General features: G+C 40.4%; 23 protein-coding genes and 4 long non-coding RNA genes across 81 annotated transcripts; 12 read left to right on the plus strand and 15 right to left on the minus strand.

The window, feature by feature from the left end:
- Nucleotides 1–738: 738 nt before the first annotated feature.
- LOC135491705 (protein kinase C delta type-like) lies at nt 739–65,997 on the minus strand. 14 transcript variants are annotated; one of them, XM_064777729.1, is made up of 18 exons: nt 64,774–65,997; nt 43,038–43,202; nt 36,234–36,448; nt 29,379–29,439; nt 23,908–24,000; nt 22,979–23,138; nt 14,343–14,374; nt 12,089–12,174; nt 11,434–11,563; nt 10,395–10,540; nt 9,957–10,097; nt 9,096–9,269; nt 8,680–8,840; nt 8,049–8,187; nt 7,486–7,674; nt 7,056–7,196; nt 6,185–6,377; nt 5,220–5,353 (listed from the first exon to the last, which is right to left on the minus strand). In XM_064777729.1, exons 1-17 carry the CDS (start codon nt 64,853–64,855, stop codon nt 6,210–6,212), a joined length of 2,283 nt encoding a protein of 760 aa, XP_064633799.1. In that variant the 5' UTR covers nt 64,856–65,997; the 3' UTR covers nt 5,220–5,353; nt 6,185–6,209. The 14 variants fall into 14 exon arrangements, with proteins under 14 accessions (XP_064633801.1, XP_064633800.1, XP_064633799.1 ...); XM_064777728.1 differs by lacking the exon at nt 9,957–10,097 and adding an exon at nt 9,756–9,902 and having other exon boundaries at nt 64,774–65,992; XM_064777733.1 differs by lacking the exons at nt 9,957–10,097; nt 23,908–24,000 and adding exons at nt 9,756–9,902; nt 25,281–25,334 and having other exon boundaries at nt 64,774–65,991.
- Nucleotides 65,998–70,113: 4,116 nt separating this feature from the next.
- Nucleotides 70,114–72,863, minus strand: LOC135491262 (uncharacterized). The gene is made up of 4 exons (XM_064777006.1): nt 72,723–72,863; nt 71,341–71,631; nt 71,109–71,227; nt 70,114–71,017 (listed from the first exon to the last, which is right to left on the minus strand). The coding sequence occupies exons 1-4, from the start codon at nt 72,841–72,843 to the stop codon at nt 70,568–70,570; spliced, it is 981 nt and encodes a 326-aa protein (XP_064633076.1). The 5' UTR covers nt 72,844–72,863; the 3' UTR covers nt 70,114–70,567.
- Nucleotides 72,864–74,354: 1,491 nt separating this feature from the next.
- Nucleotides 74,355–89,222, minus strand: LOC135491511 (protein Wnt-7b-like). Of its 3 annotated transcripts, XM_064777435.1 has the most exons (6): nt 84,813–86,076; nt 82,347–82,393; nt 81,999–82,040; nt 79,693–79,919; nt 76,149–76,423; nt 74,355–75,792 (listed from the first exon to the last, which is right to left on the minus strand). In XM_064777435.1, exons 1-6 carry the CDS (start codon nt 84,840–84,842, stop codon nt 75,307–75,309), a joined length of 1,107 nt encoding a protein of 368 aa, XP_064633505.1. In that variant the 5' UTR covers nt 84,843–86,076; the 3' UTR covers nt 74,355–75,306. The 3 variants fall into 3 exon arrangements, with proteins under 3 accessions (XP_064633505.1, XP_064633508.1, XP_064633507.1); XM_064777438.1 differs by lacking the exon at nt 81,999–82,040; XM_064777437.1 differs by lacking the exons at nt 81,999–82,040; nt 82,347–82,393; nt 84,813–86,076 and adding an exon at nt 88,886–89,222.
- Nucleotides 89,223–94,429: 5,207 nt separating this feature from the next.
- Nucleotides 94,430–95,319, minus strand: LOC135490650 (uncharacterized). Its single transcript, XR_010447748.1, has 3 exons — nt 95,199–95,319; nt 94,781–94,829; nt 94,430–94,587 (listed from the first exon to the last, which is right to left on the minus strand). It is a non-coding gene; the product is annotated as an uncharacterized LOC135490650 (long non-coding RNA).
- Nucleotide 95,320: 1 nt separating this feature from the next.
- Nucleotides 95,321–96,457, minus strand: LOC135490651 (uncharacterized). Its single transcript, XR_010447749.1, has 3 exons — nt 96,390–96,457; nt 95,599–95,709; nt 95,321–95,394 (listed from the first exon to the last, which is right to left on the minus strand). It is a non-coding gene; the product is annotated as an uncharacterized LOC135490651 (long non-coding RNA).
- A 1,755-nt stretch (nt 96,458–98,212) lies between these two features.
- On the minus strand, nt 98,213–165,061 carry LOC135491495 (metabotropic glutamate receptor 8-like). Of its 2 annotated transcripts, XM_064777398.1 has the most exons (10): nt 164,396–165,061; nt 113,478–113,694; nt 109,123–109,410; nt 108,663–108,800; nt 106,896–107,090; nt 105,673–105,826; nt 103,778–104,702; nt 103,121–103,361; nt 101,810–102,178; nt 101,107–101,188 (listed from the first exon to the last, which is right to left on the minus strand). In XM_064777398.1, the coding sequence occupies exons 1-9, from the start codon at nt 164,861–164,863 to the stop codon at nt 101,847–101,849; spliced, it is 2,958 nt and encodes a 985-aa protein (XP_064633468.1). In that variant the 5' UTR covers nt 164,864–165,061; the 3' UTR covers nt 101,107–101,188; nt 101,810–101,846. The 2 variants fall into 2 exon arrangements, with proteins under 2 accessions (XP_064633469.1, XP_064633468.1); XM_064777399.1 differs by lacking the exon at nt 101,810–102,178 and having other exon boundaries at nt 98,213–101,188.
- A 3,491-nt stretch (nt 165,062–168,552) lies between these two features.
- Nucleotides 168,553–173,682, minus strand: LOC135491038 (heat shock 70 kDa protein 14-like). Its single transcript, XM_064776673.1, has 13 exons — nt 173,622–173,682; nt 173,187–173,267; nt 172,850–172,981; nt 172,492–172,597; nt 172,200–172,290; nt 171,882–171,986; nt 171,531–171,692; nt 171,207–171,362; nt 170,739–170,841; nt 170,237–170,455; nt 169,801–169,953; nt 169,560–169,618; nt 168,553–169,403 (listed from the first exon to the last, which is right to left on the minus strand). The coding sequence occupies exons 1-13, from the start codon at nt 173,679–173,681 to the stop codon at nt 169,328–169,330; spliced, it is 1,503 nt and encodes a 500-aa protein (XP_064632743.1). The 5' UTR covers nt 173,682; the 3' UTR covers nt 168,553–169,327.
- A 156-nt stretch (nt 173,683–173,838) lies between these two features.
- Nucleotides 173,839–179,684, plus strand: LOC135491226 (uncharacterized). Of its 2 annotated transcripts, XM_064776955.1 has the most exons (5): nt 173,839–173,977; nt 174,203–174,316; nt 175,892–175,906; nt 177,589–177,666; nt 177,919–179,684. In XM_064776955.1, exons 1-5 carry the CDS (start codon nt 173,936–173,938, stop codon nt 178,504–178,506), a joined length of 837 nt encoding a protein of 278 aa, XP_064633025.1. In that variant the 5' UTR covers nt 173,839–173,935; the 3' UTR covers nt 178,507–179,684. The 2 variants fall into 2 exon arrangements, with proteins under 2 accessions (XP_064633025.1, XP_064633026.1); XM_064776956.1 differs by lacking the exon at nt 175,892–175,906.
- A 3,719-nt stretch (nt 179,685–183,403) lies between these two features.
- LOC135491367 (G2 and S phase-expressed protein 1-like) lies at nt 183,404–190,083 on the plus strand. 3 transcript variants are annotated; one of them, XM_064777179.1, is made up of 12 exons: nt 183,404–183,452; nt 184,098–184,126; nt 184,322–184,378; nt 184,539–184,682; nt 185,085–185,145; nt 185,538–186,087; nt 186,474–186,647; nt 186,797–187,049; nt 187,250–187,505; nt 187,791–187,968; nt 188,340–188,393; nt 189,693–190,083. In XM_064777179.1, the coding sequence occupies exons 2-12, from the start codon at nt 184,114–184,116 to the stop codon at nt 189,825–189,827; spliced, it is 1,875 nt and encodes a 624-aa protein (XP_064633249.1). In that variant the 5' UTR covers nt 183,404–183,452; nt 184,098–184,113; the 3' UTR covers nt 189,828–190,083. The 3 variants fall into 3 exon arrangements, with proteins under 3 accessions (XP_064633249.1, XP_064633248.1, XP_064633250.1); XM_064777178.1 differs by having other exon boundaries at nt 183,409–183,452; nt 184,319–184,378; XM_064777180.1 differs by lacking the exon at nt 188,340–188,393 and having other exon boundaries at nt 183,409–183,452; nt 184,319–184,378.
- Nucleotides 190,084–191,082: 999 nt separating this feature from the next.
- On the minus strand, nt 191,083–192,963 carry LOC135491464 (general transcription factor 3C polypeptide 6-like). Its single transcript, XM_064777360.1, has 5 exons — nt 192,921–192,963; nt 192,396–192,476; nt 192,028–192,151; nt 191,703–191,843; nt 191,083–191,516 (listed from the first exon to the last, which is right to left on the minus strand). Exons 1-5 carry the CDS (start codon nt 192,954–192,956, stop codon nt 191,368–191,370), a joined length of 531 nt encoding a protein of 176 aa, XP_064633430.1. The 5' UTR covers nt 192,957–192,963; the 3' UTR covers nt 191,083–191,367.
- Nucleotides 192,964–193,156: 193 nt separating this feature from the next.
- LOC135491036 (protein SEC13 homolog) lies at nt 193,157–197,184 on the plus strand. Its single transcript, XM_064776672.1, has 9 exons — nt 193,157–193,266; nt 193,736–193,780; nt 194,052–194,167; nt 194,428–194,579; nt 195,025–195,158; nt 195,337–195,467; nt 195,718–195,838; nt 196,063–196,206; nt 196,546–197,184. The coding sequence occupies exons 1-9, from the start codon at nt 193,264–193,266 to the stop codon at nt 196,651–196,653; spliced, it is 954 nt and encodes a 317-aa protein (XP_064632742.1). The 5' UTR covers nt 193,157–193,263; the 3' UTR covers nt 196,654–197,184.
- Nucleotides 197,185–201,233: 4,049 nt separating this feature from the next.
- LOC135490687 (neuroglian-like) lies at nt 201,234–282,340 on the minus strand. Of its 6 annotated transcripts, none has more exons than XM_064776031.1 (24): nt 253,108–253,322; nt 234,102–234,186; nt 226,704–226,730; nt 223,928–224,033; nt 221,327–221,508; nt 220,214–220,531; nt 219,948–220,053; nt 219,328–219,521; nt 218,981–219,112; nt 218,313–218,456; nt 217,932–218,113; nt 217,584–217,674; nt 216,374–216,658; nt 215,436–215,815; nt 214,939–215,194; nt 214,580–214,707; nt 214,178–214,406; nt 213,762–213,884; nt 213,363–213,542; nt 209,731–209,850; nt 209,077–209,238; nt 208,631–208,756; nt 208,360–208,435; nt 201,234–206,549 (listed from the first exon to the last, which is right to left on the minus strand). In XM_064776031.1, exons 2-24 carry the CDS (start codon nt 234,163–234,165, stop codon nt 206,333–206,335), a joined length of 3,828 nt encoding a protein of 1,275 aa, XP_064632101.1. In that variant the 5' UTR covers nt 234,166–234,186; nt 253,108–253,322; the 3' UTR covers nt 201,234–206,332. The 6 variants fall into 6 exon arrangements, with proteins under 6 accessions (XP_064632101.1, XP_064632099.1, XP_064632098.1 ...); XM_064776029.1 differs by lacking the exon at nt 253,108–253,322 and adding an exon at nt 282,129–282,340 and having other exon boundaries at nt 206,528–206,850; XM_064776028.1 differs by having other exon boundaries at nt 206,528–206,850.
- Nucleotides 282,341–283,956: 1,616 nt separating this feature from the next.
- LOC135490588 (calcium-independent phospholipase A2-gamma-like) lies at nt 283,957–294,904 on the minus strand. Its single transcript, XM_064775789.1, has 8 exons — nt 293,743–294,904; nt 293,218–293,369; nt 292,732–292,860; nt 292,263–292,400; nt 292,010–292,067; nt 291,580–291,771; nt 291,146–291,344; nt 283,957–286,014 (listed from the first exon to the last, which is right to left on the minus strand). Exons 1-8 carry the CDS (start codon nt 294,427–294,429, stop codon nt 285,764–285,766), a joined length of 1,806 nt encoding a protein of 601 aa, XP_064631859.1. The 5' UTR covers nt 294,430–294,904; the 3' UTR covers nt 283,957–285,763.
- A 177-nt stretch (nt 294,905–295,081) lies between these two features.
- On the plus strand, nt 295,082–306,885 carry LOC135491148 (uncharacterized). Its single transcript, XM_064776833.1, has 15 exons — nt 295,082–295,120; nt 295,761–296,569; nt 296,870–297,028; nt 297,420–297,611; nt 297,722–297,937; nt 298,077–298,194; nt 298,444–298,542; nt 298,660–298,957; nt 299,231–299,586; nt 299,935–300,399; nt 300,660–300,833; nt 301,108–301,365; nt 301,594–301,734; nt 301,908–302,094; nt 302,307–306,885. Exons 2-15 carry the CDS (start codon nt 295,782–295,784, stop codon nt 306,224–306,226), a joined length of 7,371 nt encoding a protein of 2,456 aa, XP_064632903.1. The 5' UTR covers nt 295,082–295,120; nt 295,761–295,781; the 3' UTR covers nt 306,227–306,885.
- Nucleotides 306,886–310,466: 3,581 nt separating this feature from the next.
- On the minus strand, nt 310,467–330,552 carry LOC135490767 (constitutive coactivator of PPAR-gamma-like protein 1). Its single transcript, XM_064776233.1, has 15 exons — nt 329,700–330,552; nt 327,822–327,904; nt 327,471–327,675; nt 327,161–327,246; nt 326,720–326,918; nt 326,327–326,460; nt 325,938–326,087; nt 325,238–325,388; nt 324,614–324,872; nt 324,270–324,384; nt 323,793–323,999; nt 323,278–323,479; nt 322,792–323,012; nt 322,516–322,673; nt 310,467–322,368 (listed from the first exon to the last, which is right to left on the minus strand). The coding sequence occupies exons 1-15, from the start codon at nt 330,421–330,423 to the stop codon at nt 322,182–322,184; spliced, it is 3,081 nt and encodes a 1,026-aa protein (XP_064632303.1). The 5' UTR covers nt 330,424–330,552; the 3' UTR covers nt 310,467–322,181.
- Nucleotides 330,553–336,214: 5,662 nt separating this feature from the next.
- On the plus strand, nt 336,215–339,430 carry LOC135491474 (Krueppel-like factor luna). Its single transcript, XM_064777372.1, has one exon. It carries the CDS (start codon nt 336,278–336,280, stop codon nt 337,382–337,384), a length of 1,107 nt encoding a protein of 368 aa, XP_064633442.1. The 5' UTR covers nt 336,215–336,277; the 3' UTR covers nt 337,385–339,430.
- A 6,183-nt stretch (nt 339,431–345,613) lies between these two features.
- Nucleotides 345,614–379,750, plus strand: LOC135490589 (uncharacterized). Of its 3 annotated transcripts, none has more exons than XM_064775791.1 (4): nt 345,614–345,697; nt 358,322–359,590; nt 365,066–365,189; nt 378,248–379,750. In XM_064775791.1, exons 2-4 carry the CDS (start codon nt 358,382–358,384, stop codon nt 378,514–378,516), a joined length of 1,602 nt encoding a protein of 533 aa, XP_064631861.1. In that variant the 5' UTR covers nt 345,614–345,697; nt 358,322–358,381; the 3' UTR covers nt 378,517–379,750. The 3 variants fall into 3 exon arrangements, with proteins under 3 accessions (XP_064631861.1, XP_064631863.1, XP_064631860.1); XM_064775793.1 differs by lacking the exon at nt 345,614–345,697 and adding an exon at nt 354,259–354,311; XM_064775790.1 differs by lacking the exon at nt 345,614–345,697 and adding an exon at nt 354,650–354,941.
- On the minus strand, nt 347,877–352,941 carry LOC135490775 (mitochondrial-processing peptidase subunit beta-like). The gene is made up of 13 exons (XM_064776252.1): nt 352,873–352,941; nt 352,173–352,313; nt 351,729–351,815; nt 351,375–351,504; nt 351,066–351,157; nt 350,767–350,873; nt 350,302–350,494; nt 349,948–350,186; nt 349,727–349,792; nt 349,322–349,438; nt 349,103–349,160; nt 348,867–348,942; nt 347,877–348,397 (listed from the first exon to the last, which is right to left on the minus strand). Exons 1-13 carry the CDS (start codon nt 352,933–352,935, stop codon nt 348,333–348,335), a joined length of 1,434 nt encoding a protein of 477 aa, XP_064632322.1. The 5' UTR covers nt 352,936–352,941; the 3' UTR covers nt 347,877–348,332.
- Nucleotides 379,746–392,216, minus strand: LOC135490590 (uncharacterized). Of its 6 annotated transcripts, none has more exons than XM_064775795.1 (7): nt 391,979–392,216; nt 390,314–390,406; nt 388,932–389,018; nt 388,047–388,067; nt 384,917–385,087; nt 383,159–383,367; nt 379,746–382,762 (listed from the first exon to the last, which is right to left on the minus strand). In XM_064775795.1, the coding sequence occupies exons 2-7, from the start codon at nt 390,378–390,380 to the stop codon at nt 382,742–382,744; spliced, it is 576 nt and encodes a 191-aa protein (XP_064631865.1). In that variant the 5' UTR covers nt 390,381–390,406; nt 391,979–392,216; the 3' UTR covers nt 379,746–382,741. The 6 variants fall into 6 exon arrangements, with proteins under 6 accessions (XP_064631865.1, XP_064631864.1, XP_064631868.1 ...); XM_064775794.1 differs by lacking the exon at nt 383,159–383,367 and having other exon boundaries at nt 379,746–382,068; nt 382,554–382,762; nt 391,979–392,211; XM_064775798.1 differs by lacking the exons at nt 383,159–383,367; nt 388,932–389,018 and having other exon boundaries at nt 379,746–382,068; nt 382,554–382,762; nt 391,979–392,212.
- Nucleotides 392,217–393,224: 1,008 nt separating this feature from the next.
- Nucleotides 393,225–400,802, plus strand: LOC135490828 (uncharacterized). 2 transcript variants are annotated; one of them, XM_064776368.1, is made up of 13 exons: nt 393,225–393,297; nt 393,577–394,170; nt 394,612–395,199; nt 395,494–395,668; nt 395,921–396,087; nt 396,397–396,588; nt 396,921–397,098; nt 397,455–397,621; nt 397,869–398,048; nt 398,489–398,767; nt 399,054–399,144; nt 399,440–399,618; nt 400,043–400,802. In XM_064776368.1, the coding sequence occupies exons 1-13, from the start codon at nt 393,237–393,239 to the stop codon at nt 400,330–400,332; spliced, it is 3,141 nt and encodes a 1,046-aa protein (XP_064632438.1). In that variant the 5' UTR covers nt 393,225–393,236; the 3' UTR covers nt 400,333–400,802. The 2 variants fall into 2 exon arrangements, with proteins under 2 accessions (XP_064632438.1, XP_064632439.1); XM_064776369.1 differs by having other exon boundaries at nt 395,500–395,668.
- A 1,865-nt stretch (nt 400,803–402,667) lies between these two features.
- LOC135490771 (uncharacterized) lies at nt 402,668–432,265 on the plus strand. Of its 3 annotated transcripts, XM_064776244.1 has the most exons (34): nt 402,668–402,842; nt 403,546–403,962; nt 404,189–404,275; nt 404,501–404,610; nt 404,863–405,059; nt 405,263–405,400; nt 405,728–405,807; nt 406,115–406,280; nt 406,690–406,896; nt 407,098–407,370; nt 407,572–407,833; nt 408,082–408,234; nt 408,420–408,510; nt 408,794–408,905; nt 409,045–409,199; nt 409,368–409,498; nt 409,676–409,756; nt 409,908–410,067; nt 410,339–410,371; nt 410,894–411,090; nt 411,221–411,344; nt 413,285–413,493; nt 413,718–413,912; nt 414,171–414,491; nt 414,820–414,916; nt 415,666–415,746; nt 418,690–418,974; nt 419,208–419,260; nt 419,452–419,501; nt 429,822–429,896; nt 430,041–430,168; nt 430,434–430,650; nt 430,848–430,997; nt 431,208–432,265. In XM_064776244.1, the coding sequence occupies exons 2-34, from the start codon at nt 403,572–403,574 to the stop codon at nt 431,368–431,370; spliced, it is 5,172 nt and encodes a 1,723-aa protein (XP_064632314.1). In that variant the 5' UTR covers nt 402,668–402,842; nt 403,546–403,571; the 3' UTR covers nt 431,371–432,265. The 3 variants fall into 3 exon arrangements, with proteins under 3 accessions (XP_064632314.1, XP_064632316.1, XP_064632315.1); XM_064776246.1 differs by lacking the exon at nt 415,666–415,746; XM_064776245.1 differs by lacking the exon at nt 410,339–410,371.
- A 912-nt stretch (nt 432,266–433,177) lies between these two features.
- Nucleotides 433,178–440,327, minus strand: LOC135490723 (uncharacterized). Its single transcript, XM_064776120.1, has 14 exons — nt 440,212–440,327; nt 439,669–439,877; nt 438,858–439,280; nt 437,959–438,592; nt 437,514–437,642; nt 437,147–437,264; nt 436,612–436,833; nt 436,113–436,281; nt 435,725–435,856; nt 435,303–435,526; nt 434,728–434,880; nt 434,298–434,447; nt 433,819–433,941; nt 433,178–433,667 (listed from the first exon to the last, which is right to left on the minus strand). The coding sequence occupies exons 2-14, from the start codon at nt 439,847–439,849 to the stop codon at nt 433,539–433,541; spliced, it is 2,787 nt and encodes a 928-aa protein (XP_064632190.1). The 5' UTR covers nt 439,850–439,877; nt 440,212–440,327; the 3' UTR covers nt 433,178–433,538.
- A 623-nt stretch (nt 440,328–440,950) lies between these two features.
- Nucleotides 440,951–448,105, minus strand: LOC135490722 (IQ motif and ubiquitin-like domain-containing protein). Of its 3 annotated transcripts, XM_064776119.1 has the most exons (12): nt 448,004–448,105; nt 446,829–447,445; nt 445,968–446,702; nt 445,657–445,791; nt 445,343–445,510; nt 444,540–445,082; nt 444,033–444,208; nt 443,752–443,922; nt 443,265–443,441; nt 442,734–442,982; nt 442,353–442,538; nt 440,951–442,213 (listed from the first exon to the last, which is right to left on the minus strand). In XM_064776119.1, the coding sequence occupies exons 2-12, from the start codon at nt 447,430–447,432 to the stop codon at nt 442,040–442,042; spliced, it is 3,318 nt and encodes a 1,105-aa protein (XP_064632189.1). In that variant the 5' UTR covers nt 447,433–447,445; nt 448,004–448,105; the 3' UTR covers nt 440,951–442,039. The 3 variants fall into 3 exon arrangements, with proteins under 3 accessions (XP_064632189.1, XP_064632187.1, XP_064632188.1); XM_064776117.1 differs by having other exon boundaries at nt 445,968–447,445; XM_064776118.1 differs by having other exon boundaries at nt 445,968–447,445; nt 448,000–448,093.
- A 139-nt stretch (nt 448,106–448,244) lies between these two features.
- LOC135491469 (dynein axonemal heavy chain 12-like) lies at nt 448,245–482,118 on the plus strand. 4 transcript variants are annotated; one of them, XM_064777364.1, is made up of 58 exons: nt 448,245–448,421; nt 448,879–449,060; nt 449,276–449,375; nt 450,111–450,137; nt 450,461–450,650; nt 450,902–450,977; nt 452,238–452,285; nt 452,854–453,012; nt 453,172–453,367; nt 453,640–453,985; nt 454,272–454,363; nt 454,513–454,691; nt 455,003–455,264; nt 455,465–455,671; nt 455,908–456,306; nt 456,477–456,662; nt 456,994–457,194; nt 457,339–457,655; nt 457,801–458,083; nt 458,235–458,644; nt 458,925–459,120; nt 459,361–459,846; nt 459,970–460,199; nt 460,549–460,735; nt 461,762–461,986; nt 462,270–462,455; nt 462,951–463,076; nt 463,271–463,459; nt 463,613–463,764; nt 463,994–464,132; nt 464,374–464,540; nt 464,776–464,968; nt 465,175–465,455; nt 466,034–466,118; nt 466,932–467,110; nt 467,247–467,439; nt 467,762–467,923; nt 468,287–468,481; nt 468,690–468,823; nt 469,042–469,684; nt 469,988–470,518; nt 470,748–470,893; nt 471,135–471,349; nt 472,910–473,102; nt 473,295–473,487; nt 473,678–473,850; nt 474,137–474,277; nt 476,406–476,564; nt 476,918–477,287; nt 477,499–477,819; nt 478,063–478,200; nt 478,381–478,614; nt 478,748–478,933; nt 479,097–479,200; nt 479,321–479,525; nt 479,728–479,865; nt 480,554–480,645; nt 480,816–482,118. In XM_064777364.1, exons 2-58 carry the CDS (start codon nt 448,879–448,881, stop codon nt 481,075–481,077), a joined length of 12,009 nt encoding a protein of 4,002 aa, XP_064633434.1. In that variant the 5' UTR covers nt 448,245–448,421; the 3' UTR covers nt 481,078–482,118. The 4 variants fall into 4 exon arrangements, with proteins under 4 accessions (XP_064633434.1, XP_064633435.1, XP_064633436.1 ...); XM_064777365.1 differs by lacking the exon at nt 474,137–474,277 and adding an exon at nt 474,800–474,940; XM_064777366.1 differs by lacking the exon at nt 452,238–452,285.
- Nucleotides 482,119–482,793: 675 nt separating this feature from the next.
- On the plus strand, nt 482,794–529,280 carry LOC135491514 (ankyrin repeat domain-containing protein 26-like). Of its 16 annotated transcripts, XM_064777441.1 has the most exons (50): nt 482,794–483,042; nt 483,577–483,691; nt 486,788–486,961; nt 487,346–487,452; nt 487,619–487,713; nt 488,482–488,667; nt 489,450–489,550; nt 491,250–491,328; nt 491,463–491,722; nt 492,214–492,288; nt 492,687–492,765; nt 493,004–493,161; nt 493,366–493,443; nt 494,876–494,950; nt 495,204–495,242; nt 495,576–495,641; nt 497,411–497,581; nt 498,758–498,877; nt 499,068–499,202; nt 499,449–499,676; nt 499,848–500,021; nt 503,876–503,949; nt 507,403–507,618; nt 508,781–508,980; nt 509,141–509,273; nt 509,523–509,603; nt 513,120–513,218; nt 513,744–513,828; nt 514,129–514,470; nt 514,631–514,765; nt 514,980–515,201; nt 515,948–516,114; nt 516,390–516,537; nt 516,778–516,819; nt 517,301–517,489; nt 517,657–517,872; nt 518,799–518,918; nt 519,470–519,541; nt 520,051–520,149; nt 520,845–520,913; nt 522,008–522,132; nt 522,755–522,824; nt 522,973–523,071; nt 523,611–523,631; nt 523,810–523,980; nt 524,337–524,381; nt 524,875–525,090; nt 525,780–525,958; nt 526,306–526,496; nt 526,749–529,280. In XM_064777441.1, the coding sequence occupies exons 1-50, from the start codon at nt 482,828–482,830 to the stop codon at nt 526,865–526,867; spliced, it is 6,675 nt and encodes a 2,224-aa protein (XP_064633511.1). In that variant the 5' UTR covers nt 482,794–482,827; the 3' UTR covers nt 526,868–529,280. The 16 variants fall into 16 exon arrangements, with proteins under 16 accessions (XP_064633511.1, XP_064633525.1, XP_064633515.1 ...); XM_064777455.1 differs by lacking the exon at nt 524,875–525,090; XM_064777445.1 differs by lacking the exon at nt 524,337–524,381.
- Nucleotides 529,281–534,191: 4,911 nt separating this feature from the next.
- Nucleotides 534,192–537,908, plus strand: LOC135491485 (uncharacterized). Its single transcript, XR_010447840.1, has 4 exons — nt 534,192–534,283; nt 536,028–536,225; nt 536,655–537,252; nt 537,779–537,908. It is a non-coding gene; the product is annotated as an uncharacterized LOC135491485 (long non-coding RNA).
- An 838-nt stretch (nt 537,909–538,746) lies between these two features.
- Nucleotides 538,747–540,987, plus strand: LOC135491484 (uncharacterized). Its single transcript, XR_010447839.1, has 3 exons — nt 538,747–538,983; nt 539,944–540,104; nt 540,557–540,987. It is a non-coding gene; the product is annotated as an uncharacterized LOC135491484 (long non-coding RNA).
- The last annotated feature ends 4,238 nt before the right edge of the window (nt 540,988–545,225 follow it).

Raw genomic sequence — 545,225 nt, forward strand, 5'->3', positions numbered from 1 at the left:
TGTCTCTCTACTGGTAGACAGTGTTCACTGACTTCTGGTTGTCTGCAGTCACCATTGACCCCCATATCATTTCTCTGCTAGGACAGTCCCCTGGTTGTCTGCTGTGACTGCTGTCCCTGTCTCTCTACTGGTAGACAGTGTTCACTGTGTTGACTGCATTGGAGTCTACGATAAGGAAGATAAATACTAGAATTGGCAAATTCACTGAAGTGAATCACCTGGCCACTCCTGGGTGCGACCAACACAGTCTTAGGCGGAATGAAAGGGAAGATGGGCATGGCCATTGGGGTGTTACAAAGTTGGAATGGCATGTTAATTTATAGGGTAAAAGATGACCGACAAGTCCTGTTCCAAGACTATGCACAAAATCACCTTCTCATCAGAATTGGGCAAGACATTTTGGAAAACGAAACCAAAATGAAATTCAGTGCCCCCTCATGAATTGTTTAATCAGGGCTGTATTTAGAGGGAGGGGGCAGATTCCTTTTCCGCCTGGAGATAAGTTAGATACATATTGTCTCTCAATGATCTCTGCAGTGATGTTGCTGCAACATTCGTGAACTGAAGTGGTAGAGAAAAATCTGGAGTAAAAACAATACTGACCACACCACTATATGGTGGTGAGGTCATAATAAGCCATTATGCAATATGCAAGTCAGAATGTCACACTCAGGTGGGATATAGTGCGTGCGTGTGTGTGTGTGTTTTGGGGGAGGGATTAAATGAAAATACACTAGATGCATTATAAAAGTTTATTACGTGAAGTCATAACAATATAACATAGCTGATTCCCATACATACATAATGAAGAGTCTCAATTCACGACAATTTAGAGGTTGGAAATCCGGTACTTCTAGAAGTTTCACAATGTATTTGGCACTTTTACATCTTCTATTCATATCATCACTTCCGCATGGTACTTTTCTTTTGATATTTCACTGGAGGTATTAAAATGAAAAGTGTCAAATATATTCTGGAACACCAAGCACATCCTTACATGCTAACAAAGGTTTTTGAACAGAATTGTACATCTAAACCCAACCAAACTGACATGAAGTACACTCCTTAGGAAAGACTCTTCACAAAGGCCAATTCACAATTTACAATTTACAAACACGGCAAGATGGTGGAATTGTTCCTAGGGATGCTGGCGGACCTTAACAGCACAAATTAGATTTGTTTCTGTATTTTCTCATCAAGGGAAATCTGATGAACGGATGGTACATCAGTCAACAATGTTTGGCTTAACTTTAACCTAATTAGCTCTAGTGAGGTAATCGGAACAAATTGTGAACAAAATTTTGATAAAATCTCATCACAAAGTAAAATATAATGGCGAGTCAAGTATTGGCATCTATTGAGGTTCAAAACATGGTAGAATAACATAGGCATAATGTGTTCTGGATGCTGCTATAAAATATGAGGTGGCAAGAAAACAGAGACCTATCATTAGAGAAGTTTAGATTATGATCTGAGAAGAAGGTGGCATTTGATAGCAGCTGGATATCGCTTCCAAGTTGTCAAACAAGGACATGCTTAAGTGCTGAGGTCTGTCAAGGGACTGTATGGCATTGTTAAGGGAAATAACCTAATGTAATTATTCAGTGGGTGCTGTGATTTCAAGAGTGAGAATGTATTTTAATTCAATGTATGGTATCTTTATTACCTAGGTTGGCTGTTCAGACAACGGTTGACTATTGATTTTGGACTGTTATTGAAAGATTTGAGAGGTTTCAGAGGGAGCACCGTCTGAAAAAACACGATATCAAACTTACTGTTGTACGGTTCTATTTTCCCAAATAGGTACCTCCGTGAAAAGGTTCATGGTTATAGTCCCATCACTTCATTCACTCAAAGTTTAATTCCAAAACGAGCAAGACTACTGTCATTAACAAGCAAAACACTGATATAACTGAAGTTGGCTGATTCCAAAGTGAGTGGAAGTTTGGTTCTAAAATGAACTAACACCATTTCCAAAACTTTGCCTCATGCCTACTGATTGAAAAATACTCCATATTCACTTCTGTAAGGTTAGCTGACGTTTAGGCCGAGGCACACCCTGCATAAGCATGTAGTTCTGTAGTTCAACAGCTTCATCTGCAATCAACCATGAGCCTGCTGGTTTTCTCGGGAGTTATATATCCAAAACCACAATGATATCAGCAAGAAGACATAAATACTAGCCAGTGATCTTACAAATGTGAACACAGAGTATGTAGATCTACATGCTAGTTCTCTACCAATAAGAGGCTAAAAGTTACTTTCTTAAAAACTTTAAGAGCATCATATTACAGTGTCTATAATCTGAGAAAAAGTTCAACTTGAGAATTGCTCCTGTCAAAATTGCAAAGATTTTTACAACATATAGCGCCTTAATAATAACCTACTCTGACCACTATCTCTTACAATACTGCAATATAACATGTAATGTACATTTTAATTTATACATATATTTATAACAATTATATGCAAAAATACACTACAATATGAATCAAATTCGAAAATATACAGTCAATAATTCTTTTGATTACAACAGCATACCAAGAACATATCAAGACTACTCTTTATTTATTCTTGATTATCATTCTTATTTATACTCAATAATTAACCCCTTGTGCTCTGAGGGATAAATAATATCAGCAAAAAACTTTATCCACCATGCAACAACTGTAATGATAATAACAATAACTAATCATTTTATACCAATACCCCATGGTCCAGTACCGCAGTGAAAGGGCTTTAAGATTATTATCATCCCCACATCCTCAGATGAAACAAATCACAAGAATCTGCATGAATATAAATTTGCAGACATTGACTTCATTGCTCCTTACCAAGAGTGTTTTAACAAGTGAAACCACAAACTCGGTACATTTTAAATATCCATACACACATTTTTCACAATTCAAAAAACCTTCGATACCATGCTTGCTGAGCTATATTACCATGTAGTTAAACTCATCCATCACACATTTGATGCAAACAACCTCAGTTATGAATTTCTTATACAGATGCCACTATCATGATTATACAGCTGCAGAAAAATACTGCATTACCAAGTGCTGAATAATACCCATTAAAATTTTATCGATACGATAGTATTACTTATTACTGATGCAAATAGAATTACAGTGCACTACCTGATTTTACAATTAAGGTTGGTTGTAAGCTTTATTAAAATTCCAGGATAAAATAGTTACAAATTACAATAGCAATTTAAAAACATCAACTCAAGTTCGAACGAATTGTGAGATTGAAGCATCATAATATAAAATGGCCAGGAACACTGAGTTACAGCATGCCAATTTGAAGGTATGGAAAACCTACAAATGAAGCAATTTGGACAAGGCATAACACAAATTTTAAGTTAATCAGGCTGAATTTGAATACCTAAGGGAAAAGGACATCAGTTTTGACAAAACTGTATGCATAATATTTTGTTGTTTTTTTGTTTGACTTAAAAGTACAATGCTAATGCCAAGTCCTGTCATGTTACATACATTTGTTGCTGGGACAAATACTGCAATATCATCAGAAACTATTTAGCGTTCCCAAAATCTGCTGCGGAACAAATCACTTTACCACGCTTGCAATAGATAAAACATAAACGAATTGCGTAATCAAAGTGCATTTTATAATTTCTCTCACTACATGTATAAGTGATATTGAATTGTGTGTTCTCTATGCATTTTGTTCATCAACATCATTAGAAGCAACATCCTTTTCTAAAAGTGTCCCAATAGCGAAATACAATTTTTACATGACTGTGTTTTGGAACATGTGAACATAAGTTACATTTCATTCATTTCAAATGCGTACCACAAAAAAAGAACCATTACATCACAGCATACATGGCAAATCATATTAAGCAGAAAGTTAGTCAGTCGCCCTCTTTGATAGTCAACAGTAAGTCTCTTGGGCAATCTCAGCTTTTTGGATTTCTATGACATACATCAAAGACACCGTACGTATATACATGTTAACATAAATGAGGGCATAACTCGTTCGCTAACTCTCTGGGTTTGGGGTCTCCACTGAGATGTCATGGAATTGCCCCCCCCCCCACCACCATCACCACCTCTTTGTGATATGATTTATTTTCCAATGTTGTTCCACATTACGTCCTGAAAGTCTAAGTGAATCCCAGTCGTAAGTTGGAAGTTAGAGCCAGTCATGGACCTCAGCAAAGTTGGACATATGCCTGAGTATATATATTCAGTTGTTACCAAGATGAATTAACAAAGAAGTTTTCATTAATTCATTACATTTCTTAAAATACGAACCAATCATGTGTAAGTTGTGCTGCCTTCACCTACATGTACATAAATACCTTGAACATTATCATTACGCCCTTTTGACAGTACTGGTCACAATTGAAATACCTTTCCCTTTGCGCATGTTGTTGTCTGACTTAGCATGCACACAGATTACAAGTGCATATATCGCATGCATGTAATGTGCTTTTACAAATCTAAAACTACCAGTCATCCTGTTAAGCTATTGAACAGTAGTGAAGTAAACAGAATTAGCATATCCTAGGCTGGCACATTAGCTGCCTGCAGTCAAGGTATGTTAATTGTAACCAGTACTGTCCACAATGAAAGAAGAATCAGTCAGTAAACAATGAGTTAAGTCTACTAGGTATGAGTTAACAATTTTAACAAAATATAGTACCGGGAGAGAACATATACATGTACACATCTAATATTATTTCACAGATTTATCGAAGCAAGTGACTGAAAGCATGAGCTTTTTTCACAATCTTATCAGACTTGTGTCACATAGAGCAATCCTTTTTTACAATAAACTTTATAATGAGAACTTTTTACATGACTTATTATCACTTGTATATACTGCAAACCAGGTCATTTTCATGACTTTAAAAGTTACGCAAATGCTTCTTCACATCATCCTGAATTTCACAAAATCATCATACATGTATTTTTCTTCCTGTTTTTATTTTCATTTTGTTTCTGATGACGAAAATTGTTTAAAAAAAAGTCAGTGAAAATTGCAAGGTTTACAGTAGTTGTTGCACCACATCAATTTGATTTACAGAAGCAGTAGTGTTTCTCAGATTCCCACCAAGTTGCCAAAATCACATGTATGATATACACAATAACACAAATAATATACAAGTAAGTCAGGCCAACTTAAATTGAAACATGAGCTCTAAGTTTGTCCTATTATTGATTTATTGCGGTCACGACGCCTTTGATTCCGCGATAGTAAAACTGAAGCCACGGAATACCGCCTGGTCGATGGTGTGCAAAAGTGACTTGTCCGGTGGCGTCAGGTGAGGTTTCTCCATGGTGAAATCTGAGTCGAAGTGTTGAGTATCTGTCGGCGATTTCTGAAATTGAGGAAATTAAATTGAGAACGGAGAACCAATCAAAGCAGTAGCAATGTTAATTGACACTTTTTTTCGGACATGAAAATACATGTATATTAAACGAAACGTACTTTCTTAGAGCCGAAGAAGGCAACTTATACTTGGTTTTTGAAATGCAGCAAAATCTAGAGGATTAAAAGCCCATCTCCTCAACAGAGATTACTAAAAAGTTTCAATATGACAAAGACCATCACCAAGAAACAGAGATAGACATTCATAGACAGGTTAGACTATGATGTAGACATCAGACTCTACAGGTTAGACAATTTATCAAAATACAGGGATTCAAACTGTGCAGCTACACTGACAAATGCGGTCGACAACAGCTATTTATAACATTTAATTTTGCAGTACTGGTCATAAGTAACATCCCTAGTACCTTCACCATAATGTAGAAACTTGCTCGTGCAGATCATTACATACTCATTGGTTGCACATCATTCTAAGCAAATCCATGTCCAGAGCGAAAGCTGTGCAATGTCTGTCAAACAGATTCTGAAAATGCTTATGCCTTGGTTGAGCTTTGCAAATAGCATGCGTGACTTAGGATATTACTTTTGACCAGAACTGGCGGCTGAAAGAAGGAATTGCTTTTGATCATAAATGTTTCAATGTTGAAGCAGCCTAACCACCAAAAGGAGAATGGGTTTGGCTTAGTTAGTTATAGGTGGTCAGTTGGCTGGTAAGTTAGATGTCTTGTTGGTAAATGAACAATCATTTTTGTTAGGGTTAAGCATGTTATAGTTGAGATATGAGCCACAATTTAGCGCTATACGATTCATAAGGACCTACATGCGGTTCGCTCTCGTGCGATTGTCTATTTTTGCCCAGAGGCCTGTGCCTGCCCTGCTGTATACATCGTGAAACTGAAATTCTTGAATGCACGCCTGTCTATGGTGTCCATGAGCTTTTTATCGAGCTTGGTCAAGTTTGGTCTTTCCATGGTGAAATCTGTGTCAAACCACGCTGTATCTGAGGCGGAGCGCTGGAAAGGAGGCAAAAGCTAAACTATACATGGAAATAACCAGGCACCTTGACCTTTGACCTCTGTCTACATGGTACTGTAAATCGTGATATTTTCCAAGTGCTAAGATTTCCAAAAATTATCATTTTCAGATTTCACATAGATTATTTTTCTGCAAACGGGCAAAATTCTAAATGATCATACCATAGGTCAACAATTTCATTATTTGAATGCAGATCACATTGATGGCAAAACTTTTACGATTTACAGTACATTGTAGACGTCGTCATGGGATAGGAGCTGGGGGCTTTACAACACAACAAAAAGATAGGTAACTGGCAACAACAATCAAGACCAGAAACTTCATGCATAATGTCAGAACAACATCAAAAACCAACAAAACTCATGCGATTTTAAATAACTTAAATGAAACTAAAAATGTTTGCCAAACACTCCCCCACCCCTATACACCAATACAATTTTCATTCACATCTATAATCACTGTGCTATGTACATGTGCATGTACTACAACTAACATGCAATTATTTGTCCTGAAAAAGGTATGCTTTCTCTCCAAATCTGAAGAAATAGTGCAATGGGGACTCCAATAACATCAACAAAACATGCCATTATGAATTGAATAGATAAACAACATGCACCCAAAAGGGTCATAATAGAATCCCTGGTTTTGCTACCTACCACAGTTGGTTTGAAAGGCGGCTTGACTCCTCGCGATTCTAATTGTTCCCAGACTATACTTTTGAAGAAGGCGTGAGCTCTGACGGGTCCCTTAGGACATGTTGGCATACCAAGACGAGTCTCTGGATTTCTGTCAAAAAACTGAAAGATATAAAAAGAAATGTATTAGAACATATCGAAGACAACAGATGCAGGAAATTCACATCTTGAAGAAATGGTGCTTTCATCAAATTCCGAATATCAAACTTCCAGCAGCCTTATTCGGACCAGTACAGTATACAGTAAACTTTGGAATGTTTTCAAATGCTTGTGAAGTTAAGTCTAAGGCTTAACTGAAGGAGATAACACTATGTTAAGATAATGCCAAGGTAAGGGACAAAAGTTGTTTTGAACAACCTGCAACATTTATGAAAATAAAGATGTCAATTACCAAACGCAAGCATTCCGTAGCAACAGCCCCCAACCACCGAGGGTAATGTGGCGTCTCGTGACCAATCGCGTAGAAGAGATCGTCCTCATCTTCACCGTGGAATGGAGACTGACCAATCAGCATCTCGTACAGGAGGACCCCGAAGGACCACCAATCGACCGACATGTTGTAGCGCTTTCCTTGAAGAATCTGCAACCGGAGGAAAGAAGACTTAATAAGAAGATCAGATCATCAGGAGCTGTTTGATAGAATATTCCAACAGTACAGCCCAAAAACTAATAAGGCAGTACAGTATATCAATATCTACCTTAGGCCTACTGAAAAGTGGAATGCACTTTCCCAAATAATCTATAGCCATTTCAAGAGCAGTTGTCACTGTTATCATCCTATGGCTGGTATAATTGGTCCGTATTCGCTTCTACAGGCCATGCTTTGTCCGATTCTGGCGAAGAAAGTATTCTTAGATACTTTGGACCTGGTTCCTGTCAGTAAAGTCTCCCTTTAAATTCACAAAAAATCAACCACAGCCACAGAAACTGACAAAAAGGGTTGGATGTATTTACCTCAGGCGCTATATAATCTGGAGTTCCGCAGAATGTTGAGGCCTTGGCATCACCAGTCACATTCTCCTTACACATTCCAAAGTCTGCTATCTTGATATGTCCTTCACTATCTAGTAGAACGTTGTCCAACTTGAGATCTCTGTTTCGGAAAGAAGTTTGGGCATTATTGATTGGATCAGAATAAAGCAAGACTTTCAGATCAATCAATCAATCAATCAATCAATTTGGCTATCAATGTGACTTCTTTTTTCTCATTTTCACCCATTGTTTAATTAGAATTTCATGCATTTTATTGCAGACACAACCATGTTTTGTAAGCAAGTTGTCTAATGGTATGAGAATGTCACCAATTGGGTGAATGGACAGGCATTTTCCAATCAGAAATGTTCACACATCATTCAGACCGTCGGTGAGCGGTGGAAACCACATTGTCCACAAAATCACATTCTGTGAACTAAATCTTGCAGCAATACACAATTGAAATCAAGGGCTTTTAATTGGGCATGTTACAATTCGGATGCAGAGCAATTCTCATGAAGAAGACTCACAATGAATGGCGACTCTGCCAGGTTTATACAGAGACCCGTCAGTGTGTTGTTAATTCCTTAAGCAAACATATGGCTGTACTAACCTGTATATGATACCTTTTCTGTGTAGGAACTGAAGACCACAGAGGATTTCAGCTGCATAGAACTTTGCTTTGTCCATTTCAAATCTTCCAGTTGATGAGCGCTGTATGTGGAACATGAGGTCCCCTCCATTCAGGTACTCCATCACAAAGAAGAGATGACTCTGAAAGATGAAACAGAGTGTGAATAATGACAGAGTGATAAGGAGAAACAGAGTCATAAAGAGTGGTAAATGTATGAGAAAAGAGAAAGAGAGTGGGAGGAACAGAGTCATAAAGAAAACTACTGAGAGTTAACGAGAAACAGAGTGATAAAGAGAAATATTCAAGCCATTTTCATGAAGAGATGGTAACAAATGTGTGGGATACACTAAAGGACCTTGACTCAAATTCAAGCTCCATATCTTTGAGATTCTTACCTTAGTTTGAAAAGCACTATGCAGGTGGGTAAGGAATGGGTGACTACAGCCAAGTTGTAGGATTCTTCTCTCTATTAATGTACACTCAACATCATCATCTTCTAGTACCACATCCTTCTTGAGGGCTTTTATTGCATAGTATTCCTCAGTCTTGTTAAGTTGGGCCAGTAAAACCTAAAAGAGATGAAGTTATGTAATGCATCAGTGGAAATTGGTTTGTCATCCGCATTCAAACTTCCGAAAATCTCACCTATGGAAGTAATAACACTAGTTAAATGATACTGATCAAAGGGCATCAGTTGCAAATCCAAGGAAGGCACGGGTAGCTAGAGTCCCTTATTTTGACAAGCCCTTGAAATTCAGCAGGAATTTGGGTAACCTGACCATAGACATGATGAAGACATTGTTTTCTGATGAGCACCCAATGAAAAAATCTACCAGGGCTAGTTGATACAATTATCAACATAAGCGCAACTATAGTTCAAAGAAAGCATTTATTGGAGACTCGCCTTCCTAAGAGTGATTTGAGGCCCCAAAAAAACCCATCTTTTTCATGAAATAGGGCTCTATCAAACCACCTCTCCAAAGTGAGCTGCTTGTGCTGTGAACATTTTGAAAACTGTGACTTAGAGAACATAGAATCTCATAGTGACTATATACCTTTCCAAAACTTCCTTTTCCTAGCACTTTGAGTAGATTAAAATCCTGTATGGTGTACTTGCGCAGCCCCTCCACCTCCCACATCTTCTGGTACTCTTCATCGTCTCCGCTGTCACTTTCCGAATCTTGCTTCATAGCAGCGGCCATCTATAACAACAACAACACGAGACGACATTTACAAACACTATACACCAAACTAACCTTGCCGAAGCTACCCTTGCCGAGGACTTTAACCAGGGCAAAGTCAGATATCATGTATTTGCGCACGCCAGCTTCCCATACGCATTCTGACTTATCTTCGTCATCGCTGTCTCCGTCCTGTAATTTACCGGCCACCAATGTCTAGACGATGAAAGATGCATTTATATTACACATATAAATATTCTCTAATATTTCATGTCTGAGAAGAACCTTGAGGTTTCGAACCACATCCTGTTTTCTTAGTGGTGAACCTTGAAAAATACTTTAGCTTACATTGCTAGCATGACCCTGACCAGCAAGTTCTATTTCAGAAAAACATGCTTTTTGACAGAAATCTCTTTTACATTGAATACTCGGACTGGGGGTCCAGTTCATAACCTCCCAAATATGGTCCCGAGGCTCGCCACGAGCTCTTACAACATCAGAAATGTTCCTCACCCCATCTGCAGGCAGTAGCTTGCTCTTCTGTGATGTCTCTTGGAGTCTCTTAACCTGCTTCAAGGCTTCGGCCATCAGCTTCTGATTCACACCGCAAAGGTTTGGCATCAGCTTGTAACATTTCTTGTGGCAATTCACCCCACATACTGCAAAAAGGAGTACATTGTACACTTACATTCAATGTGGATGCAATTTTATGGGCTAAGCTATACCGAAACAATCAGTTCAATCAGAAAGTGCTTTCCTAAGAATGGTCTTGTCACTGGGTATTGACAGTCGTGTCAATGGGTTTTGGCAGTCATGTATATTGATCGTACCTGGCACTATAGCTAAAAGGACCACTAATTATAAAGTTGCAATTGCTAACAATCCAGGGTGCACATTATGTTCTCAGAAATTTACCCGCTTGTGACCTTTCAGATGCAATAATTTCCTCCAGGTAGAGCTGCATCATTGTGTGTTTAGTGTTCTCACCGATTACCAATAACATTAACTAAACTATATATCTTTTATCATCAACACTCAACAAAATGCTGCGATGATTTACAATACACACGTTTTTATCACATTACATTAAAATGTCCCAAGGGGTAAATGCTATTCTTGTAAGTATTCAGTATATTCTATAGATGATGATGAATCAAATACGCACACCTCATGATCAAAAAGTAAAACAATGTTATTGATTATCTTCTTCTTCATTGATTAAATTATTCATCAAATTTTGTTTTAGTGTTGGAGCATCATAATCTACAAAATTATGGTTTTTTTAGGTCAACGTTCGAAAGAAGTCATTTTTTAATAGAGTGCAAATATCAAGAATTTGGGATAGGCTTTGCTATGCCCTCTGGATCTTTGAATAAGTTTTATTTTTATTAGTTTTGCAGAATTATTGTAAACTTCCCATGTATTGTTGGCTAATATACCCTGTGGCTAATCTTTGCTTGCGTGAGATGATGCTTGCCAGTTAAAAGTTTGCAATTGGCTGCGTAGGCCCCATGGATTCAAGTGTCTATTCAACTGAATCAAGGAGTCTTACCTGTGCATTTTAGACCTTGTTTTATGAGTCCAACCAACAATGAACCGCAGTGTTTACAAAACGTGGGCGATTTGTAATTGTGGATTTTGAAACGATGAGGTACGTTGATGTTAAAACGCTCTTTGAGTGCCTGGAAAGAGAACAAATCGATCAAATTCCGTTTGATGATTTTTGATTTAATGGAGAGGAGGAACGGCAAATACAATAATGTGTTCTCTTTGCCTTATTGTAAGAAGTAAGAGATAGGTACATTGTATTTGGCCTAAGGTGCAAGCAGCATCCCCTTAATGAAGAACCGAGCCACCAATGGACACAACCGTCGCCAAAAAACTCTGGGGCTCTAGCGAGGACACTCTATGACAACAAACTTTGTAACCGAAAACAACAAACTATCAAGTGTGCATCTCAAACTTCTTAACACTGATGAAGAAGGAGAACAAAGCACACTACAGTGTTTCTCCTAACACTACACCAATTTGGAGCATACTCTGATGATGTCAGTGCTTGTCCTTCACTTCAAATCACATTGCAGGAGACATCTGTCTGTAACAGAGTTTGTGTCTTAGTGTTGATGCATGTTTCCAGCCAGTGTATACTGCACAGTCTGTTTTTTTCTGAAAAGTGTTTTTTTGGCATCACCCCGTAGTCTACTCACTTTAGTTTCCCTACTGTCTGCAGCACTGCCAGGGCACCTTCCTAATACTTGGTCATGACATCGCTTATGTACCGTACATTCACATTCTGCAAGAGAAAGACAGCGGATGGTCAAGTAGGAAATAAATTGCTAGTTTCTTCACTCTTTATTTTGACTCATCTTTCAGTAAACCCTTCAAACATACCAGTCTCACTTCTTGAACGGTGCCCGGCCCAAGTGTAACCACACCCCCTCCCCCTCTTCAGGGCAACAATACCAGTCAAGCTGTTGAAAATTCCTTGTTAGCGTTCTGCCCTATCATCAAAGTTGAGCAATGCTGAGAACGGCTACTGAGCAGATGGATGGGCGACTATAAGAAGCATAAAACAACTCATTCACGGTCTGGGAGATATGGACATAAACGCAGTATGGCACTACTCCCCTTGCGTGAAGGGAGGGATGATGTATCATGTTCCCTGGTACAAGACATGCCAAAATAAACTAGCCAGTATAGGAATTTCCTTCATAGACTTGAGATTCGAGCCTATCACCACTGAGAGTGGCTCATCGGTAGATGGGCAACTGAGAAAACATATTACATAAGGGGAGGGGATCATTTTCAAATATTCAAATTTTCTTCACAACATATTAAGTCTAAGTTCTGCTCAATAAACCAATTATAAACAGAGTTTCCCCTCCAATGTCCAATTACTCTTCTGAGCATGCCAATTTCCTACAAATCTTTACTCATCCATTATTAAGCCAATTTAATCCTTCATTAAATTCTTATTTTTTCACCTCATATGAATAATGCTATAAATAATGATAGCAGCTCTTCTCATTTATTGTTTGTGATCGTGTAATTTGTGTTTTTTGTGACCTGAGGTGAATTGGGAAAGATGATTCATTTTTGCTCTGAAATCTCAAGAAATAAGTTGAAGTATTTAACCCTTTCACTGTGGATGACGTGCATAGCATGTAATGACACATGTCTCCATCGTGTGCAGGTGACATTATGATGAGGACTCTGATTGTTTCAGGAGTCACGAGATGTGGGTTAGGCGTCAGCTGATGAACATTCGATGAGAACGTCACTGTAATCGATAAGTGATAACAGTGCAATAGAAATATATAGCATGACACTTGGAATAGGGAACAGCAACATGGTTTTATGCCTGGATGCTGACTGCAGGCTGTAGATTACTTAAAGATTTGCATCTCATAAAATAAATTTTTGCAATCTGAGATGTTTTTCTAAAATTCTGCATTATTGGTCAAGATAAATAATATTACAATCAAAATAATCAAATATCTCAGATGAGTGGTTATCTACGGCTTATTTTGGAAAGATTGATAACACTCAACACAAAATGCTCTGCCGTTAATGTTGTCATAATTGGTACTGTGAAGACCATCTCGGTTTAAAGTCCCCACAGAAACCGATCCACAAAAACTGGCATACTTCCATAGTGCTTTATCTCCAGGGCAACTCCTTTCTGAGGATAATCAGCAAATTGGCATTCTCGACTGCTAGAAGCGATGCCTTATGTCCCTGCTGTCTTCAAACACCATCGCTAGCAATTATCGTTCCGTAGTGCAATCAAACATGTTTCGCGCTGGGAGGTAATTTTGCTAATTAATTCTGTCATTAACGAGGTAGGATACTCTGTTGTGGTACACATCTCTTGTTAATTGGTAAAGTCATCACAAGTTTTTGGATGACAAAATCATATTGGTGATAATGATGTACTTTAAAACAGAATTTTACGATTGCCTGAGACGTGAATTAAATTTAATATGTATATTATGTATTGCATAAGTTTATGAGACAAACTTTCCAAAAATGTTGTCAATTTGAACCTGGTGATGGTACTGGTATGCACTCCCCTGCAAGACACTCACTCTGAGAAGGGATAACACTGGGGCCAGGACCTCAATAACCCATACACCAACTGCTCTGAGATCGATCTGACATTGGAATGGTTTCTAGTTTTGACGCGTTACCATAGATACAACAAAGATATAATACATCTGCCAGACTGACAAATTAGTTTAATTCACACTAGGATCTATCAATTAAAAAATTATGTTTACACCAAGGGAGGTGCACTTTTAAACATAGAAAATATGTGTTCGAGAAGATAGGCTGGCCAAAAAACTGTATCGCATTTTGAGCTACCTTCTCCAAGAATATAAAGTATATTACATTAGCCAAGCCAACAGCTCATATGCACTGAAATGGTGATGGATAAGATAGAAATATCTGTTGATTTACCTTTGCATTGATATCCTTGCTTATTCAGTCCCCTGGAAAGACAGAAAGGGAAAAATATTAGACAAAGGTAAAATGTATAATCTATCTGATGTAGAATCTTTATCCAAACGACAATAGGGCAGCTTCAAAGCAAATCCAAGTTAAGTGGATCCTTGGAACAGATCAAGCCCCGAGGAAGTAAACAGATTTATAGATTTATCCCCCACCACCATTTTTACCAGCAAGAGTGTACCTTACGTGGAGGTACCTAGTTCATTTGAATCTTCTTTTGTTGTCAGTCCCGGCTTCAAGCTCAAAGGCTTCACAAAAGCAACCTGATTGTGAAATCAATATGTGATTGGAATACAGAAATAACTCCAAGTATTTATACAAATATAGTATTTGAAATTGCTATCAAGATTTTAATATTTGATTGAATCAACTAGAGGAATTCGATATGATTCAGATTTAACCACTTAGAGGCAAACACTCAGTGTTTTGAAAGCATTCCAATAATGTTAGTGCATCACCTACGATGGAGGAAGGGGAAGGGCAGGTGCATGAAACACGAAATTACTTGAGTTAATTGTAACAACGCTTGCACAAGTTGTCACTTTATATGTTTGCAGAAAGATAAAGCATTGCTGATGAATTTCTGATATGGGCAACCTTAAAGAATCCAACATTCAACATTGATGACAAAAACCTGGGCTCTAAAGCATGTCATGTTAAATTATGGTGGATATTTTTTAGTTTGACTGACTGTAAGAGAACACCGCCTTGTCATAAAATGCCAGCACCCCAGGCCAGTAAGGGTTGAATGATGCCGCGCTGTGTCACCTGCTTTGTCAGTGGATGAAGAAGATGCCAAGAGAAAAATGTTCCGCGTTAATATAAGACAGTGACATACCATCATGTCAAATACGATTATAAGAAACGTATAAAAAAATAAGCAATCTTCCCAGAGTTTGACATCATACCGGTGCAGAGAGTGAACCACCTGATGCTGTATGGTTGTGTAAAAATCTACACCTGATGACAGTCTTGTGATCAATTCTTGCACATCTTTTTTTTGTCTGATCATCGTTAAGGAAAACCACCACTAACGACAATTTTGTTATAAAGTACACAAGCCTCAGGGTAGTAAGGGGTGAATAATGGACCGCGACATCATCTCCTTTCAACTTCAGCTCTGCAGCAAACAGGACATGACATCTTATGCGAGTCATGTCCTATTATTGACTGCTAATCTGCTCGGTAAATATCGAGCTCTTACGAGTTACAAAGACATTGTTGCAAAATAACATGTAATCTGCACCTCATTGCCAAGCATAAGCAACTCGTTAATTGAGAATCAATGAAAAACTGATGATGAGACTGACCAATAGCTCTTAATTACGCCTTCAATAATGCGAAGGTCAAAGTCAATCAATGGTCACATCTCATTGGATGAGGAGCTCACAAAACACATAGCTGTGTTGCTCTTCCTACATGTCCTACTTTTTTTATCCCTTAAGATAATGACGGGAATCAAGTACAGAGTCCATATAGATGAATGAGTAAATGCTTTTACTGAAAGCTATGTGGGCCCAGGTCATTCTGCAAGAAAGTGAAGTTAATCATTTACTAATCTTTCTTCAAATCATCCAATGCCAAGCAACATATCCCAGTTAAAAACACCATATCCCTGTCAAAACAAACACACTGGAAATTAAATATGCGCATGGATCACGCACTCTTCAAGCATATGATAGCATAATGTCATTCCTGTGTCATATTCAAATGTCAGAAGGGAAGTCTGAGACCTAGCTATCATCATAAACAGCAATAAAAATACTGACATCTTCATCCATCTTACCATGTGGCTGGTGTTTATATCGCTTGGCAATCACAAGAAATGGCTGCTGAATTTTTCATTGTTCCGGCACAATACAGGACGGATGGGTGAAAATTTGTAACAATGGTTTGATAATGGCTGCCAGAATCCCATAATGGCATTCTGGCTTACCAAGTCCTGTTAGTGTCATCCGTTACATGGGAGTCTGGGAATGGCATGAGATGCTGACATAGGAGTGATATGGAGAATATCCCAAGCAATCAATGAAGGCCATACTGCATTGTACAATAATCTTGTACAGTATGATGAAATATGAACAGCAATGCCTTCATGTGACTAGTCTCTACTTAAACAGTTCTGCTCCAGGCAAAGCAATTAATACATTTTTCCTCTAACAACATCCAAGTTGCTATTTTTGATTGCAACATCTTTCTTTTGGATAATTACATTCGTGCATCACTTACGACGCTTTGTTTAGCAACATAACTGTTCTCACAAGAATAGTTCAGTGTTGTTCCACCACAAGCTTAGCAATTCAGAGTACTAGATCCACTTTCTGCATTTTAAGACAGGTAAAATGACTCAACTAAAGATATAAAGTTCACTACTGTAAGGAACAGCTTTACCACCTTAAACAGCCAAAAACTGGCAACCTTGCCAACCATTAGTCCACGAGTGACAAAAAAGACAAATTGCATCAGGTTTACCTATAGAAACTGGTCTGAAAAAAGCAGGTACTTAACCTTCACAGAGCTTTTAGAAAGATTTATTAAAGCGGTGTGAGAGAAGCACAGCATTGTGTAACATTACGCTAATGTGAGATTGACAACTGACATCAAAAGAGTTTATTTCTTATTCTATTTACAGGGTTTTAGTCGGTTGTTCACCCCTGCATCACTTGGTTGCTGGAGATGCCATCTCAGTGATATGAAGTGGGTGTCAAAAGTTGAGCTACCCAAGTAAACATGTTAAAAGAGCAATAAGCTTCCATTTCTCATAGCCAAACTGATTCAAAAACTACAAATGCTGATATTTTTAAAGTCATCTGTGGCAAGTTGGCGGTTGAGATTGTCAAGACTTTTTGCTAAATGCAACATTCACCATTAGCGATGGTAAAGTCAGGTGAGGTGATATGGCGTCAGTTAGAAACGAGGTCTTTTACGAAGACATGGACAAGGAACATCTTAGTAGCCTTTTAATTGGTGATGGCTCATGTTTCGTACTTAAAATTAAGATGCTTTGAAAGTGACAACCTTTTGAACACCAAGTGCTTAGGCTTGCCATTAATGAAATAGAAACAGAATGATGGCAAGATGTTAAGGACTTATTCCTAAGAGAGACTTTGACAACTTACAGAGGGCTCATGTTAGCAAAACACTGGCAATATTTTGTTAGATATCCTTAGTTTGGAATTAGTTTGACAATTTGCCGACAAGAAAGTCTCAACACGAAGACAGAAGAAGGCTGTAGCCTTCAAAGACAGAGTGGGGTCAAAAGTCTGATATCAACTACAGTAGAGATCTTAATCTGACTTTACACTTTCAGCCCGGTCTACCCTGAAATCTTTCAGAAGAACTCAGATGAGCTGCTCAGTCAGCGCTTCTGACCAGTGCCGATTTATACACCAGAGAACTGTGTGGAGTATGGAAAGTCAGACAAAGAGACCTGCCTAGAGTCTCACATCAACTGTTAGGTTGAACCAGGGACCTCTTGATCGCTGGCCGAGATTTCAAGTCACTAGTCCACAGCTGCTCCTTACAAGTGCAGGCAACGTTTCCATTACGTTTTTACTCAAGGGATTTTCAACAATTCCAAATGGTTTGAGAAGTAGTCAACGTGTGGGAGGCAAGACCTTGTCTTTACAAACAAATGTTTGCATTTTTGCTTTAAGTTGCAGATGTTTTGCGATGTTAGTAGCTTTTACAAAGAATCCTTCAGAGGAGTAACGTTACTTGCATTTTTCTACTAAGTGACATTTTCTGACATTTCCCACTAAGGTTCCATAGAGACAGATGTTGCGGTTTGTTTTATTACCAATGATGGTGTGGGCGTCTTTATACTTCATATCGATAAATTCTCTCCAGAAAATGTCAACAGTGGAAGGGAGAACACCATGATAGACCTCCGTTACTGACAGACTTGCTTAATTTTCATATACAATGTAATTACTAACAAGTTGCCTGCCTGATGGACGGGATAGTTAGCAATGTGCTTCTAACTTCTGATAATGCTAGCTCTCTCCTCATTAAAACACAAAATCTGTTTTACATTGCTCTCAATTTTATGCAGTGTTTGGCGCAAAAGCGAAACGTTACACTTGAATTTGATTGTCTCAAGAATTACTAAACAACTATGATGAAGTTCCATTAGACTAGATTTTAACAAATACTTCCAAAATGTCATGCTTTTGAGATGATTTTAAGAATTTATCAATCATTTGTTACCACTACAGTCTGAGAACGATAGGAATAATAAAAAGGTCAAACGTAAATTGAAATGAAAATAATGTGATTCTGGTATCAGTCGGTTTTATCTTCCTTGTGAGGAATTTTCTAACGTTTCAATTATCTCAAAATGTTTCAAAGGATATGACGCTGATTTCGAGAAGCAGATCGATTTTGATGGATTATGTTTCAATTATAATACTTTCTGCAAATGATACTGAGATTTTGCGCTGTAAATTGAATAATAACTTGAAATGTACTGAAAACTAAAAAATTCTGAAAAATTTCTAGAGCAAAAAATTTTCTTGATTTTTGTTTTGATGGATTATAAAATTCCTTTCAGTTTTTCCAATCAACAAATATTGTGATTTTGATTTTCACGAATTGAGATTATCTGAAAAAACCAGCTTGATGGGCGATAAACTCTGCCTATTGGGTCAATATGAAATCAACACATCAACCGTGCACAATTTTTTCCGATGAGGGTAGGTAGAGCTGCCCAATTAATTAGCATCATAACCTAATCCATGTCCCCAGCAATCAGGCGACACTTCATCACACTCGGGCGTTGTTCACCAGTAATGAGCACGACACCGACAGCAGGGCACACCGACTTGACAAATAATGGCCGTAGGAATAAAAGAGTATGCTGATATTTTATTGTTTGCCATCGAGGGCAAAAGAAAGACTTGCATTTCTAAAAAGAAAGCGTTGTATTTCTGATTAACAGCCCTTAATGATGGTCATTCCTGATTCAAGTCATGTGGGGTCAAAGGATTTATAAATCTCCATCAAACTTAATCACATTAGTATTCAACTTGACATTCTTGAAGCAACCACTGACAAGAGGAGGAGGCCACTGACAAGAGGAGGAGGCCAGGATTGGCTCTGTCAAGAATTATAGGGACAGACACCCTTTCGTCTACTGGACAAGCAGTGCATTGTGTCAGAATCGAGCAGAACTTATCTGTAATTGAGCGAGGGCGTTATCTACGATGGGGCTTTGGGGAAAGGTTCCGTTCTTCACCCATCCACCTTTTTTTAGCTGTTGTCATTTTGTCACACAACTCCTATTACCCGAAGCTTTCACACATAGTCAGTTGTTTCGGCTGGGGATGCAAATCCCATAATTTGGCCAATAAAACTGGAGTCCCCTCGAGGCATACATGAATAAATAAATCACTGTCTCCGCATGTCAGTTGAGCCATTCGGTAATTTTCCTGTCCACATGAGACGGTGTCTGTTTTTCATCATTATCTTTGTCTTGTCTAGACGTGGCATTTGATAAAGATATCATGAGTCAATCATATGAGGAAGTGATCAGCAGGACTTTGGTAATCCACGAAGGGACCAAGAAAGACACATATGTAATGTCAAAAGCAACTGATGGATGAGTATGGTAAAGCATTTGCAGCACATGAGTTTATCTCAGCTGAAGCTCAGTCTGTCATTCTTCACTTCTGGCTGATGAAATATCATGAGACAAATTCCATTTGGTACATCTGTTATCCCTTGTTAGCATGTCTAGACATGCCGTGACATTCCCAATCACTAAAGCTCATTAGTAAATCCTTTGGATTGTGGTGAGGATTAGAGGTACTTATATCATCGAAGTTACGAACTGAAGGCCAGCCCAGCACAGACAGCCGAAAGTGCAACGGAATGAACGATTTTTGGTTGTGATGAGCGAGAAAAAGATCACTCGTAGATCCACGTGGTTTTGGCCGATAAAATGTTAAGATAATTTAAAGTAATTTGTGGCAAAGCAACGATAACCTCCCTGAATACCCTTGGCGGACACGAAATAGCTCAGACAAGCAGACACTAATTAGATTTACTGTTGACGCTTGAACAGAACTGGATTTAGAAAATTTCATTAGGGATGATGGTAAAGTAAAGACAGCTTGGTTGGGATCGTTGGATTTCCATAAGCTGATCTGCAAGTCGAAATTTGGCTTAACGATTTTAAGCTCAACATTACTTTGGCTGAATGCAAATCATCAAGTCAACATTTGGTTTACCAACAATTTCACCGCAGACAGTCAACCTTTCATGATTATGTTGGAGTATTGTTACCATGGCAGGTCTTCTCTGGGGATAGTAGGTGAATCAGTATATAATGTTGCACACAGGAAGCCCAACTCTTGATCTGGTGGTAATTTAAGCAATATGACCTTTTCTTCACCACAACTGATGTTACAAGCATTTGCTTTAAGCGAGGAAATTTTACCACGGTAATAATTGCCATCAAAGGGAAAGGTCAGGAACAGCTGGAGGGGGGCCTCGAGAGAAACATGAAGACCACGGGCCACTCTTGGCAAGCACTGGAGAGGATCGCCAGGGACAGAAGACAATGGAGGAAAGTTATTGCCGGCCTACGCTCTCAGAGGAAGTAATGATTGCCTTTATTTCTGTGGTTAATTAGCAGATAAATTTGGTATCATGCCCCAAAATAATGAAACATGACCACATACCACATCACCACATTACCACATCCCAAAACGTCTACTTGATACAAGTGCATTAACCTAATTGAATGCCTCTCAGTGAGAAACAGTTGTGGCAACAGTTCAAGCAGACCTGCAAATCTGTACTACATTTTTTTCATTCGACAAAGGATTTGCATTGCAGCCTCTCCAGAAAAGCGAGCAGATTTAAAACAATCTGCTTCACATCACCATAATAGAAGCTAATGTGAAAAACATGTTCAGAGGATTATTGAGGATTCTTTTACAAAATTATGGATGCCTGAAATGTCAGGTTACTTTTACAGAGTGGTACTAAATGGTGCATTACACGACTGTACAATGATTTTCAATTCAAATTCATCTTTTCCAAGTTGCCCATTTGAAGCACCAAACAGATGAGAGATTTGGATTGAGACTGCAACAATCATTGTTGCGTCCATCAATAAAAATGTCTCTCATTTGTCAGTGATGAGCTCAATAACTCCTCTGGCAAGACAATACCATGATAGGACATATATATCAGCAGTTTAAAAAGCGTACGTCCCTGTACATGACAAGGATCAGCCTCTTCAAGGGTTCTTACTATGTCTACCGACCTCTTCTTGACGAAAAAGGAGAGGTCACAGACACGTGTTTTTTCGCAGAAGTGACTGAATTCACTTAGTCATCATTGGTGATACTCCCACCAATTTGTATTCTGGAGGACAAATTCATCAATTAACAAGACAAGTTTGCTCACCTATGGGATGATAGCCAACTGTGTGAATGTACTTCGAAGACACAGGTTAACACAGTTAACCATGGAAACTATAGTGCATTGTACTCCTGTCAAATAATGATAGGTCTATACTTGCTACACTGTTTCTATTCTGTACCAATTATTACTTAATAGTCCAGTGGTTTTTACTGATCAAACTATCCGTAGCCTCTGCCAAAGCCATCATCGGTCCAGCTTCTCCGAATTACTATTCTGTAGGAAGCCCTTTGTATTTCATTAATAAAGAATGAGATGTTCTATCACCCATGGGATGATAGCCAACGACCTGAATTTACTTCTAATGACAGAATAGCGGAGGGTCACTGAGCTTACCATGGCAACGCTAGGGGTGCCTTGGCCCCTCTCACACATGGATAGCGCGGTAGCTACTGACTACATTTCCTTCCTTAATTGGCCCTTCTGCATAACGTTCATCTAGTTATTGACAACCGACTAATGGTCACCCTGTGCAAACACAACAGAGTGGGTAATTAGCCTTAATCAGTTTGACAGTGGCTTCATCTGCATAGGCTAACAGAGAAGCTCCTATTTTCCTACGGCAAACACGCAAAAAGAAACACAATCCACTGTTATCCTTGATGGAGCCTTCAGCAGATGTGTTCTGATCAGACATGTCAGAAGTGTAACAGAACCAAGTCGCTAAACAACCCATAAGCTAGTTCAAATAAAGACACTCCGCGTCCTGCGTCTACCGCTAATAGATTCCTTGCCATTTTCATCAAAATGGACTTACGGTACGCCATCATGGACAATCCACGATACTCTTAACGCCGCGCTGCTCATTCTATGAACTGTACAGCTTACTCAACCAACGATTCTCATAATGGTTGGTCTCATGAGGGAAGATTGGTGTATTAGTCGAAGTCCATCTGTGTAAGCAAGCCACGATCGATCAAGACTGGCATATGTTTCTAAAGGGGTTCCTCTGATTGACCAGGATAAGTGTCGGAAAGCCATGTTAAATGAATTGAGACTGACTCAGCGGTCTATGGTTGTGTCATCAAAATGGTTAGGATAGGCCGAAAAGGCTGACCATACTGGAGGTAATTTGAGGTCTGCAGTATGTAGTTCGAGGTCGCAAACTTTTGTTCAACCACAAGCCCTACAGCTACATGTAAATATGAACTTACCACATAAAGTCACCACAGAATGAACAGAATACTGGTTCCATAAAGAACTTGGCGATGAATTTGTGCCCTTGGACCTCATGGATTTTAGGTTGTTTGATGGCGAACCGACGAGTTATTCCACCAGTGTTGACCTTGTCCGGTTCGAAGGAACCTTGGTGTTCTGTAAAAACAAAAATGGTATTAATACAAGAAAGTTGGAAAAATGTGACCTTTGCGCAAATCTCAAGGTCGTGGGATGAACTGGTGATTTCGGTTTATTAACTTGACCTTCAAGACAACATAGATAAAGGTCACAACAAAATAGCAACTGTAAATGAATAAGAAATGCAGCATTGGTGACCTTGACCGAAGGTAATGACGAAATGAAGCCAACTATTGACCTTCAAGACAATGGTCATCAAGGTCAAACATGTCAGGAATGAAATTACTATCAGGTATTTGACAAAAGGAGGTCATGACAAAGGACGATGCATGAGAAAGCCAAATTTAAAACTGTCAACAACATTTGAAATAGCGTTTACTACAAAACACTTTCCATTAACCTGAAACCACAGAAGACACTGAATATGTTTAAGTTACAAAAACCACCACCAATGATCTAATTGGATAACTATTTTCCTACAATGAAGAGAATACTTGGCTTACTGAGGTTATTATTTGAATTAAGCTTTTAGGAGTCGGCTCATGTTTTGAAATTCCAACTAACATCTGACAAAACAGAAAGATTTTTCAATGTTTCCATCAATGACGGAAGTTGTTGCTTCGCTATTTAACCGAATTGTTTTGAGTAAGATATAATAAGGTTAGATTTTTAACATGAGCTGACCGAGAGAAAAATTATGTTGTTAGTGGTGTAAAGGATTTAGGGATTCAAGGATTAGGGTTATTGATGATGCAAAGGCAGGAATGACTCCCTGGGGTTCACTCACCCAAACCTGCCCCAGGGCGTGGAGAGCGGGCTCTTTCCTGACTAAAGGGGTCAGGCCCACCAACTGACAAGTGGTGCATGGACTTATCAAGCTCTGCAATAAAGAAGGTATCAAACTACAAAGCATGGGAAAAGCGATGAAGTGTGTTATGATGGAAACACTCTAGTTTCACCAATCTAAGACTTTATCAACTACGCAGTCGAAAAGGCCTAGCCGAAACATGAGGTCATGCTCATCAGAAAAATTGGTGTCACCATCCCATTGTCTATACAAATTGAATGGCATCCAACTATATGTGCTCGTTTTGGGCCCTAACTTGAATATTCTGGAATGGTCTTAGATCAGCGAATGTAGAGTATGTCGCTAAATGTTGCTGAAAATCTGAAAATATTTATTAATTTATCTAATTAGACTGGTTAGAGTATAGACAGGAGGTGGAATGGAAATTTTAGGACACTGGGATGTGCTTAAAAGGACTGAAGGGTCAGGGTCCAGGAGCAGGGACACTCGATCTGGCTTGGTAGAAAGAGGGTTAACACTGATAGGGTGAATCAAAATAGATGCCTCCCTAACAGCACATATACTTGCAGGTTGAATCAATAAATTCTTCCTAATGATCCTTTCAGTTCCCGCCAAAGACCAATTTAGATGAAAGCTTTACTAGGGAACGTTCATCACCCTCAGCGGGAAGAAATTACAATCATACATCAACCCACATCAAGACTTGATAAATGATGTCTCTCGAAAGTACTTTACTAATGATGTACCCTGAATGTCAGTGAGATCTTAAATGATGAGGTGGTGAATCAAAACTGATCACTTGAATAGATTAATTAACCCAACAGAATCCAAGATATTTTCCATGGCAACTGCTTTCACTTTGCTAATTGGCGGGTAGCCTTTCTCGAAATCTAATACTGGCATGGAGTTGAGAACAAGTGTCAACTGGGACATTAAAATCTCTTTTTGAACAATATCGATCATGTGATTGTCGGATGGTAAAACTCAACGCCTCATATGCCATCAAGTTGCCAGCAGAGAGAGACGTCGAAAACTACTTGATTGATGTATTGAAATGAAGGAGGAAACCAGAGGCCCCGGAGGGAACCTAAGCTGTCAGAGAGAGTCACCGCTCTCAATCACACAGAGAGTGGGAGATTTGTAAGGGAAGGTAGGAGAAAACCAGAGACCCTGAAGGCAAACTTCATGTACATGTACACTCTCAGAGAGACTCACATCCTACATCACATATAAAGGATGGTTTGGGGAGGAACTGAACCATGGACCTCAGGGGTGACCTATCACACTGGGTTGCTTTTTAGCACGGGTGATCGGCAAATTGCAAGGGTGGTGTAGTAGTCTACTATCTTTACCTAATTTATCATGCTGCTGTTGACCTTTGGCTTGTTTGCCATTATTTGAAGACTCTGCAATTTAAGTCAGAGGGGGATGACAGATGGTATATGTTATAACTGATATAACCCTCAAAGACTCCAGTAGCCGCCTATGAGGGGAGGCTCAAGTACAGTTAGCATGTCAGTCCTTGATCGCCACCATGACAACTTGTAGCTGGTTCATTGTGCATCGTGATGTCTGCATTAGTAGGTACCAGTAGGCTACGACCTGAACGAGTCTCATATATCACTGGTTGTCCTACTAGAAGTGGAACTGGAATCCCAGATCACCCTATCTTGCCCTGTTTGCTTCAATGCCAGGTTAGCTGGAGGGGTGACCTAGGGTGGTCTGACATCAATGGGGTATATATCCTACCACCTTTTGTATCTGGCTCTCTTGACAAACGTTTGGTATCCAGATGACATTTTGACAAAATTCAACAAAATAATTCAAATTGGGTAAAATACAGATGATCATTTTGATATTTCTAGGGTCTAAAGGGTTTAGGTAAATCACTGGAGTTTTATAAAAGACATCTTGGATTGGGGTTTTGAAATCTATGACAGCGTTAAGAATATTGCACAATCTACAATTATTGAACAGTTAGTTAATGTGACTCAGAAGTCAGACCTGTGAGATAGATAGGTCCATTCATCCTCTAGACACCACTTGATGCGGACACCACTTTCCAGAACTCGACCTGTTCGGAATTCCCATCGGCAAAGTCAAGGAAAATTTGGTCATAGCCGCATTACAATTGGCATCTGGAGTACAATTATTGCTTCACACTACCTTCAACAAAGACAGTTCTTCTGTGCTGACCTGATGCACTTGTTTTCTCTAGAAGAATAGTTGAAACAAGTTAAGCTTGTCAAAATTTGAATTTTCCAAGTATTTCCATATGAGAATTGTTAGCCTGTCCACTTATATAAGTAATGTAAAGCTGCTGCATCAGTTATGTTCAAAATTAGCATCTGTTATCATATTCTATAGGTATTACCAGATCATGGACTTGTCTTGCATTGTTCTGGGGGAGGGTTGGGTAAGGATTCGGGAGTGGACATCAGCAAACAGACCAACATCTTGGTAATACCCATGCCCCATGCAGTGACGCTGTGTATCCTACTAGTGTCAAATTTACTAGCCAGCTTCAACCGACCTTTAGGAAGTGTACAGACAGCTGCACTTGGTTTTCTTATACGGTCAACTAATTCTGTGGAAAAAGATAACATTAGGATGAGGTTGAAGTGTACAGGTCTGGGACGAGGGCTAACATTTCAAGACAGAGAATTTCAAACAGTCTCAAAAGTTCAAAATTTCATTTGTTTTCAAATTCGAGCATTAACACATTTTATAGTCAACTATAAATCCTGTAGAATGGGGTTAGCTGTATTGGTCATGACGTCTTCATCAATGTTTTGGCAACGGCAGTACCTTGGGATAAAGGGAGAGGTTGGAATGAACCTGCTGGCAAAATGGAGTAAGCTAAAGAAAATAGAGTCTGCTGCCAAGGAACGATAAAAATATGACATTTTCTATATTTCAGATCTTGAGTGGAAGGAATATTTACTTTTTTCATTAGGTCAAAATAGACCTTGTTCATTTTCACAAAATCCCCTATCTTCTGTCCTTAGTCCCCCCTTTAACCTTTTTTCCTTGGCAGCAGAAATGTCAAGGTGATAAAATACAGGGATGTTTCCATGGGTAAAAGAGACGTTACCCCTCGGTTGGGTATAAAACCCAACCCTTACCTGCCACACGGCGTCTATTTCTGTTGGCTGCAACTATAGATGATTAAGCCACATGGTTTATATTTGTTGGTTTACAGGACAAACCTCCTGAATTTGATGATATAGGGGAGTCCGAAAAACGTAATTTTTATTTGAGAAATAAGTGAAATGTGGTGTCATTTTCAACCAACCAACCAATTTCATTTTTACTACAACCCATAAAATCCAGGGCTTAGTTGTTCAGAGCAAGTCCTGTCACTAACGCTGGCATCAACTTGACTTTATCTCCTTCAGTAAGTCCATAAGACTTAACGTAAAGTTAAGTTAATACCAGTGTTAGTGCACACCTGTGACAAAACGAAACTTGGTGAACCGGGCACCGATCAGGTCTCCCGTAAACCAGGAAACAAAATGACAGTTGCCTTTGGGGACTGATTAGCGGCAACATGCATTATCCCTGAGGGATGTGGCTTCCGGAAGCAAGCCGGTGACGACAATAGGCGTATTGATGGCTGATCTTAAACAGACATCAGAGTAGGTGTTTGGTTGGAAATGTCACATTGATTAGAGACAGTGTTAGCGTTTGGTGATGGCAAATTATCAAGGTTGCCAGATAGACATAAGGGATGGTACAACGTGTCCTTAGCATAGAAAGAGTTAAGGGCAACAGAAATCAACGACATTCTGAGAAAAGCATAATTTGATCGGTTGTTATCATATATGATAATTTCAGTCCCTTATCTCTTTTAAAAATTGTATTTAAACAGCTTTTTAAGCATATGAAGTTGTCATCAGATAAGAAATTTTATCATAAAAACTGACAATATCTTTACTTCTGATAAAACTTTTATTAAATCTGGCAGTCAATCAAAATTGCACTAAGAAAATTTTCTCACTCAAATTAATCACTTCCTTGACAAGCGTTTGAAAAACCAGTCAGAATTCTTTTTTTTCTGAAAGTATATTTTTTTGGGACCTGGGTAATCTAAAAATTGTTCAAAATCTTAATTCAATTTATGAATCAATGGTAACTTCCCAAGGAATCTAAAATCAAGATATCTTGATGGGATATTGGCAGCCAATGTTTTATTTTTTATTGATCTTTGCCTCACTTCACAAATTTAAACTTTTTGACAAAATGAGACAGATTTCTAATCCAATTTCTGTGATTACACTTCGTCATATTCCCGGAGCTCATGACATGAACATTTTTGTTGGCATTCATTTAAACGAAATTCTAGTAAAGGCATTGTGTCTGAATTTTAGCTGAAATATCATTCTTAATTAATCATTTTCAGAACACTGCCACTTAGATTGGAGGGATTATACTTGATGGAGTTCGTGTGGAGCTGACAAAGCCCTCCTACGGAATGAACTCCACTGGATCAACGGGGAGAGCGCCCTGCAGAGCTGTCTGACACACCTGGTGAAGAACTCAGTGTAAAATCCCTCACGAGGCTAGGCCGCAAGGATCATCTTTTGACCTTTACTGGATTTTAAACCCATCAGTTGCATACGATGCCGGAAAGAAGGCTACTTTCTTGTTGGCAAAGTTAACGGGCTGGCGTTGAAGACTGAGCCCACATGACATGTTTTCACGACAGAGGTCATGCTAATATTCTTTTCATGACAGTAAGATGATTACCACTTCAGGATTTTAGCCATTGTTTACCTAATATTATAAAGCATGTTGACCTGCTGAAGTTAAGCATGCTCAGCACATGCCTTATTTATAAGGTTTGATTCCTCTTCGAAAAAACAAAAATTTCGATGTGAAATTTCCATCACCTCTACCAGCAAGGTCTACTGGTTCAGACAAACAGTGAATTCACTTCACCTCCAAATGAATTCAACGAATCCTCCCCAAGGTCGTAATGCACTAGACAGCTCTTATCAACTTCAGCCCAGAGCCAATATTGAAGAATAATTTAGACGTCCCCTGTAACAATATTGAATGCTTTTCCTCGACGTATGGCATCTGAGCTTCATGATAAGCCGGAACACGGTTTGAAATTATTCCATTAAACTCTCAAGTGTCATCTTCTGACAGAAATTATCTTGACCCAATTTATCTGAAAGAAATCTGTTCCTTGATTTTTTTTCCATAATTATTTTTAGGCATCGGAGAGTGTCTTTAGTAGAGAGGTTCTATTGTACAGTATACAGCTGGGACAAAAAACATGCTTACAACAAAACTGTTATATCAACAAACAGAAATGTGCACATTTAAATCAAACCGGAAACATGCACACAGCAAAAACTACTGATCTTCTTTCCTTATTGAGGGGTCAAGTTTGTTTGAAACATAACCACTGCTCATAAGGGGTTAACATGATGTAATCTTACCTTCTTGTTCAGAGAAGTACCTGACATGGATCTGCAATCTCCCTGAGGGCTTCATGTCCAACTGAAAGATAAAAAGACAAAATTGCAATTTTTCTCTGAGCAAAGTTTAAGTCGCCAGACCAATAATGTTCAAATTATGAAGCAACACACACACCACCAGAGAGCGCCCCCCCCCCCCCCCGTCATTGAAGCACACCAAATTCTTGTCTCATACCTAGCTGAAACATAAACTAATTTGCTATTTATCACCATTGCCTCCACAAGGCTCCTTCTTATCTTCACACATGATCACCATCTCACGAAGATCTCAATGATTAATTTGACAAGAGGACTTCACTAGGGCTAAAATATTCATGTACCCATGGCAAACGAAAGGATCCTGTTTTCAACCAGAATATTTGGACAGGTACCACAGCCTCAGAACATGTAGAATGGAGATTATGATGCTAATCTAGTGACAGTGATTTCCTGAGAGAAGCAAGCAAAGATGGAGTGGAGATTGTAACACTATAATCTCCATCAAAAGATTTCCAGCAGATTTCTATTGCTTGATAGCTTCATGTCCAACCCCTCCAGGAAAAGCACATAGAAATGGATGACGAAATGGGGGGTTGGATGGTGGTGGAAGTTTAGAAGCAACACTATCTATGCGGAGCTCTCGTGTCAACTTTACGATGAGTCAAAACTGATGAAGAACATGTACCGATATGTGATAAATAAGTTGCCATGAAGATGAAGTGGTTGTAGGAAATGTAGTAGTTAGCACTAAATCTACATCATAATCAGCAATTCTACTGGATGAAACTGATCTCTTGGGGATAATAACATCCTTCGTATCGTGGGTTCGAGGCAGGAAAAGACTATAAACAGCCTCAGTTGCAATTTTGATACCCAACTTGGGAATATTCATGGGATTGCTCCATGCAAATATAGTTTCCTGACGCCCCATATCTCCTGCATTCAGTGCAAACAGGGGGTTGACAACAATATTCTGCTATGTTCAAAGTTAAGCAGTTCTTCTTCAGCAGTTCTGTTGATAGTGTTTGCTGTGTGCCACTCTGGCCCAGTTTGTTTTGTTACCGAAGGAGAAGATAGTGGCAAAATCTAGTCAAGGCGACTTGTGTCTGATGACGTGGAACACCGATATGTCAGGTAATCAGAAGTCTATCGGTCTCAAAAACCTGATCTTTTTAACTGAAAGTAGCTGGCCAACAGAAACGGGTAGTCCCATCTTATCCTGCCATGAAAAAAAATTGATACTAACAAACAAAGGGCTACTCCAAACTGAGAAAATAACACAGATTCCAACTCGAATCAGAACTGCATATTCTTGCCAATTGAAAAGTACGTTTTCCTTAGCTATATGCCAGCCATCATACAAGAGTTGAACTATGATAATTACATGTTTGGGCAATTAATTCATGTTTGCAAACTGCTTGTGTTTATCCGCATCAGAAAATTTTATTTCTGATTGAATTCTAAATGGGAGTTTTGATGGTAAACAGCAAAATTTGCTCTGTATTCAGAATCCCGTGAATAGGAATAAAATTTACGATGATTTGTTTGCATATCACGTAATGTTAGTTAATCAGGTGGCTTTAAATCATCCCATCCAATTGAGGAAAAGAAATCAACAAGACGAAGATGGGGTATAGGGTTTACCAATGCCAGAAAGGAATTCTAAACCAATCTTGATATCACGAAAAAAAGACCATTCCCCTCTAATCTACAAAGAAAGCCAGGTTGCTTAGTCAACACCTCATGGGACAAGCCTCATTCGGGTGATAATCAGTTTGAACAAACTAATGCAAAGGAAGTTTTCTTATGTCATTCGGGATCAGATTCAAATTGAACCAAATTTTTAGGAAGGATCCCCAGAGTAAGATGAAATGTCATCTAAAAACGACACCTAACACGCGAGTGCAGCGCTCCGAGAAATTACATCTCTTTTTTTAGGGGAATGTGAAAAAGAAATGAAAGTTTTCAGACAGTTGCCACTGGAGATGGCCTTTTCTGGTTTTTCCTTGTACATCCTCACATCTATTGACACAGTAAACATGGTAAAAGGGTTTTAGAAGCAACAATTGCTTCTGTATTCTTCTTCAAATAGCGTGCCTGGACATGATATGTGCGAGGCTATTCTTTTCGATGTCTGTTCAAAGATCTTTAGGTTTATACACCAGTGGTTCGTTTATATCGAGTGTCATCATCTATTGCCAGGCGACATCCGCAGTCAATGTGAGTGTGTCTTAATCAGACGTATCCAGGAGCTATACATCCCGAAAAATATCTGGACATGTCCATGACATTAGTGTGGTGATCAGCCTTATGAAAAAAAACCATTCGGCGGGTAACGTGACTGGCTGATGGTCATTATCACAAAAAGGTTTTTTATTGATTCAGGTTGTATTAATTACATTGGCTCTGTCATCATGCAGGCAAGGGAAACGCTATGTAACAAATATTACCCAATATTCCAGCCAGGGATGAAAAATAACCAATTCCATAATCAAATAACACCAATCATTACCGAAAAAACACATCAGAATTGAAAAGGGATTACCGACACATAAAATCTTTTGAAAAGATGACACGAGACATGATAAAGAATTAAAGAAAGACAACTTTAAGGACTTTTTAATCCATTTTTAAAAAGAGTTTAAAATTGAAGAACTGACATGCAAGATGAGCTCTGTGGGGCTTTCTTAAATAACACCACGAGCACCAGAGGTTTATTAAGCGAAATTTTGTTGTGGAGGGGAGTATTTCACCGAAAGAACTTCATTCTATACCCCCAACAATATAGCTGCCCAAGGTCTTAAACTATACATGCCAATTTTCATCATGATTGCATGTCTAGTAAGTGCACTACAACCATGTTTATCTCTGATTATCAGTCTGCGACATGTGAACAATTGTACACAAAAAACTTTGCCTCCTCAAGGACGATTCCCTTATGGCAGTATACATTAGTAAGTAATTACTTTTATTGATGAGCTTTCCCACGCGACAAAAAGCTTTGACATCAACTTGCCAGCGGCAGGGAACAAAACCAAGAGACACTATTAACAACTCAAAATGATTGCCATCAACTAATGTAAATAAAATCTGTCGGTTTCTGATGAGGAAAGGAGGATAGGGTGAAACTTATCAAGAAGGATAATAGAGTATACCTGTTTTTTTATATATTCAACTGAGGAGAGAGAAAACACTGCCAGTAAGCTTAAGGGTGCTGTATTTACTTTTGTTCAAAGCCCAAAGAAAGGACCTCTCAAATGTCAATCCCCAAACTCGCCACACCAACAAACGTCTAACATGTCTAATTCCCAGAGAAACTTGTATGGTAAGCGTCCAGCAAGAGGTAGCGGAAGAAATTTCCAATAGGTCAATTGCTAAACTGACCTTTGGCAATTTCTTCAAATATCTGATTTCACCAACAGTTCGGACAACATCGATTCTCGATGTACTTTTGCCGAGTAAGAAAGGACAATTTATAGGTGACAGGTTGCCTCTGGGGTCTCAGGCAGCATCTTGATTAGGAAGCAACATCGACAATCAACAATGATCAAGTATCTCCTGATGAGTTTTGTCGTGTACAGGCAAACAACATTGGTTTTTGAGCTTTGCTTCAGAAGCTGATTCAGAAACCAAGCTGACTCAGAAACCAAACTGATGAGCCTATCTCAAAGTGCATCAAGCAGATCTGTATATTCTTTGACTCAAATGTTACCAAGCATTCTTGCTCTTTGTTTGACTTTATCCTCCTCTTTTTACAAATACCAACACAGAGACAACAAAGGTTCCAAATGTTTCTGCTGACGATTTTTCGTTTTGATATTTGTCAAACATTCCTTGTTGATGTGTAGATTGCAAAAGGATCAGTAGCGCAGAAGATGAAGTTCAGGCTCAGGTTCCGAGACCTGCAGAAAGTCACGGGCTGAAAGCCCTACAGATTTCAAACCAAAACCGCTCTTTCCAGAATCATGAAAAAGCCATCTCTATCGTGTCCATACCACAGCCATCAGAAACAAAATTAATCAAGTACAAAGGTAGCGGGAAGTAACTCAGTGCCGGAGTGATCAGTAAGACTATTAGGTACCCAATTACAGTTGCTCGTGGCGGATATCTGTCCCCTGGGGACCTATCCGTCAAGACTTTGGACACCAGACTACTGGAGATGAGGTATAGGCATCGATAGGAAATCGCGATTGGTCTCAAAGGTGGTATTTAAAATGTCATTTTTATTCAGGGTTCTTTCTCTAACTTGGAAGAAGAAGTTTCTGATCACTGTAACTTAGTATCTCCTTGGTCAATTCACAAACTTTGTAGACGATGATTTGTATGGAACCAGGAGCCAAAGTAAGAATGCACTGTCTGGAACTGGAAGCCAGACAAAGAATCCATTGTCGGCAACTGGAGCCCCACAAGCAACTTAATCAAATGTCACAGGCAATTTGACACGTGAAATAATCTTGATGACTTGCTCATGGCTACAGACAACTACAAAATGTTCTTCGTCATCAGAAATTTCTAAAGAAACTGCGACTGGGATATACTGAATGTACTCTGCCGATAAACCTCAAACAAAAGCACTGATAGGGAGACCATCTGAATGGCTTTATCACATGTCGCAGGCAATTAGACACGTGATGCGACTGTTGTTAGAGATGAATATGATGGTTTAGCAAGGCAGAGGATTACATATCTCATGTGTTGATATATCACATGGTGAGGTTTGCGAGACACAAGATATGACAAAATCGAAGTGACAGTGATTACTTTATCATTGAAAATTCATCAGGAAACTTCATTGAGACACATTACACACCTTGATATGAAAGAAGAGACCAACTCAACAATGTTCACCATGTCATTCTGTATCAATTACTAAATAACTGATGAATAGCTTCAGCAGTAAATGCCAAAGCTCAAGCCTACTTTGCACCCAAACGCCATTTCGATTTCTGCACACGGTTCCAAAATAACAAATTATTTCAAGGACAAAGTATATACTTATAGCATCAATGCTGGTGAAAAGAGTAATCATGACACCTTTAAGCATCATCTCTTGTTACAATGTATCACAAGGGATTGGCATGATTCCAAGATTAGTGCTCTATAGTAGATACAGCCTTATCAAATGGTACCATTGCTTACAATCACTTTGCCAATATGTCTCCATCACTTCAAAATACGAAGCAGAATAGACCAAGGCCACATATCAATATGTGACATTGTATAAAATAAGTAATCATATCACCTTTGCTAACATAAATACTCCTTTAAGTCATATCTCTGAGCGGCAATGAACAAGAAAAGATTGGCATTATTCCGAGATTACGAAACATCAGAGGCAGCCATATCAAATGATAAAGGGACATGACGAATAGAATACTGGTGAAGTAGAAAGATTGGGTGCGGAGAAAGCTGCATGGTTCGCCAGGCTAGAAAGGAAACATTTTCACGTTACCACAATTTCGGCCTTATACTTCTTCACATTACCATTGCGACAAGTGAATTCTTCACAGTCCCACAATTTCTCCACAACCCTTGAAGCAGTTGGTTTATTCAACATACTGAGCTTGTTCCTAATAATCAAATTTGATCAAGGACACCAAGCAGGAAATAGCTTTCCTCAAAGGAATAGATATTGATTATTTTCTAGGAAATCTTCCAATTTAGCTGCATGCAAGATTATCGCGATATGAAAGGAATAGCTATTTAGTCACGAATGCAATCTATGGTAACCTCTGGACTATTGGCCAAAGCTATGGTCTGTATAATGGCCACAGATTGTACAAAAATGTTCACCAATCAAATCAAAAAGAACATTTAGTCAAAAGGATTAAGGATATCTTAATATCATAATGGTTTTCGCCATCAACGCTAGACCATACTTCAGCATCAGAGTGAAGTTAGCATCAAACACAGAAAAAACTTACTTATAAGAGCTTCACTTCTAAATGCCTAAAGCTTTCACCACCAACTCAATAACAGACCTTCCATTCAAGGAGTTAGTCTAAAACTTGTTCTTTTGTTTGAGAATTTCATGATATTCCCAAAGCCAGAACCTAGTTGTCTTCATCATTGATTTGCCGTATTTCAAAGTGAACTGTACATCAAACGCTGAAAAAAGCTCCCAGATTGAAGCAGCTCGAAAATAGCTTAAAGGCTCTTTATCCCCCCATGAATCATACCACAAAAGTGGGCCGTAAAATGTATCAAGCTACTGCCAGTTCAATCGACAATAGGGCTCGCAGAGCACAACAACCTCTTTTTTGTGACGGAACGACATAAGAAATCATCCTTAACATTGCTATGTCGCAAGAAAATAGACAATGTGGCGATTAATTTTGATTTCAATCTGTCCCAAATCTGTCTTTTGGGGACAAAGTCACAACCAGAATGCTGGGATTAGTCAACTTTAATAGAAACAGCGGGTTTTCTATTGTGTACTGAAATAGCCTACCATGACGTTCAAAGACTCCAGAGAAGTGAAATGGAAAAGAATCATTTGTAAAGCTATAAAGAAAGCGACTCCACAGGCTCACAGATTTCACTTGACAGGAAATGAAAATGGAGGAGACACTAATGGAAAATGCTCATGAGAAGTCACGGATCCAGTATGATGATTCAAACAGCAGAGAATGGGTCATTTTTTAACCAAAGCACAAGACTCAATGCATGTCTGTATGATGCTGAGTTTGCTGTGTCTGGAAAGGGGGTATCAATCTACATAAATATGACAAAGGATCAGAGGACAACCCTTTATGAACATTTGCCAAATTACTGCACCATCTTCCCAGGCGGGTTCAACATGCCAATCACACAACCAAAATAAATTCAGAAACTTACCCAAAGATTCGCTGTACCACCATTCTTGCATTTTTCGGCCATCGTCTTGACCTCAATCGTAATCTGAGCCTCAACCTCATAATCCGTGGTGTATTTTTCCGTCCGTTGGAAAACCTCCAAAGTGAGGACACGGCCCTCATAGCAATGGGCATCAAAACTTTTGTTCCAATCAGGGAATAAAGTCTGTTTGCGTTGAACTAAAACTGTCTTGGAATCTGCAAAGAGAAAGGTGCAAAGTTGGTGAGAAAGTGATTCATATAAAACTTGTTGGTAATCGTTCAAATTTGGGAGTCACTGGGCCTATTTGGCACCACTCTGGAAAGAGCAGCGAGATGCATTTAACCGCTGAAAAAGGCATGAAGAGGAAGTTGGTCATGCTGTAACAAAGGATTAGGGAATGCCCAGCATCTCCTCCACAATTGGACCAACTAGAGCCTAGGCTCTCCATTGGTCTTACTCTACCCCTTCAGATCATTTTCACTATAGTGCCACCTTGATTTGCCGGCTTTGAAAAACTTGGTTGCACACCTCAGCTGAGTGGAAGATTTTGACTGTTTATGAAGCAAGTGAGGTACTGCGAATTCTTGTATGGTGTACTGAACAGGGAGGTACTGCACATGGAGATACTCTCAGCAGTTAAAAAGTTAAATGAGACAGACCTGGCTGGACCTGGCAATAAGATTCGGGTCTTCCTTGATATTTTTTCTCTCCCCATTCAACAGAATGTACACAAGAACCCAGCTCATGTGATATCATAAATCACAAAAAGATCAGCTTGATCTAATGCCAACTAATTTTGAGGCAACATTTTTACAGCAACCCAATAAGCAGATTTTTCTTATCTCGACATAATAGATGCATCTTGGGAAAGAGGAAAGATGAAATCTTTGATCTGTCGCAGCTATGTCATCCAACGATCTTCAAATTGCCGGGTCATCAATCATTTCCTTATGTTCGATGCAAATCTTTTTAATCTGAAGTTAATTCTATGATTTAGCGTCTGCAGCCTACGATTTAACGCAATTTTTTAAAGGTAGAAATGGAAACGAGCATTACTATTCTGAAAGGCGGATTTATGTTGAGTTTGATATTCAGAATTTGGAAAATACCACATTATAATCATCAATGGTTACAGGAGTATGTTAAAATAAAAGCCAGTGTTAACTTAGTGTACTTGGTTACAGTCATATCCGAACTGATTAACTTGTGTAACAATGTGTGCGCAAGAAGAAATATCAGAATGATTGAAGATCCATATTCCATACAACTAGTAATAACATGAATGAGTAGCTCGATACATCATAAGGTTATAGCCAAGCTAATATTTGAGTTAGATAGAGCGCTCTGCCAAGTTGGACATATTCTTAGGTGGGAATTGATGTTTTTCCCAAAGACTCGTTCACACCGGGAACCTTGCCTTCTTACGGTAGTACTGTGCACAAAAAATGTCGCTGAACTGCCTGCCCAGTTGTTCGAAAGCATGTTAGATCATAACGTTATGACATGTCATTTCATGTACATCAGTCAACATAATATGATATGTCAAAAGTATGTTATATGCAAACAAGATTTCTAACAACCAGGTCCTGGCTGTCGAGTCTACTATCAAGAATCAGCGCCACCAACAAAATCATATTTCTCAAGAAGAAGTCCGCCTCTGGTGATTTGATGTTGCTGAACTTGCTGAACGAATCTCCAGGGTGCCATGAATCTGATAAAGAATGATGATAAACGAGGAAGCTTAGAATGAAGCTCAATATCCAAGTTGAATAGGTGGCTCTGTATGAAAAATTTCACGTCCAGCTATCTTACAGAATCTATATATCATATTTGATCAAAAAGATTAGACCCAGGACATGGCACCAACAATGGCTGGCCAGTGGCTCGAACATTTCAAAAAAATTGCAATTTAACAGGAGATAGATGATTGCCATAAGAAGAAATAGCAAGTTGGACAAACTTCATTGTAAATGTTGAACACATTCGACTATATTTGTGTCGACTTAGGCACAAAAAACTCTACACTTCAAGTGGCAAGCAGCACTAAAGATTTGAATTATGAGAGTTACTGGAAATACACAAGCCATAGAAAAAGTTTCACTTGAGTTTGATAGTTGGTTGCTCTCAGAAAATTAGCAGCTCTGACAAACTGTTCTCACCACCAACGGCATTGTCCACAATGATTTGCAGACTTGGCCGTACAAAAAAGCTTCCTTCCAAGTGGTCAACAGCTCGAAGCTTTGTGTTCTTAGAGTGACAGGAAACAAATTGCATGTCCACATTGGGCTAGATGGCTATCTATTATGCATTGTTTAGACGAATCCATCTAATTCTATATTTATTATACGGTTTACGCATGTCTGAGAGATTCCACACACACTATATCAAAACTTCAACAGACTGGGCCGGGAGGGGATGCATTGGAGCTTGCAACACTACCAACAAGCAATTTATATCGCAGATACCTGCGATTATATTGTGCACCATACTGCGTGATAGTTGAGCCACCTATCATCGACGGTGTGAAACTTCATCTAGACCACTTGGCCTGCCTATAGTCTTGTTTGATTCCAATACCAGTTTATATCATCCTCACTATGCCAGGTGAATTCAACCCTGGCAACAAGTACTGGTGACATTTCAAGGTTTCTTAATGATTTTCTCTTGCTTGGAAATTGTGTCTGACAAGTGAACAAAGTCCCCAAAGACAGCATCACAAGGCGGCAATCCAACACCAGCAAACCAATTTATGGACATGAATTGCACCCAGAGCATTATTTTGATACATGTAGACAACCCTCAATTAATGACATTAGCCATCATCATTTGACTGGCACTCAAAAGACCATTAGGGAAAGCAAGTTAGCCACATTACTACTTGGTTGTGCTTAAGGACATTTAAGATATTGCAAATGGAATGATGATGTTTAGTTACTGCTGGTGTACGAACGCACAGGGCAATACTGATGAGTCCATTGATCATATACTTTTGTTATGCAGGGACGCAAAATCAGCGAAAAATGAAATGCCCACAGAAATTAGGCAGTTTACAATGTGTTCATAACCTGGAAAGCCCTCATCTGAAATTCATCAATACCAGCCTCACCTCATTCCCTTATTTCCAGCATCAAACTTGGATACTTTTTACCGAGAGAAGAATGATGTCTTTTGAAGTGCTCGCCACAGCAGTAAGATAGTGGTAGATGATGTCATTGAGATGCCATTTAGTCTCAACTTCCCTTCTTTGTTGCTTGTACCTTGGAGATCATCGTCATTTGGAAGCAAATCCTTCTACATTCGTCTTATTTGTGCCACTACAGTTATCCCACAATAAGTGCTACTTAACTTTTGCCGTCACTTGATAATCAACAACAACTCTAGAACACTTACTCTCAAATTGTTATCTCACATATTCATACACAGATCAGTAGTCTAACCAACACCGGCAGCACTATTTCAAAGGAATGAAGTTATATCGAGAATGAAAATGACAAAGCTACGATTTAGAATATTGTTGACAGACTCCGATTTCAGTCCACGCCTTGTAACATGGACGTCATGACTACTCTTTGAAGAACGTCATGTTCAGTTCGCAGCCTGTGATTATGAAGTTACATTGAATTTTTTTCTTCGGTATTGTATTGCCGCCCACTTTTCTGAACATCATGCTTTCATTGATTAGCTGCAGCCAACGAAAGTCAAGCCAACTTCAAGACACTGGCCATACTGAAAGAGTCCTCAAACTGGCTCGAGGCCATATTGAAAGAGTCCTCAAACTGGCTCTAGGCCATATTGAAAGAGTTCTCAAACTGGCTCTAGGCCATATTGAAAGAGTCCTCAAACTGCCTATACCACAGAAAATAATCAAATGGGCTCTTGCAAATAACTGAGGAATGACCGATATGAAGGACTATATCCATTACTCTATATTTTTGGATACACCCTGTATATTTGGGAATTTGAGATTGCATGGTACACCTTTGTTGCTCATAACAAGCAGTTCCTCATCATTATGAGGAAAAGGATTCGGTGCGCAAAGCAAGTGACCACTTTTGGGTCGTCATAGCAACACGCTATAACATGTATAACTGTCAAATCCGACATATCTAAATGGGCGATTCTGGGAACTTACTGCCATCTGAACCACAAAGAAAGGAGATAGAGTTATCATGACGCCTTTGGCTTCATACGGCAGTCTATCGAGTCAGCAAAGATGTCTTTCTTTCCTGCCAATGCCTTCTTGGCAGTGGTTTTGCCATCCGGAAACCCTCTTCTTTAAATCAGGTTGAAAGCATATGTTGCTTTGCTTTTTCATTTATGATGTGTCAAAAGCAGATTCTCTGTGGATTATGCCTATAATCAAGTATAGATTAAAGATATCTAATCTATATTTGCTATACTATATCAAGATTGAACTGTTTTAGAATAGAAATTGATACTTCCCTGCCAATATGGATCGTCTCACATGACACCTGCTCTGGTGCAGCTGTTATTTCCCCCAAACCTTGGCTGCTGCCTCAGTTTGACCGACATTTCAGCTCCACCCTCGTGGTGTTTGGTGAGACACCCAATACCCCCAGTTCCGTATCAATTCCTTAAACCAAGATGTCACATCATATTGAGTAAGATTATATAAAACACAGGATCACTATGCATGAACGATTCCTCTATAAATAAGAGATGTCCAATTTCACGGGCGCGAAATCAAATCTAAAGAACGAAAACTTTCCATCATACTTCCCATCCGACCAGAAAAAAGCTATCATCATTACTAATCACATTAGGCTGACCATTTTTGACTTGTCATGTAATAAAATAACTTTATCACCTTGCGGTTGTCATGGAAACCAAACACAATCTCCTAACAGTTTTGTCGAATTATCAAGTGCCAACTCGAGCGATGGATGATAACGGACATGACAGAGTTTTTAGCATAGTATAAAACAAAAGGTCAGAGTATACATGTATAACATGTTTGCAGGTAGATAGAGTAGTTCTGTATATCATCATCATCGTCATATATTCAAGGTTATGGAGCAAAAGTATGGAGCAACAATTTGACATATATAAAGAGATTGTATAGAGCCTATATCATCACAACCTTCAATAGTGAGAAAAGAAATGCGACACCACGAGCTCACAACCTTGTTCATCCACCTACGATAATGACTTTGATCGATGATGAGAGATTGAACGGTCCCAATCACATAATGGAGTTGATCAGTGGCCAGGCATGAACTCACTGATCTAGGTATGATGCTGGGTAGCCATTTGCCAATTAGTTCTGGACACAAAAGACGGATTGTCAGCTCCGCTGCATGTTTACCATCAAGACATGTTTTCTTAGCAAAAGATGAGAATAATGTTGTAAAGAAAGCGACTTTTCAAAGGGGCGTTTTTACTCCAGGGGATCTATGCCAATTCTAAGCTCACAAATAAAACATAACTAACAAGTGAATGTATTTCTGCCAGTGAATAAACTAATAAATCATCAACAGACCAATACTGCATTCGGATCAGAAATTCAATGATCTACAACTCTACAGTTTGACAAATCTCCTTGTGCACTGCCTCAATATATCGAATGAAAATTTCACCACTGTCATCAGTATTACATATTTGACGCCACCATTAGCACTGAATGGGTGTGGCCATGGAATAGTAAGCTATTTTTGACGCACAAACATACGTAATTGCAATACTGATGAGATCCGAAGACATCATCGACTTTTACAATGGAATCCAATCCACATTGTCATGATTATTGCACGGTGTTGGGTCAGGATATCTGATAATACAGTTATTTTGAAGTAAAGAAAGATTTACTCAATACCAGTGATAATGAAATGGTCCAGGGACCATGTGCTCACCTCGGGTAATGTTAGTGCATGTCATTTGCATTGGACATGGGGAGAACAGTTTTGGTCATTGATGTCAATTTTGCGATCTTAGAAGTAGTTGTGAGGTAGTGCAGCTTTCTTTCCTGTGGCAGTTTATATCAATATTCCGTCACAAAACTGAGCTAAAAATGGTTTCCAAGATGGCCGCTTGCCAAATTAAAAGAAAGAGAGGAGCTCTACTCGGTCCAGAAAAAAAACAAGTGAAAAAAATATTTTGAACTTAGAAATTTGTCCTGACTCTCATGGTTCACTCCCTTTAAATGTACATAATCTCTCACGTAACTGAACTGATGAAAGGTTTGCAATGATATATATAAAAATCGATTTTACATTCTAAATAAGCAAACACTACATGTAACAAGACAAAAACTCTGTATTTCAATTCATGCATCATTCATTGCAAACACCGATACAATTTTGTAACGAAGAATAAAGTGCACCACTGTGAGATAAATAATGCAAATTTACCGGCGGCGTGTCTAAACTGTTTGTTACAGTTTTTGGATGGCTGGTATTTTGAAGAAGAAATTTGACATATCGCATATACAATGGTATTGTAGTCGGTTTATATTACAGGAGCGTCTGTGGAAGCCGCAACAACCACTTCCATTCCACCCTATTCACCCATACATTTCTGTGTAATCACATATATGAAATACAGTTGTGTTCGGGCTAATCTGGGATGAAAATATCACAAAATACTTTGATCAAACAAGGAAAGATTGTTTCAAACTTACTGTCTAGACAGCATTATTTCCTGATACAGGAAATTTATAATTAACGCATTATATCAGCACAGAATTTTTATTGACACACAAACCCGTTTTTCTGCAATTTTGAAAATCGAGCTATCTCAAACTAGCTGCCCCTTTTAATACACAAAATCGCAATTTAACGCACTTACCGCTTCCACTATCCACAGCTTCTTTAACCTTGACCGCCACCTGTGGGTCAAATATTGAACCATCAGCGGCATCAGGTGATGGTGTGCCACCTCGTTCAAACTGGTTGAACTTCACCCGAATAAATCCTACTCCTGGCATGCTGGCGTCAGGCTGCGAAGACAAGCCTAAAAAGAAAAGATGGAGAAATTATTAGCAAAACTATAAACTATTTGATGATTGATTACTAGTTAAGATTGAACCATTTTGCAGTTGAGCTGTAAAGCTAAGAATGATCATGATATAAATCAAGACAAAACATGGAGAAAGATGAACTCCCATCAGCAGAATTCTTATTATAAATTGGCTTCTTTCTACTACCCAGCCACCACTCATGCAGCAATATCTGTCAATCAATGCCCACAGGCAGATTAGCATATGAGCAAATCCATTCCAAAGTTATGCCAACTGTTTCATTGCAAATATCAGAACATAATGTGAGACTAATTGGCTCAATTTCCTTTAACAAAATCATATTTCCTACAGTTCGTGTCGAAAAATCGAAATGAGAAATTTCAATGAAATACAGCAGAACCTCTCTATAGAACCAGCTTGGAACTTTCGAGAGAGCGAGAAAATTTCGTATTGAAGGATGTGCCAAAATTGCCTGTCTGGAATCTGGAACGGGCCTTTTTTATAAGGGGATGTCGGGTAAGGTAACCTCATTCCCCCTCAATGAGGCAACAAATGGACTAATTCATATACACCCAGATTTGCACTGCCAAATCCTAAGACTCTGTAAAGACTTCACGGCAATAGTCGAAATGACTCGGCCATAATCCAGTTAGGGATGCCACCCAGACTCCAAACAGCTAAACAGTGTATATTTACATAAATCCATACCCGCAAACACTGCGATAATACATCAATACAAACAACGGTTCAGTTGACATCGCTACACCGACAGAATTCCAATGCAATTTCAGAAGTCGCTAGTCAACTTCAAAAGATTTTGAGTTGATTTTCCTCGAAGACGATTCTGCTCGAGCTATTTTTGTTGATGCAATATTCTATTTCCACACTGGAAATGGATGAGGTATTGGCCAAGTTAGGATATCAATCAGAAACTCACATAACTTCCCAATTTTGCTAAGTGCATGGTGTGGACTCGAGGGGGGTTAGACTGGTTGAATTCATATCATGCTGATATGTGACCATCACCAAGGTCTACATTGTATCTGTGTCAATGATGTGACCAATGTTTGATTTTCATTATTTTGGCCACGCGATGGTTAGGTACTGAGGGTGCGTGACTAGAGGATGGATTTGCCATTATACAAAATCAATAGATGCGGTGGCATGTTTAAACTCGAATCTGGTAACTGCTTCTCTCCATAAATTTGATAAAAGCGTGGCTCTGCAGAGATATATAGTGAACATTACTTGAAGACTACTTCTTGTTAAAGGGAGACTATAAGCACGACCCATGCAGGTCAGGTTAAGTAAACAAACTTGCCAATAGTCGTATCTCGCAGTACATCATCTTCAATAACAAATAAATGTAACTTGAGACGAGCAAAGCTTCAACCTGATCATGTCAAAGTCTCACTTTACACTCATACAAGTCGAGAGGGGATTATATTGATAACGTGTAAAATCAAGCCATCTTTTAACTCTTACAGATCGAGGGAACATAATTCAGCGTACCGCTCAGTTGATGAGGAATATGTTGTTGGCCATCAACTTTCTACACCTTCCTAATTTTTTGTTGACTGGGTAAGGATGAAGAAGGGCTTGTGTCACTACTACAAATGCTTTCATTTTGATGATGCCTGTCATCTAGCTGTCACTTCAACCAGGGTATAGTGTCAGATAAATGCCAGCAAATGAATGTTTTCTGGATGCTGCTGCAACCTGCGATAGTAGTTGCTGTGATGTGCAACAAAACTACCTCCAGGAAGCAGGTAAAACTGGTTATCTCCTCCTTTAAGACAACATAATAAACACTAATCAAATTATGCATACATCATCTAACAAATTGCCAATACACCTCAATTTCCCTAATGTCTGAAAGAAGAAATCAATGCCATCATAAGTCACTGCAGAGTCAAAAGGATGTAACAAATTAAGTTAAGAATATGAAATATAGCCTAGAATCATATTTGTATATCAGAAAATCCAGTTCATTCTAAGATGATTCAAGCTATTTTTATCAGCAATCTTCTCTCATCTTCGAGTTTTCCCCATCTTGGAGAGGATTGCTCTCTGGAGGGTCACTTCCACCCAACGCAGAGCGAATGCGAGGAAGATGAAGCAAAAGATAATCATGTCACAGAAATGACTAGATTCATCAGCCGATACTTTACTGACAGAAATATAGGCAAATATTCCCCCAGAGTATTTCAAAGGAATCAACTCCTTGTATCTCACATGAACACTTGGCACACTGAGAAAATTAAGCAGCGGGAAATAACGTATCATTTATGATATGGATTTTTGGATCAGAAACCTGTGTGATTAAAATCATTTTGACGTAAAGGAATCCATATCAAAACACTGGAGTGCAAGAATGAGATGAAAACGACTTACTTCTGCATGTCCCTTTTATAGAAGGGAAAGAGGTTCAAGGGATCCCAAGATGTACATGTGATACTCTTTTGTCTTGATTTTTCAAACTAATTTCCAACATCTGACTTAAGAACGGCAGTCACCTAGGCTGCCACTCGTTGACAGGCAGCTTCTAGGAATATTCCGGGACTCACTGCAGAGTGTTTCCTTTGCAGGAAACACCTGAAGGGCTTGCAGAAATGTAGAGTTAATGCGGCACATTATTAGCCCCATGGAGGGTAACCTGCCCAATGTCGGCCTGACGGGATGCAACGTCTTCCACGGCTTTGTGGATCAGTGTTTTGTTGCACCACTCTTCATATATGTCAGACACAACGCGGCCAACCACTGAGCCTTAAAAAAAGCGCAAAGTGCAATTGCCAGAGAAACCCACACCAGACGCCTTCTAAGTGCTGGCTGGAAGGATGGATACCTTGCACCGGAAAGAGTGGTTAACCACTAAGCCCTCGTCCTTCCTGCCTGAGAGAGCATTTTGGCGCTTCCAATGTTTTGCTTCCTGCTATGTGCAGGAGACAGGGTGAGTCAAGTTGTGATTAGTATGCCAATTCAGGGAGATCAGGTCAATGTTTTAGATGATAAAGTACCATTTACTGGTCGTCACATTTTGAGAGCACATTGTAGAATTTCTGCAGGTCAGTTCCTTCAGATCGAAACTCATGCACATTACACAAACATGCATTTCAATTTATCATTGGACAAGCCCTCGACACTGATGTTGAATCCATCAATTATTAAGTTCATATTAGGAAACTCTTGACATAGTTTTATATGATGAATGAGCGTGCGTCTACCAAGTCCATATTCTGATAGTCTATCAAGTTTTGTTCGGCATGTCAGCAGGATACCGGCCAAAGTGGAATTCACATGCTCAGTGTGCACTTTCAAAGCCATAGCATAACACCTTCTTAAATGCAATGAAGTTAGTGAAAACCATGCCTTCACTAAATAGAATCGTACACATTGATGAATATCAACAGCGATTCTGAATTGAACTTTCTTCGAAGTTTAAACTTTGTTCAAAACCGATAATGAAAACCAACCAAAGAGTCAGTTAACTATTGACAAAAATAAGCTGCGCAAAATCAAACTGATTACAAAAGTAGAGGACTTTAATCTGAAATCAAATCACAAACCCACCCCAAGAAAATCAATCGCAACGTGAGAAAAGATGCAAATTGACTCTACCTACGCACACGGACTGTTGGATGGCTATGACATTTCCAATTTGACCTGGAAATAAACTTAGCCCAAGACCAAGAGAGAGCATATTGAGTAATGGTGTCTTTGAGAGAGGGATATTGGGGAGCAAATATGATTACAGCCAGCAAATCTGCGAAAAGGCTGGCAAATACCAAGTTTAATGGATATTTGCATAGAATTGCATAGGATTGCATTATATAGTGCTTGGGGATAGGGTGATGCATGAATGACGAAAGAGCTAACAGGTTCAGACTTATGCATATATGATATCGATATTGGCACAACACAACTGGTTGTCTCTAAATAACAAACCATAACACTGAAAACCAACTATCATGTTAACACCCTTTTCCAATAAACATTAGAACACCTCAATGATTCAACTAAGGGCAAACTGAGGTCAGCTATTTCATTGCTAACATCTGAGGAATGCAACCAGGTTCAATATTACACATTTTACATGTCCAGCGCAATTTCTTGTTTTGTCAACAAGCTGGGTTCAACTTGAGTTAAACTGAACTACAACCTAATGACTTGGATAAAGGGCAATGGTTCATGGGAAAACAATTCCTATCACTCTTCATACTATATGAAAAATGGTCCATGGGAAAATAATTCCTATCTTTCCTGCTGCTGTATCTGCAATAAAAATCAAACCTTGAAATAACCATGGAGTGAGATTCATGCAAACCAACTGGTTTGACCAACAGACAAGCAATCTTTTTGTTACTCATCGCAGCAAAATCATCACATGTCGCAGTGATAAAAATCATTGTCAATCTTCTTCCCAGTCATCCCTCCTAGCCTGCACTGCACCAACAGAGGCGGCCATCTTGGACTCGGAGAAAGAGGGTCACTCGCTGGGCCCTTTTTTTTCAGAATTTCGAGGTCAATTTCAATTATACTTTGTCTAAATGTTGAACTTTTTTCAATGTTTTTGATAGATCTATCTGTGGGGGAGGGGGTTTTGGGGTAGGCAGGATTCCTCTTGGATAGGCGGCAGACCAAGAAGTCAAAAACGTGTAACAATTAACATACCTACCCTAGAACTCAATAAGTTCGTATTAATGTTTCAATCCCCTTGAAATACTCCTTAATCCAAAGGAATCAATAAAATAGGAAAATAATCACGGAAATACAATATTAATATCGGATTACAGTACAACTTATAGCACATCTAGACAGAGACAAAATCGTGACTGATATCCAAACATTTACTTCCTGGATAAGTATAAGTTTACTACAACCAACTACAAAGATCTGGTCACAATGTAAACGCATGAACATGCACGTTTTATATATGCACACATTAAGTCCATTGATTCTCGACACATATACATGTACTCTAAGCCAGTATATACATGTATGTAGGCTACGACATGCCCATATCAATGGGTCCTGGTCGTTACAGTTCACCAGACCAAAACATGATCACATGCATAAGTCACAGTGAGTGTCGCAGTGATACTCAGGTGGGGTTGATCTTATCACAGTGCTGCACACCCTTTAACCCTATAACACCAAGAGCCACTGCCAGCGCAAGTGCTTATTCCCCTAGGCCCCGACGTGATTTTACCTGGAAATCACATTTTTTGCGATGTGTCCAGTTTTTTACAAAATGACATAGGTGAACTTCCAAATAATGTATTATAAGTCCCGTTTATTTGAAAGAAGATGAAATTTCCTATAAGATAGGGTACATCCAAATCGGAAATAAAAAAAAACGATCCATTTTAGCAATTCAAATGTCCAACCTGCATTTACTGGCTTGAAGAGAAACAAAAACTTAATCGTCAAATATATCAAAAACTTCTACGGCAACCACCATTGATCATCCGAGCATTCAAAAGCTTAAGTTTCATAGATTAATAATAGGTGCCGCTCTAAAGGAGATCGGTAGCTAAGCACGCGAAATTTGAATATGGGTGTGCGGGTGTCATCGGGCGCCTCCAGGTGTGATAGGGTTAAGGGATTTTCCTGGCAGTCACAAAAGACATTCCTGGTATAATGAAGACTGAATGGGTCACCAAAGACCATAAAGATTTGTGTTGTGTTGGAGATTGAATATCATGTCAGGGCGGGTACCAATAGATTAATATTGCTCGCACAGATAGTTCTGAAGACAAGAGGAAGTAGACCAAGTAGACCAAATCTTTGAATGAACCGAGTGTTTCTCCTGTCAAAAGCCCACCATCATTAATTGGTACTTGCAGTGCGTGTAACCTTAACATCACCAATGACAACAGCGTTTACGTTTTTTTGGCATTTGCTAATGACGGAAGTAGCTTCAACTAATCAGTCTGTTGAGTTATTATTTCCCTCACAGTGCATGTTAAGGTCACATGCTTTTTACAGCTATCATAAACTGATCCAACATTTGATGTGCGTGTCTCGATGATCTGTTATGTGGATGTGACAAGATTCTGAATGTAGATGTCTCCCAACTCCATGTACACCGAAGTGGTGTAACTTATAGAAATAATTTAGCCCGGGGGGGGGGGGGGGGGGGGCAAGGGCAGCTTCTGTCCAGTTAGATATCTCAGGCAGAATTTTGACAAAGATTGGTGAACTTGTGTACTGCCCCCCCCCCCCCTGCCCAAGAGACCCTGAACAAAGTCTTGGAATGACACGTAATATCATAAGTTTATTTCAGAGGTGAGATTGTAATATATGCTGACCTTACTTATCATGGAAGGTTTGAAAGTCATTTTCAGATGAGAGATGCAGCGCCTTAACCAAAACCTCCCCTTACTGAGGCTGATAGGAAGTGTGGCAAGTTTAGTCATTTGAAGACCGACATTGATAGAGTCTGGTGAACTGCGAATCATAGCTACATGTAGCATGCACAGGGATCGATTCTCCTATCTAGGCCTACACTGAAAACAATGCCATTTATATGCAACACGAAAACGAAAAGGCTCGTCATCTCACTACCATTGATTAGCTCATCAATTAATTACCAATTCAATTGATTAAAAGGATAAGTTAACCTTCTTACCGAAAATACTCCAAAATCTCTCTAAAGTATCCATGTTGTAATACTTCCTCTGTCCACAGAGAGATAACAATACTAGGTCAAAGCACTTAACCAGCAGTATTTCCGAAAACAAAGGCTTTCAATTACAAAACATCATTTTTGTATCAATTAATATATATGCCATGGTACAATGTAGTAAGTTAACCATTTGGTGAAGTGCCTCTGGACTTGCATTTCTGGGTCAAACCACTATTTGCACTAGCAATTCACATGCACATTCCGAAAATATACCCCATTTCTTCACTTTTTTCATGAGTTATGAACTCAACTTGACCCCCCTTCACCAAGGAAGGGTAACCTGAGATATCTGACTAAGGGGGTGGGCAGATGTTAATCAAGCATCCATATATACAGACAGTGCCACAGCCAGTATCCCCCCCCCCACCACCACCACCAACATGATAAGAAATTCATTCCAATTTGAAGGACAAAAGAGTACATATCTTGCTTTATTTAGACCCAGTAAAGAGCACATTAGCTTTAATTTGCCTAATTATTAGCTCAATAGACAGCAATCTATGGGCAAAATCTTGTAGGAGGAAACTGGTGGACCTGCAGGAAACCTACACCACTGTAGAGTCACCCTCTTTATCACATGAGAAGGAATCGAAATCTGGAACAAGGAGTACTGACATGGATAGGTTGGAGTTGCTGTCATATCCAAATGAATATAGACAGTAGGAAAGTTCTGCCATCAATTTCCTTTCCTACACACTCGGACACAAATTCGGCCAAATTGTCAGATTGCATGAGGGCACCTGTTAGACTCCCATGTAATCACATCTCAAATAAGTACATATCGGAACATCGATATTGATAATGATAGCAGCAATGATCAATTGGGCTACAAACAATATTGATAAATAGATTGTAAAATTGATATATATAGTATCACTTATTACTGCGTTGGATGGGAAGGTAGAATTACAGCCGCCGTCTTCAGGCTGTGACTCAACTGTTAGATGATTTGGGCTAGAACTGTGCTAACGCATAACTCATCTTGATCCCCCAAACCCCCGAAGGCACTGACATCCTTACACCCTCAGTATGCTCCCCTTTACCTTTTGCTGCCGATAATTTTGATGTCTACCATCAGTGAAGTTATCCAAAATGTTCTGGTTGTCCTCAAATTGAGGTAAGCTAGAACATTGAAGAGTAAGAGCTGTAGAAGCCTGTCAACATTCAGCGCCTTTTCAACATAAGTTAAACATTGATACAACATTATACAGACCTCACTATTAAGCATCTCAAGGACTCAATAAAACCCTGATCCAACTCACCCAGGACGTATCAGTTTAACTCTATAAAACTTCCTTGAACTCACCAAGTATCCTAAGAACCCTTCGAAATCTAGCACTCCTAGTGGACATAATACGAAAGCCGTCTAAATTTCGCTTAATTCCGCAGGTATGAGCAACCCATTGTTATCATTTCAGTGCAGTTTGCTCCGAATGACATCCCCAGTCGAAAGCGTGAATCTCCATCGCGATTGCTTAAATTAAGTGCGAAAACAGATACACACTTTGGCCACCAGGACTTATGGCAAACCAACTCATAAGTAGTGCCACAACCCTTTTCCTACATGTATGTTTAGATGCAGGGCGCATTTAGTTGGGCTGAAGTGGGTAAATGCCCCCTGATATGTTTTCTTCAATCCGCACATCTCTGTTTTTCATGTATATTGGGCGCTCTTTGGAACAAAAAGTGGCGTTCTGCCCCTCAGAGAGTCAACTACCCCCACCCCCAACCAAAAGGCCAAATACAGCCCTGAGATGACAGTTTTGACACCTTTACCAATGTAGAATGGCAGATTGCCAGCAGGGGGGAACAGCTTAGTTTGCCCGTGTTTGTTTCTAGGGGGTGGGGGGATAAGAGGCCGTGATGGCAAATAGAATCAAAACACGTTTTGGACAGTTGCCGAGAAAGATCCAAGATGATTCCATCAAATTTGAAATTTTACTTGAATAAAGCACAACCATAGGGTCCTGCATAGATTGACAGTAGCCCATAGTTGCATTAACCAATACCAACAGACAATTAAGTTTAAAAACAGATTCAGCTTACCTTCCTATTCGAAATGTTGGAAGCTCCGAAAAAATTTACGATCACTACTATAATCCTTCTTTACTCTAACTTTGACTGTTGATAATCAAAGTCATTCAAGACTTTATACAATCAGAATTGGTCTTGATCGCAGTCAAAAGATCTGTATAGCCTTTATGGACTGACCTATATATTTACAATCCAATCAAATGATGGAGTGATCTTTATAATCATATGATATACCTGGAACATTCCTAGTCATAGAATAAGCCAAAATATCTAAAAATAGCTCATTTCCTAAAATTAGCACTGATATTCTAGGTAATTCCCCAGTATTTCCGACGTCATGTCCATAGAACACATTCCACAAGTATTGACAACGAGGTCACCTGACCCATATTATGATGAATAGACCAAGTGGGGAACATGATTCAGGGATCATTGGGTATTGTTGAAGGCGTGGTTTGTTCTGTACCTTGTTAAAGGACGGTGTGGTCCAGGCCTTAATAAGGCCTAAAATGCAAGAACCAGTCATATATTTAGCACAACTCCCACTCCACCCAACAACTCAAAATTGAATGTTATCTTTTCCTTAATATTTTATGATCACACTACAGTGTCTACCCAGAGAACTTCAACCCTTTTCAGCTGCAACGTCTCCGATTATCTAACATAGAGCCGAACCAAGGCCGACCAACTCTCCAAGCAAAACCAGCCTCAGACTTAATTCCACCTTGCAACCAAGACCTTGTATGGCCATATATTCAACTTACAGCTGCCACATTGTGACAAGACTGTGCCACAACATGCACAGAGCCATTGGTTTTCAACCGCTGTTGCTTCTGAAGTTTCTGAGGAAGTATCTAACATGATCAAACCATTTAGTGCACACAGCAGCCTCAAGGCCACAACAGGTTACATCCAATCTCCACATCTGATATTCCCTGCAATCGCTTTGTGCTCTTAATCTTAATAAGATCATCTAAATGGTCAGGGAGAATGGCGCATTACTTACAGCGCACTACCAGTTTCCATTTCGCTGGCAGTAACATGTCTGTGTAAATCACGGCAACGCTGATTTAGAATCACGTTTTATACCCGGATTTCAGACTCCCCTTGGGATTTCTAGGAACATGATTAAAGACGCTGTTAATCAGGATGCACTGGCTAAGTTAATCATTGTTCAGGATGTTGTGGTAATCCAGGATGACAGTTAAGAATAGACATAAAATGTAGCTGGGGATATTGGTTTAGTTCAGGATGCTGGCTAAGGTGCACCCCATAGTTCAGGACACTGGCCAAGGTGCATCCTAGTTCAGGATGCTGGCTAAGGTGTATCATAGTTCAGGATGGCTCATGCTGGCGAAGGTGCAGCCTAGTTCAGGATACTGGCTAAGGTGCACCCCATAGTTCAGAACACTGGCCAAGGTGCATCCTAGTTCAGGATGCTGGCTAAGGTGTATCATAGTTCAGGATGCTGGCTAAGGTGCATCCTAGTTCAGGATGCTGGCTAAGGTGTATCATAGTTCAGGATGCTGGCCAAGGTGCAGCCTAGTTCAGGATGCTGGCTAAGGTGCACCCCATAGTTCAGGACACTGGCCAAGGTACATCCTAGTTCAGGATGCTGGCTAAGGTGTATCATAGTTCAGGATGCTGGCAAAGGTGCAGCCTAGTTCAGGATGCTGGCTTAGGTGCACCCCATAGTTCAGGTCGCTGGCAAAGGTGCATCCTAGTTCAGGATGCTGACTAAGGTGTATCATAAGTTCAGATGGCGAAGATGCAGCCTAGTTCAGGATGCTGGCTAAGGTGCACCCCATCGTTCAGGATACTGGCAAAGTGCATCCTAGTTCAGGATGCTGGCTAAGGTGTATCATAGTTCAGATGGCGAAGATGCAGCCTAGATCAAGATGCTGGCTAAGGTGCATCATAGTTCACGATGAGGGCTAAGTTGCATCCCAGGTCAGGATGCTGGCTAAGGTACGTCATAGTTCAGGATGCTGGCCAAGGTGCAGCCTAGATCAAGATGCTGGCTAAGGTGCATCATAGTTCACGATGAGGGCTAAGTTGCATCCCAGGTCAGGATGCTGGCTAAGGTACGTCATAGTTCAGGGTGCTGGCCAAGGTGCAGCCTAGTTCAGGATGCTTACTTAGATACTTGTCGTTTTGTAATTTTCTCAAAAGGGAAAACAAATGGCGATGTCAGTCATTTTAAAATCAGTTCTACACATGACTATGATATTGAATGGACCAGAATGCACCATTGTGTCGCCTGATTAAAAATAAACAAATTCACCAGTTTGCTGGGAGGCATATCACAAACATTACAGGAAAAATAACGACATAAAAAGACAAAAAGCAACAATATATAAAGGTTCACCAGGAAATTATTGGAAAAATTGTACTGCTCCAATTACAACATTGAAAAATTGTCTCGTTTGCTCTGGGGCAAAAACAAATGTAGGAACTGCAACAAGATTGCAAGAGCATGTAAAGTAAGGTTTGCATACTGTTCTCAGGTGATACTACTTTTCTGCTGTCATCTAATTACTTGTTTCTCACCATAACTTGGAAGACAGATGGCCGACAATTGGGCATCATCTACTTTACGAAGTTAACATATTCTTGTAACAGGAAAGCTTTGCACCTGAAATCTGCAGTGTTAACATGACAATTGCCAACTCCGGAGATGGTAAAAATCGTTACCAATCACATTAAGTGAGATACCAGCTGGCAGGTTTGCTGCAAGCATTAATGAAAATTACCTCAGGGGAAAGTGGGTCGCTTTTTAGCTCACCTCTGGGGAGCTTATACGATACCGTGGCGTCTGCGCCATTTCCATCTTTCATATCCCAGTTTTCAAATAAACAAAATCTGTAAACTGGATTCTAAATGCCAATATTTGTCAATTAAATTAATGGATACTTTCAATATCCACCATTGGGAAGGAAGATATAGCTAAATCAATCAAAATCGTGATAACATCCCATCACCTCGGGGAGCAGGCGAGCTTAACGCAATAACAACAGATTAATGGGCGAAGTCTACTTGATATTTCATCAGCCTGTATCCATTTTCATACTTTACAATACATTTATCCACCCTACCCTCTCAGAAATAGAGGTCTTTGTCATTTCACTGGAAAACCTCTATAGAGTACATACTGTGTGTTGGTGGAAGAACCTTAGAAGCTTCAAAAGCTAAAAAAGCACCTTTCAAATATCTGACGATGCCTGTCAGCGATGAAAGATGTATGGATCATGTTGATGGTATATAATGGATCACGCCAATGGGACTAGGGGCAGATTGATGATGCGAGCTTTCCAACTTGACTGATGGTGTTAAATGAAAGGTTTCAGGCTTATTATTTATTAACAAAGCGAAAGAATTTTGATGAATGTGCCAACGTTTTATCAATACGGAATTAGAATGGAAATCCCGCAGTGTAAACGATTAAAGTGTAATATATTACCCAATAAAGTAGTTCCAAGAGAGTAAATACATTCCCAATTTTCATGCGGAAAGAAATCGACATCTTGCAATGCCCAGTGTTAATGATGTGACAAAGACTCAAATATTGACGAAATTTAAATCTTAAAAGAAAAAATTGCCAAAATTCAAATGAAATATGAATACAGTCTGATAGTACAGTGAAACCAAGCAAAGACAACAGTAATCTAAAGAATGACAAATGCTGATTTGCCACTTTGAAAAAAACACAGACATAATTTCTTGCCGGATGTCATGTAGTGCAGCTTCGCTGAGGTCAGCAGGACATTCCCTAAGGTCAGCAGGAAATTACCGTAGATAATCATCTCGTGTGCCTCACAACCTTCGAAACGACTAATGCAATCAACTTGGGATGCGACACAAAAAAGTTGCCACAGTGATTGGCATGATGCGATTATCTTCTTCTTCAGCAGCGACACACTTTATCACCTGTAGCTGGCAGCAGTCAATACACAGCAAATTTTCAGCCCAAGTCAATTTCATCCACGAAAAAAGCCTGATATTTTTAAATGTATCACTATTTCTGTCAATATTGATCTGCTGAGATCAAACCCGAGCAGAGTGATACCTGTCAAAATCATACTTTGGGTTATCAATAACATTGCCAAAGGCTGTGATAGAATCCTTGCTGCCTGAATAGTTATCAATTAAGGATCTAAAGGTATCAACAGCACTCGGGCACCAATAGTCCTGGTGAGAAATTTTGCATGTTGCTTTGGTGAGAATACATTACATGACCCAAAGGACGCATGTATACTTTTTCTCTACCATGTCTTAAAAATACCCTGTCGGTGGACAATATGACAGATCTCGCAATTACAATCACTTCTTTGCCTGACGTCCGCCATTACAGATGACCAATCTGGACTAGCCGTCCATTTCCGGGAGGCAGTGTCACTCACATCACCACGGCAAATTGGAGGCAAAAATCGATTATTTCTCACTCGAAGACGTCTGGTGTAATTGGTAGCTTGTACCAATCAAGAAATGCTTCAAGTGTGTGTCGCAATTAGTAAAAGACATATGTCTCGTAGCTATGGATAAAAATCTTATTGGGATGAACGTATTCGATCACAGGACTGGATTACAACTGGTACTGTCAATCAGCCCATTCTTTCTTTCTCTTGCTCTCTAAAGCTAAACGCACTCAACAGACAAAATGACAATGAAAACTAAAACGTTGTTTTCAGAATGATTAGAAATGTTTTCAGCGTCATCTGCAGATGACAAAACATGATGGGGTTGCATGAAAAACAAGGGGGTTCCATTGTTAATATGCGGGTTCCATGATAACCCAGGCCTTTCCACAATCCACAGCACTGAGGAAATGTTTTTTAAATGTTTTGTGTCACACGCAGATTCGCATCTTTTCTATCATGAGAGAACAGCAACATCTATCATTCATATCTCTACTTCTATCGCAAAGTCAATGATGACCATTCTCGACAAGTGTCTATATCAAACTGGGGGTCAATCATCTGACTTCCCAACAAGATAGAGATTGGAGGGGAAAATCAATAAAAACATTCTACTTGAGGGTATAAATCTTGCACAGCACATTGGTCAGATTCATAGTCAAGGTGACAACCGTTTACGTGTGATATATCTGGTAACTATGCTGTGATAATACGTCTCGTAATAATGCTGTGATATTTCAAAGAGAGACAGCTGTTGACTACGTAGTCTGTCTGGTCAGGTCATTGGCAAACGGTTTTCACCACCAAAACGATAGAAGTCGATTGTCCTTTCCAAAACGACTTTCACTCTGCTGAGAAATACTTTAACTCATAAAGCTGGATGTAAACGAGATCCAAGTCACAAGAAGGTAGACTAACGTTCAACAGGACTCAGCCAATGACCGCTTAAGGGAATCAACAGGGTTCTCATCTAAAATATGTGCAAAGATAAGTTGACTAAATTGTTTCTAGATACTCTGGAGAGTATATTAAACATAAAATAGTTTTTGGAGCTAGTCCCCCAGGTGGCTAATAACCCCCATGTGGGGACTAGCTGATAGTCAAACTCATGTCATGATTGCAGATATGTACCAAACATGTTTTTATGCTTGGAACATGTTGTTGTGTGTCCCAATGGACCGCTCAAATGAAAAGTTGATGGCGGTTTAGAATATTTAAATCATGACCCTGTCTCGAAGTGAAGGATCGAGACCTGACTAAAATTATGCAATAAGAGGTTATTCTTTGACAGTGGTTCCTCCGATAAACTTCAATCTGACAATCGGGGAAGAACTAACACTAATCTCAATGTGATAACAATCAGTGATGACTATAACTGATGCTTTAAATTAACCTGAACACAATTGACTGGAAAAGCACAAAATGATGAAATTGTGCCAATCAAACTAATTGATAAGCATCTGATTTTCACGAATCATAGGTTTGCCAATAACGTTACAGGCATAATAGGAGAGTAAACTATAGATGCTGCCCACACCTTTGTCGTGAGTGATTTTTAAACATTTTTGTTTTTGAGTGGGCTAGTAGTAATAATTGTTCCGAGTATCTATCATTTTCAGATAAAAGATTTCATTGAGTAGTCTCATTCAGTCATTGATTGAGATTGTCTGTTGACAGAAACAATGATAACAGCTAGAACCATTCATGAAAGGAAACAAATGAAAGTACATTACTCAATACATAAAAACAACAGTAATGTTTACAATTGAATTTGACATGGTTATTAACTTTTGTTTAAAAAAAATTTTAGCCTTGTTTTTTTGCACATGAAGGGACTGGAGTTTTGTCTATCAAGCATGATCGAACAAAAAGAGTGGAAATGTGACAGTGTTCTGTGATGGAGGGTCACAAATGGTATTGTATAACTGTATAACAAGGGATTCAATCTGTGAAGAAAATTTACCTTGAAACATGGTGCCCTTGTGTTCCTCACAGACGAAGATAACAACAACAGATAACAGCAAATCGCTACACAAACCTGCAGACTCCAATTATCGCTAAAAAAATCACCAACCGATTTAGTTGCCGCAGTAACTAACAACAATGTAATCCGTTCGCAAATCCTATATCAACACAATATTCTGATGAGATTATCCGCTGTAAGCCTCAGCAACACTTCCCTGCCCGCGACAGAACAACTAATGAATTTCGCCAGCGTACGTCCGCAATCTCACAAGCGGCTTCAAACGATGCTCCCTCCGATCCGAATAACGCGGAATGGATTAAATCAATGGAGTTGTGATTACCCTGGATCGACGCGAGACACTCCACTGTATCGCGATGTTGAGTAGTTAAAGATGTAATGCCGCAAAAAATGCTTGCGGAGGACATCACAATAGTTACAATACGCTATTTGATATGGTGATAGGTTGATGAACAATAGTTGGAAAACTTAAGGTCTTCTAGGAGGGTGTTTTCTTAACTCAAGACACAACTGGTGGTGATTTTCTTTGTCCCTCTGAGAATCATCCTCAGTTTTGTTACTCATGGGCACTATACTTCAAGGCGCACTGCAAGAAGTTGCCCTCATTCAAAGGGTTGAAATTGATTTGTGACAGACCAACTGTGTTCAACTGTATCGTGAGACTGAGTTCGATAGAAGTGCTTTATCACCGAATAGTCACTGATACCATGCAGTTTTTTCAATAATGTGAAGCCACTTGATCAGGCTAGCTACCAGCAGTATTGTCATGGAATCAAAGGAAAAGAATGGGTTAAACTGATTTGTTACAAAGCCATCCTAGCAAGAGGCACAAGTGGCCTTGTCACGTGGGTAATTTAAAACTAGCGATTTCTGTTTTTTTCTTCCATCTGAAGAAGAATCTGGTGTTAAAGCCACATCTCTGTGGTGCTCAATAAGACATGGCAATATGCCACAGAAACCTTTCTCAGGATGACTGAGAACTGCTGTACACATAGCAATCTTCAGATGGAATCACAAAAAACATGGGATTTTGTCAGATGCGGGAAGCAGGACTTGTGTGTCAACCCTGTATAAGAACCTTGAGAAACCTAGGTTAGCACTAAATCGGTTTGATTAGCAGGTGCTAGGTATTTCATCAAAAGTTAAGCCATTTAAACCGATCCATAACTCACGTTATGACAGCCACATGAATAATTTGGATATCATCATTAAATTCATAACACAAACACTAATTCGAGGTGACTTTTTTCATAAAAACTAAAAACTAAAATAACTGGAGATTTCCCTTGATGCTCGTGATGTGTTCATCAAAGTCAATGTTATTACATGAGCTTCTGATATAATACATATCAACCTTCCCCATTGGAATAAATAGGATATTTGAAATATCAAAATTTTCAGTTGTGTTGATATGCCATGTATACAAATTTCAAGACTGATGCATGTGTACATGACACAGACTATAAATACAAAGATTCAGTGAATTTGAATGCATGATAACTTCACAATGTTATTTTAGCTTATCGCACTGAGAAATATTACAGGTTGCTGCGATAAAAAACTCAGGTCTATGGGGTGCTTTTCTGGCATGCTCGATAAATCACAAGGAACACGCCAGGAAAAATCACTTCAGAGGACAAGTCTGACCACAACCTGATAACGTTTTACAAACTCAGGTTGCAACAGATGACTGGGCAAGACTTTTTTCCAATAACCGTTAAGTGCTTCGCAAAGAAGCTTTTCTTGCTGCCGACCTGTGATAGTTATCGCTGCATTGACTGACAAATAATTGCTTGCCAACACCTAAAACCAATTATTGCTGTGTATGATATTGATTGTAAGTCACAGCGATTCTTGTCGCTGGTACCTGCGATGACCGCGATAAGAGATTTTTGTCGTTGGTGATCATGATTGCAAGTATCAGCAATAAAAATCGCTCATTTGCGCAGCACTTTCCCAGCAACAATCATTTGAATCCTGAGCACGTCTCAGGATCATGTTCTCAATATCTGGCCAAGCCTCTCCGGTACTGGAACATAAGGAATAACTCTCAGACTACGTGCCTTGCCCCCATCTGATGCTTATTTTGCAACACAATCTGGCCACTCAACGGAAAAACGATGACCGTATATACTTGGGTATCACAGGATATGGTCTACCCTTGTTGGCAATCACACTGTTAATGCTTTGCAGAAGTAGTGATTCTGCCAAGATAAAAATCAGCCCATTTTGATCAACTTAAAAAAAATTGATTTTCGGGCAGAAACGACCAATAGAGATCTATACATGTATCAAGGTCATTATCACCAAGCTGTTGGCTGCCCATGACATGAATATCAACTTAAAAGAACTATGAAATTGAAATCAGAAACCATGAAAACTACGGGAAGAGTGCACACTGCCAAACATGATGCTGGATTTCTCCTGGTAGTTCCAAAATGCATACTTACAGTACCAGTAGTTATCAACGACTGTGAATATGAGGTTCTCATTATATCTTGAACAGAAACTAATATCATATAGGAGTGTAGTTACTGCCATCTGCCAACTATCAAACAAACTAGGCTATGTAACCGCTCGCATCGCATACCCATTGGGATGAACCAGGCTGTGCTGGTTCAAAAATGTTTCTTTGCTTACTCTTATTCCTTATATTGATAAAGTGCAATTTTGGTCGCTGCAATGTAGCCATGACAACAGAGCGATTGTGGATGAAATGCCAACTGAAATCACTAGTTTCCAGGGCGCATCATCAAAAACACTTGTTCAGATATAGTGTCTATTTTGCCAGTTAAGTGATTTTCCCTAGATCACAAGCACTGTGGCAGTCTTGAATATCATACCCACGACGCTCAGATTATAAGTCAAGGGTAGCAATCAATCGTAATAGTAGAATTCATAAGTAGCGATTAACATGTCATCAAATCGCTGTATACAATTTCTAAATCACCATGGAAACCACAGTAATTGTAACATTTCATTGTGAGAATCCCACCCCAGAATAGTATCTCTGCATCCAGTGTCGATTTCAATTCCAATGTAAATGGATATCTGAATAATGGCTGAATGCCAACTTCTCAAGAAATTTCACATAAAATGACCATGCCCATGCCATTATCATAGGTTATAGTTTTAAAAACAAATTCCCTCGGTATTACTGACCTTTCCAATACGATGAGATATCCGATATTTTTTTCATGCCCTATCATCTAAGGCTCTCAACAACAACATGTATGTACAGCCTTAGTCAAAGCTATTTATTGTTTCTCAGCCCACCACGTTTCCATTAAGTGCTTCTCATTTTTCTTTCTTGTCGATTTCAACACACTCAGATGATGAAATCCATAGGTGGTCGACAAAATTCTGCATCTGTAACCAAATTGTAATAATGTAATGGTCAATGCAAAAGAGTTGGAATTTTCACAAAATGTGTGCACTCTGCTTGACAATGGCTAAACAGAAGATCCCAGAACCTTGCCTATGGACAGATTTTCCCTGCATCACTTAACCCTTCAATTTGCAGCAAATTCGGTCAGGTCAAACTTGACATACTTTTTGTAGATGCTGTGGTCTCAGAATGGTGAAGGGCTGAGATGAGAAACAAGTAATTGATTTCACTTGGCCTAATATTATTGACAATATTTTCAGATAGGAGCTTATCCCTTCTTTCTTTATCTCATGGCTATTCCCATATGCCTCGAGACTGCCTATTGACAAAAGAAGCCACTCACCATCAAAGAACAGCTCCTGGCTTTGCTGTGACAATGGTGGCAGAACTACCATCAGATTGTACCAGTTGTGACAGCCACAAAGGAATAAAAGAGGAATCTCCAGCAGCCAGAAATGCTGCTTGTAGTATTAAAATAGAACGTTTTGATATATTCTAAAGATTGAGCAAAAGACTGGAAGGATTCAGCGACATCAACCAATAGATGTCGACACCACAGACAGTCAGCCAGCAAGAGCAATTTCAAAATCGATCGAAAGACTTATCAAGTAGATTACCTTAAATTTTTGAAACAACAACTACCAACTTTTCATTGACTTACAACCTTTGGCGAACCAAAGCAACTTCTTAAGGTGAATGGAGGTACATTTCTGACTCAAGGCCGCACGATCTGAGGATCTTTACACAAAGGCAAAGATAATGATGGGCTTAGTTCTCTGGCATGACAAAGGAAAAGCTTGATAGCCTTGAGCTGGTAATGCTCCCACCCCAAGGGACTATCACAAAAGAGTTGGTGTCCCTTGCAGGAGAATCATAACTAAAAGCAAGGATTGATATAAGGGTAAGGGTGACGGTGAAGGGTTCAGTTTACCAGGGATGATTCTCATGGTTTTCACCACTTCAAACTTTACTTGTACTACCAATTAAGGAGTCACAATTCTGATGTCTCAGGGGTGCAACTGGGATATCCTATTCCCACATAACCCATCAACCTATATATTGGTAACATCATGGCAAAGCAAGAAACAAATTTCATTTGGCATTTGAAAAAAACTTGTTTTGGTATTGGCTAACATGACGAATGTAAAGTTACCAGTATGCCTTCTCACCCCAATCATACATATACCATTAATTGTAATTATTGCCACAAATATGTCACTGGGGAGGAAACTGGTCATCAATGCTCACTAGTGTGATGATACTGACTGACAATAATATGATTAGAGATATAGCCAGAGCCATTACTGAGAGGAGCTTAGACGCCCTGGGAAAGCCATTAGGTTGGCTTAGGTCAGACCATGTTAGTCAGATGGACTCCAGTATCAGTCGGGTGATGGACACATATTGGTGGAGATGCATGACTTCAGAGCCAAACATATTTGTAAAGTGAACTGCAGACAAGTGATCTTTACATGTGACATAATGCACGAGTTTGCAAGATTTATCGCAGGTGTCTGTTACAAGAATTGGTCAATGCTAAGACGTGCGATAGATATCAAACAGGTTTCAGGCAACAAAAAACAGGCTAATTATAACCACAGCGACAAAAATCGTTTGTGTGATGCTTTAGCGTTTTACGTTCTCCGAGTTTCACTTTACAAATCAGCTCATCACCGAGATATCACAGAACACATGAAACATTCAAACAGGTTTCACTTTTCAGGTAACAAGTATTAATAGTTCAGTAAAGGTACATGAACTCCTCGCTTTTGATGTTCTTAAGCAATGCTTCCTTGTAGCTAGTGCACTTTCGGAGGCTAATCATGCACACATCAAACACAAAATTGGTAAACAATTGGTACTTTTGAAAGGAAAGCTATTGTCAATGTAGAAGAACATTCCCAGATGACATTTTCTGCCAACTCCTATGATATAAGTCAGGTATGACTTCGGGCATCAAAGATGTTAAATGAAAAGTCAATTTGGATCTTGTTTGAATCTTGATCTTAAAAGTAAAAGCAAAATACAATGCTTTGTAATGTTATTCTATAAGTTTCCATTCCTACACCACGTGACACAATTTGGTGAGTGTCGCTGCTGCTTCGCAAGGAGGTCAGGGGTATATATCATCCAGCGATGGAATCATATAAACTGGCCCTTTCAAATGAGAGTAAAAAACCAAAGAGTTCATCAATAAAGAAATGGCTTGGAATTTTTCCACTTGCAGTCCAAAAAGCAGTCCCTCCCAGGGTCAGATACTTGGCCAATACTGCCTCTCAAGCAGAGCAAGGTGAGCTCAACTGGCTTGCCTCACACTCTCTAGCATTCCTGCTCGATATCGATATCAGGGAAATTATATCCCCAAACACCACCTGGGAGATAGAAATAGACACATTACAAATGGGAATTAAAGAACCTTTAAACGCAACAGGTTGCCATGATATGGTTAACATATGTTGTTAAAAAAGTTTAAGGAATGGCAGGGCAACTATAAGTAAAGCTCAATCAGTCTATTAACACTTCCTGCTCAAATAGTTACAGCACCTTAGCACTCTCATCCAAAGGTCCTACTCTCATACATCTAACCCGAAAGAAAATGTTTTAGAAAGTTGCAGGTAGGAATCTGAGGCCTACTAACTCATGACATTTAGACGGATACTCATAACATGAGGTAAATCATGCACAACCTGCCTTAAAACATACATGTAAGAGAAGATAGGAATGTGTATACATGTATACCCTTTACCTTTCTATGTTTTGCAACTTTTCATTGCCCAGAGGCGCGGCAAATCATGGCTGAAGAGTATGTTTATGTAGGGTGTTCATTAGCTTTTTTGGTCCAAGGTGTTGTCAACATTGATATACATGTATGAGGTTGGGTGGCCGGCAATAGGACAAGAAGTTCTGGTTGCTTTTGCTCACACCCAACTACTGTGTCAAGGTCAGACTAGATGGGCAGTGAAGAGACGAACATTTCACTATCCCATAAACAAGGTCGCAATGACCTAGATGTACATTGTATGACCTAGATATGAGCTTAAATGAACTGACCTACCTGTCATGAAGCAATTATCCTTGAGATAATCCGGCATCTCCTCATAGCCCTGCATGGACGCGACATGCTGATTCCTTCTCATCTTGTTGGATAGAGATCACTCAAACCAATTCAATGAAGCACAAAAATTCTAAAGAAGACTAGAGTGACCTTGAGCAATATTACCAATCTGACAGATATACAAGTTTATCACCACAATCTAGATAGTTCCTTCCCTGACTTAAACTTAATTCCAAATTTCAAAACTTCTTGAAGTTAAACATTAGTTCAAAACAACCTCTTCATGAAGACAACTTAAGTATCTGTGTCTCAAATTCCCGTACGAGTGAAAAAGACCAATAGTGATGCTCCGAGCACAATAATCCTCAAACCAAATCTCCTTAATTCCTGTGTCAGTTGAGTAATGGATGCTGATTCAAGTCAATAGCCTTGTTATATTGGAGCACTATTATAATAAATCTGGTTTAGATCGAAGAATATTCCTGACAATTTCCTGAACAGTTTTGCATTGGCAATTCCTCGATGGCTTATCAAGTTATCTGTGCAGTTGTATGGCTGTCTGTTTCTCCAATGAAAGTAGAACGGTACCAACGTCTAGTTTCCAATGAACAATAGAAGAGTCCATTATTTAGTAATCCTTGCAACTGCTACAAGACGATTTTGATGCATCAATTTGACAAGCATTTTCTCCAACCTAAAAAAATATCATGGTGTTCTGCATCCGCAAGATCTGTTGATGCTTCCACTGTAGTTATCTCCAACTTCTTTATTTCAGGACATCGCCAGGCACCTTCATCTAATATACTCAGGTCTGCTGGACGCCAACAACTTTGCAGCAATTTCTCCACAATAAGTGTCAGACACGACTCCACTGAGAATTGACCTTTGAGCAAGAACAGAATACAGTGACATTTACAAAAACTGTGCACCAGGAGCTGAAAAATGATGGTTCAACTCGGTGAATAACATGGCATAATCCACTTTATATGACACTAAAGCTTGTTTAAGAGCCTTAGGGGGGAATTGATTACACAAACCACTGTCCAGAGAATACAAAAACACAAGGACAAAAGAATTGAATTTCGCTGAACTGGCAGATGTTTATGAGCCAAGTAGCCTAGTAGATGTAGTTGTCGACCTAGTTCCTTTCCAACCTGATAACCAAACGAAACTGCATACTCAACAAGAAAATGATGTACTGTACTGTAGGTCTATCTGCAAATAGACTGAAGACAGCGAACTTTGCTGAGCTTCCAACTTGATTAAACTTGTTGCACCTGTATAGGCCTAGCATACCATCAGCGAAGAACCAGGCCAATAGCAAGTTAAAACCTGAATGAACTAGCAAACTATCCTGACTATCTCTCTATTGGCATTTGCGTTGGATAGCAGAAGCAGAGTTCAGAGGAAGGTGATAAAAGAAACATGAGGAGGTTAACCATCAGCAGCACCAACAAAGCTAGAGAGGCCTTTCACCTACTACAGGGCCTGAGAAACATGAGATAAATTGATATTTAGATGGATGGTGTGACCTGGGAGCAATCAGTACATAAAGCAGCCCACCACAGTTATCTAAGTTTTCTATACCGCAATGGATAACCTATGTTAAGTGGTTGCCTTCTGTTATTGAAGGTGGAAATGGAGGGGGTACCGGTCCAGAGTTCCTGTTATAAAAGAGGCCATATTCCAGCCTGATAGCAATTTCAGCCAATTTTTGCTGTCTCTGCCAACGAAGTGCCTTGCTCAAGGACATAAAGACGACACAGGTGTGCTCCTTTTGTGAGTGGAACCTACAACTTCCAACCACTATGTATAGATGATAAAAACATTTCAATGGGGTTTAGTGGTATGCCTAAGCTTAACTCGAGGTAAACTTAGAATTCTGAATGTCAAACCCTGTTGACGACAGAACAGATACATTATGAGAAACCAAGGATATTGAAGGAAATTTGAGGAGGATTACATCCTACGCATCCAGGAACCTTCAGTTGATAAATATCATTTGAATACTTCCGAATGCTCATTTCTGTTTGGAATACAAGCTATTGGGACAAATTAATCCATGTGGGCAATGTATACCCCTGAGAGAACTTTGAATCAACAAAATATGAATCCAGATAGAACTGAACATAGAGAAGACACAACAGAAGCAATGATCCTTTAATCCAGAGAGAATCAAACATCTCGAATAGTATCCATGAACCCAGAGAGAACCGAACATAGAAAATGCATTAGGAGTACTGATCCTAGAATCCAGAGGGAACACAACATAAGGCGTAGTCTGTACATCAAGGATTCACGAAATGGGATAGCACTGGTCATCCAATAGTATTATTGATTAGATATAAGACCAGTTAATTGGTGCAAAAACCATGAAAACTGATCCAACAATTAGGTTTCAAATTAATTATCCATAATCAAATTACCAGAGATTTTAAGGCAGGAATTTCTAAGACCCCTCTTAAACTAAATGCAACAAGCAGCCTATTGACCACTATACCATTTAGGGCAACATCCTGTAAGGGCTTAGCATAGCTTAATCCCAGGTCCATAGAGTCCCCAGGTCAGGAGTTACACGTGGATGAAGCAGTGGTGGACAGATATGATGGAGGCTAATTGATTTACGATTTGCGCGTTTTGATCAGCCCATCAGCAATCGTTGCCTCTCAGTGACCTCGGTTAGTTATCCACATAGGTAATTGCTAAAAGGTTACTGGAAGTTACTCAACTATCCTGGGAACATGACAATGACTGAACTCTTGCCTGCACACGCAGGGGAGCAGCACTTTAATTCATGATATTACGCAGCATTGAAGACAAAGATATAGCAATTGCACCAATTCTCAAAGGTGATGAACCCTACAAATCTACTGTTTCCTTCATAATCTTGATGTAGAGGGAACCATCAAGTAAAAAACTTGGAACGGTTTCGAACTGTTGTGTCATTGTAACAAACGCCAACAAGCACAGGAGACATAGACTGTCCATGGGTAATTTCAAAAATCGCATTCCACTTGGCAGTACTGCAGCTGAATTCCTTTGCGTTATCCAATGAAAAAAGAGACGAACCTCAGAATCACCGATCCCAAAGGATAATGGACCAAGCGGGGAAAGTCTGATGTACACGTTTGCCATTGGATGACCTATAATGTAATGATCACCATTTGATCTGTTACAAAAATGATATGACATCCATAACAAACAGACAGACAGTCGCTCACAAATGCTAGCCATTATAACTCATTATCCTGTTGTAATAAGTGTACCTAGCGTTATGCCAGTGGTTGGTCAACACATGAAAACACACATCAATAACACTGGCGTAAGCATGTGGTGCACTTCTGTATGACACTGGACCATAACATGCAATAAATAAAACAGATATGCATATTTTTTCTCCGAAACTGTCTCAATTAAAGATACATCAGGTGCCATGACAGAATATCCTCCTCCTATACCAACACCTTTGCTTTCGGGACACCCATTTGTCATGTGTTTAGCAATCGATTTAAAGGCCTACGCTCTTCATAAAATATTCAAAATTTGTAATTGAATTTGAAAATTTCAAAGTGTGTCAATACTATGCAATTGTGTCAATGCTATTGTGTAGAGAGATATTAAAAAACGAACAGTGTACCGCTTTAATGATTTTATTACGGACAATACCCATCACTTTCAAGTTACCATGGCAGCCCTACCAACACCAATCTGACAGCAAGCTAAAGTTACATAAATAGATATATGACTTCCAATGAGACTTACTAAAATGAGCTGATTGGGCAAAAAAAGATCAATTGCAGGGGTCGCATCACACACGGGTTCCTAACCCCAGGAGGTGTATGATATGTTTATCTGGACCGCCTCATCTGATAAGCATTGATAATGGCATGTATTTCGTTCTACCCCGTATACAATGGCTACTAAGAGGCGAGTACGTAGTTGGCGAGGACTACAATGATGGCAGCATCGTAGACAGCTCACTAACGGACACCTAAAACAAGAGCCATCTACGAGCGATATAAGGCATGATTTTCCTCATTTCTGCAACCTACCCAATCTCTGATACTCAATACGTTTCCAGAAATAAACTTTCCTACCTTTCAAACTCGGAATCAGCTGCAATCCGTCCAAATAATCACCAAAAAACCCCGCGTTGTGTGGCGATATTGTTGTATTACATAAGACCCCGATATAAAGATCAGTAACATGTGCGTTGGGGGCGTGGCACTTCTGATGAATCATCAAGTAGCTTAGGGGTGACACGCGTCAGGTGGACGGTAGCGAGTAGATCGACTAGTAAGCCCATCCATAGGCCACTGAATCAAAGTGTCAGTAAGGGGTCAAAATGGTAAAAGGGTTCAGGCAGAGGGAGCAAGAAATCCAAGAGGGAGCAAGAAATCCAAAGTGGTCTCTGATACGGGACCTCTGTGGATTCTTTCTCCTTCTTCATGGACATTTTACAATTTGTCCTAACGGACCCACGATCCAGTGGCCTGTGATGTGGCCCACCCCTCTCGGCCGGATGAGGTGGACAGTTCTAGGTCGGCCCCCAATCTTGGGAACAAGACTCCAAGCGTCTTGGGAATAGACTCCCTGGGCAGCTCATCGCGTCATCCTAATTTGGTCTCATTAAGAACGAGGCCGGTCCACTGCGTCCGGAGTGTAACTGAAGGGCGTCAGGCGTAAAGCCCAACGTCAGGTGGATGATGTATGGATAGATCCAGGCATCATGTCGAAGACGGTTTGAGATTGGGACTCGGGAGTCGAAGTCATATATACTATATACTATAGTATTATCATGTTCGCTACAGGCTTGACAGTAGTCAGAAGACCCGGCCGGAGTAGATCGTAAATGGCTTGCGTCTCTGTGACCAAGATTGACGGTGCTACAACATATCTCGGAGACGCGGCGATTAAAGTCAGTCGCATCCTGGTTCCCAAAGTTGCCACGGTTCAGTTGCCTCATCAGGACGAAAGCCATCAAGGGCAGGACCAGCTTCTTTATATTTGTAAAGTGTAATTATGGTGCGAGCTAATTGAACAGCAGAATATGCGTATTTGAGATCGACGGGTCAAATTGACGCCTATATAGGAAGAATATTTCGCGAGCATGCCCTTATCCTAAAAATATCCAGCACGCGAAATGTTTCTGTTACATTACTCGAGTGATGATGGTTGAATAGCGCAGCATTATGTGTCTTAACTCCAGAGGCTGTCCATTCGTCATCCTGTCACTCCTTGTTAGGGGTACGAGGACGAGGCCGATCCACTGCGTCCACAGTGTACGGTACATGCGTCTGGAGGACATACAGAGGGCATGGTGAGGACGGCAGACATTCATACAAGAAGCTTACGTGGATTTTATTCAAAATCATTTACAACTGTATGTATCATTATTAATAAAAGCAACATGAACACAGTTAATCCATACAGAGCAGAGGTTAAGACTTTCCCAGGTTCAATTTTTACAGTATATTCTCGACTAGATAAGCCCATCCCTCTACACGACGACTGCGGAATGGAGCTACAGCGAGAGATTTTTATTTTCTTCAAACATAAAGGCAATAGAAACAAGAGTCGGTTGCTGGAGCCTGGCAACTTTTGACTATGGTGGTTCTATCTCGGTCTATCGACGTCGTCTTACAATTAAACTAATTGATTAACAAGTTCCTGTATAGTATGTTAATACTGCTGGTATATGTGGAATCCTCTTCCATCTGGTTTTACCCTGTCATGGGAAGGCAGATAATTTCATACTACAAATGCATATCAATCTACCGCTGGTGTCACAATCTCAGGAATCCGTAGTCATGGTAGTAGCTTTCACCCACCACTCAATAACTGGGTCCTCCTCTTGCAATGGTCGGACAATATCCTCGGTCATAGGGTAGAAAATCGTCGGCCTAATCTTATAGGGCCGCCCAGCATCTCTGAACGCCACCCGTATTCTATCCCTGACAGTCAGCGGGTTGTCCCAATTTGTCTTTGGGGTATCCGAAGGGAGGTCCTTGAAGGCGAAGGACAACTCTGGCTGAAGGAGGATGAACCCTTGATCACACCCAAAGGCATATCTCGGGTGTGATTCAGAATAGAAAGGACCAAATGTCGTGACGAAGAAAGTCATCCTATTGAATTGAAACGCCCATTCCTTCCGTGATATGAACGTCTTGTCCATACATCTGTAGCCAGTGGGATCGGCGTCGGACAAGACAGTCAGGACTCGGCGAACAGATTGACCAAACGTCTGAAATCGGAAAGAAGTTTGATATATGTAAGTCACAGAGGACACCCACCTCTTTTTTTATTCGTTTACCTACAGATTAAAGAATACCAACCTGAATGTCGGAAGCATACGGTACTTGTGGCACCTCGAAGAGGAAGGCATCTAGTCCGAGCTCTGGAACCAGTAGCACGAACTTGTAGAAGGTTGCGAGGGATCTGCAGACATTCTCTTCTGCAAAAAAAGGCAAATTCAGATTCACATATCACCTTTTAAATCGGAGAGCCATGAGAGTAAGTTTCAGTGTCAAAATCGTGGCAAAGAGTAATCCCGTGCCGGTTACTTACCAAGACTCAAACTCTCCTGCCAATCACGTGCTCCCCACACCCTAGCCTTCTTCGCAAAGGTACACTGCGACTGCTGCTTCAAGGGTTCAAAGCGCTCCAACACCAGGCAGTTCTCGGCGTCGTAGGTGACGAAGTCGCTGATCTGACGTTCAAACTTATGAATTTGTTCTTCCGTTAAGTCGTCCAGCGTTTTCTCCATTTCCTTTTTCTGCTTCTTAAGAGGGTTGAAGACAAATGGTGAGGTGACTCGAAGTCCAACATTCTGGTCGGTTTTCAGTACATAAAAAGACACTGCAATGGGAAAGGACCACGATTGAAAATCCGAGAGGAGTCGGAAAGAGATGGGCATAACTGGAATTTGTACAGGAAGGTTCGTTGACAGTTTTTGGGCGCGGTTCTTACCACTTTTCTAATTCCTGATGCTTTAGAGAGGGCTCTGAGGAAGGAGGAAAGACCGGGGTTAACTCAAAGTCTAGAGGAGAGGGGAAATTAGGACAAGGCCGGGCATAACAGTAAAAAATTGTAAAGGGAAGATACGTTGTAAGCTTTCGAGAAGGCTGAGAAAGAAGGGAAGGCCGGGGTTGACTCGAAGTCTAGAGGAGAGGGAAAGTTAGAGGAGTCCATTAAGTTATGTGTACTTTTTCAATCTCCTTTTTGTTCTCGAGGAATAGAGGTTGAAGACGAAGGGCGAGCTGACTCCAAGTCAAACATCCGATTTTCAGCACATAGAGGGAGAGAGTGCGATGAGGGCGAAAAATGAAAGTCCGGCATGGTCAGGAAACGAGACGGCGACAACGAAAAATGAAAAACCTCCAAGGCTGGGGACGAGACGGCGATGATGAAATGTGAAAAACCTGCAAGGCCATAGGAAAGGAGACACTAAGTGACTTGACACAGCCTGGGTAAAACGGAGTATAAGCCTATAGGCCTACTCGTTAATTTAAGGATTGCGGGGGTGCGGGGGTGGGGGGTAGCCAATAAGAATAGAAGCGAGACAGAAAAACCACTAAACGACGTACTGCCCTCAAAATTGCCGCCATATGTAATTCTAAGCGCCAATCAGCAGTTCTTCTTCCTGACGCAAGATGGCTCTGCCGGGAAAACTCGTCTGGACAAAACGGCGACCTTTTGTCTCGCCGATTGTGTGTGTTGTGCCAGGTTGCTTCTCGGCGTGCAATTTCATACCATGAAAGGTTGTTTTCCCAACCATATATCGATCAATATACTCTGTTGAAATGACTAATCAGAACAAGGAAGTACATTGTAACTGACGGCGTGGCTGATACGAATATAGATATGACCGCATGCCCAGCCGAAACTACCCGAGTCCTCTAAGCAAAAATCTATATAAAACACGACCTACCTCGTGTGTTTTAACTCACCTAGGAAGAGAATGAAAGCAGCCCCTGCTTGCCATGTTAGATGTATACTTAGGGAGACCGACAGTGTAGAATAAAGCAAAAGACCCACACAAGTGAGCCGCAAATATGTCAGGTATTTCATCGCGCCACGAAAGCAGACGACGATTCACGTGACGTCATCGCGTGAGAAATGGTTCGGGTGAATTCGGAAACGCTCGTAAGAGGTTTCGTTCATCGTTCTTCGCATAGATGGCTCTCGGCAATTGACCCGCGCAATTTGAATTTGACATTGTTCAGGGGTTTGTTCATCGGGAGAGTTTTTTATTGACGGTGAAAATCAAGAGATGTTCACTGCTCAGAGATCGTTGCGCTCTCGAAGCATTTTGGCCGTCAGCGCCGTCTTCTGACGATACTGCCAAATTGGCCCCTTCTATGCCAGATAACGATATATGACTACTAGAGCCGTACAGCAGTCGCCCAACTCTTTGCTTCGTTATTTGGTAGAACTCAAATTGCATGGATATCAACAAGGACCGGTGCTGTGACATCTATGGTAGGCGGGAGGGGACATAAATCAGAATATATCGGCCGATTAATTACTTGCCCCGCAAAGGCCTCCCGCGAATGATGCACCGCAACAATGCCCCGCTAAAAACACGCCGCAAAAGAATGCGCCGTAAAAATCTCGCCGCGTGACCCAATTTAAACCAATCAGGAGCCAAGGACGGTTTGAATTTTGCGGCAGAGGTATTTTCGCGGGAGTCTTCTGCACGATTTGCGGGGACTTATGCAAATTTCGACACTTATAGCGGCGCACTTCTTTAACCAATCAGAGACATCGTTACTTTCCAACTTATTGGCGATAGTTTACGAAGTTACGATGTCTCTGATTGGTTAAAGAAGTGCGCCGCGAAGGTCTCCCGCGAAATTTGCATAAGTCCCCCGCAAATCGTGCAGAAGACTCTCGCGAAAATACCTCTGCCGCAAAATTCAAACCGTCCTTGGCTCCTGATTGGTTTAAATTGGGTCACGCGGCGAGATTTTTACGGCGCAATCTTTTGCGCCGTGTTTTTAGTGTCTGATTTGATTGTCAGAGGGACATGTCAGTCCACTTCGGCACGGAGGCGACCCGCGCGTCAGGAACTTGACCCCACTATGTGACAGCATTTCGACATTGTCACCAAACTGCCATTTCCGGTGTCGAGAAATGATGGCATATTTTTGAAATTGTTTAATGAACTTAATTGTTCGTCAGGTGGAAGTGCAGGGGTCAGAATCAACACCGCCGCATGCTGTTTTCGTATTTACAACTGTATGCATATTCAAATGAAGGTGTTTTATCTCTGAATGGATTTATGACGGGAGCGGTTTTCACAGTTAAACGTTAAACGACATTTCCTGACTGGTTTCATGATTTCGTCACGTTTTCTTGCGTTGTAATTGTGAATCATACTGCTATCACGTTATATGATGTCGCCCACGCGGATATACGACTTTGCAACCAATAAAACTTAGACCTTGATCGACTTTAGTTCGACTACAGCGGTTAACCCTCTCCCTCTGCTTACTAGAATCGGCGAAGATGTTTTTATTGCTGTCTGTACGAATGGTGAACTGTATTGTCGTACCAAAAATTCAATGTCCGTTACGATATATCAATATCAATGGAGAATTATATTTTACATTAAATTATAAACAAACAAAGAACTGAAACTTACAAATAGAAATGAAGCTATTTAAATCAGTCATTTGCATAGAGAACACACGAACACATTATTTTCCCTATGCAGAATGAATTTTGGTTTCTAAGACAGTCGACAGCGTGAGAAAACTAATCGGACATAACCCCACATGAAATGAAAACGGCCAACTGCTGGTCCTGGTGTCATGCGGAGGTTTGTCTCAAGATTTGCCAGCGATAAACGTTAACCTAGCTGCACCCACCTGGTCAGGGGTCACCCCTATTTTAGTTTCAACTTCTAGACGAACATATTTTTCTGCCCGTCGACCAGAAAAAAATTATGCAGTGTCGAATACCTGTGGCCTCCAAACCTTGAAACTGGGGCTGTTCCTGTCGAGATTGTGATGACTATTCATACTTCAAATATCACGCCAATTCATACGTCTTCTTTCATCAAGAGGCAATTTGGGACGTCTCGTCAACATTTGGCCAATGACAAGCCCTGTCTAATCACGGGCATGCTGTATGCGCTGAACACGCATGCTATGTGTATTCTGGTTGGCCACTGAATGCCTGGCCGGAAGTCCCATGTTACTTCTTGAGTAAAGTGGCGAATGGAAATGCAAATTTGGGCGATCTACGTTTGTCCTATTCATTCTGTGTCCAATATACATGTATCTATCTGTCACTGAACAATAAATGTCATATTAATACAGCACAGTTTTAAATACGTTTTTCTAAATGTCATAGCCATAATCGCCTTGAATCCGAATGTAAATACAGCAAATATATCAACCAACAATGCAACTTCTAATCAGCATATCGATTTGAATTTTTACAATGCACAAGGACGTCATTGCTTTTAGCCTCAATACGTCACCACTTCTGCGAAGATGTCATCAGTTACCGTCCACTTCGTCATGATCATTTGCAGGTATATTCCTCAGTTCGTTTGCTACACTTTTTACACACCACCTCACAACACCACTTGAATTTACAGTTACACTGCCAGGTCCGCGTGTATTGATGTGTATTGTACCCTCGTCCACAGCACATCAAGTCGCACCCGTCCATATCGCGGGACGTACGGTTACAGATTCGCCCCACCGTCCCAATGGACGCAACCGTTGGGTTCAAGTCGCAATAATTCGGCGATTTCTCCAAGTACACTAAATCACTTCGTCGTGGTTTCCTCCTCTTTTTCTTCTTTGGTCGTACTAATTTCAAATATATACCCCGGTCAGGCCTTTTGCTTTGGAATGGATACACGTGCTTTGCTCTATCATACTTAGCCATTAGGTAGGTCCCTATTTTTTTGAAAGGCGGCAGAGTCTGCCAACAAGTCTTCATAACACATGATCCAGATACACCAAAGCATTTGCAACTGGTTAGCATATTCGCTTTCACTGCCTGAAATATAGAGAGCATCTGTTTCAGTGTGCATTATGACACTATATGGCTATAAAAAGAGCCGAACGACAGCCCAGGACACCTACACTCACCGACTCCTCGGGTTCTCCTTCTTTCAACAGTAAAAGACCACACCCAGACCAGAAAAGACTTTGACCAAATTGATATTTTCGCCTAAGTCAGCTCTTTACCACAAGAGTCACCTGTGGTAAAACTGCCTAAGCCAAGCTTGTAAATGTTACTTCGGCAGTTTTACATCAAGCAACATGGCCGCCAGAAACAGCAGTGGTTGCTACGTTCAACCCAGAAGTCGTAGTTACTCTTCCCAGAAGTAACCTTTTAGTAGTTAAACCTACCTTTCTCCCTGTTCCATGGTTGTGTAGGTTCATCAACGACCTCTCATCTCCAGGAATCCCCATGGCATCGAGGAATTTCTTCGAGAATTGTATCCCATGCCTGATATCAGCGCTGCACCCACCCCACTTGAACCCGCCACTCTTTGACTTTTTTCCCGGAATCTTGGACCTATCACACCCGCAGTGGGACAGGTTGCCCTGCATGCATGCCTGGGTGATAGAGTAGGTGATTCCTGCAGAACTCACTGCTGAAGTGTACGCTGCTTCTCGACTCGCTGCAAAGGAAAACAATCGTAAAGAAATGATAAGACGCTCGTCCCTTGATGATGAACCTATCACACCCGCAACCAGGCTAGGTTCCTCGGCCGGCTGCACGCCTGGGTGCTACGTGAGTGCGGTGGAACTCCGTCACTGCCAAGATGTACGCAGCCTCGCGACTATTCGGATCGCTGCAAGATCTAAAATATTTGACAATCGTCCCTTTTCATCAAGGCCTGGGTTTGGGCAGTTGAATCCTGCAGCTGACCGCACTGGTGCGTACGCTGACTCCATTCGCAGTGCGGCTGTAGTCACTGCTCAATAAACAGAGGAATTCAAGATGTCAGCCATAGTGGCCATACTTGTTTTCAGCTACTGTCCAATACGGTTTATTTAATCAGAAAAGTACACTGTACATGTACTTTGATATCGCTTATTCTAGAAACAAGGCATGTGCTTCTCTTTTTAATCGACAACTTTACATTATTGTTTTAATTTCTTGTGGTTGACTGTCTTCAATGAGGCAAGCTCTCTCACCCTGGAGCACCTGTAATAAATGCCCCACATTTAGAACATGACTCACAATAGATAACATTCCATAACAAACGCATTACAAACGCATCCAAGTTGTCAACTACAACTGAAGAGACTCTTTTTGATATAACCTATTTGAAAGTGATGTGGGTTCTCAAACCTCACAAAGAGAGGGCATTGGAGTCAAGCGAGTCTATTAAACCCTTTACCTATCGTAGCATAAACATATCCATTCCAAAGGATACAATTTACACCAACACAAAGTGGAAATATTGTCGGTATTGTATCCAAAATGATTAAGAACGAGTTCTTGATCTGTGAAAGGAGCTACTTCTCAAGACGGTCAAAGAGAGACAGAGAGTTCTCAATAACTGACTGTTCGGGCGTTGTTCTGATCTCATCTTGGGGAAGTGGCGTTCACTGAGATGTTTCGGCTTGGGTGAGCAGCCCGTTGGGTGTTGGGCTACGCAATCAATCATTCTGTAAAAGCAGTCAGCCAACCATGTAACGCCAAGACAAGTTGCTTTAACTTCACCAATTGCCAGTTTGCCAAGTTTGTCTAGACGAATTCATCTTGAAAAGAACCAGAATACAGAACTTTTTCCATATACGTTGTGTAGATAAATTGGGTCTTCGAGGATGGATAATTTTACATGGTATGGCAGATCGACTATCTGTCTATCAAACTCTAGAAATTATTTCTGGACATTTGTGACATTGGCCATTTTAGTTCTTGTGAAATTGAGCGCGAGGGGTGCCACCTCCCCTGAGGGGACATGCGGACCTCAAGTGCTTGTTGACATTAAATTGATTATGAGTACCTCGAACTCCAAACTGCAGGCGACACTGACCGTGTCGTGGAAGTATAGTGTTCTGTTGCACATTGCTAACTCTTCAAAATCTAACCATGCAGACAGTGAATGGAACAATTAGCTATATACTTGGTAGTAAAAAAAACGCAGGCGTTGGTCAATTGGTGATGATAATCTGACGCGTTTCACACTGATGCTGACTAAAAATGACTGCCATAGTAACTCTAAAACTGAAAGTTCTTTACCTTCCGAGATATCACAAGTTTGAGTCTCGCGATATCGGATCAATGATACGTCTGACCACCAAGGTCTCTATATCGACATATATGATGCAAAATATACATCTTCACCACACTGGTTAGTCAGGATGGCCAAAGTGCCTCTCTGGTCACTTGGGCGGTCCTAACAACACCAGCTTGAAACAAAAGACACTTATTTGTTTCAAATTGAGAGAGATTCACCTATCCATACCGGAGTGCCCATGCTTATCATATTTAAGGTATCACCCTCCCAGCTTTAGCCAAAGGAAAATGTCTCTGAATTACATCGTCTGAATTCGACTTGTCATAACACTTCCTATTCTTTTATGATGGGATGGTTTACTATCTTTGTGAATCTGGTCCATCAAAGAAATCCATTTATATAAATTTCTTTGATATGATTAATGACCTGTGGGGCTGTCGAACGAATTGAAAGGCGGCTATAACTTTAGAGCCTAGATTTGCCTCCATTATCAATAACGAAAGCATGGGAATGTTGAGAGGGGAGTGAATTTCCAGAATATCGCCGCTTGCTCCAGTCGTGATGTCGAAAAAGAGGTTTTTTGAAACCATTGGGAGTTGCACCCAAACTTCTGAAATACAAATCATAGAAAGCGCTTTTCTTTTGCCAACGGTATCATTGCTTAACGTGATGAAACAGATTCATGCAAGAATTGCAAATTCAGGTCAACACTTATAACGTGAAGCTTTTGAATGAATATGTAAGCTTTTGCGCGTGTTCATCACCTCTCGCGAATGAAGAAACTTTCCGTCACAAATTTTACCATCAGACGTTCACCATTTTACCATCATAACCTGTCTAGCATTTTTGTCGCCTTATTAGAAACATATGGCATATCGACATGAAATGTTGTTGCAGCAATTATGTTTTTGCACTTTTTATTTATCTTCGATGCGATAAATGTTGTGAAAGTGTTGGCCTGCCTTTCATTTCAATATTGGTAGCCCTTTATTAGCCTTTTATTTATTCCTGTGTTTACATCTAGCAAAAGTTTATAAATTGTCCAATTAGACCCTTGCCGACAAAAAGGATTCTTGTGCCTATTATCGACAATTTGTTAGTTCGCACCGCCTTTTTCGCGACAGGGTTTTCGAAAGGCGCCGTGAAGGAGTCGATTTGAAAAGGGTCATTGTAGATTCATAATACGAGAAAGAAAATTAATTGGCGCAATAATAATGTAATACACGCCATGAAAACATTTACTGTAGGTGTCAATAGCGATATAATACAGGCTAAGTGTGCAATAAAATGTCATTTTGAAACCATTTAGGGAAGTTTAGTTGAAGACAAACAGACTAATACATGTTTTGTGCAATTGATTAAGGTTTTTAACTGGCTTTTTTACTTTCATTAAAAGGTAATATATCAATGTAATATTGAGAGTTATCGGTAATAAAATCGCAAAGGGCATTATTTTTCTACCCCACTAACGACTGACTGGCAATGTAAATTTTGAAAGCAAAAGCGAAACAAATTTGATAGGAAGTGCAATGTAGGGTTAAGGTCCGCAAATCAATGGTTTATCAATTTTGGTAACAAAAGTTATGATATACCCGGAAGAAAGGGTCATTTGCCTTGCTGTTTGCATTTTTTTCGATCTTGGCGACATGTAATCAAACATCTGGTCAAAATATCTGCCAAACCTGTCACTAACTTACCATTGGGCAGCAATTCGCCCAAGAAAGTATCCTCTCCGAGGCTTGTGCAATTCCATCTGTGATATTTAAACTGGTCCTCACATTCTCGTAATCCAAGTTTCGCTCCCTGCCCGATGTAGACCAGGGCCTCGGGGCTCCTCTGGCAAATCACTCTCTGCTTGGGGGCCAGGCCCGGAATCTTGTTACAGATTATGTTCGCGCCCAGTGCAACTGCTGAGGAAATGAGCCTGGAAATAAATTTAAAAGCATGCACTACATAGGGATGACATGGCATGACCTCACTTTTGGCTGATACCAAATTGTTATCAATATAATGTCAAAGTGACACTGATTTGATGTCAGTCTGTCATTATGGTATTATTAAATGTCAGACTCTCATCTTCCGTTGCAAGATATCACTCTGAGATCAGCGTATATTTCTGTGAGGTGATCATAATACATGCATACGTTTGTCGTGACAAGAAAAGGTCTATACCCACGAAAATAATCCTGAAGATAGAAAAAGTAGTTCTCTGTAGTCCATCAACATGTCAATTTGTCTGAAGTAAAGACACGCTTTATCCGATATGGTCACCTAAATGAACCTAAGAAATGTTTTGATAACGTTTTATTGCCTTTATTGAGAATTTTATTATCCTGGAGATTATGTGTGATAAATAAAGACTATTCTGGCGTCATCTTTTCCCTGAACATGCGATAATGATTACATAACGTTCCGATGACGTTTAAAGCTGAACTGTCTCCTTTACGCTAAACTACGATTTCAGTGACATCAATTATTATCTTGCCAGCATCCCAGGCGGGTGTAAAAAGAAGAATAAAAGAATGTATCGAAAGATTGTATCTAAGTCCTTTATCTCTATAGCCATAAGTCCCTGAATAATAATTGGTAGGATTATTCTTCTTTGGAGTTACTAGATGATTTACTTTCAGGGGGCGGTGATAATTCATGTCCGGCAATTATTGATACACCTAAATCTGGGCAAGTTTATCACGTTGACTGTGGCTGAATTCGATCTCTTGACCGCTAGCTTAAAGATCCGCGCCACAAGACCACTACACAGTTTCCCCGGTCTTTTCCCTGTTCCCGTCGTAATAATGGAGATGATCAACAAATGAATACGTTTATTATTCGGTTATCTGACTGTTCAGCTTTAAAGATTGTTTTTAGTTTATCCTCTGAGTGACCTGAACGCCTTGGCCTGCTGTCACTGGAACTCGCCCTGACTCAGCAGGTTGCGAATTGAGAATCAATGACACGAATGTTTACCTGAATGTCAAAAGGTTCCATCCATTGTGTCATGGATTGAATGTCTAAAAGATAGGTAATGTAGAGGCCAAATAACATTACGTTATTTCTCGCCTTCGGTTCGTATCTGTAACAGGTTCGTACGAGGACAACTCTAGACCACTACTTCGTCCCCAAAAGGTGTACAGCGTAGCGGATCGAAGCTAGGACAACTCAAACATGCTTGGGGTCCTTTGGACGTGTGCTGTTATGATTTACTACCCAATACAGTATTACATGTACATGTACATGTATCCAACATGGTGGCCGAAGAAAATTATCTACCGGTAATGAAGAAATTCGAGTCACAAAATGGTGATCTTTGTCCATAACTTTGCCCAAGTTATTCGTTTGTGATATTCAGCCAGAGGGGTTATTATGAATGAAAACACCCCCTATGAAACATTACAACGTATCCGTGTCAGATTAAAAGATTAGGCGGATAAATTTAACCACTAAACAATCGCTGAAGGCGGATAATTTGTCTTCCAATTGTTGTTCTTGGTCATATTACCCTCCCTGATCACTTCTTTCACCAGCCCACCGGCATGGAAATGATATCTCATCGACCCGTTCCCGCCAAGGGGTCGGTCACTGTGCCCATCATCACCCTGTGGTATTAATATCTGTTATGCTGAGGTAAGGGTTTGCTGTTATTCTGAGTTAAAATGATGTAGAATCTCATTCTCACCCACACAATTAGAGAATCCACCATAGAGTTGAATTGCACACTCCATAATCGTGTAAAGGAGGAAAAGATGCTAAACAACAGAAATAATGCTATGCCTGCATTATGTCCACTCTACTACTTGTATATGGAACGATAACTGCGTTTATGTCCCCCTGTTTCGTTTACATGCAACATCAAATGAAAACTATGCGATCGTAGCCAAAGTAATCTTTTTTAGCTAAAGAATACACGTACTATACACGTACAGCAACATACAAGTGTTACGTTTAACTCCATCTATTTACGAAGCAACTATTCTAATATTCGACAAGAAAATTCCATAGTTACCCCTGGCCTAAGTCCGACTCTTCGGGCCGGGATGACGTTATACTGGAGAAAAACAATTGAAAATAAAATGTCCACACAATTTTTTGATTTAAAAAAGAGGCTGGGATTCTACTCCAGTACCCTCGAACAACTTTCTCCTACTTTCTTGTCGAGATTTTGTAGTAACGTTATGCGGGAGCTAGCGATATTTTTTAGTTTTTTGACGAAATACGTAACAGTTACAACGGTCACGTAACGGCCACGCACCATTACCACATTAACGGCCGCATAACACGAACAACCGCCACGTAACGTTAAGACATTAACGGCCACGCAACATTAACGCCGGTACCAACGACAGATATTTACCTTTCATCTTCGTTCTCCTGGGCGAGCGTTAGCGAAGAAAGGTAGATCTAAAAGAGATTACCAAGAATACTGAGTAAAGATAGATGACAAACTATTTTAGATAAAGTGGAATCAATTTGGAAATGTTATGAAGTTTTGAGAAGTGGAAATGTGTTATTGTTATGAATCAGTAAAACTTACAGTTAATGACCGAATTGGTACATGTACATGTAATTGATTGAAAGTCGTCATACAATGTACAGTTGCATGCATGTACATTGAAGAGAACAAAATAGAAGCAATTACTGAATTTATGTGTTATATCTATTTGTGTTTCTTTTAAATCAGCTGATGGTGGTTCGATATCAAGTTATTACAAAAGGTCTTCAAAATGATTTTTTTAAATTGATGAATAATAAATAGAAGCGTCGTTGAAATTACATGTATAAGAAAATACCGATGAAAAGAAAAAAGATATCAAAATCCATCAACCGTGTGCATGTATGTATACAAATATATGGCATGATAAAAAGGACTTTTGAATTCTCCAGCACGATATTTTGTTGTGGGTGCGTTATAAAATTTAAAACAAATGAATAACTGAAATCGATTCGGTCATGGTGTTTAGACGAATAGTATATTGGGGACTTATTTAGGAGATCTTAAATGAACTGACTCTGCAAAAATTTAAAGAAATGTGGTATTTGAACGTCCATCGTGACAGCCGTTGTTCAGTTGTTAGGAAAATAAATTTAAACTTTCGAACCCAAAAGCTGAAAATTACGAATTGTAGCTTTTAATCACGAACAACATATACTCCAGCCAAGTAAATTGTACAAATTAACTACATTGGAAAAAAACATTTATCATAATTTGTTTACCTTTGAAATTCCTTATACGTGTAATATTCGTTTTCGGACAAAATTACGAGAGAATGGAAAAAAGACATGTAGTAATATTCTTCAAGTTTTTCCAGTTAAATTAAGGATTTTAAGTTTCCTTATCTATAAACGTAGGCCCTACAAATTACTGTTTGTGTTGTCAGCCCGACCAAAGATCCGCCGTGAATCGTTTTTTTTCCAAGTTGTCATAGTAAATCTTTCTAGTCACTGAACGTTTTACCGGGAAGCCGATTCACAACAACCTTTTAAAGAAAACTAAGTCCATGTTGGCCTAATTCTATTTCTTCGGTCAATTTGTGACAAGACATGTCCACAAGCAAGTGCTGACCGTTTGTTGCATCTCAGGAGACATAAGGAATTCCAATGATTGAATTATACGGTTTATTTATCATTTATTCATCTGGTAAAATGTAATAACCATGTTGCTGATAGAAAGAGTTTAAATTCAACGATAATGAAATTATGTATGTAACAATGTACAGAGGAATTTGCGGCCGTGACGGAGTCCCGTAACGACAAAAACCGGTGTGACGTAACCTACGGCATCTGGTGAATGTACTACTATAATGTACGTGACTACGTTGTAATCTTTTTAGAAAGGTATCGGGAAAATCATGATAATATTTTGATATCAGGAACAAATAGCACGTGTCGTTATTATTATTATTATTTCAATATTTCATATTTTTAGTTTTTTATACGTGTCAGACTAAACAAAGTGCGGTGTAAGCAGTTTCTTTCTTTCATAAGAATGCGATGGTCGTGACACATTCATTATGTCTTTTTCTATTGGCGACCTCATTTTATGATTTAGATGACCACATATGTTGTTAATCGGTGTTAATTGTATTCAAGTAATGACAAAGATTTGAAATTAATGGTAACAAAGTTGGAGGTTAGATCATATTCTGTGTCAAACGAGTTATTTTCTTTTTCCTTGTTGATATATCTAATGAGGCGGCGAGCGTCTTTCCCTTAGACAAGTACTGTTTGATCTTCGTTCGAGTAAGTCATTGTTTCGATTTTTGAAATGGAAAATTACAAATACGAAAATTTGTGACAAACGAATTACTGCACTACATTTACTTCACCGATATCTTACTTATCATAGCTTCCTTCGAATTGCAATTAATTTTGTTTTACATAACATTTTATTTAATTATAAGTTATTAAATTTTTGTGTCAGATTTCTTAATGATTACATATAACGCACTGTTGTTACTTAATGTTTCGATAAACTCATCAGCAAGAGACAAAAGCATGATAATAAATTTCTTTGTCATAGCATGTTGAAATGAGAAAGAATATGACCCTGACACAACCTGCCGACGTCAGGAAATGTTCTAAACCATTCCCGTTGTTGGAATTTCAGCATAACGCAAGATATCAAAACTGGCATAAGCCAAAAATAAGTCGAATTATTCTGAATCAATAATATAAAACTTTGATAATTGAGCAAGTTACTATGGTTACCGGAAATTATAACACAGTCATAATCATATGCAGAAATATAGAGCCAAGAATCAGAATATTATAACACATTTAAAAAAAACTCGCAAAATTCCGCCTACATGTACGTGCTTACCATATAGATAAGTATGTCCACATATCTCATGTCTAATCCTGCCTCACTTCCCAAGGAAAGGCCAAGATGGCCCGAATATCCCTTCAAAGTAAATAAATCCCAACTGCTAACTTGGCCGAATGACAATTCAAATCGTGATAACTCTTCTTAACTTGTTAAAATTCCGCTCACAGAATGTCACAATCGGCACACACGTCTTCGAGACTGATGCGTCAACAAAGGACAAGAAACCGCCTCCTTTGTCCGCACTAATCAAACTTTTCTGCAAATTCGAGTCAGACATATGCAAACTTTTGTCCCGTTAGTGTCTCTTACTATTCTATTATCCCCATAGCATGTTCGTGAAACTGATCTGATGTCGCCGGCAACGTTTTTTCTGTATTAGAATATTGCGCATTCTCATTCTTCTTCAGCGCCTTTTCGCTTATCTTGTCCTGGGCACCCTCTTACCAACTGGTCGCTGGGCAAACCGATTTCGTTTGGTTAACCATTTCGGTATTGTTCAACCTCATGAGAAACCACCGAATAGCAGATTGGTAAATCTTCAAAGCTTGGGGCGGTTAAAATCGAACATAAACAATGCGAGAATGGCTTAAGCTTTTAATGTTTTTGTATTAGCTTAGCAAGGCGAAAAGAAATAATTGTACTTCCTACGCGAAGCTTAACTCTTTATGGACGCAGTTATCGCCAAATCGAGAATATTGAGAAAAATATCGAGGACTACATAATTATTTCTACTTCAAGAAGATTGATAGATTGCTCCGAAAACGCCTTCGAAATTCTTTCAACACTTCAGGTGTGATTCAGCTTCTTAAATACAGCTAAAAGGCATAATCGGATAAGATTTTTTCGGCAAAAATGTTGATCGTTGCGGTGCCCCCACCCGATAAAGTGTATCAAGTGAATTCGAACTATCTCGTTGGCCCTGGGGATATTTTGGTAGCCAGACGTTTCTGACGAAATCGATTCCTCAAGTTGATAACATGTTAGATCTTCGCGGAAGTAAACCTTCCCCGAGCATATGTGGATGACGGCCGAACAAGCACTTTTACTGACGTTGAAATGCCAAGGAAAAGAGATGAAATTGCAGACAACAACTCACAGCAACTTTACTTCATGAGAAAACGTCAAATATCGTCTAAATATCGTGTAGAGCTGCATAGATGAATTTCAAACTAAAGGTAATGACACCGTCCTAGTAGTACATTGTATACCTATACACTGTTCCAAGATGGATTTTGATCAAATGGTATGGCTTTTCGAGTAATACTTTATCAATATTGGTGGCTACGAATGGAACTATAGGCCTATCTTACATCCAATATCCCAAACAAACATGCATTACTCCTGATAGATGTCGACTAGATCACTAGTTGCATGACTGACATCGACTTCATTGAGGTCAGGTGCTGCCAAAGTTCTGTCCTTTCGAATGGCAACTTTTTCAGGTCTATTTGTTGGGCATTACACCCCGACATCGTCACTGGTGTTCACTTTGACAGTATTGTCCAGGGGATGCCCTGACTATGATTGATGACACCAAGGTGACAGTGATTAATTATCTCGTTCAGTAGTGGCTTGGGACATGGAAATTTTGAGGAAGATACGATCTAAAAATTCATGAGAATTCGTCAAGTTAAAGAAGCAATGGCCTTCGGACTGGAAAAACGAAAAGAAAGCAAAACGCACAGAATTTGGCTCAAAACGGCACGATCACTAAGATATAAGTTAATGTCGAATCATTCTAACAAGCAATCATGTCGAATCCTACCTCAGCTAATCCCTTTGGTCCTGGCTAGTCTAGCTGAAAAATCCAAATTGGCCCCTTTGAGTCGAAGTAGCATGGTCTCTTTAAGTGGACTTCAGATCTTGGGACATTGAAAATTGACAGGAAGCGGGATCGATCAAAGTGACAGAGATGGATCAGGATAGACGCCTTTATCGGGTAGCATACCACACATTTCGCTGCCCCCTTTTTGGTATTTTACGAATCAGATGATTAAGACACTGCATCGGCCATTTTTCTCCTGGTTGTACGATCTCCTTTATATCTGTGTTCCCCTGGCCACCGTGGCTGCAACTAGCTCACAGCAGTAGGCAACCCCCGCACCGCCACAACCCATCCGAACTCTAAAAAACGCGATGATGAAACCCGGTCGTGGGGCTGCATGCAATGCCAAATAGCTAAGGGTGGCACTGGGCACGGCCGGAGGGTCTTCGTGGAATATCCTCGTGGTGTGTGTGTGTGAGGGAGGGGGTCACCGCAGGCACGCCGCTACGGGGTTCTCCCACAGTAAATTTTGAAACCCAGACGCTCTGAGATGCGTAGCATTCTTGACGACATACTGTCATAACTATAATTCTTGCCATTCTGAAAACAGGTCTATAATGTCCGGTCAAATATTTTCATACGAATATGACTAAAAACTTACATAAAGAAAAGGTGCTGTCTCTAACCCAGATCATGCACGTATTGTTTGCAGAAAGGCGGTTTAGCAAACGTTGTTCTTCAATGATATGTTTGCCAATCCTTTATATCTCTCTTTTAACGTGCTCAGCTGTGCTAACGGAAGTCTCCGCAAAACACCTCAGTCGCCATGTGGTCCATACAGAAGCGATAGTACAGACATTTTCAAGTTCGCCAGCATTCAAGGCTGCCGACAAATGACATGAGAAAGGTCATATCTCCCATGTCTGATATATCATATATTGTGTGATATTTGCAGAAAAGACGACGCGAACATATATATTCGGACACCGGCCATCCCCGGATATACGTCAATACAGGCGGAAACTCTACCATATCGATGGTGCCCAATAAGATGGCCATGCTATTGCATTGTACACCGACATCAGTCAGAACAATCCAACTTAAGTGTTAAAAAAAATGGCAGTTTTGTGAATATAAATAATTGCCTTTAATTTTCCTCTTGAACATCACTGAAATTTTGTATACGAACATGTTGAGGCATGTTACAAAATGCCATGCCAATTTATAGTCGGTCTGCGTCAACCTGGCCGACTGGCATGCAAAAAAAGCAAAAAGCTTCATCTTGTGAAACCGTGTGTTTATTTTGCAATGAATTAAACTGAACAAGCGCCCGTCCGTAAATTGTATTGGTTGAGTGATAATGTGACGCAATGAGGACACCAAGGACGTGACGAAAATGATACATCTCTCGAAATAGCCTGAATTGAGATGGAGCAAATTGTCTCCGAGACGTGATTCTGCATGCTCTGCTCCTGCCGCACAATGACATCCAATTATAGTGGCGTTTGATGATATTTACTCATCCTTTCCCCCCGAACAAGCTGTGTCAATTCTTAGTGAAAAAGGCGACAGCATCTTTAGTTTTTTCATTGTACCAGACGCTAGTGTAACAGGAATTAGTATCCCCTCGGAGTTTATGTCATACCATAATTCGTTACGTACAGGAGCAGAGCTATATAGTACCTAATAGTCGGTCTTCGATTAGGAAATATTCATAGTATAACGTTTCATGCCACTGCTCAAACCAAATTACAATGTTAAAAAAGCAATTGATATCTATCCAACAATTACTGGGACCTCGCAATATCGCTCAGCTTTTCCTGAATCTACCCCGTCGCATCAATGGGAACGGTTGAAATCAGTAGTGAACTCTCGTGGACATCATAAAAACCAAAGCAAACTGCCGAGAGAGGAAAGCATTGACCAGGCGAAGTTGCCTACCTATTCCCTGTTCCTTTTTCCCAATTCTCATAACCTAATTACTTATTCCCGACTCCTAGTCTAACATCTTGTATATGAATCTTCAAGTGTTGAAATTCATGCGATGTTGTTGTGATCACTATGAACAGATCTAGTGCTTGAAACCTCAAACCTCAGACATTTCAATACTCGTATTAGGAAGAAACGAGTCTATCTTGATAAATGGGCCACACTTATAAACTGCTATAACGTGAGAGTCAAGACAATACCTTCAGTACCTCAAAGATCAAGGTTCTTTGTGAAGGTATAAATGAAATGATACGGTCAAGATATATTCCCTCTTCGCTTCATGCATCAAATTATTTCCTTTTTATATACTTACAAAAGATTACCCAAGAACGAATACAGATCCTTCAGTCCAAAGTCCATGGTCCAGTACCGGCAAAGTGATATCAATCCCATCTGAAATGCACATTATTCCGTTTCGAATTCATGTCCAAAAAGAACTGATCCGTGGATTAGAAGAATCGTCAACTTCAAACCTGGAATTGAATTGAACCACGCTTAATGCTTTGTTTAGTTGTGATCCCTTCTTGTTTCGACGTCCAAATTGATATTCATCTAGTTGAGCGGCGATTATGACAGTGATTACAAACCTAGATTGGTTTGGGTAAAAGATGTGGGCTGAACTGTCGTATGAACATGACGTGACAAACGGACCGGTGAGACTATAGTGATTCAAAACCACATCACACGTCCCTGATATATTTGCCGACACATACGTGTAAAATTTTAAAAATCTAACTCTAATTCTCAAGTGCACACGATCAAATCTGATAGCCAACAAAAGGCAATGATTTTAGTTTCAACATAAACCACCCAGACAATCAGTGCGAAAAAACACACGTGGTTACCATGACCGAGCCATGAATATGCCGGAGATGTCTTAACTGAACTAAAGAAATCGTAATTTATACTAAATACAGCCGGATGGTACTGAAAAAGAATCCCAAGTTAAGGAGGATCAGGTCGAAAGCGAAACTCGTAAACATCTTATTTGACGTTTTCTTTGTAAAGTTACCAATGATTATCGTGAATTAAGTTGACGATGATAACTGCTTTATGCCAGGTCATGCGCACCTACGTCTACCTCAGATTCGTCCGTTTGGCGTTTCAGAAGTTATGATGAGACTGTCGAGGGATGAGGTGAAACACTTTTTTTTTTTAATGTTCGGGGATTGAATCCAAAGGTCTTAAAATAAGCCTGTCGCTTGAAAGTAGTATTCGAGTAAAAGAAGACTATGATGTAAAACTCATATCCAGGTTCTTTTCCGCTGATTACACTGTACGCAGCATACCCTCGGGAAGCAGGATGAAACTCATCAATATTCAAACTGTTCTACCTGTGTTAGGATGCTGTCGCCATTACTTCCAGCGGAAGTCGAAAACACATACATGATTTCAGCATTTTGTCCAGATTTAATGAATCTAACGTCCGGTAATCGGTATCTGAAGCTGATTCGCACGTCTCTTACCCCAAAGTCCTGATTTACCATTTTCTCAGCACCCTCTTTCGGAAGACACACTAATTTGTATCCCAACAATACGGGGAGGGATTTTGTCGTGAACAGAATGATGAAAAGGTCTCTGTTAATCATCAAATTATTCCATAAATCATTTGCTTCGCTGAATGGACAAGCCTGATTCAGACAGGGATCCATGTCTATTCCATGCGAATATCTTGTATGTTGCAGCAAGACTAAAATGTGGAGTTTTACCGTACCCGGCCTTATTGCCATAACAAGTAGGTCAACACTCCTCGTGAAATGAACCCTCATTCCAGAATAATTAGGGTTAAATCTGGCTTTAAATCCACCGTATAACAGGACGAGAAATTTGGGCAAAATCTTGAATTTATAAATTGTAAACTGAAAAGACCTATCAAAACGCAGCACACATTTATCTTTAAAAAATACAATCTCGATATCAGCATGCCTCAAATCCCTCCTAGGAACTGCCACTTCACCTTTACATCTTCCGTCTCTAATGTCGTAAAATCTATTTTTTATTTGTTTCAGAAAGTCGCAATACAGGAATATTTTTGAAGTGAAATGGAGGCCATCTTGTCCGATCGAGCACTCCGTTTCATACGATGAATTATACTCCACTTGGTATACGTCCCTCTTACGTTTTCTATAAGCGAGTGTTGTAAAGCCAGGGGGCCTGTCCTTGTCTGATTGTTCAGCAATGACAATAAACCACCCTGACGCTGGATCATAGTTCCATGTATCTTGTTTTGCTAGTTTTATTGGAGGTATAAAGAGTGCATTGCCACTTCTTTTATAGGTAATGGCATCACCCTAAGAAAGGAGGTGAAGTCAATTTGCATTGCCCACAACTTGATATAATAATTGATACTGCTAATGTCATCTTTTACCAGCAAGCAAATGTCTCACTGCAATATCGCAATCAGCAGAACAGATTTTCGAAGTCGGCGAGTGATACAAATGCTACACCTTAAACTTTATATATTTCTGCATGTGACCATGTAAAAATCCATAAAAATCATTGATTTCCACAACGATACACGAGTCTTGTTGTTTGGAAGAGTGAATTCGATGGTATAATATGCAACACGAGCGCCCTTCTGGCATGGCTGTAAGCTTATGTTGATTGAAACTAACTCCAATGAAATCAGATGCAGGCAATTTTCATTCAGTCAGGAGTTGATTTTTGAGAGAGTTCAATACATGTACCTCTAAGTTTTAGAGGATTGGCTGACTATAGACACCTCTTCGTCACTGATTGTCGTCTATCCTGCTAAACCAAAAGAATTCCCCTATCCTGTCAAAGCTAGGTCGTTGAGTCCCAAAGTTTCTAGATTTTGTGATATAAATAATTCTAGCCCTCCGCAGCAAAGTCAAGTGGGTTGTCGATACATTTACTAAACGTACAGGTGGAAAGCCATACGTTGCTCTTCGAGCTTCACAAAACACCCGAAGCCCATAAGCGAATGTGAAAGGTTGGGTATCAATTATATCTATTACAATATTCCAACCACTTTGAACGCCCAATCCTTTTAAGATTTTGCTTTTTCTCACTGCACCAGTGGCCGTACATATCCTTGTAGTCGTGTTCGAAAGTAAGTCGTGTAGAAAAATGTGCAGCGTGCCTTCATGCAAGAAGACCACCAACCCTATAACGGATTCCATGAAGACGAAAGGCCGGGACAGAAGATCATTGCTGACAATACATTCGAAAGGTGAGGATGCGTTGCTCAAACGCAACTCAACCTCGCCCCCTTGGTATGTTGCCATTATATCATAAAGTACCACTTTTACTAGCTCAGTCCGTGGACCTAATTTCTCACTTACTTGTATTAAACATTTTGTGGATGATTTGAATATAAAAATACATGAAATCAGACCAGCCATATCCTTTTTAATGACAACCCGCCGGAAGACTTTACCTTGTTTGACATCATACATGAAATAAGGAGTTGGCCTGGTTTGCGAGAGAACGATTATTTTGTGCTCGAACCACGTTGGAAGCACTTTTCTAAAGTTAAATCGTGGACAGAAGAAAGTCGATTTGTATTCGACATTGTAGGAGCTTGTGGAGTTTTTATAGCAGTACACAAAACAGTTCATATATAACACCCCTTCGTTATTTTGGCTAAGGTGCATCAATAAGATGTACCCATGTTGGGAATTAAATGTAACAAGTCCTGTTTCGAATTTGATGAATGGAATTAACCGAGATTTTCGTTTCAATCGATATTTCCACACCTCTGCGGGCTTAATCGGGGATGCATTACTTTTTATAATATTCGTAATCAAAATCATTGTGCCCTCAGCTTTTCTTGTAAATAAACAACAACATTTACGTGACGTAAAGAGGACCACTATAAGAGTCATTTGAATATCACCCGCTCCCTTGGTGGTTCAGACAGTTTCGCCAATCTCAACTACTAAAACCTCCAGAAAGAAAAAATGTAGGCTTACCACCCAATTTTAAAATATACGGATTTAGCAAGCTATATTTTTCGTTATACATGTATTAAATACTACGAGTTTCCATCACTCGACCGAGAACCTTGGAAGTCGACGAGATGCTCACTCCTGCAACCATTCAACAATCTCAACCGATGGTGCCAGAATCATTTGAGAACCATTGCCTACAAATACCAACTTACCTTAGTTTCATACATTCGACAACCCGTTTTCAAAACAACCTCTCGATTTTCAAGACATTGTGCCTCCTTCTGATTCAGTTGACAAAACTGACCTTTGACCCCGGGGCACACGTTAATCGTTGTACACCCATTGGCGAAGGCGCAAATGACACCACAGCTAAGTAATGAAGTAATATTATAATTGCCTATATCTGACTGTATGAGCTGGCGGTTATCAATAAGCTGTTTAAAGGAGATGGCTTGCATTGTCTTTGCCATCTTCAATATGTAACTGCCAAATTTAAACCACAGGGTTAAGTTGTCCCCATACTAAAATCACATGGCCTCGTTGTCTTCATTTAATTCAGATGCATCCCTTTATATTCCCTAGTCTCCAGATGTGCAGCTTCTTCCCAGATGAGACGCTTTGAATGTTCATTATCCAGAATCACCGTCAAAAGCATCACAATATAAAGAATGAGAGACGTTCGACGATCAAACTTGGGTCGTTGCAGGGCATTATTTTCCTATGCCATTTACCAATCAGTGCACACCCAAATTGTAGCAACAAACCGTAGCTTACAAAAAGATGTGCAATGTAGAAGGGCGAGGGATTTTGAGAGAACCTAAGAACGAAGATGATAAAAGTATAATTTTTGCAGGATCCCATTACCCTCCATTCATTTGCATCGCATATTCCCCAGTCCAGCACTGGTCAGTATCAACGTGGACTTTCTTATGTTGGTCCAACGTTAATTAACATCACCATGCTAGCCAAGGATAAAGCTTACGCCAGCTGCTGCTCTCATCACCCCTACGCTGGAACGGAACCATCCTCTTGCAATCAGGGCCTGCAGAACGACTTCTCCTTACGCATGTCTCCGAGGGAGTAAGTATGTATGGAGTGAAATGGAACGGAATATGCACATACGATGAACAATGTATACATGACTTGTGTATATGTTCATTTACATGCTAAGATTCGACGGCTGTGATGAGTAATTTAGGTGTTCAAAACCTGCGTCATGATCAACCGAACTAACGGGTTGACCATAGGTACTACCATTTTAGCAACTGGGCATTCACCTCCCTGGTACGGAGAGACACCGGTTTGTTTCACCGTGATTTGAACAACAAGGTTCCTGCTCATCGAAACAAGTATGATAAATGTCTTCCGTGTAAAAATTATTGATCTCTTGTATTCGTCAGAGACTAATGATCTGTTGTTATAAAACTGGATTTCCTGATCAATATCTTTTAAGAATATAATGTACATCGACATTTTGACTACATTATAATTGTATCGAATCGATTGAATTTTAACTGTTCGTATTGACTGATTATTTAGCCGATCAACATCTTTGTACCTTTGTATATAATTAAATTTGATGGAGTTCAATATTCTGGTTTTTAAATTAAAAAAACAACAACCAGGTTTTGCTGTGCTGCGGATAACCTCCTAATCTTTCGGAAGAAAACAACACGTACAACATGTATCGCGTGTAACGTTTTGAAGAGAAAATTGTTCCTATCCCCTTCAATCATTAGAGTGAACAAAGAAGTCAAATTTATCAATTTTTGCTGAACATGTAATAGCCTGATCAGGCCTAATAAAGAAAACGCGAACACAAATGCTTTCTTTTTTATTGAACATAGGATATGCCATTGTAAAATCAATTTATTACCAAAAAAAAGAGAACCAGTTTGAAGAAAAGCTTGATAGGTACCCCTCAAAATGGGTAAGACATATACTTTAGCAACAAACGTTACACCAGGAGTCCAGTCTTCAAAAAATATATGTGCAGATCTTGTGCGTCTAAATATCGTGGTCCGGTGCCGCGGCTAGAATCAAGCCAACAGTCGCAGTGGAAGACCAACGGCCGCTGGGTAATGTTTCCCATCATTGTTAGCTATAAAAAAAGAACAAGGTCGTAAATGTTATAAAAACGAAAATGGTGGATAAGATTGCGGCGCCCATATAGACAATGCCCCCCCCCCCCCCCCAAAAAAAAAGTCACCCAAAACGTGTTTTTGACCGAGATTTTGGCCTGTCATCTCCCGCCATGACCAAAGAGCTAGCTGTGCCCCTGATATTATACATACCTTCACGAGAAACCAGCTTCCATTCTCGCCAGCGTTGTCATGGCCAACTCTAGAAAAAAATTAATTTTTTGTTATTCAACTTTCTGTCGTGACCAGACTGATGGACCTGTCCTACTGTATCTTCAAAAACGACTCGAGCTTAGTGCAAATCCGCCATTGATGACTGACACTGGCGACTTATTGTGACCTCGGTAATAAAAAGTGATACTTGTGAAGAATTTTCAAAGCCAAAAAAGTTTTGGGACTGATGATGTTGCTCATTTTGAGCAGTAAAAAAAAACAACTCAAAAAAATATTTCGGACTCAGAAACTTTTTGATCTTTCAGAGTCACTTCATATTCAGAAAAATTTTCAAAGTCAAAAAATATTCGGGACTGATGATGTTGCTTCATTTTGAGCATGAAAAATAGGTACCTACCTTATTCGATATATTTCACCAACATTTTTGTAAACTTTAACTTTATAAGTGTCGATATATCCGCTCTCAAAATGCGTGCCATCGTCGTCTCTAAGGTTGTAACTGACCGAGTCATATTCGCCCTCCGCTGTGACGTAGATTGTTGCATCAGTCCCAGCTTCGAATAAGTGGCCCGTTTCTACCGTTACTTCATATTCTGATGATACCACGAAGTTCGTTGAAGGAAGAACATGAAATGAAATGTAAGTTCTTATATAACTCTTTATGCTGATTGATGTCATGTCATGTTATAGTCTAAGCATAGAATGATTAGGTATAAAAATACTGCCATATCAATTCATTTGTTAAAGGCTTATATATTCAATACAAAATGCTAGTTATGTTTAACTTTAACACATACCATTATCGTATAAAATCGATGCATTTTCTGGAGGATCTGCCATCGGTTCGATTCTTTCAGTTCCTAATATATCTGCATACCCGTGTCCATAATATACAAGCAACTCTTCCCCTGGAAGCGAAAAAATAATTCTCGTCTTGAAAAACTAAGTCCTGGATATAACAAGAGTCTGCTATAGGAAATGGTGCTGCCGTGCCCAGTGTTCTGAAATTGGGCTTAAGTACATGTACATTGTACACATTTAATGCAAGAAATAAGTAGGAATGAGATCCGTAAAAAGTAATCTTGGGGATCTGTCCATTTCAATTTGGTATCTGCGCATGCTCTATACGTGGGTACATTTACACACCCTTGATATTCTCGTAAACCTTTCTCTTCAGTGAGAAATACCCACATGTTTTTTTAACTTGTGGGTATATACAAGTCATTGATAGCATGTCAATAGATTTCCCCTTCAATTCAATAACCATGCATGTTCTTATGCATGTGTGTATGGTAGCTTTGATAGTGTTGTTGATACATTTCAACTTCAATTTGGCGTTCTGCATCTTCTTACATGTACATGTCTGTGTTGAGCTTGATAGTGTTGTTCAGTACATTTCCCCTTCCATTCGATAACCATGCATGTTCTTATGCATGTTCCTGTGTATAATAGCTTTGATAGTGTTGTTGATACATTTCCACTTCAATTTGGCGTCCTGCATTTTCTTACATGTACATGTATCTGTGTTGAGCTTGATAGTGTTGTTCAATACATTTCTCCTTCAATTTGCTATCCTGCATGTCCTTACCTGGGTATACAGCTTTGATGGTGTCGTAATAAACTACCTCTCCAACTTGATTTCCCTTCATGTTCTTTTCCTCCTCTTCTCTGGCGCAGTTAATCCATCGTACCCAGTTGGATGTGGCAGGATTGTAGGCATCAACATAATGGATAGTACCATTGTCATTATGAATCTGAATAAAACAATCGATCGGATAAAAGACCGTAACATTAACGTTATTCCTTTATAGTTGACCTGCCAGGAATTTTAACATCCACACATATGATGAAGTTGGCTAGAAAGAAAGTACTATTGAGTATACAAATGTAAGGGTCGAGAAGAATCTATACCACAGAGCTGCGTGTACATTCAGAGATTCAGTTTTTCCACTCCTTCCTCAGTCTTTACAAATGAAATATCGAGAGGCGGAGTATATTGAAAACCTCTGGCTATATACCAGAATGCGTGTAAGGCAAGCGAAAAGGAGTTATGCACAATAGTTTTTGACATGCATGGTATATTGATAAATACAACTTACCACCCATGCATATGGAAGATGTTCATCCTCTTTATCGCTCCTGTCCCAGTTTATCTCGCCACCGTATGGCCCGATTCTCACTCCATCAGGGATGAATTTCTCTGAGAAGACACCTAAGCCAGCTCCTGGTATGTTTGACTTCCGTACGACAAACCCTTCGGGTATTGTCAGCCATGCATGCTTTTTTGTACCAATATCTTCGAATGGAACCTAAAAGTACATAAAGTACCTACATTTGTCGTGGTTTTTCCAATGTTTGACAGCTAGCAGGCCAGGATTTGCCGGCGTCTATTTCCGGAAAAGATATATATGTTAAAACATAAGCCATTACCTCCCTGTCTTTGATTACAATCATGGACCCATGATCTGTGATGGAGTCTTCAATATGGTCGCTCCCGCAGTCTTCACCAACTAAAACAGAAAAAATGCAAAATGAGAAAAGAGAAATAGATCAAACTGCGGTACCAAACTAAACCAAAGATCAGGCGCTGCCAGGAAATCCTTCGCCTGTGGGAAAATGGTGTGAAGCACTGGGGCGCGGCACTGGCATTGTTGTTGTTGAGGTAACGCTCCTTGCCGTAAAGTAAATCAAAATTATAAAACTGACCTGAAGAGGTTTTCCGACACAGTGGAGTTGTTTGCGATCATATTCACTGTACCTTTTTGCTTGTCCGGAGCCTGGTTAAGGTGTCCAGAAGCTCCTTCTTGAAAGTTCGAGGCTTGAATAATCTGTCCAACAACCCCAAGCAGAAGGGAAGACAAGATCACTCGAAATACCATCCTGGAGACTTCTCCTCAAAAATGTATGCAGTTCTGTTATCTTAAACTAACAACAACACAGCAAGCTCTGCTGAACCTCCTAGCTCGGACGAAACTCGGACCAGCATACCATTTCCATGCAGTCCATACACATACACATTTCGGATTTTAGTGCTAGTGCTACATTTAAGCCCTTATTTTTTAGAAAGTAGGCCGACAGATATAGCGGTTGCTTTAGAGCGATAAGTTCAGGATTAGACTAAGCTGTACTGTAAATGTATTAACTTCCTGTTGGTATAGTAATCTGCAACAAAATCACGCCAACATTTTGTCGCTAATTCTGATGGAACGTGCCAAATCAGGTCTCACGTGCCGGCCTTGATCTATTGCAGGCCCTGATCGGATTTTCAGAAAAGCGGATGAAACTGGCGACTTTAGAATAAAATGAAAATTATAATTTGTTGACGAAATCAAGCCGGTTAAGGCGCGTCTGTTACATGTAAATGGGCACTTTTGTACAAGTGCCGCTTATCAGTGAGACTGGAAGTAAATGTAACTGTTAAAACTTTATTTTACACCATACGCAACAATCTTGTATTTACATCCATGGATCATCCTTCTGCACATGCGCAGAAGCCGCCTAGAACAATAACACTATGTACAAACAGATTTACATCAGTTAAAATGTATGACACCAACAAAATGAGAATCCATTCAGACACTTGGATGCTTATAGATGGCATCATCACCATTGTCATCATCTTCTTTGTAGTCATAATCGCCAATGATGAGGAGTACTCTGGCCAAGTACATTGCCTTCCCTGTGTTGCGGTATTCACGTCCTAGAATCCAGAGGTATGTGCTACAGCCCAGCTGATAACACATGTATATCCCACGATTACCATGCCTGTGCAAAAATCTTGTCATTAGATGCCACATTTACCAAGCCAGAATATCTGGCTTCCGTTTCGATATGTTGGAGTAAATTGTTTCAAGGACTGTGCGATGGCACTATTCCCCGGTGTTATCGTGCATACGACAATATGGCAAACACAATGTATACTTCTATGATGGTTAACGACTTGTATGTACTTATACTTAGATACGAATAACAGTGAGACGAATTTTGGACAACCCAATAGTTTGATGGCGAAACATGTATTTATGATACGGTGCTATCCTACCAAACTTTACCCAGGCCATTGAGCATTCTTATTTACATCTTTAATGATCGTTCACTGTTTGTGACCGCTATCTATGATACAAAATGTGACGAGCATGTATATTAACAAACTGAAAAAATATCTCCACGGTTTTGGGCTCCGTCTTCATATTGTGACCAAGTCAACATGGTATGCGGGGTCGATGGCGAACACTACTGAAATTTCGCACACTATTAGTGGTGACCCCTAACACTAAGTTGATAAATATGGATCCCTGCCGCCGTAAAGGAAGGCAACTGTTTTATACTTATGCGCATATTATCCTTAACAAGTGCAGGATTGTGATCCAAACCAACAGGATTATGATCAGAAACAACATGAAAAGTCCATTTACTGATGCCATCCTCTTCTAGGAGTATTCGCTCATATATACAAAAAATAGAGATATTATGACTGTGCATTTTCAAGTGATTTGTCTTGAAAAATACTGGCAGTAACTATAACATCAACGGTACTAAAGCTGAACTTACTGGCATGTTGACGAATATTAAGCTTTCGACACAATTTACAATAATATTCAAAATAGTATGTTCAATATAAATAGCCGTATTTCGCGAAAACATAAATTGTGAAAGACAAATTCGTGAAGCTAGCATACGCTCATTACATGATATTGTTCATACATCTGCCTCGGCGTACGGTTTTGATCACGGTGATAATCACACAGTTCCATAACATACATAAATATTCCAATGTACACAACATGACACATCCTTTTAGTTTCATTTAGGTACTGGTAAGCATATATCAAATCCTTTACACACATTTTATTCATAAAAATTAAACCTGGGTTTATTTACAACCTCGTCAGGGTGAAGAAATATATAAACTGACTAGAATGACTAGACAGAATGATTAGGCCTATAAATGTTCATCTGTACACGGAGTCGTCCTGTTTTGAACTTCGTAGCGGACGCTTTAACTCACACTAATGTCCTGGCTGAACATATCATCCAATGGGTCAAGTCAGTTTTGCTCACGGGAGGCACGCATGCGCGATTTCAAGACGCAATCCCATAATAAGACCACGAAAACGGAGTTCCACCAACCACCCCACATGGACATATTGAAAACGCGCATGGGTGACACTGACAAAGCTCATCAGATTATATGCAAAAGCTTTGAATTTTTTCTGAGCTAAAGTGTACATCACAAAGTCCAGAAGTGATACACTAACTGTTGTTAGAAAGCATGTTTTCTAACAATCGGACCCTGGACGACGACATTCTTTCAAAGTATCACCCTCATAAAAAACGAAATCAAAAATTTTTTTGATTTCAATATCGCTCGAAGATCGCCTGAAAGCACACGATCAATGAAGGATGCCAGTGCAAAAAAGTAGCCAAGTCCATTATTTCCAATGAGAGTAGGCAAAAACCCAGACGAGACAAATGGAAAAGCAGTCAATTTCATTCTTCATCTTAGCGTAACGGTCATACGCCAGACCTTCATGCATTCATATCAACTATAACCCAAAATCGCCATTCAGTGGTACGGGAATCCATACACACTTGATAAAGCCATCTACTCTTAGTTAGATGATGACTTTAGAAACCAGGGCAACTTTACGATACGATCTTCTTTTCGGTATACATGTACACTTATTCTTGGAGATACATTGTAAAATGTGCGTTCACATGTACTTCGAAACAATGAAGATTTCCAACTCGTCGTCTGGTCCAGAGTTGTCCTTTTTGCTTCAGAGTAGGCCAATAATAAAACGTTTCAACAAGTCCATGTACATGTATACGGAAAACTAGCACGATATTTTTAACAATACATATAGTTTTTCTGTTTTAATCGAATTATTGCCTTTTGTAATGCGCGGAGTGATCTACGGCCACATCAGTGTTTGACTTTTGACGCCGTACACTTTTAGTAATGTGCGTTCATCCCGAAAGTTTGGTAACGGTATTGTCGACATATTCCAAATAGAAAAACTTCCAAAACTTTCCCAGCATCCCCGCTAAAAAGTATAACATTAGTATAAATAAGCGAGCTATATACACGATAATAGCAAACAAATTATTTATTCAGTCAATTTGTTTAGCATCATAGTCTCAATCTTCTGGCGCGTGTCATCACTTAATCCATTGTGTTTTTCCCCTGGCTTCATAACGTCGATTCCCTAATTTCAGCATCTGGATCTGAAAACTCAGCGCCCGAACTCGTGTCCGTGAATTTATCAGTATTTTTCAGGAAGGCACTCTCCTCGGGGTTCCTTGTGTTTGACCCCGAATCGACATCACTCGTCGCTGTATCTGCACCTTGTGGTTGGGATGTGGACATTACGAGGACCGTACCACCTGGAATGGAACCGGGATTAAAAATAAAATATGTTAATGGGAAACTTGAGTGATCCTGGGCTGGGTTGTTCAAAACAAGTTATGAAGTCACTAACTTAACGTGAGCCAATCTTAACGCTCCTTCGTGAGGGTCCGTTAGCCTAGACTTAAAGTCAAGTTAGTCACTCACCTTTTTGAACAACCGGGCCATTGTTTTCAATGGAAACAATTCAGGATAAGGTAGAAAGTGTTTTAGGGGCATTTACCACCTCTGATCAGTTGGAGGCTCAGCACAAAAGTGGCAACATGTCTGCATGATTTCGTACACAAGAACTGGTACCAGCGCATGAAAGATGGCGGACGCAATTTGAAACCTCCTTCCATGAAACAACATGATTGAATTACGTTTTGTATAACCAAGACTTCGTCTCAATACACGAACCGAACAAATTAGGGTCATGTTTTAAAGTCATAAAGCAAAAAGACAGTGTCATGCATGAATTTAACTGAAGAAAGCGTTTTTAAAAAAAACTGAGATAATTTTTAAGGAATGTTTGAAAAAAACAAAAAGAAGTTAGTGAAACATGTCAACGTCCTTTCGTTCAATCACTATGCCTTGTCCCATCCTCTGCAATAAATTACCTAAGGCAACGATCCAGTCCGCTTATACGACTAACCGTCACACTTCAGTTTCTCGCCGTTTCTGTTTCCGCTTTTTGCGGTAAGGTTGAGCATTGTTTTCACTGTCATCGCTGTCAGTGTTGTAGTTGACGTCCGAAAGATTGTATTCCACTGTAACTGGATGGAGACCTGCCGACAATGGCCGCGGCGATGTGGGCTCGTCTAAGGCGACCGGGCTGTACTCCATTACCGGGGGTATGTCCTCGGCAGGGAATTTATAATCCACAGGAACTGCGGGGATAGAGCCTCCTCGGTCCGAGAACCTGTATTCAACCGGGATATTTTCCGTGCCATCGGTTATGTCGTATTCTATTGGGATTCCTTTAACACCTACAAGAGAGGGACAGTCTACACTTTCAGTAGTTGATGTGCATGCTGCTTGTGTCTCACATGCTCTCCACATCAGTGCCGCGGCGTGGCTGTGGATGCACCCACAATCTATGCAGTGTCGTTCATGCAATGTGCATCATCGTTGCTCATACCATCTCATTTGAAATGCAGAAGCAACTTGCAGTGACATTGTATACGGTGCATTTTTGGACGAGAAATGTACACGAATGCGAAAGTACGCGGGGTTGTGATGCGGTGCCATTGTTTCCTGGCGACTTGGGGTGTGTCTTTTCTCGTAGTTATTCATCAGATGAGTCTGTGAAGCGTGCAAGTGACAGCATCAGTAACCACCTGAATGTGTCACCACCAATTCTGTGCGGCAGAATCCGCAGCAGTTACAGGCGTGCAAATTGTGGTGCGGTGGCTCCCCTGCGACCCCGTCATGCTGGCTGCTGACGGGTATGATGCCGGTCTTGAGATATCCGTGAAGCCTTGGTACCTTGTTCATGTACGTGTCATCTATGTGTCAAAGCAGTGAGTAATTTTGTGCAATACCTATAAGACCATCTCAATGAACAAAATCTCATTGGCAAGTTCTTAATACAAAGGGAAGTTGCTGACGATGTTGTAAATCAATTGAAGAAACGTAAGGTTTAAGTAAAAGTTGTCAAAACAGAATTAAATCAATGAGGGGATTGAACAAAGCAGGACACGAGCGGAAAACCTATCCTTATGGCAATCATATGCATCCCAAATCTAGAAAAAAAGTAAACAGCTAGTTTTCGTCACGCGCATTTTGTAGTTGCATCAATAATCCGCATTCTGCCAGATAGTACATTGTTCAGTCACTGTGGTTGAAGGCTTTGAAAATATACACGAAGGAGGAGACCAATCTGGTCAAGAGAAACATAGTAAAACAACATCTTTTAAAAAAAAACTTACTCGGTGATTGCACATCTCCATTCATCACAGAACTCGTGTCGTAGTCACATGACCTAGATTTGGAGAAAAATGGCCGCCGTGACCCGTTTTTGGCAATGGACGTCTTTATTGATGTTGAGTTGGCCTGTCTAACATTTTTATGGGGCTGGAAGACTACTATGTATATTTTGGGAGCAAACATGCACCAGAGCGCCACAGTGGCACTGATGCTGATGCACATGCATAGCGCCGTAGTCTGAATCTGAAACGATTAATGATTATTATGATGAGCAAAAACAATATTATTACAGGACTGTTCATGAAATGTATCGACATAGCCCTTTGCTTTCGCCCTCGTCTAACGCGTTGATCCCGGACCGCATGATTATAATGTCATGGCAAAATATCGACTGATGAAATGTATTTTTGTTTCCCTTCACATCTAAACCATTTTTTCTTCTTAATCTAACTTTCCATGAAAGTATGCCTATTGACGTTGGTTTGTCAACTTGTTCAACGCTGAAATGTATGTGAATGAATGTACGCATTCGGGGAATTAAAAAGCGCATGAGAAGCTTTAACCACGGTAATCAACGACCTTTCTCTTACACGATATTCCGCAACTTTCTTTGTACGCAACTTTCAAACTGTCACATTCGACACCTGAGGTAAGCTTACCTGGAAAGTATTGTTCGTTCCAAAATAGATTGGCACAAAGGCAAGCCACACAATGCATGTCGAGTACATAGTAAATGCAATGTACTTCGCCTCATTGAAATTTTCCGGTATATTCCTCGTTTTAAAGGCAAAAGCTGTGCACAGAATGATCAGGATCATGTTGTAGAACAGTGATATCACTATCGCCACGTTGTCCACTTTGCACTTTAAAACCACTGACTCCCTGTCAGGGTAAACCAGGACTGTCCCTGGTAGGTCCATCCCCAACCACGTGATGTCGCCTATCATTTGAACTGATATCAGGCATGCGCAAATGATCAGTTGTGATTTCGGACTTGTGTAACTCGGCCTTTTCACCATAGCTTTGATGCCACGGTTGAAAATCCGACTTAGCCGGTTTGTCTTTGTGAACAGGGCAGCATAACTGATCGATAGAGAAAGCCCCGTCCCGATTCTGAGCAAAGTACAAGTGAAGGTCGTAGGTTTTGCGATCATGATAAAAGTCATACAGAAACACATGAATAATCCGAGAAGAAGGACGTAGCAAAGTTCTCGTCCGGACGCCATTATGATCGGAGTCCGGTTGTACTTTGCGAATACGATGATCACGAGTAAAATGCACAATATTCCAAAACATGACACGGCTACGGGAACGACTGCCCAGGCGGAGTCCCAGGACATGTACATGATGGGTAACGTTACGCATTCTGTCCGATTCCAGTTCGGTCGTGAGCCGTTCTCGCACGACTTGCAAATATGCTCGTCAAACACCACTTCGAATGGTTGACATTTTACACAGATCCAACAGCAGACATTTTTGGCGCTTTTCCTGAAACCCGCTGGACAGGGGTCGCTGCAGCGCGATATTGGGCGCCCCATATATTTTTCCGTCCGCCATTTTAGACGCTCCGCGTGTAGAGTCAGGCTGAAACAGAAATCGTTTTTATCAAGTAGTGTGAGTGAAATTTAAGGGGCCACTTTCATTCGCGTACGCTGTGAACATGAGATATATGCATTAATTGCTGGAAATGAGATATATGCATTAATATGTCAGTAGTGCTGTCATACGCACGCCAAAGCGATTAAACTCGACATGCATGAGAGTTTGATATCAGTCCACACAATGAAACTGCTGCAACTGATATTCTTCATGGTTTTTTGCTCGCTTTCCTGTCTAAATTTTTTTTCATTCACTTGACGCGAAACTGCCGAGTCGTTTTCGAAATCCGACCAGTAGCTTGTTGGAGTAGCGTGGTTTGGAAAGGTTTTCTGCTTTATTGTAAATCCAAGCCACATCACTTTCCTAATCACACCCGTAGAAATAATATTTTTTCATCCAACCTCACAGAGAGACTCCACACCGCTATGAAGTGGATCCAGTCATAATCAACTTGTAATGTGAGGCCCGGGGAGGTTTTGTTCGAGGCGCCATTGAAGATGTTTCTCTCAGTCACAAAAATGCTTTTGGTACTATACGCGCCTTGACACCAACTAAAAAGGGTGAGGTTCCGATTTCACACATTATTAGCGAGTGTCCACGATAAAAGGCGGCATCAGACTACATCACTTAACATAGAACGAACATAGAAGCAAGCTAGCGAGGAAGCGAGGGAGCAATTCGAACCAACGGCCTCTCAATTCCTTTAGCCTTACGCCGCCGTGCTCGCAGACACACCGGACATACCTGTCGCCATAGGTGTTCGACCAATCCCCTATTGGAATGTAGTCATATTTCTTTTGACCAGAATTATCAAAGCCAACCATCTGAAACTGGTAGATGTCGTAAAGGCCATTAACATCGCCATCTTTGTTAAATTTTACTATATTTCCCGAGTGCCCTGAAAATAGAAAAGAGAAAAAAAATCTAACTACAAATTCCTTTAATCAGGACATACCTGTCGCCATAGGCGTTTGACCAAGTGCCTACAGGGACGTAACCATAGTTCTTCTGTCCATTTCTATCATAGCCTATCATCTGATACTGGTATATATCGTACAGGCCTATGACATCGCCGTCACTGTTAAACTTAACAACATTTCCGGAATGGCCTGAAAGTATACAGAATCAAAATATTTTGTTGAGCGAACAACATCTCTGTTGAGCGAACCGACTTGTGAAGATGTTCATTATGATAAAATCAGACGGCAGCACAAGAACTGCATTCCCACAACAATTACTCGCAAAATGGACACCCAGTGTCAAAGGAATGGTCATGCTAGGATAAGGCCAGCGTCTGTGATCTGCTGCAGCCTTAACAATGCATCTACTGCAGACTATAGAATCGGTTTTGTAAAGAATTGGGGTGGACGACGAGGTAACCAAGCGGGCAGAAATATCAAAATGTAGACTAGCTCATCTATAGGGGGTTTGTGTTCCTCGCAGATCGAGTTGTAAATCCTAACTGTCCGAAATCCCCATTGAGATCATAGTATCCAAAATCCACATATTTGCTCTTCTCAAATAGAAATCGGGCATGCTGTTCGACTCGGCATAATCTTCGGGATCAAAACGAAGACATCAAATGTCTTGAACAAAGATGTCAAACTTGCTATCTTGTATTCTTTTGCTCGACTGAAAATATCTCCAAGATAATAAAAAGCTGACCGCTGTCGATGCTGACGTACTGGCGCATAGTTCAGGCATTTGTTTCGATTACGGGAGACTTACTGATAATCTTGAATCGGCCAGGCTGTCATAGAAGGCGTAAATATTTCATCCTAATTGTGGTAAGTGAGAAACGTACTGAGCTCCTGAGGACGGTATCTCCATCAGTTGCGTGAGAGAACACTTGTATTACGGGCCAAATAAATAATCTGTTGAAGACGAATATTATCTACGGTCTAACCTGAAGACCGATCTGGCCATAAATATTAGCAATCAGTGAACAAAGGGTAGGGCTATTAAAACGGGCGACTACATTTACTTTCACACCGGTCATGATACCGATATTGGCAAATTTGGCTGACGAGATTTTCCCAGGGTCAGTGTACAATGTAGAAGCGAGAAAAGGAACCTTCGCGAAAGTGATACTATAATATAAGATAAGTTGTAATTCATGGACGTTTTGCTTGAGGGACGGTCATTCCTAACGTGTTTCCCGGACATCACCGCACCCACCTTTAAAGGTAACGTTTCGTATATATTCCAGCAGCGTTGGCCCCATTGGCGGGCTGGCAATCAAGCAGCTCTTATCCTCGTAGCAGACATTCTCGAAGTAGTTGTGTATGGCGTGGGCCATGGCGTAAACGGCGTCAACCACGAACTGCACAGCCCCTTCCTGATGATGTTTACCGTTGTCTAGGGTTAATTCCTCTGGAAAAGACAAAAGACTGGATGAGCCGAAAAATAAGTTCAAACTTTGGACATGTTTTAAAACTATTCAGGGAAACTTCCTTAAGGAGATTAAAGAATAAGAATATCAATCTCAAGCATATTTCAAACTTTATACCTCACTAATATGACGTATGTCATGATAGGCTTAGAGGAAATAGAAAATGGACCTTAATGGACGCAAGAAAAAGAAATCGTCTCAAGATTACGAAAGACATGGAATGAACTTTAGGGATGATGACGTGCTAAATCAGAGAGCAGATTGCCTGCGCGATTCAATCGAATGCATTAACTCGACGTATAGATAGTCAATCGGATATTGATAACATACCGATATTAGATATTGAGGCGATGAGATCTGAGGGGCCTGGAGCGGTAACTCTCGGCCAACTGCCTTACCTCATAAGTAGCAATCAGACAGTGCCTACGGCTTAAAAGAATTGACAGGGGCGGATACAAGAATGCGGGTTTTTTTCGGCCGGAAATTATTACACAACAAGAAAGTGGCTCTTCATATCGTGTTCGACCCATTGGCTTGGCACTTTCAAGACGCATCTATGTTCTTAAAATGGTGTTATTATGCTGTCATTGACAATAGAACCCTTAAGTATGATTGTTTACCTAGCACGCCGTATATCAGAAGTAAACAAGGAAAAGAACACATTATACACTTACTATCATCAAAGCAGACGATGATGAAAACAAACTGAAGATGAGCTATATAATGTTTCATCTTATCTTACGTCTCCAGCGTCCCATAATAGGGACTGATCCGCCATTATTTTGAGACGACGTCACATCAGCGAGATCAAAGCAATGCAAATCTGACCCGCCGTTACTAACTGCTACATGATTGCTACTCGGAAGTAGACAACCTGTCTTGGAAATGGTACAGAGTACTAGCTAAAGATAATAAATGGACATATATTTTGATGTATCTTGGACAGGGTCGAGGGGTTTTGGGATGGATTTATTGGTAAACCTAAAAGTCACCTGGTCAACTGTTGCATAATTGAGCAGGTGCTACGCATTCTAACTCACTGAGAACGCAGAAGGGTTTACAACGGCATCCAACTCTATTCCACTTACGACAATCTTCGGAAGATACAACATCTTCTGATAGATTGCCGCCAGAGGAACGAAAAACTATCCAATTGCCATTATTGACTGCCTACGGGGTTTACCAATTGGAGACCAGGGCTTACATGGCCTACCAATAACCGGACAACCACAAATCCCCCAGCGATATACACATGACCTGTTGTACATATCCAAAGGTCAACGTTGAAGCCAAAATATCGGATTTTTGGATATTGATAAGAAGGAGCTAAGACTGTAACATGCCATTTCCATTGTAGGTTTAGTTATATATTTGATTGATGTGATTCTTACCAGAGGAAAGATCAATCCTGACCAGTTCTGCAAATTAACAAATCTGGCTGAATGTCAACCACAGTTCCGGTCAGCGACCATGTTTCAGGTTTTATTCGATTCCCACTTCTCCCTGGTTAAGATTTGTGTATCACGATATCCTTATATCATAAAATCGCTTACCTTTACAATCGTGCTTGAAAAGACTTTTGGGTTTTTTGTCCGGAAGGTTGCACTTGAAGTGGTTTTCCCAAAACTCCTCAAACCATGGGTTGACCTTTGCATGGGATGGACTGAGACCCTTGAAATACTCGTCAAACCCTGGACATGAAATGATGTAAAGATGAAATATCGAAATTCTGACACGTTTATATAGACCTGCTATCAATGGTGATTTCTTTTTGTTAACTGAATATAACAATGTATGTGTGATCATTCAATCTTAAAGAACAACCGGATTCAAAAAACGCCATCAAATATTGCGAAATAAAATTTGTTTGTGCACCTCCGTGGGAATTGTTGAACCGTCGAAACTGGAAGAAACTTAGATATCCTTCAATTCAGGAATCATTAACGGGTCGTTTAAATCTCCAAATTGTACAGATTTTCTTTATACCTGTTATCCCTTTTAGCCAGCACTTACCTGCCAGAACCTCCCTTTTTGGTAACAGTGTTATGGTACTCTCAGCAGCCACTTCCTGCTTGACGATGGGGTACGACTTGGCTCCCCAGGCATCACTGGCCACGAAGTATAACTGGTCCGTCTTATTGTTCCGCTGTACCGCCCGCAGCATCCATTTGCAATTCTCTTCCCCGACGAACATTACCACCACCTTGGCCCGTTCTTTCTCCAGTAATGTGGCTAGAACATCATCGAAGGTCTTGTTGGTGGCCTCGCGGGGGATTGTGACGGATTCGGCAATGCAAAGGCCTGGGGAAGAGAAACAAGACGATCATTTATAGACACGTAGATGTCATCGAATGAAACCCAAGGCAACTTCGAGGCAATTGTCCCCAAGCCAAAAGTAAGTAACAATGGCTGCTCTACATAGAATGTAGTCAATAGCTAAGATGACCATGTGTTAAAAAGTGAACATCATCTTTGATGGCGAATGTTGTTAAGTCTTGATTTCCTCGTAATATTGCTGTGACCAAGTTTTGCTGACCAGTGGTGGAGAAGGCGTTAAACCTATTACCAGCCATCCATCTCCTCCTACACCAGAATCAGACAAGCCCTAAACGCAGAATAAGAAGTTCATCTTCCTCTGATCTTTTGTAATCCTGACTACGGAAATGGCAAATGACATTGCGCCTAATATTTTTTAAGCAGTGACCTTTTCCCCTACAAAGTGTTTCAGTAAGAGATATTACATGAATGCAGTGTGGTTATGTACATTAAAAGGCAGTGAATCGCTGCCGGGTGGCAGCATATCACTCATACAAGTAGACTACTAATGCCATAATGCATAAGGCTGATGCACTATGAGAACCAGCTACCTGTGGCCATGGTGTTGATCCAGGACTGTCAGGCTAACTGTATAGCTCAACCTCTTTGATGGGTGACTGGAGTCTTAGGAAATCTGAAGTTCGTGACGAACATTCCGAATGCTCGGCTTCGGTCTGATCGATCAGCCTTAAAACGTATCATGCAATTTCATAATGAAACATCTGGGCACGTCAGGTTGCAGGTTGATGGGGGAAGTATAACCAGTCTGCGACGAAGAGGCTGCAGGCTGATGTGGTAGTATGCCAATCTGTCTCACAGAGGCTGCAGGCTGATGTGGTAGTATGCCAATCTGTCTCACAGAGGCTGCAGGTTGATGTCGTAGTATGCCAAGCTGTCTCACAGAGGCTGCAGGTGGATGTGGTAGTTTGACAGTCTGTCTCGCAGAGGCTGCAGGTTGATGTCGTAGTTCGGAAATCTATAGAATTTGATGACCAAAAGGCGCATGCTACGCACGTTTCAGAAACGGCAGTATTAAATCTCCCCATCGAGGGAAGAGATTGTTTGTTCCCGACATTTATGAGAAGGCATACCTTGATGGGATGTGCCGGGTAATTACTGTGTGGAGCACTCTCATCGGCGATAGCAGATGGAAGGAAATGGCCAGTAGTAAATGAACATATAGTTGATCCGCTTGCAAATGAGGTAATCAGAGAAGGTCCTAAGCAGGTATTCAGGAAGCATCGTTACATGATGAGTGTGAGACGCGCTCATGGGCTGGGGGAGAGCTTCAAGCGAAGATGACCTGCTCGTGTCGCCCAGAGAGGCTTCATGTGATTAACTCGAAACATTAAGTTAATCCCATACCGAAGATAGAAAGGGAAGTTCCCTTCAACTGACCACACTTCTTGGGAATGCGTGTCATTCATAAGGCAAGGTGTTTGATCTGACAAGTGCTAACGAGGTCGAGGATGAGAAGAATGGTGTCCTAACGCTTCCCGTGGGGAGGTGCCTATTTGTTGTGACGGAATCTACAAGATACCAGTAGCAATTGATACAAAAAAGGCGACTAATGATGGGGTGAATGACCGGGCACTGAAGCTAATATATGACCTTCAGGAGTAGCTGTTTAAGTAAAACAACATTGAGCGTACATACATGATCGGAGCAGAAGGAGTGACAGAATCTACAAGATATATCATGTGCTTGTGGATCTTGGCACTAAAGACTTGACAAAAGTAAACCATGTAGGAAATGACAATCAAAGTAATCACGGATTTAGGTGCGGGACCCAACATATGCCAAACGAAGACCTAAGGCCCTTTCATTGGTCCGAATTTTGGAAAAACGCATTGCCAATAGGAAGGCCCTATAGCCAACATGCAGGCAAAGAAGATCTTGGTCAATAAACGGACAATAAAAAATAAGTCGACTCTTCTCCAGGTTGGCTGTATCATATAGGTAACGTATCTAAAGGTAATACTTTATCATCTTGAATGCCTCCCGTAGAGTCCTCTTGTGTCGGAGAAATAGTCCTTTTGTGTCCAAGAGATGAGCGAAAGGACACTGATGTCATCTTCAAAACACTAATAAGCTGGTCATTATAGAGCTGCTCGTGCGACAGCTTTGACATGCACCTTAAGAGAAAATCAATGCTGTGATTAAGGATTTGTAAAAGGAGCTACATACATCTCTGATGCATTTTTTCGGTTTTCCTATATTTACCTCTTAGAGTCGTGTCAGTGTACGTACGATATCTGGTTGCACAAAGGAAGTGCACACAAGAGTCACAAGATCCTTCTTCTTTGGCATTCCCTTTCGCGTTCGATAAAGCGAGAGGGGTCTGTTGCACAACGATGTTTTTTATCTAATTTGATAGTTCAACCCAGTGACCACCCGATTCAAAGTCCAACGCTCTAACCGCTGAACCACTTACATCGGCGTTAAGTTGACGCCAGGCTTTCTCCTACTGCCTCTCTCATTATGCCTCTTGCCAAATCTCTAGTTGGATGAATAATGACAGACTGAGATATTAGGCCACGTTGTAACATCTCAAACTGTGAAAGTCAATTACCTCACTTTGGCCGATCAAAGCCGCCCAGTGCTGCATGCGCGTCTGTAACAAAGCCCCTACTCTCCCGCTCAATTGATAACATCCATCGACGACTATAGATTGTCAATTTCCTTACAAAGTTATTAATAAACATTCCCTTTGCTCGGATGCCCTGCCAGAGGAAGAAATCGAGGTCACTGTAGGTGTAAGCCTTTGCTAATAGCATCGTTCCCCATGGAATACGAGCTTAGCAGCTGCCTTAGTAGCTATTAGCTTAGGCTTGGCGAAGTTAATCGCGTCTGTTGCTTGGGTCGAACTTGAATTCGGAGTTTGACCTAACGCATGGACTAGAGATTGTTTTCAAAATTGTTATCATTTTCGGCTAAGTTCTACGCGTAATTGATATTGCTGACTCGACGACATCATTGTGTTATTGTCAAATGAATATGCTCCCCATGGGTCCAGGTTGGTACACGGTAAAAAATGTCGAACTTTCGCCGGACTTTATGAGATGTTTCTTTCACCCGATGTTGTTATGCTTGAGCCTGGGATTTAAAGGCAGATGAACTCAAGCTGTTCATTTCAACTCTCGATCCAGCAATTACTAGGCCGACTCTCGTGCGATTAAGGCTACCTGAGGTGGGTTGACTGTTTCGTTATAAAAAATGAGATAGGAATAGCTAAAAGCTCTCTCGGCGATACGACGAGTAGGAGATCCATTCCCAGGGAACGTTTTGAGCTACTTCCACTGAATGACGAACAAAAGAAAAATTGCCACGAAAACGCAAGATCTTAGTTTCGAATTTTTTGCAGTCGACAACTGCAACAGGACTGTTCCTGAAGCCATCGGTCACGTCAGCATTTGAGACTGGAGAAAAATTGACAGAAAACGTTCCTCAAAAAGGCAAGGACTAAGGAAGACATGGTGGTTGCAAACTGGAACTGCATCCTCCCACAACAAGCGTTTGTATCAGGCCTTAATCTAGAAAGGATTCAAGGGCCTGCTTTGGATGGATGCATAACTATGTATTGATGTTCGTGGCGCCAACGGCAACATCAACGGTGGGGACAACCTTTCTCTTTAAGAAGACACTATGATTATCACTCTACACCATGGTTAAACTACAGCTGGACGGCCACTCGTTCGATCAGACCACATCAGGTGTGTTGTCTCTCAGCTTATTAACAAGATGACAGGAATAACTAATGATATTTCTCAATTAGTTGATTAGTCCTCGAGTTGTGCCATTCTCAGGAAATTCATTACGAAATGGCAACCCTGATTGTGACCTGACAATATAATCAGTCCCATCTCAGGAAGCCGAAAGGTCAATGTCCGTTATATCATCATTCGGTTTGAGACCATACATGTAGTCTATCTCACGAGAAAATGGTCCAAATCATCGGTTATTCCTCACAGAAAATGCAGCAGCTTAACAAGGGTACGGCGTCTTTGAAAGGGGAAATTGCATTTTATAAAACTATTTTTAAACGTTCTTACCTTCTGCTTTCGCACGTTCTTCAAACTTGCCTATGCCCCTCTCGCCGTAGTTTCCCTCGTCGGCCAGCGTGGACACGTATGACCACTTCATGGCCTTGACCACGTCCACCATGGCTTGGGCCTGGTAGGTGTCCGGCGGCACCACACGGGAGAAATACTCGTAACGGGTCTTGTCGCTTAGCTCGGCGCTTGTTGATGCATAACTGATCTGTGGAATCTGAAAAAGCAGAAATCACCCAAAATTAGTACATTTATCAAATTTGGCTTTGCAGGGTAACTTGAAGATGAAACAGGAATCAGTTCTTCTCCGGAAAAAATGTCCAATCTTTTTTTCAGTGACGGAAAGCCATGCTCAAAACGTCTTGCTAGCTACCGTGATCAGTCACGAGTCGGAAAGCACCTTCTGTATAGAGGCACGCGGTTACTTAGTTTAGTATACCTGTACATATACGTGCACAATCTTTAAATTAGCTTACAAGGATCTTGCAAAGATAGTACAAAAACTTGTGTCAGAAACTTAATAAGCTCTTAGTGAAACACCTTCGTCAATTTCAGCTCATCGACGAGACTTTTTTCCGAGGAGCTGCGACGCGATAAAAACCTAGTAGAAATTAAGTTAGAGATACAAAATAATCTTGACTCATGATATACACGAGACATCCCCATTAGCACAGTGCCGCCAGAGTATCATCGGAGACGTATATTCTATAATCGACGACATAGTCTAAACATTGAAATCGTCTGCTCCCGTCGAAGATGTCAACAAATCAGTCAATAAATCATAAACACGACATCATTGAACAAGCATTGAAGGAGAAAATCATGATCAAATTGATTGGAAAACCTTGTAGCGACACAGTTGTAAATTCGTGCACGATTTCTTCATTGATTGACAAATGTTTTCATTCCGGATATCGCGCCGAGTCACACTTTTTACAAAACCGTTCTTTTTGAGCCTGCTGCGCTGCTGTTTCGTAAGGTTCGTGTCAGGAAAAAATTATATATACTTGAGCCCCCTCCCCCCCTCCCAACTCAAACCCTTCTGAACAAGAGATTGGCAACCGGGAGTCTCGCAGCTGTAGCGGGGAAACAAACCATGAAAACGCGTGCTTGGATAACGATGCTACAGCGTTGAAGGAATTCCGAGAATCGGTCTAACATTCCCTTAACAAGGTAATGCTACAATCACAGAAGGAAAAGGATAAGCTCTCGTTAATGTCAGGTTGCTAAAACTGTTCTGTTTTATGTATAAGTAACAGAAAATCGATGTCATCAATTCATACTTCTCTTGAGAGCGCATACTTTGTCTATAATGGCATTTGGTTCCCGATATTCCAATACAAGCTTCGGGAATTGAAAATGCACTCAATTGGGCGGATTGATCCCCAGGGCGGCTGTCTGATAAGGTACTTAGCTCTAGTAGCTCACCAATGCTGTTTTTTCTCCGCTGTAGCGTACACGTACTTTCAATTAACCTTATCAATTATGCCTAGTTTCTGTTAAGAACTATCCTAAAGTATTTTGAAGATTTTTGCCGATATCCGAACAGTCCAATAGTCTGGGATCGCAGAACAATGTAGTGTTCGGTGTTTTTCGTTTTAAAGTGCATGATATTTTACTTCATCGATACCAATTCTAAGTTTGAAGTGGGAAGTTTTGTGTTCAATGTATTACGCACCCGATGACTGTTCCTTGAACTTAATTTTCTCTACTGGTAAATAACTGAAGAAGTGAAGTAGATAACGAGGATGCATCGATTGTCTACCGTGCAAATTCACGCAGTATAGAGACATCGAAGTAAAAGAAAACTTTAACTTAACCAATATAGCTTTTATTGCACCAGTTGAAACACACATTTTTCGCGCAAATCCACAAATAATTCCACCACAGAGCAATGCATATATTATTTACCATTTTTCCAAGAGCTCGTAACCAAATAAACCAGTGAGACAGATCTACGATAAAACTCGACTAAATATTTTATTGTTCCAATAATAGAGCAGCTTCATAAACTACCCGTCATTGTCATGAATACATTTGTTACGTATACGTTGCATGTGAGTATTAATTGTTCGTATATTTCAAGGACCTCAACCTCTTAATTTAGGCCTACCACCGAGCAGAGACACACAACCTTGCATATAGTTAACCTAAAGCAGGGTTCTGGGTGAAAATATCTGGAGAATGTTAGAAAATCGTGGTAAATTATAAGTTTATAAAGGCAGAATACAAGTTCTTCCATCGTCACAAGGAAGCTACACATGATTATCTCCATAAAATACATATTGTTTCCCGCTATCGAAATGTTGGCAAATATATACATGTATTTGTAAAATAATCTCTTAAAAAACACCAAATGCTTTTAACCTGTGTTGATCATACAGGCAGGTATATGGTTTTATTTCATATGTTCAGCCCACTCGCGTGTTTTCTCTGAAAAAAGATGTAATTGTGCTCTTTTGGCTGGGGAATGGTCTCCCTCGAATTTGAAACGTTCTCTAAATATTACATTCTTGAGATTGGTCTAAAAACTTCAGTGGGTTGTTCCAAAATTGCTTTGGTGGGTTGCGCCTGGGTCGAACGGCGATATGCAAGTGTATACCTCGGTCGCTTATCTGGCCCACTTCGTGTCCTTCGCCATAATCCCTCGAGACATAGAGCAATCCCTCTGTCACTTATCCGGCCCACTTTCTGTCCTTTGCCATAATCCCACGAGAGAAAGATTGTCGAGAACTAGATTACATGTTATTAGATTAGGCCCGAAATGAAAAATTTGTAATCCCATGTGTTGCAGTCATTAAAAATCTATTGTATAAGATACAATTTTAACCAGTTTAACTAAATGTACATTGTATGATCTAATAAAGCAAAACGTAATACACTGTAACCCATACATCATTGCGAGTATGATTGCGAGTATGTATTGTGAAATTTCGCCTGAAAAAGGACCACTTCAAGAAAAGTTGTTCTCATTTTGCGATTAGAATTTGTAAGCGACATTAAAGCTACCAATGGTAATGAATTCGTGTGCTTGATGAGGCAAGAAAAGGTCACTATATTTTTAGTCTCTACAACCACTATCTCAATACTATCGCACGCAACTGGCCAACCCTCAATCATGGCGATGGTTATGCATGTATTGACCAGTGAAGAAAGCCATCTCAACAATATTGATAAAATACACAGGGCGCACCACATATGTATAGCCCTAATTAGCTGACTGGAGATATCCTTAATTACAACCAGTCTATAATGAAGTCACGCGAACCTCCATGTTCGATCCTGGAAGTGCAGCCAATGCTTTTATCGAAGTACGGTATACGGCTTAAATATCAACGGAAAAGCCCATTTTATACGGATAATTACTTTTAACGGTTTTTATATGTTTTTCTCTATGGCTAATGATTTTTCGGTATGTTTTAAAAAAATATGCTTGATAACGACTTTTTTCTGCCCGAGTGCACTATACTGATATACACAGGCGGGTCTTGTCATCCAGTTATCTCGAGCCCGTCAGAAGACTTCTTTCCTTGTTGATGTACGGGGTATGTCGGTCAGTACATCACTTCATGTGTTTCTTAGATGAAAATATTTGGGATGGTTTTTGTTCCAGCCAGCTTTTGGATCCATTGCTAATAACGCACCATCGCGTGTTTTTGAGCTGTCAGGGGTGCCAAGGTTCGCATTTTCTTTCGCCTTGTTCAGTTAAACCTTTCAGCCTGTCACATACACCGGGGGTCGTGAAGATCGAGGTTAAGGACCACCTGCGCTGGCATCGTATCAGGAAGGCATAATCACACCCAGGGGAGTTTACTCCGGCTTATGGAGTGAATACGGACGGGATCAAGACAGTGATCACGGACGTGATGGAAATAGGGCTCGATTAATACAAGTGATTACGGCGATCAGGGCGAAATGTTAGAACGATTTGTGTCCGTCGTTTGCCAGTTACGTTTCTTAAAATGCTGCCGCAGTGTATGTCTTGTGCATGGCCAAGATGTGGCGAGAGCTTTTACCTTTCTTGAATGGATGGAGGGGTAATAAGAAATACTCTGTCGGTTTTGGGCCACCCGATACATCATCACATGCTATATTGGAGCGGAGCAAGGAAAACTCCGGCCGATGATAACTTGTATTCAGAGTGCGATAGTGCGACAAACAACAAAAGCATTCGCTTTCAATAATCATTAGGAAAATATTATTTTGTCCACAGGGGGACTTCGGTGGTGATTGCATCGTCGGGAACCAATGAGTGTGGAATCATGGCGATGCAATGGAAACAAGAAAGCCACATTTCTCGACTGATCCGTTGCCTCAGGTGGAGCCGAGATCATATAATGCTCACGCGTTGCAATAATTCGGCGCCTGGACGTCTAGACGTCACCTGCAATATCGCTAATACATCGCAAGACTGGATGACTTGCTCCCGGATACTAGGCTAGTATTTGCTCAGCTAAAGCGTTATTTCCATCGTTAAATCTTTTGGATTAGAAGCATTTTGACTTAACGCTATCGTTACTATCACGGGGTGCTCCACATCCGTGTTACTGTTAACGCCGATTTGGTATCCAGGCCCTGGGCTTTAAGCTATAAACAATAAATCAATAAATTGATGATAGGTTCGTTTTTCAAAGCGTTTAAAGAAATAGGCATTAAATTGCAAAAACGGTGTAAGAATCCTAACAACGTGAAAAATACCTGAAACCTATCATCGGTCTATAATTGTTCAACGACTGATCAATCAACCTATACGCAATGAAAAAAACACAGTCAGTGCGAATGCTGTTCAGATAATTCAATGAACATGATTGTATAGTTTGTACAAAAGAATACATGTAGATACATTTGGCTTTTATTTTTATTGGTTTAAACCGCTGAACAATATAGCATCCTTAATTTGAGGGGTTTCTCGAAATCTTGGGTATGTAATATTTTATAACTTGAATATACACCCTTCTGAGTCCAGAAATTACCTTTAACTTGATAAGTATAAAACTGCATTCCGATATCATAGTTATTTTGCACACTTTTACGCAAATTTTTGTTCCATTTACTTTTGAACATAACCGTCCTCGTGTCTGATAATCAATGCCAAGGTAGTCACGACAGACTAGGGCCGATAGCTTTTACACGTATTGAATTAGGATAGCAGTGCACTGAAATAGCATATTCGCTTTTTTGGAAACTCATACGAAATATTGGGTTTATTTACTTTAGAACATGAGTGTCCTTTGTATCCGTTAATCAATGTCCAGGTAATCATGACCAGGAATAGCTCCTAACTGGATTATCAATATGCAAAACAACCGGCAGTGAATCAATAAACCGAATGCAAAAGTGTTCAATCGATAATCAATTTGCACACAATACTGGATGTTGGAAAACAAGATATTGTTGCAGAGCTGCAGAAATTGTTTAAAGGAAGGATATAGACATTCTTTAATTAGTAACGCCTCAATCAGGTTCCTCACTTGGAAAGCACGATGCCTATACACTGAGCGCTGAACTAGGAGACGTTTGCTGACCCGTGCACCTAAAGAGCTTTATGCTGACGAAATGGCCAGTATTATGCCAGCCCAGTATACCCAATCCAGAGTTGTGAAAGTACTAACAACACGCAAACTTGACACCTTCAAAACATTCTTGTCCGATATCGAGTTGCAGTTTTCATTAAATTTGATGTGTGCATCAGCAGATTTTAATTTCCGTAGACAGGTATTAGCAGAAATGTCGACTCCTAATTAAACCGAATTTGAGGTAGCTTTCGCAGACAATTTTATTAAAATTCGAGATGGAACAGGTTTGATGGGGCCTGACTATAGATACCATGTCGGTCGGAGAGCTATCATGACCTTGCCATTTCCGAATGAAACTCTACAATAATCACGAAATCATGAAATCATCGAATCATTATTTCTTCGAACAGCGATGTATAAGTTGAACAAACTCATATGAATTTGATATTATAGCCATCAGAACTGATCTAACTCAAATAGACGCATTATGTTTCGCTAAAAGCACTCAGACAGAACGAACCAGCTTTCCAAAACTTTCCTTTCCCGACAAAACTTGAACGTTTCTTTAGTTAGTGGTTCGAAAAATAACAATAATTGGATCATTTTCTATTAGAAGCACCCCGGAGAAGGCACATCTGGCAATCGCAGCTTGATGATTTGTTTCCGGTTGAATCGCGTGTTGGTGTGATTCTCGGCAATATTGCTGTTGTTTGGAATTGATGGAAATCTTTAAGTGCAAATGTTGAAAATTGCGTGAACACCGCTTTTGCTGAAAATAATCATGAAGCAGGTACACAGATAATGGTTACTGGTCTTCCAAGTATTACACTCAATAGAGAAGGAGTATTCTGTATCATTTATAATCTCAGACAAGATATCACTTCTCCTGCAGCATTGGAAAGCCGTTTTCAGTGACATCCGGGGCAAGGCATCCGGGGTATACATTGCAGTGGGGAGCAGTTTTCAGCAACTTTTAAAAGATATGCTATATCACTCGTGACCTTGAGCGGAGTCAGGGGAAACCAGACCAAGAACCTGCCCTTATGATTGCGTTCCAGACAGGATCTCGAGAACAGCGTGTGACGCAAGTAATCATATCCCAGTAGCAGGTGCTGATGACAAAACCTCTCGGATCCATGAGATTTTTTGAGCTGTGCTCTATTCTAGTCGTGCGACAGTAATAAACCTTTCAGAGGAGATTTGTACAGAGTCGGTTACAAACAGCTGGTTAGAGACGTGTGTTAGAGCCGGTAATGAACATTTCGTCGATTGAGAAACAAAAGGTGGTCAGTAACATTCAGAATTTTTTAAGGGCCCTTCTAATATTTCTCGAAAGAATTATGAAATATGTACGCTTTTCTCTTAATTGCTGACCCGATCCGTTAAAGATGACACTCAGTTTCATAAATTCCCACCAAGTTAGGTCATTTTGAATCAGAATATCGCCAACTGCTTGAAATGCTAACAGTTCTCATTGATACTGACATTTAAACCAATATTGTGTCAAATGCATCACTACAGGCATTTAAAAAAACGTGTCAAGGGAAAAATCTAATTACATTTTTCTTCAAATTTGGGTTTCTAAAACTAAAAATATTTTTTTAAAGTTGAACCATCAAAGTCTTTCACTTTTTAAAAATAGAATCAAATTGAATAACAAAAATTGGAATGAGATGGTTCGAGAGAATTTTAATGATTATTTAGTCGGGTTTAAAAAAAGAACACAATGACACCAGACTAACCCTATTGTCTTTTGCTTTTTTACTCCAAAATCGTTTTCAGTCAAGACCTGATGATGCTAATTCCACAATGTCTTTATATCTAGGCACGTGCATAATTAGAACACTCAATCGGTAAAATAATGATACTTCTTTTTTCGCATAATATTTTTTTGCACATTGACGTATATAGACGTGCTTATACATGTAATTGCGTTTTAGTTTTAGAAACCCAAATTTTATCTAACATTTACATCTTAGATGAACTACAACTACATGATAGATTTCCATACATACAGTGACTCTTTACAACGTGTCTATGATCACTGATGCCGTGAACTATGCAAACTTTGCCATCCAAAGAAGATATAATTATAGCGATATCTAAGACAAGTATGATGCAATATCGTAACATACAAACAAATTATAAAAGAAATAGAAAAAAATAGAAGCTAACAAACGCCTCTCAGGGTGTTTACGAAAAGACAAGGAAGAGCATACTAAAAGAACACTCAAGAAATTCAGCTTATTGGTACAGGAAGCCTAAAGAAAAAGGTTTCATTATGGATGAAGTACATTCATTGTTGGGTGGAACAGTTACGAGAACATGGAAACGCCGAGGGATAAGAATGAATATTCCTTTTGTTGGTTTACTTCTACCATATCAGCATCTCATTTTTTTTAGAATACTGTAATTCGAAAAGAAACAACCGATTTTCCGCTATTATACGGAGTGGCTGGCCGCCTGAACCTCAGTGGTCACGAACAAACCAAAACTCTAACCGCAACCACTGCAACAGCCTAGAAGAGAAGATTTTTTTTATTCGAATCTAAAAGCAACAAATGCAGTGAAATGTTTTTCTTGATTGGCCCCGGTTTCAAATTCATCATCACCCATCAAATTCAATAAACATCGATGGAGTCTGACGTGACGATTTTTCCAACTAGTTCCACGATATAGAAATACACTTAGTGAATTTTGATGGTTTCTCGACTAACTATTTCCTTTAATAATCTGGTTCAACTCCCCGAGATATGGCGGCATACGATTTAGAATCCTTGTTTTGGTTTCTTACCCGCGGCGAGACGGGTTGGATAAGTCTGACGTTGATTCACAGGATTCTGGAGAAATAGTTCATTAACTCGTGAACGTCTGTTACTATTTTTGAAAATGTCAAAAGGGTAAGATTGTCCCCAAACTTGATCACGAGGCAGATGGTACTAGACAGTGGTGATAGATGGTTTCCAGTAAATGACCAAGTTTATGATTTCTGGCGATTGTTAGCTGTTTTAGGTCCGTGGTCGTCATATCATATAACCTCCAAATTTCAATTTGCGGTGAGTGTTATCCCGCTCGTTGATGGTGAAATCGACCCGCAGCACTTGGTCTTACTACTCAAGTCAACCCGGCTCTATCATCCTTGCTTCTTCCGACTGCTCGGGATATTAATTACCACATTTCCCGGCCTCAATGCTCCATTAGCCCAACGACAGTGTTTCCATCGATCCGGGTCACGGGGATTTGGTCAGCGGAGGAGGCAGGTGATGAGCTACAAGCTACAGCTGCAGCAGGCAAGAGTGTCACGTAAAGAGCTTCTAACATCAGATGTCTCGATTTGAAGAAGGAGAACCATTTTATAGCCTGTATAGTATGACAAAAACAACTTCCAAGGTCAGGCCTGCACGTTTAGATTTGAGATTTCAAAGTTGACCTTACCGAATCGGAAAAGCATCGATGGACCAGTGTTTACATGGCGCAATAGTCACGTGTACTTGCTCAAACTGCTAAGGTAAACCCTACCATCGTAGCCACTTCCGGGTCATCAGGGTTATTAATGACCTCACTTCCTGGTATCAGACCCGATTAGCCCTGAGACATTGCTCCTTCGATCCCGATCGTGGAGGCTTGACATGGTCAGCGAATGAGGCAAGTGACGGCTGCAGCTGCCTTGAGTGAAACATGGCTGGTCGTATCATCCTCTGTAAAAAATCGCCCATTGGCCAGTATTTTCGCTGGCACAGCTGTTGCTTTTACAATATTTTTGTCCACTCTGACGCACTTTCGTGAATTATCAGCAAATGTGTCACTGATTCTTGCCAACAGAATTCATCTCATATTGAAAACAAAGTGGTTTTTCGTTATTTTCCATATTTAATCATTTCTTCAATTTCGCCTGGCACCTGCTCCAGAAATAATTTAGATCGTCTGTTGAGTATCATATCGTGACTTTATGAGACAATACGCAATAGCTTTTATTGAAATAATCCCCTAACCTTGTTTTAAGACTTGTAAAGTTCTTACAACTGCGTGTTGAGCCAAGAGATAAGCGGTGAAAAGATAGTTCGGAGATGAAAATATGCTGTTCGTCGTAACTAACGTGCTTTCGAATTTTCTTTTTGAAGATGTATATATTTTTTTGGCAAAAATTCACGTTCACGGATGAGTGAGTCCTCCTGAGGTACGGTATAGTGCTTAACTAAATTCACCTAACCCAATCTCCCAAACGAAATATAAAGATTTCCTCCCAAATCACACAGTATTGTCTTCCATTGGTCACTCCAAAACATATCAATATTGTCAGCCCCGGAGCGACCGGCGGCGTCTGTGATTTCTTGTAATCTTGTTTCTTCAGGAAAGATTGCATCTCCTGATTGTACATTGTACACGTAATACGAATGTCATTTCCTCTGGGTAATCCCACCAAGGTCATTGGTTTCGGTCTGGGCCATGATTTTACCCAAACAATACGCCATCACTGAGGCGATACGGCAGCCTTGTGTGGTTGCAGCGTGGCGTGAAATAACATAGCCTTTGCCGACCGGCCCGGGCTATAGCTCTTTGGTGGGGGAGAGGGGGAATCAATTCAGTTGTCCTCCCTCCCTAGTCTGAAAATCGACCAGCATAAATAAAGCAATTTTACCAACCGACCTCCATCTAACGTATACTTATATGAAAGCAATTTCAGGATAAATCCCATGAATGTGATAACTGTGTCAGTTTGGGGACACAAGTCGATCCATGTTCAATTACTCATATGAAGTCTTGTCTTGTCGAAAAGAATGTGATTCGGCAGATGATGAATTGGTATCTAAAGCTAACTTGATCCAAGGCCGGGATGGCCGGGATACAAATGGAAATATAAAAGAGCTTATACACGACATGTGTGTTTTAAAAGAAATTGATACATCTCTGTCGGTATTGGTTGTCCCACCAAACACCGCTCGCTGTCCTTTCGCAAAGAAAACCCGTAGCAATACACCCCTGAGTGAAATGGGGAGGCCATCTTGGGGGCGTCGACTGTCGGAATCAAGCCTGAGGACCAGGCGTATCAGTAGTGAAGGGAACCCCACGGAACCCCCACAACTACTGATGATAACCCAAATGAGGCGGCGAAACCTCGATTGATAGCTTTAATGGCTATCATAGAAAAGTCCGTTCACACCTTGTAAACTGAACAGATATCTTCAGGTGTCAATATCCTGTTTCGCTTGCGGCTTTCTTGAAGCCATATCGCAATATCGCTCGCGTCATTTAGAGGAGATGAGCTGTTCAGTGGGGAATATAACTTGGCGTGAGTCTTGCTCATAATTAATTTCCACTTTTGAGATTGAAGAGGAAATTAAACCAACTTTAACACCAGCACACGTCCTGGTGAGTTTTCTGATGGTTATTAAATCTTTGAAATTTGAAATATCCCGTTATCCTAGAGTCTCGGTTGAAAGGGGACGTTTGATGTTAAAATAATGACTTTAAGATACATATATTTACTTACAACACACTCAGTAGGAAGGAGCAGCCCGCAGGTATGACGCTATGTGCAATTCAAGACTTTAATTGTATCTTCGAATATCAAAGACTATGTTTAAAGTGATGAACAATAGTCATAGCCTTTTTGAAATGAGGTACTGATATTTCAGAGTTATTCAATATTGAGCGACAGGGCAACTACGGAAGCTATCTGTACAGCAGACAAAGATTCGTCTCTTATGGCCTGATTACACGACAGCGGTTTTTCAAGAAAACTGCGGCATACAAATGTAGTCCCCGCCTTGTTTGCTTTTTTATTGCAGTGTATACATGTACCATCCTGGCATAACCAGTGGTTTAAAATGTACTACCCCTGTCGATATGTGACGTAGGAGTAAAAAAAAGCCTGATGGAGTCTTTTTCTGACTACGTGTACATGTAGTTACCTCGTTGAAATCCACAGCAGTTTGTGATAAAATCACCGCTTCCAGCAGCGAGATCTGTCCGTGTATACAGGTATGTAAAGTACATGTAATGTACATCGACCCCAGTTAGCATCGCCACACCGCAGAATTACATTAATTCTCTTTTTCTGTCCCCTGAGCCAATTATCCAAATGGAGAGTATCGCGAAAGCTTCATCGGAGAAGACTATCAGCTGATTTGGTAGAGGATCCATATCCTGATTATACTAATGTGTCGATAATGGACCCAATTAAAAATATCACATTGATGAGCTATTGAAAGTAGATATGCGGCTTACTGGACTGACCTCCTTTCAGAGTGGTATTCTGGTACAATATTCTTTTGTCAAATGATTAACACCATTAGGAAATATACTCTTGTTTATGTAAGGTCAGTTTACCAAACATACATAAATAGCCGCGACCATTTTCTTTCTAAATTACATAACAAAGTTTAACACAGGTCTGCCTAATTGTTCATGTCGATTTGTCCTCTGCTTCGGGTGGGACTTGACTCCAATTACACTATTTTTTATCAACGACGATGATAGATGGTATGAGAGGTTAGCAAGACGGATGGACAAAAGCCGCTGCGACATGTCGGAGATAAATTGTTCTTAGCTTTTGCTTCTTGTCAGCTCTAGGATGGTCATCATCCCCGAATTGATGAGGGAATGTGATTCCGGCGATGACATTCGGCACTATACCGCAATGTTGATGCTAACAATCATATGCCATCACATTGGTACCTCGAGATTCGTTGGAAATCTTCTAGCGGATGATTGTTTTCCCCACACTGAGGCAATTTGCGGTGTCCCGCATGGCGTAGCCAACAGTATCACAAGGAGTGGTATGGCGAACTCCGACTCGACTGACCTTTCGCTGAGCATGCAAGAGCATACGAGTATAAGATAAAAGTTAATCAAGCCTGTACGTGCATATCAGCTTGTTTGAATGACCCTTCCCGGCCCTAGAGCGCCCAACTCTTCCGGTTACGCCAAGCAACACCGCTCTTACTCTGCTCTGCTTTAAATTTACCTTACGCTCCTAATGCACCGCAGTACCTATCGCAGTGTAGAGTCACCACCTTTTGCTGACAAAAATCATTCTCATGAAATACAATGCGGTTGACTCCCTCCTAACACCTCCATGACCACCGTACATCTGATTCAATAAAAAGTTCACAGCGATACAAAGCGTCGTCAGATTTTCCAGGTGATTATGTAGACGTTGATGGTCACCATTGCTTGGCGTTTGACGCCATGTCGGTTATTGATATACGAATGCATGAGATATTGTGGCAATACAGACGATATTGATACTTCGTATAGTGTTTTATCAAAGGATACACTTTATATACACTGAGTTTTCCATAGAACGACCAGTTAACTTCAGGAAGTCACTTTCCATGTTAGCCAGATATCTTGCTAATATAATTTCATGTCGTCCTGTCTGACTCTAATATAAATAATAAAATGGCAAATGTTGAACAGAATTAGAGGCATAAGTTATATTCACGAACCAAAGAAGGAAGCTATCATGTTTACCGGTATAGTCATATCATTATTAATGGCGTTCGTGTCACATTTTCTCAAAATATAAAAAACACCATTTATGGACCTACTTGGTATTCCAGACTGTGGTAAACACCTACAAATACATATATCAAAGCCATATATCTGCTCATTCAGAACTCCTTAACTAAGCTATTTCACTTGTAAATGTATCACGCAAAAAGCAATCACATTCAAAATGAAAGCAATCTTTTTCTCCAGATGCGGCAAGCGAAATCTCAATCCAATCTAGTATTCAATCATCTTTGAGCCAAAATTATATCAAATACCATCAAATATATCAATACAGAGATATGAGATACGAGTCAGTTGGAGATACTGTCAATATGGAGTCTTTCGAGGATGCTCTATTCGCATAGTTAGCGTCACCAGACGCATGCCACGTAAAACCCGACCATCTGCGCAAGATACAGCACTATTAAAGTCCACAGTATCGTGCAATTAAAATTTCGTATCTTTAACAGTTAAGATGTTTACTTTGTACTCAACATTTCCACTTTGATCATTTCCCTCGCACCACTTGAAAAAAACTCAAAACGATATCATGATAAAACGACACCAAGGGCGTACCCTAATGCAGACACAGAGAGTCACTTAAATCATTTACTCTGTAGCAAAGAGCTCTTAGATTTCAATCCAACTTGAATTGGCGAGTCACTTTATCATTCAAGCACAACATCACGTGCACAACTTACTGTGATCTTGACTTGAAAATGCATCAAATTGAGCCTGTACGACTTTTGACATTTCTCTGGTAAACAAGGTATTAATTGTTAGCTATCTGAAGATAATGTTTTGACTTAAAACGTGTATTTGCACGGCATCTATTCAGTCTCACTACTTTTGCTAAGCAAAGTCATTAGCTAAGTCTATTTGTTTGACAGCTTGCGCATAAATGCACACATTTCACTGACTTTAAGTTCGTCTAGCTGCTTTGGATGTCTGATAGATGCCCGAGGGAGTGGCAGACGCGACAGACAGTTAGGAGTTTGCATGACAATGCATGTAAAAATGGTAAACCACATCAATGTCACCACTCTAGACAATACATGTATCACGTCGCCCATGTTCTTGCCTACAACAACTGTCCATTTGAATAAATCCACATCACACGTCATACCGTATATCAATCGAAATCTCGATGGCATTTTAACGCCTAATTTCACATATGTGTCCTGTTCGATTGGATGATGACAGTCTCCACGTGGCACTCATTCAGTGAATATCAGTTACCATTCATCATTCAATGATTCTCCGTCACTTTTACCATGCTATTCAATCCAAAATCGACGTTTTAGTAATAATTGGTTTATTTTGATGACGCCAGATTTAATTCTAGCGATAACGAGCTTGCTGGGTTATCATTTTGCTGTTTCTTCCAATAAGCAGGATTGATGAGCTAACGAACGAAAGCTGATGCAGCAAACATTAATAACTGCGACACAAATTATCACTGTTTTTTTAGATGGTGCATCTTAGATTGTGTTGAATGGTAAGCGGCCTTTTGAGTGAGTGCACAGGGTCGGAAACATGTCGATTTTGATGTGAACTGTACCTCACGTGCATGATTGATGGATATCATTAATGAAATTCGAGTTCATTTCCACACTCCAGGTAGCCTGTACTGAATAGCCATGTCGAATAGGTTATAAAAAAAAACAAGTTGCTGAACACAATTTTTTTGGTGCATGGTTGCAGTCATGTCAAGGCAATTGTAAGTTTTAAACTAACAACAAGAAATATTAATTGATCTTGCTATCAGTAAATATTTGGCGCGTACAGAGGTGAGTGAACTGCAGGTTTGCCTGTTGCTCCAATTCGATAAGAATTCTCTTTGAAGCTTGCAATGCGATTACCTGCACGAATAGGGTCTCAAATCGTATAGACATGTCTTCCCGCGTGATGGGTCAGATATAATAGACATTCCTTTAACAGCATGAGGGGCTAGAGTAACATTACTACCTTGCAACTGCAGACACGGAGACATTTGTGGAGTGGAACTTCAGAACGCGATGTAGAGATTGTAATGAAGTAGCGTGGTCTATTGATTGACCTTTCTTACTGACAATGTCACCACCCTCACTGGGAGATGTTGTCATTGCTAAGACTAAGAAGGACGACCATTTCAAACAGCATGGTACATGGTATGATACGGTATATGGTGTGATAGTTTTACTACACACAAACTTGGGTATTTGCGTGTGGTGAGACAATTCTCGTAAACTATCCAACCAGGGTTTACAAATCAGCGATGTGTCATGTTTTTAAGCCACTCCAGACAGTCCCCGTGTGCAGGCATCATCAACGCTATTTCAAATTAGTTGTGGAAAAAACCTGAACCTCAGGTTGATAAAAGAAAGGGCTCTGTTGTCTTGCTCTCCACATGATCTAAAAATGTTTCATTTACACTTGATGTCGACTGAAGAATCGAAGCATTGACTGAAACAAAAGGTCACATCGCCGTTCACTATTGATTAGCTGCCGTGGCTCAGGATGCTAATTGCTTTTGGTGTTTGGTATTGATTTTCCGAGGTAAAAGTATAACCATTGTAAACGTCTAGCGAATGGTTTGATCGCAAAAAGAGCTTTGTGAAACAAAATTTCAAATAAGTTATCAATTTTGACACAAAAATATCGTTAACATGAAAGGATTAGGGTTAGGAAAATTTTCTAAGTCCAAATATTTTTTTCACTTTTTTTCTGCTCAAAATGAACCAACATCATCAGTCCCGTAACATTTTTGACTGGAATTTTGAATTTTGAACTGACTGAGTGATGAAAAAGGAGTGTTTTTCAGGATTTTGAACTATTACATATTTGATAGGTCATTTCGTCCTAGCTGGCAATGATGGAAATGTTACGACCATGCAGTTGTGTGAGTTTAAAGCATATGTCCATTGCCTCCGTTTGTACTTAAATCATATTTGAAATGCAATTTACTTCAGGTTAGTCTGCCTTCAAGGTTAATACAATTTCCATGTCAAATCATATTATTGGGAAAACGAGATTACATACATGGCTAAGACGTGGGATGTGACAAAAGTAACCAATAGAATGTACAATATATTCCATGCGCAGATACTTTGGCAAATCGGTGTTGCGAGAGAGATTGAATATCATTTTGGAGGCAAATGTTTACCCAATGTGAACAAAAATCGAGTGTAGAAGACAAAGTGACAAGCTGGCTTTATTCATTTTCCGATTTTCAGGATCCCTCCCCTGTATGCAAGAAGCCCAATAAAAATGTAATGACGCATACGCAAATTCTCACCAAATTCTTGACCACTGAAAAAGTAGAGCCAAAACCAAATCTGCTTGATAAAAAGTTATTCCTCGGCGCAAAAGGAAGAGGTGAACTGCCTCTGATTTCCTGCAACTTTACATCTCAGCAAATGGGCGCCCAAATCAGGATAAACCTTTAAAAATGTGGATCTTAATTACGGTAGAAGATGCGGCAAATGTCAGTTGTGGCCTTTATAAGCTATGAAAAGGTAAGCTTTGGCCGAATCGGGTTGATGTAATTTTCCACGGCGCAAAAAGACAATGAAGTGACATTTTTGTGGCCAACTGCGAATATAAGTGCAGGGACGGCAGCAATCAATATCAAATACCGCGCTTGGAACTTTCTCGATGTGGTCAGATTACGAAATCAAGATTGCAATCAGTCACGAGTCAAACTCAAAGGACAGGTATCTTTGATGCTGAAAACAATCGAATGCGCCAAAGAAATGGCTCGAAGCCGCCGGGTAATAACTCAGGGCTTTTTGTGTTGATCTACGTGTTTTACTGCACATGGACTTATCATTACATGTACCCATTCCAGGCATAGAAAATACTGAATTTCCCCTCCGAACACCCACTATTATAGCTCGGTTTACTAAAACCTGCTCTATTCACTCAGTACCTTGATATTCACTTTGAGTTACAAGGAGTGGACCCCGGGATCGGGTGTCCCTTCAACGTAATGGACCTTCAGAAATGCTTCGGTGGCCAAATGGGAATTATGCACTTGTATACATACATGTACAGTTAACAAACTTAACTTCCGGATTTTAAAGTTTTGATATAGCGAGGTACGCAGTCCTACCCCTTTGTCCATCGACGAAACCTCTTCTTGACAGAGAAAAAAATCCTCTCACCGATAATCCGCCACTCTGACCATCCATGATTGTCATACTCGGGCAAGAAACCTGGCATATTTTCTGCACGCCCCCGTACTCGTCAAGGCGATATTCAACCGTACCAATTTCGAACACTTTGACAATGCGATAGCGTAGTCGGGTGTGGCCCTCTAGGTATGATGAAAAGCGGCGTACACTTACACTATCATTATAAATTTGCTAAATCCATAAGCAGTACACATCATCATACTGCTCAGTTGTACCATGTAATGCTATATTCCAGCGTGCATGTACACAGTATATTTATTTCCGTACACATAGCCGAGGGACTTGGAGAGAACTTCTCCTGTTCTAATGATATGTTCAAAGGCCAACAATGACTATTAAATCAGGTGAAACTTTATATATTGATGGTTTATTCTAGATTCTCTTGAGCGTTTTATGTTTTCAAACCACAGAAAAGCAGTCAATGCCGACGACATTCAAGGCAAAATGGCATAGACTTAAATATAGCGGCGACCTTGAAGGGGTAGACCGCTCGTGCATATTTTATTCACAAGTGGCTCAGAAAAAAATAAATAAATAATGCGGTAGTCAGTGGAGTTATCATGAATGCAAATGCTCTGAAACCTGAACATTCTTTCTCCAAACCTGCGGTATAGCAGTGTCCAACTCGGATTCTTGATCCAATACATCACCATGTACATGTACATTGAATATAGACCGGGAAACGTGATGCTTCTCTTCACTTCTCTGAGTAATATTGCCTAGATATTCGCCGTCAAATTTCGTCTTTCATTATATCCCCGTTGTCATGTTTTATAGGAAATTCGCGTGTGGTACCTTATCCTTTCACATTTTTAATCATTTCAAGAAAACATCGACGTACGCACACACATGTTACACGTACTGCATACACGTGGGGAAGAGGTAAAGTCAGGTTGAAGCCGTGAAATTCGAGTCAGGTACAAAGAAAATCTGGTAATAAGCGACCCGCCGGAAATGGCTTTGCTTGTCGCATAGAGCAATGAAGAAGGAGGGAAATTAGACTGCAGAAGCATGAAAGGAACGGGCATCTGCGTCAATGATGAGTATTTCTTTGAAGAAACATTCCAATAGGTCAAGTTGTTTTGAAAACGCCAGAGTCAAATCTAGTTGCAAGTTTTGCATTGGTATTATTGTTTTCGAATACTTTATGAATATGCGATGAATCACTCTGTTTCTAATCGATTGAATTATTAGTTTGACGTCACATTGCTCCGCAGCGACCACTGACGCACCCCAGCCACTTTATGAGAATGTTCATAAAACTATTAGGCTTGGGGGCACTTGCATATTCCATCTTCAGTCAACAAATGAGTTGCTTCCTATCTATAGTACATGCATTAATGAAGGACGTTATAAGATGAAGTAGCGTGCGTACTTATTAGAGGCAAGGCGATTCTGTAGTATGTTATATAGAAAATGAAGTAATTCGTTGTGATTTTGGTATGTTATGCATAGAAGATGAACGCGCAACAGTTGGCTAAGTCAAAGTTTTGCGGAAGATCCACTGACCTCCCGCATCCCGTTCCCGCATCATTCTCGTGTCGTTCCCTTGTCTTTCCCGAAAACAAAATCGGCGCCGGTGGATCAGCCGGCTAATTTTTTTTCGTTCCCATATCTTCCCGATTATAATGAAAAAAGAGCTCAATGCCAGATTCTTGACAAGAAACTTGTTTTTTGTCACTCCCGCATGGCCAGATCTAAAAGACAAATCCTCTCACTTATCCCATCCACGTTCTCATGAAGAGAATTCGCCACATAAAATCACCGTCTCGCATTCCAAAAGAATCAATTCTTCATTTGCTGCACGGTGCATTGAGAAATCTGATATCGCAAGGCATGCAAGAAGGACGCTGCAAATATATTGCTTCTATAAACGGAACATGAAAGTATTGTCGAGAAGTGAACGAAATATTTTTATATCATGAAAGTCATACTACTTTGATCTCTTCTCATGAGATCCATTTTGTTTTGTAATATTGTATACATGTAGTTTTTCTTCTGCATTCTGCTGTGTAATCGCGTTCATTGTTCTCTAGGCTTTCATGAGTTCAGATGTGATAAGTTCTTAATTGTACTCCCAACCTGTAGTTCATCTATTCTAGTCTAGTGAAAGAAAGCCCATGTCGAAGATCATCAATCCAAAATCAACTGGTATATTGCATTAGAGTTCATTACTTGGCTCCGGTAATAAGATTGGATAAATGTAGGTGACGTCCAGTCTTAATGAGAATTCTGGTGAAGGGGTGGGGGGGGGGGGGGTATAGCAACACTCGACTAGTTACATGTATATGTATTTTGAGATTTTGTCCCTAAGTTGCTGTGCACTCGTTTCTGCTCCCAAGTGATTCGCCTAGTTTTTTTCTTGCAAAAAATACCATATCTGATCAATCCACAGATCAACCAATCTATTGCAAGAGTTCATTACTCGCTTCTGGTTGATTGGATATACGAGCTGATTCTCCTAACCGGAGCGATCCCCTTACACAAGTCGTATTGACCCACTGAAGTTGAGCCACGAGCTCCGCAGCCATTTATGACAATACAGCACAATGAAAATTTGAGGCCTCGGTGCGAGAGATCGTGTCTTGGACTAGGCCTTAATTATTTTGACTGTGAGGTACGTATTTTGTACCATTCAGATTGCAACCCATCTTGACCCTCAAAGTATTGACATCGCTTCCGCGCGACGCCTTCAGACTGATTCTGACTCCATCGCCCGCCTTATTAACTCTCGTTCCGTTCAGTGGTCGATCCTGTGTTGAACACCTAGTGAGAATGATTAATCCAAGCATGCAGAGTCACTTTCATTTCGTAATTATTGCATCGATTTTCCTCTAGATTTCCTACAAATTCAATGGGTTCTATTGACCGCTTGTCTCTGACGTCTTTTGAGGTCTATATACATCATTATATCTTCATGTTATACTTTGTTTGTTAATGATTTCGGGTTTCTCCGCATCGATTAGATGCACACAACAGTAAGGCATCTTTTTGTCCTTTGTAGAGATGCCAGTTAAGTCACAGGAAACTCAAAACTAATCAGATTCCGGTACCGTATAACGCCGAATTTGCTCGAGAGTTTTCTTTTCGCGGATGTCGCGAATAACGGTGATTCGCGAAGATGAAAATACGAACAGGTTTGTTTTTGGACAGGATTCATTTTGCTATTTACAGCAATACATTTTGTTAGTTTCGATTGATTTGCAGTAGAAATTTGCTAGGGAGGGTGAAGGTGTGACCACTAAATGGAACCTAACTGAATACGACAAGTGTTTGCGACACACAAACGAAGCCATCATGACTCTGTTCGGTGCCGTGAACCAAGTACATCTCAATGGCTTCTAACTCCTCATTATTCAAAATCTCTTGAAAATTTATGTTGCTTTTTTATTCTCCAACCTTCTAATTCTCCTTTCATCGTTAGATGCCGTAATCAAATTGAAACTTGAATTCAAAGCCTTTGTAATAGTGAGAACTCAATACCAACGAACCGATATTGTTTCCCCGACACCTTGAAATTTCCAAGCCAATACAAGCCCATCTCACCACAGTGTTTCCCCATCGAGGCAATAAATCTCAAGTTTAATAAACTACTCATTATCTGATAACATCGCTGGGGCACATCAAACATGGAATCACTCAGACGTCTAATGCCTTGACTCGCCGTCCATAATCTTGGTAGAGCGTTATTTATTTGTGGCCCGAGGAGGCAATCTTTGGCATTTCAATGACTTCCCTTGAGGAGACGAAACCGGTCTCCCTACCTTGAGATTAGATGGAAAGGCTAGAATGCTAGAAGTGAAGACAAGCAGTCTGGGGGATAGATTTGAACGTACGCTGACGTAATAGCTTAGTCGTAGAGGGATGCCAGGTTTAAGCTATTTTTATGCTATCCATCCGCCCCAGTCTGGATGGTATAGCCCTTGTATTTTGAACCAAAATCTGGCTTTTGAACTCGATCATTAGGATCTATTTGAACTTCTCTAAGATTTGAAGTATCACTACGCATATGCAGGGAGATGTGTAGAATATTGAACAAGGATTAATGGCGGTCAATGCACTTCAGCTCTGTCCAAATGTCAGTCACGTGACGGACGGACCTGAAATCTAAGTGGTCGATATCTTTACTTTTATCTTTCATCGCATATCCGGATACGTCTTGGCTCTAAGTGCAGCGTCGGCGTAGTTAACGCCTACGTTCAACATACTACTAGTTTCGAGTCATATGAACCTGAACCGGACCAATCCCTAACCTCTACTCCAGATCAGACCCTGCTCACATGGTATGACAACGGGAACGAACGAGTTGCCTGGGAAGCTTACAGCTATCAAGTTGGACAATCTTCTCGTATGAAATAACAGTCCCTCCGAGTACTTCATGATACTTCTACATGTGTACATACTAGTAGTTAGCTCCTGAAGAGACCAAATGCCTGTCGATGACCTCTCGGCTAAAGCTTCTGGACAAAAGCAGCTGTAACATCTGGCTGGAGCCCCACAAAAAAAATCGCCGCATAATTGACTTCCGCCCATGGTGTGGATCCATTAGCGAAAGAGATCTCAGCTACAAGGGGGAGAACCAACGTGCATCATTTCCTGGAATATTCGAGTACATAACATAATGCATGTATGATACAAGTCGTTGAAAGTCTCCCTAAAATAGTGTAGGAGACCTGTATTTGAACTGCTGACTGAGGAAATCTGACGACAACGTGTAGAGTACATGCGAGTACAAAACTATAACAAGAAAAACAAGCGGAGTCGCTGCTTGGAAAAAAAGGAACATAATATGTTGACTCCGTCGTCATGGTCATTGTATAATAACTGCAATGAAAAATCAATGGGGTTTATAGATGATTGACGTCAGTATCATCTTATGTATAGTTCGATGCGACCCGGAAAAAAGAGTTAGGTTTTACATCCTTTTCGACGCCTTCAATAATTGTGTAATGTCCTCATAAATTGGCCGAGGGAATTGCGACAGTATCTAGCACTTGTATCGCTAGTTTATACACATCCTAATGTTATTTGTCCCTTATCTCCATCCTGCTCATTTCCGAGGCTTAATGTCTCAATGATGCGGCAGAATTGATCAGGCCGGACCCAAACCGCGGAAGATATTGGGTATTATGGCCATTGGGTATCGGCGAGAGTCTACAAGCTGAGATGGGAAATGCACCGTCACTGATAAGGGTTTTATATAGTAATAATGGTTTTGGTGTCCTGTTGCACCTGTGTCCAGAATCTGGACTTTTTTAGGTGCATGTCAACGACAAGTACAAGATTTTCTCTTCGGATGAAGGAGTCGCCGAAAGTTTACAAGTCCTGTATGTATACCCCAACAAACAAAACTCAGAAATCTCTCAGCGGGGAAATGGAGCTCTTGGGCAGAAACGTTTTAATTTCAGATTTGGAGATTCGAGGGGTTTGTAGCCCTTGCCTTATGAGAAGTGTTTAAAGTTATGTGAGTGCACGATGGAGGTTTAAATCTGAGACAACATCGCCACTTGAATATTCAAATGGTATCAATTGCGAAATGTCGTTGTTAAAAAGCGAATGGTGGTGTCGCCTCATCTGCTTAGCTGCCTCATCTGCAGGTGCTCTAGCTGGAGAGGCTGCAGGCCTCTTATGGGATGAGATGGGTGTTGGCTGAATCCTAGGTCCCTTAAACTTACTAAAGTGACTGGCAGATGTTGTTGAGAATCTTCCTATCGTACCGGTTAGTGATAAAACCGACATACCGATACGAACGCTTAGAAACGACATTAGATAAGAACGACCAGATTTTTTCTCTCTCTATTGGAATGAGATATTTTCTGTCACGCAGGTGTTTTTCTCGATCTGTGAGTGGCATCGGCATTTTACTTTACGTAGTACATTTAATTGACAAATAAAGTGCATCTGGAGAGGTATTCACGAAACCATTACTTAATCAATATGACCCACTTAATTTGCAAGAGGCTGAGTTACAGATATCACTGAGGGATTATGAGTGATTGTCGAATTGAATTCGCTGTCGTATCAAAGACAGCCACAAATGTACTGATTTCGTGAATCCACAGCGGCAAGAGTTGTTTTCCTTACGGGCTTAATTTTGGAATGAACTCAAATTCGGTTTGTTGACAATCTCCTCTTCTCCTCCGGTTACACATTCTTCAATCCGCCCACGGTTGTTTAGCGGGAATAAAGGGATTTTCTCCAAATGAGACGAAGCTATCCAATATTGGGTTATGTTTTTTTTAATCATAAACTCGTGCATATTTCATTGGAACACAATTCAAAGGATTGTGATTAATCGTTTTGGATTCGTAGCAAAATGCACACCGCCGCGGGAGAGGAGACGAAAGATGCCAGTTATCCAATAAGATGTTAAGCGTGCTACCACCAGGGATGAGATTGGAATCGAAAATAGAATACTGCAAGTGGGCTAAAACTGGAACATACCACTTATCAAATACCTATTCTCAAAACAAACTTAAAACCTAATGGATGCATTTTTTCATTACTGGAATCCTCTACCCGGCAAGATAATTAAAATTATCATGGCCTTGGTCAGGACCTTTGGCGTTATTGGCAATTGTAACAAAATCTGAGGGAAGGTGGACCATCCGCCATCCACCTTCATTGACAGAAAAAATAGACAAGATACTTGACTTAGCGCTGTAGCTCCTCTCACTTCTCACGACTAAGCTCTTCTTTCCAAGGGGTGTTTACAGATCGGGTTTGTAGTGCCTTGGTATCGATCATCGATTCGATTTTCCATGACCACAGTGACGTCGATGGGCCGTGACATGCTTGACGCGCACAGCCAAACTCGTTCATGACAACTGCACAACTCAAGAGAATTACCTCAAGTGTTATGACGTGTCATATCAACCAACGCGTAATGCGTTTAGCCGTGCCATATCTCAACAAACGCTGGGTCAATTTCAGCAATGGTGTTGGGTCAATACAGACAGAGTAGAGCTGACCGGAAAATTGGTATGAGATATCCATTGGTAAGGGATCAATCGGTACGACGATTTTCATGTTTGGATTGGCAATCACTTCGATAAAGTCTTGACTAGATTAACCCAGCCATTAATTTCCTGTGAATGCCCTGTGCTGGCAAAAATCACTAAAAAGAGGGATGTTGTAAGAAAAAGAGAGTAATGAGTCGTAGTGGTGCGAGTTCGGTGAGATTGGGGTGCAGTGAGATTGGGGTGCAGTGAGATTGGGGTGCATTGAGATTGGCGTGCATTGAGATTGGGGTACATTGAAATTGGGGTGCATTGAGATTGGGGTGCATTGAGATTGGGGTGCATTGAGATTGAGGTGCATTGAGATTGGGGTGCATTGAGATTGAGGTGCATTGAGATTGAGGTGCATTGAGATTGAGGTGCATTGAGATTGGGGTGCATTGAGATTGGGGTGCATTGAGATTGAGGTGCATTGAGATTGGGGTGCATTGAGATTGGGGTGCATTGAGATTGGGGTGCAGTGAGATTGGGGTGCAGTGAGATAGGGGTGCAGTGAGATTGGGGTGCAGTGAGATTGGGGTGCAGTGAGATAGAGGTGCAGAGTGGCTCTTGTTAATGACTAATAGACAGTTGTTATATCCAGGGCATCCATTCAAAATAGCGCCCAAAGCAGTGCTTGGCTGACCGAGCGATACAGTATACACATGTTATTGTGTAATTCATTGATCCTCTACTGAGATAGATCAGATCAGCTATCGAACCTTCTCATCAATGATTAAAAATAGCAGCTAGAAAACACGAACAAAGAACCATGGCATTTCTCGAAGGTCGCGCAATGACGTGCTCACAATAATATTGCGGGCTATTTCTGGCAATCTCATGTAAAACAGCGGCCTGCAGACAGATATAAATACAAAGATGATCAAATTAGATCTGGTTTCCTTGCTATTTATTGCAATTACTGTGGGATCAAAGTAAAAATTGCTGTAAATTGGGTTTTTTTCAAAGAACAAAAATGCTGCTCATTTCGCATTTTGTAGAGAAATAGTTTTTGAATACCGTGACGATAGAACCAGAATGGTACTATTTTGCATTTTATATGTCGTTATACTGTGATTGCATGAATCAGTAAAATCGTTGTATAACCACATGGTAGATAACCCAGGGCACGCGATACCTTCATTTTCCTATCTTAGTAATCACCAAGACCTCTATCACAGAAGCGTTGAGGGCGACGCAACGACCACCAGCGTTGATTGAGACACAGCCTAATTTGCATGCTGATCCAAAGTTCAGCCGTATTTCATGCTGATAACTTCGATAATGCCGTGTCGCATATTTTATCATGCTCCACATCTAACATTCGACAAAGGAGCTATAAAGGTTTTGCATAGCTTCGCAATGTGGGTTTCCGTTAATAAAAAAAAAATTACGTTCATTGTAACCTTAAAATCCAGCTTTTCGTTGTACTATTAGGCCCACGCTAATCAATACGCAAGACAACTGTCAGATTGACAGCTTTAACAAATGTAGCCCCTGGGGAAGTGGGGTGCAAGGTGTATGGGCGTCCCTCTGTACGTGGAGTGTGTTCCTCTGACCTTTATAGTATGTTCCTTTTCTCGATTGTATTCGATTTTCTCGCATGTACATGTATTATAAATCAATGGAATATGATACAGACAACACCCATTTGGTTGAAAGTTTACAGGGAAGTTGGAAATTGATCCGAGTGTTATTTTAGACCTGATAATCAATTTATCTGCCAGAGATAAAAAAATATATAAAAAGACAAATATCAGCAGACCATTCACCCAGCTTGGCTAGTTAGCCTGTTTAGCCTTGTTGGAAATTAATCAAAAGTGTTTTTTTTTAGATTATGATGCATATCAATTTATCAACCAGGCTCACTTAAAAAAAGATTATTTTGACGATACCAACGATAGATTACTTAGTACTTTCACCGTCAAATATCAACAAATGCGTATCAAGTGGCACGTTTTAACATGTTTTACATAGCATCGCTGTTTTTTCACAATGCTATCAAATGATGAAACAGAGGCTGGCATAATCTTGGCATAGTTTACCAAAATTAATGAATGCAATTGTCAGTCCTGTTTTCGGTAGAATGTAGGGAATGTCGTAAATCAGAAAAGATACATGGTTCTGTCTCTCACAACATTAACAACATCGACAGAATGATGATGTGTAAGAACTCAGGTTTTGTGAGACGTTTCATGGTGATTGATGAGTGTATAATAGCTGCATTCTGACACCTGCTCGCTTAATACGATTACAGGCAATTTGTCATGTATGTCTCACAAAGCGACTTTTGATGCTCCAGGGCTCAAACATTTGTCGTTGAGTTGTTTTCCTAGATCCGCAACGATTTCAACATATGCCAGCATTCTAAAGCTAGATTCCTTCAGATACACGAGACAACAGAACACGCAGAAAAAGATGTCGTCATTTTTTCGGTTCTGCAGGAACTGAACATTTCTGAATTGTTCCGAACAACTTTTTTTTCCGCAGGAAGGGTTCAAATGGAATAGCATCATCATATCGTAATGACCACCTCAGATGTCACAGACTATGATGATGATTTGGAACATCAGTCTTAACCACTGTGCCATTCTCACAGTCATTGCTGTGATAAAGCTTGCAGATTAAATTGACAGTCCCCATTTGGCTATCATGTTACCATTAGATATACAGCGGATTTGAAGCATTCAATTATGATTTACTAGCCCCAAATCTCCAATCATCTTGGGGATCTAAGTATCAGTCTGATTTCAATTTACTATCAACCCTGACAGTGCATTAATTTTGTATTCATATTAGTATGAACATGGATGTGATTTAGCCTCGAGTAAGAACATTATGGATGTGATTTCGTATGTATGTGATGAGCTCCGTGGAAGCGAAGTCGTAAACTATAGACAAGACTTGTCACTGATCTCAAAGTGCATCCATGGAATCAATAAGAAAGTGATTAGATGAAGCGGCACTTAAAGAGATATAGTAAATTATGCCACCAGACAGGACTTCTCTTGACTCTAACTACAGCACACATTTTCTGAATTGCGGCTGTTATACATTAAGCTCCGTAATGTATTTTTGAGAAAAATTTAAATATCTGTCATCATTTTATCACCAATTTCTCTCACAATATGGCACTGTGGCTTTATTTCATTTTCTACATTTTCTCTGAAGACCAGAACAATTTTTTTTCTCAATAAAGTGGCCTTTACACAAGTGAATAAGCAGAAGAGGGTTTTATTGTGTTTCTCTGGTTCATTTCCCCGAGACAGAATCTTTGAAAACTGTCATTACCTTATCGGTTTTCTACAGGTCTTTTCTTTGATATATTAAATCCAAGGACTCGTGCTTAAGGACAACACCAATATGCACCCTGTAATATTTTTCAGCGTGGCAAAAACACCCTACCATGCCGATCTATACTGCCGTTATGCGTATATCCATCCTTGAAAGGAGGAGACTTTCGTATAACCATTTAAGAGTTTCAAAATCCTTTATTCCTTAGGGCAGGAGACAGGGCATGTAGTTTTCAGCGCAAAGTTATGTCTGCCAGCCTTAATATACGTGATGGCATGTTTATTGGTCAGGATTGATTAGTTCAAACCAATTTTACAACCGAATGGCTGCATTCATCTAGTAGAATATGTTCACGTGAGTAGCTTCAACCTTTGTTCTAATCATCTCCTGAAGAAAGAATTAAATTAGAAAGTGGCAGTAATTGCCTCTTTCCATTTGGAAGAATGCTCATTTTCCACCAAAGCTACTTTGCCTGATCTCTTAACTTACGACCGTAATTAAATCCACCATTACAAGTTGAAGTAGGAATGTGAACAAGACGTGACTATCTGTCGGGGAACAGAAACGAGCTGGTCTTTTCAGGAAGAAATGTATGAACTTGATATTGTATTCAAACCATCACCTCTATTGAACTTTGAGTGCTCATCGAGAGCTTTCAAACGAAAGGTCACATTTTGATAGTTGTAATGCCGGCCAATGTTTACATGTCATTATGTTACGTCTGCTGCCAATGTTTACACTCTCACCCATGCAGGCTTCTTCAACGATTTCTTTTCCCGCCGCATTAATATAAGGACAAAAGAGCAAATCAGCTAAGTAGTGCACCCAAGGATTTTAAAATGTCATCTTCAAAGCGGTCTGAAAATGGCAAGATGAAGACCTCTTTTGAGTCCGTTTTGTTTTCGCTCTCAATCTCTAATGTTCATATAGTGTGTTCGTTGCCGTCATCTGTGTATTAAGACTTGTACGAATTGACTCCCTACAATTTTTTTCAATATTTTCAAAATATCATGAGCAATCACTTACTTATATTCCAGTTTGTAAAAGCAGGTTGTGTGGCATATTAAGCAAATTCTTACCTTTACCGGGTTTGAGACTATGACAGTATCAATGGTATTTTGGAATTTACCAAAAAAAATCAAATATAGGATTGTTTATCCCGAGATCAACGGCAAGCTGTTTTGCTACTATGATAATGTGTAGTCTCATCTCGACTCTCTTTCGACTTTATAATCCTGGTGCGTGCACCTCTGACCACCTGCTTGTAATGCCCTCATCACTTATTAATGCCGAGTGAGCTAGAAGGATAGCGTTACAGCCATATTAGCCATTTGGGGGCAATTCGAAGGTGTTCGAATACATCTACAACATGAATCCAATATCATCAGCGGAGGACTGTCTTGGAATACGTTCTTATTCTGGTGTATAAACAAGTACAAATTCTCTTGCAGTGGAAAACTGGGTATGCTGTACATCAAAATTGTTGCTGCCAACCGGGGATTCTTCCATTTCCATTACCACAAGCGGTTTATATGAGTGATATCACTTCCTCACACAGCCATGACTACCACAATTATTCTGTCACGACGTTTGGTCGCGGTGAGTGCCACTCTGCCTCAGAGAGATCTCCTCATTAACTAGAGAAGTGGCTCAAGCACACTTCTGATGAAATTGCCTATAAACACGTCTCTGTGTCCACGTGAATAGGCTAATTTACTGGGGTTGATAGAGAGAATTAGTTGACGTCAATTGTCACTTATCTATTGTATACATACATGTATATCTCAATGACGTTGTTTGACTGCAAAGTTAAGATTGCGAAGCTATATATTTGCCCCTTACCAGTTCAAAGAGTGCACATTGGGGACTAGGCAGCAGCTACCCTAGCTTGGCACACGCCGATCACCCCAGAAAAACTTCAATCCTGAAGATCAATCCAAGATCACTGTCACACATGCTGCTTTATCATAGAATCTCACTATAAACCATACCAAAGAGCACTCCAAAAATTGAGTTAGGCAATTTGTTTAAGAGTATGACGATATGTTCAATATATCACTAAGATTCACTTGGACAAATCGGATATTCATGAACACACATACATAGGAGCCACCACACAATGCATGTGTTCACCTAGCCCTCTCGGCCTGGAACTGACTGTGTATTCCGCATTCACATGGTACTACGTCATCACCTTGGGTCAAACAAAAGACCAGCAATGTTACGTGCAGTAACGGCGCTCGAGGATTTTAAGTACATTGTACTCAGATTAACAATTGAAAGTTGTATAAAGGGTTCCTTTGTCTGCTCTTATGTCCTTTGTATTTTCTTAGGTATTTGCTCTTTTGCGGAACAATACGAATGGGCTTTTAGAACACTACTGGGTGTCACAAATATTCTACTATACTTTTGATTTTGAATAACTCCCATACTATCAATCATACATTTACCAAACTATATCAAAATGATTAATGTAAGTCATTTGAATGAGTGACGTCACAACCAATCAGTACACGCCGGGTTCCTCAGAACTGCACTGCTAATAAATCACTTAAAAATCCAAGATCAATACGAGTGACCTCGCAAGGAAATCAAGTTAATGACGACCTTGATTAATTATGGGCCATTCTAAGTAGGAATAGGGATGAATCAGTCAGTGCAATATGACCTTAAAGCCACATTTACAACCGCAGGGTTATTTCTTTCAGGGTGCATTTTGTCAATTACCAGTACAAAGTGATTTTCTTCAGAAGTGTGATTTGGCATCTTTACCGTGTAACAGTAGAGTCAACCTGGAAGAGTGTCTAAAGCAATTGTTCAATGACGGATTGCTGAATCGAAATAGAGACTAATACCTTATTTTAAAAGTGTTTGAGCCCAGGTTGGTTTCCTAATGAGTCAACGTTGTTAAGGTATCTTCATCCTTTCGTGCATCTCCAAACAAACAAGGGGTTAATATAACATGCGCTATTCAAACATATGCTCGCCACACATTTATACGAAATATCGAACATAACATCTAAATCTACCGACAATCAAATAAAGCTTGATATCATGTATGATTGTGTACATTATTTATGTCATATACCAACTTGGTTTCATTGCATGTTCATTCACCGACCAGGTTTCCTGTTAATAGTCGATTGCATTTGTTGTGTCTGGGTGGATGTGGCTGTTCAGCCGTAGACACTGAATCCAGGACATAAAAACTTGATTGCAAAGGCTAATACATGCATACATACTAGGTGTTACATAATGTAATCGACACTTTTGATTTTTTCACAATTTCATGAATTTATAAGAGAATACCCAGCACATGACATGATTTCACGCATCTTACTTTCCTCTTCTGGAAGTTATATGGACCGATTGATTGAGATCTTAGATTTTCTCTTCTATCTCACTGAAGGTTTTTCATTCATCGTACTTATCGGAACCTGCTAAATCGGACTTTATCTAAGTGAACTCAAAAACCATTCTTGTAACGCAACCATGTTTTAAAAAAGATATACCAGAATATAAGTCGTATCTTGTTTGTCATACTCTATTCTATGAGAAGTTATCAACCTGAACTGGAAATTGAGAGTAAAGAACAGTGTTAAATATATTATGAGACACGCAGTGCGAAATAAATACAAAAAAGCCAGAATTTTTCCATTTCTCTGATTAAATCCTGTTTTCTGTTACGGATGTGATAAAACGAAAAACGGTGGATGTATGGTGGATGTATGGTGGAGAATGTCACTTACCTGTTCGCAGGGAGAGTGGATTGCGTGAAAATAAAGAGAATAAAATTATGCAGTGGTTAGATCAGAATAAGATAAGATTTAAAGTGAATTCTTTTCGTGGTGTAAAGAATGGACGTATAGTTCTGATTAAAGCACTTTTTATTTCAAGAAAAATTCGAAGCGGTTCAAAAATTATGGACGTATATATATGACAAATTTTCTCAGCCATTATGAGCTTTTTTCAACCATGTGCATTACTCTTTGACCATTATCACAACTATGGTTGAATAAACCAGACACTTTGTGGTGAGGACATTTACGCCGTGATTCCAACTCTTCACTGGTCAGCTGGCAAGAAAAAGCATCGCGCCGATAGACGAGCCCGCTTCCTTTTGCTTCAGTGGTCAGAAGATCTTTGCTCTGATGGGTGCTGTAGACGTGTTTATCCCGAAGACATAAATAAGTATTCATCGTACTGATATCTTTGGTTTTTGGATGCACAATTGTTCAATCATCATATTTTTACTATCATACAAAGAGTCCTGAAGATGATGAACTCAGCTGGTAACGCCATGTTCAGAGGACCTAGAAAGTAGCATATTGCGGCAATTCAACAAAATAATTTCTACCAGAGGCTACATCTTTTAAAAGTTCAGTTTACAAAATTTCATCAAGAAGATTTTCTATGTAGGTCAGAATTGCTCGAAGTAGTACAGGACTGCAAAGATTCTATTTCTATTAACACACTCTGTGTAAAATATTGTCTACGATGACAACAACTGATCCATACCATATAGCGTATAACATCCATCAGAGATTGATACCCAAAAACAAATCCATCAGCAAGACGTAATTTCAAAAATGGGTTTGTCTCGAGTAAGCTTCTCAGCCATCGCGACGGTGTCAACATATCGTGGTTATCACATTACCATGCAAAACGTTGATACAATTTACATGACCTGCGCTATCGATATCGGGATAAGGCTCAAACAGGCAAGAGAGTATAGCCATTTCTTCAAGATATTCAGGTCACGTCGCATGAAGGCTAAAGAACCCTTTGCACTGATACTAGGATTGACACGAAGGACCTTTCTTGGTACCATACCATGTTTGCCATATCAGCCGATGCCAGACTTTCCCCTTTTCTTGCACAGACTGACGTGTCCCTGTATGCTTGTACATTGCACGAACAGTCACTTTCAAGATGACACATAATACTTTGCACTGATACTGTAAATGATATGAAGGACATTTCAAGGTACATTATAGGTACCGTACATTTTTTGCCCGATACGTGACTGATGCATCGCGATATTTTTTTCTTCCCTCGTATTCTTCAGGCTTACACGGTGAAGGCAAAAGAATTGAACCGCTTACGGCTGACACTAGCTGCGCCCTGTTCACCCTTAGCCGAAAGGAGATATATACGTGACTGATGTGGTCATATAGATACTATTACCATGTTTGTTCTTTCCTTGCCCTCTTACAAACGTGTTCCTGAAATCATTTACATTGTCCGGAAAAGGTCGAAAATAAGTAGATTATGGCTTATTTGGTGTCTCTGGTTCTCTATACTCCACTCACTCATTGGTGGCAAGCGTGCAAGACGTAATGTGCAGTAAATCTTCTGGATTAAAATTCACTGACTGAAGATCGACAGAGAATGGCGTAAATCGAAGACATGGCATTCTTTGACACGTCCCAGGCGTATGTCATTGATGCGAGAGAATAGAGATACTTTTGACAGGTTGCTTGAACGACTTCAAGAACTCACGTCATCCAATAAACACGGGAGTTAATCCTCATCAAAGAATAAGATGACAAGAAATCGATGTAAGCATACAAAGTTGATCTCTGAGACAAAAATGGGGATTAGCCGAGCTGAAGTCACATCATCCATTACAACTATCGGGGGAGGAAAGGGAATAGATTCGCCTAGCTGAAGTCATGTGCATGTGACACTGATTACAGCTGTGGAGAATGAAGAGAGGTGGATCGTGGCATAACATGGCTTTTTCTGTCCCCCATGCCGAGTAGGCGTCGACTCAATTGTTGGGCTGAAGCTTTCAGTAAAATGTTATTGACAGATTCTGGTTTGAGATACATCGTAAGCACTTATTTGTCTAATATTTGGCGTTTTGCTCAAAGAAATAGCGTTTTAAAAATACATGTATTAACTTGTTCGTTCCAGTGACGATGGTTAATTTTCAATACACTGACTGCTTTCGTATTCCTTTCATATTTTGCACAAACCCAAGCAACCATAATCGCTGCACATTGCATTCTACACTTTAACCAATGTACTACTTGCCTATTGCACTATATCACTACCGATGTTTTAGATTTCTTTCAGTTGACAGTGCAAGTAGGCGCAATTGATGCGAATTTCTTGGGCAGCTAACACAATAATAACGAAGCCCTATGAATTTATCGTAAGCAACATCATTGGCGCTCGTAGCAATGATTCAAACTCGGTGACTTTTTTCTTTCGTACATTTTCCAGCACACAAAGAAAAGCAGCAATGCGATCATTTTGTGAGATAATGTTGTTCGAGATGATTTAACTGGCTTGGAAATGCGTAGCTACGTACAATATATTGAAATAAACTAATGTTGTAGTTGTTCAGCTGTGGTCAATGTGGTAGCACTCTGCGTGAAGCTTCAAGGAAAACAATATGCTGATATTAATTTGACCAATTCGGAGAGCACCTGCGCGCTTCTGATTTCAAAACAGGCGTTACTTTGAAAAGCGACATATGAACAGCTGCGTGCAGTGTACAAGGTGGCCCTATAGATCAAGGTGTAGTCTTTGTCGGCAATAGTTTTTACGTTCAATAATTAAATTTGTTGCAAAAATAACGATGTTTGTTGTACTACCGCGCGTTACCTAAGGGAAGCAAATGTGTTATCATCACGGAAAAATCGAAATTGACAGCAGTTATCTTGGTTATTTAAAGACAGTAGTTTAATTACTGCGTGACAGCATGTCAACCTTTATTAATAAAAGCGAAAATCAAATCAACAGCATTCACTTTTTAAATAATAAACAGAAGACGCCGTTAGCTGATGAAAAGATGCCGTGGCGAATGTATTAGATGGTGTCATTGATCTTGTTTTGGATTGGCATATGCTGGGGAAAGCTATACGTATAGGGTGAATGTAATCGATATGATATGACACGAACATATCCGTATTGCTTCTTAAAACGATCGCTGCATTACTTGTAATTGATGACACTGCTAAACGACAATACCAATACCAATATCAGTACATGTAAATGCTGTCCTCGTAGATACACTACAATTATAACACAGGTCAATTACTCTCTTAACTCTTTCTGCATGTTCTACGACCATGGCAATGGCCTCCCCATGCTCGCCGTAGCCTTCGGTCTGTTTGTTCCGGTTGTATCATCCCCAATACAGCTCATTGGCTTCTACCTTCACGGAACTTCTCGTTTCTACCTCCAGAGGGCTTTAAAGAGCCTCCATAGGGCTTCAAATGTAGTAGTATAACCCCCTCTTCCCAAGATGGCCTTTGGTTGTGATACATTGTCGGGTAGATGTATAGACCTACCGATGAACTGATTTTGTTACGTTTTATCCTGTCACTTCTCATTTTTTAACCAAAATGTCATCACTGAAAAAAAATCATCTTTTATCATCATCCAAGAGAGCGGGAAGGATATATTCGTAGTCCTACTACTTGTTTTAAACTGTCACATCATTTTTAATAACAATCTGTTCTGAGCATGGCCATACCATTACAATGATAAACATCGGGTTATCTCGAGATCACACGAATATTCCAGCACTTGCCTTCTTTGAGCAACCGTATACTTTTCCTTTCAACACACATATCTACATGCATTTACTTGCGTTGCGGATGAGGATCACTTCCTGTCGTAATGCCTGTTTTTGCATCACCCACCACAATCTTCACGCCGCTGTTGATACTGTAATGAATAGCTTTTGTTTGTCAAGGTTGCTGTTGATATTTTTGATATTTTTTTCTGATGGCTTGTGGCTTGTTAGCTGCGTTACTACTTGCCACTTATCACTACCTCAACATTTTAATTTTTTTAATCGGTTGAAGCAAAGTGATTGGTCAATGAATGACATCTATTAGCCAAAAGAAACCTTCTCGCTCTCCGTATTACCAATCTATACTTGGCATTACTAATGAACGCATCCTGTGGTGTCGGGAGCATAATGACGACTAGCTTTATTTCCTATGATCATGTCTGGGAAGCTATTCGGTTGATTGCCAAGACAATTACCAAGCGATACGGAAAAGCACAGGCTCTTCATCGTTCGTCTTGGTGCGCAGTTTGGTTTAGGTATCAATTTCCTAAGATTTATTAACGTACTTCAGGATGTAATTGATTAAATCATCGAATAGAGTAGATTTTCCTGTCAATTCCGAGATAAGTAACCTACAGAACTTGGACAAACATTCAGTCATCGCACAGAATGAAGTAATTCGTTACTGGAACAGCAATTTGGTGGATCCTGGCAATGAAGGGCGGTTATAACTCTTTCTGTGTTTCGATTGGTTTTATTTAGAAGACTGAATCTTTAAAATAGTCTTCAATCTTCATTACCCGAGACCCTTGCACCAGATTTAAAACTTGCTAGCAGAGACCTGAGACCATGGTCAATAGACTGCTCTAGTGTTTGCAATGACGTATCAATCTAATCAACAAGTGACATTAGATCCGAGTCCTAATGCCTTCACCTCAGGATTATATGTACATCATTATCTTGGAGACTGCCGAAGTTGACGTGATCGGCTCACATGGTCCGTGATGCGATCATGCGATCATTCGTTCTGTCAGCAAAAGCTCGGTTATAACAATGCCTGTAATTTTTGTATACTTAGCTGTGAGGGAGAAGTTGACCTTTAATTCGAGGCAACGGAATAGATAAAAGCTTCTATCCGACAAGTCTCGAGCAGTTATCTTGTTCTGTTCAACTGCCTGGCTAACTCACTCCTATCGGACTTGACAGTGAGATTGTAATGTACAAGCCTTGTCAATGCACGTGGTACAACATAATACTAAATAAACATTTACGGAGTTCCTCCTCGAAAACGTCAGGATGAAGAATGCCGGTTCAGTTTAACTAAAAAAATAATTGGGGCGATAATCTTGATGTGTCGAATGATCTTATTGGCCTCTATTGAAAGCGGAGCAAAAAACAACATAAACTTTCAAGAAACATGGATGTCAAAAGGACATAAATCCTGTTTACGGAAGAGATGATAGATCGTTCTTACCATTAAGGGACAAAATCCTGTGAAACATTAACCTTTCCCTTTAAAAGGATTGCGAAATTGAGAGCCTGCGGCGCGTTGGTTCCTTAGAGGGCAACGACCTCATAAGTTCAACCACACATGTGAATGTGTGAAACCGTAGAAACTTACGTCTAAACGGCCGGCACTTCCGGTTTGCTTAAAAAATGTGGTTTTGGGCCCTAAATATAGTTCTAGTCCCCTTGTTATTTCCTATTTATAGTGAGACTCATGTAAGTCCTCTAAATGGAAATGATACGCTAGTAACTACTACTCGTTCCAGCAAGTACCTCCACCATTTCCTGGGAGTTTCCTTGGAAGAGATATGGTCATATCTAAATTACAGCATTTTGAGGAAATGTAGAGGCTATTTTAGGGTGCACTTAATCGATGTTTTGATGGACGCAGGGATGATTACGGTAGCTGGATCACTGCTATTGAGGTAAATATCAGTGGTTGTTGGACGTGTTTATTGGTGTTACTCAGAAAATTATGCTAGTGCCAAGGTATCCCCATCTTCGTGGCCCGGTAACTTTCGGATTCGTGTCATCGATAACATTTAGTGGAAAACTAACTCGTTTTGTATTGCAACATATGCAATACCAGTTAGTAATTTGCATATTTTAGTAAATACAGAAATGTACGATTTTTGCGGAGCTCTACCACAGATCTTTGACTAGAAAAAGAGAAACGTCCATTCTAAGGCAATTCATGAATCTCATAAATGCGGGCAATTAAGTCATCTCAAGGTTGAGGTCACAATCACATTTGCGTACAACTATCATTCGTGAACGATTCGTACGAGATGACGCCAAGGGGTATCACAGAACAAGCTTGTTAGCCGCGGGGTTATCCGTTTTTTCTTTGATTCCAGAGTGTTTTTGCGTGTAACCTGGTTGATAGAAGGAGCTTAGCTTGTTATGCTCCTGTGGCAAGTGGCAAGCGTCGTCGCGGCAAGCCTGTGTTGATGTCGTGAAAGAAATTAATACGACCCGCAGAGTGGTATCTCTGACCTTCATCGAGATACCGCCAACATTATTGAATGCGAAATAAAGAAGTATAGATGCTGACGCCAAGTTACCGGTGCATTACTACATAACAGCAACAGGCAGTTTACGAACTCAGTAATCGGCCTGCTGGTGTAATTTTTTACATGTAATTGGTTTACAAATTGCGACTTGGACATCAAAAAAGGAAATCAGTGAAAGAGTATGGAAAAATCAAAAAATCATGTATGATTAACTGTTTTTGATAAGAAAAATAACATGTCAGGTTAGTTGAAAAATTGTAAACTCGGAAACAACGACCACAACTACTGTCCTCCGACACAAAAACCTCATGATGGTGCAATTGCACAAGGAAAATCAATGATAACGTTTAGAAAAAGTGGAAACTAAGATTGACTGTTTTACAATAAAGTGAGATCGCACGTCAGATTAGTTACTACGGGCAGATAAATTACACCCGAACAGTTGGACAGGAGGACGCGATACAGACCCGCCATCGATCAAGCTAACTCCATTACTATCCCCGACAAAAAAAGATGCTATTGTGAAGCGTGTGTCACAGCAATGCGTAGCGCTACTACAGTGATTGATGAAGCAGTTTGAAGAGATCGGCAGACTCTTTCAACTTTCTATCCGACGATCTAGACGCTAATTATTTTTAAAAGGCGAACTTATCGTGGCCGTGCGGGGTTTCCCGTCTGCGTTAGAAGGTTCTACACTGCAAGTACTATAATTGAATTTACCTTCCATAATACACGAGACTACCGTACATTACATGTAGTATATTATGATGCATGACATAGTAAATGACTTTTTCTGAACCTCCAGGCGCATAATTATTGGGACTTACTTAGTGCCAAAGGTTGGCGTACTGATGGGATTCATGTAACTCCGGGGAACTATACTCTGCTATAATAGGACGACGCGTACAAATTGAACTAAGGACCTAAGGGAGTTTGTTGTTATCTTACTCCAATCGATACACTGTGTGGGTTCCAGGTACCTCGTTCATAATTGTCACATATTAACATCCATAACATTTTCTGTAATATACTATATTGTGAAAGTAGTATAGGATGTGCGTATCTCAGCAATGTTGATCGCTTTCACCAATTTTGTAATCGTGATACCCTTATCAACAGGATTTCGAGCCGTTTCGACGCTATCTATCATCATTACCTGTATGTACCTACTTGCCCTTGATTATCGGCTAAACCATTGCATATTCGTTGCTTTCGCTAGCAGGCAACACTTATGATAAGAAAACTAAATGAAACAAACTGAATAATGACCAACCATATGTAAATGTATTAAATTTTATGACAACAACATTGCTACTTCATAATAAAGCATCGACAACCTACATGTATACTTTAATGCACTATTATTCAAGTCATGAACTCACCAAGTAAATAAGCAGCTTATTCACATCAACAAGCTCCGTCAATTTCGAACTTTAACAAGTTTTAAAGTTCGATACACAAATGACAATACGATGCACTGATAGAAGCTTAAGCTATTTTAATCTCTAAGCTTCTTACTCAACCTTAATATCAACCTTTGGTTGAGGGTCAATCGACGATGCTTTATGTTCTTCATACCTTCAGAGTAAGTAAGAAACATCTGCTTCTGTCATGATTAGACTATTGTCTTTGATCTCGTCTTCCACAGACGGGCGAGATCTGACGGGATTTTATATCTCTGTCTCACTGTCATTTGTGTTTGGGAAACTCAAGGATGAGGGGGTTGTTTGGCTTCATTGTAATTGACGGCGTGTACAGGTTCAAGAAAAGATAAAATTTGTTTTGTAGTTTAAATTTGTCTTTGACCGTAGTCTTGAACATAAAAGTGTACTGCAAGTCGTGTGCGGCTGATCAGAAAGCATTTTATGGTATTTTGTTATTTACAAGCGATGCGCAAATTGGTAACATCAACATGATTTGTACGCCAAACCTGATAGAATTTCCTTAAGAATGATGCTAGAGTCGGTATTTTTTCAGTCTGCATACATGCGTAAATACACGTACGTACATCGTGACACTGAAAATGTTTGCGCTATCCGTGAGCGCAGGTTCTGAGGACTATTGACCTAGCTACTGGCATTGTCAACGCTGGAAAAGATGAAAGAGATTGCCCCATCTTAGCGGATAAGATGGAGTGCTTGCTTTCATGATATAAAGGGCACTGAAGAGACATTTATAGCCTGGTGCCCCCACTTCATCTTGGGGCAACAATAGCATAGCATGGAGGTCGTCATTACATGGTGAGCATTTCATCAAAGGTTCTACGTCTTTTAATGCACTTTGTATTTGCGAAGGATGGGATTTATAAACAGGATAAATTGTGTTGACGCCACTGTACACACATTAATACCGCACTTTTTTGATTCCACCAAAAATCACTTTTCCCATTTTCTTCCTTTTCCTTTCGATATCCTGCCTCCTTTGACAGAGTGGGTCACATAGTGCGTGTTTATTTGCATCAGATTGGTAAAGAGCTGCAAAATGATCCATCTTTTAGAAGAAATTTATTGTGTAACATTACTCTGTTTGCATTAGGAAATTGGCAAGAAGCTCTGTTAAAAGTTGTTGTGATCCTGTAATCGCTTGATGACCACTGGCCTGATAGAAGCGGATGAGCCAGTGTCGAGGAGTATTGACAGAGATTACTAATTTGAGAGGAGTTATTACAGAATACCTGTAACTAGGCAGAGAAGGATCCCCAATTTGTGAGTTGCCACCGAATCGGGCGATCATGGACGAAATTTGTGGTCTGGCCGTGTGGTCTTTATCAGACAACCGCGAGGACCAACAGCGAAGTAATAATTTCTATTCTCAAAGGGCATGAAGTGAACATCTACCTTAAAATTTAAACCCAGTGGTCTTTGGTTGCGGCACCAAGAATCGCTGTGATCAAAAAGGCGCAACCGTCACATATTTTCCAATAGAAGCATTGATATCCTATGACTAAGGCGTTTTGGAAATTTATTTACGTTGTTCCTGCTGATTTTGCCATCTTGTCCTAATCCATTGACAGCCTTGTTGTGGTCAAGAAAACCAGTGTCCTCTGGCCCAAGAACCATTTCGTGCCCTTTGCCCTGTCACTTGCGTTTATAAAACTCCCGCCACATGATGGATCATCCGAACAATAATACCAGTTATCAAAACATGTCGCCATTACGACCTTGACCCTCTTAGCCTGTCATGAACGAGGCAAATCTGCAAAGGATTGGGGAGCTTTGCTTTTCTACTTGAAGTAATCTTCAACATATACGCCAGTGTTAGGGTGGGCTCCAGCCGGGGAGCGAATCCATCTTGCTGTATAGTTGGCAGCGCACTGATAACAATACGATCAGTCTGGAAAAGTGACAGATTTTTTAAAGTGCTGTACAGTGATACCAATACCCGATAGTTAAACATTACCAGGGAATCTGTTACACCACTTCATATATCACAAGTGGTTACATAGTTAGTATTTGTTTGAATTATCCCAACTGCAGGAAGAACAGGTTATTGATGAACAAAATGGGCAATAATTGTTAGTTCTATCCTTCCGAAATCCATATCATCAAAATATCGAGCCAATGCAAAAGGTGCGGTTTGGTAGTTTACATATCCCACAGTACAGGCCTAGATACTGAAGCTGTCACTTGACGGCAAGATATTCAGAGAGAAAACTCAAATACATGGCGTTAACACTTTTATCGGGTCATTTTGAATGTTGAGGAAACGCCGATTCCACGTGACTCTTCAACGAAACAACAATCAGACAGGAATCGCCATGTCTCGAACCCCGAGATCAGTCATTCAGAATTCATCATTTCTTCCCTCAGATCAATGATCAGCTGATGCAAGAGCTAAATAGACATAGCCGGAAACACCGCCAGAACGCATGTAGCATTTATCACTCGCAATCTCATGAGATCGACATGCGACAGCTAAAATAGTTCTAAAACACATTACGCCATATTCGACCCGACTGCTCTGTCAAATACAATGTGGTTAGTGACTGATGCATGCATGGGCAACCGTATTATGACAGGGCGCGAAAGACCAAAACGGCGTAAAGAGGAGTATCGGTGCTATTACGTGTTCCACGTATCTTATTCTTGATTTCACCTCCAGAACGCATCGATTACTTATAAATCTCAATTTTATGGACGCATTAGGCCACAATTGTCAAATGCGTTATGAAGCACGTAGCATTTAGATGTGGTTGTGGGCTTAAGGCAAAAAGTAATGTTTTTTAAGCTTCCACTGCTTCGCAGTGTTCCGCGGAGCTTCGATTTCCGCCTCATTCCACCAACAAACCATCGTCTGACGTCGTCTACTTTATTTCTTTTCTCGCCTGTGATCAGCTGACCGTCAATGAACAAACTATGCAACCTTTTTTAGACTTTTTGCGGGTTGTTGCCAACAGAAAGCATCGTTTGCAACCACGCAGCGCCATGCGCGCTCTGCAGGAGTTCGAATAGTTCTGCCGTGAATCACGAAGCTGAGTTTGTTCATTATCCGATTAATCCATTTTGATTTTTAGCAAAGAAAATATATCTGCCCCCCCCCCCTCCCTTCGATAAAGCAGATCCTGATCGAACTCAGCCTTATCTTGTAACGGAAGTCCTCCAGTGCTTACCTCTCCAAATACGCGGATTTCCGGCTGCGCAGTAATCGCTGATCAGCGATGATTTTAGACATCGTGACAATTCCGGTATCAATCTGAAAGTGGGCTGATATTTGGCGACTTATCATTGATATTCTGCTCGTGGCTCGAAGACAACGAGGTCTTATCGTCATCATCGGTAGAATATCCATCATTCAGATCATTTCCTGGCAGAGGTCGATGGATCGAAGACGGAACGACGGCGACAGTCTGTCCGGTCTGTCCGGCAGTCTCGGGATATTGAGACGTATATACTCAGGCTAGACACTTTTCTTAGCCATCCGTTGAAAATTTTACAAAGACATCAGACACAACTCATAACGCCCGTTATAGTCACGGATCTACAGCTCGGTATCGACTATCACTAGACGAATCAAGCTATTCAAAAAGATTTTGGATTTTAATAGGTGGAGGTTTTTTCCCGCACCTCTTTAAATTTCAAGCAAATGCTTATTTGAAAGAAAGCCCTTATTGTTCCTATATAAACATCGTCTACCAACATCAACCAATGTCAATCGAGCCAATTTATTATCTCCGTCTCATCACCTCTCCGCCCACACACTATCATCATGCGTCCCTTCTCACTGACCACACAGCGCACAATATGTCCAAGTCTAACTTCATTATGACCGCGTGTGATGTATCAGGCTGACCATTCATGTCACCCAATCTGATTAGTCCTGCTCTGTTGGTGTTGTTGCGGATGGATACTAGCCCTTCTCCCCTTATGAGCAGACGTCCTGCCAATTAGAAAAACAGCATGCGCGTCATCTATTCTGGGCTGTCTGCTGGGATTGTTAGGACTGCTGCCGCCCTTTTTATCCCGGTCCTCAATCACTTGTCCGTCTGCAACCTGTTCGATATGGAGAATGCAGTAACTATTTCCCAAGCAGCTTTTATATAATTCTTTGGCCATGCCGGCAATTCGCCGGTGCGGTCTGTAGAACCAAACCAAAGACGGGGATGTACTTGTATTGCGGTAAAAAATAAATCTGAACACCGGCTGCCCCAATATTTTTCGGTTCCTCTGATGCCACCTCTCTCCCAGCTAGGGCAGGTAAACTCCGCCGGCTTCCAGTCACTTTAATACATACAGGATGTTTTCCTATTGAGTGTTGGGGAGCTCATCGAGGGTGGGGGGGATGCGGTACATTTTACTCGGTACGTCATCACCGAAGTATCCGCTGCGGACTCCCCGAAGGCAGCTGCATGGCACTCTTCCATCCATTGATTACCATCATTCAGTGTCTCCGGATGCGGCAGACGCAACCTATAGTGACGAGGCCTCCCGATGGGTAGTTTCCGGAGTATCTGATCCAATCCCGTCGATGGGTTAGTCAGCTATAATCTCGGCACTGATTACTTGATGACATTTTCATTACATTTTTTTGCAGCAGCGAGGATGAATCTGGGAAAACACGATTTTACTAGTAGGGAGCGTGCACCAATATTACATGCCGATGTAACAAAAATCAGGGTCCGTCATTGAAACCGTATACACCACCAACAAATGTCCAACGACCTCTGATTCTGCAGATTAAGGCTGCTAAGCTCGTCCTATCTTGACAATGATGTTGCAGCCACTGCCCAATATGTGCCCAAACACTATCAAAACAACGTACTCCTAAAATCATCACGTTCAACATACAAATCATGTTTACAAAGATGGCCATCATAAAGACATCATAATAACCATAACAAAGGGGCACCTGGGGGAGGGCACTAGGATGTGCCCAGTAAATTATTTCCTAGCTTCATGGCAAGAAGATTATATTCGGAGCAGATACTTAGAGACGCCACTGAATTCGAGGAAAGGGATTTGTTTGTCAACAGGAAGAGAAGAGACTGGGAGACATTCTGTGTTGTTTTCAAGACGGCCAACGATGTCAAGGAAGGAAGACAACGCCAAAATTGTCGAGGAAGAGGACAATGATTTGCAGCTGTACTTTGACTGGTTACATCGTATAAGCAGAAAGACGGATGCCTACTCTCTCATATCGAGTTCTATCACCAGGGGCTCTCATTAACTTGCATGTGATTCCAAGTCCAGCCTCTCTGGACCCATTAGCCAGGGAACGCTTCGACCAGTTCAGGCAAACCTCTTCCTCTAATGAAACGCATACTTCTTTTGCCTTGACAGGGAGAAGCTATCATTCTAACCCTGCAACGCTGTTCCGTGTCCCTTTTTTAATACGAATACGCATGATTTGTTGTTTTTCTGCCTCCACTGGGTGCTCTTCAGCGGATCTGTTGAAACCAACTCACGTATTCTGCCTTAGATCTGCAACCCAAGGAATTTCCCTCGGTACAACATTCAGTGAGGCCACTGATTAATAATTGACAAAAACCGTCTGAATACTTCTTCTATCTCCTTCATGTCATACGCAGCATGAATATGAAATTATCTTTAAAGTGAAGGAAGCAAATAGCTTTTTCTTAATCCTTTCTTAGCATGTTACTTACTAAATGTCAGTTGAAGGCTTTGGGGATTGGAGAATGTCGCAACCCTGGGCTTTTACAAGAACCTGCGATGTCGTCTTCTTTCGGAGCAAGGATGTGTTTAAGAGGGGCATTTACATGTATCTAGCGCCGGGCGCATAACTTGCAAGTCTACAAATAGTATCTTCTCGGCGGCAGGGCAATACACAAATGAACATCTGCTGAACTCAGAATTTGCGGTAAACAATATCTGTTGAGGAAAATTCCATTCTCGGAGAAAGTCATCCACTCGGTTATATCAACGGGACTCAAACCCACCACATAGAGATGCTAATTTCTAATCAGAGGTCGATCTAACCGTACCAATCCGCTAGTTTCGATGGATCTCTAATGGACTGTCTCATTGTCTTTCGCGTGGACGGCTTTAGGGAGGTCTCTACAGTACGTGTGTTCTTCTGTTACTTCCATTTCAAGTAATGGTGACAGACAACATTATGGATGTGACGTGTTTGTCAATATTGCTAGTTACGACCCCGGGGCATGCGATTAGGCAGTTAGGACCTCATGAACGAGTATGTCAAAGGATGGTTGAGACATATCTCATGTCTGGTTCGCGGCTTCTTGTCTGCGTAAATTGTCATAACCCGAGGTCATTTTAGAAAAAGAAATGTTTGCCAAGAGATCATGCAATTGGAATTCACTTTCTTTACAGCTATGAAAACAACATGACCTTGAAGTCTGCGAAGATAACACACTTCACCTGACCAGCTGACAGGAGAAGCTTCGCGTTGCAAAATACGCCGACTTGTTGCGCAATTGCCTCCTCTAATACGGTTCCCGATTGTCTCTTGTCACTTAACTTCTAATATCATATAATTGTATATTGTAATTTTGTATCCCTTGCAAACACGACAATGTTCTTAAGCATGTTTCGCGGAGCAACTTCTTTCGTATATATATTGTCTATGACATCGCTGGAGAATGTCTGCCTATCGATGGCATCAGTGTCATATCACGATATGTCTCCAGTGATTGCAAAACAACAAGCAAAGACCAAAGGTCATTTCAGCTTGTTTTTGATGAGAGGCACAGTCTTAATCTGTGTAACGATGCATCATGGTTTAAATACAAAAAGAATATGAAACAGACGAGGGGCTTTGTAATGCATTGAGCTATGTTACAGACTATAAAGCATCTGACATGTCTGACGATTCATTGTTAGAGATAGCGGCATTCCGATTTTTTCCCAATAGAACGTCAAGAACAGGCTTCCACGCGGCTGACTTTTATTTAGGTGCCATCCAATCGGGTTATGATTAACAAGGGTAGGTATTGGTGAGACCAGCATACCAAAATCCCGCTGGATACTTGGAGCCCATCTCATTATTCAAATGTCCTGCTAGGGACTACTGTGGATCCGAGGCGTGATGTTATTTTCCCAGAAGAAATTGATATATGGCCTGTAATTGCCAATCATATTAATACTGGGGAGGATCTAGCGCTTCCAGGGAGTCCGGGTACTTAAGAGGCTCTCCGTACGATACCCGAGGGAACACGAGAGCAGAAACCTAGCTCTCTCAAATCCACGTCTATTCAAGGGATGTTGATCGCAACTTAGCCAATTTCGATTGAGAGGGTAGAATGTTATGGTCATTTTGGAAATCGATTGATGCCCTTTTTGTATCCTGTTGGTGAGCATTTTGGGAGCTGTCCATGCTAAGAATCATAGTATAATATTCACGGTGACGAATATGGGGTGAAAATGTATACGATATTTTGGAGCTTTTGGGCATAATACTGTGTAACAGGATAAAGTAAAAACGTGGGACACGAGGTTGAACAATAGTGGTGACTGCACTGTATAGTTAACTGATGGATTGAGATTGCAACATTGTCCCCAGTTTAAAGGGATGCCACTTCAAACCACAGAGGGTTGCAATGGCCTACTTTCCACCGTGAATCTTTCGTAAAAGTTGGTTAGTTAGACAGTTTTGCCCATTTACCCTAATAAATCTCTTAACGTAAACTTGCATACGTAGATCTAGCCAAAGGTCAGGCAAATAGGCAAATTGACTTTACCCTCATGCTTCAATATTGATTCTCCACCCTTGCATATACACTCTTGTGAATGATCTGGACAGTATGTCAAGACAATTGTCTTAGTGAAGCAAACGGATATTGATCCAAAATGACCTGATAAGTAGTCAATAGACGCACACTTTCATCATTGATTCGTTAATCATCGAATATTAATCGCACTTGTCTCGTGTGCGGATGGTGTACTTAGCCTTGTGAAGGTACGTGTATAAAGGTCCCGAGTTGTCCGATTTGCGGTGCGTTTTCCGTTTTTTCACGCCGCAATTTGGTGTATATATCAGTTCAGCAGGGGCGTAGTAACTGGAATCAAAGTTCCTTGGAAACTGTGTCCTGACAACAGCCAAATGCTGACAAGAGACGTTTCGCTAGACAATTGCTTGCTTCGTTGTCGCACTGACATGCAATCTTTACCACCAGCTTTTCCAGAAAACGGATGACGTGCACATCTCCTAGCCTCATCGCATCACCATTTCATAGAATGATCCGCCACAGAAACAAATGGGAAATTAATTACACCTGAGTCAAATCGATGCCATATAATGATATTAGGGATCAGGTTCCTCCCGAGATAGAACTCAGATCGAACGCACGATGACGCTTTGTCGGTGCTCGATTGAGATGATAGGCACGTTTCGCAACCCCTACCAACCACTAAGTACATTGTCGAATTAAGAGGTCCAGTCGTCAGTCACTTGCTAATTCATTAAATAATCCTCTGGACTTAGTTGTACGAGGAACCGGGTAAATTTTTGATAAAGTCTTGATAAAGTACATTTACATAGGCCTAATACAATGTACATGTCTTGATGACTCCACAGGCCGTCGTACTTGTACTTCGTACGTCGTCGTCGCATGGAATGCGAAACCTGTCTAGATTTAGGAGTTCAATCCGGAAGGTGAATGAAATGGATTTTCTGTTTCTCAGCAGACGTCTAAAAGTTAATGATGCGTGCGCTGTGTTCTAATTTCCTTATTGTTTCACTTTGGGTAAAGATTTCCGTTAATGAGAAATGGCGTCAACCATTCGACCATGTTTGAAGTGATGGGGAGCAATTGATGAACTTTTGTTTGTCACTATTCATGGTTGACTGAGTTGAAGGAATTGGTGTTGGTTGTCTCACTAAACACTACGAGGGTTGAGCTAATTTAGGCGAAATGACAGTTCCACCCGAGCGATGTTTGGAGAGAGAACCGAAGCCGACAGTGAGGTATCAATTTTATTCTAGAACACTTCAAAACAATCGGAAGCAGGTTGATGTTCTCAGTGGCTCCTTATATATTATGAGCGACTGTGACATGTTTTTAGAGACAACCTCTATGAATCAGTTCCTCCAGTTTCCTCTCCCCGGGCATCGCTTTCATCATAGAATCCGATCAGATAACCCTGAACAAATATGGCGATATGTCTTCATCAGCCTATACCCCAATCATTTACACGGTATATTCATTATTTCTCGCTTTGTAAGTCGATCCCCTCCTGAGATGTGTGAGATTACGCGCGAGACAGATAGTCATTCGGGGAGGTTGGTCAAGAACTTTACAGTACACTGCCATCCATTAAGCACAGTGAGACCAAATTTGAGATTACATATTTAATATATATCATTCCAATAAAAGCCATACCCTGCAGCTGTAGTTTCATTCCATTTCTCATTTGTTTACCCGAGTTTTCTACAATAGTTCCGAGAGGGAGAGCTGAGAGTTCACCTCGTACTCGCAAATGCAACAAAAAGTAAAACAAATATTGAAATTTTGAAATGGCATTCGCCGTGTTTACGGTGCAACAGAAGATTTAACACATATATAAAGAATGTCTATATTTTTCACAACTATTGTATTTACTTCATTAAATGTGAAATATCAATTCACCATCACGTATCAACGACCAGGCATGGTCGATAATCTGTATCAAGCTTGAACGAAAAAAGACATCAACTCCGTCCATTATTCTACATGTAAAACACCTTGGTTGCAGTGAAGCGTTGTTTTTAATGTAAAATGCATTAGACATCGTTTTGGCCGCAGCGGTTTTCCGGTGTCGCGGTGTCGCAATAGTAACCGATTCGCTTGGTATACAATGCTAATATCCATGTGAACTTGCCATCTCTTTTCCATCCCGAAATAATGTTCAAAAGCATTCAAGTTCGAATGCCTCACGGGAATAAATCTAAACAATTCGAATTACTTGATTAAAATGTCATTCGATATCCAAGAACATAGATATCATTGGCGATCAATCATAAGGTGTAATTTTGGCACTTTTGTGTTTATTTTAAATCCCTTTGACGTCAGAGACAGTGTTTCCTGCCCATTATTAACATTAGATCCAATAATTTTGAACTCAAGTGCGCGGCAAAAGGTCGGCCTGATTTTCCAATATTTCACCTTGAAATCAGACTCCTTCAGGGCCAATGTCTTCAAAAGCTACATTTAGCCTGCTGATGTTACCAAACCCTGTCTTCTCCACACTGAGCGCTTCCAGTGAGAGTATCAGCTAAGCCTGATACCCTGGACACGAATAAAGTGGCAATAATGAAAATACGATACATGCATTAATAAAAAGCAATAACTGAAGTCAATGAGTCAATGATGAAATTGACGTTGCCAAGCATGAATAGCATGCATATATTGTCGATTTGTTCTTTTGTCAACTTGCCACCAATGGACAACGAACCAAGGTCAATATTTATAAACGATACGATGGTGAATGCATTGATACACTGTGCACTCCCATGCATTTCAAAAGTGATGACATGGCAAGTATGCTGGAGTATTTAAAAGGAGAAGTACAGTATTCGGTCATCAAGCAGGAGGCGTGGTGTTTTCCTAAGATGGCGTTTTCCTCAGAGCTACTAAAGCATAAAAGGTATTTTCTGAGAATCAGTATAAAAGCATGGTGTTTTCCTAAAAAGTATTAACGCAATTTTCCGAGAAAGTCAGCATGGTGTTTTCCTAGGAAGAATAAAAGTATGGTGTTTCCTAAGAAGTATTAATAAATCCATGGCAGTTTCCTAAGAAGTATCAAAGCATGGTGTTTTCCTAGGAATCATTATGGTTTCCAGAGAGTAAGCATGGTGTTTTCCTAGGAATCATTATGGTTTCCAGAGAGTAAGCATGGTGTTTTCCTAGGAATCATTATGGTTTCCAGAGAGTAAGCATGGTGTTTTCCTAGGAATCATTATGGTTTCCAGAGAGTAAGCATGGTGTTTTCCTAGGAATCATTATGGTTTCCAGAGAGTAAGCATGGTGTTTTCCTAGGAATCATTATGGTTTCCAAAGAAGTAAGCATGGTGTTTTCCGAAGAAGTAAGCATGGTGTTTTCCAAAGAAGTGAGCATGGTGTTTTCCGAAGAAGCATAAATGCACCCATGGTGTTTCATTGGAAGTATCAATAAATTCATGCAATGAAGGCCTACTCGGTCCCGGTGTAGAAGTTTAAAATGTCCTAGGATAAAATGTCCGGGAACAAAGGATTCTATTATGCGCTTCAATCTCTGAGCTATTGACTGTCAGGGTCTCAATAGAACCATATTGCAGAATACAATAGGGCCGGACACTTTTTCCAGGGGGGACACTTTTTACTTTTACACCGGCACTCGGTCTAATCGTAGCTCCAAGGGAATTCATTTAACTGGTGGACTAATTACTTCAAAGCATATAGAACGAAGCGATGATGACAGGGAACAATTGTGGAAGTGTGGGTTGGAACGAGACACTAAGATACCCATTAGCTGTTTTCATGGCATTATTGGGATACAAATCGATGAACGCCTGACAATTCATTACCGGGAAAGTGTTCAATATTTGTTAAGGTGATGCGTGGTTTTGGGATCTGTTGCGCTGAAAATATCGGTACCGTTGCGCACACTTCCGACTCCCACTCCGACTTCAACTCAAAGATAGAATTACAGCTATAGTGATATCTTCGATTTAACTTAACTGAGAAACAATTTCATATTGATATAGGCTACCAGTTGTATTTGTAAAATAGTGTTTTTGAATTCCAAAAAGGGTCCGAGAATAAGACGAATAAAACGAATGAAACGAAGTCGTTATCATGGAGGGGGGAGGATTTACGGCGGATAGCCGTTTTGACCCTCGTCAATTTCTTTGCGAGGATACCTTATTTTTAGTATGTGATTTGTTTTTTAGTTACTAATCTGCAACAAAATATTTCAGGTTAATCCTGAGACAGGATTTTTTAAAACTGTCCCTACCTTGAAAAGCCTTAGCACGTTTGCAACCATGATAGATACGACACTGTTGGACGCCCCGATGACCCCCACCACAGGCTTCGACGGTAAATAAGTAGGGGCCTCCCCGTTATCACATTGGTAATCCGCTAAGTCTATGGTGCTCATGTGGCCCTTTATGAAATCCATAGATTGTTCCAAAGCATAAGTATCACGCGAACACGTGTCCAAAACGTGCAACCCCAGCGTAATATTCGGCAACAGGTGTTTACGATCTGCGTTTATTTTTTCAACGGCGTATAACATTGCTTCCAAACGCTGAATCCCTTTTTCCTTTTTTATGGGGCCACACATGGTCCCTGCGGTTCCCTTTTCGTGCATGGGAAACAACCCCCCAATGACAATATCTCCGTCAAGTTTGATCTTTTCCGCGCCGTGGCACATCCGAAGAAACAAACAAAAAGACAACAAGAGAAGGTGAGATTTCTTCATGGCGAAGTTGAAGAGAAAGTCGAGTATATCCAGAAAGAAGGAAAGATGACTACACTAATTATAGAAGAAGAGAATTTATGTCCTCTCGAGATTTGGTATAGAATTCTATCACTTGATCTGAACGCACCCTGTCCATATTATCGATATTAGTGTGCAAGCTCGCCGAGACTCACGGTGTAATGCGGAGGTGTCGCAATCCGCGAGCGTGTGCGTTTTGCTCTGGGAAGCTGGTGGCGCGTTGGTTCGATGCTGTGATTTAGGCTCCATGCATAGACGGCAATGTAGTTCGGAGTGTTTGGAGAGTGATATCGATTCCGAGTTGATCGCTATCATATTTTGCGCCGTGGGATATCAGTTGCTAACTATTAAGAAGCACTGTCCTCTCACAGCTGAAACTTTTCACCGAAGACCAGTCCCACTTATGGGGCTACTGGGTGTTGCATAACATCATTGACACTTTTGATTCGTAACATCAATAATACCAACTCCTACTTAGATGTGATATAACTGAATCCAGATTTGGTTTGGACGTCAAGATAACGAAGATTGCTAAGTTCTGATCTAACCAACCATAAGGAGTATTACCTCATCGGCACGCGGATCCAACAAATCTATTTCTTCAATTGGTGCTTCGATTTTTACAATGATTTTATATTCTCTTCTCTACACTAGATAATTTCATACTCTCTTCTCTGCACATTCGAATGACAATTACGAATAAAAATACCTTTCCCAATAAACGTAGGCTGTACGCAATACAATGCGCAAACATTGCGTTTCATCTTGGCAGTAACGCGCGCGCGTATGATCAACCCATATCGATTAGTTCGATATCAAAGTCTGCTCAATCGAACTGTGATTGATTCCATATCCTCTGTTACACCTAACCTTTAAGGCATGAAGTTATTTATACCTAGGTATTCCTTCATCCCATTATGAAATGGGGTAGTTTTTATCTGTTTTCTGGCTGAGACAAAACGTGAAGACTGGCCATCAGAAAATGGGTCACGTATCTGCGTCAGGTTCTTAGTCGATATATCGAGAAATTAGACTTTTTGTTGCTTGAATCATAATAATCAGGACTGTAAGTGGGAGACACATACATGTACCAGAGGCTAAGTTGACGCAACTGGATTCATCACCGAGACTATAGCATAGCTTCTGTTTTGATATGAAGAATTCTCTCGACTTCGCCCACTTAGTTATTTTTACAGATATGTACGATTCAGAATATCTCAGGCAAGCGATCAATTGAAGAATAGTGAGCGAGCAGTCACGCCTGCTGAGAATTATTTGGCTATCCAAACTGGTGGTGACCGAAAATCGGACTGATCCGGCATATACCTATCATAGCCATTGTAAGAAAATCGTAATGACTCAGACGCCAATGGAAGGGCATTCCGGCGGGAACAACATTGATAGTACATGTAGTTTCCTCTAAATATCAAAGTTGAGACCATCAAGAAGGTCAATTGTTCAACTATAAAAGCCAATAGTTCATTTTTCCTGGACCTCCCTTGAAATACAATACGGACAATATCAGGTGGTAAATTACTGCATTGATTCAATGGTTTTTTTATATCATTTTTCAACTCGGGATGTACCATAATGAAACGGCCAGGGGCCATTGTGCTCACCGTATACATCTTTTATTAGGCAGGATCATGCTTAGTTTAGAGGAGAATATGGTGAACACAATCAGGAATGAAGACTTTTTTTAGATGTGTATTGATGTCAAGTAATAAGACAGGGCAGTATATATAAGTTTATGATCCAACCAATAATTGTCTATGACATCAACAAGATCAATATCGTGTGATTGCTAAGAGTCCCTGCAATAAAAAATTCATCGAAAAAAAGTCATTAATAAGCGAGATATTGCACGTCCTACTTTTTCAGTTTTGACCCCCTGGTGGCCAAATCAAGAATCAGATCAGGCCAAAATTCGGTGTCAGAGATTATCTGATGTAGGGGGTTACATGTACCAACTTTCAAGTTCATAGCTTTAGCAGTTAAGAAACGTGCCATAGTTACACTCGAACGGTCAATTTACGCCATTTGACCTCTGTGACCTAGAAAAGGAGGTCAAATCCAAAAATCATAGGAAATGTGATGTATCCTTGCTAGGAGTCCCTGCCATAAAATTTTATCGAAAACAATTCACTCAAATAGGCAAGATATTGCACTTCTTCCTTTTTCCGTTATGGCCCCCTGGTGGCCGAATAAAGAATCAGATCAGGCCAAAATTCGACATCAGACGTTATCTGATGTAGGGGGTTATATGCACCAAGTTTCAAGTTCATAGCTTTACTGGTTAAGAAACGTGCCATAGTTTACACTCTAACAGCCAATTTACGCCATATGACTTCTGTGACCTTGAAAAGTAGGTCAAATTGAAAACCCGTATAATATGTGATGTATTCTTCAAAACAGTACCTACCATAAGAATTTTATCGAAAACAAGTCACTTATAAGCGAGATATCACACTTTTTAGATTTCCACTTTTGGCCCCCTGGTGGCAAAGTTAGGAATCAGATCGAACCAAAATTCAACGCCAGAGGCTATGTGATATAGGGGGTTATATGTACCAAGTTTCAAGTTCATAGCTTTAGTGGTTAAGAAACGTGCCATAGTTTACACTCTAATGGCCAATTTACGCCATATGACCTCTGTGACCTTGAAAAGTAGGTCAAATTGAAAACCCGTATAATATAAAATGTATATTTGCTATGAGTACCTACAACAAAAGTTTTATCGAAAACAAGTCACTTATAAGCGAGATATCACACTTTTTAGATTTCCACTTTTGGCCCCCTGGTGGCAAAGTTAGGAATCAGATCGAACCAAAATTCAGCACCAGAGGCTATGTGATATAGGGGGTTATATGTACCAAGTTTCAAGTTCATAGCTTTAGTGGTTAAGAAACGTGCCATAGTTTACACTCTAATGGCCAATTTACGCCATATGACCTCTGCGACCTTGAAAACAAGGTCAAATTAAAAACCCGTATAATATAAAATGTATATTTGCTATGAGTACCTACAACAAAAGTTTTATCGAAAACAAGTCACTAATAAGCGAGATATCACACTTTTTAGATATCGACATTTGGCCCCCTGGTGGCCAAACAGAGAATCAGATCGGACCGAAAATCAGTGTCAGAGGTCAGCTGACCTAGGGCATTCTGTGTACAAAGTTTCAAGTTCATAGCCCTAGCAGTTAAGAAACGTGCCACTGTTAGGATACGACGACGACGACGACGACGACGACGACGACGACGGACACAGCGCTATCATATAGACTCCCCTTACGGTGAGCCAAAAAGCCATGCACATCCTTGGGGACACCTAGTACACACACATGGAACTAAATAGATAGACCATTGTGATATAGAACATGTCAGCCCCATACATGTACATGACCATGGATGAGGTCACTGAGCTAAACCATGCTGGTTGACTTGGCTATAGCGGTTCTCTTGCTTGCAGGGGAGACCATGGTTGAAAACGATCATGTCCGAACCAAAGCTGGTCCCTTGCTTGTGGTAGAGGGGACCAGGACAGTGGTTGCAGAGGGGAGCATGGTAGCATAAGATCATGCGGGTGTCAAAGACGATGGTTGAGATTGATCCGATATGCTTGAACCTGAAAACAAAATTCACCCCATTTCCTTTTTATCATTTATTTATATGAAAAACAGCACAAGGGGAAAGTTATACTTCGATTCAGACAGTTCCAGTACCCAAGTAATACATCGAAGTCCGGTTGAACCCTGCTATTGAAAACAACTCTTTTAATTTCATACATTCTGTACCACAAGTTTTTCAAATCACCACTCAATAAAAAGATTGTGAGAGCATTCGTCAGAAGTTTGTAAAACAGGATTCAAACGAAACAGATTCAATTACTCAGCAAAAGGATATTAGTCTCAGCAACTGAATCAAATGTTTTTACTAAGCAGTTTACATTCCCACCCTGTGGAATCGGCAACAACCTCTCTGAGCATCTCCTGGTCCATACAAGGGCCTTGTTTAGAGGTGACCTTTAGCCTGAGGGTGGGTTCCCTCGAAGAAGAGGTGGCTGGCCAAGACTCAGAGGTGAGAGATTCTCAGAGAGGTTATTGCGGACTCCACAGGATGTTCCCTGGGGAACCTGGTGTCTATGTTATACAGTCAAGATGATTTTAAAACCCTTGTTACAAACGTCACAGTAAAAGTCCTCTTCTCCAAAAAGTTTGGGCAACAATGCCATGGTTTTAATTTTAAAACTTTCAAATCAGACCAAAGCTGGCTGAGAGAATAACACAGCTACTCTCATTATTTTACACTTAAGTTTCCAGGTAAACTGTCCCATGATGAAATCAGCTGACTTTGGACCAATGAATGGCACCTCTATTGATTTGTCCTTATTCTGTGAAGCCGGTGAAGAATTCGATTTTTCTATTAACTACTCTAGAAGTTTTTATCAACTGATTCCAATCATGATAGACTCTGAACGTCCCGACATCTTTTCGGAACACGTCACATGTAGGCTCCCCTCTCTGAAAGACAAAATATTTCATGGTAAGAGAATGTATTAATGAGATACCAATAGCCAAAATAAATTTCATGATGTGAAATCATGCAAAAGCCTTTTACCACAATTACACACAAGTTCTTTTTAAAGCTCGAGTTTCCAAAATACCTAGTATACTTACTTTTTAAGATGGAAGACTATAACAGCTTCTGAGCAAGTTGGAAGTTCATCTAAATATACCTGTAAAAGATGATTTATTAAAATTACAAATGGGGGAGATCAGAGAGGGCTTCTCATAAGGAAGACATAAGGAATTTTTCGTGCCAATCATATGGTCTATCATATCAGTAACCTATTCACCTCACGCAAGATTGTCAGCATTGAGAACAAAGCATCACTTCCATCACAAAATATTTCCTTACCTTTGCTAATAACCTAGATTCATCACTCTTACCACTGCCTTCAAGCACTTCGAAGTATAAACTCATCTCTTCATCACAGAGGGTCACTTTGATGTGGCGATGGGCAGGGATAGGGGTCAACGGAACAAACACTTGCTGTTTTTCACCTCGTATCTAAAATACAAAGGAAAATCGAAGAACTTTTTAATGGCAAAACCATCACTGGAATCCAGTGTAGATGATACTTCCTGGAATCCATCAGGCTGGTGGTGAATATCATGGTCACGTGAAGGCACTCTGCTTTAGAAGAACTAGGTCTGCAGGAATGTCTAGGGGATCCAAAAATGGACAGCAGCTGGTGAGACTCCATCAAAGCCCTTTGCTCCACAAGGTGTAACGATTACTTTAGTTGGGTTCTGTATTTGTTTCCTTAGAGCAGACACACCACTCAACATACCTTTACTTGTACACCCCTCGATAAGCAATCTAAAGTAGTCTCCTTCTCAGCTAATTTGGCGTCATCTTCATTTCCTGTCAAAATGGCGGCTTCTTTCGCAGCACCGATTGCGATCACCTCATCTGGTGGGATGCTGCTCAAAATCTCTGCGTTTGCAAAGTAGTCACTGATATGTTTCTGAAGACACTGAACTTTCATTGTACCTCCACAGACTACAACCTACAGATAAGAATGAAAAAATAAAACATCTGTTCAAAAAGGAGCGCAAGACCAACTAAGCTTCAAATATTGATTGACAAGGCATCTGAATGAACATTTTATTTCAGAACTACCCCTGTGGGAACAGCAAATACAAATGTCGTGTCGATGGCTATAGGCCAGGGGAAATATTCCATACATTTTGCACCTCGGAAGCCAAATAATAAGGCACATCGTAGAAATTCTGACAAACACTGGTATCAGACATTTCCCATCATTAGTTTGCAAACTGACAAAAGGTTACCTTATGAATATCCTCTTTTTTGAGCCCAGCTTCAGCTAAACATCTGGCAAGAGGTTCAAGACATCTTTGTACTAGTGGAGTGCACAGACCATCAAATCTTGCCCTGGAATTCAAAAAGACTACAGTAGAACCTCTCTATTGAGGACACCATTGGGACTGACTAGTCAGTGCTGTCCTTAATAGAGAGGTGTCCTGATTAGGGAGGTCAAATTGAATGGAAACAACAAATTTGGGACCAAAACTAGTGTCCTTAATAGAGAGGTTGTCCCTAATAGAGAGGTGTCCGCTAAAGGGGGGTTCTACTGTATTTAGAACAACAATAAAATTTAAAACAAATGCTGATGGATGACGACTCATCTTTTTCATCATTTAGACCTTTAGATCATTGTTTCATCAAAATCGCCAGTCCTAGTCAGTTACTACCTCTTTGAAGTAAAAACATCAATGAACCATGGCCAACATACTCACCTAGTAACTTGGCAGTTGTAGTCCACTCCCTCATGAAGTGATTCGATAAAACTTGAGGCTGTCCCCATTCTGGCAAGGATGTGCTTACAGTTTTCAGCTGCTGCCCTCATCTTAAACTTCGACCGCAGATTTTCTCTAATATCTGACCTCCATTTCCTGAATAGAAATAATATCATACATATTAATAATACTCTTAATGATTCCTCAGATTACAGCCCCTACATTACTATGAGAAGTCATCTAGCAGTACACTTAAATGCACACAGAGGCTACGGTTTTACCAAGCAGGGATACAGTTTTGAATGACCTGAGAATGCAACTAACCTTTTGTAATCATCTGCAAAATGGTCAACTAGTACGTCTGTGAATGCAGCACCTCCAAGTGTTTTGTCTTCATGAGTTGAGATGATTCTGTACATTCCATGGTTTACGTTGAGTAGCGTTATGTCTAGTGATGTACCACCCAATCTGTACACGACCACATTGCTGAAAAGTAAGCGGGTTGCATTAGATTACTTCTCTTCCTCCTCTTCTGCCTTCCGAATTACATGCACTTCTTTGCGTAGCACCCCAATAATGCGCCAAATTAGCCACCACTAATGAGTGTCTTTGGCATGCGATCACGATTTCAAGTTGCAGACATTCAAGTTTGCTTTAGAGGTTTTCTTCACTTACCTGTAATCATGTGTATCAATTTGTCCGATATCGTAAGCCAGAGCGGCTGCAGCGCCTTCACTGATAACCCTCAAGATGTTGAAACCAGCTGCTTTAGCACATTCACTGAAATGGAATGAAACATTTCTGTGAGACTCACTGGATGGACCCATAATTTCGAATAATATACTATCACTCACTGCGGTCTCATCATCTCCTGAACGGCCCAGCATCAAAAACTGATGATGAGGAGGACACATACAAACCCAACCAAACCTCAACTGAACTCACTTCAAACTTCAGACAAACAATATGCTAACTCTTTGAAGAACTACTCACCACATTTCAGAAAGCTGTTCATCTGTAAACCCTGGAGGTACGGCCATCACAGTGTCATGGATGTCCCCTTCACCATGACGAGCAGCAGTATCTATACAAATTAAATTGAAAAATATGCAGTTCAGAATTTCTATCGGTTTTCAGGAAAACTCTTCAACATAACGATATGCGCTCAGCACATGAGAAGAAGGAAAAAGCTCCACTTTTTGAGTTTCATCTTTCCTTGAAATAATCTTAAGACTAAGAGTACATGGAATATCAACCCTATCAAAGAATACGAGGACACACTTACCTAAAAGATCCTTATAAATCATTGTTATGATCTGCTTTGGAGTAAACTTTGTCAGTTTGTCCTTGACCTTCACTTCAAAAACTGGTTTCCCACCAACATCGAGTATCTGAATGGATAAACGTAAGCATATAAACTTGCGACAATTCCTTTGATGAATGTGCCAAAAGATTAGAGACGGAAACACATTTTGATGTCTAAATTCATGTGCCTGGGGAGTTCTGGAGCAGCAATACCCATGCAAGGTTAAGACCAGCAACAGGACTCCCATTGAGTACGCAATGTTTGCCCAAGTGTAGTGTCTACAGCCTATCACTAAAACGTTAAAAGAGGAATGAGTGTATAAATTTGCATTACTTACTTTCAGTTTACTGTTGGCCATCATTTCAGCCACAGCAGGATCATCATATTTACACCCCACAATCTGTTTTACGTTGCATATCGTATTGGCTGCATTTCGGATCAGTCCTTGCTTGGCAGCCAGGCCAACATTCTGAAAAGCAAAAACAGTAATGTTCAATGCTGAAGAAGAATCTATTCGAAGAAATTCAAGGTAGGGTGACAATATAGAAACCTTTTACAAAATTCTAAAGCAAGGTAGGGAGGGTGGCTACTTCCAAGGTGGGGTGGAACGCCCTGAAAAAAGGCCTTATGACTGTTGGGGAAAACACTGCTAATGTTTCTTCCCGCGTACTTACTTGATCATGGTCCGTGAAAGCAACAATTGCCGGAGTTGTCCTGTCACCTGCATCATTGGCAACAACATTCGTTTTCCCATCCTGAAGCCAAGGAGAGTACAAAATTTCTGTTATTTAAATTAATGTGGGTTAAGGGAATGTGAATGTTACATCGATGTTCTCCATCTCACATGACGAGCAATTTGTCTGACCCTAGTTTTCTCGGCGGCCAACATGCCTAATATGTGAAATCTATTTGGGGGTGCAAGTGCATTGGCATCGCATGCACGTGAAAAATGTACAGGAAGAACACACGTGAGAAGAGCCGGTCTACAAGTAAGGCAATTGTGGATGAAAAATACAACACACACCAGTATTTTTTACATATAATTATAGTAAAATATATATTTTATCAAAACAACACCAAATAATTATCATTGTTAGCGTTAATCATACTTTATAAACGGCTAAACAGCCAGAAGTTGAACCAAAATGCAAACCGAAGGCCGCTGCCATTGTGAACCTCGCCGATTATCGCGAGTTCATGAAAGCTGGTTATGGCCGTAGGTGCTGCCATCTCTCCTTAGCAATGAAAACTAAATTGACTCGACCCCACACAAATTTGATTGACAGCCAATCTTGACTGATAATTGGCTACGGGTCAGAGTTCATCTCGCTGCTTGGATACGACCAAGCTTTCGGACTTACTTCAGCACGTTTCTTACACCTTTTTACATGACTTGACTCTCGTTACTATGAAATAACTGAATATGGCTGTTGCAGCCGAGACAAATCATACCTCTGGGAGCTGGGTGAGTACCTATAGAAATAGGCCCTAAGCACAAAGTTTGCTTTTATTCTGTTTATTTTTCAAGGTAACATTGATAGGCCTATGCAATAGCTGTATACAAGTAGCTAAGCCATTTCTAAGCCTTTTTAGGCTTTATTTTTCTTTGCTGTTTGTATGTTTGCATTGGTGTCTGGTAGCGTAGGCCTATTATTATTAAATCCATTGTACCACCTTTTTATCCTTTCAGTTCCCCAGTGGATTTCATGGTCACTTTAGAAGCAAGTCCAGAAATGACTTCATCTGTGAATATCGACAACTCGCCAAACCCCAACCACCCAAGAAATTCCTCAGGAGAGCTCAGGTAAATTCATATAACCCTGGTTACAGGCCTTAGGGATTAGTGCTTAGCTATTGTTGTGATAACAAGAGGCTTCAGATACTTTTGCTCAGCTGGCGATTAAAGAAGATGCCTGAGAGCTGGGATTATACTCTTCTTTAATGAGAACGAGAAGCCTGTGTGCCTGTTTCTTAGCTGGCAATTTGAGGGGCTTGTGCTGAGCTCTATTTTCAGGACAAGGGGTCCAAGGGCATGGTGCTCGTCTGGAACTTGAACAAGAGGTCTGGGTGCCTGGTGCTCAGCTGATTTTGAGAACAAGAGGCCCATTTAGGCAGGTACTCAGCTCATTTTAGAATCAAACTCTCCAGATGCAAATGTATCATTCTCAATACACTGATCAGATTACTGTCTATGCAGTGATTTTCACCTCGAGGGTCATTGCATGTCATGCAATCTATATTTTATTGACACACAAGCTTATAATGGCATGGTTCAATATGGTTGTTGAGACTTACTGGAACAGGAAATTAATTTCCATAGACACATGCGTATATTGCAGTAGAATTCACATGATATAGGATGGATGCTAGGGACTAGATTGTATTCTACAAGGAAATCTCTGCCTACTGTAAATTTTACTGAAACCATGGAGGTAATAATGTGAAGGTGTCTCAATATTCACCCGATTACAACATCGTAGTGTGCAACTACACATTATTATTTAAATATGAACAGACCAATAATTCGCTGATTGTCAGCAGAGGACGTAATCGATATTTCATCAAAGATCCTCATTCAATAATAATCAACAAGATCCTGTGTGCCTGATTGGATTCACTTGTTGCTAAGGTAAATCAGACTTGGCATAGCGTACCCATGGAGATGAAACATGGGAGCTTTCAACATGCAAGGTTAGGTTGCCTTTGAAAATAGTGTTTGTGCCACTGTGGTGGATCCAGGAATTTTGGAAAGGGGAGACCTAGAGATCCATGATGGTGTTATATTGGAAACAAGAGGTTGAGCCATCTTGAAAAATCATTGCTCTCTGACAAAAAGGGGGGCCCACGTACACCTCATGCACCCCCTATGTCTGCCACTGTGCAATATGTTGCTTTTATATTCATCAAAGTTTCAATTGATATCCATCCAAGCTTTAGATTAATATCCATCGAATCCTAAGCTTGATATAGCCATCCTCGAAGGAGAAGTGGAATTGACTTGTTATATTCTTCTATTGACAGTCTGCAAAATTTGAATTGATAGTTTTTTAACAGCTTGACATATACAAAGATCTCATTGTCCCGCTAGACTCATTTGAATCATATCTGTTCAGCACTATTACAATACAGTCCATGGAATAAATCAACTATGAAATTATTTTGACACATTCATAAAATTTGCTCAACTTGAGTACTTCTACTTTTGCATAAAACTCAAACCAATCTTTGAACTAATATTTTTGAAGGGAACATCTTTTGAAAATGGCATTTGTCTAGCTATAAATACTGATAGGATAACTGGCCCTGAATGATATATCAGATTTGTTTGAAATGTTACAACAATGATTTTGTGAATAATTTGGCAAATTCTTTTCTCCAGGAAATGGTTAGGACGGTAGGTAGTTTTTGAAAGATTGCATGTCATGGTTAGGGTATTATGGTATAACACGCCACCTCAAAATACAACTTAAAAACTGTCTCCGTCCTCCGAGAGTACAATTCTAACCGATTCCCCCATTTACTGCTGCAGATTGGTAGAGTGGAACCTCTCTTAGCATATACCTCTATATTAAGAACCCCCTCTCTAATAAGGACACTGGTTTTGGTACCAAACCTGTCATTCCCATTCAACTTCACCTCTGTAATAAGAAAACCTCTTCAATACAAATTTCACAGCAACTTGTTGTTTGCATGAGAGGGTTTCTCCTGACTTCTGTATTAAAGTGGCAAATTTGATAGCTTTTTCCCTGTCAATTCTATACAGCAGGTTATATCAACATTGCTTTGATGGCATAGATTGATATTGGATTAAGTGGCTTAAGTGAGACAAGTTTCAAAGCATGTCGTGTGCTGAAAGAAAAAAACATTGTTAAGTTACTTTTGAAGTCAATACGCTGTTGATTTTTCTTCATTTCTAAAAGAAACAATAACTATTGAAATGAAAAATACCATTAACCCCATGATAATCTAGTACAAACCTGAGCTAAGTATAGTTAAGCACATCGAGGGTTAGTGCAAAACACTTTACTTGTATCTTGAGGTGGTTATCAAAGGAGTAGCATTAAAGATTTTCTGGTATCTTTTTCTATTTAGTGGAATGTCTGGTATCCCTCTTGTGGTGATAGGTAGATAAGGGTGACAGTTGTCTTATTGTCATCATGACTGGTTTCCATAGCTATAGATTCTAAAATTCATGTTTAATTCATATTCATAATTGCAGCATCAGAAGAAAAAATTTGAACTCTGAATGATACAAGGTGAATTTTCAGACAGACAATGGAATTTACTCATTTGATAACATTGAATGACACTGCCTGAACACATTCTTTTGGAAAGGTAACATGGTTGACATAAAATAGTCTACATCAAATTCAAGTTATAATGTTTCTTCAATGAAAGTGATGACATGAAGTCATCATCAACAAGAGGTTGTTTTGATTCTCTTGTCTTCAGAGTTCAAATTTACCATCATCATTTTTGGTGTTGGATATAAATCTTTGCCAGGTGACTATGGTGCAAGGGTTATTCTCACACTTTCCACCTAGTATATCATTTTCATTCCTCCTGTCCACCTGTCCCCTCTTGAATGTTGGACCAAAAAGCCCTTGCCAGCTTTGAGCTGAGGAGAAAGACTTTATCTCATATGTTTTTTTTTTCAAATTAGAAACTCTTTCAGTGTGCTAGTCTTTGTCTTTATATGGGTAGTATCTACTTAAGTGTCACTTTTAGAATTCTAATGTTCATGGTGTCTCAAAAAACTGTCTGTCTATGATCAAGTTGTGAAGTTTATTTTGAACCAATTTCAACACAAAATCTACTCAGTTTACCTTTTAATCAAGGACATTACCTTGGGGAATCTTGACTTTAAAGTAGCATAAGTCCAAAAGTGAACTCAGCAACCTGAATATGAAAAATCGATTCGCTCCCCAAAGTCAATGACCAAAAAGAATATGATTTAGTTAACACTTTGATGCTGCTATAAGCATTGATGAAAGAAGGAATTTCCCTCACTTTCAATTCATCTTGAATACTCATACATTATAACAATAACGTTATTTTTTGTGTTTATTTTTTCAGGAAAACCCTGGGCGCCATCTATTCTCACGCCATGACAACAGACATTCGTTTTTGACCGACGCCCTTTATTTTGAAGAGGTAAGAGTACTTGTAGTCTCACTCGGATAAGACAACTTGAAGGACAGTCCCTCGGTGACCAACGGGAAAGAAATTGAGCAATAAATCATATGCCATGAACAACTATCAAGAACGGAACCACCTATTCACTAGAGCGCCCCCTTTGTGAAATTATATGTAAAACCAACTAAACTTTGAAGACCTGACTGACAATACATTATGAACATTAGATTAAATGGAACATAAAGTACAAATCTCGATCATTATTTTCAGGGTCTTGGGCGAAGAAGGATACAAAATGATAACTTTGCCTATCAGAGGGACTTACTGTCATGGCGACCAGTCATGACTGTCGGACCAAACTTCTCCCAGTACCAAGTAACATATCGAACGCCAAACTCGAACCAGCAAGAAATTAAACAATTGATCACGCACAGGCCAAAGACATCTTTTGATAATAGTGACACTTCTACATATAGGTATTCACATGGTAAAGACAATCCTAATAGAGAAGTAATTAATGCTATGACGAATGAAGCCTTAACATCAACTTTTACCAAGAAGTCTGGAATTACGAAATCCAATTATGGGCGGGAATCGGTGGCGACGTGCTTAAGTTGGTACGAGCCACCGCCAAGGACACCGGCGCCTCAACAAGCGTGCGGAGATGTGATAGTGAAACGTCCAGGAGCACCGGCAGCTACGGCTACCTACGTTCATGTACCTGCTCCCCCTAGTGGTCCTAAGCCAAACACCGTAATGCATACGCACATACAGCAGGTTGCGGCCGACTGTCCCTCAACGATAGTCCCAACATCTAACGGAGCAGAAAGTTCCAGTGTTGGCTCAAATGGTGAATAGAGACAACGTTATAGCGAACTGTTTTAAAGTGCTAAGCTGAGATATCGAACCACTTGAAGATTTTATGCTATGTGGCAAGGCTTGGACTGATTGCCTATGCATCATCGTGTTGGGCGTGCTGAGCTGAACTAAACGTGATGTGAAGTTGCGGTGCGTAGCTGGGAACACTGTTTATATTCAAATGGTTTCCCGCTATCATGGGACATCCTTTGAGTTGAACATGACCATTGGATTTGTGTTTAAGCCATTGCGGTGTCAATCTTCCATAAGTATAGTGGTTGTGATAGAAATCTATTGTACAAAGTCAAATTTAGGCCTCTTTGTAGGCATGGATGAAATAATATTTAGACCAATCAACTGTGATATCGTAGATTCTTGCTGCATTTGAGGATATGATGCAGCAAATGAAAAGGCAGTGTATTAGCACTGAACTATCCATTTGCACCAAATTAACCACAAAATTAAGAAGGAACTTTTGTTGATCGGAGCCAAAAAGTAGGAAAATGGGCATCAAATTTCAAAAGGTGAATATATTTTCGGGCATGACAGTTATAATGTCTGACATTGTTTGATGCGTTTAGCTAGTCTATAGATAGAAAAAAAATAACACATAGTTCTGTAAATATTTAAAAGCAACTTGAGGATACCAAGGGGTTTCCATGGTATATATTTACAGTACTTTCTGTCACTAAATTTAAGAAATAAAACCAGTTTTGATAGTTATATTCATTCTAATGTCAGGCTGGTTTTCAAGCCTGTTGAATACACATTCATGCCAAAAGTTTAGGTCAGGTTATCCAGTCACATCATGGGTTATCACTATTTTTAGTGATAAAAGCTCTTTTTGGAATAATTTTTATCATAAACGAAATTAGATCCTGGATAAAAACTCGAGCCAAAATGAAATGGAAATTTAAATACATATATATACATATTCAGTTCTATCCTTAACACAGCTTGTTTCCAGGCAATTATGGTTGTTAAAAACATATCATTATACAATGTACAGTAAATTGTTAGTTCAATAATATAAAGAAGTTCCCAGGTCATTTAAATACCATTTAATGGGCCTCCAGCCTGGTCTGGTATACTAAATCTTGATTGATACAGGGCAAATTTAAATAGCTCACTCTTAGCTTGTACATGTTGGCTAATAAAGAGGTATATTATATTGTTAATCCTACTTATAATTTCATTTCTTGTTCAAATTTTTTCACAAAATACTTCGAACTTGTAAAAATGACCACAACCAAACCTCAGGGATCAGTTTGTCTTAATGTGGCCTTAGTAGGCTTTGTTGGAGTATTTGCACGGGGATCACAAAGTTTGAGATTGAATTAAGCCAAAATATTCATGGTATTATTTGAAATGGGGTGTAAGGATTGTGTTTGATCAATATTATGACCTGGCAGCAGTGTATTGCCCTGGGTATAATATCATTTTCTTGGTGTTTGGTTGAAAAATCTGTCATCTCAACTCACTACACCAAAGGGAGGCCAAAGGGGCTGAGTCTGGCTGAGAGAGTGATCAAATGATTCCTCACACAAGAGTTTTGATATACTGTGATCTGTAAAGACTCCATTCAGTCACTTGGGTTGAATATTTTTCTCAATGAATCGAAAAGTTGCACAGCTAACTCGAATGGTCATTTTCGAACATTGGGGCTGCCTGTAAATGGCTTATTGGCCCATTAAAACTTGAAAAGAAGGTTCAAGCCATTGAACTAGAACAGGCATGGGCATTGGTTTCTACCCCTGCATATACTTCAGCCAGAGGTCTGATATTTTTTGTAAGCTTGTCTAGTTTGTCCACAAGATTTATATTTGCTTAAAACCTTGCCATACAGTCTTGTCACAGAAGACCATAGAAAGCTGAATTATCATTCATTGGGTTTTATGCTTAACACCATATATTATCTTTCCATACAACATTGTACAAGAAAGATGTCATGAAACAGGCCTAGTTTAAAATAAGCCTGTGGAGATATTAGTATGCCTTAGCATGCACACATGCACAGACCTCACAGACAAAGCTTTCAAAACCAACAAACCAGATTTGTTATATTCTTTAGCTGTTTAGCATGAGTTGGCATAGTTGGGCCAACTTTGTTGAGCCAACCCCTGATGGCTTGCACATTTAGTTCTGTCCAAAAAAATACATGTATTGGCATATTGGCCCCCTTATCAAAGCTATTGACAGCCCTACAGCCAAACTAAGGCCAGAGTTTAAAGTTGTTGTCCTTTGAATGTTTTCACCAAGATGGGCAAGCCTTCAGGATTAAAATTTGAAACTTAACTTTTGAACATGCTTTATGTTTTCATCCACATATCTTCCGTACTACTTTTGGGGCTGTCTGTTTTCATTTTTGTTGACCGTCTCCAAGAGAGAGACAAACATGCACTGATCATGTACCCTTAATGGACTTCATGCGGTCTGGTCTTCTTAAGCTCTGTAGAATGGTAAACTTAAGAATAGCAATGAGATAAGGGTAATCAGTTGACTTTGCAGAATGATCAGTGAAATTTTGTTTTCACAATTTTTATGGCACAGTCGTCCTTAGTCTCTTGTATATAATGATAACAACGTATGTTGATGTCAATGATAAAGGTGTTGCAAGCCGTCCATGTTTATATATATGTTCACAAAATATTACAATCATGCTTTAAATATTTTATAGTTAAAAAATTGAATGATGTGTTCTGTGTTCGTTATTATGTTTGCCACCCAATTTCAATATCAAGAGGGGTGGAAAGACTGGGGTTTAAAGGTTGGCAAGGATCTTGCGATTCTTGGTGCAGCTGCCTCCGATTCTGAACATGGTTGAGACCATGAAGCCTAAGACAATCATGACATTATGGACCAAAGGATATTTTCCCACTTAGGCCTTGCTGTTTTGACGGTCGTCAGACTCGGAATATGGCAAAGTCAGCCCCATGAATCCTCATATGATGATATGGACCACAGGATCTCATCCAACTTTGGAAGCAAATGAAGCAATCCCACCTGTATACTGAATTAGAACAGGTGGAGCTCAAGAGCGGTGAGAGGCCCTCTTTACTCGGGACTCTATACTTATAATGTACAATGTATGCTGAAGCACTGGGAGACCCACCTGGTGGCTTTAGGACACACCAAATATGTATGGGTTTTGCCAATCATAGCTTGGCTGTCCTAAATGTGACCCGTTCCAGCAAAACCAGTCGCATGTCGCTCTGAGCTTGGCAGGTTGAGACGGACTGTTTGTTCATTTCACTATTGTCTGCCTTTTATGAAGCCTGACGACATCAATTTCTTCTATTATCTCCTGGTGTCATCCTAGGCTCATCTTATTAGCGACATGCGACTGGTTTTGCTAGAACGGGTCACAAATAATGTCACTGCTCAGATGACTCCCAACAAACATGGAACCCCCATTCATGCAATTGGAGACTCTGATACAGAGCACAGATATGAGCAAATGCATCTCAAGTTTAAACAATCATTACCGTACAATACATCAGAAACAACAAGATTCTGTGTTTGTTATTACTCTTAGTTTATTCATCCATCCTGTATAAAACAATAAACCTCACTTTTCATATTGTAAAAGAAGAGAAAGTATAAAAGCACCAGCTATCTACATCCCTTTACTACCAAGACAATTTCTACAAGGGCACAGTATTATTATAATATATTCAAAGCCTGAAGGCAGCTCGGCACCAAAGGTTGAACGTTTTCCTCAATGTTCAACGCATTAGGATTTCAGCACTACAGTAACTACACGGACAGTTTGAACTGCAATGTGACTTGATTCTCACTCTCATTTTCTGATCAGCTGTTTTCAACTGTTTGCTGCATATCATATCATATCAAAGTCAAATGTCTGTGATAGTGATGGAATATGATGGTAGTCCGTAGTGAAATTCATACATTTATCCACTCCAGTCGTCCCAGCCTACTGTCATTCTCCATGTTGCAATCTGACCAAGCAGGGGAGAAACTAAAACCCTTTTTCCATTCAATAAAAATCTGAAATGGAAAAGAGTGAAGTTTAAAATGAGGAGGAGATTTATTTTCAAAGAAGAACACTTGAATTGTCGATAGTCTGCAGCTTTATGATACAATTGCTAGATTGTAATGTATGTAATTCCAATAAGATAATCCAGTCATCCACTGCACTACTACCTTTTAAATAAAGACAACAACTGACATACTTTTATAAACACTGATAAGACAGCAGCCAGAGGGCCGAATTTTATCTCTTCTTTTTCTTTTCTTGTCGTGATCGCCGGAACAGGTTGTTGTCAGGTTTGGTATGCCCATTGGCATTGCGATCAGTCTGTCCACTGTCTTCTATTTCATCCTGGAATATGTGACAAATAAAAAAAGAAGGTAATTTTAAACTGCATTAATTTGAATGAAGTAACTCCCGTGGACGCAGTGATATTTAGATGTCTGACATTACATGGTCTAACAATATACACCTTGTATAAGAGCATTTTGATACCAACAAAAGACGAAATCCACGAAAGATTTTGGCTAATTTTTTTTGGAACACCCTGTACTGCAGTATAGTACAGTGTACATTTTGTACACAGTTGAAAAGTACATTTTCGAAGTGCTCTTTGGAGACCTATAGCTTCGAACCCCTCTGGCACATCACTGTCTTACCTGATCATGTTCACTCTGTGGAACTACTACCACCGCAAAAATGCATACAAGTTGAAAAATTGCACCCAGAAACAGCCCATAATGAAGGAAAATATCGAGAATCGAGGACCCAGTCACATCCACGGTCGCCATGATTGTTGACATTCTCGGTTTCCTTGCTCAGCCAATCAACGATGTGAGATTCAGTCACGTGACCTGTGAAACCGGTGGCAAACTCGAAATTCTAAAGTGTCTATATTTTTTACAAAATATCGAATTTCGTGAAAACCCTTGGTAATATTTTGTTGAAATTTATTGTACGTATGCCATACATACTATCTTTTCTACTTGAGAATTTTTATTGAAATCGTTTGATAATAAGGTCGTTTTTGGGGGCATTTTCTCTTGGCAAATTTGATGGGTTGTGTGTTGTGTGCAGATTTTGTGTACATTTGATTTACATTATACAGGGTGGCCCAGAATAATTCTGGGCCACCCTGTAGATAGATGGATTGTTGAGGGGGCTCGGTGCCTGGCTGCTTGACCTAGGTGTAAATTACTAAATGTTCACAACATTCAAATGTTTGCTGCTCTAGATAAAGATCGTTGCTGCTGATAACTTTATGCCTGTTAATACTAGTGTTAGGTTGCCATAGCATGTGGTACGGTAGCCCGGCCCCTGTTTAATCGTAGACATACATAGTCCCGGTCTCATCACATACCTATTAAGATGTACACTATCTATAGTCGTACTCATAGACCAGTAAGTAGTGTAATTATTATTAATGTGAAGCAGGGTTGCATGGGTCATGGGTACGGTCTACTGGGAACAAGAGGAAGGAGTACAACTCAATTGGAATAAACAAAGTATACGGTAAATGGTACTTACAATAAATGTATGACAGAGTATCACAATCAGTCTTGAGGAAAATGATGTAAAATATGTTCATTCCGTCTTTCAGAGTGTATTGTTGCAGCATGGCCAGTGCTGGTGAGTTTACTAATAGATTTACAATACATATTCGCCTCTTTCAAAGTTTCAAATCCTCAAGCAAAAAGCGAATGTGTTTTAAATCTTAGGTGTCAAAGTCAAGTGATTAAATTTCTGAGGCTAAGGTTGTTTTTTTTTAATTTCTTTTCAAAACAATGTAAACATAATAATTGATGACTTTTTTAATTTCAGAAGATGGTACTGGAGTTCTGATAGAGATTACAAAGGAAGGTGAAACCAAGGTGCCTGAAGGTGAGATTTCATCTGCCGGAACAGCCTGCATACTGTGCTGACTGGCATGTGTTTTTTTAAATGCATTTTAGCTGAGGGATGAAGGATTTACATGCCATGACACGCTATCACTCAGTTATGAATTTTAATTGTAAATAATGATAATGTGCCTGTTTTTCAGTTTATGATGAGAACCTAGTCTTGCCTCCTCTGCAGTTTGACCTCAACACCAGCACATCAAGCCAAGAGAACCTAAAGACGGATGTGAGTTCGGAGCCTGAGCCTAAGGAAGAAATATTTACAATTGAAGCACTTTTGTCCTCAGGTAAATCTGAACCCCAATATTTTTTCATGTTCATTTGTTATCATTCTATCCAGTAGAAACACGAAATTGAAAAGCAGCCTAAAAGTTGCTATATAATCGAGCGCATTGGCATTCTACTCGCGGTTATATCTACTAGAGTTGGTCGTCACACAATGCTAGGGTCATGAGAGCGAACCCCCGCACGCTTTGTTATCAGAGGTTGAGTTAAAGTAATTGTATTAGCAGCTCCTAAAAAGCATCACATACCTCTGTAGAGAAGAAAAAACAAAGAGGAGAAAATTTCATAACTTTAGCTCCGGGAACATTCCACGGTTTACTGTTCATTGGAACATATTATTTGTCCCCAAAATAGATGTTTACTTGGTATTTGACTAGGAAATGTTTATCATTGTCTCTTCGCAGATATAAAGACTTTGGATCAAGAAGAGTTTGATTTTGACCTGGCTTTGTCCCCAGATGCAAGGTATTACATTTCTGTTAATGCCGAGTGTGATATTGAAAACTATAGTAATAAAATCTTTTACTGCATGCTGTGTGTTGACTTGGATTATGGAGTTATGTTGGTGTTGTAGTGCCTAAATTTGATGACACGTTATGCTAAAGACTTGATTTGTCAAGGCTGAGCACTGCAGTGAGAGCAGATAATACTGTGCTGACTGATCAGAATGGTCATCTTTGTACACTTTCCAATTGCCATCAAAACGTTGAAGGAATGTCTAATGATCCTAAATTACAGTAGGACAAACTTTGGAAAAAGTCCGATTGAATAATGATTCCTTTACAAAGTAGTACTAAAAATCATCTCAGTTCCTTCAAACATTTCAATAAAATGATATGCGTAACGTTGGATTTCAGTCAAGACGAAGATGAGGATGAAGAAGTGTTTTTCGGTCCAGTTGGATTCACAGAGACATGTGTTTCGGCTGCAGTCGAAATATCAAACTCACCAGAGTATCGGCCGATGAGTCCCCTTAACCCGTCACAGGTGGCAGAACTTTGTAAAGAGGCTAACTTTCTTGCTTGTCGTTTAACTGCTTTATCGGTCTCAGACAAGAAGAAAAAACCTTTCCCGAAAATTTCCTTGAAAGACAGCATCAGGAAAAGTGTGAAAAAAATGCCAAACTTTGGAAAACCTGGCAAAGGAGAAGAACCTGGTTTGCCACGAGTCAAGCTTGATTTCACAAGTCCTGAATGCCAAATAGAACTGAATGTCAACAGTATATCAGTGACATTGCCAGCTGGAAAATTACCACTCTCACCAGAGGGGGTAAAATTATTTTCTGCGGACCAATTGAGAAGGGAGAAAAAGGATGAGAGCTTGTCGAAACCTGGCTCTAAATTAGCTCCGCCTAATTCAAGGCGGAGTGGACTGCAGAAGCCAAGTAAAATAGGGCTCAGTAGAGCTGTAAGTATTCTTGAGTAACCAGTATGTCACAAACAACTGTCAGGCCCCTGTGGTCGAGTGAACTGCAGGCTTGACTGCTCTTAATACATATTAGTCTACGTATAGTTGGATGAGGATTCTGGCCCTCGCCTTGACTTGCCTGTTGCGGTGCTGCTGAATAAGGCTGAGTGGTTTGTTCTGTTTAATATGGTGCATGCATCAGATAGAAGCTGACAGATAATTCCATCAGTCTGTCCCTCCCAGTGCAACAGTATGTGTAAAAAGTGCAGCTGCCAGACTCACAATGTGAAGAAACCCCCAGCCCTTTTTGGTGACAAAGAGTTATTCCAAGCAGAAGACATTTTTTACAGTTTTCAGTCGATAATCTTGTATCGTCCCATTTTCAGCCGTCACTGCGAGCACCAAAGCGCTACAGCCCACTGAAGAGACAAAGGACTAACAGCCTTGGGTCAGACATTGATACCTGCAGCACTGCATCAGATGTCAGCTCCGCGTCATCCATTAGTACAGGCTTACCTGTTACAACTAACAAGCGGCACCTGCCCAGTCAAAAGTTTCAGGTAAATAAGTTGTCTGACATGTTTGAGGTTGAACTATATGTTTATTTGCAGGTTGGTAAGTGTGGCATGGACTGGGAAATAGCCCCAACTTATGCCAGATATAAATTCTAAATGCCCTGTCATCTTATGGTTTTATTTGACCATTTCAGCCAAGTAGGAGCACCAGCAAGCCACCTTCCTCAAATCCACCAAAACCTAAGTCGAACACAGCAGCTATCAAATCCTCTCTAGCCAAATCCTCCTTGCTGAAACCAAGTGTTTTACCAAATAAATCAACTACGACTTGTAAAAGCTTGTTAGGCACACATGCAAAGGCTGCTCCGGGTAGCATGAAAACTGGACCACTGAAAGCAACAGCTCCAGTCAAAAGACAGCCGTCTATGAAGGATAAGAGGACCAGTGGTAAGTAAGATGTGAATGAGTCAAAAAGTTTCACTTTTCTTTTTCAGTTGTGACAGGCATAATTGCCAAAAAGAGGATGCAGGAGAATTAGGAAGTGCTAATATCGAACTAATATTCACTTCTATTTCACAGTGGAACATACATGTAGTATGCTTTTCTTCTTGGTTTATATTTTACAAATTTCTGCCACTCCTTTTCAGGCATTGGTGCACCCCCTGGCAAGGAGAATATATCAAGCAAGGCCATGAAACCTCCAGTGGATCCAGCCCCCCGTAAGGCCAGTGGGGGAAGCACCAGTAGTGTGGGAAGTGTCAGCAGTATGGGATCAGTCTCCACACCACATAGATCTATCTCGACTCCACCAAAATCAGTCCTGACACCGCATAGAAAAGATAAACAAATCCAGCCGAAGTGCCTGCTGCCCAACTCCTGCACACCGGTCAAGGCTGACAAAAGGTATTGTTTTTAGTTTGCCCTAGTTGCATATTCAACAAGTTTGTCCAGGGTGAAGCTTTTGACTGGAAGATCAAACTTATGTCCCCTAATGACTTAGCTACTGGGAACTACAGATAAGCTACAGTTCACAGCCAATGTTTAGCATGCTCGGCCTGAGGAGTTTGAGGTTTCCTTGAAGTATGAATTTGCATATCAGTTAATGGGGAAATTACCCAGTGACCGCAGCATCACTTTTGAAGATTCTCGTGCATTTCAATTCAGCGGCTTATTATCTTTTCACTTCAGCTTGAGTGTGAGTTCGGACGTGTCCACCCCAGCATCATCTAATCGGCGCAAGTCGTTCCTACCGACTCCCAAATGTACACCAAGGTCTGCTTCAGTCACCTCAATGTCGAAACGGAGCCCAAAGTTAGCCTTTACTCCGAGTAAAATGACCAAGAAAGCAGGTGCTCCGATAATGAAGGTGGGTGTTTTTGAGAGTTAGTTCATTTTAACCCCACATGTCTGATAGTGATGATAAGAAAATCTGAGATCTTGTTATTTGAGTGACTAGGATGTAACATTTTCGATTTTGGGGGATTAAAGTTTTTATCTCCTAAAAACAGTTTACTTTGTCAGCAGAAATAGAACGATGTATGATTCAGCTCACAGTAGAACTTTGAATTTTCGAAATTGGAGCAAAAATAAGCATTTCAGATGCATATATTTGCAAGGAAAAAATAGTTGTAAAATTATTCAGTTGGTAAGGATGAAATTTCAAGGCAAAAGGGGAGGACACAATTGCTGACGCAAAAAAAGTGTTTGCTACGCTTTGACCACTAATCATGCTTGCAGCTTGTAGATATTGATACTCCTAATCCCCGGGATCAAATGCCACAGAGTGCAAAGGTAGAGTGAAAAATTTATAAAGAATGTCAACTTGGTGGCAGTGCACTATTTGAAAAGGTACATGTGGCTTCTTGCATGTTTAACTACAGAGGAAAGTGTCTCCCTTGCACAGTAATAAGAACACCCTTTATATTTATTGTTGTACCACGAGATAACTTAACACTACCATGGCCTCTTCCATTTCCTAACATTTTTTAGTTTGAACTTCATATTGATTTTCATATTTCCTTGAATTTGAAATGATGTTTAGGGGGAGACTGTTGGCAGGAGAGCAGTGGATTGTTTTCTGGTCCCCACGTGACTGTCCTGCTTAGCAAAAAGGAACTGGGTCCTGTTGGACTGTGTGATAAAATGGGTCCCTGTGTGACATGATTGTATGAGCAAAATAGCACTGAGGGAATATGAGAGAGTGGAAAGGTCCTATCGGTCACATTGCCTAGATATAAACTTAATGTGGCCTACCTTGCTCCTGCCTGTCGTTTCCCTTTATTACACCACTGGGACAGATAGTTTCATAAAAGTTGTCCATGTCATTGCTCACGATGTATGACATGACTGTACTACCAAACAAACAGTTCACTATGATTTGCAAAACTTCCTTCTGTTTCAGAAACAGTTAAGAATTTAGTGTATTGCAACCATTCTTTCCAACACTTTAATTTGGTAATTCTTACATTTTGGTTATTAATTAATCTTGTTCATTTCTGTTCTGAGAGCAACAGAGATTTCCTTCCATGTCCTAATTCCTGTTCCCTTGTTACAAACTAATAATCTTTCTTTCTTTCAAATTAAGTTAAGTTAAGTTTTTTGTTTTATGTTTAATTATGTTTGTGTTTATTTAGAACAATTAACTGGTTATGGATGTATCAAAATGATGTAAGGCAGAGTGAACTGGCAATGTAGCAATGGTTTGATCTTTTTGTTACTTCAAACTTTACATGCCTTAAGTGACTACTCTATCAGCAGCTCCATTGTATAAAAGTGACCGTGGTTAGAAAGTGCTTTGAGGCAGACCCTGCCATCATTCCTCCTATCCTTTACGTCCTGTGAATCATCTGTAGAATATTGGTTGATGTTTTTAGGTTTTAAGTCTTGTAAGCAGCTGTTCCTTATTTGTAGTTGTTGAAATTTCCTTGATTATCTCGGTGAGAGAGGAAACAATTGAGTGGTTAAATGAGTGGGGGTTTTCTTGATAATCCAGACATCACTAATTGCCATGAACTGATTTACTCCTGTGTGATTCATGTGAAAATGTACATTCCGGAACCATAAATATGTATGTTCCAATTCTCTTTTCAGAAACCTCTGGTGATGAATACACCACAAGCAAAGATGGCCGCCAAGAAGCCATCCATGTGGTCTCCGATAGTACGACGCAAACCATCAGCTGAGGAGGAGTACATTACTTGTACCAAACGAACCTCCAAGAGCTGAGATAGAGACACGTGTAAAGACATTTCATGATAGACTATTCTTAATAATCATGCTCTTGAAATGAGCTATATTGGATGTGGACAATGTACGTGTAAATCGGCAGATGGACACTATAATGTGTTAAAGGACTCTGCTCCATGGCCGAGATACGCATGGATCGGTAGATACATCATGTGAACATTATGTGGTAAACAGATGGTTGAAATATATATGCACCCAGCAATACATGTATAGCGTTAGGAATCTCTTCCATTGACATGGCTGTATGTAATAGATACACAAATGGTGCAAATAATAAATAATGCTACATAAATCAAAAACTTATTACTTCAAATACCATTTTTTATGTGAGGACATCTCAAAAATTGGTCCCACAGTCAGTTGAGATGATCTACCTGTGGGACTGGTGCAATCTCACCCCTCAAAACAGAAACAAACAAGCATGGAATGAATTGACATGAAGGACATTATGATTTCCTTGCTGTTCAGACTCGAATGCAAAGTATTAAGTATGGAGACACAGTCAACTCCTTGGTCCTTGCATGGAAGGGATTTGTGGAGGACACTGTTTCCCCTTTGCCCTTGATGGAGGAATGGAAGAAACTATGGAAGACATTGCCACCTTCCTGCAGTTGAGGGAGAGATGGAAGGGTGTCTAGAATGGAAGACGTTTTCTTCTTGCAGTTGGGCGGTTAAATGGAAGGGTCAAGTATGGACATTGTCACCTCCTTGAAGTTGATAGAGGGATGGATCTAGTATTGAGGACACATTTGCCTCCTTGCAGCCGAGGCAGGGAGGGAGGAAAAGGGTCTGGTATCGAAGACATTGTCACCTGCCTGTAGTTGATGGAAGGGTCTAGTATGGGGAAATTGTTACCTCCATGCACTTGGGGATGGGATGGAAGGCTCGAAGAACATGCATGGAGGACACATGGTCATCTCACTGCAGTTGAGGGAGTGAAGAGTCAAGTATAGGTTAGGATAGCGAGGGTCCATGCATTTGGTAAGTATGAGGGTGTGGTGAGCCAAAATGTGTTGTTATCTCCTCCAGCTCATGTCTGGTCAGGAAAACTATCCAACAATTCTGATGAAGATGTCATTGTTGTCATCCATGGTTTTTCTGGAGCACTTGAAAACCATTATCCGAGTAACTTCAGCACACAGGACCTCAGTCAGTGCATGGATAAGACACACAAAAAGAGTGATTACCAGTCTAATCAATATTTTCTTTATTTTCAACAAAATAACAACCACAATACTTGCATCCCATCAATTTCATTACTATTTACTGGAAACTGGGACATTCACCAGGAGACCAACCAAACAGCTCTTATATTTTACAGTGCCAAGATGCCAAGAGACATATGACACTCATGGCCTGCTTTACAGCATGAAAGCCATCACATTCATGGTCTACTTCAATGAACAGCCATAATGTTGAAATCTTCTATGACAGCCATAATCGATGTTGTCTTCTCTACGACAGCCATGAGGTTCATTCTTAGCTCTGTCAACCATAATTTATGGTCTTCTCTTCTGTATCACGTTTGATCGACCGACATATTCTCCACTGCAGATTCAACATCAGGCTCATTTTTTTCATCAGCATCATCGGCATTGTCAGCATCTGCTTCCATAGTTGTATCATCGTCAGCCTCCTCTTCATCCTCCAGGTCAACTTCTGCACATCCTAAGAAGTATAAAAAAATCTTCGTCATCAAAACATAATTGAGTTTTAGGAACTATAGGATCATAATCTATGGTTAAATTACTTCTCCTGTGAAAGCGACAGTACTTTATCAATACGACTGGATATTTTTTGCACAAAAGGCAATTTCATTTCAAGCTGATCACAAGGATATGTAAACAAACAAACCTGTTATGTCTTTCCCGTCCCCTTTCTCCGAGAGAAATCCCTTGAATAAATGCAGCTTTTTGTTTGTAATGCATTTGAACCGTAGAGGCTGAACTTGGACGCTGTGTTCTGGGTCCAGCTCTGACTGGATGATCTCAACACCTAGGAAAAAGACTCAGTGAATTAGCTTCACATTTGCTGATATAAGGCTATCCACAGCCCTCACTAGACCTCAATATCATTGCTAAATATTACTAGACATCTTGTGAATGAGGAACAGAGCCCGCCCCAAGCCTGACACTATGAGGTAACCCAGATTTATTTTGTTCAATATGAACACTCTCACCTTCTCCTGACCTAATCTTCTCCTCATCTTCTTCAAATACAACTGCCGTCCCTAAAACATCTTTGTAATTTCCAGTGAAGATTTGCCCTCCAAATTCAAATACTGGTTTCTCTGAATCTAAACCCTAAATGAAATAAGAAAGCAAGAGCTCAATATATATCTGTACATCTCATTCATTGCATTTTCAGTCCAATTTATGTTAAGTCTGGAACCATTTTGTCTCTGTGACTGTTACGTATTTAGTTTATGGCATGCCAACAATCAGGGTTGCATCACATTCAGCTTTTACAATCTCCCCATTGCATGATTGTCATATGAGAGGTTCTCATGTAACAAGAAATATTTCATTCAAAGAAATACATTCTTACCAAAACTTTACATTCACCATTCGCACTATGGAGAAAACTGGTGTCACTCAATCCTGATACCTCAACATAAACATATGTATCCTGAAAAAGACAACATGACTGATGATCAGACCTTTACCAGCATCATTGACATTGTCGTCATTGAGCATCAGCATGAGATAGAGTGGCCGATCTTTGCCGAGTTATATACAATATGGCTGGGGTCTAGTATGTTGATTTTGACGGCACTAATGGTGAATTCTAGTGCCAGAAAATCTTACATTAAACCATTGTTTTGATTGGCAAAGTGCTTTTGTTCAATGCATTTACTCTTCACGACGAGGTGGAAGAAATATTGGCAGTTTTGGCACTCCATAGATTAATGCCATTGACATTTAGAACATTCAAGAAGCATTCTCGCATCGAACTTGCACTCCGATATCTTCAACAAAAGCTTTTATGGAACAGTTTTACAAGCTGCTTCCATCTGAATTCAATCCACGACCAATGTGACTCATAAATATGAAGAAATAAGATAATTATTACCTCAAATTCGTCTTCGCTTGCATCTTTAGAAGCCATGCTCAGAAATTCGACGGAACATTTTATCGACACATTAATTGGGGCTACCCTTGATAACACAGCAATAAAGAACAATATTTGATATACTGAGAATAAATTAAGATATATTGTGTTCAAATAAAGCCAATGTTAAGGAGAAAAACTAAAGTTTTATGTATTTTTTAATTTTTTATGAAGCGGAAGTAGTTGTACGCCACGTCCGTCGAAATTAGTCGGCCGGTATCGTGTCATAGAAGTTGCGACAAAGTCGCCGTTTTCTGACAAACTGCATATTTTCTGGGAAGATCAAGACAACAGATTGGTTAAAATGGTATTTGTCTTAATTTCTGTATTGATCATTTTATCATAAAAGCTTTAGTTGTCGATATTTCACCCATTCATTATTTCATTTCGGTTCCCCATCTGTTGCTAAAATGCCAGTGTAAGTGTTGGATACATACATCATGTACACTACTACACACTAAGTCAGTTATACTACAGTCCACAGTGAAACTACAGTATTCTGCCTTACTATTCAAACTAGACACCAATGTTGTTTTCGGAACGAGTTTAGAATCCCCGATCACACCCCAAAAAAAGGTCATCGGTTGACTATATCCAAGCACCACCGTTCAATGGATTTATAGTTGAATGAATGCGATCAAACTACGTCATTTCCGATCGGGGATTCTAAAGTTTAGCCTTGTTTTCTTTGTAGGTTTCCGTGATCAAATTTCGATTCACTTGACCTTTTGCTGCATTAGATTATGTTCTAACCAGCTCAAATGTTTTCTTTGTAGGTTTCCGTGATCAATTCAGTTGATACTGCTCATGAAGACATGATTGTGAGTATTCAAAAGGAATAAAGCCATTCATTATTTATTCTTGTTTAACATGTATGAGCTCAACCTGTTTTGCATTAATTATTGCTGACCAATGCCTTCTTGAGGAAGACTACAGACTGTTGGGAAAAGAGGGTACAACTATAATTTAGTATATGTAGTGAAAAGTTTGGCCGATTTAATATGAGGCCCGACTTCTCACACTTGCACTGATTTAAGAATAGTTCATGATTTTTTATTTCAGTTGTCACATTTTCCCATGTTCTATTTTTAGCATGATGCCCAGATGGACTACTATGGAGTAAGACTAGCAACGTGTTCATCTGATCGTTCCGTCAAAATATTTGATGTCAAGAATGGCCAGCAGACACTTCTTGCTGATCTCCGGGGGTGAGTTAATCTGAACATCCGAAGAATTTCAAAATGGTGATGTGGTATAGTTATGTCACTGGCCTTTGAATGAAGGGTCAAAATTGGTACACCGTACACTCTTCTATTATTTTTTTAATTGAATGAATGATTTGGTTCTTCTTCAATTGAAATGGTTGCTGTGATTTTGAAAAATCTTGTTTCGGTTTCAAGTCTTTCAATATTTAAGTTTCTTTTATTATTCTAAAATGCTTACCACAACAAATATTGTTATTTTCTAGGCATGAAGGTCCAGTATGGCAAGTGGCCTGGTCTCACCCGATGTTCGGAAGCTTGTTGGCATCTTGTGGATATGATCGGAAAGTGATCATTTGGAAAGAATCTGGTGGAACGTGGGAAAACATATACGAGTATGCTGGGCATGATTCTTCAGGTACGTGAAAATGAGGAATCTGCAGAGTCTTTGGATGGAGTGTTGCTCGTCATCTTAAAATACTACGTCCTCACTTCTTAGCAATCAGATTTTTGAAATGGCATAGTAATGCAACACTCATGATTGTCTAACGTGCACAGTTCATACCAACAAAAATGCCGGAGAAAATTGATCTCAAATGCAGTGTTCTTCCTTGTGAAAGCTTGGCATCAACTAGCAGGGTTGGGGCTGCAAAAAGGGAGGGACCTGATAGAAATGAATTAGGAGGGTGGTGAAAAAGAAGTGTGGTAGTTGTACTCTTCTCTTTGGGTACAGAAAAAACGCAACCTTCTTCTTAATGCCAGCTTAGGTAATAACAAAGAAGTTGTCGGTATATTCAGAAATATCAATTCATTATTCATTCAACTTGATAGCTGCTTGATCTCAATACTTTATTACTTTGCAGTGAATTCTGTGTGCTGGGCCCCCATGGAGTTTGGTCTGATGCTGGCTTGTGGTAGTTCTGATGGTTCCATATCAGTCATAAGCAGCTCCGGTGACGGCTCTTGGGACACAAAGAAAATAAATAATGCACATACTGTAAGTGATCCATGTTGAAAAGAAAACTTCAATTTTGAATCGAGACTGGAATTCAGAGAGCTGAACATCTCAATCTGTAATCAATTCTTTTAAATAATGTCATTTGCGGATTTTATTTAGTTGTCAAGTTTTTGAAACACCCTGTACTGCCATCATTCTGTTGTGCGTTTTCTTGCAGATTGGTTGTAATGCTGTTAGCTGGAGCACAGGTGTTAATCCCAATTCACTGCTGGATTCACAAGTACAGAAGCCACCACTTGTGAAGCGGTTTGTGTCGGGAGGATGCGACGATCTTGTCAGGATTTGGAGGTGGGTTTGTGACAAAGAAAGAGAGATGGTTTGACCTTTTTGTGGTTAAGATGTAAAACTTGTGATTTGCTTGTGGTGGGTGATTTGCTTGTGGTGGATTCAAAACCCCACACATTGTGATCTATCTTGAGCCAGCCACTGGATTCGTGTCCTTAAAAATGATAAGGTCTCACTGGAACTCTCAGGAATGTATGCACTTGGCTCCCAGAGACTCATGACTGTACATGCATATGTCTTTTCTTTTTTCCAGAGAGGAAGATGATCAGTGGGTGGAGGAACAAAAATTGGAAGGCCATAGCGATTGGATTCGTGACGTAGCATGGGCACCATCTATAGGTTTGGCTAAGAGTGTCATCGCCAGTTGTTCTCAGGTTTGTTTGCATTATTTAGTTACTGTGGTGTTTAGTTAAAATGACAGAAGCCTAGTTGTTTGTCAGGGTTTAATAGAGCTTTGATCCTGTTTTTGGCCCACCTTAATCTGACTTTCCGACAGAGATTATAAACCATGTTCTACCCAGCCTGTCAGCATCTCGTCATGTCTAGAAAAGGTTTTCCAGTTTCTCTTAACATTGTTACGCTGAATTCCTTCCTTCAGGACTGCCGAGTCATCATCTGGACCAACGACGGTACAAGTACAAACTGGACTTCAAAGGTGCTGCACAAGTTTAATGACGTGGTCTGGCACGTCAGCTGGTCAGTGACAGGAAATATATTGGCAGTATCTGGTGGTGACAATAAGGTGAGTCAATGGTAAATGGGTATCTGGATCCCAGCAGTTGTTTTACTTAGCCAAGTGAGTCTTCCTTTCCTGGGTCAGAAACTAAGATTGTCAAGGCAACAATGATTTTTGCCATTCTGCTACTAAAGTTCATTTGAGCTGGAGAAGACCAGGTCCTAGTTTTTGAGGCATGTATGTATGTCTCTGAAGCTTATTGTCTCGGTCACTCCACTGTTCTGTCACTAGTTCGCATAAGGCTGCTCTCCTTGAGGTAAAATTTAGTATGGAACTATTGACTATCAACACAGCTCATCTTGATTACTGCACCACTGTTTAAACGCAAAGCCATTTTATTTTCAGGTAAGCCTGTGGAAGGAAACGTTAGAAGGGCAGTGGGTTTGTGTTAGTGATGTAAATAAAGGCCAAGGTCAAGTAATCGAAAGTCACCCAGCGGAGCAGACGGCATAACAGGGATAACAATAATAGACTAATGGATGTTTATGTTGTGTTATATATGGAAGTGCACAATTCTGGATGTGTCCTTTTTTGTTCAAAGTGGGGACTGGACCATTCGTGAATGGCAATTTTTTATGAAATTCTTTGGATCTACTTCACGTAGTTGATTGGAACTGTCACAATTTTGTCAAAAATTTGAATTCTATGAAAAGTGACAATTGTTAAATCCTCTGTCTTGGAACTTTTCACGTTCTGGTTAGGCCGACTCGCACCACTTTTTGGCAAGTCTAATGGTATAAAGAAGAGGGTGCAAATCTTCAATTTGCATGTTCCAAGGCCCTACCTAACAAACATTTTCAGTACTTTCAAATTGATAGAGGGGCAAATATCCAAAACATTCTATTTTAGATGAAAAAAGAAACATTTTGGATTAGGTATATCAAGAAGTACATGTATTTTGGGGGACAATTGGCAAAATGAATGTTGGCATTTATTGTATTATGTTGATTTGGAACACTGTAGATGTCTTATTAATAAAGTATATTTAATAACAACCCTTGACTGCTGATGTTTGCTTCAGAGAGAAAGTTTAAAGAGTGTGCACTAAGGACAAAATCATGAGCCTGTCTTTGGTGGAGCCACCATCTCACTGTACTCTTGAAGACAGGTCCAAGTACCCGAATTGTTCAGGTCCAAGTACCCTACTTGAAACCTCAACAAGATCGTGTACCTGAACTAGTTTGAGAACCATAGGTACCTCGTGTACCTCGGACAATTCTAGCACAACCTGTTTGCCTTTGGTAGAGCCATAGAGCACTTTAAAGCAAATCCAAGTACCCTACTTGGCAACTCAAGTAGCCTATTGGGAGGGGTCATGAATAATGGGCCTTTCATGGCAACTCGTAGACTCCAACAAGTTGCTCATCTCCAATGCAGTCCTTAAGAGAAAATCGAGACCATTCTGCCTTTGGTAGAGCTTCTATTTCGATGGCGACGTGAAGACTGGCCCAGCCTCACCATTGAGAAGGCTCACTGACCTGAAGCACCTAATACCTTTGGACAATTCTTTCCTTGGTAGATCTCACTGTGCATTTGAAGACAAGTCCAAACTGGTCATTGAGACAGCTCAAGAGCCTCTTGGATGTACATCCTGCTGATACAGCTCAATATCATGCCCCCTCTACATTTGGTAGCGTTTCTTTATTACTGCAATATCAGCCCCAGTACTGTACTTGTCACCTCAAGTTGCCTACTTGAAGTCACTCATGTTCCTAAGGTAGCTAATGTATCTGAAGTAGGCCTACCTCGTTGTCCTGTGGCAACATCATAACGCTTCCAACCCTGTTAAAAGGCTTTGCAGACCCTTTTCTGAGACATCCTGTGTATAGCTAGGAGTATTCCGACAGCATGTCTTAACTGGTGGAACAGGGATACGTTGTGACAATGTCTCCTAGTCAGCCCTTGTTGATGCAAGGCTTTTAAGGCACTTTTCTGAGACATCCTGTGTATAGCAGATTCTGACAGTATGTCTTAACTGGTACAACAGGGATAGGTTGTGACATTGTCATCATGTAAGGCCCCTGGCTACAATGAGTTATGTAACAGATCCATTCCTAAGACAGTCTGTACATGACAAGGAAGATTGTGACATAAGTTTGCAACTGTAGGTTGTGGCTACATGTTTGTTTTCGTCTTTTGCCCTTGAGCCCCGACAGATGGTACGAGAGATATGTTGTGATGCCTTATAAAGCCGTTCAAAGACATTCTGAGCATAAAAAGTCAGATCGCGACAGGATGTGCAGAAGGTGCGACAATGAATGGTTGATTGTGACGTTGTCTCCATGTCGGCCCCTCATTCAATACAAGGTTTCTATCGCAGATCATTTACTGAGACACCCTCCCCAGCAAGGAAGATTGTGGTCGTTTGTCTAGCCGACAATCATCGGTAGTGATAATGGTTGGCTTCATGTCCAGATCCCTTTCAGAGACATCTTGTTTATAACAGTATGTCCACTGCTACGACGAGATAGGTGGTGACGATGCCTTCACGTCGGACCATTGCTCTTATGAGAAAATGTCCTCCTGTTTCGTGTATAGCATGATTGTGACGGTATGTCTAAGTACTCGAGTGATAGGTTGTGAACTTGTCACCATGTATGGCCCCTTGTTATAAGGCTTTATAAATCCTTTCTGCAACGCAATAGAAACACTGAGGTCTGGAGAAGCACAGATCATCCCCCAGTCTCACTGTTAATGAAAAGGAGCACACTATGTTGGTTTGGACATGTGTGTCAAATAGAACCAGCGAGGGTCCGCCAAGGAATTAATGGATTGGCAACCAGCCTAAGCGTGTCTGAATTTCACCATGGGAAATCCTCAATTCAGCAGGGTGAACTGACAGCACTTCACCATGTTGAATTGGGATGGTGGAGAGAGATAGGTTGTGACGAAGCCTCCTTGTCAGACTCTTGATTTGCAAGGGCTAGACTGCTGTTTCTTCTTCAAAGGCAAGAAAGATTGCGATAGAATATATCTAGATGGTGCAAGAGCGACACGAGTGGCTCACTGGTGCGGCAATAACAGGTTGTGGCTATGTCTTCAAGTATGGTCCTTGAGGCTCCACATCCTGTATTTTGCAAGGCGGATCGCAACAGTATGCCTTACACAAGCGAGAGGGTTAGGTTGTGACAATGTCTCCATTCCAGGTCCTTAGTTTACAAGCCTATAGAACCCAATCTGAGACACCCTGTATATTAGCAAGGCGACTGGAACTGGCTCCCCCACTGTCGTGTCATAGAGAGATGAGACGGTCACAACCATGCATAATTGGGCAAGACAGCTCCACCGTCGCACCAAAGCTGTGAGATTGATAGAACCTTATCTGAAACACACTGTTTATTCCAAGGCAACAGTTTGCCTCACACAAGCGACAGTGATGGACAGGTTGTGACGATGTGTCCATGCCAGGTCCATGGTGTACCAGCCTTTTTAGAACCTATTCTGAGACATCCTGATATATATAGCAAGGGATTTGCAACAGTATGCCTAACAGGCGCGACAGGGATAGGTTGTGACGATGTCATCATGCCAGGTCCTTGATTTATAACCCTGTAGAACCGAATCGATCAGAGACACACGGAATGAGCAAAGCGATTTGCAACAGTATGCCAAACAGGTGCGACATGCAGGGACAGGTTGCGGCGATGTCTTCCCAGGTCCTATAGAACCTAATCTGAGACACCCTGTATATTGATTAGCAAGGCGACTGGAACTGGCTCCTCCACTGTCGTGTCATAGACCGTCACAACCAGGCATAATCGGGCAAGACAGTGGTTTACAAGCCTATGGAACATTATCTGAGACGCCCTGTATATTAGCAAGGCGATTGGAACTGGCTCCTCCACTGTTGTGTCATAGAGAGATGAGACCGTCACAACCGGGCATAATCGGGAAAGACAGCTCCACCGTCTCATCAAAGCTGTGAGATTGATGAGAGAGTCACAACTATAGATCCATGCACTTGATTGGGAACAACGTTTATGAAGACGGCGGGTCACGTTACAGTAACAATGTACAAATGCATTAGGACATGACAATAGCCAATGCTCTGTTATGTAAACATTGTTCCCAATCATGTGCATGGATCTATAGACCTAATGGGACTGCGTTAACTCCACTGTCCTGTGTATATGTAGCAAGGCGGATTACAACAGTATGTGCAGCAGGTACGACAGGGATAGGTTGTAACAATGTCTCCATGCAAGGCCCTTGGTTACAAAGCTTTATATTACCTCCCCTCCCCTGAGAGAGCCTGCCCAGCAAGCCAGATTGCAACAGAATGTGTAACTGCATGGTGATGGTGCAACCGTCATAGGTTGTGATATTGTCTTTATGTCAGGCCAATGGATGAACGGGCTTATATTATCGCATATCCTTAAAAGCCTGCAAAACAAGGAAGATTATGACAATTTCTGACTGATGTGGCAATAAGAGGTTGTGGCTATGTCTTCATGTATGGGCCTCGATCTCTATCAGTCTTCTTACGAGACACCCTGTATGTAGCCAGGCAGATTGCAATGCTGGTGTGAGAGAGATAGGTTGTGACGAAGACTCAATGTCAGGCCCTTGATTTGCAAGGGCTGAACTGATTTGTCTTCTACTGAGGCATCCTGTGTAGGGCAAGGAAGATTGCGAAAGCATTATTTGTTTGTCTGGTGTGGGGAGATAGGTTGTGACAATGTCTCACTGTCAGGCCCTGGATCTGGATAACAGGCTTTATAGAGCCTTTCTGAGACATCATGTGTATAAGGCAGATTACAACAGTGTGTCCATTCATAACACATTCACATATGATATTATAAGTCCTGGTATAGTGTTTGTCAACAACATTGTGTGGATTGGCTTAAAGGTACAGAACACCTGTACTTTTAGCCAATGAGGGGAAATGTCTATAGGGTTCGTGCAGGAGTGAACATTAACCTGTGACTTCCTTAGGATGTGTTTGGGATATCTCACAGTCTAAAGGTGATAGAAGAGTGAGACTTGAGTAAAAGATGTATAAGAGATTGATATAGAAGATGTAATTAAACACATTATCTATTAAACATTACACACAATTTATTGTCCAAGAACAGCTGATAGCATAATAAAAACAACAGGATTAAAAAAACATTGTACACAGTGAATAACTAAAGTCTTAGTTATCAGAGTTTCAATGCGATCGGCCTAAATACCAATTCTTGTTCTCATTTAAACATGAAATGCGGTTGCGATTAATTCCCAGAATCTGATAGTTGATCAAACCTCTTGAAAATAATGCTGGACTTGCATTACTAGTTTGCTGAAAACATACTCCATGGTGAAAATAGGTAAGCCTTAGTCAACTGAGTCTTTCTCACACATATTACCAATAGGTCGTTTAGTTCTTTTTCATCCAAAATCAGGCAATTGTGTGAGGTTTGCATGGTGTGATTTTGGCAGGTTTTAAATTTTAGATACAGACTATTGAACCCATAACTGACCATGCAGGCAAGAATCATATCATTCAGACTCACCATTGAGGGTGGGGCTAAATGACATGGGAATAACATGCTCAATAGTAATGATTGGGGTGTGTGTGTGCATTTCCAGCATCATTCAAACATAAAGAATGCTCAGAAGCACAAAAGAGAAACTGCCAGCTAGTTACTACAATCAATGGTACTAACAATATATATACGGTATATGTTTCTTTACAAGTGTTCAAATGGACAAAGCATGTTTCTAAATCATAAAAAAACACAGCAGCCATTTTTCATGCATTTTTTCTTTTGTCACAAGTTCTGAGAGAATATGTTTAACATAAGATCAATACCACATATATGAAATGTGTCATAGTTATACATGTATACTCATTCTGAGATCATCTTTGTCCTATAAGTTAAATGTAAAGGCTAATGTGAGGAATTGTCTAGTTACCTCATCAATGACAAAATCATTTTGACAGGATTCTCTAAGTAAGTGATTTTGGTTATAATTATTGAATGCTTATAGCAAGTATGTGTACTATACATACTTGGACGTAGTCTTCAAATTAGGCAAGATAAGAATCATTTTTCAACCGTCGCAATTGTTGTTTTCTTGTGCTTTTAAAACCATGAAGAGAATATTTTGAGGTATCATGACAATTATTAGACATTTTGACATGAATATTGTCAAATATTATTTTCAGTGCTCTTGTCCAAGGAAAATGCAACAGCTAGCAAAATCCAGTGGCATTATGCCTGACTCTTTTCAAAGAAGATACAGTGACAATTGTAAATCACTCATTGCAAATGATGTTACATAAAATGATTCCACTTAAATATCTACCAAAGTTGCTAAAACTTTACTAGTGTACATTTCATTAATAAGTGCGGACATCATAATGACCTTCTGCCAAGGTCAATGTATGACCTTATGTCAAGGTCAAAATATGGCCTTGAGGTCAATGGTTCAGTGTGAGGACTGAGTGACACCCTGTGTACAAGGCGCCACAAATGGACAGATGAATACATGAAATTTACAACAATTTTACTCCTTTTTGTCATGGGAATAAAAAGGGGTCGTTGATCTGACACACCGTACAGTAGTTGACATGACAAAGTAGCATTACACGTACATATCATAAAAGTTTCATATTCGCCCACTAACTGCCGCAAAGATGAAACTTTATCAAGCAATCAGGACATGCTATGGGAATTTTTCGTTCAAAAGAACTTCAAGATTGGTGCCAAAACGTGGTTTCTTTCTAATAAACCAATAGACCAATACCTGAATTCAAACTTCCTTTAATAGAATAATTCCCATAAAATATCCCAAGTTGGCAAATTTTTTTAGATGTATGAATAAATGTACCAGCCTTGAAATCCCAGGGAGACGTCTAGGAAACAGAAAATGAACTAGTCTTGTTGGTGCATATAAATGTACAAACATGTCTAGTTCATTTTCTGTTTTGTAGGAAGCTCCTCCGGTCTTTTAAGGATGACAGATTATCATATCATCTCCCCCTTTTGAATGCTAGATGCTATCTTAATAATTTACAATGACACTTGATCATGTGATAAAATGACCAATATATGTGTCCCCATTCAGCATCCAAATTTTTTTGCATTAGAATTTACAAAGTTCTGGTACACTAAGACTAAATAATTAGAAATACCTTAACTACGGCCTTGAGTATTGTTACATAATATGAAAGCGTTTGTGTCATGATAATAAATATACAGATTTCAAATATACAGTACGATGCATTGTCACATACACATAATTTATATGTACTTACATGTTATCAAGCAATTTGTGAGCCCATTTTGACCTGGGAAGGATTTCTGAGAAATTAAAGGAAATGTCTCATCCGAATTAAGACCCTCCCATACTAGCCTGAGAGCACATAGGACTTGATTTTACCCATCTTTGATTTAAAATCCAAATTTCCAAGCCAAAACCTTTTGAGAAATCTGACCATATCAATATATTCACAGTTAAACATCAGGGGCTGATGAAAATGCTAAGATTTGAGCTTTTAAGGATCTCTGGAACTCGGACTAAATAACTGGGTGTTAATTTACACCTCCGCATTTTGGAAGCATTTCATGAAACAATTCCTTTAATCGGCGTAATTCTACTTCAGGGCAAATTGGTCTGATACGTGGATTATCAATGAATAATAGCAATAAATGACCAACTTCTACATCTACCGACTAGATTCTCTACAACAGATTTTGGGGACTATGACATAACAAAATTCATCAACTATATATATGGTAGGACAACGGTACATATGAATGTCGCGTTAGTGAAGGTGAAGACAACTAGACTTAGAAGTGTCGCAATATGCCAATAGAACTAACTGATGTTAGATCTTTCAGAGATTTCAATATCAGAGAGAAGGATAGAATGTAAGGTAAAGTGATACAATAACAGCCACTTCGAGTCGGCCTTAAGTGTAGATAAACAGCTGGTATTCACATCTACGGACAGCTGAGACTATAATTGTTAAAGTTTAAAAGTCTGGTAGGCTTTTGCCTGAGCTAAGAATGGCCCATCTGGCCAGAGCTAACAGCCCGATGTACAGCATTTTGTGACAAGGAGAATCGCTCTGGTCCATCCCATTAGTATAATTGTACTGTGCATCATGACTATACTTGTACCACCTTACCTTACATCCGCTGCAATTCATTGCCATAGAAGTGAACACACCATATTTGAATTTATATACAAAATCAGGACCTAAATTCAAATTCTCAGCCTCCTAATTAATCAATGCTTTACTAATGCTTAGGATACTAAATGTCGGCCGTGAGCAATATCTGCCTCTATAAACATATAAAACTGAACACAAGCGCTAATTTAGTAAAATATTGGCAGTATAGTGTAAAAAAATTATAAATCATGTTCATATAAACAAGCTACTAATATGGATGTGTGAAGCATCAAATCAATTTCAAGACATTCAATCCATTTCAATTTTGTTCAATTACATCGATATAACTTCAACTGCTTTCAGTTTCTGTTTGTGACGTTTAGTGGCAGGTGGTCCAGCTATACTCCTTCAACTGAAAAGAGCTTCAAAATGACTGCAAAAACCTCGATCAAGATGGTATATCGCAAATGACTGGTCATTCATTACGTGATATACAGGGTGTATCTAAATTACTGTGATCAAAAGATTTTTCTGGACTTAAGTCACTTATCGATTCATTTTATCCTTTTTGATTGACCCAAGACATGTATATCATAAAACGTCATATACATATAGCACGTGGCACACATTCTTTAACAAAATTTAGATGCAATTCCAAGCAACATTCAATGAACTTGTCTGGCAAAACACCTCTGCTATCTATCATTGAGTATTTTCCTGATGATTTAGCTAAACTAATAAATAGAAAATTTATACAAGATTTATGTAAACAATTCTTATCAAACAAAACAAAACTGGATAGAAGGAAAATGTGACACACCTTTTCAAGGCCTACCACCTATTGCACATAGTATTTCCGATCAGGCTCATCAGTAGGCCTATCGAGGATCCTATACGTTTTGTATTGAAACTTTCTTTTCGTTGCAGCATATCCGCCATGCAGACCACACCAAACTTTTACAAAAGTTGTTCAAAGTTAGAGCAACTTTTTTTAATGATATACACTCATTTGGCATCAGCTGCAGGGCCAATATGTGGATCTGATACTTTTCTAGTTGAAGGTGGCAAATTTACAAAAGCTACACTCAGTGCATAAAATATTCATGGTATATATATAGCCTATTGTTCATTTCACCAAAAACTGGCTTTAACCCTGATACTGTAACGGTTTTGGGTAAAATTTCCGAATCTATATCTCTCACCAAAGGAGGTAACTGATGTCACTTGAGTTAATCTCTGCGCCCTGACACAGTCATTTCTAAAAAATCAAATCCTTTACAGGGAATTTAAAACCATTTAAGGGTAAAGTGTACATTGGCAAGGTAACATATTGAAATTTCAACAATTCTTGCAAAGGATAACACAAATAAACATGCACTGATGAGGCTGAAGAAACAAAATTACAAATTTAGTTTCATCGAAATCAGAGATAGATATAACAAACCTATGCTGAAGTTGAATGATTTGATGATATTACTCCCTGTGAATCTATGTGACGTACATTTTACCCCCTCAAAGACTGAGTTTGTCTACAGCCTGATATTTGAGCCCGTGGCAGACTTAAGCAACTGATTTTTGTTACATATACAACAAATACTGTGCCGACAGATTTATACACCAGAGGGGAGACAACTTTTCTTAGGCCTGTTACAGGTAAATTAGGCCTTTGTACAGGTATCTTGCCCACAGCTGGCTTAAACGCATTGACACAGTATATTGCCAATCTATCGCATCACATGAGACAACAATTATCGCAACGTTGTACAACAAAGATACAGCCATGCTTTCAATCATTAAGCATAGGCAGCAACAAGAAAATTGCCTGCGGTAAAGCTAATTTCATTGCACAGCGCTGCCACAAAAATTGCCTGTCACTGCAAAAAAATTGCTAAAAGCTGTTCCCCTCAGTGTTCAGTTACTGAGAACTTTGAGTGGACACACCTTGAGATCTGAATTAAATCCCATAACTCCGTTCTTGAAGAGAAAGATAAGCAACGTCCCCCAAAATGAATGACACAACTGCCACGATCATACAAAGGTCGACAAAGCAGACGGTGAGTTCATATCGGGCGTGGCCTCAATTTTCTTGCCGCCATATTGGCCAATAAAAGAACCGTCCTCGTTGAATTTACACGGGTCAGTTTCGGCGTATTCGGACATACTATCCGAGTCGCTCGCATCGACTTTCATAGCACTGTCTATCGATCCCGAGCTCTTCGCGATATCAGGCTGATCCCGTTCGCCACTAGTGAAAGAGAACATTGAAAACAATTAGAAATTAAAAACGGCCAAAAAGCTCTCTCTATTGGTGTGACTAAGTACCTTTAAATGTAGTGAATGGTGGACTCGATGGAGTATAATCTGTGGGCGTCGAATCGGGTTCGTATCTCTTGCCGCCATATTGGCCGATAAATGAGCCGTCTTCGTTGAATTTACTAGGGTCTGTTTCGGCGTATTCTGACATGCTATCAGTATCACTTGCATCCAGTTTCAATGCACTCTCTATCGAACCATGACTTTTGCCGAACACAGGATCCCGCTCTGAACTGTGAGGTGAAAAAAATTGGGCGTTAGAAATCAGAAGCATGCAAGACAAGGCAAAGCACTCCCTCTATTAACCAAGCACCAAACCATTAGAAATACAGCCAAATCTACTAGGAGACTCACCAAAGAAAAATCTACTTTTTACAGTCAATTAGTCAAGAATTTGTTTTCTATTGTACAGGGTGTCCCATGTCATTGCAGATTTCCTCGGTGCAAGTTCTTTTATGCTTGGACACGAGTATCATAACATGAAAGTTATAGCACTGGAGGGATCGAGGCCAGTCACAATAATTTGGGACACTCAAATCGAAAACTGGTGACTTGTATATTTTTTTCTTTGCTGCTTATCGAAAATGCAAGCTCAGCCCGAGTGTTAGAAATGGAGCCGAAAAACACAAAATGCGGTGGCCAAAAACAGAGCATGAATGAAATACAACATGAGGTTAATTAATTTCAGTAGTCAGCTAAATAGTTATCGAACTTTTGTACTACCACTATAGAATTATAGAGTTGTCAAGGTTCTATATAAACTTTAAACCGATTGAAAATAAAATCCTGTATACAAGAATGACATTTTACTATACTGGAAAAATCTGACTTCTAAAAGTCAAACGTCCTATTTAAATGATATTAACTTAGAATGGCAATATCAAAATTACAATTTAATTCTAAATAGCTGGGAACATGCAGGAATGGTCACTAGTACTTTTCAAACAATTGGCAAATATTCAAAATGCACGAAGTGTCAGCTGTTTCAACATTCCGTCATGCTTTAGAATAAAGTCAGTTAGACTTGACAGTGCCAGAGAAATAAGAATAATGCTTCATTGATTAATAAGATCAAGAGTAAATATTCTTGATAAAATACATGTCTGCATTTCATGCAATTTGCTGTTAGATATACATGTAAGTAGAAGAAATGTATTTTTCACATTAGTACACTGTCCACTTAAACCTCTCAGTAGGCTGACATGCAAAATTGGTCTTCAGAATGAACTGGGATCCAGACACCCACAAGTGTACTTTGCATTATAAAACTGCTCCTTCCAACAGTTAACGAGCCCAAATCATTTGCACTTCAAGAAGAACGGTTGAAATCAATGAATGCATTTTGCAGCAACTCTAACTAGGGATGCAGGATACAAGCATTGTAGCTACACTGAGACCTCTTTAACGACTGAGCGGAAATTTCAAGGTGACGTCATCACAAGAACGTATGCCATTTGGTACATCAAAAATTGGCATCACAGAACCATGTGGTGTATGTTATCGTCGGTGGAACAACAACAGTTAAGCAATGTGAGGTGATTGAAGTCAACCATGCATGACGTTGACCACGAATAAGGCACATGTTAGTGACAGACAGCAGTGTCAGCAAGGTCATGAATTGACGACCAAAATGGATGTCAGAATGATGTCACTATTGATGATGTCAGGTATGATTTATGATTTTGCTGTTTTCCACTTAGTCATTAAAGATCTCCATTGATTCGTCTCACCCCAATACTTACTCCCTCATGTATTCACCAAACTTAGCTTCATCGGTTGGTTCAAACTCTCGCCCACGCAGCTTCTCCTTCTCTTGAACTGAAAGAAATGCAGAATTTGATAAGGTTGTGCATGAGTTCTAGGGAAACTTGAGATGCTTTGAGATACTATTGGGTGTCATATTCATAACGTTTTGGATACAGGACGAGTTTTCTTGAGGTAAATGCAATCACTTCTGTATGCAAATCTACAACTTCAGCATCAATATCACCATGAGTATTTCATACTACTCACCAGGGTATTTTCCACCCCTGTTCCTCTTAAGGATACACACAACTATGAGAATGAGGAGAAGCAGGGCTATAGCGACCATCATTCCTATAAACCACCCAGCCTTCGCGACATTGCCTACAACTGCAGCTGGAAGGAAACAAGAGAATAATGGATTAAAGGGACAACTTCGGCGCGGGGTTTAGGTGCCCCTATAATACCCCTTTGGTGAGGATCCAAGAGGCATGCCCCCACTGGCACCCTGCTCATTTCAGTGTGATTGATTAATGATTCTAGCAATTGCTGCGAAGTAGCTTTGGACATGCCTAGCAAATTTCAGGGGTCTACGGTTACATTTTGCTCTACATTGCAGTTGAAGGAGTTTTTAGTGATACTGTTCGGAGAAGGGGTCCTGCTGGATGCCCCTTTCGTATCGAAAACGAAAATACATTTATAGCAGGCTGTCTTACCATATCCTGCAGTTGTCACCTCCTTGAGATCAGTGATGGCCTCTTGATTTCGGCCATTCGTAGTCATGATACGGACCTCATACCGAGTCCCAGGCTCCAACCCTGTTATATTGGACCACATTGTGTCCGTCACGGGAGGCTGCTTGGTCCATTCTACTTGGCCTAGAAAGAGATAAGAGCAAAGCTATGAATACTCTGGAATTTCCCAAGGTGTTCTTTAGAAAACTCAATGCATATTTTGACATGTTTAAAACCATGACAGAGCAAAGCAAGTGTTGACAATTTGTTCATTATCCACTTATCCACCATCATTAAAGCCAAACATCTTGCTCCACTATGCACCTCAGCCAAGCACACAGTATCTATATTTATTTTCACCTTGAAAGCAGCATTCTCTAGCTTACTCAGTTATTACAGTATCGTATTTGTTTGCATTGTTAGCGAGATGTACAGATCAGTTAGCTAGGCTACTGGTGAAATCAAAGGCTATGCAACCACTGACGTGACGGAGCCAAGAGCAAAGAAATGTGGAAATGTTGTCCTAGGTAGAGAAAGAGAAACTCCTTATGCAATATGTTAGCTTGATGTGACATTACATGTTACCACTGAGGCAGGACAGCAAAGACTACATATAAGAATATTTAGTCAACTTACCAGTTTTTCTATAATGTAAAACAAATGTTTCTCTCTGGCCGTCCACAGAGACAGGGACCCACGTTACATTCACAACAGTCTCACCAATGTTGGTGAAGGTAAAGTCTGGAGGAATGGGTGCTGTAATGGAAAATGGTAAAGGTTATAATAAAGTTGCTAATGTCATGGATGGTAATAATGTCTGACAGTATTGGAGCTGTAATGGAAAATGGTAAAGGTTATGATGATGATGCTGATGTCATGGTTAATGGTAATGTCTGGATGGAGGAATGGGAGATGTAATGGAAAATGGTAAAGGTTATGATGATGCTGCTGATGTCATGGTTAATGGTAATGTCTGGAGGAATGGGAGATGTAATGGAAAATGGTAAAGGTTGCAATGCAAGAAAATGAGAAGCTGCTTATGTCATGGTTAATGGTAATGTATGACAGTATTGGAGCTGTTATGGGAAATGATAATCAATTGGTGATACAAGAGAAAGGGAGATTTTTTATATGTAATCAGGAATGAAAGTGTGGTAATACTTGAAGCCATCAAAAATACAGCAATTAGATGTTATGTTACTTTCTCATACTGTTGTTTATGTATAAATGCTTTTGATCTTGTTTACCTGGGCAAATCAAGCAACCTCGTGAACTCAAGTATAAAACATGATCTGTGTTATGATTGGTGATAAACAGAAAAGACAAATTGGCTATCCTGAGTTATAATAATATCTAGAGGAATTCATTTGATCATCTCTTTTATGAACACTGTTGATGCATTACATTTGTTCATAGGAAGATCATTGGATGAACACCCGGTTACAAACCACACTGAAGTAAAGTCCCCAGCGAACAACATTATACATCATACCAGTCTTAAACATTATACATTAATTGACTAAGATATTTCATATTCACATGGAACCTTTAGATAACTCTATCCATACATAAATATAGCCCAAGCTATTGACTATCCTGCAAACAGCAGATGCAATGCAACAGTAAACACATGGGCAGAAAACGAGTCAAGAAATGATACGCCGTTTTAAAAAAGCATCAGTTTTCTTTGCACTTGTTCATGGTTCACAAACTGGGTTTAGAACCTGTACATGCACAAGGTGGCAACAAACACACAAGGTTGCTGAAGGTGTATGATGGCTTCTACATCTCGCCTGTGTGCCACTTAACCACTGGCTGAGTGAGTGGGAGGCCCAGGTGCAATACCCGACCAGTAATAGTATAGACTAAACTTAAGCAAAATATATTGCTTGTTTAATATAAATAAATGAGGTGCAGTTGTAAATATGTACGAGTTGGCTTTGACTGGCCCTGCTCTTGATACGGCTAAAATTCTCTTGAGTTTGATAACTCATGAGTTAAATCTCCCTAAGCAACAAACTGCATCAGATGTGCAAGAGAGATCAACGCATCACCCACTGATAATCCTAATCGCATCAAGACTTTCCATTTAACAATACGCCTCGCAGCTGATATGTGATCAATAATCTTAACAAGAGTAGATTGACGTCAATGTAGGATTCTATAGCACGTAATGTCTCCCATGTCGACAAAGTCTGCCAATGATGTTCTTTTGGTTTTTTTATTGTATAAGACTGTTCACCTGATCCCTGACAGACTGAGCCACTGTGACAGGCAACTGAGACTTCCATCTAAGGGAAAATGTATTAATGTATCATTTAACCCATGTCTTAGCCAAAACCCTACATGACCGCCCCCACCCCTCATATCAACAACTTCTATGAACCGAATGTTTTTCTTTACACTGTTTTCGAATGCTCCTTTTACTTGGTACCTAGGCCAACCTAGCCGTCTCAGTAAACACGTTCTAGGAGTACGTCAGAAAGGTCTCCTACTACAACCTAAAGATTCAGGATTTTGAGAAATATAGAGCCAACCCAATAAATCTCTCCTGTTCAGAAAAACCCTTTGAAGCCATTTGCCCTTGGGTTGAACTATATGGTGCGATTTGAGAGATGCTAAGTCAAGGGGGGAATAAATGTGAGATCTTACGTGGTTCAGTTACGCTCTGTGCTGTAATCTGCAAAATGGCTACCGCTACGGTGAATACAGTTAGTTCGGTAGCTAGCCAAGACATTTTGTAATAGACTGTCTGTCTCCGTCACGTCAAAATTACACTGTCAAGGCTTGACGATATCAAGAATACTCGTATCCACTAGGTATGGATTACTCCACTATCAAGTAATAATCAGTATCAGGCAAAATACTTCAAAATCACTGAGCTGTACTATAAAATGTAGAAACAAATCCTTCAAGAATTCAACAAGAAATTCCATAAAGCGTATGGTACTATCTTCAAAAGCTTGACAAAGGGTTGTTAAAAATACTACAACAACTTCAACCACTTGTTGTTATCACAATCATATATGCCAAATTGTCAGCCACAAGAATACTCCGGCCAGATAGCTCTCAACCAGTTGTCAGAATATTTAATCCTTAGTGGTGTACCGAACTCCAAGACTCCAGGCAAAATGCAGGTAAAAGCAGATGTGCCATCTGGGGAATGAATCCTCCCGAGCTATTACTAGGCGAAAGCTAAAACTCGCATAAAATGAAGTGTTTCACATCAGCTCTTCTTATATTTATCAGCTCAGTTAAGAACTTCGGTGAGATTCTTCTGTCGACAGTCGGGAAAAAATTAGTTTTTGTACTTCCAATCAATCAGTTAGAATCTGAAAGTTGCCAATGCAGAAATAGATGGAAATGTGGTGATCCCACCTTTGGAGTTGTGTACCAGAAGTATATGATTTGGTGCATCAAATTTACACAGTATCAGTCACCTGTCTCGGAGCACCTTTCTTTACATTTTGTACTCTAACACTTTTGACAATAGCATATATCCTGACATAAAGACCTGATCCAACTCCTTATTGGGATATACATGTATCCTATTGGTAAAAGAATATACGATAAGCCTCTGAAGTCACTATAAAGTCTATCATACTATCGTAAAGATGCCATTTGCACTGTCAGAACCTACGCATTCCCGCCTACAAGTTTCCAGGGCTCAACACCGAGCCCACATGTTACGTCAATGACAATATTCCCCCCTGAATTAACCCCCAGTAGCAAAAGTTCATAGATCTCAGTTACACTTTCCAATAGTTTTCCCGAGAACTGACCCTGGAAGTCCTGGCAGAAATACGGTCCAAATGTTGGGCAATCTTATCAAAAAGACAGAATACATTCTTTAATCTGAAGTCACACAGATTAGAGCTGCAGCACTATCAACAAGAATCCAGCGACGTCTCCAGCATAATATGTTCTAATCCCTCCTGATGAAACTCTATCCTCGGCATTGATTTTCCATGCAGCCGAGCTCTTCTTACTACATTTAGTTATCGTATAAAAGTGGGATGTTTACTCACGAACAAAGGATCGGGTACTGGTATCATTCCAAGGAAATAGCATTGGACACTTTAATGAACTGAATGACCATGTCTAGCAAAAAGCAGGCAAATACTTTACAGTCCAAAGATTGGTAATGCCGAGGTCATCAAATTCATAAATTTGACAAACTTTTTCCTCAAAATGACTGCAATGTCGCTTACTGCGTTCATGCACACACCCCTTCATATATTCTTCTAAGAAAATTATGTTCAACTTACGTCCCCAGACCTTAGTCTCCCCATCCGTTAATCTCTCATCTCCTTTTCCTTTGCTCGTGTGACCAGCGATATAAACCCTATATTTCTGTTTTGGTTCTAATCCGATGATTCTGTACTGACGTCTGTTTGGATTGTCGATGTAAGGCTCCGTCTGTCTTTCTGTCATTTCAAAACCTTTTACTGAAATTAGAAGACCATATTCATATCAGTTTGTATTCAAAAAAACATTCTGCAACTTCAAAAAAGAGGTAAAAAAATGGGCAGCTTTGACATGTTTGAGTAGTTTATATCATAGATAAACAAAAGAGATGCAGAAGGCAAACTGAACAGTCAGACAATTGGTTATTTACTTTCTGATGTTTCCATCTTTTGGCAGCAATGTAAACTGATGGAACTTACCCATGCTATAAGATATTTCATAGCCAATTATAACACCATTAGCTTCTTCTGGTCCCTCCCATTCAAGGTCCAAGGCTGTCGTATATTGGTTTACTACTTTGAAACTTTTGACTGGGCCAGGTGCTGCAAGATGAAAATAAAACACTGAATATCAGCAGTTTGATTTTTGTACTTGTAGGCCTAAACCCTAATTAACAGACTGTTCTATTTCTCCGTCACCCATCAAATAACTTGGGTGACAGGGCTCCAGAGAACACAACCACAACTCCATAGAGGTAATTTCTCTACAAAATGTCTAGTTGGACATCCTCATTTGAGCTACTGTCGGCATCCTCAGGCAGTCCCTGAGGAGAAGGCATCGTGCTCAAGAGATCAGAGTTTAAAAGTCTTAAGGAATATCTTAAAAACACACTTACTTCCCTCCTTTGTTCTAATCAATATAATATTACTCGGTGGACCGGCATATTTCTTGTTGATGACCCGGGCCTGGACTTCGACATCTGAGTAAGCTGGGAGGTCAGCTACTGTCCGCTTCATTTCTTTCCGGACAATCTGTCGTCGTCTACGCTGTGAAGACGGCTTGTTGATGATGATGTCGGTCTCTCGTCTCTTTTCATATCCTTCTTCTTTTCTCCAGTACTCAATCTGAAAAAGATGTGAAGCATTCTCACAAGTCTGTAGACATCTGTCTGTACATCGGAACATTGACGAAGAGCACCAAAGAGAAATATTGCAACAGAGGATTCTCTGTACGTGATTGCCTCGCCAGGTATGGTGGTTGTGTGTGCTTAAGAAAGACACTTTTTCAATCCACGTACCCTGTATCCGACAAAGAAGCCCTTGATAACCTCAACGCTAGAGTCCACTTCATACCACAAGAAGTTTGCTGTCTTGTCTGTGATGCTAGCTTCATCAACACGGAAGTTCTCCGGTGCTACTGTTGGTACTGTAAAACAAAAAGAACAGTACATGATATTGAAGTAAGATAACAGCCTGCATGATTTAATCTCAACCAACCAATCTGATTGTTATGGCACGAGCTACAGTTCCTCCAACCGGGATGCCGTCCATAATTCCCACTGGGATATTATTGGGATTGTAAAGTGCTTTGAAACAGTCCCAAGTCAATATAAAGCGCTATAGAAAAGCCACTATTTTCAATGTATCTTCTCCTTACCATCTTCGCCTGAATATCCATAGACAATAATCGTTGGTGCAGACGATATCTCAATAGCATTCCGTGTGTACATTTTGACCAGGTAGCGTTTATATGTCTGTTGACCCTCGATAATGATTTCTCGCTTGTTGTGATCGGATATTTCCTTTTTGCCGGAATATTTTTTGAGGTCATCTCGCTGGCAGTCCGGGTCCATGCATTCCCACTCGACCACGTATTCAAAGTTCTCTCCATTGTGTTCAATTTTATCCATAGGCTGAAATAGAAAGAAAGTTAAGTGTAAATGAAATCTTCTGCACATGTCCTTAGGTTAAAAAGCAACATTTCTTCTACATGTATGTGTGTCCCTTTAAAAAGACCTTTTGGAACTAGAGGCTACCAGTTTAAGGTTGTGCTGGCCCGGGGAGCCTGAGTGGGTCTGGTTGTTTGGGTATGCCTGAGACAGGTCTGAATATCTGGTCTTCAAATATCGAAATGAACATATTTCCATAACTTACTGTCCATGAGATCACCAGATTGGTTGGAGTTGTCCCCTCTACCATCACGTTGCCTGGGTTCTTATCAGGCCGTGCTGCAGCTGTCCGGCATACCTCAGCAGTATGTTGACTCGGCTCACTCGGGTCTATCTTATTCACTGCGATAACTTGGAATGTATAATTCACCCATGGGGACATCTTGAACTCCGACGACTCGACGGTTGCATCTGGTTCGAGGGCTACCCGCCATTTGTCTGGGGCGAACGTCGTGTTATAGCGGACAATGTATTTTTTTATGGGTGAGAAGTTGTCGCCGTTTGGTTCCCAGGATATGATGGCGACGTTCTCATCCTTTCGAGTGTAGCAGTCGACCTTGACATTCTTGGGTGGGTTGGGTTTATCTGGAGAAAAGATAACGAATTAATTTCAAAAGCTTTATTTTCAGAAAAGATGTTCTAATTCCAAATATTTTTTTCACTGGTTTTTTTTCTACTCAAAATGAAGCAACATCTCCAGTCCCAAAACTTTTTTGACTTTGACCATTTCTATGAAATTTTTTTTGTGAACTTTTTGACTTTCAAGATGAAAAAGTTCCTAAATCCAAATTTTATTTTCACTGGTTTTTTTTCTGCTGAAAAGAACCAAAATGATCAGTCCCAAACCTTTTTTGGCTTTGAAAAATTTTCAGAATTTTGAACTTATGAAAAAGTTCAACAATTATGGCCTAAAAAAACATGCATTTTGTCCCTGGATTTTCAACTTCACTAACGCGACCACCCCAGTAATGCGACCATTCAACCTTGATGGTCGTGTTACCGGGGTCCCACTGTACTTGCAAAAGTGAAGCCAATTAACTGACTTGTTAGAGGATAAGGATATGAATATTCATAGAATACGTTACTAAGGACACCAAAACAAACACGAAACTAGAGAAAAAGTGCCAACTAGGGCATGCATACCTTGGACTCGAACACGTGCACGTGCCTTGTCACTGTCCAATCCATTTGTTGCCACACACGTGTAAATCCCAGAGTCCGTCTTCTCCGCACGTGTTATCTCCAACACGTTATCTGAGAAACTTTTGAATATTCTCGGTTCAAGTTTATAGTCGATAAACTCCTCATCTTTCTTCCAATCGATTTCCACTTTCTCCTGTGGGTCTGTTTCCGCTTCGCATTTGAGTTTTATTGTATCCCCGACCCTAACGGCCTTGTGTGTAGGCTTTGTTGTAATCTTTGTGGGTTCTAGAGTGCAAAGCCATGCATATTCATGAGAAATATATAAATTATATCAAGAATCAATAAAGACTGGTCTTTATCAATTCTTGATTATATTGATTCATGTAATGATGATCAAATCCCTTAATTCAAGAAAATTGGGAAGATTGACAGCTATTCAAAGAGAGACATGCCCAATGAATGTCCTTTTCAAATTTCAAACCCTATTTTGGCTTGTGCACAAAATTATGGTATTTTGCTTTTGAAATATTTCATGATGTTTTGAATGAGTAATATTTTGTTACTTTAAGACTTTTTAGAGAGATATTAAACTTCTGAAACTATTCTATGTTCAATGAATAAAGAGGGGAATACACTGTCAACAGAAACACACTACTGTTTAAAATAGGTTTTCATGCCATTAAAACATTTGCAATCACACCTGATTCTATGTCATGAGATGTACAAGCTTGAAATTTGAAAAGGACTATATTGGACACCAATAATTGGATCAACAGTTCTTAATTGGTGGAAAATGTACTGAGATCTATGAAACTGAATTAAGAGAAATTAGCAATTTAATTCTAACTCAAAAGTAAATGCATTAACATTCTTGAATGAGATGCAATTTGTTATTACAATATAACACTGTCATTTCATTGTCGTAGGATTTGCCAGGATCGGGGGGAGTCCTTTTCAAAAATCAAATTTTATGTGAATATCCATGAGTAGATGATCGAGGTACTAAGCGAGGTTTCTGTATGCCTGCGACTGAAACATGATAGGGTGTTAAGTGGCTAGCCCAAGGATTCAGGGCATTAGGATGAAATAAACAGATTAACCCAAGTTTGAAGGCCTTTTCCAATCATTCAAAAATTTGAACAATTGACAAACTAGAGTTTGATGCTGCTTATCGAATTTGTTTTATCTCTATAAATGCAGCCATACTTACGCCTGATTTCTAACATGGCATCACCATTAAGTTGACCAAACTTATTCTTGGCCTCACATTCGTATTTTCCACCATCATCATTGGTTAACCCCTGAAAAAAGATAAGTGCAATCCACTACATGGATATTCTCTAAATTCTGACAACGCTGGAAGATATACTACACAGCACTGCTTCAATCAACTGCTGAAACTATATAGTGGACCATGCCACCATGGACTTCACTAACCAATGAGACTGCCAAGATTTCTGGTACAGACTACGGGAAAGGCTTTAGCGGTCTTTGAACCACTGTTCTAAAGTCTTCATGAAAAATACATTCAATAAGAGAAGAACAAAAAATTACAAACCTGGATTTCTAAATTTCCATCTTTGTAGAATTTATAATGTGACCCAGAAAGAACGACGCCATCTTTCACCCATTTGACCTTGGCCTTGGGCGCAGCATAGGTGCTACACGTTATATTCACAATCTGACCAACAGCGTGTTTCATCTTTTGGTCCGGCGGCGCCTTCCAGCTTGGTGGCTCGGCTGAAATACATCAACGTTTCGATAGTTTAATTGCGTCGGAGGAACTCAATGTCAAAGTTTTCAAATTTGATTACATTGGTGTCACACCTAGTTCGGAATCATGTGGGCCAATCAATTTAAGATTTAGATGGCAGAGAATGGTGGATGCTGGGCAATCCATATTTCTCTCAACTGGTCAGTCACCTTTACAATAACTTACCTAGGACATTCAGATATGCATTGGTATAGAGATAGCCATGGCTGTTGCTCGCGTTGCACTGGATCACCTGAGCATCGCTCTTTGTCAAATTGATATACGTAATGTTCCCTGGCAAGATGATACGACGGCTGTTGTCTTTCGCATCTGAAATTATGAAAATCCATCAGAATATTAGTACAAAAATCACATCTACTTTTTAATACAAAAACAAGTGACTTTCCTATTGTAATTAAAATTTGGATAGTGTTCTGTTACAAATTTGAGGATTACCTTTGTTACCTTGGTTTCAAAGGGAATCTGTCACAATTATCACATGGTGCTGTGCTCAATTCGACAAAAACAATTCTTGTGCATGCATACGACAGGTGATCAAGACAATGATGAAGAGGTGTGCACAGGAAAAGGGAAATCTTACCTCCCCAAGCTTAAATTTAAAGAAATAGGATAGGAAAAATGAAGCAGGGTTCAGTTGGTAAAGTAAGGAACAGCACAAAGCAAAGTTCAACAAGAGGCCCAAGGGCCTGGCGCTCAGAGTGCAATTGTTCTGCAAAATGAAAAACTAACCAAAAACAAAAAAATGAAAATTGTGAAAAATGATCTGAACTGAGGGATATAAAACTATTGGATATAAAACTATCATCGAAATTCATGAATATTAATTGACCTACTTTTGATTGGCTGACCATCAATGTACCATGTGACGTCAGGGGTAGGGGTGCCGCCCGCCTTGCAGACAAACGAGATGGATTCCTCCTCTGCCTTATCCTCGTTCTTAGGTTTGATAATCCAGTAGGGTTTTGCTGGAAAAGGAAAAAACATAACCAATATGAGGACAGTCTGCCTACTCCAAAGGTCTTATCATCATTCAACTTAAACAGATAAATCATGTGTCAGTTCACCTTTAAAGTTACAAGGTTAAGTTGTCTCACCACCTTTCCCAGGAAGACAGCAAGATGACAAAGTTCTTGAGTACGGGTGTCCTTGGATACTCAACCTGGATGCCTCAACTACTTACACTCAACTCTCAACTCAAAAGACTTCGTCTGACGGTTGACTTCCAAGCCGTTCTTTCCTTCGCACTGATATGTGCCCGCATCGTCGAACGTCACAGAGGAAAAGATGAGCTCCTGACCGAAGTGGTCGGTGTAGATATGGGGACTGTCTCCCATGGGTTTGTCAATACGCTTCCATGAGACATCTGGAGTGGGACTGGAAAAAGAGAGACACTGCTGATAACTACAACGTTAATACCATAGCTGAGGGGGAGCTTGGGCGCCCAGTAGGTTCTGTATTTGTGCAAAGGAAGTTAGGTGATGTGTCAGAATTCGAGTCACTCCTGATCAACGAGCAGTCCAAATTGGGCAGCATGCTTTGGTAGGTTTGGCAAATGCTTGAAAGAGACGCCAGGATGGGTTGGGCTGGAGGGAGATGATATTGTATGGCACTGTCAGAGAGGAGTAAAGCTGACACACACACTTATTGGAAGTCAGAGGAGCATTCATTGATAAGTCAATACATCATACTTTTCAATAAATTGCCCAAAGCTACCATCACACCAAGTGTTAACCATCTAGCCCTAGCAGTGACATATAAGCGGTGACGTATAAGCTCTCCAGAGGTGAGCTAAAAACTTACTATCCTGAGAATATACACTTCAGCTTGAAGAACTCGTCCCGGAGTGCAACAGGGCGATTCTCGGGAGTTGACCACATCAGGGCTGGTGCTCGCTTCGGGGCCGTTTCTGAAAAACAACACAACTTATCAATAACGTTTCATACTAGTAACATGCTTGAAACAGCTGCTATCACAGTGGTATGATATTATGTTTAATGGTTAATTCATTAGTGTTGAAATTTTCACCAATTTAAAGTCGTTTTTTTGGAAAACACAATAAAACTCACCTCCAACGACGTCAATCTCCGCATCCTCTCCCTGCACAAGCGTCCGCAAAAACGGATTATTGACGGTACACACGTACTTGCTCCCTGGCATTGACTCATCCGATTTTTGCACATTCACAAAATGAAGATTTCCAAGATCGTCCATGGTTATTCTATTATCCGTTTGAACTTGTCGGATTTTTTTATCCCTTCGAATGGTTGCCCAGAACACGTCCGGTTCTGGATATGTTTGTGGTGGCAAACAGCGGAGGGTGAGATGTGACCCTAACGCAACATGTTGACGGGTCGGCGATAATATACTCGGAAATTGCATCACACCTGCAAAAACAGTAATAGATAGATAGATAGATAGAATTAGCATTTCTATAGCGCCCCATATCACTGTCGCAATGTTCTGTGACGCTCCCCACCTAGTTTGAATCACACCCCGAAATAGTCTCGAAATAGAAATGTCTTTAGAGAACTTTTGAATGTGGCCAATGAGGTCTCTTGTCGCAGTGTGGCGTCCAAAGTGTTCCACATTTGGGGAGCAAGAATCTCGAATGCTCTCCCACCAAACGTTTTGAGTCTATATGTTGGCTGAGTTATAATATCCTGCGACCCTGATCTTAGTGGCCGGGTTGGCACGTAGGGAGTGATGAGGCTGCAAAGGTACCCGGGGGCTGTGCCATGTATCGCTCCGTAGACCAGGACCAACAACTTGTAAATCATTCTTTGCTCCACCGGCAGCCAGTGCAATTCCTTCAGGACAGGCGTGATGTGATCAGAGCGCCTAGTTCTGGTATTAGTATTTGTTAGTTATTGACAGGAGCAATCTTAACCAACATCTATTTCTACAAGCTGTTAGAGAAAGTTTAAAGTATAAATCTGCATGTTTCTTTCAAGTGAGAACTTGAAATCCTCAAGCAATAGCACTCTTTCAAAACAAAGTGTATGCCAATCACAAGGGTGGGAGTCTGTACTTTGTTTTCAAGAGAACATTGACTCTCACCTTTGAAACTGGCATTTCGCTTCATTTTGAAGGAGTCCTAATTGCTTTAGAATTTCGAGTTCAAGCCAAAATGCTGGTGCCTACATTCAACCCCAAGTAGCGTTATGAAAAAGCCTACTCACTTGCAGTTCTGAGTTGTGTTTTCTGAGTTGCAGCAGTACCATATTCATTGTAAGCAAAACACTGATAGAAGCCCTCATCCGTCTCCAAGGGGTTGCTGAAGATGATGGTACCCTTCTTCTGTTGCTGGCTGATTACGGTACCATCGATGACCAACTGTTCACCATCCTTCTCCCAGTAGAAACTGAAAAGGTCATGATATTAATAATTTGGCTAGTATTATAGGAATTGGGAAGATTTGAAAAAGATGCAAGTCTCTTTCTTATAAGGTTGGCATCATGGCATATAAGCTTTCTACAACTGTGGGTGATGCCAACATACTGATGGTACAGCTACCAGGACAAACATTCAATCAGGCAAGTGAAAAAAGATGACTCAAATCTCATGTTGTCCCCTCATAACATAGAATGGCACAAAGGTAAACAACAGAGCTAGTGATGATTGCACCATTTAATTGATGTGACCTCCTATCAACCGACCACCACCCCATCGTGACAAATGACCCTCGATGCCCATGACGATTAGACGTTTTCAGTAATAGTCTCACGTAATCAGCAAATAGCAGAATGCTAAATGAAATTGACATCATCACACCAGACCCATTAGCTTCAGGCACTCACTGCTGACAGATTGTTTTGTTTTTTTCCTTCTTTCGCATTTGCTCTGATCACTACAGTTTAGCTATCTTTTCAGTTAATGTCCACGTGACTCTTTAGCCAATTAGGGAGCGCAGTGGCATAGTTCTAAGAGTGTTGAACTCCTAACCGAGGTCATGGGTTTGAATCACTTCTGAGACACTTAGTTCTTTCCTGTTAGAGTTCAAAGGTTAAGAGTTAGCACTTAGTAACTGCTCCTCAATGTCCCCAAAAGATTCTTGGATAATAAAGTACTTTGAGCAAGGACTTGTCCATGGAAAGAATTGAAAAGTATATGCCAACTTGAGTCAGGCTTCCCACACATTTACTCTCTAGACTGACTCTGACTCACAACCTGAACAATTTCCTTACACAACTAGAGTTACCCGATACATCTGTTAATCTTAATCAAGACTGTGCAAACTTTTATCACTGATCACGTTTCAAGTCACCGAAGCTTTGACCATCGATTGAATCATCAAATGTATCCGCCCTGACCGCAGAGCTGGACAATCTAAATATTGACCAATGTCCATGCTGATGCAAGTGGATGTCGGCCACTGACCATAATGATGACAATACAAGAAGGACTGTCAGCTGGGTTAGACTTTATCAATGGTAAGGTAATCAAGGAAAAGGAAAAAGAACACCTGATCTTTACAAAGGTTGGAAGGTATCACAGCAACAAGAGGAGGCGTACAAATGACTTAATGATGTTAACTAGCAAGATGATTGGACATGTAATTGGCGCTAATGGCAAAGCCGCTCTATGAAACAAAACGAAGAAGTCACTTAAATGTGTTGTTCCAATCCAGCTCTTTCATCAAATCAACATTTGCTGATGCCAATCATGAGCTCCACAGACAGATTAGAAATTGTCCAAGTGATTCAATCGAGACAAGGGTAATGCGGCCTCCAATCAGACAAATGGTTCACAATAACATTAGCTGACATCAGCAGGTGATTTTTTCCATATTGATTGTTGATGAGAGAGTGCAACCTTGTAAAATGGTTCTAGCCTAAGACAATGAGAGTTGGGGACAGCAGACATTTTTATAGTGGGACATCCAGACAGGTACCCCTGCCCCTATTCTATGGCACTTGTTCTCCTTATCCTGATTAATTATCATGCTACAAGAGCCAGAATCATCTGCATCAAGAATTACCCCAAGACACCTGATAGTCCAAAACAATTCTGACAACCATTGGTCATGTTCTGTCTCCCAGCATCTTGTGTCATCTGATCAACGTAATCATTCATAAATGGAACCATATCCGCCTTGACCAGCTAACAACCTCCCACAGCACCAATCCATCTTATTAAGCCAATTATGGGTCTGATATGCGCAACCCTCAAGATGATAGGGGAGAGGAGTAATCATTGCCTACACGCTACAGCTCATGCGATGAGGGTTGACGGGTCCGAACAAATGAAGAAGGTAGGGTATTTCTTGAAGGAAGAATGGAGGAATTCTGATGAATGTTTCAATATCCTATGCAACCTTGTTTAGCAAAGACAAAAGAAAATACTGAAGGAAAATCATGTCAGATTGAAATTTCACCCAAACCACCCCCCACATTTTGTGTTGTTGATGATCAAGACGGACAAAATCCCAACTGAATAAGATGGCCATATCTGTATCGCAATTAATAACATTGGGGTGATAATACTGGGCAAAGTCATATATCACCCCAGTATATTAACTCACTTCATCAATCATGCGTTAAGAATGATGGTACTGTACTGGTCACAACTGACATAACCTTTGCTTTGCGTCAAGTCTATGCATCACTGATATGTCGATGTAGTCTCTGCATCATGTTATGTCTCATCACCTCAAATCCAAAAAGATGCCAGATTTGCACTTATCGTCATTGCCAAGTAGGTATTGCTAACAATACATGTACAGTACTGGTCATCAGTAATGTCCACAACAGAAGTGGTTGACTGCGGACGCTCATACATACCGTGGGTCGGGATCTGCTTTTGCATCGCAGGGTAACAGAAGTCTGTCTCCCTGTTTGAAGGGCACCATTTGGTCTGGCTGTTCCAATATGTCTGGAGGTTTTGTAACTGGAAGATATAACAGAACACAGGATGTATTATGTGACTTATCTGTGAAAAATGCCAAAGTAACACATTGACCGAAACATCAAGCCAATATTTTAAAGGGAACATCTAATTTATGCAACTTATCTTGAACTGCAAACTTCTTGTGCAATGCGCAAACATTTTTGCAAACAAACATGCTCTGTGTAGAAGAGAAAAAAAGTCCCAGAAAAAACACCAGCTGCTAGGCCTGACAGTACCTTTGCACTCAGATATAAATCTACATATTTCAGTGGGATGAGCTTATTGGCTTTTGACAAATAGAATTACTAGGGCATCTACGTGTACACACATGATGGTTGAAAGGACAAATTCACAATAAGAGAGGCATATTTTAAACGATTGGACCTTGAATAGAATTTGCACCAAAAAAGCACAAAAACACATTTAGTTAGTGAGATTTAAGAAGCAGAGCGAAATGGTTAATTTCAACCTCTTTAACATGTTTACAGAGTATGAGGTGTTTATCCTTCGTCTACAATGTCATTTTTTATCAGCACACGGATTCATTCTAAGGATCTGAAACACACTGAGCAGTCTCCTGATGATCACAACAATGTGATGTCAAATTACTCATCGAACAAGGGAGTGGGGGCAGTAAAACTTAATTTCTCAACAGTTTCTACATCAGATATTCATCTCCCAGTGCCAACTGGTACTGCAAATTGTATTGGGTGATTCTGGGAGTGACGGCTTGACTCAGTTCACCCACACAGAAACAATCAACACTACCAAACACCTAGAATCCTAAGGCTAAACCATTTCCCATGCATCCACATAGAATCTAACCATCGATACCAAAACCTTGTGAAATTTAAAGAATTTAAAAACGCTGAACCCTTTTTCTATGCTACACCATGCTATCTTCACAACAGTACATTTCACCCATAGAAACTCACTAGACCCTACGATGTGCAACAAACATGCACCACTGCATCAAAAAACTTGCTGGGAAATATCAACTATCTATAACTACAGAGAATTCATCAAAAATATCTAATGGGTGTAACTCGGAAGTGAGGACCATCTACGACAGCATGGGAGTCAAAAAGCTGGAAAAAGGGTTTCACATTTCCTAGACATCTGCCTTCATTTACAAAATATAAGCTTAAATTGAAATTGATAACTTATAGAGGAGACCCTGTTGAGTGTCAACAGTATTGTTGTCAAACACCTTCTGTATAATACTTTCAATCTTTTTGGGTGGAGTGCTCATAACTGATCAAATGGATTTGTGTTATAATACTTTCAATCTTTTTGGATGGAGTGCTCATAACTGATCAAATGGATTTGTGTTATAATACTTTCAATCTTTTTGGATGGAGTGCTCATAACTGATCAAATGGATTTGTGTTATACAGATGTGGTTAGGATAAGAAAAGTCATAAAACAAAAACAACACCGAAAAGGAAAAAACAATAGGAGTGAGACGTTTCCAGAGTTTCTGCATTGTTTTGGTGAAATACTGAACTCTGGAAATGTCTAAACCTATCGGACTCAATTTTCACCATAATCATGTATAAACATATGAATAAAAAGAAAATAATGTACAGGTTTTGGGCTATTCTGCAGCTAAATTGTTTACTTTTGCTGGCCCAAAAAATTGTCTTTGAGTTTACCCAGTAACATATTTGCAAAATAGATGAACATATTTTTTTACATATTCTTTTGAATAGACAGGTGAATAGCAGAGGTTTTGCGTGGGAAGTCAGGTATCTTAGCAAGGATATTGGGATCAGGGTGTGTCAAGGATAGCCTAAAATCTGTGGTCAACCCTTCAAAGACTAACAGTAAATCTTATCAACCCAGAAAAATCATAAATATAACTAAATTAACAGAAGCTAATGTATTAATCTGCAGTCCTGGTCATAAGCAATATACAAAATGTATGCTGTATGCTACCAGATTTTTGAAGCTATGACCACAATATTTGTGGATGTTGTATGTAACAATCACAAAGCAAGTGCCCATAGATATTGGTTCTGACCAGAACTGTAAACTGTAGGTCGTTAATCCACATACAGTGGAACCCCGGTCGGCGACCTACCCGGTAAGGCGACAGCCCCGCTATGATGACCAAAAATTGCCGGTCCCGAACGGTTTCCTCCGTACCATTACAAGGCAATTTTTCAAAACTTTGAACTTATGAAAGGATTAGGGTTAGAAAAATCTTTTATGTACAAAAAATTTTTTCCCTTTTTTTTTGCTCAAAATGAACCAACATCACCAAAAACTTCAGTCACAAAAATTTTTTGATTTTGAAAATTTTGAAATTTTCAACTGACTGAGTGATGATAAAATTTCTAAGTACAAACATTTTTTTCACTTTTTTTGCTCAAAATGAACCAACATCACCAAAAACTTCAGTCCCGAAAAATTTTTGATTTTGAAAATTTTGAAAAATTTTCAACTGACTGAGTGATGAAAAAATGTCTACAGCTGCTTTGAAACAGATTATCTTATCTTGATCTGATAAATACACCAGCTAAATGATAAGTTTTCCATTAATTTTGTATTGAGAGTGTCCATATTTGTACTGACTATAATGATGGACCGGTCCCTAACTCAACCTTAGCCTTGAAAGGGTTAATGAAAGTTGTAAAAAATGTCCGTAAATAACATGCAGTCACTTACTGCTGCCAAACTTATCCTTGTAAACACCTTGAAGAAACCACACTAACATTAGCTAATGTGGGAACAGGTTTTGCACAAACATGGCAAAAGCTACGGCCAAACTTGTGTTATTAGCAAATGGGCATTACTTCTGTTCATGATGAAGCAAAAAGTCTTGCGAATTACTCTTGGCCATCAGAACAGAATGCTTAGAAGTTCATGTGGAAGAAATCATGCTTTAGACGGCCAATGCGCTTTGCTGTGTTTTACAAATTCAGAGAATCAAGAAGAGGGTACAGATGTTGAAGATGCCACACTTGTCTGCAATACTTGTCACATTAGATGATGATATCGGTCTAATAATAATGGTAAAGGCTCAGCTTCTTGAAAATATCAGTTTCGCTGAAAGCCGGAAGGTGTCGACACATAGTCATCGAATCCACGGCAATCACCACGCGACAGACCTAATCAATACCAACTCCACATCGACAATCAAGAGAGCATGGAATCATTGAAAGGGTTATTGAGGGCCGGGAGTTCACAAATAATGTACTTCTATAGACATGTCATCGATTTCTAGAGACCAACAATTATACTCGGTTATCAATTTATCAATCTCTAAAGACCATCATTGTACTCGGTTGGTTTCATCATTATTTTCTGTCTGTTTTGGCGCCGGTTTGACTTGCACCGTTTTAACGGAGTCTGAACTTATCGATCCGCTCAGCATCGACAGAAGCAATTAATTATTTAAATAATTAATATTAATTATGATTGACGATATGTCAAATGAATTGACATAGCGAGCTGGACAGGAAATTTCACGGTTAAGTCAAATATTGAATGTGTTTATTGAAAAAAACTGCATTAGTAGCGTATTGAAAGCGTCCGTACTCACTTGGATTGCAGAAATTTTCAAAAAGTAACTGAATAGCTACTGTGCATGAAAATAATGTGCGGAATATTATACACCAAATATTTGTACCTAAAGTAATGTAAGCTTAATTTGTCATATTTGTGCAAAAACTGTAGGATTGAACGGATCGAATAATGTAGTCTGTTTCTGACCAGTTTTTCAAGGGTTCCCTACTTGTAATTCTCATCCACATCTGCATATATAAGGACAGGGAAAATTTAAGGACGCAAAAATTCGCTGGTTTACAGTAAATGCCTTGGCCAGAAACAAACCATATTATTTTTCATCTTCAATCAAACAGAATGAAACATGAGCAGGCATCAGATAATACAAAAGAAAATAACAAGATAATACTGTAAACCCTAATATATTCGCGGCCAATTTATTTCACTTTTTTGTGAAATTGAAACTTTTGCGTACTTTTAATATAGCGTTTCGAACAACGTAACAGTAATTGCACTAAGATTCTCTTTTCACAGCCAGGTATCTTTGCAAATACCTGTAGACGTGAAAATAAAAGGCAATGAATATTTTCGGGTTTAAAGTATATCACAAAAGGCAAGATGCATGATAAATGTGACACCTGAAACAAAATATTCTCATCCATAAATGGCATTATGAACTTGTCAATCAAATGTGAAAATATGATGCATTTGAGGTATAAATAGATCGGGTCAATGGGATACAGCATGCAGAAAGAAATGCTGATTTGAAGAGATGGGTGCACTGGAGAAAACCACCCCAAAACCCCCAAAACCAACCAGCCAAGAACTTATAGTCTCCTTTGCTTCGCATTTGGATTACGTCTAAGATCTCTCTGTCCAATATACTATGATTTATAGAAAGTGATGTTGCACTGCAAACTTTTAACAGCCCCCTCATGACTGACAATAGGATGCAGCGGGATTTGTTGATGAGCAGGCCATTTGTCATCAATGGCTACAGATAAACAACGGTAGACTGCTGATGGAAGTTTGTAATGTCCCAATGCAATTAACCCATGCAAGTAATCCACCATGGAACAAGTTCTTCAGAAAACCTGGCCTACTCATTCTTACTTTCATTATCCACTGACCTTTTCAGAATGACTTTTAGGAATTCGGAACCACACCCAAAATAGCTAAAGCCTCTGACGTTTGATTTGAAAAGGTTTTGATAGTCTTATGATCAATATATACAAAGCAAACACCATGAAAAGTCAAATGCTTTAAAATGTGCTCAATTATATGTCATATAAGCACAGATCGCTGACAGAATCGACCACATTTTTCGATCACAAGGTGATCATACAGACATTAATACTGGGTGTCAACAAAAAATCCATACATTTCAAGATCAGAACGTACACTATTGACAGAATCGGCAGATCTGACTTTGAAATTGACGTCCCCTGTGTGCTACCACATCATTACTCTGTCAATAGTGGTTAGGAAAATCATTTTTTGATAAATTAAATCTATTTCATCAAGTGATAAGGTGTCATGTGTGTGATATCTGCATTGCTGACATATGTCACTTTCCATGACAGCCAATATTACAGTTTCAGGTTGATTTCTCTCAAGCGCCCCTGATAAAAACTTCGCTCACCAGCGATTCCTGTCACAGGCAAGGCGATGACTGCCAAAAACAAATGATTTTTGTTGCATGCGATCGCCACTGAAGTCAAGTGACTTGAAAAGATCACAAATTCCCGAGGTGGAACTGCACTCACCACGTTTTGACAATGAAGCAGTGAGGGAACACTACACCAAAGACCATAACCCCTCATGACCTTATTTTAACTTCGACCAATCACTTTCCCTTAAGCTCTGTACACACTGACAACATTTTGGGAAACATGTTGGCCAACATGTTGTCCAGGTGCGATGTTATCGAAAATGTTGGCAGTGTGTACAGTTCGGAAACATTCGGAAACATTCGGTAACATGTTGGCCAAATGTTGCTCAAATGTTGTCGAAATAATACAAAATCAATTTTGTTGCCGAGATGCTAATGATGTTGTCGAGTTTTATCCAATCAGAAATAGGCCACAAATCACATGATCTACCTTAAGCCATGTGATGTAGTCAAAATGGCAGCCTCAAGCAAGGAATGGTTACTGAGTGAAGTTGAACAACTTATTGCAGTATGGGAAAGTTGTGCCTGTTTATGGGATGTAACATCCAGGGAATATAAAGAACAAGAACAAAAAGAAAGCTGCTATTCTAGAAATAGCTACAAAATTTGCCCCATGCTGGTGTCTCATATAAATCCATGGTCTTGTCCACACTCTTTTCTCATCTTTACGTCTTCTTCGCCGTCTTTCAATCAGGATACGTAAAATTATGGCAGAGCCACCGACAATACATCTTCTTCTCTTGGAATCTTCCATTGTTTATGAATTTCCCTCAAAAACATTCCCTCAAAAATCCTCATTTCTCGGAAACATTCGACAACAAGTTGCCCAACATGTTGTCGAATGTTGTCATGTGTATACAGGGCCAAATTTTCGATAACATCGCACCTGGACAACATGTTGGCCAACATGTTGTCCAGGTGCGATGTTATCGAAAATGTTGGCAGTGTGTACAGTTCGGAAACATTCGGTAACATGTTGGCCAAATGTTGCTCAAATGTTGTCGAAATAATACAAAATCAATTTTGTTGCCGAGATGCTAATGATGTTGTCGAGTTTTATCCAATCAGAAATAGGCCACAAATCACATGATCTACCTTAAGCCATGTGATGTAGTCAAAATGGCAGCCTCAAGCAAGGAATGGTTACTGAGTGAAGTTGAACAACTTATTGCAGTATGAGAAAGTTGTGCCTGTTTATGGGATGTAACATCCAGGGAATATAAAGACAAGAACAAAAAGAAAGCTGCTATTCTAGAAATAGCTACAAAATTTGCCCCATGCTGGTGTCTCATATAAATCCATGGTCTTGTCCACACTCTTTTCTCATCTTTACGTCTTCTTCGCCGTCTTTCAATCAGGATACGTAAAATTATGGCAGAGCCACCGACAATACATCTTCTTCTCTTGGAATCTTCCATTGTTTATGAATTTCCCTCAAAAATCCTCATTTCTCGGAAACATTCGACAACAAGTTGCCCAACATGTTGTCGAATGTTGTCATGTGTATACAGGGCAAAATTTTCGATAACATCGCACCTGGACAACATGTTGGCCAACATGTTTCCCAAAATGTTGTCAGTGTGTACAGAGCTTTAAGTGAGAGGCACATTCGTCAATTCGCTGATTGTCTTCTCACTAGTGATGGCCAAACATATACGTAAATAAATCACCATCAGGTGTTCAAAACTCCCACGAGGTCCCACAGATATCCCGTTGCCATGGAAACACTTTGGTCCAACCATCAGGGTTCTTGAGATTTCGCCAAGGTGACCTGAAGTGAATGACTCAAGGAAGACTAAAGATCTGGTGTCTATATCAACCTTAGAGTGACATAAAAGCCAAACCTTTTATACACATAGATGTACAGGAGAGCTTGGTTGGTGCTTGGTAAGATTACAACTGACACTCATGCCATAATGAAAGAAAAATGCATCAAATCGACTAATGCATCAATACCGTCAAGTTGTCTGTAAGTCCTAATGCTATAAACCAATTTCAGCTTGTCAGACTTAGAGTATCGGCGTCTATTTTGAAAGTGTTAATCCGCTGCTCGGCCAGGTCATCAATAAGGATGGAGAGAAGCCAAGACGATGGCGGAATGACATGTTTTATTCATTAGGCAAATTCCTGGTAGTGGCAAGAGTTGAGGTGAGATGGGACAGCAGGCTGGCAATTGTGGTAATCATCTGTCTGCCCTTGGGTCAGTATAGCTGCAGTCTGGACCTGGGTAATATCAAACCTTTTTCTCATTTCAATCTTCTTAACCATTGCCAACAACTTGGAAAAAGAGCGGACTAGAGAATAGCTTCAATTCCATAGACATCCGAACCCAGACCACGCAATGTACCGATAGGTTACCATTCTGACCTTCAACTATCATAGCATGCAAGACACCAGCAGTAATCATTAAGCTATTAGCAGCATCATTATGGTTCAACTGGATATTTTGTTTCCAAAGAGAATTCACTCTAAACCTCAGTACTGCGGAAACATCTTGAGTTAAATCTCAACTGACTTATGGTTTGGGGAATTCAGCCAACACAGCGTTATCTAGTCAAATGAAACAACAAGTGGGGTGGGCTACACTAAGAAGTTACCCTACGTCAATTGAGGTGTATAACAGCTGACCAAGACTTTTCCAACAGCATATTCCATACTCGCCCCCAATGGGACTCAGTTACTCAGCACAGTGAAAGAAAGCAATGGAAGCCAACCTTAACTGACATGGTCACTTAAGTTTTTTGTTTCCCACTAATTGCGCGATGAGAGGAGATAATGACTCAAAAAGTGCACAAGGTCAATTGTGCGGAAGCTCCTAACTATGCTCATTTTCACGCCGTTCTGGCCAACACTTGTAACGACCTGTCCCAAGGTGTTTCATATGCTGGACGCCAGTCGTCATTAGTCAGATCATCTTGCACCATTTCTGCTCTGAATATTTGATGAGAGTTGGCCATCTTGGGTAATACAATCCAAGCTTTACTCCTAGAGGTTCTTCCGTAATGGACCGTTTGGCAAGGCTGCCAATAATATATCAACGGAATCCATTCTGGCAGGAAGGCTATTGAGGAGGAGATACTTAATACAAAGGTGTCAGACCGAATCAGTAGGAAAATCATTCTGATTTTCTATGTTCAGAAGTAGTTTCAGGGGCAATGTGGTCTTAGTAGATGTATAGTTAAGTTGTTTGGCTCATGATGTGAACATCAGGTATACTTAATGTAGCACCAACTAACACTGAATTCCACCAGCATCACTGGTGTCAGCTTTACCAGAGTGAGGTACCAACTAACACCATCTTCGACCAGCATCATCGGTGTTAGTGCAGCACTGATTCTATTACTTAATTCAATAAGAAGTGGACAGATTCCTTCCTTCCTTCCGTTATAGTAATGGACTTGTGAGGAAGGAAATGGTTGATGCTGTTTGTTGTTAGAGGAAGTCAACAAGGAATACATTATCAATCAATTATTGACAACTAACTGTAAAAGCGTGAAATGTTGAAAGTTGGCAAATTTCCACATCTGCTGTGAAGCTAAAATTTAAGTTTTTCATCCTAAGCCAGACTTTAATCAAGTAGGGCCTGGGTAACTCTCGAAAGCTTGCTGACATCATAAGCTACTTATAAGCCGTACTCGCCGGTCAATACCGGGAAGCAGAAACTCACAATTGTATGAATTGGGAAATCTAACTTCGAAATTCAAACCCAGAACTTTGTAACCGCTGCAAAACTCTCCATCATTAACACTTTTACAATACAAGTTCATTCAGCTTGGAAATGGTGTCTAGTTTACAAATGTCATTTGCACCACCTTTATGACAACCAAACTCAATTCAGTTTTTCAAGCCCACTTCTAACACAAGTTCAACAATTCATTATGGTAAAGGTTTTCCTTAAAAGACCATTTTCAATACACACTTAATATAATGAGTGTAGCTCATCATTTATGCATAACTGCAAACCAATTACATATTCATTTTCATTTTAGTGATGGAAGGGAAGAATTATAATTGGAATCAACAATACTGGGGCTTAAAGAACTGATATCCAACACTGTGATAGTGGACCTAAAACGTAGGCCAAAACAAAAACAAAGGCGAGCCCATGCCGAGGAATTTTGACAGTGATTAATGTTTTGAATGTTTTGATAGGAAATCTACCAATTGACACTTGGTTAATCATTTCCCCATTCTGTGTGTTAAGAAAACAAATCCGCAGTTTCTACTGACCATTACCAAATTAATCAAATTCTTAACAAAGACACAGGATGTTGACACGATGAATAATTGAATGATGATTAACTGTTTTCGCCCAATCAAAACATTCGCTAATTATGCGACCTCCCGAGATATATTACCCATAGTCCTAAGGTCATTAAACAGCTGTTTGAGCAAATCGGTGAATAATCGTTGATAACATCCTTTGAATTTTTGTTGCAGAGAGAATCAATTAGCAAATTTGGCTATTCGTTCATCTAAAAGAACCAAGTGTTCTGTTTGCTAGCATTGATGGTGTATCACCGGCCATGGAAATCAAAGTCCAAATATTTTTTTCACTGTTTTTTTTTTCTACTCAAAATGAAGCAACATCATCAGTCCCAAAACTTTTTTGACCTTGAAAATTTTTGTGAAATTTTTTTTTTTTAACTGACGATGAAAAAATTGAACTGAAGATAAAAAAATTTCTAAATCGAAATAGGACAAAATGACACAATTTGAAATTTTTCGGTCAAAATCATGGTCAAAAACACATTTTTGGTGACGTCCATCTCTGCTCCTGCAACCTGTGATATGAAATAAATATGGTTACTTCATTCTCTATAAAACATATTCAGATTTAGTAACATTGTGTTGTATACACCTAGAAAAATTCTCAGCTGACTCACCTGCTAACGCTGAGCACCATATGCACATGAAAATGCTGAGTGTCTTTCGTATTGATGGTAACATGGTTGATGCTGTACACTACTCCTGTAATGAGAAGACAAGAGAATCTTTTAGATATTGTTGAAAGAAAACGTCATGGCCAAATGAGATAAAGCATAATGCCAACCCTCCCCCCTCCATTCCCATATGGAGTCATGGAATCGTGACTTCCCAACCATCAAGTCAGACTTATTCCCAATAAATAGGAAGAAGTAAGTTGCTGACTTCCTCCATGGGTTCCTCCTATATTGGTATATGAAAATGATAAACGCTAGGGTCATATACATATACCTCCGACAATCAACATCTTAAAACTATCTGTTCTTAGACCATCCCTAATAGACCTCAAGTTATCCATCAGGCAACCCTGTCTGAACCATGCCATACCCAATTCATATTTTTCCATCCTGACAACACCAGTATTGATTTTTGTGTCGGGAAGAAGATGAGATGATAACAATGCTTTGAACCTGGCTTATGTGTAGTGTATACTTCCGTATGGCAGTACAGCCTATAATGGCAGAGATTACATTATTATCACGTTTTATCTTCAAATAAAGTTTTTATATGAAGGGTGGATTGATGGGTGCGGCTCAGTTCAATGAACATGAAAGCTATAGGCTTGAGATGAAGCTATCATTCACTGAAGTGAAATACACTTCATATTGTTGATAGATATGTTCAGTTTATGCAAGAGAGTGATTGGTGATATGGCTAATGTTTTCAAAATGGCCATCCTTTGAGCTGAATGATGGTCATTATACAAGGAAACTTAAATAATACATATGATACAGAACTTGTTAATGGCTAGTGTCATAATCTCACGCTACATACAGAGCAAGTAGCACTGGTGATGCAATTGCTGAACGTATCATTCCACAAAGAGTGAGCCATTATACATGAAATCAGAAACAGAGATAGTGGAGAATGACTTATATGCTGATGAACATTTCCACGACAGTGCTTCCATCCGAAACATTTACAAATCAACATGAGCAGACGGTGAGAAAACTTGCAACCAAGGCAACACAGAAATGCTTCCAAAAACAAAACCTTTCCACAAAATTGTGCACTAAACTCATTAAAGCTCTCATCATCCAAACCAAGAGAGCTAGAGTCCTCTTCGTTTATAACAAATCCTACCGTAGGAATTTTCCAAGAACAGGGGTGTTGGCCTCATCAGCAACAGTGCAAACAGCAATCTCGTCTTGTGACTGGTGAGTATCCCCTTCATAGAGACCTGAGTTATGCGAACAGACGTTATTCATGACTCTAACTCCACAGTAGACAGGCGTGACCCTCGATCTGGAATTCCTTGGAAAATTGTTGAGAAGTCTGTCTATGGAATAAGAGCATGCATGTAATCCAGAACCAGAAAGCATATGATGAGAGTGTTGGTAACAAGATTTTGCAACTGGGTCGTGCCATTATTTTGGTAGTAATGCCCTATACTGTGGCCTTGTCTGAAGACCAACAACCTTGTTTGGAAAGAACCTCTTCAGAAACCTTCCTAATGGAATGAAAGAAGAAGAAAGCTGTCAAAGAATCAGCTAGGTGTTGGCCCTATCAGCAACACCACAAAAAGCAATCGCGTCTGTTGACGGGGGTTCATGGTATTCATGATATTGCTTACATGGAGAACTGAGTAATACGAACAGACATTATTCATGATTCAAACGCCACACCAGACAGGCGTAGCCTGCTGAGGACACCAGACTCCAACGCCATTGGATCGAAAATCATCGAGTACAATTTGAGTACTTTGTCTGCGGATAAGAGCAATATCGCAGGTAATCCAATATCACCGAGATCGGATGCTGACAATTTTATTACATTTTGCATTAAATAAGAAATGCTGAGAGTTGTAGGAAAGAATTTGCAATAAGACTGGATGACTGCGACAGCTGAGGGTGAAAACTGCTGTGTTTATTGTCAACTGATGCATGTTGCAGACCCCTTGGCAATTTTCTTGTGGTGAAGCTTTGAATCAAATTCTCTTTGCTCCCTGTTTTAGTTCTTCTTTGGATGAATCTGAGCCATTACTGACTACAGTCCCAAATGCCTTTTTCCACTTAAAGCATGCTCATGATAAGGCTAATTCCAAGGATTCAATTTTTGAAAACTGAAAATCATTTGCCGTTCAAAAATTCTACTCCAATTGTTAATGGCCACCAAGTCTGGTAAGCAGCAAAGCTACAATGGTAAACGGCTATAGCAGAATCAGTCATGACATACAGCAACAAATGGTCAATTTGGTAATTGATGACAATAACTACCATTAACTAAACACCATTACTTCAGCTTGCCTGACCCATCCCTGGCAACCTTGGTACCAGAGTATTATGGCCATGGCCTTTTTACACATAACTTCACCATTCTATCTTTCATGAAAGGAAAGGTTGATTAAAGGTTGATTGCCTTATTTGTAGGCATAAGTACAACATTTTGCACCCTCAGTGAGAATCTAATGATGTTTTATTAACCTATATGGATGCTATTGCCACAGCGAGTATTGGTTTTATCACCACCAGCAACATCAACAATGGTCATCAACACCCCGGTCCTTCTTCAAAACATCTTCTGCTTTTGCTAACAAGAAGATGTCAGCAGCTGAAAAGGTTCATGACTGCAATGCTGCTGAGTAGGCGATAAGAAGCGCCGACACAAGAGGAGTTACCGCTAGAATAATTTGCATTCGTGTCAGCGCAAGTTAGTCACGGATATCGCTGTAACCATGGATATAGAGAGGTTTTATTGCTCCAGTGAATATACGACTATTTTCCTTGCTGTTTTGGCAAATGGGTATCTGCCCATTCCGCCTTAACCTTATTCGCCTTATCCAATTTTGCCTTCTCCCATTTAGCCTTCTCCTAACTTGCCTTTTCTCAATTCGCCTTCTACGATTTCGCCATCGTCTTATCTCGCCTTTGTTCCAATTGGCCTTCTTCCTAACTCGCCTTCCTCTCATCTTGCCTCATCCTAGTTTGCCTTTTCTTATTTCGCCTTTGTCCTATTCTGCCTTGGTTCCATCCTGCCTTATCTCATCTTGCCTTTTCTTGATTGACCTTTATGTCAATTCGCCTTCTTCCCATTTTGCCTTCTCCCGTTTCGCCATATCTCACCTCGCCTTTTATCAATCCAAAAGTTGGTTTTGGAGATACATGTAAGCTTACATGTAGATGGTTCAGAAGTTATGAAGATTTGAAAATATTGGTAAATAAGCAACAGCCTTGGGTAGGGTACCAAAACATAATTCGTGGAAACACTCTTATATGAAAGATTGGCCCCACAAACATGGGTAAAACATAATAATAATAATAATAATTTATTTGATTTAAAGTGCTAAAATAATGGTGCATACATTTTCTAAGCACTGTACATAATATTAAATGAGTACATTAAAAGTGGTGATTTCATGAGGATAAAAAACAGTTTAAAAACATCCGGAAAATATCAATATTTAAAACATGTATGGCCTACTCTGAATATGTTAGGATAAAAAGATGAGTTTTGAGTTTACTCTTAAAAGTGTTTAGCACAGTGACATCACGTAACCAGCTTGGAAGGGCGTTCCACAGCCCCGCGGCCCGGACACACAGAGATCGATCCCCGAAGACCCCATTTGAACGTGGGATGGCAAGGAGCCAAGGGTCATCCGAGGACCGAAGTCTGCGGCCGGGCGCACGGAGACTGAGAAGTTCCTTCATATACTGTGGGCTCTCCTCATGATGGATGACCTTGTGGGTTGTGAGAAGAACTTTGTAGTCGATACGTGATGTCACCGGCAACCAATGAAGAGATTTTAAAATAGGGGTTATGTGCTCTCTCTTTTTGGACCTGGTTAAGAGGCGAGCACTAGCATTTTGTGCTTTTTGAAGGCGCTGGATTTCACAGCCCGGTAATCCGAGCAAAAGACCGTTTTGGAAATCCAGGCGAGATGTTATTAGCGCATTTATTACTCTGGCACAGGTGGTATTGTCCAGGTATCGTCTGATCTTTGCTATTCTATGGATCTGATAGTAAACCCCCCTCACCACTTGGGACACCTGTTGTGGGTAAAAGAGACAAAAGTCTTCTGTAATATGGTATGTAATGTAATATGACTATAATGGCTGAGAAGTTATCTACACTTGTAATTTTGGCAATGTCCACCGGGTTTTGGTTGCGGGTACCCCCGAATGGACCTTACAAGCCCTTCAACACTGTTGAAGACACTTTCACATGAAAGATTGACTCAACAAACATGGGTAAAGACACCAGGTTTGTTGCAAAGTAGGAAGAAGGCGAAATGGGAAGAAGGCGAAATAATACAAAGGCGGGGCGGGTAAAGGCGAGATAGGATGAAGGCGAATTAGGACAAAGGTAAATTAGGACAAGGTGAAATAGGAGAAGGCAGATTAAGACAATGGCAAACTGAGACGAAGGCAAGAATGGATAAGGCAACTTGTGATAAGGCAAGATAAAACAGAGGCAAAATAGCATAAGGCGAAAAATGAAAAGGCGAAAAAAGACAAAGGCGAGATAGAATAAGGCGGATTGGGAAGAGGCAAAATTGGAAAAGGCGAAATAGGAGAAGGCGAAATGTATATTTTTTAAAGGCAAAATGGGAAAAGGCGAAAAAAGACAAGGCGAAATGGGCATGAACCGGCAAATGTGGTGTCAGTAGGTGTTACTAGACACCTCCAATATTGAGTCAGAGATTTACCTCATAATGCTTTGGCAGCAATTTGGGGAATGTGTAATTGACAGGACATGAATAGCGTTTGGCAATTCGTCGATCCTTCGAAATGCAACGATTATGGAGGGGATCAATGCACACCGAATGACATGGTTAAGGAGATATTTTCTTCGTCGTTTAGTTGAATATTGTATTATGAGCTGCCATAGACACCGAGGGCAGAATTACCCTACAAAAGCTACTGCAATTTTGGAAATGGTATATCAATAAGGCATTCATAGAATCAGGGGATTTTTTAATACTTTTGAAAAGCACCGATAATAGGGGGGTTGATTACATCATGGATATGACCTTTAAAGGTCACAGCTCCTATGCAGTTCAAAGTAGGCCGTCTCTGAGTGCAGGTTCTTGATGCAATGGAAGACAAAATAAGGCTGGAGAAACATAGATTCCTGCTGCTTGTAACGGCCGGGTTCCAATTTACCTTGGGTTGAAACCAAAACGTTAATGCACCATTAAATATTGATGCACGTCTCACCCCTCAGCAAAAATATCTCCGGAATTCTTCGCATCTACAAATACACACAAAAAGCGACAACTATTTTATTCTGTATATCATCATTTCATGACACGTACTTGATGTAAATATGTGCATTCAGTTTAACAATTTGCGATGGGTTTCTTTACATTGAAGCATACTTCTGTGCTCATCAGATACTTGACGGTCCACTCGAGATGGAGCGGGGGAATATCTGTCTCTGTGAGGACACATAGTATTTACATAGATAGCATTACAGGTTCTTGGTGGCATATTGGGCTGTGAAATAAGACACGTTATAGAAAAATATTCATGAAAATCAGTGACATGGTGTACAAAATGTACAGCGGATTTAACAGTAAACAGAAGCATTTACTGCCAAATCTCAGGTTGTTTTAACCGCCAAGGTGACAGCTAGCCCAACATCTCAGGACAGCAACCAACTCCAGAGAAAGCCTACCTGGCCTGAATAGCTTTCCTGAATAAGCTGCTTTTACGATCATATGGGCGTGGGGTAGTTAAGTAAATGGCGTGGCAGCCATCATTACCGCTCGAAATGCCAATTAACTAAAATATTTTGATGTGAGATCAGTAAACACACCATTAATTTCCCATTCTGACCAAAAACAATCAATCACACACAAAACCACCCCATTCAACCAACGACACAATACTACAAATTATTCATATTAAATGACATATTTATGAATTTTCTGAAAAGGTGTGATTTCTGTGTAACAATCACTAAGATAACAGCAATTCTATATGGAAATTGATAACAGAAACAATTTTGTAGAGAAGAATGTAGTGGGTTGGTGTGTATAATAGAACTTAGTCTGATATACAGCAGAATTGCTCTATTAGGGGCGACCTTGGGTCTGACCAAAGCTGTCCTTAATCACGTTAATAGAGGTGTCCTGATAACAGAGGTCAAATTGAATGGAAATGACAAGTTTGGGACCAAAACTAGGGGCTCTAGTAGAGAGGCTGTTCTTAATAGAGAAGTGTTAAGTAAGGTTCCACAGTGTACATTGCAACTTAGTCGCATAATGTACATGTGTATTAGAATCCTGAGCGCCCTGCAAACAAGAATTCTTTTTCCGGCAACTTGTCATATTTATCATATCTGACACCGCAGACAAGCTAGCATTTTGTTGCATCAATCATCATCACAGGTCACTGCAACAAAAATCTCTGGTCAGCCAGGCAGTTCAGTCGCTTAAATGCTGATTTCAAACTATGTTATTTCCCTACACGACCACATTACTTATGTCACTATTAATGTTTTTGTACACTATTTTCAATGTTCTATCAATATTGTTATACTGTGGCTGTGTCAGCGCAGCATGTACAAAATGTCAAATGCTCTTAATTGCCATTGTTTTTTCTCTGGATGGATCGATAGTAATTCTTATACATAGAAAAGACTGCCAGCTGATGACTCAGCCATGAGCAAAGCTTTGGGTAAAGAAACCAGTTGTTGAAAGGGGGAAGAGTGTAACAAGATCTATTGTAATGAGGCCTAATTCATGATACTTCTTCTTGTTTTAGCATATCAAAGGATGAAGATTTGTGTTTGACAAAAAACTTTTAAAAAGGGCATTACATTTTTCAAATTTCAACTTGAATTTTCTTCACAAGATCAATTATCACTGCACTTCAAGAGAAGAAGTGTCAATGGCTTTGAGAGTCAGCATCAAAGAATAAAGCTTACCCATCGTTGAACATGCAATGAGACATTGTTCTACTGTCACAAGTTGTTTTGTCATCATAAGTTCCTTTTTTGAAACTAGCCGCAATGGACAGAAAAATATCATATAATATTTCAAGAAAGAATGATGACTTGTGCAAAACAAATCAGAAGAAGTGGAAGGTATGCTGTCAAAGTGGCTAGATGGCTCTTATCTCATCTATAATGAAAGCTGCGTATCAACTAATAACACCATCCCATCGTCAACGATGAGTCATCAGCAGCTCAATGGGTCAAAACGTGAAGGAGGAGCGTTTTTCTAATCAATTGAAACAAGTTCAATGCTAAGTCCTCGTTATTGCGTGTTGAGGACGTGCGGCGCGTGACTTGATATTCAAAACACTATGAGTCAAGACAATGCAATGTGAGGACAAGGTTGGAGTGGTTTCACCTCATGTGTTACCAAGTGTAGTGGGGGATATTGATGGGAAAAGAATTGCCGGCCAAATAACTTGTGGAAAAAAACAGCAACACCAAGAGCCACACAAACAAGGTCCTTCTGATAACGTCAAGGAGAAATCCCATTAATGTCAGAAAAGGCAAAATATATCTTCGCAAGAGTGGTCCCACTAACGAAGGTTTTGTTAACTGACCACTTAAGGTTGGCAATCTGTGATACCATCAGGGGATTTGATATATTGGTTGGTGGCTGTGAGGGATGGGAGACTGATTGACAGAGCTGTATCTTCCAGCCACATCGCAGGGAAGAATTGGCCAGCCACTGACCAGTGACAGAGGTATAAAGGGTGACTGACAGAACATTTTCATTTCAGAGAGATTGGCCGAAGGCTTGCTTCACTGATGACCAGGAGACTGATCGATAGACCCACCTCAGACAGACATTTTGCTTAGCTGATGTCAAGAAAGGAATCAGCGAGATGGATTCACTGAAAGCTTGACTGATGAGGAATCGTCTATCTTGGTCACCTTTTTGCAACTTTGAAAGCATTCAGGTCTGAAGTCACTGGTCAAGACGTAACAGTAGAACAGAAGAACATTCAAAAGTACAAAGGATCATATCAATCCAAAGTATCCATGGTATGCATCAGATAACGAGCAAAAACAAAATGCGATCACGGGAGTCAACATGAAACAATACAAGTGCAACGAAAAATGATCAAGATAACATGATGTAAAAGTAAAGGTATTCCTTTGGTTATAATTGGGACATTGGCAAAACACCGAAATCTAGAATTACGTTACAAACAAACAAATTGAAATGAGATTGAACAAGGAAAACTGGTTTACCTTCAAACTGCTCAATATCCGTTACTCTGCAGAAAATGATACCAAGGAATAGTCCATGCATCCGAATTGAAATGGGAGAAGAAGGAACAGTCACTGCCTTCATCGACCAAGATGAGCCAGAAAGCGGGCAACGAGCTCCAAATGCTAGACAGGGTACATAGTTACCAGAGACAAATTGGCCTAATCAGTTTGATGTGCGCTACCTTCTGCAAAATGATCAAGTTCTTAATAGCTTATAGTGGAACCTCTCTGATACGGACACACATTGGGACTGATGGATGCTAACCTTATTGGAGAGGTGCAATGACTACCCAGGTTGAATTCTATAGGGAATTTACCGACTGAAATCACTGTCCCAAATTGAGAATCATGTCCCGCCAACAGAGATGTCCACTACGGGGGTTCCACTGCAACTTGCACTGTATTTTGAGATGGTGTCAATCAGGAATGTGAGGCTGAGATGGCTGATCTGATTGCTTTATTATTAGCCTCTTTAGCTTATCAGAGTTATGGCGGGCCGATATATCATAGTAATGCACTGTGCAGGTTTTCGACTCACAATTCTTTAAAAGCCAGTGCTCATCAGTTCAAACCCCTCTTGAGCAAGCACAGTCAATGTCACGTACTGCAATGAGAACTATTGGGTACAAGTCAAATTCCCAACATTCTTCCAGGCCAAGCATGGGGTCATACAGTAACAACATACCATTTTTGGCCATCATACTTTGTTAGTTAAAACAATTTAATGTCAATTCCATACATGTAGCTGGAGCTGACTTTAAGATTGAGTAAAGAAACAACTAACCTTAAGAAATGACATAATCTTGTGAATCCAATGCTTACGTGTATCTGAAAAACCTCACGTACATAAGCTTATTTACTCCACAAAGCTTTCTGATATTTTTGAACGTAACTGATGAAAGCACTGGTCACAGAGAGAAAGATACCCCCTTACAAGCAGGACAATATTCCACCTATGTCATCCTGATGGGCAATTGTGAGCATCATTCATATTAATTAGACCGCAGAACATACATATATTTCTGTGTGTATTGCACAGATAACTTAACTCTTCTTGAGATGAAATATATTACACTAAACTTTTGTCTCACGCAAGCTATTGTTATGGGTATAAAACCTGCAATCCAAGATATTTTTATTGTCCGAATGTCAGTTGTGAGTTGGGCGCAACTCAACAATAGCCAGTCAACATATTAGGACAATTATCTCATTTGAAATTTCTCTCTCATAACATAATAGGGCAGGTGATGTGACAGGACGCAGAATCGGCAGGCAATCTCCGCTCACTTATTTTGAAAGATTTAATCCTTAGTATTCTACATCTTTTTATTCATTATTTCTCTTAATTTTTTGTACCTGAAGCTGTAGTTGGTGAAAGCTGTACTCAGATCTAGATGCTGGACGAGTTACAACGCCGGTGATGATGACGATAGACCTCTTAAATAAACTACAGTGGAACCCCGGTAACGCGACCACTCATGGGACCGAGGTTGAATGGCCGCGTATTTCAGAATGACATCCAGTTGAATGAAATGTGAGCTTGGGGTCAATTTCTATGCAGTGGGCAATAATAACATTAATATTGGCCTTATTACCGAAGTGGACAAAAAAACGTCACCCCAGGTATCGATAGAGAGAAATCAGCGTGAATAATAGAATGAATGGAATAAAAACCTCTCGATATAAGCCCAATGATATATCACGCCGCAGCACCTGATAACCTGATCTCGATCATGGCTAATAGCGCGGCCGGCACTCCCGCCAGCCGCATATCCCATCATGCCTCACTGAGGTAATGTCTTCCATATATTATTGCTATGATCATGAGTAATACCTCTCCCCTGGGTGACGACACATGGCTACCTGTCCGATGTTAATTGATGGATATTGTCCAGAACTCAGACATTCAGATGTACTTTTAACCATTTAAGGTCTGCGTGTCGCATGATACCAAGAATTTATAAAGACGACGTCACCTAAAAAGTGTATAGAAGACATGCAGCCACCATACTGGATGACAAGCACGTACATGGAAGGGCTACATTAGATCAGTGCAAAACTGCCGACATGCTCGAGCTTGTACAGTTTACGTCCTTTAACATGTTTAATACCTCTTCATATTTTGTCCATCAAGGCTTTGAGGTGCAATTCCTTCGATCTAAATAAAAGTCAGTAAGATGTTTCCTGGAATATCGTTGACCAACCTAGAAACCTTTGTGAAATTTAACTCTTGTTTAGACTTGTACCACTTGAAGTTGAGATCCTGTAACTTGGTAGATTGACATTTAATGGAAGTGTTGTATATCTCAGTAGACAAACAGAAAGGGCCAAACAGCAGGTGTCATTTCAGCAAGAGACAGATTTAATTCAAGCTTTTATAAGGAATATCATGATCACAGTGCGTAAGACCCTAATTTAACAGAAAGGACATTTGACATCAGAGTTGTAAATCAGGAGCTCAACAAGCTTGATGGCATAAACAGAAAGAGCCGAAATAGCAACTGCCATATCAGTAAGGGACAGATTTAATCAAAGCTTTCATTTGGACAAGCATGGTCATGCTGTGTTTGGATCCTGATATCAAAACACAATAGAAATGTCAAAGAACAGATGACCTAACTATGAAAACTACTCGATATGATTCAGATGGTAAAAGGGGCGATTTTGAGTCAAATCCGGATGAGTGAATCACTAACTATTTTGTTGCACACCTGCTGAGACAAGTTATGCTGTGTGGGATTTCATGTTAATTTAGACTAATTCTAGCAAGTTTGCAAATTACAAGCACACTGAGAGATTTAATTTGTCACTAATGACAGACACAGGGACATTCATCAATCTTGTGGAGTCAAATTTAGGATAAATTGCACGACTTATTCTGTAGCATGATGCTGGGAATGGACATGCCTTGGAGCCTTTTCTGATGATTTTGTGATGATGTCGGTAATTTTGGCCCTGGACAGAAGGTGACACAGCACGGCATGGATTGATTGAATTGTCACTGAATGAAAGGGAGGACATCGTAAGTTTGATAGTGTGTGAAGAGATTTTGAAGACCAGTCTCTATTAGGTGTCCAAGGAGATCCTTGGCAATGCCCACACTGGCCTGTCAATTTCATTATGGTTAAAATTTCTGAACTGGATTTATCGTTGGAATGGATGTTAGATTAGGAAATAATGAAGAAAGAGGCATTTGGTTGGCTCATGGCAATCCTGCCTGAAGCTCTGATGATAGATACATCATAAGCCAAAACAAAACTGCATCTCAATTCTCCCTAACCCCTCTCGTTGTGACCTCAGCCACCATGATATGATACCAACCTTTCTTCCACAATCATTACCACATAATGCCCTGATCCGATGTGACACGTTATCAATATTCAGCGCTCCAGTCAACAGGCCTCGCAATGGCACTAGATGGGAAACATTGCGTGTTGTCACGTAAGAAAACTCGACGTTAATAAATGAATTTACTGAAATTCCCCATGAGAGGCCGATGGTGTGGAGTATACCAGCCTGTAAGCAGTGAAGAATGGGAGCCCGTAAGTGTGGAGAGGATAGAGAAATTTGCACTTCTAAAAGGTGTGTTTTAAACAGCCCCTCTCAGATTTTGGTACAGCAACTAAATCAGGAAAGAGCAATTGTTTGGTGATGACAAAGCAGCTATAACCGGTACAAGTGAGAAATGTACAGTATACACCCTTAAAATAGAGCTCTCTGAACTTCTGAACTTCTGAGAACCTTTGAAGGTTTTTTGGCCAACATGAATATTCGAGAAAATGACACCCCCATTTTTGAGATTCTGAATTTTTACTGTTCTGTCAATTGGGAAATGAGTTAACTTTAAATTGTTCAACATATCGCTTCGAAAAAGAAACACGTTCAATCCAAATCCACCAACGATCAGACAGATGATTGTATCGAATCTGGCCTACTCCCAGTGCACAACTGCTAAGCATCTAATATTGATTGAAAACTATCGCAGTACATGGTCTGCAAATTAAATTTATTCTCGATAAATGAAATTTCCTGAAATCTCCCACGAGACGGAAATGTGTGAAAAATAACAGAATTAGAATTGATAACATTCACACCATGAGCACAAAGATGATTCTATGGTCGTTTTGATTTGAGAATTGCACAAAATCCTGGATTCAATTCTGACAGGATAACAGTTACTAAGTGGATCTTGAAACGAGGTTTTCTGGTTCTAGTATTTGCATCTGCCAAATGACCTCAATGCAACCACGCTCCAAAATTAAGACTCCCAAAGGTGATTGTGAACACATGGGAGAAAAGTTGTCGTGGCGATGAAATGCTCAATGATGCAAACAAACATCCACTGTCATCGAAGAGACAAATTACTACACATGCGATCCTCCCCTACACGAACCCAACAAACCACTGTGACAAGCACAACCCAGCCCTCCTCATCAGTAAACCCATGCATCACCATCCACATCACACATTGTCACATCCACAATCCTGAGTGATGGGTCTCCATGAATGGTTCTCAATGCTCCTATTGTTTCCGCAGCTATTCAGTGAAAAGATCCACTTTATGGACAAAGGGGAAAATATCGAACCACTGACACTTACAATGCGGAAGTGTGGAGTGTTTTCAGTGCATGTCAATCAAAAAAAGATGAAATGCTTTTTTTGCATCAAGTTTTTTATCGATACAACATCATTCAGATTTGGATGTACATGTAGTTGTCAGCGTCGGGTTTTAAGTTTTCTTAAGCTGCAGTCACAATGTCAGCTTCCACGTCTGCATAAAACAACATCGCTTCGGCTGCTTTTATAGCCAAAAGTACCAAAACAAACATCAGCAACTTAATTATGATTTTGATAATTCTCAATGATAGACTTTGTAGTGGTGAGCTTTTCTGGCTTCAGAATAATCAAATGTTGATTGATTATTTGTACAACTTAAACTCAACAAGAAGTCAACCAATAGCTATAATAAGCAAAAAACATTCATCTCAGGTTCTGAGTTTGAAACCGCAGTATCAGCTTTTGCCATAAACAAGTCAGGTCAATACTCAAGTAAGTTCAATGTACCAAGTCAGACTCCTTGAACGCTGCCAGATTGCAAAATGTGCAAAATATTCCTCTTGAGTTGGGCAGGTTGAAACTTGAGATCACTTTGAAAGGTTTTTTGAATGTTTTTTACCTCATTGAGATACACTGAATGGAATCACATTCAAACCGCTCTGACCTTCCGGATAAGATTTAACCCGCGCACATGTCGACGCATCGCAATGAATAGGGCGGTCGGTCGGCAGTCCTCTGTTCAATGTTGTAATGATTTTAAATGAGGCGTCCTTTCATTGGGAGGCTGCGGGACTTGCGCTAACGTTAATCTCACACCTGTCTCTTTTGAAAATGCCACGTTTAACGATCCTCTTGGGATGTACCACATTTTTTATAATTCGATTTTGTTAAGTTTTTCTTTTTTCTTCTTGTTAGTCCAATTTTTTAAATAGTGAAATGGTGCCCTTCTGCTAACTGGTACAACTTGGAGTTTGCAAGAAATTAAGTAAGACAAAAAGCGCATTTTATTAAAGTGTCAAAACCTGTAAAATGTATTTAGAGAAATCTTCAGCAAATTAACAAAGATGTTGAAAAGTTCAAGAGGGTTCAACAAGACTACGACTTGTGACGCTTCAGACTTTGCAAAATAAGATTTCTAAAGATTCAATTACGGATAAGACAACTTCCAGGAATTGGAACTTTGACGCTAATTACAGCCTGAGGATATACTTTGATTTTGGACTCATCGAGTGCCATCTTTAATTAATCAGCCAGTGCCATGGTTTCCAGCTTGAGAAAATTGTATCATGAAAATAGTGCCAAAATGCCTGGTTATAGATTAAGATCTCTTCAAGAGAGACTAAAGCAGGTCATTGGCAGATAGGAAATCTGTAAACCTACAAACTGAAATGAAACAGAAACAAGGAACAGACGGTGGTGTGTTTTTTCCCAAGGATATTGGCAGTTGTTTCTTTTTCCAAACAGGAGTTATCCTCCAGCCACATTTGTATTAAAGGTAACATCAAGGGGACACAGGTTCCCTTTAACATTTTCAGCTTAATCAAACATGTCAGTTACCGGGTAGAAATGCGCCTTGATGTCATGTGGTACATGTCACAAACATCCACTTTTAGCACTAATTGATGATTTTCTGCCAATAACCATCAGATCAGAACGTAAATAAAACCTGATCAAAGCCGGTAGGAGTGAATGAGGGAGAAACGTGACTAATTAGAGAAGAGGGCAGGATATGTTTTGTTCCCAACATGTTTTGTTCGATCATTGTACATTGCTCTTTGGACATAAAGAGTATGTTTTTCCAAAGGATCCTTTGAATAAGGAGGCTGTTTCTCCTTGCTTTGTTTGCCTTTGAGTAATGGCTCGGTCACTCATCACAAGGAGGTAGCTTTTAAGAACCAGTCAGCGGATTGGGAAGGGGGACGGGAGCCCTGGTATTTTGAAAGGATTCTCGACTCAGGTTTAGAAGCAAGAGAGAAAGTCACCACATGAACGAGAGCCAGAATGAGGTTTACTTTCAGGAAAGCTAACCAAATGATTTTCTGGACCAGAAAGCTACAAATGCTGAGTGTGTGAATTCCCCCAAGGGAAACACAAATGGATTGACTACATCTGTTATGAAAGCACAAGTCCTTTGGCATGACAATAGAGTCACAGAAAAACTTCTTGGCACACCCATTTTCACAGATGGAGCAAAGATTGAGGTGCATTATAAATCTGAGAGAACGTTCAATCTAATGAGTGCAGTTTCAACCTACCATCTCCCCTCTATCATTACTTAATGACATGAAGTGATCACCACTCATTGTCAAGTGTATGATAAAATCAATGGCAGATTCCTGCCGACAGTCTTTTTCACTTCCAGTCAACCGGGAGACGCATGCCGACATCGTGGCGGCATCCGCAGGTGCTCACCTGCTCGAGACTACATTTTATGAACGGTTTTGAGCAATTATTGATAATGGCTAGATTTATTGGGAAGCAGTTGCGTATAACAGGTGCTCTTGCCCTTTATGAGTGTGGATTATGAACTATAACCACGACACAGGGACACAAATAAGAATATTGCAACGGTGATATTCAAAATAAAAATAAAAAATTTTTTGCTCTCAGAGAAGACTTCTGTAGGGGCAGGGCAGCTCAGAGGAGGAAGAAATAGAAATAAAATTTTACTTCAATATAAAAGTTTCTGTTTTGCTTGGCATCTTGGCATCTTTGTGTGGCATTGAACTCATGAAAAAATTCAACTCTGAAAGATGGCATTTTTTTTGCTAGGGCTTCATGGACTTGAACGGTCAGGATAAAAATGATTTTTTTTTTCATTTTCAGTTAAATTGACGACAACGACGATGTATATCGATATTCCTGTGAAACTCCAAGAACATACTGGCTCTCATATCAACACACCTAATGTAAGGATATCGGCTCAAATGACATTGGTCATTCACAGAAACAAGTTTGACAGACAAAACCCTCAACTACTGAAGAGTAAATAATTAGTCCAGCACAGGATTTATAAGCGGAAACAACAATCCCTCCTCAATAATACCACTTGAGTCAGCATTTTTATGTCCTGGCTGGAACACCTTGACAGAAAACTCATTAATAATCATGAATATTGTGTAAAATGAGACATAGCAATATGACGCGCTTATCGTTTCTCCTCCCGTGTCAAACCGAAATGAACCTGTCCAGAATAGAATCTGGCTGATTATCAGCGCATAAGCGTGACAAAAGCATTGGCGGAGTCCAATCAGAGTGGACCCTTAACGAGGCAGCGGATAGACAGGCGAAATTTAGCGATAATAAAATCATAATATTATGATTTAAGTATAAGTTGATAACACGAAAAGGATAAAGGTCAGGTGAACTTTATAAGCCGACATCAAAACATTTTTACTTCTGGCGGTTGTGCCTCTTGCTAAGGTCCAGAGTGCTGAGGAAGATTTGATACAAGCATGAAATCACAGTTCACACTAATCTAACCTCTTCATGTAACAGACACTGTAGGTTTTAGTTTAGAGAGATTCTGTGTTTGACAGTTTTCAGGGACAATTCTCCTAACATGGTGAAATGATACTCTTAGTCACTCAGTGTCTCAGAAATGGGGGTTTGGGGTGGGAGTTGACATCTACACATGTCACATTATGGCGAACCAAAGAGCCTCAGAACACACTTCATATACTTTTCATTCTTTCATTTACCATCCTGAATTCTAAACTCAATAACGTTACAGCCATAAATACCAAAACTAATCTGTCTCCCGTTACCTCAGGCAAGCCAATCACGTGTCGACGTCATAAAACATCCTATAATCATCACATCAAGTATCTTTTTTTCGGCTTCCCACAAAACTTCTATAATCTGCTTGAAATATACGATTGTAAGCAGACACTGAGTGTGAATATTGGTAATCTGGTCATGTTATGGAAATAAGGTACTGTTGGCTCCCTGGTTACACACCCATGCTGATGAATAAATCGAAATGATATTGGAAATTGTCGAGTCTCTGATTTATTGTCACTGTAGGGATGTTGATCAATGTTGAGTTTAGATGTGTACTAGCACAGCATGTGTGACAGGGGTGGATCCACGAGTTCAAGGGTGTGTGGACGGCAGAGATCATGACCTTCGGCTTGATTCATGCCTGTTTAGTAGGCAGCATATTCAAAATGGTATGTCCAAGAACCTGGTCAGCAACAACTACACTACGGTCATTTCCAGAAAAACAGGTTACTTTCACTCAACGGTTCGCACATCAAACCCGTTGCCATGATGCAGGCATGGTACTAAGAACTCGACCCATTTCGTCGAAAGTGGCACTTACCGGGTTCTTGCACCCCTTTATTTGAGGAAAACTTGGGCATTGGGATTATGTCTTTCATGGTTTCCCTTCATAGTGACCTCTGAATGACATAGCAAATACTTGTATTTCGCTGCGAATACTGGGTTAATTCATTAGAAGAGAGTTTTGGTGTTTTTTTTAAAACTTGCTATGATGATGGAAGCACCGATGATGCTTTTATGCACAACATCAACAATCCTTGGCGTCTCGGCTGAAGTCTCAGAGCAAAACCAGATGGAAGAATTCAAAAGAAGAACCCACATGGTTTCCAAAGCCACTAACGCCAATTAAACATGTTAAAATGTACCTCTGGAAACAGTTCCGCTCATTTAGCCAGTTACAACATGTTCAATATCCATTATTTTTGAGGCAATAAGCCAAAGAAGTTCTCAAAATGTCAAGACACCTCCTGAGGTCCCCCAGAAGCTCCTGAAGCAAATGAGCTCTCATTACTTAAGTTAGTTTGCAGGTTCGCTTCATTGCTTGGTTAATTGGCCTGAAATGTGAGACGAGGGGGTCAGGACTGCAAAGTCAGCTTAAGTCCACTGAATCCTGTAACTTGGTTTCAGGTGAGTATTTTGAGACAGAAATCCAACAACTACTGTAGGTATGACACCGATAGGCTAAGTTATTGAATCCAACTTGAAACCACGGCGAGTATTTAGTAACAAGAACAATTTGCAATATGCCCATAAACTGTTCGAAGTGAAAATATTGGTTGTCAAAAAGCTTGAAACCATGTATTATTTGAAAACTGAAATGTACATGAGTAAAGATAGAACAAAACAACTTAGTGGTGGCAACCTGACATGTTCTAAACCATGCCACAAAGCTAGTCAGCATCACCAGATAGTAATCGACACCAACCAAACCCAGGTGATATGCACTTCCACTGTATCTGGCAATGACATCGTCTACACTGTGCAAACTTCGATCACTAGAAGTCATGACAGGATGATATTTCACGAGCTAACTATCTAGGTCAAACCCATTAGCAAGAATAATGCTATCAGCAATAGCTAAAGCTATATCATGATAGGTTGCCTGACATTGGTGACCTAATCAAACTAATGTATCCAAGGTAATTATTTACAAAGATTTACATCAAATATGTGTTATTTGGCTTGCTGTCAACATCAACGACATACAATGTTGACACATCACTAAATGTCTTGCATATTTCCTATCATATCTGCATGAATATAGTCACATTTTTAAAAACAGCCAAGGCTAGTACAGCATTTGCTATGATGTCCAATCACTCCAAGACCAAGTCCAACTCAAAATCACAATCACAGTTTTCATAACTATTGATGGTGATTCCTTCAAATCATCAATCAAAACATGATCTGGTAATTGCTGTCACCAAATACCAACAGCGGACGACAACGGCTTATATATCTTACGGACTCAAACCCTACCAGAATAAAATTTGTTAAAAAGATGAGCACTAGAAAAACTCTGCTCTCCAAATTGGGGTATCCTTTGACCAGGTGGCATCAACTTCTGTCAAAGACACCACAGCTGATCACTGCAAATGGTATGAGCTCTTTCCAAACACGACTGACATTCCATCAGTGAAAGATGTGATTTTCTCTGATGATGGAATCAGATTTTTCCAGAAGAATATCCAGGAAGACTCACACCATTTGAACATTGAGCGTCTTGTTTCCAATTTACCACAATTGGAGTATTTTAATCCAAATGAAGAAAATACTACAGGATCTGTTTCCATATGTAGACATACACGTGGAAAGTCTTCATCTGTATCGCAGAAATGAAGCTGCAGGTGACACACATCATTACATATGTCAAGACACACAGACACCTACCTTGAATCCCAAATATATTATAATCCTATAAATCCTATATCCAACTCTGAAACAGGAATGTATCAACTGGACATTCTATTTTAATAATCCAAAGGTTTTAGGAATGATATGTCCATAAGTCGCACAGAAACTGATCACATTTCACATAATTCTCTCGTTGTGTCTTGTCATCTGTGCACGTTGCTGGATTCTGAGTCAATGACAGCTAGCGTCGATCGCTGCTTCTCTGCTAGTCGGGTATGACTCATGTACAGCTAGCTGGAGCTAGCATAATCAATAGCTAAATCAATCCGCTAGCTAGCGTAAGGAGAGTGCTGCTTGGCACTACATATACGGTGTACACAGTCATAGCGCTATGTAAGGGAAATGAAAGCGTATTAACACGCGATAATTGGGGCTGCGTGTTTTGAAATTAACCGTTTTTAATTTGTTTCTTTCTAAGGTGTCAAGTCACATTCTAGAAATTCATCAGACTTCTTACCAGGAAGTTTTTTTCCTGTTAGAGATTGTTTCCAATTGCTCTCAATTTCATCTCTCAGCGTGTGTGTTTACTCTGGGAATTCAAGGGATTTTTGCTGATTTCTTTTTCCTGAATAACAATTTGGGATATTTCCAATAATTGGGGATTGGATAACATGGACTTGCAGTAATCAGCAATTGCAGACATGCATCAACAAGGAGATGAAATTGATATCAAAACAATTTTGAAATGTTGGTGCACCGAAGTTTTTGTTTTGAACTGAAATTTACATTCTTAGCAAAGATGATAAATTGCATCCTTACATGAATCCCAAAGGTGAAACTAATAACGATTTATTTGCTCAAAGCCGGCAATCCAAACTTCTGATAAAACATATTAAAAATGGTTCATGTAAAAGACAAAAAATTGATTATTGTTACAGACAGCTCGCAATGGGTGTACACAAATGGATCAAACATTTTTATGCGATCATACGGATTTTTTTAATTCAGGTAAGGGAGTGGTTCATTTATGAATTCACAATAATAGGATTCATGTTACATCCATTGTGTAATAATTATGCGTTTAGAACGAGGCACACAACATGTCAGTCATGTTTGTGGTGCGTGTGAGTTAGTGTGAATAATGAGCTGATATTCCATTTAGTAAATTAAATATTGAATTGAAAGCACACCAACAATATCGAGTCTGGATATTGATATTAAAATGTCAGTATTCCTGCATACTTTAGTTTTCTAAAAACAGGTGGCTGTAGCGCTGCAACAATGCATGCCAGAGTGATGACACTTGGTATGTATACTGTACCCATATCCCACGTCAATGCTTGTTCGCAAAATAGAAACATTTGGATCCAATCTAAAATTTCAAATCTGGCCATAGAGCAACCGCTTCCAAGGTTATCCTACACCCACAGAGCCACAAAACAGATGAAAGTTGGTTAGTTCGAGATAAATTTACAGGTGTAAACATGCAGTCAATTACCTTACCACCAGAATGTGTGTAGAACAGGTTCTGATTGGCTTGGGGCTAATTCACTTTAGGTATCATTTGAATCTTTGGCAGTGTTAGTTTCATGGGGAGCGCAAAGTAACAAAACTCCCCAGTTCTTTCAGACTCCTACATTCAAATAGGAGTTGGAGAATCAATTGAGAGCTCTCAGAGCAGCTAGACTAATATCAAAATAAGTTAGGTAGAGTGTGGGAATACCTTCAACAACTTAACGCTACTGGATGCAGGCTTGACCCGGCAACCCTGACACACAGCTAAGGATTCCACTCTCAAGTTGACCACCATGGAAACCGACCATTTCTTCCACTTCAGCAATCACACAGGAGGCAGAAAAATCAATTGAGGGCTCTCTGAGCACCAACCACTTGAATTTGAATTATTCCTGAACTGGTATTTCAACCTATCACTATACAGCCGAAATCGAAATGTCTGTGAATTATTTAGATGTTAATGAAGCAAAATAATGTCTTAGCTTCTTCTGAATCAATTTTGGTGATGAATGTTTAATGATTGATAAATGGTTATTGTGGGATAATTGCACAAGGTGAGGTGTCCTGGTAAAGTGCATCATGTCATCCGCAAAGATGGATTGCACTCAACAGCAACGATCACCAGATAGTCTTTACACGAAATGAAGATCCACAAAATGAACCGCGTTAATCACATTCTAATAGACAAGACACAGACACCACCAAATCCCTACACCAAATCTGCCTTCAAAATCTGATTTAGCAGAATGACATTCTGTTATGTCTCCACCACAGTATTGCTGACCACTTTGTCTTCAAATCTTTGTCTCCTTTCAAAATGTGATTACTGAATGTGCATGTCTTCAAACAGGATTGAGAAACAGTTCTGGATCGAATTTCAAACTCCCACAAACAGATCTCATGCTCTGCTCACAATTCACAGATGGTCGTGCTACTTGAATGAAGGACTGTGCAAGCTACACCCGAAGCCCTTTGGTTACTCAGTAAATATGCTGACAACCCTTGATCATGGCTGGTGGGAGTAATTTCCCCAGTTGCTCTATCAAGCCAATGGCTGAGTTATGTAATGGGGATAGAAGTTTTCCCTCGTATCAGCTTTCATTGAATGGTAATGACAAAGATATATATTGGTTGATACTCACAGCACAGGACTTCGAAATAGTTAAACTCTAAATCCTGACTGTTAAGCTGACACAATACTCACCATTTTGGCGCTCTGTCCGAGTTAAAAGGTCAAACTGCCGCAGAAGTTTCTTCCCCTGAACTAAAACGCATAAAATTCCTAAATCCAAATTTGGGATTCCAGGCTTTGAGAAGTTTGCAAGTCCAGATGTTAAGAGCTATGCTAGTGGATGGCAAGCATCCCTGAATGGATGACGAATCCTGAGGGCCCCCTTCAAATCGAATGGAACCTATTCCAAATTTTCCTCCAGCGCCACACTCGTCAAGAGGGCACCTGGTATAAAATTGGTGAAAACCTGCTCTTTTCCTCCAGGGCTAGCACAGACCCTAAAATGATTTGAACCCTGTTCAAAATCCAGAACAGAAGAATTCACTTCAAGTTCAATTGTCTCTAATTGAAGTGCGACTGTTTCAATTTGAAAATTCCAGATATGCGAGGTCTTAAATCACAGATGGCCTTACGTAGTCCGCGTGAGAATCTGACCGGAGACGAAATTTTCATGAATGATACCCGATAACGCCATGTGATTTCATGTTTTCTTGGTGAGCACGCTATTTATAATATCGGTGCTAATAATAACCACGTGGCGCGCGACAATATCACGACAGCTAGCAGGCAAATGATCTACTCCGGACAAAGGGGGATGTTTTGGAGGAGGATTGAGGGTGGTAGCTGGTCTTTTGAACTTGTGAACTATAATGAGACATGAATGACCGATGGCTATGCGTGGAGTAACCGGATCGAATACTTAACTCTTTTGAGGACTGGATTTGGTGCATCGAATTAAAATAGAAGTGAGGGGGTGAATTCGGATAAGAGAGTGCCGCTCGTTCTCCTTCATTTAAATACTTTTGTCATGCAATTTGCTATGAGCTGAAAGGCAGATTATGAGGAGGGCTTATGCAGCCAGCATGCTCCTCGTATTTTAGAAAAATCATAAAAACTGATCAAGTGATTCACAATTTTTGAAAAATCTTTTAAATTGTTCCGCATTTTGAGGGCCAAAATTTTTTTCACTATTTTTTTCTGCTCAAAATGAACCAACATCATCAGTCCCAAAACTTTTTTGATTTTGAAAATTTCTTGAACACCACACACAACCCATAGACAATTTCTCATAAAAATTACTCCCAGGTCAGTGAATTCTGTATCAGACCTTCACCCTGCAGTGGACCTGTAGGAAATTGGTCCTGCCATTGGGAAATCTAATATCCAGCTGTCAGATGTGTTAAGGACTATTATGAAACTGCAGCAAAAGTACCATTGGGTATTTTACATAATGCATTGGGCAATGGCAAATGACATGCCCGAGGATACACTTTAACCCGCATCATTTAGTAGCTGGTAAATAATGCTAGGGTTCCCTCAATTTGTTTTCTTGTAGGCTGGGAACAGAATAACTTGTCTTTTGATCGATTCTGGACGCTTTGACAGAGGTGTCAGAAGCTGTGATAAGGTCCATTAGGCCAACCCAGATAGTCAATGAGGCAAATAGACCTGCCTAAGGTGTCTGTTCAGTATGAATATTGGGTCATCTATTGTTCATTGACGTATGTCAGGGTCAGGAAAGTTCTGTTGCTGATGAAAGATACGGGTATTTGGTACAGAAGTTTCATCAGAAACTGGCCCTTAATGTTGCAGCAGAATGAATGGTTACCCCCAAATTGTTCACGTTGAGTCCTATCACTTATAGACAGAGCACTGTAGGTTCAAATATTGAGCTGATTTTTTGTTGTCATCACAGGCCATCAAACTACTCCCACACAAACAGCACAGCATGAATCAATACCCCAAAGGACACATAGGTCAGGCAAAGAAATTTGTAGTCTTTACGCCGCAACTCCCATGACAATCTGTAACAGATAATAAGCCCAGAACTAATCAAGAAACAGAGACAGAAACGCAACAGAATTGGACTAGCGCATCTCAGCCATGTCTTGTTATAACACTGATGCTAATCTAAAAATGTTGTCGTATCTCACACTTTTTTTCATCAAATCCATCGAGCTTTAGCTCAATAAGCTGCCATAATATGCTGCGTAGTACGTGTGTGGCCAAATTTTGAACCGGTAACAGTTATTAAACAGATAGGGGTGTATTAAACAAGCACAAGTTCAGGATTTTTAGAGATTTTTTGTATTCTATTATGATGTTGGCTACAGTCAAGGAAACATGGGGTCAAATGGCCATCCCATGAATCTACTCCCTCTGCATGACTAGACGACCAATGTCAACACCAAGGGAAGCGACTAATGATAAATTCCTGCTTGCCTAAAGTTAATGGATCACGCAAGAAAGCAACAATAGTAGTTATTCTGGGCACGTGGCAGTAATCCTGAGGTCAAAGACATCCGCAATAACACAGTAACGAGGCTGGTCTTCCAGCATCCTGATTAGCAGAATGAAGAGAAATTGACTTTACTTTGGTTGATGGGATAATGTTCAAGATACACATGGAACAAGAGGCTCCAAACACACATGCATGTCTAATATAGACACTATACAATCATGTTTGTTTGGGGCCTCTTTCCTCATCAACAGTAAAATCAAAGCTTTTTTAAGTTTATTGGAAGCGTTTGCTAGGACTTTTCTATAATGGCAATACAGCCACATGTAACCGTGTTAGTGTAGCCAGCAATTCCCATCAAATAATTGACTTAAAGCAACAAAAGGGCAGATTCCTCTCACGTAGTCTCAACCCTGAGGACAAAGGCATACGTCACAATGCTGATGGGTAAACCCGCATCCCAATAACCTGTTGGAGCAACTCTGACATGAAGATGATTGCATTTTTCCCTCAGCTTGTGAACGCTGTGAATTATTAGTCCAAATAAACCGCTAGTTCACATCAGAGGGGACAATACAGACACACTTTGAGAAAGCAGAGCCCTATTGGCATCATGTAACTTAATTGGGCACACATGGCTCCTACACATACCTCCCTTTAATTTCAACCATCGTTTCATGGGATTCTTGTCAGTCGTCAGTCTGGGAGATGGTCATGATTGAAAGCTATATGTTACCAGTCGAATGCAAAGAAGAAGAAAGAAGATGAAAGCTATGCTGATAAGTTGTATTGGAGAGACGTATTGCTGAGTGACAACTATCTTTACACTCTATTCAGCATCAACCTATATAAGGTGTGGTGAAACGTCCAATGGGCATAATGTACATTACCAAAGCCATAACAGCCCCATGTCCAAAAGAATCCATTGACCCAGACATTCCGGTCACGTCTTTCCATCTGCCTGGCTGTCAGAAGAGCGCTAATGTCCAGAGGAGAATGGTGCAAGCTCATCTGATATAGATGAGGGGCTGAATCAATATGGAGTGGAACCTCCTATAACGGACACTGCTGTACAGGATGCTCTCTCTCTAGGGACAGTGATTGTGGTCCCAAAAAGGCAGTTTCTATTCAATTTGACCTCTGTAATCAGGAATCAGGAGCACAATATGAAAAGGTAGTGACTGAATGGGTCGATAATATGTAACTCTTGCATGGGAAAAGAGCAGATATTGCTGAGGGTTTGGTCAGGAATATGGATTAAAAATTTATCAACATGGTTAGCGAGAGGAGGGTCTCTCGAGTGAAATTCCATACCATAGAGAGAATAATGACTTTCTGATGTGAATTTCAACAGTTGATTTCGCGGTGTTTAAGAGAAGGTTAAATTAATGGCCAGCAGTGGTTGTTATCTTGCTGTTTGTACAGAAAGGAGGACATTCAGCAATTTTCAGTTTAAAGGTACATATACATCAGATATAAATATGTGCCAAGTTTTTTTGAATAGCATAGCCCTTTCAGGGGTACATCCTGAGCTTATAAGAAGTACATGTACTGTATGGGTTCTCTTAAGATGAAGGGCAACACCATAGCTATCGGAAGTTTTATTGGCAAACTGTTGCTTTTTTCCAACAATCTGGGCCTGGGGAAATTTTTTCAATTCATTTCCACAGCGAGAGATTAAGCTTTATGGTTTTTCCAATAGTCATTATCATACAGGTGTATTTATCTTTGAAAGCCTGCCATAGTTGAGCAGTATTTCCATGGTTACCCGGCAGTGGTACTTCCGCTGTTTCTGCCACGAATCTGTTTGATATTTTTACCAACCCTGCTGTATACTAGTATTTTGAGAGAATAGACAGATGATACTGCTTGCACTGGTGCAAGGTATTCTGAATCAAAATGTTGATATAGGCACAAAAAGGTTGCATTACTCAAATTTCATATTTGAAGGAGACTGATATCTCACCAAACTTTTTTCCAGAATTGGGACTCACTCACATTTGAAAAATCAGGAACCTGTTTATCCCTTTCTGACTTGCCACCTCAAAAAGATAGCATAAAGTTTACATTTCCCAAAAATGCCCCATCCCACACTGTAATACTTAGATTTTAAGTTTTTTACATTTATTGGAAAAACAAATTCATCAAAGAAGGATTAACTACTCAAATAGAAACACATTGTGTAAAAGAACTGTTTATAGTTTTTGACTAATGCATTAGAAAAGTATGACAGCCTTTAATTTCACATTTTCCAAAAATATTCCATCCTACATGGCTGTACTTTATCAAGTCTATTATTGGAAAATTGGTGAAAACTTTAACAAACTTATCAAAGGATGATTAAACCACTCAAAATTGACACAAAATAAAAGATGTTCTCAATTTTTGCAAAAGTGTATATTGACATTTCCTTTTGTTCGCTGATATTTCTGATCAAATATAAATCAAATGAGTATTAGAGTTAGTGTTTTTGTGAAGACTTAAACTTTTATGACAAGCCATACACAACGTGGTATCGATTTAAATCCTACATGAATATTTAATATCGTCACCATTATCTCTATCTGATAGACTATTCCGTCTGATTTTCTGATAAACTTCTAACTGCGTTGTTGAAATCGATGCTGCTCGGTTTGGCAAATGACCCTGAAATCAAGTGATGTGATTTGTAGAACTTCCTCATAAAACACATCATGACTCAATGAAAACACAACAAAACCACTGAACTAACACAAAATTTACCGATATTTTTCCCATTTGTTTATTTTCAATTGATCTTCATTGATCAAAAAAATTGTCAACTCTCATTTCCTTACACAGGAGGGAATCTTAATTCAAGAGTGTTGTCATTCAAAACAAATTTAGGTAAATGAAGGGTGACTCAGAGCTTTTCTTTGCTGTTGACAAGAAAAAAAATCTGTTAATTGTTTTATATTTTCCTGCTGACATTCTAGCACTCCACAACTAAAAGATTTTATCCTGAACTTGGAGTACATTGGGATTAAGCTCCAGCAGAAATGGCAACTGAAATTCTGTTTCTTTGCACTTAATCTGATCAAATATGCAAAGAAGATTACGTTGTTGTGGATGATAAACATTCATGGTCCAATCCTCAAGAAATATTTTGTGTGCGTTTGTAGCCTCAAATTGAAGGTTCCCAAAAAACATCAGCACATTAGTATCTTCCGGCACTCATTCTAAATGTCTTGTTTTCGAAATAAAGAGTAAGATATTGCACTCAAAGCCAGAGATATTGACTATGATATTATCACCGCACACCAATCGGCTTAAAATTTCACATGTTTCATGTCCAGGCATCAGACACTAAAGTAACCCGGCCATCCTTAGCAGTAATGCCAAATTATCGGCTTTTCTTATGACAGTTGGCCGATAGCTACAAAAGCCATAATATCCATGGTGATGTTCCATAATTTATGACACAAGGAACCTCGGATCCAAGCAATGCAGGCCTGAGCTATCCAAGCAAGTAAGCAGATCCTGCATCAACCAACATTAAGCGAAACTATGCTTTTTTCTCCTCGCCCATATCAATTTCCTTACCGAGACAATTGCACACATGCCATAAACAGAAGAGGATTATTCAAGAATGTGCACATTTCTGATGTATTGTGGTCTTTATGGCTTCCGCCACCATCAATAACCTTGAAAAGAGCGCTGGCTACAGCGCTGAAATTGATTACCCGGCATAATGGTGTATTCTGGCTACGTCTGACCTCATTCTTTATGCAATTTGTGTCCCAAGGGCGGCCGATATTACCGCTGGGTACGGTGGAGGTTGGGCAAGTATTACCTGCGTGTATAAATTTTGCGATGATGACTCACAGGAGCGTTAGCATCGGGAGGGGACGGGATGATCGAGACATGACTTACCTGATACACTAAAAGCAATGCCAGCGCTAATCTGGCTAATCTTCATTTATTGCATAAGCTGTACAAATTGACAAGCAGTGTGATTGTCCATATGCTCTCAACAAATGGACCAACACCTCTGAAACTCAATATCTTATTGGCAATTTTATCTTTTTTTATTTAATTTGATGATGAGAAGAAAGGAACCAGCATTGCATAATTTATTGAAAATTCTGGAGGTCATTTTAGAAGTACTGATGCGCAATGGGGAAATTTGATGCCATGCTCTGACTACAGACTGACTACAATTACGACAGCATTTACTTAGACCCTTGGGTGTCCTAAACGGATAATTTTTGCTGTAAATAATCATTTTTCATTGCCGCCCGTAAAAACTAATCATGGCACCATCCACTCTTCACGATTAGTCACCGGTCATGATATGAGGTTAGGATCAAAGAGATTACCTGCATACCGAAAAGGAGAAAAACGACTCTAAAAGTCGTCATGAAAAATGGTTTGTTATTACCACATATTTTATTGATGCACGCTTCAAATGTGTAAATGGAGGCTGGTGAACACATAGTTATATAAGTAGCATTTTGATAAAAAATATGAAATATAAAATTACAACTAATCCAAGCATCCAATATGATATGATCATAACTTAGTGCTAGGAAAATTCATTTTTTTGAAAATTTCTGTTTTTTTCTTACTAGAGCAAATTCCATGAAAATTGTTAACAAGAGGCCCAAAGGCCTGGTTCTCAGCTGAGAGATAGCACAAAGCAAGGAAGATGATACCCTGGGGAGAAAATGTGTTTGGGATATATCTTCTAACTATCACATCCTGATTCTCCTTCTTCCCTATTCTTAACATAAGTCGCTAGACATAGGATGCTCATGAGCCCAGATGACCTTTACACCTCCTTTTGTAAAACAGACTAAAGAGAACCGTAAATCTTTGTTGGTATTAGAATCGTCACGGATACGTACATTTGCCATTAGCGTCGCTACGGATACGCTCACTTTGATCTGCCCACTATGTTTGTTTCCATTCCTGTAAACGCAATTCTATATTCATCATGTATATATTCATCAGGTTTCATTTCTTTGATTGTGTGATACAGATACGTATGATGTTTTATATATAGAGAGGTCTTTTTGTAGGTTGTTATTACTTTTCTCAATTTTCAGAAATCTTACACTGAACTTGACCTCTGTAATCGGGAAACCTCTAACTCAAGGACAGCACTTTTCAGTCCCAAGGGTGGTCATAATACAGAGGTTCTAACTCTATGTTTTGGAGGATTTTTGCCAAATTGTTCTCCTAAAGTCTACTTCAAGGTGTTGCAAGTAGCATGTTTTTGTTTATTTTATGCCGATGAAGCCTTTTTTCTTCTTCTTCTAGTCGCAGAGAGGCGTATTCTTTTAATAGTAGCTTGAAATAGTGGTTCCAGGCTATTCTGTCCAACAACATGCCAACATACTTACACACATCTTCAAAAGACTTTCACAGCATCTCCTCATCTCCACATCTAGAAGACATTGCCTGCATTAGCTCTTCCATAAAACCACCTCATTACCATTACAGGTTTCAGAGATTCCCAGGGCATGCTGGGCAAACACGGTTTGTTGACAAAAAATCAACGCCGCAAACAGATTGCCTGGTGATTACCGGAGCCGAACCTTCATCAAAGTAGTAGATGCCGTGCATTGTGTTAGCACTGGTGCTTGACGCAGTCTGCGACTGATCTACTCTTGGAAAGCCTGTCAGAAGCCCTATTTTGCTTCAAATTCTTCATTCCCTCAAAGAAATATAATATTTTATTTAACTGCTGCTATTTCTTCGTGTGGTAACCGAAAATTTGAGAAATAGACTCTTGCACCAACCTGTTGCATATCTCTTAAAACATCTGCCTCTCAGCTCACTGCCTATTATGGCTGAATCAACAACTTGACTAAGTATCCCGAGATTATATTGGCAACCTATCGAAAAAGATGAAGTTGCATTCCATCCTAACTTTGCCACAGCTTCATGTGTGTCCAAATGTAGAGTAATCTTGGGTTTTCTGGGTAAGATTTTGGAAAAGACAGAGGGCAATTCCACCCTAGCTTTGACACAATTCCAGTGTATGTATTTAAACTGATGTACGAGATTTATGAAGGGAATGGTGGTACAAAGTGCTGTGAAGGTATTCAAGATGTGTTGTGGCGAAGATGAAACTGTCTCCTTGACGACCTGCCTTTTATGTCATGTCCATTTCACCCAGAGTTGGCAAAAGCTAGAGTACTTCGTTGCACACTCATGTACAATGAATGTATGGCCAACTTTAAGATGAGGCTGACAGTTGTTGGAGAATGGGACTTGAGGTTTGTCCCTTTCTTTTGTTGGGAAAATTACAACCCCAGGCAAAAACAGATACTCCATTGGCTTTTGGGATCTTACAATGGTAAGCAAACTGTGGTTGCATTAACTGGTGAGGCCTTGGGAGCCATCCAGGGTATAAAGGAAAGCATCCATGGACTGAAAAGACTTGGGAGATACCAGGCCTTTGATCAGGCATTGGCATTTCAGTGTGAAATGTAGAAGGACATTGCACGATTCTCCACGAGACTATAAGACCCCAGATTGGAAACTATAAGACCCCAGATATATGTTTTCTGCCGCAAGGACCACAGTAAGAAAAGAAGTACGAAATATTTTCTGTACACAATATTGATAACAAGAGCATTATGAAATAACTGACTTTGGTTTTGGCCTAAAACTCTAGCTGCATGTAGTTCGATATCACTAATTCGATTATTTCATATACATACATAAAGTAATCTAATTTTATATCATCTACTTTCATAGCCGCACCTACGCTCTCTCATTTATTATTAATCCTGACTAAACTGTTATTAGATGAACGATGGCAGACAGGCATGAAAGCATGTTATTGGATATCTATGAAAGTTATTGAAGTCCAATATCGTTCTCATATGTCATAATCGCCAAAACATTGCCAACTATACTGCTTCCCTTACTTCAAGCAAGTCTTTGATAGAGGAATGTCCTTAATAGAGAGGTGCCCACTAAGGGAGGTTCAACTGTACTTCCTTCCAATTGCCTTACAGTACACCCACTAAAGCACCCTCAGTCCCATTCCGTGTCTAATTTCATTGCCATGTATCAACTCCCCAAGGATGCTGGCCCTGTCACCCAAACTTGTATTTGCTTGATGTATCGCCAAGGATGTAAATTACTGTAATCTATTCTTTCTTAATCACAATGTATGTATGTATTATGTAGCCCAGTATATCACGATACAATATTGGGCCAATAATGGCCAGAATGTTGCTCAGATGAGCACAGCACCACCAGGTGATAGCAAGGCTTGAGGTGATAGAGAAAGAAAACAATGCTGAAGAAGGATAAAACAGGTACAGCTAGTTTTAAGTGAGACAATTTTGAGTATGTACGAGTTGATATTGGTGCATAGCAATATTGTACAAAGATAAAATGAACATGTCACCTATTCCAGATGAAAAAGGAAAGATGCTGATTGATGGAGAGAAATTCAATGGCAGGCATGACCAATCTACTCATTGTGTTTTACCATCTTGAGACTAGATTGGATACCAAACTAAACAAGTCATAGAATTTTTTACCCTGTAAGCATACACAGACCTTACTTCACAGATCAGACCAATAGCATTGATTCATCTAGTCAACACTGTCTATCCCATCAGCGAGAGCTGTTTTTAGTCGGCTGTGAAGTATTCATTAGGGCGGAGGAAAGTACTGAAGATGTATTTTCTCCGTGAATAAGTCATACTGCATGCCGACTGCATATTGATTGATTGATGGGAAAGGTCATGAACCAAGTATTGAACTTCGTTTTCCTTCCTATGCTCCTTTCAAATTGCCATCATTAAATTGCCTGATTATTGAAAGTAAAGTTGCCCCAAATCTCCAATTCTGATTCAATTTGTGAGATTTTCAAATCCTGCTCATATACCTCACCTGGCAAATGACCAAATCTTTCCAGAGCAAACCTCTGCACAAAGATTTCTTTTTTATTCATATGTTCAAAATATCCAAGATCAACATTTGTATTTGTCATAACTCTCAACCTGATCCATTTGTACATATTGTGCCAACATTTCCTCCATCACGATAATATGACATCAGCACCACCCCCCCCCCCCCCCGAGCTGCGGCATTAATCACGGCACGTGGCTATTCATGCAACATGTGTAACATTGCATGAAGTCTAATTTCTAGCTTGAGTAGCATACCAACACTCATTGATCCTCAGGCTGGTCGTGAGGGAAAAAATTGATCTCTGTCCCTTCTCAGACCCTGACCCTCTAATATGACTCATGTAAACTTTTCATGCCCCTGCATAGATTTTTCAGTTGGTAAATTTGGTCCCGCTGGATTTACGTGATTCAGGTTCCATTACAGAAACCTAAGGAGGGAAAGAGATTTGATTTACTTGACTTTGGTATCAAAGAATCACACATTCGTCGACCAGGTTTCCAACAGGAACTTCGAATAATATATATGGCAATTAACCTTTGAGAATATCCTGTTCTATTAGGATATTAATGTATGCAACCACTTGCCGCATTCTCACAATCCCTTCTTAATTATAACTCCATCTGTGATCAATACAAGGTATCCTATATTTTCATAAGGGATGTCTATAAATTATCACCATAAGTAGCGGAGACATGCATAGATGGATTTGTATAGAAATATATGGTTATCGTGCAGGGCGTTTAATGTGCCACAAAGCCAAGTGGGAGAGTGAAATTAGATGGTGGTTATTTACATAAGTCTGAAGCTGGCCGTTAGAATATATCAAATATGTTCGAATAGGGAAAATCTAGAATTGATAAAGACTAAGCTCGGCATGATACGGAGCAACAGACTAAAGGCAGCAGAGAGGTTGCAACTGCTGGGGGCTGCGCTCGTGTCTGGAGATTGCAACCACAAAAGGGGATATTCAGAAGAAAGTACTGACTCATCACATTGAAGTAGCTGTTGAATATGTTTGATCTTTTTTCTCCGGCTCATGATCATGCATGAAGATGGATGAGCATCAAAATCATCCCCTCGTGCATCCACATTACTTTTTTAAAGTCCAGGGATTTGATCACGAAACAGGAACTAACATGCCGTTGACCATTTATTCGCAAAACTATACTTCTGAAATGTTACTGTCCGTCAAAAAACACACCAAGTTCAGCTCGTAAATGTTGAGTTATGGCCATGATAATCATGCATGAAATGTGGCGCCACACTAATGACGATTAGCGCCAAATCTGTCTGAAGCTGCGTTGATTCATTGTTATGCTGACACGTCATTTTATGCCATTTTTACAAATCTGTTGAGAGCCTCCAAAGCCAGATATTGAACACCATCAATGATTCACAACTACCAAGTTTTGGTGGCTGCATTAGAAGACTTTAATCCTCTGGAATTTCACTGTTTCATGCTGCTGCATACATGTAGGATCATTCATCGTTCTCTTGAGTCCGTGCAGGAGATATCTCTTGCTCAGTTTAATGTTTCGATGCTGACTTTGAGGTACATTCTTGTGACAGTGGAGAGACAAGTAAAATGTCTGTCACAGAGTGATTTCGTTTCAAATCAGTGAGGCCTTCTTTATTCTCAAGAGGGCCAAGTGCATTCCCATTTAATAATTCCCCTTTATTCTCAAGAGGGCCAAGTGCATTCCCATTAATAAAATGTACAAGAAAATCTTTCATTTGCCACCTTTGACCTACTAGCAGCCAAATAAAAGAACAAGACACCATTCGGTACTCAGAAGTAACGCAAAATTATCCAAAGGGCTCTCTGAGTCAATATCCACATTTTCCACATCGATGAGTGTTTACCAAGCAATACAACAGGTCTCCACTAGCCGTCTACCGTCATTTCATGGGACAGAGCAACTTCATCGCTGTCGATCGTACTTTCAAGCAAGATTGATTAAACCGTGGATCATGTGACTCAGTGCACAGCTGAGCCAATCAAAAGCCTCGGTTGATTTGGCAGACGATCGCAGCCCTGATTTTTCCCATCACGATATCTGCCTTTCAGATTAGGGAGAGTTCAACAGTTTGCAAAAAGATAGTGTAATGATGCATCAGCGTAAATGTGAAGCTTCAGACAGAGATGACACCAGTCGCTCTTCTTGGGTGCAATGCCTGCTTTATTTTGTCAGGTTCTTTATCATTTAATACAGAAGCAACTCTATATCATTTTTCTGACGTCGCGCATGCATCTCATCAGAATGCTGGCATATATACAAAGACATTTGGAAGGAGAAAATAGTGAGTAAACAATGAGGGAAGGATGTCCTATGAAAGAATTAGGGATTAAAAAAAATTTCTAAGAACAAAAAAATTTTTCACTTTTTTTTCTGCTCAAAATGAACCAAAATCATCAGTCTCGAAACTTTTTTGACAATTGACAACATGAATCATATGTAAACCCAACCTCAGGTGTAACTGCATAACCAGGGGATGAGAGTCCACATATTAGTTCTACATTTTACCGTGCCTGTGGGGACCAGATTCTTGACCTCACCACCTATTAAACGAAAGTATCCAGCCTGAAACTGACTCAGACATGTCGAGAAGAATGCACCCAGTAAAACCTAGGTGGTATTCACTCCCAAAGGTTAAGAGTATCATTTCAAGGTCCTTGACTCAAGTCGTCAAACCCCAAAACAGAAAACATCATCCCAACAGTTCCTGAAAGACCAATGGACCGTGAAAATATCATTTACAATTGTGATATGCTTGACACGCAATTGGGACATGACTAAGAGGAAAGCACCAGTTAGTCCTACGAGAGCACGTACTTTAAACGCTTATGCGTCATGTGAGACCCTTGGGAGAGGAGATGAGTACCTATGGATGCTTCGGAGAATCGACCAATGTTTTTGTTCCATTACCAGAGAAGATTTCCTGTCAATCATTGTTTTAATACCATCCTGTCTGGCAAAGATTTTCCGTTATCGATTATGGTGACTGACTGTTGGCCGTTATTCGATATAAGAGAACAGATGGTTTATTTTGTCACCCATTATAGCAATGGCAGTCACATTCTGCTCAGAATGAAATTGGGGAATACACATTTGAGGACTTTGAATCAACATCATGGCAGAAGTTGGACCAAATTTTCTTTTAGTTACGCTTGCCCATTAAGCAACCAAGCTTATATGGACTGCTAACTTCTGTTTCAGCGAAGCCTTTCAGGCATGCAAATGAGAAATCCTCATCATCTGCCAACCCCAGGGATCATAGTGATCAGGACTGTTTACCATTACAATCCACTCCAATCAAACAGACCTCCGTCTGCTCGGAGAAGCAATGAATGAAAATGTGGACAAAAATTTTGTACTTAGAAAATGTTTCTTACCCTAATGCTTTCATGAGTTAAAAATTTTGAAAAATTTTCAGAGTCAAAAAAGTTTTGGGACTGATGATTTTGGTTCATTTTGAGCAGAAAAAAAAGCGGAAAAAAATTTGTACTTAGAAAATTTTTCTTACCCTAATGCTTTCATAAGTTGAAAAATTTGAAAAATTTTCAGAGTCAAAAAAGTTTTGGGACTGATGATTTTGGTTCATTTTGAGCAGAAAAAAAAAGCGGAAAAAATTTGTACTTAGAAAATTTTTCTTACCCTAATGCTTTCATAAGTTGAAAATTTTGAAAAATTTTCAGTCAAAAAAGTTTTGGGACTGATGATTTTGGTTCATTTTGAGCAGAACAAAAAAAGGGGAAAAAAGTTTGGGACTGCAGTTTTTGGTGATGTTGGTTCATTTTGAGCAAAAAAAAAATTTTTTTTACTTAGAAACTTTTTCATCACTCAGTCAGTTGAACATTTTTCAAAAATTTCAAAATCAAAAATATTTTGGGACTGCAGTTTTTGATGATTTATGTTAATTTTGAGCAACAAAAAAAAAGCGACGACGATGACGACGGACGACGACGACGACGGACGACGACGACGACGGACGACGACGACGACGGACGACGACGACGGACGACGATCAACGACGGACGACGACATTGCTACATGTTGCTTGTTCCGTACCTTCCCTTGACCAATGATCCCATAAAGCTACATATAAAACATTCCGTCCCCAAGCTCCGGCTGATGTAATTTATATCGGCAGCTGTCATCCAAAGGAATGCTCACATAGTGCTGAATCATCACCTTATTGCTTTAGGGTCGGAAATGACTGTTGCGCTTACTGAGCGCCATGAAATATGCGCTCCTTTCAGTTGAGAGGTGCCCATGCATACTAATCAGTGGCTGCATATGCTTGACTGCCGGGGCTCAAGCTGAGAGGAAGAGACGAGGATTCGCATTGAAATTGATTAATGGGGATATGGATCTTCGCATTTGTCTTCAGAGTGGTTCCCAAGACATCAAGTGAGCAATTTTAATGCATTTATATTCTTGGATGTAGAAAGTCAACTAAAAGGCTTCGTAAGACTAGCATCTGCCTGGCTGAAGGGGATGAAAATAAGAGAAACAGCAAGATTATCACTGCATACTAATCAGTGGCTGTCATCCAAAGGAAGCCCAAGTGATCAAAACTTTCAGATTAGATTCTAAAGATCCCTCCTTGGAGAGAAGCTGATGTGTTCCCCTTATTAAGCATCTTCAGCCACCCATAAAATCTAATATAGATATGACAACAAATATGATAATACCCTCCTGCTCTACACTCATATCGTTATCTGATTGACTCAGATCTTATAGACTATGACAAATCATCTACAACAACATCGTAACAGGAAACATGTACCCGTGAAATTGAACGGAGACAATAGCGCATATCATCAAAACTGGGATGGAGAAAAACACGTCAAATCGTCAATGGAGTTGATTTGGTATACGACTCAATACTAACATAGTTATCGCCTCAACTCGATATTGGCGAATGCTATTGCAACGAGGGAGTAGATTCAGCCAATAAAAATTCGTTGATGGGGACGTTTCGTAGCATGTAAATCACGAAGAAGTTAGCATCGAGATTTGTTAGTAGAAATAGCGCTGCCTGAACTTTAGGACTTAGAGCTTTAAGCCAGAAACTTTTATAAAGCTGAACATCATTATGAACGAATGAAGCTTCTCTCTGAGGTCTTAATTAGGATGTCTAGTTTGACTCTTAATGCATTGAATTCACTTTCTCTTCAACATGTTACTTGGAAGCAACAAATAAGACAAAGACTGGGGTCTTATTGACATTTTTCTCCTGAGGGTCACAAGTAAGACCATCAAGTTACCACTTCATGGATGCATCCAACCTTTTACGCCATAACGAATATCGGTGGGCTATCGCTGCGGCCACACTTACTCGGATCAACAAGGAGTCGATCTTAATCGACACGGCAGTCATCGCCAAGGGGGACATAAGAGTCGACACCACCACATGAATCACTTGGAATGATATCTTATAAGTCGCAAAAGGAGCTGAGAATCCTAGATTGATAACGGCGACCTCCGATGCACGTTTGAACCGTGACCTTGATCAAGATAGCGTTATCCAGATCGTGGTCGCGAGGGAACATTAATCATGTGTTTACACCACGCTGGAACCAAGGATGACATCTAATGTGATTGACTGATTTTCTTGATTTCAAAAAGGCCGACTCTCGATATCTGATCATTAATCATCGAGTTTAGAAACAACAGGTGATTTAGTGCATCATGCAAAGCCAGCAGTCGATGTGGCGACAGGGTTGCTTGATTAAGCCACCGCGCATTTCTGCTGCCGACAAACCATGAAATTTAATGGCCGGCAAGGATTACAAGTCGTAACTGGGAACCTTTGTTTATTGATTGTTGCAGTCAACAAACCTTGCCCATTAGGTGCATTACCAGAATGACAGACAGACCAGTGCTACCTTTTTCCACTTCTTGATGAAACACAGCTACCCTCTATTTACATGTAATGGCAGTAACATCTGAGACGCATGCTGAACCGGTTACCAGTGACAGTGACTAAATTGGTATCTTTGGACACAAATTGACAAAACCAGTCAAAAACCTTTCCCAAGCCACCTATTACATAATGTATTGGAATGAATACTGAGAAGAATAGACTAGAAATTTTAAATCAAACACTCGAGTTAAGAGCTTTTTTATGATTGATGACGGGGCTGATGGGAAGTGACCAGATGCTTCTGGCAATCTGAAAGACCATTGACAATGATTTCTCTCTGCTAATTAATCCTTGCATGATTTTCCACTCAGCTCAGCAACTTGTTGATGATTCATAGACCATGTAATGAGCAATACAACATCTGGAACATTGATGACTATCCGAAGACCAGGGAATTTCTGTCACAAAGTTGAAAAAATTTATCAGATTTATAACATCCACATATGGCACATGGTGAGAAATATCACTTTTGATTAGTTGTGCTCAACTCAAGTTAGTGTAAGTGCCATGTGACAAAGATATACACAACGGGCCATAGAAAATGAAGAAGCGCAAATTTGAAGTAAGCATGATGGTATTTACCACAACATTATTCTGATGAACATCATTCTGCACTTTAGGCAAGAGAAAAAAAATCACTTTTTGATATGATATGTGACCTATGGTTTGTTTACTGGGAACTGATGAAAGCTAAACAGTCATCTTTCATCGATCTGTACTTGTTTGCCATGACCTGTTGGTGATTCAGATTATGGTAATCATCAATGCAACATCTGGAGCATCATGGTAATGTCAAGACATTTCCAGACATTTAGATGTAATCTGCTTTCTCAATTTGGCATTTGTCATCATGGCTCCCATTTAACAATGATATTTTGAAGCACAAAATGAAACCGAGTGAAAAAGTTGGATGTTTTGTCCAAGTAGTTTGGCCCAGTCGTTCCAAACATCATGTGTACTTTACCCATTACCTAAGCTCTTCCGACCAGTACCAATTTATACACCCGGTTCGAGAAGGAAAGTTAGACAAGGAGATCTGCCTAGAATCTCATGCTGACTGTTGGGTTCAAACTGGGGACCTCTTGACCACTAGCCAGGGACCACCTTGACCATCACACCTCTTCGAACTAGGTGCAAAAGATTTGGCGGTTTACAGTAGATATCCAAACCTCGACCCCTGGGTCACAAGTCATGCAATCAGGGGCCTCCCAAACTTGCAGAACGTTAATGATGAAGCTTTCTTTAACGAGCTTAAGTTAACATGGGAATTGAGGAGTGAAATATGACAGCCTGTCATCTATCATCGTTTGTGGGTAATTTCAGGATCATTTATTTTTCTTAATGCACCCAACATATTGATTTTCATTAATTGCAGCAATGTACATGTACAAGAACACGCATATCTTAGAGATGAAGAGGTCATGTACGGTACTGTTATGTTATATTCACAACAGCAAACTGATGTGTTGTCTCATTATTATTCTGTCATATGACAATTTGGCCTATTTTTGCTGATGAGCAAAATATCCAGCCGGCTTCAGACCGTATTATCATTACCAAAGTGTTCCTATTGCAATGGCAACAGATCAAAGGCATAACCAACAAGGTTTGTGGGAATTATGCACACAGATACAGTTGATTACTCTAACCACCCAACAACCAATTTGGCTGACAATAACAAGTGAAAAAAAACATGGGCTAATGAAACTATTAGTAAAACATATGTCACAAACAATTCGATAATATATGGCCAGGTCTTATGAACTTGTCTAATTATATCTTCCCTTGACATTTACAGCAAATATGGATGAGAGCGAATGGCTCAACAGAGAAGGAGATTGCTGTAAACACCTGAACATTTAAGGTTTCAATGCAACTGGTTTCCTCATTTGAAGAGTGCCATCTGTTTCTTAGTCTCCTTGATCCCGCCCCTGTCATGTCTGTGGTGTGAGAGGAGCAGCCTATACCACTTGCTGGAACCTAATATTCTCTGTAGTTGGACATTCGCTCGCTGTTGGCTAGAAGAGTGGTCGTCCTCGGAGTTACTCACCCCTCGTTCAGAACGCTACAAGTATTGCAACCATCCACTCCTACAGGCCCCCATAATTTTTTCATTTGAATTATTCATTAATCAGGTAGCCACTATCAAACGGACCGCTTCCTTTAGAAATGTCCCAATGGTATTGAGGCTGTATTGGTCTCTGCATTTGTATGAACATCATGAATATAACCTGTTTGATGGATGAATATGCACTTGGTGAAATATTCTGTCCATATCAGCATCAGTCCAACTCCCGCAGCATGGTTGATCGAGTCTTACATAATCCAATAATCAACAGACTAATTTGCCTTGAACAAGGTTTCTTGACCTGCATCTACACTGGCCAAGGTTGAGCATACATCGACATATCAACCTAACTGAACATCAAACAACATTGCACTCTTCAGTTGGCCAATAATATAACAAACAGTCACTGTCATGTCACACAAGCAACATGATGACATGCAGGGCCACAAAGCTAAGGACTCCATCTTATGGTACCAAAAGCACAAAGCAAGCATCAGCGGCCAATTAGTAAACATGAAGACAGCGCTGCACTTAAAGTGATACTATGATGTGATTTACAACTTTGCGGAAATACGTCCGTTTTTAATTGTTGATCACAAATGTGAAGCTGTAAATTTTCCATTTTTGATTAGATTTATTATAAAATCGCTGAATGTAAACCACCGCGACCGCGAAAATGTTCATGTTGTGACGACATCAACGAAAACGGCATCGAAGCGAGCCGTCCGGGCGGGATTAAACCATCAATTTCTAGAAAATGTGCATTTCGATTCGAAAACCTTACCGATTTATGAGAAAGTGACGTAGTCATTTGTCAAAAACAGCTAAAACATTATATGGTGAAATTTGACACGAGTTACCCTTTAAGGTTACTAAATTGACCATGAAAATAAGATGGATGTCATGTGTGCAATAGGATGACACGCCCAGAAAGCTCCAGGCTTTGGGTTCCAGCTTCCTTTGTGACCACCACAGAAAGAGCACCAGCAGCCATGTCAGTTAACATGCAGAGAGCACTACTCTAAGATTACCAATTATGAAGCGAGGGGGTGTTCATGTCGTGTATGCAACAGGATGACAGGGGGGCAAAGGGTTTCAGCTTTCTACTAATCAATGGACTAATTTCCTTCATGTTTCCTCCTGTCAAGATAGATGAATACAGCCCCTCAGAAGCTGGCGGTAAGAAACCCTGAGGGATGGTGATGACCATTAGAAGAAATAAGATGGAATTGACTAAGGCGCTCTTATTGTGGAAGAGTCACTACAAGGAATTAAGATTCTAAAATGGCATCAGCTATGGCAACCATCGGGCTGCTGTAGCATCAGAATTGGCCTGTGGCAACCTGTAATTTGTAAAAGCGGCCACAAGCCACTGACAGAAATCAATCAACACAGGAGCAATCTGCGCCAAAGCAATTTTGTTCTGTCTATGATTTGCATAAGAATTGTGTGAATGTTTCTGCTCTATAACACACAGCAATTCCCATCTTTATGTTGTCAAAAGTCTTAAGAGAAAAGTACTTATTATACCTAACATCATGGTCAAGAATGAGTTGGAACAATGCAGGTGTTGAGAATTAGCTATCTGATGAAACAAAGTCTCAATTGCACTAAGCAGCTTTCAAATTGAAGCAAAGCTTCGAAGTGACTTGCTGGATTAACAACTAGCAGAGACACAGGTATTTATCATCAAGAATCTTATTGGACAAGGAAATTGAGTTAAAAGAAGCTACTTGTGACAAGCCCCAGACACAAAAAGGTTAAGGAAATGTAAAAGAGAGACTTTGAAATGAGCAAAGAAGCACAAAGAAGCAATTTGGCCAATGAAATCCTGAGGTTCTGAGAGGGGAAATGAGAATCCCCAGGTGTGAATTGATTAGATAAACGTAAGAAATGTCTTGTACAGTGGTCAATATAAGTCATTCAGCAGGAGTTAATAAGAAAATGGCTGTTGCAGTGGCCACCTTTGATCGTGAGCAGTACGGCCAGGTTTTGAAATCAAGGCTTTCTTGTGGCATCTAATGCTACACATGGGCTTGTGAACTTTCAACTTATAGTTTGTGCATTATTCGTCCTTCATCAAATACCACAACAACAAGGATTTACATTTGGAAGAGGGAACAAAGACAGTTGGGAAAATCTTAATGGCCAGAACTGGATAATACCAAAAGTTAATTTTCCACTTCTCGTCTTGCCAGCTGTTTTTTTTCAAGAAACATTGCTACATGTAATCTTGCTTTATGCAATTTGTGACACACGCCTCACACCAGCAGCAAAAATAGATTAAATCAGCAAGCTAAGAGAAGCAATCTGGTCAGTCGCTGCTCTGTGCTGATTGCATTTTCCTGGCTGCAGTCACCAGATTGAATCCTTGGCAAGAAAAAATTGAACACAGAACCAAAGTGCCGACCACTGAAAGCCAAAGAGTGAACGAGTCATCTTTCATTCAAATGTTTCAAAGTGTTCCCCAGGCAGCCATTTAAATTCCATTAGATGTCGGCATACTCTTTGATATTTGGCTTTGAGAAGACAGGTCAATCTATGTGGGTCGCTAGACCTTCCACTCAACATCAAATTCACTGGTATGGGGATTCTTACAAAAAGATCTAAAAGGCAACCAGGAGAAATAGATGGTCATCAGCATTCGATTTCATGATTGTTTTGAGTGTCAAAGAGAAGAGATGACTCATTGATAATGTGAATTAACCAAAACAGTTCCCATAAACTGCTTGAAAGAATGTTGCAGTAAAATTTCCCAGCAACCAAGATGAGGTATTGAAGCTCGATTTAAAGAGAACTGAGACACTACCCCACCTTGGCTCATCAAGTTTAATTCACAGACAAACCTAGTCATCACCAGTAGGAATCTTCCATCAGACTGACTTTTTACTTTTGTAAACTAGTGCCAATCATCAACCAAGTGCAAACTTCCACTTTTTCATCCGTATTGCCAATCAGCAATGTCAGGAACACACTCCGTCTGCTGGATCCAATTTGTGATTTACGTGATTGGTTAGATTCAAACAGACGCAAGATGCTAATTTCATTACATGAAGAACTGGGACCGGTGTATATTGTCTAGCTTTAGTATAGGTAGTGTTTTGAAGCACAATCAGACTTGTTACACATTCCAATGGTCCATTTTTTACAAATGTACAAGTTATCAAATTCATTAATGACGTACTTGACATTTACTATATGAATCAAATTAGTTAATAGTTGATTTGAAGAATTGTTTTGGATGAGATAATGATCCATTATAGGCAAAAACGAGAATATTGGACCAGTGTTTGCAATAGTTCTTTACAGTAATTACCAATTAGGATCTCATTTCAGAATATTGATAAAGCAAACTCCAAAATGATGTATAAATTAGATAAAATGGCCAATGTAATCAAAATATCACACGCTGTAGCTGAGACAACATTGATTTTTATTCAGCTGCTTAACTGGACGATGAGGAATTTTGTTAAAACACTCCGCAATCAACAATTTGAGTTTTCCCAAGTTTCAATACCCTCAATCCTCCAATAACCAACGCGAGACCTAGTTCAAGCTTATTGTGCGGAAACATGGTTGTGGCCAAAAGACATTGGGTGATATGAATAAAGACTAGCAAATGCTTTTACTTCAATTTTGTACAGAAAGGCCTAGTGTAAATGTACATGGAGTTTTAGATAAAAGCATTTGCTAGTCTTTATTCATATCACCCATGGGCTTGACAACCAAACTTTAGAAGACCATGCTACCGACTCACTCTTTAGATTGGTCGATGTATGACAACCTATCCCTACTGTCACATACCAATATTAAGATTTTTCCCCTCTGCACTCACTCCCAATTTACACATTTATCCCATACATTTTTTACATCATTTTCAAGGCATGAGAAGCTCAGGTGTCAACTCTTCAGCATTTTGGCACATGAGGTGATAGATGACCGAGATTGAAACTCAAAGGAAATGAAACAACAGCTTATCTTGCATGCTGCACAAATATTTGAAGGTTTTACTTTCCCATCAAACGAAGACAGATGTACTGAATGGATCCGTTTGGAAGTTTAAGGAGTAATCTATTGGTTTTACCACTGATTCTTCTCCCAAGGAGCTTATTGGATTGTGATTGAATGAAGTTGAATGTCTTATACTCAGTCGGGAAATTTTCTAAACATGCAATGCTTCTTTGACTGCAATAGTCCCCGTTGATGGTGACAAATCAGTTGTTCGTGCCAACAGCATTTTCTTGTAGCACAGGAAAAAGAAATAAACAATGCCATTGACGCTATTATGCACACAAATTTGCTGAAAATTGGCATGATACCAGCTAATAACAAATTCAATCTTTTCCACAAGTCACAAATAGTTTAAGATTATGAAAAAGCTTACAAAACAGTAGAAAGAGAGAAAAACTACAAAAACAGTATCTGATCCGTGTGGGAGGATGTTGCACTGCACTTCGGTTTTTCACCTGTTTTTAATGTAAAACACAACTCCTGTTAGGAAAGACTGCTGATCAGGGAAGAAATAAAAGAGCAGTTCACCTTTCTCGTTGTACTTAATGTTTAAACTGCAGATTTGAGATGAGAAATGCATTGTTTATTTGCTGAGAGAGAAATAAACAAAGAAATTTATGCTCCTGAGAACATCTGTATTGATTATTGATAACGATCGAATTCTGATTTTCTGATGAGTGAGCCGGCCAATGTTTTTGCCAACAAGCCATGAGGACAAGAGACAGACCATGAACACTGTGCTATCATACACACGAGCCAAATATCATCTTGCCTTACGCAAAAAAAACTAGGCACGATTTGGCAATTATAAACAGCATTTCAGCGTCATTACCACCAACTTCACAGCCACTTCATTTTGCCTGAAGCGCTTTTGTCTGTTGGAAAGATCTGGCCCTAATTGATGAGAAAATGTGCCTTATTAGGATGAAGGAATAGAGGAGTAATTTAGTAGAATGTATGTACATGTATGTTGCACCATGTGCTGGTATCATTTAAGTGCTTGATTTACTTCATTTATGTAACAAATAGATTGGCTGATGAGAGTGATTTCCCAAATGGTTTTTATGAGAAAACGAACTCAGTAACTTGTTTAACAGAAAGTATGTTTCATAACAATACATTTCCATGACTCCGCATGCGAAATTAGATTTCGGTCTGACTGACTTCTGTGGCAAAGCCATTCTTTGAAACCAATTACCCTTTCCGCACTAATACAGTATCATATTTCATTACATTATTCATAGCAACTCCTCTGTTGGATGTTATGTTATTTTCTGCCATATTAGTGTCTAGTCATATCTACATGTAGAAAGCTATGAAATTGTATTTGTACATTTTATCATTTACAAAACAGTCCTGGCAGTTTGACTTACTCTTCGCAATAAAATTTGTGTGAACATTCTATGGATCTTCATCAAGTCCTTTTTATTGCTAATGATTTACCTATTTCATATAGTCGACCATCAGGTACAGAAAGACTGACAAATCTCCAGACTGTTTTATTGACAGAAATAACATGATGCTGATATGGCCAGACAGGGTAAATGAAGGAAAAAGTCCGGTCTCGGCAGACGTTATCGATTTATGACTGGATTAACATGAAAGTCATTCTCCAGTTCATCAAAACGATAAGATCTAAACCGCAGAGGTTAAAGACCACAATACTGATCAGATCCAAATGGGCTTTCTGTTAAGAAAACGGTAAACATCAATTTCCCTTGCAGTAATAGGAAGAATGAAGGTAATGGAATGGGGATGGAGGGGGGCCTTAATGTGTCGTGAAAAGTATGGTGGCGGGTCAAAATAAGAGTATATCAGCAGTCGAATGTTGACGGATGCTGTTTTAACTTGGTGCTCCTTGTGGGAAAAGTTGCCGGCCGTATTGACAAGGGCCTGTACAGAAACTATTCAAACCTTCTCAAAATTACATTTATGACGTACCAGGGACCGAAATATTGGAGAGGGGGGGGGGGGGTATCTATACCGTATGGCATAGGTTAACAGAGTCACTAAAAGTACCTTAAATCAAATGACTCAACATCAGTCAGGGATTTCAACTCATCAGCAACTGATATTTAGTTACATTATAAGACACTTATCCTGTGATCTATTCGACTAATGAACTGTTATTCTGCTATAAAAGACCTATCATCATCTCAATTGGTGCAAATGCAATGGTACTCAGATCAAATTTGCACCCATTCATCTCACAAACTAGGAAGTCAACTGTATAATGAAACGAATACAGGATCCTGCCTGCAAGAGACAGAGATTTTGATAAAAAGCTTATGCCTTCACCAGCAAAGAGAGTTGCGATGTATCAACATGAAATATGAAGGTTCTGGTCGAGGAGATGACATGACTTTCCTGAGATTTTGACTTGATGGTTGTGGTCATGATACCCAGCATGAGAAAAGCATTCTCCATGCTAGACTCACAACATGTTGACAAAAAAGATAACTTTCAATCAGATGGTTAAGGCTGTCACATTGTTGATTATGGTAGCATGGCAACTGCATGGATGCACTCTACGGATGAACTGCATCAACAATGCATACCAATGGAATGGTTTTCCAGTATCATCAAGTATGGATTGCTGCATATACATGTGCCAAATGCCAGCAGGATAAAACGGCAGACAACATCAGACAACTTCTTCATCCTCCATAAACAACCTGCAGTGGCATCTTTAGTGGACACCCCTCTATTTAAGACAAATCTCTTTTGATGACACTAGTTTTGGTCCCAAATTGGTTATTCACATTCAATTTGACCTCTCTAATCAGGACACCTCTCTATCAAAGACAGCACCTGTCAGTCCGGAGGGTGTTCTTAATAGAGCGGTTCGTATATGCACTGTATGCCTTTCAAACATTAAAAGCCTTCACCAGGCAAAATTTGCACATCGAAACATCCACCAGCATTTGCGATATAAATATATCCTCCGTAAATATCATCAGAAATCTCAGTCTTAACATAATGACTCTGATATCATTGCTGCCACTCCTTTACGGCTCTGTAAGACATTAATTTCTATCTACAGCATCATCTCTCAGCCACCATATCCCTGCTCAATGGACCGGCAGCTAAACCACTGATTAATGGCACTTGTTCATCTAATCATCTAGACATAGGATACAATATCGAAAGATTGCTTTGGTTGATGTCTTAATTGTCTATAATATCAATAATTTATTCTTGGTAATACTCTCTGATGACACCTGACCAAATTCGCCACTGTCAGACCTCATTCAAATAATTAGTAATCAACTTTCAAGAGAAAACTTGCCTTCAATTCATTTCCAGCCATGCACAAGAACTCCAGTGGAACCTCCCTTAGCGGACACCCCTCTATTAGGGACAACCTCTCTATTAAGGACCCTAGTTTTGGTCCCAAATTGGTAGTTTCGTTTCAATTTGACTTCTCCAATCAGGATATTCTCTATTAAGGACAAAAAAATATTGGACTTTGAATTTTTTTCCTAATGCCTTCATCAGTTCAAAATTTTGAAATATTTTCAGAGTCAAAAAAGTTTTGGGACTGATGATTTTGGTACATTTTGAGCAAATAAGTGAAACAAATGCTTGTACTTGTGTTCAGCAGTCAGTCAGTTGAAAACTTTGAAAAATTTTCGAAGTCAAAAAAGTTTTCGGACTGAAGTTTTTGGTGATGATGGTACATTTTGAGCACAAAAAAAGTGAAAAAAATTGAAAAAAGAACAGATCATCTACTAAGATCAACAATTACACACCCACCAGTAATAGCATCATTTGTTGCCATGGTAATGAGAAAAACTCATTATCTGACTGATCTACAGAATGATTGAGTTACTGATAATTATGAACTTTAGTGGCAGTCATAAAAGAAGGGAGTTAAAGAGGAGAAAAAAACTATTTGTGGTGGTGCTAGAGGTCATGGACTATATAGAACAAGATAACTTAATCTGTCACCGTACAATAGAAACAGACTTCCTGTGGGGACATTTTAGTCTGCTTCACCGGCTTCAGTTTTCAGAATTTTGAAAGAAAGCATGCAGTTTACTAAGTTTCCTTGTTGGTGATGTGTTACTCATGACCAGTACTGCAGCATCCAAGTTCTATTAAGCATACTGTTAAACTGAAAGACATAGAGCTAGTTGTCACTTGCTACAGTTAGTGCTTACCTTATATCAAGTGATAAATATATCCACGGTACTCTGAACTGGAGACACAGGAAGGCAGCACATGCGATCTCTCAACTAGGCTACTAAGGGGTTAATGCGACGCGGGAACACCTTAGTTACACATTAGAACACATCCACGTTGGGTATCCAAATCCAGAAGGACACTTTCCAGAAAAAACAGTATCTAAGTTCGTTATATAAAATCAGCTTGTGGTCTTACTCCTCCAAATACATGCTTATCGTCCACTCTCTGTTTAGATAGATACTATCACCCAAGCTAACTGGAGCACGCCGCCAGAGTCAATGCCCGTAAAATGCTGCGCTCAGCCGCCCAGTTTTGCGTGCGTTGGAGATTGGTCTAATAGTGGCTCGGGTGTAAAAGGGATTTCGACCCAGGAGGGTCGACGTCCGGGGAACAAAATACTCCAAATATTGCCATGGTCTCTTGTGGTCTTGTTCGTGGGGAGACAAAATCACATCCGCACCAACATTGAAAATCCATACAGTCCGAAAAATTTACCAGAAGAGGGGCCTATGATAAGTTATTCGCGTCTAGGCTGTTCTCTATTCTGATATAATCTGAAATGTAACGTTTAGCGACTGAAGAAAGCTTTGACAAAGATATGAAAATTTAATGGGTGTGATCATTTTGAAATTATAAAGGTACATGAGAAGAAACTTGAAGAACAGGGATCATATAACAAATTCTCACTTCAATGTTTGAGGGATTGTCTATCAAGTGAGAGTCCATCCACAAATAAACAAAGTCAGGATCCGTTTTATCACTGTTAGGTCCTCGATGCCGATGCAGCCAGTTTAAAAATCTGAAGTCCAGTACCTAACTAATGCATGATGGAAATAGAAACCATTTCCTGGCAATCCCGTTTTATGAGCAACAGAAAAGGCTGGGATAAAAGGTGTTTATGCCTGCTAGGTGGCCCATATCTACCGCTTACTGGTATCAGTTTTATTCAGTTTTTGTTATTGGGTGGTCACAGTTATATTTGTATCTCTCATGTACTTCAACAGGATAGGGATGTTTGCTGCCGTTTACCATTATTGTAATTATTGAACATTTAAGTGCAATTGTTGTACTTAATTTACTTGATTAGCTAGATATGTCCGTAGAGGTTATTAAGACATTTATCATAGTCGTCAATGGCATCACATCTCAATTACACTCCCAACGCAGTGGATCTGCTTCGTCCTTCCCTCTGACCGGCATCATGAACCTAGATGATGAATGGACTGCCTCAGGAGTTTATAATCTCAATGAGACATGACTGAGGGCTCAGTGAGGACAAAACCTGGAGCAGGGGTCTTTAGCGAGTTAGAGGCAACTTGTGGGTCTTCACAGCCTGAAGCAGCCAATCTGCCTAGGACTCACGGTTTCCGAAGGCAGTTAAAGGGAGCCTACAGGCAGGAGCCTGGCGCCATCAGATTCAATCAAGACATCTTACCAATTGTTCTCATTATTATTCTTGGTCATAAACTGCATGCCGGCGACATGACTAGCAATGATAAACTACTAAAATGTTCATATTTGCGTGTAATGTTGGAATAACCTTGAGTATGATTGATGGTGGCATTGTTTGAAATGTTCAGATATCAATGCAGCATTGATTTGCTGTTTCCGGCAAGTTTATTATCGAATGAATATCAATGAATAAATTTAGTACCTTCTCTTCATAAGTGCAGCCTGGGTCTCGGAGGGGGGTCAATTTCAGCTCAACTTTTTTCCCCGGTCATTTGCCCAATTTCTTCCTGAGGGGGGGTCGGTCATTTACACCACAAAATAACCAGCCAAAAAACAAACCAAAAACATGAATTAGAACTCACTGATACATATTTTTTATTGAGTCATGGTTTAAACAGCCGGACACTCAAATATTACCATAAATACAGCCCATAATTACAAAATACAGAATGTTCCAAAAAAGCACAAATCTATTGCAGCACTGGGAGTTGCACTCTTTGACTTTCTTACAAGGAACTTTTCCTCACTAAAGAGTTGCTATTAAAACAAACCAACACTATTTGGCATAGAATTTCAAATATGCCAGAAATTTTAGACGCACCGGTAAAATATTTCAATTACAACACTCATCACCATGTAAAGCTACATGTAAGATTCTGTTCAGGTTTATTAGTCCCTTTGGGAGGACTAGTATTTATTATCCGTTTAATAGGTTATAATGACCACTAACCTAGCATTTATTTGCACATTATAACAGCTCATTACTTGTTTTCACCAATGATATTGATCACAACAATACATGAGTACTGAGCACTGACACAGCACAGTATCACAGATCAAATGATAATTACATACCCTGTACATTTCACAAATACAAACATTTGAAACTGCATGATTACCTAAAGGAGGGGAATCAGTAAACTCAGAATCATCTTGAGTTTTATCTTACCCAGCATTTCAATCTTTCAATTACAGTTTTCTGACAATCGACGACTTTGTTGATCAACAATAATATACAGTGGAACCTCCCTTAGTGGTCACCTCTCTATTAAGGACAACCTCTCTATTAAGGACACTATTTTTGGTCCCAAATTGGTAGTTGCTATTCAATTTGACCTCTCTAATCAGGACACCTCTCTATTAAGGATAGCACTTCCCAGTCCCGAAGGTGTCCTTAATAGAGAGGTTCTACTGTATATACAAGAAAAACATCATCCCATCTTTGATTTATACTCGGACTAAAATACTTGCCCAACTCATGCGTTTTGTATCAAACCATGGTACTTTCATTCTTATTTCAAAGTGATAATCTATTCACTTTATATGAGGAACATACCTAACACTGAATCAATCACAACCATTAAAGTTCTAACCTCTGCCGAGATCAACAATTTGACCCCCTGCCTATAGTCCCCCATTAAACTTTAAAAGAACCACTTTAAAAGTTAAAGTGGCCCTTAACATTTATCTTGTAACCTATAAGAGTATCCTTTAACAAATTAATGAACACCAGTCCGACCCAACCCCATCTTAGATTCAAATTTTGCTCAAACACTTGCATGAAAAGTATTAAAACAAGAAAATGTCTACTTTAAAACAAAAGACAAATAGCTGCCAAACAAAAAGAACATAGCAATAAAGTTTAAAATGTGAGAGTTATTACTATATAAATACAGTAGAGGGATTTTAAAGCACATTAACTATTGCTAATAATTATGTATTGATGAGTGTGATAGGTAAATGTGAGAACCTTGATGTGAGAAAATACTCATAGTGCTGCCACCACAATATTGATAGCTGAACTACACTTTTCTTGAACATTGGGTGATATGAATAAAGACCAGCAAATGCTTTTACTTCAATTTTGTACAGAAAGGCCTAGTGTAAATGTACATGGAGTTTTAGATAAAAGCATTTGCTAGTCTTTATTCATATCACCCATTATCATTATCATACAACATGAAGGTTGAGGGGAGCAATACATTGAGTGTGAGAGAAATTCATGAATCTATGTGAAAGTTTCAGGTCCATGAGAGAGTTAAAATAAACACACTGCCGGGAGAATACAACAACCCAAGGCAGAGTATGAACCCGTACCATTTCAACTACGATGCTGAATGGGATTTGGAGCTACCTGCCAGCAGGTCCAGTTCAAATGTTAGTTAAACCTTTGCAACTTTCCAAGAGCCCAATCGTTAACTTTCTGATGGGGTCGTCTTGGCAACAGGAGTTGTTTAGCGGCAGACTCCATCTTGTGTTCATTCTTTCGGAGGTACATCTCCGTATCCTGCAAAAGCTGGTCGATCTTTTCTTCTCGTATTTCATCAAGGAGGCAGTCCTCGGTCATGTAGGGGTTGAAACGGAAGTAGGTCGAGGGTGGAAGTAGGTCATGTAACATGGTGTGTACGCCTAAAAAGAGAGACATGGAGAGAACGTTGAACTTTTCATTTTTGATGAACCATGCACAGCAGGTCAATCTTTTCCCTTAGCTCTGGATGGAGCAGATGTCATACAAGAAGTAAAGCTAAAAACAGACAGGATTCAGTTAAAATATCGTAACTGAATTTACTCCTGGTCGAGTAAACACCACAGAAATTGCTTTAGTTGTGTAAGGAGCTAACTCGTGCCGACTGCAAAGGGTTAAAAAGATCCATTCTACTGGTGTCTTCGTCCTTGAAAAAAATCAAATTATAGCATGTTAGAAAAAGAATTGCAAACTGTTCTCATGAGAGTAAGCATCCACCCTAACGATCTTATAGCTCTTTCTTGCCTTCGCCCAGGGCATCTTCATCAATGAGGAATTACTCCCCTGGAAAAATTAATAATTTCTCCTGGCAGTAAACTCATCAAGCTATGAGTCACCAAGACCATGAGAAGCTACCCAGTCGATCTAAGGGATGCTTCAACATCACTGAGAACAACTGTTGCTACTGAGTAAAGCTATAGGCTAATTTGAAAGTATGCCCTGTCACAGGGAACATGCGGCTAATTTGAAATGGGAGAATGTCCCCCTCGGGATGTCCTGTAACTGTTCTCAAGGTAAGATCATTAGAATAGATGTTGGTAATGAAAGGAACTGCAGGTATTCTGATCAAGGTTGCCAAGGGGCTGAATAGACTGCAAGATTGGCAAAGGATGAGACCGAGATTGGATTGACTTTTATAGGAAACATGGAATGGAAATAGAAATAGGAGTCTGAGTACAAACTTTATCAGACAGAACAGGGGGATTCAAATTTCAAGACGGCCGCTGCAGATAAATGATACAGTTTGTCCGAAATATATAAGTACTTATATATTTTTGATTCTTATCCATAGGTCACATCGCGTGTTTTGTGGAACACTTCAAACTTGATCAAATCTGGTATCAAATATTTTTAAGAAGACCCCATCATTCTGTCGTAATTACGTAGATTGAAACCGCCATTAAGAATACCTCATTAGAGGTATGAGTCATCCATGCACCAGAAGGATGCCTTCTAAGTCGAAAAGATGAAATACCTTCGCATCGCTAATGACAAACTGTTGCATTCAAGATGAAAAGGCAAAACAGACCTAATTTGAAATATTAGCGTTTTTCTCTACAAACTATAAATTATCATTTTGCTGATGCTCGAGGCCAAAACAAGGTTTTTTCTTGTTTTATGATTCTTCTCTTTGATGATATTGATAAACTGCAAAGCGCAATATTGACTAACCGTTTTGTTTATATTTTCACATTAGCAAGTCATCATGGCCTCAGCTGAGTTGCTTTAGCATAAAGGAAAACGCCATAAACTAAACCAAGAGTGCATCTCTGAATAATTTTTATCACATCAGTGACGGCAGCCACGAGCATAAGATACAGCATTCTGGTCATAGATAACATGCCCTTTAACATTGGTTGTGCAATACAACACTCGACTATGCAAGCATGTCTGTTTCACCAATCGTTTCCATTAAGAAATTCATAAGCTGGGACTACAGAATAATTTCTAGTGCAGCATGCCGAGGGGTACTCTTCAGCAGATCAGCATAAAGGTCACTTTGTTCCCATTTGATACAGCATACATTTTCATGTTTTCGACAACATCATTATGACAATGATGAGTCAGAGTCTGAGATCAGTCGGATCATCAGCCAAGTCACATCAGCCAGGGTGTTGAATCTTCCCTTGACTAATGGCAGACACGCATGTTGCATAACGAAAGAGCATCCACAAGCAACATCTGATACCCTCATCATCACAAAAAATTTTTATGACCCTGGTGATGAAGATGCATGTCAAGAATTCACATGCAGCATTTTCTTTCCCCAGCAGCTTTCATTATGAAGGGAAATGGAGCCAGAAACTTGGCAGAACCCGGTGAAGAGCTTTTTCATTTTTCTTCAAAACCACCTTCCTTTTCATCTGATTACCCATTCTGCGATACCCAGCGCATCATTTCTTGCCCATAACTACAGTGATAAATTGCCTATTCGTAACTCCAGTTTATAAATTGCCTATCTGTCTCCTCCAGATGAATAAATGACTCACCCTAATTTTTTAACACCTGTAGCTCTTTTTCCAGTAGTCGTTTGTGAGAAAAAGGTGTTGCTTGTTATTCACACCAACGGAAGAAAAGGAATTTTTGTTTTGGTGCTCTTAAAGAAATGAGCTACCGATTCCATTCTGAAGACATGAGTCACAGTTGAAAAGATTTTGAAGGATTTAGATTGATAGGATTCATCAAAACTGGGCAGTGTATCACAGATGTACTCCCTTGAATGTGATAACATCTGTTATTACAGGCAGCAACAATGAGAATCAGGGGTTACACGAGGTGCAGTTGTTTCTTCATAGAGGGCCTTTATCAGATGTGCCTCTCCCTAAACATGTAAAGGCAAATTTAAATACACTTACATCAAGTACATGTATAGATTAGATATTAATAGCTTTCATGTACTTAGCCAAAACTTTCTGCAGAAAAAAATTTGATGACATTGTTTTCCCCTCAGTTTGAAGGTGGCTTTCAAATCTGTTAGAATAATGACTCACCAAACTATTACTACACTCAAACGATTACAAGTCATTTGAAACTAAATTCCTCCAAGCTTTGGGAAACTGTTGCACCCATTCAAAGATTAATCACCAACCAAGATTGAAACTGAAGAAGCAATTACCTTTAATGGAATTTATCTCAAACATTAATCTTTGTGCAAGATGCAAACGAAACTAATGCGATGCATGCCACACTGATCATTATGATGTATGATTGGTGATTATTGCGTGATTATTCATCTTTGGATGACCAGAAATTCACGGTTGGATGGTTTGGACTTTCAAAGGATTCTGAAGATACCATATGTTGAGAAAAGAAAGGCTGATGTGAATTGTCATTTGCAATCACGCACATGTATTTTCAATTGAACTTCCAGCCTTAAGTGACAAATTTGATTCAAAATACTAATAGTACAGAAAGTTTTGTTTCAAAAGATTTCATTGGCATTTCCAGAACACCATTTTGCATACGATGTTGTTGACAAGTGGCCTACTGCAGCATCAAAGCAATGCCCCTCAACCACTGCAGAGGCAATCTGGTCCCTACCATTGCGATTCACTGAGCACAGCCAAGACACTTTCTAAAGGACTGTCACTTCATAAAATCAAGGCAGGACATTTGACCAGACCCAGTGTGACTGTTACTGACGAAAAAGCTGCCGCCAAAGACCTGCAGGAAACATTTTTTTGTCACGACGCACGACTGCGGCAAGCTTTGTGCTGACATAACCCTTGATGAGTCAAGCCGTCATACCATCACACGTTTAACTCACATCGTGCTCCCTGAATATGAAATGAGACAGCAACATTCTGTCATATCTTCCTCCTGTTGATTTTGAATAACCTGGCATCGAATCAGTTCAATTTGACACTCATGAGTCACCCCAACAAAACTAATTTGGATGATAACCTTATGGAGATTAATTCTGCTGCTGCCGTTAAAATATTTCAATGATGAAATCAATCAACCAGTGATGTGTTTCAATTTCTGCAGAACTTAGTCAGAAACATCAAAGTTAATCATTCCGGTTTTGAAAGTGGGCCATCTAATGATTTTGAACATCTATCATATTTTTTTGTAATATTGGTTTCTATGAGCAAGAATAACACATTTTAATCCAAAACTCAATTCACAAGGAATCACTGAAATCAACTGGGCCCTTACTGTTTACACTAGCCCCCTGCATCCATCACCTGCCTATACTACAGTCCTCTTTTAAGGTTAAGGGGAATCTTCTCTATTCATTGACTCTTCACCCAGAAAATATATCGGAAGGGTTCAGATTCTCCTTCTTCGTCATCTCAAGGCCACAACATACTTTTCAATGCAACAAAGGCAATGGAGCTTTTACCAAGGCCTGTTTACCCGGTAGGAGCAAGTCCATTAGTGGCATTGAGACTCAAGGAAAACAACCCCATCCATTACAACTCTCGATGCCGCCCCCTCCCAGGGGAATGGCAATTTTGCAAAACCTGCATCAGATATGAATCCACGGACTGTTGCTGCAGCCGATAATCCTAGTGATTAATCGCTATATCTCGGCCGTTTTGCATCGCAGCAATGCCATCAGAAAGCATGTTTATTTAATGCCGGGCGTCTCCTGTTCACTCAACCCATGATTTTCTGAGAGACAACCGTGAAATTTCAGCACACAGTGACTAATTCCAATGCCGAGGGCAACAGCAGGAAATCTGTGTTTCTTTGAGGAAAATCTGATTGCACGTGTTAAAATTGGTTTTGAGAAGTAAAAATATCATCACGGTCAATTATCCACAGCAAACAAAATATGCTCACGCTTCAGCAGACGTAACAGTTTGTGTGAAAATCGAATAGATTGGGAAACTTGTCAGTTGCATGCTTCAAACTGAAATCTTTTTGTGCTAGAATTAATTAGATTTTCCTACTATGGCCCCCTTGGGGATATCTAGTGATTCAATTAGCATGATTACCGAGGTAAAAAGAGACAGATCTAATATTTTGTGAGACAAAAATCTGGCAATGTGCACTCGGTGTGGAGGGTATTGGGTGTAGTTAGCCGACGAAGGGATTAAATGCCACCCAATGTCACCAAAAAATGTGTTTTTGACGATGATTTTAGGCGAAATTCTTTCAAAAAGTGTCATTTTGCCCCCCCCCGTGTGATATAGCAGTGTTCTCTGCAGCCCATTGTAACCAGATGGGCAAAATGGAGTGTAAGATTTACCACCAGACATCAAAATATACCATCAGCCCAAGCACATGTAAGAAATCAGCCAGGTGGCAGCACAAGGAACGCATACTCTGGCTGTTTGGTTGATAAATAATCAATTGCAGCCAGTGCGAGGATAGTGCTGCCATCTACAGCAAGAATAAAGAGCTGTTATCAGTGAATGAGTGAGCTGCGGGAAGGAGCAGTGAGTGTCAAACAAAACTTCCATGACTATACGTACAACATTACTTACTACCAATATAGCAAAACTTTACATCGTGATGAACACAAAATGAGAGTGACACACTTTTGTCTTGGAAATGAGAACTTACCCTGTGTGTCTGTAGCACTCTGAACAAATTTCAGCACCTTCTCCTTGATTGTCTTGTAGGCCTCTGGGTCAGGCACCTCTGCCGGCTCAAAGCGGCCATTGCCAAGCGACACTACACACTGCAACGGTTCATCTGGCCACAGCAGACGACATTCATGGATTGCCAAGGCTGTGGGGTTGTTGGTAAGCAGGCCACCATCCTGAAAAGTAGAATGCAGAATTGATAGCATTGTTCTTAATTTCAATTTTACTTTCTTAATTTTACTTTTACTGTCAGTGATTGCTCTATACTCGACCTGGCAACTTACTACCAGATTTGGGAGATGGGTCCCAAATTACCACAATGGGAACTCAGAACCTGTGAAAATAATTCGCAGCAGATGATGAAATTAGCAGATCACCAGGAAAATACTCAACCCTAGTCAAGATACACACCTGGTGTACGTAATCTCCAAGTACACACTCCTCATAGTAACCAGGGGCAGCGGACGAGGCCCTCACTGCCTCCCACATCTTGTACTCACAGCTCCCCCTATAGTGAGACTCCATTCCTGCCGGCAGGTTGTAGTTGCGGAACATATAATTCTGGATGTTGGGCATGTTGATGATCGAAGACACTATAGACATCTGAAATTATAGAGAAGTTTGCAAAAGAATGGTCTTTTGATAGATGTTCATTCAAATTGTTTTCCTGTTCCATTCCTGTTTGATTTTTGTCAGAAAGGAATTGGCAAGAGATGCACAGTCGAGCCATCAATTACACCTGGCACCCTGTATTGTTGCCATCAGCTACACACAGGGGAGTCAGTCAATCAGCCGCATTGGAACTTTGATTGGACTGGAGAAAATCAGGGTAAATTCATACCTTGGGACATTCTTCATCTCTGGCAGTATCAATTAGCAACCGCTCTCCCAGGTTGGATCTGAAAATTATTCAAAATAAGAATAATAAATGAACTTGTCCTACAGAGTGTCTTGAATAAGAATCCCGATAAACAACTCGACTTGACTTATGTTTCGTTGGGGTTTTTGGGCAAAAGCTACAGAATGAAATGAGAATTAGGCAGCAGATGATCCTGATATTTACCAAGCAGATTATAAACAGAAGAAACACTCACTTTAGGATGTTTGCCCACATCTCCGTATCATAAAATGCATGATTGAAGACAAGTTTACTGGCACCAACAATCCTACTTCTCTGGAACATCTCAAGGCTGAATTCCCTGTAGACTTCCTCACACTCGTTCAGCGGTACCCTGAAACACCACTAACAATTATGATAATGAATCTAAAAGAGCTTTTTCATGGCAAAGTAAAGTACATGTGCCTGGCTCAAAGAACACCTGGATTCATTAAAGAACTCTCTTTGGTAAGGGACAGCTACAAAGTGCACACTTTAACTGTAGTGGAGAAACTGTGAATTGGCCAAGCGTTGAACCAACCGAGTATTGACTTGGCCAAGAGTCGAACCTGCCTACAACCATTCAACGTGTGACCTGGTCTGATGTTTGAAATGTGCGTTTGAAACTATCTTGGACAGACTATTGACACTAAGATGTTGTTTCGTAGACATTACACTGTACAAACCTGTAACAGCCAATGAGTGCAGCCATCAACGCCCCCGTGCTAACGCCGCAGATATAATCAAAGAGTTTGTGAATTGGTTGACCAGTTATCTCTTCTAGCTTCTTCAGCATGTTGATTGACATCAGACCCCTGGAAACAAATTTGGATAATAAAAGTATATTTTTCAGTCTGTTAGTATGGTCTGAAATGGAATTCAAACCAATAATGCCCACCTACCATAAAACCAGCCATTAAGGCTAAAAAGCCTGGCTCAATCTTGACGTCAGTTGGATGGAACAGTATGCCATGGTCCGTTGTATCTGGTGTCTATGCCAGGACAACTAAGAGACTACGCATTCAAGGATTGCAGCTTGCAGTGGACTCGCACTTCAATCAGCCTGTCGGAAAACGCCTTCGATCTAAATTTAATTACCAATCGTAATCACAACATGGCATGGAGGAGGAGGTCTTTTTTTGTTCGCAGATATTTTGCCAACTGACTCTTACCTTGTTCCACCACCATCAATTGATAAAACTCGAATTCCTCGACTTTGGATTGGGTCTACGTGGCCAACTAGAGCCAGACATTCACGTGCCTGCCCGGAGATTGAACTGGATGACGACTTGCGGATCTTCAGCAAGAAAGGGATTGCTTGTTCCTGCAAGGTTAATCACTAGACTGTCAAAACATGAATGAGTAAATTGAGAGAAAAAAATCACAGGTGTGGTATGTCCTATTAAGTTTATTTTAAATCTACACCAACCACAGTATTAAAGTGATAATATTTTAACACCTTGATTGACAATGCAACTGCTTTGAGACCACTGATTGAACTGTCGTGCAAAATCGTAAGTTTGAAGTAAACCTGCAAGGTGCCCCTAATGTGCAATGAAGTATCATCTCGAGCAACGTGCGAGTCAATTCTTAAAGCACTGTCCAAAAATGCAGTGACAATGTATCTTAATAAGCTTGAAAGTACAAGATGACAATTGACAATAGACATTACATAAGCTCCTCTGTATCAAACCCACCTTGACAGCGACACCATGTGATTCCGGATACATCAATAAATGTTTCGAGAGTTCCTCCATTCTGACTAGCCTTGAGCTATCTGAGGATGCCGTCTTCAACGTTCGCACCAATGCCCGTGTTCGACTGTTAATTGCACTTTTAGAATAAGTCTCTTTCTTCGCAGTCACCTTTGTGGCTTTCCCAATATCACTCCTTCTACGATATTCAGCCGGTATTATCTCCAGAACCTTGTCAACCAGTGGCTCCAAACTTTTAACAAAACCAAACCCATCGCCCTGGCCCTCTTTTAGATCAGTGGTCTTCGAACCCAGCATTGATGAAAGACTTTTCGAAAACCCAATATAACTTTTTGGCTCATAGTTCTTTACAACCAAGTTGTCAAAACCTGATACAGATTCGTGACCAGCCATAGCCATTGTTTTCGAATAATCGTTAATGCTCTGACTTGTTAGCTTCATGGCATCCTTAAAGTCATGCTCCTCCCGTTGAACATTCCCGTTCTCAAAGATATAAGTCCTCCGAGCTTTTGCTTCGATTACATTCTCCATGTCTTCTTTGAGAGCGTTAGTCTGAGACTTATATCCACCATTTGTTGTCTTGCTACCACTGTCAGCTTTCCTCTTTGCCATCTGCCCAAAGTGATCCTTGATTATCTTCGACACATCCTTTATACCGAATGATTTCATTTTGTCACTTTCAGGCGTTTGACTCTTGCTTGGCGCTGTGTCAGTGTCATCACTGGCGAAATCGACCAATGTTTGCGAGGGGCTGAGTTTCGTCCAAAAATAGATCTGTTTACACACTAGACTATATGGCAATGGCGTATTATGCAGGTACACGTCAACGGGTCATTGTCGGACGTCAGTTCGCCAAGAAAACCAAAGGAATTGAAGGATTCATTGAACTCATCAACACATCATTAGTTTTTAGTGAAGTTCAACTGTATTCCTAGATAAATCACTTTGGTATATAGAGAGTAAGATTACTATTAACTCACGTTAAAGTTTGAGTTCCGTGGAGGTTGGGTTGTCAGTACGTTGGTTGAGGGGCGCAATCACCTAGCTTATAGCGAGCAATTAATACACTAAAATTTCAGTGATGGACGTACAATATGCGTATATTACGGTAATAGTTGCAAGTATTTGGCATGTTAGAGTCATATTTCGTGTTACAACAACTACGTTGTAAACATAATGCTCAAAATTGATTCATGAAAAAGTAGTTATTATAACACGAAATATCACTCTAAAATGCCAAATACTTGCAACTATTACGTTAATCACTGAAATCTTAGTGTATTAATTGCTCGCTAGGTGATTGCGCCCCTAAACCGACGTACTGAAACCTCCCCGGAACTCAAACTTTAACATGTTTAACGTGAGTTAATCATAATTTTACTCTCTATATACCAAAGTGATTTATCTAGGAATACAGTTGAACTTCACTGAAAACTAATGATGTGTTGATGAGTTCAATGAATCTTTCAATTCCTTTGGTTTTCTTGGCGAACTGACGTCCGACAATGACCCGTTGACATGATGATGTACCTGCAATACGCCATTGCCGTAGTGTGTAAACAGATCTATTTTTGGACGAAACTCAGCCCCTCGCAAACTTTGGTCGATTTCGCCAGTGATGACACTGCTTCTAGGGCTGTAGGCCTACCACAGCACTTTAAGCTGTAGCAGCGCCAAGCAAGAGTCAAGACAAATGTCCGCTGCCAGCCGCTGCTGGATCAACCCCCTCGCCCGCCCTCCCCCCATCAGATTCAGACACTGAGACAGAGGCCTGGCCGTGCCCTGTGAATTAGCCAAATTCAATATGATTCTTTTCTTAATTAGGGCCTAAGAATAAGATGAATGAGACACAAGAAGATGCATTTTAGACCAATGAATGTGTTTGGTTTTTTCCTGTTGACCATGTATCTTGGTTGAATTGAAGGCTACCGGTTGAAGATGTAAATCATCTTCACTGACTGTTGTTATGTTACTCATTACTTAAGTTGTCTTTTTTTCAGATTTCAGAGTTTTGTTGAGTGATGTTCAGTGCCATATCAAAAGCTGCAGGCTTCATCTTCTGGGGGTCTGCAGACGCTGCTGACAAGGCAGAAGAGAAGGAACCAACTGTTTCAAGTGCTGAGGGGGCTACTTCAGAACAAAATTCCCTTGGAACTCAAGGGAAGGTAACCAGCATACACAATGGTTATGGTATAATAAACAAGGATATCTACTTCACCTTTGATTGTGTTTATGGAGGTGGAAGGCCAAAAGTTGGTGATGTTGTGAATGTTCTGGCGAGTCGGAAATCAGCTGATGATGGATGGAAAGCAGAGCAAGTCTCTGTTGTTACTGGAATGTCCTGGGATGATGAGCCAAACCTTGATGAGAGTGAAGATGGAAAACAAGTTCCTGAAGTCGTCTCGGAGGTGGTTGTTGGTATGGTGACCAGAGCATCAGCTAGTGAAGGAGTCATCAACAATAACATTCCATTTGTCGGACATACTGTGACAGATGATTACATCCCATTCAGGGGGGACTGGGTTACATGCAATGTGGAAAGGAACAATACGAATGGGACATGCCACGCCACCAAGATTTCTCCTTTACGCATCAAGGATTTCATAGGTGAAATCAACAGCTCACAGAATGGTATTGGCTATATCAACAGAGATATTTTTGTTTATTTCAATGCGTGTAAGATTGCTGGTGACTGCGGAACTAGGAGGGGTGAAAAAGTGTCGTGTACAGCAATTGAAAGCAACCAAGGGAAGTGCAACTGGCGGGCCATCAGTATCATGAAAGCCTCTTTTCAGAATTCACCTGCCAGGTGAGATAAAGTAAAAAATCCAACTTTAAAGCGTCTACCAGAAGCATGGACATATTTGAAGTGCGGATGAAATTAGTTTGTTGTAGAATGTAGGAAGCCGGTTAACAGTACAAAGGAAATTCAGAGTTGTTACAATGAACACTGCCATTAAAAAAGGCTAATGGGCTTGACATAGGCGTTTTGTAGAACTCCCTCGACTTTAGAATCAATTGGGGAACTCTGGCGGGAAAGAGTTCCTGAGTATTTTCTGTGTCTGGATAAAGAATGTAAAATCTTTGTTGCCTTAATCTGACATTGCAGGTTACTCCAGATGCCCAGTATACCAGTCAGTCCCATGCAGGGAAAGTTCATGAAAGCCCTACTCGATGACGAGGACAAATATGGAGTATTTGTTACAAAGTCCGCTGATTTTGGGATGCTCATGAACGGTCACCAGAAGTCCTTGAAGTTGTGGATACGGTGAGAAAAATTGCACAATTGTCGAACATTGACTAAACCAAACATGGTCATCAAATGAAGATCTGGTCTTTGATATCAACAGCTCGTTTGCTGTGTTGTCCTGTCAGCCAGTCATGAGGAAGGAATGCTAGTGTGCCACCAAGTTATGTTGGTACCGCATTCTCACTAAGAACTCCAGTTAGCAGAGAAAAATTTACAAGAATGAATAGTGGTCTAGTATTGAACGATAAAAATGTATAAACTTTCAAATTGATTTCATCTGAAAATATTTTGAGATGAAATATTTGGGTTACCATTACCAAATGTCTGCACCTTTGACATTGAAAAACATACACGTGCTTATCAGATGAAATCTGGTACTAGTACTTATTGAAACTGTTTCCAATTTCAGCAATGTGAGTGACCATCCCAAAACTTTGCTTAAAGTCCGTTTCCATGGTCACGTAATGTCACAGTTCACAGCCCACCCACCTGAGTTGAAGGAAACAGGGAAAAACCCACCATCTGGTAAAGAGCCGTCTGGCAACAAGATTGTTCTTGATCCGACCATATCTGCCTCGGTCAGCGTTGATTGTCATGCAAAGTAAGTGACATATCTCGAAAAAGCTTTGATATCTGTCAATTTCTATTTGTACCACTCCTCTTGCCATGATCAATGATGACGTATAAGAATTATTCTTACTATCATTACAGGAATTTCGGTCAGGAAAAGCAGCTTCTGGTCTTCGAATTTGAAGGCTTCAAAATAGGACGCTATCTGACTGTCGAAGTAAAGGACCCTACTGCTCGGTTCCTTGAGCCGAACGCCCCGTATCAGAGGCAAGGGACAAATCGTTATAGCCTGGCTGAGCAGATAAGACGCAAGTCTTCTGGAGAGGGTTGGGTCGTGCCAGGAATAAGGCCTATTTTGTAAGTATGGCTGAACCGATACAGACATATCATACAGGAACATTTTATTTCCACTTGCTGGAACTCAGTATTATTTCATTGTGCCAACTTTTTATTAGCTCCTACCAATATCACTTTTATATTTTCCCTTCAATTTCAGTGCCAATAAGAGTATCCAGCTGCCAAATAGACTTCCCCAATTCCTCGTCCCTTCAGATCTTAGAGACTGTATTTATGATGGAGAAGATCCTGTTGCTCTTTACCCTGTGCTCCAAAAGGTAAGAAAAGTATGCTCACAATATGAGAGACTAAGACTCCGAATAGCAGGTGTGGTGAGCTTGGGACTGCTAGTTGTCTTACTCCTTGTCCGAACATCATGGGTTTGATACCTGATGTAGACATCGATTGTGACCTTGAGCAAGGTACTTTACTTGATTGTTACATGTAGGTCCCTGGAAAGAGACCAGTCTCCATAATGACCTCCACACTGTTTTTCATCCTCTAATGCTCTCCTCACTGTTTTTCAGCCCCTGATGTTCTCTACATACTCTCAAAAGTTCTCCCTGCTTCTCCATCTTGAGGAAATACAGATGGAGATTGACATACACGAGTACAACTTGGAAAGGGTAAGAATAGAATATAAGTTTGGAAGTAATCTCTGAAACCTGAAAATGATGTCATCACAAGCATTGAGCGCCTTGTTAGATTTCATGGTTTACTGTACTCCAAATATTCGATTTCAGGTGTGCCTCCGTCCTGTTGCTGAATTCCTTGCGCTCAAGGTGCCTGGTCTGGCAGAAGGCCGACCCTCCTTAATCATTGGTGACAAGATCCGTGTGTCTGTGCCTGGAGAGGATGAGGGCCCGCAATATGAGGGCGTCATCCATGAGGTTCTCAACGACGAGGTGTTGTTAAAGTTCCAGCAGAGCTTCCATTCCGACTACCTTGGCCAGGACTATAATGTGGAGTTCACATTCAATCGCACTTCTTTGAGACGATGCCATCAGAGTGTTGACTTTGTCCAAAAGCTTGGAGAAGATAGTAAGTGGTGCATATATTTTATAACCCTTGTGTATCATTTCAGTGGATTTATCACTCTGGGCACATGTTCTTGGAGGGCAAGTCAGTTTTAAGACCGAATATCCGTCACTTTGATGCCTGAGTTTGGAATGGTTCTGGTTCACTGGTAGCACTTTCTCCTCCTTGGTTACCCTTGGAAATATGAAGGCTATCCTGATAGTTGTAAAAAACCCTCGAGTTCAATTTTGTGATCCACCTTTCAGAAGTAACTGATAACTTTCTAATCTATTTCAGTCCTTTTCCCAACCAAACTCGAACTAAAAAGATCTCAAGTTACCGGTACGATCAATGAAGCCGTAAAAGAAGTCGTCAAATCACCAGCACAGCAAAACAAACCAAGCACAAGGAGAAAGCAGACCAAAGCACCCGGTAGTCACACGTTCTTCAACTCTTTGCTGAATGACAGACAGAGAGCAGCATGTCTACGGATCCTTGGTGGGCAGTGTCGTCCAGTGCCGTATATACTCTTCGGTCCACCAGGGACTGGGAAGACTGTCACGGTTGTTGAGGCAGTACTCCAAGTGTTTCATCATGTGCCTTCGAGTCGAACGTTGGTCTGTGCGCCGTCCAACAGTGCAGCTGATCTTTTGGTGAGTGTTTGAGGTCAGTGCAAGAGGGTCGCGCTGGCACAGTGCTTGAGTCGACCTTATGGTCTGGAGATTGTGTTTGATTCCCTGCCAGGTCACCACTAAGTTCCTCTCTTTGGTGACGTCTGCTTGTGCTCTTCGTAGCTGCCACTCGACACTCCAGGGATTGTCTGTTGTGACCAGGATGATATTAATCAAAATGTGTTGAATCATAAAGTCCTGTTGTGAAGAAAATATGACAAAATTGTGAAATAAAGTCAGGGTCAAACTGTGATTAAGTGATTCATGTAGTCTTGTTAAAACTATTTGGTAAAAAATCTAATGTTAATTCGTACATATCCTCTCTTTCAGGCTGAAAGACTCCACCTGAGCTCAAAAATTGGTAAGGGTGACATGGTACGCTTGAATGCATTCCAACGCACCGTGGACGTCATCCCCGAGATAATCCAACCATACAGCATGTACGCTGACAACTTGGAACATGTTGCCCGACATAGGATTGTCGTCTGTACATGTGCAACTGCGGGAAGTTTGTACGGATTACGTTTAGTGCCTGGACACTTCACACATGCGTTCGTTGATGAGGCAGGACAGGCCACGGAACCCGAGTGCTTGGTTGCACTGAGTTTGGTTGCGAATGCTGGTGGCCAGACTGTGTTGGCTGGTGACCCGCTACAGCTTGGTCCCGTCCTCCGGTCGAAGTATTCGGTGAAACATGGACTTCAGGAATCGTTGTTAGAGAGGCTGATATACCGTCCATTGTATCAGAGAGATGAGCAGAGGTTTTCTGGGCATGGATGCTATGATCCATTCTTGGTAAGTTAACAAATGCGTTGAAACCTCCCTCAGTAGACACCTCTGTTAGCAGGACCCCCAGATCAATAACAGTGCAAGATCAAGCTACCCCTCCTTGTGTTGTGATTTGAATGTCTAAGCTCAGAGCTCTTTTTCTTTGACTGATTCAGCCAAGAATTCAGGAATATCAGTGTCAAGTGCTGGAAGAAGTAGCATTGTCAATAAACAAAGATCATTTCCCAACTTGATTTGTACACATCTTATATTGATCCTATTCTTAGGTGACAAAACTGATCAACAACTACCGCTCACACCCAGCCCTGATGACCCTACCTTCCCAGCTGTTCTATCACAATGAGCTACAGATGTGTGCAGACAAGCAAATGAGGGAACGACTCTGTCACATTGACATACTGCCAAACCCCGGGTTCCCTCTCATCTTCCATGGAATAAGGGTAAGAGACATCTGTTCTCAAATGTGTCCGGGTATCTAACGCATCAAGAAAGGAACCCAATTTTACTTTTCGGGATCAAGAGGTAGACCAACTACCAAATCAGAAAGATTTGGTTAGACTTGGCCACAAACTTTGTGTTTTCTTCGTAACCCAACTCACCCTAGTGAAACTTGGACTGGTTCATTCAACTAAAGAACCTAACTAAACTGCTGAGACGAAGACTAGTTCATTGAATCTTCTCAATTTACTTCATTTTCTCTTTTTTTTTTCCTAGGGAGAGGACCTTCGGGAGGGCAACAGTCCATCCTGGTTCAACCCTGTAGAGGCTGTGCAAGTCATGCGTTACCTCCAGACCCTAGTCGGCTCAGACATCCACGATCTCTCTTACGACGACATTGGTATCATCACGCCATACAGGAAACAAGTGGAGAAGATACGTCTGCTTATTGACAAGCTTGACATGGAGAGGGTCAAGGTTGGCTCAGTGGAAGAATTTCAAGGTCAGGAGCGGCCTGTGATGATTATATCGACAGTAAGTTTGAGATTTGTTTCCCAATCAGTTTACGCTGTACGCCAAAAGATCTCTCCATCAGAACTCAGTAAAGCACCTTTACTAAAAAACGGGAATGGGACACACGCATGAATACAAGGACTGTTGTGCAGCCTGATAAGGCTAGTAACCAAGCTGTGAATCATTCAGCATGTTGTTCTGTCTCCAGGCAAGATTCATAAATTCATTTGACTCCATCTCTTGTTTTAGGTTCGATCACACTCCAGATTGGTCGCCTTCGATCAGAAGTTCAACCTGGGATTCTTGAGCAACCCCAAGAGATTCAATGTAGCAATTACCCGTCCGCAGGCCCTTCTTGTCATCATTGGGAACCCTCATGTCTTAGCACAGGTATGACCGAATTTTGTAAAGATAAAATTCGGATACAAAGTCAATTAGTTAAAAAAATGCTTAGTAGTTTGCTCTCATGAGTCCAGAATAACACAGCAGATACTTCTACGTAAAGCTGATTATAGGGATACATGAACATCTTCTTCACATGTTTCTTCCCCCCTATATTTCAGGATCCGTACTGGGTGAGTCTACTGAAGTATTGTGTTGACAACAAGTGCTACACTGGATGTGATCTCCCAGATTGCGTCAGACCTGATGAAGCTAGCATCATGGAATCTGTGTTGGATGAGCCAGATACAGACAACGCCAGGGAGCCTATGGTTGATGAACCAGTTGGGAGTGACTGCCTTCCACAAGGTACGTGAAAGGTAAAAGTTTGAGAGCTTTTTGCTTCAAGTTAGAGGGCTTAGTAGTCCTATAGCCCTCAGAATACTCTGGGATGACGTGTCTCTTTGGGCAAGGATCTGTCAATGGAAAAGTGCTATATAAAAAGCTGAACTTCAACTCTAACTAAATAAAGATAAATGGCTGATGATTTACAATATTTAGTCATGTCCTTTTCATTCCAGATTTGGGTGCCGTCACTCCTGAAACCAAGGCCCTCAATCGTGCTGCTGGACTGAACAAAAACGAAGTGGTAGCCAAGGGTGGCATTGACCATGTTGATGGTGCCTTAGTAGCAGAGGAACCAATTCAAGGTGGACCAAGGAGGGAGTCATCAAGCAATCCCGACATAGCCTCGACGGAAAATTCTGTCGAAAAATCGATGCCTTCTGATAAGCAATTAAGAGATTGTGCAGTGCCTGCCGCAACTTGTATTGAAGTTTCTCGGTCTACTCAGACACCCTTGATCAGCTCCGTTATTCAGCGGCTAGGAACTATCCTGCACGGTACTGGTGAAAACGCATTTACACAGACGTCCGTCTTTGGCTCAATCGTATGTAAACTTGGAACCTCCCCCGCCAGTGTCAAAGGTAAAACTAGCGCAAGTGGGATGAACATTGGGGAAGTTGGCCTTGAACAGATAAGCTCACTCATGACAGAGCCGCCAAGTATACACAGACTGTCGTCATCTAGGCTAAAGGTGTCCTTGTTTCTAAAAAAGGGTGAACAGTTGAATGAACAATCTGTGTTAGATTCTATGGATTGCAAAACTTCAGAAAAGTCTGGTGGAAGCGATCCCAAATTGGATAGACAAATTGGATTTGAGCCTGATGTAGATAAACTATTAGTCACTAGTACATCAGTGCCTACTCAATGTCCTGAACCCAGTTTAGAGGGAGAGCTAGATGATATGGTTGAGGCTTCAATCACTATGACATCTATCTCTAGTCCTTGTTCTAGTCTTGAACCTTCCATTGCAAGTACATCAGTGTTCACTCCAAACTGTAAACCCAGTCCTGACAATTGTCATGAATCTCATGTTACTAGTACATCAGTGAGTACTGGGGACACAGTACATTGTGTTTCTACTAGTACATCAATGAGTACGCCCTGCTCTGACCTTAGTGCTAAGCAAGATCTCAAACCTGCGAGTGTGTCTGGTGTAGGTGCTGTACCTAGTCGAGAAACTTGTTCTGAACTTGATGAACCCCTCACTGCCAGTACTAGAGCATTAAGTCAAAAGCCTGTTGCATGTAAAAACACTGACATTGTTGCACCAGCTAATACTAGCATTCAATATGAACCTGCTGCAGGTTTCTCTCATTCTTCAAGTCCCCAAATGATTGTACAGGATGGACATGCCTTGAAAACGGATAACGTTGTCCCCTCTTTTGTGAAGCAGACTACAGAAGTTACGAAGATAGCTGGGGTCAAGAAACCTTCAACACGTTCTGGTGATGGAAAGGGTAGAGGAAGGGCTTTGAAATTACTCGTTGAACAACATTGGATGAAAGCAAATCTACAAGATGACGAAAAACCTGGTAGGGTGAAGGAAACTACTGGTGAGAAACAATTTGTGTTGGAGGAAGAGAACGAGAATCTAAACAATGACGCAGCTCAGTTTAGTAATGATCTGTCCGAGAAATCAGAAGTTAACTTGATTGTGCCTGCAAGTGTGAATAAACCTGCTGAGGTGAAGAAGCAGGAAAAGCCATCGAGTCCAGAACAGGACGTGATAGATGCCATGAACAGTGTTTACAAGCCACGGAAAAACAATAAAGCTAAAAGGTCCTTGAATCAACGTCCTGTGTCTAAAGATAACCCCAAAGTCTCTGGTGAAAGAGTGCATCAGAATGAAATCCCGCCAAGGTTTCAGAAATCTGGTACCTACCCTGCTTACCGGCAGCAACATGGTTTGCAGGACGACCAGTCAGTCCACCGTGAACCTCAATGGATCGAGGCTGAAGTTATTACTGAAGACGACTCTCCCGCTGAACCAGGTTCGTACCCAATCTCACGGAGGCAGATCAACAAACTTCCACCTCGTCTACAGAAGCAAGCTTTTGCTGATATGAACAATGAACAAAGAACAATTCAAGCTGAAATTATTTCTGAAAGTGTCCCAAGTGAAGTACGAATAGTAGATGACCAACAACAGGTTGAACCACTGCCAGCATCGATGTCTCAAAGGCAATTCAAGAATTTGCCACCAAGATTGCAGAAAAAGTTTATTGCAGATAATCTACGCCAGCATCATTCAGTTCAGGGCAGTCGAGGAATGATCGAGGCAGAGCTTGTCATGGAAAATGATACTTGTACCAGGGAGGTAAACTTGGGGCATGATGGAAGTTCTTTCCAGGAAAGTGGGTCAATGTCCCAGAGACAGTACAGAAATCTTCCTCCTCATTTGCAGAAGAAGTTTATTGGGAATGTAGTTTCCAACATGCCAAGGCGAGATTTGGATTGGATCCTGAATGGGAGTCACGGGAAGATTGAGGCAAAGGTTATCACAGACGATGGTCAGCTAGGGACAGCAGAGAAGCGAGCCAAAGTACGCCCTCCTCCGACATGGCAGGAACAGTTCAAAAAGATGCCAAGGCGTTTACAGAGAATGGGCCATTGTCGTTTCCATCAATGGTATTCTAGATGTGAAAATGTGAATTCAACAAATCAGCCAGAATGGGATTTGGTTGGGAATAAACAGAAAATGCCTGAGGCTACTTTTATCACTCGTGAGATTTCAGTTGGAGGAAGGAACTTGGCAGGAAAAGGTCTTCCTGGATCATACCCCTGGTCCAAAGTTGTGACATTTGATAATGGATCAATGTCCATGACCGATTTGCAGACTGAGGAAAATAACCTTGAAGAAAATCGTTCTGTGAGACTGTGGTACCAAACTCATACATCTGATTGGCCTGGGGCTGCTTCACTTAGCAAGCCTATGAAACGTGACCCTGTTGGACAAGATTTGGACGAGGTCCGTAGGAGAGGAACTCGACGAACAAAAGAGCCTGTTATTCAAAGGGATCCTCATGTAAATTCACCATCACAATTATCTGGTGGCTCTTTTAAGCACCATGATCAGCAAAAGAAAAGATGTTTGTCTGACTGGGATAGAAATAACGATGTCATGACAACGACACCTACTTCTCGGAAGGTTTCCAATCGTGATTTAGTCGAGCCTCGTGATGGGTGGGTTGTTGGGATGGGCAATGGGAAAGGTGGCAAGCGCTCGGCTAACAATCGAAGTGAAAGACCAGGGGCTTGGAGAGACTGCCATAACACTAACAGATCAAATGATGTGGATGTGCACTGTGATAGTTCTGAGGAGAATATTGGGAACGGTGGGAATAATTTGTCTGGCGGTAGTCAAGGTCAATGTCGGTTCAAGAAGATGCCAATTGGTTACCGGTTAGACCCCGCTGTAGCTGGAGAGAACAGGAATATTGAACATGTTGAAGAGAAAGTGTCTGCTAAACAAGGCAATCGTGACATTCCTCCATTAAGTTTCGAAACATTTATCAAAGGTGGAGGGAAAAAGAGCAATAATAAAGATCGGAGGATGACTTCAAATTTGTTCGATGTGGAGAAAAAACAGAGTTCTAGAGGTCGGAATTCACCGGGGCGACCTGTTCCAGAGAAATCATTGCGAAATGAAGGTGTCCAGGAAAAAAAGTTCAGTACAGACCTTTTGGAGAAAGTATTGATGAAAACTGGAAAGGTTGAACAAAAAGAGTTATTGAAATCGGAATCGTCTGCTTCGGAAAAGAAGGCGTCTGCTGTTCCTGCATTGCAAAAACCAGAGCAACGAGGCCAACATTCAGCAAATATAAAAACAAGCTCCAGCAAAAGGCAAAATTTGGCACTTGGGGCAAATGGTACTGGTGCCATTTTTCAGAAACCTTGTCTTCAGAATGTGCCACAACCAGAGAATTCTGGCGCGACAGGTTTCGTTTCAAGAGATCTGAAAGCGACAACTCCTTTTCATGTGTCTGCAGCTGTTTCTGATTCATGCGAGAGTAGTGACTCTGATGAGGATTATCATGAGGATCAGAGGGACAGCGATGTGGTGATAGAGAGCAGTGATGAAGAATCTCTTGCTTGACCAGGATGATTTTTAGAACGTCTGCTTTTATTCATTCTGAACTTCCAGCAGTATTGCCTCCATAGGCTTCGCTGCACGTTGTCTAGAAGCTTAGCAATGTTGATACATTGAGGGTCAAGATGGCTCTTGGTGAAGGTTCAAGGAACTAAAACTTCTGGCTCTTTACATCGAAACTTGAACCCAAGGTCATCTTGATTCGAACCATTTATTTCCAATGTGTTCTTTTATCTCCAATTCTTTTGGAAAATGTTTTTATTTTAAACTCTTTTAATTTCTTTGGTGCAACTTTCCAGGCAAAAGAGTCCTTGTCTAAGCCAATGCTATCTAAAACCTTTTTGAACACATGATAGCTGTTGTTCAGCTGACTGCCATTTTAAATCATCATTATGTGTTCTTCTCAAATGCTTTGATATAGGTGTCGTCGTACTATAGGTAGGCAAGGTTATGTGTGGGAATGTATTATAATCAAGTCACGTCATCCTATTCATGCTTCCTCACAGGGGTGGGTTGAGGCCTATCCACTGCATCCAGAGTGTAGTTTTTGATGAATGCGTTGACAGTCATTGTACAATAATGGCTCAGATTCTGGTGCAATTGCTATTGATTACCTTGTTGAAATGGTCTATTTGACGAATAAATGTCATGATATTCTTGTTGAATTCTATTCTTGTGAGCTCTTCATTTTTGCATGCATCCCTGTCTGAATGAGACATGATCACATACTGGAGTGTGATTTGTCCATTTGAGTCCAAGAGTTTTTAGAAAGCTTGGGAAACCAGTTGAAGACAGCTCCAGCTGTCCCCAGAAAAAAGGCAAACACAGTCCCTCTGACATCTTGCAGAGGCCTATCTGGCTGAAGGATGTATCCAGGTTGTCCCAGTTCAAGGAATGCAAGGCTTCATCTGGCATTTCAAATCTGCTGTTAGAAGTCAGTAGGTTGTTCTCCAGCTTTTCGAGGTGTCACATAAGACAGTAGGTTGTTCTCTAACAAGATTGAGATGCACCACATGAAGGCCTAGCCATGGTGTCCTGAGAGTCCGTAGGTTTTACTCAAGAAGAACGAGGTGTATTGTACCAAAGCCTAGTTATTCAGGGCGCATGTCTCAAAAGACGGTAGGCTGCATTCTCCAACAGGGATGGGCTCTGCCACATGGAGATCGAGCTATTCATGGTGTCCTTAAAGACGTTGGTTGCACTCCAAGAAGGACGAGGTGTACCCTATGAAGGCCAGCTAGTTATTCAGGGCGCATGTCTCAAAATACGGTAGGCTGCATTCTCCAACAGGGATGGGCTCTACCACATGGAGACCGAGCTATTCATGGTGTCCTTAAAGACGTTGGTTGCACTCCAAGAAGGACGAGGTGTACCCTATGAAGGCCAGCTAGTTATTCAGGGCGCATGTCTCAAAATACGGTAGGCTGCATTCTCCAACAGGGATGAGATACACCACATGGAGACCGAGCTATTCATGGTGTCCTTAAAGACGTTGGTTGCACTCCAAGAAGGACGAGGTGTACCCTATGAAGGCCAGCTAGTTATTCAGGGCGCATGTCTCAAAATACGGTAGGCTGCATTCTCCAACAGGGATGGGATACACCACATGGAGACCGAGCTATTCATGGTGTCCTTAAAGACGTTGGTTGCACTCCAAGAAGGACGAGGTGTACCCTATGAAGGCCAGCTAGTTATTCAGGGCGCATGTCTCAAAATACGGTAGGCTGCATTCTCCAACAGGGATGGGATACACCACATGGAGACCGAGCTATTCATGGTGTCCTTAAAGACGTTGGTTGCACTCCAAGAAGGACGAGGTGTACCCTATGAAGGCCAGCTAGTTATTCAGGGCGCATGTCTCAAAATACGGTAGGCTGCATTCTCCAACAGGGATGGGATACACCACATGGAGACCGAGCTATTCATGGTGTCCTAAAAGACGTAGGTTTTACTCCAAGGACTAGGTGTACCCTGTGAAGGCCAGCTAGTTATTCTCCAACAGGGATGGGATACACCACATGGAGACCGAGCTATTCATGGTGTCCTAAAAGACGTAGGTTGTACTCCAAGAAGGAAGAGGTGTACCATATGAAGGACAGATAGTTATTCAGGGCGCATGTCTCAAAAGACGGTAGGCTGCATTCTCCAACACGGATGGGATACACCACATGGAGACCGAGCTATTCATGGTGTCCTAAAAGACGTAGGTTGCACTCCAAGCAGGACGAGGTGTACCCTATGAAGGCCAGCTAGTTATTCAGGGCGCATGTCTCAAAAGACAATAGGCTGTTCTCCAACATGGATGGGCTGTACCACATAAAGGCCTCGCCATTCATTGTGTCCTGAAATACTTTAGGTTGTGCTCTAAGAAGGACGAGGTGTACTATTTGAAGTCCTTTTTATTCTGGGTGCATGTCTCAAAAGACAGTACGAGGTTCTTCAACAAGGATTGGGTGCACACCATGGTGCACCACATGGAGGCCTCGTTATACAGTGTGTCCTGAAAGAGAGTACATTGTAGGTTGTACTCCAATAAAGACGAGGTGTACTGTATGAAGTCCTACTCATTCAGGGTGTCCCAAAATACAAGAGGTTGTTCTCTGACAATAACGAACATAATGGATAAAGAGGCACCTTTTAGTGTGTCTAAAAAGACACAAGGTCAATCTCCAACAAAGCATGAGATGTACTTGATGAAGTGGAAGCTATTCGATGTGTCTCAGAGGACAGCAGGATGTTCCCTGAACAGCATGGAATGTACTCTATGAAGGCCTAGCTACTCAGTGTGTCCTGAAAGACGTAGGTTGTGCTCCAACGAGGACGGGATGTACTGTACGAAGGCTCAGATATTCAGGGTGTCTCAAAAACAGTAGGTTGTTCTCCAACAAGGACAAAGTAAATAGAGGTAGCCAGGATGTTCTCTGACAAGTTTGAGATAAAATGAATGCACAGCACACCAGGGCCTACTGTCTTAGGCTGAGCTATCATCTCACCATGCTTGTAAAGACAGGAACATCGTACTTGGCCGTCTCTTCTATACAAGGGCCTAACGAAAAATATCATGGATTTGCCGTTGTAAAATCAGAATTGTAACAGCTTGGTTGTGACAGTGTCTAGGACGAGTGAAGCCGCCTGGTAACTACTATTCAAGTCTTGGACACTGTAGCAGCTACTGTCATCAGATTGGTTGTGACATGATGAGATGTACTGGAAGCTATTATTTTAGGGTGTCCCAAAAGACAGTAGGTTGTTCTCCAGCAAGGAGGAGATACACTGGATGAAGTAGATGTAATTTGATGTGTCCTAGAGGAAAGTATGTTGTTCTCCTCAAGGACGAGGTGTACTGGATGAAGTGGAAGATATTCTGGGTGTCCCGAAGGACAGTATGTTATCCTCCGACAAGGATGAGATGTACTGTATGAAGTGGTAGCGATGCAGGGTGTCTCAAAATAGAGTAGGTTGTTCTCCAGCGAGGATGAGATGTACTGGGTGTTGTGCTAGCTATACAGGGTGTCCAAAAAGACAATAGGTTGCACTTCATCAAAAATGAGATGCACTGGATGTTGTTGGATAGTAATTTACTGTGTCCTAGAAAACAGCAGGTTGTTCAAGGACGATGCACTGAACGAAATGAAAGCTATACAGTGTGTCCCAGAAGACTGAGCTGAGATGCACTTGATGAAGTGGTAGCTATGGGAGGTGTCCTCAAAGACAGTAGGTTGTTCTCCAACAAAGAACAAGATGTACTGGATGACATGGTAATTAGTCAGGATGTCCCAAAAGACAGTAGGTTATTCTCTAACAAGGACGAGATATACTGGATGAGGTGGATGGTAGCTATCCAGGGTGTCCCGAAAGACAGTATGTTGTATTGCAAGGATGAGAAGTACTGCATGAAGTGGAAGCTATTCAGAGTGTCCCGAAAGACAGAATGTTGTTCCCCGACAAGGAGAAGATGTACAGGATGAACTGGTAGGTAGTCAGGGTGTCCCAAAAGACAGTACATGTAGATACGTCTCCAACAAGATCTGATCTACTGTCTAGGTGCTTACAGGTTGTGCCAGAATAAATGCAATCCTGGTCCCAATGGGGGCCAGAAGTGTGCCAGGTGGAATGCACATGCAGCATGTCTACAAGGTGTCTCAGATTGGAAGGACTGATCAACTACATGGTTTTACTGTACATCAACTTCATGAACCAACAAACACAGTTTTTAACTTTTAACAAAATTTATTTTAATTCTTGATACCAAAGTTAACATAATTTGTCATTTCGAACCTAACAACACATTCCTCTTTTATTTCCTAATCAAATGAATACTGAAATCATACATTCTTTGCCCACGAAAACAAGGTGAGAAATGGCTAGGGGCCATTGTGCTCACCTGTAGCAAGGAACATGGCTCCCATGTGCAAAATGTACATAACAGAAGCTGTGCTACAGGTGAGTTAAAATCAAGACAAATAGTAGTCAAATCAAGAGACATGATGGAGTCTTAGCATTCTACAAGATGACCTATACCACAACAAGGAGCTTATAGCACATACTCAACAAGTTAGCGAGATCAGGTCAACAAGCAGGAGGCGGTGAGGTCAAGAGCCTCGAGTGCTGAATATGTACACATTGGGTTCAGTTATGACACAGGTGACACTTTTGGCAAGTAACTTAACTGCAACTACCGGACATCATTTGAATGATTTCAAATGATGGTGCCTGTGCTGGGGCAGCATAACGCTATTCAAATTGTGGAATAGGAGTACAGAAGAACCTCTATTTTAGGAACACCCTTTGGACTTACAATGCTGTCTTGAAAGGTGTCCTGATTATAGAGGTCAAATAGTATAGAAACGACCCATTATGGACCAAAATCACTTTCCCTCATCGAGAGGAAATCCTATTAACAGAGGTGTCTACAAGGTTAGGTCCCAGTGTACCTTGTGGTGGACTCAATGCTTGAACGGTGAAATTGGGAGTCCATACTAGAACATGTTGAAAGCCCTTTTTAAGAAAAACAGATCAGATATTCAAGTTAAGTTTGTGAAGCACCTTATCCCATCATGCCATTTTAGTTACTGGAGAAGAGTCTAAAAGAGAGTAGTGCGAGTCTACTACAGAGATTCAAATATTTCAGCTGAAAATCTTCATAAGTACACAGGCCATAATAAAGAAACACAAATTGCTTTCTCAACAAAAATAATAATCTATCAAAAATCGTTGATGCAACACATCATAATAAAGCCTGACTAAGCCAAAAATCAGAACAATCAACAATATTGTAACTTTTTCACAATAAATCTACCGGTATTGATATCTTTAAAATTTTATCTACAATGTTTCTGATCTTGAATGATGCCCAGATTACTATCTGACAGCATACAGACCATTTTCACAAATAAAATCAACAATTTTCACATGGATCTTAAAGAGTTCATTTCCAAAACACACAAAAAACCTCTGCATTAAAATCAACTCTAAGAGTAACCACCATTTACAATTGTCTATATGCAGTCCAACAATGACATCACAGAAAGGGCTGATTCAAACGTTTTTCCGGAAAAAAAAACATGCATGATATTTGACAAATTTTCTCAAGATCAAGGATACCAGATAAGGTTTTGGAAATGAACTCCTCAAGTACATTAATCAATATATAAAATGCCTTTTACGATATCATGGACTCACAAGAAGTGTTCATTAACATTTTTTCCCACATGTATTTATAAACAGGTGGTACAAATGACATAAAACCAGGAACAAAGTCTTAGTTTTGAAGACTTTAAAATCAATCTCCGAGAAGTTACCTCCCAGACCATGTGACCGGACCGCTGAAATGTTATTGGTTCGTGCCAGAACAAAATTGCTGGAGTAAAACTTGCTCAACTAGTAAAAAATCCATCGTCAAGTCAAAAATGTATAATATAATTTCCACCAAAACAACAACACAGAAATATATTTCATGATCTGATTTGTGATTCTGCAAGTTTGCAATTGGCTAAAGAACCATTTCTTGTTGATATGAAAATCTTTTTGTTCAAATCATGAGAGGACTTCTTCATAAAATGAATACAGTGCTATGTACAAACGACTACCATACAAAATAAACGTGTTTGAATTGTCTGTAGGCAATTCCTTTCCCTCTTGGTTAAACAGTAAATAAATGGTTTTAGAATGTTTCCTCGGGCCTCAGGGAATGAGGTTGTGCCTACTCAAATCTTTATTTTGGGTCCCCTAAGCCATCTCACAGAACACAAGTTTGAAAATAGCCGAGTGGACTTCTTTTCAGACTGACGAGGGAGGGGGGGGGCATTTTATTTTTGTTCCAAAGATTTTCAAAATCCCCTTTTAAATAAACATGTGGCAACCAATGAGTCAAGTATATCGTGCCATGGTCGCAAAAAACACTGTAGCCAATAAATTGGGCATTTGTTACATCACAGGAGAGAAGAATCCACTGATCTTCTTCTTTGATATTCAAAAGGAGGCGGCATTTTTTTATGGGTGTCTTAATTTATAGTTCCGTGCTTGCTTCGTACATTAACAATAAACCACACTACGCTATTTGGCCAAAGCATCTCAACAACACAAATTCCTTTATAACTTCTGAACAGTTTTCTTGAAATTTGTTTCAAAAAGTTGTGCAGAAACTTGGAATTCATTTCTAAACGCCTTTCATTAGTAGATACTAATAGAAAGCATGTATAAGTCTAACGAGGTCCATCTGGCAGGATCAATCAAAAAATTCTGACCTACTCAATCTATTACTCTATCTTACAGAGTTCTAGCCAGGATGTTTTTACCAATGCCCAGGATTATTTCATACCTACCACAAATGCATGGCACTGGTCCCGAGATGCCCAAAGTTCTTTAAATGTCAAGAAATATGGTTGGCTTTTTATCATATCATCAAAGAACAGGGATGGAAAACCCATTTTCAAAAATACGTGTAAGCATGAGATCAAGTTTCTGTGAAATACAAGCTCTAAAACATGATATAAAGATCTTGAAGAGTATTGTTGAAAGTTTTCCAACGTGCTGGTACAAAAGGCCTGGCCAGAACCCTGTCTTTACCTACCTGTATCAACATATCGCAATAAACCTTCACGTAAATAACTCTAGGGTCGACGGCAAGATCAGCTCCCAAATAACTATCAAGCAAAAATAAAACATTACAGGCTTATTATTTCACTATGTTATAAGTTATTTTACAAAAGTTACAGTCAGTAATAAATGCCTCCTCTGATTGCTTGTAATATAATGCAAGTTTACAACAAACACTGTCTTAGCTCACCTTCAGAAACTTCTGGAACTTTTAACGATTCCTGATCAATAGAACTGATCACAACAATCGACTTGGCAAGATAATTTCTGTGGCTTATGTACTTTTTTTCAACAATGAATTGCAAACAAATGCACAAAGCCCTTTTAAACCTATTTAAGTATATGGTGATGCATCAACTGGTACCCAAATCACACATCTTTCGAAAGTTGTTTCTCATAGGTTGAAGACCAAATAAATTTGCATGTGTTCACAATATCAATTTATTAAACCACAGAAAACCCTTTGGAACCTTCCATGTCTTTCAGTGCAGAAAAAAAAAACGAGCAACAGCCTTTCTCAAAATGCTGCAAAAGATTCGAGATCGACACTCCCAAGTCCCAACACTTTCTGAAGGTGCCAAAAATATATTAACAACACTTTTCTAACTAAAACCTGAAAATGTTTTGAACTTGCGGCAAAACTTTGCTGTGACAAATGTCTACATGACCTGCTCTGGCAAAAGACAGACACCAAGATTTTCCACTACATCTCGCAAAAAACTTCATATCTACTTGATTTATGATGGAGGCAAGACTTTAAAACTTCTAATTCAAAACAATACTGAGGGACCAACTTGTACACTGTTTTACTTGACGATCTTCTGACGGCATAGAACTTGCTCAGAAAGTATATGCAATCAACTTCCTAGAAAACATTCTTTCCGAGAAGAAAAAGTTTCACTTTCCCCTTGCATCCCTTTTTCTGTATGCTAGAAGAGCCTGAGCTAGCTTGGATATTTTTGACATTATATTCATATTTCAAATGACATTGCATTATTTTTCAGAGTACATGAGCGGTGTTGGATCTAAGCAATGTCCTTGTTTCGCCATCCATGGTAATGTTTTCAGCCCAAATATGGCAGGACAGCATGTGATGAAGAAGGGATCCATACCGACAGAGCAGAAGGCCTACTTTTGGCATTCAATTGGTTGTTAAAAGGATATTCACTGCAAGTTCAAAGTACTTTCAGGCTATACAATATTAATGGTACAAATCTACATTTAATCACAGCATCAATCATACAATACCCGACATATAAAGAAACCGCCACATGTTCATATCAAATGCAAAATTACAAAAGTACAAAAGTAGACTTCTTCCAAGTTTTATAAACAAATATCTCAACAGAAAATGCCAGGCTAATCACAATGATTTAGGAAAATGATGTGAATGATTCGGGTCACCTCAGAACTACATTATAGCCCACTTCACAAATGGAGGAATTCACGACGTTCGTAACCCTTTTTTGGCCCAGGACAATGGGGAGGGTACAAAGGTATCAATTCTGAGGTGACCAACTCGTCAAAGAGACTGAATATGTCCCAATAATGAAACCATTGAATTGTCCAATAAGGTATCCACAATCCAATGTCATGGTTACAGTATATTGGCATTAAGTCTGAGAAAACCGATTCACCTAAAAGTAAGTCACTATTGTCCAGGATTTCATTTGGAAGGGGGAGGGGAGGGGGTGTACAAATAAAGTTTGAAAAAAACACACAATTTCTCCCAAAATTGTAAATAACCCCTTCTGAGGCGTTACTTGAACATAAAACCTTATCAATTGGCTCACAAATGCCCATTAAACTTCACATCACAAATTTTTGTCATCGGCTTTCAGGTGGGTGGGTGGGTGGTGGTGGGAGGGGGCTGACATACGTGCATCCCCATCCCCCTTCTCCCCGATCATATGTGCATCCCCTATCCTCCCTCTGGGGGAAACCCGGATCATCTCAGAAGGAAATCCTACATTTTACCCCGATACCCCTAACGATGAGATATAGTATGCTGCCTTTAAAGTACGGGGTATCATGATAAACATCGAGTTGACATCAAAGTGTGTCATATCGGCCAACATTTTGCACTGAATTACATGAAACAACATAATAATGTGATGAATGAGCCAAAGAATCTTAAGTACGGTATATAATTTGGATTCAGAATCCCTTTGCAACCTTTTACAGGTTAAAACACAAATGCTACAAGGACCTCCGCAGGTGCAGGTGTCTCCTAGAGAAAGTCTAAACCCAAGATAGCGAATGTCTTTCCAGGAAATCCTATCGGGAGTGAAAACTAATAGCACATGTAGCCACGTTTTATAAATCTTCGTGCTTCTTGTCTGCTGTCTCTTTTTAACTGTTTCGCTATCGAGCCGCCTTGTTTGCCACAGGTGCCAGGTAGACTGAACTGAAGGAGCAGCACAGCAACCTTCCAAGACATTGCTTTCCCACGAGGACTTTTACCAATACGACACTGAATCTTTCTTAGTCCATCCACTGGGAAGCTGAGGCAAAAATAGGTGCTGAAAAGGTGGTGTTGAAACAGTTTGGAGACATTTGGTGTTTAGTCTGCTCTGTTTGACAGAATTGTTTTTGGACAGAATTGATGTAATATGAATACGTATCCAAAACCTTTGGATTGATCTTATAAAATGTTTGATCTGAATGCGTTTGACAGCTTTGAAGGATGAAAGTCTTTGCGACAGGTAACACTGATGGAGAGAACAGAATTATGCTTTGTTTGTAAATTGACGAAGAAATTCAAAGTCAATTGTAGAATATAGGTCATCAACAACTTGAAGTCAAGTTGTACATCACAAAAAATTCAATAACAAGTTGGCTTTTTTCGCAGCTGTGATCTAAATTGCGAACATAGAACAAAACTAGGGCGATGATGTGCTCATTAACAGTTAGCACCACGAAACTTACCTGTGAATTACATCATTATGAGTAGTTTGACGAAATATTTTCAAGAAAATTATCTGTATTACAGCACTATTAATTATCATAGCATTATATGGAGTTTGATGAAAGCTTTTTTTAGAGCTCCAGAGCATTTGCAGTAAATTCCTCAATTGGGACAAAACAAGCCTGGACTATTGTAATCAAATTGCATACATGATGGTCAGGATTCAATTTTTGAACTCGAGCCTGCTCTGTCTGGGGCATGTAAAAATAGGGAGAGGCAGGCACACACCACTGAAATCTTGCTCAGAAGTCAGAAATGGTTTTGTTGCATTTTCACATTTGTAAGTTGAAACATGGAAGTTCACACAAACAGAACACATTTTTGATAATTTAACAGAGACCCTACCAGTAAAATGAAATGTAGTCACATTTCATGCATTAGCACATTTTTTTCAACACTGGCATAAATTTTTCAAAGAATGACATAAATGCGTGATGAATGTATCAATAAACAACAAAGAAGTTAACAATCAGTTACACAGAGAGATGGAGGATCCTGGCACGAAAGATACAAGAAACCAACTGATAACCAAGTCACGTTTCTTCATAAAGGAAGATCAAGAGGCAAAGTGGTTAAGAGTGCTTAGGTTGTGGGTTCAACGTTCGAAGAATCACAGTGCTTTGCTCTTTGAGTCCTTGAGCAAGGCACTTAACCCTACTTGGTTGTCTCCACCAAGGAGTAAATGGGAACCGAGACGGCCAAAGGTGAATGCCAGTCTTGTGCGTTAAATACATGCAGCTTTAACAGGTGATACCCCAGAGAGTTGAGCATGAATTTGGAAAGTACAGGCCAATAGCCGGGGCAGTACAAAAGTTGAAGCCCCTTGAGAGATGAAACTGCGCACTGGATTTAGCACTATAAAACTTTCATCATCATTTCATAATGATTATCATAAGAAATAGCCAACTGAACCCGGAACTACTGTTGCTGTTTTGATACATTTTCTCCGGCCTACAAAAGCTCTGCAGGTCAAGAGCGTTCTGGTCGGAGAAAATCTTTGGTGAATCTTGAGAGACATTTTAACTAGTTTCTTTGGGAAATCAGTTGAAAACTACTATGTCCTCCTGAGATACAAGACAGACAATAGACTGGGGTAACATGGCAATAACTGTCAACTGCATGTGGCAAATTCCAACAAACTCATTCTTGGCAATCAGTGGTAAAATCAAGGCAAGGTGAGGGCGAAGGAAGCAACCTCTAATGACATGAAATGATTCTGAACATCAGGACATGACAGGGTTCACGGCTGGTATGTTTTGCATCAGTGGTAAACTTCACTGAAATCAGACTCCATAAGATTTATCATAGGAATTCAAGGGGTAAAACAAAGAGATTGATTAAAACAGTGATACTGTTACACAGAAACTCAAAGTGTTTTCGAGAAATGAACTTGAAAAACACTGCAGCGTCAGAAATTGCTTCCTTCACATAGTGATTAGTTTAGGATGTGTCACTTAAAAACATACAACAGGCATGGAATGAAAGCAGACTTTAGTCGTAAGAAAAGATGCATACAAGTTAAATTGTGCCTAGTGACAGATTGTGCTCAAGTTTTGGTATAATAGATGGCGGTTGACAATTTAGTAACACTACAGTACACCAGGGGGATTGTGTAGTGATGTCAATGGGGTGATGAACATGGAAATTATCCCATCTGCAGACAAATTGATCTTACAGGAAAGAGGTGGAATGGTTGATGTGGGTGAGGTTTTGAGGAAATGAGAATGCATTAGAAGTTGTTGGTCAAAGGACAGCATCAATGTGTCTTCCTTGACCTTCAATGTTTGGTCTCAATTCCAGCAGTTGCCAATCACTAAAACAGCATTACTTCCACTGACCATCGAAGTCAATGGCGCGATTCTGACTGACTGCAGTGACATCACCTACAACCCCTCTGCTTCATTGCCTTGGCTAAGTTGTCTGAGAAACAGGTCGGTTGCCATAGATACAAACTTGTGGCTTGAAATTCCATGCGAAAATCTGTCGAACTGGGAAGAATCCATTCCATGAGCAACTTGTCAAATAAAAGGTATCTGAGACAGAAAAGCCAAGGACTTTAAAGCCAGCGTTCCCCACAACACTAAGTCGTTCAGTACCAAAAATACAAACACTAGCAAGTAAAGAATCTGCCAACAGCAAGAATTTCTTGCGGCCGCTTCAAAGGCAACTAGCAAATCTTTGAAAACTTTGCATGACATGGACCAACAGGGCCCATTAACCGATGAAAGTATGTAAAATGGCCACAGAATGAAAACAGCAAAATAAGGGCTTCAGAAGATTTGACATTTAAAGGCGAGGTTGTCATTATGCCCTACAGAAAGCATGTGGAGAACGCTGGTCATACTTTTTACATGAAATACATATATCCTCCTGAAATATTGTACTTGTGAAAATAAAGCCATTTGAACATAGTTACTTTTGTTTACTCAGTCTGTGGTTGGTAAAGTCTGCATGGTAGCCATTTGAGCATGGAGTATACATGAACAATTGTATTATTGCCACATAACTGGCCTTACTTTAGACGCATAATAATCAGACCCGTGTAACAAGAACATCTGTGACATTTCTAACGAGGTTTACTTCAAAAGTATATGAACACTTTACTTGACAATGACATGTAACATGGTTATATCACAATCCCATTTAAAGTTTAATGATCTTGAACAACACCAAGTCACACATGTAAACAAGAAATGGATTATCACCAAGAACTCAAAATCTTTTGATTAGTATAAAAATATTCATCACATAAAACATGTTTCATGAAACTGATTTCTTGGAAGATGCATCTCAAAATAATACGGTTACGGTTATTCTGTACTAATTAATGCCTAAATTCAACTAATTATATACCTACATGATTATCTTACTAGACCACTACGTAATCAAGGACTAAGAACTTATCAAATGTTTTAACTAACAAGGACATCACGTCGAAATATGAGCAAGAACTGAATATGTGGAAAGCATGTTCCGAAAAAGAAATAATCACACAAAAATAAGAGCACAAGGGAAACTACCAAAGGATGAAAATGAAAAACGTGGTATCGAAAAAAAGACACGATTCAAACAGATGTAATGACTATAAAATGCGGCAATGCAATGACGTATCAACTCATAGTTTTTTGTTGTAAAGTTCCTTTAAACTGACAATAAATAATGGCCATTGATCAATGGCTTACACTCAAACTAGAACACGCTTAGTTTTACAGGCAAATTCCATCAAAAATCTGTCATCAAAAACCTGTTAATTTTCAACCAAATCACACCAAGTACAAATTACGACACGTTTTCAAATTTTGCCATCTTACTTTTTAAGCCATTTATATACCAACATTACATCGTACTTTTATATATTTAAATGAGATATTTATGTTTTATATGTGATTATCTGATGGGTACATTGGTTATAGGGCGATTACAGACGCGAATGACTAATCTAGGTAAGGAACGTCTACTGCATGCTGGTAAACGCCAAGTAGTTGTTTGCATCCGAAATTCAAACAGAACACACCTAAAAAATCTCAACATGCTTTCAAAATGTCCACCTTTTAAATTGTTCATTGTTCTTTAAGTCAATAACTCAGGTGTAGATTTATCTTGAAAATGACCCCCTCTCTAAAATCCTGGCTACACCTCAGTATTTAACTTCAGTTGCAATATCAACATTGACTTATCAAAAGTGAGATTCTGAAATGACAACAAGGTGACTTGCACCACATGAATGCAATACATATATTTGGCTTGAACAACAAATAACAGACACAACTCCAAAACACTAGACAACATCAAAATTGTATGATTCGTGGTCGACTGGAAAAAACAATGACTGTGCTCGTACATTCAACAAAGACAATTAACGAAATTGGGCAATGAAACCTTTTCTCTGCCTCATTGAATTCTGATTACAAAATTAACAAGGGCACGTTTCATCAAGTCAACAAAAACTTAACAAATCTTCTAATTTACAGCAGCAGTATTGAACTAATAACAAAGCCTCTTTTTCATATTCCAAACCAACTTCTTCGAATTCAAATTTTCTCTTTGATATTTATTAGCTGGAGTCGCGTGGCGTTGCCTAGTTTTGTAGCGACAGCAATAATGTTACACAGCGAAATAGACATATGATGACACCAATTTGATCCTTTTTATACTATAATTTGAAAGGCCTGTCGTGCCTTTTTTGCAAAACATTTTGATTAGCTATAAACTTCTCACAAATACTAGATTAATGTTCCCATAGGTTATTGATACTGGTGCCTGACTTGCCACATTGCTTCCATAATGTCAAGATGGTTGTTTGATCACAGGATTCGGCTGAAAAGCAGTCAGACAGTAGTCGCATACTGACAAGACCACACAGTAGTGGAGAAAATGCCCATGTGTTACGCCCAATACAGATAGGTTTATAGACTTCATAACTACAACATTTTTTATAGCAATATATCACCGTTTCTTTTCAGAAAACATAATGAACAATTTCGAACATAGTTTTGATTTGTTAGTGTTACACTGTACCTTGGAGTTTCTTGGGTACCGGTATATTGCCCAAACGTGGGTTACACACACTTTCATCGAAATTTAAGGTTCGAATTATTTTCACAGGCACGAAGAAGTTTCTTATTTGAGTTGCAGCTGAATATTTTTATTTGAAAATATAAGGATTTCCTTAACCTTTTGCTTTCGACCCTTCGCCTTAATACTTGTTGATTGAAGTCCCAAGTACATCCTCAAAGCCCTAGAGAGTGACAACAACATGATCACATTCAAGACACGTATCACCTAAAATTGCAAGTCAGTACAGCCCTCATTTAGAGGAAGAGATAAAACTAATTCTTTTATAAACATCAGTCCAGCTAACAATTAATACTCTAACTGTTCAACAAACTTTATAGATCACACAAGATATGAGGTTTACAGGAGTATGGACCTGAATAATAAGTACAAAGTCACAAGTATGATATCCTAAATAAAAATGACCCATGAGTACTGAGACTTTCTTAAGGTGAAAAGTACTTGTGTCAGATGTACATGTATATACACAGATTTTACAAGTACAAATCACGACATCGCACAACATCTAAAACATTGTTCAACACAACTTGCCTGGTGAAGACATACCAGTAATAAACACTGAGGTTCTACATGAAAGAGGACAACATAAACGTGTGCAGCGCTTTACCAACCACAAACCTCTAAAATTCTCTAAACCCACACAACCACAAAAATTGGTAACAAAAGCATTTAACTTTACAATTATATCAAAAACTCCAAAATAAAGTCACGAAGTCAAAAAGTAGCACGGGCGTTTCATAAGATGTTAGAAAGTCTTATACAAATAACATTTTCTCCAAATTTGTGCGTAATGTCAGCTTGAGTCAAATTCACAGTTGTAGCTTGATTTTCAAATAAATCAATAAATTCTGGCACGCCCTGATCGTCTGCTGAACATCTGTTTGGAAATCCACCATCCTTGTGCAATCAGCAGCATCTGAACACCACAAGATAATATGCTCCATTTGAGATCAATCTCCTGATATAGCTTCCGTTCTTCAGCACCTGATGATATTCTGTCCACTGTACTTACCAACTCCTCTCGCTACAGACTCTTTACGGAACAACGCCTCCTACAGGCTCGGACTATCAATCAATAAAATCAACAACCTCAATAGGCCAACAACGTCTTTGCAGCAGTCTTGAGTAACCATGGCAACAATAAATAACAATCTGGCACCAATACTACCTCCATCACATTGAACCGGTATTTACGAGACCGGATCGCACTGCCATACCATCTCTCCATCCAGGCCGCAGTGTGTCGCACCACAGCATCCGCTTCACTCCTCTAGCCAGCGAAACTTCAAAGATTAAATCCTCATTTGACCAATTGTCTCCTCAGTCGACATCACCAGGTGTTGTCCTCGGAACATGGATCCCACTGTCAGGGCTGTGACCAGCGTGCGGGGAACTGTCCGATCCGCTGCTTGGACCAGGATGAACTTCAAGAGTTAGACTAGTGTCACCCTCCACATCTCTGTATGACTCTTCTGTGCTCAACTGACTAACATAGATGGACCCAGACCTGCAAAAGAAAAGTTACAACTTAGCTCATACCATACTCCATTCACTATCTAAAGTCTGCGTTCTACGGGCTTCAGAACATTTTTAGCTCATCCGTAATTTCAAAGCTCAGGACTGCAAATCTGATACGAGATGAAGATATACTTACCCATCGGGTGCCTCAACTGTAGAACCTCGTCCTCGAGAGCTGCCACCTCCTCTGCCTCTCCTCGGTGAAGATGACCTTGGTCTGCCAAGATAGCGTGCGGGTCCAGTACCCCTGAACACACCACGTCCCCTTCCCATGTAGCCAGGTGGAGTATGAGGCTAAAAGAATTCAAGAGAAATCCTATTGGACCAAGAATTGGTTCAACACATAAGGGAGATGTCTACAAAATGAGGTTTTGGAAGATGTTGGCCTGAATGGAGCACTGATAAATCTTACCATGAACATTGGATGGCCAAAGTGTGGCGGTGGGGCCCCTCTACCTCTCATCGGAGGCATCTGCATGCCGTACCCTCCACGCTTTGCCCTCCCAATACTAGGTGGGATTGGCTGAGTCAATCCAACTGGGGAACCTCGACGTCCCTGACCACCACCGGCCCAGCTCCCAACCACCACTCCAGCAACCTGCAGTTCTCCACCCCTGGGGTCATATGTCGATGCTGGAACAAGAAAACAGCAAAGATCAGCAAGTTTGATAACCCCAATCGTAAGGTGAACAGTAATTAAGGATCCTCCGTGAACACATAGTAGCTAGATCAAGCTCATTTGCCCTTCACATTCTTCAATTTGACTATGCCATATCACAACTTGATTAACAGGGAACCCACTGATCAATTTAAGCCAATACTTGTAAGGTGATGATGTCCAATTATAGCATAACCAATAGTGCCACACACCAATAGAGTTTCGCTGTAGAGAACTTACCTCCCCCTCCCCTGGCTCTACCAAATCCAGGCCTTGATCTTGGTGGGGTCTGATGAGGGGATGATCCAGCCGGTTGGTACTCATAGTGACCACTACCATGAGATGGGGGTCCACCAGCACCAAATGTTGGCTTGGCAAATTCGAAACTCACACCCTCCATTATGGCTTGTCGCATCCTCTCAACAGCCATCACCATCTCCACCTATGAAATGGAAAAGGGATCCATAGTCTAAGTCCATTACCGATACAATCATTTGGTGAAATACTGAATCAGGGGGAAAATTAAGTAACTGGAGGAAGACAAAGGAGTGAGAAACCACCCAATGAGCGTGAGGAGTCTTGATGAGATGGTGGTCGAAGGCAGACCAATACACAAATAAAGACCAGCATCATCACCATAGCATAGCAGAGCATTCAATGTCATTTGTACTCCGACGAAACAGTAACTAACAATATATCATAATTTAAGATTACAATTTTACGCTACTCAGGATAATAATCAGATCTTTCCTTACCTGTCCTTCACAGATATCCACCAAGGGAGCACCACTGCTGGCTTTGATTAACTTGTAATGGAACACCTTACCATCAAAGAACCTCCAGGGACAACACATCGACCATGGAATTGGTGCCCCACAGACATCATTGGCATAGATGGCGGCTTCCACTCCGGACATGAACAGGGTGCCTAAGTGCATGCCACGAGGCTGTATACTGGGCAACTGAAAGAAATAGAGGAAAGATGTTATCAAAATAGGGAATTCATCGACACTTTTACAATGCCCAATTGATACAGCACCACTGCTCACACTGCTTCAAGCTCAAGACCTCTGTTCAACTTGGAGGCCACGCGAGGGGGTTTGGAGGAAAGCTGATTGGATGTGGAGGCATGAGAAAATCTTGACCATGTCGGAGACCATTTTTTTAACCTTCTCAACAGCAATCATCTCAGGTTCTCGAGCATATGCTTCAAAGGTGACATTGATACTAACCTGGATTTCTTGGCGAAGGTGATATGTGTGTAAATGGCGCGAGACACTCTGTGCAAGGAATGCATCAAGTTCATGTTTCCTAAGGAGACAACTGTCTTTATTCATCATCATGAATCTGCAACAAAATATCACAAAATCTGAAGTATTATCGAACAGATAGAAAAGTACATTCTGAGAAAGTGGAAGTGGAAAGCATTGCAAATATCATTTTACAAAATGATTGAAATGTGTTCTTTTAGATTCTCTGTGGATGATGAGTTTGTTTTGGAATAGACATTGATTCCTCACTGTCGGTATAATTTCCTTCAAGCCAATCCAACACGAGATGAAACACCACCACGTACCGTAAAACACAACACAGGATAAGCAAATGCTGCGGCACGTAGGACGTATTTAACATCAGTGGCGAGTAATCTCCACCCATACAACTAAGGAATGCACGGAGTCTTCTGTTCTTGTCCTCGACTAGTTGACCAAGCCAAAGCCGCTTCACCGTTGGTACCTGTGAAGACCAGTCTAGCGTTGTTCCGTGGACTAGTTCAGGTGTTGCCATATCACAGCCTGGCCGCACAACCCACTCTTTCACAACAACCTCGGGGCTACCTTCTGCAAGCGATACATGTGAAAGAATTATGAACAATGAATTATTTCATATTTCCCCCGCTATATTTTTGAGGATCAGTACCCATCGAGACTGGTTGAAGCTGTCTTGTGGCACAGTGGTCTAGATTGGTGCCCAAAATTCAGGAGAGGCAGAGATTGCCATACCAGTTGGTGTCTCTCCTTCCTCTCAATTTTCATAAAAAATCTCGCAAAAAGTCAAACTTTGCACGCGTTATTTATCTAAAATGGAACACCAAAGCTTGATATTTTTTTGAGCAAAAGAAGTCCCAAATCAAGGAAGGAGTTTGCCAGCATTTTGATGGTCAGGTTGTTTGATAAATATGGTGTTAATAGACAGTCCAAACACTTGCCTCTCTGCACTCTTTTAGATTGTCCGGCATTGCTGTTGAACAAAATGCCATACATGCTCTGGCGTATTGGGCGGAAAAAGTCAACTGCTGGTGGTAGATCTTTACATCTCTCATCTTCTAATGCAACGTCTATCTTCACCTCACCCTGTGGGAATTAATGGAAACTAATTATCCAACTCCGCACATCTTCACTCTTTTTTTAACCTTCAAAATTACCATGAACATAGCATAATGCAACCCGAGCACTGTCACCGCACAAAAGATTTCCTTGACAGTTTTGAATTAACACGACCTCGACCTCGACTTTCACAGCTTTCAGCCATTTTAAAGAGTGTTGATGTTATTTTACTAGTACTCTTTCATTAGCCTACTTCCAATACTAAAGTAAACTAAATCCATTAGAAAGGTTGCCTCAGTAAGTTGCCGATTAATCTTGATTTTTTTTTTACCACATTTACAATTTGTTAATACCATGTTTACATCTGAAGTGCATTAGCAAAATGAAGAAGAGAAAAAAACTGCCTGCTCATATTCAACTTCACAGCACAGTTCAAAGACTCCTGCTAAAGGACAACAAACTTGGGTTTTTTCTGGTAATCAAAATCTATATAGACATTGTCAAAAGTTCAATTATCCATACCAAAACTGTCACCGCGACAATAGGGCTTCGAAAAGTTCTAAAAGCTAACCATACCTGTGTCAAAACTTGGTAGATGAATGGACTCATCAAACCTTTCTGATGTCTTTCACTGGCTATTCTCATGATTTCTGGCGATACTAAAAGTGGCCCAACTCCAGCCTCGGCTAACTTCTCAGCACTTGTCTTGTGAGCAGCACCAGACAACTGCAATAGGGTATGAGAATTTATACTTTCATATTTGATGGTTTAATTTCTTCACACTAATTCATCGGGCTGAATAAACCAGGTTTAAGGTAAAAGTACGGCATTCTCCATGGAATTATCTACACATGTAAAAGAAGGGTGGAAATCGCTGATTCTTCATGAAAAACATTGGTTGGAATTAAAGAGGGATGGTAGTAAGATTTAAGATTCTGCCCTATATGAAAAAAAGTTGCACCTACCTTGCTTGATATCTTCATGCCTGGCAAAGAAGCTTCTGGACTAAGTCGGTTTGGACTAGATGAATTACTACTTGATGATGAACTGGAGATGGAGCTTAGTTTGTGTGGATCACTAAGTTTTGGACGAGCACTCCCTACAGAAAAGAAAGAATCATATAAACAAAAGATATCAGACCCATGCAAATGAGCACATACAACAAACATAAAGACTCCACTGCTGGACTGGCCATGCTCCTGGATGTGATTTCTTGTGAGGTCCATGTGAGGTCATCTAACAACTACTGATAAAAGAAGAACTTTAAATGTCAAACTACATGGACTAAACTTGAAGGCTAGGCTATCAGGCTACCTTTACCCCTTTCGTTACTACCCTCGATTGTCAGTGGATCTTACCTGAAGGTTTGTCTGGATCTTCCTCTCGTTCAGACTCGATCTTCTTAATCTTTCCATGGAGTGCTTCAGCCTTCAATTCCTTCTGGGGCCTTTCTATCCTCACTTGACTAGGGGGTTCAATGACTATGGAGGGTGTCTGGGGCATGGCATAACCTGATTCTCCTTGGATGTAAACAGACTCGGCCTCGGAGAGTTGCTCCTGAAGACAAGGGTAGGATTAATAGGTGATCCGACATTTGTGATATTGTCCTCATCTTGTTACATTTAAAAGGATTTTAATCACTGAATAGCATTGGTTGTGCCAGGTAACTCCCGCTTGGTGGGGACGGAACACTACTTTCTAACACAACCAACCATAAACCGAAACAATCCTTCTCCTATTTGGTGTTAAGAAGACCCAAAAATGATTGTCACATCAGGCACATCAGACAAATAGTTTACCTCGTAAGCCTTGCTGGCCTCACTTGGCCTCTCAGCAGGGTAACTCCCAGGGTCCTTGGATGGGCTTTTTTGTTCTGGAAAAACACCTGAAAGAAAAAATCCCAGAAATATAATCCACAGGACCTTTCACAAAGAATCTACAGTGGAATCTCTCTACTAGGGACGCCCACACGATTGACAGTTGTGGTTCATAAAGGCGACATACTTCAAGATCTGTCAAGACTGAAGTTTTTTTTTCAAATTTCATAACATTTGCCCGATAGACAACAGGAATGAGGCACCTTATCTCACACATCACACAAAAACTGACCATGCGTTTTAGGGAGGTACTTGAGAAAACCTTCAGCGGTTCCGTTGAGGTAATACTGCACACTCTGTTGTAGTCGTTTCATTTTGTTTTTCAAGTCAGTTTGGGTTGGGCTGAAGACCTGCCGACCAACTGCTTCCAAATCATCCACGGAGTCCAAACGGCGCACATACTGAACCACAGCTGGAATGATGTCCTTGTCATGAAGCTGAAAAATATTCAAAAATATGTTAGAAAACAACAACAACTATTCAATCATCTTCAATAATTGGAAATAGATAACTAAAAGTTTTTTTGCAAGTCGTTTTGATAACTCATTTCCCACCAGTATGTACTTGTGGTCATGTACCGTACCTCTATGTTCCATTCTCTCGGATTTTTGTTCAAAAGTTGACAGAAAAATTCCCTAAGATCTTCTTCTGTTAAGATGTGATTACCTGAAAAGACGAACAATGAAATGCGTTTCACAACTCTGCCAATAAAATGTACGACATCATCTCAACTATGTGGTTAGGCAGAATGGCTTTTGAAGAAGACCAGCAGTTTTCACTAGAGAGGGCATACCAAAAAATCAATCAAAAACCAATGCCATTAGTGCATACACTTCTTACTGATATACACTACTAGCAGTAGTAAATTAACCAAATGAGTTAGCCTTTAAGGCTGTACCGAGTTGCATGCACACATTTTCCGAGGCGCTGTTCCAATTTAACTGTTCCAAAAAATGTTTAAAATTACACCATGAAGTGAAAAGAACCTTGAAAAGTCAAAAGGCAGATTGTGAAGAAGGCATAATTTGGAGTCAATGTCAAAAACAATCTTTTTAATATAATGATAAGAAATATTTTTCTATTTTGCTATTAAATGTACCATGGGCCTCAGTGGTGGCCATGACATGCAAGACTACAATACTTGCAATACTTTATTCAACCAACTTACATTTAAAGTTAACTTGCTCTCGAGTGTCTGTTATTTCAAAAATTCTTTACAATAATGGGCAGATTTCTTTTCCATCGAACAAGATCGTCTTACTTCAAAACTGTCAACTTGATGAAGCCAATTCTTCCCACAAGTGAAGTTAATTACTTGAATTACTTGCATTATGCCAACAATACCTCACCATTGACAGTTCATACAGTAGACCTACAGCACCATCAGTATCTCAGCCTAAAAGGGTCTAAGCAATGTCTCTTACAACTATATATACGGTGCACTCGGGGCTATCATGCTGGCGCCACCAGTGTTTCTGCCAGAAATAAATTCAAGGGGGGGCAAAACCATAATTTTGTAGAAAATCCTGGTCAAAACAACAAATTTTGCCTGTTTTTGGACAATTTAGGGGGGGCAACTGCCCCCGTTGCCCCCCCTCTGGGGGAAACCCTGGCCACCTATGGTACACTACCAGAACATAAATCTTTAGGTTCTATGTATTTACATTGTTCATGAAGGCCCTCAATTTCACTTTTGACCCAAAACAGCAAAATAAATCCCAGAAAATCAAGTCAGGATGTTTATTTATGTCTCGGTCTCTGCCCGAGCGAGAAAAAGACCTTATATTTGGGCTGTGCTCCAGATAAAATAGGCTTCTTCTGAGTGTGAAATTAAATCCCAGTTCAATCAGAGGGAACATCTGGATTCTAGAAAGCCCCTATCTTGACATATTGCAGCCACAACTTTGTTTTCTGTTGATCATCAAGTCAGGTCAATGCAAGGCACAATGTACTATGCAGGTAGTTGCTGCATGAATGAACTAAGAGTATACTGCCTTCCCTACTTTAGGGTGTCGATAGGCCCTTTTCCACATAACGGCGATGACAGAATACATCATCATGGCCAAAGACACCAGATTATTGCTTTACAGTCATCTTACTTGTTTGTGTGTGACGACTTATGATATTGTTCAGCATGTTCAATGCAATACATCTGGCCAAAATTTTCGAGAATCTTGAGTGACCATTTGTTTCAAAACCTTGTCACAAAGCATATGTATGTTCCCACAAAATATGTGGGAGGGGCACCCAAGTCCTTTAATCTCTTTGAAACAGACTGAATGAATATGATACAGTCAAGCAAAAAAATGTTGACAGCTGACAGCTCTCAAATTGGATTGTTGATTTTGACATTCATGACTAGCTGACCATGTTTTGACAGCTGTCAAACTCATAATACAAGTCTATAAGAACATCTAACACCGACATGATTACTGACAATGACAACACTCATCAAACTCACCAAGCAGAGCACCAAAAACACAAAAACGGTTTGGATGCAAATCCAACTGTTTTGCGACCTCGTCCATGACAAACTCCTTGGTCATCAAATTTCCACTAAACTTGAGCTTTAGGCAGTGGGCTGAGAAAAAGCGTGGAGGATCAAAAATGGCATAGTCAGCCTCCTGAGCCAACAGTCCGTCGAACCCGTTTTCCCGAAGATATGCAATAACCTCCTGTCTGTGATCATCCATTGAGGAAGCAACTGTCACACCGAGGTCACGAAACGCCATCCGTAAACATGTCCGTACACAAGTCGGTGGCAACCACCATACTTTGGGTGGTGGCGTCCCTTTTAGATGAACATGGCGGAATATTTTGGATGCCTTGTCGCGGTTTTCAACTTGGGTTTTGGCCCATTCACCAAGCTGCTGCAGTTCGACAGCACCGTTAAAAAACACAACCAAATATAGCTGTGCATTTTTGCACACTTGCACCAGATTTACAAGAAATTGCAGCATGCGATTCCACTGTCCTCCACAGACCCAATCGGAGTAGAACCCTCCATACAAACGGTCTAAGCACGTCTCTGCATCAATGACCAAACACAAGCCTGATGAAGGGGCAGCTCGTGCCCTCTTGGCTGCTGCAGAAATGGAACCCCGGGAAATTTCGAGCAGGTCCACCAGCTGACAGGCGTTCGGACAAACAGTCTCTATGTAGTGCAGCAAGCTCTGAACACCCATTATGCGACATCTGCACTCTCTACGTTTAATTTTTCACATCATATCACATCGCTTTTTCGCAAAATTTCCTTTCCGTAGCTGTCAGGAGGCAAAACTTGGAGCGCTTTTCCAGCCCACTTTTCAACCAGTGCTTGCCATGTGCTCCGCTAAGCATAGACACAAGCGCATGCGCAGAACGGAAAACCCTGGTTAAACGTGGTAGAGAAATTATGCAGATCATAAACATTTCATTTTAAGCAGACAGCTTTGCATTTTGACGTTAAAAAAGACAATTGGGCACTGGATATAAGAAAAAATGGCTCCGGCTACATTGTTTTACCATATGCATAATCTCTGCAAGAAGTACTTTGCATCTTTTATCAAATAAACCCATATTCCAGCCCTGTCTCCGCTAATTTAATTGACCTCTCTGGTTGGTTGATTGATTGACAGTTCAAATGGAACCTCATTATTACTGGTAGTATAAGCGACCCTTGAATTGCGTGTCCCCAAGTGACCTTAGAATGAGAAAACGTTCCTATCATTGATCTATAAGACTTGCAAGGGTATCAGGGATTTCTTGCACACTAATACCCTGGCTTATATTTTCCTGGAGCCTGCAGCGGGGTCAACAATCCATTATCCTGCCCCATGCAGTAAGTCCAGCCCCCCTTCCCCACTCCTGTTTGAGATACACTTTCTGCGCCCTACGATTTTCTAGGGGAAGGTGGTCTTCTTTAGTCCAAACCTAGGGTCTAAAATCTACGAGAAAACGAAAAAGAGGGACTTAAACCTATTCAGAAAGATTTCATGCAACATGACATAATGGGTGCTTCTTCATTTAAAAAGGTGACTCATTATTATTCCTTGTTTTCGGTATAAAAACTCATAGATAATAAAAATATTGCGGTAAGATGATTTAAATGTGATTTTAGGAAAAAGATTCCCCACCCCCACCCCTCGAGAGAGGTCGAAATTTAGTAGATGGCCATTCCCTAGATAGTGGTAGTGGTGGTGGTGGTTTGGGGGGGGGGGGGGATCATATAAATGCAAGTATTTGCTGAGTCGGGGGGGGGGGGGGGTCAGGGGAGTCTAACCCCCACCCTTGCAACTTGGCCGGTGCATCTGGCCCCGCCATCCATTCAGATTTGTCTAATTAGGCATTTGTCGAGTGTCAACCGCAACCAGGTAGGCCTACTGCCATCAGTTTTCCCCCAATATGGTCCACCTTTTGCCTCACGAAATTGATATACCACTATGAAGGCATCTGTATGCGATTTTATGAGCTGACGCTTTTAAATTTCCCGCCCCGAGCTATCCCAGGGTCGCATTCCCAGGGTTGCTCAACATCAGAACTTTCTGGCTTATTTAACGGGAATCTACTTTGCTCCCCAAGAGATTATAATGACTACTGTTTACGAGAATGAGCTTTCAAGATGTATAAACGGCTTCTTCGCTCTTGGTCGAAAAGGATTGCATTGCTGTATTGCAGGGTTAATACCGAGGGACTATCACTGAGGTGCTGCCAGTGCGGGCGCGTATAGAGTTAAATGTCTCGCTCAGTCATAACGCTGTGAAGGATGTGCTGCTGGAATGCCCCGATTGTTCCAATATTGGTCATCTTGTGACGATGTGATTCAAAAGCAAACAAGGACTGACAACGAATTTGAGGGCTTCTTTCCAAAATTGCACTGAAGACAGATTGATCAAATAAAGTATTTTTATGTAGGCTATATTATTATTGATGTCTTTTTGGTGGCACGTTCTGCATGAGAGAAAGGACTTTGGGAGGATTCACAAGTCTTCTAAGATGACTGTGGTACCAAGTAGTACTCAAGTTGTACTTAAAGAGTTGTCAGGTAGATATTGGGTACTACCGGTTTCGTGAGATCAGATAACCAGCTGACAGAGGTTGGTTGTTCCATTGTCCGTCCTTGCGAGATGGTTACCATGGTACAACCAAATCAGTTGTCTTGTATCACCCATGTAGAACGCGAGTGTAATGTTGTCTTGTACAGCTAAAGGACCCTTTGAAGGTTGTGTCTATGTCTTCCCAACCTGACCAGATAACCAGCTGGAAGAGGTTGGTTGTTACGTAGGCTGTCCTGTCGTCTCCAAAGTTCATTAGTAAACATAATGCTCAAAATTGATTCATGAAAAAGGTGAAAGGGCAATATTAAGCAAGCAGTAATGGACAAAAGTGTAATTTCATTAAATGAATATTGTTTTTAGACACTATAACATTTTAGGCCTACTTTTCCGTAAACCACGAGAACAATGTATGTGAAAAAAACAACACATATAAGTGAGGCGCCGAGTATATAGTATTTGTAAGGTAAAGAAAAGCTCGGTCTCTAAAGTCTGGAGGTCCGGAGTCCGTGAGCGCTGACAGTCTAGTGGCGCGGCCGACGGATAGATCGAGAGGGCGGTTTGGGGTTCCGCCGCAGGTGCTTGCATGCATTGGTCGTATCCCCGATACCTTTACAAAGACAACAAATCTGGTGGCATCCAATGACGGTAAAGGAATTGACGGTGAAGTTACAAAAAATCTGGTGGCATCCATGACGGTATAGGAATTGACGGTGAAGTTACAAAAAATCTGGTGGCATCGAATGACGGTATAGGAATTGACGGTGAAGGATCTCGTGGCATATCGGATGCGCATCCGATGACGGTTTTATATAAATATTGTATATATATTTTAGTTTTATACTATGTAATATGTTAAGTGCAAGCTCTAGTGAACTCACACAGCTGTTTGACATAGGGAAGCATCCCCCCCCCCCCCAAACCCTGTCCTTCCGATATGTTTTGGCCAGTTCATTGGGGCTCCGCGGATACTCCTAGCTTCTGACATGTTTAGCTAGTGCATTTGGGGGTTTTGGAAACATGTGTAAGGGGGAGTCATTTTGTGTCTGGGTCTTGAATCTCACAAAGACAAAATCTTCGAAATCTGATACATAATAATATAATTGATTTAGCGCTAACGAAACCGCCTTAGCTGATTTGTGATGCGAGATGGGTCAAAGAAATATTGATGCTACAAGATGTATATTGTGGTCCTTTAAAGCGTCCCAGAAGGACTTATTGAGGGGGGGGGGTTAAAAATGCACCAGCATTTTCAGTGGATGAAACAATTAATAAGGTCTAGGGTGAGACAACGGTAGTCTCATGCACTAACGCGAGCGAGCGTATTCCATGGTTTGTAAAAGGGGATTGACCCATGTACTAAAGTGACGAAGCGTCTTCCTATAACACAAGCGGAACAGGATAAATGCAATTAATTGTGTCTGAAGTGCATTTTGTCGATGCCATTCGGTTACATCTGTGCCACTTGAGCGTCCCAGATAAAGCTTCCTGTAGATCTAGAGTTCATTCAGAAATATCCAATTCGGACATTCGAAGTGTCACTGTGAAGAAGCCTCTGAACCGTCCATCCCAGAGCAGATTAAAACATATGTCCTGTATGTCTAATGGACGTGTCCGAATAATTATGGTGACAGTGGAGTTAATTTTTTTGCTGTGTTGGGCACATACAGGAACGTTGGGGATGGGGAGGGGAATGCCAAACACATTGCCCGAATCCTTTGGGATAGACGACGGAGAAATCTACACATCGTCCGGGTGTATAAAATTGGAAGTTTCCTGGTCGGAGTTGTCCATGACGCTGTCCACCATCCGCGGATACCCGAGTCACCTCAAAGCAGGCACCTTTCGGGGAAGAGTAAGACATCCTAAGGAAATCAGGGGTTAATGTTCACATCTCCGGCCCTGACAATTTCGGGGACTCTCAGTACACTTGGGTGGCACAATCGAAGGGGGGGGGCTGATGGTCAGCGTACATGTATATAGATAAAGTCTTCGCAAGTGTAAGCAAGCTAGGGGTTACGTGAGGTGAATGCACCAACCAGTACCAGTCCCACTACTAACTCAGTGTTGGCAACGACTCAGAAACGTAAATAAGAAATTTAGAACAGAGGCTCCATTTCAGCACAAGTTGGCGAAGTCCTCTACACCCGTCAAGCAAGCCCGCGTACAATATTTGATGGCAAGCCCAAGGTGGTACGGAATTAAAAGTTAGTTACCAGAAACCACACATGCTTCTGTTTATAAATGAAAATGACACTAAACCTCTCTTTAATAATTGATTTGTGCGAAGTTACGACTGGGTGAAGAATTTCTCACATTGTTGTCTTGGTGCCTCTATTCAATTAAAATGTTCATATCCCGCCATGCAAATATCAATTAAAGGTCATTTTTTGTCGGCTGTGAAAATAATGTAGTTCAACTGGAACTGTACTGTACACTCTCTTTCCTCTCTCATAAGCGAACCTTTTGAGAGGAAGGCTCAGAGACGATTTACGATAATTCAATCTCAACATGGCTAGAAAATGGAGACAGAGTTGTGACTGATCATCCTACTCCAACCAGACCTCCTGTGATCCGTTACATAATGCTGCATAATGGTAACAGTTACTGCCCTTTCTCCACCAGAGAAAAGAAAACAAATCCCAAATGAATGTAAGACGATAACTGTTGCGTGTTTTTTCATAGCAGGGATGATCATTCCTAGAGGAGATGTAGGCTTTACCTGCCCTGCTCCTGGCACCGACCAACACCGCGATCCCCGGACAGTTTCATCCCCCGGGTTGATCCCAAAGCCTCCATGGAAACAGGAAGGTCAGCTCCCAGCTTGGCATCACCACGACCGGATAATACGGCGGACAGTGTTGCATTGGTTCCAAATTTAGCCTACACTCCCGAGACAGTGGTGTTCATGGTCAACCCATGTCGCCGCTCTCGTTGATATTTAAACCAGACAACCAAGTATCTCACTGAATGGCTTAGTGAGAATCTTATTTGCCAAATTAAATTAGTCGGTGGCACCGAAATATCCGCGAAATTTACCAATTGTATGCAAATTGGCTATCAGTTGCTTGACCTGCGTAATGGGAGACAAGTTGTTTTTGCTCTATGATCTGGGCGGAGACGGATGGGTTGAAGACAAGGGCACGGCTGCCTTTACAACAATGGCTGTTAAAGGCGTGACTCGTTCGTGAACATTGTTTTTGACTGTCCTGCGGGTAATTCGAAATAAACATTGCCGTATTAGGCCCACGATTACCAGACACACCAAGGTGACGAAAATTCAACTGTTGAGTTGGCCTGCATCGGTGTATACCAGCAATGATGAAATTTTACATTCAATTTCATGTTTCAATTTTTTACAAAGACAATGTTTAGTGGATCCGCTTGCAAATGATATAATATTATAGGGTTTGAGTTGCGGCCAAATAACCGGGCCACTAAAGGTGGTCCGAATTCGTTTTTTTAACCATGCATCCTCGGACACTATGTCCAAGTGTGGACGGATATTTGTGGTTAAAACTACACAATAACACCAAAGTTACGAAAATCTGAATAAAGAATACATTTATCGTTTTTATAGACCAACTAAGCACATAGTGGTTGTTCTAATATCAATATCGGGCCTATGAGAATAAAAATGTTTTAATATGTATACAATGTTTGCCGATTGTATTCAGATTTCGTGTAACTATCGAATATTCCAATCCAGTCCACGCTGCGATCGTGGGCAGTGCCCTTTGCTCGGGTGGAGGACATCAGTGATGTCATAGTCATCAACTAGGCGCTGTAGGGTTAATATTGCAGAATTTATCAAATTGTGAATCAAATATGAATTCATGTGCAGTAATTGAATGGTATTTTGATCGGTAAATACCATTGACATACTTATTAGTCTCGCGATAATGTCAAGTGCAGATCATGACGTCATCGCTCACCACCAGGTCACATGGGCAGGCCTGGTGGTGTTCATTGATGATAAGATCCTAAATCTTACGAGTTATCCCAAATGGTTCAAAACGTAAACATCTCGTCTGCTACTATAACAATCAGTCTTCCGTCAGTAAGTTTAGTCCTTGAGAATTTTGTTGTGTCTCTGGAATTTCATCTGTTCTGGCTTGGCCGCGACTTCATCATCATGACCACAGACTGGGTTTCGAGGAACTTCGGAAACGAGGACTTCATCCCTCTAAGTTCCAGTATCGAAAGGGAACAGTGGACTTTACAGCGGCTGAACTCCTCTGGAGAGGAAAGTGATGCGACCGACGGCAGTTCGAGCCCGGCGTCATGCTGGAGTACGGAAGCAATTGACGACGAACTTTACTTGGAGTATCTTTTCTCACAAGGATTAGCCGATTCTATTGAAAAACCGAACCCCGTGAGTAATGAAATAGTTAAAACATCCAGCCCACAAGTAAGTGCATTTTGTGATAGTTACTGTGCTAGTGTCTTCAATGAAAAACATTCGGGCCATTTTACAACAACCGAGGACGTTTTCCACAACAATAATGACTTGGTTGTGCTTGGTGTAGGATTGAAAAACCTTATGCAAGCGCAAAGCGTGAATTCTCAACAACCAAACTACAGGCAGCAGTTAAACAAGTTGTCACAAGCACAATTAAAAGCCCAAAAACTAAAATCGTGTGCTAATTTGTCTGATTTGTTGTACAACTGCAATTCAGTGAGAACTACTGTGTCGGTGAACTGTAAGCACAACCCTTTAATGTCGTCTGCTGCTGGAATTCGAGCAGGGACTCCGTCCAATGTCATGGAGATGCTGCATACGATCAGACTTAGGGCGCCAAGACAGACGAACCGCGCGGGCAGCGCAAAGGAAAAAGCTGAAGACAAGATCTATCACTGTACGTACCCGAACTGTCAGAAGGTTTACAGCAAAAGTTCGCATCTAAAAGCGCACCTTCGAAGACATACCGGTGAGAAACCGTTCGTCTGCACGTGGCCGGCTTGCGGGTGGAAGTTCTCCCGGTCTGACGAACTTGCGCGGCACAAACGGTCACATTCTGGAATAAAGCCATATCAGTGTAAAATCTGCGAGAAGAGGTTCTCTCGGTCGGACCATTTGTCGAAACATTTGAAGGTTCACAGGAAAAGATAACTGCCGGAAACCGGATCCCTGGAAAGTTTTGGATAACATCCGCACTTGGTTGCCGGTTGCGACGTTCAGTTCCCGGTCCAGTGCCGCGCCGTCCCGTCGTCATATAGGGCAGTGGACATGTCTCTACGGAATAGTTCAGTGTAGGAAGGAAACGAGTACAAGGCGAGTTGAAATCACCAATAGTTAAAACGTCGCCTTTTCGCCCATGGCCATGGTTGTGACGTTGTGCCGGTGTGGCGGGGATAGTAGTCCTAGGGCTGATAGTCCGTGTAACAATAGCCCGCATTGCTAAATGTTTTGGTTAGGGTTAGCGGTACAATAGATCATGCTGCTTAATTGGTCAAATACAATGCTACCGGACTATGACTCCAGGGGGACTATATCCGCTGTCACACCGGTAAGGGCCAGAAATGGTAGAAGGCGGACAACGGACTCTCTGCGGAATTCTGAGAGATACAGATAAAGATTCAACATGTTAAACGGGTTAAATAATGACACATTCAGCAGATCTGCGCCATGTTGTGCCATCAGCGTCCGACAGTGTTAATGTATGTCGCGTTATTTTATGTATTTGGATGGATGTGATTACGTGGATTTTGATTTACAAGCAAAGTTTAAACGTAGTAACGCATGTGTATGTTGTCATGTTGACATGGAAATCCAGTTTTTCATCCTGATGGCGACTGGTTCAGTGGTATATCGAACATACAGTGGTATATTGTGTACAGTTTGTTTGAACATGGTCCGAAGACGAGTACGTTTAGTAGTTGTGAGAAAGACATTCAATGCGATCAGATATCTTCGATATCTTGGCATAGATTTATCGAGAACAGATTTTACTAAGAGTGTAGATAGGATATATAGATTTGATATATCAAGAATTGGATTGTACAGTATGTAATCGATTACGAACCATGATAACTAAAAGTTTGGCATAATTAGAAAGGACAATCAACATTTGACACGTTGACAGACTTGTCTTGGAGGGATCGTCTCCGCAGTGAATAGTGTGCCAATGTTACGGTCCTTCCACTTTTAATCTCCCTTATGGGGAGCGGGTACAGGCGAAAATGTTAAGAAATGAGAGGCAGTACTGGTCAGAAGTAATGTCACAATACGCAAATCCTTTATACATTGTGCGATGTGCTGGCGATATGACTTTGCATGACCAGTAGGGCGATTATATTTCCTTTCCCGGTATTATCAAGAGGTATTATAGTAACAGACTGCTTTGGGAAATGTATCAATGGACTAATGCCTTAATTTAGATCTCAAGTCGAGGGGTTATGTAAACTGACTCTCAATATCGGAAATTGTGCCGGAGTGATGGTGAATCAAGCAAAACTATACATGTATATAATTTCAGACAAACTTTTAATTCTTTTGGTAAAAATAGAATTTTGAGGTGGTCCTTTAACTGGTACAAGGTGCTAAATATCAATAGGTTGAATTTGTTGCAATGGTACGCTTTATGGTGATAATAATCTGGGTACTTGAAAATACATGTAACATCACTGGGAAATGAATGATTGACACAGAAGTAAATCTCGACTTGAAGTAGAATGTACTTTGAACCATGTCATTGGACACATTTTCTAATTACTTATGAAACCCGTAATGCAAACGAAACGAAGTCGAATGAATCATCGAAATGACACCAGAAATGCACATGTGAATCTAACCGCCGGTAGGCTTACTTCAGTGAAAACACTTTCCCAAACAAGCCTGCCGGCGACAGTTGATCATGCGGTTACGTATCATCATAATGTGCCTAAGATGCATGGTTGTGAAATGGGGATAGTTTTTCTCAACTTGAGATAGAGATGAGGCCTGATTTACTGCAGGTTGCCATTGCATTTTTCTACCAAATGACACCCAAAACTTCCCGATCATGAACTGGGTATTTTTTGTTAAATACTCAAAATGTAATCATTCAACCCGGAAATTATCAATCATAAAGCGTACCATTGCGCAAGTTACTTTAAATCGCATATATCTAACTGAATCATTGAATTTATATTTTGAGAGATAAAATTGTTATATCGAGCTATGGAATTTGAGTGGAATTTATCTGCAGGCATTTCGTCCTTCATCTAGCAAGGAGGGCGACGTACAAAGGCTGCTGCATGGAACACGAGATGCTCGGTCACGTTACACGTCCTTCGTGTAGTACTATAATATAGTATCATATTTCGATTAATTGATATTTAACCTACTACAGTAAGTAATTAATCTGTCCATAATAACGGCTACTCCTCCTATGACTATATGAGGTGATGAGTTGACCGCGCCCCGGACGCTAAAGGCTCATCTTCACATAAGCTATTGACGAGGCGTTTGCAGTTCGATTTCCACTGAGCGTATCGCTTATGTGGAGGTGGGCCTTAAAATTCCTATCGTCGGCGACATTGTTTTCATGCGAACATTTCTTCCGAGAGCCCAGGGAAAGATCTTCATGGCTCACATTCTGCCCTTTCACTGATTGTGAGAAAGGCAATAGAGAGAAAGCAGAATCAAGACCATTCATTCCAAAGGACTTATTCTCCGGAAGACTAAATTTCCTTTCACAATAGGGCCAAGTGTTATCATGAATTTCTCTGTAGGCCTAGTGAGAGTTCGCTTGGGGCAAGTGGTACGTCGAGGGTGACTCTTGTTGATATGATTTTTATATGAGTTTATATTTGTATAAAGTCATGCGCTGAGTACGGGAATGAACGTGTCTTTATCCCACATGATATCAAATTGTAACCGTTTGAGGACCGGGGTGATTGGGCCTATATCTACTTAAATATTGCGTAGGCCCATTCCTGACTGAGTTACTGCTGAGTTGCCTGTGTGACGAGAGTTGACTTCAGTGCGATTGGCAGAAAGCTGTCTGGTCTCCTCGATCGAAAAAGTGGAGTTTTGACGAACAACAGAAATTCCTTTGAATGATATTTCAACCGTTTGTAACCAGTTGAGTTGAGTTATAACGGTTGCGGTATGGGCGTATATAATAAAGATAAAGGATTAATCGGATTTCTGGGATTAAATCCCAGTTTCCAAGAACTAGTGTCCGTTGACCTGGTACCAATTGGTTCCGCTCATCAAATGGCCCAGAAGGAATTAGCCTAAATACTGCTGAGAACTGGTCAAGCTTACGTCCTAATCCCATAACAAGCTATTTTAGCATGAAGCTGCGAGTGGCAACAGGAAAAGATACGGCCGGGTCTATTTCACGGAAAACAGCGCGAAGAAGCTGTGTGAAATGTACATGATGATGTACACAACTTTGCACAATCAACAGCTGCAAAAACCGCGTGATTTTTCTAGGCAGGAATCGTTGTTTTGATTTCTTTTACTGTTCCGTTTCCGATAACGACGCTTGATTCTCTGGTTTAGATTTATTGGTAATACTCCATGCTCCTGGCTGCATTGAAGGACAAAAAAGTGTCCATTGTTCGTGAACTTTAATCTGTGACTTACTTAAATTATAGGCCAACGAAAGTGAAGGACGTTCAGGAGTTATTGGCCTACTACCAAAAAGAAATGAACATGAAGGTCTCACTCGATTATCTTACTTTTTTCAAGAAATTCCAATCTAGCTCATTACCAGTCTCCTCGATCAAAGAAGTGTAGACTAGGGATTGCGTGATCACTTCACGCTTGATACATGTAATCCCACGTTTTTCTCATTCAAAACATCAAAACGCAGCATGCTCCTCAACTCTTTTGACAAGCTTCTTTGACACTCAGGTCTCTGTATTCTATTTATGCATACAACGCAGCTGTTTTAATCGGATTGGGCCAACAAAATAGCAAAAATCACGGGCTGGAAAGGCTACCTACAGCATAGCAACGTATCCGCGTTCTGTCGTAAGTGATGTTGTCCCCGATTGGTTGTGACAGTTGACACATCAGAGTCGCCATATTTATTGGGATAATAATGACCTATTTTGTTGACATGTGAACTGCTACTGTGCAGTGCTAATTTTGTCACACAGCTTCTGGTCTCAAGTTGAGGTCAAAGGTGGCGGCTCCATCGTGGGATACGGCACTCAGATCACCATTCTCAAAGCAAATCGAAGTATAATATTATTCTCTCTGCCAGTACTGCCGACTTCCATGACACCGTGAGATCCCGGATGTAGCACAGGTGCACGATGATATTCAAGAGATCAATAGCGATCATCAGTACCCGCAAAACCCACCCCTGAACATAAAAGATTGTTACGTGTACAAGTATTATTTTTCCGATTGATTTAATTCGGAGCCGATCGATCGCTCTGATTTTCATAGCCTTACGCGCCTGTGATATTATACTCCACGAATCAAGCTCATCCGCAGAGTATAGGACCTATGCGTCACTGTGTTTGCTTGCATCCACAGCGATTTCATATTCCTATTCGAAACGGGGGAGGTCGATTCTCCAGCGTCCGGAGCGCATGATCAGTAGGCCTAATCTTGGCCTCCTCTCCCAGATAGGTCTTATCCTGGCTTGAAAGACGACTCCGAGCCGTCCTGAAACATTCTTTTCCAAATGATACTTTCAGATGGGTCACCATGTCAACGAAACAAACGCGGAAATGGAGCCTTGAGGCGCCCCTCGCACCCTGGCTGCACCAGGCGCCTGACATAAATCTCAGCCTATCGTAAATTTAATGACTGCGTGCCAACAAACACTTTTTCTCTGGAAAAGGTTTTAGTGTTGTGACTGTCAACCAACTGGAACGTACCAGATATCCGATAAATAGGTCTATTTGCCTCCAGCAGATGACACGGTGACCAGAATCTTGACCGCACTCTGCAAAAAATGCACTACTATTAATCTCCTAAAGTCTCTGGTTGTGACTTTGTCCGCACATCTCTACCCATCCTGACAATGTCAGGCCATTTCACTCGATACATACTTACTCCCTCGGAAACATGCGTAAGGAGAAGTCATGTTGTAGGCCCTGTTTGCAAGTGGATGATCTTGACCACCAAGTTTTGGATTCCACTACGCCGGTGTAAAAGTAAAAAGTGTCCCCCCTAGAAAAAGTGTCCGGGCCTATTGTATTCTGACAGATTATGGCATATGGTTCTATAGAGGCAATGACCGTCAATAGCTCAGCGCATAATAGAATCCTTTGTTCCTGGACATTTTATCCTGGGACATTTTAAACTTCTACATCGGCTCGGACTCTGTTACGCCAACAGCACCAAATCATGTTAGGAAAACTATTTAAACGTAAGTGTAACATAAAGCAATGTTTTCTGGAAAAACGTAGTTCTACCGCGTTGTAACAACGACCATGTGATGGAACATTTCGTTTGGGGTCGCGTCCCGGGGGAAAATTTTCTACGTAACACACAGTTAACAAAAGGCATCCTGAGGAAACTAGCTTCTCCGGACCCGGCTGATTGTTACTTTGGTGATATGAATAAAGACTAGCAAATGCTTTTACTTCAATTTTGTACAGAAAGGCCAAGTGTAAATGTACATGGAGTTTTAGATAAAAGCATTTGCTAGTCTTTATTCATATCACCCCATTGTACTACAACCCATTTCTCGGAACCAGTATGGTATGTAGCACGATGCGGTACGAAGGCCAAAACTATCAACACCGAGATAGACTCAATAAATCATAGGCCTGTCTATCCGATATCGCGAATTTGGAACATGATGCGGCTCCTTCATTTGTCTCGAGAGGGGTGGAGGACCTACTGTCTCCAATTCGCCAATATTGATTGATTGCACCCAACCGTTATGGGTCTCCCTGCACGGGCTTGCATTGGTCGTCCGATGCATTGCTCATGACGTGTCATTTGCGCTAAATTGCAGCGTCAGACAGACTAATCTAGACCAAAAAATTCAAATTCAAATTAAGTTTATTGAACCTTATAAAAATACATCTATTTCGATTGAAAATACAATAAACTAGTGCGTATGGTGCAGACAGATACAGACAAGACGTACAGTACAATAGAGGAAGACCGATCCAGATTGATCTGGATCGGTTTGATGCCGTGTACGAGGATGTAGCGGATCTAAATCACGCACACGACTGCGCAGGAGTCCAGCTGGCCGTTTGAGGGCGCGGTTGATTACATTCACAAGAGGACATTTCGACCAAGGATATGCCTTACATTATTTCGCCCAGCCAGAGGCAACTTAAACAAGGGGGAGACTTATCTTTTAAAGAAGGTCAATGACTGTGAAGAACGCAGATTGCAATGTTGCCCTATCAAGTCAATATTAGCGACAGTCGGCTTTTATCCAACCATACTTGAGAAAATCGAATTAACCTCTTTTGATTGATATCTATTACAAGACTATAAGTCATTGGTCGACATGAAAATCATTTTATCTTCGATATCTTGCATCAAAACTGTTTTATTTTTTCCTGACATGAAGATTACCAAAGAAGACAAAACGACTTGATAGTGATAGGGGTCGTCTCAAAGAATATTGGTCCGTCTGCATATAGCTACGGACACCAATGAGCTTCGATCAAAAGCGGTTCGTCTCCAGTCTTTGAGGTGGTCCCAAATAAACAAAACAAGACCTGTCCTGCTTTTTTATCTCCCGGTCAGGCCTATGGCCTACTCCACTCTCGGCCCGTGTCGGGGATTACTGGACATTATGATTAAGATCAAAGGTCAAACGTAGCATAATGACTCGATATTTCACTTGAAGTAATGTTTGATAATCTGACACACTCACCAATCTAATCGAACATGCGCTTATGTCACATGCAAAATATCCTACAACTTTCGGTCTGTGATGGGGATAACCTCAACAGATTTGAAAATGTGGTTGTGCCAATGTCTTTCATCACTTCGTCATTGTCGATTGTCAAATGGACAAACTCGTATTCGAATCATACCGGTGTAGAAGTTTCTCAAGATCTCCTTGGATAGAATGTCCGGGGAGCAAATGATTCTATTATAAACTTTACTCTATGAGTTATTGAGGGACACTTTTTTCTGGGGGGCATTTCTCCTTCTACACCGTTGCACTATGACTATAGTTCCTGAAATGATTTCTTTTTCAAGTTGTTCTCAGCATGAGTCCGTATGAAGGACATTGGCAAAGACGTGGTCCCTAGCTCCAAGTACTCCAAGTCAAGTGTCCCTGTACTGATTATTGATGTCACCCTTACATGTAGGTTATCCACTTTAAATCAACTTTAATACTCATGTGATAATGTTTTCATATGTTTTCATACACTGCAAGTACCTTGTAAAGTCTACGTAAAAGGCAGGCCTGGAATTGTCTCTGTCGGCCTGGAGGGACAGTTGTCCTCAAATCTAGTTGTTTTCATTCCTTTCTCTTGCTAAATCGTGTAAATCTTGGTCTGAATATCCACAGGGCTTTCAACATGGGTCAAGTGAGTTTTTAAAGGTTGGGGACACGTGGACATTGCCCATGGATCATTCTGGGAGCAAAAAAAATACAGAAATGGCACTTCTGAATGTTTCTGGTTTATGTTCATAGATCGTGGGCGTGTCCTCGATGATCCCAATGTACCCAGTGTCATCCTGTATGGAAGGTATTGTCCTAACGATGAGGTATTATCCTAGCCTTCCAGGGAAAATTATATAATGCCGTGAACGTGTTCGAGGGGAGGAGCACACGACTGACTCTGGTATTCGAGGATGGTGCCGCACCAGCATGTCTGCTCACCTTGATGTCTACTCGTGTTTTTCACACGAAAACAGCCATATGATACAGTCATACGTTCCTGATATTTTGCTCCTTTTCCTGGGGTAGACCCACCGCTCACAATGGACAACAATTTGGTTTTCTAAGCTCATAGGCCCATTATGTCTTGAACATGGCGTTATATTTGTGTGTTTTTTTTTACTCATTTAAGTCAATGGGCGCATTAAAGTCCTTGCGGTGTATTAATGGGACTTTAATAAACACTCCAGACTTCTCGTAGAAGTTCCCACGTTTTGGCCCACTGCTCAATGGAAGCTGTGTATACGATATTGATAGCCTTCATGACCTATTACAAGACATCTTTAACGTCAACAAAATAAAGATACACGAGCCTAACGATCCACAGCATAGACGAAATGAAAGGTTTTATTTCACAACCTGCATTTGCCGACTTTGGCGTTTGAGACAAGCTCTTGTGTTTGTTTGAATTCTTGCACCCGAGATCAATGACTTTAAAATATATTGATAGCCCTTCAATAAAATATGAGCACATTTGACTTAAAAACAGGACATTGGTGAACACTTAATTCGCTGGAGAGGATCTTTGATCTTGATGGGCTATTGTGGGATCTCTTCTACCAACATACAGTGTCTCGAGAAAGATGTCAAGTGCATTGGCCTAAAAGGTAAGCTCAGAACGTCAGGTTGTGATTGTCTTCAATCAAAAACAATCCAGGTACCAGGTTCTATACAGAGCGTGGTACCCTTTAGAAATTGACTGCAGTTGGTTTTGCGGCGACATCCAGTTCTGGCGATGAATTTCAATGCCGTCTCGGCGCAAACTATTACCGTCCTTGCCAGCTGCAACATTAGTGACAATACGTGAAATTTGTGGTACTTTTATCCTGCCTGGTCTGAGTTCAAGGATTAGTGAAATGATTTGTGATATTGCTTGCTGCAACCACACCTCCATGTTCTATTCCTTGGACAGACTAGTACTGGTGTGCCCAGGAGCAAAAGTAAAAGTCTATCACTAATGGATTTGGGCGTTTGTATGGGGAGAACAACCAAAGGCCTTTGACTAGTACCTCTTGTTCCTCGGTTAGTTAGTTGACTGACATGCGATCCAACATGCGATCCATCCAACCCCGGTGTGACAGCGGATATAGTCCCCCTGGAGTCATAGTCCGGTAGCATTGTATTTGACCAATTAAGCAGCATGATCTATTGTACCGCTATCCCTAACCAAAACATTTAGCAATGCGGGCTATTGTTACACGGACTATCAGCCCTAGGACTACTATCCCTTGCACACCTGTGTAGGAGGGAAATCTGTAAGATGGACGTAAGAAAGTAACAACATTCTATTATCTGCCATTGGTTTCTTCAGCGATTAACAGCCATCAACAATATCCCTGTGGAAGTCAATGGAGACCCAAGTACCAAGTAGGCCCACGCCAGTCAATGTTAAAGCACGTGTAATGCTTTTATGAATGAACAAATCCTAAAAATATCTGCGAACTTGTCACACCACTTCCTGTAATTTGCTATGTTGATAATGAGCTTGATCAAATGCCACACTAAAGGTTAATAAGTGGCTATTATCTATTAAAAGAGAGGTGAAATGCTATTAGTATCAAGATCTATCAACGACAGCACAGCACCTCCTGTCACAACGCCTCACTTCTTTAGTTTATTAGTAATCAGCATTTGCTTTTGATAACTGACATTCCATTGGCATTGGAGCGTCTATAAGAGATCTCATTGATGCGACTGTCTCAGAGTCGGTTTGTTTTTATGCTCCCAGGGTAATTGTGGGACTGTCTTCATTTCCCCCTGATGGGGTGATTGTGACTATCCTTGTTTACCTCTGGGGTGCTTGTGTCTTCACTTCCAATCTCCTCCAAGGTGATTGTGGCTGTCTTCATTTCTACTTCCCTCTTGGGTCATTGTGGCTGTACTGCTGCCACCGGGGAAATAGAGCGAGTCTAAAAGCCAGTTTTTCTGTGTTATAATTTTGGATACTGAGATGTTCCCCAGTGCAGTGGGAGGACCAGAGATTTGCACTGTTGTCTGACACACTTAACAGATGATCGTTGTTCTGTAATCTGTAACTACTGATCAATCAGATTGATTAATCAGTGGTTGTCATTATGTGTGACCGATGTGGAAACAAGAACAACTCCCTGTGGCTAGAACTAAGACACTATTGCGAGTTGTATTGATAGTGTGGATTGGACATGACTAATGACAATTCTGTTGCCATAAATAGAAGTGGCTAACTAAGGATGACCCAACCAACCAATATCACTTTTAATGGGGAGATATCGACAACCTTATAACCACAACACACTTCTTCACCCAGGACAACATTGAAAATATGGCAAAAGCGGCCAAGGTGCCTCAGATCTGTCCAAAAATTAGTTATATGACAGATGGACCTAAAGTCTCAGTGTAAGGTTATCCCATGAACAAGTTTTTCCTGTGACATGCTGTATGGCATTTTCCCCCCTAATCTAATGGATTATTCAACCCTGGATGGAATGCGGGACACCATGTGCGGTAATCAAGACTTGCTATAACTTTCTTATCCTTTTTATCAGCCTATTATTACATATTATTGTCTTACATTGAATGATAGTCTGTGCACTGCCGAGACAACTAAGTTTTTAAGATGTAGGTCTGCAGGGAGCGTAAAATGGGGACAATCACCAGCTGCAGATACCTGGAATATTCCAACCTTTTTTATTTACACATTTGAGCATGATAGCTTACAGTTTCACAACATGTAAAATTTCCTTGGAGGAGACATCATTCACAAGTCCCTACAACCATTATTCTTAATAAAGACCAGTAACAAGAAACTATACAATAAACAAATTTATTCCACACACAATACACCTTGCACTAACTCAGTGCTGTTCAACACCTAGCTATTGGTCTTTATTACAACCAGGTATAGACAATCTGAACTTGCTTCAACTCACCTTTAACATCACATTGGGTGTGTATTTACAATGTTTCATGTCCAAAGTGAGAGGGGACATTCACAATTTCACATTGTTACTGAGGCTGCACAGATCAAATGGGTACAAGTCATCCATTATAGAAATCCTCTTCAAGAATAAATAACCGTAGTCTCCACAACTGTTGTTTTTTTTACATTGCTTGATGTCACGGTAGTGATTTTACCAAGTAAAATTGTCCTTTGAACGCAAAGGTAATCACCATTTTTTGGGCAAGTCACTGAATACTCGTAGCTTCCGTCCTTATGTGATTGATTAGAATTTCCTACAATGTTCTGCCTATGAGTTCAATTCATTATAATCGTAGCCAGTACATACTGCTGCGGATTCTGTTGTAGTCGGGAAGTTGCTCCACTGGACCTGAAATATACAATTGTTCAAGAATCAGATTTGGTTTCATTGAAACCCAGTACAATATTAGTGTTTTGAAGGACATCATTCCGAGTTATTTCTCAACAAATTCTGTATTGTCTCAAGATTAAGGACCCATACCAAAAGTTAATACACCAACCATGCGTCCAATACAGAACATCTTGGATCAGCCATGGAACTGATTATTTGTCATTCTTACAACAGGGGAGACATCTTGTGAGAACTGAAGGAACTAAAATGTCCCTGGGGATATTCTTCACATCCATGCCTGAAATCGCCGCAATCCTGGTTTGAATCAGGGTCAGGTGCATCAGAGCAGGCACACCTATTCATTTCATTTGGGTTCATCTCCAGGAGTTCTCAGAATACCAAAAGGCATCCCCACAACCTTTTGAGGATGAAAAATTCACACATATTTTGACAAAGGGACACCGATATTTAAATAGAGATTTCTTACCAATGCCTGCCACGGCTGGACACTGGTCATAGATATACTTGAGGCACACATCACGCACAGTCTTGGTGTTAACAGCCTGGAAAGGAGAACAGTACCATAGTAAGTGATAGAAATCTTATGAAAAGAGAAACACTCCTTTTGAAATAAACCTTGTACTACAAACTTTTAAAGCTTCTTTATGTAAATTGCAACACTCAAAGCAAACAGCAATAGGTGATGGTCACACATGTACTTACGTCAATTCTAGCTTCCAGCTCATGAACAGGGATACGACGCCCGTAACACAACATTTGTCTGAAATATAGAAAGGATCTTTAGCCCGGAGCAGCTGTACAGGTTGAGGCATAAAAGCAGCCTAAAGTAAAGGAGCATCAACTGGCATCAAAAGCCGAGCTAGGACAGAATCACTTCTTTCAAAATTGAATAGCCCCATGGTTCATCATTGCCTCCCTTACCTTCCAATATCCTCACAGATTGGAGTCGAGCCGTCCAACTGCTGGAACATGTTCGTCTTCAACAGATTCTTGGCTCGCTGCACCTCGAAGTCTGTCACATTGGAGCAAAGACGCATCCTGGAAATAGGAAAGGATTTCTTTGATGCAAAGAGGACATCTCCATATCCTTTGACACGGCTTCTGCTGTTCCCTCACAAAAGAATTTCCAAGGGTCCCAAAATATAGTTTTGAAAGCGGCTTTCAATAACCAAGGGTCCTTCGTTCTTTTGAAGGGTAACAAGACATATTTCAGGGTCAACAAAAGCCCAGCTTTGGACAAATATATTACACCGCTTCAAGTCGGCACCCAATTATTTTTGGCAGGAAACCTCTTCAGGCACCTGATGATGGTTTCAAGTAACTTACCACTCTGATTGTACTTGGAAGAGCATGTCTTCAATCTGGAGCTTATCAGAGATGAAGTAGATACCCCTGAAATTACAAACAAAGAATTTCCTTAGTCTCTATCAATTTTCTTGGGGGGGGGGGGGGGGGGGTATAGAGTCTGTAGAGCTTCAGATTCAAAGGGATTCTAAAAGGATTTTAATTAAACTCAGTGGTCCAATCGACTTTCACTTATAACTCACCAGAGGCCAGTGTCAGTGTAGCAAGTGTTGAATGACTGGAAGCTATGGCAGAGATTTCCCTGAGCGCAATTTGCAGCTAGTTTGCTGGCGAGGTTGCTACCGCCTCCATGGGCACGATCCCAGCTTCCGATCAGAGTGTTGGCCACCATCAGTGGGATGTTGTCTGCATCGGCCCAACCGCATCCCTCAACCGCGATGGCAACATGAGCCAGTGGCATGCTGTCATCTCGGATCCTGATCTGTAAAGAGATGTGACCAATATTAAACGAAGAATTCTACCGAGGCAGGAGTTAGTTATAGGACACCAACACAGACACAAATCAAAGCCAATATCATGGTGTTGGTTTCACTTGCCTCACTTCCAGTGAATCTACAAGGAGGAAGGATTGGGATCTCAGAGTCGTAGTTCATGCTGAGACCACCAAAGTACTGCTCCGCTAGCTTGACCAACGCCTCATGCTGGACACCACCGGCTGCTGATAAGACAATCCTCGGACCCTTGTAATGGCTGCTGATGTAGTTGACTAAGTCTTGGCGGTTGATCGACCTGAAGTAAACAGGGAACAGATTGAAGAGGCAAGGGTTTGGATCGAGAGATCCAGATCATGTGAAAAGGGAACTGACAGTGGTGAAAGGGTAGACATTTTCCAGTAAACAATGTTTCCAGTGAACAGAATGACATTTTCAGTGTGTTTTCAAACCATCTGGACAACTAAAAGTAAACACAAGTACATTTTTCACAGTGTGTGTGGTCAACTTTGCTTTGAGTCTCTAAAGCTGGTGCCTCAGTGATAACAGTTGATCAGCCCCACTACTCACTTGATATTCTCGGTGGGCCCCAGTATGGTCCTACCAAGAGCTGTTCCTTGATATGCTGTGGCATGGAGATGGTCAAAGATGACTTCTTGTAGGTTAGTCTCAATTTCCTGGAAAAAGAGCAAATAATTTTTTATTGAAACTGTCAGGAATAACAACTGCCTGTAGAAATCAAACCACAAACAGAAATGGTTGAATGTTTCTGGGTGTTATACAGTAAGTACTTTCTCAGATATTGAGACATCGTTTTGTAAAAGAGTGGTATCAATTACAGTATGAATTCCACCTCTAGTTGTACACACCTGCATTTCCCTAAGAATGACACCTCGTTCGCGCTCAATTTCTTGCTCGCCCAGGGTGCTGTTCATGGTGATGTCAGACAAAATCTCAACAGCTGGAAAAAGAGAATCAGGACTCGAAATACTGTATGCCATAATGTCACAGCAGGGCAGTCAAGGTCTGTGTTTACCTAGTGTTCTCTTTTTCCTGCAGAAATTATTTCAATGAACCCAATTTTTCATTGTTTTGGGACACAAGTTTTGACAAATATCAGGGTCCTACCAACTGAAATTGAAAGACATCCATTTCTTGATTGAGAATATTCTACCTACCGTTTGGCAGATCCTTTGACAATGCTTTAGCGTAGTACACAGTCTGTTCTCTGGAGGTGTAGGCATTCAGGTGGGCACCCATGTCCTCCACTTCCATTTCTAAAGCTGTCTGGGTCCTCTTGGCTGTGCCCTGAAAGAACATGTCAAGGTTACTCACAATTAAGTACAGTAGGTTCTGTTGTGTAAAGTAACTTATTTACACTGCCCTATAGCGCTACGTGCATGGCCTGGAAATTCATAGCTTTGAGCTGACAGTGAGACCATTTCAACACATTGCCGGGTTAACAACAGGTTGACCATTTAATAATCTGGGGTAGAGAATTAATTTTAAAACAATGCTCGACTGATACAAACCTTGAATGCCATATGCTCCAAGAAATGAGCCGTTCCATTATTTTTCTCATTTTCAAATCGGCTGCCAGCATCAATCCACAGCCCAACCTAGAAACAGAAGAATTCGTAATATTGAAATTAAATAGTCGCTCTTTACCTCCTTTTGTATACGAAATACACAACATAAATAAAGAATCAAATGTACAATAGACACTGGATGGTATTAAATAGTCAACCAAGAGACTTCTTTTCCCATTACGGGTCAGGATATCTTGACATGACAAACTTCATAAATCATTGACTTTGTTTTAATGTATGCTATTACACCAAGTGTGCTGTTGGTTGAAACTTGATTCTAGACAGAAAGTCAAAACTTCTAACTGTTCAGTAATTTCAGTTGTATAAAACCCTCGACTTAAGAACGATGCTGCATATGACACCAAACACAAGTAGAGCACAACTTACCGTACAACTCGGAATACCAGAATCTTCTGTTGCTACCCGGAGGCCATTACTGAGCGTGGTTACCCGCGTCTCGGGGATGTTCAGCAAGGTCTGTTCCAAAGAGGCAGCCTGAGATTTGAAACGCCGGGACACAAGCCTTATCTGTAAATACATCACGAGGAACGAGTTTACAATCCCCGCTCATGGCCCAAAAAAGGTTATCATTCGACGAAATAAGTGCCATAGTTGAATGGATTTATCAACTACTCATTTCCATTCGGCATTGTCAATTTAAACCCGTATCAACAATACTAGTAGCTAATTAAATATACTTTATCAACATCATTGTGTTTCGTGATCGATTCTACCTTGGCTTAGGCGGCGTACGACTAAATCAACCACCAAACAATAGGCTTGCCTGTCTAATAGATACAGCTAACAGAAGTGTAAGTCTTGGAACTACTCGCATGCTTGCAGTTACAGTAGTATATAGGCCGACAGTGCTCACATGGACATTTTACATGCTCTACACATGTCCATGTACACGCTACACACTACACAGTGCAGTGCTATAATGTGTGTGTGTGCACACACAGACAGACAACACATTTCACAACCTAATATTCGAAGATCTGCAAGAGTCTGATCAATCAAATGTATTTTTCATGTATCGATATAAATCAACGAATTATATAACATCAATTAAGTATCGACTACAAACCTGTGAGGCCCTTGGCAGCAGTTTTGTAACCGAAGAGGTCACCCTCAGAATAGTTGACGCCATTTTGAATCAAGGCCGATTGGAGTTCATCATGGGCACCACAGATGGCGCCACACTCCGGTGTCTTCGGTTGTGACTTTGTCTTGTTGTGACTCTGATTTGTCAAAAATACTAACGGGTGTACTATATGGATGGGGGGACAGGGTGGGGGTCGGGTGGGGGTGGCTATGCATTACAACCGGGAGCTAGATTCCAAAATATTAACAGTTGATGAACAAAAGCCTGATCTCAGGATGGGAGTAGATACTCTCATGGATTAGATGTTATCGAGAAAGGAAGGAACAGCACAGTAATGATATCATTTTAATTTTAGGCAAGTGCCTATTTCGAATATCTTAGCTCAGATGGCAGCACCTGTTGCAGAAGAAGAAAACAATTACCGTGGCTGTAGGACAACGGGCAAACATCAAAGTGAAATATATTGTACACTTAACAAATCGAATAACCTTTCGTACTGGGAGGGTGTCATTCGGTATCATTGTCACATAATTATTCTTTTACATTCTATTTTAAACCTTGAAGTATCCCTTGGGCGAGATGTTTCGCCAACTAAAGTTAATTTTTCTGCTAATCATGCAACACCGAGCGCAATACAGAATATCATAAAAGGAAGAGTTGATTTGTTTACCTCTGATCTTCTCATGATGTCCTCCAGGAAGAATGTACTTAGGGAAGGTTGTGCGCGCCATTCGCGACTCCCACTCAGACTTCAACTTTGAGAGTGAATTACCGTTACACTCCGGATGTAATGGATTGGCCTCGTCCCTCAACATAAGGAGATTCTATTAGGATGACGCAATGGACTGCCTCGGGAGTCTAATAACAGTCGTCTCTGACAACTTCGATTCAACTGGACTGACAAACGTTTTCACATTGTTGAAAGACGTTTTCTATAAGACGCCAATCCAGTCGCGCTGCTCGAACTATAAGGTCTTAGCTGGTTCGTGAGCTTGAGATGTTTTCTGCTTTTCAGAAACAGAAAGTAAAATAGGTCATTACCACCCAGATATCGAGTGAAAATGAGTCTAAATGCGAAAAATAGGGATTTCTGAAAACTTCTGCTACTCAGATTCAATAATTGTCAATGTTATGATGCATGGACTCTCATAAGTCATCATGTGCCATTTACCGAAATGCTTTCCGGAGCAGAACAAAAATCCATTAGCCCCCGTAGCGTTCAAAACCATTTTAATTGTTATCTCAAAGAAGCCATCTTTGGTATCTCTCAAAGATTTTCCTACAAGACTGGGAGTGTGAATAATAGCTATCACCTTCAGATGCGGTGTCATAGACCGCACGGCGACAGTAGTGGAATCGCTCGTTTTGGAGATATCCACCAATGTCGTGCAGGGATGTCTCAATGTGTCTTCGGAAAAACGGTAAATATATGTGAACAAAAGACATTCCCTTCTAAAGAGTCACAGATAACGACAAAACGTTCCATTATATCAGAAACAATTTAGAATTTGACTCCAACAACATAATCCTTGGCTTGTGAGTCTGATGTCTTGACCAGTACAACTTTTCGCGTTTCCCGAGAAAGGGATAAACTATCATCCCTGGAAAGCCTTTTAGAAAAACACTAATGAAGCTTTTAAAATATATCAAATGGATATCTCGATGAAGTTTGAATTACTCAAAAAGCTACTTTTCAGTCGCACCGGGGGCAGCAAGTGAGAAACTTTATGAAGCTCCGTGGGTGGCTCGTTATCTCGGAAGCCACCCTCATGCCCAGCGACGATTGGTTGTTGATGGCTCCGGTAATCATCCGCAATATTGGTGTTGCCAATAAAATCGGCCTCGCTTGAAAACCACAACCATTGTATCCTATCTATCGCTGATCCTGCACTGACGCGCGCTGGGCGTGTCACATCGTAACACCATGCTTCTTCACATGTGAAATATTCTTTAGGAATTACGATAATTCAACGGGGGATTTTACCTCTTCCAAAAGCAGATGTTGATAGAATGCAGTCTTTTGTAAATGGGTCTGATAGTTTGGCGTAAAGGTAAGAAAAAAGTTCTTTCCAGTTTTTTTGGTTTACGGGTAGTTTTCGGTATCGGTTCTGTCATCGATGCGCGTTTAGTTAATCGTGTTTGTTGCTCATTGCCATTCATGACCCACGAACCAATCCAAGGCCTGCTGCTGACTAATCGATTCACAAACGCTTGATATTTTCATTGACAACTTCATGGCTTAGTGTGTTGTGGTTATATCATTCATAGTCCTCACTATACAGATGATGGACTTCTATAGACATGGACTTCGATAGACCGATAGAAGTCCGTGATCGAAAATAAAGTTGAGCGGGTGCAATTCTTTCCACTCATGTTACAATGTGTTTCGTAATTTACGATTTGTTCTATTCATGTTACGATCGTTCCCCTTATTTTCATCTTGACCTTCCATCCACTTTAAGATAGCGTGCGGCATTTTCTTGTGTTTGAAGAGAAAATGCATTAAAACTTGGCCAAAAATCGGCACCTTGTCGTTAACATTGCTGGCCAAACACTTAGCAGAATCAATGTATTAACTGCGCAAGTAACCGTTTCTTGGCGGAGCCTGTTGATTTTTTGGATTGCAGGCTTGAAATCTTGCTAATCAGTCAAGTGATTCTATTTTTTCTAATTTAGGTTTACCTGTCCGAACATCCAGATATCCTGTTCCTTACTATAAAGGATTGACTGTTTGACTTATTATGTTCATTTAAAGCATTTCCGTGGATACCATCAATATATCTATCTTCACCGAACCTTCATCCCAGGGGTCGATGAACCCTGTCCAACAAGCTCTCTCACCACACTATACCCAACTCAGGCGAACCCCTTAGCTTCTTTCAATGAAATTAGTCTAGTTGTAATCTCTTGACTTTGATCAGCATCATATCGTGACTCTGTGTGAAGATAATTGGAGAGGGTTACAGTGTTAATTACTGGCTAGCTTCCCCCAGGGCGTTACTATGACTTTATCTGCCCTTGTCCCTAGGCCTGGTCCACGAGGGGATCCAACTTTGACCAGAAAATATGGTAGGCGAGGCAGAACAAAAGTACAAAGGATCGATCTGATGGATACTGCCAAGAGATGCCTAGAGTATCACGCCAACGCTATAGGAATCGAACCAGGGACCTAATGACCCGAGCCTCCCACGTCATTATCAAAACAAACTTGCAGTGATTAATATCCGCATATTGAAAATAAATATGATATGGTATGTGAAGTATCGAAATAAAGAATGCTATCCGATGAATAAATATCTATCAGCTTTCCATTTAAAAGTGATTGATGCTTGTTGCAAATGAAACATGGATTCACCAACAAATAACCACGAGGGACGTTACTGTTGGTGATTAAACATGTGCATCACCTACCAGAAGGCGGAATAGGTACACGTAATTGTATGCCTTCGATGTGTGATTTATACCATTTTTGATGGAGTGAGTTCCATCCCAAGAGAAAGTGTAAAATACCGTGATTTAGGGTGAAGCAGGTAGCAATATTAACGCAAGATTCATCGCACAGGAATGCAGTTTAGTTTCTGGTTGGTCCCGATCCTGACTCTCATGCGTTTGCATCTATTTATTTCAAAGTCCAAAAATGATGATGTCTCCTCATTTTGAGAAGAGAAAAAATCAAGTGAAAAAACCCTAACCCTTTCATAAGTTGAAAATTTCAAAAGAGTTTTGGGACTGATGATTTTGGTTCATTTTGAGCACAAAAAAAGTGAACAAATATTTTGACTTAGTGCATGAATTGAAAATTGGTTTATTCGTTGACTTTAATCTCATCTAAAAACATCTGAAAAACCCCTCCACTGAAAATAGTTCACGCACCTATCGTGTCCCATGACTATAAATTACTGCTCAGTCTATTTCCGCTGTTGACATTTAATTTCTTATCATCACGACTTGACTGGTTTTATCGGACAATTTTGCTGATCGTGCGCCGCGTTTCATTCAAATTTAAACTTCTAATAGACGAGTGGAAGTCTTTGATAAGGCCTCATAATGTTTCGTTTGGCTTGGTTTATGGTACTTAATGAGTTACCAAAAGTTATGGTCGGGTGGCCCAAAATAGAGAAATAAGAAGTGGTGCCAGTGTCATTTCAAAGGATTTATTCTGCAACACCATCGCACCGAGTAGCAGTGTCCATTCATTTTTATTGCTATCTTTGTCACAAATGCTTGCCAAGCCTTTCTTAAGTCACTTATCGCCACAGAAAAGTTAACCGGCAACATCGATACCTGCTTTGGGTTTAAGAAAGCACTTGGTTGCGCACCCAATTTCACTACACTGTATCCCAATTTATTTTTTTCTTATAAAACTCCCCAAAGCAACGTCGGCTCCCATAAATCACGTAAAAACAACAACATGGGGAACCGAGAATGTTTTCTGTGACTTGCACGATGGTTCTTTCTGCAGTACACCGTTAGTTTTGATATCGCTGCATCAGACTCGGCAAACTTCATTCATTCGATTAATGGCCTCAGCAGTGTTTTCTACCACTACAGACTCATTTGAAAAGATTCGAAAAGATATTTGTCTCTGTTGCCATCTGCGGGAGATTCCGACACAATACGTTATTGACAACTCCAGCATTAGATATTGTTCGCCGCATTTCAATTCAGAACCAAACATGTTAATGATGAAGTGGATAAAAAAGAAAGTTTCGAGTTGCGAACTGTAGTAGGAGTATCAAAGATTGAACTGAAACTGAAACTGGAATATTTTAATAAACGTGCTTTCCGAACTTCAGCCATTTAGCACTTAAAATGTATTCTCACTGAAAGCATTACTTCACAGCCAAAGACACGAAAGAAGGCTTATGAACGCCGTTGGTTTTTTTAAAACACAGGCTTCACATTTCCTGAACAAGCATTTCAGTAATTTGCAAGTAGCTCATTATTTCATCGCCCATGACCAAATGCATTCGCGTGAACGCTATTTCTGATAACAGCATGAAAAACAAGTAACAGGGATCTGTGAATTCTCGGGTAACGTGTTTTGCCTGTATACTGTAAAAAAATGTTGACAACGGATAATAGAGCGATGGACTGTTAATGTAGGGCAATTTAAATGAAACTTTAGTCATTTTGTTTTCTTAACACTGGTAGATCGTCTCGGGTAAATATTGATGTTTGACGCTAACTTTCTGATCAAAGTCTGCCTTGCCTTTTTGAAGTAAGGTTTTTGATTAAGTTTTTTGCTGTAGTATCACTGACGAAGTCCGTTCCATCTATAGAGTGGTAGATTGATATCATATATATAATAGTTGATACGCATGTGAAAGATACTTTCCATGGCTGCATGGTAGCCAAAAGCCGGTTGTTTTTATCAAAAATCGAAATGTGTAACATGAACTTAAGATCTCTAAAACATTTCTCTTTTCAGACTTATTGACTTGCGGAGGGAAACAGAAAGTGTCTAAGAAGGCAGAAGAGTAATAATACAATGGTTCAGGTAACAGGCATAGAACTACTTGTGCTATTTTTAGCCACTGGCGTTCAGGGCTATCCGATAAAATCGAACGAAATGAGGATTTTAGTTTCCAAACTCAGCGACGCAACTAATGGTGATCATCATAGTTCATTGAATTCTTTACGGAATCACGCTCGGTTCAGCAAGCACCAATATCCACATTTTTCGGTATTTTCCGAAAATCATGACTGGACTAACACAGCGGATGGCCGCAATATTCTACAGGCTGTGAACTCGTTGTCACAACAGGATCATCCCCTGAACCGACAAGTTCTCTTGGATCACATACACCAGTCATTAGATAAACTCAGCGGGTTACTGAGCCATCATGATCATTCACTACGAACGAACCAGGTAAGAAATAGAGCAGGCAAAGTCAAAGATTTTATTCACCATAAAGTTAAGATACACGTTAAAGATGAAAATAATCATTTTCAACAATACAAAATGGCTGGTGGTGGGCGTCAACAAAATGGCCACCGCAATGCTTATAACAATAAGCATAGTGTCGATTATGAAACTAAAGACAAATTCGGGAAATCTCCCTATGATCTTGCTAGAAACAAATTCTCCGGTGTAGGGACTGAAGCAAAAGAGAACATGTTACCTGATAAACTGCGCTTTGGGAGTCATTCGGTTTTTGATAAATCCTCAGAAAACTCAGAAACCGGTCTTGTCCATAAAGTTCAGAAGCAGGTCGAACCTGCACCCTTTGAGTTCGGGGCAGACATACTTCATAAAACAGGATCAGATCAAGGTGTAAGTCAAAAACCACTGAAACATTCAATTCAGCATCCAAAAATACATCCGATCGGGGCGGAAAAACCATATCATTCAGAGGTTTCTCTGCCTGACAAAATCTCGGGTAATGCCCAGAAATTACCAACAGTTGCTGGTGCTACCCAAGAACATTTTGTGATTGACGGCAGCTATCCACAAGTTGCGGATGAGACGGAAATTGCCGAAGCTGTTCCGAGTTTCACCGAGCTAGGTTCGGAGCATAACGGTCACGATTCGTGGGGTGACGTCGTAGAACCGGGACAGTCACAAAGTTACGATTATACATGGGATGCATATCCAGTTGAGGTGCAGGACCAAAATGGCGAGAAAACCCTGCATTCCGGATCTGCAGGCATGTGGGGAGACCCTATTCCCGTTGATACAAAAGGTCAAAAGGTCAGAGTAAGTAGGGTGCTTTAAATTAGATCTTGCACTCGCACTCTTACTAACTAATCTCTTTTTAGTCAACGTATCTTATTTTCTAATAAGGCCAGTTGAACCTTCAGGAGGTCGGCCTTTAGCAGCGGTGTCGGGTGTCAACAAAATATGACAAACCATCTTCGTCTGTTGCCTCTGCCATTCATCTCAAGCGGAAATGACCGGATGTCTCTCGACAGTACTCCCTCGTAAATTTCGGTGATCGAGAACTGCTCCCGATGAGTTGGTTCCATGTGTGATCTGTGCTCCCATCTGAAGGTTCAACAAGGCATTCGTTTTGACTATCTCTACCGAACGCACATATTTTAGATTAGTACATTTTGTTTGTTTCTCGCTGTTGTCAATTACTAACAACTAGAAGTTGCTATAGATAGATAATTCCACGAATGAGCATCTCTGAGCGAATGAGCAGAAAATCCTGCCACAAAAGTTTAGATTTGATTACCAAATCATCTCCATTAGAACATTTTGCATTATTGTAATCGTGTATTAAATATTTCATAGATGGGACGACCCAATAGAAAAAGAATGACAGGTCTTGATTAAGAATTGATTAAAAAAGCAGAAAGCGCGTGGTGGGATTTCTCCTGAGACTAAATCTATTGCTGTTTAATTACAACCCATTAATTACTTGTGACTTTCTTCTGTTAAAAAATTCAAAAGAATAAAATGCATTTGAGATGAGTGCATTATTTTTCGAATTTTTCGAAGTGGTTTTTTCCTCGGAAATCTGCTTCTCTCTCCCCGTTCCTAACTTAAATTTAAATATCTGTCTTTTTATTCGCACTCTCTGTTTGTAAAGTGTACATAATCTTGTACGAATTAAAAAAAAGAATACTATAAACTACTTTGAAAAATGATGTTTCATACTTAATCTATTTGCACTATCCACTGTTAGCACTGACACTATTAAGTGTAAATACTTATCTTCAACATCTTTAGCTTTAGAAATCTTGTTGTAGCCTAGAATTTATTTGCACGTCGAAAATACGAATACCGTTCCCTTGTTGTAGTAGCCTCTACTATACATGTAACTGTTGTTATTACTAACCCTCATTAACAACTTCAGTTTGAGCTTTAGATTTTTTGTTGTATTAGCTAACTATTATTTTTACTAACACTGCTGTAAATACTAGTAACATGTTCACTTCAACGACTTCAGTTTTAGAACAATTGTTGTATAGCCTAGTACAATTTGTACTAACACTGTTTTAAATAATAGAACTCTTCAACAACTCCAGTTTAGAATTCTTGTTGTAGCCTATTGTCTACTTTACCACTATTACCCCCAAAATATGCTATATTTTCAGAAATCTTGTTGTAGTACAACATTTACAATGTATTTGCACTTACAATTCGTAAATATTGACTAGTATCTTTTATCAACTTCATGCAGTTTCTGTTGTAGTCGTAAATTTGTTGCCTCTGCTATTTGAACTTACCACTGTTGTAAATAACTTATTTCTAGAGTTTCGTTATAGTACTATTTTGAACTGACACTGCAGATGCCTATTGGCCACTGTTACGGGCTCCAGTGATAGAATGTGGGAATTCTATTGTTAGGGCCTGTCATCTCTTGGCGCCAACGAAGTTTCGACAGAAGCTCTCAGAAATATGAACATGAAGATGAGCACTCGAAGGTTACTGAGTGACTACGAGAGGTTCTAGATGTCAAATCCGAGCCGGGCTGGTTGGTATACATGCCTTATCAAAGCTACATCATCCATTAACAGCTTGGCTGCTGCGGTCCACTCCACCTGCCTTCCCTATGGAGTAAACCAACCTCGGAAAATGACTCGATTCAAACACGAACCTAATATGTATACAAGGCCTAGATTCAAGTTGCTGTCAGATCTTTCCTTTATATGTTTTCGGAACAGTTGCTGCCCCGGGTTGCTGCCCTGTAGATAGAAATATCCATTTCCATCGAATGAATAAGACTTGCTTCCTTGGGAGCGGTGCGTGGGGTGATAAGCTATATCTTCAGCCTACTCCTACTTGGGCACGCCTGGGACACGCTCGCTTCCATATTCCATATCGTCAAAAACCGACTGGAAAGGCACACGTCTCTGTTCGACTTATCATTGGAGGCGTGGTAGTGCAATTAACCATAGTAATATTTTCAGCTATAAACCCAGTGTTATCATCATTATAAACGCACTACCACGCCTTTACAGGGATAGAGACTGGTGTACACCGCAAGACTAGACAACGACACAATAAAGTAGGCTAATGCATGCCTTTTTCACATACTATTAGTAACAATATGTATATTCTCAAATTGAAATTGAGTCTGATAGCTTTTATTCTCAGAACCTTCAAGTTTTTTATTCAAGCAAGAGTTCATTACATGATGAATTTCACATCATACTTTAAGAAAAGAAAATGGAAGAAAGATCATAAGACCCAGTTTGTTCAGAGGGTGTTAACCAATGACGTTCGCGTTCATTGTACGTTCTTGTGGCTGGAGGCCATCATAAAACTAAAATGCCATCCCATTTGTTAAAACCTCTGATTACGCCAGTGCCCATCCCGGGATTGTGTTCATTTCAGGTTGATTGGTAAATTGGGGCCTGGCGCAGTATTGGACATTGGCAGGGGGTAATATTACGTGTTATTGCCTCCTCGTAGTGGCGAACTGCAGTAGCTTTTTTGCAATTGAAGAGATACATGTACTGACCAAAAATAAATTGAATCAGTCCAAAAACAAACTGAAAACATGCATAAGGATGGTGATTAGGTACGCGGGTGTGATTTCCGGTGTCCCTCTTGAGAGGTTACTGAATATTAGCATGCCGACATATTGACAATCAAATGCAAATTGACAAGTTCCCGAAATACTACGCATGACTACAGTTAAGCAAGTTTGGCAGGGAAACACGACTCATTCAAATTTGATTACCTCCATGAACTTTATATATAAACTAGATCTCACGAGCTCGAAACGCATTCAATATAAGCTTGATACAACTGTAATAATGCTCTCGATATACGTGGCACTCAAGGAATATTCAATCATATTACCTATAAATCAAATGTCCATCAGACTCGTCAGCTTTCGACTTTCACCAGCTTGTCGAATTCCAATCATATTTCTCTGTCACTTTAATGATAAATCGATCCCAGCCTATACGTTAGCTTTACTATCACAGTCAAGATGACATTTACATTATAATCCATCGGAGTATTCCCTCAAGGACACGTTAATCTAGCTCAGAAAAAATTGGGGCATATGCTAAATATCAGTCGAGACAATTTAAGGCAAAGAAGAGATGACCTCCGATGCGATTAGAGCTGCGCGGATTAATGAATGGACTCTGATTCAACCGCATTTATTAGTCATTACCTTAGTTTCCCGCGCATGGTGACCCCAAAATTCCAAGACGACCATACTTCCACCACCCACGCCAAGCTCTGACTTTGTATGCAATGGAAATATGCTTATCATTATTGTTTTTGTTGGGTCCATTGTCCACTCTGCATTTTTTTCAAATCTTATGAATAATAATTGAGATTTTATGTCGAAATATTGTTTCACCAGCAGCTATCTATACCTTGAGATAAAAAAAAGGTGTTCGCGTTAATAACTCATGAGACTCGGAGGCAACAAATCCATGATCGGGGTTGTATGTTTGACCGCGATGGTCGCCGAGAGGATCGTCAGCTCTAATAACGTCCATTTTTTATGAAATCGTGATGAAAATTACCATCTCGCTCCCATGGGATGCAGGGACGTACCCTTCGGGAATACTGATGGTCATCTTGATTGATCAGAATAATATGCACCTTATTTCGCTGCATAGGTTATGGTCGCCAGAAGACCTGTTAATTGTATTGAGTGTACTGGTTGGAAAAAACCGAGCTTTGAACAAGTATTCGCGAAATTTGATTGATATGAATAACATTTATTCTTGCTGTCATACCGCCTGGGAAATTTGGAAAATTGAAAGCCCCTACTATAAGGAGCAAATGTGCCAACGTGCTTAAATAGGCTGGACCCTATATTCCGGGAGCGAGTTTGTCTGGACGCTTGTCTGAATGTTTGTCTGGACGCCTGCCTTTAATCCCCGCTGGCGCGACACCACCGATATCACCGCTGAAAAATGCTTTTGACTTGTGGGTGTGTTGCTTGCAAACGATTATCATTGTGCGCCATCACGCCTCTTGAGGCACCGAAAGCCAGGCTGTCGACTAAGTGGCGCGGTGGAAACATTAGTTAGCGCCGATCATCCACCTCTGAGGTCCCGTGATTGAAACGAGGTCATCTCACCTCCTCCGAGCTGACGCAATACATACACATGTATATGTACTTTTTAAAGGCCAGTCAGTTCTTTAGGATGCTGGCCGGAAGCATGCCATCTTCATTTATCTGTTCCTTAACGCCACATTTCGCTCCAAATCCCAGCGGGCACACGCAATACAAGCAAGCAGTTAATAATAATTGTTTCTGCTACTGCGACCTTTCCGTTGAGACATTATTTGCTTTATCAACTTCGACGTCTGACCACAGTATCTAACCTTTCAATGATTTCTTTCGATTGTTTATCACTGGCTGATCCTCAGATATTTGACCGTTGACATATCTGCTGGCAATAATGCTCTATAATGTTTTGCAGCGTGTCCGTTTTTCATTTTTGAAATGACATGAATCGAGCACAATCTGGCCGCGAAAGTAAGAAATGCCAACGGGTGCAACAGGACTTGGAAAGTCGAAATTTCCGGAGAAAGCAATATTTGCATTTTTCGCTTTCGTAATGATCGCGCAATTCTCAATGGGAAAGTGAGAAAGTGCCACCGGGTGCAGCAAGCATCAACGTAACTTAAGTTAAATGAGAAGATGGGTTCTTAGCCGACAATTCCTCTGGTCTATTGGAAAGAAAAGTAAAGGAAATGACGGCGATAAACGCATTTAAGGAGAAATGTTACAGTCGCACAACCGCCGTTATAAATGTTTGTGAGGTTGATTTTCTCGGGATAGATTTGACAGCGAAGGCAAAATGGCGAAAATGATGATGTCGTGGTGTCTTGAATGATACCACATTTTATTTTGTGGATTAGTTTTAGCTTCATGGTGGTTTACAATGTCTCTCGCTCTATTTTGAAGCTATGTTAAGTCGACGCATGCAAACCACCAAAGGTCTTGCTCACTCTCCCCTCAGCCAAATCTTTTTGGGGGGAAGGGGCGATCGTTTCTAGGCCTAAGAAATACCCTCTCCATATAAGAAATTTATAATTCGTTCCCCTTTCCCGTGCTTTTTTGCACATTTTCCACAACAAAATGATTTATAAATTTCTTCATTGCTGACGAACTGTACGGTAAGACGATTCTTTTTGTTTTGACAAGTGATAAGATATACACAATATAATTTGAAATGTTCAGAACAGTCCTTTACACTGTCAGTCTTCTCTAACTAAACTCTGAGCTACCGTTTATTTCAGGATAATGCCTGCGCTGAAGCCACCATAGGACCGTGCCGGACGGACTCCGACTGCCAGTTTGATGTTTGTCAACACTACACGTTCGAGTGCGTCAAGGCGAGTTGTGTCTTCATCGGCATGCATGGTAAGTCAAATGTTGACATATCTCAGTCTTGATCAAAACTAGCTCCTTTTCCCTAGTCTAAATTGACCATTACGGGGAACGGTAAAGCTAGTTGTAGCGGAGTCATTTACAGGCGTCAAAAATATATCATATTTATTATCCTTTCCACACATGGCCGCCGATATATCAACGATCGCCAGTCACCAGTCATGAGTGGAGCAAGAATGCATGACGATCTATCGACTTTGTTTGTCGGCATCCCTAGCTCCATCGCCGGCGACAGAGCCTTGAGGGTCATGCTGATCATAAATTGAATGAACGGACACGGACGAGATTGTGATTCCAACCAGTAAAATCACATTGCATGAAGCCTTTGGTTGATTAGACTACAGATCAATTCCAGAAGCAATGATGTTAGAGACTATTTGCTCATTTATTCAATCAGCATCTGGACCTTTGATAATCTAATACATGTATCTACATGTAGTCAATAATTGTTGTCGACGTGATTCAATCTTGTAAGGTGGCTTTTCCGTACGGTCTTCTTTTAGCAGTATGTAGGTCGCATAAAAAACAGGGCACATTTGTTCAAAACAAGTTGGTCTCTATTTTGACTTGGCGTTAAGTCTGATGGACCAACTGCATGAAGGAAATATTAAACCGAAGTTAAATTTGACGCCAAGTTAGTGACAAAACTTGTCTTGAACAGCCGGGACCTGAAGGAGACGTGTTCCTAATTGGTTTCACATGGATTCCTCGGCAAGGAGCTTCTCTTAGTGTGGTTAGGGTAGCCGTGGTGGAATTGGCATGCATAGGACTTCCACTGTTGGCCTCTTAATGGGATGCTCTTCAGAGTAAATGAATAATCATATGCATTATTGAAGTTGACGCATCCGGCTACCGCAACCCGGAGTTTTGTGAGGTGATACCGAAATGACAAAGATATGGTGGAAGAACTTCTCACAAGTGATAACCCGCTTGATAATTCGTAACACGAACACAATTTGGCCAAAGTCATGCTTTCATTCTGTTCCAATCCATCTTGTTATCTCGTTTAGTGCAACCTGCGAGTCAGTATCAAACTCAGCGATTACTAGACTCCTCCATTCACTGCGCGGAGTGGATGGTCGAGGTTCACAATGCATGGACTAAGCGATTACCGGTTTTAGCCCCAGCAGAGAGATCCTTTTGTCGCACAAGCAAGTAATACCTGCGATCGATCGCTTTTATCTTAGCTTCACGGTTAAACGGGGCTGGGCAGGAGGGGGATAAAATCGACACTGCAGGTGACCACAATGTATCGTTATTATGCACAGTTCGGGGTCAGAGTTGTCAGTGTTCGGTCTGAGAGAACTGCATGTATTCCTCATACCAGCGTTTCGATGTTCGTGCGATGGGAGAGACCACTATCGGCGACTTTTTGCAACTTAACCTGACCTACCTCATACTCCTGGCATGCCTTTGGTCTTCCTTTAATACAGAGAGATACTTTGGAATTTAGACGCCAACCTTGTCACATTTGTGAGCGTCCATCCGGGAATAAGACAAAGAAGAACATCTCCTTCCTCCAATAAGTAAGAATATAATTTTCTCCTGAAAAGTTCAGACTGGGTAAAATTGTATAAAGTTTGTAAAGATGTCAGAAGGTGGCAATAAAGATCACCACCCGCATTCAAGGATCTCACTAAACCTACTTTGGTATACAGTATACAACCTTTCTTCCACATGGCGGTGCTAAGTGTCTTTAAACATCCTGGACTTTGATATAAGTGAATGTCTTCCGATCCCTCTATATGCTACGTACTGTTATGCTTTTATCTTTTTATTGTCTTGGTCTTATTGTATCTTTTCTCTCCATTTTTGCAGCACCGGAACCTTAATTCACATACTATGAACTTTAAATTCCGGCTTTACTGACTATAGTCAACAACCAGACCGTATTCATAAAGTTTGTCTGCTGCGCTCTTAGAAATAAAAAGTTTTTCGGCATTTAAAAGGCGATGTACTTTAACAGGGATAGGCTACATTTCCGGATTTATTAGTTGATGGAGATACTCTTATATCCGTGTGGCAGAGTGTGCTTCACGACATCTGCGATGGCGATATGGCGGATACGAAGTAGTCACATCCAGACGTCACCCACCCATGATGCTTTAGACATCTACAAAACTACCATTACCACTAAGACACTGTCAGTATGACTGTGCTGCCAGAGCCAATAAAAAGATGACACGTCTGTCATAGTCACATCAACTTTCATTAAACACCACCTGCTACGACGAAATAGATTCAGACACCTTGCTGTGTCACATGGAAGGCGGGTGGCGTATCCTGACACTCATCACGCCACAACTTCGGCCGGCCCACTTTGAATCTACGGTTGCTCTAGTTTTCTCGGTGTTTTCGTAGTTTTATTTTCATTTATGGGGGAGATCTTGACTATCGTATCAGCATGACAGCTCGTGTACAAAAACAGCGTAATTGTACAAGCATGTTGACCAAACTCTGTTATACATGAGCCAACTTATCATCGTCATCATCGTCTCGATCCTCAAGATAAGTCGCCTTGGCTGATATAAGCCGATTTTTCACACGTTCTGGGACTTGGACTTTATTTGGCGATCCTCTCGGCGACGCTCCTGTGCAAGCACTGGTCAATCAAACAGTTTGCTTATGTGATGAACCTGGTCAACTGATGCACAGTGACAACATAGATTATTGGAGTCTTGTTGCCATAGCCTTCGTAAGCCTTTCTTAGGTCGATCTTGGAAGCATCCTGGAACATGAGAAGATGAAGAATGTGGTATCAGCTTGATCCATACCAACATCCATTGATAGTTGCGCGCGAGTTGTTGTTTTCCCCACTATAAGCGTTGTACGCATCTATACTACTACATTTGTATAGTTGACTTATACGCATGTGGTCAGGCTGTATCTCAAACATCCTTGTCGTTTGTAGATTCTCTTCTTTAATATTATATACAGTCTTAACCAGTAACGACCTCAGTAGGGTAGCCTATCTGCTTGATAGTGTCCATCGAATCCAATGACAGGGTTCTCAGAACCACCAGTTGACTTCCTTGTGACGGGTTCTAGTGGATAAGCAATGGTGTATGAGCTGATAGCCGCCTATTGCTGAATATTATGCCAATCATGTCCAATCGTACTGTTCCGGAAATGATGCCCTGGTACCGGAAGTCGAATCCGTATCCCTATCTGCAACATCCGATACGGTGCGATAGGTTGTTGTGGGAGGAAACGGGCATTTTTGCTGATAGTATTCGAGCAATGATTGAGGCAACATGTCCGCCCGCCACGTGAGTTAAATTCGAACCTTGACCGCCATAATTGGGGTTTTTTTTCAATGTTTTTCACCTGTGCATCTTTCTGGACATGCGCAGTGATGATACATCAAATAGATCCTCAAACGATCGAGCTCAAAAGCTATTTCAAAGTAGGTTTTTAAAAAAATCGCTTTGTATAATCAAAACGAAGTGCTTTAAAGTGGTATCATTGACGGAGTTACATGTATATAGGCTTTTGTAATGTACTTCAAAATAGTCTTCCCACTCAGAACTGTGACCGAAAATTTGTACATACGCAGCTGATATGCCTGTATCCAGGATTAGTCTTTACTTACTCGTGATGTACAGTATGAATGTATCGACCGTATTGCCTTCACAACTTAGCTTGAGAATTTGACTATAGCCAGCAAAACGCTATGGGGTAGATTTAGATGTCGGCATAAGGTTATCTCCAAGGCAGGGTTGGCTTATTTTACTCAGAAAAGACGTCTGCAAAAATTTTTGTTTCTACCAGATTGTTGCCTATTGCAGTGTCGTCCTTCCTGATACCATTAAGAATATTGTCCTTTCCTTATAAATGCATGTAAGCTAATTTTTCCATTTCACTCACTGTTCGACGACAAAGCCACAACGATGCCAGGTACTGTGCGCAAATGTTTGGCTTGACATTGTAATCAGGACTGACGAAATCACCGGATTATATGCAAGCAATAGAACAAGAAATATGGTAATATCTTAAGGCTATTTCCTCTTGTACCTGGACTGCTCGAGATGACACCACTATTTGACTTGCTAATGCAAGAACTAAATGATGCCGATGAGACGAAGAGGGATGTGAATACGATTTAATAGTATTCGGCCTGGTGATTCACCAAACAGTATTTCGAACTAAAGATTCAACTCTGAAAGATGACAAATTTCTAAGTCCAAATATTTTTTTCACTTGATTTTTTTCTGCTCAAAATGAAGAGACATCATCATATTTGGACTTTGAAATTTTTTCAGAATTTTAAACTAATGAAAAGATTTCGATGTCCAAATTTGTTTTTCAAATTGGAGTCTAAAATAAACGAAAATTGATTTTAAACAGCATGACGCTGTTTTCCTTTCTGTAACAATAATCAACACTAAAAGAAGCATTTTCACTATAACTTGTTTCAAAAGTAACTACAAAGCTGAATTTCTTTGAGAGCTAACAACTCAAGGATGTTGAAACTGCGTTAGTTTGAAGTAATTCATTTAGATAAAACCACAATCGGCAACAATAAAGAACAATTATATACTATCAGCGTAAAGAGAGGATGCCTCAAGTCATTCCGACTATATAGTCACAACTAACAACTTCCTTATGATATTCTGTTTCAAAGCATTGCGGTTAATTTGCTGTATTGGATATAATTAACAGGATTAATAGTTAATTCAGGCGAGCATATTTATCTTTTCGCCATGGGGATATTTTAAGCGGGCTTTCAGGTTTAAAGTTTCATTGAGTTACACCGCGAATATGATTAATAATAGAACGACTACGGTAATTAAGTTACAGTGATAATACGACACACTCCCACGAAAAGGTCATCCTAAATCATTAGTGGTTTAATAAACCCTTTGTTAGAAAGGCATTTTTCCCCCGGCTGAAAATGATATCTTTGTTACCACCTTTTTGTACCACGTTCCGGGAACAAATTGAAAGTCAAAATCATTAGCGTTATACTTATTTGAAACAGTTCCTTCTTCTTTGCTAGGTACATCTTTCTTATATTGAACTCAGACCTATACAGTCATGTACTTGGGACATTCAAGGTCAATCGTTTATTATTTGAGCCTTCTACTACGAGTGGTTTTAACCCCATTCATTGTGTTACACGGAAATTGGAAATTTTCAAATTTAATTACAAATTTCAAATTCTTAACGAACGGCGTATTGGCTTTGACACTTTTGCTGCAGGACGACCACATCAGTAACATATAATTGAGCAGGAAAAAAACAAGTGAAAAAAATATTTGGACTTAAATTTTTTTCATAAACCTTCCATAGCGAAGTTGTCCTAAAAAGCAAAATATTACTACATGTGCATTAGTGTGGTTGCTATTTCAGGAAAACTGCTCTATAGCGCAATCAACTATAAAACCCATTTTAGATTAAAATTGGTTCAAGATGAAATATTGCCCTGTGATGTATAGATACCACTCGGGGTGTGTTCAGTCCGCTGGAGACAGTAATCGGGACTACCTGGAATTCTTCTGTATTGTCAGACTTGTTTTAATTAAGCAGTCATTGCCTTCTTAATTGAAAAGAGATGATTTGCGGGATTCATATACCCACCCACCATTGATTAATGAGCACTTCGAAATCGGTATCCAGTGCTTAATACACTTCCGTTACGAATCTTATTAACAGCCGCACAGAGTGAGTGTGAGTGACAGAGCTAGGTTCCATAGTCCGGTCACATACGCTTATTTTGCTCGAGAACTGACCAGAAGCTGCTCAAAAGCTACAGCCTTTTAAGGGTAGATACGTAGCGAGTCAAATTTTATACTAAGTATTGCTGTAAGAAACGTTTAACTCGATCACCATCATCTGCTGTGCGAGATACAGATTCAGCGGCCACATAAACTAAAGATCATTGACATTACCCTTGCGCAGGGCGCTTTAAACACTGAACGTAAGTCTCAACCTGACAAATCTACGCCAATAGTTTTCACATTGCAGACTTTTTTACACTCGGGCTGACTGACACATTAATAGGATATAAGATAACCGCCAACCTGTTGCTAAAAGCTTTCTGAAAGCCAGTTATTGTTGATGATGTCTTAGATGCGCTTTTGACGTGTCTGCCGACCGGCCTATCGTGGAATGTGACAAAAAGGTGTTTTTCTCTTACGGAGAAATAAAAGATTTTGATAATTTTCTTAGAAAACCAGATGTTTAAGACCAACAATTGTATATGAGGGTAATTCCTTCCCTGAAATCTAGAAATCTTGAGATATATTTTGTGTTGAATCGGTATATTTATTTTTGTCTATTGCTAATATATAGTTTTATGAATCTGATCTTTTTCGTAAAAAATGCACTCGCCACTTTTCTGACTACCAACATCCACCGCAGAAGTATCTTCGCAGGTGGATGAGATCCTAAGATGACAAACATGCAACATAGTCATAAACCAGTTGTCCTAAATATTATTTTAAGTGTGCTCCAAATTTTTTTCTGGGTTAGCTCTATGTATAACGTTTTAGGCGAGCAGCGGGAACCATGTAATAGTTATTGGCGATAGGCTCTCACCCTCCCACTTACCCTTAGCTTTTATTACATGAGAGGAGAATTATAGCAACCTTAAAGTGCGTACCAGTGATATCAGTCGTCAGTAGAATTCATGCTAAAAATGTGCTCTTTGTCAAGCGGATGAGGACGAAATCTCCAGGGCTTGTCCTTTGCATAATGCTTATTATGCCAGTGCCACGCTGGGTCAGGTGGGTAGACTGACTCGTAACAACCTTCGGTACGGTCACATGAGAGCTTGATGACAACATCCGAATTCCCGGATGCATAGGCACAACAACACTTTATTGTCGTTCATAACAAGGGGAAGTTTCGACTCAATTTAAAACGTATAGCATATTGGTAGGTTTTGTCAATTTCTCATAGTTTGGCGGAATATTTTGTCAAGAGTTTCCGCTGTTATGACAATTGCTTTATCGATTTGCTGAGGTCCGTCCGAGCAGTTCTGTTCAGTAGCTCCTCAGACCAAGTTTGATTCGTTTCTACATTCGCAGCGAGGACTTAACCGCCTGACGGAACGTCTTCGACGGGACTCCGGCATCTTTTAGATGAGTAGTCTGCACAACTGAACGTTACTGGACAAATACTTAAGGAACTTTGTGCCTGAAATGTTCTAAGTGTAAATTTCGCATTCAATCTGCATCTGCTGAATCAAGGATATTTTGCCAAAGAAAATTTACCCTGACTCGTCATTTGTTAGAATATAGGCCAGTGGCATATTTAGGTTTCCTCCGCACGAAGAGTATAGGACAGTGCTTCGTGAAAAAAACAACCTACAATATTGCCCATCGTCATGACAGTGGAATCAGTTTAGATGGGCCACAAGAGGACATTTTCTCTATAGTCTAGTTTTATATTATTATATGGGTATACTGTTGGTGTAGGCCAAGGCGAAATCGGGGTTGGACTTCTTCATTCCATTACCTTGGTGATAACGTTGTAACCCGCGTCGGCAAAATTTAGTTTCACGTGGGGTATTTTCTGATTCCTTCTCCTTGGAATATTTCTTCGAACAATTCGTAATCTGGAGATTTAGGAGAATTTCTTCCTCTCTAATATAGTGAAAAATGCGGATTAAAATGTCCAGAATTTCACCACTATTTCTCCTTGCCTGGTGTTGGTTTGTTGTTGGATTAACAGTTGCAGGCCTACCCTTCAAGCATATGAAGGGTTATCAAAACCTGCCACATTCTCAGGATAAAGGCCGTTCAAAACCCGAGGGAACTAAACCAGCTGAACATATTGGTGGTAAGTTTGCAAAATCTTCACGTTTTGTTCGGAGCATTTCTGAACCCATTGAATTGATTTCATTGGTATCTGACTGAACCCGTCAGGTGAAGGTGTCCTTGGCCCGGTGCCCGCCGTATAAACCGATTTTCACCGATGACTCGACCACCGCAAACCAGTGGTTTATCTCGCGTTCAGGTTTCAGCGATCGCGATAACGATCGTGTAACAGCTGTTTGTTTTGTTACGCCCCACACCCAAACAAAGTTACCTGACGCATAGCAAAATCGTGTTTAGTGGATGCCTACCATAAGCTCGTCAGAATGAGAGACTAACGGGCACTGTCGGCTCCAGAAGCAACTGCCCCCAAAGACTTCGCTAAAACCGCTAAGCAGATAATGGACAACGTCTCTCATAAACGGCTGACAGCATCTTATGGAGCGTCACTTGCAGCGTTTGTTATCTGTACAGCAACACCGGTAAACAACTGCATGGGTCTTTTCAGCGGCAACTTTATACTCACGTGTAACAGCTGCGGGTGATACCGGCGGTTGATCATAAACCAAAAGCTTCTACAATCCCGCCGCTTAAAAATATTGAAAGCTGAGCGTCAACTATAGGACATTATCAGCTCACATTTATGAACAATGTAGGGCGAGTTGGAGGAAACCGCCGGCCTTGGAGGAAACTAGAGAGTCGCCCTCCCTATCATATGAGTTTACCGGGACGGCGACCGGGTATCGAACCCGGGATATTAGAGTGAGGAGCTTGAGACACTTGGCGTGCCACGACCTTGGTCATGGGAGGGCTAATCTCCTGCTATATGACCTTGAAACGAACTGAAAGCAAAACCGGATACGGTGTGATGGTCATCCTTTCCGATCCAGTATGTTTTTGGTCATCCAACATTTATGAGACTCCAATTACGCCCATGAGACGTCTCATTAGTAACCAAGACAATTGTCTAAATTATGTCACTGTATAACTTATAGGTTACTTGCACGAGCAATTTTCACGCTTTGGAGATGGACGGTGGCGAATTACGACCCTCTCGTTGGGCAGTATCAACTGACAAGGAGAGATGCGTCACGTCGACTCTATTGATACACGTAAGTCGAGTCATACAGCTATATTCAACTCCTTGGCGCCCATTTCGTTATACACGTATTTTATGATGAGAATATGGGATCATTGCGCCATCAGAATTATATGGCACTCTTTAGGCCTGTTTTAGGCAAGTTTGCGACATAGCCTAATCATCTTATGCTGGTTGATATTTTGAATGGGCGGAAGTCATCAACCATTAGGCTACTCGCCGTCTTCATTTTTTCGCAAGATGGTCTGGCAAGCTTTTAAGTACTTGATGTGCCGTGAATTTTGCTGTTGCTGCATCGGAAGCTGATTCTCCCTGAACCCTGTAAGACGAGCTATTCATCGCGGAAACAAGACCAGTGCTTCGGAAACAAGACCGTGATCATTAATAATTTGGTCCATCATGTCCAATTATTGGGTATTATGCGCCACTCATTGCACGACAAGGGCTATCTTTAAGATTGAACCCTTGTTTTTAAGAACAAAGAATTAAGAATAAAGATAGGCAGCCTCACTGATTGTCTAATTAAGAAGTCCAATTTACCAAGCGTATTGGCTTTCTACTTCTTCCTTTGGTTTTCTTCTTCATTTGTCAGGTAAACGGCAAGATCCGCATCAGTCAGTGTGATTTCAGATAGTTTCAGGCAATATGCTCTGCTCCTGTATCAGTATAGACCTATATATGCTTCTTTTTTTTCTGAACTTTGAACTTATGAAAAAAAATTCTAAGTCCAAATATTTTTTTCACTTGATTTTTTCCTGCTCAAAATGGAGAGAATCATCATTTTTGGACTTTAAAAATGTTTCAGAATTTTGAACTGATGAAAAAATTCAGCTCTGAAAGATGAAAATTTTTCTTATTCCAGAACGTTTTTTCACTTGATTTTGTTTTCTTCTCAAAATGAGGAGACATCATCATTTTTGGATTTGAAAATTCTACCGCCCGCTTGGAATGTCATCTCCACGGCGACTGATCATTATATCATTCTCAACATATCATCATTTAATAAAGCATTAATTAATAATTGTTACATTGTTATAAACACTGATTGATCTGTGTTGCGCCTAATACCAGTTTCCTCAGCATCAATATTTGATCTGTATTGTAGAGTGATTGAATGATTTCGACATGCTTTATGCATGTTATAATGTCCGATTTGATTGAACGCCAATTTCGCGAATAAAGGAGGCGTTCTCCTGGGCATCAGGAGACATAAACAAAGAATGTCATGTACAGACTCCTGGCAGAAGAGTAACGCATTCCACATGAAGGCGTGCTTGTGGGTAATGCTGATTGAGAAGTTCAAGGATTGAGAAGATGTAAAAACCTTTTCGGTGGTTAAGATGGAAAAAATCAACTGTTTTTAATTCCTTCTATAAACTAATAGTCGTTTCCCTATTGTCAAAATCACAATAAAAGAATTTGATCTGTCACATAAAGTGAATCTACTTTAAAATCTCTACTTCTTCGGCTGGAGGTATCAGAAATGATGAAAGAGCCCTCAGGGTGGTCAATTAGAAGGAGTGCCTTATTATACCTGGCAGTGCCATAAACTTGTAATTGATCACCAAAAGTTCTATCGATCACATCAAGGTTGCTGTTGCCAATTTATGAGTCTATTGTGGCACACTTCTCACACTATATGAGACATCAAAAGTCACCCTTTCCCAGTCCACCTGGTGCAGAAGCAGCTATATATCATGATATGAGCGTCTGCTTGCTGGATTTTACGTAAAAGCAAAAAAGACCTGGAGCATTTAGCCTACCATTTCGGTTTGCTCTGGTAACAGTTTGAAGTCACAGGGCTTGTATAGGATAACGGTTAAGCCAGTGACCCTTTGAAAAGGTTCAATTAGCCAGCAGAATGCCCGAGAGTGCGCAAAACCATGCATTGGATTTGGTGCAATAGTTTGGGCGATATCTATAGATCAGTAGACTGTAATAAGTGCTTTTTCAGGGAATGCGAACGGCTTTATTAAAACATTGGTGCTAAAATACTGATGAGTTAAGCACTAATTCATGCTGGCAATGTTAGCATGAAAAACTGCAGTATAAATGGTGCATGTTTTTGTAAGTGTTTCTGGATATATTTCCTTTAACACCACCCATTGCAAGATCGTTCCCACTTTATCTGTCAATTTATTTGAAGCTGTTATCTCTTGCCCGAATAATGTTTGAACAAGAAAATAATTTCCTCAAATTTTGTTCGGAACAAACAGAAAATGCGAAATGTCCATGTTTTTGATGACAGCGCAAGGAAATGATCGTAAGTGCGTTGGCGATAATCGTTTCGGGCAATCTCTTGTGGTGACTAAATTATTCCGTCGGCGCGGGCCAAAAAGGTGTACATGTATAGTTGCATGCATTTTGCTGCCCCAGAACCAGCCCATCTCACCGCGCCCGCACCACGGGTTAATTGTCAGTCACTTATATGCTTCAGGGAAGGCATGCATCAGTCATTTAAAAAAAAAACAGAATATTATATAGAACGAAAAGGTCGGGGAAAAGGTGTAGAATTGAATTGAAAAGTCATAAAACTACAATTATCAAAATGATGTAGTCACGTATTTAATAACGAAAATTCGCTAGTCATGGCATGACCCTGCACTCACTAACCACTTGCGAAAGCATGAAGCGTGTTCGATTACTTGTGCCACACCTAAATTCTACACTTCCAGTCGCAGCCATTTTGAATTGCTAATCAAGCAGTCCTCGGATGTAGGTTAATTCCGTCTGCAGTGATGTGTTTGCGACAAAATGGGAGAAGCTGTTGTTTGAACTGCATAACTGGTGTAAATAATCCCCGCCTTAACTAATGTATGAGTTTATATTGCTTAAATAATAATAAAAAGTCGCCCTTTAGCAAATGACACTCTATCTGAGCATCAATTATTTTTACTTGTGAAATTATTCTTTCTCATTAAGCAAAGTTCAAAATTATCAAAATTTGCGACATTATGTTTCAGCCGCTAAATCAGAAATCCTTCTCTATTTTGAAGGTATTTGCAAAGGCGTGCATGGGAGGGCGATACGGTGACAATTGGTGGTATAATACTGTAGTGTCATATTATACTATAAGCCCTTTTTGATAATGCCATGAACTAATACTTTTTTCTCCACCGTCAAATGCAATTAGCGCAATGTTTCAAAGGGTTCATATCAAAATACAATGTATAAAAGAACCCGATATCACTAGTTAGTTTTTCGACCACAATGCTAATTCGATCGTAGGTGTGATTCCTCTTTTGTATGGGGCGCGGGAGCTCTTCTTTTTTTGAAATGTAATATGAAGGTCAGAGTCAGGTTAGCTGGAATGGTCTTGCAGTTAAAATGAAAGTATTTTCATTCGAAATGACGCACATATATTAAGATAAAAAATAGTACACCACATTGTCATATTTAGCCTTGTTTCCATAACTATACGGCGGCAGAAGTGTTCCGAGTACTTCTACTTAGGTGTCACCTTGAGAACAGAGGTGCGGTGAAAATTGCCATGTAGTGAAAGGTCTCCGGATGACTTTCGCGATAAGTGCGTTGGTTCACGGTTGTTTCGCCTGGTGTAAATTGGATGAATGAGAAGGCCATTACTGCTATTGCGTTTAGTATACCCGAACTCCCCTCGCCTGATTCCTCTTTGGTGATAGATATTATGGATACCCGGCCCTTTCAGCTAGAGAAAGAGACAAAATATCGTGTTAACGATATTGGCTTGTACAAATGCAAGCCCATCCACTGATTTCCTCAGCAGAAAACCCTAACGACCTGGTCAGAGGGAAACTCGCGGAAACCATGTGCAGTATTCGCTCACTAAACGGCCAACACCGTTCGTGTCTCCCATAACAGGTGTGAGTTCGGTGCTTCCTGTCTCACAGACTTACCATGGCGCCCATGCACCCTCCAAAGCAGCGATGATATTCAGGACGACGCCTCATCAGACATGGAGCCGTGAACGTTTTTGCGGCGCCTCCCGTCTTACTCGCGCGATGAACTTGAGACCATTTGGCAATATTTACGATTTCAGACCAACATGTTGAATCGATGGCCGGCCGGGCCCGTCTACAAATCTGCGGCAAATAAGAAGCAGTCTCCAAGTTAACCTCCCTGATCCACCGTGTCCTATCTCGGATTTACACGTACTTCAAAGCATTGACAGTTCCTCATATTTTTCGTTTCAGACCAACATGGTGAATGGATGGATCAGCCTTTCGATGTGGTAGAAAGTGAGCAATACATCGGACCCAACGACGGTGAAGTTGTCCCAGAAAAGGTCGAAGATGGTGCGCCACTGGTCGCGGATTCTTTCATGGACGGCGCGAAGCACACGGCCTTGGATTGGGGCTTTCCGGACCACGAGACCAAACCGTTAGAATTCGCTGATGTCGAAAAAATTAAAGATGGTCAGATTAGTGGTGGACATTGGGCTAAAAAACGCAAATCGAACTGATATACCTGCGCATTTACGTGCTGAAGCCTTGTATACGAAGTGGTAGGAACCGAAAAATGCCCGAGTCACGTGGAATTAAATGGTTCACGCTTCAAGGCTGATATAAGTTGCCCATGGCTTTAGTATCAACCATCGTGACTCCATTTAACTAATTTTACGGAATTTTCTCCAATGTAAATTCGTTTGAGCACAAAAACCTCTGACGAGTACAAGGGGGCACGAACATGTATTTATAAATCAACAGTATTTCAATAGGGATTCCTTGAAATAAAGCGATTAGCATATCATCGGCAAATGCCTACCTCATACTCAACCCAATCATCATGCCGATTTATTGGCGTAAGGAGACCTTCTGACGCACATCGCCGGTGAATCGGCATGAAGGCCAAGCCACTGAGGCCACTTGTACAGTTGTTTAGTTACAGAAGTTACGATTCAATGGCTACAGTCTTCGTTATTTTAGGGGTAGCAAGTCGGTGCACATACTAAATGTAGCTGAGATTTGGCTGGGTATGTAACTGCGTTGGATGTCGAACTATCCGGGCTAAACTACGGCGGTATGCAATGTAGATACTAAATGCCGATGGTAAAGTTAACCGCAGACCGGTGATGCGATAATAATCGCATCCTATGACGAAAACACGCTGTCTATATAAGGGATAATCGCAAGTGTCGGCAGCACGTGCGATAAATATCACTTCCTGTTTGATTTTAAATGTATACAATGGATGACAAAACGCTGTAATAAGCGATTTTACCTGCAGACAAGCCATCTTTTTTTTTAATCTCTCATCGCAGCGAAAATTGCTGCACGTCGCTGTGATGGAAAGAGCTTGTCTGCGGTTCATTTTTAGCCTGAACAATGCTAAGCCGGCTACTCCTTTGTGACCCAGGGGTGTTTTCCTTTGCGGGCTCAAGGGAGGAGTCCTTGTGGATTTGCGTTTTCGCGGATTTGGGGGGCGACCCTGCATTAAATTGCATTTAAACGTGTTATCTTGATGCCATTCCCAGTGCACGAACACTGAGCCACTCCACAATGTATTTGGTCTTTGGCAACGTCTGGGTGGCGGATGAAACTATTCATACATCAAATTGATTTTTGTTTTAGTTCACGGGGAAAGGAGAAAAGCTGTAAAGGTCAGCTCAGGTTCCGCCCTGGAGTGAGTTCGTCTTTCAGAGTCTTAAGTATAGAACCTGAAAAGTGAAATAAAGCAAGACATATACGTGTATGAAATATGAGGTGTTTCTTTACTTTCTCAAAATATCTACATATTGTATGATAATAAAAACCTTAAGACAACAACAACAAACATATTGAAACGATGGACATTTTCTTTATTGAGGAAAGAAATAGGAACTATGCTAAGTCTTTTGTCCTTCTTGTCTCACACTGTCGTTACATTTTTGCATTCTGCTCAGTTTAGAAGCCGGAGAAATTTCCACGAATCCACCCTCGGCAGCTGAAGATAAGTCCCTGGCGCATTTAGACAATGAGAAATAGACCAACTTGACTCAAGGCCACACCAGGGCAACAACTTATTGTCGAGTAACTGGACAGGCCTCGCTCAATATCTGCTTACTGCTTAAAGAAAAAAAATCGCTAGTCTGCGGACGATAAACCTCTTCAAATTACACATGCACTTGCACCAACCGTTTTCGATGGAAATCATTGTCCTATCTTAAACTCAATGGTGAAAGCCGTCACTCATTTTTCAAGGTTTTTGCTTAAAGAGCACTTAGCTTTGCCAATCAAAATATATACAACCTGAATCAAAATACATGAAATGTATACCAATAAATAGATATAGTTTTTAATGAATTATCAGACATCTCGAATTGAAAGAAAACGATTCAATAATTAAAGCCTCATCCAAAGGTTTTCAAAGATGTTTCTCTCGCGTGGTTACTGTCCACCGTTACAAGTGAAAACGTGAACTGTACGTGAACCCAGCATATATGGGAGTCGGACTACAGCATTTTACTCGTGGGTCATGCCGATTTATCGGCGGTGCGCGTCAGTCCAAAAGTCTCCGTCTTCTCCGTCAAGGAAGGATAAGCTGACCCACACGCCGATAGATCGGCATAATTGCCGTTGACACATCCATGCATGTCACTTAAACATCGAGAGTTTGGCAAATCAGCCAAATAAAACATGCTCTGTGTGATGGTTACTAGAAAACATATACGATTACCTAAAATATATACAAATATCATGGCTAGAACAGTTTCAATAATCCTTTTGTCGGTCCGCGAGTATTTAGCCAGGTAAGACCAGACTAGACCATCAGACCCGATCAGACGAACAGACATCTCTTCAATGATGACATTAAATTGAATTTGGAGGTGATTTACATCATATATACAAGTTATCAACCAGCCCCAGCCTTATTTGGACCGGTACATACCTCAGTCCAATTGCAAATGAAACCATGTCAACACAAGCTTAAAGAAGAAAATGTCTAATTCCGGTGCGTTTTCGCAGGGATTCCGAAAAAAACTTTTGTGGGCCAGGCAGAATATCCCGCTTCCATGTCTGTTTCAACCGGACAAGTTGATGATGTCTAGATACTTGTCCCCATATAACCTTGTCAGGGTTCCCCACAAGCATTAAGTAAGAATATTTGTCTCTATCCCAATAACTGACCAATACTAACTAACCGTTTGTTTCAATCACGCATCGTTTTGATAATAATTGGAGCTTCAGCACTGACCAAACATTTCTCTTTCCTCAACGCGACGATCACAAACTCGTGTGTACAATGCCTAAGCACAAGTATATATCTACAATATTTGACTTTGCGCAACAAGATTATTAATTATCACCACCTATCGGTCTCTCGTATCAACAATTCTAGCGAACGAAAAGAAGACCAATCATTTCTTACAAGGTAACCCATATCCTCATAGCTACAATGACAGTTCAAGCAACCACAAGCAGATGGCGTTTTTCAGAAAACGAACTGTTCGGCGCACTACGCCTGTTCTTCGGCAACGGCGTGGTAGGAACACACAACCATGATCTGCGTCACAATGGCTGCGGTTATTGGTGAAGGGTTTCCTTAGTCTCGGTCTTCTCTAAGAAGGTCAAGGGCCTAAAACGGTAACTGTTGGTACGAGCGGTGTTATCGTCCAAACATCTTGCAAGTGGGAAGTATTTCGTATCTTTCTCTTTGCACACCGTTCGCCGCCGTTCGCCCTACATCAATACTCTGCCCGTTTTCAAGGTGAAGCCACCTTATGGTGAAGATGGTTACCAATTAGATCTTTCGTCCAATAAATAAAACATCACAACAAAAACAAAGAACAAAGTCTCTGTTATCGATCATATCCAATGGTTAGCCACTCTGTAGAGAAATGTTCCAATCAACCCAAGGAGACACCACAGCGGGTTGAGGTGCAGTTTATTCCCGGCGTTACACCCGTCAACAACGCATGTACCGAGAAAGCCGCGGAACTCGTGGCCTTCGTATCTAAATTGACCAATCTTGCTGTCCAGCTCCGTTAGTCTCTCCAGCGAGCAGCGCCGAAACACCACCTCAAGACCGTCGAAGACTGAAAAATACAAACATAGCATTCTACAACAGTCGTCCAATTCAATATTCTTTGGACACCGACGCCATCTGCTTTCACTGAAGGGCCGCAAGCAAAGCAACATATCTCACTTGGAGTTGGTTGATTAAGCATCGATCTTCAATTAATATTCAATTTCTTTAAATTTTCGTTGTCACTAAAGCGCAGTTCTGTCATTACAAGTGTATCTAAGTTAACGTTCTACAGGTGTTACAGTGCTCGTACGGTTCAACCTTGAGAATCGACACCACATTTCTCGTGGGCATTCTAATTCTGGCCTCAGATCCGACATTGGACACTTTCCCGGAAGAGAAAACTTGCTTTCACACCGATATTTTTATCATTTCAAGTGTTTTGCGTTGCGACCCTTCAACTGGTCCCATCGAACTGAAACGTACAGAAATACACTTAATTAACTGTCAATCACGTTAATTACATGACGTCAATTAAGTCCAACGTTTACACACTTGTAAAAGTAGCGTTGTTAGAATCCAACACGTGAATAAAACTGGATGAACATGTAATGTCTGGGCCGAGTTGCAACCGTCGATCACACAAGTGTTGAGCCACCCATCATAAACATGCTCTTCCCATTGGAAAAGACCGATTTTGCTGTCAAGTTCTGTTAATCGGCGAAGAGAGCATCGCCGGATGATCAGCTCAACTCCGTCAGTCGCTAAAAATAGAAATAGTAAATAATGCAAACATATAGCCCTTGTATCAAAGAAATTGTATTTTGACCAATTCCCCTGATAAAAGTTGATAAAATAACTTTTTGGAGAATATGCTTTCCTGCACAGGGAAAAGCCGCTGATGTCATACTAAGATCATGTGAGAATGTGGATCTCACATTATACATGTACATGTACTGTCTTCTGACATCAGTGGCCCGATATCATTCTGACATCTTGAAAAAAACGATATCCGGATGACATCATGAAATCATCGGATTTTCCCTGTGTAATGTTTAGCGTTGCAACTTCCACACAACTGAAACGTATAATTGATATACACATTTAATTAACAACCAATCACGTTAAATACATGTCAATTAAATCCAGTGGTTACACACTTGCAAAAGTAGCGTTGTTAGAATCCAGCACGTGAATAAAACTGGATGAACATGTATTGTCTGGGCCGAGTTGCAACCGTCTATCACACAAGTGTTGAGCCACCCGTCATAAATGTGATCTTCCCATTGGAAAAGACCGATTTTGTTGTCAAGATCGGTTAATCGGGTTAACGAGCACCGCCGGATTACCAGCTCAACGCCATCGGTTGCTAAAAGTAGAATAGAAAACGAAAAAACACTGAGGGTTAGTTAACACTTAGAAGAAGAAAAACACTCGACATAACGAGGACGGAGAAGAAGAAGAAGATAAAGAAGAAGAAGGAGAAGAAGAAGGAGAAGGAGAAAGACGGACACACGAAAGGGAAAGAGCCAGAGAGATATAACTGAGTAAAGGGTCAAATGTCATGTGCTTTCAGGCTTCAAGCTTTCCTATTTGTCGCCTTCATAGGCTACTCGGTAGAAACTCGCAACCAATAACCACAGGGTATCTAATTTAGGACAGAGGAAATGGTAATAAAATGGGAGACAAGACAGAAAAGAGGCCCAGTCCTATTTTGTTCCGTGGGGGAGCGGGATGTATGTAAAGAGACTCTGCGTGGCCTTGCATCCCCAAAGATGGAACAGGAAGGTCTAATACGCTGTCGATATTGTCGTTTCCTTTAGCTATAGCATACCATTAGCAATCGTGAAAGGGATACTCAGGAGTCTAGAGAATATCAGTTAACAACTGACAGAGAGTCAGTTACAACTGATAGAGCCATAGTTACAACACTGGACTTGAGATGGTGAGCGTGTAGTTGCACAGCATGTTCTATTCTAGTGTATTTTCGCTCGTTTTTTAGACTTGATCTAGAAAAGAAGGTTCGCTAAATTACTTTGACGTCTGGGAAGGTGGCGTTCTCATTATTCTCTATGACTCTTTCCCTGAATGTTAGTCGAAAGTAGCCTAAAGATATAATACCTGACACTTGAAAAACTAAATCACTATGTCATAGAAAATAAAACTGAGCTCCAAGTCGTGAATAAAAGTGAGCTGAAGGTCATGCAGGTGTAAGCCGTGTACTGCATGAAATGTAAGATTCAGTCATCGAGAAAACCACATTGGTCAAATGTTTCAAAACTAATATCCATTGTTAGTGTTAACTAAAAAATCGAAACTATCATGCAAAAGGTATTTAACTATTTCCAAAATGATCTAAAGGGAAGGGACTGGAGCCTACTGCCGTTTTGTGGAACGTAGCGTGTTGATGCGAATCTGTGTAATGAGTGCCGCTCTCTTTCTAGATTTGGCACAGGGAAACCTCGGAAAATCCATCCTGAGATCAGGCTTTTTTATATACTCCTACGTATATCTATAGGCGCAGTATATTGAAAACAACTGGTGCCAGGATGCGGAAAGTCGAGATACACAGTCCGTCAAAACAATCCTTAGATGATTTTTGAGCAGGAGTAACCACAGCTGGTCACATATGATACAATACGTCGTTTAAGTTAGTATGGTAACTGTGCTAGCATCGCGTCGTCGTCCAAAGGGACCCAATTGAAGAATATTAGCTCGCATATTTAGAAAAGGCCAACGGCCACTTTCCAATTTTTTTTAAAATCTCAAATTGTTAAATTGAAATCAACCATTTTTCAATGAGGGTGTGCACATAATATGTAATAAGAATACATGATTTTTGTTGAGAACATCGATGAGAATGCGCGAGTACACAATAGGCTAGAATCCCTTCCGGTCACTGAACTACGTTGCCTTACTTCGAATTCCCTTTATCTTGATGCAGTACGACGCTGGAAATTCCCCCGTATGGCCATCCTTGCCTTGAAAACACTTTTCCCTGTAAACGCTGTAGGCGGGGTCGAATGGATCGTGACAGCTTGGATCGGAATAGTTGTAGGATGAGCACATGTAACAGCCAATCGTTCCCCCTGGAATGACAATATGAGAGATGTTTTAAATTCAAGGGCGACATGGGCGAGATCCTCCGAATACTCCGCTCAAGGAGGTGGTTATGCAATCATAAGAGTTAGCTCCTGTGATAGTTATCAATTTATTCCAACATGGAAGATTAGAAGGTGGAAACAATTTTTATACTAAAAGTTCACGAAATACATTATTTACAATGTATTGCAGAGAACGTAGGAATCAAAATGCCGTATCACAGTTTTAATAGTCATCATTATTTTGTTAGCCATAAGTCGCAATGATAAACACCAACAGTGCGCAACAATGATGAACATGCAACGTTCTACACTAAAGGAGCCAGTAGAAATACGTTCTCGTCTGACAACGATACAAATTACTCGTAGCCATGGAAACCGTACGATATAACCAGAAAACAAGTTCTTGGTGCTTTTTATTCAAGAGTATGAGCTATGTTCTTGGAAGTGTAGGCAAGACCATCAGCGCTGGATAATAATAAAGCTAAGACTGAATAATGCTATTTCCCTCTTTCACAGGGAATACCTTATATACGTTTCAACAGAACATCGCGTCTGGCGATGGAACGAGACGTTTAGATCTTCTACACCACAAACAAGGTACTTGGTCAAAACAACTACAAACTTTCACTAATTACTTTCTAACAACGTTAAGCACATCAAACGTCTTACTCAGAACATTCAATATAATGTTACAGATAGCGCATGTCTTTTGGAAGTAAACACAATATGAAAAGATAACGTGTACTTTTCTACCTGCAAATCAGTATGCAGCAAAACTAAAACCGAAAGACCACACTGATAGAAACAAACCATTAAGCTAACAATCGAATCGAGAAGTGTTAACACCAGTTAATCTAAATCTGCTCACCAAGGTCTAAAACAGAAAAAAAACAAATAAAAGTAAATGCTGTTATCCTACAGTTGCCCTTAACAAGAGTATGGCATGAACTTTTGCATCAAGACGCATCAGAGATGCAGCTTGGCGTGGTTTCGGATAGAAGAGAGATTGGTGACTGTAACTTGGACAGAAATCGAACGCCGTCGGATAAATGAAGTTGTATCACTGATAAAACCATAACCTAATCTCATCAATTAATCGTAGACCGTAAGGTTGGTTGCTGTTTTGTTCGTGAACTATAGAATATACCACATCTTTGACAAAGTAGTATATTCTATAGTTCACTGGTGTACTCTCAGCTAATAAAGCCATCCACACATATAACATACCAAAGAACTACTTGGGGTGCTATAAACTGGCAGAGCTGGCGAAGAGATACTAATATCACGTAGAATAGGACGTGTTACCATGGAAACCAGACTGGGCCAAAACTCTTGTGTTTACAGCCTTCAAGGACTGTCTTGGTAATTAACACTGGCCTGCCTGCTTAGAGCTCATCGGAACGAAACTGCAGAAATATGGCAAGGGTTGCTATTATTGGTCGGCGTCGTAAATCACTTCTTTGTCATTTCTTTTCTCCATCTTCGGAATTATTATAGCCAGGTAAAGTTTCTGAAGGGATTTGATGGGGGGGGGGGGGGGGGAGAGACACGAGCGACCAACAAGTCAATTCGTGGTTTTAAGGAACTGATACAGAACTGGAGGTATTGGTTTCACCTTTTCGCGAATCGAGATTATTTGTTTGTTTACAGTAATCAGAGCTAAGGGAGGCATGTTCGCCGGGAGAATAAAAAATATACGTACTAGTTTCAAGAATGATGATGGACAATACTGGCCCTGATAATATGGAGCACTGCATAAACACACACACTCACACGAAAACAAAATAAAAAATCACTCTCCTGAAAAAATGGTCAATGATAATAGCTAAAAATATAGCTGTGCATAAAGACAATACTGCTTTGGTGCAGAAATTTGCGTGAGAGTGTTAGCTTTGATTGTAAATTTCTTAAAAACCAGATAGGTTCAGTTAGTTATTATTCCCTAAATTTTTTAACAAATTAATGGAAAGGAGTGGTTTAGAGCAATCTTGAGGCCAAAAGGTCAATAATGTGAAAAAGAGGCTCGTAATGCACAATAAAAAAAACAAACAAACCATCGTGATTAATCTTGCCGAGCATATAACCGATCGATCGGTGTTAGCGAGAGGCATAAAACCACACGAGTGCGATTTCTGAGGTATCAGACTACACACCAAAGACCATTCATTAGTTTGCATTATGTGGTAAATTAGCAACTACCGCAATGATATCCTTAGATGTAATAACAGATTGAGAAACACAAATCAACTATCAAAACCACACGACAACAAAATCTGTTCGGCCATTGAAGAATCGGTTTCCGACATCGCACCACATCAACGCCGATAGTCACAATCAATCGCAGTTTCGACACATGTGGAATCCAGTCACTGCATACTTAAAGACGCTGTTAGGACCTGTATAATGTACACTCTAAATTTCTATTTTGCTCTTCGGTTTTTTCTCAATACATGTAGATGAGTTCATGATATTACGCATATTCGGTGACATCAAAAAATTTATATATACATGTACAGTATACGCGATCTCATAATCTTTGGCAAATTTAGAGTAACTTTCTGCGCATTACATAGGAAAATGGCAACTGCACCGAGCCTAAGCCATGGCACGTTTTATCTGATACATACTGTTTATTTATTGATAGCATACTCAAGGTATTTTTTGCCCTAACAGCATCTTTAAGGGATTCCACATAACGTTCACTCCAACCACATAATGACAACATGAAAACCAACATCACTACTTGTAGCAAATCCATACACACGCCAATACATCAAAGGTAGAACACTTAATACGTTGTGCACTCGGCACACAGCTACGTTGCCTAGATATATATACTTTTACAAGCTTAGGAAGTTACTGGGAGGGTCAGACAATCTAATGTATATATATATATTCCATCAAAGTTTCAAGCATACAAAGTATTGAAAAAAAATCGACCTACCGCCCCTCCGGGTTTTTTGAACTGCAACCGGAAACAGAGGTATTACTTTCAAGTTAGGGTGTATATGGAATCTTACCCGGGGTTCATAATCAACCAGTTCATAGCTCTTAAAGAAGATGCGTCTGTCATCCCCATTTAGAGTAATTAAAAAAAATTTCTAACGCCACTTTGAAACCATCCACAAAAAGATAGATACCAATGCAGACCATCTTCCTTCTGATTGGATGTGTTGTTCACGTTTTTAGTAAGTTTCAAAATGGCGCTGATCAAAACACTGGCAAATGCATTAGACGTCAGTGATGGACATAAGCGCAATTTCACCATTTTTGCAGAACATATGAAAGCACATATAGGAAAAAGTGCGTTGTTTGTATTTTTGTTGATCTGCTGAATGTTCCGTTTGGCAATTTTACCCTTTTTGTGCACTTTTTTAACCCCTAACCTTTCTCAATTTGGTCATTCACACTCAAATTCAAATGCTGATTGGGCACATGATTTTTTCTCCCAATGCTATATGTTTTCATCAGAAAAATAATATTAGGGACCCAACCTCGGATATCAAAATCAATGATTAGTTATAAGTTACTACTTAAAGGACTGTTGTCACCTCATAGGAGCAGGGGAATTCTGTTGTAAGATTTCACACCAATCACACTCCATCACACCAGAAAAATTAAGATCTATTTTGAGACGCCTTAATTCGATGAGCTTCTTGTTGTAACTGAAAGGCGTTATCTCGAAACTTCCTCATAGCCGAAGCATGACCTTAACGTCCGGTCTATTGTAAAGCTTATTGAAAACGTTGAAAGCAGATTTTAATTTTTGATGAATTGATAAATTAAAGTTAAATAACGATATGTATATATATATACTAATGATATTTACATAATAGGTTTCGAGAGAAAAAGTGTGAAAAATACAGTGTTGAATCATTCTCTTTATTGGTTCTAATGGCTAGACCCTGTTGCCTTTCTGCAATGATATAGAAAAGAAAGCAGCAATGAAATATCCCAGGGACACAACGCTCACATGGGGAAAATACTGTAGTGAATGAATGAATGCTCCTTAATTACTACGGCGCATCGGTGGTGGAGGACAGCCATCGCAAATTTCGACCACAGTGACCTGGAACAAGGTCAAGTTCAAATCTATGACATTCATCGGAATATAACACAGTGAAGGTTTCTTGAGATATGACCGTGGCCTTCTTTAGCCCGTAAAGCAGGTCACATGCCTGATATGTGTCTATACATATCAAATCGTACCACTATTGGTGGACCTTGGAAGTAAGGTCAAGGCAAACAAATTTCTAGCACAGTGATCAGCTTGTTCAGATGAATATGACATACATTTGAACACTGAAAGTTTTTTGATATAACACTCATATAAGATTTTATGATCTTGGCCTACTTTATACATCTGAAAAGTAGGCTATATAGACATCACTGTCATCATGTAGCGGTGCCTATAAGTCGTCTACATATCCATGTAGAGGATATATAAAATGACCAAACGTGTCAATTTTGATGAAATTGAGAGTTTGACCTCTGTGACCTTGGAAAGTAGGTCACAAGTCAAAATCCTGGGTATCATGTAGTCTCATCAGAAGTATCCATTAGATATCACATGATTCTGGCTTCTGATTAGCATTCATGAGATACATGTACATGTATTGACAAAATCAGATTTTCAGAGATGGCTTAGAAAGTAGGTCAAATTGCAATGATTCTTTGAATATCAACTCATGTTGTCATCCACACACTTAGTTTCAACTTTACAAGAGTCAATGGTGAGCAAACGTGTCACGACGACGACGACGGACAAGACGTGATGACCTGGCTCGCCCATGTGAGCGGAAAAGCAGTAAAAGCCAAATGAAATAATCTACCAAATCTATAGCGCACGTTATACTGAAATCGCTCGCCACGATTTGGAGGCAAGAATACTAAATTTGATTTTCCATGAGATGAGAATACTGGACCACGCTTGTGTTCATTTGTCCCCCATTTTTGGTTTGAAAGCAGACAGTACATGTCAATCTTCTTACATTGACGAAGTACAGAATCGTGTTTCACTGAATATATGATCCTGTATTTTTTCTTGCACGAGATTTACCCTCAACATTAATCGAATGAAGTGTGTTATTACATGTGTCCTTGTACAGTAAATTATAAATTTAAGACATATATTTCATTGTGAAATTGGTGTAGGACATGCAAATGAACTCAAAACCAACCATGACGTCATTTCCTCTTCATGATACTTACCCGTCTTGGCCACGTTACACAATAATACTATGAGTAGGGACAGCAACCAGGAGAATATCTGCTGCATTTTGATTGGTCTGTCGATGCGTCGATCTGCAATGAAGATAGTATACCTATAACTATGTACAGTGTGTGATGCTCATAGATAGTATGGAACGGAAACGTTACCATGGCAACATGCACGCGAATTGATCTCGATCGGTTTGTTGGCTAGCGTTAGCTTGTTCTGTTATTGATCAGGAACAGAATGCTCTGTACAAATTCTGCTTGTGATTGAAACCATACTGTAGACTCGCAGCTTCGCTACGCATCATTGAAAACTACTAACATTTTTTGATAACTAACATCGTCGAGGACTGAATTAAATGATGTACTGCACTGCTGCGACGACTGAATGAGTGGCTATCATCATCTCAAAATAGAAGCTATAAGCCTGGTTTGGAACATTCACATGATGATAATGAATTTTTTCGGCTCAATCAAGCAACATGAAAATCTAGCATGAAATTAGCATGAAAACGCGATTGAAAAAGGCGATTGAATCATTAAACCTTCCCAGCTTCAGTTACAATCTTGATGCTACACAAAAAATGTAGATCCCTTGAGGGGCAATTTAATCATGACGCTATATACCAAGAAAAGTGCGCCGAATGCACCCAGATTACATACACTAGCACCATATTTAACTTCATGTCAAACAACCCAGTTTTTCCGAGTAAGATTTTTATTAGCAGTACGCATGGCTCGCCCTTTTTTATTCCCGTGTCTCGAGCGCCCCTTCATACGTCAATACTACCGATCTATTCTTCGATCGCGGCAACTCAGTCACGGGCGGAAAACGCCCAGTAACATGAAAAAAAATCAATAAGGATGTACTGATCAAAAAATTTAACTCTGAAAGATGAACAAATTTCTAAGTACAAAAATTTTTTTCACTTTTTTTTTTAACCCGACATCACCAAAAACTTCAGTCCCCAAATTTTTTGGATTTTGAAAATTTTGAAACATTTTCTACTGACTGACTGATGACAAAAGTACAAAATATTGTTTCACTTTTTTTTGCTCAAATTGAACCAACATCACCAAAAACTTCAGTCCCAACTCCTTTGCCACGCGGCGAGGACAGATGGATAACAGTATACTATAATAGGCTATCAATCAGTGGTTGAATTATTCGATTCCTATATAAGATACGGTAGGTTACCACTGCCCATGCAGACAATCAAAGGCCCGAGAACGATAAGAGGTACATTATGTAGGCCTACTTTTTCCAAAATGAAAGCAGGGCGTTTCTATCGTAGCTTACCGTTCCAAGAAAGTTTTATCATCACGGTGATTCTCTTTTATATCAAGTGTATCTAGTGCCAGGAAAGGCGACTGTCGCAGCAACGATCGCCATTTGTATACCATCATATATTACCTCATGAATAAGAAGACTACGGAGAGCTATATAATATGACCTTTCCAAGCGCCAGCAGCGAAACATGATGATCCATTGATCTTATTTCGCAGAAGTGGCTACATAACACACAATCAACAACGGCGAGCTACCAGCTCATGAAATACCTGCCTCTGAGCAGTACTTCACCATGTTCACAGCTCGGTTATTAAAGAAAGCGAAGCATGGCCGCCATTACATGAGAAAGCAAGAAAACTGTTGCTCACCTGCTGGGAGTGATTCACCGAGCTCTTGGGTACGTCCAATTCCTTTTCTCAGCCATCATAATACGGAAGTACGACTGAACGTAATGGCGGGTGACGGTGGCCCTCAATGCTTCTTTGGTCGGTTAACTGTGCAGAGTTCTGGTGATATCCTTGGGTTCCTTTCCAGTGCAGGCGATTGCTTGTACCAATACAACATCATAAGGCACTGGTACGCTTTACCGATATCGATTGAACGATATGGGTTTGTTGCTAAGGCAACAGGCGGCTACTAATAATGAATTAAATATGTCATTAAATGTACCGGTAGCGCCGCTTAGAATAGGTATACCTCAATAACCAGTGCCATAAGCAAGCAGGTTTTGGTGGGCTAGGCCAGGTTTTAAATTGAAGATATGATGTACAAACTTTGGCGTCAAGATTTCAGCATTCAGGCGTGTGCTATAAGCTGGTAAATCATTTTGTATGTGGAAGATTTGTCATGTCATCAGCATTGGAACAACAAAACCACACCTCAAGTCGCAAGCTTTTCCCGAAAAGGGCGTTTGATCGCGTTCCTCGACCTCCTTACCTTCGCCAGTGGCGGATTTTGATGAAATATGATATAGCCGATGAGGATAATCTGCTTCCCACTTCCGTTATAAGACAAATCAAACTTGACAAAAGTGAACGGGGCCCTCATTTTCAATTCACGTCATCTCAGTTTTCAAATACATCCCCTACTTTTCCATTCTTGTTCCCCTCATCTATTACAGCACTGGTCCTACGCACCGCACCCATAACGTCAACGTGGACGACCGGATATTTGACAAGGTCTCGCCAAGGCCTTTTCAAGCCTTTTAGAAAGCAATCCCCGAGATCATGAGTCAACGTCATCCGTACCGGTACTCGTAATGACGGACGTGCTTCCAACATGGAGTCCGCATGTGTGGTTGATGTTGAACGTAATATGTAAAATAAAAGATGAACAATATTTTCGGGCTGCCAAAAATTACTACGGGCGGGGACGAGAAAATGCTTTTATTTTTATTTGCAATGGTCCCAAGTAGATGAACCCGTGAAAAATGTTTATGGCCGAGTTTACTGCTAATGTTCCATTGGCGGTGTGTCTCAATATTGCCGAGTTATCAAATTTCCCAATTGGGTTATCCAAATACAAGTCACTTTATAAGTAGGCCAACATAGATCAAAATCAGTAGTCTCTGCTGGGAGAGTGTGAACTGCCTATAGTTTAGTGTCTCACATCAAAAATCAGACAGACATGGAAGTGGTCTATTTTCTTCTGAGCTGCTGTTTGTTGCGGCCCATTGTCGCTGGTGATGGTAAGTATTTCAGTGATGTATGCTCTTCCTCTCCCTTTTTGCCTACTTGTGTTGATCCAGGCGATGACCACGTAACATGGTTGTGAAGCTGTCATAGGGGGCCTTCCAGACGCAGCCAGAGGCCTACCGGAGACAACTCTCAATACAAAATCGAATTCGTAAACCTGATTCTCCTTTTGGTACACATTATGTGCATTGCATTATAGTTCGGATGGGAAACGACTTCTACAGATCAGATCGGTTCCCAGCAGAACTTTATGACGGTTTCTTTCTTTACAGTGTCCATATTACCCAACTCACCAACAAATGTAACAGTTGAGTTTGTGAACCTATCTGATCCACTTCTTGCAAAAGTGACTTGGAACGCATCACCGGGCGAGGTTGACTTTTACCGGATGACCATCCAAAAGAAGGGGACAGACTTTCTACAAGTGAGGAACACTCGCCGAGGGACAGAGTTGTTCACATTTCTAGAGCTTGAAGAAACGTACGAGATCAGAGTGGCTGCCAACAACGGCGGAAAATTCAGTGAAAATGCAAACCTTACTGTTGAGACAACTACTCTTTTCGACCCTACTGCAACGGTGAAGAATATTACCATTACGAACATTACGCTTACTTCCGTACAAGTGTCATGGGAACCTCCGCGTGGAAAGGTCAAATATTACACATTAGAATATTCAGAAACGAGGACAGATACTGCAAGACTGCGCCAAAGTTTCGCTCCACACATGCCTTCTGCGGGTACCCGTGTCACTCTCACCTTGCATAATCTTAAGCTAGCCACCAGCTACTCCTTGACAGTCAGACCCTACTTCGTCGAAGGTCGTGGAATGGAATCGGAAATTTCTTTTAGATCTGCAAGACCACCAAGTAAATATAACCTTAGCAAGATTTACTTGAAAACAGAGGAAATGTACAACAACGACTCCACCGCGAACTTTATAGATTTGAGAGACCCGGCTATTAAACTATGATTTTTGACAATTCGCAATCGTCATTGAAATTGACGGCCTGATAATATGTGCATGCTGGCAGAGACTTTTTGAAAGACTCCGATGCATGTCACTCTTCCTGTCCTTTTTGTCTGCTTGTTTTGATATAGGCGGTGGCCATATGGCATAGATGTGAAGTCGTTGTCTTTTCGGCCTTTTAGAGGCAGCCAGAGGCCTACGACTAACGTTATAAAATCGAAATGCCTGATTCTCCTTTTATACGCATTGTATGCATTGCAAGTTGTACATTGATAGGAAACGACTTGAAGTGATCATATAGTTTCGACAGAATATTACCATGTTTTTTGTGTCTTTGCAGTGTCCAAATTACCCAACTCGCCAACAAATGTAACAGTTGAGTTTGTGAACCTATCTGATCCACTTCTTGCAAAAGTGACTTGGAACGCATCACCGGGCGAAGTCGACTTTTACCGGATGACCATCCAAAGGAAGGGGACAGACTTTCTACAAGTGAGGAACACTCGCCGAGGAACAGAGTTGTTCACATTTCTAGAGCTTGAAGAAACGTACGAGATCAGAGTGGCTGCCAACAGCGGCGGAAAATTCAGTGAAAATGCAAGCCTTACTGTTGAGACACCTGCTCTTTTCGACCCTACTGCAACGGTGAAGAATCTTACCGTTACGAACATTACGCTTACTTCCGTACAAGTGTCATGGGAACCTCCGCGTGGAAAGGTCAAATATTACACATTAGAATATTCAGAAACGAGGCCAGATACTGAAAGACTAGGCCAAAGTTTCGCTCCACACATGCTTACTGTTACACTTGTCACTCTTACCTTGTATAATCTTAAGCTAGCCACCAGCTACTCCTTGACAGTCCGACCCTACTTCGTCGAAGGTAGTGGAATGGAATCGGAAATTTCTTTCAAAACTGCCAGACCAGGTACATTGTAAGATCTTTTATCAATTATCTTGACACTGTACGAATGGGCACCGTGTGTTCGATGTGATTGGAATTAAATCCACTCGATTAAAATTTCAAACTTTGTTTCTAGTGTACTGATGGCCCCATGATTGAGAAAAAAATTCCTTAAGCTAAATAAATTTAGCTGAGAATGCTATTTTGGTCATATACACTGGTACCATTAGATGTATTTGGACTCCTTGGAGCAATATTTGTCCCAATGCCAATCCTTGATAGAAGTAACTTTATTCTTAAGTTTATAACTTATTTTAGTTACAGAAGCAGTCGATTTGGTAAAGGACTGTCTGAGCACGGAGAACTGTTGGGTGGAGTATAACTTCACGGCACCTTCCACCTGGAACGACTGCGCTGGGGGAGCCAAGTACGTCAAGAAGAATCACTACGATACTGGATTATTCTTAGGTGTGGAGCTCTGTACTGCCACAGAGTAAGTATGGTTTGAATGTTTTATTAAGAACTTGTTTACGAGATTATAATAAAATAATAAAAATAATAAACAGTGCTTATATAGCGCACAGGTTGTTGACGAGGGATCTATAACAGGCGGTGCTAACATAACAGTCGGAGCGATAGAAATCTCTCGTTTGCGAGCCTTGAGGAAGATTCTGCGACGCCAATTAAGCCCAAGTGTGTAAAAGTAAAATAAATTCATATCGTGGTGTCAACATTTCTCCTTCAGATACAAATTGTTTCTCTCCAACAACTTCACCTCCGAGTACAAGCACATCGCGGACGTAGGCGGCCATGGGGCTGATCACTGCGAGATGATGGCAGCTCCAGGCGTAGTACAGGAGAGTGACATGTGGGCTTCGTATCAAGACATTTTCACTTCTCCGATGATAAAAGGTATATTCAGATTGATCTGTGCACTTCATCATATAGCCTATCATAGACAGCGTGGTGAAATGTTTGTGCTTGCAGCCGTGTATACACAGGTTGGGGACGGTGGCAATCTGATTATGTACACCAAAAAGAACAGAAGGAAAAATTGAAGAAATTCAAATTAGTATCCACTTACAATGAAAGAGACAGCCAGATGTCGTATGTTTCAAAAAAAGGTCACTTGGTTAAATTGGAATTGATGATAATAAAGCACTCATCAATGCTCTGATATTGGCTCTAATGATATAGAGGGTGTCACTTATTCTCTCACAGGTTTTTATCGCTATAACGTGGGTGACAATCCGAGTTATGCGGATATTGGAGCCAGGCCCGTCTCGACTAGCAAATTATACCCGAAGTCATACAAGTGCGGGATTGCGGTCCCTGGCTCTGTCAGGGTCGTAAGGTACGATGGGTCTTCCGACAGTGATTTGGTTACTTTTACTGAACCTACACCAGGGGGAGGTAAATATAGTTTCAAACATAAAACTATACTCTCATTGATGCAACTCATGGATTGTCATCGATATTTCGATTTCGAAAGCAGTGTCCGTGTCAAGAAGTCATTTTAAAAGCTGGAATTCGAAAAAATGATGAATATGCCGATCATTGAAAGGAACGTTGGCTCTGTATCAAGCAATTCTTTATACCGATTATTACATAGTTGATATGAACTAATGAAGAGGTATATAGAAAACAACCTAGGCTACATGTATTTAGACTGCTGTGGGTGAAGCCTGAAATGACCGGTATTAACTCTCACATAACCCATTTCTTGATTTTTAAATTTATAACAGCATTATCAGACGCAAACGATTCCGTAAAGGACTGTCTGAGCACAGAGGACTGTTGGTTGGAATATGACTTCACGGCACCTTCCACCTGGAACGACTGCGCTGGGGGAACCAAGTACGTCAAGAAGAATCACTACAGTGTCGGAAAGTTCTTAGGTGTGGAACTCTGTACTCCAACAAAGTAAGTCTTATTCGAAAGGTGTAATGTGTTCTGAAAACGATTAGTAATCGTAGACTATTCTTCTGAAATTGCCAATCTCTTGATCTTGTGCCATGATAAATCTGCGCCTCATTGATGTCAATAACAACTCGGTGTTACAGAAAGGTTCGATCCAAATAAAAAACCCACTGAGATTGTGTTGGTAATGTTAACACAGAAGCCCAGTGCAAAGACTGAGGCGGTTTTTTGCAGGTTACAGCGATAAAAATATGTTGTTTAAGGGGTGCTTTTTGACCCTTAAGAAAGATTCTGCGACGCCAAAAACACATTACATTGATAAAGCTAGATTTCAAATCGTGGTATCATTTCTCCTTCAGATACAAACTGTTCCTCTCCGACGACTTCAACTCCGAGTACAGTCACATCGGCGATAGGAGCGGCCATGGGGGTGATCACTGCGAGATGATGGCAGCGCCAGGCGTAATACCAAAGAATGACATGTGGGCCTCGGACGAAGGGCTTTTCGATTCTCCAAATATAAAAGGTATATACAATGTACATTGCTTATATACGTAATGACCATGGACAGATCCGATGAATTTGGCCTGCGTCGAAATAATCGCTCTGGTCAATCGTTGGAATGCCCTGGGTATCAACTTACGGTGTTAGAGACAGTCACATGTTGTATGTTCGAACTGTGGTTGATCGGAAATGGTTACCAAAAAAAGCTCGCACTATTGCTCATTATGTGAATCTAGTGATAAAGAGGGTTGCATTTTTTTTTCTTACAGGCTATTTTCGCTATAACTGGGAGGATACTCCGACTTACGGTGATATAGGAGAAAAGCCCATTTGGACTGGCAGATTTTACCCGAAATCTTACAAGTGCGGGATTGCGGTCCCCGGTTCTGTCAGGGTCGTGAAATACGATGTGTCACCCGACAGTGGCTTGATTTCTCCCACAGCTGGAGGTAAGTGATTTCAAACCCGGCATTACCGATTGAACTGATCTTGTTGCAACTAATGGACTGTAGATATTTGTAATTCGAAAGCAGGGTCCGTGCCAAAGGAATCGATATGAGAAATTGAAACGAGGTAGTCGCATTAAGACCAATGGGTAGGAGATTGGATGTCCAGGCGAAAACCGGAAGTCCTAAATTGCTGCTTGAGATCGGCGACAAACGCAGTTCCCTCCGAGCAGTGGACTAGTATCAATTCAGCAAAGCGCTGTGAATTCAAATTTTAGCAAAACATCATTAGGTCGGTCACTTTTGAATACAAAGATCAATACATAAAAACGATAAGGACTACATAAAAACCGTTACATTACACCAGTGTTTAAAACCAATGTTAGCTTTCGACATCCTTCGCTGAGAAACTTTCACCCCTGGCCTTGCATGCCTTATTTCAGCTACAACGCCAGAAATTGAACCTCCCGAGGCCCTCACATCCTGTGACATGCAAAAGGTTGATAATGCCCTGATGCGCGAGGTCAGCATGTACGTTATTCAAAGCAGTTCAGAAGACCACTGCAGTGACAAATGCCGCGACATTACAATGTGCGATGGGGCCACCTTTATCAAGGGGACGAACGATTGCCTGATTCATCTCAGGCGGGGATTTATTTTGCCCCCACGGTCCCGGGATAGCTGCTGTACGACCTATAAGAAGGATTGTCCGCTAATTAAAAGTGAGTAGGCCATGTCATTCATGTACATCAGAGTTATTTGAAAGACTCTGTGTACATGTATAGTAAGTAATAAAGATGAGCTGGCCAACGGTATTTTGTTTAATTTCTGAAAAAAATACCTCAATATCTACATTGCACGTTTGTTTGCTTTGACAGCAGCAAGACTTTTACCACTTTCCCCTCTCGCAAGCAAATAATGGTCTCAGCGGTGTTCCTGCAGTCTTTGTTGTCAATTGCAGAATTATTTCCGATTGAGTGGGTGTATTATTCGGCATTTTCTCTTTAGGACCCGCAACCCGGCCCAATGAACAGATCCTTTGCGCCCTTGACCGGAGCACCCGTAAACCTTCCGAGAAGTATGCATATAGAGTTCTGAGGTATGTCTTCGTTAATAAATTTAATTTTGCATCAATTCGCAACATGGTATTTTAAAAGACTCGGACACGGTGATAGAAGTAGCATGCCGATTTATCAGCGTTGTGCATCAATAAGTTTCCGGGTGTTGTGCGTCTGAGAAAAAGTTTCCTTTCTGACGCGCATATAACGTATGTGGAAATGTACAGTGAACCTGGCGGCCAGGGTGGAATCCCATTTTATCATCACGTACGGTGACAAGACAAAACACCTGAAATGAATGACGGGGGCGATCATCAGCGTTTTATTTGATTTCAGGCTAACAAATAACTTTGATCGCGGAGAGTACTCATGCCGTACAGACGAGTTGTGCGCTGGACTTTCGTTTAAGGCCTCTGACGGAAATCTCGTCGACTATACCTTCTATTATAATAATGCCCCTGAGCCGGGCGTCACGTTTTCCAATTCTTCTTTCGTCAAGAACTGTCAAACAGGCGGTACGTATAGGAGAACTTGCTAAATTAGATATGGTAACCCAAATGTTGTAGTCGACCGTGTCAAAGGTGAACTTTTGTATTTTGGTGACGAAACGACTATAACTCCGGAACCGACAGGCTCGCCTGGATTTTAAGTTGCATTCCCTTGCTGTCTGCTATTTGCTCTCTTTTAAAAAGTGGTGTTATTGTACCAAGTCAATGCCATCGCTCACATATTCAAATTTGCTTTAAAGGGAGAATACTAAAAGGGCTTTTGATGGGGTGTCATGTCGGGGGGGGGGGGGGGAATATTGCAACAGATATTAGGATCGGGCCTTCACCGGAAGTGCCTTTGGGGGACTAGGTGTCTGAAGGCATTTCAGTGACCTTTGAATTATCTTTCGCGAAAAAATGATATATTCTCATGCGTGTTTTCATTTTTAAGGTCCAACGTGTAGAAAACTAAAGGCGGTGTTTGGTAAGACCCTGAAGGACATCAGCCCTTACCGCAGAAAGACAGCGGTGCGAACGAAGGCGGAGTGCGTCGCCTCCTGTGAAGGCGATCGAGTCGGATGCTCGGCAGCAACATTTCGCTGGAAGAACAAGGAATGCTGGCTGTATCGTTTCCACGAGGAGGACTATGACTATCAGTTAGAGCCTGTTCGTTTATCGGATGGAAAGGTCATGACGTGGATCAAGGATCCAACATTGTGCCATCCGGGACGTAGAATATAGTTACAGTTACATTTGAGTACCGAATCAAATTTCGTGGTCTGATCAGATGGCATTATTGACGTACATGTATAGGCCTATAACTTAGGTCTCGTTGGGGAGTTTTTCCCGAATGTACGCGATGATGACGGGGCCCATTAACAGGACGTAACATCTATTTTTAAATGCTTTCCCAAAGTGATTGCATGAGGACAACCCATTTGTGTTGTATATCGCTGGAAACACCCGATTCCCCTGATTCTGCAGGATGATAAATCGGGCATTTTATTTCTTTAAATAAATCATAAGCGTCGAATTTGCTCCTAGCCCTGTTCACCATCCCAAATGGCAATATTGCCAATACAATCACGGAAAACCCCAAATATTATACATTTTTCCTGAATAAATCTTACAGTGGCCATTCTCCCGTGAAAGATGGTTGCTTACGCTACACAAAGATTAAAAAAAAATTGAGGGTCAACCGTTGAACTTTTGAGATATGTTGAATTTTGCCGTGTCGCCTGTCGGCAAGTGTCAAATTCTGACATGTCTCATGAAAACGCTAATAAGATAATTTAGAATCATTGGAACTTTTTCAAATTCACTTATGACATTGACAAGATATAGTACTACACTTCTGCAAAGTTTGATGAAACTCCCAGCATTGATTTTTTTTTAAATCACGAAAATGTATGTATACAGAATGTGCACGGACCCTATCGCAGATTTAATTGCGTCCGGAGCCCGCTCCTGGCTCCCCTGCCGTTGGCCAGTCATACTACATAGTACGCACATGAAACGTCCACACAGGAGCAATGCAGCGAGAATTTGTACTGCATATAAGGGTCCTGCCCAGTAAGTAAGTTCGGAGCAAAGAGACGCTGTGGCCGGCAACGGTCGGCAGTACCATGTTTGGGGTTCATGGAATAATTCGTCCCCCGTTCCCCCCCCTAACAAGGGGGATATTACCACCTCACAATGAGGCAATTTTTAATTTTAAGTAATCGCGTAGTTCCACTTTTTTAGCTCAGATGGCGCCAACTGCGGTCCTGTCGAAATCATTGGCCTACCTGAGGCTGATGAGGAAACTCACGAAACTCTACAGGGTGGCCCAGAAAGGTTTTGATCCCTTGCACAATAGAATTCTATTGTGTGTGTCCATTGTGTGAGGGAAATTAATTCTGGGCCACCCTGTAGTACATGAACCTGTCACCCTGTTCTAAGATATCGGAGCGAAAGTGAAAAACGAGGACATTTCTGTTTTCCACCGCAACGGGCCTGTGTATTTTACCGTCGCTCTATATTGTTACCTGCAGAAATGACTTTCGGCCAATGAGACAGTAGTGCGCAATATCTCTTCTGGATGTGCACTCCCCTTCATTGCTCGCCATGTTGCCAGGGAGTATACCAAGTCTCTGCTGAATGTGCCATGCCCCTTCACTATAGTGCACCATATGTTTCTACAGGGTGGACCTTGTCTCCACGCTTAAGAAAACTGTGTCTCATTTTCACATGGTGAATACTGATCATTTTCATCAAGGGATTGCATGAAATCAGGACACGAGACCTGAAGAGACAGCAGATATACTGCAACCATACCATAATATGCTGCCACAACCAGACCTGATAATACAACATATGCTCTCACAACCAGACCTGATAGACAGGAAATGCTGGCACAACCAGACCTGCATGAGATTGCAGATGCTGCCACAACCAGTCTGATGAGATTGCAGATACTTTCACAACCAGACCTGGCGAGATAACAGATGCTGTTACACCCCAGAGCCAAGGCCAGCACGAGCAGATCCACACCTGATAACCCGCCCCATCACAAAGTAGACCAATGAACGACCTCGATAGCAAAGATTATTTCGGAGCAATCCTCAACCGTTCATGTTTAATTGAAACATACTGAACCTATACCCTTACAGTGCAAATTCTCGCGGCATTAGCCTACTCCCAATGGGACGTTTTATGAGTATGGATGGCCAACAGAATTAGCGGGCCTAGGACACAATCAAATCTGCGATATAGGGTCCGTGTACATTCTGTGTACAATCAGAGTTTATGACAGCTGCTGTCATCAGCTTGGTTGTGACATGGTCTCTACATGGAGACATTCAAGACATGTGGCCTTGTCGTATCAAATAATGGCTTGATATGTATTTAAACAGTTTTTGTAAATCGCTGATAAAAGATCGAGATATTGATTGCGAGCTCGTTTCGATACAGTAGACATAAAAACGTGGAAGAGCACCCCTCATTAGAAGATTGATTGCGTCCAGGGAGAATGCCCGGGGAGAATGGAAACGGTACTAGACAAACATCTATACTACCGTGCCAACCGTAAACAACATGGCTGACGTTGGAAAAAAGTGTTCTGCTTTTCACTGACACTTGTTTTCTTGGATGTTTTTGATTCATTAAATCTCTTTTAAAAGGTTGTAATTATCGAAATGTTGTCTGCAAATACAAAGCATTGTTAAAGGGCTTTGATTGGATACAGTTTGTCAATCAATTTTCACTTTTCAGTAAGTTCTGATCTCGTTGCGTTACTCACTTTTTACTGTACTCAACAATTCTAGATTCTGAAGTAGGCCTAGGCTAGGCCCTAGTATGTAGTATCTGTAGGCCTATATGACTACCTGCTGTGAGTGCGTGCATATATTTGATTATACACTAGCACTGTGGCCCACAGGTAGGTGCTTGTAGGATTGAGGTGAGGCCAAAGCCCTGGCCTTGGCTCTGGACTGGTGATGTATTGTACTGTAGCCTTATGGCTGCCTATATTATATAGTATAGTGGCCATCCCTGGGAAGTGTTTCTTTACACGGCTTATTCTGTACATAAATGTAAATAAGTCATAACATCTGCAGACTTCCCATGGTTTTACTAGCCGCTATACTTAATTTGAGCCGGCTCAGCCCCGCCACCGGCCAGGCCAGGCGGAACCGGTCATCCTAAACAGCGTCCACCAGGTTTAAAGTCAGGTACAAGGAAGAAGGCTTAAGGCCGGAGAATTTTTCAGGATATTTCCACTAAAATCAGACCAGCTTCCCTCTAAAATCAGACCAGCGCATGTCCTCGTGGGCAAGCTGTCAGTGCCATGGTGCATTGTCATTGGTTACAAGCAAGGACTGCAATAGGCTCCAAGTGCAACGCTCTGCAATGATACTGATAATCCTCACAGAGCCATGATGATCACAATGGATCTTATTATGTCTTGTGTTACAGGGTTGCGGACTTGAACCTGGTTAAAAATGCCTGAGGTTGGTTTGCCCAAGACCCCAACACCTAGTACCACCCTTACCATAGATACTGGTGATGGAGGCAAGACCACAGTCAGTGTCACCCCTGCAGAGTTTGTGGAGATTGAGAAAACTTTATCCAAACCTGATACTGAGGAGAAAAACGAGGATGAAGAAGATGGTGAAAAGATCACTATTGTCGAAGATAAAATCTTTGATGAAATTCGCGACAAGATTCATCAGAATTTGGAAAAGCGGTCCTCTACTATGTCTTTGATGAGCAGTGCTGAAAGCGTGGACAGAGAAACTTTGAGAACTGCGGAGAATTTCCAGATGATTAACCATGGCTTCCAACCCAGAGCTTCTTACGAACAGCACAAGAAGTTGACAGATATCATGGGTGGTAAGTGTATCTATTTAAATACTACGTGTATTGATTATTACTGCAGATCTAATTATTGTCCATTATTGAAGAGAAAAAACCATCCACTCACAGAATTTGAATTAATGGAAGTGAAATCTGAAAAGGGCCTATTTTCTTAAATTTAGGGCTGGGAAAATAAAGGGGTTTATACAGGATTACCTATGCTTCATTGAAAAAAGTCTCCTCTTGTTTTTGAATGTTTTAGTAACATACAGCAGTCGCCAGAGGCAGTTTGTAATCCTTGATGCTAAGGGTATTACTATCTGGAAGAAGGATGCAGTAGGAGCTCAAGGTATGATCATCTTATCCCTTTACTCAGCCTATCTGTTGCTATTACTTATCAATAGCTTGGACAGTCACTCAGTAACTGCCATTTGGAAATTGCAGTACAGCGTGTACAGTGGAACCTTCCATACTGGGCACCTGTCTAATAAGGACACCCTCGCCATAAAGGACACTCCATTTAGTCCAATTGTCTGCTGATTCATCTAACTATCTTTCCGATATTCTATTCCAGTTGTTCGGGCAATGAACTACCCGAAGTATGAATACAGAATTATCACTTACTTAGTGTATGCTAAGAAGTATAATGTTTACTTTGGTTTGGGGAAGGACTTTTCTTTAAAGGTAGGTGATGTGCTTTTTAACACAGAATATTTTGGCTAGAGATATCATGCGGTCTGCTGTTCCAACAATTTTTAAGTTCCAGTCCCCATTAACACCAAGTTTTAGGGTATGTACATGTATGATGTAGTAACTGAGTCAATGTATTCTAATGAGAAGAGTGTTAGTCTGTCAAATTACCAAAAGAAGCGAATTATGTCATTCATGATACTTATCAAGTACATGTACTAGTGTACTTTCTCCATTATCACACAGGTACTAAACCGTGACTTCGATGAGGTCTGCTCAGTGAGTGCGAATCTTCGCTCAGTGCTTTTCATGGTGTTTAACCCTGTCAAGGATGAGCTCATCACCGGTGGCGTCGGTGGGACCAAGGTCTGGCGGTATTACCAAGTGGCTGAACAATCATGGAGCGAGATCAAACCAATGGCGAATTACAAACTAGGTCTCAAGTAAGTACAGTCTAGCTCATAAGTAATATCAACACCTATGACTTGTGATATCTCCCAAAATACCAGACCGATTTCAATGTGGTTTGGACAGGGTGTTCACAAATCTTGTTATCTATACGAACACTCTTATTACAGTGAAATGCATTATTGCCTTCATTATGTAGTCGAGCATTTCATTTGAATATTATATCATCTTGTTTCAGATATGAGCTAAAGAATGTTGGGGGGAGTTGGGTGAAGAGAGTCGACCTTGACCTGAATCTACAACATTTGTACTGCTGTTCTGAGATGGATTTATATGCGTACGATTTAGAGGGAAATCTGCTGTTTAAATTTATGGGGTATGGAAATTTTGTTGAATCTGGTATTGATCATTTACTGGTCGCTTTACATCATTGGTCATTACATTATTGTAGCTTGTGACCTTTGGCATGTCACTTTAGTTCTATTGCTATATCCTTGAATGAGATGTAAACCCATATTTTCTGTACATGGTTCCTATACCAGGGCAAGCACAAGGCCCCATAGCAGAGCAAAATGAATTGTCAAAGCCATTTAACTCTCTCCTGAGTAAATTCATATCATAGACATATTGATCATTGACCCACAATCATATGAATTCATGTCAGTATGCTCGGTTTATTAATATTAGTGTGTTTATTTTTCAGTGCTCATAACTTGTCAATCACTGGTTGTTGCTACTCGATGGCAGCCAAACTTCTAGTCACATCTTCGATGGATTCCGAGGGTAAGAATATTTCTTGACACTAACACTTTTTGAGCAGGCCTACTATTTTGGATCTAATAGATAAAATTCGCATATCTTACATTGTCATCTTGATAAGATTGAATCTCATGTTTTGGTGGATTTCCAGCTCAAACACCCTTTAGCTTTTCTGCCAATGGCAAGCTACCTCGGTGCTGGATTATGGCAGATAATTTTAGTGGATGAGGTGCTATTGATTGGTAAAAAGTGCCGTGAAATACTGTTGTTGTTGAGTGCACCCTGGGCTTATGACTGATTCAATTATACTTATGTTTGCTTTCCTTCCTAGTAAAAGTCTGGGGCATCCCCGGAGGCCACGTCCACACATTCCGAGGACACTCACGAGCCGTCACCAATCTCGTTTTACATCCTGATACGTCTGCGTTGTTCCTGACATCATCACTAGATGGCAGTGTAAGGATGTGGTCGCTTGATACCATGGACTGCATATACAGGTGGGTTTAGGATCTTCACCTTTACTCTTCTCAATGAAAAAGTTTAAGTTTGAGTGTTCATATTGATTTTAATATGAGGAAATAAGTCTAATTAAGTGTATGTTTTGAGGGGCAATATGATAAAAATACTGCCTGAATGCCATCAGATCGCACAAGTAGATTTTCTCCGGCCTCAGAAAGTTCAGGCCTGACTAGCTGATTCGTGACTGAATCCTCCTCCTAACTGAAGACTAGTCTTAACGGCAGTAATCCCAATTGGGACACAACTGTAAATGCCAAACAACTATTTCTCAATTGAGCGAATACATGTTTGTCGATTTGGAATGGATATGTAACTATTGTATACCAGTAAGACGAGTCTGGTTAAAAAAACTGATAAAGGATGAATATTTTTCTTTTTCACTTTCAGCATTGTGGTATCTTCAGAAGGCGTAGTCTGGATGGGCATCACGGATGACAAGTTTCTCTATGTCAGCACTGTACGGACAATCATCCTCTGGTCTCTCAACTTCATCGCTCAGTTCTGGGCCTTGACAAGGAATACTGTCTCTGCCATATCACTCGTTGGCGCCGAGGACAAGACGACTCGTGTTCTCACACTGGGAGAGGACAGCAGGTAATTAAAAGATTAATGTTGTGACTTCTTGATGTGTGTACTTTGGGCATCTGAATGCGAGTCGGACACCTTAGCCATACGTTACCATACTCGATGAAGATAAGGCTTTGATCACTGAAATCAGTGTGATGTGCGTAACTCTGCTTGCAGAACTTCTCATGCATCAACAAGTGTTATCATAATCCTTTTTCTCCATTCCAGTGTGCGTCTCTTTGCCCGTAGCTCCCACAAGAACTTGTCCACTGTTCTCCCACCTCCACCAATCTCGCCCCTCCAGAGGGTCCTCAGCTTCGCCTACAGTAGGAAACTCAACATTGTCTACATCCTCATCAACCCCCATGAGGTCTGGCTCTATACTGTTAGAACAGATCCAGCATGCCGGATTGCTGTTTGGGACATACACCAGCTTCAGGAGGATTATAGGATAAGGTCACGGTCGCCGAGCCCTACTGAGGGAGGACCTCACATACCAAAGTAAGTGTGCTGACTTGTAAGAGCTGTCTCCGAGTCCATCAATGAGCTTTGCCAAATATCAATGAGAAAACAAGTTAGATTTTGTGCAGATAATGGTGTGGTTTTAAATACTTTGTGCAATTTGTTATTATTGCTAAAACTGAGCCCTGAATCGCTTTTTTGCTCAACGATTTTGTGAATTTGATACCTACACTCTTTCAGGACCAAGAAATTTCATGTTGCTGCCAGTCACTCTACCCACAATTATCGAGCCACAGAAGGCGGCCTGGGAAATGAAGGCGTGGCAGACTGCTCCAGCCTTGCTGTCCTGGACTCTCCCGTCATAATGTGGACCGAAGAAGGCTTCTGCTCACCTCTACAAGACCATTTCCTGTTGCTGGGGATGGAAGATGGACGCATCTTATTCATGGACCCTGTTCTCAAGGGACAGAAGCATCTGGAATTTAAAGCTTGCAAAGATCGAGTAAGTTTGAAACGGAACTTGAATATTGACGAGGACATGTTGATAATATCTTTCAAAATCAGACACTTTGTATGACAGTAATTGCTTGAAAGTTTAGTCCCATATAAAGTGCTTTTCTGATAACTACGTTGGCAAAGTGCTTCAGCTTTCCAGAATTTTCAGGAGATGGTTGAAGTACCCCACAGTCCATAATTATCCTGGGACAAATTTAGCATCATTCTTGTTGACATGTGTATTTAATCTTTCAGATTCAGAGACTGACGATAAGCAAGACCTACAACTGTCTTACTGTTTTATCGCAATTGAAGGAATGCGCTTTTATCCAAATGTGGTCACTTCCCGGTCTCAAGTTAGAGTACGAGGTCTACTGCCAGAGTGATGTCATCTCATTTGCTAGACTTGTAAGTATAGTCTGCTTTTACTCCTTGTGAGTGTGTGTTAAGTCAGTGCCACTATATTCGGGGTCGAGTTGGGTTAATTGTCTTGGTGAATGATAATGATGATGATAATGAAGATTATTCATACAGTCGCTATAAAAATGTTTCTCTGGAATTTTTCTTGAAATGTGTTGACCTTTCTCCTCCAGGACACCTGTTTGCTGACCGGCCATACCAGTGGCGTTGTCAATAGCCATGTCCTCTATCCTGCTGAAGATCCTGGGCCACTCAGGCCTAAAGGTGAGTTTTTAACTTTTCTTTGAGCCCCAAAGAAGATTTCCTCATACTATATCGTATTTGCCAGCCATGGGGAGTGAAGTTCAAAGAAGCAGCAGAAATACCCTGCTTAAGATGTGATATACACATACTAAAGGAATCAACAAGCTTCTTCCCTGATCCTCAAAAAAAGAGTCAAACTAGAGCAGCCCATTTTATTAGCATGGGTCGAAATGAAGTCAAGAATAATTCACTCAAATTTCGGATGATTTCATGGTGGATATTACCATTTGTCTCCTGATTTCAGCCACGATCCCTGCAGTGGACCCAATCCCCACTGATACGCTGAAGACAGATCATAGAACTCCAGTCATTGCCTTGGACAGCTGTCCAAAGATGGGCGTGTTTTGCTCATGCAGGTGAGTTGTTCTTTCAAAACTTCGACATGGGAAAGAGTCAGAATACCCTAACTTTGATTTCCAACCTTATTTCAATCAGTATAGATTAAAATCTTAATCTCGATGTAACTGTTACAATTATATTTCTTTTATTATCCAGCTCTGATGGTGCCATAAAGGTTTGGATAGAAGGCAAGGTGCTACTGACGGAGATTATGTTAGACGATGAAGTCAGTGCGGCCATCTTCTTCAACGACCGCGCTGACCTTCTCATTGGGTACAAGAACCATCTCTTCCTAATCGATGGCAGTAAAGGTACAGAATTATATTTGTCTTTATTTTGTTCGCCATGTTCTGCCTGATGTAATGTCATTTTCCTGTTTCTTGGTGGCCTATGTTGCCACTTTCGGCTCAATTTGTGTTTTCTGTTCTGTCTATCATATGGTGAGGTTTGCTTCAAGATACATCGTCTAATCATTGCAGTTGTTCCGTGTATGAAGTTGGGTGAACTGGAAGATGAATTTGATAAAGAGTCTGACATCTATGAAGATCCAGCTGTAGCGTTTGAAGGAGTGCAGGAAGACCCAGACCCCGTTGACTTAGACAACTATTTGGTAAGAAAACAGGCTTTATCTGGAGCAATAGTGACTACACCATTGAGTAGGCTTTGTGATTTGAGCATCCCCTTGGAAGGCCATCAATCTTTAAGTAAAAAGAAGTTATCTAGAGAATAAAGTTGTGGGTTTTTTAGAGTTTGACTATCAATTTCCCATGAATCGTTTTTATTTCAGGTGCCGTATAACATGGAGTTCTCAGATGATTTTCTCATTGGCAAGAAACCACTTGTTGAGGTGGAAGAAGAAGAATCAGAGGTGGGTGAAATGAAGAATTGGTCCTTTTTTATTATCAGTTTTCATCTCTCCTTAATTTGGTGAAATGGCCCAACCTCGCTATAATTAACTGCTAGGGATCCAGTCAAAACGATGGTCCTTTTGTTTCAAATCTTTTTTCTCCATTTTGTAGGAAGAAGAAGAGGGCTCTGAATTGTCTTGGGCACCGACTGAAATCTACTTCTCACCAGACGACATGCCCAGTGAAAGGTCATTGCTCGATCTGACCTTGACCACGGATGTATCCAAGTATGACCTTCAACAACAAATGAAGGTGACAGAGAAGTTAGAAGGTAAGAGAAGTAACGACTGTGAAATCTGACTGATTTTGCATATGTTTTGTGCCATCATGGTAACATAAGTTTGTCTTCCAATTTTTCAAGTAAACTGTACATCAAAGGTTCTACATGTTTGTTTTCATATTGCCAACTAGAAACCTGAACCTTCCACTGAGTAGTGGAGTAGCTTATAGTTCTCTCTTCAGCTTTCAATTCTATTTCATTCTCTTACCTTGTCCTGTCTCCTCTTGATGCTCTATTTCTGAAAATATTTCTGAAATTTCAGCCACTCAGAAAACGGCTCAACCACATGCCGGGGGTATTACTCAATTCTTTATGTTCTCAATCAACTGTGTGGCTTTCAAAATAGGCATGACAGATTAATTGAAGACGCTGTTTGAGTTCATAGAATCTGGAGAATATTCTTTAAAGATAATGATAACCATTATGAGACTTATGGTTATCATTATCGTTAAAGAACATTCTCCAGATTCATTTGTTGGCCTGTACATTCATGATCCAGGCTCCACTAACGAAGAGTAGAATGTCTCCGGTGACATATTATTTGTTAACATTTTGCTTTCTTTAGCTTTCCATTAGCTGTGGGACATTTAATGACACATTTTGCCAAGACTTTTCACTTTGCACTGTAACATAAACTGCCCAGTAGTATAGTCTATTCTCCAGGTAACCCTACCAATAGTAAAAGATGTAACTCGTCTTGGGAAACCAATCTGCCGACTCAAAGTTTAATACCATAGTAAAGTTTCTATCAACAGGATTTGCCCTTGGCATCATCTTGATCTTCGGTATAAAGCATTTCATTCTTTACTGAATTCAGGGCGCAGAAGGCGACGACTTCGCCAGCAGGTCTGCAGTCTGGCTGACATTGCCCAGGAAATGAAGGAGAAAGAAACCGTGGCCCATGCTATCAGAACTACCCTGCCGACATTTGGAATTTCCCCTGGTCCCACCCCCTCTGTTTCTCCTGCATCTACACCGACTGCTGCCATGTCGGAGGATGAGCTGTCTTTAAAGGTAAGCTATCCTTGAAGTAGCTAAGGAAGAGGGGAAAAAACAATGGCCCATGTCTTCTGTACCATGATACCATTTCTGTGAGTCACCAGATTAAACTTATGGATTGATGATGTGTTCTTTTCTGTTGCAGTCAGATGAAGAGGAGACACCTGTTGAAGGGGAAGTTGAAGTGAAAGAAGGCAAAACGGTTCAAGTCAAAGAAGAAGAAAAGAAAAAACCAGAGAAAAAGGACAAAGTTGAGGAAAAACCAAAAGGTATGTAAAAAGGTTTATGTAGTAAAATTGGTTTTCAAAGAGGCGAATGAAACAGTGAGCGTGTAACTGACTCCGCCTATGAAACTTGACAAAACCAATACCTAATTATTCTGTTACAGCAAGATCTTTGCATCGATCTGACAAACAAAAGTTCACATTGGAATAGGACAAAGATTGTACTTCTGACTGAAGTCAGCCAGTCCGTAGTGTTGCCTATGCTCACAACTGATTCAGTCACTCCGTGGCCGTACCAGCATATCGCTTCTTCCATTCTGCCCTGGAAATACGGCATGTTTGGGTGCAAAGCTCTGTAATGTACATTAACATCTTTGAAATTTTTAGAGGATAGTGACACAGACAGTGTTGTCAGCCAAATGACCATCACGAGCCGGGCAGACACTGTAACGACACCTACTGGGGCAAGGTCGCCCTATTTCTGGTCCGTTTCTGTTGCAGGTAATGCACAGTGTGGAATGAGTTGTTTGACTACCACAGTGTTCCAGCAGTTTGGATTTTATCAGTGTATTCCTGCAAGTTTGACTGTTGCAAAGTTCTCAATCATTTCATATTCAATTGTAGATTCAATAGGACCTGGTGTTGGAATTCTCTGGTTTAGACAATCCCAGTGCACACATACCTTACATTGATACACAACGCACATACTGTAACGTTGAAACACACAAAGTGCTACACCAACTGTACAGATAACGCAATCATGCATGCATACATTATGACTGACTGTTGGCATTGCCTGGTGTAAGCAATGGAAACTGATACAGTTGAACCAATGATAGGAGAGTGTACCCCTTTAACAATGAAAAGAGTTCATTTGATTACACCAGTATCCTTAATTCTCCCCGTCCTGTGCCATATCCTGCCCTGTCATCATTCCATTCAGTTTGTAGTTCAACATGTCACGTGTTCATTGATTTTCCCACAGTTCTTGTATTAACTGCTGAGTTTTTGCGCCTCTTTTTGAAATGCCCACAAAAAATTGGCGAGTGACAGTATTTAACCAACTGACGAAGTGTTTGTTGAGAAAAATTTAATCCCACAAGGATTTTCTTTTCAGCTGTGCGCAGTTTCAGTGGAATTGACCTCCTAAAGGTCTTCGGTTATCATATTCCACCACTCGCTGTGGTATTAAATCGTTTACATAGAATTCGTACACAGCCCGAGTTGTTAGGGAAAGGTATATTATTTGGTTGTTATGAGTGTGGCGGTCAAGTTGCTTCAGTCAGTGCACAGAATAGCAAGTGGGATGTCATAATTTGTTGTAGTGAAATTGTCACAGTATTGTATATGCTAGAAAGACAATTTGATTATTGCCTCAGCACAATTATTTGGCTAATTTTTCGTTGATGTTTGTTTAAATGTTGTTATTAAAGGGATATTTACATTTTGTGCTATAGATCATTTTCATGATGTGATGGAGGGTAAGGGGTGCATAACACCTAGTTGAAAATCAACACTTGTGTCTCAATTTTGAATCTCTAGCAGTTTATCAGAGACTTCTAAAACCAGCAAGGTTGGGTGCCTGATTACGATTAACTTCTGACCTTAGTTCCTCCATTAACTTGTCAGAGAGAATGTAAACAACTGCAACATCATTGACCATAAGAGTCTCTCAGTGCGGCAATTATCCATAATGTGATTGCTCTTTAGCATGTCGGCTTCAATTTAGATGCTGTCCATTATTGTCAATGACCATGATGGCTGGATTGAATCAACATACTGTCTCATAAAAAATAATCAATAAAATCTAATTCTCAGCCTCATGTGTGGCCTCATAATGTTGAATACGGTTGTCTGAATATTGACCTTTTCATTGGCACATATCAACAGTTTTACCTGATTGTGATTTTGGATAGAGTATTAGTCCTTAAGTAGTTTTCCTAGTTACTCCATTGAAAAACAAATTTTTGGCCACCTTTTTACAGAAACTGCCACCAGCGAGGAACCTGCTCAGAGAAAGCAGTCTGTTGCTAGGAGTCGTTTCGATGCAGTCGATATTCGAGCGTTGATGGCAGATGCAAGGAAACAGGTTCCAAAGAAGGAACCGCCAAAGAAGGCACCAGATCACAGCCATGTTCGACAGCCGGAGACACCTGCTGAGAGACAAACAGGTCTGGCTGCAGCTCAGATAGTGGTAAGTTTGGCTTGTATAAACTCTGTATTCCTTGGAGAAGTCTGGTGGTGTCGTTGTTGGGAGTCCTTAACTTAGTCTTAAGTTGTAAATTCAAATCCCTTCTCGTTTGTTTTTTCATGTCAGACGTAATTGAGTTCAAATTTATAGTGATGTGAACTTTGATTGCCATTGAACTTGTATTATAAATTTCTTTAGGATTCTTCAAACTCAAATGTTTCTTTCAGCCCAGGAAACCTGTGAAGAAGAAGGAGGCATCAAAGAATAGGAAGCTCCCCAAGAGAGGGAGCAAACTCACACCAGCCAGAAAACCTGATGCCCCCTCGCCTGTGTCTGCAGTTGCTAGTTCATTGGCAGCGACTGGGACCCTGACTGCAGAACAGAAAAAGGGACTGCAGGCTGGGGAACCGGTCAAAATTATGGTGAGTACTGTAAATTTCTTCTGAGGTGTCACCTGCTGAAAGAAAATGATGTCACACCTCAACAAGCTACCCAGGAACTATGTCGAGTATCAGACACCTCTGTCATGTCTGTTAGCGGGAAAAGTTATGATTTTAGACCAGGATTCCATTCAATATGACCTCTCTAAATTTATGTTCCTCTTCTATTCTACATCGGTGCAGATTGCAAAAGTGACCTTACTTCTTATACAAATCTTTTTCTAAAATCCGTATTTCTAGCGGCCCAAGGTCCCTGCGTCTGCTGAGCAGCCAACGGACAGCGATGATGAAGATGAAGTGTGGTCGTCTGATGATGAGGAAATCCTAAGGGTAACTGGCGAACCAGGAGAGGCTGACCGTGAACCACGGAAAACGTCCGGCGTGCGACGAAGGTCGGCCAAATCGAAAACGAAGCAACCGGATGTAGTTTTTGATGGGCCGATGTATGATGGCGCTTCGGTAAAAGGAAGTGAGATTGGTGTGACTGTTGAGGAGGCAGGGATGATGAAGACTGCGGATGAAGGGGGAGCAGCGGAGGCCACGAGTGAGGGCGGCTTAAAGGTAAAATTTCTCACAAAAAGTGGCAAGCTTATCTCAAACTACGATTCCTAGGAACAGACCAGACGTCACAGAATTCTCATCAGTGTCAAAGCTGAGAAGATAAGAAGACAAGAAGAAACCTTCTGCTGGCTGCAAGCACTTTGAACTCTGTGAAATGATTTCTGGTTACTTTTTGTCTGGGCCTGAATGGAAATCATCTAATCAAGTCCAGCCAGCCCCCTAGATTGGCAACGATGTCAAACTTTCTTATATCGATCTGCACACGAGGTAATCACATAGTGGCTGTCACCTGTACATCCTTGTTAACTTGTCTCTTCATTACTTCCAGGTGATGACAGAAATGCAGGCTAACATTCTTCCCAAGTCGAAAAGTCCTGCTGGTGCTGTCCAGTTGGGTATTGAACCAATGCTTGAGATGGGACATGGTAAGCTATGTACTATACTGCTCAGACTTGTTGTCCTGTTGTCGGTCTCAGTTGTGACACTCGTGTCAAAACACTGTGCCTTTAAAGCAAAGTAAACAGAAATTCAGCTCATAAATATTCATCAACGCAGTTAAATACTTGTTGCTTTCAGAATTAAAGAGTTGATTCTGAAGTATGTCGGATTCATTCATTCGTTGATATCCATTGAGGAAAAACATAAGATCTACTGTAGTTCAATGTATATCTCCATAAATACATTCCCTCCATCAAATGCTGTCATAGTTTGGAGTTGTGTATGGTAAGGTGTCCTGAAAATTGTCTTCTCCGATCTCACTATTTTGTGCATACTTTTTTCGTGAAGATTTTGAATCATTTTGACCATTTTTAGAAGAGTTTTGATCGAACTTATGATATTTTCTTTGGTTTACAATACACACTGTACACACACATGCATTGTAGTTTCTGATTTTACACACTACTTCCTAGTGTCATGATTCTTCATTCATAGATAAGTTACAATCTTAGGGAATAATTCATTTTCTTCTGAGAACAGGAATCATACATTTATCTACACACAGTAAGTGTACACACATTGATTTCACGCATAATTACCAAACACCAATATCAGCATCATCAATCATAGTTTAGTACCAATGCTTGCTCATAATCTCCCTCATCTATAGCGGTTCTGAATTCCATTCGCCATTTCACATTCCGTTTCTTAACTAAACAGTGTGATGTTTCTATAGGTGCCGACGCCATGTACCGGGCTGCCAAGATGGCCTGGGTACAGAGACATTATGGCTCAAAGTCAGGAGAGACTCTAAAGGGTATATGTTTAAAATTGCCCATCATTTTAACCTTTTAACTCCTTGTCAAGTGCTATGATTTCTGCAAATTTGGAAATTTTCATGGACAGTGTAGATCTGCCAATACCATTTTCAGTGTGATGGAGTTGAGTGTGTTAGTTCCTTTGTGTAAGTACAATGGGAGGCCAAAACTGACACACCATGTTCCCGCAGAAAATCAATCTTAAACTGTTTGATTGGCAAGATATCTCCGGCCGTGAAAATGTTCCATATTTTAGAAAGTCATACCCTGGATGTGCTAAGCAGAGGTTGCTTACAATCTCAATTTTTTCCCAGTTTGTTATTAAAATTTCAAAAACATGATAAAACAGATTCTGTTTTCCATTTCGGCACCCAGCCAATGAAATTTTGGTTTGGAAAGCACTGATGAAAGCATCCTGGGAAAAATTTGTGCTGTAATGATCTGTTCCTCTCTGAGACGTTCTCCATGCACAGATTCACGAACAACTGACTATACCTAAAATGTGTAATTCACATATTTTGTTTAGGTTTTTCGTCACTTTATCTCACAAACTCTAAATGCCTGTGATTCACTTCAGTCCACTCATTTATCTCACTGACAGCACATAACTTATTGTCACACATCTAGGTTTATTGTGTTAGAGAGGTTGCACGTCCGAAATCACAGGGATCCAGGATTCAGAGGAAGTGGGTGCCCTTGAGCTTAATGGCATTCAAATTCCCGGTCTTTTTCAAAGATGTTTCTGAAATGGGTGGGAAAGCTCATGCTGGCACCCCTTGGATCCGCCTCTGCAACTTAATGTTGATAAGATGAACTGGTTAACTGTTGTTATAATCAACAAATCATGCTGGTTAAGCACTTGTGATTTTTTAACATCGTAGTTTGGTTTGACTACCAAGGTTTACAAGATGTCCAGCAACTCATCAATAAGTGTCATTGTCCCAAAGTCAACTGTATTTTGTGTTGTTTTCTGTCATTCTGTGTCATTTATGTATGTCCTGTGTCTTCCCACATTTGTGTTTTCAATCTCATCGAAATTTGACCTTTGCATTGTATCCTCAAGTAGTGCTTTCCAGCAAAAAATTGTGTGGCTTGAATTCAGGAGAAACATGACTATCGGAGACTGCTTGCTGGCGGAATGTCAATTCTAATTTTAACTATGCTGTCTGTTGTGCTTTCGGTTTGTTTGTCGAATAGATAATAATGAAGTAAACAAAATTTTGTCAAATGTCAATAGGCTAAATATTGTCTTTTAAAGATTTTGTAGCAACTTTGGTGTAAAAGAATGTTGTTTTTATGACATCTGGTATTTCAATTAGTGCTTCATATGCTAATTTACAGTGATTTCTAATTTTCAGATTATCTTAGTGTCTCTAAGGAACCTGTCAAAATCCATTGTGACATACCCCAGGTTGATATCGACCCGACTGTAGTTAGTGATTTTGACACATGTGGCAGTACCTTGTTTGAAGATTATGAAGGAGATGAAGAAGAATTGAATGAATTATTGGAAAGGTTGAGCGTGGTTGATGCAGATTCTGTCTTCTCTGGTTTGACTGGGAGAGATTCTCCTATGACCAGTCGTCGTGCATCTGCCTTGAGCCTCAGGAGACCGTCAACTGTTGAAGAGGGCCATAGGCAAACTTCATTGACAAAGCCAAAATTGGGACCACCCACTCCGATTCCTGTTGACTCAAGGCCACCGACTGGACGAAAAGTTGTTCCTCTTACTCCAATCCCTGTACTGGAAACAAAGTCACAACCTGGGACAACGTCACATCCACCCAGACCTTTGGATAAAAGGATCAGGAGCGCTGTCCCAGATTCACGGTTTTCTCGATTAGAAGGGACATTATCTGCAAACAGTGTCCAGCGTTCTGTTCGCAAAGTTCAGATCCAGGAGACTCCCTTACCAACTACACTGCCCCCATCAGAACTATTCACACCGAAGACAACTGACTACGAAGATCGCTATGGTGCCATCTTTGACAGGATTAGTGATTATGCTCTCAAGAAATTGCTGTGTATTGAAATTCTCTTCAAAATTATCTGAGCCCTTGTAAAGATTGAGAATGAGGTTTCGAAACAAGACAAGAGATTTCCAATTAGTCCATGCAGTTTAATGCATGAGTAATACTTGTACTACATTTAGCTTCAGTTGACCCCTCCCCTCCTTCTGAAGACTTGTCTTAATTTGGTGAGAGATGTTTCTTTGGAATCATGGCTTTGCCAAGAAATCTCATTCACAGTCATTTGAAGGGTTACAATCCTGAAACATGAGTCAAGGAACAGAATAGTCAGATTGCTATAACGGCTCTGAGTGTTCCCTTTGGCCCATGTCTCAAATGGTTGGTGTGTATACTTTATCTAACATATTTGTGATGTTCCTAATACAAAATTCTTATAATTTTGCAGCAGTCAATGTGGAGTTTGTTTTACATAATACGTCTAATGATTAAACTTTATGATTTCTTCAGGATTTTAACGCACCCAGGTTCAACTGATTTGACTTTGCACACGTTTTAATCTAACTTCAATTTTTTTACAGGGACATTCTCAACCATACAATGAATTTGTTTTAACTGGTCATATATTTTCTCTCTAACTGTTGAAAAACTAATCTCAATTTATGATACAAAATTGTCGACTTTTCTTAAATATTCTCAGCTGTAAAACACAAAGGTGCCTTTGGGTAACGGTCATATCTTCATAAAATTGCAAAAGAACGTAAACTGGAATAATAGCGAAGAGTGGCATTATCTTTTGGTCTATAATTGCAAACTTTTAAAACCTTAGTCTGTGCGCTTGGTGGATAGCACCCTTGACCAAAATGACTGAAAATGGATATTTTTTGTATTCTTTTTGGCCTATGATTTCTAACTATGCCAATCTCTTGTTATGATTTTCCATTTTGTCATCAACCAAGTCTGGTTCTGCTTCAGTTCTAAAGAATTACAGCAGAATGGAAGATGACGAGACCTCTCCAGAATACGGCCACGTCACACGCGTCTCGACATCTGACCGAGGACGGAAGTCAAAATCGGCGGATAGTCGTCATCGTGCCAGTAGCGCCCTCACAATGGAAACAGATTTTACCATTGACGAACAAGACGAGGGGGACTTTGATGATGGAGAGAGTCTGTTTTGGGAGATGAACGTTTCGACTAGACAACGTCAGCGACCTGTAACAGGTTTGACACGATATCGTCCATTGTCTGGACATGACAGTAAGTAGGGGAAAGTTTCTTTCTCCTTCCTTCATCTCCTGTATTCAGAACCTTTTCATTCATAACGATATACATACATACATTTCTTCTCATTCCATAATGCTCATTGTGTTTCTTTCAATAAACAATCATGGCTGTCTCTGTCATTACGAAATCATTAATTCGTTTCATGAATATGAATTATGGAATGTTTTACTCTCCCTTTATGATAACTTGTACCGTTGGTTTTTCAGTGATTCCAAGAAAACCAAGACCTTTTACTGCCCTTGTGACCAATAAAGAAAAGGTGAGTGATTACAGGGGGGCGGGGGATTTCAATTTAGATAGGAATGGGTGTCTTGTCAAGAAGAGGGACTACCGACAGTCCTTAAAATGCTAGGGAGAAGAGGGCCAGTATGGATGCAAAACAATCTGACACTCCAAGAACTAGAACAAATGCTCGTGCAATTATTAAGAATTTCCCTCTCTTTAATTCAGGATATCTACAGGGTCATGGAAGAGTTGTTCACAAAATACAAGCAAGCTGGGTAAGTTACATTTTGCCCATAGAGCGATTTCAAAGTGATCGGTTTGCCAAAACAGCACCCTGTCCACATGACGTCATATTTGACTGGTGAAATCACCATTCTTCATATTTTGATTTTGTCAATATAGACCCTGTCCATAGTGCCCCTGACGAGGTACATTCCATTTTCCTCGACCCTCTATCTCTCCCTCTTAAACTGTCTGTCACCTTCCCTTCCCTCATCTAATACTTTCCCCATCTTCTCTCTTTCTCATCTGCATGTAGCACCAATCCTGTTGCACCTATTGAACCTCCGCTATCTTCATTAGACCTACAGTCACCCAGCAGTTTTAGACACTCATCACCTTCACCATATTCAGGTCTACCGGCACTAGGACGCTTTCAACACCTACATCCTTCGCCATCCATTGAGAACACCTATCCTGTTGTACCCATAGCAACTTCATCATATTCAGAAGACCATCGGAGGCCATCCTTCAGAGTTGCTTATCCTCTCACACCCATTTCACCTTCACAATCTTTGATAGACCAACAACGGTCACCCAACCAACTTCCACCATTTTTGGTAGACCGGCAGTCGCTCAGTCACTTTCGAGACTCTCCATTGTTGCCATCGATGGGAGACACTTATCCTGTTACACCCATAGAATCTTCAGCATACCGACAGTCACAGAGCCGCTTTCAAGATTCACCAATTTCGTCATCCATGAGAGACCACTTTCCTGTTACACCCATAGAATCTTCAGCATACCAACAGTCACGGAGCCGCTTTCAAGATTCACCAATCTCGCCATCCATGAGAGACCACTTTCCTGTTACACCCATAGAATCTTCAGCATACCAACAGTCACGGAGCCGCTTTCAAGATTTGCCTATTTCGCCATCCATGAGAGACCACTTTCCTGTTACACCCATAGAATCTTCAGCATACCAACAGTCACGGAGCCGCTTTCAAGATTCACCAATTTCGCCATCCATGAGAGACCACTTTCCTGTTACACCCATAGAATCTTCAGCATACCAACAGTCACGGAGCCGCTTTCAAGATTCACCAATCTCGCCATCCATGAGAGACCACTTTCCTGTTACACCCATAGAATCGTCACCATACCGACAGTCACCCTGGGGCTTTCAAGACTCTCCACAATCACCATCGATGGGAGACACCTATCCTGTTACACGCATAGAATCTTCATACCGACAGTCATCCAGGTGCTTTCAAGACTCACCAATCTCGCCATCCATGAGGGACCACTTTCCTGTTACACCCATAGAATCTTCAGCATATCAACAGTCACCCAGGTTCTTTCAAGACTCTCCACTATTTCCATCCATGGTTGACACGTATCCCGTTAGACCCATAGAATCTTCACCATACCGACAATCACCCAGTCGCTTTCAAGACTCATCATCTCCTCTTAGATGGGTGTCTCCTGTAGAATCATCATCTAGTCAGTCAACTGAATCATGGTAAGAATATGCTATCAGTTGAACAAGCAGACTTGCTTTGATTAGTATGGTGCCATGATGTTCTGTGGTTTAGGTACATAATCGAGATAGAGTTTTAACATGGCCTGGCGTATGACCTGGTTGTATCAAGTCAGTTCGGAACACATTTCATGAGAACTTAATCAGTAAACTCATCTGTAGAACCTGGCTTACAATGCACCATCTACAGGTACCTCTGTTGTCTTTTGGAGTTTGTTACCACCCAGCTTCATTTCTGTCTCCAATCTCCTTCATTTTCTCACCACCTCTCCCAGCACTTACCAAAATCCTGTCACAGCTGTCTCTGTTATACCCATCACTCAGAAATCCGCCAAGTAAGTGACAGAGTTTAAATCTGCACATGTTAATTCCTTTAAAATCTTCTTTATTGACTTATCATATTAATTGATTTGTTTTATTTATCATTTTGCTAGATTTGCTAATTCGCCTTATTCCAGTTTAGCTTGCTAGCCGTGGTTTGACTTAGCATCACCGAGTTATTAGGTCACAAATGATGTCATTCCCTGAAAACCATGACGACAGTTTTAACAATGGCTGACCCTAACTTGGCAAAGTTCGGCACTCCACTGCCATTGAGCATTACCATTACTATGTCGTGGCCACATTGAAAACATTTTGAGAAAAAATATGGGATGTTGTCAGTGCCGAAATTATGTTGACAATATATAAGTTCTTTGTAAGTAGTCAAGTGTTTATTTTAAGTGAGTTGATAAGCTGGATTAGGAGAGGAAAATGCTTCCATTAAACTTATAATGTTATTTCAATTATCTGTTTTCATTTTTTTGTAAACTAATCTCGAGATAACAGTGGTGGTGCCTCGGGTTGTCTGCTGGTTGAATGGTTCTCTTATTAACTATAGTATGCTGCTTGTTATCTTGTAAATAGCAACCTAATTTGATATAAAAGTTTGTTTTATTGCATGTTTTCTTTAAATCTGTCTTGTAAGTGGCAAAATTGTTCCCTCTGGTTACTTGCACAAATGAACATTGCTCTGCGGTAGGTAAGACTGAGTGCTAACAGTGCCAAATGTGGCCAAAAGGTTAAAAGGGGGGAAAAAATTTAAAATCACCAGAGGCACAAAGTTATCACAATGGCGATAAGGTTAGTTTTCTAGAAGGGCACATCTAAAATACAACAAGTTGATTTTGGTTTGATCAGAGTTACCCATTACTTTTTGGTTATTATGTGCTTTTATGTACAGCAAAACACCATTGAACATGTCGAAGGGTAATAACATTCCTCTTGTTTTGTCTGTGACCAGTGCAGTGTTTCACAGGTTTTCACAAGTTGATATAACAATAACACAGGATTAGCCCTGTACCAGTTATCGGTTGCAGTCTGTGCCTGAGTTGACATAGTTGAATTAGGACCTTGATAAAAATCTGTGATGTTTATGGTGACTCGTCTTTGACATATTGAGGATTAAGAAATGACTGTATTAATGGATAACAGTTCATAAATAGAAAATACTGAGCTGTAACGGGTGTTGTTTTGGATTTTCTTGGAAATTTTGTGCAATTACTTCGTCGATCAGATCAGGTTTGCTGCTTCGTCGAGCCAAACTTAGAAACTGCCGCTGATCACAACAGCATCGATATTGACATCTCTTTCTCAAGGACTTAGCCAATCAGAATCAAGCAGTCACAATCAAAGATTTTTTTTTGTCCTTGCATGCTTGGTATCAGCAGAGTGAATGTCCGCTCACTTTGTTCAAAGGCAAACATCATCAGATTTTCTCTTCTGTTGACTCTCACTTGATCTTTGATAAAAGAATTATCTTCGATTTCATGTCAGGGATTCAAATATCACATCCCTTATGTTTGCTCACCTCATGAGATGAATAAGTGTTTGATCTTTAGGTCTTTAGGAAAACAGTCTAACTTAGCCATGTCAACTATCATTTGTCTAAACATGTTTTAAGTAAATAGGATTTTGATCCATGAGGTTATCATTGTTATATGAACATGTAGATTATAAAATATCATGAACTAATAGACTTTTTCTATAATCTGTTTGTGCTTGTCGAGCATATTTTCGATATACATGTAGTCTTATTACTCCAGACATTTCAGCAAAATGGCAAATATTTCCTTGGCTGAAATCTAGGATTTGATTTCCAAAACTTTATTTTTGGGTAAAGGATGCTCGAGACTGGATAGAATTCTTGACATGTCAACAAATCTATGAAAACTTACGAACAAATTCAAATCTGAGGATGGATTCACTAACTGTGATTCATGAGGAACCCACCATTGATGACATCATCAATGTGAGGATCTCCTGTAAGCTGCCGCAGTTTGACTCGGATATTGATGAGGGTCTTTATTATATCAATGTGATGTCAGACGTCAATGTTCTGGAGAGCGTGATTGTTGACTCAAGTGAAGATGGCAGTGAGGCATCTTCGAAGCAGGGGTAAGTTGCAAGGCAAATTATAGGGCTGAGATGTCTTTGCCTTTTGAAATTGATCAGCCCTAAGAATATTTCACTTTGCTGATACTGTGACCTGATGTACAAAATGGTAACTCTGTGCTGGGACAGCTGGGGGGAATTTCAAAACTCGGGCGTGCACAAATGACTTTGCATTTGGCACATGACAATAGTTTTTGGTGCTGTTTATGTTATGGAAATCCCAAATAGTACTTTTGACAATAGCAACAGTGCACATCTGCAATCAGTAAAAAATCTAATTAGAACTAATATGAAATCTGTCAACATTAAAAACCCTTATGTAGTTACAGCATTCTCTTCAAGATTACACGCGACCCCTGCAAGACACCAGTCCAAACACACAGACCCCCTCGCTTAATCCCCCTTACTTTACACCCCTAATCCTTTTTTCAGCCACCAGGGGGCTATACCATAATCCAGGAGATTACCAAAGTGTTTTGATTCCAACAAGTTTATTTAAACAGCAAAAGAAACAAGAAATATACGAAAAACCACAGGGTCATTTCAATCAATGAAATTTTATTTATTTTCCTTTTAAATCCGTCTATGAATTTGAAAGCGATTTATTAACTTGTTAATAGGTTTTCAGCGGGTTGTGGTTCGTTTCTCTACTTTGAAGCTTTGTCATTTTCTCTCAGCTTGATCGGGATAGGATTAATGAAAAATTTAATGTGTAATTGGTCCCATAGGCCTAAGACAGGGGATAAGCTGTTGCCCCAATACATGAGCTCGGTCTTAGTTAGCAAAACATTTTCATTTTGGCCTATACAAGTAGTAGTTGGCTTGAGGCATTTGGAAGAGTCTATAGCTCAACATAGGTGTTACTTTTTGGATACTATCTTTGAACTGGTATCAGCATTTCTGTAAGTAACCATCAGTTTCTTAAAACTTCATTTCCGTTTCTACGGTACTTTGTAATATGTCAGAAGGAGGTGCAACTCTCGGACCCTCTCATTTGGGTTGTCTCTTGTCAACCAGAGTATTTGATTTGATTTCCAATTTGTATGTACTGTAGTTGCCAGTTTATAGTCCTGTGTGTGTGCTTATATGGAATATTTGCAAGGCAGGAAAAAGACACTTTAATCAGGATTTTAGTTCACCAGAAACCTCCAGATGTCTCCCTTTTATATTTAACAGGATGCTGGGAAGCAGGTCTTCATTCATCTGCTAATTGACTGACAAGTGAGCTTTTTGCCAGTCAACAGCAGAAATCAATGCCTTACAAAATGAAACATGGTAGAACCACCATTTTATTGGCTTTCCTCAAGTTAACTAATGAAATACAAATAACATAACCTTGCAATAACCCATACAGAATGCTTGTAAATGCATCAGAAATGTTTCTAAATATTGTTATTTCTCAGCATTTTGTTGACTCTGGCACACTTTCGGCCAGTCTTATTTGACTTATTGTTACTATTGACCAATCGCTAGTTAGTCATGCTAACGAGACATAAAACAAGCGTGGTTCGTCCAGAATTATGGTGTGACGCATTTTGGTCAACTAACCTTGAAAGTCCCTCCGACATCAAATCAATTTCACGCATTGCTGAGTGGACCTCAGTTGAGGTTGATTGGCTTAACGTTTTTAGCATTCCTACATCAAATTCTATTCACAAAGAATTTGATTATGGTGTAACTTTTCAAATTTCAAACTGTTGGATTTTTTGTCAGTGTTTCTCTTTGGATATAATCCATAAAAATTGAAGGAGAATATCGAAACTTGGCCTCTGCAGATTCTTTTGGATTAAATGCATTTCCCTTGCTTTCTTGATTCGTTCATTGGATTTAATCAACTGGAAAAATGAAGCCAATTGATTTGTCATTTCCAAAGGGGTAAGCTTTTGACTTGGCCCTTACGTAACTGACTTTTGTGGACGGTACAAAGTTTGATAGGCTCCTCGTTCCCCTTTCAGTCTAATTAAGTGAAGACATATGCCCTTACTATACTTGAACATCATCGCAGCATTACGAGTGCTTTTATATTCAGATCAAGCTCTTATTCTGAATGAAATCTGCATATAGGCATGTTTTCTATTTAGGCTGGAAATCCTTGGCTCGCACTGCCCTTGACATTGAGGAGATTGAGGCCCATAAGATCTCAATTCATGGATCAGATATAGGTTTGAAAAGATTTAGGTTTATCCCATATTGTGGCACTGCAAGTGTGAAGCCCTCACAGTAAGACCATTTTTTTCATTGGAGCACTTATGAGCATGATATTTAGAAACATGTAGAATATGTTTCTGAAAATTGTATGGAAATCCACTGAGTGATCTACATGTATGAAACTCAAAGCAGTGCTTTTGACAATCTAATTTCACTGATGGGTCCTATTCACTGCACCATTTGATCATGTAGGAGAGGTTCGAGATATAATTTCTTTATTTGATATCAATGCGTTTTCCAATCGCTCAATGGTCATAAGGATAAATGCAGGCCACTCACAGTTGTACTTGTATTATGTTCAAAATATTCATAGATACAATGTCACAGTTCTCAAATTTGGTCTGTTTGCTTTACAAACATGGGTTGTCACACATGGATACATTTTTGAGTTTGCAGACGTAATATTAAGTCGAACTGTCGAATTTATCTTGGCTTGATCTTCTTAAAGTAACATGAAGTGGATAACTATATATGGATATGGATAATTTTTGAAATTAGTGTGAAACGAGTTGAAGCTGAATTTGTTCATGTCTGGAAGTGTTGGATGAATGAGAAGTCAGATCAATTTACCCATGGAAGTCTACAGACTACACTTTCACAATTTGTGTTTGTGCTACTTTATTTAATTCTTGGATTTCGGAGAGAATGTGTGAAAGATTGTGTTGATGTTCTCCTAATCTAGGTTGGAAAATGTCAAATTGTGGTGGTTCTTAAATTATATTGGAGAAGTTTCTTGGCTTTGAAACCGCTCTGCAATCGCACCATGGCCACTCTTGGCCCCACTCTCAGCATTGAGTATTTCCCGATGCGGGAGTTACATCAGTTATCAAGGTGAGTGAGCACCATGAAAAGATGTCTGTTCACGACCAAAGCACCACACAAACAAACGATCAAAAATCAATTTATCATCAGTTTCTATTTGATGTCCAGGCATACCATTGGCCTATTGACAGTTGACATATTCTTTAAATTTGGCAATCATTTATCAGAATCATTAAAGGCCTACATATCAATACTTGTCATTGGATGGTCATTCATCATATTTCTTTCAAGTTGACACGCCAGTGATTTATCATCGAACTATCATTTTTCTTTTGACAGTCTTCATAATCTTAAAATGTCACTGAGTGAGGTCTGTCAAACAGAAAATGCCATTACTTCACTCGAAAAGTGCCAGGCCATTTTGTCGACATTTATTGGGTGTCTGAAATACACCAATGGCAGAATGATACGTAGTTTAACAGCCTGGCCTCTGCAGGACATCTTGGGAAGGTTTCACATGAGACACTTTCTAACATAGGACCCCGATGTCTGTTTGAAACTGTGGCAATTTGTCTGAACATCATATTGTTGTCGGTACCCCCAACTAGGTGTCATTCTGAGCCATTCTTCACAAGCACTCAAAACTCCTGCTGGTTTTATAGTTGCAATAAATGGTAAAACCGCTAGCACTATTCTTTCACTCCTACAGACAAATTGAAAGAACCTTTCACTAGCTTATTTATAGGTTTTTCATCTTTTAATATCCAGCCATCCATAAGCTGTCAATTATGTTATATTCATTAATTTCTGAATGGAGGAGTTAGTAAATCTATTGTCAAATAAACAGGAGGGCAGATATTGGCAGGTGACATAGAGCTATGAAGTCTTACTTTCTTGATCTATATCTTCTCTTAAAGTTGTGCGATCCTTTGACACTGCAGAACTGTCAAATACTGAAGACCAAAATGCAATATTGAGACCATGCAAACTCCCCGATATTGAAAAGTGGCTTGGAACTTTATTATCAATGCCATGGCTATACATGCCTTATGCCGATCCTGATAATATATCTCGAAAGATCCACATTTTCATTGTTCTGCACTTGTTGGCTCACCGTAGGGGAGTCTATACGATACCGCAGTGTCCGTCGTCCGTCGTCGTCCGTCGTCGTCGTCGTCGTCGTCGTCGTCGTCGTCGTCGTCGTCGTCGTCGTCGTCGTCGTCGTCGTCCGTCGTATCCTAGTTCAAAAACAGTGGCACGTTTTTTAACCGCTAGGCCTATGAACTTAAAACTTTGTACACATGACCCCCTAGGTCAGATGACCCGTGACACTAAATTTCTGTCCGATCTGATTCTCTACTTGGCCACCAGGGGGCCAAATGTGGATATCTAAAAAGTGTGATATCTCGCTTATTAGTGACTTGTTTTCGATAAAACTTTTGTGGTAGGTACTCATTGCAAGGATACATCATATATCGAACGGGTTTTTTATTTGATCTACTTTTCAAGGTCGCAGAGGTCAAATGGCGTGAATTGGCCGTTTGAGTGTAACTATGGCACGTTTCTCAACCACCAAAGCTATGAGCTTGAAACGTTGTACATATAACCCCCTATATCAGATAACCTCTGGTGCTGAATTTCAGCCTGATCTGATTCTTGACTCTGCCACCAGGGGGCCAAAACAGAAAAAGTAAGAAGTGCAATAGCCTGCTTATTAGCAAATTGTTTTTGATGAAATTTTTATGGCAGGGGCCCCTAGCAAGGTTACCTCAGATGTTGCACGATTTTTCGGATTTGACCTACTTTTTAAGGTCGCAGAGGTCAAATGGTGTAAATTTGCCGTTTGAGTGTAACTATGGCACGTTTCTCAACCGCAACAGTTATGAACTTGAAACTTTAAACAAATGACCCCCTAGGTCAGTTGACCTTTTACACTGAATTTTGGTTCGGTCTGATTATTGACTTGGCCACCAGGGGGCCCAAACTCAAAACTCAAAAAGTGTGATTTCTCGCTTATTACTGATTTGTTTTTGATAAAAGTTTCATGGTAGGTACTCCCAGCAAGGATACATCACATATCTTACGGGTTTTTGATTTGACCCACCTTTCAAGTTCACAGAGGTCAAAGTTGAAAACTTTACCGTTCTTGGTACGTTTTGTCGTTGTTCAATGTAAAGAGTTTTAATTTTGTGTAATGATGCATCTAAGAAGCCACTATTTGTATGCCAAGTTTCAGCCAGATCGGAATTCAAATATGGCCGAAATTGCATGTTTTGTGTGTTTTTCCTCGTATTGTGGCAATCCAAAGGTCGTGAGTTCAAACCCCGGTCAAGGACAGCCAAAAATATTTTTATTTTTCATCTTTTCCTTTTTTCTTTTCTGAGTTCTATCTTACATTTTCTTCATTTTTTGATTTATTTGGTGCCATAGATTTAATTAGGCGGCCATCTTGGAAATCGTTTTTTGCCGATTGCTGTAGTGTAACGAGTGATGAAATTGTTATGGTCAGGTGGATGTGTCTACATCACATATCACCCTGGTTTGTTATTTGACCTACCTGTCAGGGTCACTGAGGTCAAAGTTAAAAATATATTCACCATTGTCATGGAGTGGCACGTTTCTTCACTATCATTTTCACCTAGACTCTACAAGCTTGGAACCACAAGTCTCGGATTCACCACTTGGCCAGGGCCGGCTCTGAACTGGTCACAGATGCATGTATAAATTATGAGAGGCCTACATACTGTAGCACTTTCTGTAACTGTCTACTAAAAATACTTACGGTGAGCACAATGGCCCCTGGCCATTTCATTGAGTTCAGAACTGGAATCGAGATCATCACGTCAATGCCATTTTGTAACAGAAGCATTTTCTTGCATTTTGATAATATCAATCAATACTATGATTAATGGCTCTGGTTAATATAGCAAACACGGTCTTTACTGTTTCCATGGTGTGGTTGCAATATTGGTTACTTTATTGAAAAAACTGTCGGGCAGCCTACTTCCTTGGCAGAAATTTCCTGTGATATATCAGCTTTTACAGTATTGCGTTTCAACCCGAATATAACAAATGATCTGTGTGCATTGTTGTAGAAAGTCAACCAATATCTTGGTCTCGTTAAAGTGGAGTGATTGCATGGTATTGAACACTGTATGGCTTGGTGATTTATTGACATAGATGTTTCCCTGGTTGGAGTTGTCCCTAATACTGTTGTTGTGCATTGGAGGTGTGTGTGCGGGATTTCAACTCCACATATTTTCGATAAGTTGTCTCAGGTTATATTGGTGCATTTTTGGATATAGATTCAAGTTCGAGGTGAAGAAATTGCCTTCTTTTATTGTCTTTCAGCTGAATAGAGATTCAGGGTTTAGTGGAAAAAAATTCACGAAGGTGACAATAATGTGTTTCTATTTCTGTCTCATTGCAGAATCTCCCTTGACAAGCTTTACAAGAATGATGGGACAAACTTTGAAGACAACTGGCAAGAACGCATGATTGAAAGGTGAATTATGCTGTGCAGTTTAGATTTCTGACTCCAGCAAAATATTGCTTTGTGGATAAGTTACCTCTGTATAAGTTTATAAGTTACATTATTTAACAAAACATATAGACAAAGTTGTGGATGTGAATTTGTGTGTTTTTTTAGGCACATGTTGATGAAAATGCAGAAAGAGTACCGTGCTCAGAGTGCCGCACACCGCCGCCATCTACTGGAGATGAGACAGAAACAAAAGCGGAAACAGCTCTTGGGGCATCGGGAGTGCGACGGAGAATGTGAGTGACAATTACTTGATGCCCGCATTTTCTGTAAATCTGATCATCACAACAGGACCAAACATGAAAAAATCATCAACTTTTTGGTTATTTATACTATACACTGTGGAATGTTTGCAAAGCTAAAAGTTGGTAAATTAGCTCATTTTCAATTAGTGGTGGAATGAATATCTCATTTGATACCAAAGTTAATGGTTTATGTATTACAGTTGAAATGTTGACTTTTGCGAATCAAATGTTGACCCTTTCTGTTTCATTTTTGTAGCTGGCTATTTCACGCGTTCTGAAGCCTCGCTCTCATTGGGGCATGTAGAGAGGGCAAACAGTGTACCGGTGGGTTACGGTCGACACCACCTTCCATCAACGCCCGTCCCACCACCGCCGTCACGGCCACAGACACAACAAGAGATACGAGTCAGATCTGCCTTTGCTGCTCAGAAAGACCAGCAGAAGGCTGAACTTAATTCAGAAATGCCATTCAGGTGAGTATAATATGGATCAAAATGCATAAGGAAAATGCAGTGCCCATGCTATGATGAAAAAGATATTTGCGGGAGTGGATGCATCGTTAGGGAGGCTTCCAAATTCCGTTTAGGGATTAAGGAACAGTATAGGAGTGGCAAAAGCAGGCGATTGGTCTAGTGGATTTGATCAAAAGTTTTTTTAATTCACATTCCAGATTAAAAATGCAGCGGCAAAGCTCTGAGGAAGCAAATCTGCGATTGCAAAAGAAATCCTCAACCCACATTGACCCACGGTTATTTGACCCGAGAAATCCATTTAATGTTCTGCGTCCGGTCTCAAGTAAATCTATACCAAGCAAATGCAGGTAAGGAAAGAAATGCAAATTTCCACTAAAGGCAAGGTTTTTTGAAGTACACTGACGTTTCCAGTCCTATAAAAGTAACTTTAAAAGTCTACACTTTCTGTGATCAATGATACCTTTGTCATTTCCACTTTCTCAAGAGTCTATTCAAAGTTAGCTAAAAATGCCATCCGTTTGTCCGTTGCTAATAACGCCATCTATATTCTTTTCCAGTCACTACGTATTAGTCTCGCATCCGAAAACGGGGAGTTCCAAAGTTGTACCGTCTCCGTTGGAGGAGCAGCTCATCCAGGATCGCTTTCCGCAGTTCAAGAAAAAATGGTTAGGAAATGAGGGGCAAAAGAATCGACACTTTCCTGCTCATGGGTGGACGTAGCACGCATTGAAACCAGAAAGGACTGTTGGAATGTGTTAAGTGGATAGCTAACCAGCTGTGAAGCACCGGGGCCGAACAAACTGCTGGTGTTGTGACTGTCGGAATGCTCCCTCAGTAGTACTGTGCGGTGCTTTATACTTTCATAGCAGGACTTAAGCTCATCAAGTATTAAAAAAGGGACAATGTTATTTCTGTTAGAAAGATCTGATGGACATTCAGCCACGGTCAGAGAGTTTGGGAACAGTTATCTAATCTAATAGTATTTGTCCATCCCTACGAAGACGGATTGTGGAAGCTGAAAAACAATGGTTGTAGATTGCAATGGTGCACTTGTGGCAATGGCTAGGAGGTTAGTGTATACCATAAGAGATGTTGTGATGGGCCTTTGGCTGTGGCTATGGGGAAGCTGGTGTAATTATTTTGCCAGACCAATTTAGTGCAATGCTCGGATCAATCTTTTCTCCGTCCAAAAATTGTATAGTATGAGTATGTGTCATTTGATATTCCGTCCATGAACATTGCCGTCCAAAAGTTGTATACATTCATTTTGACTTGAGATTTTAAAACTGATATTGATTTGGCAATTGTAACTAACCCACAAAGCCTGTAGAACATGGGAAACCAGGGTTTCCCTCTGTAATGGAATCAGACTATTATTGTACTCAGAGGTACAATACAATACAATACATGCGAAACAAAATTTGTGATAACTTGTACAAAGTTGTAAATTATAATGTATATTTTGATATTGTCTAAATGTACTAGTGAACCTCTTGACGTACTGTTTCTGCCGGGAGTAATTTGTGATTCTGGATGCTGAAAACAGCCTCAAGGGGTATGTTGATTAAAAATCAGTTGTTATAACTGTACAATAAAGTTTGTGCGGTTGAATGAATCCATGTCTTTGTTTAGTCTTTTGGTTGTTCGATAAGTTCTAGAAGTCATCCCTGATCAAACTTGAATTCATAGAAGTTTTGTGAAGATTCTACTTACAACTCTGACAAACCATATTGAAGGAGTATTACTACCAGTACAGAAATTGGCCTAAACAGCTCCATCCATGCAAGCAGTAAATCTGGAAAAAATGCCAGACCCAAAGGTACTTAATACAGAAGGAAAGGATCAAGACCCTTTGCAATGGCTGGAGTTGCAGTCTCTGTGTGCTCTTGAAGACAGTCACAACAAGCAAGACACACTTGGGTCCAAGTATGTTACTTGGTACTGTATAGCATACCAAATTCTAGGTATCCAAATAAGGTTCTTGGTTCAGAAGGACAGCATCATGACCCTTTGCAATTTATAGAGCTGCAGTTTCAATGTCTCCTTGAAGACAGTCACAACAAGCAAAGTGTAATTGGGTCCACAGGAGGACAGCAACAAGACTCTTTGGAATCGACAGAGCTGCAGTTTCAATGTCTCCTTGAAGACAGTCACAACAAGCAAGGAGTACTTGGGTCCACAGGAGGACAGCCACAGGACCCTTTGGAATTGATAGAGCTGCAGTCTCAATGTCTCCTTGAAGACAGTCACAACAAACAAGGTATACTTGGGTCCACCGGAGGACAGCAACAGGACCCTTTGAAATTGATAGAGCTGCAGTCTCGATGTCTCCTTGAAGACAGTCACAACAAACAAGGAGTACTTGGGTCAACAGGAGGACAGCCACAGGACCCTTTGGAACTGATAGCGCTGCAGTCTCAATGTCTCCTTGAAGACAGTCACAACAAGCACGGCATAATTTTTTCATAAGGGTCGGTATGGACCATAATAGTAGATACAAGTCAAATACAAGCGCACAAAACAAAAGTACTTCAGTAATGATTTATTGTGAAATATAACTTCATCTGTACCCAGTTCTGGGAAATGACATAGGTATGAATAGCACCCCATTGTCTCCCTTATCCCACCCCACTAGTAATACAATGGTATAGATACAGAGCACACACCACTGATTTACTTCACCTGCTCACTGAGCTGATAAATAACACCCATCTCCCTCCCCCAACCCCTACCCGTCCCCTACAAAGTCATCCCCTGAGAGTTGATCAGGAGCAGAGCAGAAACTTTCAAAGACAGTGAACAGTCCCTCAAACTTGGTATCTTATTTGGGCTTGAATGTCCTGGTGACCTGAGTCCTTTTCCTAACACAGAGATCTTTATCCTTCCATTTACATTGGGTGCTTCCCCACTAACAGCCGGATCAAACTTGTTCCATGCTCCACTGCAAGTGACGTATGGTATTCTAGCCTCTCTAAAGTATCACTGGGTTTCAAGGTGCAGGCACCATACTGTAGCAGCTAGAAGAAAATGGAGACAATCAAACACTCACCACGTCTATTCATTTGACCTCAAAGATTTTTTCATTTTACTGATATGGTTGCTCTGATTTCAGCCACCAACATTAAACCACCACAACCATCCAACTAATATCACTAAGTGACTACCTACCATATCGAGTCGACTGGCCACAAAGCTGAGAGATCCTAGTATTTCACGGAACTTCCCATCATGCGGAAGTCTCGCTCTGTTTGCGTTAATGGTAATGGCAGCATACTCAACAAGGTAATGAAGCTGGAAATAGATAAATTATAGTGAAAGAGAGGGTGATGAGTCTCCAGAATGCAGTGACTTCGGAGTTGAAGTGACAAGTGGCAGAACAGGTTAACCGGAACTGGTTGTGACTTTGCCCCTAACTGGCTTTCAAACCCTCAAGGACTTCTGAAGGCATTTAAAACTAGGCATGTCAAAGAAGGTGCCCAACAATCCAAATCATATTAAAGTCTTCATCTTTAAGCTTCTCATCTATCAATGTTACCTGGAGTAAAACTTAAATTGTATTTGTATGTTTAAAATTTCTAAATCACAGTCTCATGGTCAGAACAAACGTTTGTGTTAAGTCAAACAAGGATAATATCCCATCTCCTCACCTCGGACCTAAGTGCAGATGCCTTTCGTAGGAGCTGGGCAATTTCTGTTTGGTGTTTTACTCTGAGGGCACATGCTTCCATCAGTGGTAAAACTCTGGCAGGGTTAGCGGTGGATGAGGAATCCTCACGAAGGGGACTAGGGAGAGCACGCTGAAAATGGAGATTGAGCGTAAGATTAAAGCACAAGACATAGACACTTTGCTGGGGTATTGTCTTCACTAAAAATTACTGTCTTCTCAACAGGGAGTACTTATGAGTATACAATGTAAGAGATCTGCTTGATTTTTTATTCACTAGAGATGCCAGATGGCAGTGATAACCGTAGCTTATAAGATGTAACCGACAAACTGCTCGCATCTTATAGGGGCAGATGTTCTCACTTTCTTTGCCACACACCCTAAGAGTGCGATCAGAAAATGGATTTACTCACCATTAGATGTTTGGAGACATTCTGCCTTGAATTCTTCTGGAAAGGTGAAAATTTCCTCACTTTGTGATGCCGAACTGCCAACTCGTAGAGAGATGACACACCAACTTTGTGATGCCATTCATATTTTGACGCGATAGGCATAATTTCGACACGCTGAAATTAGATTTCAAGCATTTGAAAGTTACACAAAAGGAAAATAGTAGAAACACAACAGATAAGAGATATCACCTACCCCGAGGCTATGACACTTTTAAAGTTTAACAATACTAAATCATGTGGAAATGAAATCCTCATGATAACGGTTACAAAGTGCAATGTAAAGTTACTCATCTATAAAGCACTTTTTTTTAAATCCACAAACAAAGGGCTTACTCCGTTGTTACTCCAGTCCAGGGTTTCCAAGGAGCTATTGGGTGATATGAATAAAGACTAGCAAATGCTTTTACTTCAGTTTTGTACATAACAGCCTAGTGTAAATGTACATGGATTTTTAGATAACAGCATTTGCTAGTCTTTATTCATATCACCCAATATGTAGGACTGAAGACGCAATGGCATCCTAACCTTAAACTTACCTTTAAAGGTGTGACCTTGCATGGATATGGATGTGAGTACACACCTTCTAACACCATCCCACAATGCCAACAGAAATTCACTTTGCAGATGCAGATCATGTGATCGCAGCCTGTGCCTTTCTCTAACACACTGAAACACTTGGGGCACTGCTTCGTCATGACTTGTACTACTTTTGTATCCTTCAAGTCTTTGAAACTGACTAGATAAGTGTCCTTGTCATCTCCTACAACAAAAAAACAGATTTGTGTTAAATCTGCAACACTGGAGTACAGTAAGAAAAAAAACCCCAGGTCTCCACCTCAAGCTAAAGGTATTTGAAGTAGCGGGTTATTGGCTTCAAATAGCCAATTTTGGTTTTGTCTGTCTCAGTTATTGCAAAAAGAAAATCGATTCAACCTGTCCAAACCTGATGTCAACTTACTGTTTTTGACGAGTTTTTCCCAGTAATTTTTGGCGACTTGACAACTTGCTGGCCAGTGTGGTTCATTGTGACACATCTCACAATACACTGTTCCACAGTTGCAACCAATGATGACAGGTTCATCAGGACTATCTAGAAAACAGAGGAATACAAGTATTGTAACATGGCATATGGAATGAACACATACAGAGCATAAAATCTCCCCATCCAAATTTTCAAATTGTTTTTCCTCCTTTGGAAAATGATCTCCGCAGAATCAGGCTTAAATATAAATTCAAGCTGTGAATTTGTTGCAATGGCAATACGCAGTTCAAGAACAAGATCTTCTGTCTGCAAGTCAATCATCCCAGGACAATTGTGTGGCGATTGCGTATTTTAGGTTACTCACTTTTCTTCCCCACTATGAAAGCTCTCGTACACTTCACATTTGGACACCATTTCCACCCATGCTTTTGAAGAGCAACAGTCCGCTTGAGATTGTGATACTTTTGGTATGCGTTAAGATTGACAAGAGTGAGAATCGTTATGTCGTCAACAATATCACTACAGTCATGAGCCTGAAAACATCGAAGAAACGATAAGAACTCCATATGACAATGGCAATCTCTCAAATATTGGTTTCTAAGTCTATTGCTGTCCTTGTTTGCATTCTGGTGCAAGAGATCATGTCACAGTCATAAGACAGCTGTAAAACAGGCAAAGTCAAAACAAACACCTAATGTTCTGCAATTGTTTGTGTACGCACCTTTAGGTACAAAAGGTTACATCATTTACACGTACAATGGAACCTGCACAACCTTACTGCCATTAATCAGGCCTCGTGTCTGCCTGGCACAACACAAGCTATCTTTTAAGACTTGAAATTACTCTTCATCTGGTAGACTTACTGGACAAGTGATCTCGGTGGCCCCTCTATTGATCTGGGCCAACAAGTGGTGCCTCCAACAATCATGGCAGAACCAGTGCTGGCACTTTTTCAGGGCGGTTGCAGAATATCCACATTGGCCAATGTCTTCGAAGCAGATGTTGCATACATTTCCATGTAGGTCACTGAGAGTGAAGGGATCCCGTGAAGCATAGGTAACTTCTTCACATTCTTTCAGGAGAATCTAAAAAAGTGAACATACATGAAAGTTAATGAAATCCATTCTACAGATATTATACATCATGAACACAAGGTTGGAATGTCACAGGTAAGCTTCGAGGAACATCAAGATCTAATCATAAGAATTCCTCGGGTCAGCCTTCGATGTTTCCAACATCACTCACTCAGACTACGAAATCAACAGAGATTGACCCCCCAACTCGACAGTATGGCCACTTCACCACAAGAGGCACACAACTTGAAGGAGGCAAATAGTCTTACCAAACCGAGATTTAGGGTGATGCATTATGATATAGCAGACTTCAGAAGATGCTAACCTTTTGATAAGCTTCCTCTGGCTCCAGAGTCTCCACTTGCCAATCACACACACCCGCAACCAGGTCATAGGGATCAGATTTGTAGACTTGTGATGGGACGTCAATAGCAGTCTTGAAACTGAAAATATAAGACAAGTTATTTTTTCATTTGTTATCAAAGAAAGCAAAGGGAGGAATATACCTTATGGTAAAAACCTCCTCAGTTTAGTATGTCCCCATGGTTGTTCCAACTGGTGTCCTCGGGCCGTTTCAGTTACAGTCAAAGGCATCTGCAGAGCAATCATTGAAAGAATGATACAAGCCTCCCTTCTTTCTACACCACAACATCATTAAGGGAATCAGACTTTTTGAGGTCAAGGGAATTTACCTTTCTTCTGGGAGGATACCAACATAGGCCACTGCAGCATCAATGACCTCTTGGACAGTATAAGTCTGCTCGTCGTCAATGGTTTCCACAGCAATGGATTCAAGGTTGAAGTTACCATTTAGAGACACCCTGAAAGAAAGATCAAAAAAATATTAGGAAATATGTACGGTTAACCAATTCTATTCACCCAACGAGTTTCTGCTGGACACATAAGAACATGTTTCATTCTTAAAAGGGAAATGAAAGATGAAATATACATGTATACTGGTGTGTCAAAGTGATTTTGACCTCGTTTGTTGGGAACAGACAACACCATCAATGATCTTGGCACCGGGCTGCTGGTATCATGATGTTTATGTTATATTCTGATGGCAGGAAAAGTTAAATGCCTGAAGAGAAACCTTTATTGACGGGACAGGCCTACATGTACTTCAAGTTAACTCACCTAAATGGATGATAAACATCAAACTTCTTAGCATCCTCCACTTCCTCAAATATCAGGTAGGCTGTGAAATCAGGAGTAGCCATGTGGACAACATCTTTTAGACGATGACGGACAGCTTCTGTCATGTCAATGATAAATTTCCTGGGGAAGACAGGTGCCTCGTGGTATTTGTCACCAAACGCCTGTTCCAGGTTGACTGCTTCCGTAGTAATCTCGTCGATCTGTACCATGACGGGTATCATCTCAGGCTTTGAAGAGAGATTTTCCATTTTTGATTCATAATTGATTCCAGCATCCACATCATCAGCCATATCCTTATCGACAAACACCACCTTATTTTTTCGACCGCAAAGCGTAAAGTCTGAATCAACTGGAATCTGATTATATGAGATTCTCTTCTCCTTCCTGGTACTTGCAGTAAATTTGCATATTGCAGAATCGACAAGTTGGGGAAAGTCACATGACATATTTCTCTCCATAAAATCTTCCTTTTCTGATTCATCGAAGCTGTCGTCTTCATCTTCAGAGAAATCATCTTCAGCCAACCACTGACTGTCATCTAATAGGACTCGACAAACACGCGTTCGGGATCTCCCACCCTTGGTGGAGCGGCCATTTTGAACTAATCTTGCATCTGAAATATCGAGAATAGGATGACATTGAACCATTTGCATATATGTCACACAAAAAATAAAACCTATTTCAAAGTCAGACGGATTGATATATGATTGGGATATACAATACAAATGTACATTTCATGATGCACGTCAATGTCCATTTCTGGTGTCCCACTGACAAAATTTGGGTTGAATCAGTATAAAAAATCACGAAATATCATTGTTCCAGCAAATACATGCTGTATCAACTTCTGCATGACCGGAAAATATGAACACACTCACCATCATATGACGACAGTTTATCGTCATGACCACCAATATACTTCTTGTTGTATGTCATAACCGAGTCCTTCTTGCTTGGGACATAGACATCAAAATGGACCTCTGGATGCTCTGGAAGTTTTACCTTGTCCTCATCAAGGAATTCAGGCTGCAGAGGGAATGCCCGTTTGGGATTTTTACGGCGGCGCTTTTTACCCAGAAGGATGCTCTTTTCGTTGAAGTACGACTGACCCTTGGCGACGATTTGTCTGATATCTCCGCAGCTGGCCACGTATTCCATGCAGGTATTACGACGATGCAACTTCAGTTGCTTCAGATAGGAAACCTTGAATTCTTCTTTGCCAAGTGTTCCTCCAATGACCTTCTTTTTTATTTGCTCTGGGAGGTTCCATCGCCCTTTCTTGTTCAGTGAGTACACGACACCTAAAACATTGAAAAGTACAGATTAAAACTTTTATGCTAAAAGTCAAGATGGTCGCAATACTGCTGAACTGTGAAAGGTCACCTCCAAACTTTTTATTGTTTTCAGCAAAATTTTGAATTCTAATACGCTTTTCACATTGGCAATCTTCTGGTACTTCAATATGCACCCAAGTATCTGCAAACAAATAAGTCTTTTGTGGTCCTTCCACCAGGGTATAGAGACTGTAAAGATAGTGTGATTGCACTCCTTTATGATTGTAACCGTCATGTTCTTCACAATATTGAAGATTCTCTTAACATTTCTTCAACCCTGAACCTCCTGGGATGCCTGCGGCCCAGGCCAAGCGATAAAACAGTGAGAAATGCCAATGTCTAAAGATCACGCTACCTGGGGTTAATTCAGCTTGATCCAGATTGAAATCAACTGTCTCCCCCTCCTCTGATGCAGTGACTGTCTTGACCACTGTCCCCTGTCGGATATAGGTTTTGACATGGTTTCTATTGGCACACTTAACAGTGTTACCAGTGTTTAGGATGGTCCTGTTGTGGTGAACGGTCTTCAAAACCATCTTTGCGTTCAATCAGGCTTGTCAGAAACTGAAAGAAATATAATATACAAGAGTATGAATTGAAAGAGAATAAGTCAATACATGTATATGCCGTATCGGCGTATGACTGGCTGACTGAAACATGCTCTAGCTAGGCCTAACAGAAGCCCAAGATTGGCAAGAAGGAGAATAAGTTTACCAGAAAGCTTATCAACACATAGCAGGAAGATAGCAAATTTTGTAGAAGGGTAATACTTTTTGACACATCCTGTATGTAGTGTAGTTTGTGTACATTTTGATTTTGTATGCAGCAAATACAATGAAATTACTATATAAAAGTAACAAATCGGCTAGTGAAATACACCAAAACCTCACTACCTTACCAAGAAGTGTTCCTGCTGAATCAAATGAAGTTGTCTGACAACATTTGCTGTGTTTTGGCTTTATATTCATGTTCATTGCAAGCTTTTGACAGCTGTGGTGCAATCCCTCCAGGGTAACCCGGTCAAGTGACGTGATTCTAAAAATAGCCCGAAATCGAAACCGAGGCTACAGAACGAATTCGCAGCAAAAATTGTCTCCGTGTCTGGTTGTGACAAGTTGTTGAAATGCTGGTTGGTAGTAATTGGGATGAGCATTTCATGTCATGTTGATTTCATTGTATGATATCAAGATGTGAACGACATTAGAGGCCCACTTTTCCCTCAAGAGGTGGTTGACAGATTGTGACAGAAATTAGTTAAAAATTATAAACAGTTGTCTCCACTGATTGAGAAGAGGACCTTGTTTTTTGAATCATAGCCAGGTGAAGTTTGTTTCTTGTATCTGAGACACATTTTCACTCTGTCACTCCGATGAAGGGAATCATATTAAGCTGCATCTGCATGATTAACTAGATTTGATGAAGACAATGATCAACTTGATCAGCTGGTGGATACATTGTCCTTTGGGTCCAGAGAGCAGCCTTTTACAGTCTAATGGTAATAGTAACGTTGTGATTGGATGGATTCAGATATTTTTCTTGGATCTGTCTTTTGCCTTGGCATGGCATGACATTGAATTGTCTTTGCTAAGGCACATCTTTTGGATCAATTAACTGAACATAAATTCTTTTAAAATTTCAACACATTTTATTGTTATATACAGTGATAAAAACTTTACAGAATCTTTTTACAATAATTATACAACACTATAAAAATTGATATCATCACCTCACATGATTAGACTGAGAGAATAAAACTATAATGGACGGCTATAACTGAATAAACTGCAGCATAAAAAATTGAATTTGTCCTTAATCATGACAAAGGGTGTTTTAGATAGTCCACAGTTCCTTTACTCAGACGAACATTGCGAATATCAATCAACTTCTTCGTCTGGCAAATTTGAAAATACCAACAATTTTGCTGCTCCAGTGAACTGGCATCTTGACCACCAATACATACAGGGAATTCCGATGTGCTACATTATTACTCATACTGACAACTTGACCACTGTTACATGCACTTACCACTTGCCTAAGTCTTGTAGCTTATTGGATGGAAACAAATATATGTATTTGTGTCAGAATGTAAGCAATAGTTGATTCAACTAAGTGCTGCAGACCAAATTGGACAAAGTGAAATATATCACAGAAACATTACTGACTAATAATATTTGGACATTGGGACAAACCACAAGCTAGACACTGGACGGAAAACATCTTCATTGCTGGATAAAATAGACTTTACTATACACATAATAATCTCTAACAATCACAGATAATTTAATACCTTGCAAGGCTTATGTTTGAACATAGTGCCGTAAGTTTTATCACTTTGAATATGATGGGAATCTTTAAAAAAAACATTCTTACCAAAATATTGGTCAATTTAAAGCTTGTCGAAAACTACCTGAAGAACATGTACAGCTACAGGTAACTTTCTTGGCCCCCGAAAGTGTATTCGTCTCCTGAGAATCCTTCCAACGCCAATGCAACTGCATATGAAAAACATGGACACTTTTCAGGGCAGTCATTGCCATAAAACGTACTCACCAACTGAACAATCAGATCCTCAAAGTACACATCTTCAACAACAAAATGAATGATTGTAGTTTCAACAGTTGCCATGCAGTTTTCTCATGAAAACCAAACATTGTTGGCACTCACTTAAAAATTGTTGAAAATTTATTACTAACTAAACTGTCCACTGTTGTTGTCTTTGTATTAACTCAAGCAGACGCTTGGACGGATAATTTTTTGCCCGATATTGTTGGCATTCGGCTGTTAGGGTTCTTGGGCTCCTTGGTCTTCATCAACTGAGCCATTCCTGGTACACGTGCGAAGTAGTTCTTTGCGAGTGTGTGTTTATGATCCACCTTGTGGATGAAGACTTTACCATAACCCTGGAACAAGAGAAGGAACAGCAGGATTTAGCAAAATGTGCATCTGTACATCAGTCTTCAAGATTCCATATTCCAACATCAGGCAATAATATTGAATAAACCTGTGCAGCAGGCAGCCAATGATGAGAAAACAACTCACCTCTTCCAGATTCTCCAATTTGGTATGAGCAGACGCCTCCTCCTTTGTCAACAGGATGCAGTTCCATGGTGACCACTCCTCGTTCCTGTCCCAGCGTACAAGTACAAGGTCATAGAGGTCATCCCAGGCGCTGAGCACACTCTGGCTACTCCAAACATTCTCAACAAGATAACGTAAGTCACCCTCCTGGAAAAAAAAATCCTTTATTAGCTCTTCCTGGGATGATGTTGCCAAGGACTAGCTGAAGGCAGAGCAGATTGAGATTATTACCAATTTCCACCCTGCCCTTTTAGACAGTTCCCAAAAATTTCATAGTTAACGGTAATCACCATACGAAACCTGACAAAGTTATTTAGAACTGAGATAAAGAAAAACTCATACCTGTAACAGGAATGCAATTTTTGAGTCATCGTCATAGCCTTCTTCCGACTTGCGAAGCGCCTTGAGCATGAAGCGATAATGACTGTAATCCTGGCGCACTCTTGCATCATTGTCTTTCTTGTTGCATTTGGCGCATTTGCCAACGGTTCGGGCGTTTGAGGAAAGTTGGAAGTCAGTGGACGGAAGGTACTGGTTACAACTTTGACAGAAGTAGATGTTCTTACGCAGAACTGCAGGGTCTTGAGGAACCTGGAATAGATTATCAAAGGTTCTCAATTTCAAAATCTTCAAGGAACACACTAGGAAGTTTGAAAGGAGACTTGAGCAATTCAGCTACAGATTCAGCTATGACCATGTGTTGTCTAAGGTAACTTTAATGATGATACAAAAATCATCCAATGAGTTTGGAAAGGGATTACATACGCTTCAATATTTACAAGTTCAAATGAAAACATTCTGTACAGTGAACTCTACCACCACCTGAATCGTACACGTCAAAAAACTATATATTTGGCATAAACGTTTGCCCACCTTGAGCAGACTCGTGACTTCTGGGTTGAACATTGGAGTCTTTATGTACTGTAAGAACAGCGTTGATATTCTCTTCCTCAGCCCCTCGAGGTTTGTCTCCTTGACCCCACGCATTAGGAGGTCAGCCTCACGGTCAATCAACTCTATAATCTCCTGGGTTAGTTTACAATCATGTTCCTGAAAATAAACCAAATGAAGTCAATTTGAGCAACTATGGCTGGGTAAATCCAGGTTATTTTCAGTAGCCTTGGAGAGAAAAGCAAACAAAATTGAACTTTTGCGCCAGGAAGGAACCATGTTTAGCCTATCCACGAAGCACCCTCTACCTTCTCCCAGTACCCTTACACTCACCACAGTGAAACCTTCCACCAAAGATGCTGGTATAACTCAGTTAAAGTACTAGACACAAAACTTGTCCAGAAAAAGGGAAAATTACACACTTTCTCTTGAGTCAAAGGGATAACAGAATAAAGATATATTTACTCACCTTGACTGTATGTTTCAAGGTCAGCAGAACATCCAACCTTTCATCCTGTGTCAGGTACCTCATGCTTGTCGTGGCATAGATATCACGTAATTCTTGGGCTCTGATGGTATATGGTGTGTCCATTTCAGTCATTTTACCATCGTGGCCTCGCCATCTCTTTGGGGCTGCAGCCTAAAATAGAATCAGAAAAACAATCAATATTTGACTTACATGCACACAAAAAAGATCATCATTGGTATAGTTCTTGAACAAAGATCATCTTACGCAGAAGAAATTATTACCTTATCAAGGAAAGATTGTATCCTCTTCTGTTTATTTTCGTTATCGGCTTCGAGTTTGTGCCGCCCAATAGATGAAATAAGCTGTGTTTCTTGTTCTAAGAGCTGGCACAGGGCAGCCTTACGCTCAGCACCACTAAGGGTTGAATTGATGTGGTCCAGTTCTTCTTGACGCCACTCTGGATTTAGAAAGAGAAACAATGTAGCCCAAGATCTACACGCAAAAGGGAAAACTAATATGTAAACTTCTAAACATTTCTCCCCGTTTTTTCTACATTGACATGGTAATTCCACAATATCTTGACAATACCAAACTATCCTACATGTATGTTTGATGTCTCTCTCAATTTCATCATCATCCACCGATTAGGCAATATGACCCATTTATATTTTGTGACCCGTCACAGCAAAACGAGGCCCATGTCACATAGAAGATGAACCTAAATGATATCAGGAGATAATGGAAGAAAGGGATCTTATCGAATTTCACAATTGAGTATCAACACTTACTTTCAAGAGCATGATAAAGTAAATCAAAGTCTTCCTTGGCCTTAGGATTCATTCTCCGTTCAAATTCTCGTTTGATCCTATCCTCTTTTTCTTTTTTCTTCCTCATCTCCTCCTCCTTCTCCCACTCCAGCCTCTTATCACGATCCTCGCGGATCTTCTCAACCGATCGTATCGCTAACCATCGCCGATAATATTTCTGAATCGTGATGATATTTGCAAGCTTTTCAGCTCGACGCTGATCCGCAGTGATATATTTCCCCGGGATGACCAGTTTATCCTCCATGTTCGAGACATAAACGCCAATTTTCGTCATCTGGGTTGATGTGTCACTTTTCGTCTGCTGCACACGGTGCCGTTGCTGGACTGTCTGTGTGTCACGGCAATTTCTCTCCAGGTTATTTGAAGGGCGTGGCTTAGCCATGGTCTGGGCAGAAGCATGGTGGAATTCTACTGAAGTTTTCTTATGGCGATAACCACCGAGGTAGGGCTTCTTTCGAACTGATCGTTCAATTTCAACCACCACATCTTTGTATTCACCATCATCTAAAACAGAAGAAAACAGTTTTACACAAAATCACGGCACAAACCAATCACACTCATCTTCGTGAATGAATATGAACAGCTTTTTTTATTCAGTTTTTATAGGAGCCCCTGTCACAATCAATATAAGTGTCACTTTTGTCACACATAATGCAAGTGTCACCAATGTCACACCCATCATACTCATTGTCTTTATTTTGCAATCCACATAGCTTGTCATCAGTGTGTCACAGCAAAAAGACCATGACCCCATACATACATACCTCCTTGTACTTTAACAGAGATTACATCGGGCATGTGATACTCCTGTCTCGGTCTGTACTGTTTCAGTGGGGAATTGACTGGATCCACTGATGATAGCTCAAGTTGGATTGTTCCATTAGGACCAACTCCTAAGTCTGCCAACCGCATAGTGTTTGAAATGTTACGGCCTGAAATGAGGGTAATATTAAATGAATTCACAGGATAATCTACAGATATCAATATATTATTTCAATTTGATTTCAATTTCAGCTTGTGAAATTGTACCTGCAGATCAGTTCTTAGGCCACAGCAGGCTTATCTGACCTTTGCTCACCTTCAAATATCAGCAAGAGAACACTGGAGGACATCTTGAGTTCTGTAGCAAAGTGATCCTTAAGCTCACGAAGTGTCTGCCCCAAGGTACATGCAAGGGTAGCAACTTGACCACTTGGCATCAACACAAATTTCACTGAAATATACAACAGAACAGGACATAAATATCACTGGTTAAGATATTGTTTGAGAGAGATCTATGAATGAAAGATGAAGAATCTAATGAATGAAGTCAGAATAAGAATTTAAACAAAGGGAGTAATTGTCAGGCATTAAGGTCAAAAGGCAGAGTCAAACTCAAATCACACTTACCCGTGGCAGTAGCATCCAAATTAACTTTTGATCCTGGAGATGCGGCACCTGTATCCCTTGGTGATGCAGCATGTGGATCAACCTCTGGTACTTCTTTAGTTGGTTCAGTAGCAGATCCAACATCTTCTGTTGCAGGAATAGGAGTAGCAGCCTTCTCAGCTTCAGCAGGCTCAGCTGGAGCAGCAGCCTCTTGTTCAGGATCTGGCTTTGTTTCGGCTTCAGCAGCTCCATCCTCCGTGGGGACTTCAACAGTCTCTGCAGCCCCATCTTCTTTTGGGGCTTCCTCAGCTTGGACTTCGTCTTTCACTTCTCCCTGTTCATCTTTGGCTTCTTCACCTCCTGCTTGTTCCTCCTTCACTTCTTCAGCTGTATCATCCTGTCCAGCCACAGCCTGCTCTCCAGCATCTTCACCATCTGCTGGTTGTTCTACTTCCGCAGTCACTTTTCCTTCCTCTGCCTGTGCTTCACCTTCACCTTCAGCTGCCACCTCAACAGCTGCTTCTTCACCTTTCTCAGAAACCTCTTTCACTTCTTGTCCTTCAACAGCCACAGTTTCTTCTTCTGCTTTGACTGACCCCTCTTGTTCAGCATCCTGAGTTTCTTGGGTTGGTTCCTCACCTCCTTCAGCAGGAGCTTCAGTTTCGGCTGCAGCCTGCTCGTCCCCTGTGGCTTCTTCTGTTTGGGCCTCCTGTTCTGCTTCATTTACTTCTTGTGTTTCTGCAACCTCCTGCCCACCTGCACCTGCCTCTGTAACTTCCTCAGTTTCCCCAGCAACCTCTTGGGTCTCTTGTTCTCCTTCAACAGCCTCAGGAGCTTCACCAGCTTCTTCGGTTGCCTCGGCAGCCTCCTGTCCACCTGCACCTGCCTCTTGAGCCTCTGTAACTTCCTCAGTTTCCCCAGCAGCCTCTTGGGTCTCTTGTTCTCCTTCAACAGCCTCAGAAGCTTCACCAGCTTCTTCAGTTGCCTCGGCAGCCTCTTGGGTTTCCCCAGTTTCTTCAACTGCTTCTTGTTCTCCTTCTGTAACTTCTTGAGTTTCAGCTGCAGCTTCTGTTTCTTTGGCAGTGTCCTCTTGTTCAGCATTCACTGCATCCTCAGTAGTCTCAGCTGGCTGCCTCTCAGCTTCACCAGCAGCTTCCTGTTCTTCCTCAACAATCGCTGCTTCATCAGTAGTCTCTGTTGGCTGTTCCCCAGCTTCACCACTAGCTTCCTGTTCTTGTCCACCATTCACTGCTTCCTCAGTAGTCTCAGCTGGCTGTTCCTCAGCTTCACCACTAGCTTCAAGTTCCTCTCCACCATTCACTGCTTCCTCAGTAGTCTCAGCTGGCTGCTCCTCAGCTACACCATCAGCTTCCTGTTCCCCAGCACCTTCACCCTCTCCATTAGTGGCCTCTTGTACTGGTTGTACGGTCTCTGATTCTTGCTCCTCTGTCTGGGGCTGGGGTGACTCGCCATCTTTCTCAGACATGCTTGCTTGTGAACTGGAAATAAATAATGATATCTAGATGTAAGGAACGTAGAGGCATCAGGATTAGCATACTCAAAAACAAACACAATACTGTAGTGTACCTACTGTAAGTTAAATAAGAGTTGATCCCGTTGAAACTTTGAAAGCCTAAAATAATTACAATCGCTGTTGTCATGACGTAGCATGATGATTGGAGATGCACCGTCCAGACAGTGCAAAGTTAATGACAATAACCCCTATAGCATATAGGCCTAGTCTACGCCACGGGTACACCTAGGGTGTGGGTAGCACCAGCCATATATATTCACTCCTTCATGGATAAAGAGCACTGTTTATTCTGACCGTGAGGGGAGTTTTGCTTTGTCCCACTCACTGTCTTTTTTACCCTGGCCTGACTGCATGGCATGAAGATTTTTTTCATCTACATCTTCCCTTTCTTCAGCACTTATTTATGTGAGTTTTCATGTTATCTCTTCTCTCTCTTCAGAAAATATCCCTTCAATTGGGGATTTTAAGCATGCGATCATATCGAAATTACTCCAAAACATACTTCAACAATTTACCTACCTACCTAAATTGAGAATATTAGTAAAATATTTCCTTAAATTAGTGTAATTTTGCTTTATTTTAATGTGATTGACACAAAATTCTCAAGTCCACCATCATGTTTTGATGGTATCCAGGATTCCGAAGCAAAGACATAAGCCTAAATTCTATTGGCTGTCAGCGGTGTAATTATCCAATCGAAGCAGCGCTTTCAAACCTGCGCAGGCTTTTTCGATTTCTCATTAATTCTCGCAGCGTCGCGAGATTTTGTGTATCTAAGCAAAACAACCTAAGGGACACCGAAAATATCAGAATTTCGGCCTCAAATGGATCGTTATAGGAAAAAGGCATAACATGGATACAAAGACCTATACACATTGGATGTAACCAAACAAAAAATAAGTCAATCATCCTTATAATTAGTGAGAAAACGTACTTTAAAGGTGAGTTACATGTTCCCTCGGTGTTGTTTATTGAATCCAAGATGGCGTCCAGTAGGTTGTCAGGTGCCCGTTGTACTGTTTTTTAACTGTTTTTACTGCAGTTACAAAAGCTACAGGCAGGTTTAAGCGTCAGTATGTCAGTCAATGGCAACGCCAATGTAATCTAAGCTCTCGTCCCGATCGCGTGTATCGGCATATGCCGTATCATCGGGCGTACTGTTTGACTTTGACTGCTTTGGTCTCTGCTCCGACCATGCCAGTAGCCCTACTGGAAAGGGGCTGCACCTGACGCCACAGGCATAGACCAACAGCAGTCCACAGCATGTAACAGGACACCAACAGGCCTTGCCCTAATATGTATCTTTGTCTGAATATATTGTAGGCCTAGCCTAGGCCTATATGTTTTGTTTTGCGTCCGTTCCGATTCAGGGCTAATGTATCTTACACTTTTTTTCAGATGGCTGAGCTAAAGCCAGTTGAAAGTAAGAGTGGTACCAAAGTCAGGGGCATTGGCCCTGATGGGCTGCCAAGACTCCCTCCCATTGTGACCCCTGAGAAGAAGGAAGACAAGTTTGTCAACAGCAAACTCATGAACTTTAGGATGTCTTCACACAGACAAGGATTGCTGAAGAAAATTATGTACGTTGCCTTTAAAAAATTTGTGTTTGTACCAAAATATGATATTTTGTCCATATGGTTTGAAAAGCGGTCTTGGAAGTTGTGCTCGACACAGTCACTGGGTTCTGTGTCACGTACACTAAAAAAAACCTAAATTTATTTTATATTCATGTCCCTTTTACACATGTTTTAGTTTAACTCTTACAATTTTTTACATGTAAATTTCAATGTTTCAGGTTGGAAAATGCCATGAAAGTTTATGCACAATCTGTTGAGGAGAGCCGCAAAGAGGAACCGGTGGAAAAAGAGGATACTTCTCCAGAATATCCAGAACAGGTGAGATTGTCTAAAACCAAGTGATAATTTGGTTAATCTGCATTATCAGCCTGCACTCTTGTTTATTGATTATGACAATTTGCTGTAAATTTGATATCAATGGATTCTCAGTTCAATAAACTATTAAAAATTCTTTCCAAATTTGTTCCACAAAAGATTGAAAAACTAAGGAAACGTAAGAACTTGGCTCCAGATGACTTGAAATTAGTAAGTGCGCTTACTCGATTGATGCATGATCATGAAAATATTCTTGTAAAAGAACACATCTTCTCCAGTAAATTGGTTTGCATGTCAGTTTCCCTTGTAAATTGTAAATTGTCGTCTTCACTTTGGGCTGTATTATTATTTTTTGTGGTTTGAATTTAGGCGCTTTGCACAAAATGTTTGCTGCCATTAGCCATTGAATAGTCTTCTACATGTAATTCTTGCAAGAATTCAAGCCATGAATAAATCTAGATAATGTTTAGGTGTCGTGTGAATGCATTTTAAGATGTCCTTCAGCTGCAGAATTATCAAGCCATGTCCATGATGTTGTAAATCAATGCATGTACCTGAAATTAATGTTTTTCTCTCTTGTTTCTCTTCCCCTTCCACTATGTCGTCATGGCTGCTCTTCCTCTTCTCCTTCCTCACAAACCTTTGTCTCCTTCCTCTTCATCCTCACCCGAAACTTTACCTCATTCTCACTTCTCCTTCTCCATCCTCCTTTCTCTGTCAAATCTATACTTCTAATAGATGATGAGCAAGGACAGGAGGATTAGGGTAAGTTTTAAGTTTGAAAATGCTTTGGGTTGACACTGCTTATCATGTTATCACTTGCTCATGGCTGGATTATCATGTTAATGGATTGTTAGTATCAGTTTGCTACCACTAGTCAGAAATATTTGTAAAAAAACATATCTCCAGGAACTGCAATCAGTTAGTCGATAGAAAAGGTTTAAAATCTAAACTAATTCAGACTCCGGATATTTTTCCAAAAAACTTTTTGTTTGGATGCATGTTGCATGTACCTTAACCTTTATAATTGGCCATTTGACTGATACATGTAAGCATCATGTGATCTTTGATTCATCTTGTGTCTCCAGCTCAATTATCAGTTCATGAAAACGTGCGTGGAGAGTGCGCCGGTCACCGAAATTCAACAAGAGTGGTTTGACAACATCCTACAGATGATACCCGACCGTTTGAAGTCCGACGCCCAGATGAAGGAGGTCATCGCAGAACTCTTTGAGGAAATCAGTGTCAACTTTAACCAGAGTATGAAAAAGTCAATGGGTAAGTCTTTATGAAAAAATATGATACCAATAGCTCTGGCCTCCGGAATTGTCTAACACCAAACGTGTGTGTAAATCTGACAGCGAGCTTTTGCATTTGATACCTTCAGACTCCAGAGCCATTTTGTTATATCCACTTTCAAATTTGATGGTTAAAAGTGATGGGCTTTGTAGATGCTTCTTTTCATCCCCCTGAGGAGTAAGGTTCAGCACAAAATGAAAACCTACAAGTCACTTTTTCTTCTTCTTCAGTCCAACATGCCCTTGTGAAACCAGATGTACGAGGACTAGAGGAGGATGATTCTGGACCACCTCCAGAAGAACCATGGTAAGGCTAACACTTTTAATTTTATCTTCTTGAGAGATCACAATTTCGTTTCAGCAGGACATTCTTGAAAAGAGTCTACACTTTGAGTTTGAACACTTGATCTTCACTGTGCTGTGTAAAGCACCTTGTGCTGTGACATTTTCTCACAACACCCAATGTGTGTGTTGACATTTGTCCCATTCGTTGAAATAAACAGTGAACTTAAAAGTTGCATTCTTAAGGTGTTTAATTGACAAGTTATCTTCATGTACTTGGACAAAATGTATTGTTTTGTTTTGTCTTGAAAAAGATTTTCATTATGATTACAGTAATTTGAACTTGTAGTTAATACCTACTTGTGAATTCAATATGAATTTCAATGTTGCTGTTTAGGTGCAAAATGCCAATCAAACTGTATGAGTAAGTGGAAATGTATCATATCTATTCAAAGCATGTATCCAGAGGAAAGCAGTCCTGCTGAGAAAAGAGATAATTGCATGTCCGATTTTCAGTGCCTACCACTCCAATATACTTCATTCTCCCACATTAACCATACTTCGTCAAGAAATATCAAATCTTCACCCGCTTAAGTGCAATCCTCTCAAAAAAGTAAATCTTAAGCACCTTCAATACTTTGAAATCATTGTACATGTAGTTATGACTTATAAATATGTGTAGGGCCTACCTGTACTCAATGTGGGGAATTTTTAGAAGTTAAACAGAGGTTGTAGTATTTTATGCTCATAATCTTGAGCTGAACTTTACGATAGTCGATAGGATAGCTTGATTAAAGAAAGCTAGTTCAATTTTGCCACATCATGTTTGCCAGTCACATTCCTTACGAAACTTTCTGAGTTCGTTCAAATCCACACTTATATATTCCCACCTGCATGTTGTGCGAGCCTATAAGAGGACGCCATTCCGATATTCACTGCTCTGTCCGATACTGATTTGCATGAGATTGTCCTTAAGCTGCAATGCAAAATCCCTTGCATGTCCAGTGTACAATTAATACCTTTGCCTGCTATTCCAGCTCATCCATTTGTAATTCCCAATTTTTCTCTGATGACAAATTTTTCATGAGCTCTGTCGTTACTGAAAAATTTATCACTGTTGCCTGACTAGAGGGATGTTTTGACCAGTTTCTTCAGTAGCCAACTGAATCAAAGGGGTCAAGAGGGGTATTGAGACCACAACCCCTTCCTCTCCAAGTTGAACTGTCACTCTGTTAGATTTCATGTTTGCATTACATGTTGATTGTTGTCTTTTAATGCTTGCCAGGACATCGTTTGAAAAGCTGGAGAGAGGTGTATCTATCCTATCAGCAAGGTTAAAGCATGATGTTTTTGAATGCTGCCATTTAATTTAGATTTGGTTCTTATCTGTATTTTCATTTAAAACTTTTCAGATGCACAAATTCCCAAAGGAATTTTTTCTTTATCACTTCTTGGTACTATAATTTGTATAGATAGTTTTGTTGGCCCTGTTTGAGAAAAACCAGGCGGGGAAGGGTATTTTCCACTGTACTGTGTTCACAGTTTTACTCTTGGTGACTTTGTCTTTTATTTTGAACTTCTTATTCCAAAATTAGAATGCCGGTAGTGATTATTGGTATCAATTAATTTCTGGGTGTGTTACTGTTAGGCGTGTTTTATTTTCTTGCTCGGATATTTTTTGTAGAATTTTTATCATATCTCAGTTTGGCTTACAAATACTTTGAAGGCGTTCAATTTTAAAAAGAAAACCTATGAAAAGTCATTGATAATCGAAAATAATCATCGATAAGTCTTGTTAGCATGGCTATAAAGAATGATCATTGGCTCCTCAGGATTAAGACATTTGCTCAGAAACATTTACCAATGCATTTGTAATAAACATGTCTCCTTGTTGTTTTCAGTGGTTTGGATTTCTCTAGTCCTTGGCACGAGGACTATCTCAACAATCGGCATTTCATCCGAGATAATCTCCACACTCTTCACCCAGCCATGCAGATCGTCCTGAACATGTGCCAGGAAACTCTTGGCAATTACCTGATGGTCGATTGTTCCACATTCAGGTGAGATTTGTATAGATATTCAGAAAACTCTCTGATCTAAGAGTAAACTTCCAACAAATGTCCAATTGTTCCAATTGTATTTGTAATATGTGTCCTCTTTCATGATGAGTATACAAATTATAATCTTCGTACAGCTGATTTATTTTGCAATATTTACAGATCCCAGGGTGCTATCGAGTTTGAGAGCCTGCGCAACAATGTCATCTTAGATTGTGAAAAGATGGAGGAGAAACTCATGAGCACGTGGTTCCCGAAAGTCATCAATGTGTTCGCTGAAAAAAACACATTTGGGACCCTCAAGGCAGATAAAATGGATTCGTTCTACAGCTGTGTGACGACCCTCATATCAAACCAGGTATGCTGTTACTCTTTGCCCCAAACTGTCACAGTTCTCTAAGATGTGGCATCCTATGTCAGAAAAAGGTATGCCGTCTCGCAGCAACACCTCTCTCTATGTCAACAGTTCTGGATGTGGGGGTAATGATCCAAAATTCTGAGATAGCTTGTCAAAATGTCTGCCATTATTCAGTCTGTCTTGCCCTGTATGCCTTGAGAGCAAACTGGTTCTGTTACCATGAGAACAATTATGCATATGTTTCATTGTGGATCTTGTTTTTATGTTTCCAGCTGAAAGGCCTTCTAGTCCGCACCATGGAGAGCTGGGTGAACCTGTTCGATGAGAAAAACAAGGACAACCTCCCTATCCTGAAGATGGAACTCACCTTTGATGACCGAAGGATGCAGTTTTACCCTCCCTATGAAGACTTGGAGGAAGTCGTACTATTCGTCGTGAATCAGGTCACGAAGTCGATGCAGGCAGTGCCTACAGTTCAGTCTTGGCTGGCTGGCGGGAATACCACCGTCAACACTGATGTGAACGTAGCCCAGCATATCGTTGATGCCGCCACATTCAAATTGAAAGAAGCCTGTCAGAGAAATTTTGAAGAACCCCAACTGCACTTGCAGTCATTCAGTAAGTATAATGAAGCCAAATATTTAGAATTGAGATCATCTTTAGGATTCTATTAAAATTGAAGAATCTTATTGAAGTTGGTTTTCAATTTCAATTTAGAATCATGCTTCACTGGGGCGATAAGTTTGAAGGACAATCTTTCCTGCTTTGTTTTGACAATTTTGGCAATTCAGTCGACCTTTTTTGGGTTGTTTCTATCTGTGAGTTTATTCTAGCTTGGAGGAGATTCGTCTAACTGTCTAAGCATCTAGTGGCAGTCTTTGATATCATGCCTCTTCTATTTCAGTGGACAGATATGACTACATTGTAAACGGAAAGGCAAAGTCCGAAATTGAGGCTTTCATGGAAGCAGAGCACACTTTTGATGAGTACTGTGAGGTGAGTTATTAATCTGTTAAAGATTCAGGACGAACTGGAGGGCTGCATGGCAAAACAACCTTAGTGACATGTTTTAGTGATGGCTATTCTGTCTCAAACTGACAATCTTAGACTATTCACTGAAAAGTGTGTTTTCTCCATAATTTCAGTACATTGAGAAGTTCCGTGCTCTTGCCAAGGAGATTCTCAGCTTACCAAGCATTGAACATTACGACATGATCCGACTCGACTGTGAGGATCTGAAGCGAGGTCTTGCTGAGGCATCCAGGGGTCTGGCTGAACTCTTGTTGAACCGAGTGGCTTCTGACCACAGGAATGAAAACAAAAGGTGAGGTGGTGTGGTGTGGTGCAGACGCCATCATACTAGATCTTTGATGAGCTTCTTTCTTGTGTTTTGGCATGAATGTGGTAAAATATCAGCGGTGTAGATATTGGAATGTTTGAGCTTCACTATCTGAGAAGTGTTTTCCAGATCAGTGAGTCAGAAGCCTCTTGTGTTGAAACATGTTGTTTATATTGCATTCAACAATGGGAGCTTGTAGTAAGCTTACAGATCCTACAGAGATATCATGCTGACAATATATTCCATCTACTCCTATATCATTTTGTCGGTGACTAATCATTTGAATAATGTTTCAGTATTTGCCATGAGTTCCACAACATCAAGGAACGTGCATTGAAGACGCCTGAAACCAGTGAAGAACTGATGGAGATGACGGCGTTCGTCGAGCACTCCAGGAGTACTGGAATGATCAAACTGAATGAGAGGATTAGTGAGTCCCAGAAACGCCTCCAATATCTCCTGGATGTATACTTCTTCTCTGATGAAGACATTGGACTGAACTCAGAAGTTATGACTTGGCCGCAGAATATCAATCCTGTGTTCGATTTGAATGATGAGGTAAGATCTTGGGATTACACTTTTAAGAAGCGCTCAAAGCATGCAGACGATGAATACTCCATTTTGATTCTAAATGCCTTGATTGAATGGAAGGCAAATATTGCCTCATTGAAGAATGCTTCCGAGGCCAAATTCAGATTCAGAACGACAGGGAGTGCCAAAATTCAGGTGATTTTACATCGATTTGTCCTTGTTTTCAGCTTGTTGAGAGTTCCAAACAGAAGGGTGAGCGTGACATGTTGGAGCGCAAGGAGAAGGTGATGCTGGAGTTGAACAAGCTGGTCGAGAGGGTGGACGAGTTCAACGACTATGGTGAGCTCGACATGATGACGCAATACGTCCAGGATGTCAAGCAGGTACAGAAGAGGCTACAGGACGCACAGGAGAGCATTAGTTGGATCAACAAGGTTTGTAGGGTTCCATTTATACATTGAAGTCTGTTATTAGTTTGTGGTTCAGATTTCAGAAGCTTTCATCTTCATGAACATGTCTACTTCTTCTTCTGAGGCAAACTTTCAGTTGCTCTTATTTGACCCAAATATAACATAACTGACTATAACTTAAAACTTCACAATGATATCACACAGCAGTTGTGATGTCAGGACTGTGCCTATATCTCTTCTCTTTGATTTACATTTTCCAGGAGGAAGTGCTATATAAGTACCCGATCGGTAACTTCCCAGAGGTTGAACAAATCACTTCAGCAGTGGAACCATTCCAGCGACTCTTCCTTGTTGTTGTCAAGTGGCAAAAAGCGGAGAAAAAATGGATGGACGGCGCTTTCCTTGGATTAGATTCTCAGGCCATTGAGGCAGAAGTTGATGAATACTGGCGAGAATTGTACAAAATTCAGAAAATCTTTAACAACAAGTTCAAGAAACTGATGTTGGAGAAAGAAGAGAAGGACAGGGAAAAGAAGAAGAAGCGGCGTCAGATGGAAGATGCGGGGGAAGAGGTTGGCAAGGACGAGGATGATGTGATCCAGACTCCAGCATCACTCACTGTCTGTAACCAGGTCCAGGATGGTATCAAGGATTTCAAGGTAACAGAACTTTTTCTGTCTATAGTGTGTGACTTAACTTATCTCTAAACTACTAGCGGAGATAGCCACTAACTTTGAGTCGAATGACCATAGCTCTTGACCACAAATGTGCTGTTAAATGTGGTCTGGTTAAGTTCATGCCGACTCAACACTTTCTTTCCTTCACTTAGGAATTCATCCCTGTGATTGGGACCATGTGTAACCCTGGGATGCGGACTCGTCACTGGTCGAAGATGTCTGACATTGCTGGATTTGACCTCACTCCAGACAGCGGGAGCACACTCAGAAAAGTGCTCAAGCTCAACCTTGATCCATTCATGGAACAGTTTGATAGCATCAGTGCAGCAGCGTCCAAGGTAACCATTTATTTAAAGTTTTCTCCAGAAAGAACTTGGTACTTGGTACTTGGTACTACTGATGACAATCTATCGAAGGAAAGGATTTGAATGATATGAAAAACCTTTGACTTTTGGACTTCATTCATCAACCTACATCTGAATTCTGCAGCTGTACGTCTGAAAGAAGTCTAATTTAAAGCTGAACATTAGCTAGGACATTATAAGGTATATTCAAATATTGTGCCACCTGTAATGTGATGTAGGAGGAAACTGGAGACCCAAGAAGAAGCATGATCTGTGCAAGGGAGTTTTTTTAGGGCCACATCCAACATTTTCTGAATTGTTTTAGGAATTCTCCCTTGAGAAGGCCATGAATAAGATGATGGAAGACTGGGAACAGATCATCTTCAACACAATCATGTACAGAGATACGGGAGTCTCCATCCTGGCTTCCGTGGACGATGTCCAGACAACACTCGATGATCAGATTGTCAAGACGCAGACGATGAGAGGCTCGCCATTCATCAAACCATTTGAAAAAGAAATCAAGGTACGTTATGTAGTTGCAGTGGCATCTTGACTTCAGTCAAAGAAGATCAGGATATCGGCTTGGATTTAATTGATACTCGTCTAGCTGGAGGACTTCCCAAAATACTCTAAAATTTCACTTCTCACTTCCAACCATCTTTTCCAGGAATGGGAAGAGCGTTTGCTCCGCATTCAGGACACTATCGACGAGTGGCTGAAGGTGCAAGCCCAGTGGCTCTACCTTGAGCCCATCTTCTCCTCGGAGGACATCATGCAACAGATGCCAGAGGAGGGACGCCTCTTCATGACAGTCGATAGAAACTGGAAGGACATCATGAAGCATGTTGTCAAGGATCCGAAGGTCCTGGTCGCCACCAACCTGCCAGGGTTGTATGAGAAGCTTCTGGACAGTAACGGACTCCTGGACAAAATCAACAAGGGGCTCAATGCGTACTTGGAGAAGAAACGTCTCTTCTTCCCAAGGTAAGTCCTGGCCCTTTCAAATCTGTATCGTATCTGATTCATCAAATTGTTTGAGTTCGGTGTGGCATCGTTGTGAGAGGTTGAACATGTTTCACCCTTTCAGACCAGTGACCTTATCTATATCCAAACCTTATCTATATTTCAGATTCTTCTTCTTATCCAACGATGAAATGTTGGAGATTCTCTCGGAGACCAAAGACCCGACTAGAGTTCAGCCACATTTGAAAAAATGCTTTGAGGGTATCGCGAAACTTGAATTTGATTCCAAGCTTGACATCCATGCTATGTTCAGCAGTGAAGGAGAGAAAGTTGAGATGAGCCAGGTGATCTCCACGTCGGAGGCGAGAGGGGCTGTGGAGAAGTGGCTGCTGCAGGTCCAAGATATCATGTTGATGTCTGTCCGAGATGTTGTCGAGAAATCACGAGACGTAAGTTTGTCCTAGACATCAATTTCCCTCATTTGAAAGATACTTGGTACCTTCCTTGTTGTATTGTAAGAGGGAATGCAGAAGAAAATGTGCCACTAGTCAGATTTGAACAAATTTTCATTTGATTCGCGTTTTCTTAACTATCATCTAGGCATACGCAATGGAAGCAAGAGAGGTGTGGGTACGAGATTGGCCTGGCCAGGTTGTACTCTGCGTGTCACAGATGTACTGGACGGAGGAAATCCATGAGGCCATTCGGATAGGTGGTGCCCAAGGTCTGAAGGATTACTACACCAAACTGAATGATCAACTCATGGACATTGTTGCACTTGTTAGAGGCAAGCTGACGAAACAGCAGCGTATCACCCTTGGAGCATTGGTGGTAATTGATGTCCACTCGCGAGATGTTACTCTGGATATGGCCGACAAGGGCGTATCAAGTGAGAACGATTTCCAGTGGTTGGCCCAGCTGCGATATTATTGGGAAGACGCTACTTGCAGAGTGAGGCTGACCAATGCGACCGTCAAATACGCATACGAATATCTGGGTAACACCCCACGGTAAGATATTTCAGCGTGTTTGAGAATGTTGTGATATAATGAATATGCCGTCTGCTTTCTTGAAACTTGTCATTTTCGGTATACTTCAAAATTTCTAGTACTGGCTGACGAGAGACTTGAAGCCACTGTAGATTAGGTCTTTCCCCTGTGAAAATCTGTTGAAAATGTTGAGCTATTGTCATTTGACAACTTCATACCCAGATATCTCTTCTTGAAAACACCACTTGCAGTTGGGTTCCTGTCATTGTGATCTCAGACCTCCCTTTATTTTTTCTTCCAGCCTTGTCATCACTCCACTGACTGATCGTTGCTACCGTACCCTGATTGGTGCCTTCCATTTGAATCTGAACGGTGCCCCTGAAGGTCCTGCTGGAACTGGCAAGACCGAGACAACCAAGGATTTGGCCAAAGCACTGGCTGTTCAGTGTGTGGTCTTCAACTGCTCTGATGGTCTGGATTACATTGCTATGGGAAAGGTGAGTAAAAGAGCCCAGAAGTTGGTTGTATTTCATGGGAAATAGTGTGAATTTGGTTGTGTTTCATGGGGAAGGGGATGTGAATCTGTGTTCTGCACAGAGGGAAGGAAAAAATCTACACACTTGTTCTCATAAACTATAGAGTGCATTGTGTATTTAAAGTTTGTGCTATCAAAAGGTTTTCTGTTAATCTAGTAGGCACCCTGACTGTATGTACATGTACACTCTTTTCATTTTCAGTTCTTCAAAGGTTTAGCCTCTGCTGGTGCCTGGGCCTGCTTTGACGAGTTCAACCGTATTGAGTTGGAAGTGTTGTCAGTGGTCGCACAGCAGATTCTCTGCATTATCCGAGCTGTTCAGGGCAAGGTTGAGTACTTCGATTTTGAGGGAACGCAACTGAAACTGAACGACAACTGCTACGTTTGCATCACAATGAACCCTGGTTACGCTGGACGATCAGAACTCCCTGATAACTTGAAGGTTCTCTTCCGTACAGTCGCCATGATGGTGCCGGACTACGCCATGATTGGCGAGATCTCGCTCTACTCCTTTGGTTTCACCGACGCCAGGAACTTGGCTGTGAAAATCGTCACGACCTACCGTCTTTGCTCAGAGCAGCTGTCGTCGCAGTTTCACTACGATTATGGAATGAGGGCCGTGAAAGCTGTCCTGTCTGCAGCCGGAAATCTGAAATTGAAATTCCCTGATGATGATGAAAATATTCTGGTAAGTCTATGATAATATAGCTGAGCAAAGTCTGAATCACTGTGCATAACTGGCACTAAAAAGCAACTGCATTGATAAGTGCTCGTCTGGTGCGAAATTCACCGTATTTTACCTTCTTTTCAGCTGTTGCGCTCCATCATGGATGTCAACTTGCCGAAGTTTTTGTCGCACGACATCCCGCTGTTCCAGGGCATCATCTCCGATCTGTTCCCCGGCATCGACCTCCCGGAGGCTGACTACAAGGTCTTCTTGGATGCAGTCAAGAGGATTATTGAGAAACACAATCTCCAAGCTGTTGATTTCTTCCTGGAGAAAGTCATTCAGACGTATGAGATGTTGATAGTCCGTCACGGGTAAGTTTTTTTCTTCAGCATTGAAGTCAAAACAAACATTATCAGAATAAACAAAAAAGTTAGCCTCACCGATGTTTATCTTTACTAAATCTGTCCAAATGGCATTTCTGGTGACAGGCTTCATCTGCGTTGGGTTCCCAAAGCAGTATGAAGATGTCTTCTAGCTAACTACAAGGTGCTAAAGTGACAACCTGACAGTTTGTTGTTTGAGTGTACCTATGTCATGTGTGTGAAACATGCGTAGAGGAGGCTAAGCATGCAAGGTAAATGAAGTTGGAAAAGCTGTTTAAGGACAAGGGGGTGTTTGAGCAATAGCGTGATGTTTTCAAAACCATTCCTTTGCCTTTAGCTTCATGTTGGTGGGAGAGCCATTCGGTAGCAAGACGAGCGTGATCCACGTCCTGGCCGAGGCCATGACCTTGCTGAATGAGGAAGGTCATGATGAAGAATATGAGAAGGTCTTGTACAAGACGATCAACCCGAAGGCCATCACAATGGGACAACTGTTTGGTCAGTTTGACCCTGTCTCCCATGAGGTAAGTTGCTGGTGGTCTCTCCTCAAGTCTGATTCCGAATAGACAAATCCCAAGACATGGAATATCTTTTTGCCAGTTAATAGTTAGTACACTATAAAGGCAACTTCACTTCATGGACTACCACTCCATTCCTGGCATTGATCGATTTCATGACACTACCTATATCTTGGTTAATATCATAAACGAGCACTTGATGAAAGCATAAAACTTAGCTGTAGTCTTGAGATCTAAATGTTCATTTTCATTCCCTCTGTGTACTGTCTTTTACGAATCATTTGATTTGAGAACATATTGTGCTATCATTCTAATCTGTCCAAAACATTGGTCCTCTGAACCTAGTCAGTTTCTTTTGCTACTTCAGTTGAACACCCCATAGTTTTCACTTGTCACATTCCCTGAAGCTATGACGTTATCTTTAAACATCTGTCCAAATTTTTATTAATCTTAATCTGGAACCTGACAGACAAGATCAACTTCTGTATGTATAAACACAAGTCACAGAAAACTCTCACATTTATTCTTCCAAATTATCATTTCACAGATGAATTTGTTTTTATCCCATACATTCACAGTCAAACCCTCAGAGATTGCCAAAAGAATGTTTGCTGTGAAATACGTCAACCAACAGTCATTGCTCTAAATCAATAATCTGCATGAATAAAGAATGAGTAGATTAGAAAATGTGAAATTTGATGCAGCTGCATGTTTTAAGAATTTGCATGCATTTTGAACACTTTATGAAAAGTCTCACAAGTTTGCATTTACCCTCATAGTGTAGAAATTGGTTGCATGGATTTGCAAAGTACATTTGTTTTACCAGTGATTACCTTTCCTGCAAGATAAGGTGTTGCTCCATTGCGGTGACATTGACACTGCAGGCTTCCACATCGGTTTCCAATTTGGCACACAGAGTTACTGAAACATCCCTCTTCAAGTCAAGACTAAGAATATCAACACACAAAATATTTGAACTACTGATTACCATACATACTATCTTTCACTCAAAACTATTTATCGCATTTTCAGTGGACTGATGGTATCGTGGCCAACACTTTCCGTGAGATGGCCTCAAACGACACTCCTGACAGAAAATGGGTAATTTTTGACGGGCCAATCGACACCCTCTGGATCGAGAGCATGAACACTGTCTTGGACGACAACAAGAAATTGTGTCTGATGAGCGGTGAGATCATCCAGATGTCGAATGTCATGAGTTTGCTGTTCGAGACCATGGATCTCTCACAAGCTTCGGTAAGGTTTTTCCCAAGGTTTTGGTCGGCCCGCCAGGTCTTGATTAGACAACCAAGGCCTACCAGCTCAGTATCAATTTCCTCATTGAGTCATGTCTTTGCTCTTGAATTGGCAGGCACACCTTCAAAAGGTCGACATTGTTGATAATCATTTTCATGAAACATTTGTGGCTTCTAGAGGTCTCTTGTTGAGTGAAGTTTTTCTTCTCGGCCGAATTGATTTCAAATATTGCATTGTGAGATATTCAGATGATTGTTTCTGTATGAGCATTTGTTTATTTCAGCCTGCCACTGTCAGCAGATGTGGTATGATCTACTTGGAGCCTACCACGCTCGGCTGGCGACCAATCCTCAAATCATGGCTGGCGACGCTCCCTGAAATCCTCCTGAAGGAAACTGATGACCTTATCCCGGAACTGTTCGAGTGGATTGTTGATCCAGCCCTTGATTTCGTCCGCAAGAACTGCAAGGTAAGAATGAAAGGATTTTATCAAAAATTTGGATATATATCTAAATCTTAATTATACAAGGTATCTTAAAACTCACATATTCAGAGCATAATGTAAGAATGTTACCCCTATATCTAGGTGATGTATTTTGAGGACTGATTTGGGATATTGCAGTGGTGAAGTGTCGAGGGTGCATACCTGTCTTGGAAAATCTTCTCACTCCTCAGCCAAAATTATATAGAAAAAGTCAACCATCCCATTTACTCTGATCTTCCTCTAAGTATTTCCCACCTCTCCTCTTGATCTAACATGCTTCCATCTCAAACTGTCTTGTGTCTGTCTGCCGCCTTTAAATCAACAGAGGTGCCTCCAGGTGAGTTCAAATTGCATGTCCCTGCATGATCGTATTCTTTTTTATTCAATTCTCACATTCACATAAGTGTATTGTGATTGACAACTACATAAGAAACCATTCAATTGTACATTTCAATGAAATGATCCAATTTCGTGTTTTAGGAATATGTACCGTACAGTCTGACAAACTTGGTGACATCACTGATGAAGCTAGTTGAGATGCAGATGAGGGATGCATGTGCTGCTGAAGATGCCAAAGAGAATAGACATCTAAGAACATGGGCAATGGTGAGTGTATGATTATGCTTGACACTTCATGAATAAACAGGACAGCCAATCAGCAGTCCATATCAGACAGCCAATCAGCTGTTCATATCGGACAGCCTCACGTGTTTTATCCAAAGATTAATGCTGTTATTCATTTTGAAGAGAAGATATTCATTTCCTCCGTTAAAGTATTACCAACATTTTCTGTTATGCAGAGTGCGTTCTTCTTTGCTGTGCCATGGTCCATTGGTGCACTGATTGACAGTGATGGACGAGCCAAGTTTGATCAGTTCTTGAAGGAGATTCTGTCATTGAAGTCAGAGAAGTTCCCTCCACCAAAGGCCCTCGGCAAGATTGAAGTGCCGTTGCCGGAGACCGGGATGTTGTATGACTATGTGTATGAGGTAAGAGTAATATCTCATTTTTAGTGTTGGAATTATCAGCTTTGGTGAAAACTGCTTGCAGGGATGCTGACTCTGTAAGAGATCCAAGAATTTCTGCAATTCCAACAAGAGTTTTGGATTGATTTGTTTACTAATTTCAAGTTTTCCTTGCAGCAAAAGGCGCGTGGTCTGTGGAAACACTGGAACGACACTATCCGGGGACAGGACCGATTCGCCGTTGGGGTCAAGATTCGAGATATCCTTGTCCCAACCATGGACACTGCTCGCTACACGCACTTGATGGAGCTGTGTACTGAGAAGAACTAGTAAGCTCACTTTGATTTATCCCAATACCTGAGGAAGATTTCGATTCTTGGATAGTCAGTACAAACACAGATCAAATGTGTAGATTCAACAGGTTTATTTAGAGCTCTTTTCAAGCATGACTTGTGACTGACTTGGTCCCTCGTCAGCCACAACACAAACTCTCTGCCTTTTTCTGTCAGGCTGACTCCAGTGCTTCATCACCTGTCAATCGTTTCTTTTCTATTTCAGCCCACTGCTGTTCGTTGGCCCCACTGGAACTGGCAAGAGTGCCTACGTCCAAGACAAGATGATGCACCATCTATCCAAGGAGAAATACTTGCCCGCATTTGTGAACTTCTCTGCTCAAACTAGCGCCAATCAGACACAGGTTAGTCGGACAGTGAATGAGTTGCCTTTTATTTGGTTTGGTTGCATGCCACTCCAGTTTTGCACCAACAGTCTTGTGAGTATTGCAAACCAGTAAAATGACCTTGCCTAGGTCACATGCAATTCATCAGTGACTGGTCTCGAACTTACGATGATTGGATGGTGCACCTCTTTTAGGAAGCCTGTTCATTTTCTTCCAACCACAGTACACATTTTTCATGAAATTTTCAACTTATTTTCAGTTTATCATCATGTCAAAGTTGGATAAGAGGAGGAAGGGTGTCTATGGTCCACAGATGGGCAAGAAAGCTGTCATCTTCGTTGATGACATGAACATGCCTGCCCGAGAAATCTATGGTGCGCAACCCCCCATTGAATTGCTGCGACAATACTTCGATCATGGGAACTGGTAAGTGAAGCTTTCGTTTCAGAATTTTCAAATATATCTCCAATAATCATGATAGTGATAACTTTGGTATTGATGTACATTGTGAGGAAAATTGGGAGTACCTTTAGAACTTGTACATTGTAAGCTATGTTGAAGTCAAAAGTCAGTATTTTCAGTTCCAAGATGCGTTCCACAGTTCTTTCCTTGTCATTGTTGTTGATTAACTACGGTACTCATCATGATGTTTGTCATCCAGGTATGATCTGAAGGACACCTCTAAGATCACCCTTCAAGACATCCAAATACTGGCAGCCATGGGTCCCCCTGGTGGTGGACGTAATCACGTGACACCACGATTCCTCAGACATTTCAACATCATCGGCATCACACCATTCAACGATGAAACAATGACCAAGATCTTCAGTACTCTTATGACAACATATTTCAAGGTGAGTCAGAAAAATCTCCAACAAATCCAGTGGCGGATCCAGAAATTTGGGAAAGGGGGCTGCAACCCCACCCAGAGAGCACCAAAGTACGATATTGGAAATTAGTGATGTCTGAGGACCTTCCCCCAGAAAATTTTTGTAGAAATGTTTCAAAACTATAGTTTTGCGGATGATAACCTTTCAAAATTGCAAAATTGTGCTTTCAGAGTGAGGAATTTTCTCCAGATTTTTACACAGTGGGCACCCAGATTGTCCAGGCTACATTAGATGTCTACAAGAAGTCTATGGAGACGCTCCTCCCCACACCTGCCAAGTCGCATTACGTCTTCAACTTGCGTGATTTCTCCCGCGTGATCCTTGGCTGTTGCCTGATCAAGAAAGCCCAGGTGGAGACGAAGAAAGTCTTCTCGAGACTGTGGGTGCATGAGGTGATGCGAGTATTCTATGATCGTCTCATCGATGATAAAGACCAGGAGTGGCTTTTCAAGTAGGTATTTAGGGTGACTCAAATTCCATGCATCATCAAAGATTGACCGATTCCAAAAGTTTGCCTCTGCAGTGTCCACGTGTGAACAAACATTGCTAATATTGACTGATAGTACAAGGAGCCTCATGGCCTAGTGGTTTACACTGCTGGCCACCACACAATAGGGCCCGGGTTCGATCCCGGGAAGAACCCATGATCGTATGTCTGGATGAACCGGCGTGGCTTTCAAGGAACTAAAATTCCTGGTTCTTCACAGTCCTTCGAATGAGACTCAAAACCGAGGTTCCTTGTACCTGGTGTCTATGCCAGGGCAAGCTAAGACCCCACCAAGTGAGAAACATGAGTAGCTTGCGTGGACTCTATCTCTCTCGCCAAAGTCGGACCACTAGGCCAATAAACCCAATTGGCGCCTAACCGTAGTGGCACGCAGGATACGCTCATCCCGCCTTGGAGGAGGATTACTCCTAGGAGAATGACCCCTCCAAGTGCAGAGCGAACGCTGAAGAAGAAGAAGAAGAAGAAGAAGAAGACTGATAGTATGTTTTTTCTCTGTTATACAAACTTTGTTGTCATTTTAGGTTGATCAAAGAATGTGTGAAGGAACACTTCAAGGACGGCTTTGATGGCCTCTTCGAACATCTTGCCCCTGAAGGCTCGGGAAAGGTATGTCACAGCCAATGAAACGCAAAGCTTTCAAATCATACTTGTCAAATTGAGATATCTTACTTGTCGTTATTCCTACATGTTACCTAAAAGGAAACAGACTAACCTTTGTGTGATTTCTTCGGGCCCAGGATATGCTATATTTGACCGTCAAGTTGCTATACTTTTGAGTCCATTCAACTTGACCTACATGTAACTTGACTTGACAGTTCAAAGCATTCCTTAACAGAAAACCTTTATTTGATGATATCAAATAATGTGCCTCTTTTTCATTTCTCCAGCTTCCCAAAGTAAGTTCTCTGAACTGAAATCGTAACTTCCTCTTTAATTTTAGCTTAAGTCCTAATTTATTTCACCTTTTGTCGATACATTTCTGTATCTTCAGTGTATATCCTGCTAATATTCTCAGCATCTTACCATCCGTGCAGATAAATGGTGACGACCATACCTCAGGCTTTCAAGATTTTTCTAATGCTTTGATCCTGTTCCTTGACTGAAGGCTTTATTATGCTCTGTAAAACAGAATGGCTTTTTGTAAAGTTACTGCTTGGCTCATGATGATAATCTGTGTAGGTAGCTATTTTGCGCCTCTGGCAGTCAGAGTGGTGCAACGGAAACATTGGCACCTGTCTCCTCCAAGGCCCTGGGTTCGATTATCGGGCCTACCTTTCATCTTATTGGTTGTCCAAGACTGGTAGAATGTTGGTTGTATGATACATTTAAGGCTTGTCAAAAAGAAAAGTTGTAAAGCTACTTGGTGAATGATGGCTACTTTATTCTATTTACTCTGAATTCTTGACCCATACCTTTTAGGTGAGGGTTGAGGACATGCGCAGTTTGATGTTTGGCGACTACATGAACCCTGATCTTGAACCCGAGGAGAGAGTGTATGAAGAAATCATGAACCTTGATGACCTGTACAGTGTCGTCGAGGCGTGTTTGGAAGAGTACAACCAGACGCACAAGAACAGAATGAACCTGGTCATCTTCAGGTAAGTTTTTGAAGATGCAGTTCTTCTGTTGGAAAGTGTTGACTGTTGCAATGCGTTACATCTATGATGGGCTTTTAATCATGCTTGAAAAATTGACTGGTAACCTACAAGAGCTAACTGGATTCTCCTCTTCCAGATACGTATTGGAGCACTTGTCTCGTATCTGTCGTGTCCTGAGGACTCCGTCTGGCAGCGCCCTCCTCGTCGGTGTGGGTGGCAGTGGTCGCCAGTCCCTGACAAGACTCGCCACAGCTATGGCTGGCCATGGAATCTTCCAACCTGAAATTTCAAAAAGTTATGGCAAGAATGAATGGAGAGAGGATTTGAAAGTAAGTCCTGGAAACTTTGAACATTTTTGAAGATTTGGCGCAAGGCAAGATTTACGTGGGAAATCCACCATTGAGGTTTTGTCTGCAGCAAGGTTTTGATAGCTTGCAGTCTAGCTATGGTCTTTGGGAGTCGCTTTTGCAGTATTTCTGATTTTGAACCACTTCTTCCTCTGCATGGATGCTACTAATGAAATATGTCACGGTTAACTAACTGTTACTGTTGCAACCTTACCTTAACTCGGTGGCATCTTGGTATGTCTTCCACCAAATAAGACTAAAACATTGAATCTTAGAATAAATGTTTAAATTCTTCTATTTTCAGACTTTAATGAAGAAGTGTGGAGCCGAGGGTAAAACAACCGTCTTCCTAATCACAGATACCCAGATCAAGGAGGAGTCGTTCCTTGAAGATATCGACAACTTACTCAACACCGGTGAAATACCCAACCTGTTCGCTGTGGATGAGAAAGCTGAAATTATGGAGGTGAGACTTACTTGTGGATACATGTAACAAGATCTTCTTTGTCACGTATGACTTCAAGTTTAGTCTGCATCAGTTGGGAACTTTTGTTCACTATAAGCATGCTTTGATGATCACCAGTAGGCCTAAGGCCGAAGTTACATAGACCTCATTCGTTCATTTACCACGAGTCACTTTCCGGGTTTTTCTTTCATTCCTCGGTGAATGCACGCCACAAGGCCGTGCTTTTACAGGGGAACGAAAGCAAAAGGGGAAAATGAGTCCTGGGAAATGAACGAATGAGGTCTATGTAACTTCGGCCTAACAGTTCATGGTCAATGTTTGTGTGTCTTTTCATCCGATCAATTGCTTACTCTTCCATTTCAGGCTGTCCGACCAGCTGCCCAAGCAGGGGACAAGAACGCCGACTTCAGCCCACTGGCATTGTTTGCATTCTTCATCAATAGGTGTCGTGAGAATCTTCATCTGATCATCGCCTTCAGTCCCATCGGCGATGCTTTTAGAAATCGTCTTCGACAGTTCCCGTCTCTGATTAATTGTTGCACAATTGATTGGTTCCAGGTAAGAAATTGAGAGCGAATATTTGATCATTCTAAAGATTTTGAGCAATATCGTCTCCATATACGATTTCTCATATCTTTTTTGCCAATATGAAGATAAACTTGGATGAGCTCCGCAAAACGTTTTTGCCGACTCCTTGTGAAAGAAGTTTTGAATATGACAGGATCATTTTTGAGTGGTTTTCTAACTAATTCTCTTTTCTTTTTAGGCTTGGCCAGAGGATGCTTTGGAGAGAGTGGCGAATAAGTTCTTGGAGAATGTCGACATGGAGGATGACATGAGACACGAGACTGTACACATCTGTCAATACTTCCACACCAGTGCCAGGATTCTGTCTGAAAAGTGAGTACAAACAAATATCGCTTCAATGTCAGAGGTTTTGTGCCTATTAATCCTAGAAACAGCTGAACAATTGTTTCACCTAAGTGTCCCAAATTAGAGCTATGTGTGTACTTTATCTAAACTAGAATGACACTGAGCTAAATGATTCGATGATTCCAAATGTGCCTAAATTTTTGCCTCCTTTCCCAGTTGCAATGGTACTCATTTGTTTCTTCCAGGTATCTTGAAAAACTCGGCCGACATAACTATGTTACTCCCACATCTTACTTGGAATTGATCAATGCCTTCAAGACCTTGCTGACAAAGAAACAGGACGAGACAATGAAGGCCAAGAGACGTTACGTGGTTGGTTTAGAGAAACTCGCTTTCTCCGCTGAGCAGGTCGCGATTATGCAAACTGAACTTGAGGAGCTGCAACCACAGCTTGTGAAGACGTCTGCTGAAAATGAAAAGATGATGATCGTGATTGAAAAAGAATCTGTTGAAGTTGAGGAGGTCAGCAAGCGTGTCCGCGCTGATGAGGAGATTGCTAACGAGCAGGCAGCTGCGGCCAAGGCTTTGAAGGATGATTGCGAGGCTGATTTGGCTGAGGCCATTCCGGCGCTAGAGGCAGCCCTGGCTGCTTTGAATACATTAAAACCAGCAGATATTACCATTGTGAAGTCCATGAAGAATCCACCGTCTGGTGTGAAACTCGTCATGTCGGCTGTTTGCGTCATGAAGGATATTAAACCGGACAAGATCAATGATCCCGCAGGAACTGGAGGCAAGATCCTTGACTACTGGGGCCCGTCCAAGAAGCTCCTCGGTGACATGACCTTCCTGCAGATGTTGAAGGACTATGACAAGGACAATATTCCAGTAAGTTGAAAGGTGACTTTTTGCAGTGTGCAATTACCCTCACCCAGTGTGGAAAGGACTGTCAGGCTAAGAGGAGGATGAGGGTAGAAGTCTGATGTCTTTGACGGCTGTATAAAACATCAGATGAAGGTGCAGTTTTCAACTCTTTAACAGTTTGAGAGAGATGGCATGAATAATTCTGATACAATCTGATGACTTCTCTTCAATTTTGATGAAAAATAAGATACCAATTGGCAAAGAATGAATTTTTTTCAGTTTAAAGTATAAACTTTACTCATCAAATTCAAAAATTTCTCTTGACAGGTTCCAGTTATGCAGAAAATCCGCAAAGAGTATATTCCCAATCCGGACTTTGACCCTCCCAAGGTCGCAAAAGCATCGTCTGCTGCTGAAGGTCTCTGCAAATGGATCTTGGCAATGGAAATATACGATCGTGTTGCAAAGGTCGTAGCGCCCAAGAAGGCCAAACTCGCTGAGGCAGAAACAGAGTTAGCAACAACCATGGCTACCCTGAATCAGAAACGCGCTGAGCTCAAAGCTGTTGAAGACAGGCTGGCAAGTCTGAAGCAGTCATTCAAGGAGGCCACAGACAAGAAAGAACAGCTTGAATTCCAGGTTGACCTCTGCGCCAAGAAGCTTGTCCGTGCGGAGAAGTTGATCGGCGGTCTGGGTGGTGAGAAGGAACGTTGGACGAAGGCTGCGATTGACCTGCAGAACATTTATGACAATCTTGCCGGAGACGTGTTGATTTCTGCCGGAGTGATTGCATACCTTGGACCATTTACATCTGCATTCCGTGAGGAGTGTACGCGAGACTGGGCAAAGATGTGCTTGGTAAGTTTTTGACAAGTGTTGCCAAACTGTTGAAATAGATTCAAGCACTCGGCCTACTCTGCCACCATAATCAAGTTCTTGTTTAAGATCTTGCAGGAACTGATATATTTGAGGAGGTGACATGAACCTCTGGCTCTCTGTCATATCAATTTTGTATTGTCAATCTTGTCTATTCTTTCTCCCAGTTGACCCATTCAATTCATTTCATGCAATTACATTTTCCTTCCAGTCTAAGAAAATCCCCTGCTCCCAGGATTTCTCGCTGAGCAAGGTTCTTGGTGAACCTATCAAGATTCAAGCCTGGAACATCTTTGGATTGCCACGGGACAGCTTTTCAATTGACAATGGTGTCATTGTCGCCAATTCAAGAAGATGGTAGGCTTTTATTTCGTGATTTAAAACATCTCAACCTTCCGCCACTACCTGTTAAGCAAGGTCACGCTCTCGGACAACCTCGTCTCAAACAACCTATACTTGTCATTGATCTTGTTGTTGACGTACTTTGGGGGTCTAGAAAACAAGTCAAGAATGCTTGTATCCAATTGATCACATTACTGAGAGAGGTCTATCAATTACTTCTTCCTCCCTCAAATACACAAAAAACCTCTTCCTTCAGGCCGTTGATGATTGACCCTCAAGGCCAAGCAAACAAATGGGTCAAAAACATGGAAAAGGAGTTCCAGCTCTCCGTAATCAAGTTGACAGACTCTGACTACATGCGGACCATGGAGAACTGTGTCTCGTTTGGTAACCCCATCATCCTGGAGAATGTTGGAGAAGAACTGGATCCATCCCTTGAACCATTACTGCTGAAGCAGACGTTCAAACAAGGTAAGCAGACGCCTATCTTTTGTTAGATTTCTGTTTTCCGTGTGGCTTTTGATAGAATCATAGAATCTGAGTTCGACAGTTTTCCAGCTTTGTTTTGCTTGCTATATAGTTTAAAGATCTCGGTTACAAAAAGATGCTGCAGATGTTATGATCTTTCAGTGGAGAAGGAGATGCAGATGTTGTTTTTTGTCAAGATCGCTGGCAAAATGCTATTGACTGACTTCTACATGTATGAAAAAGTTGGTTGCACTGCAAAGGGGTTAAGATATAGTTGCATGTGTTCCTTCTGTTTTCCTTTATTACTAACATTCATTTTGTTGTGTTCAAACAGCGTCAATGGGTAAGTGCCTATAAGTGGCGCCTTTTTTCCCCAAGACAAGCGCTTTCATGGGTGGTATTGGTATTTTGTCAAGAAACTTGCTGTATATATCTTGCATTCCTAGACTGTGAGGGCTTTACATTTCTTCATTAAAATATTTTTCATCTTATTCTTTATGATGATATAGATGAAAGAATTAAATTTAAATAGCATGAAAATAAAGACAAGGGTCTGTACCAATGTCTGAATAACATTTGACTATGTATCAGAGGGTCTAATATCATAACCTTTGGGAGGGAGCAAGGAAATGTAAAGCCACCCATTAACATTTTAGCAAAGCTTGGAAATGGATTACAAGTTGACGATTCCTCCTGTAGGAGAAGTTCTCCTGTAATCTTAGTCTGTAATCCATTTCAGAGTACTTGATGAAATTCCCCAGGTTTATTGGATAATCTTCAGTCACCCTCTCGTCAAGAAGGTTATCCATGGACCTTCCTCAGTCTTGTGAATGGATTATTTTTTTGATACTTCTTGATATTGTATGGTACTCCTTGGTATTGTATGATGCACCTTTGTCTCATATATACTCTTTGATATTGTATGATACTCCTTGGTATTGTATGATGCACTTTTGTTTCCTTAGATACTCCTTGATATTGTATGATAATCCTTCAAATTGTATGATACTCCTATATTGTATGATACTCCTTGATATCATCGTATAATACTCCTTGATGGGTAATCTGTCTCTTGAGAGTGTGTCTCCACACTGTCATTTAGGTCATGCATAGAAGTAGAAATAGAAATCTCTATATATTTTTCCCCCGCCTTCTTCAGATACCTAACGGTATTTCTTCTGTGCTAATATCTTTGAAAACAGACATTTTTTGTCTAATTTGTATTTTCATTTCTAATATAAATAGTACATTGTAAAGACTTGATAGAGTAGTACTTTTTATAATGAAAAGGTGCAGGTGCAGGGGTGCAGAGCATCTGTCTTGCGTTCTGCCAAATGCGTTTTGTCAAAATTTAGAAAAAAGAATAGGTAAGTCATTGTAGCATTTATGACACTGGTCTTGACTACCATGGCCACTATACTGGAGTATTTATTCTTGCTTATATGTTTCTGATCTTGAGACTCTGTGTACTAACGTGGGTCAGGGATTGGTTGTTGCAACTACATGTACCAAACGCATTTGCTAAGAGCCCTTTATCAAACCTTTTTCCTTTCTGTCCCATAGGTGGCATCGACATGATCCGTCTGGGAGAGAACGTGATTGAATACAGTCAAGATTTCCGTTTCTACATCACGACGAAGCTGCGTAATCCTCACTATCTACCCGAGATTGCCACAAAGGTGTCGCTACTGAATTTCATGATTACGCCCGAGGGTTTGGAGGACCAGTTGCTGGGTATCGTGGTTGCAAAGGAAAAGTGAGTAATCCGTATATGCAACCTCAAAATGCGAGACACACTGGATCTGTAAATTTAAGTCCCGAATTGAAGATTTACTCAACACCATCAGTCTGGAGTCAATGTGCACAGTCTGCATTACTTAGCTAATTGCTTTCTCTCCTTTATCATTCGTTCGTAATTGAACTCTTCTCCTGCCCTGTTGTATTTTAGGCCTGAGCTCGAGGAAGAGCGTCAAGCTATGATCATCCAGAGTGCAGCGAACAGGAAACAACTGAAGGAGATTGAGGATAAGATCCTATTCACGTTGTCGGCATCTGAGGGCAACATTCTAGAGGATGAGTCGGCCATCCAGATCCTTGATCACTCCAAGGTCCTCTCCGATGAAATCTCAAAGAAGCAAAAGGTAAAGTAGTTGCTATTATGATCAGAATCAGTCACACATCATATCGAGGAGTCCTCAATTAGGGAGAAGCTGATTTCATGGAGTAAGCTTTGAGTTCAGTTCTGGCAGTTTGGTAGCCTTAAGCTGGCTGTCAGGGAGAGAAGTGCTGGTCTTGGTCACAGTTTCCTCAAAATTAATTTAATTTTTCCAGATTGCTGATGAAACAGAGAAGAAGATTGATGTGTCCCGCATGGGATATCGACCGATCGCTAAACACTCGTCAATTCTGTTCTTCTCTATTGCCGATCTGCCAAACATCGACCCTATGTACCAATACTCATTGACCTGGTTTGTCAATTTGTATATCAACTCCATTCAAGACAGGTATGTTTGAAGTCTTCCATGCATGTATGGGCAAAAGTATTAAATTGAATGTAGCTTTGAACATTTGTGACATCATATGTTGCCCATTTTCAAGCTATAGAGAAGCTCTTCACATCTTTTGAACCCCTTATGAGGGTGGCCGACTTTTTCCAGTACGTGTGACTTTGCTAAGTAGCGACAATGTCATTTATGTCACCTGAACTTACCTCTTGAAGTTCTGTATCAATGGTACTAATTTGCATTATTTTCTTCCTCATTTCATCATCACTAACTTTGCCATTTTCAGCAATAAGTCCAAAATTCTGGACAAGAGACTGCGCTACTTGAAAGATCACTTCCAATACAATCTCTATGAAAATGTTTGTCGATCTTTGTTTGCGAAGGACAAACTGTTGTTCTCGTTCCTATTGTGTGCAAACATTTTCTTGTAAGTATGGTCTAGTTGGCTCTACCTCCAGTAGGGGACATCTAGTGTCCAAGCCACATAGCACCCTACCCCAGGGCCTATAGTTAATGCAGACCTCAGGTGATGGTATATTTTCTTGGCTTGGCTTTTAGGCTGTGATTTATCGTGCTATGGAATGGAAGTAGTCAGTTTTCAAACCAGTCAAAGTAGGTTGATATATTTTGATCCTTGAGAAATAGGTTTCAAGAAGAGTCTTTTAACAGAAATGGAGATAAATCACAGCCTAAGAACTGAGTCAATGCTGTTCATAGACCCTTCTTTTCCAGCATCTGCCAATCCAGAAGTAGTCCCGACCCCCTACCCCTCTCCCTCCCTATAAACTGTCCATATCTCCACTTGTACAAAGCCTAGCCCCAAAACAGGCCCGCACACCTGGAATACCTTGACCCCGGATGTGAATAAACCTTGGCCGTCACAAGCACTGATTCTCATAGTTAGCTGCGTAGATACTAACCCGCCATATTCCTCACCGTCTTATTCCAGCAACAAGTCCAAGATCCTCGAGCGCCGTTTACGCTATCTCTCCGACCACTTCACGTACAACTTGTACACGAATGTCTGTCGGTCGTTGTTCGAGAAGGACAAACTCCTGTTTTCCTTTATCCTGTGTAGCAAACTGCTGTTGTAAGTATGACACGTGTTCATGTGTGTCCTGTGTTGTGAAACTGTTCATTGGAATTTTCTCATCTTTGTCAGATTGGATTCCTTGATTTTTTATAAGAAAGTTGCACTTTTCTCAAAAAGACAAGATTTTGAAGACAACTGGAAGTTTTTTTTAATCAGATACATGTGGACGGTCGGTCGATTGTGATATAGTTTATTGCAAGTTGGTGTCAGAAAGATTATTCCACAACAAATTGATACTGAAGGTTTCTTGAAAAGTTGTGAGCTGGGTTGGCTAAGAGCCAAAGGTCAGCAGTTTTAACGTGATTTTTGAGTTGAACTTATGCATAAACTCTTGATTAGTTCTGACTATAAGGTGAGGTAGTTGTTCAAAGGGCCAAGACGGGAACAATTTCTATCTCAATTCAATGAATAGGAGTCAAGAACAATGTGAAAGGTGGCAGAGGAACATTTGAAAAAAATGCTAACTAATTCACCATTTGAATCAAGTAGCTGCACGTAATTGCTTCAACACATCTGTTGTGTCCTGCTATGCATAAATTCCCTTCTGTATGTTTGGTAGCTTTCTACCTTACTTGCACCAAGTCCAAGATTTTCTGCAAATGATAATTTCATATTTCCTGATAGTTCATTCTTGGAATCGTTTTAAAGTGTGATTTCTATTAGTCATCTCATGTGAGATGTAATTGGATACAAGTCCCAATCTCATGGATTTGTCTCAAAGTGTACATTGTGAGTTAATGAGCATTTTGATGTGAATACAAGTCGTCAGTCATAATCATTTGCAGATGATCTGAATCCCTTGCACCCTGTACCCTTATCTAATAAATGTAACATTCTCTTGCACAGATCCGGTATTGTAGGGTGAGTATTTCACACCGCTAACAAAAAGTAAAACTCATTGTTTATTTTCATACCAGCTTCTTCATGAAGTGTTTACATTTGCAGCTGGTTTGTAAATTGAATGTTTGTTTTATTCACTTTTATTGCAGTTTTTTCCAAATATTATTTGAATAATTCTTATAATCTTATTTCATTTTGATTCTTATTTTTCATTCAAAGTTAACTTTTTCGAGATTGTTTGTTCTCATAACACGAATTTATAATATCATATCAATACTGTAAAGTTTTGGTTGAGGGATTGACGCGTAATTGTCTTGTCATTTGTTTCATAATCATGGCTCCTGATTAGTGATTTCAGTTGATAAGAGTAATGGTATGTGCAGAGACAAATTCATCCTTGGTCCTTTCTATATCAAGGCAAAAATCGTTGAAATTGGCAGAGAAAATCCTTTGGGATTTCAAAATGGCCCTTTTTACATCTCAAAAATAACCCCCTCCCTGTAGATCCCGGCTACGCCTATGTGTAAAGCTGGCTGGATTTCTGAGTGCCCATCAGTGAAGAAAAATTAACTCATATTGTCATGACTTTAATATAATTGTCAACTTTTTATTCTCATTACAGAGCCAAAGGTGAACTGAATCAAGATGAGTACCTGTTCTTCTTGACAGGGGGCATAGGTCTTGAAAACAAAATTCCCAACCCAGATTCCTCCTGGCTCTCTGACAAGAGTTGGGATGAGATCTGCAGGATGAATGACATGTCCATCTACAAGGGATTCAGGTGAGTAAGATGGGTAATATGGCTGACTGATTGATGGGCTCCTAGTTTGGAGTTCTGGTTCTGTACACACCTTGTGTACAATCCCGCTCAAATGCTGAACTTGGCCAAGTACACCATTAACCATGTGTTTTTTCATGAAATTCACCGAAAATATGAGGGAGTATGAACAACAAACAAGTTTGAGAGCTGAGAGAGGTTTTTGTGGGGGGGGGGCATTTTGTCTGAGACTTAGTTCTGTGCTTTAGATTATACGCTATGTAAGGTGATTTGTAAATTCACATCTGCTACTCAAGGTTAGTGAAGGTGGGAAGGAAAGATAGCTTCATTGACGATATCAAATGTTCTATTTTCAGGGATCACTTCGTAGCTAACATCAAAGAATGGAGGAAGATGTACGACAGCAAGGATCCTCACGAGTATGAGCTACCAGGACAGTGGCAGACGAAACTCAACGATTTCCAGCGAATGATCGTGCTCCGCTGCATCCGCCCAGACAAGGTCATCCCGGCCATCACCAACTTCGTCCAGGAGAAACTTGGGAAGAAATTTGTGGAGCCGCCGCCATTTGATCTGGCAAGGAGTTACCTTGACTCCAATTGTTGTGCGCCTCTCATCTTTGTGCTGTCACCTGGAGCAGATCCGACCATGGGTCTCCTGAAGTTTGCAGAGGACAAAGGTTTTGGTGGGAACAAGTTCAACTCCATTTCCCTTGGTCAGGGACAGGTAAGGAATACACTTCTGTCTTGAAATTGGACAGGAAAGACCTCCATTGATGGTGGCATGTTGTGGGCAAGGACAGAATCGCATTGAATTTATTCCTTGAACTCAAATGTTATCTCAAGAAGAATCAGGAGACAATAAATACCTCTTTGGTGTTGATTTTATGTCATTTGATGTTGGAGACTTAACTTTTCTTGTTCTGTTTCATTTTAAGGGTCCAATTGCATCCAAGATGATAGCAAATGCAAAACAAGAAGGTTCATGGGTACTTCTCCAAAACTGTCACTTGGCTGTCTCATGGATGACCCCACTGGAAAAGACCTGCGAGGAATTCGTCCCCGAGAGTGTCCATCCAGACTTTAGGCTCTGGCTGACCAGTTATCCCTCAGATAAATTCCCTGTGACTGTGCTGCAGAATGGTGTCAAGATGACGAATGAGCCACCTACTGGTCTGCGTCAGAACTTGCTCCAGTCCTATTTGAATGATCCAATCAGTGATGAGGAGTTCTATTCAGGATGCGTAGACAAGGAACAGGTTCGTGACATTGTAAACAAGTCATTTCAAAATCTTATCTCACTTTGACATGTTCGATCAGTCCAAGGTGTAAGTGACGTGCGGAACTGCCATTGTGATCGCCAGACACTTGATTGCAACACCTCCGATGCACTGACGTTTGGTCAAGAGACATCGCTTTGGGTCTCAAGGTTTCCAAAATCATCTGTGACGAAGAGGAAGAATTGACATCTGTTTCTGACTATCATCTTCCTTTGTTTCCAGGTTTTCCAAAAGCTGTTGTTTGGCTTGTGTTTCTTCCATGCTCTGGTCCAGGAGAGGAGAAAGTTTGGACCCCTCGGTTGGAACATCGCCTATGGATTCAATGAGTCGGATCTTAGGATCTCGGTCAGACAACTCCAGGTGAGAGTCGGTGGATTTCCTAATGATAAAGCTATTACTTAGATTACAAGTAGCATTACAAGCTAGTAGAGTTTACAGAGGAAACCTCCTGATTAATTCGCCTGTGAGTTCTAAGCAAATCTTTCTGAAGTATATCTTTCTGTCATGTTATATCTAATGTTTTCCTTATTTCACCTTCAGATGTTCATCAACCAATACGACGACGTCCCGTACGAAGCTATTGCCTATCTGACCGGAGAATGTAACTACGGTGGCCGTGTCACAGACGATTGGGATCGTCGCTATCTCCTGACTTGCCTGAATGACTTCTATACCCCGCTCATTATCTCAGAGACCAAATATAAATTCTCGCCAAGCGGAATATATTATTCACCCCAGAAGGATACTTATGAGGAATATGTTACATTCATCAAGGTAGGTTTAAGAAACCAACTGTTGCAGAAGCAATTTGTAAAGCATTTTGACAGTATGTATGACAAGTGATATGCACCACATAAAAAGTGACACTATGAATCTTCTGTTAACCTGGTCTTTCATCGATTTTCAGAACTTGCCCAATCAGCAGAACCCAGAAGTATTTGGCATGCATGAGAATGTGGACATCTCTAAGGAGCTGCAGGAGACCAAACTGCTGTTTGATTCTGTTCTCCTCACTCTTGGCCAGATGGGTGGCGGAGGTGGGGGCAAGTCAGATGACACCCTCTATGACATCGCCTCAGATATTCTGGGCAAGGTAAGTGGAGAATCATTGCCGATTATTGTTGATTAGCAAAACTCAATTAGGGAGCTCTGTATTTCAAACCACAGAAATGTATACCTACATGTACACACTTCTTTTCAAATGTCATTTGGCCACTAGACCAAATCTTTGTCTAATATCATCTCATATTTTCCAGCTGCCCAAAGACTACGACCTGGAGGAAGCCATCAAGAAGTATCCTGTTGTCTACAATGAGAGCATGAACACTGTCCTGGTGCAAGAGATGGAGCGCTTCAACAAGTAAGTTGAGGAAGAACTTTAACACTGATTTTGAGCCTGGCGCTCTAACTACTCCGCTACAAAGATCCCAATTGTAGTATACAGGAATTTTATACTTTTTCTTTGCTTCTTCTCTTACAGATTACTGCAGATCATCCGATCTAGTCTCTTGAATCTACAGAAGGCCATCAAAGGTCTCGTGGTCATGTCTGCGGACCTTGAAGGCCTTGCCACAAGTCTTTTGATTGGTAAAGTGCCCGCTATTTGGGCAAAGAGATCCTACCCATCACTCAAGCCACTTGGAAGCTACGTAAATGACTTCTTAGAGAGGCTGAAGTTCTTGCAGGTAACTATGAGCAGAACTTTTGTGTGGAGAGATTTGCCTCCATTAGTAGGATGGGCTTGTAGCTCCTATGGTACAACTGGTAACTGTTTGATGTGATGTAAACCTCACCTAGATACTTGTTTGCAAACATTATGTTGCATGCATGTTGCTTCATACACTTTTATTTGCTACTATTTTTTCTAATAACTTGTTCAATTTTCAGAAATGGTACGACAATGGCAAGCCCATAGTGTACTGGGTGTCCGGCTTCTTCTTCACCCAAGCTTTCTTGACCGGTGTGATGCAGAACTACGCCAGGAAATACACGATACCCATTGATTTGTTGGGCTTTGACTTTGAGGTAAGATAACCACTAGCTTCTTTGCATTAGTGGTTATAAACTTGTTCTGAATGTTCTTCGACATGCTTGATTTACTGAACTTACTTTCAGTCTTGCTGAAGCCTATCAATGAAACCTCACCATCTCTGCCTGTTTTTGGCCAGTTTCTGCAGTTCTCTTGGATTAAGCTGTGATATATCATTTACAGGTCCTGCAGAGGGAAATAAGACGAACTGGGGTACAGAATTAAATTCTTTACTGGCATGATTTGCCCATCACCTTTTGTCACTATGGTCACATTTTACCAATGATTGACCGTCCTGTATCACTAAACTCACCAACTTTAAGCACCAAAGTTTTTCGACTCAAACTTTGTCCCACAAATGTGACCAGGTTCATAGTTTGAAAAATGATGGACTATTTTCACTGCTAGGTTACCTCACAAAAACCAAGGGATGTATGGAACAAACACATATTCTGAAACACTGTTACTCTCCTTCTTCACAGTTAGATCATCACGTTTAGCAACATACTTGCCTTTAGGCCGTTCATGTCTGCAAATTTGAATAAGTCTACCCACTTTTATCAGTTTATACACATCGTTGTGTTAAGCTCGTTCAAACGTAATGCTATAAGCACGTAGCCTGTTCCTTCAAGCTGATATAAACTGGTAGCAGCATGTCTTATTACATTTTCAATATTTTTACAGGTGCTAGATGTTGAAGACAAGGACGAATTCCCTAGTGATGGTGCCTACATTGTTGGCCTGTTTGTGGATGGCGCCAGGTGGGACAGGAAAACGTAAGTCAAGCTTTATTTGTCGACATTGATTAGGAAACGGAAGTACATGTCTATAACTGGTGTGAACAACAAACTTCAGCGATGCTCACTATCACCTAAAGCTAATGATAGCATGAAAATTATCTCGATTTTATTCAACATGCTCTTCATCTGCGCTCTATACTTTTCAGGAACTCCCTTGCTGAACAATTACCCAAGATTCTCTACGATTACTTGCCGATCATCTGGCTGAAACCTGCAAAACGATCAGACATCGACATGACAAGAAACCGCTACAAGTGCCCTGTCTACAAGACGAGTGAGCGTAAGGGTGTGCTCTCAACGACTGGACACTCCACAAATTTCGTCCTAGCTATCATGATTAACAGTGAAAAGCCAGTGCAGCATTGGATCAAGAGAGGAACGGCTCTTCTGTGTCAGCTTGATGACTAAAAGGCTTCTCAAAGTCAAATTCAGAACTTTTTGGCAGCGGTCTTCCATCTACTGTGATAACGTTTCAAACACAAGGATATATTGTGTTAAAATCCAATCTTATCTTGGCTCATAATTCAGCACTGCAGGCCTACTTGGCAAGCTGTCTGTTGTACTTTCAGTTATTAGTTCTATAGGACCAAATACTTTACACAGTGAAGGTCTCTCGCTTCTTGTTCTTTGAAATTGGGACTGATTGAAAATATGCCATGCATTATGCCCTTGTTTAGACAGAAATGCAAATGTGTATCATTATTTAAGTGGACTGAACTAGCAGTTCAGTTTGAGTATACATGTAGGTACCCATACATGTATTTCCGTCCAAATTGTTGTAAAATATTTTGTATTGTATGTTGTTGATGATGATAGTTGTTGTACATAGACTGATTTACTTGATTTTTTTCATGTTATAAGATTAGTTGCTGTCATTTCATACTTTTGTGATAATTTTGTAAATTTGTAAAGATTCCTATTACACTGACATTCCATCTGCTTACAAAACAGAACATGGCTGATTTGGAAGATGCAAACAGTGATAATTTATTGGACAAAGTTATTTTTACCCCAGCTGTCATTGGTATATTTACAGTTTATCCGTCCATGATGTTTGCATTGATACATATGGCTACAGTTAACTGCGTACAAGAAAGTCAATATTTGAGAATTGCTTTATGATTAAATTTGTGTTAATTTGATCACAATCCGTCCTGTGCCAATTAGTCTCGGGATTATGCTAGGCTGGCACTTAACCAATAAATAAGGAACATTTGGCCTAATAAATTGATCGTTTTTTCTTTGTACATATATTTATTTACATATTTTTGATTTGATTGAGTTAAATTTTGAGAATTGGTTTATTTTCCAAAGCAAGGAAATGTCACAGTTTGTTTATATTTGTATATTAATTCATGGCAGTCCGTCCAAGGAACCAGTGTGACACTTATGTAGTTTGAGAACATACAGATTTGTCTGTGATATCAAAATAAATGAGAATTATATTTATATCGTGTCTTTGATTAGTAATTTACTACCATGGAAACAGATGGGTTTGAGAGTTGATTATCCCTGACACACAGGAGATCTTTGTTTTATCACAACGCCCCTTGGTACTAGCTCAGAAATTCGCTACTGACTAATCATAGAGTGAATTTTGGACAGATTGGGGCAATGTTTGGTAATCGCCCAGAGAAGCAAGAGCATGTCTGATGGAATAAGTCTACATGACAAGAGATCCTGTAGACCCAGTATCTGTTTTGTCTTCTCTAGGGTTGGGACCATCTCCAAAACATGTGTCTCATCCGGAGCTGTTGTGACAAACAGACCATGTTTTGCTGATTTCCGACTCAAGATATGACATTCTGAGGGTGACACTCTACGAAGAGACTTGTTTTTCAACAAAAGGCTACAGGATTCTATTTGAAAGTGGTGACAGCTGTGGTGATTCCCTCACTTTCCATTCCTGATCATTAAACAATCGCAACAATGTCATTTGCTGTGTCAAGGGTGGGAGCAGCCTTGCCATGTGCATGTGTTTACAAAACTGGTTGTCAAGGACATTGTTAGTAAACAAATGCACGTGGTCGAACTGCCGCACCGCCATCTGACGGATTAGTGTCTTGCACCGACTTGCTCACCTGAAAACGAGGCTTTGTTTACATTTAAATGCCCAATGGCGGACAACACTCGAATTCCGGTCGTGAATTGAACCAAAATGAAGAAATTTCTCAAAATTGGGAAGAGTAAAAAGTCCAATGCCTCGGATACAGCTTCAGTAGGATCCGCTGCAGGGGGCTCCTCAATAACAGTTGGCTATGACCTCAGGGAAAAGGATTTACCGAAGTTACACAAGGCGGCTTGGACTGGAGATTTGTCAAAGGTGAAGCAACTTGCCAAGAAAGATGCCTCCCCTTTGGATAAGGAAAATAGGTAAGAATGACCGAAGTTCTGGTCATAAAAGTGATAAAACTGTTCCTTTGTTATACGCTTCGAAGGTAATTTGTGATCAATGTACAAATCTGTGTCCAGGTGAAAAATGAATCTGACAGTTCATCAAACAAACAATACATGCAATATATAGCCTATAGTGCACTGAAGTGACAGGAATCGGAATGTCAAGTCAAAACCCCCAACTTCGTCATGTTCCCAATCGTGACAATCAACATGATCAATCACTCAATCAGTCAAGTGGATGACTATACTATCATCGGTTCCATGCACCATGTCGTCGACCAACATTGGGACTACTTGGGCTTAGAGGGCACTAGGATCATGGTGGCGTTGTGCTTTGTTGTTAAATCGCAAGACTGGGGTTCAAATAGTATAATTTTGTGCCAGTCAGAGGAAGCTGTTGAGATCCTCAACAAACCAGCAGCAAACACATTTGTAAACATTTCATGTTACCATGAAATTAATGCCCGATTGTATTGATTATTTGTTGATGTGCCCGTTTTAAAATTTCAGAACACCGCTACATCTTTCATGTAGCCGGGGACATACTGCAATTGTAGAAGAATTGATATCATGGAAGGCCAAGTTGAACAAAGGAGACAATTCCAGCAGAACACCTCTTATGAAGGTATGTTGTCTGATGCCAGTAGCAGGGCAGTGCAGTTTGCTGTTTCAGTTTTAAATGAAACAATCTCCAGAGTAAACATCGATTCAAACTCAAGTCAGAATGTATTAATTGAAAGATTACTTTGAAATCTTGACTACAATTAAAATGCTGTTCAAATAAGTTGTAGTATGCCATGAGATAAATAAGATTCTTTCAGGTATGCCTGTGAGCTGTGAGCAGGAAAGGTGTAAGCGACAAAGTCTCAAATGAAAAGACCAAGAAACAGTTGGTGTCAACTCAAAGTCTGCCATGCCATACTCCATTGATATGTGACAGCCTTTGTTACCAATCTAAGAATATGTTCCAAGACTGCAGACAACTGCCCTGGCTGTAAAACTATTTGTGCTAAACATCGTAGGCCAACAAACGACTCTTTGTTCATCATAGTTGGTACTGGTCTGATCTGTCTCAAAAACGTTTTGTGAGAAAACCCTGAAGCATCCTCTATAACCTGACAGATGCTCCAACTATTTAAATTGATTGAGTGCATGTAAGTTATTAATTAATGACCATGCAATGAATTGATAATGGAAGAGCACATGATTCAGAAAATCATATTGGTTCACATAATGACAAATCAATATTTGAATTGGTGATTCCTTTCATAAGATGTGAATGAAAAATGTCTTGCCTCATGCGATGTTATGATTGATAACATGCATCTATATTTTATTGATGAAGTAGTGAGTCAGACAGACACGACCATATGCTCTCAGTGCCGCCTTGGGGGAAAAAGGGCATCCCACTCCCAGATAGAATGTTTAAAGAGAATTCTCCTTGACAAAATAATTTTCAATGAGTCAAATACGCAAAATTATCAAGACATGCTGTCAGTCCTTGGCCCCATCATCAAGTCACTGACAACCTGACCTCTTTTTGGTGGGAAGAACTGGTCGCCAAATTGGCATGTAATTTAGTAGGCCACTGTCCAGTTCTCGATGTGATTTAGGGATATTTCTGTGTAACCAATTTCCTGCTTTGGTGCCTTCTCCATGGTCAAAGAAAGTTCAAAGGATTTCTGCACCATTAAGTTTGATGACCTGTGTCTGGCCACATGTATGACTGTATATGAGCTACATGTAACTAAAATTGTAAGAATAGAGACCACACATTTACCTTGTGTCCATGGAATGTAAAGTTGAAGACTTCCAAGTGTCAAGTCCCAAGTGAGTAACCATGCTCTAACATTGTGAAACTTTTTAGGGGTCTGCCCAAAAATTTCTGATTGTTACGATATAATTTGATGATCAGAAAATGCTAATAACTATAGTTAGTGATTTTGTTATGCATTATCTCACTCTCGGGGACAATTTTTGACATAAATCTAAAAGTCAAGACCATACTTGTGTCAACAGACTTTCCAAATCATATCATAAGTGGTAAAAGTAGTGCAGTTGGTTTTTGGTCTCTCTTGGTAGGAGTTCTGTCTGGTAAGATTCCCATCTTTTCTCCTCCCCTTTTCTCTTAGGCTCATAGCATGGCCATTTGTGTCGGGCAGTCATGTTTTATACCCAGTAGATTGATGTATTCACCTGTCTGTGATGGCTTTTACGAAATAATTACTATGGGAGTTCCATAAATTCCATTCAAATCACAAAGCTTATATATCTAAATCCTTTGATAAAGTGGTAGTAAATACTTGTCAGTGATCAGAGTGAGATTTCAGTTCTTTTTGACTAAATTCCAGTTTAAAAGCTAGTTAATTTTGATATGGCATATATGCTAAAATCCTGATATCGAAAATTCAGGCCGGTATTGATATTCAAATATTCGTAATCGAAAATACCAGAAGACAAGTACACATGTTATTGAATGGGGTGTTTCTGACAAAGTTTGTGTCAGAGTCAAGAAGATTAAAGCTGTTTCTCTTTGAAAGTGATGGCTATTCTTGTACCTCATTTGGGACTTGTCTCCTCCCCAGAGAAGCAGCAGCACTGATTGCAGTACGCACTGAATAGTGCCATGATAAGGGCATTCTGGACAAGACCAAGATTGGACTATTATGTTTGCGAAAGTACTTGCAAAAGAATTAAATTTAGCGTTGCCCTACAGCCGCGTGTTTTGTCATTATATACCTTACCGATGTTATGCTTTAGAATTGACTTAGTTCTTCTATTCTTTCATTCCAATGGAATTCCTTTGTTATTTCACATGAGTTAATCCATGGCCACATAGGCCCATGTTCTAATCGTTAGTACAGGGCTTACTGTCTACACTTTTGCCCCCATTCACCTGACAAGTTTGCTTAAATGGCAGTGATATGAAACGCATATGTTGTTTAGTTTTCGGAAGTATTAAAACTGACGACATTTTATCAAGTTGATACGTGCCGTTATCAAAATTATTGTGCCAGCACCACCCCTGGACAGTTTTTCAGCTATTAATGATTACAAATTATGACAAAAACCCTCCTGCCTCCACTGGCACCAGAAATGAAGTTTTTCAGTCTTGTCATGGCTCATTTCGCCCTTCAAACTGCATGAACAGGAAGAAGCTTTCCTTATACATGTATCTTTAAAAGTGACCTGAGATATTTGCATGCGTGTACACCTTGCTCACTTTTATTCTACTTCTATATGATTTTGTGTGCAGTTATGTGTAGAATGCCATATTTATGAATGACTGATTTACTTTGTGTTCAGGACAATATCTCAAACTATGCCTGTCAAAATGCCTTCTGTGACCTGACCTAAACCTTGTGAATTCCGGGTTTGGTTAAGCCATGCGACGCAATAAAATTTTGTGTAGAATAATTGGTTTTGCTGCATTGGTGTTAGCAAGATGCCCACAAAATGTTTGACTGTTGAAATTCCCAAATATCATGAAGATTTATGAACAAGTAATCTCTCTTGGCCTGCTATAGTAATCAAAAGTGGCTTCAGTCATGTCAACAAAGGGGAAAGTTACATCTGAAGGGAAAGAGAGAGAGACTTTTAAAGCTCACCAAATCCATCATTCCGTGTTGGCAATTTGCATCCCTCTCTCTATAGCAATTGCCTTAGTGGTGGCATGATCTGCTGAGCCCTGCATGTTACAATTTGTTTCTTTACTTTTCAGGCGGTTGAGTGCCATCATCTAGAATGTGCCAAGCTGCTGCTGGAAGCGAAAGCTGAAGTCAACAACTGTGACAGGGAAGGGAACACATCACTCCATTATGCTGTCCAAGATGGAGAGCTAGAGATTGCCAGACTCCTCATCGACTTCAATGGAAACCCAGATGCCCGAAATAAGGTACAATGTGAATGATTATTAGGATTGACATTCTCTCTCCCTTCCCTTCTCTCTCCAGTAAAGTTTGTTTATAACAGTATCACCCCTTACGAAAGGGCCTTCAAGATTCAGCTTACCAGACACTCTTTACCCACGAACTCCTATCTCTAATGCCAGACGCCTGGCGAGAAGGCAGTTTGTACCCTATAGCTGGTGGCTAACCGACTGTCCACATTGAAAAAAGAGCTATCAACAGGGCTTGATAATTTGACCTTCCAATCATGAGGCTGAAGCCTTAACCACCAGGCCACAGAGGTCAGTGTACCGGGTATTCCCTTGGTCTAGCTTGTACCTTTGTCTGTACTGCTGACAGCTTCTAATCCTGTTCATCATGTTTAATTCCAGCTTGGTTACACACCTCTCCATGTAGCGACAATACAGAAGTATTATGACGTCTGCCAACTCCTTCTCAACAGTGATGCAGATATCGATATAACAGATGAAAATAAACGGTAAAACTATAATCAGTCAGAAGTAAATGCCCGAATTGAGATGTTGTTCTAAATTAAAGTTTGAAATTCTCATGTTGAGCTACGTCTTTCAGAGAATGAAAAGAATGTGAGTGGTTGACGTGGACATTTCCTGAGATGTCTCAACAAATATTTTCATATTTTTCAGGACACCTTTGATGCATGCTTGCCATGCTGGATCTGTCACTTTAGTTAAACTATTCTTGAGTTATCATGCGGATGTCCTAAAGAAGGATATCAAAGGTCAGTACATGTACATGTATATCATCCACTGTAGAAACTAGTGCACTTCTCCACTAGTTGGGAAATCAACACTGTCTTGCTTTGTAAATAATCTTGTATGCATTGTCCTGAAACTTGCTCTGAAAACCAATACTGACCGATAATGATCGGCATGCCGCAGCTCGTTGGTAATGATGCTTTAATCAATAATTTACCTGGCTTCACTGTGCGTGCTATCAATGGTTTATTCCTGTCGTAACCGAGGTAAACCTTGCGCCGTTCTGTAATAAAAACACTCTCTGTCAATAAAATGACTAGAAAAATACCTGCTGGATATTGGACGCTTTTGTCTAGTTTGCTGGCGGTATCTGCATCAAGGTGATAGGCCATTGTTATAGACATGATGGAATCTTCCTTGATTTGTTGAATAAATATCTTGTGGCGATGAGTGCACTTTCTCTTCATTAACTATCCACGGTCGAGAGACAGTTTACCAGGGAGGTTCATCATGTTGGTTTCAGCTGTGGCCTGCTGAACTCTTTGACTTGACTTTAGTTACATACTCCCTTTTGAAGAAAACCTGTATGACTGGTCATGCTGCACCAAAAAATCTAACTTTTGACGTTCAGTTCTAAAAGTGAAATGATAAAGTTGGCCCTGCTTGCTGTTCAAAACTCTGACAGACTTGAAATTGAAGGGTATTTTCTTTCTGGGTATATGTAAAAATGTAATTAACCTTCTTCTCTGGAAGTTTGAATAAATATTTTGAATCACGCTTTCTTCCTTTAGGTTGGAGTGCTGAAGACTGTGCTGCTATAGAAGGTCACCATTCATGCTCACAGTTAATACAAGAACAAACATCTGGGTCCAGAGGAAGATCATCCGTCCAATCATCGCCTGAGATTACACCAGAATCTTCCCCTGAACTTCACCGGAAGCCGATAGGGGGCTTTGGTGCTCCGGCTGCTGACGCAGGTATGTATTTTTGTGTGATCTGTATTTGGAATATAAGTATGCCATCGGTATACATAAGGAAATAGCCTTATGTAGTCTTTAAAGTCTGAGATAAAGATATTTACCTGAGGTAGGGAGGTTGGAGTTGTCCTATTTATCGAAAAATGATGTCCCTGAAAGCTTGGCTTGGAGCAGCAGTTGACATGACACATTGGCAGCGGGTGACCAGTTCAGGTTGCATGACACACCTGAGGATCTGGATGGCCATAAAGATGCAAACAAATGTTTATCTGCAGCTTAGTTTCACATGTTTATCTATTGTGTCTGTTTTGCCCTGTAGCTGGAGCCACTGGTCATAAAGGTACAGAAATTACAGTACATGTCGATGTGTTTCATGCGACCGACCAGTTGTTGCGTTTCATTTTCAAGACTTTTTGTTTTTATTTTTATTTTTGCTCAGTTTGTGCTTTTATAGCCAATATTTTTAGCTTAGAGATTTCAAAAACTTTTATTTCCATCACCATCTTTTAAAGATAGCACACAATGTTCTATTCAGACACTTTCCACACACTTTCTTATGGATAAAGTCACCCTTTTTCATAAGTGTTTTGATTTGACTGAAATGATTGTCTGATGATACTCCAACCACCTAGAAAACTGTTAGTGTTTACTGATAAAAACTTTTACTGCCTTATGATTATTGTAAACGATCTTTGGGAGACTTGTCAATCCAACTTCTTCTTTTAGATCCTGTGTTTTTAGACAAGAACTTTTTTTGTGATATCTTTCCTTTCATCCCGCAGATATCTCTGAAGTGGATGCCAGTTTAAGCATAGCCAGCCCTCGCCTTGATCATCTTGATTCTTGGGATTCGGAGGAGGAGTCGCTCGGTTTAGGCCTCAAGGTATGTATCAGGAATAGATTAACTAGAAAACTGAACTGATATGCATGATAAATCCATGAGATTTGTTAGTTCTGCGAACTGTGTGCTTCTCCCCAACTAACATTCCATGCAGAAGAGTTAAAATAAGTAAATGAATAGAAATATTCACTTTCCCCTCAAGAAATGTTTGCTCAAATATCTAATGCATGATATAAGACATTGTGTAACATGGTGCTGTTGAGATGTATGCTTTTCCTCTACTCACATTGTAATATTCCACACAGACGAGTAAAAATCAGGCGAATAATGCTGGTGCTTCTAGTAATGGTGATGCTGTGAGTAACATTGTGAATTGATGTGTGCACACCAGGTTTTTCCATGCATTGCTTTCGAAGGGGGCTAGGAAATTTAGTCCTGCAGCAGCACTTCTCAGAGCCTCTGCTGGTGCCCTGATACTTTGCACGGAAAAACCTCTTTGGGAAATATCTCAGGGAGTGCTCAGTCTTATGGTTTGTATGTGAGATATTTCCCTCAAGTTATAAGCACTTGATGAGTAGAGCTGTAACCCTGTCGAAAGAACGCCATAGCTTTTCAGGGATACAGTTTCATCATCTAAGGCAAGGCAATGTGTACATGAATGTCCAGATCACCCAATCTGAGCTACTCGTGGTAGTTTCGAGTTAAATTTGAGAATGATATCAAGATTCTGATTCAGACGAGTTTATAACTGTGTTATCTGTGTGATTTGGACATTATCATCATGTATTTTAAAAGCCCATTGTCCTGCCTTCAAAACTATGATCACCAACTAACCTGTTTGCTGTTTCCATGTTGCGTTGAAGTGTCACACAGTTTTATTGGCCAATTGTGATTTTCACCTGTTCACCCCTGCTACTCAAACTTAACAATCACCCCTGTTCTATTTGCAGCTGATGTTCCTTTTCCATTACTTTAGAGCATTTTACTGGTACTGATTCAAATAATGGCATTTGGCTATCGGCTTCTCTTGGCCTCTGGTTCACAGTCTTTCCAACAATTGTTCACCCCTTGCCAATTCTTGAGCATTGGGAACTTATGCATGACATATGGAAACTGTCAGAGTACCAAGTAAACAGTGCCACTCTAAGCCTATCAATTATGTATGTGACCTTTAAGAAAAATATGGTATTCAATCTAGTCTTGTGGATGATTTGGTGATGGTGATCCTGATTGAAACCTTTGGTCCCTAAAAAACATCAATTACTACGGTAGTGAATTTAGCGCATGATTTATTCAGTATGTACCAGATAGCATTACCTTGTTCATATGTGCATGATTTTCTGTCCATTCTGAATGCATGCACTTCAAGACTTATCTTTTAGTTGTCTCTATTAAGTCTCCCCATTTGGTGTTAATCCTCTGGTCAAATTGGCACTCTACTCCTGTTCTTTTCTAGCCTGAATCTTGCAAACGCAATACCGATATAATCCCTTGTTTTGGTCTCAAGGGCTACATTATTGCTACAGCTATCTGTCAATATTTTAAGTTGTAGATTCTGACCGTTGCTTTAAAGTACTATGAAACACCTTGCTGTGTTAAATTGAGAATGAAACAATTGGATTTCGTTCAGAAAGGAATTGAACAAAATGAAACAGACTTAAATTTATAGGACATCTCCTTTGTTTAGGTCAGAAATTGAATAATGCGAAACTAAAGTAATCTGTTTGTTCATCTCTTGCAGAAGGAGCCTGTAAAAGTCAGCCTAGCCAAGTTTGTGAAAGGTTCAGATACAGAAGACTCAATGCATACAAGTACGAAAGGTAATGCACACCCATAAGATGAAATTGATCAAATTCAAATTGAAGAATGCAGTGATATACATTACCATCTTGTTTAGCCAAAGAAAAAGAAGAGTATTTTGATTTTAGATAACATTCCCTCTCATCCATTTCAGAATCTCCAAGGTCAAGGATACCCAAAAGGGTAGACAGTGACAAGCAGAAGAAAGTAGAGTTTACTGAATCCCGTCAAGGGCCTTCAGAAAATGGAACATCGAAAATCCCTAAATTTGGCAAAAAGCAATCACAAGATTCCGTCCAATCAGATTCATGGAATGATGATGAAAGCAGCCTCGGCTTGGGTGTCCCGGCTGGTCAGGCGAAGAAGCCGCTATTCCGACAAGAACAGATGTCACAGGATGATACAGATGTGGAGGTACTGTCACCAATAGGTGGCGTGTCACTTAACATACTTTGGTTTCCAATGAGTGTTAACTTTCTAATCTTTGGTCAATGGTATATAGCTAAACAGATTTCAGAATGCACTGTCTCTTTTCTGTCAACATTGAAAAATATTGATATCACTCCTTGGACGATAATGTTTGAAACAAAACTTGTGTGTACCATGTAGTTTGCAGCTTTCTGTAGCCTCTGTAAATGCCCCTTATTTGCAGTAGATTTAGCTCTTTGACTGTATATTTGCTACTAGTTTGAGAGTGATGTTTTCATGTTAGCAGTGTCTTTCAGCTGAGTTCAGCTTGTCAGGCTTCTATGATAATAATCTAATCCTTATTTGAAACTTCGTGGCTCGCTTTCATGACCTCAGTGTTTCTTCCTAAGATTGGAAGTTTTCGTGAATGCGAGCCTAATGGTAGTTTGTTGCACTCTCACCTAACCGACTCTTAATAAGTGAACTAATTTTGACAGAGTGATGATGATGACCTACCTATCATGCGCACTATCCAAATGCATGGACCCAAGGCACCACCTAGACATGCTAAGGTAAGGCATAACACAAGCATGGGTCCAAGTGCAATAAGAGATGCAGTCCTGGTGAAGATGGCATTCAGCACTACATGAAAGAAATTAGCGAAAATCTTCATTGTAGTACCCACTGTACTTCCAGCTTTGTGTAAAGTCCTTGTACACTTCCCTAAAGCAGTTAGCAGTAGCATTGGATAACAGTTTAAATGCAATACCTATTATAGTTGTGAAGACTGAAATCCTACATATAGGTGTAGATTCGACCTTTGCTTCTCCAACAGTCTAGGACCTCGCGAGTCATAACATGAAATTAGAATGCTCTCCTCTAGTGATGTTAGTTGAATTCGTGTTTGACCTGACCTTGTTTTTCGTATCCCTGGTAAACTTTTATCTGAAAGAGCTCTCATATTTTTCAGGATTCCAGAATTCTCAACTCTGAATCAGCAAGTGATAAACAAAAGAAGAAAGAGTCTGACAGAGACACCAAGAGGAAAGGTTAGTACTGCCTGTATACCAATTGAATCGTGATGTGGTATGATTTATTCATTGATCTGTATTTTGCATGCATGATTCTAACTGCTGAATGTTTTTCATAGCTGTACTCTCTCCTATTCTATGGTGGATTGGTGTCCAGGAGTTGGAGTGAGATTTAATTGAAAGCTTATGTAATTCATGTACTCTTCATGTACTCTTCTGTTGGGCTTCTTAACCTTGTTCCAACTCTTTGCTTCAGTGATGGAAGAACTTGGTCTGAGTGATGTCAGTGACGTGAGTGATCCAGAGGACCTAACGCTGTCGAGTCCACGTAAGAAGGCCCAGAATAACAGTGACTGGGATGACACGGCAGCTGATACTATACCCAAGATAACGCCAAGAGGAGACAGACCACAGGTGAGACTTAGGGGCTTTCCAACATCTTAAAGTCTGACCGTCTCTGATGTAAAGAAAAGCAGCCAAATATATGTTACATCGCTAACTCACTTTAAGGGGGATTTGAATGAGGGAGATTTAGAGGCTGAAATAAGACTTGTTTACACCAGTAGTTGTGGCTCTATCGAATGGAATCTGATGTAATGTCTTATCGCACTGTTTCAGAGTGCCTTGAGTGACTGGGACACAACTGCTGAAGAAATGACTCCACGTACACCAAGACAGAGAACTGAGAGTGTAAAGGTAAGAAAGCTTGGTAGTGGCAACTCAAAACTTGCTCGGTTCAACTTTGAGGTGATTTCATGAGAAGAATAAGGCTTTGTTTTGAAACCAATGATAAGAACATCTAAGTGTGTTTGATAAAGTTTCGTCTTTTGACACAAAATACTGTTAACTGGTGCAGGATGATGATGATGATGATGATGATGAAGACCTCAAAGATTACCCTAGCGGTTATGGTGATGGTGATGATGAGGGTAGCGCTGATGAGAGAGAATTGGAGGAGGAGGTTGCAGAAGACGAGGTCCCAGATTCTGATCATGATGATGAGATCAACAAGGAGCACGAGCTTGACAGACAAGAGGTTGTGGATGAAAAAGAGGTTGTTTGCAATGAAAAAGAGGATGATGACGATGATGATATGGAAAGAGATGATGATGATGATGATGATGTGGAAAAAGAGGAGGATGAGGAGAGTGAATGGGACTCGACTGTAGCTGAAGAAGCTGCTGGGTATCTCCAGCTCAGAAAATCGCCCGTTTCCCCACAATTTCCACCCCAGGTACTGACGTGTGAATCTGTGTAGTTTTAATCACCAGTGGAGTGCCCTCACATACATGTTTTACCTCTGATAAAATAGTATGCATATCTATCTCATACATCTCTAATTTGTTGTGCTTTCTTCATATTTCAGAGTAACCTCACATACTACATTCCGTTCTGTCTTGACAAGTTTATATCTCCAGACCTAACCCTTCTTTCTCCTTTTAATCTTCATCCAGCCACCCTCAAGTCTCAGTTTGTTGTAAATTCTAGTCCAGTGTTAATCTTTCAAATTGTGGAGTCACGTTTTCTGAAGAAAATTGATTTTATTGAAAAGTGTGTTGTGAATTACATGCCCAACAACTGTTCAATTAACATCACTGTATTTACAAAATGATTTGTGTTACTTCCTATGTTTCCTAATGAGGGATGACACTGACCATTTCTTCATTTCAGTCTAGTCCCAGTGATTGGGATTCAAGTGCAATCGACAACCCCTCCCCTCTCTGCATGATTCAAGAACAGGTGGACATTTATTATATATTTTCACCTGAGTGATGTGTGACTTTTCTCTCAGAAAGTTTTGAGATTGTACATATTTGATTCCTATTGAGGAGAACTTCTCATATGTTTGATTTCAGTCTTGTTATTTTGTCTTAGCCTGATTGTTTCTTTTTGACCATGATTGATTTCCACAGCTTTTTTTCTGACACAGGTTGTCCTGACACCAAGTTAAAGTTATTGTCTAGCTTCTTTTGAACAAGCTGGCCCAGTACCTGAAAAGATTGCCCAAACTGCATTCGTTTTATCACTCACTCTTTTGCATCAGCAGCACAGCAAGTTTTCAAAAGTGTCATTCAAACACTGTTAGCAATATGTTTGCTTGAACTGACCAAATTGTTTGTGATTTCAGTCTGAAGGCAGTGAATGGGACTCTGTTGATGGTGACGAACCACCCATCACCCCAGCCCATCCTCTTGTTCAACAGGTGAGAACGCTTTGTATCAAATTCTCTGCAGGTGTTAAGGTGTTTAGAAGAGTATGGGGAGGGGGGGGATGCCTTGACAGTGATATGGTCCGTATAAATGATACTTGGAAGACTGAAAGAAATAGTTTTCCTCATCACAGATGACACAACACAATTGTTTAGATTCAGTTTGATAATAAAGAACATGAGGGGAAGGGGGTTGCAAATTATTTAAAAAATGAATAATAACGTAAATTTTTGATACAATTTCCAGCCTGTAATTACTAAAGCAAAACCAGTGGCTAAGAAACAGGTCAGAATGATCCCATTTAGATATTTCCCAAATAGTTTTGCATCAAGCTATGACTCGTTTAAAGAGAGCACAGCCGAATTTATGAGGATCAAAACTGTTGGCTTTGAAAAGCTGATTCAAGATATTTGTTCACAAATCTTTTTCACTGTGCTCTCTCCCTTTGCATGCCTTGCTCCAATTTATGATATTTAGTTTGGCATGCTTTTATACCAAAGTCCATAACATTCAAAACCTGCATAATCTCATTATCTTCATCTAAACAACTTGCCCAGGATTTTAGAATTGAAACAAAAACAAAAAGCCAACTGTAAATTTCTGCATATTTTCTGCTAGATTGTTGAGATTGGCAGTGATGATGATGGAGGTCTCTCACCCATCGCTGAAGAGAGCTACAGAAAGGTACTCATCGTTTCACGCACTTGGGTGTTTTACTGCCTTTCATTTGAATAACACATAAAACTCTTATCCTTCACGAGCTTGTCCCATCTCCTTGTAGATACTGCCGCCGTTGTCATAAGCTTGGAGATGGGCCAACAAAGCAAATTTCTATTCAATTTCTTTGGAAAAAACGGTGCTCTTTTGGTGAGACAGTGGCATCTGTTCTGAATGAACATGATGAACTTTCAGTCAACTCTCACATCTGTCACTGTTTTCTCATTTCCAATATTTTTACCATTTGATAAAATCAACATTTTCAATTTTCTCTAACTCATAACTCTTATCTGCTAAATAAATCTTTTTTCAGTCTAACAACTTTTGACATATCAGCACGATATTTCAGAGTGCACATTTAAAACCCATTCTTTTTTTGTGTTTTGACTGCTCTTGTAGTTTGTTAGTCTCACAGTGTAGTTGCAATCATCAGTAGAGTGAATTGCATTCTCTGCTTGTACGAATTGTGATGATAGTTTTGCTACTGTAATGGTAAAGGTTTCAAGATGGTTGTTATTTTATTTATTTTTTGAATGAAAATGATGAATTCCAAGTTCTTGAACAACATTCTCAAATCTCTCACGTTTCTGAAAGAACACTGTCTTCTTGTGTCTGTGCATGCATGCACAATCTATTTGATGTTGGGTTCGAGTTCAATAACTTACCTTCAAATCAATCGGTATCTCTGTTTTGAAATAGTCTGAGGATTCTAGTGGCTGGGATTCCCCAGGTCAGGAAGCTGTCAAACCTCACAACGACCTACCTCATGACAAGAAACCTTTGGTTGAGAAAAAAGAGGTGAGGTCACTCCGTGGTTTGTGTGCACATGATGTTTGTATTGAGTGCACCACCCACTTTAATCAGACGGCAGATGGTCAACAAAGACTTAAATTTGCCTTCATCAGTCATTGCAGTGTCGTAGATTTTTGTTGACTGTCTGCAGCCAAATGTATATCACAATGGTACCCAAGCAACAAGCATCAAATTGATGTTTTCTCAATTTCACAATTCTCTTGAACACACTTTCATGTGGTGATTCTAGATTCACGCACTTTTCCTCTATTTGTTAAATGCTTGATGTTTCAGACAACCGTCAAGCAAAAACACTAATTTTTTTACGAAACAGGTGATATGATTCTATGTTGTTACTGTAATGCATGTAATCAAAAACAGAGACATAATTTGTAGCCATTACGAATTCGTAGTCATTTGTGTAATGTACCTTCCTATTCAAAAGTGTTTTGTATTACCGATACCCTTCTGTCATTTAGAAATCCATTCTTTATACTGTAACATGTACTACATGTATACGTGTTCCATTGATCCCCTCATGTCACACTGATTGTATGTCTTTCCTTTAGCAGCATCAGTGGTCCTGGTTTTCGAATGTGACCAAGTGGCGGCCACCTCGGTTGTTGTTGCCTCATCCTCATAGTGCTAAAGTCACTCCTGTAACTATATCGTTATCTTATTGAGCATGGTACTCAAATGGCTGCAAATCTGTGATGAAAGCATGATTATTGCTCTTCAGCTGGAAGTATAATGCAAAGTGAAGACAGAATGAAATCCAACTTAATCAGTCTAAGGCAAAATGAGACACTGGAGAAGTTTTCCAGATGCACAGATTTGCAGCCACTCTTCAGAGTCGTATGTACCAGCTTCATGCCACCATGGTTAAACTGACAGCATGTTTGAATGTTCCGCTAAGTAATTCTGGACTATTCGTCTTTGTCTAGTCGTTTGACTCGAGTGCATGGGATAGTACAGTTGTAGAGAATCCTGTTGTCCAAGCACCATCCCCTCCGTCTGAGCCCAAAGAGGTCCCCCCGTCTCCAACAAAGCCAAAGGAGGCGCCTCCGCCTCTGCCTGAAAGAAAGGAGGCACCCCCACCTCCCCAGCGCCAAGAGGTGAGAGCTGATAGTCACAGCTTCTTACAAACTTTAGTTGCACTACATGTAGATTTTGTCTTTGTTTATTTTTTTGTTCATTGGTGTTCAGGGATAAGTAGTCTGTTTATTCGATCTGTACTTCTTTGTCTTCTTAAGGATTTTCGTGTTTCACTCTACTTTTATTCAACCATTGGTGCACAGAACTGTTTGTTGAATATTGTCATGCATTATTCAAATGCAATTGTTGTGCCAGGTTCAGTGTTGGATTCCCTTTTTGCGTGCTGACTAACTCATTAGACTTGAAAGTCGAAAGATGGTCCACTTGATTTTTGTGACTGCAGGTCACAGTGACAAAAATCACTGTTTGTGAGGCACTTTAGGCCTTCTAAATTTTCATCCAGTTAAGAATTATGATGTCTATAGTTATGAACAAGTGGTACACCATAGTCTTAACATCCCTGCAAATATTTTCCTCACTTGGTCCATTTTCTATCAGGTTCTTGATTACTCTGATGACTTTGAGGAAGATGCTGGCAGCATCAGTGAGATTCCATCAAATTCAGAAATAGAGGAAGTGATGCAGCATGATGCATCCCTCAGTATCGATGTACCAACAAAGGTGACAAGGAGATAGATGATAACAATTTAACTTTGAAGATTTTTTCTTGAATTTGTAACAGTTGTTGTACCTGAAGCATGCAGATTTTTATTTGAACTTTTTTTCTCCCTTCAATGAAAATTTTCCTTAAGTTGTCCCTCTGTACCATTTCCCATCATTTAACAGTAGCTTACGGATATGACTTTAAAACTTTTTGAGTGCTCAACTCCTCTAATTGATTTGTCAAGATCTCTTCTTACAAAGTGTTCTTTTTGAAGTGATAGTATTCTTATAAGGTTTCCCATCATTACTAAGTGTGTTTTGTTAACTATAATGCCTTCTTCCTCTTGTTGTTGCTCATTCTTACCTTGCAGCTGTTTGTATGATTTTAGAAATACTCGGGGGGGGGGGGGGGGTATACAAGTCCTTGTGTATCACTGATCTAGAAAATGAGTTCCAAAAATACCTAACAGCAGCTTTAATGTTGACTCCTTAGATGTTGTTAGAACCAAGTGTTGGAGAACTTTTGGAACAGAATTGCTCCATCAAGTTTATGTCTGAGAAACTAAATCATGCTGATAATTATTGTATTCCAGTCAGCGAACAGTGATTGGGACTCGACAGAGGCTGAATCTCCACGTGGGAAGGCCAGCGTGAACCTGTCCGGCCTGCTGAAGAAACCAAGCGAAGATGAGGAGTCTGCCTGGGACTCAGATGTAAGAATACAGAAGCTATTTGATGGGAAACCTCTATCTGGAGCTAGAAAAACAAAATTGACAACTAGGGACTCATCAGTTTGTATTGCTTGGTGTTCTGTCATCTCATGGGCAAGGCTTGGGATGGGTTGTTGATTTTACACAATTGCTTTTATGAATGCAGCATTTCAGTGTTTTGTATTGATTTTAGGATGGTGTTGGTGTTCTACCCACTGACCAGACGGCAGCTAAACCATTTGATAAGATCAAGAAGGCCATCAATGAGAGCGAGGAAGAGACGGAGGAGACAATCAGTGAATGGGAGGTCGAGAGAAGAAAACAAAAGGTAAAGTTGGACCATGCTAAGTTCATCATTTTCCAGATAAGTGGGCTGCACGGGACCAAGAAGCCTCATCAAATCGACGTTGTGAAACTTTCATTTGGACGACACCGGAAAAAAGGACTCCAGATTGATACCCTTCACAGCCTAGACTGTAAAAAGATATTTAGGTTGGAGTGTAGACTAATACTGTAGTCTGTGCCCCTCTCCCGTTGCTAGTCCCATAATTCACATTGATTACTTCTATTTCAGGAGAGAAAACAACGAGAGGAGGAGGAGTCCAAGGTGCGTGCTGCAGACATCGTCCGCTTGGCCGAGGAGAGAGAACGGCAAGAGCGAGAGGAACGAGAGAGGAAACATCGAGAGCAGGAGGAGGCTGAGCGTCAGAAGAGGGAGAGGGAAGAGGAGGAAAGGAGAAGGAAAGAGGAGGCAGAGAAACAAGCTGCTGAGGAGAGGAAGCAGAGGGAGATTGAGTTACAGGTTGGTGTGATTACGCAGAACCTGAATTGCCAAAATCTCCGGTGGGAATTGATGATAACTTCGTGTTGATTAGGCACCATCACATTAGCAATGTTTTAGCCAATTTGAGCTGTTTTGGATCTTACACTCTTGCCCTCATGGTGCTGACAATCTAAATCCGTTTTTCTTCAGTGGCAGAAGGTTGAGAAGGACCGAGAGAATCGGGAGAAAGAAGCTGAGGAGATGAAATGTTTGCAGGAAAGCTTGGCAAAGGAGAAGAAAGAGTTTGAGGCCGAGGTGCAGCGCAAGTTAGATCATCAGATGAGGGATATCATTACGAAGGAGGAGGCACCTACAGTTGAAGCGGTAAGAAGGATTCCCTTTTGGAATGTTGTGCTGTAGTTGGTTGTTGGTTTGCCTCAAAAGTTGGCACTAGAAGTTACATGGTCAATTGAGCAATCAATGAGGAACAGCTGTCACTTGAGTTGCTTGGCCATTCTAATTTTCCTGGCAATGGGTTTTTCCTTCTGATGTGGGTTGGAAAACCATGCTCATGCAATTGACTTGTTGCATTGAATATGATTGTTTTACTCCTCGGGTGGTAATGGTCTTGTTGCTAAAGATCTCCAGATCAAAACCAGCTGTCAGATTTTGACCTTAACATTTTGTGCTCCAGACTTGCGCTTCATGCCCACTTTAACAAAATGTAAGCAAGGGGTTTTCTCCAGGGATTTGTTCAGCCTGCATATTGTGTCTGTGTCCCATGGGATTCCCAGCTAGCATGCTAGCACATGTGGTGCCAGTCTTTGTTAGCTCGGATTTTCCAATAAAGTAGGCCTATTATCTTGAGGTAATAATGTTTAGTGTTGTGGGGAAGGGGGTGCTTGGAATGGATTAGATTAGTTTTCATTTTGATTAGTTTTAAGCCTACCTTTGGGTAACGCAAAAGTTGCTGTACATTCTGTGAAAGGAAAGTGAACTTTTTGTGCTGTTGTGATAAAGATTGTATGTGTAGTGATACTCATTCATTTTGAAAGATGTTGAAAACTTCCATCTTGGAGGTTAACTTGATTCTGTGAAGACATTATTTCTCCTTTTGAAATTCCCTTAAATACATGTCAATGGATTAAAAAAAACATGATTCGTAATGCCATATCAGAACCTGCTATTCCAACAATCATCTTGGACTGGGATATGACTGATGAACCAGATGCTAAGGTATGGTGAGAATTAACAAGACCCTGTTCAAGATAAATGTACAGTGGAACCTCCCTAAGCGGACACCTCTCTATTAAGGACAACCTCTCAATTAAGGACACTAGGTTTGGTCCCAAATTGGTTGTTTCCATTCAATTTGACCTCTCTAATCAGTACACCCCTCTATTATGGACAGCACTTGTCAGTCCCGAGGATGTCCTTAATAGAGAGGTTCTTCTGTAGTTCCAACTTTTTAAGGGTATAGAGAGATAGCGTTATGGTTATCCAGTCGATGGTATTTTAGGTTTTTGATTGGGGATTCTCAACTCATTCCAGGGGAGGTAGAGTGACTTACCCATAATCACAAGCAGGGCATCTGTCACCGTCTCTGTGACTAGAACTGAACACACCAGTGAACTTTATTGATAATTTTCATTGCACTGCAGGAAGTGAATGATAGCCAGCTTGATGTTATAGTTATATTTGCGTCAGAGTTACAGCTGCTTCCATATCCATATATCCATGATGTGTGTACAAACAAGCTATGACAATGCAATCATTTCATTTGTGCAGTTTGGTGTTTAGGCCTGATAATGCAGCTAGTTATATCACAGTCGGATATCAGGGGCATGTTGTGCATGGTGGCTTTTCCTGAGTTGGACAGGCTCAGAAAGTGACATTACAATTTACATCAGATATTTTAGGACACAGTTGATTTCCCTTCAAAACATAGGATTGAAATGGATATATTTTTAAAATGTTGAGTGGTATATACTTTCATATCTGTGCTGGATATCAAACGGGCAGTTTTTGATCCTTCCTTTTGCGGTAGTGTACTGTTAATCCACTTTTGGGTAGTGCTTAGTTCGAAGGTTGTGACCAGTCTCTGAAGATCATTCTGGACTGCCTGGCCATTCTGTATCATTGGTTTTAAAAAGGAACTGGCTAACACAATCCTCATCTGAATTGACTTCATCTGGATTTGTTATTTGAACTGCATGTACCATATCGAGTTGGTCTCGGGATTAACATATGGACTAAATCAGGAATATTATATACTGAAATAAACATCAGCCAGATGCTTGATAAGTCTACACACCAAGCCTAAAACAAATAAATATCCTGTCCAATATGTTTGACTAACAATTTCAACTTCGGACTGTTGTCGAGGATCAATATCGCAAGAGGAGAACTGTCTAAAGAGTAGGCCTACATTCAGAAATGTGTGAATGAGGGGTGCATTCCATTGCTGCTAGGTTTGAGGACTTCATGCTGCTGATGCAATTCAGGCATCTGTTGAATATTGGAAGACAATTTAACGTCTGCTTTTTGCTATTTGAATGTAATTCCACAAACGATAACAATGTTGCAGGCTGCATTTGGTGGGAGGCCGAAGGTAAGAATCTCTCATTCTGTGATGATAAGATGACGATTAGTGTTGAGTGATGTAAGTGAGCTTTCGCTATCCCATCCGGGAACAGCTCAGCTGAAAATGAATGTTTGTCATTCCTTTTCCAGGTCATTGGCAATGTTATAAAAAACTTTTTTGCTAGTGATGCCCGTCTTGCATGTTTTGACAGTCTGCATAAAGATATTGGTTGTCTCACCAAAAACCACGAATGTGGGCGAATGTGGTCAAAATGATAGTGAATCATTAAACCAAGGTGGTTTAGAATACTTTTTTACACCTTTGTCAGTGGGTCAGTATTTAGAATGTCTGCCACAAGTGTTATTTTCAGAGAAGAAATCAAATAGATTTTTTAAAAGACTTTGTAAAGTAAAGAAATTTTAATTTTAATGGGTCGTCTGGTTCTGTAAGCACAGTCTGTTTACCCTTTATCAACAAAAATAGAGAAAGTAGGATCTTGGGTCTGGCATTGTATCAAAATGACCAACTGGGCAAACATGTAAACTCGTTTGGTGGGAAAGAAAAACACACAAATTGGAAAATGTGTTTATCTTTCCTAATTTGTGTGGAGTAAATATGAGGTGTTTGGACTGCGTGGACCTGAACAGATATAAAATAGAAACTTGCAATGTGATTCAACAGTTGAAATAAAATGTGTGTATGTATGTTGATAGCAGTGCAATACTGGGTTGAATTTTGTCATGAAAGAAATCCTGAGATATTGGGTAGCAAATGGTCTTTACTGTGTCATTTGGTGCTCAGACACCCCTAAACTCAATGAGAGTAAAATATTCATGTTGACATATTATGTAAGATTTTACATGGTCCAGATCTCGTGGTACGACATCTCATTCCAATGTAATATTCATCATTCAATCTGCATGCTGTTGCTCAAATTAAATTTGCCGAGCAAATGATTCAATTCCTTGTCGGCAGCAGTGAAAGAATACAGCGATAAAAGATCACCAAGGTGACGAAGTCTATAACCCAACCTAATGATCAGGCATCTACATGTATGCTCAATCCCAGATGAAACTGTTTCTCATTATTAACTGTTACAAATCGTTCAGTCGAGTTTGGTGATCATGATCATTCACTCAATGGGTTATTGGACTGGAAGTGAAGCAGGCTGCAAGCAAATTGGTTTTACTTGTACTCCTGCTGAAGCAATAGTTCTTCTACAAAAGTCACATCAACGGCAATGCTGCCGTAATTTTATAAAGCACATATCTCGTTCTTCAATACAAGTACATTTTTCATTGCATGCAGCATGCTGTAGCTTCAGAGTTTGAATTCAGACTTTTATCGAAATCTGGATGTTGTTTCTGATCAAGAGACAGAATGGTGGTGAATCCGAGGAGCATTCATTGAGCGTTCCGTTGACGACTGAGCAGATCAGGTCTATCAGGGTGATAGAAATATCGTCACATTTTCCGTGGCCATGGGACTTTTATCAGGTACTGACATGACATCTTGAACTACTCTTGATTTCATTAGGTTCCACCAATACGGAATTTCAGATCGACCTCTGTCTCGAACCAGTCTCATTCTTAATATTGAACCCGTTTCTGTACCGACTTTCATGTGCTCAATTCTCTTCCATTCTGTTCTTCAGGTAAATCGCTCACACCTCTACTCTTCAAATTCGTTCGACCATGAAGGCATCGAAGGTGGTTCAGGGAATTTTGAGTAAGTATCTTTCATATTACTACGTTTCTGCTTGCGTTTGTCTATGCGTTCAAAACCGCCCTGCGAAAGAGAGATTAATGGAGAACTAACTGAACCTCTGATCTTGACTTATAGTTTAAAAGAAAAAAACATGAAACTTGGGTTTTTACTGTTAAATTCGATATTGACTTTAGCATATTGTCTAAACATAATCAGCTTAAGGTGGGTTCATGCCCATGGCAGGGTAAATAAAACATTTGCAGAAATTGGTAAATCCTTTAACTGATCACAGCTATTCATTAGTGCTTGTATAAGTTACCGATGTTTATTTGCCGCTTACTCATTAAGGATTAAACGATTTTGTCTGTTAGACCTTATATGGGTGAAAATATAAACGGTCGGCCTTTTTTTGTCAAAGTTTCTACGATCTTTGTCAATAGGTGTAATCTTTTGAGAATCATTAGTTAGACAGGTATGAACACTTGAAGTCCGCCCCAAAATCTAAACGACACTAGCTGATGACTCTGTCTAATTTGGCACCAATCTCTGGTGTTGTGTGCCGGCCATGGAATTGGAGTAAAACAACTTATTTTCATGTTTAATTCCTGGTCTGATATCTGATAATTTTATTGACATTCTTCAGATATGAAGTGAAATGCAAACTTGAGAAATAACCCTTTAACTGAGCCATGCCTTGTAAATGGCTTAGCAACTAGACCATGTACAGACCAATATTGTGTAACGGCTATTTGATTGACGGTTCTCGGGCAAAGGCCTACCGCTTATTTTGGCCCAGTGCACTCTTGTGACCACATTGACAGGGAACTTGCCTTGCCTAGCGAGCGGGATTACTTTACCGTTGGTGTGGTGGTCTTCAGTTTGAAATCCCCCCATCCTTGGAGGCCCTTGATTCATTCTGGATTCTTTGAGTTGGATCCAGCAAGTGATTGATGCGCGAAACATATTACTTGGATAATATTCCTCATCTTGTTGACTTTTAAAATCGGGAGGATGCCATTTGCCCTTAGAGCCGTTCATTATCCTTATTGGTATGTATCACAAAAAATATATCAGCGGCATGTAATAATAAAATGGTGCAAGTGGCAAGCATCTAAAAATCAAGCGATTCAACAAATTAATGGTTTTGTGATGATGCCACTTTTACTGATTACAATGCAGCATGGTACACATCCTAATCAGAATGAAGGACCTACCCTTAACTGGGCTACTCACTTCATCAGCTGGGAGTGTTGATTAATATCAGAAACTAATAGCATTTCCATTCATGTGACTATACTACTACTCTGAATGAATGAGGATTGGAGGTGATTTTCACATGTAAAAGACATGATACAACTGTGTATTTATCAAGTAATTGTACTACAGTATTCAGTCTCTTGGGGTGAACATTTTCATTAATGTGTGAACAATATTTATGCTGAAGTGCGATGGTCTTCAGTTAGAGTTTGTGTGTTGACATTGGTTGATGTAGATTGGCCTGAGTTCCCGTTGGTCATGGTTACTCCACAGGGTTGGATCAGATGACGGATGAACTGTGGTCAAATGACAATGCCTTGATTAAAAAGCTTCTCTCATTTGCAAGGTAAAGTTCTCGATTCATATGCGGGCTTAAAGCCCTAATTAGCAGCGACCCTTACTAATTCTGCAAACAGGATATTAGAAGGTTCACCTAATCTTCAATTAATTGGCCTAAATTTCTGTTGGATTTTGATTTAATGGCCAAAGTAGTTTGTTAGGGATGATGTTGAACTTAAGACTGCATGAATTCTTAAATGTTTTTCGGACAATTATTAGATTTGTTGTATTTGTTCTATAAACTTCTCGATAAAGGGTGTTTATTTCCATAATAGTCCATTCTTGTGGTGTTAGAAGCTAATTGGGCATGCTGGTTTGGCACCTCATTAAAATAGGATCAAGAAAAAGATATGCAGCTTTCGTCAGAAAAAAATGTGATCTGAAAATTGGATTATTTCAAATCGAGTTTAGATCTTGGTAAAAGTGATTGTTTGCTTGCTATTTCCACCAATCCCGTCCCGCGAGATCCATACCATGGTGTAGTAGATGGACGAGATTTCTCAAACGCTTTTTGGCCATTTTATGTTCAAGGACACATTTTATTTGCATCATGAATGGCGCCTAAAGTGGAGATATCAGGAATGTTACATCATTTGGTCCACAAAATAACTTCCAGAGGTTTGTTTCCATTTGAGTACTTCAACATTTTGATTTGCGCCAATGTGAAAATATTTACGGTCTTCGATCACACGGACCCGTTCTTTACAAGACAAATACACACAGAGTTGAAATGGGCCTTGGTTTACCCTAGGCCTTACAAGGGGCAAGAGACAATACCAGCAATTGTTCTTTCCAACTTTTCATTTGTTCAGAATGACAACACTTTAGGCCCTACAAGAAACTAATCAATTTAATTGAAGTGAACTAGTTTGACTCTTTGGGCTCTCGTTGGCTAGTTCATATCATGGAAGGAGTGTGGGTGGATGTTAGGTTAATTCACGTGGTTACAATGAGAAAAAGCTCAAAGTTTGGCATAGCTCCTCGCAGTATCAATATTTTTGTTGCAATGGTCATCAAAAACTGCATTACTGATTGCAGTTGTTTCCAACTTCGTGGCTGATGGTCTGACTTGGACTTTGTTTTTCAAATAATTTAGTAGCACTTACTGATATGTTGATTGTGTTTCTTTCATTTTCGACAAAAGTTTTGACGCTGAGAGGGCCATTATGCACTTGAGAACTTGCTCATGTACAGAATAATGGGATAAAGAGCGTAAATTTGACCAGTTGTTCCTTGTTGAAGTCAAATTTTGTTTTACTCAGCAAATCGACCGAACATCAGATTGGCCATTATACACTTGTGAACTTACTCAGGCAAAGTCAGATAGATTTAAACATTCTCAGTTCCTTGCGGTAAAATAAGTTTTGTTTACTTCCCCTGACAACATTACCATGGTGAAGAAGGGCCTATTGTGACAGAACTCCAATAGAAGCTTGTTGTAGAAATATGTTACAGTTATTTGGCTCAAAACTGCCAAAATTAAGCTTTATGTGGACAGACGTTTTGTATTCTTATCATAATCTTATTGACACATTATTAAAAACTTCAATATTTTCTGTGGCATTTGCGTGAATTTTTCAATGGCAACCCCGCTGATTGATCAAATGGCTAAGAGTTATGACAGGTTTAAGCAACCTAAGAAATAAAAGTTTACATTTTAACTCCTGTTAATACTTTATGTAATGCAGTCACAAGATTGAAGTTTGACTGTTAGCTCTCTGGGAGCCCATATATCAAAATCTGTGATCTGCAGCGACCTCAAATCTTCTGAGTCCTGCAGCAACGTCAATCTTTTGAGTCCATCTGACTGTTATCCAGACTCCTATCCTACTTGTAGCTTTTCACTTGCTAAGTCTTTCATCTTATCCTGTTTTGCAGGGACGACCATGGTAACTTGAATGGCGGTCACGATGAGCGATCGCGCCAGATCAAGGCTCGGCGAGAGAAGGCAGAGAAAGAGTTGGAGGATGCACGGTTGCGCCACCTGGGGAGGAGCATGTCTCATCCGAGCTTGGACGGTAGCCTCGAGGATGAGGATACTTACACCAGCGATGTGGTCCCCGACTCTCCGAGGGATCATCATATCAATAAAGAGTAAGTACTGGCGAAAAAAGAACAAACTGCACAAATCTCATTGTTGCCAACTGGAATTTAAAAGTGACCTGGAACAGATCTCATTGTTGCCGACTGAGATTTCAAAATTTGAACTGCAACAGATCTCACTGTTGCCAACTCAGATTTCAAGTTGTGAACTGCAACAGATCTCATTGTTGCCAACTCAGATTTCAAGTTGTGAACTGCAAGAGAACTCATTGTTGCCAACTCAGATTTCAAGTTGTGAACTGAAAGAGAACTCATTGTTGCCGACTCAGATTTCAAGTTGTGAACTGCAACAGAACTCATTGTTGCCAACTCAGATTTCAAGTTGTGAACTGCAACAGAACTCATTGTTGCCAAGTGAGATTTCAAAATTTGAACTGCAACAGATCTTATTGTTGCCAACCGTGTGAGATTTCAAACTGTGAACTGCAGTGAAGTACAAGCATTAAATCTGCCACAAATCTTTCAGTGTGCCAGATTCTGTCCATAAATGGAATTGGATACAAACTGTAATTGATTTCACTGTTGCTGGAAGCTGTTGGATGGTTTTGTCCGCAAATCATGAGAGAAATTCTTTCCAAACCATCACCTGCAAAAAATTTGGAAGACTGGCTCTTCACAAGACAGTTGCTATGCAGCTGCTATTGTAACCAGTAGCAACATCCACCCTCCAATCATATCATTCAGTCAGAGCATTGTTCCAGGGCAATCCCAGGGTTCCTCTGACTGGCCTTGGCAACCCAGCCTAGCAACAAGCTTGTCATCAACCCTGCCTGGTCCCACACTGGGTGTGACCAAGTCATGTATTTTGGGACGTAGATAAGATGTTTTACCATGGATAAATTCCAAAGACGAGCTTTACGTGAATTACAAATACGGTAAACAGTCCTGTTTTGTTGCATAAAGTGCATTTTGCAGCCATGATTTGGTTTAGAAAATGCAAAAATGGATTCTGAATATGAAGTTTGAATTTGATTCTTTGCTTATCCTATGATGTCAGGCAGGGAGAATTGACATCAAATGTAGCCACCCAGGTCGAGAAGTGGCAGATTTTATAATACTACAACCACTTTTTGGTCCAACTGTCAAGCCTACAACCGAACACAAGGACTTAAGACTACCAACATTTAACAATGGTCTCATTTGTCCCTTTCAGCCGTGATTTGACATCTCCCCTGGGCTCTTACGTCCATGGTGTCCTTGGGAGCTCCACCCCTATCCCGAACAACTATAACATCAACGGCGATGATGGCCTGTCGTACACCTCCACAGAGAATGAAGATTCCATCCACATGAACTACAGACCAACAACACCGCGGACACCTGACATCATGAATACCTCACTGAATCTCAACGGTAATAAAATGCAATTTGATATTGAAGTCTTCTTTTCTAGAATGCACTGTTCCTGCCAGCTTTGACTCATGTAGTGACCAGATGTGTGATACCTTGAAAAGGCTTCGTATTCATCAATGCCTAAGACCTAAAATAAAAATCTCCCATAATTTCCTTGCAGACTCAACGAGCATCTTACGGATGCAGGAGCAGCTCCGTGAACACAAGCGTCTGCTTGAGAAGGAGAAGAGTGCCAGGGTTACAGTCGATCATAAGAAAAAACTACTTGAGAAAGAGCGGGTCGATTTGCAAAAGTAAGCCATGAAAGTTTGAATGCTGAACATTTTAGCTCACTGGGCAGTCTCAAAGAATCGAAAAAGATTCTTCAAAATGTTATATCATTAGAAGGAGCACCTATCTTGGCAAAAAAATAGACGCTATTCTGGCTTTAGAGGGGTGTGCTGCCAAGTTGAGACAACAAATCTCTCTCTAATATTGTCAAACTCAAACTGAAGTACCGGTATTTGGCATTGATGTTTTAACCTTTAGAATCTTAATTTCAGAAAAATTGAAGATATGGCGCAAGCAAGGTCCAACCTGGAACAAAACAAAGTTGAGCTGGAATCCAAGCTACGATCTCTCGAGTAAGTCACTTCATATATTTCTATGGTGTCCTGCTTCTCAAAATTAGTTCTTTGCTTCAACTCAAGGTGTCAGCACCATGTTGGGCAACATGGGCCTTCAGGTGACTTCTTCCGTCCAGTTAATTACAGAAGACACACTTGGTGGTCTGGATAAATAATGTTATACCATTGTTGCCAACAGCGATGTTTTGTTAGGGAATTAGCCAAGTTTAAACATGACTGGAAAGAAAGTTGTATATCCTTTTCGTAGATCTCTGGTCAATTGGTATTTGTGAAAATATTTGTGACAAATATTAGTTCTGGGAATGGTTTGACCTTCGAAGGCAGTGGGGACATGAATGAGGAAGGGCACGATATTTATCCCAAGATAGATAAAAAACAAAGTTTTCAAATATATTTCACTTCATTACTTGTTCTGGATGTGCATTTGTCCTCAACAAATGGTCGACCTCGATAACATTCTATGTCCTAAACATGTGTACACTGATTGACGAACTATTCTACTGATTTAAATTAAGAAGATTTGATAGGTTGATTAAATACTATCCTTATCATCGTTTCGTGCCATGCTTGACAATCCATTGAGGAAGTCTAGTGAACTATGTCTTTCAAATTACTTATAAAATTCTTGATCAGTCTCAACAATGCCACGAATGGAATCGTCATTGTAATCTAAACCCGATATGTTATTGTGTCCAGTCCTAGTGGCACGGTGCCAGTCCTTTTTGGACGCATGCCAACCTTCCGAGTAGGCCTTTGTTAGCGTCTATAAAATATGTTTACTATGTACACATTAGATGTGTTCGTATCTAGCTATATCATTATTGGGTGTTGGTCTTCCGAGACAGAGAAATTGTAATATTTTGGTCAGACATCATCAAGAAAATTTTTAAAATCCTCCACCTCTGTAATTGGGCGGCCGGCTGGATTAACACCGAGGATTAATGCACAGTGCCAGTTTTTTGGGATACACAAGTTCATTTGGAAGTATTCCAGTTGACGCCTTCTCAGCTTGACACTAATAGAAATTTAATGAGTCATGATAATTTCCTGCCAAATTTATGGATAAGGTGTAATATTTTTTGTGTTGGCCTGGTACTAATGTAAACAAATATTGGGAAACCACATTTAGACATGGACAATCGACTTTACGACTTCAAGAGGTCAAAATTAGGCTAGGACTTGACCAGCGTGGACACATTTCACAAAGGACCTGTTGTGATATCTGGATACAGTGTATAGACCCACATACATACAGAAAACAAATCTTTTAACTTGGATTACTTATTATACATGAGGATCGACTTTCACTTAGGATAGTATTTCAGCCAGGTGTGTTGTATAAGGAATAACTGGGCCCCATCAACATTTAAGGTATTCGGTGAAATACTGTCAGTTGGTTGTTTGGTCATTCCAGCAGTAATAAGCAACAAGGACCTTTGATTGAGTTAGAGAACTTTCAGGAACATTCGGTGGCTGAACTTCCATGATGCCTTCAACAGACGAACAATCTGAGAAGCTGGCATTCGTGTTAGCGTGGATTTGTCATGTGTGTCTTTACATGTGTCACCTGGTTACGAGTGGGTTCAGTAGGTCTCGCTTGCCTGCCCTACCCCTGGGGGAGATTGGAAATGAGTCTGCAGATTTGAAAAAGAAGAAGGAAGAATCTGGAGAGGCACTCGATTGCCTTGAAGATGATAAGGATGACTTACAGGGAGCAGCAGGGGAGACAAAGGAAGAACATGTCCTGGGCTGTGATAACTTGGCCAAAGAAGAAGAAGTGTTAGTCTCCCAGGCAGATAATGGTGTCAGGCGAAGGGTATCTTTTCGTAGGAAGTCACTTCCCGATGATGGACATGTTGGATATTCGGTGGCGGACAGTGCCCTGGGCCACTCCATGATGGAGACTGAGGCTGACTTCTCTTTCTGTGATACAGAATGTGATGCATCTATTTTGGAGGCTGATTTCAGCCACCATGGTGTAGAGTCAAATGAAACTGCCCCAGGTGCCCAAGAATCTCCTGAAGATGAGGTAAAGGATCTTGACCAAGGCATTAAACGTGAAAGTCTGGAGGAAAAACTTGTTGAGAATGCGCACGTCGTGGAAGAGGAGAGCGAGGATCTTGGCATTGGCTTCAGCAGGAATCCAGATCTCAGTCGCTCTGTCTACAATCTCAGTGATGCAAACTTATTTTCTGAAGCAGACGATGCCAAGTCTAGTGAGGTGGAGGAAGAAGTAGTTTGTGCTACAAAGGAGGATATCAACGTTTTAGATAAAGATTGGGAGGATCTCTGTTTATTCCCAACAAAGGGGTCTGTGGAAGATGTTGATGGTGCTCCTTGTGGCTCAGACTCTGAGAAATCTGATCGGTCCATTCGTGATGAGATCAGCGAGGACATTGCAAGCGTCCATGAGGACCTTGAGAAACTTATTGGGAAGATCAACAAAGCAAGCAATACGTCCAAACTTTCAGATCGCATTCCCTCTGAGAGTGAAGTCTGTGATAGTGCCAAGCCAAATGATCTCAAACAATCGACATGTGCTGAAAAAGATCTCATTGTTGAAGAACGTGTTTCGTGTGATGTTTTTCGTGGTTTGATGGCCGAAAATGCTGCTGTTTTGCCTGAACTTTGTGATAAAGAAAGCCCTTGTGATGTTGATCATAAAAGTGAAGACTTGAAATTTGTTGGTGAAGTTAAACATAATCTCAGTAAACCAGATGAGAAAGACCTGATGAACTCTGGTGGGGATAGTAGTGATCCCGAATCCAAGAAAGGAACTAATCGTAATTTGGTTGCTAACTCTGACTGTGATTACCCAGAAAGCATTTGTACTTGTGATGCAATCAAAGATATCGAATGTGCCAAAATCCCCCAAGCTCAGGGTGCTGTAGGAGAGAGGGGTGTGATCTCTTTTACTGAAAATGTTGAGGGTGGGGAAGTGTGTGCTGTTGGGACTGCTAGCAATGAAGCCGTGTTGCCCGTCGACAAAGAAAGTGAGAAAGTCATCCCAAACATTCAACATGTTGGCTCTAGTTATGACAGTGAGAAAAACGCAGAGGATTATAGTTTCAATATTGAAAGATTACCTCAAAGATTGCAGGATATTTTCTTTAAACTTGATGAAACAGAGGAGTTTGATCCGGGAAATTTCGGTGTTGAAAGAGCAGCTGAAAGGCGGAGTCTTGTCAAAGAAATTGACAAGACACATTTCAGAAACATGTCCAACAGGAACGACCCCCTGAAGCATTCTTTGGAGAGCTTTTGTGCCAAAGCTGGTGTCTTGAATCTCGCTTTAGGGAGCACCAGAGCAAAATACCTCATGGATCCAGAACTTGATGCATTTGATCTGGAACATTCTTTAACCCTCCATGGGCGCGATTCACCAAACTTGAAAAACACAAGTTTTGACAGTGCAATAGATTTTGCTGATAATGTTCTATTTTCGCATGGTTTTAACTCTCGCTGTGATAACTACTGTGATAATGATGAGGATTTCCGGTTGGATTCTTACAGTTATAACTTGAATGAGGAGATTGAGAAGAGGAAGAATGCCGAGGTACTGCTGCAGAAGACCAAGCAGCAACTCAGTAGGAAGGAAGAGCAGTATACCCAGTAAGTACTCGTTAGTTCATCCTGAGTGACAAAGATGTAAAAAAAAATTCCCGTAACCATTTTACAAGTTGATTTGTTGGGTCAACATGTCTGGTCAGGTCATAAATCAAAACAAACAAGAAATACCTTACAAAATCTCATTACGTGATTTTATTGTGGAATCATATATTCATTATGGAATTAGACAGATTACTCTATTAAATGGATTGTAATGTATACAATGAAAACAAAGGGGATTAAGTAGGATATTAGTTAGTAATCCATTGTATGGGTATAAGGTTTATCTTGGGTTGATCTAACTTTGATTATGTCTAATATCCGAAATAATTTAATTGGGTTTAAATTTAATTGGTTATGTGATTTGAGAAGATTGATTCTTGTGTGGTTTGAGATTTTGTCGGGAGAGTGACATGATTGAAACTGCAGCCTAATACAGAAATGAGTAAAAACATAGTTTGAGGATAATAGAATAATATACTTGACTAGAACCAGTAGATCCATCATTTATGTATTTCCTCATTGCAGAGAGCTTGATGCAAAGCAAAAGACAGAACTTGGTATGCGGAACCTGCAGATGGAACTCCGCTCTAAGGAGTCCCTCATTAAACAGGTACGACCATAAAGTCACACGCAAAGTATTGACGACAACTGTATCTCCCCTAAAGTGATATTAAGTAGCTTGGGTCAAGTGATATCCACTTTACTCCATAGCTCAATGTCTGTGCTGGCTGGTACTGTTTGAGGGCCTCATAACCAAGTTCAATCCCGGGGAAAACCCAGGCGGGTGGATGGTAGGCAGAAGTGGACTCCATACCTCTGGCTAAATCCAAAAGGGTTATAATGCTGGTAATGGTGATGATGATGTTATGCAGTATTCTTTCAGTTTTATAGTTTATGCCTAATTTTTCAGCTCGAAGATGAGAAGAATGAGGCAATTCGTAGCCTTGCCCAGGAGAAACACGCTCGAGCACTTCAGGAGCAGCATAATGAAAAACAAGTCGAAATGCAACAGTCCATAAACCTTGAAGCCGTAAGACAGACAGGGAAACAAGCTGCCGCATTTGACAAGTTAGAGGAAGCAGATGAAAACATGCGTTCTGTTCGAGAGGCCGCTGACAAGCTTAAGACGGAGCTGTATGGTACGAAGTTGGAGTTGGATCGTCTGAAGAGCCGCACCAAGGATGACCAGAGGTTGCTGACGACAGAGAATGAGGAGCTGACTACGAGGATAGAGGACCTCAAGCATGATATTGTAAGTACATGTAGAGTTCTTCATCAGTTCAGCTCTTGGGCGAACTTTGGCTGGAATCTTGGGGTGTTCTTTCACTGGTGGTTTCAGATGTTGGGTGGGTAGTGTCTCCTGCCAATTTACAATTACAAGGTTGCTCATATCTCCATTCTTTCCTCTTCAGAAACTCAATGAAGAAGCCCTTGCTCACGCATCCATGCAATACACCACTCAGCTCAACAGCCTGAAGACGGAGAATAGCTTGCTTTCATCCAGCCTGGACAAGGAGAGGGTGGCTAAGGACAAATTGGATAGTGAGGTTAGTAGCTTTGAAATTAGGTCATTTCGAGAGGAAGATTTGTGTTCTCTGAAAGTTCAAAGATCTTTCTGAAGTAAGGGGGTCCATGCCCGACTTATATGGAAGTATGATTTGAGTAATTCCAGTAATTCGCTGAACAAGAACACAATTTACAAAAATGTTTTGTTGTGGCATTAGACACTTTGAATTATTCTGCTATTCTTGGTATTTCCAGTTGGAATCCCTGCGCACACGGTACAATCATGCCTCCAATGAGTTAGAGAGGGCCCAAATGGCCCGCACCGAACTGGAGCGCAACATCCAGCGGGAGCGTGAGGAATGGAACCGGTCAATGGATCGAAAGGACCAGGAGATGAACGCTCTCAAGGATACCAACCAGTCTCTGTACCAGAGGGTCGGCATTGCGGAGACCAAACTTGGTGCTGTGGAGAATGAGGTGAGACTGGAAATGATCATTTCTGTTTTGAAGTTTGCGATGAACTGTGGAGTCAGTCCTTTGTTAACTGTTATTGTTTTCATTTTTGTGTGGGCACAAAAAAGGGGGCACATTGAATTGGTATTTGGTCAGAATTTTATTCCGGTTAAAACATTTTGTTCATCCCTTTCATGTCCAATCTGATGGTTGATTTTCAGAAACGGGAATCAGACAAACATCTTACAAGAATGGTACCAACAATATTTTGCAACCTCCCACGTCTGTCTTCCTTCAAAAGATTCATTTTGTTCCATTTGTTTAAAGTGTTCAAAATTGTGTGATGGTTTTGGAAGCACTGGCACCTACAAGTACCTACTTGGCTGTGGTCATCCTCATGAAGTATTTGCTGGACTTCACTATGGGGTCATGTCTCAGTTTATTCCTGCTGTCATAAATTACCGTCTTTAAGATTACTCGAAAGTCACCCTCTACCCAAAATATCTCACTTATTGTTACACTTTTTCAAAGTTGACCCACACAACACCACACTCATGTTGATGTTACACATTTATTCTGACGCTTTTGTAGTTCCCCAAGCAGTTATCCCTGGATGAGACCATGGATCAGAGTGAAGTCATTTTCCTTCTTACTCACTATAAGAGAGTTCTAAAATCTGTAAATCACAGGTCAGGATACGCCAGAATAAAAAAGTACCCAGCTTCATCCTCCTTTGTTCAGGTATCTAATTCTGAGTCATCCTATTTCAGTTGAGTGTTGCCAATACCTCATTACTGGAGAGAACTGCCATCCTGACCAACTTACAACGTGAGGTGGACCAGAGGCGGAGCTCACATGACAACCAGGAATATGCTCTCAGGAAAGAAAAGGAGGACAATGCTAAGCTCCAGGCTCGCTTGGATAGCACTCTTGAAAAGTAAGACTCAAAACCATGGTTTCTTAACTTGAGTACTCTATCAGTGACTGTCATTCTTCCAGTCAGCTCCAGTGTCTATTCTAAATGTTTGAGATTGCAGTATATGAAATTAAATGATAAAAATGGCCCCTGAATTACTCATTCACGATTCAGGCATGAACTCCCCTCTGCAGAATTGGCAGACCTTGACTCACCTTGTAGCGGCATAGATAGAGTTTTGGTTGGAGGCAGCCAAACAATCATGTTGTTTCAATTTGTCTCTTTTTTCATTCTAGGATGTCCACAGCTCAGCACGAGTGCCTCTCCATGAAGCAAGAGCTGGATACCTACCGTAATAGCAGTTCATTGAAAGATAGGGCAGCAATGGACAGCCAGGACAAGTTTGCTGAATTACTCGGCACTATCAGAACAGACTATGACAAGGTCAGTAAAGGACACTTCCAATTGAATTGAATGGGATTAGTTTTACTTCAACAGAAATCAGCTTTGACACTCCATGAGGGTGGTGACAGGGTTGATGATAACTTGAAAGAACCCAGTTCATTAAATCACAGGAAATTCAAATGCATTTCCCGTCTTCATTCAGTTGTTGATCTTCATTTAGATCATAAAGATTTACAGTATTTCACTGTTATAAAACATTTTTGTCTTACTCACGTTTAGCCCCAGAAAAAACTCACTTTGAGTGCTCTTGTGCAGCAAAATGTATGTTAACATTTTCAAGATATCTGCTTTCAAATTTTTGGAATGGTTGTTTTATAATTTGCTTGGTGTTGGAAGAACTGTTGCGGTCAATCCTGTTCTACTTAAAGGGAAAACATCCTCACCCATACCCAAGCTCTTCTAAAGGGAGTTTTCTGCAGGACTGCACGTCAGCTTCTATTCTTTCTCTCTAAAGTCGCTTACGTCTGGTGGAATGGCCCTGGTAATTGCTGATACCATATCTGTCTCTGCAGTGTTTTGCCTCTAGGTGCACCCTATCATGATGTATGAAGTAGACAAGATCCAGCCGCTTAATATCTGATTCCACTGAGGCTCATTCCTAGTCTATGTTTGCCTTAACACAGTAGTTGTTTAAAACATATCTGCAGTTTTTGGGATGGCGCAAGGACCGAGGAACCAGCCACAACGCCGCTATATAAAAAAATTGGCTGAAAAAGTGGTTAACCTCATCTGTTTCTTTCAGACTCGTATCACCCTTGAAGAAAAGAACAATCACCTTGTGGAGCAAGTGGAACGTTACAAGGAGGAACTACGAAATGCGGAGATGAAGAGAACAAGTCTCGAGCAAGAGTTACGACAATTGCAACACCAGCATAATGAGATGGTGAAGAGACTAGCTGTGGCGGAGGTTGGATTGGAGAATGCTAAGCAGGTATGGCCAGAAGTCAAAATCTCAAAAGGTGCGAAATGTGCCTGAGCTACGTACAGTTTTTGGCAATTACTATGTTGTGGTGTAGGAAAAGACCTTGGAGTAAATTACTGCTTTCCGATCATATCACCTTCCAAATTTCAAAGCTGTTACTGTTTCTGTATTTTCAGGCTAAGGTGTCCATTGATGCAGAGAAGGTGAAACTGCGACAAGATGTGGAGCAGTTCCAAGGCAAGCTCGAGTCGGCCCACAGCCGCACCCAAGACTACCAGGCCAGGATCACGGAACTGGTCGACCGGTTAGAGCACACTGAAAAAGACACCCAGAAGCAACATGCACAGATGTATGAGTCTGTAGCTGTAGCAAGCATGGCACAAAAAAACAGGGTAAGGATGAGTGGTTATTTTTCAAATCGATTTCTTGTCAGGGCGTTTATGAAAGAATTTTTAAGAACATGCAGAATGCGATGTGACTGCTTTGGAATCAAGCCTCAATGCAACAAAGTTTTTGTGATTACAACCGAAATGTTGACATAACCTTTCCAGGACTTACATATCACTTTGTGTATAGTGAGCTGATAATCTGTAATCATGTAAAATGTTGGATATTTTGACTTTTTAGGACTATTCGGATACTTTATTATCTGTGTGTATTCCTTTTTCGTATATTTTATATTTGTTTCCCCCAACCTTGACCACCTGGGTAAAAGAGCTCAAAAAATGTTAACTTGTGTGCTGTGAAAGTCCCTACTGACACTCCCCTTGTTGTCCACCATTCAGTGGACTTGTCCATGTCCGATACAGATAGCTTCCTCCAATGTCTTTTCATTTTTAGAGAAATGGGATCAGAAGTTATGAAAACCATCATTTCCCATACCCTATACCCTTCCGATTTTGTGCTAACTTACATTTTCCCAAAGTTTGATTCTAACAGTGTGTGGATGTGTGGATTAAAAGTTCAGGGTAAATTTTGAGACAAAAGAAAATCATGTGGCTTAAAGATATCAGTGTGTTATTGAAATTTGGTGTCTTGACATTCATGTAGATATGGTTTTCAATGATATTGAAATATATATGCAGCTTAAAACTCCAGGGATAAATAAGACAGTAGAATAATCAAAAATATTGTCTTAAATCCTTATGGTCATGTTCATGTAGTAACCAAATGGCCGGGCACCAAATTCTATTTTGACACAGAGCTCTATGGTTGCTGTCCTCTTCGATATTGCACCCAAAACCAGGTTGAATGGTCAAGGGATTGAATGATTCCTGCGTGCATGTGTTTTGATGACCTGTCTTTCCTATCCTAACAGGGCGATCTTGAGGACCTCGTCCACAAACTCGAGATCGAAAATGCCAAACTCGAATCTTCACTCAAACATGAAATGGAACGAGTAGAAATGCTCCAGAGAGACTTACAGGACTCCAATAAGGTCAGCATTGCAGACACTTATCTTGTGTAACCCAGTCGGAAGTCTGGGACTTAACATGGCTGAGGGTACGGTAGTTGCAAAAGCTTTAGGGATCGTAGTCTGCTATCTTTCCTACTGAAGCCACTGTGCCCTCCATCCCTTCCACTTCTATAACTACATGTAAAATTAACTCATCCTTGATGAAAGATATGAATTGGAAAGTTCTGGACTTAGAGTCTTGAAAATACTTCTCTACTTCTCTGTATGGTAACACGGTCACAGGGGATCTCCACACTTGACCACAATTTTGTCTAATGCCACTGACTGAGATTCCTGTCAACACTAAATCTACGTACATGCAAATCTATGCTAACTGTCAGATGCTTTTCTCAGTCTTATACTTATTAGACTTAGAATTAGAATTAGACTTCAGTCAGGATAAGACTCACCAAGGATTTCCAATTAGAATTCGTGAAGCCTTTAGCACATGCTTCTATAGAGTGAGTGGCGGCGCCATCTTTATGCACATATTAGGTTCTTGCTATCAGGTGCTTGATTATCGGCTTTTGCAGGTGCGGGACACCCTGGAGAGTGTTGTGACAAATCTCCGCGGAACAAACGTCACATTAGAGGACAAACTCCATGTAAGTTACAGACGATGCGCTCCAGTCTCATTGTAATACATTACTTTCATCTGCACTCAGCCCTTTGTTCCTGCTCTCTTTATTGTTTAGACCTACACTCTTTCAGGCATCTTTGAGTTTACTTTGTTGGAAGGTTGTTTGATATCAATACCCTGCTGATTAATTCCCCGGGATTATTTCTAGAACTGCTTTGTTAATCTCCGTCTCACCCAACAGTGTAGTTAGCTTTAGCCTAAAAATACTTAATCACTATTTACCGGCCCTTATAGTGTAACCAATGATTATGAAATATCCTAAATATTTCTTTATAAATTAATATTTCCACTCTCATACTTAGTTTATAAAATGACAGTTACAGTCATTCCATGTGCTGTGACCTTCTTACATTTTATTTCTGCTCGGAGTACGAACTGGAATATTTCAACAACATATCACATTCAGAATAGAGTCGCATAGATTTTCTCAGCAAATTCACATTCACCAAATAATGGACAATTTTCATATTTCAGGAGGAGACTGCCCACAGATCCATGTTTGCACAGGAAGCAGAAGATTCCCGAGGATTATGGGAGACAGAGGTTAAATCGCGATCGAAACTCGGTTTGCGGGTGAGTTTATTGCGCCTTGAATAACGATGCTGCCAAAGGGTTTTAACAGAAGAAGAGCAGACTCTGACGAACATATTTTGAATAAGGAACCTGGTCATGCCTTCATATCTCTCGTATCCCCAATGCAACTGTCTTTTTGCTAACTAGTGTGTAAGGTACGACAATTGCCTCTCTACTGTGTCCATTTTTACATCCTTGGAAATCACAGATGCAGCAGTACAGCTGGGTTAGTTATTTGTGTCATACTGTTTAAGAATTCTTGAGGCAGATGGGGTCCTTTCTTCTGGAGTGGGATGTAACGAAAATAATCCTGCATGTAAACTAACATGTTGATAAAATAGAAATACAGGAGTTGGGTCTTGAAGTGTGTAACTCAAAATCGGCTGTCCATCCAAGTTGTGGCTTTATTGTTTGACCTGATTCATAATTTCCTAACAGCATGTACTCCATATTGAGATGTTAGTTGTTAGTGCACGAAAATGCATTTGGCAAGAAAAAAAACCCTGTGTATTCGATTGAATATTTCTTTGGTACTGACGAATGTAACTTCCCAGACTGGAGGGTCAGCAACTTGAACATTAGGGGTAAAATTATTGGAGTTTACATGTATTAAATGGTTAGCCTGATTGGTTAAAGTCGATATGTCTAGTCCTGCACAAGGGTGTGCAAAAGTTAATGGGTAACATTTCTTATAGGACGAGGAAAATAATGAGTTTCATCCTGTTGATGAAACGGATGGCGGTCCTATGGGAGATGACCAGGACGTAAGTCTGGTAGAATCCACAGAATGCTTCTAATGCTTTTGAATGCTTTTAGCATGCCTGGGTGTAAATACTTTTATTATTCAACCATGGCTCTTATAACTGTATATCACTTGGCCTCCTCGTCCTGAAAATGTTTGGACTGTGTCTATTTTTTTGTGGATCGCCCAAAATTCTAAGTGAGTTCAGTGAGGTTGATGATATAGTATGTGGTGGTGGAGTGCTCCTGACAACATGAGACCATCAAGAAAATCACAAAACATTCATTAATCAAAATGTTAGTGTATTTTTTCTACTCTTTAGAACTAACCCAAATATAAAAAATAACTTTATAACAATTTCAATGCTCTGCCGCTCCTTTGACTACACTATATCTTGTAAGATAGCTAGTGCTTGTAAAAATTTGTTCACTGTCACTTTATCAGAATTTGCGTTTTCACTCAAATGACTGGTCAGAACTTAGAAACCAATTTGATTGAACTAAGTTAGACATTTGAATGCTGTGCCTGCTTTGCATGCATGTTTAAACTGCTCTTAAATAGCTCTATTAGATTTTAGTCATACTTAGCATGATTTCTTGAAAGCGATTTGCATTTCATGGTCTTGGCAATGGCTATCTGTTGAGGTCAACAGTCTTAGCTGGTCAGTGTGTGTTTGTAGGTTCGAGTCCATTACAGGCTCCTGAGGTCTTCCAATTTCCTTGGCATAGACACCAGATACCATGGACCACTGCTAACTGTCCCATCCAACAGATGGAAAGAGCTTGGGTTTTTAGGCAGAATGCCTTGGGATCTGAGGTTTGTCAGGTGGACACATTTAGCCATCAAGCCATCGTGGCTGTCTTAATCACCGTGAAACAGAAGAGAAAGCCATGATGTAATTTCAGCTGGTGAAAGTGGTTGCAATGTTGGGATATCACTGTAACCAAAAAGGGAAAGGAGGAGTTGGCTTGCTTAGTCAATTCTGGTGTAACTCAAGATATCATGGTTTTGAGTATGGGAAAGTATTGACTGGGGAGGACAGATTGAGTAAAACACATTGTTGGTCTCTTATTTTGTATTCGTACAAAATCATTTATTCACTTCTTCTCGTTTTAGATTGCCCAGCTGGAGCGCACCAAGCAAGAATCTGTAGCGATAGCTGATGAGGAGAAAAGGCGTGCTCGCAAGGCAGCTGAGTTGAAGAAGGTGGCTGAAACCAAGATGGAGGCTCTCCAAGAAAAGTAAGTGTCTGTTTTAGGCTCAGGGGCCTAAATTAAGAGTGATGCTATAGAAAAGTAATTGGCTTGACAGTAGCCTTTTTTTTCAGTAACAGTTTTGACACCTTTGTTGTGACTACAGCCAATTACCCTAGTACTCACAGTTAACCCTCATGTGCCATTGATGACTTTGTCGGCCTACACAAGCTGATAAACCAAGCTAGGAGTATCAATCAAACTCTGACAGAGCATATATGGAAACACAGTATTAAACTTTGAACTATTTATTCAGGAATGCTTGAGGGGTGCAGAAGGACTTTTAGTCAGTCCGCTATGTCACTTTGAACATTTACAGCTGGTACACAGAAATTCCAGTCCAGTGGACTCCTCAAAAAAGGAAGTTGGTATTTTCGTGGATTTAATACTGAATAGCTAAAAATGTCTGATGTGCTATTGTGGAAGGTTTTATCTGGGGCAGACACCCTCAGTCCTGAGAATGTAGCAAAATATGCATGGGAGAGGGGCAAGTGTTTGATTGGAGCTGCGGATGAGGATGTGAAGTATGTCTTTTGTGATTTTCCCCTTCTTCCATTTCATCAAAAGTTTGATTTGACTTTTACTGATCTAAAATGTGTGTGTTTTCCAGGAATACAGACTTGCAGAAAGAAGTAGCAACTCTAAAGGCTCACTTGAAGGCAGCTAAGAAAAGGCTGAGGGTAAGTTCCAAATTCCAAATGAGAAGGGCTCAAGTACAGTAGCGTACATTTGTAGGCGTCTGTTCCTCCAATCGGCTTCCCATGTGAGGGTAGAAATTTGTAGTTTGTTCAGAATATCTGGATTATTCATGTGATTTTCTTCTTTCAGGAGTTGGATTCAGGGGAATCTCGTATCAACACGTTACATTCCGAGTTCGACCGGGAACGCCTCATGATGGATGGAACCCTCTCTACTGTCAGAAGACAGGTAAGCCAAGTTTATCATAACAGTAGATGGCCAATTCATCCCAGGATGTGGTCTTGGTAACAACTGATTTTAGATGTGATTACAAAAGACTTATCATCTAAAAAACTTTTTCCAGATGAATACTGTCATCTCAGTTTTATCGATTCTGATCTTCTTCTTCTTCCTCCACTTCTGGCACCTCTTCCAACCCACTCACCTATGCCCTTAAGAAATCAATCAGGCCAACCATTCTAGAGTTATCAGCAAAGTTTTAGTGGAGAACTTATGACAGTCTTTCAGTTCTACTTTCTTCCCGGGTAATAGAAAACCTCTCTCCTCCACATTTGACATGGACTGTTCCTATAATAACTTTCACCTTGTTTCATATTCTACATGTACTTGTAGTCTACCCAAGTTTACAAATTTTACATTTTCTCCTTGACATTGCTGATATCTCCCACCATATCAACATGCTACTTCCAAGTTTTTATTCAAAATGGCGTAATGCACTGCGTACCTCCCTGTCTGACCTCTTGCCTTTATTCCTCTATCAAACCCAGTCTGGCAAGGAAGTGAGATGGGTAAGTTGGTGTACGGGTAGTTGATATTACCTTCACTTGCTTCATGTTGTGCCATCAGTGTTTTCATCTGGGCTTGGTGTACAATTTACAGCAAACAATCTGTTCAACAGACTTGAAATAATAGTATTCAAAACTGATAAGATGTGTAAACAAATTATCACAATGTCTCTTTCTTCAGATGGATGATGTCCATTCTCAGCTCCAGCAAGAAATCGACAAAAAGGAGCAGCTAGAAAGTAAGAACCGTGCCCTGCAGCAGGAGCTCCACTCCCACAAGACGGTGGAGAGGGCCTATCAGAAACTGGAGAAGGCCAAGAGGAAGTTGGACGAGGAATTTGCCCAGTATAAGGTAGGCGTAGTTGCTTGTATGCTTGGGGTTCATGGTTAAGCCTGCTGCACACAGGTCATCAAAAAGGGTATTGTCAAAACATTGACTCAAATTTCCTTTGCTGTTGTGAGAAGTTGAGGCCACATGAAACTACCGTAAGGGAATTCTAGTCTAGGTGTGATTTGCACCCGATTTGATCACCTGTGCACCTTTAGAATTACAATTATCATAGTCATCTTTGGGGCTGAAGATCGATGTCAACTTTGCAATTCATAGAATTCATATTAGACTAGGACTAGGAGATAGTCCCCTGGTTGTGCTCAAAAATAGTTCACTTTTCTTACCACTTTGTGACAAAAGTTCATTGATTCCATTAGATGCCAGTTGCTAAGGATCCCTTGCTACCAGTAGTTGTCTCTCTAGTAAGTCAGCTTCACAGTGTTGCTTGTGTAAATATGCTAGGAGTAGCAAAAACTGTTTTTAACACCTTTACACTACCACATTCCTTAATGGACTTTCCTGATTGGACTTCTAATGCATCAACTGGAAGAGTCTAAACTGGAAAGTGGAATGTAAAGGTTAATCGATGGCCCCCATTTGTTGGAATAGTAACTTGCTTTTACTAAACCAAAGAAATCAAGTTTGCGATTTGATTCACCAGCTTTTTGCTGTAGACATAGAAGCATATCAGATGGCAGATGTTGTGTAAATTCCAGTAGTTTTGACATGTAGTGAATACTAACAATCAACAACTTAGATAATGAGGGGAGGGCTTGGCATAGGTTAACAGCTCTATGCTAGAGAGTGTAATAATCACGTCAAAAGAAATCTTCAAGGTTTGGCATGGCAATGCTGGTGATGGATTTGTAAAATCTGTCGTCGTGTACTAAAATGTGATTTCCCTGATGTATTCAGGCACATGTGAAAGCTCACTTTGTCGAGCGTGCTGATTTGGAACGAGTGCGCCAGGAGTATGAGGTCAAAGCCAGGATGGAAGTCAATCACAAATTGGAAGAGGTCAATGCTTACTTAGAGGAACAGGCTCAAGCCAGGGAGAAACTCGACCACATTCGCAGCAGCAATGAGAATCAGCTCCGTACCGAGTTTGATCGGAAGCAGAAGGAGCTACAGGTTAGATGGCGCCATTGATTATGCATGTCTCGAGAAATTGCATGGTTATATTTCATACTCTGTCAATTTCTGTTCTTTTTTCCCATCACATGGCATGCCAACGATCCAAATCTAAATGTTAAAGTGAGATACTTATCTCTACTTTCCCTACTTAGATCCTGAAGTCTGGAATGAAATATTTTCTTTTTATCGTGCATAATATTATCAGTTAACTTGACCTTGTCGGGTCTTCTGTCTCTATACTTAGCTTGTTTCGTGGGATTTTATAGGGGATCATAAAAGTAGTAAAAGAATGGGATGGATGTATAGTTTAGTTTAGTTTAGTTTAGTGTTGCAGTTTGACTAACATTTTTATCACTGATTCCAACCTCTGTAGTTCAGTCTGCTTCTGGTACTTATATACATTTTACTCCTAAAATATTAAGCGTTCTACATGTAGTATAGTAGTCATGCCCCTCCAGGATTTCTGCTTATTTCAAACGTAATCATGTGCACATTTAATTTCCAGTGCTGGACTGATTCTATAAGTGTAATACAGTATTTAAGTGTATAGGCATCTGGAGTTCGTTAAGAGTCACAGAGTAAAAAGCTCATAATTTCATGATCTACCCATCATTTCAGGTGACACCGCCGAGCATTTATCAAATTGAGAACATTTTGTTTGAACTCTCAATTCTCTTGCCTTACAGGAGGAGTTGACGAAACTGCGTGCTGGCTACCAGGATGTCGTGATGCAGAAGACGACCAAGGATTCTGAGGTCCAGAAGCTCAAGGATATGTATGACAATGAACAAAAGCTTCGGGAGAAGTTGACGAATCGTTTATTCAAGGCAAATGATGCTGCAGTGAACACAAAGGCCATGTTATCGTAAGTTTTTGATCAGGAGTTAGACGCACCTAGAATGAGTAGCCAGTCCCTTTTCACCCTCTTTGCGTTTAATTAGCCAAGTTGAGAGATTAGAGAACTTGCCAACAGACTGATGACTTCAGCCTTTTGTTGACAATGCTGTTCATGGAGGACCAGATTTCAATTCTTTGTACTATTGCCAAAGGGTCATTGTCAATTAACCACCAATCAAATTCTCATTGCAGATGTAGTTCCGCAGAATAGAATCCACAGGGTTTAGCAACTCTGTACACCCCAGAGGCCTTGTATTACTCAGTACTCGTTTTCTTTTGTAACAAAAAAGCTCAAACTGAATCTTTCTATTTCAGTCTTGAGCGCCAACGAATGCGAGCATCCAATCCAGCATTATTCAATTCAAGTGTAGAGACGAACGGTTTCCTTTCGAGTCCAGTCGGTGCAGGCAAGACAACGCCAAATTTCGGCATGAACAATTCCGATGGACTGTCTCACAAAATACGCAATGAGCTCAATAGGAGTATCGCCAAACATTTAGAAGCAAGTAAGTAATTTTCTCTTGTACGTTTTAAATTCTTTTTTTCTTGTCTGGTGTGTTGTTTATGTGGAAGAAAGCTTTGGTCTTGCAGAATTGAAAGTAGGCCTTAATACTGCTGCTAAATTGGCCGCAAATTTTTCAGAAATAAGCAATTGTAGCTTCAAACACACAAGTTGTTTAATGAATTTCGTGGGTCCAAATGAGTTAGTATTCATTTAAACATTTCAAAACCTTAATGCAATGTTTATCCTCTTTCAGGTACCATGAAAGATGTTAATTTACCCTCGCGGACTGTGGACGATTCCTACCTCACCTCATCACCAAACAAATCAGGAAGCGACTACCTATCGTTACTACGGAGGAACTACCTCTTATAGCACTGAAAGACAATTGTTCTAAAAATAAACAATTTTGTGAAATGAGAATAAACCTCGATTGAATTGAAAAGACATTTGGACTTTTCATACGTTTTGTACGACAGTTTATATGGTCACTGGGGTACCAGTCGTGCGTAAGTGCACATATTCTCTGGAGACTTGTGATTAAATGTTAGTTCATGAGAGCGGGTTCTGGAATTTGTGGCAGGCCAACTTGCAAAGCATCATCAGTTCATTGAGTTCTTTGCAGTGAAACAAGATTTGTACTTTAAACTGGATTAAGTCTCAGGTTTGATTGATAAACTGAATAGCATGCATATTGCATGTTCTCCCATGTGTTAACGTTAGGATATTAGGTTCTTGGTTTGTATTTAGGCAGCATTGTAGATTTCTACCAAGGCTTTATTTCAACCAATTGCTTGTAGATAGAAAGGAGATTAAGTTATTATTCCCTGTAGCTGTGATATCTTGTTTAATAATGAGAACTATTGACGAACAAGGACTTTTATCACCAACTGATTCCGCAATTGTGAGATTTCATGGCAATACTGTTCTCAACGTGTTGTGATATTTTCTACTTCTTATCTGATGTCAGAAACTATGCAAAAAAAGATCCGACAATTCAGTGTTTGAAAAATCCTTCCTGAAGGCCTATCTCAATATAGCATTTCATGCTTTGTCCATAGAAATTGTACATGTCCATACAAATTGACCTACCACCTCAAATGCCAGTGGAACTTGAGTGTCAAATTGTAGAACTGATTTACACATTTCAAGGTCACTGCTTTTAACCTTTGTTTTAAATGTTAAAAAGATCATTTTAAATTCGGATAGTCAAACATGTCCCAATGTTGTTACAGATTGTTTGTTTAGGTTCAAGAATGTTAAAGATTTTAAACAATGTTTATGCAGACACAGCCACTAGATACATACAATAGTGTTAGACTTGTTATTTTCGTCTCTGGATTGAGAAATCTTATCCACTTGAGTGACATTTTCATTTTCAATTCTGTACAAATATTGAAATCTTTTAAGAAAATCTTCAGAAGATACACAACCTCATCCTCTGTTTATACTACTGCTTTCAATGCCTGTGCTAGAAACCTTAATAAGACAAATTACTGTTGTTTAGGACAGGACATCTGATCAAACTTGAAATGATTCATTTGTACCCATGTCTTCATATCAAACCAAAGAAGATAACACCATGTTTGTAAAAACACTTTATGGTTGCTTGATATCTTTCCATTCTCGAACTCTCATTACTCTGATTCTAGTACTTTTCGAATCTTCATCTCTTTCTCCACATGTAGTATAAGCAGAAAGGGATCTATTATAAAGATAATGTCACTCAGTGGATGTGAGAAGTAAAGGCTGTTGGAGCATTCTGAACTTCTTACTTCTATATCCAGTGGCTGGGTCTTCTTTGCCTTTGAATTACTTGTTTCAAGGTCTGCACACATATTTCAAACTCCATAAATATGCTCTCTTTACCTATTCATGGAGTTCTCTCTGATATTGAACAACTCCTCTCGAATGAATATGGGATGCAGTTATTTAGGTTAACGAAATAAGGGAGGAAAAGAGTCAAAATATCCCATTCAAAATAGAGTTTAGAATATTTGTAGAATTTGAAATGTACAATAGTCACATAGTCATGGAAGTAGTTTTTTGTCACGACAGGAAAACAAAATCATGGCTGTCGCATAATTTGCAATGGATACACTTAGACTTGTGGTTCCCTAATTTCTGCCTTGAAAATGCTGTCTTTCTCAGCCAATTTGCTGAGTTTCACTACATACTGTCCCTATGAGCCAAAGGGTGAATAGATTTCAAAATAACAATGCCTTAACTAATCTGATTTATATTAAAGGTTGTATTTTAGAATTGACCATATTGGTGTGATCATTGGCCTTGAACACATATGTGCCTATTCAGTATACGTGGACAGTAGAACCTCCCTTAGCAGACACCTCTCTATCAAGGACAACCTCTCTATTAAGGACACTAGTTTTGGTCCCAAATTGGTTGTTTCCATTCAATTTGGCCCCTCTCATCAGGACACCTCTCCATTAAGAACATCATTTGTCAGTTCCAGGGGTGTCCATGATAGAGAGGTTTTAATGTGTATTCAGCTGGATTTTGGAGAGGCAGAAAGTTAGTGTTGGGGAGGTAGAAAATAAATTATTTTTGAGGTGTAAGTCAAGATTGACCAGCGTGATAGAATGCGGATGCCTGCTATGATTGGCAGTGTCTGTTGCTACTGTTAGCATAATTACCGATCCACTCAGTCTCAAGTCTAAACTGAATGAAGCCACAATACGAAACATACTCATATAATTTGAAGATGTACAATTATTTATTACCAAAAGTATTATAGTTAATCAAAAAAATAAAGGTCTTTTATATGTAACATTGATTTTGAAATTTGTTCCTTTCCTGGTAGACAATGCTTACACTTATGAGAGAATATCATTTTCATTGCACTCTGTTTGACCCTGAAAACCTATCTGGGCATTAAATTGGGTCCAGACAAATCCTTGCCGGTCAGGATTCTATCTAACAAATCGACAAATATTTGTTCACAGCAAATCTCATGGACTAACCCCATCAATGCCGAATATGGCTGATGGAATTGTCCTTGATATAGAAATTGCCTTCTGGCCCTCACCAAGTCCAGATGTGGCTTTTCTGCTCTGAGAAGACATGCCCATGTACCCTAGTTGGCAAATAATGTAGCTAACTTGAAGTACTAGTATCTCTTGTATCATTTCTGTCTTGGCTTGGATATTTAGCTCATTTGATGCACTTTCATGATCAGGACACCCAGTAACAATGATGACATAGTGTTGGAGACAATGGTACATCTCACCATTGGGTCTTTCAGTATGAGCGAGAGTGTGCGAAAAAAAACCCAGCAACTGCAGCCCTGAAGAAGAGAATAAAATGTGTCAGACCCTTTATGTGTCTGAAAGAAAAGCACCAAGAAAATCACAGGAAACCCTGTATAACTTTGGTTGTCATTCTCAACAGGGACCATCAAATCATGATTTTGAAACATGTGCTGCTCTCTTTAAACCTTAATAAAACTAAACTTTTATTATGTAACGAAGCAACGTAGCGGAACGAAACCAACACCATTGCTTTAAGTGATCCCATAATAGGCCACATACCAAAATTCAGCTCCATAACCCATCTCCTTCATGGATTTTGACTTCTACCCCTCTTTTTTCTCAAAATTTTCCTTCAAAGCCAAAATCTACCTTGGCTCCAGGTCACACAGATTTTATAATGTACAGCAGATAGATTGTTTCAAAATGGCTTAAGACCTTGGACGAGGTATTTTTGAAGTGGTCAGCATCCGTAAACCGTGAATGATATTGAAATATATTTTTTTTAGTATCTGAGAATAAAAGATAAACTGATACATCCTATAAGGAAATTTTGATATCGGCGCTAGTTTTTTGTGAAAAATGAAAATATCACGAAAATCTGCCTCCCTATACCCAGGCTCTCTCAGAAAAATATCTGAGATGCCCAGTGACCAAGGCCCGAACATGGAGACATCGTCACCAACCAGTCATTATCGCACCAGTTGGACATACTGTTTCAATCTGCATTACTATACACCAGGTTGTCTCAGAAAGTGTCTGTGAAGCCTTGGACCCAAGGACCGGACATGAAGACATCATCACAACCAGTCATTTGGACATACTGTTTCAATCCACATTACTATACATCAGGTTGTCTCAGAAAGTATCTGTGAAGCCTTGGACCCAAGGACTGGACATGAAGACATCATCACAACCAGTCATTTGGACATACTGTTTCAATCCACATTACTATACATCAGGTTGTCTCAGAAAGTATCTGCGAAGCCTTGGACCCAAGGACTGGACTTGAAGACATCATCACAACCAGTCATTGTCGCACCAGTTGGACATACTGTTTCAATCCACATTACTATACACCAGGTTGTCCCAGGCAGTGTCTGTGAAGCCTTGGACCCAAGGACTGGACTTGAAGACATCATCACAGCCTATCGTTGTGGCACCAGTTGGAGATACTGTTTCAATCTGCATTACTATACACCAGGTTGTCTGAGAACGTGTCTGTGAAGCCTTGGACCCAAGGACTTGACACGAGGACATCATCACAACCTATCATTTTCGCATCAGTTGAACATACTGTTGGACAGTGTCATAATGTGGTCACGAACTACCATGGTACAAAAAGGTCGTACCGTTTCAGATTGGCTCAGTATACGCATGAACTCTCAGAAAGGTGTCTGTTTCGCCTGGCAACCATTGGCTGGAGATGAAGACATCGTCACAACATGTCATTTTGGCACCAGTTGGGCTGCCCTAACCCAACAAAGGATTCTAAGAATCTGTGAAGCCTTCAGTTATGGATATGAAGACTTCATCACAACCTATCATACTGGCACAAGTTGGTCAGACTGTTTCAGGCTGCCTTACTATACACAAGGTGTCCCAGAGAAGTCACTGTGAAGACTTTCACCAAGGGCAGAAAGGTATCTGTGAAGCCTTGTGATCAAGGCCTGGACATGAAGACATCGTCATAACCACCAGCGATTGTCGCTCCAGTTGGACATATTGGTACTGTTTCCACCTGCCTTGTTATACTCATTATGGCTCAGATGAGAATCTGTGAAGCCTTGTCAGTAAGGTGAGGACATGAAGACGTCATCACGACCTATCATTGTGGCATAAGTGAGTCACATGTTGCAATATTCTGCCTTTCTCTACACAGGGCAGACATGTCCAGTTGGACATATGGCTTGCCCAACACAGGATGTCTCCGAAAGGAACTTTGTAAAGCCTTGTATTAACCAATGGCTGGACATGAAGACAGCGTCACAATATGTCAATGTTGCACCAGATGGACCAATTGGACATACTGTTTCATACTGTCTTACTATACCTAGGAAGGATCTGTAGAGCCTTGTAATCAATGGCCGGACATGACGACAGCGTCACAACCAATATTTGTGGTACCTTGTTGGACATTCAGTTTCAGTCAGCCTTGTTGCTGACATGATGTTTCAGGAAGGATCTGTAGAGCCTTGCAATCAATGACTGGACATAAAGACAGAGTCACAACCTATATTTGTGGTACCAGATGGACATAGAGTTTCAGTCTAGCTCTGCCTTGTTGTTGACAGGATGTTTCAGGAAAGATCTGTAGAGCCTTGTTATTTATGGCTGGACATGAAGACAGCGTCACAACCTATCTTATTGGTTCCAGATGGACATTCAGTTTCAGTCCGCCTTGTTGTTGACAGGATATCTTAGGAAGGATCTGTAGATCGGAGCCTTGTAATCAATGGCTGGACATGAAGACAGCGTCACAACCTATCGTATTGGTTCAAGATGGACATTCAGTTTCAGTCCGCCTTGTTGTTGACAGGATATCTTAGGAAGGATCTGTAGATCGGAGCCTTGTAATCAATGGCTGGACATGAAGACAGCGTCACAACCTATCTTTATGGTACCAGTTGGACATTCAGTCAGTACAGGATGTCTCAGAAAGGACCTGTATAGCCTCAAGGTCCAGACATAGAGACACTGTCACAACCTGTCTCTCTCGCACCAGTTTTCATACTGCTGCAAAGGAGGGAATCTTCTCTCTGTACACAGGATGTTGCAGAAAAATGGAATCTTTTTTTCAGAGTGTCAAATAGGTAAATTCAGGGCTAACACAGCCCAGTGAGACATCAAGTGCCAAGCCTTTTTTTGATCAGCTGATAGCTCTGGGTCTGCCTCGTAGTTGGCCGAAATGCATTGACTGGGGAGCATTCCCTTTCTGGCTCAGCTGGAACTTGTAGTTTTGTCCAGGTTGGAAGATAGATCGTCTCCAATTCTAAATTGCCCCATGCTGCGCTTGGCCTGACACGTTTTATTGGAGGCAGCTTCGCGGGCCTGAGGTCGCATAATGTTGCAAATGCTGGACATTTCCAGCAGAATCAGTTGTCATTCTTAATTAGTCCAAAAGTCATTCCTTGTGCCATATAAAAAAATATTGAAAATATCGAGAGACGGCCCCTGTCCCTGGCAATACGAGATCAAGTAAATTAGCACTAATATCAAACATAGGTTTTTTTAATTCTTGGAACCAGGCGTAAAATCTGTCTTACTATAAGCTAGCGAAACGCGGAGAACCTTGAAGCCATCAACGCGCGAACTCCAGATTTTGCCCATCCTAAACCCACATCCTAAGGAATCGCTCCTCCGACCCTGCACTCAAATGCTCTGATTGGGGACACTAGTTTTTGCGCTTTTTTCGGCCAATGCGGAGGAAATGATAGAAATGCATGTCAGATACTTGTTACACTCCGGACGCAGTGGACCGGCTTCGCGCTGTCGCCCGGAGGACGATCAGGATGACGAAATGGACGGCATAGGAGTCTAGGCCGGAGATGTCTTGTTTCCTCACGACTGTGTCTCTATTGTTGACTTATGGAGAAGAACTGGGCGGTGGGCTCGGAGAAAATCAATCAAGAACGAGCGCCATTCGTCCAAACGCAATCAAATTTTTGAATGGACAAGGCTTGGTGCCTGTCATGAAAGACATTGTCACAACCAACTATTCGTCCCGCTATTCATTGATGAATGACGGTGAAAGACGCTATCAAAGATTTTTCGGAATATCCTGAATTCGGAAAGGTGACAGAGAAAAATTACCAGGGAAAGAAATTTGATTTAGGGTCTAGGTAATATTATAAGGGCAGAGACCTGTATTCATCCACGACCGGAAGTGTGGCACAGTCACATAGAGCTTATCAAAATGTCAAGTTGTGGTAAATACATGGCTGGGATGGACCAAAGTGGAATTAATTCTCAATCTGTGGTTGATTCTTAATCTACAGAGTCAGGCCATCACAGAAATATGCTTTTTGATAATATATTTAAGAAAATGTGGTCTCACTGGTCAGTTTAGAACTTGTACTTTGACAGGGCCATATCAATGCGCCAGTGACGTTTTGATGGATATGGTGTACGGAAATCTTTTTTTCTCAGGCAATCGGTATTGGAATTTTTTTAAACTTTATTATGCTATTGGCAAATGGTTCTTCTTGACACGTATAAAATTTTGTGCAGATTGATTGGTCCAATGAGTACTTTTTTCACCAAAACCTATGCACAACAATGTACACGTAATGTACACATGTTTTAATAGAGGACTCTGGCCATAATACACAGGATTTTTTTTTAATTGCCGCCAAAAAATTGCTCCGCCTGTACGCCCCATCCGCCTGGAATGATAATGACGTAATCACACGATCGTCTGACCACGTGCGGAATTCTTCTGTGTAGCGGCATTTATGTTTCGAAAGTTCTCCGTTTAATTCTCTGATTTCACCTCTATTTCGTGCAGAAAGACAACTTTTGGATGGTAAGTTCATAGATTATGTATCTTAGCCTATCCATATTCCGATTTGTTTGCGTTTCTTGCGCTATCGGGGCAATGATAAAGGAATTTTGTGCGGTTGGCAAAAATTTTGATGGCGGCGTCCCGGCACGGCGATTTTTTTCATAAAAAAACACATACGATTCTATGTTCTATGATATTCACCAAAGTGCCGGAGCCAGGTATTCTTATTCTGTGTGTAATTCTGCATCTGGTAAACTGAACTACGTGGAGATTTTTACCATTTTTGATGGTGAAAATCATGTTGAAACTGACCAATCCAGTGCGATAACTGATATTTCGGCGTCCATTTTGCATGAACTGCACGTGCTGTGTGCATGAAAAACATGCATTGCACGTGCTGTGTGCATGAAAAACATGCATTGTGGATGTGTGACATATGATTTTCACGGGAACAGGGCCTAGCAGGGGAGAATGGAGTATTCTAGCGGGTGGGGGACTGCAGACGATACAGAAAGCGTTTTTGTTCTCTTGAGATAAAAAACTTTGTGCTAGGCCTAACCCCGAGTTTCCAGCATACAGGGTATAGGTTATTGTAGGGAAACAACCTGCAAAAATAAATTGCGGCCATTTTGAAAAGACCCTGTTGACAGGCAAGGTATGTTTACCTTGGCATAAAAGTAAAAACTGTACAAGCTTATTCAAGCAATTTACTTGAAATGGTCCATGTCGTCCAATTTTCATGATTTTTTGAAAGCTTTTGGTGATGATTTGATTTAAAACATTTTACTTTTATGTCATGGTTATGGTAAACTTAAGCTGCCTGTGAAAAGGGTCTTTTCAAAATGACTGAAATTTGTTTTCGCATAAGGTCTATTCTGCCGGTAACCGAACTGTTCTACTCTCCCCCTGACTCCCTCACCCTAAAAGCCTGTCCCTGCCTGGCCCAGGAAGGGGGCTGTGCCATAAATTGGATGTCCCCTCTAGGTCTGGACACCAGAATTTTTTTTTCATGCAAACTTTGGCAATTGTCAAACTGGCAGAGAAAGAACTGCTCTTGCCCTACCCCCCCCCCCCCCATAAAAGTTAGCCAGAGGCTGGGAAGGGGAGCTAGCCATAATATATATGGCTGCTCTCTGACCTTTATTGTAAAGCATTGTGACCAAGAGTTGGTCTTTGCAAAGGATTTTCTGTAATATTATGAAATTAATAAAGTAATGAACTTTGTGAACCACATGACATGAATGTCTTTGCCCAAGTTTATGGAAAGACCATGCTCCTCATCCATTGTAGAACATAAGGTCACAATGCATCTTCATTTCAATTTTATGGAAAACAATGCTCCTCATCCATTATGGAAGATAAGGTCACAATGCATCTTCATTTCTTTTGGTCCTTTCCCATATGTGGTTCTTGGGACCCGTAGTTGGGGCAGTTCTGGGGATGCTGCTCGCTCGATTCCAAAGACTTTCTTCAATCCAGGTTCTCGAAGCATAACCATCAGTAAGATGTTTCAGGAGTCACAACCTTGAGGGAATTTAGATCTTTACCTGTCCCAGGTTCTAGTTGACCATAAACCATGCAAGAAGGTCACAAACTAAGGGGAATTCATGTCGTCACAGTCTGGGTCTGTTTGCTGTCGAAAATGACAAAAATAGTTTCTGATTCTGAACAAAAAACAATAGCTGACACTTTATCTCATTGTCTTCTCATAATGTCACGAAATGCAGCCAAGTTTTATATAATGAAAACTGTACTCCTTTTCCAGGCCGTGCTGTTACGACCATGATCTGGTCCATTAATAATTGACCAGATGGACGGGTAATGATGTTACAGAGCAGGAGCTGCAAGATTGGGGCAAGAGATGGCGTGGTAACCATGGACAGCGCCAAAGGGAGACGAAAGAAGGACAGAGTGAGGACAGTAGATACATCTACTACCATTCTGGCAGCAGACTTACGCAAGGGTACGGCTGTCTTGGGAGCACTGTTTGCAGACTTGATGCAAATGACCTGAGCAGAAGAACGAAGCTGGCAATGCTGGCTTGAGACTTGTGTGCCAAAGAATCTCCCTGGAATCAAGCCCGGGCCTTATTGCATGGTAGCCTGCAGTGTTAATCAGATGATGACAATGTTACAATGTGTTTACAATTGGTCAACTTAAACTTTATCACAGTATTTAAATAAGCCAATGAATGACAAGGACAAGGGGGAAGAAACTATAGAGATTGAAGTCTTTACAAAATGCCTAGGAAGCTGGGCGTCTATCTGCTATGCTACCTTGATTAGATATTGAGAAGATGTACACTTCAGCATGATATCAAAGAATCTTGTGTTCAGTAATGGCCTACAAATTACTTGCATGACAATTCTAAATACTTCAAGATCGTTTTCAGCCTGTTTCAAGATCAGGGGCATGGCTGTCACCGAGGTTGTCCAAGAGAGACCCAATGCTATATTACTGTTGAAAAAGAAAAAGCGGTTTGGTTTGGCATGGCTAAGTATTGACCGACTAAGTGTTAAGAAGTTGTGACTTATTTCTTGCCTGTTGTTTGAGAAACAGTAATGCCAGTCATTGGTCATGTGACAGTGAAGGCTTAATTGCCAACACAGGAACAAAAATTTGATGTCGGGCCAATGACAACACAAAGTTGGCACCATATTGGATTTACAGACCGACTGTACAAACTTGGCAACAGCAAAATAAGCCAGTAACAGTGAGGACGAGTCTGTGAAAGGATGCCTAGCCACATATCTTCAAGGTAGCTGCCTCTGCTATGATGATAATGAAAGGATGAATGCCAGCAGAATGACTAAGTGACCGAAACTTTCATGTGTAATCGCCTTAACAATTTATGATCACCCTAATGGTTTTAGCCTTCTGTTTCAGCATGGTTTTAAGATTTGAGGACCGGGATGTCACAGAGGTCTGGAAAAACTATTGCTAATTAGGACGCACTCGCATCTGGAACACCTGCTGTGAAGGAGGGCTGGGTATGCTCAAAGAAAGATATTTTTTCTTTCCGGCCATGTTGCCACCGTCACAATTGCCACAAAGAACCGAACTTGGTGCCAGTTTAAATATGAACTTGAATTATCAGAGGGTGTCGAAGAGAGCCTCTGCACCCTATAGTAAAAGGACGAAGCAGCTTGGTTTGACCTGGTGAAATATCCACTGACTAGGTTCCAACATAAACATGATAGAGGGCAGTGATAATTAGATGCCCGAATTTGCTTCCTAATGGCAAGTCCTAGCATGTTTCTTGTTTCGTGAGAAATACACTGTCCTGTAAAGCATGCATTTTGAAAATTTGCCTGTGATCTGAGCCTGTGAGAGACAATGATACAGTTCATAGAACTCGGTGGGACGGTGACAACTGGTTAGGAAGAAGACTCGTCAATGCATGTTTAAAAAATTCAGAAGAAATTTGGCTGCAGTCGAGACGTCCTTGCAGTGAAAAGCTTGAGGTGTTACAAAAATTCACTGACAGGCATTCTAATAGTTTGAGTTATTTTTCAGCCTGCATGGTTTCATGGATTAGATGAGATGGAGAGATACAACATACATGGTGAAACATGTGTCCGTTACATAAAGGTCTGTGTGTGTATCCTGAAGAGGGATTCAGTTGACTTTTGAAGGAGCAAATAATTTAGGTAAGAAAATTGTTCTTCATATTCCGTCAACTAGTTGAAAAGCTGTCAGCATTGAAGTTTCTTGCCCTTCATTCAGGCAAGAGAAGTATGCAGTCCCATACAGTTTGAAGTAAAATTCATGTCTCTGAACCTGGCTGACATAGATTAAATCTTGATTCCTGCCCAAATAATGAACAAAAATCTGCTCAAACATCAAATCGCCTCAGACAGTGGACATGGCTGATTATCTGGAGATGGTGTTTAGTATTTCATCACATTGATACACCATCCAAGGCATCTTATGATGAAAAACAGCAGGTCGAGTTCCTTTTGTGGACTGAAGGTAGGTTGGCCTAAACATTAGGCATAAGAAACTGGACAACAGTGCAGACAATTCTCAACATTTTATCTTGCTGAATGTATGTAGCAAGTTACTGACAACTATTCACAGAGTCAGAGCAAACGTGATGGCTGTCTGTATTGCACTTCTGACCAGTGATCTGCTTATGGCAGGTAATGGAACAAGATTTCACTGTGATCAGCTGACTGGAGAAAATGATGAAGGAATCTACAATGTCGTTGCAAGGACAAGCAATCTTAGAATACAAGATTGGTGTGAATGTGAATCTGTGCAGGATAGATTGTTGTGATGGTTGTCTGTATTGCACTTCAGACCAGTGATCTGCTTTTGGCAGGTAATGGCACTTGTTTCTAAAACAGCTTCGTATTTGCCTAGTGTCTTCATATTTGGAAGATGATTATCTAGGTGTGGAAAAGCCAGGGGACCGTTCCACGTCATTGTTTATTTTGTTTAGAAAATTTTATTAATGAAAATGGTGGTCCTATTCCAGCTCCTCCATCTGATGGCACAGACTGGAAAAGACGAAAGCTACCACACCAGCTACCACACATTGGTCAAGTGCTGTCCTGTAAGAGTTCCTTTAACCCTGTTAATCAAGCAAAGATCAGTTCACGTGCTGAGGGTTGCAACTCCAACACCACTAACAAGATTTCACTGTGATCAGCTGACTGGAAAAAATGATGAAGGAATCTACAATGTCGTTGCAAGGACAAGCAATTTTAGAATACAAGGTTTGTGTGAATGTGAATCTGTGCAGGATAGATGTACTGTAGCCTGCCTGCCGGATAATTTATCAGAAAGCAAGTATGTCTAGAATGACGAGAATAATAAGTCAAAAAGTTTATAACAGATTTTAGTCTTAACATTGGTCAAGTGCTGTCCTGTAAGTGTTCCTTCAACCCTTTAGCTCCTGCGGATCTACAAAAAAATTTCCAGTATCTCCCTGAAGATTTCCATGTATTCCTATAGTGTATAGACCTTTGGCAAAAGAGATACAAAAAGTTGAAAATGAAGTACTACAAGTGATATTTATTTTGAAGCTAACAATCGTACTTACATTATGATATCATTAATTTTTCATTTTAACCCCCTGGTATTGACAGCATTAACCATCTCAAAATTTAGTGAAAAATCATAAAAAGGCCCTGTAGTAAACAATAGAATCATAAGATGTTCCTACATAATCAAAAAAATCCATAAAGAAACCCTAATAAACGATATTCCAACCTAATATCGATCAGAAAACAAAACTCGGCAGTCTCCTGTACATGAATACATGAATAGGGTCAGGAGGCTGACTCGCCAACTCACTATAGCCCTGTATTACTCGGTAAAATGTACAGCAACCCACCTAGAAATGAGTTTTATTATGAAGATTACACTCCAAGCATCGCCCTGTGGTGTTACTTTACTTCTCGGCCGCTTGGATATCGTTGGGCGGGAGTTTTAAACATGGGCTGCTGCAGACCGTACAGGAGCTAAAGAGTTAATAGAAATTTTTACATTCTAGTTGTTAGTCAGTAGTGTTGGCAAGTTCCTGGCGCATTAGGTTCCAGAGAGAACTGCAATCACCGTACGATGTCCTTGTGCATTTGACACCCCCCTCTTAGGAAGCTTTCATGGAGCCGTTTCTAAAAACTCTGTCTTTGTAGAAGTCATTAAAATCAAAAGATCTATTGTCTTATTTTCAGCACCTCAACGGAAAATCACTGGTAATTGAAGCTGGTAGAGCGCCATGACATCTCTCGTAAACAAGCTGGGTTATGGACAAGGATCACATCAACCAAGTTCAAATGTCTTGAACACGACAGGGCCCCTTCCATTCTGACTGGAAAGACATCTATCATCTATGGTTAGTGCATGCTCAAGGGTATCCACAGTTTCTTTGCTGCGATAAATGGAAAGCAGTGGAATTCAACGATGGTGCGACAGCATTTCCTGTCCTTGCCAAGGACCTGAATATTTGATCGACATCATTCTGTCATACATGTATATTGCAATGTCCACAATAATTTCATTGTCAGCTTTCAGTGGTTGTCGTTGATTGAAAGTTTAAGATTGAATAGTAGAGCATAATCGATAAGACCGGCCATTTGGGATCAAAGTCCCTGTCCCTGATCAAGAGAGGCTCAATCATCAATGGCATCAAGACCACTTGGCTTTACAGCGTGCCTCGGTTAAATGTGGCCATGGGAAACACCACGGTTAAATGAGTGCAAGAGGAGATCATTGAAATCACTTGCTAGAAAACTGTGCTGAACATCTTTTTCCTTTACTCACATTCAGTCCTTATCATTATTACAGCTTTGGTTCACCAGTTACATCCTCAGATGATTCAGAACATGCAGGACATTGTGAACATGGAGAATATCATGCAGAACTAAGTGGTGACGAAATACCTGAAGATTTACTTTTTCAGCTAAGATTGACTTGTAGGCCTAAAGGTTTAGAAGTTATACCTAAATTCCTCAGGACTATGGCTTACTCCTATTAGGTAGCCTTGAAAACATTTCATCCTGGATGCAGAGAAAGACTGTAGTTTAGATTACTTGTTAGTTAGTTTTAGTGTTAGTTTTCACTGTTGAAGGATACATACACAGATTTATAATTTATTATATCCGCACTTAAGAAGAAAGTTTGGATATATTGTTTTTATCAAGTTTGTCCATCCGTCCGACTTGGCTTTTTCTTTGGAGCAGTACAGTTGCAAGATAAATCCTGTTTGTAAATTTATGAATTAGTTGCTCATTAAGGGCTTACGAAGGTTTTGATGCCTTGTTGGCTTATCTGCATACCAGTAAATATGTGCAGATTAATTTCTTGCTTTGAAGCAATATCGTTGCTACACTCCTAAAGCAGTGGCAATGTTCAGGTCTGTTCTGCCTCGCGGGCAAATTTGCATACTTGTAATTATGTGCAGACTTGGCTCTTCCAGAGATTGTAGGACTGGGTCCATTGAATGTAACAAAAATAATCGATGCCTATTTACAAATGAAATGAAGAGTCTGCATTTTGGTGCAACTCCATATAACTGTCAGGTGATTTCGCTCTGAACTTGTGACACTCTGATCGGTCTGAAATAATCATTATCCAGCCCCTCTGGGAAAAATTTGCAGCCAGATTGCACCATTGCCTGTTACCGTCTGAGAGATGGCGATGTCAGGGGTTCATGACGGTGGTTAAACCTATTGCGAATGGGCAGCACAATTGGGTGTAGGATATTCATAAACCATTGCACACTCCTGAATCTGCGGTGGGTTGGTACCCCACGCTACGTAAGGAGTAGGTTTGTGGGTAACACTTGGTCCACGTGAATGGGTCGTGCCTTAAAAATGATGAGAAGTTGCGAATTGACGCCCTGTGAAGTGTCCTTCGACCAGCTAGTGCTAATCCGGTCACTGTCTCCAGGTCACCATGCCTCGGTCAATGAGCGGGCGAAGCACCCAATGGCTCCGTCAGGAGTACATCGTCAACTTCAGCCCGTAGACAAACCGGTACGCGCACAAATATCTTAGCTGAGAGTGGGGGACATCTATAAAGTGCTTCTCATCGGGGTAATACAGTACCACTGTATACAATGACCCCATTTTTTGTTGGATTCATTTCCACTGAGGAGTGGTCGATAATGAGAGTTTCGGGCCAGTCTGATTGTCACCAGTCCAGAGGGAAAATACCTGATAGTTATGTGGCTTTCCCTCAAACTGTATCCTCTTTTATGTCAATTGTAAATTAGTGTTGTTCGGTAGTGTTCAGGGTCTTTTTGTCGAACGGGCACATCTGCATACCAGTAATTATGTGCAGACTTAAGTTTTGCTTTGAAGCAATATCACTGCTACACTTGTGAAGCAGTGGAAGTGTTCAGGTCTTGCTTGCCTCGATGACATATCTGCATACCAGTAATTATGTGCAGACTTGGCTCTTTTTTTTGGAGCAGTACAGTTGCAAGATAATGTTGTATTTGCACAGGTTACAAACGTAATAAGTCCTGAATTTGCCTTCTAACGTCCGGATCCTTTATTCTAACACTGCTTCACAAAATTATACACACCAAAGTCATAATTGATAAAATAGTTCGTCGGGATGACGATTCGTGCACGTGATTATAAAATACTCGGGAGACTGGAATAACTCTCTATCGCTCTCTTCTCTCTCTCTCTCTCTCTCTCTCTCTGCCGAGAGCGTGCGGACAGCTGTTTTGTATTCACGCGCAGCTTTGTCTGCACCAATCAGGGGGCAACGTTGATGCGTCTCCATCCAATGAGGAGCCGCATCAATGCTGACGTAATTGATCACGCTGGGGAGAATGGAGGATTAAAAGTAGACCGTGGGAATTTTCACAGGTATCTTATCTGAACCCAATTCCAATAATCTCGCACACTTAATTCCAAGAATTACACATTACAGTGCTACTCATAAGAAAGGTTTTACAATTACTATACAACATCCCGCGGAACTGGTAAAATATTTTACGAAGTTAAAATATTTTTTTTTTTTAAAAACAGTTAGAGGAATATGACTTTGGCTTAACACATAGTATTGTTGAATGGGGTACAATCAATGATAATAAGGCTTTAAACGAGGTGTTCATGCAGCGAATGAACTTAAATTACATCATATGGTTCGGGGTTCCCAACAGTGTTCAGCCAGCGGCCGAACTTAGTTACAATATATGTATTTTGTTCCACTTACTAATGAATGACCACTTCATTCATGACAAAGTATGAGCATAAGGTTACAATATAATTATACATTGAATCATTAATCTCATGCTAAACAGCATGTTAAAATATGCAATGATACAATGAAGTGTCAAAACCTCTGCTGGGAATATTGCGAAACTGACTGGACCGGTCGACGAGGCATCTGAAAACTGTGGAAAATAAAGTTTAACTCGAAGAACTTCTGGATGACACGCGTATTTACAAAACCTCAACGAAAAAAAAAATGTTGTTGTCACAAAAGTATCCAAATTGCTTAAATCATACACTATTGTGTGAGCTGTCTCGAAACAGCAATTGCCACAAGCACTGCTTGGAGACAGAAACCCATCACGAAAATAAATCAGTCCCAAGACTGATGAGAGTTGGCTTTGCTAACATGTAGCCGTACAAACATCCAATAAAATAGAGTATTGATAATAAAATACTCAAACTGGAAAACTGTTCAATAGACAGATTACTGTTGCACAAAGCTTCATTGAAGACAAGTAGAAAAAAATATCACATCTATAGCTAATAGATGTTTCTACAATTATCCAACTAACAACTCACTAGCTTTTATAAAAATAGCAATGAGGGTGAAATAATTATTCTCGTAAAGATTTGTTTTGATAAGCAATATAGCAACGTCTTGTTGTAAACACCAAATGACATTATTACCATAACAACGACAACAAGAAACCACTTGAGATGTTTTAAATACAAACCATATTCTCAATAAATTGTCGTCTAATCACTTTTCTCTTGGCTTTTCGCCAAAATATGTGACTTATCATGAATGGTCTTATCTTTGAACATTTTTAACGGGTTGGGACACCCTGTACATCTTATATCCTTGGCACTTAACACAAACTGGACAATGCTGACAACATGTGGTTCAAATTGAGGTGACCACCAATAGCTAAACTGTTTCTGCCCAAAAGGCACAGAGAGCAAGAGTTCTAGGCATCCATTTTTGAAACGCGCCCGTTTCAAAGTGGTGTAATCAAACTCTGAGGGAGATTGCCAAGTGAGCCGAGACAAATCATCCTGTTGCTTAGTGGACAACACAGAGGGAGCAATCATGCCATGGTTACCGTCGGCATGAGACAAATGAATATTGAAATCACAAAGTTCAGCCTGTGAGGCATAGATGTCGCCTCTATAGGTGGTGGATTCATGAGCGGAACCTGTCTCATCAGTGAAATCCAAAGCATAAGCAGCATGCACAGCTTTCTCATCCTGTGCCTTGTCTGCCTTATGAAGCAAGTTTTGCAACTGCTGGAGATGGGCTACATTTTTCTGACCTGTGGCCCTCAAAAATGCTGGTTTCAACCTTGCAAAATTGAAGATATCAGGAATGATGTTTCCCTTCAAATCTGCTATAATATAGTGTGTCCTATCCAAAACCTGGTGTATAACAAATGGGCCAACCCAAAGAGTCTTAAACTTTCTTGTGTTGGCCGTCATCCCTGTAGTGTTGGGTTTATGTAGATAAACCAACTGACCTTCAGCATAGATGGGAGATTTCTGAAGTTTGTTAGCAATCTTGGCATTTTGAGACAGTTGCTGGTGCTCTTGGAGCTGCAGCATACATTTGGACACATTCTGAAATTTCTGTCGCAGATGTTGGACATACTCAGCATGTGACCGTGAGAGACCTAGACATGGTTTGAAATTCAAAGTGGACAAATCAGCTGGTTCACGCAAGAAGAGCAAATAGAAAGGAGAGTAACCTCCCAAGTGAGCACTTGAAAATGAATTGTATGTGTACACTGCTGTGGACACGAATTGAGTCCAAGAAACACCATACTCAAGGAGATTTGCTTTGATGAGGTCGGCAATGGATTTGATTTGCCGTTCAGCCATAAGACTACCATGGTTTTCTACAGAGACAAGCTTCTGTTGAATGCCAAGTGTCGCACACAGTAATTCAACAAGATGACCGGTGAGAGATGCTGCTGCATCTGACACAATTACAGATGGGACGCCAAACAGAGTAATCACCTTCTGGAGAAGGGCTTCACAAACAGTGGGGGCGTCAATTGTCTTTAGCGGGACGGCCACAACAAACCTGGTCATGGCACATGTCACGACTAGCATATGACGGTAACCTGATGGAGATGTGGGCATGGATTTGAAATCCATACTAATGGTCTGGAATGGTTCAAAACTGGCTGGAATGCGTTCATGAAATGTCCGCATAGTATCAGACTTTCCCTTAAGTTGTTGACACCTATCACATGATTGAATATACGAGACAATGCGTTGGAACA

This window comes from Lineus longissimus, chromosome 7 (assembly GCF_910592395.1).
Source record: "Lineus longissimus chromosome 7, tnLinLong1.2, whole genome shotgun sequence".
NCBI lineage: Eukaryota > Metazoa > Nemertea > Pilidiophora > Heteronemertea > Lineidae > Lineus > Lineus longissimus.

What these genes read in the sequence shown, in the direction of transcription:
- LOC135491705 (XM_064777728.1), bottom strand. Translation starts at nt 64,855, where the DNA reads ATGAGAAGGAATCAGCATGTCGCGTCCATGCAGGGCTATGAGGAGATG. An exon ending in GTACTTCTCTGAACAAGAAG is followed by an intron (nt 24,001 to 29,378) that starts GTAAGATTACAT and finishes TCTTTATTGCAG; the next exon opens with AGCTTGATAAGTCCATGCAC. An exon ending in TTCTGTGGTGACTTTATGTG is followed by an intron (nt 14,375 to 22,978) that starts GTAAGTTCATAT and finishes CTGTCTTTCCAG; the next exon opens with GGGACTGAATAAGCAAGGAT.
- LOC135491262 (XM_064777006.1), bottom strand. Translation starts at nt 72,843, where the DNA reads ATGAAATACCTGACATATTTGCGGCTCACTTGTGTGGGTCTTTTGCTT. An exon ending in TGCTTTCATTCTCTTCCTAG is followed by an intron (nt 71,632 to 72,722) that starts GTGAGTTAAAAC and finishes TTCCCATTGCAG; the next exon opens with TGTCTTTTTATGTACTGAAA. An exon ending in CGTATGCTTCCGACATTCAG is followed by an intron (nt 71,018 to 71,108) that starts GTTGGTATTCTT and finishes TTCCGATTTCAG; the next exon opens with ACGTTTGGTCAATCTGTTCG.
- LOC135491511 (XM_064777435.1), bottom strand. Translation starts at nt 84,842, where the DNA reads ATGAGATATGTGGACATACTTATCTATATG. An exon ending in TGGACATACTTATCTATATG is followed by an intron (nt 82,394 to 84,812) that starts GTAAGCACGTAC and finishes AATCTCTTTTAG; the next exon opens with ATCTACCTTTCTTCGCTAAC. An exon ending in CAGGAGAACGAAGATGAAAG is followed by an intron (nt 82,041 to 82,346) that starts GTAAATATCTGT and finishes GTTTTTCTCCAG; the next exon opens with TATAACGTCATCCCGGCCCG.
- LOC135491495 (XM_064777398.1), bottom strand. Translation starts at nt 164,863, where the DNA reads ATGAAGAAATCTCACCTTCTCTTGTTGTCTTTTTGTTTGTTTCTTCGG. An exon ending in ACGTGCTAAGGCTTTTCAAG is followed by an intron (nt 113,695 to 164,395) that starts GTAGGGACAGTT and finishes CTGCTTTTTCAG; the next exon opens with ATTCCACAGATCAGTTATGC. An exon ending in GAACGAACAATACTTTCCAG is followed by an intron (nt 103,362 to 103,777) that starts GTAAGCTTACCT and finishes TAATCGTTTCAG; the next exon opens with ATTCAGACTACGGCGCTATG.
- LOC135491038 (XM_064776673.1), bottom strand. Translation starts at nt 173,681, where the DNA reads ATGGCAGCGGCCTTCGGTTTGCATTTTGGTTCAACTTCTGGCTGTTTA. An exon ending in TTTGCAGATGATTACAAAAG is followed by an intron (nt 171,363 to 171,530) that starts GTTAGTTGCATT and finishes ATTTCTATTCAG; the next exon opens with GAAATGGAGGTCAGATATTA. An exon ending in TACAACTGCCAAGTTACTAG is followed by an intron (nt 170,842 to 171,206) that starts GTGAGTATGTTG and finishes TTTGAATTCCAG; the next exon opens with GGCAAGATTTGATGGTCTGT.
- LOC135491226 (XM_064776955.1), top strand. Translation starts at nt 173,936, where the DNA reads ATGGCTGTTGCAGCCGAGACAAATCATACCTCTGGGAGCTGG. An exon ending in ATCATACCTCTGGGAGCTGG is followed by an intron (nt 173,978 to 174,202) that starts GTGAGTACCTAT and finishes TTATCCTTTCAG; the next exon opens with TTCCCCAGTGGATTTCATGG. An exon ending in ACGCCCTTTATTTTGAAGAG is followed by an intron (nt 177,667 to 177,918) that starts GTAAGAGTACTT and finishes CATTATTTTCAG; the next exon opens with GGTCTTGGGCGAAGAAGGAT.
- LOC135491367 (XM_064777178.1), top strand. An exon ending in GCTTTGTCCCCAGATGCAAG is followed by an intron (nt 185,146 to 185,537) that starts GTATTACATTTC and finishes GTTGGATTTCAG; the next exon opens with TCAAGACGAAGATGAGGATG. An exon ending in AAATGCCACAGAGTGCAAAG is followed by an intron (nt 188,394 to 189,692) that starts GTAGAGTGAAAA and finishes TTCTCTTTTCAG; the next exon opens with AAACCTCTGGTGATGAATAC.
- LOC135491464 (XM_064777360.1), bottom strand. Translation starts at nt 192,956, where the DNA reads ATGGCTTCTAAAGATGCAAGCGAAGACGAATTTGAG. An exon ending in CAAGCGAAGACGAATTTGAG is followed by an intron (nt 192,477 to 192,920) that starts GTAATAATTATC and finishes TGTCTTTTTCAG; the next exon opens with GATACATATGTTTATGTTGA. An exon ending in GGACGGGAAAGACATAACAG is followed by an intron (nt 191,517 to 191,702) that starts GTTTGTTTGTTT and finishes TATACTTCTTAG; the next exon opens with GATGTGCAGAAGTTGACCTG.
- LOC135491036 (XM_064776672.1), top strand. An exon ending in CTTCTTGCTGATCTCCGGGG is followed by an intron (nt 194,168 to 194,427) that starts GTGAGTTAATCT and finishes GTTATTTTCTAG; the next exon opens with GCATGAAGGTCCAGTATGGC. An exon ending in TCATCGCCAGTTGTTCTCAG is followed by an intron (nt 195,839 to 196,062) that starts GTTTGTTTGCAT and finishes TCCTTCCTTCAG; the next exon opens with GACTGCCGAGTCATCATCTG.
- LOC135490687 (XM_064776029.1), bottom strand. Translation starts at nt 234,165, where the DNA reads ATGTTACCATCAATACGAAAGACACTCAGCATTTTCATGTGCATATGG. An exon ending in AAAGCAGATCCCGACCCACG is followed by an intron (nt 221,509 to 223,927) that starts GTATGTATGAGC and finishes TGACCTTTTCAG; the next exon opens with TTTCTACTGGGAGAAGGATG. An exon ending in TGCACGTGTTCGAGTCCAAG is followed by an intron (nt 215,816 to 216,373) that starts GTATGCATGCCC and finishes TCTTTTCTCCAG; the next exon opens with ATAAACCCAACCCACCCAAG.
- LOC135490588 (XM_064775789.1), bottom strand. Translation starts at nt 294,429, where the DNA reads ATGAAATCATTCGGTATAAAGGATGTGTCGAAGATAATCAAGGATCAC. An exon ending in ATTGATGGTGGTGGAACAAG is followed by an intron (nt 292,861 to 293,217) that starts GTAAGAGTCAGT and finishes ATTTGTTTCCAG; the next exon opens with GGGTCTGATGTCAATCAACA. An exon ending in GAGTGCTACAGACACACAGG is followed by an intron (nt 286,015 to 291,145) that starts GTAAGTTCTCAT and finishes CTCTCTTTTTAG; the next exon opens with GCGTACACACCATGTTACAT.
- LOC135491148 (XM_064776833.1), top strand. Translation starts at nt 295,782, where the DNA reads ATGTTCAGTGCCATATCAAAAGCTGCAGGCTTCATCTTCTGGGGGTCT. An exon ending in AGCGTTGATTGTCATGCAAA is followed by an intron (nt 297,612 to 297,721) that starts GTAAGTGACATA and finishes CTATCATTACAG; the next exon opens with GAATTTCGGTCAGGAAAAGC. An exon ending in GATGCTATGATCCATTCTTG is followed by an intron (nt 300,400 to 300,659) that starts GTAAGTTAACAA and finishes TCCTATTCTTAG; the next exon opens with GTGACAAAACTGATCAACAA.
- LOC135490767 (XM_064776233.1), bottom strand. Translation starts at nt 330,423, where the DNA reads ATGGGTGTTCAGAGCTTGCTGCACTACATAGAGACTGTTTGTCCGAAC. An exon ending in CGAGAGAATGGAACATAGAG is followed by an intron (nt 327,676 to 327,821) that starts GTACGGTACATG and finishes AATATTTTTCAG; the next exon opens with CTTCATGACAAGGACATCAT. An exon ending in GCATGAAGATATCAAGCAAG is followed by an intron (nt 326,088 to 326,326) that starts GTAGGTGCAACT and finishes ACCCTATTGCAG; the next exon opens with TTGTCTGGTGCTGCTCACAA.
- LOC135491474 (XM_064777372.1), top strand. Translation starts at nt 336,278, where the DNA reads ATGGTTCAAAACGTAAACATCTCGTCTGCTACTATAACAATCAGTCTT.
- LOC135490775 (XM_064776252.1), bottom strand. Translation starts at nt 352,935, where the DNA reads ATGGCGTCAACTATTCTGAGGGTGACCTCTTCGGTTACAAAACTGCTG. An exon ending in TGGAGCATATGGCATTCAAG is followed by an intron (nt 351,505 to 351,728) that starts GTTTGTATCAGT and finishes ATGTTCTTTCAG; the next exon opens with GGCACAGCCAAGAGGACCCA. An exon ending in AGCTGGAAGCTAGAATTGAC is followed by an intron (nt 348,943 to 349,102) that starts GTAAGTACATGT and finishes TCTCCTTTCCAG; the next exon opens with GCTGTTAACACCAAGACTGT.
- LOC135490589 (XM_064775791.1), top strand. Translation starts at nt 358,382, where the DNA reads ATGGTTCAGGTAACAGGCATAGAACTACTTGTGCTATTTTTAGCCACT. An exon ending in CAAAAGGTCAAAAGGTCAGA is followed by an intron (nt 359,591 to 365,065) that starts GTAAGTAGGGTG and finishes CGTTTATTTCAG; the next exon opens with GATAATGCCTGCGCTGAAGC. An exon ending in TGTCTTCATCGGCATGCATG is followed by an intron (nt 365,190 to 378,247) that starts GTAAGTCAAATG and finishes TTTTCGTTTCAG; the next exon opens with ACCAACATGGTGAATGGATG.
- LOC135490590 (XM_064775794.1), bottom strand. Translation starts at nt 390,380, where the DNA reads ATGCAGCAGATATTCTCCTGGTTGCTGTCCCTACTCATAGTATTATTG. An exon ending in CAAGATAAAGGGAATTCGAA is followed by an intron (nt 382,763 to 384,916) that starts GTAAGGCAACGT and finishes TTCTATTTTTAG; the next exon opens with CGACTGACGGAGTTGAGCTG. An exon ending in TAACAACGCTACTTTTACAA is followed by an intron (nt 382,069 to 382,553) that starts GTGTGTAAACGT and finishes TGTATTTTTCAG; the next exon opens with TCTTCGACGGTCTTGAGGTG.
- LOC135490828 (XM_064776368.1), top strand. Translation starts at nt 393,237, where the DNA reads ATGGAAGTGGTCTATTTTCTTCTGAGCTGCTGTTTGTTGCGGCCCATT. An exon ending in GAACTCTGTACTCCAACAAA is followed by an intron (nt 397,099 to 397,454) that starts GTAAGTCTTATT and finishes TTTCTCCTTCAG; the next exon opens with ATACAAACTGTTCCTCTCCG. An exon ending in CAAGAACTGTCAAACAGGCG is followed by an intron (nt 399,619 to 400,042) that starts GTACGTATAGGA and finishes TTCATTTTTAAG; the next exon opens with GTCCAACGTGTAGAAAACTA.
- LOC135490771 (XM_064776244.1), top strand. Translation starts at nt 403,572, where the DNA reads ATGCCTGAGGTTGGTTTGCCCAAGACCCCAACACCTAGTACCACCCTT. An exon ending in CTGCTGTTTAAATTTATGGG is followed by an intron (nt 405,401 to 405,727) that starts GTATGGAAATTT and finishes TTTATTTTTCAG; the next exon opens with TGCTCATAACTTGTCAATCA. An exon ending in TTGTGACCAATAAAGAAAAG is followed by an intron (nt 419,261 to 419,451) that starts GTGAGTGATTAC and finishes TCTTTAATTCAG; the next exon opens with GATATCTACAGGGTCATGGA.
- LOC135490723 (XM_064776120.1), bottom strand. Translation starts at nt 439,849, where the DNA reads ATGGTTTTGAAGACCGTTCACCACAACAGGACCATCCTAAACACTGGT. An exon ending in TCAAGCTGAATTAACCCCAG is followed by an intron (nt 439,281 to 439,668) that starts GTAGCGTGATCT and finishes TCAATGTTTTAG; the next exon opens with GTGTCGTGTACTCACTGAAC. An exon ending in CAGAGGAAGCTTATCAAAAG is followed by an intron (nt 436,834 to 437,146) that starts GTTAGCATCTTC and finishes TCACTTTTTTAG; the next exon opens with ATTCTCCTGAAAGAATGTGA.
- LOC135490722 (XM_064776117.1), bottom strand. Translation starts at nt 447,432, where the DNA reads ATGTCTGAGAAAGATGGCGAGTCACCCCAGCCCCAGACAGAGGAGCAA. An exon ending in TCTCTTGCTGATATTTGAAG is followed by an intron (nt 445,511 to 445,656) that starts GTGAGCAAAGGT and finishes CCCTCATTTCAG; the next exon opens with GCCGTAACATTTCAAACACT. An exon ending in CCTTGAAACATACAGTCAAG is followed by an intron (nt 443,442 to 443,751) that starts GTGAGTAAATAT and finishes GTTTATTTTCAG; the next exon opens with GAACATGATTGTAAACTAAC.
- LOC135491469 (XM_064777364.1), top strand. Translation starts at nt 448,879, where the DNA reads ATGGCTGAGCTAAAGCCAGTTGAAAGTAAGAGTGGTACCAAAGTCAGG. An exon ending in CTTTTGATGAGTACTGTGAG is followed by an intron (nt 454,364 to 454,512) that starts GTGAGTTATTAA and finishes CCATAATTTCAG; the next exon opens with TACATTGAGAAGTTCCGTGC. An exon ending in TGTATGACTATGTGTATGAG is followed by an intron (nt 463,460 to 463,612) that starts GTAAGAGTAATA and finishes TTTTCCTTGCAG; the next exon opens with CAAAAGGCGCGTGGTCTGTG.
- LOC135491514 (XM_064777441.1), top strand. Translation starts at nt 482,828, where the DNA reads ATGAAGAAATTTCTCAAAATTGGGAAGAGTAAAAAGTCCAATGCCTCG. An exon ending in CACCTCCCCAGCGCCAAGAG is followed by an intron (nt 497,582 to 498,757) that starts GTGAGAGCTGAT and finishes ATTGTATTCCAG; the next exon opens with TCAGCGAACAGTGATTGGGA. An exon ending in AGGCACCTACAGTTGAAGCG is followed by an intron (nt 500,022 to 503,875) that starts GTAAGAAGGATT and finishes TCTGTTCTTCAG; the next exon opens with GTAAATCGCTCACACCTCTA.